We start from the raw sequence: 434,617 nt of genomic DNA, 5'->3' as shown, positions 1-434,617 counted from the left end.
TACATACTCAAAAACATTGGCAAATCTCAGGTAACTATATCAAGTGAAAAAGCTAGGCAAAAAAATAATACTGCTTTATTCCATTTATAAAAAATTCTAGGAAATCATAACTAATCCACAGTGACCAAAAGTATGTCAATGACTAATGATAGAGATGAATGTGGGGAACAGCAGAAGAGAGGACTTACAAATAAACCGAGAAAATGCCTGTTCTCATCCAAATTCAATGACCCAATCCAAAAATGGGCATCTGAGATAGATAGTTCTCAGAAGAAGAACAAATAGCAAATTAGTATATGAAAAATGTTCAACATTCCTGGTCATTTGAGAAATGCAAATTAAAAAGAACACTGAGATCCCATTTCATCCAAGAAATAAAGGATATCATAAAAAAATCAACCAATAACAAATGCTAGCAATAACTGTAGAGTAAGAGGAATCTTTCTCCACTGTTGGTGGGAGCATAGACTAGTGCAACCATCATGGAAATCAGTGTGGAGAGTCCAGAAAACACTAGGATTAGCAGTCCCATTTGACCCAGCTATTCCTTCTGGGTGTCTTCCTAGATGAATTAAAAACATCATATCACAGCAATATCTGCATACCCATGTTTATAGCAGCACAGTTTGTAATAGCTGAATCTTGGAAGGAACCCAAATGTCCGTCAACCAATAGATGCATAAAAAAGATGTGGGTTTTTAAAATTTATAATGGGGTGTTAGTTATAAAGAAAGATAAAATTGAGACATTTATAGCTAAATGGTTGGACCTTGAGACCCTAATCATAAGTAAAATAAATCAGACACACATGTATAGATATCACATTTCCTCTCTGGTATGAAAAACTGAAAATGTAAATAAGAACATAAACGTACAACACATTTTATGAAATACGATGAAACTTTTCAAAAGGAAGTAAGGAGGGGGAGGGGAAAGGAAGCAAGGGTAAGATAAAATGAGTAAAGAAGGATAAAATGAAAACCAGGCTTTGAGAATGGAGAGGAAAAGAAAATTTGAAAAGAACAGATGAAAATGTAAAAAAAAAAAAAAAAAAAAAAAAGAAGGAATTAAGATATATCATGTACAGATGCAAGTTTCCAATAATGAATGTGATCATTATGTATACCTAAACTGTAAGAATAAATAAAAAAAGAAAATGTCTGATCTCTTAGCTGTCTATGTGTAATATCTTAATTGCCATAATTTCATGGTAGTATAATGGCTCAAAACTTACCCAATTTTATTCTCTAAATATGTGTGGTTTAGAACGGACATGGTCAGTAGCACAGTAGGTTACAGTCAGTAGCACAATAGGTTAGCACACAGTACTTATAGAATGAATATGATGATACTTACCTGTTATCCCAGGATTCTAGAAGATGAGGCAGGAGAATCGCAAGTTCGGACCCAACTTGGACAAGAAAATTATTGAGACTCTATCTTGAAAAAATAAAAATAAAAAAGGGCTAGAGATGTCCCTGAGTGTGAAAATCCTGGATCCAATCCCCAGTACCACAAAAAGAAGGGCAGTTTAATGCATATCAATTCTACTTTATAAATTAGAATGAAATGCAAATGAAAAATATGAGATGTTCATGGCAATTGGAGAGTAAGTTGTAAAGAGGAAGAGGAAGAAATGACCTTGGACAAATTAGACTCCCGTGGACATGACTATGGGCTAGCCCAGGGAGAGTTAGACAATAGAAACAAGAACTAAACGACAAGATGTGGTCAGCCATCATTAAGGTAGTGAAAGGAGACACAAACTAGCTGTAATGAATGAGGTATTACAATGACTTTACGCAGTTCACAAGTGCCTGTCTGGCATGCACGAAGTCATGAATTCAATCCTTAGTACCAAAAAATAAATAAATTAATTAAATGACATTATGACCAGTTTGATGAGAAAGAAGATGGGTATCTGATTGGTAGCTGTTATGGGTTGAATGTATCCCTCTACAATTCATATGTGGAAGCCTTAACCCTCAACATGACTGTATAGGAGATGAGATCTTCAGGAAATGTCTCAGTTTGTTTATGATAATGTAACAATACATGATGCTGGTTACTTTAAAAACAACAAGAATCCATTCCTCACAGTTCTAGGGATTATGAAGTCAAGATCAAGGTGCTAACATCTGGTGAGAACCTTCTTGCTGCATTAGCCAAGGGGGAGGATATTATGTCCTGAAATGGTAGAGGAGTATGGCCAAACACTCCATGGAGACTCCTTTATAAGCTTAATTCCCTTAAGCAGGGACAAGCCGTTTTGGCCTTATTGGCTCTTATAAATACCCTCCTTATTAATACTATCACTCTGGTGTAGGGTTATTAGATTTTTTAAAAGTACAGCTGAGTGTGATGGTGTATATCTGTAATCCCAGGTACTTGATAGGCTGAGACAGAAGGATCAACATTTCAAGGCCAAGGCAGAGGATATAGCTCAGCAGCACAGCATTTGCCTGGCAAGCATGAGGTCATAAGTTTGATTCTCTGGGGAGAGAGAGAGCAGGAGAGAGAGAGGTCAAGGACAGCAGGAAAAAGGAAAATAGGAGAATGGTGGCTCATGCCATAATCCCAATACACAGGTGGCTGAAGCAGGAGGACTGTGATGAGTTTGAGGCCAGCCTGGACCACAAAGATCAAGATCTAATGAAGAAGAATGGAAGATAATGAGTTCACACTTTGCTCCCCTCCATTACATGACAGAGGGCAGGCTGGCTGTTAGATAGTGAGTATGAAATCTGGGCATCCTCCATTGCATCCAGAGGGCAGGCCAGCTGGAAGACTGTAAGACCAATAGGAACCCCAAGACTCAGGACAACAGCCCCATGCACAGATGCACACATACTTCTGGAGGGTGAAGTAATCAACAAGTTCAGTATGTGAAAGTGTCTGAGGTAGCAGCAAGGAGAGAGAAGCCAGACTCTAGAGAACTCCACTGACAGAAGATCAGTCCCAGCCTCCACAGCCAGAGGCCATGATTGGCTCCATATCCAGCACATCGCTGAGATGCAACATGGACATCATCATCCCCACAAGTCCACTAGCTGCCACTGGGGACCAGTACACAGCACTGGCTGGGAGAACCAGCCAGCCAAATTTCCACACACCTCTGCCAGAGGTGGAGCTATGCCTGTCTAGAAAAACCTGCCCCACGCCCCACTCCCTTCCCAGGAATCTAGGTTAGGAGAAACTCAGGTGCCTAACCCATTCCCCTACACCTCACATGGGCAGCCAATGCAGGAAACACCTGGGACCCCACAACTGGCTCATCTGGAGGAACCTAGGAAAATGTCAAGACGAAGGAGCAATAAGGAATCTCAGACCTCCAGCCCTCACAGAACAAGTCTAGGAGACATATACATGGTAGAAATTGGAAGTCACTGAGAGGATAGCAATTGAAGTGAAGAAACAACTTCATGAGGCTGTAAAAGTAATCAGATCAAAAATAGTATCTCAAGTAAAAGATCAAATGGCAAACACAATGAAAGAAATCTGGGTGTATCTAAAGAAGCCAAAGATTTAAAAAAACAAAGAGGAACATAGGAAAATGATGAAAATCTTGAATGAACAATAAAAGAAAGAAATACAATACATGCAACAGATTCAAAGAGATATCCAGGAAATTAAAAATGCCGTCAAAAGGAGCCAGGGATGTAGCTTAGCAGCACAACACCTGCCTGGCAGGCGTGAGGCCCTGAGTTCGGTTCCTGATATCAAAAAAAAAGAGAGAGAGAGAGAGAGAGAGAGAGAGAGAGAGAGAAAAGAGAAAAAAAACCTTCATCAAAAGCTGGCAAAACCATGTGAAAGAAATTGAAGATAGACTTTCACACTTTGAAGGCAATATTGCAGCAAGTGATTGTAAAAGGAAACATCTCCTAAAAATAACAAAGAATCAGAAAATCAATGGCTGCTAGGAATCAATGGCTGCAAAACAATGTAAAGAAAAGTAATTTAAGATTAATAGGTGTCAGTGAAAAAGCAAGGTTCAATACAAATGTCATAAAAAGACTATACAGAAGTAATTGCTGAAAACATGGGAAAATGACTTGACATAAATAAATGAGACATATAGAACTCCAGCTAGCTGTAACCAAAATAAATCTACAACCAGATAAATAGTAATCAAGATCTGAGAACTATAGTAGAACAACAGAATATTAAAGGCTGCTAGAAAAAAGAAACAGATCACTTATAAAACCCATCCAAAACACAACAGACTTGTCAACACAAACCATCAAGTCAAGAAGAGCTTGGAGTGAAGTGTTTCAAATCCTGAAAGAAAACAACTTCCATCCTAGATTGATGTAGCCTAAAAAACTATCTTTCAGTATTAATGGAAAAATAACATACTTCCATGATAAAGAACAACTGAAGGAATTCATGATCACCAAACCAACTCTACAAAGAGTGCTGAAGGATAATCTAGAGAGAGATCAAAATGACCACAGTTCCAGGAGCAATAATAGGGAGATCACTGACCAGGGCAAGCAACTGAATGAAGCAGAAAAGTGGGGGGCTAATGGCAGGAGGGTAGCATAACAGAGATGAGCCAGTGTATGTCAGTCATAACTATTAATATAGATGGCCTCAACTCACCAATAAAAAGAAACACAGGCAGAGTGGATGAGGAGATAGGATCCATCAGTATGCTGTATACATGAAATACATTTGACTTGAAAGGAAATTCATGGACTGAAAGTCAGAGGAGAGAAGTCAAGGCTTCATGTGACTGGGACCCAGAAAGAAGCAGGGATAGGTTGCTCATCAACCACAAAATGGATTAGAAAGATATGGTACTTTTATACAATGGAAAGCTACTCAGCTATAAAGAAAGATAATCTCAAGGCTCTTATCGGTAAATGGATGCAATTTGAGATCATGAGCAAGGGTGAAATGCTTCGGACTCACATGAGTGAACATCATGTTGTCTCCTCTGAAGAGGAGTTAGTTATTTCCCTAGTATAAAACAACTGAAGGAGTTAGTATATATTGTGAAAGTGATAGGGGAGGAAATGTCTAAAAAGGGAAGGCAATGGCCACTGTTAATTTCCTATTATCTTGTTTTGAAGTCCTGTATCATTTTTGTTGGTTTTTTTTTTTTTTTGGTTTGGTTTTTTCTGCTTTTTTTTTGTTAGATTCTATTATGTCTGATGATATGGGCAGCTATTTTGAAGATAACAAGAGGCATTATAGTAGTCATTGTTGATTTCCCATTATCTTGTTTTGAAGTCCAGTATCATTTTCACTGTTTTATCTTGATTAGTTTTATTCTGTTCTGTTTTGTTTAATTTTATTGCATCTGATGGTATAGGCAGTTATTTTGAAGATAACGAGTCATTATTATAGCCATTACTGATTTCCTGTTAACTTGAAGTCCTGTATCATGCTCATTCTTTTCTTTTGATTGGCTTTGTTCTGTTTCTTTTATTTGGTTTTATTCCATTTAAAATAAAATTTTTAAAAAAGAAAAAATTTCAAGGCCAGCCTGACTTAGCAAGACTCTAGCTCAAACTAAAAATAAAAAGATCTGGGGAATGTAGCTCGTGGCAGTGAATTTGCCTAGCATGTGTGAGGCCCTTGGCTCAATACCCTGTACACATAAGGTAAAAGCCAAGACTCAAGTGCTGAGGCAGACGGGGAATTCGGGTTGCAATATATTAGATTTCAAGAACATACATATAAAGATGTAAACTGGAAATGTAAGTCAGAAGCACTGGAGAAGGACTGACTGGAGACATGAATTTGAGAACCGTCAGCAATAGGTGGCAGTTGAAGAGCCACGAAGACAGGAAAGCTCTAAAAGATTCCCCACCACTGGCATATAATACTGTATGTAGTGCCCACAATGGATCCTGAAAAGAAATGTCAGGAGCAGAGGTTTCAGCAACTCCAAAACTAATGAGAGAATTTCAAAAAGAAGTGATGAATAGCACGAATACTTTGGAATACTGAGTATCTTTTTAAGAACACATCTAAATGTTTCAAAATGATCCTGAAAATCAAAAAGTTTATAATCTACCAGAAAAGAACATATGAGAAAATCAGTAAATCATTTAATTAAAGTGATTTGTCTTATTAATATACATAGAAACGCAACAGAGATTTGTCTATCCTGCAAACATACATTTAACTCCTGTGTGTCAGATATCTAGTTATAGAAAGAGAAGCTGGTTTTTTTTAAAAGAAGAAGTTTGTGACTTAGCTATGAGGGTGAGAAGAATGATATTCTCGCCGAGGGGAAAATAACAGAGTAATATAGGTGTACTGGGGGTGTGAAGCGGGGAGGATTCTGTCCCGACAAGGGTTCAAAGAGCAGGGAAAACTGGGGAGAAACCTGTGTGGGAAAGTTGGAGCATTATCACCTGTCCCAGGACAGGTAGTTCAAGAGCTGTGCTTGGCCCTACTGCTTTGGCACAAGCTGCCAAACCAAACTGCTGATTTGTCCAGACTTTAGAAATGCAGGTAGTCCCAATTACTCCACTGACCACCAAATATATGTCCAGTTTCTCTCGGGCTTGAAGAAGGAATTCCCCAAGGCCAAACATAGTTAGGCGAGGTATTTGGGTATCACAGTAGTTCTCATGTGCCTGCTGGACGCACAAACTCTTTCAAATAGCATGTGCAAGAGGCTTGGTGATGAATCCCAAGTCAATCGTGACTTATATTGCAGTGGCATTGGGTGAGCTTATGGAAAGATATGTGATAGAGCGGACAATATGATGAGTAGCTAGGGTAAGTGAATGCGTGGCAGCTAACCACTACCAGACTCTGAAGACTACTTGTCTGCTTGCGATTGACCTAGAAGCTCTAAAGCTTCCGAGTCTACTCTAAAGTTGCCGTTCCCCGAATGGCCGGTAGAGGGAACTGCGGCTCGTCTCAGTCTGCAATTAGACCTCCAATCCTGCCTGGGCCGCGAAAGCGAATCCAAAGTGTGTCCTGTCCCAAAAACCCCGAGGCTCTCAAATGCCAGAAGCTGGCCTTAGGATTGCGCAGTGGCCACCTGAATTTCCCCCAGCCAAGTGTTGTTGAGGAGAAGCAGGAAGGGCGAGAGCAGCATGTTAGAGAGGAGAAAAGGGGCAGAGAACAGAACCACAGCGCCGCTGCGACTCCGCCGAAGCGCAAACTCTCCAGGTCAGCAGCGCGCGCTGCAGGTTCCGCGCTTTGGCGGAGGACGCGCTGCAGAAAGCGCTGCAGATTTCTGCCTTCTATATCTGAACGAGGCTGCACATTTCTTGGGGCGAAAAGTCGCGCGCTCACCGGGGTCCTTCTAGAGTCTATCATTTAGATTTCAGAGCACCTGCAAAACTTCGCTTTAGCTGCACGCACCCCAGAGCACCGCTTAGGATGGGGGCTTTCTGTCCCCGCAAAGTATCCCCAGAGTCGCCACGGTCCGCTCTTTCGCCAATTTAGTGGCTTTTGATTAACAGTAACAGAACTGAGAGGGAAAAGGAGAAATCGAGTTCTTTGTGGAGCTAGGACTCGACCCCGCTCTTCTCCCTCCGTTGCGGCCAGGTGACGCTGTGTCTCCAGGAGCTTCAGGTCCGAGCTCGCCACCTCTTAGTGTTTTGGTTCCCTTCATTTCAAAGGGTGTTTCCAGCGCTGTTTCCACACCTCTCTGCTTGATAATTTAATCTTCAATTCGCTCCTACCCCAAACTCCTTCCCACCAGGGGGCGTCCCCGGAGTCGGTGGAGCGAGAAAGAGGCTCTGAATGCGTAACTTGAGACTAGTTAGGTCGAGGTTTGAACTGTGACATGGCACAGGAGTCAACCACTAGGAGGGCTTGACCCAACCAACAAAAGAACCCACCCGCTGCCCTCAGGCCCCAGGCGGACTCTCCTTTCCGAGGGTGTCTGGTCTTCATTGGCACCTCCCACTCAAGACTGAGGGCGAGGCAAGTGCAGGAATCGCCAGAGGATGCCTTGTATCCTCCCCCTCCGCGGTCCATCTCATCGAGGTCTACCCTGAGACCACAACTACCACCCGTAAAAGAAAGATCTCCCTCCAAGGTGGTCAAAGCCACAGGGACCAGGAGCAACAGAGAATCTGTTCTGTGCTCTGCATCTGCCCAAGCAGGCCAGCTCTGTTATCAGTCTCGCAGGTGTGCTCCCTTCCTGGGAAAGCAGGCCAGGAAAGCTTGGAGACCTTTTGGAGAGGGAAACTAGTTAGGCACCTTCAAAGGCAGTCCTCTCTCAGGGTTAGCAAGCAGCGACCTCCAGCGCTGGGCTTGGTTTTTGACTTCCCCTCTCTGGGCAGGGAGCTTCCTTGGTATCAGTGAGCCCAGCTCAGCCCAGCGATAGAGCCTACACACCTGGTGGGAGCGTGGGAAGACCCCAAGCGCTTCTCACAGAGGGTCAGAGGCTGGGATTCACAGTTTCTGTAAGCCCCAAACACAGAATCAGAAACAATACCTTCTGTTTGCTATTGACTTCAAAGAACTACAAACTCAGGGATATGATCTTATCCTGAGTTAACTGAATCCCTAGCACAACAATTCAGGAAGGTGGTACACACTAGGTTATGACCATATTTGCAGCTCAGAAAATAGAGGCTAGGAGGCTTTGTTTCCTTAACTTAACTTGAATTAACTGGGGACTTTGACGGGGAGCCAGGAAACCCACTCGAAGAACTGTATTCCAATCCCAGCTCTCTCCACTGGTCACTGCAGCAATAGGGGTATATTGCAAATGTAGTGCCTCAATATTGCACTCCATATTGCACGAGTGACTTCCTGTTTATAATGTAAATTCTGCATGAGAAAGAGATGCATTTTGATTGAAAGTTGACTTTTCAGACCAAGCACTGGGTGTAGTATAGCTTTTCTCAAAATAAATATCTATTTGGTAAATCATGAATTTTAATAAAATTTAAAGAAAAACAACACTGCCAGGAAACACACTTAATGCCCTGGGGTACTGTGAAGGACCAGAAAGGCTAGGCAGATGTGAAGGTTGCTGAGAAAGAGTCCCTTCCTCTGCATATCACCCTGTTTTGTTCCTGTCCTTCCAAACCACACGGGGTGGGAGAGGTGCCTTTCCCATCTGCCACACAGTGTGAGCAAAGGCTGGTGGTGATTTCACTCCTTTGGGGCTGGACTTGAACCTGCTCCTCCGAAGATCCTTGATTCTTGACCTAGCAGCAGCCACCCTAGCAGCATGTGCTTGAGATCCAGGCAGCGCACACCAGCGCAAAGATCTAGGAGGGGCCCGTGCTGGGCTGCTTCCAGCTGCACTCACGCACCTGGAGCAAGTTAGCTTCAGGTTCGAGGAAGGTGACTCAGAGGTGGACTAAATTATCCAACATAACTGAAACCATGGAGAAGTCACTGATTTGACTGAGAGGCCTGATCTATTCTGGATGAGTCAGGGAAGTGATGGATAGAAAGGATGCTCTTTGGTGAGAAATGGGCAATGGAGCCCAAGGTTTTTGCTTTGACAAGTCTGGAGCTACAGATATCAGCCTTTCCCTCACCGGGCAGTGCAGTGTGTGCGGCAAAGATGGAGTGATGGCTGTGTAAGAAAGGCACAGGTGAGGGGAGGCACCTAGGCCTGTGCTGGGCACTGAAGAAGCCCAGCCTAGGTTTGAGCTCCAGCGGGTGGCTGGTGTGTGTGAGAGAAGTGCACCAATATTCAAAGGGAACAAAGTGCTAGTTTCAGAGAGACCAAAACCCCTCTCCCTTAATCCTCGGCTCAGCATCCCCACCCCACCGCCTGCTGCATGGTTCTGGTTCCCGGTGGTGTTTCTTGGAGGCCAGCAAACCAAGGCTGGGCAGCTGAGGACGCTACATGAGCCCCAGATCCTGTAGGGGGCTGAAAAGCTGCCACCAGAGGAAGGTGGAGGCAGCATGACCTAGGGGTGTGGAAGATTCACCAAACTCTTCACCAGGTCTGGAACCCTAAAGATAGGGAGGGTACACTCATGAGAATTACTACAGAAACCTCAAGTTCTGGCACTGAACTTTTAAAAAAGTCAAAGAGACAGAGACAGAGACAGAGACAGGCAGAGAGACAGAGACAGAGACCACGTCACCTTCAGAAGAGCCCATGTGGGATGCAGGCCTATCTGGGCTGTGGCTCCAGACAAGGTCTACCTTCTGCCCTGCTCACTCTCTCTGTTGTTCACTTGAGCCCGGTTTCACCTCCCCTCACTGCTCCCTAGACATTACATTGACCAAAGCACAGCTGTTAGGTTCTAAATTCTTCCTGAGAGCACCCCCCCACACACACTTGAAAGAGAAGGGCGCAGAGATAGTTTGGTACCTGTCTTTAGCAATACAAACTGCAGGCCATCATTATTCAAAAGAAAAGAAAATGTAAGGGACACTGCCCCATAGCTGCTGCAGAGATCTGGGGAAACCTGGGCCCACTTAGGAGTTCCAGGGTCTCCTGAGCTTTTTTGAACCCTGGTTAGGGAGGTAGGCGGGGGAGAAAAGCCAATGAGACTGTAGAAGTTGGCTTTGTATTGAAGGAATACAGAGCATGTTTCAAGGAAAGGATTGAAATCTTAAAACGCAAATAAGCAGAACTTTCCCCGCTGTAAAATGCTATTAATGGAAAAAGGATCCTAGCCAGCTGAATAGTTCAAAACTGCCTGTTCATTATCTGGAGCTTCCTCACTACAAGGAGGAGAAAGAAGATGTGAAAACAATAATCTAAATTTGAGAAGCCTTCTTGACCGGCCTTCGAAGTGCTGGGAAGCACCTGCCCAGCAGAGAGCATCCCGCCCTCTGGCCCCAAGGCTTTGGGAAAGCTCAAAGAGCCAAAGGGAAAGAAAAACGAAAACAAACAACGACGAAAATGTTTAAAATCCAGGAGGGAAAGATGGAATTGGTCTCAGAATCCACGCCAGGCAGGGTTCCGCCGTGGGGTTCACTGGGCGGCCGGCTCTGGCCTGCCCAGAGCAACGCAACTGGCGCCCCACGGCCCAGCCCACTGCTCCCCCTCGCCAGGCGTCGGAGGACCCTCGAGGCGCGGGGCTCACACTTGAAGCCTGGGAACGCGCGGACAGGAAACCCACTTCCTCCTAAGCAGTTTCTTGCTTGCCGGATGAGAGCAGCCCAATTGAAGCAGAATGATCCTCATCTACTAATATCCAGCGTGGCCACAAAGCGACTGGCCATTTACGCCGCCACTTTAAACAAAGATATTTGGTTATTCCCGGGGAAGCAAGTGCACTTTTGCATGGCTGAGCTCCGGGCGGAGGCGAGCCGAGGCGCAGCTCCTCCTCCGCCACGCTGGGCTGCGGGCGCCCGGGTGCTCGCCCCTCCTGGCCGCGGGTCCTCCAGGGTTGGGGCTCAGGCCCCCGACAAGGCTCCGCCGCGCTGTGGGTGGCGTCCTCCCTGGAAGGGAGAGGAGCGGGGTCTGGGCTCCAGGGCCGCGGCTGGGATGTTCTCACAAAGTCAGCGGCAGCCCCAGCACCGCGAGTTCGGGGACTGGGCCGAGGGTCAGGGACCCCAGATGCGTCTCCGATGGGACCAGCCGGCCGGCGGAGCCGCGATCACGCCAGCGCCCCTCCCCACCCCGCCCGCAGCCCGGGAGGCCGCCGCACGCCTGGGCGGGGGGGGGGGTGCGGGGGGCCCGCCGCCGGGGCGCTGGGGTGGGGTGGGGTGGGGTGGGCGGGCGGCGCGGGGATCCGCGGCAGCCTCTCGGCGGCGGCGGCGGCGGTCGTCCCCTTACTCGGCTCCCCTCCGCCCGCTGGGAATCTCTCGGGGAGGAGGAAAGGGGGCGGGGAGCAGAGGTGTCCCTGGGACGGCGGCAGAGGAGCAGACAGACTGACAGACACGCAGACCGACCCTGCGGCCCTAGGGTTCGTCCTCAGACTCTCTCGATCGTTTGGTGGCGACTGGGGCCCGGCGCAGCGCAGCGCAGCCCGATGTGGTGCGGAGGCGGTGGGAAGGCGCGGGGCTGGGAGGCCGCGGCGGGAGGGAGGAGCAGCCCCGGCAGGCTCAGGTGAACCCCCGACCCGCGCCCCGGCCCCTCTCCCTAAAGACCCGTCCCGGCCCGGGAACCCCACCACTTGGGAAAGTGGTTCCACTTTGTAACTCCTCAAGTTGGTTGCAAAGCAGCATTCACCTTCCTGCCTCCCCACCGGCCTCCTCCCGGGCTCCTCTCCACCCCACCCGGCCCTCCCGCTCTCGTCCCTCCTCCTTCCCCTCCCTCGCCTCCGCCCGCACCCCGCAAAAAATGGGGATGGGGGTGTGTAGGGGAGGGGGGAGAAATGCTTTGGCGCTCTCTCTCTCTCTCTCTCTCTCTCTCTCTCTCTCTCTCTCTCTCTCTGATCTAAAAATCCTGACAAGTGAAACTTAAAGGTGTTTACCTTGTCATCAGCATGTAAGCTAATTATCTCGGGCAAGATGTAGGCTTCTATTGTCTTGTTGCTTTAGCGCTTACGCCCCGCCTCTGGTGGTTGCCTAAAACCTGGCGCCGGGCTAAAACAAACGCGAGGCAGCCCCCGAGCCTCCACTCCAGCCAATTAAGGCGGACTCGGTCCACTCCGTTACGTGTACATCCAACAAGATCGGCGTTAAGGTAACACCAGAATATTTGGCAAAGGGAGAAAAAAAAAGCAGCGAGGCTTCGCCTTCCCCCTCTCCCTTTTTTTTCCTCCTCTTCCTTCCTCCTCCAGCCGCCGCCGAATCATGTCGATGAGTCCAAAGCACACGACTCCGTTCTCAGTGTCTGACATCTTGAGTCCCCTGGAGGAAAGCTACAAGAAAGTGGGCATGGAGGGCGGCGGCCTCGGGGCTCCGCTGGCGGCGTACAGGCAGGGCCAGGCGGCCCCGCCGGCCGCGGCCATGCAGCAGCACGCCGTGGGGCACCACGGCGCCGTCACGGCCGCCTACCACATGACGGCGGCGGGGGTGCCCCAGCTCTCGCACTCCGCCGTGGGGGGCTACTGCAACGGCAACCTGGGCAACATGAGCGAGCTGCCGCCCTACCAGGACACCATGCGGAACAGCGCCTCGGGCCCCGGATGGTACGGCGCCAACCCGGACCCGCGCTTCCCGGCCAGTAAGTGGGCCGCCCCGCCGCGGGCTGCGGGCCGGGCACCGGCGGGCTGCGCGCTGGGCGTGGGGCGGGCAGCCTGCCGCGGCGCCAGGAGTTGGGTGCGGGAGCTGGGGAGCTTCCTCCTGCGGGGCTTGGGGGCTGGTGTCCAAGGAGAAGCACTTAGTAGCGCGGAAGTCCCGCGGACAGGTGCTGGTACTCAGTAGCCTCAGGCGTCCCCAAGCGGGAGCTGTGCTCCGCGGGAAGACATCCGAGGGCCGAGGGAGGCACACGCACACGCACCCCCAGCTGAGCTTAGGGATCAAGGGGCGCAGAGGGTGGCGAGGAGGGCCTGGCCGGGAGGGAGGCCGCCCGGCGGGATGCACTGCAGCGCCCGGCCCCGCGCGCTCCTCAGCCAAGTCTGGACCAGTGGGAGGGCGCGCGGCTCCGGAGGGGGCTCTACATGGGCCCCGCGGGTGCCTTCACGGGGCCTACAGCAGAGAAGCGAAGAGGAAGAGGCAAAGCACCCGAGGGGCTGAGCTTTCAGAAGAGAGCACCCTCCTTTCCTAACCTTCCAAAGTTGGAGGTTTCCGTCGGATCCCAAGTCCCTGCCTGAACCCCATTCGCCGCCGCCTGTGACCGGTTAACCCCAGCAGGGCTAGGGTACCAAAAGAGGAGTAATCTCTCAGCACCACCCCAACACACACTTCTCTGCGCTTTTTGGGGTGCCAGAGGATGCTGAGACGGGGGTTGTAGGTGAGAGCCAGGGTCAACCGCGATGCGCTCCGGCACGCTGTCCCACTGCACCGCCCGGGGCAGCGCCAGCGATCTCCAGCGGCTGGGCTTCAGCGGCTGGCACCGGGCAGCCTCTGTGCAGAGGGCGCCGTCGGGGCGGGCTGGGCGGGTCACGGGCGAGGGCAGGGTCTGCTCGGCCTGGCCCTGGCCTCGGCCCCAGCCCCGGCCCGACGCTGTGCGTTTGTCGCTTACAGTCTCCCGCTTCATGGGCCCGGCGAGCGGCATGAATATGAGCGGCATGGGCGGCCTGGGCTCGCTGGGGGACGTGAGCAAGAACATGGCCCCGCTGCCAAGCGCGCCGCGCAGGAAGCGCCGGGTGCTCTTCTCCCAGGCGCAGGTGTACGAGCTGGAGCGACGCTTCAAGCAGCAGAAGTACCTGTCGGCGCCGGAGCGCGAGCATCTGGCCAGCATGATCCACCTGACGCCCACGCAGGTCAAGATCTGGTTCCAGAACCACCGCTACAAGATGAAGCGCCAGGCCAAGGACAAGGCGGCTCAGCAACAGTTGCAGCAGGACAGCGGCGGCGGCGGGGGCGGCGGGGGCGCCGGATGCCCCCAACAGCAGCAGGCTCAGCAGCAGTCGCCGCGCCGCGTGGCTGTGCCGGTCCTGGTGAAAGACGGCAAACCGTGCCAGGCGGGCGCCCCCGCGCCGGGAGCCGCCAGCCTCCAAGGCCACCACGCGCAGCAGCAGGCGCAGCAGCAGGCGCAGGCGGCGCAGGCGGCAGCGGCCGCTATCTCGGTGGGCAGCGGTGGCGCCGGCCTGGGCGCACACCCTGGTCACCAGCCGGGCAGCGCGGGCCAGTCCCCGGACCTGGCGCACCACGCCGCCAGCCCCGCAGCGCTGCAGGGCCAGGTCTCCAGCCTGTCCCACCTGAACTCCTCGGGCTCGGACTACGGCACCATGTCCTGCTCCACCTTGCTATATGGTCGGACCTGGTGAGAGGACTGGAGGCCCGCCCTGGCCCAGCGCGCTGCCTCGCCACCTCCCCTCCGCCTGCCACACAGACCACCGTTCACCGCTGCTCCACGCGCTTTGACTTTTCTTAAGAACCCGTCCACGTTTAGACCAAGGGAAACTACACAGAGGCCAAACTGCTGGACATCTTTCTTTCCTTTATTTTTTCCTTTCTAAAATTTGTGGATTTTTTTTAAGAAAAAGAAAATAAAACCAGCCAAGCAAATTCAGTTCCTTACGGAGTCTTTAAACACAGAAAGACATAGAAAGAACAGCTTCTGGGGTGTGTTTTCGGTGATTCTAAGGGGTTCCTCACGCTGGGGCGGGGCACAATTTGGAGAAGGCTCATCACTGTTGTGGACCTGGACTCCAGTGACCTCAAACTTCACTCTCTGTACACTTTTCCAGCGAAGTGAACTCGCCTGTAAATACCAGGATTGTTTTTTCTTTCTTTCTTTTTCTTTTCTTTCTTTCTTTCTTTCTTTTTTTTTTTTTTTTAAGAAGGAGGACAGGAGCTGGGGAGAGGGAAGATTCTTTGACATGACCCACTTGTGAATGACACAAAGGAAGTGCCCCTTCCAGGTGCCCTCTAGCCATTTAGGTTCAGTCCAGCCATCTCCGCCTAGAAAATTGTTTTGTTTGATGTGAACTTGTAGCTGTAAAATCCTGTCAAAAGTTGGATTAAATGCCTAGTTTTTAGTAATCTGTACATTTTGTTGTAAAAAAAAAAAAACCAACTTCCTATCCCCAGCCCCTCACATTTTTTAAAAATGGGCATTGATAAATCTGTGTATATTATTTGGCAGTTTGGTATTTGCCACGTCAGTCTTTTTCTGTTGTAACTTATGTAGATATTTGGCTTAAATATAGTTCCTAAGACGCTTCTAATAAATTATACAAATTAAAAAGGTTCTTTTTCTGATTAAAAGCATCTTTTGGGTTGATTTTGATTTGGCTTTAAATGACTTTTTTGGGGGGAACTTCTCTTTGGGCTGATGGGAGCTGAACTGTTTGGGTTTGAGCTCAAAGGATTCTGAACTGACTAAGGAGGTCAGGCCCCAAGTTTCTGTCCCATGGGAAGAGGGAATTTTCTGCTTTGGGAGTGAGTGGAATCAAACTGTGAACAGTCCTGAGACACCAGAGAAGGGCAAAGCTAAACTACTTCTACCAGGAGGCAGAGGAGGGAGGAAGAAAAAGAGACCACAGAACTCATTTTCAAAGTCAGCCTTCTATTTTTAGAAACCCAGCAACTACCTACTGTCCTCCTATACAGCTGAGGCAACATTTAAAAACAGTGACCCAGGACCTCCATTTGAGGTAACAGTGAATCAGTTTCATTTTTAGTAAATGAGTTGTTTCTGTAGTCCGAAACATCAAACCAGTTATGTAAATAATCCACAACCAAGCTCTTTCACAAAATTTGGTGGGTGGCTTTTTTCTTAAATCAAACTGAAGTCTTTTGGGGGGTTATTTCAAAAACAGCAGACCGTGCTCAGGGATTCAACACCTTCTCACGGCTGCGGCTGGGGTCCAGGCTGGACTGGGTGGCCGGACTCTGGATGCTTATCACAGGACTTTGGGATGTTGTTTCACATTTTGTTGCCATAGTTTCCATCTCTGGGCTCCTAAATCTTTGCAACAAACTGTCTTTTTCAGGTCCCACTCTTCCACTTGCTCCCCACTCCAGCAAAAAAAATCCTCTTACCTCCTTTCTTATACTTTCTACTTCCCTGGTCTCAGCTTTCTAGGTATACGTTTTGAGGAAACTGTTAAGGCTGCTGTGAGGGATGAAGCCTGGTGGTGGCAGAAGGAATGTTGTGGACAGAAAGAAAAAATCGGTCTTTTTGATGGGCTGTTATCCCTTGATAAACCTACAAAGCACAGGCAGCCTAGTGGGCTGCAGACAGATGCCCCTCCCAGCACTTTTCTTTAGACTTGGAAGGTTTGTTTGGGGAGAGATTCTTGTTTGGCTTCTGGCCTAGATTTTCAACTTTCTTTTTTCTTTCCTCTTCCTCACCTTTCCATTTCATTCTGTCCCCAACTCCTCACCATCACCACCACCAGCACCACCAGCACCACCAAGAGAAATAGATTGGCCACATCCTTGGCTGCACCTAGCCGTCCTCTTCCCGGCCTTCCAGAGGGCTCTTCTCCAGGGATAACTTAGGCCTGGAGGTGAGGAAGGGCTTTCTTCCAGAAGAGACCAGGCCTGGATACAGTGCTCCAGTTTCGGATATCCTGAAGGGACCTGGAGATTCTAGAAGGATGGTTAGTTGGGTCTAGTGAGGTGCGGATTGGAAAACATACAAAAAACTAACGAAGTGTGAGCATGTGTGCTAGAATGGGCAGCGACTGTTGTTCAGGGGCAGGGAGTGTAGATGGCTAGGCACCCCGCAGTGGGGCAGGCAGGTACTCCAGCTACTCTTCGGCTCTAGGGCCGGGCTTCTGTGAGGTGAGAGATGAGCTGGAACCCCCTCAAGCCTAGACGCTTTGGGGCAGGTAGGCAGGGCTACCCCTTCCCTCCCTGCGCCCGCCTTCCCTCACCCCCCACCTCGGCCACTTTTGCCAGTCACAGTTTCAGAGTGTTGTGTGGCACTCTCCCGGCCTTATCACCCTTGTGCTGGGTGGATTTTCTATCAAACACATTCTTCTTCCCTCCGCGGCTTAGTTTGAAGTCTGTTTACTTGTCCCGGGAAAAGGTGAATTCAGCCGGGTCTGCAGATGAGAGCCAGACAAACAGGGCCTCGGCCTCTTCTCCTATCAATCACTTGGGGTTCAGCCATCTCTGCTCCTGGCTGGGGGACTTTGTCGCAGCTACGGGGAGCAGCCAGTGGAACGCGGTCTGAAGCGTCTCTTTAGAGAAACAGGCGCGTGCTCATCTCGGTTCAAGAGGGCTCGCGGCTTGGCGACACGCTGTGCCCACGCAGCCCGGTCCACCAACCTCTGGGAAGTCCTGGAGTCCCCTAACCTAGATCTCCAGAAAGCCGGGCCCAGGTCCCTTCTAGCTTCACTGGAGGAGGAAGCAGCATTTCGGATGTGCCTGGCGCCAAGTGCTGCAAGTGCAGAAAACTTCCCCCGTGAAGGGTCCGGAGCAGTTGTGCTGAGAACCTGAAAAACTTTGCCTCCTCCAAAGTACACCCCAGCATCCCACCCCCACTCCCGAAGTAGGAGAGATTTTGCAGACAGCATGCCACCCCCTCTCTCTTCTCCCCCACCCCACCCCCACACTGCCACGTAAACACGAGGACTTTCTCGAGAGCCCTGGAGAGCCGCTCTAGTGGCTTCGGGGCCTGAAACCCCGGGCTTGGCTTGTTTGATGTTTAGCATCCCAAAGCGGCTCCCCACCCCCGCCCCAGCCTGGGAACCCAGAGCTGTGGGCCAGGAAGGAAGGAAAGTAGCCCTCTCAGCTGGCGGGCCTTGGGCTGGGCTGGGCTGGGGGGAGGCGAGAAGAGCCGGCCTGAGATGCCCTCCACAGGGGAGGGAGGGATCCTGGGCTGCTGCCGCCACTATACGGGCCCAGCTGGGATCCGGGAGGCTGGGAGAACAGGGCATGCCTTGGCCGCAGGGCCAAGGCTCGGAATAGGGGCTGTAACCAGCGAAGTCCACGCCAGGCCGGGCCCACTCCCGAGAAACACTGGGGCACTTGGAGATCGGCGAGGCCCGGCTCCTGCCCAGGTCCCCCCAGGAGGCAGGTTTCCCCGCTGGTTAGGGCTTGGCCCTTCATAGGGAAAGACCTGCTAGGAGTCTTCGGAGGAAGTTTAGATTCTCCTGGGCCGGGGCCAGGGAGGTCCAGTGGCAGTGCTCGAATCCGGCCTCCTAGTCTCTCTCGGAAGAAAGCTCAGACTTTAGAGGCCGCGCGGGCTGGAGCGCGCTCTCCGCGTCCCGCCGCGGTGCGGGGCTCTCTCCAGGCGCCACCGCGCACAGGTAGCGGGAGTCTCTCCCCAGGCTCAGGCGATCCGGGAGGAGAGGAAATGCGAGCGAGGTGTTCTGACTTCCACCTCGTTAGGGGACCAGGTAAGGTCGGTGCTTTTTGTATTATGTCTTTATCTTAAAAGTGGGTCAATTTAAGGTAAGGAAAAAAAACCCAGGATCTGTGTGAACTGTGCTGATAAAGACTGACCCCCTTTCTAGAGCAAGTCAGGCAGACATTCATTTTCTATAAACAAGGAGAGTTGTGAGAAGCTGCCTTGAATTCTGATCCGATGTCTACCATCCCTCTAGACACAACTCCCCCTCTGTACGCCCCCCCCCCCAGTTGTTAGAGGAAGTAGAGTGAGCAGGTGATTTTATTTGTGGAGAACTAGGAAGCCTATTGGGAAATGTGAATCTGAGATGTTACAGTTCTTACAGGGTTTGCTGGTTTGTTTGTTTCAAACACAGTTTTCTTTGTAAATGGAAAGAAGCGGCACATGGGTATTGGGATGATGAGGAGCAGAGTTTTCCTGCTTACTAGAACCCAGTTAGGAGATGCAGAGTCCTGCCTTACCTACCTGGCTGGTTGGTGTGTTTCCTTGTGCAGTTGTGTTCATGGGGGCTTCTGACCACCCTCAGTGAGTCCCAGCCTGGCAATCTGCAGCAACTTGGAACACAGAAAGTTTTCTGGTGTCTCCTCAATGAGTGACCTGACTCCACTCACCATTTTCTGCAAGATTGCCCACCCAAGTGGATGCAGGAATTGGTACAAATGGAAATAAAGGTCTGCTTTATTGAAAGGATGGCATGAGCCTTTACTTACCCCATAGAGTTGTGTTTCTGAACTTTGTTTGATGAGACTTAAGGGAATGGAAGAAGAGCAGGCTCAGAGACTTGGCTCAGAAGCAGTTTCTTCCTCACCTGAAACCTTGGATGAAGTGGCAGGCTACATTTCTCTCTGACAGTGACCTAATACCCAGTTTGGCGGGTGTCCTGGACATCTCTCCCTGGCCTCTTGTGATAATGTTTCCAGTATCATCTGTGCTCCCTAAACATTTATTACCTTTGTTATTATGACTTGTGGCAAAGTTTTGGAAAGTGTGAGGTTTCAAGAAGGTTTTCCAGTTTTATTCCTTTTTGTTACTTGCAGAACAGTATAATATAAATTGTGTTACCTTGCCTGAATGATAAATAAAACATAAATGCTGAGGTTGCTAGGATGTGGTAAAGAGAACTCTTTCTTCTGACTTAATATTCACATCTGACTCTGTTCACTCTGTGTGTAGGTAAAAGTGGTTGCATATAAATATTTGATTATATATGTATGCATTTATAGACGTATATAATATTTATCTCTATCTTATATACATGTATGTCTTATATAGTTGTGCAATATTTTACAAAAATTCATATAGAATTGGATTTTATAGAACCTGTTAAAGTGAATGCATTTATTACCTCAATTAAGATATAATCTGGAGTTGGTTCCCTTAAAATCAAATTAACAAACTTTCACTTTGCCCACTTCAAGTTGGAATATGTACTTATTGTCACAGAAAATCTGGAGAGCTAATTATGCCTGGGGAATATTAAAATTTATTCTGAAAGAATTCGAGGTTGGTACCTGAAACACAGCTATGGATGAGACTTTCTGAAACAATTTATAACAAAAATTGTTCTCCCATACGGAACTTACATTATCCTCTAATAAACATGTTCATATCAATACTACTGCTAACAAAAACTAAACAAACAAAAAAGGAAACATTTCTGCTCTTCATCTACAGCAAATGTCCTCTTTATCGTGGCCTTCACATGGCAGCAGAAATAAGAGAGGAGGTCTGGATGCTGTCGGACAAGAAAACACACACACACACACACACACACACACACAGATTTCACACGTTTAGAGCAATCCTGTCTTTGATTTCTAGATGGCAGTTGTCAGTAACAGCAGGTTATTTCTCCATGTGTTAAACATTGCAATTTTTTTGATGACTGTTGATAATTTCATTTCTACAAAACAAGAAATGTCAAACCATGAGAAGTGTCCTCGGATGTCTTTCTCCTGTCATTGTGCCCTGGAGTCATTCTGTGGAAAATCATCCAGAACCAGGCAGTCTAAGGTTTGCTTCACATTCTCCTTCCCAAAGAAGCTGCTCTAAATGGTCCAAAGCTCTAGGAAAACCAGTGTTTATTTGACCGAGTGCTACTGATTTGCCTGATCTCCTGGCACAGGCTCAGCTGAGTGTGTGCGCAGATGTAAACCTGGGAATTATCATAATGACTCGAAGAGGACTGAGCCGGTTCCTCTGTGTTGGCTGCTTGCTCTGCTCTAACTCAGAACTCCGGGACAGTATTTAGTGACTCACTATGGCCATGTGTAGCATGAACTCTGCAAATGCTTCCTGAGAACCAAGTCCCTAAACAGACTTGTGGTGACAGGCTTTTTCAGAGGAGATTCAAGCCTTAGAGGATTAGGCCTCTCCCTGCCTGGCCACTCGAAGGTGCCTCGAGGTCTGAGGCCTGGATGGAGATGGGGGAGGGAGTCTGCTGGGCTGTGAGGGTTTTCTCCTTCCCTCTGCCCGGGTCTAGTTTTCAGGAAGAATTACAGCCCCTCGCTACACAGGTGTGCACAGAGCATATATTCCCACCTCTAGCCAGGTTAGATGGAAGCTCCAATTAGTTCATTATTACCCACAGACCTGCAGTATTAACTGCAATATTGGCTCCTGCTCTCCGGCAGGTGTACTGAGGCTGAGAGGCCCGGGGCAGTAAATTTTGAAAGTCTTGCATTGAATCATACCTGCATCTCATAAAACAGGTAAAGCTCACACCCTCTCTACTCACCCACATAGACTATTGGTTTCACATTGAAGTCAAATGGGAGAACCTTTGGAAGATAAATAACTAAAAAAATCAACCCCCTCATAGCCCATAATCCAGCCCTAGTTGGGGCTAGAGAAAACCTTTGAGACGTATGGAAGTACGAAAGCACCTTGACATTAACCTTATTGTATGAACCATTTTTGAACAATTGCAATGTCACATTAACACGGACCAGCTGTTGCAAAAATCTTGACATGGCTTAAATACTTAGATCTGTTGGCTGTATGTCTCTAAATGCTGAGATGTACATGTAGGCAGAAAGACAGAATAGAGAAGAGAGGACTGGCAAGGATGAGGGGAATTGCACCTGGTAAAAAGTGTGTGGGGTCCCTGTTTGTGGGTGGTTGTGACACTGAGGTGCTTGTTGCTGGGTCAGAGTGTTGGGGTGGAGTGAATGAGTGTGTGGTGTGTGTATGTAGTGCTTAAGGGTAGGCTGGTGGAGAAGGCTTGGAAGACGACTGGGAGGCGGTGTGTGCACCATGTCTGAGCTCTGGGCTGGTAACACAATGGCCACGTAATTATCTGGCTGAAACATGCTCAAATGGCAAAAAGTTGCAAAATAGATCGACCTCCCTGAAAAGAGAGGGAGCTGGTTACAGAGGTCTGCAGCCATCATCCTTTTTTCAATACATTTTAAACAAGAGGATCTAGGGAGTGATTCTGATTCAATACACATAATCAGTTTGCAAGTCTTATTTCCATTTGAAAACAGGGCCATTTGCAATCATAAGAGCTGGACACTCGCTGAAAGATACAGAGCACATTCCCAGCAGATGATGGGTGACAGAATCCGTAGGCGAGCACTAAATATTTTCTTCAAGCCTCAGACCTGTGTGTCTCTGGATGCAATGTATTTTAAATGGAATATTCCTGTTGAATATATAATTTAATTGCTTAAAAAATCAAGACTCCACGGTTGAGAGGCAAAACAGCCAGAAAGGTGACAGAGGAACCCTGTTGACTGTCCTCCTCCTAATAGTTCTGTAAGAATGCATTGGGTAAAAAAAAATTGATGAAAAATTCGAATTTATTTTTAAAGAAACAACCGCCAGAGGTGTTGCCGCACGCTAAAGTTTGCGGCTGGAGCCGCGCATCCCTCACCTGATGTGGGGGACTAGTGAGGAGGCTGCTGGTCAGAGTTGCAGAGCCTGGAAAAAGCCCAAAGGGCAAACCCGGCCTCCGAGCTCCACCGCCAAAGTCTTAGGGGACCCTTCGTGGCTTTGAGGTTCCCAATTGGTTGTCAGGGTCTCTATGAGAAGTGTGGGCACTTGAAATAGTGAGCTGTTTTATGGTCTCTCGTGGAAACTCTGGTTTCCAGGACTAAGAGAAGCAGCTGTCGGCTGCCTCCCCCTTCCCTGCTCGGAGTCCCCTCCCTTCCCCCATCCCACCCCCATCCTGAGGCCTCACCCCGCCTGCCCACTTCTTCTCCACCAACGCACCAGCCCCAGTCTCTCGGCTCACCCCGTCCCCCGCCGCCCCCACCCCACCCCAGCCTGTGACTCCATCCGGTTCCCGCGGGAGGAGCGACCTCTGCGGCGCGCCGCCTGCCGACAGAGCCACCAAGCCTCTTAGAAACCACACAAACTTGGTCGCCTGGTGTGCGACAGTAGGAGCGTCCCGTGCATTTAGATCTGTTTATTTCCATGAACGTAAGGCTACTAATTCACGGGCTTACCACAATGCTGCAAACTCTAACTCAAGCGAATTTTTACAAAGAAGATCTTAAAGAACAGTCTTGGGAGAAAATAATAAATAAAAAGTCAGCAACTGCTGCTGTTTCTCTAGCAAGTTTTCTTAAGAAAAGCAAGATTCCTCTGTTCAGATAACCATGTCTAATGAACTACCTAGTAGAAACTCAGTCTAAATAGGGTATGCTTAATGTTGATTCTATTGTTTTTATTTCAAATGTGGCTCTGTTATTAACCCCAGGTTGATGTGTCTTCATTAAATGCTGTGATTTTAGACGTTCTTGCAAGGTATCAGGCCCCTGGAAGATGGTCAACCAAGAAATGGGGTGGGGGATGAGTGGGTTTGCAACTGTGTTGGATTCTGCACAGCTTTTAGCCTGGCTTGCTCAATTTTCTGCAAAATTTCTTAAATAATCCCTACATCAAATAGGGACAAATAAGGACCACAAGGATCAAATAGAGACCACAAGGATCTAAACTCATCCTTTCCCCCTACACTTCTCTTATTATCCTTTTAAAACCCTCTAACATGTTTTTCTCTCTACAACCTATTCTTTGGATAAGGGAGAGTTGTCCAGAGGCACGGTCCTCAGAGCGGAGGGCTGGGGTGGAGGCTTTCCATAACAGGAAACCTCTAAACTCCCTAGTTCTGCAGATGAGGAGAACAGAACTACAGCTGAAAAAAGGTGAGGCTAACACTGGAATGGGCAGAACTCAATCTGCTTGGACACAGTACAGGGCTAGCTGGGTGGACAGAAGATGGTGCGCGGGAATGTGACACCTTAGATCCACAGAAAGCCAGAGCAGGCTCCCAGGAAGGAAGTTTCAGCCATCCAGCAGTTTCCCTGAGACCATGGTGATTGCATGACTGTTTCTAGAAGTTATGGTTGATTTGCACTTATCCTTCCACACAGAATTGCTAGCCCAAGTCTGCAGGTGCAGTTCCAGGGAAAGAGACAAAGCCCCAGCCCACCTTCCCTGGGGAGTCCTCTGCCCTGACTCCCGATGTGGGTATGGGAGACCCTCACCAGGACTTATCGATCATCTGCAGGAGCATTTCAATTTTTGTGTCTGTAGTTCGATGTAACTTGATTATCGACTGTTTGTTTCCTTACCCCCCTTCACTTTCCATTTCTTCCTTTCAATGCCCTCGTTTTACTTGCTTTCTTGTCTAATTCCAGCCTCGTAGCTGCAGTCTTGCAGCCTCGCTTTGTAGGCGATTTGGTATCATTTTCCTAACGTCGGTACTAAAAGGAAAAGCAGATAAAATGAATGCGCTACGCTCTAAAGAATGAAAGCCAGCAAAGTCCATATGGGAGCCCAGTTGAGGACTAAGAAAAGCAAAGAATGGCCAAGGTCAGCCTATCAGAGGGCCAGCAAGAAAAATGATAGAAGAAGCAAAGAGAAGCCTCGGTCTGGAGAAATTCAATTAATGTCGGTATATGGGGAGGCAGGAGTACAGCCCCGCCTGAGGCGGACACGTAGGATGGAAGGGCAAAGAGTGGGATGGAGGGGAGCCATATATATACCTGGAGGCAAACCCCGCCTTCCCTCTGCCAGGCCTTAAGAATAGGGCCGTCTTGTTAGAGCAAATTAAACCTTTGTGGAGCCCAGAGGTCAGAGGCTGGAGTTTATCTCCCCTTCTTCGTGCTGCTCCTTCGGTTTGGACAGCTCCAGGGTTCGAAGCTTGGGGATTTACAGTTTCGAGGGGACCTGGGAGCCCGGGGTGCAGTTACAGGGAGAAGAAGAAAAAAAATAGTATCTTTTGGAAACTTTCCTAGAAGCAGACAAAACTTCTTTCGCACACGTGTCCCATTCTCCTTCCCGCAGCTGGGAGAAAGACCTTTGGAAAAAAGGAAGCTTTATAGTTCTCGCGACCCTGGCCGCCGGACAGCGCCCCCTTTAGACCCCGCGAGCGTTGCCTGGAAGGCGGAGTCACGTGCAGGGCGCCCCAGCTGCTGGGGAACACAGTGGGGTGACTGCGCCGCACCTAGGAACGGATCCCAGGCCCGGCCTCGCCCTGGAGCCCCAAGTCACCCCCCAGCGCGGACCTGGTCAGCAGCTCGGCGCCGGGACGTGGCGCGGGAGGAGGCCGGGCTGGCGGGCTGCCCGGCGGGCGGAGGAGGAGGAAGCCCCACGTCACGCTCCCGTCCGGGGTCCCCGGGCCTTTCCTTTTTAAAGGGTCACGCGCGCTGTGATCCAGGTTAGCGGATCGCAACCCTTTCAGCGCCCCGGCGCGACACCGCCTGCCCTGGAGGTGCCGCCGCCGCCGCGCGCATTCGCGACGCGCCCGGGTGGCCCGCCGCGGCTCGGCCGTGCTCGGCGGGGGAGGTCGCGGGGCCCGCGGTTCCGCGCTCCTCGGGAGCGGGGTGCCCTGCCCGTTCTGTGGGCGCCCTGCGGCCCGGCCCAGCGGCGAGACGGCGGCGAGGGCTCCGGGTCCCCGTCCAGCGCGCTCGCCCACCCGGCTTCGGCCGGAGGACCACGAGGCGCCCGGCGCGCACTCAGCGTGGCCGCGTCCCAGCCTGTCCTCGCGCCGCTCGCTCTCTCCCCTTCATAATTCTCCGATTAATTTCGTAGTCAAAGATTTCCATCTGGGGGAGGGGGCTCCCCCTAAATTCAAAAACGGAGCCTGCAAGTCTTCCTCTGCGTGTGTGTTTATTTATTTATTTTTCTAGCATTCAAATGAATGCGAAACCACGGATCGAACCCCGTCCCTCATTCGGGGTGAGCTTCTCCCGATATTTCACACGGAAAACAAAACTGGGTCCCTCTTATTTGTACTTGTCCTTAACCTTTGCAGCCACGGCTGTAGATGCGGCTCTGTCCCTCCTCTAATAGATTTTACCAGGGGCTGGTGACGGAGAACTGATTTCTTTTCTATTAGGGTTTAGCACATCTTTGTTGAAGGTCTGTAGAATGACCAGGGATTAGATTTGCATCTCTTAGACGCCCTGTGTGGTCTTTGTGCGAAGCTTGTAACTGTTAAAAATGACTTGTTAGGAAGCGTGTGGGCCCTCATCGCTCTCCTTTTGACAGAATGATTGTGAAATTCAGATTGGCCCTGTAGGATTTAGCCCGCGGATTCCACCTGAACCCTAAGCAATTAGACCCTAATCTCACGGCAATCATATTTGAGTTAGGATTTGTTGCACTTTGTTTACTTCAATTAAAAGCTGTGGAATAATTTTTTCCAGCTTTTAAAATGGAATCTCCAGGCATAAAACCTCGGGACTTCTTAGGAACGGTTTTGGTAGTGATAGGGATTTCTTTTCTTGTATTTCAGGCTAGTCCTCACGCCTGTCCCCTCCCCCACTCAAATAACTCTTCGCTCTTCCCCTGTTGCTCGCTAATGCCCTGCTCATCTTCGCAGGGGTTGAATTCGTGTCGCCAGGACAAACTGCGTGGAGATGACTCTCTGCGGCTAGGGGCGCCCCCACTCCGGGAGCTCCCGCCAAGTCCCCAGCCGGGTGCCTGCGTCCCGCTCACGGCCCCGCTACTGCGGCCCCGCGCGTCCGGGGGGGATGATCCCTGTGTGGGCTCGGGGCACTGGGCCTCTGTCCGGCTCTGTCTTCCTGCAGCGGAGTGGATGCCTCTAAGGCGCCTGGATCCCGCGGAACTGTGGCCTCCGCTTGGACTTAGCTCTGTGCTGCGGCCCTGCACCGCCGCGCAGACACCCAGAGAGGGAGGGAGAGGTGCTGAGCCCCGCCGAGGCTTCCTCCGGGCCAGTGCAGGATCAGCGGACATCTGGGCTCCGGGATCTCGCAGCCAGCTCTCCTTTAGGGCTGGAGCTCCCGTGACAGGCCTCTCGCCCTTCGGCCAGACTCAGAGGCTCAAAGCTCAGGCCTCTAGGTCCTGCCTGAGAAGGGCCAAGTTGTCCAAGTCTGTAAGGTCTTGAGCATGTAAACCCATGCAGTTCCCAAGGGTCGCCTGCATTTACTATCAAGTCAGGTCACTTCTTGATCTATGCAAATTTACTGCCTTCCTTTATGTGGCACGACTTTGTCACTTTTCTTTACCTTGCTCAGGACATCTTTTGGTCCAGGAGACAACATTGAGTTTCTTCTCTTTTGATTTAAGGCTACCTCTTTGCTCCCACTGAGTTCGATTCAATTTCCTAAGAGGTTTCAGGGTTCCCAGTTACTGCTAAATGCTAAAGGGCCCACCAACACAGAACGTAAACAAGAAGAATTTTCTGACGCAGAGCACTTCGGTGTCATTTATTTTTGCAGCGAGAAGAGGGAAACATCACTTTTTAAACTAACCAATAAACTTTAAAATAGTAACTACTCTCAACAAGGTCATTTGTCCCAGAGGGGATATTTAAACATTTTTTTTTCTTCACATTTGATTCCATTTGAAGAGAAAGCCAGTCTGCACCCAAACTCCGTGTTTGTGACTAACAAGATTTTAAGTGGGAATACTTGGCTGATACTAAGTACTATATAAATGAGGAACAACACTAACTAATATGATAAAGCTCTTGTCATATTGTCTGAGGCAAAGTCTACTTGAAATAGGCCAACTTTTTTGGGTTAGTCTTGTTTATAAATATTAATTATTTACTTAGTAATTTTTGAAGATTCACAGAAATAAATGAAGATGTCTGTCTCGTGCTAGGATGGGGGCGGTGGAATACAATTTGTGGGGAAGGGGAGGTGGGAGCAAGGCTGTGGTGATGATCTCTTGGAGATCTACCAGGAGAAGCCTTGATCTACTGATTGAGGATCTCTGCTTTAAACCAATTCTGTGTGCAGCTTAGTGCAGTTTTTCATTTGTGAATAGGAACTGTATCAAAACCCTAGTGTGACCATGACAATTGGGTAATCACACACGAGACATCTTTGCTAATGGAGAGATTCTGTAAATATGTTTCTGGTGAATACACAGATAACAGTCTCAGTGGATGGGTCAGGTGCCACAAATCATAGATTACTCTGCCAAGGGTTGCCAGCCATCTGAGGCTTGGAAGGACATTAACTGCCTTTGCATTCTCAGAATAGTCTCCTCAGTTCATGATTTCACTTACTTGACCCTACTTCTGCTATTAAAAAGCTGGCAGGCACAATCAAGGGCAAGCAGGTTGGCTACCTACCCCTCTGGCAACCCTCCAGTATTCCCATTTAGCTGCCAGGAGACCAGCAGAGGAGAGAATCACACATGTAATCCTGCAGCAGCATCTAGAAGGTACCAGGAAAACATCAGTGGCAGAGGGCAGGTCCGTGAGTCAACCCTGTTTCGACATCTTCCACCTCTCCTATGGAATAAATCACTGGTAATTCACTCCTGGAAAGAGGGAGGGGACTGATCAGAAGTGACTTAGGTTCAGGAGCTCCAGCAGTTCCCTTGGAAGCAAGTTGTGAGTGCCTCATTTGACAGTGCCCATTCGGAAAACACTAGAAATGGCAGTAGGATTCTCATTACTAAAAGAGAGCAAAAATCAGGAAATGTGCCTTATCATATGGTGGTAGGGAAAAAATGAAATTTGGAAGAGTATCACTTCTTGTCAGTGAACTCCTGACTTTAGTGTTTGCTTTTATAGAGAAATTGTTTCCAAATCCATTAGATTTAGGCACTCAGCTTTCAGGGACATGTGAATTTGAGGTTAGATAAAAATACATCAGATCGAAACAAGTAGGTATTTGCCATATAGGCGCATTATAAAAACAAAATGCATCTCTCTCCAATATGAGTGTTCTGATCTTGAGGCTGCTAAATCTAGAGGTAATGTAACAGAATCCTAAGGGTAAAGCAAGCCTTGCCAAGTTCTCTTTATTGGGAAGATTTTCTCATATTCCTATGTTGTAAGCGGTTTGGGCATCTAAACTGAGCTGTCACCACTGAAGGTGAAGCCATAATTTTTATAGTAGTTTCTGTAAAAAACATTTCATCGATGAAGTTTTCCCTGAGTGACTTGCTATGTGAGAGAACTTGTAGCACTTTTTAAACAGAAAAGTACAATTCACTGAAGTGTGGGTGTTCAGGAAGGCTAGCAAAATGTATTTTTGAAGCTTATAATATTTTTCTAATATTCTAAAGAGTCACTAGATGTGGGATATAAAAAAACTAATTTAATTTTTTCCCAAATTATATTATCACATCAGTGTCTTCTTAAAGAATGGAGATAGACATTAGTCATCACAATTACCAAAGAAGAAAAATATTTTAAAACCAGATGACACATTTGTGTCTTATGGTTTAAATAATACTGAATGGCGAACAATCTTTCAACTTCATTTAGGCAAAATGGGAGAGAATGTCAGTAAATGTGAATAAAAAAGGTTTTATTGTACAAATATGCCTACCCTTCACCTCATTAGCTTATAATACAAATCATTACTTGCCCTTGCTACCAAGAGTCATTCTAATGTAATGGATTCATTTCACATCCTTAAAAAAACCAAAGCCCATGTCTTTTCATAAGTTTATCAAGAACATTCAAATGGCCTTACCCATGTTGAAGACACTAATGTATTTTTTATTGCGTATTAAGTTAGAAGATGAAATGTATGCTGATGAACATTGTTATATTGACCATCAGTTCCTTGCTAGGAATGTTTTTTCTTTCATGGGAACAGAGAGCAAGTGGATAACAAGAAGTTCCAAACCAATGATTTGAGAGGTGGTCACATTTCATATTCTTAAATTTAGATCGATAAATAACCATATTCTTTCTCTTTTTTTTTCCTCTTCTGTATATCTGCTGTTTGTAGTTTATATAACACCAGGCACCTAATATTTACTCAATAAATATTTTCTGACTCAATTTGTGAAATACTTTCATTATTTCCCTGTAATCCTTTCTGATATACAAAATGTGACAGAAAATGAGTATTACTGGTACTTTTCTCTTGTTTATGTCAACCAGAAAAGGATTTAAAAGTGATGTTAATGACAATTCAACATAGGGCAGTGGTCCAATGACCACAGTGAATCCATTACACAGGAGCAAGGTCTACCATCACTGTACTCTTAACTCCTAGTCCTCACTAAGCAGTCTTCACATTTGAGTAGGACCTGTAGCCTTGGAGCACAATGGAGTCAGCGGAGTAGAGTCAAGGTGGGGGGTTCATATTAGAAGTGATGGCAGGCTTAGGGTATCTCATGCCTCTCATTAGTCTAGACAGCTACTGGAACCTGGGGACCTGGCTCAAGATTATTTACATGTTAAGGGAAGAATATACTTGCAAATTTGCAGGTTTGAATGTGAACCCTTTTTTTCAATGAGTACCAGAGTATTATTTCAAGTGGACGATGAATCTAGACAGCCTGGTTTCAGTTGAGCAGCTTCCTGAAAGACATTTGCATCTGGACAGCTTTTGCTCGGCAGGATAAGGAAGACAGGACAGAATCAAATGATAGTAGAACTCAGTACAAGTTAAATCTTAGCTCTAAATTACATTTGGTTAGGTTGGAAAATTCTCTTTTGAAGCAGTCACCTGGTATGAAGATACTGATGGTATTTCCCCTTTATATTGCTTACATGTATGGCCTTCATGGATTGCACATTAATTTTTATGTTCACTTAAATGAAGATAGCACTTTGTATTGCACCACCAGATTCGTTATCAAAGTCAATTCACTATCATGGGAAAATGATCTAAAAAGTGGAAGGTGGAATTTAAAAACAGATTGTCACAGATACTCAGTTGTCAATGTATACCCAGTGAGAAGAGCTAGAGACTCAAAGACTTCTTGATAAGAAAAAATACGGTGTTCTAACTTGGTTCATTTATTCAGCCAGCAAACATTCACTAAGTGCTCCCCCCAAACAAATTACTAAGCATAAAGAGAAACATGAATCACTGACCCACGGACAATATATGTGGTGAGAGAAGTGTATAGATGGACAATTCCAGCTTAACTCATTGCATGGAGTAACAGGAAGCCTATGCAAGAGAAAGTAAATCCCAAAGAAAGAAGTTTGTCAGGCGGAGGAAAGTTGATGCTGGAGCTCACTCATGAAGGAGGAGCAGGGTTTAGCAGGCATCTTAGGTTGAGGAATATCATGGACAAAGGACAAAGGCAATCAGAAGCTTATCATGTTGGAATAATACCGAGTTTGCATTGCTAGAACACACACGAAGAGATGCTAGAAGTAAAGCTGAAGGGGCGAAGCAATTCAAACATACTCAGATGTGCATTTTAGAAACGCCATGCTGTCAGCAGAGCGGGGAAAAGATTGGAAGCAGGGGCCAGCTAGTCTCAGTGAGTCAACGTGGTTGGTGGTTGTTTTCACCTACCTGCTTAGGTGAGAATGCTGAGAAGAAATATCTTTCATTTAACAGTTGCAAATCCTCAGAGGCTGACAAGAATGAAGGCATAAAGACATTTCCCAGAGAAGCATCTTCTTAAACACATGATTGTTCACACTGTAAAGATGGCTGATTAATTCGGTATGTTCTGCACATACCTTCGACATCCATACATTATTTTACTTAACTGTATCATTGGCCGTCACCTGAGTGGTCTTTCTATTACAGCATTGGGAAACTGTAGAGTTGGCGAAGAGCTGCCAGAAGCCAGAGGTCTTCCTTAGAGTTTAGCTTTACTTCCTTGAAAGACCTTGAGAAAATCCCTTTATCTCTCTGAGCCTCAGTTTTCTCTGTTGTAAAGTGGGGGCACAGTAGAAATGATTTGTAACACCAGTTTATTTTTATCATTCTGTAATTTACCACTTTACATTTAATAATCTCTCCTAATGTTTAGTTTTACTCTATCTTAGTGCTTTTCCACAATTTTAAAAGGAACAGAAATATTTGAAAGATAACTCTTAAACATGTTATTTAGGATAAAATTCTGTCTTGATTAACTCATACTTGCTACATTTAGCTTTATAAAGATAAGGATGTTAGTAGTCATTTTGAAAGCGTGGACTTTCTGACCACACAAATCATATTTTATCTTCATATGAACAAAAAGAGAACTATGCAATTACTATCAAAGTCTGTTAAGCTAAATGAATGATTCAGCCTTATTTTTGGGTTATGCTTATCCAAAATTATTTCTATTTCTTGGTCCAAATAATTGCATTATCTTAGAAGGTTAGAGTATGGATAAAATTGTGGCCCTTAAAATTACAGAAAGTGTGCTGCTTCTAATAATAGCTTCTTTATTTTAAATTGGATATTTCTTTGGAAACTGCCTGTTATTTAATGTGTCTTCCCCCCACTCAAAGACCTGTTTACATTAGTAATATATCTTCTAGAGCTCTGGGAGTTTATAGGGTTTGTACCTACAACACATCGTAGCACTGTTACTGTGCTTCAGAGACATGCAGGGGTCCCAGGGCAAATCAAAATGTTTCTAAATGTATGACATGTGTCAAGTTAATGAAAATTCATGACTTCTCTCTGTCAGGACTTCTTGAGCTTAAATCATCACAGAAGGTGAGTGCAAAGAATCTTATTTAATTTTTTTTTAATTCTGCAATCCCTCCTACCCCTTGTCCTGCATCCCACGTTTTAGTGTTCTGTTCAATTTAGCATTCTGATGGTAAATATAAAAATAGATGAAAGTTAGCAGCATGCTCTAGATTGCTTTTCGGAATTTTCTGCTTAAACCATTATCCAGACATATAACTTTTAAAAAGAAGTGGAAATGTGGTTGGAGAATGTGGTTATGTCTTATAAAACATGCAAAATACAAGTATAAGGCTATATGAATGCTATTGATTTAATTGACTATACTTGATGTTTTGGAAATATTTTTAATTTTTCTTTTAAAATCAGAAAGGAAATATTGCAGGAAATTTTTTAAAGGCCAAAATGCTATAGATATTGAGATCAGCTGTTTTTAAGTAAAAAATCCATTCAAAGCAAGATAAAAGGCATTGTATAGTGTGTGCCGGCTAAAACTGAGAACACAAGAGCGTTGCAGTTAATTAGAACCAATCAACAGGATACTTCGCAATATTTCTCACATCAGTGCACCATCTGATCTTCATAATACAAACTTCCCACAGTCTTATGCAACATGGACTGGAAATAAATATTTGACTCCTTAAAATATATAATGCATTTAAATGCTTTCTTTTAATTAGTTTTAAATCATTGTTATGGAAATAAGATCTTGAAAATTCCCGTATTGCTTTACTTGTGTTTGGGGAACATCTGAGTTATAATTTTTATTTTAGTTTACTAGGTGTTTGAACATAAGGAAAATTATTGATTTTAAAAATAAAATTTAGAACATGCATTTGAGTTATTACATACTTTATGTGTGAGTTTTGTACTTATGAAAGATAACTGAACTTTTCTGGACTGTGGAACTCAAGAATATTATGAATGATTACTTAATATACTATAAACAATGAAATACTACATTATACATATTCACACATTGGCACAATACTATACACTAAGTAAACTACAGTAATATTCACATCTTACATATCTTAAAAGAATATTCAGTGCTTAACACTTCTGTCTCTACAATTCATTGAGTGCCTGATTTTACCCAGAAAAGTTTAGTTTTAGTTTTATTTATTATATTCAAGAATTATTCTACTAGAGAAAATACTGCTTTTGTCATATTTGCATGAAGTTTAAAGTCTGTTCAATGTAAACAACATTTTTTTCCTTCCCTGCACCCCACTTTTTGAAAAAGTATGTTCTTTGTTACCTCATCCTCTGTCATTAAAGGTAGAGCTCCCTCTGGGCCACTGAGAGAGCTCAAAACATTTTTAGGCTGATTACTTATCAGTATGTTTAAACTGAATCAGAAATGTATACGTGCTGACAGTACTTTATTGTCAAGTTTGCTCCTTCATGAAAGCAAATTTGTGAAAGACTAGCAGGTATTCTTTCTGGAGACAAAACTGGTACTAATAATAACAGAATTTTCTTCCAAACAAGTCAGTGATGCAGTCCCAGTATTTATAAAGTATAACTCGCCAATGGAAGTACTTTGTTCTCCAGACTCTGCAGTCGTCTTTTGGTGATAGAAAATATGCCTTAGAAGTAAATAAAAAAGAAGTCTGACTTTGACTATCTTGCTTGTGGTTGTTTATTTTGGTCTGCTCTGTTTTTTTTTTTTTTTTTTTTTTTTTTGTTTGTTTGTTTTTTCTCCTCCCACATCACACAAGATTTTAAAATAATTTTTTCTGCTCCTTTTCAAAAAAAATATTTTTGCTAAATCTTTTGTTTCTTGACATTCATGTTTCTCTGGAAAGAAAAAATTAGTTTCGAGGAACTATCTTATCTGTGGCACTAAATTTTTTCTTTGTCCTATTTTTAACACAGATTTGAGCTACTTTATTGTAGGACAGTATCTCTAAGCTATGTTTTCTCTAGAAAATTTACATTTCCTGTTGCTTTTCAGAGACAAATGGTTTAGATGACACAAACTTTATTTAGAACACTACTTTTACAAATCCAAAAAACTACATTAAGATGTAGAGTATTTTCATCTAAAAAGCCTACTAAAAGACATTGTCATACTTGTGTTAAATTTTTAAAATGTGATATATTTGCCTGTCAGGACTGCAGCATTAGCTACACATGTTAACTGCTCTTGTGAAAAGCAGTTTCAATTAATAGTCCCCTCAAACTGGCTCTGTTGCATACAGTTTGATTTATAGGAATTGAAATAATAATGGTCTAAAATGCATGTTACAATAACTCTGCTTATCTCTAAAATCAGTGTGTCCTAAAGCAAACGATTTAAGTAGAAAAGTCATTTGATAAAATTAATTGGTGCAGGCAAAATAGAACTCACATTCTTCTGCCAGATAATGACTCAGCGTCTACTCTGACTTCAGTGGTACTTCATTAGATGCAGTTCTCATTCATCTTAGTCTTAGGAAAAAAACCCTCACATTTGCTATTTTTAAAAGTTATTTTTAAAGACATAGACAAATGTGAGGAGGGATGGAATAAAACCTTACCAGATTTACTTGTTATTCAATTCCTCAAAATTTTTCTTAGGGGAGAGGAATGTCATATGTTTAGTTTCAGGACAAAGGCACCTTTTAAAATGAAGAGCTTGCAAATCTATAAAGCAGTTAGCTTAGCAGAAGTTAGGGTAAGCTCTTAGTTGCAAAAAATACGTAGGTTACAGCACTTGAACAAAAACTAAAATTATATGCACTTTAGAACTAATGAAAAACTAGTCTTTAATAAGCAGTGCTTTTAAAAATAATAAAAGCAATTATAAGCAACTTCTGGAATTCACTTTGACTAATATGTCTGGGGCATGTTGATTTATTGTTTTTCTTATATTTTCTTTACTTAGGAGATAAAGAAAATTTTGCAATTGTAGAATTTTTCATGCAGTAGTTTTATGTTGGATGGTATGTACATTAAAACAAAAGCTTATAATAAAAATTAACCTATTTAGTGATTATACGTTATTAGTAGTACTATTATTATTATTTAGCATGGTAAATGACCAAGCTATACATTTTGTGTCATAAAATGTTCTTTTAATGGCTTAGCAATTAATTAAAAACTCCTTGAATGTGATTCATTAATATTCAGCTTTGCATATTGAGACTTATGTGCATTTAAATTTTACAGATCGAATGCTTTTGGCTGTACAGTGTGGTAAAGTAAGAGAAAATTGATGATAAGCTGGTTGTGTTAATTTAAGAGAGCTTTTGCATTTAATTCTGTTTTTAATAGAGATAAAATTGCTAAATTCAATGCAAGACTATTGTTAATTTGCGAAGATTGCAAACATGTTGCTAAAATATTTTATTTGGCAATGAAAAAATTTCACAGAGAGCAATAAATCTTTACTTTCTTGACTACGTTCTATTTTATACAATTTTCAATTTCTTCAAAAATATAGCCATGTTGTTTTTTTTTTAAAGAATGAGATTACTTCAAATTTAAATACACTGAAATGAAAGACAGTATAAAATCTTCAGCAAGATAATGAACTGTGTACTTGGCTTCAACTTATCTAACCTGTGCACAAAGTGATTTGACAGTGAAAACTAACCAAAACTAAAAATCAACTGAGAGAATAATGAGAAGGAAAAAGGAAGAGTTTCAGGAAATGATATTTTCCCATCAGTGGATAGGCATGCATACATTAAAGGTATAAAAGGCAGCAGGGGGAGAAACAAAAGCTGTAGGCTAAGGATCCTGCTAGTCTGAATTAACTAAATGGGGGAAAAAATGAAATCATTCTGCTTAAACTTGTTCACTAATAAAAAAGGAGAATCGCTTTTGTTAAATATGCTTGGTGTGATTATCAAGCAAAAATTTTTTTCTCCCAGACATCTATGAATAAAACATGCGTTTGAGCATTAGGTAAACAAACAATAAATGGATGAGTTCAGTTGCGACATAATAACATTTTATTTAGAAAACATATATAATCATATTTGTATTGGCAATCCAAATTTAATGACTTCTTTCAGTAAAATCAAAGTGCCTCACAAATAACCTCTAATGCATTAAGGGTTGCTTATTCTTTGCCCATTTTTTCTGTTTTCTCAAAGAAACAGATTTTAAAAGCCTGTTAAGCTATACCTAAACTAGATGAAGTGTGATTTTTCAGTGTGATATTTTCATAAAAATATGTTTTTAAAACATCTTAATTTTTTGGTCACACGTGCTGAAAAAAAAAAAAAAAGCAAAAAGTAAAGAAATATTTTTTCTGGGATTGGTGGGAAGAGATGTGTCCGGGTTAGCTGGCTGGGTTGATTTAAACAAGGTTGTATACAGCTGAACCACAGTCTTTGGCTTATTAGCTGTTTCATTAACTCGACATCTTTTGTAAAATATGAATGAGAAGAAACCATTTACAATAAGGAAAGCAAACAACAGAATGAATTTCCTCTGTTGGTGTTTTATAAGACTGTTAAACAGAAAATGGAGGGAAGAACTCTCTTTAGACGATATCACTTAATTAAGTAAAGCATCCTAATCAGAGTCCCCTCCAATTGTAATGACTGTAGGGAGTCAAGTACATTTCTGTCTATATTAGAGTATCTAACTGCAATGATTTATTGATATTTATTTTAGAAGTGCAACACAAAAGCAATACAACAGGGGAAGGAGGGAGAGAGGAAACATGCCATTGCTTAAAGCAGGTACAGCCAGAGCACTTCAGCAAAATTCTTTATTTTTCTTGTGGGAGGTTTTGCTTTCTAAAATTAGAGCACGCCTTTAAAGGACAATGTGCTTTTTCTGCATTTGATTTTCCCAAATGTTCGCTGTGACGTTTCTTTGTCCATTGGGTAAATCATCGATTCACTTTCTTCACTGCAAGAATCACTGCAAATGAGTGGATGAGCACCTGCTGTTTTCTGCAGTGACATTACTGGGTTGCATTCTACACTGATTTTGGTCTTAAAATACGGCTTCTCTGTGTGGGAGAGAGATTTGAGGAAGGAGAGTAAATATACCGTATAGGCACACAGACATTGGCTGCCCTCCAAGTTGCACACAGCATAAACCTGTTTATCTGCCACATTTCACAAATCTCAAAAACATGTGAATAATCAGGCGAGCAACTGGATAAGTGATTCACACTAGGGAACCTAACCAGTATTCTGATGAGAGGATACTCTGATGCTAAGACACTGGCACAAATAGACTTGTATTGTGGAAACTGCACATAATAAAGTTGATCAGTGACTCAAAGGAGAAAACAGCTTATAATAAAATGTGTTTGAAGAGATACTCAATCTTGTGAACTTTGGTATATTTATGTATGTTATCTGGAGAACTGAGTTTTAAAAATATACTTTCACCAGTACTATTCAAATAATTGGGGTCAAATTATGAGTGGTCTTCAAATTAGTTCTCAAAATAATTTATTTTTCAGAATCACAATTTTAATAAAGCCCAAAATCATATCAACAGATATATTTAAATCACCAAACATATTTAGAACCTATTTATTTTGTAAAAGTAACTTTTCATAGAAAGGTGTATTCATTTTTACATTTGTAAAAGTTGAACTTTGGGGTAATAAATGAACTGGGGAAACCAGGCTCTCATTATTGCTATATTACAGCTTTATTTTTCTCTTAATTTCTGTTGTTTCTTTTTTATTTGATGACCTTTTAACTTCCTGTTTCCCTTACTCTAGGGATTATTGTGCATTAGCATTGAGCTGGAAAGTGGAGACTCTCAAAGGTTTCAGAGCTAACCTCAAAAGTGTGCTTTGATTCTGAAAATTTCTTAAGGTTATTTATGGATTTCAGGTTTGGCTCATTTCCATAAACTAGACCTGTTATAATTACAGTAAGATAAGTTATCTTATTTCTTGATATGTCTACCATTGTCTTATAAAATGGACCTGTCATCTTACTATGCAAAAATAATGCAGGTTTGTCTACACTTGCAAACACAGAATACTGTTCCACAGAGGAGAGGAACAATGCAAATAAATTTAAAATGTACACTTCTCAGGCCCCCCCCCCCCCCGCATTGTGGAAAGGCAAATTGCTAAAACTTTTGGACATCAGAAAATTGTGCTAAAGTAGCCACCAAAGACATCATCATCTTAGCAACAGGCAGTCTTGGAAAAGGTAGGTGACCTGGAATATGATGTTCTACATAATATTCTGCTGCATTTGATTAAAGCCTTGCTACAAGAAGCTACTTGAAGCTATTGCCAATTGTGTCTGCCAAATGTTTCTCTTTCCTTGACATTTTCTCATCTTTCTCGCTTCTTGTCTCAGGTTCTCATTCTTCAGGATCAGGCATAGAGTCTGTCTGAATGGCTCCAATTATCAGGATGCTAAAATCTAAATCAGATTCTGCCACTTTGTGTAAGTCTGTACCGAGCAGTCCCTTCTTTAGCAGTAGGACACTTGCATAATATGAGATTGTATTTCTTCTTCACTTCTCCTTGACCTTGATAAAATATGGCAATATATTTTTTATGATTTCTAAGTCCATTGCATAAGAGATCTAGCCTGAAATAAAACACAAAACTAAAAAGCATTCCTTAAAAGTGTTCAGGTAAGTGATAAATGGAAGTTTGTCAAAACTAAAATTATTAATAATCTTGTCAACTGACTGAGAGCTCAACACATGGATTTTGTAATCACAGGAAATTTTACTGAGTTTTCTGCATGAATTGCATTTTGAATATATGCCACAAAGCTAAATTCAATTTCTTGAGTTTCAAAAAAGTTCAGCCATAGCTTTTTAAAAAGTCATAAAAAACACCCTTTTAAACTTTTAAAGTGATGTTTATTCTGAGTCAAAAATGACCACCAAATCATATATAACCTAATTATCACAAGACCCTAAGAAATACAGATTGGTTGCAAGTGAATTTGTAACTATAAAAGTGATACTAAAAGCACATAGTTATTTTTTTTATAGTCCTGTCTCTTTGCCCTTGTCCTGTCAATGCTATCCACAATAGTGATCATTATTAGTGATCATATTTTAACAGACTTTTTAAAAGCATATCTGCTTTTAAATCACAAGTAAAATTATATAATGTTTTTGCTATTTTAAATGTGTGTTTATTTGTGTAGCAGTGTGTGTTGGCTCTTGCTGTGTGCTCTATACATGAGTTTATCTCATTCTCCTATAAGTTGCAAGGAGCATTGCATAACACAATATTATGGATAAAGCCATTACCATGCTTATGAATATTCAGGTTATTTTTATTTAATGTTTCCTTTTCACAGTAATGCTTCAACAACAATGCATACTTTTATACACTTTTATAAGTGCAACTGAAGAATTAATTCCTTGAAGTAGAATTGCTACATAAAAGCACATTTACAATTTTGAGATAATATTGCCACATTGTTGATAGAAAGATGTACCAATTACTTTTCCATGACAATTTTTGAGAGGTAAGGATTTTGTTTTTTAAGCCAGAGATCGAACTCAAGATGTTGCACCTTGCACTTACTAGGCAAGCGCTTCATCACTGAGCTGTATATCCCTGACCAGCCCTGAGGCAAGGATTTTGACAAGGGCCACCATGAGTTCTGTGCATAACCCATCAACCTGCCATCTATCTCTTCACACTTGGTTACACGTAGTCCAGTAGCAGCTGCAATGGTTAGTGATGACTTGGGAGAGGGAGAATCCTGCACCTGTCTGCAGAGTAGAGTCATGCTGGGGCCACTCTGGGATCAGGAGGGAAGTAGCTGGAGAAGTATGGCCGTCGACAGCTTAAGACCAGGTCTGAGTTTTCCCTAACCCTTTGCTAATGGTTTTCCTGAAGGTTGTGAAGGCTGCAGTATAAACCAGGAGGCAGTAACAGGCTCTTATGAAAGCAAAGAAGCTTGTTTACCTAGAATCATTCTCCCTCCTCTCCCTCTCCTCTCTCCTCCTCCTCCTGCTCTTCCACTTGCACCTCCTTTTTTTCCTCCTTATCCCTCCTCCCATCTCCATCTCTGCACTGATTCTGCTCTGAAGGTACCCTGACCTTTCTTATGCATCTTGGCTGGGTTTGAGAAATGCTATTCTCAGAAACCACAGCTGACCTTCACAAGTCAGAGTTCTAAAGGCTTCCTGTCCATTGTGCCATCCTATCTCTCTATTGGGTTTAACCCAGATGTTTACCTGACATCAACCAAGTCTCTGGCTTTGAAGAGAGCCTGATCCTTAAAACCCTTCCTCTGCTTCCAGTACTTCTATCTTTATGGGTCCCCTTTTCATCTTTAAATAGAAACTCGGGAGCAGGAGTGGCTCAGTCTGTACCTAAATCTCAGTCTTTAAACAAAGAGGTTTCTTTAACATTCTCAAGGTTACAGTTATGTCTGGAAGTTTAGTTTGTATTCAGCATTAACATGCTAGGCACTATGGTAGGACTATAAAAGCAAGGATAAATGAGACATTTTCTACATCCCAAAAGCTCATAAAATAGGTAGAAGACAGTGAGACACTAACCACATACAGGCCACTATTTGATATGTGTTAAAACAGAGATATGTAATCAAACTCTGTAAATTCCCAATTTCAGAAATTTACCTTGCAGATAGATCTGTGCATATACAAAAGGATTTACAGGCAAGTTCACAGCAGCACTGTATGTGATGGTAAGGACTAAGAGTGTTCTATGTCACTTAATAAGTGTTATCTGTGTGCTAACATAGAATGAACACCAGGATGTATTTTGTATGAAAATAGCATTCTACAGAACGTGTATAGTGTATATTGTCTTTTTTTTTTTTAATCGGTACCGGGGATTGAACTCACGACCATGCGCTTGCAAAGCAGGCGCTTATGCCACTGAGCTAAATCCCCAGCCTGTATATTGTCTTTTGTATAAGAAATCAAGGGAAGTAAGAATATATGTTCATGCTATACATGCTATATTTCTATATACAGTCATGCACAAAATAATGGTGAGTCAGTCCATGAAGGACCACATAGACAATGGCAATCTCAAAGATTACAGTGAAAAATTTGCTATTGCCCAGTGCCTTTGAAGCCATGTGATACTGGAGCATCAACAGTGCTATGTTTATGGTTATGCTGCATCAGCAATGCCACTGTGCTGCCATCCTATGACAGTGTAGCACATGCAGCTGTGCACAGTATGTAATAATCCATAACAGTGATAAATGACTTCTATGCTCGTGTATTTACTCTACTATGCTCTTATTATAATTATTCTAGCATGTTCTCTTATGTGTTATACAGGGTTTGCTGTAAGACACTGTGCCTTCTGGCACCAGCAGCCTCACGCACCTCATCCATGCATCTCTTGATTGCATCAAGAGGCCATGTTGAGTCTTTGGCTTATGTGCCATTGAAGTCTATGTAAGCATACTCTGATGTTGTTCCCACAATGACAAATCACCCAATGACACTTTTCTCAGAATGTGTCCCTGTTGCTAAGTGATATGTGACTATACATAAAGATACCAGATGACAGCAAAAGAAACCAACGAAAGCACTAACCTATGGGGGCATCAGAGATTGGGGGAGACAAACGAAAAGAGGATATAAAATATAATATACACCTATATATATGCACATATATATTTCTATGTCATTTTACTTTTTGAGCCATGTGAATGATTATTTTAAAGCGTCCTACATAATTTTAATTTCTGGCATTTTTTTGTTTTTGTTTTTGTGTTTTTGCAGCACTGAGAGTTGAGCCCTGGGCTTCCCACACGGTTGGCAAGTACTCTACTACTGAGCTTCACCCTCATTCCTTTTTACTTTGAGACAATATCTCATAAATTGCACATACTGACCTTAAACTTGTGATCTTCCTGCTTCAGCCTCCCAGGTAGCTGGGATTATAAGTGTGCCTGGTTTAAATTTTAAAAGAAAAGTCTTCCTTCCCAAACTTTGCGTTCTCTGAGGTGCTCATAAGAGCACCTACATTTATTTGACTACATTTATTTAAGATAAAGAAAATTGCCTAAGGCTGGAAAAGGAGATCTGGATAGACGAAAGAAATCTTTGGGACCATTAGATTTTTGACACCATATCTATTGACCCACTACATCATGGAAATGGTTTTGAGCAGAGCTAAGGAAAAGCACTACAAAGTTCTAAGAAGTGGAATTCATTGTAAAGAGGACATATGTAAGGCATGGGAATAAGCCAGGAGTGGTGGTGCATGCCTGTAATATCAGCATTCAGGAGGCTGAAGCAGGAAGATCACAAGTCCAGCTGGGGCAATTTAGTGAGACCTTGTCTCAAAATTAACAAATAAAAAGACTGAGGTTCAGTACAAACTCTGGTATTGAAAAAAAGACATGGGTGTGATTTTTTTTTATGGATGTGATTTTTAAAAGTTTATTTTGTTTTTCAAGATTTCTATTGGCAAGACAGAGTGGCCACCTCAGATTTTCCACAGTGACTTGGTAGTAAAGGCATGATTTGTCCACATCTTGAGATGGTCTGCTGTGGTTATGAACATGAACAATGCGACATTTTACTTTAAAGTTTAAACAAAGATCTTTTTCTGGTTATAAATAGCAGGCTTTAGCTGCCTTGCCATTAAAAAAAAAAAAAGGCTACTTGTCTCTTTTTTTTTTAGGGCGGTGGAAATTAAATCAAGATCTTGTGTTTGCCAAGCAGGTACTATGCTGCTGAGCCAAATCCCCAGCCCCTGCTTTTCTTTAACAAGAATGTGCTCCATAAATTTTGCAGAACTTTAGGTGACGTGAGGAAAGGTATCGGAATAGAGTTAGATCTTGGGAATTCTCTGGTCACTTCTGTGAACTTACATTAGGACATTTTGCAAGAAAGTAGTAGAGGATAACTAAGTTATGAGGAAAAGTTGATGATTTCCTGATTATAGAGGACAGAATTAGGAGGTTGTTGAAGAGTGATAATCATTGCACAAGTCACGCAAAGACAGAAAAGGCAGCTGAGAGATGAGGGTTGCTTCACTTCCCTGGATATCTCTGCACGGAATCCCCTCAGCCTCTGATTGAGCTGCTGGCCGCTCCTCCTGTCATTTATGTTCAGGAGGCCCTGCCCAGGGGAGAAGCCCTGGCCCCTCCAGAAGCTGGGAACATGGAGGCCGGTGAACATGAGTGTGTGACTCCCAATTTTTAAAAACCGTCCATCTGCCACCATCCACAAGTGTCACTGAAGTCCTCTCAAATCTGTTCTGTAGAAAGCATCTGAAAAAAAATGGACTTTGAAATAAACTTTCAGATGTGACAAAGTGACCGTACAACTTATCTAGCCCACATCTAGTGCCAATTTCGTTTTGGAAGCACGAGCGAATCATTATTTTATTTTTATGAGATTACCACCCAAATGTGAACCCGTAAAGTGAGTTATTGCCAGCAATCAGGACCACTTGTCACACAACATCAGCAAGAGGGACTCAGGTGAGAAACAACTCTGATTATAGTATTTAGTCCAAATGTACATCAGTTGTAACTCCTTAAGTGTATTTCTTTTAGCAGCTAATTGAAATATTTTATCATCGAAAAGTCTTGACACAACAGTTATACAAACAGGCGTATGGGAACACAGGGAAATTAAATAAGACTTACAATATACACCTTAACAAAATGATGGCTTAATTTGTACTCCCTTTGTAATTTTAACTAAATATTGTGGTGAGTAGTTCTTACTTTAAATACTAAGTATATGGGCATTTATTACACACAATATGAAAATACTTCAGGAGGTTTGTGATTAACTCCGTGGAATTCAGGCATAGTTTATAGAGACTTTCAATCAAAGACAAAGGCCCGAGCAGATGATGAAACACATGAAAAAGATGCATGTACACAACTTAATTCAAACTTGCTTATATTAGCTCAGTGCTAGTTCTTGGCTTGTCACTCAAGTTCCCAAACAAGTACCCTTACCCCAAACCTAGCTCAGGATTCCCTGCAGATTAGCCTCCAGGGCAGATAGGGGCCAGAAAAAATACAGGGTACCAAGTTAAATCTAAATTCAGATAAACAATATATGTCTTTAGTATTAATATGTGCAAATAGCACGTGCACCATACTGTATTACAAAATAGTTGTTCATTAGCAATTCAAATGTCATTGAGTACCTTACTTATTTAGTTTATTGTAGTACTGGGGATTAAACTCATGGTGTTATCACTAAGCTACATCCCAAGCTCTTTTCCTATTTTTCTTAAATTTTGAAACAGGGTCTCACTAATACATTAAGTACAGGTTAGGTTCAAACTTGTGATCTTCCTGCCTCAGCCTCACTGAATGCTGGGATTACAGATGTGTGCACGTATATTCAACTGTACTTTTAGTTTTTCTAAATCTAACCACCGTACTCCAGGGGTGCTGAAGCATACCCACTCACCTCCTTTCCCTGTCCTCAGTGGCAGAACTTCACATCTTTTAACCATGCAGATATTTGTCCTTCTGCTTATGTGCTTCATGTCTGAAACACAACACCTTATAGGTTTGAAATCCTGAATCCTGAATTTGCATCTAGTTCTGTGTTCTGAGTCTCCTATTGGATCCTTCTGGCTTTGGGATGAATGTGGTTTGTTCTCCCAGGGCTCATGTGGTGGAGGCCTGCTCCTCAGTGGTAAAGTTGAGGGGGTGGGACCTTGCAAGGCAGTTGGAGTTCATTAGGTCATTGCATAGCATTAAGGTAGTTCTCTCATGGACCCAAAGTTTGATCTAGCCAGGGAGTTATTATAAGAGAAGCCCAGCTCTGAACCCCTAAATTGCTGTGGCTTCTTTTGCCAGGATATGATCTCTTCTTCCCAAAAGTGCTCCAACCATTGTGGACCTATCCAGCATCAGCTGATAGGACACCAGTGTCATGCCCTTGAACTGTGAGCTAAATAAACCCCTTTTATTTGTAAAGTTGCCAGTCTTGGGTATTTTGTTATAGTAACAGAAATGGAGTAACATCTAGTCTTGCCCCCTTTTACTTAGGCTTGTTTTCTCCCAACCGAAGATGTTCATATTTTCAAAGAATTGCTAAACATTAGTGATTGGAGAGAAGTTGGCTGCCAGGTTACTAATTGTAACACAGAAAATTCTAAGACCTGTATTCCTCTTTCTGTCTCCTAGAATTTGAATTCCAATTTTGATTTTTCAAATGCTTATTCTGAAGGTTCAGTGCTTAGCTTTAAAAAGGCACACAGTGGAAAATGAGATTGGAAGGTGCCCTAGCCAAGTTTGCCACCCCCGCTTTTCCCAGCTTGGTCTGTTGAAGCTTTGGAAAAGGTACCTACTCAATAGTTTAGTTTCAAATTAAACTTGGATTTTCTAAGTCACACCAAATGTCACCACGTCCAAAGACCAGTAACTAAAAAATTGGAACGATACTACAATGAAATAAACAATGAACAGTTCAAACCTTGGCTTTGTGTGTGAGGTCCTAGGCAAATTGTTTAGCCTTCATGACCCTCAGTCTCCTTTTCTACAAAATGGCACAGAAAAGTGACTGTCAAGGAAGATACTATGTGTAGAAATAATGTGTAATTTTAAGCACAACCGAGACATTTGCAGTGATGTTGATAATGATGATCACAATTGAGACATAAACATTACATCACTTATTAATGATATATTTTCATTAGGACTTTTAAATCTTTCTTACCTACTAGATTCATATGAACTATATAACTATATGCATAAGATTACTGCTTCATATAGTTTGAGAAAAGAAAAAAAGGTACTGGAAATAAACCCTATTTCGTATATTTTAGGAAGCAGATTCTAAAAGATCTTGTGCTTAAAAATGAAATGTTTGGAGTAGAATATTTATTTATTTAGGATGACACTGGAAAATGGATAGCAGTGAGGGACACAGAAATATTTTTATTTTTTATTTTTATTTTATTTTTGGAGCAATACTGAATGCCCAGGAGTATTAGCAGAGTCTTCTAAACACATTTATCACTATTATTATTTGCATAACAGTTTGGAGTTTTCATGCATAGAAAAGGTTTTGATGTGATCTTTTGTGTATCTATTTGCTCACTAATAAAAAAGAACAAAGAAAGAGGTTGGGCTGGATATCCTCTGGTTCTTTTTTAGCACTTGGGTCCTATATGACTGGAGAAGGGCACAGAAGCTCCCAGACCAGCTCTGGTGAAGGCAGGCACAAGGGTTGCTGGGTGCCAGCTCTAGCCAAAGAGTATTTATCCTTGTGCAGTTTTGCTTTGTTTATTTTTCCAGTGCTGAGCTTTGAACCCAGGGCCTTGTACATGCAAGGCAAACGCTCCTCCACCAAGTTATATTTCCAGTCCTTTTCTTTGTCTGTCTCTCTGTCTCTCTCTCTCTCTCTCTCTCTCTCTCTCTCTCTCTCTCTCTCTCTCTCCTCTTTCTTTCTGACAGGGTCTTGTTTATTTGCTCAGGCTGGGCTCAAACTTGGTGGTCCGCAGCCTGCTAAGTAACTGGGATCACAGGCATACGCTACTGTGCCGTGCAGATTTTACTTTTTTTTTTTTTTTTTCACTGTACAAGGTGTGATTGAAAAAGATGGTGAGTAGTTAAAAATTTTAAAAATTATTATAGTAAAAGTTGCACTGCCATTAATCCTAAAAATATTCACCCTTGTTTGGAACATTCTTGACTTTTTTTTTTTTTTTTTTTGGCCTTTTAATTTTATTAGTACATGTTTGAAATTCAGGTGGTTTAGAATCATCTTGGGGAGTGGTTACATGTGCATATTAAGCTTCTTTTAAAAAAAATCCTCTTCATCCTCCTCCAGTTCTCCATCCCCTTTCTTCTATCTATTATTTGTCTTAGCTCATGTTATGGCATCTAACGTTTACATAATTGGAGCTGTTAGGTCTTTATTCCTCTCACTCACCCCTCCCCTCTTCTTTACTCCCCACCCCTGTACCCTTGCACCAGTTCCAGTTGCTAGGTATCTGCTCCCTTGTTCCTTTTCTATCCATCTTTTTTTTTTTATCTTCTTTGTACTTTGCCTCACTCAAGAGATACTGTATGATATTTAAGCTCATGTGTCTGTTTATTTCACTCCACATGTTTTCCAGGTGCCATCAATTTTCCACAAATGTCTCAAATGCGTCATTCTTTATAGCTGAGTAGTATGGCACTATATATAAATGCCACATTTTCTTTAGGCAATTATCTGTTGATGGACATACAGGCTGCTTTTAGGACTTAATTATGTTGCTATAAATATTGCTATAAACATGTACCACTGTAGTATGATGACTTAGTTCTTTAGGGAAGGTATATCTAGCCAAAGAATAACTGGATCGTATGGAATTTCTAATTCCAATTTTTTGAGAGATCTCCACACTGATTTCTATAGTGGTTGTACTAGTTTGTATTCCCGTTAACAATGCAGAAGGGCTCCTTTGTCACCACAGCCATGCAAGCATTGCTATTGTTTGATTTCATAATGGTTGCCATTCTTTCTGGAGTAAGATGGATCATAGCACTATTTTCATTTCCATTTCTGTAATAGCCAGAGATGTTGAAATTTCTTCCTCCATGAAGTGCCTGTTAATTTCTATTGCCCATTTCCTAACTGGGTCTTAATTTGAGGTGCTTTACGTTTTTTGAGTTCTTTGTATATTCTATATACTAGTTCCCTGTCTGAGGAGTAGCTGGAAAAAAATTTTCCCATTCGGTAAGTTGTCTGTTCACTTTACTGACTGATTCTTTTGCTGAAGCTTTTTAGTCTGATATAATCCCTTTGTTGATTCTTTCTGTTATTTCTTATGCAGATGATGTTCTATTTAGAAAACCCTTTTCTACACTGATATCTTCAACGATTTTACCTATTTTATCTTACAGTAGGTTTAATATTTCTGTTTCAATTTTATATACTTGATCAATTTTTAAAAAATTAATTTTATTAGAACATTTATATGCACATACCAACATTCATTATATAAAATTCATACCATACATGATATATTATGATTCTTATTTCCCCTTCCTCTTCTGTCCCTTCAATCCTTCTTCCTTTCATTTACAAAACATGTTTTCATTTTTCTTCTATACTCTTTTTTCCCTTTTCCTTTCCTTCCCATTTCTCCTTCCCAGCTCTATTTCCCTTCCCATTTGAATATTTTCTTTCTATTTTACAATTTCTATTATATATTTAATCTTTATTTACAATTTTGGTTTCTCACCTAGAGAAACTATGTGATATTTGAACAAGTGTGCCTGATATAGTACATAAAAAGTATGTTCTCAAGTTGCACCCATTTACCTAGAAATGTCTCATCTATCCTTCTTCATGGCTGAATAGTACTCCATTGCATAAAAACATCACACCTTTATCCATTCATTGGTTGATGAACATTTAGGCTCTTTTCAAGTTTTAGCTACTATCAACTGTGCTGCTACAAACATGAGTGTGCATATACGGCTGTGTGGTGATGCTTTTAATTCTTTTGGGAAGATATCAACAAAGGATATATCTGGGTCAAATGGAATGTCTAGTTTTAATTTTTTGAGGTATTTCCACAATGGTTGCACCAGTCTACACTCCCACCAACAGTGGAGAAGTGTTCCTTTTTCCCCGCATCCCCACCAGTATTTGTTATTGGTTGATGTCTTGAGACCAGTCATTGTGGAGTGAGATAGAATATTAGTGTTACAATTTGCATCTCTTGAATGACCAATGATGATGAACATTTTTTCATATATTTATTTGCCATTTCTACTTCTTCAAGTGAGAAGTGTCTTCATCTCAGATGCCTATTTTTGGATTAGCTTTTTAAATTGAGGGAATCTGATGTTTTTAAGTTCTTTTTTCTAGATATGAGTCCTTCCTCTGAAGAACACTTGGCAAAAATTTTCCCCACTCTGTATGCTCTCTATTCACTCTGTTGGTAATTTCTTTTGCTGTGCAAAAGCTTTTTGATAAAATGAGATCCCAGTTGTTGATTCTTTGTGATGCTTTCTGTGTGATTGGAGTTTTGTTCATGAAGTCTTTGCCTGCACCTGTCTTTAAGAGTTCTACCTCTTCTCTCTTCCATAAGAATTTAGCATTTCTGTTTTAATATTTAGATCTTTGATCCATTTTTATTATTAAGTTTATTTGTGTAATTTAGATTTACTTAATAATCACATTCACCAAAGGGAATCTGGACCTGCACATGCTATACCTTAATTTTGCTTTTTCCCCTCATTCCCCTCCCCTTCCTATGACCTCTCTTCCTCTCATTATTTGCATAACTTTGTTTCCATTTTATCCTTCTTTTCTCATTTTTTTCTTTGATCCAGTTTGATTTTACTTTAGTGCATGCAAGAGATATGGGTCTGGTTTTAGCCTTTGGCATGTGGGAAGATAGTTTTTCCAGTAACAATTAAAGAGTCTATCTTTCTTCCAGTGAATGTATTTGGCCCCTTTGTTGAAGATAAGCTGGCTGAGAAGCTGTTTGAAGTTGTTTCTGCATCTTCTATTCTGTTCCATTGACCTTTGGGTCTATTTTTTCCAGTACCATACTGTTTTATCACTGTAGCTTTGTAGTATAATTTCAATCCAGGGATTGTGATTCCTCTGCCTTGCCTTTGTTGCTCAGCATCACTTTTGTGATCCTAGGTGTCTTCTGATTCCAAATGAATTTTAAGATTGTTTTCTTTAATTCTGTGAGGTATGATATTGACATTTTGATTGGGATTTCATTAAACCTGTCTAACAATTTTGGAAGTATGGCCAATTTTCTATATTCGTTCATCCTATACAAGAATAAGGGATATCTTCTTATATTCTGATATTCTCTTTGATCTCCTTTTTCAGAGTACTGTTGTTTCCAAAATAAAGATATTTTATTTCCTTCATTGGGTTGATCTCCTACATTAGGTTATTAAAAACATTTTATTTTTTTGGATGCTATTGTGAAATATGTTGTTTCCCTAATTTTTCTCTCAGTGGATTTGTTATTTGTGTACAGAAGTGCTATTGATGTTTGAGGGTTAACTTTGTATCCACCTATGCTACTAAATTTGGTTATTAAGTCTAGGAGTCTTTTCCTGGAATTTTTAGGATTTTATATGTAGAGTATCATGTAATTTACAAATAATGATAACTTCTTTCTTTCCTACCCACATTTCTTTTATTTCCTTTTCTTGTCTAATTGCTCTCATTAATGTTCCAAGAATTATATTGAATAAGGGTGGTGATGGTGTGTGCCCTTTTCTTGTTCTTGATTTTACAGTGAAAGCTTTCAATTTTTGACCATTTAGTACAATGTTAGATGTTGATTTGTCATAAATAGTTTTTATCAGATTGAAATAAAGACCATATATTCCAATTTTCTTATTTTTTAAAAAGCATGAATATATGTTGGAGTTTATCAAATAATTTTCCTGCATTTACTGAGGTGCTCATATGGTTTTTGTCTTTGGCTCTGTTAATAGGGTGTATTATGTTTATTGATTTGCACATATCAAATCATCCCTGCATCACTGGGATGAATCTTATTTGCTCATAGTATATAATTTCCTTGATGGTTTGCTAAATTCTATTTGCCAGTATCTAATAGAAAATTTTTGAGTCTATGTTATTTAGGGAGATTTGTGTGTAGCTTTATTTTTTGGATCAATCTTTCTCTAGTTTTGGGATCAGCACAATACTTTATTCCAGGAATGAGTTTTGGAGTATTGCTTCCACTTCAATTTCAGTAAAGAGTTTGGGGAGTAGTAGAATTAGACCTTTTCTAAATGTCTTGTAGAATTTATCAGCAAATCCATCAGGAGCTTAGGTTTTCTTTGTTGGTAGATTTTTAATTACATCTTCATTTTTTGGGTGACATTGGGTTTTAAGAATCTTTATATCTTCCTGATTCAGCTTGAGTAATTCATCTGTATCTAGGAATCTGCCTATTTCTGTATTTTCTTGAAGTAGTATTAATAATCTTCCAGATTTCTGCAGAACTTGTGGTATTTTCACCCTTTTTATTCCTTAATTGCATGGATTTGAGTCTTTTCTGCCCTTTTTTGACAAGTTTGGCTAATGGTTTGTCAACTGTATTTAATCTGTCAAAGGACAAATACTTCAATTCATTGATTTTTTGAATTATTTTTAATCTCCATTGCATTAATTTCTGCTCTGATCTTTATAATTCCCTCCCTCATATGAGCTTTGGCCTTGACTTGCTTTTTTTCTTCTAGCAGCTTGGGTTCAAAATTAGATTATTATCTTGAGCTCATTCTTTTTTTAATGTAGGAATTTACCACTATAAATTTCCCTTAAAAGGCAGTTTTCTCTGTGTCCCGTAAGTTCCTGTATGTTGCATCAGCATTATCATTTAGTTGTAGAAGCTGTATGATTTCTTCTTTTATTTGATTTGTGACCTACTAGTTGTTTGGGAAGGTGTTACTGAATTTTCAAGTGTGTATATAACTTTGTGATTTCTTTTGCTGTTGATTTCCATTTTCACTGCAACTGTCAGATAACATGCATGAGATAATTTCAATTCCTTTGCATTTACTTAAGCATGTTCTACAAGCTAGCATATGGTTTATTTTGGAAAGCATCACATATGCAGTTGAAAAGAATGTGTATTCTGATGTTGTATAGTGGAATACCTTGTAGACATCTGTTAGGTTCAGTTGCTCAAAATTTTGGTAAATTCTGATATTTCTTTGTTGATTTTTGTGTGTTTATCTCTCTATTTATGACAGTGGGATATTGAGTTCCCCCATTACAATTCTATTATTGATTTTTTAATTTTTCATGACCATTAATATTTTATAAAGTTGGGTGCACCGGTATTTGCTGCATATATATTTATGATTTTTACCTTTTCCTCTTGGGTTGTTCTCTTACAAGGGTGTAGTGACATTCTTTGTCACTCTTGATCACTTCTAGCTTGAAATGCACTTTGTCTGCAAAAAGAATAGCTACTCCACCTTTTTTTCCAGATTTCTGTCACGTGGAGTACGTTTTCCATTCTTTGACTTTCAGTCTACTGATTTCTGTTTGGTTCACATGTGTACTTGTATGCAGCATATTGTTGGATCTTGTTTTTTACTGCATTCTGCCAACCTGCTTCCTTCAGTTGGTGAATTGAGACCACTTATACTGATGGTTACAACTGCTATGTATTGACTTATCCTTGTCGTGCTATTTACCTGTTGTTATTGCTCTTATTTCCCCTTTGCTTAATTGCTTGCCTTGCCTGGTGGATTCATTCTGTTGGGCTTCACAGAGTTATAATCCTTGTTATCTCTTTCTGGAATAATCTTTAGAACATTTTGGATTACTGATTCGGTGTTCATGAGTTTATTCAAGTGTTCTTTGTTATGGAAGAATCTTATATCTCTATCAACTTTGAAAGATAGTTTTCAAGGTATATCAGTCTGGATTGGAGATTGTTTGCTTTTAGGGTTTGAAATACTTTACTCCAAGTACTTCTTGACTGGATGGTTTGTGTTGAGAAGTCTGCCATGATTGTCATGGATTTTCCTTTATAAGTGGTTAGTTTCTTTTCTGTTAAAACTTGTTAATACTCTGCTTTGTACTGAATTTCTGGAATCCTGTGTACAACATGCTGTGGGGTAGATTTTTTTTTTACCATGGCTAATTAGCATTCAACGTACCTCACTTATGTGTATATCAAATTCTTTGCCCATTCCTGGAAAATTTCAGCCATTCTTTCTGTGAACAGTCTTTTTATGTCACATGCTGTAGCTCATGCTTTTTCCACTAACTCTGATCAGTCTTAGGTAATTCTTTGTATCATTATCAGCTGTTTTATTGATTTTCCATGGTCCTTCGCTATTTTAAAGAAGTCTTTCTTTTCATTATTGATATTGATAATCCTGTCTTCTAGATCCGATATTTTGTCCTCATATTAATTCTGCTGTATATACTTTCAATAGAATTTTTAATCTTCTGGATATCCGATTGATCTGTTTCATGGATCTCATTTTTCTTCCTGTGTTGGGCATTACGATTTCTATTATTTTCATAAGATTTCTATTTTTTTCCTCTTTAGCATATCTAGAGTCCGTAATCATGCCTTTTACTGTGGTCATCATTTCTGTAGCTCTCTGAGAAATTGTTTAAGATTTATTTTTTTCTAGAGCCTTACTCATCTGTTTTGTTACTTAGAGAATACAGGTGAGTAGCTTTCAAACTGCCCCACCTCATCACTCTCTGTGTTTGTATTTGATCAGCTGAAAGTATAGAGTTTTATTTTGCTTCTGTGTCTTATTTTCTACTTTTTAAAAGTTTAATTCTTAGGTTGATACTTGCAAGTTGTTTATAATAGGTATCTTTATTGCTGGTATAGAGACTCTCAGAAAATAACTACTTCTCAGGGATGTCTTCCAAGTGTATCTGGCTTTTGTGTTTTAAACCTGTTGAGGCCCGGCTTCTTCACTTTATTGGGAAAGGAAAATTGTTGCCTGGTTAGCCTCGCCCCTATTTAGTTCTTTGGCACCAGCCTAGCCTGTGTTATTGTTTATGAACCACAGAAAACCTCAGTCTTAGCATACAAGAAAGAACAACTGATTAGAACCATTATGTCACATCAGTTAAAATAGTGTGGTCAGTAATAACATAGGATCAAACACACACTAGAAAATGATAAATTGTGCTTATTATTAATTTGCTACCTTAATCTTATGAACAGACTTTTAGTTATACAACCAAATCTAAAACAAACCAGAAAGTATGTACAGTAAGTATCCCCACAATATGTAATCTTATCTTCAGGGGAGAAAATTTAAAAGAGGTAGGGGAAAGTAGAGAAATAGAAAAAGCAAAAGGGGTTAGAAGCATAGCTGAGGGACAAAGGAAGATTAGGCAAGCTTTGAGAACTTGTGAAGAATAAGGAAAGAAAGAATGAAAAAATGGAAACGAGAACAGAACTAAACATATAAAACACTAGAAACAAATGTTCTCACTCGTATTAAAACTAATCAAGAAAAGGTGAAAAAATAGAAAAATTAAAAATGTAAAGATTTTAAAAATTAAATAAAATAGCAAAAAAAAAAAAAAAAGAAGAAAAGCAGAAAAAAGTATTTGCTTCAGGGCATGTTTCTGCTGTCACTGGTAGACAGAAGGGGCAGACAGAGCCCAGATCCAGGTTGATTGCTCCCAGCAAGCCAGGGGTAGAATTATGGCAGTGGTGGATAAGCCTAGCATGCCTAGCTTTCACTTCCGCTGAAGTTCAAGCTTTTTCTGGTTTCTGATTGTCAGGCTAGGATCCCTGCAGGGGTCCAAGTTACTCCTCAGTTTTAACTCCAGTCCCTGCCCTATGCTGGCTATAACTTGGTTACACCTCACTCTGGAATTTAGAGCCACTAGATGGAGCCAACCCGCAGATGCTCTGAGTTCTGACTTCTGCTGGCTCCTTCCCAAAATGGCTACCTGCCAACTGTCCTCTTCTGGGAGAAGCATCTGAATACAAATAACCCACCAGCTACTGAAGTCCATAGCATCCACTCATCTGTTCCACTGGTGTCTTTCTCTGGGGGGGCCTCTGGAGTTATCAGTAGTCACTATGCCTCTGCAGACTAGAGCTGTCTCTCCTATGCCACAAACTGGAGCTCAGGTTGAAAGTGACACTTGCCACCACCCTCCTCTGTGTTATGGTACCTCTTTTTACTCTCTCTCTCTGGGCTCTAATTCTCAGTCTAGATCCTTGCAGGACCCTACGGAGACACTTCTTTCCTCTTTCTCTTCCTCATGTTGCTGTATTCCAGCATCTGGATTCCAAATATTGGAGTTGTTTTTCTGTTGCTCACCATTCTGCCATCTTCCTGAAAATATCTTTGTTTCATTTTGATTTTAATTTAGTATATGGTGAGAGATAAGGGTCTAGTTTCATTGTTCTATAAACAGATAACCAGTTGTGCCAATGCTACCTGTTGAATATGGCTACCTTTCCTCCAAATGTGCCTTTGGACTGTTTATCAAAGATTAAATAGTTGAATGTATTTAAGGAGGTTGCTGTACCCTCAGGTCTGTTCCATAATCCATTTACTTATTTCTGTTCCAGTATCATGCCATTTTTATTGCTATTGCTTTGTAGTATACATTGAAGTCTGGTGTTGCTATGCCATCTGCTTTGCTCTTATTGTTCAAAACTACTTTTACTATTTTGAGTCTCGTGGTTTCATATGAATTTTAGGATTGTTTTCTCTAAGTCTGTAAAGTATGCTGTTGATATTTTGACTGGGACTACACTGAATCTGTGTAACAGTTTTAGAAGCATGACCATTTTGATAATGTTTGTTCTGCCTATCCAGGAGGAAGGGATATCATTCTATTTTCTGATGTCCTCTTCAATCTCCTTCTTCAGAGTACTGTATTTTTCTTCATAGAGGCCTTTCACTTCCTTGGTTAGGTTAATTCCTATATATCTCATTTTTATTGAAGCAAATGTGAATCCTGTTGTATTAATAACTTACTTTTCATTCCATTCATTGTTGATGTACACAAATGCTAGTGATTTTTGTGTGTCAATCTTGTACATTGTTACTTATTTGGTGAAGTTGGTTATTAATTCTAAAGGTTTTTTTTTGGTAGAGTTCTTTGAATCTTCTGTGTAGAGTATCATACGACAAATAATAATTTTAATTCTACCTTCCCTCTAAATAGCCTTTTCATTTCTTTTTCTGGTGTAATTGCTCTGGCTAATATTTCAAGTACCTTGTTGGGTAGAAGAGATCATAGTGAGCCTTATTATCTTGTTCCTGAATTTAGGAAGGAATGTTTTTAGTTTTTCACCACTTAGAATAATGTATCATAAATACATGGTTTTTTAAAGGATCTTTATATGGATGTTGGATTTTGTTGAAAGCCTTTTCAGTATCTATTGAGATGATCATGTGGTTCTCACCTTGTTCCTGTTTAAGTGATGCATTACATTTATTGACTTATATATGTTGAACCATCCTTGCACCCCTGGTATAAAACTTACTTGATCATGATGTATCATTTTTTTGATAATGTGCTGCATTCTATTTGCTAATGTTTTTGAGAATTTTTGCATCTATGTTCAGTAAAAAGATTAACCTACAAATCTCTTTTTCAGTGGAGTATTTATATAGTTTTAGAACCAGGGTAATCCTGGCTTCCACAGATAAATTTGGGAGCACTTCATCCCTTTCAATTTCTTTGAAGAGCTGTGAACTATATTTACAATATAGTTTATAGTTACAATCTAACACCCTTAATTTTGCAATGAATCATCAGGTCCTGGATTTCTCTTAGTCAGTAGATTCTATTTATTTATTTATTTGGTACTAGGGATTGAACTCATGACTTTGCGTTTGTCAAGCAGGTGTTTGTGCCACTGAGCTGAATCCCCAGCCCTATTTATTTATATTTTAAACAGAATAAAACCAAGCAAAATAAAACAGAATAAAGCCAATCAAAACAAACCATATAAGTGACGCAGGACTGCAAAATAATAGGAAATCAACAATGGACACCATAATGCCTCCTTCCATTTTCAAAATAGCTGCAGATACCTTTAGAAATACAAAATAAGAGAACAGAATAGAACCAATAAAAACAAAATAACAAATGCAATACAGGACTTCAAAACAAGACAATAGTAAATTCAAAGTAGATTTTTTAATAACTGAGTTAATGTCATTGATTGTTAATGAGTTGTTAAACATATTCATGTTTTTTTTGAGCTATTTTTGGTGGTTTGTATGGGTGTAGGAATCTGTCTATTTCTTCAAAATTTACTAATTTCTTGAAATATAATTTTTCAAGATAGTTACTGTCTTCTGGGTTTCAACACTGTTGTGATTCACCCTTTTCACTTCCAATTTGCATTGATGTGAGTCTTTTCTCTTTTGGGGAGTCTTGCTAAGGACTTACCTATTTTACTTACTGGTATGAAGAATCAGGTCTTTGATGCACTGATTTTGAAAGTTTTTTTTAGTCTCAATTTCGTTGATTTATGCTCTTATCTTTATAATTTCCTTCCTTAATTTTGGTTGAGGGCTGGTTTGTTGTTATTTCTTAAGATGGTAAAATTTCTTATATTTCTATAGATTTCTATAACTTCTTAAAATTTATTATAAAATTTTGGTTTGCTGTGTTTTCCTAAATGTGACTGCTGACTGTGATGGCTTTTCCTCTTAGAACTGCTTTCATAGTGTCCCAGAAGTTTTGACAAGTTGTACCATCATTGTCATTAACTTCCAGAAATTTTAAAATTTCTTCTGTGACCCATGGGTTGTTAATATGAGTATGTTGTTGATTTTACAGAACTTTGCCTTTTCCAAAATTTCTTCTGTCATTGGTTTCTATTTTCATTGCACAGTGGTCTGACAATACACATGGGGTGATTTCAGTTCATCTATATATACTTTAGTAGGCCTTGTGAACTACTATGTGATCTATTTTGGGAAAAGTACAGTGTGCTGCTAAAAAGACTCTCCTCTGTTGGAGAGGAGTGGAATATTCTTTACATATCCATTACTTCTATATATTTGAGGATGTGGTTTAGCTCTGAAATTTCTTTACCAGTTTTTTGTTTAGTTGATTTGTCACTTTGTGAAAGTGGGATGTTAAAATCCCCTACTATGGTTGTGTTAATGTTTACTCAGTCTTTTAGTTTCAGCAGTTTTTGTTTTATGAAGCCAGTTGCCCCAGTATTCAGTGCATATATTTATCAATGTTATCTCTTCCTGTCCTTTGTTCCTTTAACTAGTATGTAATGATGTTCTTTGTCTCTTCTAATTAGTTTTAACTGAAGTTTACCATGTCTGATATTAGAATTGCTAGCCCTGCTTGTTTTGGGGATCCTGGGAAGTGAAATGTTGCTTTCTATCTTTTAGTTTTTAGTCTATAAATATCTTTTTGGATTAGATGAGTTTCTTGGATGCAGCTAACTGTTGGACTATGTTTTTTGATCCAGTTTGCCAGTCTGTCTTTTGATTGAAGCTGTTAACATTAAGAGATATTACTGAGATGTGTTGGTTATTTACCATCACTGCCTTCTTTATTATGGTGTATTGTTTTGCTTTTCTTAACGTTTTTTTGTTGCTGCTTATCCACTGACCTCACTAGTTTCCTCTGTATTTTTAGCTGTGTCCAATTTGTTGTTTCTGTTGAGAATTATTGAATATTTTCACTTGATCTAGTTTAATACTCAGATATCTTCAGACCTTATCTTTTTCATGAAAATAGCTTGTATCTTCATCCATTTTGAAGTATAGCTTTGCTGGTTAATTTTGGTGGGAAGCTATTTATGGTTAGGGCTTGAGTCCTTCACTTCAAGCTCTTCTGGCCTTCAGAGTTTGTGCAGAGAAGTCTGCTATGATTCTAACTGCTTTATATGTGATCTTTTGTTTTTCTCTGGATGCCTTTGAAATTTTGGAATTTTTTGCTATGTATCTGTGAATTTTATAAGGATATGCCTTGGTGAATTTCTTTTTGTGTTTCTTTTGTCAATTTCGTAATTGTTTTCTGTTCTGTATGAACCACTTACATTTTAAGCTCTTTTCTTGCAGTTGGGACATTTTGTTTCATAAATTCTATAAGCATGTTAGTGAGTTCATCTGTGCTAGCCTCTAGGTTTTCTCGAACTCAATAGTTTTCTTGTCCTCTAGTAGCTGCTGGATATTCTTTTCTTTTCTTTCTAGCTTCTTTGAATTTTATCATGATTTATTATTTGGTCCTCAATATCAGACATTTTGCCCTCAATATCAGATATTTTGTTTTCATATTGGTTATTACTGTAATGTATGAATTCTATGCTTTTTTATTTCAGGTATTTCTGTCTGATATGTTTTCAAGGATTCCACATCCTTGTTGAATTTGTTCTTCAAATTTTGAACTGTTTTGGTTAGCTTGTCCAATTTTTTACTTATTTCCCTGAAGTTCACTGTGGATGTATTAAGTGTAATTGCTGTACATTTGTTATTCATTTCCTCTTTGAAATTATTTGCTTAAATTATCCCTTCTAATAACATTTCATAGATTTCTGTTACCTGATTTGTTTTCTTTTCTCTTTGTGACCCCTTGCTCTGCCTTGGAGGAGTTCTCCTACTTATATCTGTATATATTTTTGTGTATATATATGTACCACAAAAATGTGATACAAATATATGGTACTTCAGGTTGAGACTAGTGACATAAGGAGAGTTTGTGGCTAATGTAGAGATTTTCAGTAGGATGTTACATGGGAATGATGTTCATGGGAATGAAACAATTTTCAGCTTTCTATGCCCAGTGCTAGTATGTACTCTTTTTATTATTTACTTTAAGTGATTTCAACTCTGTCTTTATTTTGATGAAAGAATTCCTTCTATTTATAACATTATTCACAGATTAAAACTTAAACAACTACATGATAGCCCTTGCAATTACTCTTCACCGTTTTGTCTATTCTCTGTGCACACTATGACTGCTTATTATTTGCTGTTGCTCTGCAGTGTGGTAGGTGAGGTGGGGGTGGGGAGAATGGATGGTGCTTGGGTGAGTAGTATTAGGACTAAGGGAGAGGCTTGAAAGGGAGACAAGTGGTAAATTAGAATAAAAGATTGATGTGATTTTATTGAAGTATTTTAGTTCAGTTGAAAGTTTAGTATTCAGTGTTTTCAGAGGATATTTCACAGGGGCAAGGGTGTGATATGAGGGAAAAGAGGTTCACTTTGTGATTGAGAAAAACTATGTGATTTCAGAACTTATTTTTTTTCAGGACTTATAAAGAGGACAATAATAAGCTAGTCAGGATATGGAAAAGTCAAAGGTTTAGGATGAGGAGGACTGAGGGATTATACTAATGAAGATAAGTGACTGTCAAGGAGTTAAGAGCGGTCAATTTAAAAACTTGGGAGGTAGAGTTTATATATTTGAGAAAATAATAAAGATGTATGTTAATAATATTGTCTCAGGGGTTTGAGGTAAAGAAACTAGATAAAGAGCTGAGGGAAAGAACCTAGAATCCTGTTAAGTCAGAGCCAATGAAAGAATATACAAAAGTAGTCACCTAGTATACAGAAGAACCCATAAAAGAATATAACACAACCTTATGTTACTAAATAACTCAAGAAACATAAAAAAATTAAACTAATATGATGTTCAGTGGGAACAGAAATTAGATATTCCAATGAGAGAGACCCTGCATATGTGATTCCCGATCAGCCTCTTTGCCCGAGAGCCTGAGTGCTCTCACCCCCATTACTCCTCTGATCCCTCCACTGCAAAATCAAAGTTAATTCAGACTCAGGACCCCTGGCTGCCAGGTTTCAGGGATTCTTACAGAGTCTGATCCAGTCTGAGTTCTTGGGTTAGGATTGCTTGCTGTCCCTCTCTCTGGGTGTGATGGTAGATTCAGCAGACAAATTCACCGGTACTGAATTGTCCACTGAGTCAGGATTATTCCTATGCAACCAGTTCAACTACAACACTCACAGGCTCATCCATTATGGTGGTATCTGTAAGAAGTAGTTGGGGAAAAAAACGTTCATGAGGACCCTGTTTTTGGTCTCCCTTTACCGCTGGAAACATAATGCCAATTGAGCCTTCAATGCTGTGTAACCCAGGCTGAAACTGGCATCTGACTGCTGGAACCAAGCTAGTGATCACCAGTCCCTGTCTTTCGGTGAGAACTCCCACCCCAAAAATCTGTTCTCCAATTGCTGGCAGGCCCCTGTGGCTGTCCTTCCTTCATCCACTGAGAACGTGGACAGTGTGAAGCAGCCAAGGGGCTGTTCTAGGACTGAGGTTCAAACACCCAGCCTTTCCTCACAATGGCTCTTGCATCATGGGATTGTGTCCCCTGGTGCTTGTACCATGGTCGCTCACCAACTGTTAATTTGGAGGACCACCAGGGAAGCAGCATCTTGCATCCTTCCCACTGTCACCAGCTGCGTAAGATTCTGATGGTCCTGATCAGTTCTCCATGAGTGGAAAAGTTATTAGTTTCACTTTGCCTCTCAGCTTGTAGTTTCTCTTCTGTGGCAGGGGCAACCTCTTCTATAACACTGAATCATATTTTCTTCTCTTTCTGTTCCCTCATGTTTCCTGTGTACCCTGCCCTCTTCGAGCCACTGACCCTCCAGAGTCCAGATGCTTTGTCCTGCAGAAGCCACATGCTGGCACTCACTGCTCACCACCTCGTCTCTCCTTCTTGCCATTTTGAAGCCGTTCTGGAAGTCTGCTTTCACAAGCGTCTGCACTGTCACGGTTGTGATGTTCTGAATTGATTCAAAACTTTACCTCTCATGGTTATTTTGCTTTTGGGAAAGAGTCAAAGATCTCATAGCGCCAGATAAGGCGAATAAGGTTGCTCAGGACACATTGTGATGCTTTAACAAGCCTGTCTTTCCGTTGGATGACACTTGGCAAGAGCATTGATCAAATCTTTGATCATATCTCAGAAAGACATGAGAGGAAATTTCCAGAACTGCTCCAGAGAGTGGTGAGAATGATGGGATGAATGCACTGGGGGAGGTATTTTGAGGGAGATTAATAGCAGTGTATCTTCTACTGTAATATTTTTTTAAAAAACTTAAACCTGTATTGTATATTTTTATTACACCTCATACAGCTAATATATATGTGTTATAGAAAACAAGAGAGAATGGATACGTAAAGATGAAAACAAAATAATCATCCTGACTCCACCCTCTAGAACTTTGTAATGGAAGAGATATCCATTTGTGCTATTTTATATCCCCATGTACAGTCTCTGAAAGAGCAGTTTACCTTACTCTGTCAAAATCCTCCAAAGGGTCCCATGTTGGTACCATAATAGAGGTATCACATAGCAAATGCATTTTAAGCAGTGATTCCAGTAATACAATTTGTAACAGCCAGATCTTGGAAGCAACATAAATGTCCATCATCTGAGGAATGAATAAAAAAGATATGGTACTTTTGTACAGTGGAGTACTACTCAGCTAAACAGAATGATTGCATTGAGATTTTTATAGGTAAATGGATGCAACTTGAAACCATACTCATAAATGAAATAAATCAAACTCATGTATGTAAATACCATATTGTCTCCCTAATGTAAGAAATGGTGAGAGTACATAAGATACAAAATCCTCAATAAATATAGTGAAAGGGTAAGAATCTGCTCAAAGGGGGAAAATAATATCTCAGGGAAAAGGAGGAAAAAATAAAAAGGAAGGGAAAAGAAAAATTAAATTTATATAAACACACAAGATAGCTAAGATGACTGTGCTATAAATTCTATTAGTTCTTGGAACAAAATAGTTAACAATCATAAGATTGGATCAGTTTTGCATGTTTGTGTCTGGTGATCTGAAGAACTCTTTTGAAGATCATTATGTAAAATAACAACCTTAGTTTCATTCCTATGACTTTGTTTTGAAGTTGTATATCATCATTGTTTTGGGTTCCTTGCTATTTATTATTATTTGTTATTTATTTGTCTTTTTTGTTTCTGTGTTTTTCCAGTAATTTGTTTTGTTTTGTTTTTCCCTCTAATGCAGAAAGGATAGATGTACATGTAGAGGCTTATACAAGCCTAGAACTTTTCCTAAACAATATATTAAAATTCATTTGTATTGTACATGATGATATGAACAGCTACTTTGAAGAAAAACAGACTGTGGTATCCATCACTGATTTCCTATCGTCATACTGTGAAATCTGGTAATGATTTTATTCTTTGTTCAGGGTGTTTTTAGTCTGTTTTGTATTATTTAATTTCAACATACCTGAAGGTATGAACAGCTATTTTGAAGAGAACAAGAGACATTACATTAACCATTGTTGATCTTCCTATTGTCTGGTTTTGAAAGTCTGTAATGCCTTCATTATTCTGTTTTGACCAATTTATACTGTTTTGTTTTGTATGAATTCATTGTGTATGAAGATATAGATAACTATTTAGAAGAAAACAAGAGACATTATGGTAGCCACTGTAGACCTCCTGTTGTCTTACTTTGAAATTTGTGTCACTTTCATTATTTTCTTCTGGTCTGCTTTGTTCTGTTTTTGTTTTACCCTCTTTAAAATAAAAAAGCAATAAATTTAATCTGAAATTTTTTTAAAAAATAAGCTTTAAAAGGGTTGTGATTAATAAAAGTCCACTAAAATAATTCCTATAATAAGTAAAGATAGAAATTAAGCATTTAGATTTTAAAAATTTCACTCCCTAGACTTGATTTCCTTTCGCATAACTCCCTGTCAAATTCAGAATAAAACACAAAACTTTGCCAGAGAAACTCAGAATATAATTTAGCGTTAAAAGTCTTTGTCACCAAATCCTGAATTCTGTCCTCCACAGTCTCAAATTTCTTTCCTTTCACTACCACTTCACAGAATCTTGAGAATAAGTGAGGTGGGGTCCAGTTCTAGGCTGAAAGTGTCCACTTTTAGAACGCAGAATCATTTATTCCAGACTGACAGAGAGCAGGAGGAAAGTAGGATAAGCTTGGCTCAGACAGAGAATAGTTACTCCAAGTACCCCTGGCGCATTTGAATCTGCTGCTGCCCAGATTTCTTGGGTTTAATTTTGCATTCAGAGCATAAGAGGACTGCACATAAAAACCTGAAGATCTGTGTTCACTCAACCCTCTTAAGACCTTGGAGCACTTTCAATATTTCTTCAGTCACATCAGATGAAGAGAGCGGGCAGAAAGAGGCCTTCTCCTCTACTCTTCACAAAGCCCTGAGTGGTGTTGGCTGTCCATGCTCCAGGCACTCAGTGACCATGTCCAGCAGAAAGGCAGATGGCCTGGTGCCTGCACAGCAGCTCCAGAGAGGCACAGGCATGGTGGAGTCCTACATCTCAGGGGATTCCAACAGTGTCCCAGTTTATAGCAGTATGGTTGTATCTGCAGACACAATTGTATTCTACAGAACCAAGAAGCACAAAAAAATGGTATCTTTCATGATTATCACCAAGTACTTATGAGATACAACCTGAGGGAAGTGTGTGTGTGTGTGTGTGTGTGTGTGTGTGTGTGTGTGTAGGAGGGCAAACTCTAGAGAGGACTCCATTTCAGATATCTCCCTCCCTCTTTTCTAAAACTATTCTTAAAACTTGTTACTAAAGTGATAAGTCATGGTCCTTTCTAATCTATTTGACTAAATGACTCCTAGACCAGTTTTCCTCTTACTTCCCATGATATTTGTATTAAATTTAAGCATCTCTATTTCCAACTCCATAGTTTCTAGGCTAAAAATAATGTTTATGATGTAAAGTCACTAGGAGGATTAAACAATATAATAGTTGTTAAGAGCTAAGAATGATGCTGAGCACACAGGAAGCACTCTTCTGTATTTCTATAGTAACTCTGATATGATTCGTGTCTAAATTCACCTCCCAAATGACCTCATTTTCTGCTCCATGTGTCATGAGAGAGATGGAGGCTTCAGCTGAGATTCACTACTTACTAGCTGTGTGTCACTGGATAAGTTAACTTCTTGGCAATTTGAATTAATTACACAAATATGGAACACACTACATGCCAGGCACTACAGGCCCAGGAATAAACAGCTGGAATGTGGCCCCTGCCTGGAAAACACATAATACCTGAGCAGGAAGGGACAGACAACTAAATAAGTGACTCTAGTGAAGAGCTGTAAGGATATTATTAGATGACAACTTACTCAACTTGAGTTGGGTCAATAGTAAGTAGATTAATCAAGAGTCACTATAATAAAAACATTGTCTACATGCCTTAAATGGTCTATTTCAATTTGAAGCAGAGTAGGGGATACCAGAAAACAGGGAGGAGGAGGGAAAAGTGATTACACTGGAGTGAACACAGGGTGTTCTCCCAGGGTGATGAAAAATTTGAAACTGGAGAGAGATGATAGTCGCTTAATACTGTAAGTGTGCTGAATAACATTGAATTGTATTCTTTCAAATAGGATTGTATGTGAATTTTACTTCAACTAAAAGTATAAATTTGCATTATTTTGCCAATCTTTTAATGTAGGGCTAAGAACTATTTTTTTAGGCTTACATATAATAGTTTGGTATCTTTCTGATACCAAACCTAGGCTGTCTATAATATGTATTCTTCTTCTGATTTTTCTTTAAATGAACCAAAGATTTATTACTTGCAAATTTCAGAACACAATCTGTTTATATTTTTATGGATTTTTCCATGAATAGGTTTAAATCTATATATAAATGAGAGACCTTTTTTTTAGCATTTCCCATTTATGTCTTTTTTACATACTGACATCCAGAAAATGGGACAAGAGTCGGTTTGGTGGGAATGTGAGCTCAGCTTGCAACACTTCCTGTTTGATTTTAAAGAAGCTGTGAGATATTCTCTAAGTAGTTAGACAGGTAACTCTAAAACTGAATCTTAGAGGCCAAAGAGGCCAAGAGTCCAAAGAATATAAAGCATGCAATCAGTTTTTACCTACAAGGAGGATAATGCTGGTGGCAACAGTTTTAGCACAGTGCCAGGTAGCAGGGGTCAAAGAGAGTCTGGCAGAATTACTACTGCGTACGAACTCAGAGAACTGGGGGCAAAAGAAAAGACACATTGGGGAACATAGTAGCTGGAAGGAGAGAAAGGGAAGAACATTTAATGTTGCAGAGAAGTATCAGTAGAAAGCTGAAGGTTGCAAGTGCAAACAAGAGCGGAGTAAGTCCAGAATTAGGTGGAGACCCACACTTGTTAAGGGCTGCAGTTGTGAGGGGACACAGAAGTAACATCACACACAGCACCGCACGCAAGGTGTGCACATGGCCGCCTTCCTCTCCCCGGCACTCATGTGTTTACATGTAAGTGTTGGTCACTTGTTTGATGATTTCCTATTACTAGGTTTTCAGAAGCAGACTTGTAATGGTACATTTTTTACACGAGTAAGAAATCTGCTTCACATTAAGAATCGAAAGTGATAGTGTTTTTTCATCAACAAGGTACATTTTAAGTTCTGTTGAAATTATGATAAAAAAGAATGGCTTTATGAGCCTCATTCTGTTTTTGGTGCTGTCTTCTTCACCTTAAAAGTCAATCTTTTTTTTTTTTTTTTTTTTTTTGTCTTTTTCTTTTTTATCGGTACTGGGGATCGAACTCGCGACTGCCTGCTTGCAAGGCAGGCGCTTATGCCGCTGAGCTAAATCCCCAGCCCCAAAAGTCAATCTTGTAATTGTTATAGGGTTGTCTAGGCACTATTCAAAGGGAACTACATACATTTGATTCATCACACGTAGATTTGTGTTCTAAAAGTTCACCATCCAAGAAAGACACACTGATGCAGGCATTGTGCGAAAGATTCACCAAGTGCAGACAAGAATTATCAAAATTACCTCAAATGTGAAGAGTAATTGTTTTTCTGCTTGTCCTCTCTGTCATAATCTATTTCCTCCCCCGTTCCAGAGCATAGTAAGCAGTGACAGCTCTGAGAAAGGCACTTGCCATCAGTTGCTTGCCAGTCTGACTTCTTTCCTGTTTCCCTCTTGGCTCACCCTTACTGTATTGCCTTGCTATTATCCAGTGCTGCTGCAGGCCCCAGACTAATCCTGCCTGTAATAGGCAGGGGTGATGGGTGACACTGGTTGGAAGAGCTTATTGGATCTATTGTAGCTGGTCAGCCTGAGATATGTTTGGAAACTACAGGCCCTGCCCATGCTGTTTGGACCGCAGGACACCATTTGCTGTCAGTTTGTCACTGGAATCTTCAGGTACTGTGCACCCCTGGCCAGATCTCCTCCCGTCACTCTGACTTCAGCTGTCCCATGAGTGTCTGCCCTCCTTGGCTTTAAAAAGCAGACCAGCTAGAATTCGGGAACTAACCCATCCTTGCATGCCTGATTCCTGCTAAGATAAGAGTAACATTAATGGTAACAAACACTAAGTTTACATTATGCATTTAATTGTTGGCCTTTACATTCTCAGCCATGGCACAAGACCTGCTCTAATTCACTTCTTGATATGATCTGATGGCCAACACATTGAGCATGTTATCTTCAGCATAAAAATGAATATCCAATCTACTCCACACAGCCTAAAAGAGAGGGCAAACTCTCCTCCCATTGGACACCCCACCCATTTGTCTAGTTTTTTGTTGTTGTTCTTCCTAAGTCTGATCTTAATTTGTTTTATTATTGTTCAGCCATCAGAAGAAGAGAAGTAAATTTGAAAGATTCTTAGCAGCTCCCTCCCAGCATTAGCTTCATTGCTTAACATGAACGTTTGATCTGGAAAGAAGTTTTTTTGATTATTTTCAGACTGCAGTCACTCATGCTCTCTCTCTTGTGGTGAACTACCTGAGAGTTAATTATCATCAAATATCCAACTGCCCAGGGTAAATTACAAGTTATTCCAGGTGTCTGATGAATAATACTAATGCAGTGTATTTTACTCTTCCATCTGAAAGTAATCAGCTAGTAAAAATTATGGATCGGTACTTATAATGTTTTGTTTTAAGGCAGCTGTACTATTTATATTTAAAATTTTATTTTTCCATTCATATTTCCTGTGATGAATCACACAATCATGTCCTTTGCCCATTTATACATTGGGGATATTGATAGTGTTTATATGTGTGTTTGACTACATTTTCATATACTAGATATAACTGTTTTCCACTTATCATAATTTTTAAAATTTTTGGCCAGGGATTTAGTGGCCAGGGATTTCAGTGGCATAAGTGCCTGCCTGGTAAGTGTGAGGTCATGAGTTCAATCCCTGGTACCAAAAAAAAAAAAAAATTAAAATTTTTATTGTTACATTTAATTGCTTAGAATTTAAAAGTTTATATAACTATATTTTACTGTTTTATTTTTTAATTTCTCCTTTTGCTCCAATTGTAGGCAAAGCATCAGTTCAAAGTGAGACCAAGAGCCCTATTTTTCTTTCCATTCCATTCTCCATCACCCCTGAGAACTTACTCTACTATTCCCTGAACCCCAAAGCCCAACCCCAATAACTCTTCCTCACATTATTTTCACAAAGAGTGCACACTTGTGTTATGACTTCAAGTAGGCAGTTTACTGTCCACCTGTTTATCCTGTATTTTGAACTAATGCCTTTCTTTTCTGTTGCTTAAGGGATCTATGGCTTACACCATTCAACTCCAAATTCATGTATTTATCCTTTTACTCACATACCGCTTATTCATTCACTTAGTATATGTGGTACACAGACTGTAGTGGACTCCGATGATCCCTGCTTCTTGGTGCTCACTGTTGGGTGCGGGCAGGACCTTGCGGTCTGCTTGGAACCCACGCGACTACAGTAAGAGTGGTGCGGTGTCCTTCCTGTGTTTGTATGAGATAATGGAAGACTGCTTTGCTACCAGACCCACCTAGAGACTCCTTGTTCACTTGTAAATGAGCTTGTTGTGGAAGCACAAGTGGTGAGGACTTTTGAGCTGACTTCAACCAGTAGCCAGGAGAAGGCTTGATCCTCCATTCTTACTGCAAGAGGAAATAGGTTTTGCTGAGAACTTGAGTGAGCTTGGAAGACATTTCTTCCCCAGTCATGCCTCCAGGTAAGCATCCAGCCCAGGAAGCATCTTTCCTGCACCCTTGTAATGCAAGAGATATGTCTAAGCTGTGCCTCAACCTACAGGAAGTGTGAGGCCATAAGTGGATTAAAACCACTAAGGATGCAGTAATTTGCTTTGCATAAATTAAAAACAAATATATGATCCTATACTAAACATCATACACACATTGTAACTGTGTTTGAAATAACCCCTTTAACCTGATACTATCCCTGTTTTACAGATAAAGAATCGGAGGCTCAGGAATTGATCTCCAGAACACTCTGCTCTTTATCACTGTGTTATCATGACATGTTTTATTTTAATGAATTTTGTTATTCTATAGTTTCAAGTCATTTAGAATATATCTCCTGAAACATAACAAATACATGCAAAGCTGAATTTATTTCTATAAATTCAACATTATGAAGAACTTTCCTATGACAATTTCCCAGAATTGTTTCATACTGTATTTTTTACTATATGTCTCTTAGAAATAATATTAGACACATACGTAGAATATTTCTCTTTTGTGTTGAAAGTGATAGACATGAACTTTTCAGAGGGGAAAACAGTCATGGAGAGTATGGGCCCCAACCACACGCTTGGGAAGTCATCTGGAATCAAAAACCTTCAGGTAAATACTAAAATGTGCAGGTGCTTGGATTCTGTCTTTTAACCTTAGTCCTGTAAGCCTAAAAGATTTTTATCAGTATCTTTACTCTTGCATTTCAGATTAGGCCCAGAGAGATTTAGAGACCTTTTCTGTTTTTTTTACAATTAAAGTCCTATTTGGTACAGTGTACTGAGAGGCTAAGGTAGGATTGTGACCTCAGTGTCTTCTAATGAGAGTACTTTCTATTTTGCATTTATCAGATGCTAATTATTCATACCAATTGATTGAGGATTTTGGAGTCAGAGACTCACCTGCAGTATTTGAAATACCAGTGGAACTCTACATCAACACAGAATTTATACAGCAGCTGGTGCTAGTCAGAGCTAATGATGGAATTTCAGCTTAATAAAAAGACCCCCAACTGAGCACACTATCTTGAAAAAAGTACACTTATCAAACAGCTTTCAGTCAGTTCAAGAGAGACATCTTAATTGGGAAAAGAAAGAATGGCAGAGGAGTTTGTCATCGTGCCAATTCCAGATCAATAACTGCATGTCTGCTCTTTGGTAGACAGAGCTTTTGCTTTGTATTAAGTAATCACATCTACATCCTCTCCATTTGGAGAAGGAGAGTTTTGTTTCATATAATGGTGTGTAATGATGTCCTCTTTTAATTCACCTCTGTGTCTTCATAGCAAACATGAAATTTAAGATGTAATTATAAAGGTCAATATTATCTTTATTATTTGATTGAATTTTTTGTTTCTTGTAACAGGAGCATAGTGCTTTCAAATCTTTACATGTTTGAAAATTGTTTTGTTGAAATAAAACTGTATGAGCAACATTAAATTATAGTCATTTCACTAACAGAAGAAAATTCTGAACAATGATAATCTGATTGAGATAAGCTTATTTTGGGAAAAAACTTTACAGGACAATCTACTAACAAGAAAGTAACCAACAAGAAGAGAAGCTTTACTTTTGGTGGGAAGAATTTGGAATCCGAAACAAGAAGGCACAATTTCTAAGGCCCAGTTTGTCTGTTTGTTAGAAGGAAGTCACTACTCAACCCATTTTCAGTCAGGAGGATCATTGTGAGTTTGAGTCCAGCCCAGGCTACAAAGTGAGCTTGAGACTAGCCTGAACTACATAGTGAGACCCAGTCTCAAATGCACAAAGACACACACACACACACACACACACGCACGCACACATGCACACACGAAGAGAGAGATAGAAAAAAGAAAGAAAGAAAGAAAACCATACACATAAGCTCCTAGTTACAGATCTTTGCTATTAAGCAAAAGACTCGCCTTGTGCCCCTGGACATGCACTGCAGGACTGGCATTAGACCCAGTCAGATGTCCTCTCCGTCCAAACAGGTAGGATGTGGAAGTCTGCTCAATTTAAGGACCAAGTGGTGGGGATCTAAAATGTATTAGCTCCTCGTCTTGCTCACAATGGGTTGACTAGAGTATGAAAATAGCTTGCACAGGTAACAAAGTCTGCATTTAACAAAAAGCAATTCCTTCGTTGCTACAGAGACTACTCAGTGTTGAAAACATTCTCAACTTCTTTGGGTCTGCTTTGGCATGAAAGACGGTTTTTGCTTTTCTAGAAGCCCTAAATGTATGTTAATTTCCATTGCAAATCTTTTTGAAAGCAGATTTTCCAGTCCTACCAATTTGGGGGAGCAAACTTTGGTTAGACAGGTTATTAGAATTATGTTTTAACAGCATTCATACTGAAGCCATTCTCCTATTCGGATGTTCAACCAGTGGGCAGAACTCCAAGGCACGTGGGTAACAGGGAGTTTGAAGTTATTTTCTCCAAGAGCCTGAAGAGTAGGGATAGAGGGGGTTGGGTTGATGGAAGGTTCTATACTTCGCAGTTCCAACAGACACACAGCCAAAGTGGCAGCCTCTTACAGACACTGAGAAGCTTTGCCTCATGGGTGCCACCCTCTGGGAAGCACCTGCCAGCAGGTGCTGAGAGTTTAAGTCCTCCCTCACATTTGATAGGATAATGATGAACCTCTTTCAATCTAAAGCCTGAATCATAGTCAAGAGGCATTAGTTTGGCATGTGTCCTTTGCCTTATATACTCAAATGCACATTTTCATTGTATTTAGAGATTCCTTACACATGCACTCCATATGCACATCTTTGCATTGATGAATAAATGGAATTACAGCATACATACTATTTTTTGTGTGTGTGACTATTTTTCTTTTAACCTTCCTCGCTTTCCATCTCCTTTCCTGCTGCCTCTATCCCCATGGTATGCACACTATTGAATTAGCATGTATCTCCATATATAGTCTATACAATGTGTATGTAGTCCTAGACTTAGAACTTTTGAGCCATATTTTATAAAAACAGAATTATAACCCTTCCCCCTGATTTTCATCATCACTAAGAAATACCTCAGGGAAACCCCTCCGAGTTGAACGGTGGTACAGTTCTTCATTTTCTACTTTTTCTATAGCACAGGTTACTATGGTTCACTTTGTTTTCAGCTTTTTGACATATTTGACAAAGCTGTGATTAACCTTAGACATGTGTCCCTATGTGTACTGGGGCTTTGTCTATGTAAGTAGATTTCTCAAAATATGAATTCTAAGGCAAAGAAGTGTAATAAATTTGAATTTTAATAAATGTTTTAGGTAGTTTTCCAAAACACACTCAGTTCTCATTTCTACCAGCAATAGGGATGGCATCATTTTCCCCTGGATCCATACCAAGAAGAATAATATTAGTCTTTTATTTTTGCCAGACCGAGAGGTTTAAGTTTCATTCTTATTGTTATTTTCATTTTCCTAACTACTAATGAGTTTAAATATCTTTTTGTAAATTTAAAAGCTGTCTGGTTTTGTTCCTCTGCAAGTTGACTATTTTTCCTTTGGGTTATATGTTAGAAGAGTTTATAAATTAATCTTGTATTTTTATTTCATGTTAAAATAGTTTTTCTAAAATGTATTTCATTTTGTTATTATTTAAAATACATATATCATAATATAGCTAAATATACAGTATACTGTGATGCCTTGGTTCACAAATGCTTTTATTTGCAAAGAAGTTGATTTGCAAACAGAAGTGTTTGGCAAAATTTTGGTTTTGTTTGCAAGCTCTGCACTGGGTGACAAACACAACAGTGGTGGCCATCCTTCCTGCACATACATGAACGTGGCCATCTTTTCCAAAATGGTGGAATGAATTAAGTTCTTGAACTGAGGTACATCACTGTACATCATTTTTTTCCTGTACCAGGGATTCAACCCACGAGTGCTTTAACCACTGAACTACATTCTGATCCCATTTTTTATTTTGAGACAGGGTCTCACTAAGTTGCCTCAGTAGGACTTGAAGTTGTGATCTTCTTGTCTCAGTTCCCCGGAGTACTGGGAGACACCATGTGTCACCGTGGCTGGCACAGCTTTGCTTTTATCTAGTTTCTCCATTTACTGTTTTAATTATGGAGCCTTCCCCATGTATCCTCATTTTTGAAGTATATCTTTTTTTTCTTTTGTTTGTGCAGGGATTAAATGCAAGGCCTGTGTTCTTAAGCACATGATCTACCATTGAGCTATATATTCAGCCTAATTCTTCTATTCTTATTTTTTAAATTTTAAAATGAAAAAAGAATAAAAATTATTAATCAGAATTTCAAAACAAAATAATAGATTAACAATGATTATTATTTCACATTGTTAGCCTTAAAGTAGTTTCTTAGAAACCGTCAACAGAGTGAGAAGAAACCATCAACAGAGTGAGAAGGAAAAATTACTAGCCACCCCTCAGACAAAAGACTTCTATCTAGAACATCTGAAAAATTGGAAGAAATTAGGCTCCCCAAATTCAAAGATTCAATTCAAATATAGACATCTAAGATGAATACATACTTCTCAGACCAAGAAATACAAATGGCAAATAAATACATGAAAAAATGTTCAACATCACAGGTCATTTGAGAAATATAAATTGAAACAACACTAAGATTTTGTCTCACACCAGAGAGAATAGATTTTATCAAGAAATAAACCAATAATGACTGCTGATGGGGTTGTGGAGAAAAAAGAACCCTTCTCCACTGTTGGTGGGAGTATAGACTGGTACAACAACTGTGGAAATTAGTGTGGAGATTCCTCAAAAAAGTAGGATTGGAGGTCCCATCAATCAAGCTATTCTTCTGGGTATTTTCCAGAAGAATTGAAAATATCATATCACAGCAATATATGTGCTCCTATGTTTATAGTAGCACAACTTAGAATAGCCTGATCTTGGAAACGAGCTAAATGTCCATCAACCCAGAATAGACAAAAAAGTGGTATTTTTCTACAATGGAATGTTACTCAGCTATAAAGAAGAATAAACTTACTTAAGGCTTTTATAGATAAGTGGATGCAACTTCAGATCATACAGACAAGTAAAAAAATCACCATATTGTCTCCCTAGTGTAAAAAGCAGAAAGAGTAAGTAATATTCAAAATATACAATAGCTATTGTGAAAGTGAAAGGGTGAAGAAACTGCTCAAAAGGAAAGAACAATTGGGATGGGGAAAAAGAGAGAAGAAAGAAGGGAAACAATTTATATATTTATATATGTATATGTATATGTATATGTATATGTATATGTATATGTATGATGGACAATTATATCTTTATAAGTTTTTAAAGTTCCTGAAATTTTTTGTATTATTTTTGGATATTTGCCTCATTTTCATATTTTGTAATTTCAACTTGACTTTTCTATGCCATTTAAAAACAATCAATACTTGCCTCTGAGTTTGATTATCATCCATAAATTCTCATATAGGGATCTATTTCTGGCTCTTACATTCTGATCTATTGTTTTTTTTAGAGTTTCTGTGGTAAACTCTGATATGTGATAAAACATTGTCTTTTTAATCCCTCTTTTCCCCTTTTTATATAAAAGTTATTGTTCAGGGATTTCTTTATGGAAACTCTAAGATCAATCAGCATAAATAGAAGTTATGTGTTCCTCCTACAGGAGAGTTCTAGCATCCAGCGTGTGATCTGCCTTATTCTCTTTTCCTGCCTTGGAGATAACAGAAGCACTCCGTGAGCATTTCTTTTGGCCTGGATCTGTAAGTGACAGTGATGAGTAGAACCACCCAGGTTAGGCTCACAGAATAAGTGAGACACCTTGGTTATGTGAGTCGCAGAGATTGTGAGGTGATTGTAACAGCGATATCACCTGATTTGCTCCTTCTGATGAGACTACTGCAGCTTAAATCAGATCATATATACAGAAACACACACCTAAAGTCAGAAACCAAGTTATAGACTAATGCGCATTAGCCAAGATCATTAAGCTATTTCGTCACGACACTGAAACACAGGCGGTACCTTCTGGTTGTATGGTTTGATTTCAGATAGTTAAGAAAATGCAGGTTCTAAATATCTGCCCTGCCTGCTTACCATTGCCCCTTTCAGCAGTTCAAAATTAGTATTTTGTAATTTCATGCCTGTAAAAATGCAAATGATGATGACAGTCCGTTAATATAAAGAAGAAAGAGTTTTTAAGAAAGTAATTTTTATCAAAGTTTGTAAACTGGTAACCCATGGGCCAAACTTGAACCATAAATGTGTTTTGTTTTTATCACAGTGTTTAAAAAAATCGAAATCACACACACACACACACTTTCGTCTTCTCTTTAAGAAGCTAGAAGGTCTTAGAAGTTTAAAATTATATTTCTGCATGATTGAAATTTCTGGAGCCAAGAAACTGCACAAGCCAGCTCACCAAAACCCCTGCCCCTGCCCCACCCCATGTGGTTTACAACCTGTCCACTGACTCCTTTGCATTTCCTACCAGTCCACAGCTGCTTAAGAACATATGACTCCTGGGTGTTTATAGTGAAAGGGAGGAAACTTTGATTATTTCTTCAGCAGTAGAGTGATCTTCATGTACAAAAAAAGAAACATTGGAATAGAGGGGAAAATGAGGTACTGATACAAACACTGGCCAAGGAAGAGGTATTTCTTGCCCTGCAGAAAAGAATAAAAATAGATCTTTGATACCTCAGGCACAATTTTCATCATCAAATCAGTTATAGACCACACAGGCTAATTAATTCTCTCAGCCCTCTCATAGGATGAGAATTCCAGAAACAAGGTTAGTTAGAAAAATGAACTTAAAGAAACATTTGCAAAATCTCTTGTCATCTGTGAAGAATCTTAACAAGCTTCTGAACTGTCATTAAAATCTGCAAATGGAACCTCTCTCATCTTGTTCATTTAGGAAAGGAGATCATAGGAGAACCAGGATTGGATAGAAAGGTCTAGAATCTAGATTGCTCAGTGTATAATTCCTATGGAATTGGATGAGCATTATCTAAAACCCATCGCACTCATATCCCTTGAAGTCCCTCTTACATTAATCACATTCATCATTTTGGCTCCATTTTCATTAACAGAGAAAACATCTTCATGTCACCACCACCTTAGGGTCTGTTAACTGGCCCAGTTTTTGAAGGCACAATCGCCCATTACAAATATGCCTCTTGTTACACATTCACCCAGGGAAACAAAAACAGCCTTTACAATTGACTGTGACCTTACTCCAGATTTCCATGGTACTTGATCACTATTTCATTAAAGTCCTAATTTAATTCAAGACTTGGGAACCATGAGTGAGCATCAGATACTGCTCTGAAGTGGAAAGGGTGTCTTCAGAATGATCTGGCACTCACAGGTCGGAGAGCTGGGCATTCCAGGATTTTCAGCGAAGTGCTGTGTTTTCATTTGTGTGTTTTCTTCATTTTTTTCTTTGTTGTTGCTGCTGAGGATTCCAAGATCGTGAAGAATTGGCTGAGAAAGGAGAAATGTGAGAGACCGCCTCAAATCAGAAATAGGGACTCTTCCATTGGCATTTTTTTAGTACTCTTCACTGCATTAGCATGGATAAAATATTAAAATAATTTATTCTTCAAATATGATGAAGATCGTTATCATAAATCTGCTGTATAATGCCAGATGGAATAAATACAGTACATAAGTGAGTTTCTTTCTATTTTCATTCTATTTATAGAGAAGACATTATTTTTGGATTCTGGGTTGATTTCTTTAAAAAAAAATACACTAGAAACCCTCTGTAAATGAAAGGAATGTGTATAGTATGCAAATTCAAAGTGTGCTGTCCTCATTTACCCAGTGGAATTCAAAATAAGCCCCAACTTGTGAACATATTAAAGCAGATTGAAATGGATATTAGTGGGATTTGTAAGGAGAAGCACTCCAGTCAGTCAAACACGCTATGTGCGAGAACTTTGATAATGTTGTTTTACTGATAATTACCTGCCGCCTGTCACCTCAAAGTGGGATTTCATGCAGGTTCCAGTATTTAAATATTGTGTTCAGAGCCAAGCCTGCAAAGACACTTCTACCAATCTGGCTATGTCCATTTTATTTCACAATTATCTGTGTCTTTCTGCATGCGAAGTGATGCAGTTAACTCCCCTTTAATTGTGTTTGAACTGTGTGTGTGAGAGAACATCAATATTGCGCTCCCTTTTCCCTGATCTGGATCTGGTTCTGCCACCCACTGTTCCTTGCCAGATGTCAACAGACACCAGAATTACTAGAAAGTAGCACTAGCATGAATATTCATCCGACCTCACAAACTAGATGCTGGGCAAAGCACACACCTCACATTTACATCACCTCACGATACTTTAAGGAAGGGCCAACTTCTCTGGTCTTCATGGGCTGTCGGTGCCTGCCGGTCTTCCAGCCCTACAGAGAACTTTCTTTTCTTTGCCACGGCCCCCCACTCATTCACTCCCCCCCCCCATACTGAACTCCTAATTAAATTTAACAGTTTCAAGAGTTTAAACTGTATACCTTTTTAATTGTCTCCTACTTTGTATTGGCTGATGCACAAGTCTGAAAATGGATATTACAGCTTTTTATGATATAATATCACCCTAATTGGTGCTTCATAGGCCGTGGCTGAATTCTTTTCAATTAAGCTCTAACATACAGTCACTGTTTCTCTCTGCAAATGCTGGAAAGCCATTCACAAGAGAGGACTGGTACTGCACAATTCCGAAGTACCTTAATGTGTCAAAAATGTTTTGTGAAGAAAGCTACACTGTAAATGCAATCACCTACATTGGTGTTCCCATTGTTAACTGGGAGTGAAAGTATTGCTAATTGTCCTGCGTTTTAGCTGGGTTTTTAAAGCATTATGTAGTAAGTACACCGGAGGGTCAATTTGTGAAGTGAAATACTTAGCATGCAAAGCGTAATACAAGATGCTGTGTAATACTTGACCTCTCAGCATAATAAATGTAGCAGTGAAACGCTGTGCATTCAGCACTCACTGAATAGAGCCTTCGCAGTGGAACAAAACCAGAAAATGTTCTCTTCATTCCTTTTTTTTTCCACTAAGCGAAAATTATTCTTTATAATGGCCATTGCAGCAATTAGCTGGCATTTGGTAGAATAAATGTGCAGAAATAGCAATTTCTTATTTTAAATGAGATTTTGTATGGAGCCTGCAAATTACTTGAGGTATATGAATAATTGTGCCTTAGCTTTATACTACAGAATAGGGTGTGGGTGGGTATAAAGATTTCCTATTTGCAGTTAAATGTTTAGACATTTTATTATTTTAATTTCACTCACAGTCTGCCTGGATTGACCCTGCCTTCCATTGATCATTTCATGTGCGCCTGGAAGCAAGTGTGCAGATGGCGGGAGACTCCCAATTAGTGCACCATGCTTTTTTATGAATGTGACATGTGAGTGCAATCAGGTTCCCCGTGGAGGCAATGGCAGTGTTTAGAGCTTGGGATCCTAAATCAATACAATTTAATAATCTGTGTGAACACTTATCAATATTCTCTGTGGTCAAATGCAATTGGAAACTTCATTAAATTTTTATCCAAAGTTTTTTTTTACCTTATTGAAATGCATTCTTCCAGGCATTCATGATTCATCTAATTAGCTTTAAGTAGGGTATTTTTTTCTATCTCTCTCTCAAAGTGATTCAGTTAATTATGTCCATATATTCATAATTATAAGGGGGATGAGTTGGGTAAAACTGAAATCATGAAATCTGCAGAGATAGTCTATGAGGTTTAGATTGTGGAATACAAAAAAGGGATGAGTAAAATTACCAAAGCAGAGAAATCTTTTAATTCCCCTCACCCCACCTCACCCCAACTGCTTTCTCACAGGGTTTTGTGTATCAATTTATTCACTGATTTGTAAACCAGCAACTTCCAAAACTTGTTTTTGAGACAACACATAGTGAATAAGCTAAAAAGCAAACACTACAGATGCTAAGAACATTTCATTAATGCCTTCACATGTGATTTTTTAATTTAAAAACACTTCAAGATAATATATGGTCAATTAAAAGTTAACTATTTGAACAGCTAAAAAGAAAAGTTTCTTTCACCTGCTGACCACCAGTCACAAGTTCTTGCAGATGAACCACTTCAGCAGTTCCTTATGCTTTCTTTTTTCACGTTTTAAGTCCTTCTTATTCCAGTCCTGCACACATTTTACTTGCACACTTTCTGCATAATATCTAAAACTGCAAGAACTCACAGTTTTTCCCCATGCAACTTTTCCAGCACAAGAATATATTTTTGTCTTTAACTTTATGCTATTTGGATTATTTTTTCATGCAGTTAAAGAGCCCTAGTTTTCATTTTGCCTAAAACCTAAGCTTTATGAGGCAGGGACTGGCTACCAGTCCAGGGTGGCCCTGAATTTGCAGTGATGCTCCTGCTTCAGCCTCCCGAGTGCTGTAGTGATATTACAGGTGTGCACCAGCAGGCCCAGCTCACATTACACATTTGACTAAAACTAATTTTCTATCATTGAGTCTTGCCAAAAATTCTGCCAAATTTTATAACAGCAGCATCCATTATCAAATGATGCAGTTCATCTGTAAAATCTAATCTGTGTTACCATAAAATCAGGACTATTCTCAAACTGTTGCTGCTAATTTAATCTGAATAAGCTGATGTTGTCACATAGCAAGCAAATGCAGTCCTTCACCACTCTAAAAACAAGGATTGTCAGCCAGCCATGCTCCTTCACCACAAGCCCTCAGGTCAGTAATGGGTCACTAAATTACTATTTTTCCTTGATGATCCTCCTTGAGGTCTTCAGAAAATTGCATAGTCAGTAACTACCCAGGAAGGACCCCACGTAATTCCTGTCTCATTTGAATTCCTCACAGTTGTTTTGCAGGGGGACAAATGATAAAGCATAACCATAGTGCTAATATTTGAAATGGTTTACAGTAGATCCAAGAAGCTGGCCAACAATAAAATGTCAGTCTTAAAATTACATATATGGGATAAAAGAATGTGAGTTATAACATTTTTGTAATTATTTCTTTCTGAAATATTTTTGTGGAAGCTTTCTAAAGGAGAAGTGGTTATTGAAGGACAAAACTTCCTTCGCATCTTTGTAGGACACACGTGGGTTCTCTATAGATAACTCTATTAGTGAAGATACTGGTATGTTACAATATACAGAGAAACATCAACTGTGTTTTCATATTATTGTTACTAAGAATAAAGTCACAGGCATGGTGATCTCTTGAACAATTCACTGTAATCATCTAAAAATTCACCATGTCACTGAAAAGCAAGCAAATAGCTTCAACAATAGTTCACAAAACAAAAGAGGACGGGGGTTAGAAGTGCAGTAGAGCACTTGCCTAACGTGGGTGAGGCCCTGGGTTGGAACCCTGGTGCCACCAAAAAAAAAAAAGACACATACAGTGGAAATCTGTTGTATGCTACACTGTCAGTCTCAGCAAGAAGTTTTGCATCATTGGCATAATATTCTCCAATACCCTTGATGGAAATATTTACCACTGTATAATCTTCCTCTTTAAAAAACTGAATATAAACCCTACATAGGGTTGCTGTCAGTGTTGTGTGTATGTGTTAAAAGAAAATATTTCTTTTTCGGTTGCAAGGAAACTTCTTAAGCGAGAGCCTCACTGTAATTCACCCACATGGGCTGCCTTCACCTTCTCTGTGTATCCTTGGTGCCCTCCACGCTGCCTTTGCCTGGGCTGCATCTCCCTGCTGGTCATCTTTCTCTTCTTTGAAGATCTACATAACTCTCCACGAAGCTTTTCTTGCTGTCCTAGCTGGAAGGCATTGCTTGCTCTCCCTTCTACACCAGAGGAGCAATTTACTTCCTTACCTTTTTAAAAAAAATTGATAGTAAGAGTTGAACACAGGGCATTTGCATTAAGCTGCAAATATATATATACATGGAGAGAGAAAGAGAGAGAGAGAAAGAAAGTCTGGCCAGGCTGGGCTTGAGTTTGCAGTCATCCTGCCTCAGCCTCCCAGAATGCTGGGATTACAGGTTTGAGTCACTACACCTGCCTCCTACTGCTGGAGTTTGTGAATATTTTACAATCCCTGCTGGACCGTAGGTTTCCTGTGAGTGGGATCCGTGTCTGAGGAAATTTCAATGCCCTACACACTGTGAGCATACACTAAACACTTTTTGAATAAATGTTATACCCAGCGATTGAGTGGATAGACTAGTAAAAGTTATTTGCGAAAAAACATTTTTTAGTGATTATTATATATGGTGAGGTGCCCCACACAACCATGGAAATGTGGATATTCCAGGAATGACTCTACTGTGTAGAACACAGCTCTATAGTCTGCATTTTAAATTTTCCCCCCCCAGCATTAGAGACTAAACCCCAGGCCTCATGCATATAAAGCAAGTGCTGTCACCACTCAGCCACATGTGCACCCCTAGTGGATCTTTTCTAATGTTCTTAACAGTTTTCAGATGGCAATTTTCACCACTTTGGATTTGTCTGGATTAAAGATAAACAGGCCAGCACCTCAGTTGGGATCTCTTTTCTTCCCATCAAGGCTACTATGCAAAGCAATTAAATGTATAATTTAGTAACATTTCAACAATCTCTCAATCAATGCACAGTCTAGGCTTGGACTCTGGTGATCTTGAATAAGCTGTGTGATATTACTAAGCCTTGTTTTCTCCATCTGTAAAGTGGGGATGATGATGGTTGTTTTAAGGGTTAGAGATGAAAGTGCCTACATGTGTAGGAAAGTGTTGTTGCAAGTAGAACAGACAAAAAGTATTTCTAACATGCTTATTAGAAAAGGAGCCCCTTTCCCATCTGTCAATAGAGGACCTTAATAAATGGGCAAATTAATAAAGAGAATGGTGTCCCCTTTTGTCCTCCACAACTGTGCAGGATGATCCAGTATCTCAGTGATGGTAATTACGATGAAAGTGGAGCCTTCTTATCTTCAGCGGCCTGAAAAGGTTCTGGCTCTGTTCCTGTATTCTAAGTTCTGAGGCATCAGCCTACTTTTGTCAACTTATATCTGATTGTGTTACAATGTTCTAAAAATACTTCTGGCTCTATTACTAGTCATTTGTACGACGCAATAGGAACCTAGATCCAGTATCTCTGTATACCCACTGCTTATTAAGGGTATGATAGATAGTAAGTACTCAATAAAACTGGCTTAGTCAATAAGCTAATTATGCATTCTCCACCACACTTTAGCTACTTGTTTCTTCTCAGCACACCCAAGAGGCGGCAAACTTACTTGTAGTGTCAGAAAAAAATACCATACCCACACAAAGTGAAAGCTTATTCACATACAATCAGGAAATCAATTATTGAAAGATGGTGCCATTGAAGAAACTGTCTTCTCTTTTACAAGTAGGCATTAAATTGTTTAAATAATTATTTTTAAACAATGACTGTCAGATAACACAGATTCCTACTAAAGACTGTGAATCTCTAGGAAACCAAAGGAAATTCTGCATAATGTACCAGATGATAGATATTTGCCATCTCCTTGTACTAGAGAGACAATGATAACTATCTTTTGCTTTTGGCTACTTCCCTGGATGGGATTCCTGAAAAGTGATCAGAGTAGGAAATAATTGCAGCTTTACCTCTACTGAATTCTGTGAAGTGTGTGGGAGGGGCAGCTGAAGAACAATAGAAAGCTGAGGTGGGGATATGGAGCAGACTTCGTTAGGGAGGCCAGGTCTGGAGAGCATGGTTAACTAAGCAATGCTGATGGCTCGATATTCTATGAAGAGGGATGACATGACTACATCTCTCCATGCCTGAGGAAGGACACACAGATGACCAAGAGCCAGGCTTTCACCTGAGAAGGCAGCCACATGTGAACAAATGAGATGGTGCCTGAACCCACTGGGACCTGGGACTCTAGAGCCTTGAGGCCCAGGAAACCCCAAGACTTAGCATGCTCAAAGTGAGTCCAAGAAGATTCCTAGAGCCCAGAACATGGCTCTGGGATGGACTTCTCCTTGGTGATATAGGACATAATAGGAGGAAGGTGACAGCAAGTTCCCTAGTCCTGACACAAAATTCCCAACATGAAGGAGAGAGTAAGACTGAACAACTCACTCAGAGAAATAGGTCACTCCCAGCTGGTAAACCGCAAGTTTATCTGTTTAGTATTTCTACTAGTGGTTCTCAAATTTTAGTATGCAAAATTACCTAACAGGTTTATAAAAATACATGTACCTGGATCCTGTACTCTATGATTACAATGTTGTGGGTTTGGGGTAGTCTCCTACATTCCACATTTTACATAGTACTCAAAAAAGGTTCTTATGTCCCTCACTGGAGGGGCAAAGCCTATGAAAATAACCCTGACTGAAGCAAATGCTTGGAGACCTGATATTCTATGGGATTATTTAAGGTAAAATCTAGCAATACTATTCTCTAAGAATGCTCATTTTGGGAAAGCTGGTGATAGTTGGCAATGCCTGTGACTATGGTAAAATCCTCCCTGTACTCTTTTAACATGTATTTCAAATAAAACTATGAGACAGGACTGCAAGTGGGTGAGATGGGAGTTCACTGTGTCCCCTAATGCTCTCAGCTGGGAAGGTCCTCCTAGCACACTCTGCCTCAGGCAGGTGGAATTTACCCCTTAGCTTGACAGATCAATGTCTTGTGATGAAATGCAGAGTAGTCTCAGTGTCTAACAATGAATCATTCATTCATGCTGTAGTTGTAGAGAATTCTCTAGATGTGCACTGTGGTTTAGGCTTTGCTAATGCTTCTCTCTCTTCTTGAGAGCCTCCCCTACTCACCTGAGCATTGCTCAGTTAACTATGCTACACCAGACCTGGCCTCCCTCATGAATTCTGCTCCCCTGCCGGCATCATGATCCTGTCAAACGTGGGTCCTAGATTACTGTTTGTCATTTCCATTTATGAACTCCTTAGGGGCAGGAATTGTGTGGTTTTGATGTAGCTTTTTTGTCTGTTTGGTTGTTGTTTTTTTGTTTTTGTTTTTTTTTTGTCTTTTTCCTTTTTATTGGTACCAGGTATCGAACTCATGACTGACTGCCTGCTTGCAAGGCAGGCGCTTATGCCACTGAGCTAATTCCCCAGCCCTGTTTGGTTGATTTTTAGCTCTAAAATCTTAAAAAATGATTTTCTGAAATGACGCTTAATCATATTTAGCAAACTTACTAGAGAGGACATTTTTCTGTTCGTAACATATACAGCAAATTGTATTGGGTAAAATGTTTTAACAGGTTTTGGTGGTTTCTAGGAAGTTCAGCTGATTAATTTTGTCTTCATAATGCTAATTTAAGGATGTTCTATGGTTGAGAGTTAGGGGTCATAGGATGGTTTTTGCCTTTTGTAGTATATATTTACAATTCAGGAAAGGGTACCTAAAAGTCAGTAAGCAAGTAATCCTCATAAGAATGTAGCTCAGTGATAAAGCGATTGCCTAGCTCACGCTCAGCACCATTGCACTACAGAAACAAACAAACAAACAAGCAAATAAACAAAATCTTTCCTTAAGATTAGTATTCTAATTCTAATTTAAGTATGATATTGCTAAAGAAGGGTTTAGAGCAACTAAATCAACATGAAATGCACAGGTATTTGGATGTTAATTACTAGTCATGCACAATGAAAGTTGATATGCCATTTGAGGTATTGGTGAAAGAATGTAAAAATGATTAAAGATGAAAGAAATTCTAAATGATATTCAAAAAGTTGAGAAAAAGTCCTGATTCAATTGGAAGAATCTCATCTCATGTATAATGTTAAAATTTAAAATTTTAATTGCTAGAGACAAAAATTATGCCCACCATGCCCCCAAATAATTATAAAAAATATTGATTATGAGTTATAATTGGAGAAAAATTAGAAAATTACAGAAATTAGAAGTAGCTGAATATAAAATGGCCGCTTTTTATTTTCCAGTAAGGAGAAATTGAGATAGCTTTCCCTGGCTGTAGTGCATCAAAAGATTTGAAATGAAAGGGGAAATATATATTCAAAGATGCAAAGAGGAAAGGACAAGGATCAGAGGGATTGGTATGAGGAAGGGAATATGCAACTTCAAATCAATTTACACATTGCTATAACTCTAAATTTGCAAAAAAATTAAAAATTAGTCAAAAACCCTAACAACACTAAAAGTGAGAAGACTGAGAAATTAGGTAGGTGGTAATGAAGTAAGGTGCCAGCTCTCCCTTGTGTATCCTGCATACCTTCTGTCCACTCTGGTCACAACCTGATCAATAGACCTCACAGAAATTAAAATTTTTAAAGTTGATAAAAACAATCTTGTAAGTGCAAAGTAGTTGACAAAGCTGTGAATAACTTTAAAAAATATTTTTAAGAAAAATAATTAATTTTGGACAAAAACATGAAATATTTTATGAATATAAAATGTTTTCAAGCAGAAAAAAGAATGGTGGTTTTCAGAGACTTGAGGGCGCAGAGGGAGAAATGGTGAAAGGAGAAATGTTGACCCAAAGATACAATATTTCAGCTGAACAGGAGGAATAAGTGTTAGTGATCAATTATACACACATCATGACTATAATAAACAATGCATTGTGTATTTCAAGATTGATTAAAGATTAGATTTTAAGTGTTCCTATCACAAAAAATAAGCACATAAGGTGGTGGATATGTTATTTATTCTAAAATATAAAAATGTATCAAAGCATTACATTATACCACAAATATACGCAATTCTTGTCAATTAACAATAAAAGAAAAGTTATTCATAAGAAGAGCAAACTATCTTTAGCCTTTAAAATATTAACTTTTCTTCAAAATACTGCTATAAAGCACAAAAGAAAACTGGGGGGATGGATGGGTGGATGAGTGTACGGATGGATGGATGGATGGATGGATGGATGGATGGATGGGTGGATGGATGTATAAATTGTTCAGGCTGAGGGGGCTCAGGAGGAAATAAGACCAACAGAGTTCTTGGCTTCACGGAACTCCTGTTCTAGTATAAGGTGTGTTATAGCTCAACTATTTTCTGTTACTCATAATATAATTATAATGCAACTTCTACGTGTTGTACTCATTCTTAGACTACAAAAACAGGTGAACTTTACTGTTGCACTACATTAGGGGACCATTTAGATATAAATCTAACTTCATTCCGCAAACAATAAAAACTCTTTTTCAAGTAGGCCAGAGTGAGGCCGTACCACACAGGGTTGTTTGACAGTCACATTTCTAATAAAATGTTTGAAACTCCGAAGGTAAATTCCATTGCGCGTGACATTCCCATTGCACTCTGTGCTGAAGTGATTGTCAAACAGACTTGAGAGAGGCAGGCAGAGCAGGCGGAAGAGCCTGGCAGCCCACTCAACCCATGAATCAGGAAGGAAGCGCTCAGGGAAAGATCACCCCAGGAAGCCACAGCAGGCTAAAGGCCTTTTTCTTTTCTTTTTTTCTTCTGTCTCTTCAATTCACCTCCTTGTGGATGATCAGAAAGGAAAGGAAATGAGGTGGAGGTGAGTCCATCCAAGCCAGAGTGGACAGAAGGTATGCAGGGTACGCAAGGGAGAGCTGGCACCTTAGACACGAAACACGTTGTCCTGAGCTCTGTGGAACCAGTACAGTAAGCACAAGAGGCTTTTCCTGTGCAGTGAGTTGGAATTAAACATGCTAATTTGAAGTCTCTTTCAAGTATTTTGTTTAACTCTATTGGCCTTTAATTCCTTTATATTGCATCTTTTAATGTAATGTTATTTATATATGAAGCATGTTATGCTTATTAACCAATGTACAAAAATCTAAAGTACAGATTTTCTGTAATGGGCTAATTACAGGACTTTAAAGCCACCTACTGAGTTTTGCTGAGCTTCACAACAGGTTCACTGAACTGGATAAATTTATTCAAACGTGTGGAAATGAACCCCATTCTATGTGCAATGGTACTGGGAAAACACGCAAATTATACCTCAATACCAGTTTAATGGGTCAAACAGTGAACCTGAATACTGAACTTATCTACATCTTAAAATAGCCGGGAAGCCTGTGGCAAGAAGAGGAAATGCCCTTCCGAAGGAGTTTCTCGCTGTTTGTTGTAAACAGTGCCAATAAAACAATAAGCCTGGCAATTAGGAGCGAATTCATGAAGCTCAGAAAACAGAGGTGGTTGCCTTTCAGTGACCTTTGAAAATACACAACTTTCATAACCGGACCCAGGAGTGGAAGGGAGGGATGAATGCTCGGCAAACATGAGTCTCAAGCACAGCCTTTCATCTTCTCCATGGACAACAAGAGGCGTATTTTCTCGTGTCATGGTTTAGGAGGAATTCAGCACAGAGTGTTCAGTGAGTAATATAAACAAGGTATAAACATGGGTGGAATTAAACATTCTCTTCAAACCAGTTCCCCCACCCCAGTACCATCAAAACAAGGGTGATTTTTCAATCATGCTAGAATTATTTCTTCATTAATTCACTCTCAGATTTTTTTTTTTTTTTTTTTTTTTTGCATTTGAGAGCTCTGGAGGACATTAGAGTTAAGCTCCATAGTGTTATTAATCTATTATGAAAATACAAATGGGAGGGAAAGAAAACAGAGACGGAGATGGAACAGCCGGGTCAGCAGCAGAAAAAACGAAAACAAAATCCTATTTCCTATGTTGCACTAAAGTAGTTTTTCAGGTAGATACTTCACACATGCACACATGCACACACACTCATACGTGATCATTCCTATGCCTGAGCTAAAGACAGACATTGCTTTTATTCTTTACTAGGTTCCTGTTGCGGTGATCCATTAATTTTGTCATGAAAGGCAAAAGAATGTAATTTCCAAGCCTGCAAAAGTTCTAGTCTTACCCTCAGGGCACCTCACTTGCAGGGTACAGTGTGCCCCTCCCCACATACACACACGAAGTCAACCTAATTCAGGGAGACGCGGCTGTGCCTCGTTCTGGAAGCAGCCGGACTGGGTTTTTGAAGCACTCTCCGCCACCGCCACGTATACCAATAAAAAAAAAGAGTCATGCAGGAAATGAGGTGTGACGCAGGCCAGCTTCGCCAAGACTCTGGACCAAGAAATAAGAATTTAAATATGAAATACTAAAATTTCACACATGACTGAAAGAAAATAAATGGCGTACCATTGAAAGCAGTTGAGGTAATTAATCAATGCTGTGTTTGTACATATCATTAAATATATTATACTCCGTTTAGATTTGATTTCTATGCTCCTTTTATAAAGAGTTAAAAGAAAATACATTTGAATTCACGCTGATACTGAAAACATGCTCCTAGCTTCTAGTTTTTTGGATTTCAAATCATTTCCATTAACAAACAGCTATTTGCCCTCTAATAAAATATGTCATTATGCTTTATTCACATTGCACAAAAGAATCACGGAAAAATCGCCCCAATGATGGCCAATAATTACACATTTTGCTCCTGTGCTAGCGATGAAGAAATCTGTTCATTGGAGAAAGCAGGTGCTGGGGCATCAAGCTAATAGTCAATGTGTGCCGTGGTAATTAGCCACTGCGATTGCTAAAATTAACAATTAGCTAACATGCAATTCTCTTTTTTGCAGGCTGCAGTTTACTTTGTATAATCCTTGCATGTTCTTAGTAATTACTCTGACAGCTTATTATTTTTATTTTTTCGGGTTTGAACACAGCTTTAACATTTGCATCGGGCGACCCAAATGTTCAACAGGCAGAAGCGAAACAACTGCTTGACTAGGCATATTTCAGAGGCGCACATTTGGTTGTTTTCTGAACTTTTCATTGTTGGGGAGGGGAGCGGTCAGGGTGAGAGCTATGATTCTTTGCAGGCTATTGTCTTTGCCCCAGGCCTTCCCCTCAGGGCAGCTCATGCGGCATCCTGAAGCTTTTAGAAGGCAAACTTCCCAGTCAGCGGCAATTTAGACTCTAGGGACCAACTCCAGGGATGAAGTGCCACAGTCAAGCTGATCAAAACATCTTCTTTTCATTCTTCTTCCCTGGAGTGTGTCTTTGGTTAATGCATTCACTGGCCCTGCACAAGACCTATCCACTTAGGGAGAAAGTGTAGCATCCTTTGTGTATTATTCTCGTCAGGGCTATATGCTGAGATAATATTGCTAGAACCTTTTAGTGAAGGCAATAAGGCCTCAGCCTACACATGAAAGAATAAAAGAAATTAAAAGGCAAGAGAGTAATTCCTTTCCAGAAAACCTACAGGAGAAAGCAATGTTAAAGAAAGCTCTCAAAGCATTTGAGGAAGATAAATTGTTGCGACAAATTTAGCCAACTGCTACTCTAAACTCTGTTTCCTACAGCGACCAACAAATGAGCACAGATTTCATGACATAAACAATACAGATGTACTATTTTAGAATTCTAGAAGGTCAGAAGTCCAAAACTGGATTTCCCAAGACTATAATCGATAGGTCACTAGGGCTGCATTCCTTTCTGGAGCCTATAAGGGAGAATGTATGTGGTTCTTTGCCTTTTCTAGCCTCTGGAGATAGCCCACACTCCTTGGCTTGCAGCCCCTCTGAAGAAGGCAATGTTGCACCTCCCTCCTTCCCATAGTCACGTTTACTTTGTCCACAGCTGGGAAAAACTCTTCAGTCCTAAAGACCGGTGTGTTTACACTTGGCTTACATGGACAATTCAGGCACAATGTCCTTCACTGAATCCTATCAACAGTGTCTCTTTGGTCATGTAAGGTAACACACTCACAGGCTACAGGGATTAGGATCTGGACATTCTCAGAGAACCATTATTATTCTATCCCACAAACCTGAGAAAAATACACATCTGGTAAGCCTGTGCTTCTCTACAGTTGTAAGTCATTGCGCATTTGATGTCAGAGGACTGGATGACTTGGGAGTAGAGTTAGGGCTGCAGCAGTGGTTTTTGGTGTTTCCCTAGCCAATAACTTTTATGGCCCTCCCGAGCTGGTTCCCTTCATTCATGCTTGTCGTGAGAGCTGGCCATGCTTTGTTGTACACCTCCTAGGCTTCTGAGTCTGGAGACTTTTATCCTTTTGATGATAACATCATGGTTCAGAGTATGGGTGTGGTCTGGCTGAAGTCTGGCTTGTAAATTGTGCTGTGTAGCAGTGTGGGCTATAGCATGTTGGCTGACTGTGTGAATGAGTAGCTGCTTCAACAGGAACTCTCAATGACTTGATGAAACACAGCCCACTGCAGCTATAACTTCTAAAAAAAAAAAAAAAAAAAAAAAAAAACAGTGACAGAGAAGCAAAACACTGGGTGCCTGGAGGAGTGCTGGGACCCTGTCCATGTCTCAGTGTGAGCTGACTACCAGTGAGCTTGAGGCAAATATTAGGGTGAGCACCGAGAATGTGGGCTTCGGCTGCGGAGGCTGAGCAGGGCCTGGCTTAGCAGGAGGTCAGGGAAGTGAGCTCTGACAGAGGTTGGGACTGGGCTTGCAGTGGTAAAACATAGCAACATGTTCTGTTTGTTTAAGTGGGAGGAAACTGGAATGAGCAGAGGCTGCCCAGAAGAGTCAAGTAGGCAGAAGCCAAACACCCTGAGAGCCGGGTAACGTTGAGTGTAAATAAGCTGAGACCACACAGTCTCAGATGGTCCTTGCAAAATGGCTAGAAGGGAGGGGGTTCGTGGTGTCAGGTTTTAAGAAATAGAAATGTGTTAGAGTTCTGCCTTATAAAATAAACCATCAAATAAATTATTGATATAGGGAGGTCCTCTTATATATTTAAAATAGAATACTATTCACCAAAAATGTATTGTCCAGCCAAGTATGATGGTGGTGTGGTATAATATAGAGTGCTGTAATTTCAAGCCCTTTGTGGGCAACTTAGTGACTTAGCAAGAACCTGTCTCAAAATGGAAAATAAAAGAGGCTGGAGATGTTGCTCAGTGGAAAAGACGTTGCCTTAGCTTCAACACCCACTACTCCCCTGCCCCCAAAGTATCATCCTCCCCCAAACACAACTGTTCTGTAAAGTAAACCAACCACATAACGTAAGGTTCTTGAAAAACATATGGACTGAGAGAACTTTTGGGAAGCACAGTGCCACATCCTAAAAATACTTTGCTAAAATCTCAAGGTGTGTGCTTCAAGTCAAGAGGTTGGCTAAGATGTGGGCACTCAAGCTGGGCAACACGCCAAGGGGAAACTCTATTCTGATGTAAAGATGTCTTGCCAGAGGATTCTGATTGCCTCACAAACAATTACGGCTTGGGCAGAGGAACTGCTTTGACTTAGAACGTGTGTGCAGCCGTTATCCTCCCAGATCCAGCACAGTGCCCTCACTGGAGACCTCACCAGTGCTCTGGGTGATTGTTTTGACAGATGGAGACAAGAAGACACACTAGATTACATAGTACTTTGGGTTCCCAGAGGCAGGTCTGAGACAGTTGGGAATAAAACCTAGAATTTCAAAATTTTACTCTGAAAATGGTCTCTTTGGGTTATAGATTCATAAGAGGGGGGTGCAGGGAGAGAAAATGTTGGCAGAAGTATGGGCATAGTGAGTAGGGGAGCAAAGCAGAGACAGAGAGAGGGCTGGTGTGAAAGGGGCAAATTTCCTGTGTGTGTTCCTTTTGTAATGAGGGGCCACATCATCTCAGGTCTTGAGCATCGTAGATTCTTAAAAAACAGGCTCCATGAGTTGAAAATGATCAAACCGTCCAGTAAATGCCATCTTGTGATCAGGAGTGACTAAGGGAGAGAAATTGCCAGAAGTTATTATAAAGTTGTATGTCTTAAATATGTAGCATTGTTATTTATCAGTATCAAATCACAGTTTTAAAGATGGGTTTACTTAGAAAGGGTGGGGGAAGGAATCATAAGAACTAGAACCAAGGAGCCATGGAGAAAAACACTTGACTTACTAGTTTTTGTGGGGGAAAAAAAAGAACAATAAAAAGAGTCAAATGTATTCGTGTTTAACGTGCTTACCTCTCAAGTGCAATCCAGGATAGAGGTATAATTCCTAGTTTCCAAAGCTAAAATCTTTGTGCCTGGCCAAGAGTAACTTGCTGAGGTTACTCAGAACCACTCCCACTCTGCCCCACCTCTGCTCTGCCATTATCCCTCAGCCTCGTTAATCACCCCTATGTGAGGAGATAGTTCTCCCCCAGAACACACGGTGTGCGTGGACAGGTCACGTGTGGGAAAGACGGAAGTAAGTGTACCGTGCTCTACTTCAGATCAATAGTGCCCAATCAAGGATAAAATGTCAAGTCAAGAGAATGAAAATGGTGGTGTGTTTATGCTGTGTGTATGCATGCCTGTGTTTTGGGGGTTCCCCAAAAGGTTTGCTCTCTTGCTTTTTGTTCAGTCTTGTTCTTCTGGTCCAATCTTTTTTCCAGTAACAAATATTTTTGATATTTTAGACACATTTATTTCTAGTAAATGAAAGCGAATAAGCACAGGATATTAGTACATTAGAGGAGAAGGGCTTCAGAAGCACCCGAGCTAGTGCCGAGAGCCAAAGCAGCGGCCACTACACTGACCCAAAGAAATCAGTTCCCTTTTGCCTTCTCCAACATCCCCTCCCAAAAAAGCCTGCAACTAAAAGAAACTTGTGAGAGATTAAATGCAATAATTATGTTATAAACTTATTTGTTAACTGTTTGAGTCTATTTGATCATTACTCAAAAAAGAATATGTAAAAATAATCTATAGTTTCAAAACCCAAAAGATATTTTGATTCTAATAAGGACCACACTATGTTTGTGTCTTGAGGTCCCATGGGTGAAAGCCAGGGTCAAGGGGGTCAAACCACCCCATGGTTTATCAGTCTGTGTCTGATGGGTCTTTTCTATTGTATAGCGTATCCAGGAGTCCTGGGTTCAAATGAGGACACTTTTCACTTGTTATGAGACCAGATTAGGAGATTACAGGCACCACTGTGAAATTTGGTTAGCGTGGAAACAGGAAATACTGTGACAGTAGTCGCTTAGGAGTAGAAGAACTTGACATTAGAAATTTAATCGTAGATGCACTAACTCTATGTGTTTTCATTCAGAAATTGTATGTAAAGAGTGGGTCACAGCTAATGTAATCTTCGTCAGTGAAATCTCAGAATCCTGTAATAGAACAAAATGCTACGGATTTTACACCTCCCCTTTAAAGCTTTAGGCAGTCAGGGTATTTTTATTGAGACTTCCAAACATAGAAATCTAATTTTTAATCTTTCCATCAAATGTCTTCATACTAGTGTTTTGAATGAGTTAATGAGTGGTACTGTTTATAGGACACAAGGTTATAATCTGAATTTATGAACTATAAAGAAAGTGCCAGTGTGCTGAGTAACTAATGAGCTTTTTAATGATGAGAAATAGATAAAGCTTTAAAATGCAGAATGCTTATCAAGGATCTCAGACAATAGCAAAGTGGAGCAATTTAGAAGTACTTACCAGGGCTACTGCTGTGACAGTGAGAAGTGAACTATTTTCTTCCATTTTAAAGCACTGTTTTTCATACATGGGAGTAATTTCTATATTTTCTTAACTAAAATTAAATGCCCTGGTATAATCCTCTTTTCAATAGAGCTCAAAATATAAATAACCTATTGATGCCACTTGTGATAAAGCAAGAGAAAATGCCTCGACAGCAGGGTGGGGAACTATCTGAATATCAACATGGGTGGTGGGATCCAGATTCTGATGAGGTCTGAGGGCTGGGATTTCACTTGCAAGCTTCCCTTGGAGCAGCCCTGCACACAGGTGTGCTACCTGCCAGAGGGAGGCAGTGCTCTGGCTGGGCTGATGCAGCTCCAGCATCTCAGGTGTTTCCCAAAAGTCATTTAGCATTCCAAGAGCGCCCTTGACATTTGCTCATGGTTGCCTCAGCTCTAGGTTCAAATCTCAGTCCTGCAGTTTCCCACTGGGTAACTTCGGGAAAATATTTTTTGATCTCCCTGAACCTTGGTTCCTTTATCTCTTATGAGAATTAGGCAGAAACCAAGCAACAGTGACTTCATCCATCTCAAAAGAACAGAACCAGGGCAGAGGAGCCAACAGAGAAGCCAATGAGAAGGGTCTTTCGGATGGTACTGGCCATTCAGCCCTGATTTGTGTGTGTGTTTCCAGCTTTCCTGGCCTTGGACTGTTCCACTCTTCCTCCTCATCTCTAACTCCCTCTCATCTCATTACTCCCTTTCAATTCTCAAATTCTTCCCCACCCTTAAGAAAAATTACCTTTATTTTAATTTGCGCAATTTTTACTTGCTATTCCTGAGTTTAATTAAAACTATTTGATGAGTAAAAAAATAAATTCTCTCACATTAGTTACTTATAATTTATATTTGGATTTGCTTCATATCTTGTGTTAACTTAGGCTTTCTAGGCAAAACACAGCACAACCAGTTAAATTCTATTTTGTGTAAGCAAGAAATAATCATTTAACTCAAGAATGGTTTGTGCAATAATTCTGTTTTGATTTTCTGAATCTGGCAACTCTAGTTAACTAAATATGAATTAGATTCTCTTTTCTTTGTCATCCTCATATTTTTATTAGACCCCAGAGAGATTTCACTTATTCAGTTGTATGCCTTCTTGTACATTTGTCTGATTCTAATAATCAAACTCCTATATGAAAAAGAAGCATGATGTATTGTTTGTTCCATTTTGCTTTTGCCATGGTCTCCTCTCGCCATGTGTCAAGGTGTATGGCCTTGACCTACATATTCAGGAGTCTTCTACAAGCGGAGGCGTTCTTGAGAAGGTTTCGAGGACATCCATGTGGATAATTATGTACAGTGAGGTCAGGTCCAGAACACCACCAACTGGGTACTTACGATGTTTATTTCTCCTTTATTTTCCTTCCCTAGGGCTACGATGATGGGTTGTTGGTCAACTGATGAATTATTGGAAGAGTCTATTACTGCAGGAGACCATAGGCCAGTAGGTTTATGAATATGGCTCAGGAGCCCCATGTATATAGAGGGGAAAATGATCACTTTATTTTTATAACCTTTTTTCAGTTATAGATGCAGGAAACAAAAACATTTGTTCTCAGTACCTGGCTGTGTTATTCAGAGAAATGAGAGATTTCAAAAATAACACATTAAAATAACAAACATAAACATCCAAAATTTAATTGTTCATTATTAATTCAACATTTCAGGAGCTGGTAGACCTATTCATGATCTGTTGTTTAAGCAATAAGCTAATAATAATAAAGAACTTTCCCGATATAAATTTGTTTTTATAACTTTATTTCAGTATCATTGGTTTTCTTTGTAATACTGCATACTTTATTTTCTGCACTTAATAATATTACTCTGAGACTAAGAATGAGCTCCATGGTAGAGCATGTATTTAGTATGCAAGAGGCCTGGGTATAGTCCACAACACACACTCACCCACACACTCACACCCCTCAAACACACACGAAGGTAAGAACTGGCACCAAAGACAACTTGAGTTCATGTATACATAATTTACTTTCCCAAACCAACTATTTCCAGAGCAAAAGGGCATAAACTATCTTCCTTTTCTAAGTGCATACTTAAAACTGCAGGCTGCCCTGTTATGGTTTATAAGTTGTCTTTAATATTCCTCTTAACTTAAATTGTAGCTGCTTAGAAATTTTTTGAGGGGGAGTAGATTTCTAGAGGAAAAGTACAAAGGCTTTGGAAACGCCCACAGGAGTAAAATCGATAAAAGAAAAAGAACTAAAACCAGTCCAAGTTTACTTTCCTTGCTAGTTCTGTTTTCCAACCTCTGACAAACAGTGTCGCTACAAAATCCAACGTAGCACAAAGGCCACTTTGAAGAATAATATTCAATATGTAAATAATTTGGATAACATAGCAAAGGTGGGTTATTTGTAGCAACTGCTGAGCGTTTGCTATTTTGCAACTTAGCAGGAAAAAACTCACTATACACAGCCTGGTTGGTGAAGTTGAGAGCTTAGGAAAGGATGGGCCTGGCTTAGGAAGGAGGTAACTGATGCAGAGAAAAGGAATCTTTTACTGCCCAAACCTCTTTGTTATTTGTGAGCTTCCAAGGGCTCAGGGAAGGTCGTGGGGAGGCTGGGGGCCTAGAGATGGGGGATTTCATGCTGGAAAATGGGTTGCTTGCTGGGTGGGAAGTGGGGGTGCCCGATCTTGGCTTGGGAGGGTGGGTGGGGGCACTTGATGAATGCCTAAGGGTTGGACCGGGAGAATAAAAGCCACGAAGGGACCGTCTCATTAAAGAATCCATTTCCCATTTTCAGCAGTTTGCTACATTAACAAGCTGAGCTGTGAAAGGATTAGATCCGCTAAGTGAGTGCCTGTTCTGTGCACCATTGCAAAACACATTTCAGAAAGCAGTGGATTCGCCTTAAATGAGTATCTGCTGGAGGAGCAAAGCCCTAGGAAAACAAAGGGGCACGCCAGGGTAAGCTAATAATTCCTGCTGTGCTTTGAGGGCAATGAAATGACTGCAGCCCTGAGAACTTTTTCTCCCTCCCCTGCAGTTGGTATAAACATAAGAGCCATTTTGATGATCATATCGACACCTCAGCAACAAGTGCTTCCCAGTTGCCAACAAAATGTCACTTCCCAAAGGGTTAAATGAACCAAAAGACCTCCACCTCAAATATTCTTTTTCTGCACACATTTAGTATGCATACCTATTAAACAAAACAATGGGCATAGATTCATATCCTGTCTACAAATAATCAAATGATACAAGAACAAATCTACCACCAGCTGCTTCGTCCCAGGCTCTGCTTTGACTGGGAGGGGAAAGCCAAGTTTCGAGCTGGGTCTACCCTGACTCAGGCCTTAACTTGCGAGCACTGCTATTCTAACCCTTTCTCTTGATCTGCTTTTCAGCCTGTCTCGGAGAACACAGCTCAGAGCAGCAGGGAAGTTGCTTAGCAAAGGGCCACCCACTTGCCTATTATTCCTTCCTCGCCTGTGACATGACACAAGAACAAAGTAGACATTAACCGCTACATTAAACCCAGAAAGAAAGTAATCAGTAACCTGTTATTCCCTTAATAAAGGGAAACACATGCAGTGTGAAATCCAGAAGACTAATCAATAGCCACAGACAATGCAATGTGCCAAACAAATTGCAAATCAATTAGAATCCTTGTTTTCTTTGAAATGGTTCACTATATCTAAAGCAATTACTCCTTCATTAGACCTAATTTAACAGCATGACTGCCCTGGCTACAACTGGCAGCGTCTGGCTATCAAATGGAAGAATGGCAGCCTATTTCTGTCTGTCTGTGAGTCTAGCACCAATCAAAAAAATTGAATTCCTTTATATGAGAGAAACTTTTAATGAATGGGTAGATATATGTTTTAATCAAAATATCAATACAGGAATGAAGGTTTCCTGTCTCCCCAGTCAGGAAATTAAAAGAGAAAAGAACTAAAGATTCACTGAATAAAAATGAGTAATTAAAATATATTTTCTCTTTTTATGCTTCAGATGGATAAAAATGACTTTAAGTATGCAAAGTCTCTTCAGCTATTTAAATCTAACACACCTCTTGGCAATAGCTTTTTGAGTTTTAAAAAGAGAATCTTCCTGGCTCTTGGAAGATTGGAATATTCATTCGGTCAACAAAATAATGTACTAGCTCATTTTATTATTAAAGCTATTTTAAAATCACTTTATCAAAGTGATTTGTGTGGAGTTAAACTCACCCATTTAAAATGGACAGTTGGTGAATGTTGGAAAAGTCACCCCAGTAAGCTCCCGTGTCCCCCGTGGGTTCCCCTACCGTCTTCCCAGTCCCTGGCCCCAGGCGGCCAGAGATCTGCTTTCTGTCGGCCCACTTTACTTTTCAGATCACTTCCCTGTGGAGGTATAGGGCTGGCAAAATGATTGAAATAAGGCTTTTGCGTCAGCCTGGGGAAATGGTTTTGTCCTTGTTGGAGGCAGCAAACAAAATACTGAAGGAGAAGATTACGAACTTTTTTGAAAGTAGATAATGTTGTAAGAGGTTAAGCCATTTCCAGAAGCTGGAGTAAATATTCCTAAATGAACTGAAAAAATGTTAATAGTCACATCTTGTTTTATATCGCTAAATCTCATAGTGTGGTACTCTTTGAGGCTCTTCACAGCTCGAAGAGTTTCTTGAAATTTAATTTTTCTGAGTTATACTTTCTGACTGTAAAAGCCACACATTTTGATTACATGAAATGCCAATATAATAGAATTATAAAGAACGTTCTTTATAGTTCCATTTCTCCCCAGTAACATTCAAAAGTACTCAAAGACATACATGTCAGGATATTTGTTACAACATTTTGGTAACAGCAGAAACATTGGGAGCAGTGGGCGTTTGAGCCTAAATGACACTGCACATGTGCCTCTTGGCTTCCTTCTTTGCTTCCCTCCTAACAGCTTTTTCTCCCCTCTTCCCCTCCCCCTAATCCTCCCTCTTCACCTCACATCAAATAGCTTTTTATTCTCTGTATCCTTTGCCTTTCTTCTTTTTTTCTTTAGAGCTCAGTGCAGGAAAATTCTTGCACTGAGGGTACCCATACCTTTTGCAGGCCAATCAACCCATTTCCCATATCCTCCTCCCCCTCCTCCTCCAAAGAAAACATTACTCTAAAGCTCTTCCCAGAAATTTGCACTGCCCCACACTGCACCCCATCCTGGCTTCTCTAACCTTTCACTCTTAGCACTGTCTCTTCATCGAATTATTTTCTTGTTCCCATTAGTCTGACTAACACTCCTGTTTTTCTCTACTCAATCAATGAACATTCCTTGAAGGCCTGCTTCTCCTGATGGGCTAGCTCTGGAAGTTGATTTTTAACTATAACGAGCAGTATTTGTGATGAAAGGGGGACGTGGAAGCACTTTTTGAAGACGATGTAGTTTGCAGCTTAGATTAAGCAGAAGCTGAGATGATTTAATTTAAGGTAAGGGAGGAAGACTGTACCCCTCCTTTCCACTCTATGCTGAGAGAGTAGAGAATAGCTTTGTCATGGAGGCTGCAATTCCAGGACTTGGTCAAAAAATAGGACTTGGGAAGAGTCTAATTTAAAGACTTTTTTAAAAAGTTAGATAAAATTTGGGGCTAGGAATTTAGCTCAGCGGCAGAAGCACCTGCCTTGCAAGCAGGCGGTTGTGAGTTCGACCCCCGGTACCGATTTAAAAAAAAAAAAGTTAGGTAAAATTCTTTCTTAGCCTATTACTATGTATGCTTTCCAGATTTCTGTGGATAGACATTTGTTCAACTGCTCTGTTCACCTCCTCCTGCTGCTTTGTCACATCCACAAGAGAAATGTCAGCTAACTGCAAGGGAAACATGTAGGCCAGGCCTGGAAGAGCTCACAATCTGATACTAAAAAGGGTTGGTCTCCCATGGACAACATAGTGATCACTGACTAGTTAAAGACTGAGTACATCAGTATGAGCTCTTCAAAGGAGAAGCATGACAAATTCCATACTTTTTGAGACAAGGGGACAAGGATCTTTGGTTTGCAAGACAAAGATACATAAATCAGATTTATACAAGTTTCCAGTGGGGTCTCTTGACTAAGAACCTCTTTGCTCATAATTTTATATCCTGTTATATTCACTAGTCAAGTGACTGCCGGCAAATTTGCAATTGTAACTAGTTACTTCAGTGTTTTTGCAGAGTTTATGTCCTACCAAAATGAGCTGTCTGGTGGTTCTGGTTCCCATCCCTGTCCACGTGATGTGGAGACCTGATTCTTGCTAATACACAGATAAAAGCTGTAACAGAATGGTGACAGAACAAATGAAGCCTGTTCTTCAAAGTAAGCACTGCCCTTTTGTTTGTTCTACTATAGAAAAACGTGAATAGACAAGTCTTTTGCAAACTTTCAGGGTACCAAGTTTTATCCCCTACCCCCACTCCCAGCATAATCATTTTGGTTGTTGGATTTTTTTTCCCTTTCATCTCTTACTGACTATTAATATTACTATTTTACCCACCATGGGTGAATGCTTAACTAATACAGTTCTTCATACAAATGCAAACTTCCTATTTACCAGCCTCTGGTGACTCTGCGTCTTGCACCAGAGTGGTATCATTCAGTTTCAGTTGCTATAGCATTTTCAAGAACCTCTCTGTTCTTGTCATAAATTATCTTTAAGTGAAAAAAGCTCAAAGGAGGTCTGCAGCAAACTGTATCAAATAATGAATTTGTAAGCGGTAGAAGAAAACACTTATCTTACTTATGCTCTTCTCCCATCGATTGTTCCATGACCCTTTTTTGGGATACAGATAAGCATAACCCTGAAAAATGTTTGTGTTGTCTTTCTTTAACTGGCAGTCTGTGGGCTGCATGATCTAATAAATATTGGCAGGGCCAAATGAAATAATATAGAAGAGCTTCTCTTCTTTAAAGTCCACAGACCAAGAGACTCTTGTCACTTGTTAATATCTCCATCAAACACTGAAGTGTTAACATATGTGATACGACCACGCAATCAAGTAAGGACCGATTTGTTGACTAATTAAACCAACACAACAAGCTCTTTAGCACCTACAAGTGACAAGTTTAGAGCAGGCAAGTGGAAACTCTCAATTGAGCCCCCTTTTATGAGACTATCATGCCAAATTCAATTCTGACTGAGTAGTATTTGAATGTACTTGACTTCCACCATGTGCTGACATGCTTACAATAATTCATCATGGGTGACAATAGCCCAATATTAGAGATTTATGATATATACAAAACAGTTACAAATGAAATGTCGCCCTTACATGGGTCTGCTTTCCTTACCCACTGCCTATTGATATTATAATTAATGGTCAATTACTTAGGGAAAAAGAAAATAGAAAATAGTCATTACTGATTTCAGTCATCATTGGTTTTTTTTTTTTTTTTGTTTGGCAAATTCTGGGGGTAAACGAAATCATTTTCACAGTGTTTGGCAATTGCTTCAAAATAAGGAATGGACACACAAGCCTGGTGTTCATGATTCATTTTAGTAACAAGAATGAGTTAATGATGTTTTAAAGGAAACCGAGTATAAATTAAGTTGTCTGATTCATGGGAAATCATTTCAAGATGTATCCTTGTGTGAACAGATAATATACAAATGTCATATATATGTGCACGTGGCTGCCTTCCCTCACAAACTACACCAGTGTTTTAAATTCAATTTCCCTGTTTCTAAAATGAAACAGCTCCACTCGCATATAACTAACAACTTTCTAATACTCAAACTTTTAAGATTTCTGATATTCTATTTCCATATCCAGTTTAATAGAAAGGGAAGTAAAACACTGCTGTTGTTTTTGGTGTGCATTTAATCTTTCTCTCCTTTTTCCTCTATATACTCATTTTTAAAATCTTTTATATGTTCACATTCAAAATTTCTGTATCCTGCCCCAACTCTCTTCTGGCTGACCTTACCCTTGCCAGCTGGACAATTCCACTTGCAGACAACCAAGAACTGATTGCACCTATATAAAAATCACAGATGTACCAGTAGATATGTGAGTTAAGTTTTTCCATTCCTCCATGCTTATAAACAAGTAAGACATATTAGCAATAGTTGATACCTGAGGCTTTCAAGTTAGCAAGGAAATTTACTGGTCTTGGTGCCCTAGGCTGTTTTAGGGGGATCCCCATTAGACAAATCCCGGATTCTGTGAATGTCAGGGCTCCGGATAAGGAGTTTACATCTCAGGGGCTAAATATCTTATATGCCCTATTTCATCCTAGCGGCTAAATACCTTCTATGCCCTACTAGTGGGAGAGTGGGTCTGGGTCAAAGTGGCTGGTTGAGAACAAGGGTCAGAACCCGGTAAGACAACAAACTGAGCAGTTGACCCCTCTCCTCCAGCCGTATGTGGCCATTCTGTTAAACAAAAGAACATCTGATAGATCATCACCCTGTAATGAAAATGACCAACTCATGCCACAGCAGATCTCCTGCCTCCTGTCCTCACACTGAATTCTGACAGATACTCATGTGGCCAGGCACCTCAAAGAGATGACTTCCTCTTTTTTTCTCTTAATCTTTAGCAGAATTCATTTTGAATAGACAGACATAATAATCATGTGGTTCAAAAATTAAAATGATATAAAATGTATTCATTAAGAAGGCTTTGCTCATAGCTCATAGTTTTATCTCTATCCTGTTTCCTGTCTCTCTTTCAATAAATTACCTTATGAGTTTCTTGTACATCTTTCCAATGTTTCCTTAGGGGAATGTAAACACACAGGTAGACAGATAGACTGATAGATAGATAGATAGATAGATAGATAGATAGATAGATAGACAGATAGACAGATGATAGATAGATAATTTTTGTTTTTGCATAATATATGTTGTTCTGAACCTTATTTTCCTTCCTTAACAATGTGCACTAGAGATATTTTCAAATCAGTATACAGATATCTGTGTCAAACTTTATTCCTGAACAGTTTCTTCAGAAGAACACTGACGAGTCTTTTCAAGGGAAACATCAGCTTCTCCTTTAAGCCCAGAGTGAAGTCTTTAGAATCTACCCGCTGCCCCAGAAGCTGGTGGCTTTCTACACCACCTTTTCTGTCCAAGAGGACTCCTTTAAGACTCCTCAGGGCCTTCAGAAGTTGCTGCAGAAGACAGTGTAATGAAGGTGCTGCTTAGGACATGAGTGGAATGGAGTCCACGTCTTTAAGGTAGGCTGTCATTCGGAACAATTTCTCTAGGAATTAAAAACTTCCTTCCAAAGGCTTTTTCCCACCTCAATAAATTTCCTTTAGTTCTAAACAGGGCTCACTCAGTGCTGTCTTCTCCATCTAGACTGGGCTGGCTCTGAGCCATCCGGGGCTTTCCTCTCCCACACTGCCCTCACTCTAGCTCATTTCATAATTATACTTACTGTCTGTTTAGTTCTTTGTCTGGTTTTAAAATCACTGTGTTGATCATTTGGAAGTTTGAAGAATGTGGAAATATATAAATAAAGACTATTAGTATCACTCATTAAGTTGGAAGGAAACTGCTACAAACAATTTGGTACATCACCTTTTGGTTTTGTAAGAATTGTGTATAACATAATCGTTACTGTTTAATAACATTTATTTATAGTTTGCATAATGTTTTAAAAAGTTAAGAAACTTTACTTTTTAGAGATACTTTAAGTATGTAGAAAAATAAGTGGAAACTACAGGGTTCCCATTTCCTCAGTGGCCTTTATTGTTTACTTACTCTGTTATGAAGATTCTGGACAAGTCATGTGCCATGGTTTAAAAAATATAATAATATTCTATCACATTTAAGTACAACTCTTTAAACAATCCCCTATGATCCAGATTGATTATATTCACATTCTTTACTTCATTAGTATTTCAACAATACTGCAATTAACAGTTTTATAAATTAATATTTACCCAGATCCCTGATTAGTTCCTACAATAAAGTCTGACAAGGGGAACTGTTAGGTCAGAAGACATGTACATCTTTATGGTTTTTAATGCAGTACATATTGCCAAATTGGTTTGGATCTATGTTAAAAGAAATACAGGTAATTACAGAGACCACAAAAAGCAATCAGCTCAAGATTCATGTGAGACCTAATATCACCCTAAGAAAGATACTTGTTCAAGGGAGTGGGAATCCTTATCCTGGGCAGTGAGACACTGCAGATGGGGAAAGCTACGGGTGGTGTGCAGAGACCAGCCTGGCAATGCTAGATTCAAGATCTCAGTCTAGGGCATTAGCTCAGGAGAGTAGAGACAAATGCGGCTAACTTGTCCCACGCTAGAAGATATGGAGCCAGACTCACCCACATATGTCTCCTGCAGATAAGGAGACACATTTGATCCTTAGAAAAGCAAGGAGATGCAGAAATATCCTGTTAATGCTAGTGCTCCCAAAGTAGGGTATGTGTACTGTGGCTTTTGAGTGCATATGCATGAAAAATGTTTATTTTAATGGTTAGAACCTTATTTTATTTTATAGCAGAAAAATTAATGATTGACACAGAACATTGTTTCTTAAAATATGCCTGATTTATAAAACAATTTCAAAAGTGACTTGGTTTTTCTTTTATGGAAACCCATAATGTAAATAATGAACAACTGATATGTGGACATGGCAATAAGGTGATAACGCAAAAGGCAGGTTTGAGAAATGTTGCTCCATATAACATATATATTTCAAAGAAGCATAAAAAGTTTTCAAATAAATTGCCTTCAAACTTTTAATGGAGGCAACCAATTTTAAAAACTCTGTGGCGAACATTTTTGATGAATCTTCACCATAGTAAGTCATCTTTTATAGAAAATTTCTTAAAATTTCATGTTTTGGCTTCAAGTTATTTCAAGAGAAAGATATACGTATTCTAGTTTAGAAGCCTAATGGTTTTAACATATTACAAGTGTGAAAGGCATATTATAATTCCTTTTTTAAAAGTATGTACTTCAAATTTATAAAAGTACCTGTAGTTCAGAGAACTTTTGGTTTAAGGGCTGGTGAAATATTTCAAAGATAATTTTAGTATGTTCAAAAGTATGGCAATTCTCTTTATAAACAGAGAAATCAAAAAGTTTAGCACAACATAAGAGTGAAATATTAGGTTTTTTATATGTACAGACACGCACATTTTCACTTTTGTTTTTAGATGCAAATTACTGGGAGGAGGGATCTTTTCATGCTTGAGAAACTTGGAGCTAAGATTTTTAAAAATCCATTAATTTTATTTTCTTTCAAGGTCCAGAGGATTTTTTTCAGACTGCTGTTGAGATCAGATGGTCTCTAAAGAAATAAATCCAATTTCAATAGAAGAGCTATGCTGTGTTGGGATTTTTCATATAATCCAGTTGCTAAATGATACCAGGGCTATTTTGATTTAAAAGAAGGAATACAGACATCATTGTGCTCAAACCTCTCCATTCTCACTAGATCAGCTAACCAAAAAAATCTTTCCCTAAAGAGAAAGAATGAATTTTTCATGATTAAGGAATATCAACATTAATAAAATAATATCTGTACTGGCGTAGAATGCTATTTAGTTGGTGATATCAAGCATAGTGCTAATGCCTTAAGTGCAAGCCATGAGAGAAAGGATGGAACTTAGTAAACCTATTACTGAGTTGTTCCTGAAATGTCACTCAACTTCTGAGACCTACAGGTGCCTCGTTAGCCCCTTGACTCAGAGGAACCGATAACTATGCTCTCTAGATTTGACAGAGAGCAAGAGAATAAGGTCATGAATGAAAGTACCATCATTAAATATATATCTGAAAATGAATTTGTTTCAAAGGGAAGGAGGACTTAATTCTTATTATTACAAACCCTTCTTAATAAAAGTTGTTAATGATTTGATCTAGAGATGCAGTGAAATCTCTTTTACTGATGTATTACCGCACTGGTTTATACAGATATGAAAAGAAAAAGAAGAGATTCTATTTCTCAGTTCGTTCAACTGCAATTTACATCAACAAGCTTTTACCTCCTGTCACCTCTGTCAGTCCTTCCCTTCCCACTACAGTGAATTTAATCGGTCTGGTGAGAAAGTACTTTCTAGGAAGCTCTTGTAGCTGTGATTTGTAATTTTGTCTAGATTAAACTTTATAGATCAGATGGCTTGGAACCCTGGTCCTTGATGAAGGTGTTCCCTGAAAAAGTGTTCGTGGTGAGACCTGAGATGACCACAGCACTGTTCAGACCTGTCAGACGGCGTTGAGGAAATCACTTGGGATGGCCTCAGGCTGACTTTGGGTAAAACTTATATTTCCTTGAAAATCAAAGTTAGAATTTCTGATACAAAGCATAATTGTACTATGTTTTCATTAATTCATGTCAAGTAGTAAACATTATACAAGCAGCACATTCTCATTATACAAAAGAAAATAAAATAGAGACACACATTTAGAATAAAGTCCCTTATGTCATCACCTTGAAATAACTATTGTTTAAATTTTTGTCTGTCTTTTAGTTTTTTCCTGAGTACCTTTGTACATAATCTCTGCCTCTCTCTCTTTAAAAACTATAATATCATATCTGTGGTTTTGATGTTCAAAATTATTCTCTAATGAACATTTACATCATCTTTAATTGCTATATAGTATTCCAGTTACACATGTTCCACAATACACCAAGTAATCCTTTACTGCTATACATTTATGTTCTTTGAAAAATAATTCCATTAGTAATGACTCTAAGAAATGTTGTAGAAAAAAATTTAAAATTAGAAGCAGAAAAACTATTTTCTCCTTTTTTCTACCCTGATACCAAAACAATATAGGAAAAAAATCAGATATATTAAATATTGTTATTTATAATTCATTCCCTATTCAGATCAGAAAAGAATTACAGAATGTTTATGTTTTTCATTATGACTTTTCAGCTAAAAATAATCTGACTTTTAGTTTTCACCATGGGCATTTACCAGTGTCATTTAATCTTTTTTTCCAGTAAGGATCTCTTTACAGTCAGTCCCTCAATGAGATACACACCCTGCTTATGCATATCTGTTTTGAAAGCTTTTAGATTCCAAAATAAATAGCATTTAGTAAGTGTTAGAACAATTTTCACTTCAATATGAAGTAAATTCTTCATCAATAACCAGTATTTATCAAGGTTGCACAAAGATACTATAAGCAATGAAGTTAATGCTTGCAAAACACTGCCTAGTGACAGCCTGACCTGTGATCTTGGTAACACAGGCAGGTCCTAATGCCTGTGCCTATGATGGCAGCCACAGTTGCACCACATTTCTTATCAACATGATCTCATCAGTTTCCCTATGGAAAAGGTGAGGCTTAATTCTAAACCAAAGCAAAAGACCTTGATGTTTTAAACTTTTTGCAACAGTAAATGTAGTCCACAGACTGAAACTTGGTCCCACTTCCTGTCCTCTTTTGCATCCTTTGTGAAATTTTAAGTCCTGGGAACTCACTGGCTGTGCAAAACCACTTCTTGGCATCCTAGATCTCCTGTGCACTAGCTCTGTAGTACCATTTGAGTCCATTTCTTCACTCTTTTCCTTCAGTGTACTTTTTGTGCCAGTCAAATCAAGCTACCTGGAATTCCTGCATCTACCAAAGCCACTGACAACTATTCCCACCTGCATACTTTTATTCATGGGTTCCATCAATTCAGAAGGTTTCATTCGTCATTTGTACTCAGCATCTGTAGCCTAATTCCACTAGTTTTTTTTTAAACCACTACAATTTCCATAAGTTTAAGGTAAGTAACCATGAGGGTACTTCAAGTGTTGTATAGTTAGGCGTCCAAATATGAGTGCTTAGTACTTAGCATTAGGTACTTCTCAAGTATTTTTGCATAGAAAGAATAGCATTAGATGCTAATACCAAGTATTTTTAGATAAAGATAATATTTGCTCCTTCTAACTTTTATTGGACACTGTAGCACTTTTTCTATATTTCTCTTTTCTGTTGTCTCCTCAAAATATATCTGAATATTATGTGTCCCCTAATATACTGTGAGCTCTACTGTATATGATTTGTCTCCAATTCATCTTTGGGGAACTAGGACAACTTGAGATTCTTGTGGGCTAACTATTTAATATATTGTCATAGTATTCATTATTCTATCTCTTCAAAAACCTTCAAGATGTCACATACTTACCTGTAGGTTTAGGTAATGGGGTGGTGGTAAGTGACTGGATCAAGAAGTGCTGAGCTGATAATCGGTTCTAGGTAGTCTTGTTGCTGGGTAACCAAGGGCAGAACTAATCATTTTAGTCCTAAAATTCAGAGTTTCTACACAGATTAAATCAAGGTAATACATGGATGCCCCAGTTTATCTCTACCTGACATTATTTCCCATTTCCTGAATGAATTCTTTGTATTAGTAGGACTGATATCCATTGAAACTCTCTTCTTCACCCTCTCCTCCATTCATCATCATCATTATTAATTTTGCATCCTAAATATTTCTTGGACCTTTCCCTTCTTTTTCATTCCCTATATTACGCCCTGCCCCCCTTATTAGGGACACTGCTGCAGCCTCATTCACGTTTCTGTTTCAATCTATGCTCCCTGTCCCCTGACCCAGCCATGACAATGATCTTTTCCAAATATAAATCTTGCTATTCTATTGCTTTTCTTTCACCCTTTGGTGTTTCTTCATCACCTCTAGGATAAAAGCTGAAGTCTTACAAAGGAATAAGAGGAAGTAATTTATAATGAACCTCCTGCTCTTGCCGCTCGTTGTCTCAAACTTTGTAGTTCAGCTGAATTTAGCTATCAATTTGTAATTCCATCAGGTTATTTTTTGCCTTTAGACTTTTGATTTGGCTGTCCCCATTGCCTGGAATGTCCTTGTTCTTGGCCAATTTTCATCCATTCTTTTTTAGTCTAGGCATTGGATTTCTTGGAAAACTTCCTCAATAGTCTTCTTTCCACATGCTTGGAAAGGTGTCCTTTATATTTCTAGCACTGCTGTATTAATTTTCAGATGGTATCATCATATATAATCCCCTGTCATTACTAAAATATGAAATCTTTAGATGAGTGTGTATTAGTCAGCATATTAGTCAACTTTCCTGTACCTGACACCAACAATTTCAAAGAGAGTTTTAGTTTGAACTCATGTTTTCAGGGTATTTAATTTATAGTCAGCTGGCACCAAGGCAAAAACATCACAACAGAGGGGCAAAGTGGAGCACCAATAGTGAAGCAAAGAAACACAGTTCACGGTGAGCAGGAAGCAGAGAAAGGGAAGAGTGCCGAAGAGGAAGGTGTGAAAGTCCAGCTACAGAGCCCAAGGTTGCAATCCATGAGCCACCAGACACACTCAGTAGTGGCTTCCATCCCCTGGGTGGCTCCCAACCCAACCAAATCAACACAAGATTTACTGTCACAGTGTGGTACTGCTTGGTTAACCTCCCTACTCACAGTACTACCAAGACTCTGACACAGAATACGCATTCAAAAACTAGAAACCTCATCACCAAATCCTTCCTGCAGAATTTGTCTTGTGATACAATGCTTCACTTGTTTTTCCTTTCCCAAATAAAGTCAATTCTGAAATACAAAGACAAAAAGGACTTTAAATAAAAAAAAAAAAAAAACAGACGTTGGTTTTAAAGATTGGCAATGATAAAACTACAATCAGACAAAATTCTCTGAGAATGACTGGCAAGCTTTTGAAAGCTTGAGAGACTCATATGGAAAGTGTAATAGCTGGATGTGCCCTTCAGGAAAACAAGAATCATAAACTCTACTGTGTTTATAGGACTATGATGAAAAAACAAAAACTAAATTATATTTGGTTAGATTGTTATATTTTTCAAAGTTACTGTAGTGCTAACAGACATCTCAAATATAATGTATGTAAAACAGAGCTTTCACTCTTTTCTCCCAAACTGATCCTCCTTTTAGTCTTCACCACTAAAATAGCAATAATTCTACTCTTTGTGTTTGTACTATAAGCCTTAGATTCATTCTCAACTTTCTGACTCACACCCCATATCAGTAAATTCTGTGAATGCCATCTGTAGATATACACCCACAATCAAGTGACTTCTAATCATTCCCACCTAGGGCAAGTCACCGTCTTCTCTTTCCTTTTCCTCTATCCTCTTCTGCTCTTAAACTCGGTCTATTCAGAAAGCAGTTTGAGTGATCCTTTCCCGGTACGAAAGTCAAATTATGTCATTCTTTTGCTTAACCTACGCTTCATCCCTCCTCACCACCCCTGCCCATGGCTTCCTCCTTTGACTCAAAGAAGCCTTAAACCCCTCTACAAGGCCAAGCCCCGCTCAGAGTCAATGCTCATCTTTCCCGCTGCTCTGCACCTCACTCTTCCCACCAGCCTCACTACCCTGCTTCCTGCACAAAATGTTCTTCCAGATACAAGCATGACTTGGGTCTTTACATAGATTTTATCTTTTCATTGAGGCCCTCTCCAGCCATTCCACCTATGGTAGATTGAAAAGGGGGCTATAATATTTTGTAGTTCCTCTCATTCTTTTACTCTTCTCATAGAGGCTGACTGAGAGAATGTGCCGGAAGCAATGATTGTGGGTTTCATAGCCTGCGCATCAAGAAATTTTGCAACTTCTACCTTTGCTCTTTTGAGATGTACCCTGGCAGTATAAAGAAGCTTGCACCAGACCCTGAAGGAGGGAGAGAGCCCACATGAAGGGAGAGGTCTGGAAGACTGCATCAAGGACCAAACACGTAGGAGAGACCACTTTCAAGCCTATATAAGGGGCCCCAGGTCAGATCAACAGAAGAGCCTCCCCGGTAATCTCAGTCCCAATTACTGATCTACAGAATTGTGAAAAATAGCAAATGATTTTTGTTTTATGCTACTACATTGGAGGTTATATAGTAACAGGTAAAAGCAGCACCAAACTTTTCAACCCTCCCCACATACTTCTTTAATTATTTGTTGCATCCATCTCTACTAATTAGAAAATAAGCTCTCTATGGGCAGGGCTTTCTTCCCCCCTCTACTTTATTGTCTTTAGTGCCTGGTACAGAGCTAGCCAATAGGTTCTTATAAATATCTTTTAAATGAATGACTGAGTGATTGAAGTTTTGCAAAACGCCTTGAAGAACTACCATTATGGTCCCCTCCTTTCTTAAATGGGAAAATTAATACCTAATGACATTGTGTAACAATGCCAGAACTGGAGAAAAGAACTTGTTTCTAGAAAAAAAAACCTCGGGGCTGGGGATTTAGCTCAGCGGCATAAGCGCCTGCCTTGCAAGCAGGCAGCCGTGAGTTCGATCCCTGGTACCAGTAAAAAGGAAAAAGACAAAAAAAAAAAAAAAAAAAAAAAAAAAAAAAACCCTCAATTTTCCATGTTTATACAATTTTGCATATTGAGGCCTTTGTATATGAAGTAGAGCTTTTTAGTATTTCAAGAAACAGACACCCAGCTCAATCTAGCTTAATTTTTTTTTTTTAAAAAGTCTACAACAAATCTGTTTGATGGCCAAGGATATAGCTCAGTGGCACAAGTGCCTGTCTAGCAAAACAATGTCCTGAGTTCAATTCCCAGTACCAAAAAAAAGAAAAAAGAAAAGAATGTGTTTATTTACAAAGCTAGAAAGTCTAGAGGCCTAGCTCAAATGATGCTATGGAAGCTCTATTACTCTCCATTTCGTGGACAGATTCTATCCATTGCCAGATTAATAACTCCTGAAAATAAAGCTGGTCTTTCCTGATAACAGTGTCCGACAATACCCACTGGCCATTTCTGAACCAATCATTGTGGCCGGGAGCATTGATACCTTCTTACTGGCCAAGGTTGGTTTATTCCTTTGCATGGATGTGGGGAGCTGGGTCAACCCTATCTTCTTCCCATAAAATAGACTTCCTTGGGAAAAGATGTTGTGTAACAAGTGAGGGGAGGTAAGCAGGACAAAATATACTAAATATTCAGATGGTTGCTCACATTGTATTTGTGCATCATGTAACTATCTGTAGATAAATCCTCTCTGAGAATGGAAAATAGGTAGATATCACTGATTTTCCCCTCCAAAGGAAGACCAGTAGCAAAGCAGGAGCATTTCACTTTGAATGAAGAAGCAGGCGGAAGTGACTGATTGCTAAGCTTGCTGAGATTCTCTGGCCTAGCTCCAACCAGTACTCTATGTGGCTGACTTTGAATTTAAAGAGGAGGTGGGGAGGAGTCTACTTTGTTAAGAATCTATGTCAGACGAGTATCCACAGCAACACCCACACCTGGAATAAAAGATTAAGTTATTTCAGATAGCCTGCCATGGGGAGGGGTGAAGGAAAAGGCACTGCATTTGATCAGAAAAAATCACCATGTTTAACAAAGCTTCTGAAAACAAGCTAAAATGAGAATCTACAATGTCCATTTCAGGGCAGTACTGGGATGAGAGAAAGGAATCAATATGCCTCAGCAATACTTAAGAAATATTTTTCATCTGGAAAATGATCTTAGGACCACTTTTGCTATTTTGAAATTTGGCCCGAGCACTTGTGAAAAGATGACCTTTTATATATTACATCTTGCAGAGGACTATATATAGTTGGATACAATATCTAGACCTAACAGGGGAAAATGAAACAGAAAGAAAAAATGGAGTTTCTGGGTTTTCAACCAAAAAGCAGTACATGGCAGGAGAATGGAGGGAGCAAACTTGGCTCAGTAGAGTATGCTGGCTAACATGCATTATCTGAAGCATTCCAGACATCTGCATTATTTTGCATGAGCTACCATCAGCAAGTGACTTAGAACAGAGTGCGGAAACATTGTTTTTGCATTTCTTAAAGCCATCTTGTCCTGATCTTGGCTTCCCATGCTTTGGATGGGGAGGGGTGTTCAGGAGAAAAGGTTACTGATTTCAGAAAGGTTAGAAGTCTTTTTTTTTTTTTCCTTTTAAAGAATAGCATTTCAGCTTGATATTATTTTAGTATTTACCACTATGTATTGTCTTAGGCCTCATCTTGGCAAAGGGCTCCTAAACAACTGCCACTTTTAGCATTGCTGCCAAAAGGCGCCCTTTCACAATAAAGCATGCTGTGCTTTGGCAGGAAATCAATAAAGTGAAAATCTGTTCTCATCATCCATACATTTACCATCACAATCAACAATCAAAGGCGAGACCTGGGTTCTTTATCCACAGGCTCCAGCCTCCCAATTTTCTGCTATGAAAGGCAGCATAAATTAGAACCCTTGGTTCCTGTTAGCCAGGCTTAATGGGTATGATTTATGAACCATTAAATGAGGTTATGTAAATTGATCCTTAGCAGAATGCTAGCGCCCAGGTGACAGGTGCAGCATGCTCGTCCATAAGGGTTCTGCACAAATCAGATTTCAGTGACATTCAGTTTGTGGAAAGAGAAATATGTTGTCAACAAGGAAGTGATTTAAATAGTGCCCTGGGTTTGTCAGCAATTATGTCTTTCTTCTTAATTGCTGCAAACTATATAAATTCTAATAGGAAATAAATTAGTAATTTACCAGTTAATGACAAGGGGTATAAAAGAGAAGGGCTTAAATATTTTAAAAGCCATATTACCAGTGAGGCCATACACTAGGGTGATTTCACTGATGCTGTTAAAGTTGAAGAGATACTTTAAAGCAGGAGTATAAACTTTGACACACAACAACTAAAATTACATGCATTGCAGCTGAAAACTAGATTCAATACGAAATGCCGTTGCAGAATTGCTTTGTGTGTTTCCACAGAAATGGAGAGATCACTGGGATTTCTGTTTTTCATCATTAACATGCTAAGCTTAAAACAATGGTCTTTTTAACCAGGTGCAAAAAGCACCTTGCTTTATGCTTTAAAACTTATTGTAAGCCTGGCCTCTGATCAATCAAGTAAAAACTGTGCAAATGTAATTGTATTATAAGAGTGAAGGTGGGTAACACAGCTGATGCTACAGAGCTGTTAGTTTTACCTTCCTTGGTTAGACAATAGAGAATAATAACATACTTCCTGCTATTGTTTTGGTTATAAAATGAACAGGCTTTGTGAATGACAATAAACCCCTCATTTTGAATGTCTAAAGTAAAGTTTCAATTAAAAAAAAATCATGTGGCAGCATATATAAATTAATTTTATCAGCTTTGAAAATGAAAAAAAAAAGTAAAATAAAGACTTCCAACTTGTTCCTCCCCTTGGGCTCCTTGGCCTAATCAAAAATGTGATGGCCTTCTGAAAAGGTTTCTGCTGAGAAAGTCAGTTCAATATCATACCCAGCATTTGTCTGAAGCTATTATTGTGCCTGTTTCCATGAGGCTGACCCTACTAAGAGGACACATATGGACGTGATAGAAATGTTCCCTGGTCCCTGACTGAGCCTATTAGAGGTCCCCACGGGGGGTCCCTACCACTCTTTTTACAGTCATTTCTACTTCACGAGTGCAGTTGTTTATGGATAGAGGAGACGATTTGACCCACTGTACTGCTCTGGGAAAGAGTGAAAAGAGTGAAGATGGGGCAGAGGTCAGATGTGTAAAGAGACTTGTGACTCTGGTCCACTTGGAGAGGCTCTCGGCAGCAAAGGAAAACACTGAAACATCATTTGTGAACTGAGAGCAGGGGTCTGAAAGGTCACAAGTGAAGAATTATGTAACCACTGGCATCTAGTAATGATTTCAGTGCCAGTTAGTAAAGAAGCGTATGGAAAGGAGTTTTGTGACTACTAGGGGAAAATATACCCAGGAATTTGTGCAGCAGTAAAGGCTCACCAGCTGTTTCACATTCGAGCATCACAATTTAGTGTGTGGCTTGGAATAAGCTAATTTACTTTAGATTCTGAGTAACAGTCATATTTCATACAATTCTGTTGTGACTATTAAAGAACTACTACATAGAAGCACTGACATACAGCAAACAATCAGGTTTTTTGGTAGTTTGAGATGCATACTTATTTATACACACAATGTTTGAGGTAGTGAAATATATGTATGTTTTATACATATATACATATATACACACACAAATATATACACTTGAGAAGAAAGAGAGAATTTCAATTTTCTCTGATTTAGAGCCTTGAGCTACCTATCTCTAGATCTCTGTGTATAAATGCCTTTCAATGATAGGTCTAGCTCTTTGTTCCTTTCACCCAAATCAAGCAAGCACCACCCTGATATTCTCCTAACTTTGCCCCTTCTATTACAAACAGCTAAGTTAGATATTAATGTACAGTTAGAGGGGGACTGAGTCCTCAAGGAAGTCAGCACACATACACAAAAATAAAATAAAGACATCAAAATTGTGGCTGGAGCTATATGTGAAGAAGGCCAGGCCTCAGAATGAAGATGCAATGGCCAGGCCCACATGCCTCCCTAAGGGATGAACAATAACTTGAGATTATATTGTAACTCACAATATCTAGTACAGGAAGCCAAGCTAGACACCAGTCACCCAGGTGGATGACCACAGCAATGGACCCATCCCTTCCCAATGATGTCTTTGTCCTTGCCGTGTACCCTTGCTACGTGACTTGCCTCCCTACTGTATCAATTATTAGCTAAGCGGCTATACTTGTAATCCTACAGGTCAATTGTAGTTTGATCTATGTTTGTCTCGGTTACTTTTCTCTTGCTGAGACAAAATACTTGATGCCCAAAATGAAGAAAAGAAAGGTTTATTCAACTTATACTTTTTGGAGCTTTCAGTCCATACTCAGTTGGTTCCAAGACAGGGTAGCATGGCTGACAGCTGTTTATGATGGCTGCAAGTGACAAGAGCATAAAAGGGCAAAATGGGGAAAGCAAGCCCCCTTTCCTTCCTTATACTGTCTATTGGCTACCCACCCCAGGGTGGGTGCAGCGCTCACACTGCTACCCCCAGTGCTAGACAATGAGCCCATCACAAATGCTAGATTTAGCCACCTCCATGACTGCATGAGGCTTTGAGGGACATCCAAACACAAGCTGTAACAATGTTTTAACCACATTGTGACTCTGCTGTATAAAATACCCCTGACAAAGGATCTCAGTGGCCACCCTCTTAGGATCCCTCCTGGAAATCCAGGAGCTATTGTTCCCTCCTTGATTCCCATGAAACTCTCCTAACTTCTTCCTTTGCTTTATGACTTATTCCTCGATGTTATGGGACCATGAACTGAGCACATTAGACATCTAACAGGCTGGGAGTTATATTTTTCCTGTGTCACTTCCTTCTTTATCTCCTCTCTGTATCTTTTTAGGGAAAGTATCTTGATGAAGAGCATGATTCTGAGCCACATCTTTGGGATTTACATTTCAGCTTCCCTACTTATTAGCTCTGTCACCTTGGGCAATTTACTTCATCAATCTGTGCTTTAGAGCTAGGGAATTTAAAAAATGGAGATTTAACAACAATGTCTTGCACCTACTGCATGGTATTGTTCTGAAGATTAAATGAGTTAACACATGAAGTGGCAAAAACAGAACCTGGTGCAGCATAAGCACCATGTCTTGTATTATTGTGATAATACACTATACCTCTTTTGTCTCCATGCTCAAAGACTCACTTGCCTGCCTAGAAGAGGGCACGAACACATGCAGAGCCCCAAATTACATGCCATGTACTATTCAACATCAAGATAAAAAATGAGAATATTATAAACACTCAATAAATGAAATGGAGGCTCTGTGAGATTAAATAATTCACCTAAATTACAAAGTCTCTGTTATACAAGAGAAATTCTAAAAATCAGGTAGTACCATTAGTTTATAATATGGTATTGTGCACATTAAACTGTGCTAGGAAAACTGATCTCATTTTAAGCATTCTTAACAGACAAACATATACAAAGTATACATGCACACACACAAACACAAGAACATTTTGGAGGTAACAGATATGTTTATACCTTAGTTGTACCAAAGGTACCATGGTATATGCACATATCAAAACTCATAATGATGTATAGTTCAATGTGGGCAATTTTCATAATATATATCAAAATTTTTTCAAATAGAAAAATTGCTATGAAATAAAAACAAATCCATAAATAATTTAAGAATACAAGGCAAATAAGTACAGTGTCAGCATTCAGATCCAGGTTTGACTGGTCCTCAAACCCATGGCACCATGCCATCTCACAAGTCTATGGGGAAAATGGACAGGAATTCTTCTAGTAGGCACTCACAGTCATATGCTGGAAAAAGTGCTTGGTTTGACTTTGCACACTTTAAATTTTAGTTATTACATCTATAAAAAAAAGGAACTAGACTGGCGGTTTCCAAACCTTGTTCCCCCAAGCTCCTGTATTTCTTCTAGATTTCTTAGGAGCCACTGCAAAAGAAAGATCCTGCAAGCAGAACCCAGATCCTCCTGAGATGCCCACACCCCCCACATCTAAACAGAGTGCATTGGACCTTTGGAGATATTTGACAACAGCAAGTTCTTCTTCAGATGTAATATTCTGCAAATCTTTATCAAACTATAAAATAATGTGGCCTGATTGTTATGCCATAATAATTTTCAATTTTAAAAATATTTCTTTGCTTCTGTTACATGTAAGACACTAAGTTGTGCATTGACTAAACAACCCTCCCCCAAAAAACATTGTCTTATAAGAACTCCCTGCTCCTCCTTGAGTACCCTCTCAAGATGCATTTCTTTCAGGAATTGTGTTTTCAATTCACTTAAAAGCCAGAATGTGAAATGTTCCCCGAAAGCTCTTAACCTTTGTACAGCAGACCCCCATTTTCCTGAAGAATATTTTTATCCCCACCCTATCTCGATGTCTTATCTGTGTACTTTATCTTGTGAACACAGCTCTATGTCCCAAAGAGCTTAATGCATTAGAAAATTTTTGATAAAGAATACTAAAATGAATAGCCACTGCACCATTGGCAGTAGGCTCAAAGCTTTTCTAGTATTTCCTCTGTATGCAGTAGGGCACCGCTCATCATCTCCCCTCCACAATCTAACTAGCCCAAGAAGTTTATTCTAGGAGAAAGCATCACTTGCTAATTGAATTAGCCTCTTGTGTTTTGATTCAGTGGAGATTACCTCTGGGAATTCAGCAGCTCCTCTGTGACTTTGCCCCTACCCCACATCTTATTTCTTGGAAGAGGGATCAGCAAGGAATGTTGAATACTGCTGGGTGGAGTATGGAATGTAAAATGAAGGGCTAAAATAAAGAGAACTAGAAAGAGAGCTTCAAGTTATCCTACTGGGCCAAAGGTAAGAACTCATCTTTGCTTTGGAAAATGATTTTTAAGAAAGGCATCTACAGTAATACTCAAGTTTAAGAAAATTTCAGGGGATAATTTTATTTTAGGTTAAACAATATAGAGATCATGAAAGCATAATATCCCCAGAATATTGGTTATTATTCTCTGTTAGTAAAGGGAAAAAATAAATAGGCTTTCCTGGTTATCCCAGAAATGCGTATGTATGTGTGTGCATGTGCATTTTTGTGACCGTCTCGTCTTCACCATCTTACTTACTTTTCTCATCGCTGATACAAAATACCTGGCACCCAGAATTAAAGAAGAAAAGGTTTATTTAGCTTGCAGTCTGTAGAAGTTTCAGTTCATAGTCAGCTGGCTCCAAGACAAGGTGACATGGTAGAAGGGCATCACAGAGGAAAACTAGTCTGCTGCAAGCAGGCAGGTGAGAACACATTAGCCCTCTTCCTGTCCCTTATATTTTATGCAGGATACCTATTCTGGGTGGTATAGCACTCATACCCCTACACCTACCCAAAATTATGCCAAACCAATCAATGGACTGATTTAGTAATCACACACTCTTGATCCCTAGCATCGCACACAGTAGGTTCAGCCACCTCTGAAAAGCACCCCATGACTGCATCAGGCTTTGGGGGGACATCCAGACACAAACCATAACATCACCTAAGCCATTGACTCACAACTCTAATTGTATGCCAGAGTCATCGGGGAGACCTAAAAAGATGGTATAAATAGAAAAATTAGGCCTTGGGTTAAAGACTTGCACACTTTAAATTTTAGTTATTACATCTATAAAAAAAAGGAACTAGACTGGCGGAAAATTAGGTTCCATCTTTGCAGATTCAGATTTTTGGCCAGGTCCCATATCCTCTGTCTTTGAAACGCTCCCCAGCAAAACAGGATGCCCAACCAGAGCAAAGAATCATTAGTGCAAGGAATAACAGGGAGGCTCTCATTACAACATCATTGTATCCACTTGTGGTTTTATGCCCTGTTGCGTGTCAGTCAGTCTCATGCCTCAGTGTAGTGACAAGATGACAGACAGGTTGATTGCACATATGGAATTTAGTTACCACTTTCTTGGATCTGTAAATTCACTGTGTCTTATTTCTAAAGTCATGCTACTTTTGGCCAAAATGCAACCTCCTCCAGCAGAAATAGAACTTAATGCAGTAGATTCTTTTATGGAGTCATATTTTCTTCTCTGGATTAATTTCTTGCTTTAGCAGATAACTCTAACAATCATGTTTAGCAAAATGATGGCCTATAGAAACATTTTACTTGGTCTAATAGATGACAATGAGCAGTTACAGTTTCAGTCTCTTTAAACCAGGAACAATTTCTTGAGTCAAGAGATAACAGACTACATCATTTTTTTTAACTTGAAAAGTTGATGTCTATTATAATAGACTAGGAATTTTATTCTTATGATTAATCCCAAATCATTAAATGCTTTAATTATGGGCAGACAGACAAAAATGCTCCTAGGTTACAGAGATGCCCCCTGCACTGGTCCCTACCTCCAACCCTTCCACACATACAGTCCTTTTTCTCTTCAATCTATTAGACAAATTTATTTGCATAATGTCACTTCTCTCTCATTAACTTCCAGGAGCTTCCTAGTATCAGTCACTTCAAACCTAATCTCATCTAGCCAGGCTAGCTTTTTAACACCTAGTTTGCCATTTGTATTGCTCCTCACTCTAGACCATTCCTTTACACCAACCAGGACAGCAACATTCATAGTTAAGATGAGACCATGTATACTGTGCTTAAACTTTGACATCCTTACCATTTCCACCTTGAAACAGAGTGGCTGAGGCCTGCAAAGCTGAAGCTGAATGTAGTTCCAGAGCCCATTCAAAAAACAACAGCTCTGTGCCACAGCAAGACGAGCCTCCACCCTGGGCTTCCCTCTCTTTGTCCTTGGCAATGTCCATGTTGGCCTTAGGAATCTCCAGCTTTGATCTGAGTCCTCCATGAATCAAAATTCACACCTTCAAGAAAACATTCCTATGACTAGCTTCATTTCACATTGAAAGTATAGACAAGCTTGTGTACACAGCTTGTGTACACAGTCTTCTTTAATTCATATGACCTTACTCGGGAGGCTAAGAGGCAGGAGGATCATCATGAGTTTAAGGCCAGCTTGGCTACATAAGTAAGTTCAAGGCCAGCCTATGCTACATAGTGAGACCCTGCCTGCCTCAACAGTTTGCAGAAATCTTTGATCTGAACTTGTATCTCAACCCTGGCATCCTTCTTCTACTAACTCTTTTTCTTCTCATTCCTTTTGTATATGTATAGGTTTAACACTACTAATGTAAAAGTAACGAGAGAGGGCAGGACTTGGTTTCTTAAAAAATGCCTGCATTCTGAGCCAGTTAGACAAAGTTTCTCTAGAAATTAAGTCCTACAGACCAAGTACTCAGGATGTCTACAGGTTCCTTAGTTCACTGAATCAAACCTAGGTTGTTACTCTACTACCTAAATGCTTCTTGACACAAGCAGGGAAGTGAAATATTTTTCTTCCCTGTACTTAGGAGAACTTTTGTCATTTCCTCTTGTTTTGTTCTCATATTTCCATTTAATCCTACTCACATCAGTCAGAGTTCTCAAACTCTGTTGACCTCAAGCAATCTTCTGTTGGTTCTAGACCCACTTGGTTCTATGCCTATAAGGGTTCCACATTCCTGACTCATGTGTGACCTGCCTGGAAGTCTTTAACCCAACACACTATGCTCAACATAGCTCAGGCCAGGAGAACTAAATCCCAATAACTATCACTTCTCATTCCAAATATTCTTCCTCTTCAAGTGTAATTGGTGAGTAGGTGCCAATGTGCTCCTCATAAAAGAGAAATCTTACTGCAATAGAGAAAAAATCTCTAGAAAATACAATGACAAAAAATAATCAGAACAAATAATTTAAAACTCTTGCAAGCAGAAGGAAATGGCTTTAGTTAAATCTTTTTAACCTAGCTCCTTTCTAGGAAATTGCAATTAGAGTGTCTTTAAACCTAATCGTAAGTTTGAGCCTTTGCTTGTTAAAAAATATAGCACTGGTACAGCACCAAAAGCATTTGTTTTATAGGGGCTGATACCCTCCTGTTAGGAATTGTAAGTGTTACGATTAAAATTTTGTATGGAGGATCAAACTATTTGATTAACAGAATCACATTTCTTTTACCATTAACAAGAATGCTATCTAAGTGATCAAGTATATAATCTGAATATTATCAAAGTTAAATTCATTAACAGTAGTTATTAAATATGGAAGAATGTCAAAGACTTTTGCTCTGAATGAATGGAACGCTGATAATAGATTCATCTAAGTCTGCTGAGGTAGTGACAAACACAATTAAGGGAAAGATTATGATAAATTCTAGAAGAGTTCTTGTAATTTGTGTTTCCTTAAAGTGTGTACATTGTGTAGAAATAACAAATCTAACGCACATAAAAACTGCTTTGCTAAAAAGAAAAAATATGAAACAAACATACTGTGATACTCCACTTCCAGTTTCATCTTTTATTTTTCTACTTGTTTTTAGCCTTTTAATTCTACTACTTTATATTATTTATCTTTTTGAATATATACATATATAATTTCAAATGATTTCTTATAGAAGATAAATCAATAAGATCCCCTCTATTGATTACTTAGGAACCAGTGTAAGAAGCTTGATACTTCAGTTGGAAAACCTCCTTTTAAAACATTAGTGGGACTTCACATTAAAGTTGTTTCCTACCTGAGTGAAGAGAAGTAGCCTTCTCAGATCAGATTAGTAACCCAAGATAACTGCATTGTACTCTTGTCTCTTCCGTATTGTGTGAAGTGTCAGACATGAGGTATTTGTTGACTTAACAAATCAGTAAGTGGCATTTTTGCTTTTGAACATTTAAGCACAATGAGAAACCATGAAGCTTTTTGCGTGATTTAACTACATTTATATGATACAAAAGTACTCATCCACCTAGATAAGGTGTCTTACTAGTTTTTCTTCTCCTTTTCCTCATTCTTCTTTTCCCTCTTCTCCTATCCTCTTCCTGTGCTGGGGATTGAACTCCAGGCCTCAAAAATACTAGGCTAGCACTGAGCTATACCCGATTCCATTATTTGCATCTCAGCATATCTGTTATGCTGAGGGGAGAGGCTGTGCTAATCCTGCCCATGGACATGGAGAACTGCTCAACAATAGAGATGTTCTCTTACATTAGCAAAGATTCTCCTTTCCCCTGGGTCCTTTGCATGTTCCTAGAATGCTCTTTCTCTTCTCTAGGCCAGTTCATTCTTTTTCTTCCAGTCTCAGTTTTGAAAGTCACATTTTCAGAGAGGTTGTTCCTGACCACCTGATTAAAACATGCCTTGACCCCTGCATCTATTCCAGATGATAATTTATTTTCTATGTAGCACTCGTTACCATTTGCAAATTAGGGGTTTCTTGAGGAAGCTTTTAAATATCTCTCTCTCAATTGCGTAAAAAACAACTCTGTAGCCCATATGTTGGAAGCCCATATGTTGCCTGTGTTGCTCACTGATGTGGGGTGCAGCATCTGTATCAGAGACCAAGCACAAGGAGCCATCAGGGGGATGGTGCCATCATTCATCGAGGGACGCTGATGGCCTGGGCAAAGGAAACAAAGGTGAACTGATTGCAGAGAGATTTATGATATAAGCAAGACAGGTCTTAATCACTGACTGGGCGGTGGGAAAGGGAAAAGCCAAGTTCAAGAACTCTCAGAGTTCTAATTGGATTCGCAAAAAATTATGAGTAGATACTAATGAAAATGATATAATAGTCTTAGAAAAATTGTTCCTCAGCCACATGAGGGCTTTTCAGGTATTATTAATAGTTAAACATTGTTTAGCAAGAAGAAACAAAAACAAAACAAAACAAAAAAAAGATCCTTCAACAATAACAACTTCTAATGGCTCCTCCTATTAGTGTTTCTTACCATAAATGAGAGAATCTGCTGGGTCTAGTTGATCTTTTAAAACTAAGACACATCCTAGATCATTGGTCTATGGTTGGGCCACCCTTGCTATCTGGCCACCCAGTCTATCAATTATGAGCTGGTCTTGGTATCCTTAAAGACCTTTTTCATTTTCTGGTTTTCAGGGCAACTAGAGACTGTTATTGGCATTTTGAGAATTGGACTAGAAATGAGGACAGTCTTGCACAGAACAAAATTGTGCCCCAATTTTCTTATAAGGAGAAACACTGAGATTGGCTGTGAAAGTCTTTTAAAGGTTTCCTAAAGGATTTGGATTTTAGTCCAAAGAAATGTGGAGAGTGAGAATGAGGGGTATAGAGTGGCTCCCAAATTTTGTTGTGGGGAGTTGGCTGGGAGGAAGATCCAACTTAAGAATATGGAGAGATCATGAACAGAGGTAAAAATGGCCAGAAAGATAGTGAATTCACACTATACACATCAATATATAGGTGAAGTTGCTGGAGCACTCCATGGCTACAGAGATGGGTTGGAGGTGAGATGTTGATTTAGACACTAGCACATTGAGGTAGATGAAATCATGGGTATGAAATCATAGGAGTTCCACTCAGAGTAAGTATGAATTTTGGATTATTCAAGGTCAATTTTTAACCTCAGGGAGGCATTCCTGCTTCCATTCAGTTTGCTCACAGGAAATACCAATTAAAGTTAATTTCAACATTAGTAAAACATTATTAGCAGGATAAATTTGCTGCCAAAAATATAATGAGCTTCAAAATGAAATGTAAAATGGTTTTAGCTGATTTATCTGATAGTTTTTACATGCTGCTTTATCTTCATTGATTATATGACATAGTAAGAGCAAAAAGTATTTTAGAGATTTCATGAAGATTATTAACAACAACAACGACAAATAAATAAAAGTTAGGCATTTTCTCCTTTTTCATAAAGGCTTTTTCCCATTTCATTCAGATGATTTAAACTGTGTGTATGTCTCTGGTTCTTCATTTAGCTGATGGTTTTCTGACTACAGGGAAGAGCCTTCCAATGACTAGTAATAGCAATATTCCAGGACACAAACTTCATTTTTCCCTCCCTTTGTCATAAAAACTATATTTTCTTACTGTTGTTAATCTTAGGTATGCCTGTCCAGATAGGAGGGGGAATATGTGGTATGATTTTTTTTATTATCTGGTGATTTAAGTCATAAGTTTTAGTGAATAAAACCAAGCATGTTGAATTAATGACACATTAACTTACAGAAAATAGTCATTGGTTAAGATAATTGATAATCAATTCTGACTGTCAACAACAATAGCAGTGTATTTCTAACCACATCCAAAGGGGCCAATGTGCATTATCTCAGTCTATCTGGTGTGGCAGAATGCTTGACAGTAGGTAATGTACAAAGAATAGGTTTATTTGGCTCACAGTCTTGGTGTCCGAGAGCCTGGTACCAGCACCAGCTTCTGCCGAGGGCCTCATGATGGGTAGTATCACAAGGCGGGAGTACACACAAGAATGGTGGATATGTGAACAGAAGAGAGAAAGCAGCGGCCAGGCACACTCTTTTATACCAAACCGCTCTTGCAGGTAATACTCTAGACCCACTAGACTTGGCCCACTCCTGAAAGACAGTATTAATCCACTCATGAGGATGGAGCCCTTGTGACCTAATTACCTTCTATCTCACCTCCTAAAGCTTCCATCACAAATTAAGTACCAAGCTTCTAGCACATAAGTCTTTGGTGGTTAAACCATCTCTATACAGTTCCTTGAAATGTAAATAGATACTATTTGATAAGAATTTGTTTCTTTACTGAAGAAATTCTTAAAACATTTAGTAAATGTTTATGTAAATGCAAAAATCCCAAACAGAAAGTTCTAAGTATGCAATATTTCTCAAATGTTCTTGACCACAGAATTCTTAATTTTAGATCATAGTACAAGGGATATTCATATGTCTTAGGATATGCCTTGTTCTAGATATTCTAAATTTTATCTTTGTAAAAAGCCAAGTCTTCAGAATTCCATGGAGTTGGTTACATTGCCTTGGTCTTCCTGTCATAGAATTGCTTTAAATGTATAATATGTGATTAATCTGTCTTGAAGGACATTGTCAAAAACAGTCCTATAGTATTCACTATTGTATCTAGTTATAAATGGCCCAGTAGATGCTTTTTGTGGCCCAGCCAGTAACTTTGTGACGCACCATAGAGACACTGAAATCAATAGTTCATTGATAGCCAAGTGTGCGTGTGCACGCCTGTAATCTCAGGCTTCAAGAGATTATTACGAGTTCAAGACTATGAAGCAAGCTCAAGGCCAGCCTGAACTTTATAGTGAAATCCTGCCTTAAAAAGACCAAAAATGAATAATGATAGCTGTGCTTCATTTGAGTAACTTTTCTTTCTTAAAGTCTACAGACATAAATTTTATCATTTATATATATTTTTTGCTTTGGCAGAGTAAAAATTGCAGTATATCTTCACAATAGTTTGCACAAATTTTATCTTAGTTTACATATTATTTATTTCCCATACTTTCCACTTACTTGACTTCCAAATTTCAAAATAGAGCCACTCTTTCAATGGTTATTTGTTTAGCACCTTCTACGGAACGAGCATTGCTATACATGTTAGAAATAGAAAGGTGAAAGATAGAAACTGGCTTTGCTCTCCAAATCTTTAGAGATCTTTAACACACTATGGTATATACTTACTAGTCTATATCCAACTCTAAAGTGGATATAGACTAGTAAGTATATATATACTATAGTGTGTTAAGGAACTCGATGAAAAAGTACAAGACTGAAATCTAACCTCTCTCTAGAGATTGAGGTGTATTGCTAAAAGCACTATGTTAAAAGCCATTAGAAATAATCTTTTAAGCACCTTGGCTTACTGACTGTTTTGAACTTTTCTTTTATCCTATGTTCAAGAAACTTTGCATCCATCCTCTGTCCTAACCTACATGGATCGTAGCATCCCAGTGTTGTATTGCTATGGTGATTTCTTCTGCTTTGGTGCTTGGCTCAATGCCTGCTGAAATTTCCTGATAGAAATTCTGCAAAGATGAATGCTAAATATTTCTGACCTTGGATATTCTGTGTTTCCACCAGCTCCCTGTCTGGAGACACTTCTACATCCAATAAGCCAAGTATACTGGGGGAAAGAGTAGAAGACAGGAGAAGAATATGGGGGTATAACTACACATAGAGGGAAGAGGAAGAACAGCCAAAAAAAGATTCAGAGGAGGAGCTATTTTGGTACAGGAAGCCCATAGTGGACTGGGGCCATTGAAGCCTTGGGCAGAGAGAATTTTTACAGGCATTTGATGCTACAGAGAAGTCATTAAAATTAAAGATTGTTATGAAGCCAATTTGTGATATGATTTGTGATTTGTGATATGACAGGTAATGATAACCTCTAAAGAGCATTTTTAGGTGAGTGAAGAAGACACAAACAGTTAAGGCTTATATAGTCTGATGGGATTGTGGGTGGCAAGCAAATAAAAACATCAAGCATGGACTGGCTTCTAGACAATCCTTGGAGAAGAGGAACAGTGTTATTCAGGGTGGTACCTGAAGGGGACAGCAGGGTCAGGGGAAGGCTGGTGCTTTTCTTTAATGACCAAATGCCTTCGCCCACATGAGTCTCTCATCACAAAGGACTATTACATGTAGCTGTGCCATGGTTGCTGGGCACTGGGATAATGCATACAGTCAACATTCTGAAATGCTTCTTGAAAGAGTACTTGAATCATAACCTAAATTTTTAGGAGGGGCAGGATTTCTTATCCACCATATCTTGATCAAACTTCAGATAGCCTTAACCTAATATTTGAAAAGTGAATAGTTTAAACTCATTTGTTGAGTTGTTCCTTTTCAGTGGGGTAATAGCCAAACAGTGACAACCAAACAGAGAATTTTGCAAGCAACCTCTGCTGGCAGCAGCAGCAGCCCAGCCAAGGTGGCAGCTGTTGTGGATGAAAGTCATGATTGATTCTTGGAGTGGAGGGAAAGCTCAGAGGGTGAGAACAGTCCCCAAAGTCTTCTTAAGCTGTAGGTAGAGGAAATAGGGCAGACTTTAGGTAACAGAGAAATGCGGCAAAGAACTTCCCGGTGACTTTTAATGCGCACACATATACACAAACACACTCTTGTACTAGTGGGCTTCCTCCTCATGTGCCTGCTGAGGCTCCAGCTTGCCTGCTGAGATCATTCGTTCTCAGTGAGGAGGCAGATAAGAAGTCTAATGACTTCACCAGGGTTTTTGGGAGTCTGCTGTCCCAGGGATCATGTGGACAGTGATCCCTGACCTCTGCTGCCCTCTCATCTATTTCTTTACTGTGGAGACTAGGCCTTGTCTCATCCCCACTGCGGAGGTGGTCCCACCGTGGCTTGTTTCTTTCACTGCTCATCCCTGGGTCTCCCTCTTAGCTCTGTCTTCTTCTTTGTCACCCTTACCTATCTGTCTTTCCAAGGACTCATTAGGCCAAGAAAAATCTAGTTCTAATGCTACCTAACTTTAGTGAGTGCATACTATGTTCCAGGTGTTGTTCTAATTTCTTTATATGAATTATTTATCAGCTTGGCAATTCTTCAAGGCAGTGGATTTACAGAGGAGGGAATAGAACAAACAAGTAAATTGTCTAATAGATATCCAGGAATTTTCAGAGCAGAGAGTCTGGTTGCAGAGCCCATCTTGTTAGTCTTATACTACCTCATATATAAATTTGGCTGTAAAAGACCAGGGGCACAGGTAATTCATCTATGCCACTAGAAGTCAGAAGTCCAGGTAGATGCTGGATATTAGAAGACTTAGAACCCAGACTTAAGAATTGAGTAACAGGTCCAAGGCCTTAGAAGATTAGAAGGAAGCTTCCCTGTTCTAAGCCAACATGGGGCCTCCTTTGGAAAAGCTCATCCATGGAACGGGCAACATGGAACAAGAGAAAGAGGAAACCCCTGCCAGGGTAAGAAAGGAGAGAGATTAAGGTTTCACCTGTCCCATCAAAGGCCCTTGCTGTTGTCATTGTTGTTGTTTCTTTTTATCCATCTTAGAAGCCCTGTTACAGCTTGAATTATGTGCCTCCACAAAGATCTTTGTCCTAGCCTCTAGCACCTGTGAAAGTGACCTTATGTGTGAATAAGGTTTTTGCATGTGACAAAGTTCAAAGTAAGTAATTAATGCGAGGCCTAATCCAATCTGACCATGTCATTATGAAAAAGAGACTTTGGGCACAGAGATAGATACACACAGGGAGGAAGCCATGTGAAGGTAGAGGCAGAAACTGAGGTGATGCATGTACAGGACAGGGACAAAAATTGCCAGAAAACCACCACATGCTAGAAGAAAGGCAAGGAATAAGTTCCCCCTCACAGTTTTCAGAAGAACTAACCCTAATGACACTTTGATTTTGGACTTCAGCCACTATCACCCCCAAAAATGTGAAACAATATGTATTGGTTTTATAGCTATGCCATTAGTGGTTCTTTGTGACAGTAGCCACAGGGAACTGTTACAAGTTTAAGATCTCAACTTCATGTCAGTTCAGATTCTGGGATCAAAAAGATCTCAGGACACAGTTCATGCTCACAAGTCATAGCTTTTGTAGAGACTCCTTTTTCTTTTGGTATAAACCCTGGAACAAACAAGAAGGAAAAGGAGAGAAAGGGCATTTGTAAAGTTTGTCAGAAGATGGATGAGCATTAAGGCAGTGTTTGTAAGCTTTATATGAACACAGATAATGCTCTCCCAGCTGGTAAGTCCTAGAAATTTCAAACAACACAGATAAGCAACAACCTCATCTAAATAAGTAAACAGAATACTTACAGATCAGCATGTATCCACATCCTGGGCTGCAGAGCATGTAGACTGGTTAAAATGGGGTTCTTATCATTCTGCAGTAGAAGCTTGGTCCTGTGTCCACTTCTTCCTCCAAGATGGGCTTTTTAAGACATGTAGAGAATTGCGAACTTGCAATTTATGGAAAAGCCTTATAAAAGAAAAAAATATGTGTTCTTCAGATTAGTGCCTTATTTAAAGGTCCCTATAGCACTTGTAATAAAGATAGGTGCCAGCACATTTCTGTAGTCCCAGCACCTTGGGAGCCTGAGGTGGGAAGAGTCATTTGACTGCAAGAACATATGACCAGCCTGGTCATCACAGAGAGACCCTGCCTCAAAAATAAATAACACTAAGTAAAATGTGCTCTTGTTCATACAAGGCACTTGAATACTAGCCTTTCTAGTTGTGTTTTCTACATTTTGGGACTTTGAAGTATGTAGAGCCATATCTGTAGGGTTAAGGGTAGTGGAATATAGTGGCAGAGGTATGGCAGTTTCTTGTTAGAAGAATGTATCCAAGTCATCAATTTGTGACTCTCTGCCTCTGTCTGGGACTCTGAATGAAATGACACACCAAAGTCTACAAATATATTGATATCTATTAGTCCCTAAGATCTGAAAGAATCCTGAGCACAGTAATGTGAAAGCCAGAAATGCTAAAACTCCCAGGTTATGTGATCACAAGTTGACAATCTTTATTAAAGTCACAGTTAAGTCATTAGCTGTGCCTAAGGATCAAATCAAATAGGGATTTGCAGTATTTCAAATCTTGTTTTCTCTGGAACATAAGAAATAATCTCAAACTGAGTATGGTGCTACATACCCATAATCCTAGTTTTCTGTGAGACTGACGCAAGAAGATCGCAAGTTCCAACTCAGCTTTAGCAAATCAGCAAGACCCTGGCAGGCAGACAGAGACAGAGACAGAGACAGAGACAGAGACAGAGACAGAGACAGAGACAGAGACAGAGACGGGGGGGGAATGGAAGTTATAGTTCAGTGCATGAAGGCCTGTGCTTAATTCTAAAAGGAAGGAAGGAAGGAAGGAAGGAAGGAAGGAAGGAAGGAAGGAAGAGAAGAAAGTAATAAAGCCAAAACTACTTTGGTCAAAGATATAGGAGCCTCCCTTTTCTTTCATCCAATAACATATACATAATATCATTTAATAAAATAATAAAATTTCCAGTAACATATACATAATATTATTAAACTGAGAATATTTCTGCTAGTTGAAAGACAATTGCCAAGGAGCAAGGAAGCCTACATCACTGTCCTGAATGTAGGATCTTGGGCAATTCAACCTCTGTGGCCTTAGTTTAAAAGACTGACTTGTACTTAGTAGCCTCAAAGATAATTTTTGATTCTAAAGTTTCACAATTTTGTTTTTAATCCGCAAATATTTATGTGATTGAAAACGTGCCTTTTCTTCAGCATATTCTCAAGTAATCATTTTAGAAAAACAAAATTAATGGTGTCATGCTAGAAACTCACTTCACGTTTTCCAATTATAACTTTGTGACCCAATTTTAGCATCTTATTATAAATTTACTGCTTAAATATCAAATGGTTTCTTTTATATGAGAAATTCAAAATACAAATACAGAACAAAATAAGAGATAGAAAGGAAGTAGGGAGACAGATCTTTCTCATAGAGGAAAGGGATCGACAGATAGAGGGTGATGGAAGAGGACCAAAAAGGAGGGCAGGGGAAGGGGATGAAAAAGAATTCAGAGGTGCTATGTACAGGTACAAACTCCCACAAGGAATGTAATCATTACCCTGCAAAACATGTACTAACAAAAAGTAAAAAGTGAAAAAATTATCTGCTTATTAATATTAAATAAATGTTTTAATAATAGTAATGCAATAATCCAGTATTGCTCAATACCCCTGCTAATTGAATAAACATCAGCTGGGCAGTTACTTGTGGGTATAAATTGGGAAGAAAGTGAGAGCTGAGGGCATAAGTACCCAGGCTGGGGCCAGTTCTTTGCTTCAATTGTTTCAACTGCAGCTTCTATGGAGTTTTTGCAAAACTCCTCCTCAGAACCTCTACATCATTTTCTTGAGTATTTTCACAATGGTTGCCTGCTCTAGTCCCAGACAGAAAATGTTTCTCCAAAGATCAAATCCTCCATTTTAATCCAGGAAGTTCATGGCAGCATCTTCTTTATTGTTATTATTAGTATTACATATTAAAAAGTGTAATAGTCAATATTTTCTGGGGCGGAAGCTATAGAACTTTTGTCTTTTTATAAAGATGAGTCATTTGTAGGAAAAGGGATGCACCTTGAGACCATAATGTTAAGTGAAATAAGCCAAACACACAAGCTTAAATATCACATGGTTTCTCTTAAATGAGAAACCCAAATTATAAATAAAAAACAAAATAAAAATAGAAAATAAGTAGGGAGATCTTTCTCAAATAGGAAGGTGATCAAGGGATGAAGGGAAGGGGAGGGAGAAGAAGGAAATGGTTCAAAAAAGAATTAAGATGTGTTATATACATGTACAACTCTGTACAAGGAATACACATATTATATAGTGCAAACACATGCTACTAAAAAGAAGATGGGCACATAATATGTCTGTGATTACCTGCCTATTGTGTGGAACAGGCAAGGCATTTCTTGAATGGACTCTGTGCTGACAAGCTCTTAAAAGGTTGTATGCTTGCCCCTTAGCCCTTGAACATGGCAAATGTTTGCCATGGAAAGCAGCCTTGAAAACTCCATGGTCCCTAACAAAAGGAGAATTTTCCTCCTCTTCTATGGTCAAACATATGCTGCATACTCCCTTGTCAGCTCTGACCACAGACAAGTTCCTTTCACATAGTGCAGGATACATAAAGCCTGTAATTATCAGCCACAGGTAGTAGCCACCTGCTCATGAAATATATAAAAATGGAAAAAATATGAAAGAGTCTGTAGGAAGAATGCTCCTTTTGAATTGGCCCTGAGAGGCTCTGCCTCTGAGCATTTAGATAGGACTCTTAATCAACCTCCTTTCATTCCCTTAACTGACAACTTCAGAGTCAGAAGTAATCATACACAGACAGTTACAGTTTCAAGAACTTCCCAAATATATTCATCCAGGGCATGGCTCTATTGAATTTCATACTGCATAGTCTCTAACTGGACTAACTGCATGCTGCTTTCAGAACTGGGACACCTTTAGTATTTCTTTTGGTGTCTGGTGCTGTAGGTGATGTTGTCTACCATCCACATTTCCTTTGAGAACCATCAAACTTATTCTCCCAACTACCAGCAGTGCTGTAAGCTATAGGTCCTCTCCAAGAATTTCGTTCATCCTAAATGAACTCCTTACACAAGCTTATCCCCCCCACCCTTCCTGCAGTGACCTGCATCTAGTGATTAGTGTATATGGTAGTACAAGGCTCACACCCTCATCTAATTCTGCAATGTCTGAAGAGCCATTCCAGGGTTACAGCCTCTCAGGGGAATTAACTTAAATCTCTCTTGTGACTGAATTATGATTAAGTTTCTCTTTTATCACATCCTTCCTCCTTTACTCCCTTATTACTACTGACAGCATTTTCCAGTGAACTATCTGCATGAAACCTAATACAGATGTAGAATTACTTTATATGTAAATTCACCTCTTTTTTTTTTGTACTGGGAATTGAACTCAGGACCTCATGCTTACTAGGCTTGTGCTGTGCCACTAAGCTATATCTGCAGCCCAAATTCTTCTCTTTTTAAGAGAAAAACCGTTAGATTCCAACTGTGATCAGGCATTTCAAGTAGTATGTCTGATTTAGTTTCCTAAAGTGAGAGGTTCTAACTATCCATCGATTGCCAGGTTCCCATATGATCCTAGTCTAGAAATAGTTTGGGACTCGCAAAATCCATTACTTTGTCTGGATCTCTTAGGATTGGAGAAGGCTGAAAGCCAGCTTCCTACTCATATTTCTCCTGTTGTTCTTAGTCACTTCCATATTTCTAAACTAAGACTTAAAATACTTACCTGATCAATATCTCATTGAATATATATATATATATATATATATATTATAAATCAAATCAAAGCAATACCTTCAAGAGATCTGATGTATAATATGGTAGCTAGTGTTAATAACAATGCATTACATTCTTGAAAACTGCCAAAGGTAGATTTTAAGTTTCTTACCACAAAAATCTGTGAGGCTATGTGTATGCTAATTTTTCTTGATCTAGCCATTCTAAAAGTTGTACATATTTCAAATTGTGCATATTATACCTGATAACCATATGAAACTTTTGTCAATTAAATGTATTTTTAGAAAACAGAGAAAAGGCTGAGGTTTGCTTTTGCTTTTCCAGTTTTATATAAATTATACTTATGATGTGCCAACAAGAGAAGGAGGAGAGAAGTAGGATTTTCCCCTTTGTTCTAAGCTTAGCAAAAAAAATTCTCTAGAGGAAATCCCATCTCCTCTGAGTTCAGAAATGGGGTGTGATTCATTCTGCTCCCAGGATGCCAGGAAGATGGACCTACTTGAAGTCATGTTCAATCCACTGCAATTTCAGAGTGGGAATCAATCCATGGTTGTCTTTAAGCCAAAGAAAAATAAGAAAGACAGTCAAAATAAGAAAGACAGGAGATTTATTCTATATGTGGAAAAAGTCAAGAGTATTTAAACATAATAAATTAAAGTTAGTAAAGTTCTTAATTCCCTTAAGTAACTTGTATCAAGAGCTATGTGGGACCGGTATAGAACAGAGTTATCCATTTTCCAAGGCTAGGGTTAGATTAGGGATGAATGAGGGCAAAGTTGCTTAGTTGATTGCCCTCTATTTTATGTGATAAAGTAGAGACAGTTGTTATTAACTTGACTGTGCCCCAGAGGTTCTGTTGTGTTTTTCATGGGATGCAACAAATTACACTGAAATGGCTTCTTGTTTCTCTTAATGTTGAAAAGAATCCTGTGTGGCAATCTTCTCCCATTACTACCAAACATTTATTCAGTTCTAGCTGTATGAAGAGAAAACCTCTGACCCTTAGGTGTGTTCAGTGCAAGAAATGAGACTCATATAGGTGTATCAGAGCTTTCTCATACCAATGGATTGCTTTAGGAGCATTGCTCAAATTGCCCATAATGCTGGGTATTGGATTAGCAGAAAAATGTGAAATACTCACTGACCTGGACATTCTGGAACAAGTTCTTTATCTTTGTGTTCCTTTCTAAACTATTTATTTAGGGCTGGGAATATAGCTGAGTGGAAAATCACTTATCTAGCATGTAATGTTCTGAGTTTAACTTTCAGCAAACAAAACAAAACAACAGAAACAAAAAACCAACCTACCAATGTATTGTTTTTATTATTGTTCACATGCTATTTGTAGCAAAATGTTCTCTATTTCATATCAAGAAACTTATTTGTGATTTTTGCCCATTTTTATTTTAAATTTTTGTTAGTACATGTTTGTACTACAGTACACAGTGATTACATTCATTTTAGGGAATTGATATAGGTACATAAAGCATCTCAATTCTTTTTTATTCCTCTTCCTTCCAACTCTATATTTTTCTAGCATCAGATTCATTTATTTATCTTACAAAACCACATAAAGTTAATTATCATATATACAGATTAACAACCACATTAATAGGCAAAAATATAAAGCACATAAGACAATTATACTGAATCAAGCTTGGTTCACTTTTAGATATATTGTCCATGATATAAATAGCTTTCTTTTTCTTGTGTGTATTTAGAAAAGTAATTTCCTTGTTTATTTTAAAAATTGGCAATATGTTCATGAAATTTAAACATCAAAAACTGTGAAGTGTAATCATCCTACCCATTTCTCCTCTCTCTGGTAAAAATCACCATCTCATCCCAAAATTATCAAAACCTGGTTATTTTTCTAGCCTTCTTGCATTGTGGTAGTATATTTTATGAATTTCTGATTTTGCCTAATTTTTGATATGCTTTAGATCTTTTCTTAGCTTTAATTTTAATAAAAATCATTCTTTGTCAAAGATTATAACCTTTAATAACTGCTGAGAACTTTCCAATATGATAGAATAAAGGAAAACTAAGATGTCACTTATGGTTGGACTGAATATGAATGGAGGTAGGAATCATTATTTACAGGCATTTAGTAACTAGTAAACATATTGGAGACAAGGAAAAAAAAGATGAAAGCAAATCAGCTAAAGCTAAGTTTTTAACAAAAAAAAAAAAAAAAAAAAAAAGGAGAGAGAAGAGTTCAGAGTTGGCAGTGGTAATGGCTAAGGCAGAAACCATAGCCTGGTATGAGACACAGCCTGAGTTAAGAGCCAGATAGTTGATGAGGACAAAGGTGGTCACAGGCAAGGACAAGATTATGGCCACTCTGTATTTAGTAGCCTTAGAACAACAAAGACTGAAAAGTAGAAGGGAATGTTCATGTTATACCAGTAAAAAGGATGTAATTCTGCATTTATGTTCAGGGAATGAAGAATCAAAGCACACACAGACTTTGAACCCATAGAAAATTTTGAACCCAGTGAAATTAGGCAGTTTCAGGCAAATTGTTTAACTTCCCCAATTTAAGTTTTTTAAAATCTATGAAATGAGAATAATAACCATCTATAGGGTTCCTTAGAATTTAAATGAAGTAATATATTTTAAAACAGTACTCAGCACAGTGGCTAGGAAAAATTTGCTTTGTAATTATTACGTTAATAAGAAAGAAGATTTCTTGGAGGCCAGAGATGGAGACACAAACTCTAAAGTGAGACAAGTTTCTGTCTTAGATGGAGTAGTGACCTAGGGCCTTGGGCGAGGATGTCTTCCCCAGGGACTTGAGCCATGAAGTGCCAGTGGAAGTGGGCACTGCCTGAGGACCAGGTAGGAAGGGCTTTACTTGATATATGAGATGGAAGTCACTAGCAAGAGTAACTGGAGAGGTGACTTTAAAAATGATATGTGCTTTTCTTATGTTAGATTGCTTGAAGTTATTTGGAAAGTCTCATAACTGCAAATTCTGCAATAATAGGAAGAAATGTTATTTTAACATGCTCACATACTGCTTCTAAACTCCTATGTCTACTGTGTGCTCTGATAAGTGCAGGCATGTAGGTTTGGAGAAAGAGATCAAGCAAGGACTAAGTTATAGTCTAGTAGAGGGAGAAAGCATGTAAGGTTAAAGCACAATGGAAGGGGAAAAAAAGTTCAGGGAACAAATGTCTGATTAGGTTTTTAAGGAGTTTATCTTCCTCTAATTCCTTATAAAAACTTCAGTGAAATCAGTGTTGCTCACTAACGTTTGTGGTGCAAATGCCTCTATGGGGAGATAACAAATGCTGAGTTTGTGTTAATATTGGTGAAAAGGGAAACTGCAGGTGGAGAAGACTGCCATTCAGTTTCCTGACATTTTTAATGTTGCACATGTACATCCATCCCTTAAGTTAGGCTACCTTTTGAGTTTGCTTTTTAAAGTAAATTTACATTGAGTAAGAGGTTAAGAGGAAGTAATGCTCCAGAGGGTATTCTTTCAAGCAAAACATAAAATGAGTAAACTAGAAACAATGATATCAGAGACATGCTCTACATTGTCTGAAATTTTAGCCTATTGAAGAAGAAGGAAGAGAAACAGTGTAGTAAGTGATGTTATGGAGACATAGAGAAAGTACCATAAAAACACAAGAGAAGGTTCCAGGGAAGACCTCCCTCCCCAAGAAGGAGAAATACCCTGATGATAAGTGTATTATGATAAAAAGTTTCATCAGAAAATATTATTCTTATCTTGAGTTATGGTTTGTGTCTGGATGGTCCCCCAAACCCCCATGTAGTCATGAGCTGTGGGCTTTTCATAGGTGGATGAATCTAGAGTGTGTGATTGATTCATGGTTCAATGCTGGGATTAAGGGTGCTGAGATTAAAGGTGAGCAATTGCTATCCACTGACTTGATTGACACCACTTGAATCCCAGAAGTTTGGATAAGATAAGAGGCAGAAAGAGGCTTGTTTCCCTTTCTCATTTGTTGCTTTTGCTGTCTTGTGTCACCATGAAATGTTGCCCCTTTGCCATGTGCCACCCTGTCTTATAGCCAGCTGATTATGGACTGAAAGCTCTACAAACTGTGAGTGGACTAATTCAGTTTCCCCATTTAACACTGGATCTTGGGTATTTTGTCTTAGCAACAGGGAAAGTAATGAAAACAGAATTTGATACCAGGAGTGAGGTGTACCATATGACCAGCTGTCAGAGGAAGAGAAGGCTAGTCCTGCTTTACAAATAGCTTTACATGTAATGCAGGCACTACTCACAAGTGGACAGCTACAGCATTACATCCCTTTTCTGGGGCATCTCTGAAGGATGATAGTGAAGGGAAATCATCACAATGTGCTGAACTTTGGGCAATTCACTTGGTAGTACATTTTGCCCGGAAGGAGAAATGGCCAGATGTGCAACAGTATACTGTTTCACAATCTCTAGCTCAGGGTCTGGCCAGATGGTCAGGACCTTGGATAGAACATAACTGGAAAATTGCTGGCAAAGACATTTTGGAAAGAGATATGTGGATAGATCTCTCCATATGGGTAAAGGATGTAAAAATATGTTTCCCAAGTAAATACTCACCAAAAAAGTGACATCAGCAGAAGAGGACTTTAATAATCAAGTGGATAAGATGATCTGTTCTGTGGATAGTGGCCAGCCTCCTTCTTCAGCCACCCATCCTTGCCCAATGGGCCCATGAACAGAGTGGCCATGGTGGGAGGGATGAAGCTTATGTATGGGTTCAGCAACGTGTACTTCCCACTCATGAAGGCTAATCTGGCAACATACCTGCAGCAGAGACCAACACTGACTCCCCAATATGGCACCATTCCCTGGAGTAATCAGCCAGCAACCTAGTGGCAGGTTGATAATACTGGACCATTTCCATCATGGAAGGAACCATGCTTTGTCCTCACTGGCATAGACACAGATTCTAGATATGGATTTGTCTTTATTGCATGCAATGCTTCTGCCAAAACTACCATATGTGGACTCACAGAATGCTTTATCCACTATCATAGGATATCACATAGTATTGCCTCTAATCAAGGAACATATTTTACAGCCAAAGAAGTAAGGCAGTGGGCCCATGCTCATGGAATTCATCAGTTTTGCCATGCTCCTCACCATGTAGAAGCAACTGGAGTGACAGGAAGGTGGAATGGTCTTTTGAAGACACAGTTACATGGCCAGCTAGGTGGCAATATCTTGCAGGGCTGGGTTAAGGTACTTCCAAAGGCTGTATATCTTTGAATCAGCATCCACTATATGGTACTGTGTCTCTTATAGCCAGGATTCATGGATTCAGGGATGAAGGGATAGAAGTAGGAATGGTACCTATCACCATTGCACCAGTGATCCACTAGCAAAGTTTTTGATTATTATTCTTATGACCTTATGTTCTACTTGCTTAGAAGTCTTATTCAAGAAGGGGGAAGATTCGTACTGGGAAGAACAACAATGATACCATTGAACTGGAAGCTTTGACTTCCCCCTGGTCATTTTGGTCTCCTCATGCCTCTGAGGAAACAAGCTAAACAGGAAGTCTCAGTCTTGTCAGGTGTGAGTAATCCAAACTATTGAGGGTAAATTGGACTATTACTCCACAATGGAGGAAGTTAAGAATATATCTGGAGTACAGGAGATTCCTTAGGGCACTTATTAGTATTACAATGCCTTGTTATTAAAGTCAATGGGAAACTACAATAACCTAATCTAGGCAGGAGGACAAAAGCTCCAGAGCCTTCAGGAATGAAGGTACAGGTCACTCACCAGAAAAAGAACCAAGACTTGCTGAGGGCCAAGAGAATCCAGAATTGGAAGCAAAACAAAGTAGTTCTAAATACTAGCTATGACCACATAATCAGCTGTAGAAAAGAAGATCATAATTGTGCTATTTTTCTTAATGTTTCTAATGTAATATAATGTCAGTAGACTTATGGTTCTTAAGGACAGTTGAACTTTAGTTATAATGTTCAAGTTATAAGATGATAAGAGTAAGCATTACCCAGAAAACTTCCTTTCTATTCTGGTGAGAGAATAAACACATTTACATTTGTATATAGGATAGTTATAGCATGTATAGTTAAAATTACAAGTGTAGTTTTGTGTCTAGAGACTGGCTTTTAAAAAATGTGTCTGGTTGCCAAGTTCATAAGGGGTAGACTGTAATGACTGATTGATTGGTTGACTGTGTTAATTTGAGAAGTTTAGAAGTTTTCCTAAATCAGTTTAGCAATTTTACATTCTAGGATATAGAGGACCTGTCCTAGGATGGCTTGTTTGTACCTTAGGGTGTAGAGGACCCACTCTAAGGTAGCGCCTCATCTGGACGGTGTAGAGGGGAATTGAAGAAGGATGGACTTGGTTATGTTCTTTGGAGGAGCTCAAGTCCTTGCTTTCAGTTTAGAGGTCATCTCCTGGGTTCTGGCATAGAATCTTTGGCTGCTCCCTTGTATCCTTCAGCCTTCCATCACAGATCCACTGACTTCTGCCACAGACTTCCATGTATGGGACACTGTAGTAAGCTTCAGACCTTGAACTGAATGCTTCAGTCTCTGCACACTTTTTATCAACTTTAATATTATAAGCTGATTTTGTAATTTCTCATACTATTTTCTGTTATATTTGTTTCTCTAGTAAAACACTGACTGTTAAACCTTTGGAGTTAACCATGTAAGATGGAAAAACTACGACATAACCATTCAGGGCTGGGGAATTAGCTCAGCGGCATAAGCCACCTGCCTTGCAAGCAGGCGGTCGTGAGTTCGATCCCCGGTACCAGTAAAAATGAAAAAGACAAAAAAAAAAAAAAAAAAAAAAGACATAACCGTTCCAAGAAGTAGAGGTATTTGAATATTGTTCTTAAGAGTTCTTTATTTCATCCTGACTTCGGTTTTTTTTTTCTTCTTTTCTCTTCTCTTTTTTATTATTTCTCTTTTTTCTTCTCTTCTCTTCTTTCTATATGACCTCATGATAAATCTATAGCTATTTTGTTTACAGAGAAGCTTGGCCTCAGTGAGAAACCCTGAAAATTATTATAGAACCAGTGGATTTTCAAAATGAGGTTGAATGAAAAGAAATAGTTAATTATTATGCAAATAATAGGCAAGGAAAACTCTTAAATGATGGTTTAGCTCTATCCAAATACAATATAGTATGTAGAAAAATTGGGTTCATAATGAACTACTTTTACCCTATTCAGTTTATTTTTCTTAATTTTATTTTTAAAGAGGGTAAAATTAAACATAACAAGACAGAACAAAGCAGATCATAAGGTAACAATGTAAGAGACATAGATTTCAAAGCAAGACAACCGAAATCTTCACTGTCTATCATATTGTCTCTGGTTTTCTTCCAAATAGTTGTCCATATCTTCACATACAAAGAATTCACACAAAACAAAATAGAATAAAACTGATCAGAGCAGGATGATAAAGGTCTTCAAGGTCTTCATTTTAGGTCTTCAAGGCCAGACAATAGGAAAGTCAACAATAGCTGCCATAATGTCTCTCATTCTTTTCAAAATAGCTATCCATACCTTCATGTACGTTGAAATTTTAAAAAACAAAACGGACTAAAATCACTCTGAACAAAGAATAACAGTATTTCTGGGTTTCACATCTTGACCCCAAGGAATCAGCACTGGGTACCTTAGTGTCTCTTTTTCTTCAGAGTAGCTATTCATTTCATCATGATTATGTAATCAATTCTCATAAACTTTTTAGAAGTTCTATGCATGCATGAATCTGTACATGTATACCTCTCCTTTCTATATTAGAGGGAAAAACAAAACAAAACAAGACAAAATAAAACAAATTCCTAGAAAAACATGAAATGAAAAAGACATATAAACAACAATAGCAAAGAGCCCAGAACACTGACAATATAAGCCTTCAAAATAAGGTGATATGAGCATAATTAGGGTTGTTATTTTACATAATGATCTTCAAGAGTTCCTCAGATCACTATACAATAATATACATAATTGTTCCAATCTTATGAATGTTAACTATTTTGTTCCAAGAACTTACAGAATTTATAACACAATCATCTTAGCTATCCTACGTGTGTTTATATAATTTTAGACATTTTTTCTTTTCCCTTCTTTTTCCTCATTTTCCCTGAGATATTATTTTTCCCCTTTAAGCAATTTCTTATCCTTTCACTGTATTTGTTGAGTTTTTGTATCTTATGTACTCTTACCATTTCTTACACTAGGGAGACAAAATGGTATTTGCACATATGAGTTTCATTTATTTCACTTATGAGTATGGTCTCAAGTTGCATCCATTTTATTTATAAATATCTCAATGTGATCATTCTTTATAGCTGAGTAGTATTCCACTGTATAAAAATATCACATTTTTTTTCATCCATTCCTCAGTTGTTAGACACTTAGGTAGTTTACAAGATCTGGCTATTACAAATTGTGCTGCTATAAACATGGGTGCACATATATCACTGTGGTATGATGTTTTCAATTCTTCTGGGAATATGCCCAGAAGTGGAATAGCTGGGTCAAATGGGACTGCCACTCCCAGCTTTTTGAGGAACCTCCAAATTGACCTCCACAATGGTTGCACCAGTCTACACTCCCACCAACAGTTCAGGAAAGTTCCTTTTCCCCCACAGCCTCTCCAGCATCTGTTGTTGGTAGTTTTCTTTATCCTGGCCATGCTTTCTGGAGTGAGATGGAATTGCATATGGTTTTAATTTGCATTTCTCTAATGACCAATGATGCTGAACTTTTTTCATGTATTTATTTTCCATTTGTATTTCTTCATCTGAGAACTGTGTATTCATCTCAGCTGTCCATTTTTGAATTGGGTCTTTGAATTTTGAGGATCTGATTTTTAAAATTCTTTATACATTCTGGGCAGAAGTCCTTTTTCTGAGGGACCGTTCACTAAGATTTTTTCCCAATTTGTGGGTTTGCTTTTCACTATGCTGGAGGTTTCTTGCAACATGCAAAAACTCTTTCGTAGGATGTGACCCCAGTTATTGATTCTGTGAAGTATTTCACATGTGGTTTGATTCTTGTTCATGAATCCTCTGCCTACCCCTGTGTCTTCAAGATTTCTAACTACTTTGTATTCTAACACATTTAGTGTTTCTGTTTTAATATTTCAATAGTTGATCCATTTAGACTTAGTTTAGTACATGGTGATAGGCATGGGTCTAGTTTTAGTTTTTGGCATATGGAGAGGCAATTTTTGCAGCAGCATTTATTAAAGAGACTACTTTTCTTCCAGTCTACGTGTTTGGCCCCTTTATCAAAGATAAGGTGGCTGAATGTGTTTGTAGTTGTATCTTCTCTAATTTATTCCATTGATCTTCAGGTCTGTTTTTATTCCAGTACCATACTGATTTTATCATAGTGGCTTTGTAGTATAACTTCAAGTCAGGGCTTATGGTTTCTCCTGCCTTGCCTTTGTTGCTTAGAACTGCCTTTGCTAATCTAGGTCTCTTCTCATTCCAGATGAATTTTAGGAGTGATTTCTCTATATCTGTGAGGCATTTTGATTAGAATTGCATTAAATCTGTATAACAATTTTGGGAGAATGACCATTTTCACAGTGTTTGTTCTTCCTATCCATGAACAAGGGATGTCTTTCCATTTTCTGAGGCCCTCTTAGATTTCTTTTTCAGGGTATTATAATTTTCCCTGAAGAGATCTTTTTCTTCTTTTGTTAGATTAATTACTAAGTATTTCATTTTGCAGAATGTTAGTGTATAGGAATGCTATTGATTTTTGGGTGTTGACTTTATATCCAGCTACATTACTGAATTTATTTATTATTCCTAGAATTCCTTCAATGGAGTTTTGGAGGTCTTCTATGTAGAGTATCATGTCATCTGAAAATACTGATAATTTAACTTCTTCTTTTATTATCCTTACTCCTTTTATTTCTCTCTTTTGTCTAATTGCTCTGGCTAGTATCTCCAGCACTATATTGAATAGGAGTGGTGATAATGAACATCCTTGTCTTGTTCCTGAATTTAGGGTAAAGCCTTCCAGGTTTTAGCCATTTAATATGATGCTGGCTGTTGGTTTGTCATACCATGGGCTTTTATCATATTGAGTTAGAGACTGTCTATTCCAATTTTCTGTAAGGCTTTTATCATGAATAAGTGTTAGGCCTTATCAAAAGCTTTTTCTGCATCTATAGTAATGATCGTGTCGTTCTTACTTTTGGCTCCATTGATACGGTGGATTACATTTATTGATTTGATATGTTGAACCATCCCTGCATTCCTGGGATGAATCCCACTTGGTCATCGTGATAATCTTTTCTTGATTATTTGCTGCAATTTGTTTGCCAAATTTTTTTTGAGAATTTTTGCATCTATGTTCATTTGGGAGATTGGCGTGTAGTTCTTCTTTTGGTTGGTCTTTCTCAGGTTCTGGTATTAGAGTAATGTTTGATTCCAGGAATGAGTTAGGGAGAATTGTTTCCCTTTAAATTTCACTGAAGAGCTTGAGGAGTGTCAGCATTAAATCTTCCTTGAATTTGTTGTAGAGTTCCACAGTGAATTCATCTGAACCTGGGCTTTTCTTTGTGTGTAGGGATTGAATTACATTTTAAATCTCACTAATTGAAATTGAGTTATTCAGCAATTTTACATCTTCTTGACCCAGCTTTGGTAATTCATATGTTTCTAGGAATCTGTCCATTTCTTCTGTGTTATCAAGCCTATGAGAGTAGAGGTTTTCAGAATAGGTAATGATGATCTTCTGTATTTCCACAGGATTTTCTTATTGCATGAATTTGAGTTTTTTCTTTCCTTTTTTAAAATAAGGCTAGAGGCTTATCAATTTTATTTATTGTTTCAAACAACCAACTTTTTGATTCATTGATTCTTTGTTATCGGATTCTGTACTAGATCCCCAATCTCCCAAAGGAGTGCACAGTGGAGGTTAAATAAAAAGAGACAAATTGTATGATTTCTAGGAATCTTTTAATTAAGCTCAAGGCTTTGTGGGTAAAGACAAAGGATTCTCTGGATCAGGCCACTTACATTAGGACCAAGGACAAAGAGCAGAGAAATTGAGGAAAGTGCAGGCAAAGAACAGGACCTTGGAAGTCACTTCGAAGATGTCTGCAAGTCATGAATCAAGTCAATTATTAGAATTGTTATATCATGAAGACATGGTAGAAGTGAAACTGCAGTAGTAATCTTTGCAGCTGCAATCTCTACCTTGTTAATTGGGTTTGGAGCCAAGTGTCTGCAGCTGTGGCTTTATCTTGCCCTCAGCCAGGACCAGTGATTTATAGAAGTTCACTTACTATGAATCAGCTCCCGTCACCAGGCAAGTGGCCTAGGCCTACAACAGAGTCACAGATAAACATAGAAATCCAATTAGTAAAATTTAAATCCTGCTCAGAGCTGCTTCTTACTGGTCTCCAACACTTTGTATTGTTTTCTTCATCTCTATTGCATTGATTTCTGCTCTGACCCTTATACTTTCCTCCATTCTTTTGGCTTTGGGTTTGACTTCTTCTTTTCTGTATGTTTGAGGTGTGCATCAGGTTGTTTATTTGTATTCACTCTGTTTCCTGATGTGGAAGTTCACCACAATAAATTTTCCTCTGAGGACTGCTTTCATTGCTTCCCATAGGTTCCAGTAAGATGTATTTGTATTTTGTGTGCCTGTAAATATTGTTTAATTTCTTGTTTAACTTCTTGAGCAATCAGTTACTCACTGATTGCTCAGTTACTCACTGATTGCTCAAGAGTGTATTATTCAATTTCCATGTGTTTGTGGAGGCTTTTGCAGATTCTTTTGTCACTAATTTCTAGTTTCGTGGTGCTGTGATCCAATAACATGCATGGGATAATTTCAATTCTTTTGCATTTACTTAAGCATGTTCTGTGGGCTAGTATATTCTATTTTAGAGAGCATTCCATGTGCTGCTGACTAGAATGTATATTCTGATGTTGTTGGATGGAACACTCTGTATATGTCCACTGAGTCCATTTGTTCACAGATGTGATTCAGTTCTGTTCTTTGCTGATTTTCTGTCTAGTTGACCTGTCCTTTTGTGTCAATGGGGTGTTAAGGTCTCACATGATAATTGTGTTATTGCTTATTTGATTTTTAATTTGTGTTAATATTTGTTTTGTATAGCTGTGTGCTCCCAAATTTTGTGCACATATGTTTAAGATTGTTATGTCTTCCTCTTGAAGTTTTCCCCTAACTAATATGTAGTGGCCTTCTTTATCTCTTTGGATCATTTCTGGTTCAAAGTTCACAAACTTCTGTCTGCAAACAGAATAGCTACTCCTGCTTTTTGGGGGATCCTGTTGCATGGAGTATTGTTCTCCATCCTTTGACTTTCAGTCTATGAGTTTCCTTTTGGGTTAGATAGATTTCCTGTACAGCATGTGGTTGGATGTTGTTTCTTGATCCCTTCTGTAGTCTGTTTCTTTTAACTGGTAGTTGAGGTTATAACCATTTACATTAATGGTTATAACTGATATGTATTGGTTTACTTTTGACATGTTATCTTTCTGCTATTGATTCTTTACCTTTTCACTCTGTTTAATCATTTGCCTTACTTAGTGGTTTTTTCCTATGTCTGTCTAGAATGTCTTTCAGTATTCTTTGTAGAGTTAGTTTGGTGATCATGAAGTTCTTCAGCTGTTCTTTGTCATGGAAGTGTCTTATTTCTCCACCCATTTTGAAGGGCAGTTTTTCAGGGTACATCAATCTGGGTTGGAAGTCGTTTTCCTTTAGCATCTAAAATACTTCATTCCATTCTCTTTTTGACTTCATTGTTGTGTTCAGAAGTCTGTTGTGATTCTGATAGGCTTTCCTTTATAGGTGACCTGTCTCTTCTCTCTAGCAGCTTTTAACATTCTGTTCTTATGTTGAATTTCCTGGATGTTGATTACTATATGTCTGGGTGTAGTTTTATTTTGGTTATGGTTATATGGAGTTCTATATGCTTCACTGATTTGTATGTCAGTTTTCATTCTCATGTTTGGGAAATTTTCAGCTATTACTTCTGTAAATAGCCTCTTGATATCACTTGTGTTGTCACCTTCCTTTTCATTTATACCTTTCAACCTTACGTTGTTTTTCTTTGCATCATCTTGCAGTTACTAAATTGTTATTTCCTGGTTCCTTGTTATTTTTAAAAGATCTTTCCTTTCCTCTTCACTAGCTGCAACCTTGGCTTCGAGGTCTGAAATTCTATCTTCACTTTTGTTGAGGTGGTTTTGTCAACTTTTGATGGAATTTTTGATTTCATTAATATCTCTTTGAATCTGTTTCATGAATTCTATTTGTTTCTTATATTGTTCATTCAGGGTTTCCATCTTTTTTGCATTGTTCTTCTAATTGTTAAACTATGTCTTCTTTTGATGTATTTAACATTTATTTCATTACATTTAGCATTTCTTCTTTTACCTGGGAGACTATTTCTGATTTGAGTTCTTTTATAGCTTCCCAGAGTTGTTTCTTTACTTCAGTTGTTATCATTTTAGGAATTTCAGGTGTATGACTTATATTTTCTTCTATATCTCCTGTGCTTACTTGGGTTGGGCAGGAAGTTTGAGACTGCATTTTGGTCTTTTGTCATTTTCCTATAATTCCAGGTTTTAAGTGATGCTTGAAAGCTTCCCCCGTGCACTGGGAATCACCTGGTCCACTTTTGGCTCTCAGGACAGACAGCAGCCTATGGCTAGCCACTTGGAGTTTGCTGGGTGTGGGCCAGTTAGGCCTGCAGGGACTCCTGTGTGTCCTCCTGTGTTTTGAGACATGGGTTGTGGTCTTACCACCTGAGAGCAATGTTCCAAGGCTTCCCTGCATGCTTGGTTTCAACCTGCACATGCTCAGGGCCCAGGACTGAATTCAGGCCCCTGCCAGCTGCTTGGAATTCCATCTTATTCATTTTAGTAGAATTTGTGTAAACCCAATGCAGAATTTCAGAATAACAAAATATTCATTTGGAGTGTAGTATTTTTATATACAGCATTATTCTTCATTATGAACATGGGGATGAGGTAATTAATTTAGTGAGACATTTTTATTATAAATAGTAAATATATATATATTTCAGACATGATATCCTCAATATGTAAGTTTGAGAAGATATAGATTTATTTCAGTATTTTTAAAATTAACTGAAACACTTCTGAAGTTTTCTTACAGACCGTTGGATTTTTAATCAAGAAACCAGTAGCATTACACTATACTACTTAAAGGTAGCTGGTATAGTAGAATGAACCAGATAACCCTAGTTTCCAATTGTGGCTTTATCGTTTGCTATCTGTGTAACCTTGGAAAACCCTAGCCTCCCTATGCTTCAATTTCTTCACCTCTAAAATGGGATTAATGCCTGGAATTTCCAGGAGAAATGAGATAATATAAATTTCTAGCACTATGATTAGTGCATAATAGCTGCTCAATAAATCTTCTCTCCTCCCCATAGATTGTCAAGCTTTATTTTCATTAAAAGTACTTTCAAACAACTTTATTCCATTTTAAAATGAAAAAAGGATAAAAAGAAATTATACAGAATTTCAAAACAAAGTAATAGGAGATAAAACATGGTTGATATATTGCATATTGTTATCTTCAAAGTAGTTGTTCAGATTAAAAATGACTTGAGTGTTAAAGTTTTGCCCCATTGAATTTGTTAGCAATTCAACTTCTAGAAATTTATTTTCTAGAAATATTCAAATCAATGTGCAAATGAGGATACAGAAGGATATTAATCATAGCAATATTCATAAGAATGAAAACTTATAATAACAATTGACCAAGAATATCATTCTTTATGAACATAGAACAATATTAAATCTGAAGGAGTTATTCTAGGAATTTGTAGGATACTATGAATAATGTATAGTGCACATTTTTAATGCCTTGGAAGTATAGACCCTGAACTGCTAACAGTGTTTTAAGAGGTAGTACTTGCACAAATTTTAAATTGTGATTTGTATAATAATGAATTATTTACAATATGTAACATTCTATTTTTGCATTTAGAAAACAAGAGAAAAAAGAAGAAAAAGATTACCCTTAAATTCTGTACTAAAAGAACAGAATTATAAACTATTTTAAGTGACATTCATAAGTAGTTCTTACATAGGTCCAGAGGATAGTGGTATGCAATGTGACACGTAGGGGCAGGATCTTATTCTGAGGATTACAGCCCATTGTTGGTTCCCTATGGTCTTGTTTTGGAAGTCCTATATTGTTTCCATTGTTTATTTGGGATGGGTTTTATTCTCTTTTGTTTTGTTTGACTATGTCAAATCCGATGACAGGAGCAGCTATTTCAAAGACAGCAAGATATATTATGGTAGCAATTTTGAATTTACTATTGGTTTATTTTGAAATCCTTTATAGCATTCATTGTTTTGTTTTTATTGTTTCTATTGTATTCTGTTCTATGTCTGAAGTTATCGGCAGCTATTTTGAAGACATCAAGAGGCATTATAGAAACTATTGCTGATTTTGTAATTTTTTGAAGTACTGTATCTTTTACACTGGTTTTTTTTGATTGGTTTTATACTATTTTATCCTCTTTAAAATAAAAATGTAGTTGTCATACAGTGTAGACTAAAGCTCGTTTGGATAGTGTATGTATGGATCCTAGAATTTAAGTAAAAAGCCAGGCCTATTAGTTTAGATTGATATTGTACATAAAATTACTACTATTACACATACTCATTTCACACTATGTAACTCTACAAACAGTTCATACATATTGTACACACGATAGTTAGACCTCCCTATCAAGGCACTGTCAGTACTGTGCGACTAGAATTCCTTGGGGAGGCCTCCCTTCCTATGGCTCTCTTACTGGCTTATTAAGACACCTGAAATTTCATCAACAATGAGTTTAATTTTTTTGGATTAAAAGACTATTTAATATTTAAATGCTGCATGGAAGGCCATTCTTCTGTGTTCCCAGAGCATGTGTAAGATACACTGTAAGAGAGCTTCATTTGAATTTCATTGCTTTCTATTTTCCCAAAGGACTCAGCTCCTCCAAATAGGAACTATGCCTTGGTGCCCTGTTACCCGGTACATTTCTCAAGGCCAGCACAAAGAAGGTCTCACTTAAAAGACCGGACCCACTGTCTTGTGTTCTGACTACTGAGAAGTTAAACTGAGGGAAAATATATGAATACATTTTTTAAAAACTACAAAACCTTCTAAAATTCACTTCCAAATAAATTAAAATAAATTTCCAAAGGTGGAGGTATGCTGCTGTGAATCTTCTCTATTCAATAATGAGTCTCCTTCCGCTGCTTGTATTTCTTTTCTTTTTTTTTTTTTTTTTATCAGTACCAGGGATCAAACTCACAACCATGTGCTTGCAAGGCAGGTACTTATGCCGCTAAGCTAAACCCCCAGCCTCCGCTGCTTGCATTTTTAAATGCAATAAGTTAAGCTTCTGGGAGGAAGAAGGACAGCTATGCAAGAAACTCACAGAATTGCTTTACATCTATAAAAACTAGGTATAAGTGAATGAGCAACGATTATATGGCAACAGGTATAGGGAAAATACATAAAATGTGTCCCAGAAATCTCAAATAGAACTTTTCATCTCTTGCAGGATTTGTGGTAAGTGACACTTCTTTATATCAGATGAAGTTCTTTGGCACATAGGTTTTGTCCTTGTGAAAGGCCTGGCTTCATTCTCTAGGTTGCAAAGAAAATGTTTTAAAATTAAAAATTTTATAATTAGTTTCCCAGGATACCAATTTAATTCTGATGCTAATTTGTGGACCTGACTTATTTTCCTTGAAAATGGGCCTGTTGTTCTAGAGGATGGGAAGACCACAGAACCACTTTGGGTTGCTGCCCACTGAGAGGGTGCCAGGCTGGGAGTGCCAAGTTGACTCTTGGTTGTACCCTACACGCAGTGCCAGTCAGCACCTCTCAGTTGAGGTCACCAAAGTTTGGGACTGGGAGATAAAGAATCACTTTCTTTTTCTAATTCTGACCCGAGCAGAGTAGAGGTTGGGCCCAACAAACATTCATGGCCGTCTAAGTTAGATGGAGCCAGCAGACAGGTCTGAGCAAGACAAACAGCTCAAGTCTTGGAATGGTTCTAAGTTTCCTGCTTAAGAAATTTCTTTGTATCTCCTCCCTCAAATGGAATGATGTCCTTAGGGGGTGTGGATACCTGGAGTTCACCTGTACCAAGGAATCTACGAATGAACTGTATTTACATTTCTGTGGCTTTTTCTTTTAGGGAATAGAACTTCAGTGATGATGGCATTGGAAGGTGTGCCTTTGCACACCAAAGAATGTAGCCTTCCTACTTAATGCCTTTAATCTTCCCTAGAGAGAGAGCTTATTTGTGCATATCTGCTCCAAAGGCCTGGTTGAAGAGCTGGTTTGTTAGCTGCTGACAGTCCTGTGACTTTCTGTTGGCCTTACACAGCTCACACAAGGCTCTCATGGTCAGACATGCACTGACATCTCTGTGCAGTGGAAAAAGGAGATGAAGACTTACACAGTCTGGTTAAAAATCTTTAAAATGCCATATGACCACCACATATGAATCATGAACTAGACTGACTCTACCTTCTGCATAGGCAAAAGTTCTCACATTCTCTCTAGTCTAGAACACACTGCCTAGTATAGTACCACTACCCACATGTGGCTATTGAGCACTTGAGATGTGCCAGTCTGATCTGAGAAGTGCTGTTCAGTTTAAAATATATGATGTTAAACAGACTACCAAAGAAAATATGGTATGAATAATTAATGGAATACTACTCGGTTATAAAGAATGACAAATTTGAGACATTTGTTGGAAATTGGATGTTCCTAGAAATATAGAGTGAAATAAACCAGATGCATGAGATATCACTTGGCATCTCTCATGAGTGAGGCAAAGTACAGACAAAGAGAGAGATAAAGAATGGGTAGAAAGGGACAAGGGACAGATAGATCTCTAGAGACAGGGAAGCAGTCCAACGGTACAAAGGTGAGGGTTGAGGAGGTGGGGAAGAGAATAAGAAGATACACCAAGTATAGGAACATAGTAGCCCCAATTAATGTAAATACTATATGCTATAACATGAGCAAAGACAAATAATATCAAAAAGGATAAAAAAAGGAGATTGTGGAACTGGAGGAGGAGGAGAGAAGGAAGAGGAGAAAAGGATTTTAAAAACTAATATCCTATAATATGTACAGGTAACCATCCCCCAAAATGAGTCTAAGCTACATGAACTGCAAAAAGAATATATATATACCATATATATATATATATATATATATATATATATATATATAGTATTCTGAAGGCTTGGTATGAAAAAATAATGTAAAATTTAATTACCAGTACTTATTTGTGAAGATTATATATTGAACTTTTTTTATTTTGAAGAGAAAACCAAAAGAAATAAAACATTAGAGACAATCAAAACAAAATAATGAACATGATACAAGACTTCAAAACAAGATAAAAGTAAACCAACAGTGGCTACCATGATGCCTCTATGTCTCTTGCTATCTTCAAAATAACTTCCATACCATCAGGCATAATAAAATCAAATAAAACAGAACAGAATAAAACCAATCAAAACAAAACAATGAAAGCAATACAGGAATTCAAAACAAGACAATAGGAATATAATAGTGTCTAACATAATACATCTTGTTATCTTCAAAGTAGCTGCTTATACAATCAGGTATAATAAAAATCAAACAAAACAAAATAGAACAAAATCAGAAGAAAACAAGTAAAGCAATACAGGACTTCAAAACAAGATAATAGGAAATCAATAAAGGCTACCCTAATACGTTTTGTAATTTTTGAAATAGCTGCCATGCCATCAAATATGAAAAAAAATCAAACAAAACAAAACAGAATAAAACCAAACTAAATAGAACAATGAAAACAGTACAGGGTTTCAAAACAGGATATACATTAACAATGATCACTGCCTTCCCTCTCTAGACATCTCCTCCCCTTTCACTTTCACAACATCTATTGTGCATTTTGGATCTCACTAATTCCTTAAGTTTTTTATACCAGGGAGGTAACATGATGTTCACCCATGTGACTCTGAGCCATTTTACTCATGAGCATGATCTCAAGTTGTATCCATTTGCCTACAAAAGCCTCAAGGTTATTTTTCTTTATAGCTGAGTAGCTTTCCATTGTGTAGAAATGCCATATCTTTCTATTCATTTTCTAGTTGATGGGCAAGCTATCCCTACATTTTTCTGATTCCCTGTCACAAAAAGCATTGTTTTCTCTCCTTTGACATTTAGTCTAAGAATTTCCTTTTGAGTTAAATGTGTTTCTTGAATAAAGCATATTGATGGGTCTTGTCTCCTGATCCACTCTGCTTGTGTTTCTTTTTATTAGTGAATTGAGGCTATTTTCATTAATGGTTATGGCCAACATGCACTGGCTCATCTCTGCTATACTATTTTCCTGTCATTGGCTGCCTACTTTTCCCCTCCATTCAGTTGTCTGCCTCACTTGGTGATCCCCCTCTGCCACTGTTTCTGGAACCGTGGTCTTTTTTTATCATTCTCTAGAATATCTTTCAGTATTCTTTGTAGGGTTGGTTTGGTGGTCATGAATTCCTTCAGTTCTTTGTCATAGAAGTATCTTACTTCCTCATTAATTTTGAAAGATAGTTTTGCAAGGTACATCAATCTGGGTTGAAAGTTGTTTACTTTCAGAACTCGAAAGTACCTCACTCCAAGCTCTTCTTGACTTAATGGTTTGTGTTGAGAAATCTGTCGTGATTCTAATGGGTTTTCCTTTGTAGGTGATCTGTTTGGTTTTGTTTTCTCTAACAGCCTTTAATATTCTGTTCTTGGGTTGAATTTTTGGAATCTTGATTATTATATGTCTAACTGTAGATTTAGTTTCATTATGGCTAGCTAGAGTTCTATATGCCTCATTTATCTGTATACCATGTCCTTTTCCCATGTTTGGAAAGTTTTCAGCTATTACTTCTATAAATAGGATTTTAATGTCATTTGTGTTGACTCCTGCTTTTTCACTAACACCTATTATTCTTAAATTATTTTGCTTTACATCATCTTGCAGTCTTTGAATTATTTCCTGGTTCCTTGTTATTTTTTAGAGATCTTTCCTTTCATGATCACAAGCTGCACAGCTGTCTTCAAGGTCTAAAAGTCTTCTTCAGTTTCTTTCAAACAGTTTTGCTAACTTTCAGTGAACTTTTTAATTTCCTGGATATCTCTTTGAATCTATTTAATGCATTCTAAATCTCTATTATATTGTTTATTCATGGTTTCCCTTATTTTCCTATGCTCCTCTATTCTTCTAACTATGTTTCCTGTAGAGGTGCCCAACAATTCTTTTATTATGTTTCTCATTTCTTCTTTTACCTGAGATAGTATTTCTGTTCTAATTTCTTTTATGGCCTCTTGAATTTGTTTCTTTACTTTAGTTGCTACAACTTTAGAAACTTCAAGTGTACCACTCCTGATCTCTTCCATGTTTTCATCTCCTGGACTTGCTTTGCTTGGGGTGGAATCCAGAGACTGCCTTTTGCTTCTTCATCTTGACATTTTCTTGGGTTCTTCCAAATAAGCAGGTAGTGAGGTCCCACACACTTCCTGCATTGGTTACAATTTCTCTGGAGTGTGACTGGTTTTCCTGGGTTCTCCTGGCCAGTGTTGGCTACATGTATCCAATGGTAGCCACTGGACATGCAGGTGCAGGTCCAGCTGTTGCCTCCATACCAAACTGCTCACCATCAGGCACTGGCTTTCAATGGCTGCTGGAGTGTGTGCCTGGGCAGGGTTGGCTACTGCCTGCCTTAAACTGGTATTTTTCATAGATTGGGTTAAAAGTATACCACTGAGATGGGTTCACTTGTTCTTTTAACTCTTTTTAACATGGATATTAGAAAATTGAAATTTGGGCACAGTGGCTCACATTACACTATGATTGGACAGTGCTGGTCCCAGGTGGGCATCATGTGCTCATTTATTCCCTCAACACCCAATGTGCTGGAATAAATAAATACCACCCTACCTGTGCTCTGCGAGAACTTCCAGTTCAGTTTCAGAGCAATACTCTGAGTATTGCTGAGAATCCTGAGTGCTGGAAGAGAACAATACACAGAATAGCAGGTTGAGTGTTGAGGGAGAACCAAGGCAAGAAAGATACTGGTAAAGAGCATGGTGAGGATATGATTTAAGGAAGAGGGGTGTTCTAGGACACACAGGGGTTTTAGCAGTGTAAAGAAAAAGGGACACAGATGTGGGCATATACCTGACCATGTTTCAACAAAATGCAAGCAGTTCAGCTGGGTGCAGATCTTAGAACAAATGGGAAATTGGTGAAAATTAGCTAAGAAGACAGGCCACGTTTCTGGAATATGAAAGGGACTCTTATTCCATGAGAAGGAGTGAGCATTTAGACTGAATCAGGGGCTGTCTAATTTCAGTGTACGGAAGTATCCGTTGAGTTTTTTAAAAATACCATATACCCAGAGACTTTGATCTTAATGAGATAAATTTAGAATTAGCATCCTAGCTGCAAATTCCACTTCAGAGAACAATGTTACAGGTGAGGAATGTTTAGTCAAGCAGTGATATGATCATGCCTGTGTATGGAGAAGCTGTAATACTCTGGAAATAAAAGAGAGATGGATGGGTGCAGTGTGGTCTTCTTTGGTCACCTGAAAATGTTAACTATTTCATTTCAATGATTGAAATGAAAAGACTGTCCTAGTTTGTCTTAGTCTATACTATAAACTGAGTGGTTAAATAAGAGGTATTTATCTTTGCAGTTCTGAAGGCCAAGAAGCCCAAGATCAGGGTGACAGGTAATTTGGTCACTCACTGGAACTTCCTTAACTCTCAGATGGACATTTTCTTACTGGTTCCTTACATGGAGAGAAGAGATCATGTTCTCATCTCTCTGCTTATAAGGGCACTGACCCCCATTCTTATGGGCCCCACCCTCATGACCTAATTGCCTCCAAATTCCAAATCCATGACTTAGGGAGACAAGACTTCAACATGTGATTTCAGGAGGCAAGAAGGACAAAGCATTCAGTCAACAGGATAGTTTGAAGGACGGTAATGGAATTTCAAATGGAAAGAAGGGGTGATTGCCAAGAATATTTAGACAGAATTGCCTTCCCTTGTTGACTGACTTAGTCCTTGTTCTTGAACTCTTTCTTCTTGCTCTAGTATCACACCTGAATACAAGTTTTGTTATCTTTCCCAAAACACTGCATTGCACAAAAGTCTTAGTGATATCTCCCTAAGAAAAGTTGATAAAAAATTCAGTTTCTAAGAGAAGCCTTCCTATTATAGAAGCATTTTTAGGGATCTAAAGTAAACCTTGCTCTGACATTTTCTCTGGATTCCATTTTGTATTCTGTCTAAAACAGAGAGCAGTCTAAAACAGAGAGGCAAACTAGAGGTGTCCTCACTTTCTTGGAGCCTCTTGTCTGCCCTGACTCCTCACCACACAAACACCATTTCTTGGCTGCTCACAGGTTAAAACGTGGCATTTTATAAGAAAAAATACAAAAGCCCATATCTTGATTTAGATAACACTGTTTCAAGCTGTGACCTCCTCTGTAATCCTTCACAGTTCTCTCAATGGAGAGTTTCTTTCCCATCAATTTTATCTGTTCCCTTCGAACTTCTACCTAATACACATGCACACATATACATGCAAGCATCTATGTACACAAACACAGTTTTCTTTCTTGGACCATACAATGCTCACCTATATTTTATTTGAAAGTCAAGTTTTCATTTACTATATCCCTGAGGTTATCTTCATTCTCAATTCCTAAGATGATTTTTTTCTAAGCAGTGGGTTAAAACTAAGAAGGAGAGCTGGAGTTTTGAGGCTTTACAGCTGTTTGGGGAGTTAAACTACATGTAGCTGCTATAAGCCACATATAATTTAATCCCATAATAAGTGCATCTGGATCTTTCTCTTACCATCTCCTGGACCCTTCTCAAGCCCAGTTGAATTCTAAAAGAATATTCTTGCAATTTGGTTCCTTTTCTTCATTTTTGGCTACTTTCACTGCAGTCTTTATCTCTTGAATTCTTTTGCCTTTAAATATGGCTGTATTCTCCATCCTTCCCACTTGTGTGTTTTTACTACTGTTCTGGGTGGAAGTATGTATGCTTTCACAATTAAGGATTTTTATATAGTAGACATTCAAGGAAAATGAAAAGGGAATTACTTTTCCAAGGCAATGTTTACTATCCATCCTTCTCAGATGAATGGTTTTCTACCAGTCATCTTCTAGGTTACAAATTTGTTAATACCCCAATGAAAAATGATGAAATTCAATATTTATTCTTGGTAAGACCCCTCATAAGCAGGAAAGAAAGAGAAATGCTATTAAAATGATAAAGAATATTTATCAGAAAGAAAGCACAGACATAAAACTTAACTGTAAAAAACATTAGTGTGTTAATGTGAGGATGAAAACACGGTTTTTGCTTCTGGAGAGAAAGTTCTAAGCAACACATAGATTTTTGGAAGTAAAAAGAGAACAATATCCTTGTTTAGTATAAAAGAACTCTTAAAAAATAAATTCAGTAAGAGAAAGATAAAAGATAAAAACAAATTAACATTTTTGCAAAATGTTAGCTAAAAAATATGAGGAAAAAGCTCATGCACAGTAACAACAAAAAAGTCCATCATCTATATTGAAAGACACCATAAAACTTTACTGTGTTACAAAAAAGAAAAATTGATCACGTGGAAAGAAATACAAGTTTCTAGACAAAAAAAAAAAAACTCCATAAGAAATTAAAACTCTGAACTAGCCTATACTTTAATACAATTAAATGAAAACACAAGTCATAGTTTTTTGGAAACTATAGAACTCATTCGTTGATTTTAAAGATAGTATTATAATTATTATGGTGCTGGTAGGTTTTTTGGGGGGGAGCAAAAATCTTACTATGTTGCCCAAGCTGGGCTCAAGTGATCCTGCTGCCTGACTACCATGCCTAGCCTAGTTTTTAAGTTTTTATTAGAAGGACAAATGGCTGATAATAGTTGAGAGATTCTGAAGAAGAACAATACTTACATTAAGAAAGGAAAATAATTTCATAATTTTAAAAGAGCAGATATTAATAACAAAATAGGTAGACATTTAGAGCTCAGTGGGAAGTTCAAAAATAGATTCATGTGTATAACAGAAATTACAGTGTATTTAAAAAATTATCAGATTGGAAAATAAATGACCCATTCAATTAAAAGTACTAGACCATTGTCATTTTTCTGAATAATGAAATTGAGTACTATCTTAATTCACATTGCACCCAAAATGAATTTCAAATGAATTAAAGCTTTAAGGAGTAAAATATAAAGCTACATATATTTGACTAGGTTTCTTTTTCTCTTTCATACAACAGATAGTGAGTGGATGCTGTGTTTTACTGCCCACACATTCCTCCTGTAGGACTAGGCACTATTCCTCCAGCTTCCTGAGGTGTTAACTAATGGCTCACAGCTGCATTCCTTTTTGTGCCATGCCCTCAGCTCAAATGGCTCTCAGCTGGGGGCAATTATGCCCCCAGGAGACATCTGGCAATATCTGAAGACACTTTGATTGTCACAAGGACTATAGTGCCACTGGAATTTAGAAGGTACAGGTCACTGATGATGCCAAATATTCTAGGAAGAACAGGGCAGCCTCCTCACCTATAACAAGGAATTATGTAGTTCAAAATGTCAACACTGGTATGGAGAAATTTTAATTGGCAAAGGAAACTGGCTTGCCCAGTTTAAAGCCCGTCTCCAGGACTCGTTCACATTTAGTACAGTTATACAAAAACATGTCCCTCTTTCCTCAAGGGGGGATAACTCAGAAGGGTCTGAATTTTTTAAAGTCTCTATTGCAATTACTTTGTCATTTGACTTCTTCTTTCACCCAACCTTACTTCCCTCACTTTTTTGCTTGTTTCAATAAAATTCACAATATGCTGCAAGCAACTCTAACTCAGTCTATTTTCCTAGGAAACTGACCTAAAACTGTGGGCACTAGAAATAGTCCTAGGAAATCACTTATAAAATAGGATTTTGAGATTGGCTTATCACTGATCACCTGGCAACTAAAATGCCATTACTAATGGTAAGTAAGGTATTGGCAGGCCCTGGTATCAATGTATCTTTTAGAGAGTAAAATGATGAGACATCTGTAGAAGAGAAATGTACTGACTGGGGCAAAATCTCAGGCGTTTGAAAGGTACAAGAAAAGTATTACTTATCAGGACTTATGGCCAACTATTGCTAGTTTATTATCAGTATATTTAAAGAAGACAATGAAAGGCAGAGGAATAATTAAGCACCAAATAAAGGCAAAATGTGAAAGTCAGAGGGCCTCTATGGACATATACCGTTTCTCATTTTGTAACCTGGCTAGTAGATATCTTAGTTATTTTTCTTGTTATTTTTCTTATTGCTGAGAAAAGATTCTCAACACCCACAGTAAAAAGAGAAAAGGTTTATTTCAGCTCACAATTTGAAGAGGTTACAGTCCACAGTTGGCAGGCTCCAAGACAAGGCAGCATGACAGAAAGGCCTCACAGAGGAAAAACAGTCCATGACACTGCCGGCAGAAGGCAGCAAGCAGAGCAGCGAAGCCTCACTTCCTCTCTCTCCCTTTATAAGCCTATTGATTGGTGTTACCCACACCTAGGATGGAGCTTCCATTATCCAAATCCAGAACTCTGCTAATCCCAGTTAGTTATCATGAACCTTTAGTCCAGTATCACACAGTGTAGATCCAACCACCTCCAAAAATCCCCAACGTTGAGCACATGAGGCTTTAGGGGGACATCTAAATACAAGCCATAACAATTATATATATATATATATATATATATATATATATATATCAGGATGAGGACTCAGTTTTAGGGATGGAAGAGTTCCGAAGAAGACAGACTTCTTAGCCTAACAAGACTATACTGAGATCCGGGACTTGGGAATACTTGGAATACATGCATTTTCCTCAAGAATGTTGAAGACACAGATCTGTCTGAATTCAGTAGGACTGCAGAAGATCATTCCTTTTTCTGCTAATTGCTAATGCTTCTCCCCACTCACCAAAGATTATTCAGAGACTCATAAATCCTGCTAGGGATCTACTTCACCTTCTCTCCTGGCAATATAGCCAATACGTAGGATAAAGTCTTAATACCTTGATTCATTCTTCTGTGAATATTGATGAAGACTAAGAGGAAGACTCTGAACTGTTTCCTCATCCTCCAGTTAATTAATCAACAACATTATCATATCTTGAGGAAAATGAAAGAGATTAGTATCACCCTTAAAATCATGAAGGATGACTTATATTCGCCTGTACAAGAGATTCTTGTACTCTCCTGCTCATTTCTAACAGCAAAAGGACATATGGTATAAGCATGGCTTGAGAAGTGCATGGTGATCAGGGATTGAATCAATGGTGTGCTTTTCATTAAGCTGCCTAGGACAGCAGAGATGCTAGCCAAAGAGGAAGGAAGAAAAAGACACTGTCAAATTTGGCCATTGAGACCAGTTGCTGCATCAGAGACGGTTGCTCATTTCTACTTAACAGCCCTCTTTTTAAAAATTTTTCCCTTTGTAGTACTAGGAATTGAACCCACAGTCTTTCCACTAAGCTACTTCTCCAATCAGTTTTAATTTTTTTTTTGAGAGAGAGAGTCACTAAATTGTTATGCTGCCCACCCTCCCTGGGTACTGCAGTTGTAGGCATGTGCCCCATTCCTGGCTTTACCATCCTCTTTTAAGTGTAGCTAAGAAGCAACACCAACCAGAGAAACTCTTTCCACATGGAGTGAATTTAATATAAGAAGCAAGTAGATCCATGAAGCACACAGTTTGAACTATAGTGGATATGCTATGGTGGCATATCACTCTACTACCATCCAGGCACTCATTGCTTCCAGCTCCTGGAAGTGATGCCTGCTGAAGGATTGACTGAGATCTTTGGAAATATCACCAGGCCAAAGAGAACTATCCCTCACCCAACATTAGGATTCCTCCTTAAGGCATCCTTCATCCAGAGACCACTAAAGGCAGGGATACAAAAGTCAGGCCCTCTTGCTTCAATTTGGGACAATTCTAAAAAGGCCATGCTAGTTGCACAGAGCTCTACATTGGATCAGCTGAGGCCTCCACTGCAAATGTATCATAAATCAACTTTCTCCACCAAGTCTTGTTTCTTTCACTCCCCCAATAAGCATGCAATCTCCAATCCAGGGTTGGTTAACAGACAAACAACTTTATGTTGCATGCAGTGGTAATTTAATAGGGTGTTTACCTTCTAATAGAATCAGATCTGCTAAACTGCGTGTCCCAAGAAGGCAGTATCTTATTTTGTATTTTTTTATTCATGCTTTATAGTACCTACCTTACTATATACTATATTGCATTTAATAATACTGCACAGGTAACTCACAGTGAGCTTACCAACTCTGCATTTGGTTCTCAATGGGATGCCAAGGACCTACACACTGTCTCTGATATCTCGTTATCTCAATTTTCTTCAAATAACTCTAAAAGTTTTAGCTTCATGAAAACCTTGGAAGTCAAACAAAAAACATTGCTAACATGTAAGAAAGAAGAGCACACTCCTTTTTTTCTCTTCTGCCAGTTGACCACTGAAAAGAAGGCTATACACAAACAGGAAGGGTCTCATAACTAAGAAGATAATCTTGAATTGTGACAGTAAGCATATATGCTATCTGGAACAGGAGGACAAAAAGACATTGTATTTTATAATCTTTCTTGCTTCCTTCATTAAACCATAGAAATTATTGAGATTCTCACAAGCTTACCAGACATATCTCTCCAAAACTTATTTTGATCCACTATGGAAGCTGCTATAAGCCCCTTTATGGGCCTGATAAGGTGTTGAGAGTTGTACCAAGCAGTGTAAGCAAGAGTGAAAGTAGTTACAAGGAGAACCCAACGGTAACAATACAGTCAGTGAAAATAGGTGCTTTTTTTCTATCTGCATACACCAGACCTGGCTCCAACTCATGTCCAGACTGGTACTGAAATGAGCCCTGTCAGACATCAGCAGTTGGCTCCACTACCACCCTCACCAAGTGTACAGATAAGTGACAGGTGATCTCTACAGGCTTTTAACAGGCTATCAGGTCACACACAGTACTTTGCTCGGAAAAACTCACTTATGTATCTCATCACTGATCAAATTCAAGTACTTCATATTTACAGTTTAAAAGCCCAAAATGGGTTAGTTTATCATAGCCCAGCTTCATGACACTGATGCATGTGCTTGTACTGAGTGGCTATGAACTCCATGCTCTTTGATTTAAGTGCAGGAAGCTTTTATTTTTGAATTTCTACCTACTCGTGGCAATACATCAAACAATCAGTTTTAATATCTTTAGGGTTAAGTGCACTCATGTAATTTAGAATTAAATGATTTTTATTAAGCACTTTTACAGACTATCCACATGCTATACAACTCTACTGATTAAGGATCATGGTGACTGGTAAAATAGCAGCCCCATGAATTAGAGAAACATTAGTGAAATGCATTTTCTGAATATATCACAGAATGCATTCAGTAATAAGTAACTCAAATGTCACATGAGTTCAAATGAAAATCTACGTTCTTCCAATCCCAACAAAGCAAAGACACAGATGAACACTCTGAGCTATACTGTATTCTAGTAGTGACGTATTCCTGATTTGTGGTCTCTCTGCTGCTTCTGTCCTGTATTCTCCCCAGCCCCACTCTCACCTTAGCCCCATCCAGAACTCAATTTCTGAGTATAGGGTGGTTATTTCTCTTTGAAGTTACCAGGAAGTAGAGCTGGAAGTGGGGAAGTAGTCAACCTACTCAGTCCAGGCCCTCTTACAAAAATTTGCAGTATAGCTACTTACCAGCAGAGGGCAGCATAAATCTGTTGCCTTGCACATGCTCAGAGAGGCTTTGGGCTTTCCGGTCTTTAAATCAGCCTGTAGAGTGGGGATATATCTGGAAGCTGCCACTGGATGTCATAAGATTGTGCATGATGCTCAACTAGATCATTTCTAAATTTCAAGACTACTTAATCAAAACTGATGAACGCTTCTCTTGTCTGTTTCAGTTAAGCATGTTGCAGAAGGCTTGGAGTGGGGGAGGCGTACCTAGACTTACTCAGAGTTTTATTTTTGCCTAAGAAGCCTTGTTTTGTTTGTGTGTGGCTGGGTTGGGGTGACTTGTTGTTTTTGACTTTCCATCCAATCTCACTCCCCAAGAAGGGCAAACAGCCTGAATATTTGAAATTATTCAATTTGTGGCTGCATGAATTGGCAAAGCTTTCTCTTTACTCCATCAGGAAGGTACCTAGAATCACAGAGATCTTTTGGAACTACCCTAGTTTATTAGCACCCTAACTCAACTAGCTCAAGTTACTGCTTTAGTAGAGATCATCAGTCCTCAGTTGTAAAAGGATATTTCTCAACATAATGATGGCAGGGTTGATGGTAATGGTAGTCCCTAGAAATCTAACCAGTCCAATAGATCAGTTGGCCCAAAGCAGGCCAATAAACATGTTCTTTTCTTTGTTTAACTAGATGAATGATCATTATTACAAATTGTACTGGCCTCACTGCTAACACATACCTCACCAGTGGGGAGACTGTACTGTCATTAGATATGTTTTTCAGGAAATGAAAACCGTCCTCTGAAAGCTACAGTCAACCTGAAACAGTGTATTTAGGGACTGGTTTTTGTTTACTTTCAAGGTTGCAAAAAGGATTGTGCAGTGGTGTAGAGGAAGACAGTCTAACGTTAGAGTAACAGCGCTAGGTAACAATCATTGAGCATTTAATACATACCAGCAAGGTTGTAAACACTTAAATATAAAAACAAAATACATTTCTAAGTGGCTAACACAAGCCCGTGATTTAAACAATGTAAAGGACCTGAAGCATTTACAGTGAAATAAAACTACATTTCTTGCTTTTTTCTCTACCTCATCTCCCCTTTTTTGAGGGAAACACTAGTGTATTTTTGTGTACCCTTCTGGAGATACATATTTTCTATATAGGCAACCATTCTTGCATATATTTTATATAAATGTCCACATACTAATATACTGCTATATTTCTTGCCTTTCTGTTCTCAGTGTGTTAGAGAGTTGCTTCTACAGTGTATTGGTATCATGGAATGGCCTCATGTTTTTAAATGCTTCTTAGTATTCCATGATATGGATTTGCTACATCTATTTAAAAAGTTCCTTTCAGTAAACAGACATTTAGGATACTGTAAACCTTTTGTTATGAAAACTATGTTAAATATCCTCTGTAAGTATATATGAAGATCAATTCCTAAAAGTGGAATTGATGAGTTAAAAAATATATTTCTTATCCTTTTACATTTTTGTAAATTTGTTCCCCATAGAAGTAATACTACTTTGTATACTTATCCGTGATGTATTATCTGTGTTCTGATCTTTGCTGATTTGATCAGTCAAAACTAGAATTTGACTGTTGTTTTAATTTTTATTTCTATTATTTATAACAAACATTGCTTGATATATGAAAGTTTAGTTCATAAACACATGAATACAAATTCATAATAAATTTATTCAAATTAATTAAAATCTAAAATATGTATTTTATAAATATAAAATTACTTGATATAATTTTTTCTATAAATTGTGTTCATTTATTTTAAAATATTTATCAACATTTTCCTATTGATGTATATGGCTTCTTTATGTATTAGGAAATGAGCCTCTCAAGTGTAAGATAATTTACAATTTTTTTCTTGACTTGTCATTATTCTTCTGATGTTATCCAAACAATTTTAATTTAGCTTTATTTCAAAAATTTCAAACATACACAAAAATAGAATCACTTTATTATTGTTTGTATACACAAACTTAATTGTGGGGGTTTTTTGAGGGGGAGGGTTGATACTGGGGACCAAACCCACGACATCACATTTTCCAGGAAGACTTTTCTGCTGCTGAGCTAAATCCCCAACCCCTACACAAACTTAATTTGGCAATACTCTACACTACTTTTTCTCTCTACCTTGATGAATTATTTTAAAAATAAATATATCACTTTATGGCAATTTTTTCTATGATCACAATAGTCCTACAATGATTTCAATTATATTATAATCGGATTTGTTATTATTTCATTTAATGGTTGCTAGTATGTAGACAACCATGAAAAAATATAGATACAATACTCTTTTGAGTTGAGTAATATCTTAAGAGGAAACTGAGCACGGAGAATTTAGGATACTTTGCATAAGGTGAAGCAATTTAAAAGGGTAGGGCATAGGAACAATCCCTGGCAACTTAATGCAGGGCTACCCTCTCCTGACCACCAACCATGACTCTGCTCAGTGAGACTTTAATAGCCAAGCTGAGCAAGATGAAGACGTCACATGGGGACTCATGTTCATTCATGGCTGCAGAACGGTGAAATCATGCATAACAATCTGTTCCATGCAGGCTGCTCTTATAAGCCTTTGAAGGCAGTACTTTGGAGAGGAGCAGGTCAGTCATAGATCTCCTTATGAATCTCATGAAAGCTCCTGGACTCCGTCCATAGAAAGTATGTTTATTTACACACACACACACACACACACACACACACACACACACACACACACGCACACACACAGTCACATACCAGCTGCAAGAATTGCCTCTAGGAACTTAACTTCATTCTGTCATCTCCATGTACACCAATAAACATGCTTTCAGTTATCATGAACCTGAATTGGATGCTGATCAGGTTTGTTGCCATTCAGTTCCCTAGAGAACAGTGCACTTTGATTATATTTGTGTTTGTAGGCAGATGAAGATGACCTATTAATCAATACATGAAAAGGGTAAGAGGTAAGCTATATTATTCAGGTTCTGCAACAAAGTTTATGCTAATTTATCCTGACCTGTAGCATCTTAGGTTAATATGATTTAGATTACATGTATCATTTTTAGAAATTAAGGTTTTTGTTGCTGGTTTCTTCTGACATTTCTGAACTACGATATGGAATGCAATACTTCTCCAACAAAGAAAGTAATTCTCACTAGTGAGGGTAATTAATGGTTATTTGATCATATTACAGCACAGAAATGATGTTTTTGCCACACAATAGGTTTCCTAATTGGTGATCCAAAGATGACCATGTTCATTTTCTGCCCATAGAGATTCCCTACTGTGCATGGCATTATCTCTTAACACACTGATAACTGCAAATCATGGTCATAGCCAGTAAGAAAATTAATTTACAATGCTTCAACAATCATTATAAATGATCTAATAATGCTAATTTAGGTGTAGGATGAGTCATCTAATTAGTTAATTAAATAGGACTTTGCTGCTAGTCTCCTACAATGGCACATACTGGGCTGTAGGTGTTTGCTAGAAAAGAGCAATGCTCAAGGAAGGTAAATGAATATATATGGACCCCTGCAAATGCCTTTGATATTTATAGTTATGAAAGCATGGCAAAAGCAATTGCTCTACTCAAAATCAGAACCAAAAGCCAATTTTAAATACTGATTATTTTGTTTCTACCTTATGAAGAAAAGATTTTGCTGGTCTGTTTGCTAGTTTTACAGCTGCTCAAAATGTCTTTAACTCCTGATTTGATTTCTGAAGTCCAAAATGCTCTCATAAATGTATTGCCCTTTGATTTTTCTTAAAAGAAAGTAATAAAATCTCTTCTGTCTGCTTAAAAATTACTAATATCTCCATCTATTTAACTTCTGTTAATTCTAGGACTTATATCTAATTTATAAAAATTATATATACATGTAGGCCATAAGCAACAAAAAATGGTAGTTGCTTATTTTAATTAGTTTGTCTAGCTGGTGGTCCTAAATAGCTGGGGATTCAGAGACCTAGTTATTTCTCTCCTTTCAGCTTTTGTTATTTCACACTAATAGGTTTTTGTATTTTTAGTCTGTCTTCATGTGAGAAGTACCCTGTCCCTTCAGTGAGCTGAGCTACTTTTCCCTAGGCCCTGCCAGATGTCCTGATTCTCTTTTAAGATGTGGAGGGAATAGGGTGTGGGAGAGCACAGGGACAACCAGAATATCACATATTTTTTTTATTTGAATGCAGAATCATTGTTTAGAAAGAACATCTTACCAATAGGGTGAAATATTCCTTTTCTAACTGCCAACGTGGCATAACTAATTTAAAATGTTTTGCGTTGTAAAGAAGGGAATGGTTTCTTTTCTTCTAAAAAAAAAAAAACCCCATATTGAACATGATTACAATAAAAGCTAACTAATGATTAAATGAAAGTTCAGCATTCTCTTAGAATTTAAAAAATCACAATAGATTTTCTCTCTGTCAATTCAAACATTCATAGGTCATGTATTCTGACCTTCTGCCACAGTGAACTTATATTCTTTATTTTAAAATATTAATTAACTTTTAATCATAAGTCCTTTACCTCTGGATGCAGTACTGACTATACAAGAGAAATAACATGACTGAGGTGAAGAATGGTGTTTCTTGGAATAGGTATTGTTTGCCAAGCTGTATCCAAGAGCCCTACAGAAAGTAGAAAAAGACCTTATAGAAGAGTGAACAGACATTTTTACAAGGTCATTTCATTCAGACTGGAAAGTGGCCAGCACAATGTCATTATTTACAACAGGATCTGGGAGCACTTGAGGAAATTACAGACCATTTATTTTTGATTCCATTGTGGGGGGCAAAGTCTTAGGAAGTATTTAGGAGATTAAATGGGGAACACTGAAAAAAGCACAGCTTGATTAAGGATAACCAATGCAGTCTCTGGAATGAAAAAGTCATGCTTCGATAATTTTTTGACTTCTTTAAAGAAGTGAATGCCAAGAAAAGCAAATGAATACCTCAAAAATCTCTATTCTAAATTTCCAGGAGATGTTTGTTAAAGTTTTGCTTTGACAAATTAGCACGCACAAAGTTCTTAAAATTAAAGAAATGCAGAGGACAAAGACTAAGTATATATTAACTTCTTTTTAAAAAGAGAATCAGGAAAATATCTTAGGATGAGATGGATTTTATCAAGACAAAAACAGTACAATAGTCTGAGTCAACTCCATCGTATTTGCCCCCAGTATTAATACTATATTTTGCACTTATGATATAGCTGGAGGGAGTTTTTCTGTACAGAAATGGAAAAACTGGACATTCATGACTTTCAAGAGCACATAGTATAATAAAAATAATGCCAATTCAGAAACATAGAGGTAGACAAAGAGCTAAACAAACATAAAACAAAATATCAATAAGGTTGACTCAGACTGTGAGTAATGAGGAAAACACATTGTTTTCTAAAAATTCAGGTCTAGTAATTTTGGGACTTCTCATTGGACATAATATATTTGGTGGAGAGGCAAACCCTAGACCTATCAAAAGAATGCCAGGCCAGGGCATTTTCAGGGCAAGAAGAGGACCTACCTGAAGAGGTCATCATTTCAAGTCTAAATGCAAAGTAGGAACAGAGATACTCCTACAAGGGTTATCTTTAACTACCCATGAAGAGCAAGTTAACCAAAAACAAACAAAAACTAAGTAGATGGAGGGTAGAGGATTACAAGGACTCTAAATAAGTCCCTTGAAATTCTAAAATACTATAGTCTCCTAGGGAATTTTCACAGAATTTTTTGTAGCTAGACAAGAAAGATTCCCAATAAAGTGACTGGGAGATGCACAACATCCTCTAGAAGACAAGATTGCTGATATAATAATAGGGAAGAGAAACTCACTAACATTTATTGAGTATTTACTATGTCCCAAGCACTATGCTAAGTATTTAACATGCACGATCACTTACTTTAATCCTTTCCAAAATCCTTCCTAATAATAAGACAATTTCTATAATTATCCCCATTTGATAGCTGGGGAAACTGAATTAAGAGAGGGGATATAACTAGCTGAAGTCAGCAAATAGAGCCAACTAGTTTAAGCCACTCTGCGAATGTGTCCTCATTCACCTGATCATTACTTATATGAGGTCCTTGATTAAAAAACAGGTATTCTATAATCCTCCTCTGAAGCTTCCAGGATATAAATTTTAGTATGGGGTCTGAGAAAAAAATATTTGCAAGCTCCTACAGTGAGTCATAGGACCAGCCCTCTCTGAGAAACATTGCTCTAATACCATAATGCTTCCCATGGGCCCAAGTCTGTATGTCCCAAACCTAGCAAGTGTTGGAACTAGCAGACTGTGTGATGGTGTGCACAGAGTATTCCCCCTAAAGAGAGCTGTGAAACTAGGCCCATACACAGCATCCCTGCAGCTGCCTACAAATCACACTCAACCTCCTTGGCTTAAAAATAAGTTCTTTTGATAAACCACATTTCAGGGAATCAAGCTCAGCATTACCATCTTTAAAATTCTTACCCCATATAAAAATAGTAAGACAAATGGAATTATGTGTAAATATATAGGAAAGAATCTCTTTTGACCAAAATGGGTAGAGGGATACGAAATAGAACAGTGGCCTTAAAATATCTTAATTTTAGGGTAACTAGACTTGTCTAATTCTTTGAACAGTTATTATTTTTCACCTTTAGTGTTTTTGTTAACCGAATATTTAAATAGATGCAAGGTCTTTCTTGGTGTGAACAATGAATACATCATAATCTGCTTTTCGGTATTAAAACCCAAAAGGATAACATTTAATTAAATGCACTAGAACTCCAAAAAGTTGCTAAGGTATCAATACAGTCTTCAAGAGATCCAGGAGAAAACCACCAATTACACATCCAAATAAACATACTCATAATAGACTAGGCCTTATTAGTGTTCACATGTCAATCAACTCAACAAACATTTTGAGACCCCCTACAATATGTCAGGCACTAGCACCGTTATCTTTGGGGAATCCAAAAATAAATACAATAGTCTCTGTCTTAAAGAAATGTATCATCTAATAAGTGAGATAAACCATGTACACAGAGGACTCTAATACAAGTTCTAAATTTTATGAAAGAGCATAACTAAGTATTTAAAGGATTAGGATTACTTTTAGTCTCTGAAAATTCCTTAGAGAGGAAATCACATTTGACATAAGAATTGAAAAATGGACAAGATTGGGCAAAAAAGAGTTTACAAACTTCTCATTTTGAAACTTCATGTTCTTATCTGTAAAACAAGAATAATAATAGTTCTCAGTGGCTACTCCACAGTAATGTTTACACGGTGAATCCAACTTCATGGATTGTTCAACAGTGGAAATAGTTATTTCCCAAGAAATGTATATAATTGACACTACCTATTATTAATTCACTTAAAAAATATTTTCAGTGTCATCTTTTAAAAGAACTTCAGAATGATAAAACATAAGTCTTATTATACAGGACCTCACAAAAGTATATCACAATTACAAAGGTAGTATGTACTTGTGTATGAATGTCTAGTTATTTGCATACTAGTTGCTATGTGCTGAGTGAGCCAGGTAAATTGTTTTCTATGAGAACAAGGTAAAGAGCATACCAAGCATGAGTGAACTACTGGCTGCAGAGGGACATCCAGACCCAAGCCTTTCCCCATGAGTCAGTGCCATTTGCTGACAGCAGGAGGGAACAACAAGGATTCACCAAGGAGCAAGCCCTCCCTGTGAACCAGTGCCATCTGTGGGCCACTGGTGATGTGGGCACAGCCAGATGCCTGCCCCTTCCAGCTTGTAGACTGGCAAACAAGACGAACCAATCCTCCCCACCCCTACATTCCTTAAGCGACCAGCTGATCCAAAGAAACACAGGCTTCTGTGATAGCTATTGAGGTGAAATGTAATTTGATGCTGGTGGTGTCTGGTGTTTCACTGCCCTTGCAGATCTAGGGCCAGTGGCCTGATCATCTATTCAGAGGATAGCAGGACTCAGTGTGGCATCTAGAGGGGACCTCCTTGTGAAGGTGGTAGCCATTAATTCCCTATTATCTTGTTTTGAAGTCCTGTAGCACTTTCATTGTTTTGTTGGGTTGGGTTGGGTTTTGTTCTGTTTTGTTTTGATTTTGTTATATCTGATGGCATGAGCAGCTATTTCAAAGATAGCAAGATATATTATGGTAGCCATTTTGGATTTACTATTGTCTTGTTTTGAAGTTCTTTATTGCATTTTTTATTGGTTCTATTCTGTTCTGTTTGATTTTTACTATATCTGAAGGTATCTGCAGCTATTTTGAAGACAACAAGAGGCAGTATGGTAACTATTGTTGATTTTGTATTGTTTTGAAGTCCGGTGTCACTTACATGGGTTTGTTTTGATTAGTTTTATGAATTATTTTATTTTCCCTGTTTTTATCTTCTTTAAAGTAAAAAGAAAAGAGCATATCATCACCCTCTTACTTATTCAGCTAAAATATCTCACCCTTCTTGACTCTTCAGATATTATTCCCCTAGTTTGGCCCATATCACATCACCTGTAGAGTACTGCACATTTCTTACAACTGATTTCTTAATGTCTAAATAATCTCTCTACTGTTCTTTTAAACAACCATCATCTGACTAATTTTCCTAAAGCAGTATTGTATTTGTGTCACTTTGTTTAAAAGTCCTTCAGTGATTCTTGCTCTCCAAAGAGAAGAGTCTTCAGGGCCTACCATTCTGGACTCCTCAGAACCGGGACCCAACACACTTGTCCAGACTCAAATTCTATGGCATTCCTATGCCTGAGCCTTTGCACCTCGTGTTGAGAGAAACAGTCCTCACCTACACATACCAACATATATATTACCTATCCCTCAGTGCCTACCTTTCAATGCCAACCCTCTGCCAACTTTCTGTACATACAGCTTAGCACTGTTTATAGTTGAGTATACAACTGTATTCACCAGTATACAAAGCTAACCGCTCTTGTTTCAAGGAGAGTTGTCTAGGTTGTCGTCCACACACCAGGACAAATAACATTAGCTTCTGACTATAAATTATTGTTTCTTGCACAGATCTTTGATTAGTTTAGGTACTTAATAACTTGTTTTAGTATATATGTGCATATATATTGTTTAACATTTGCTAATTATTATGTTTCAAGTGCTACTTAAATTCTTTTCATGCATTATCTCAATACATTCTCAAAAAATTTCGGGACTACATACTTTTATTATACCATTCAAGGATAAGCAAACTGAGGCACAAAGAGTGACTTGCCCAAGTCTATACAACTAGTAAAATGAACTCGAGTAGTTTTATTTCTTATCAAATATGTATGCTGGATCCAATATTTTTAAGGAGTTTTACAATGTATAACGCTTTTTAACTTGGGGAATAAATGAAAAAAAGAAGAAAAAGAAGCATGATATATCATGTACAGGTTCAGATTTCCTATGATGAATGTTATTATGTATATCTAAAATGTACCAATGCAATTTAAAAAAAGAATTCTGAGCTCATAGACTCCACCAGAAGAAACAATGGGGGGGGGGGATTCTTTAACTTGTGTCATTTTCACTTTATGTTCACATTATAGCAATAATGTCAGAATTATCTTCTCTTTCTAAAATGGAAACTGAGACGCAGTGACAGGCCTGAATTTTTCTAGAGAGTCTTAGGGTCAATATTTGAACAATAAGTGTCATTTTTTCCTTAGCTCTGTAGAGTCAGAGCAATATATCCATACTATAAAAACAAGGGCAAATGGATGCCAATAATCGGGAATGTGGACTGAAATACTTTTCAGGAACAGCATGCAGCACTAGTGCATCCCTGATGTTGACTGGCCACCTGGCAACACAGTACAAGTAATGAAACAGAGAAGCTACAACCACTGAGCTCCAATATTGCTTTTTCTAATCTCTCCTGCCATATGCAAACTAGTTTTGAGGAGAAGTATTTGCTTCTCAGTTTCTGGGAGATGCCTCTGTTTCAATCCTGGTGCCCCCAAAGAAGGATCTGAGTACAGTTTACTTGAGAGATGATCCTAGGAAAAAAGAGAGTAAAGGAGTGGTGAGAGGAGGATGAGGAAGGAGAAGTCAATCAGACATGCGCTAGCAAGGTGACTGTTGGGCAAAGGTGACTCTGTTACACCTGGAGCTTGAGAAATATCCTGAAAGCCCTCCAGAACTACACACTTCAAAGGCAGAGTGTGAGAATATCTATCCACTACCCTCATCTCCATTAGTTGAGTGCAATGGAGGTATTTATTCCTCTACTTCCCGGTTGTCCTTGCAAGTGGTTCCAGAAGTTCCTGTGTCTTTGGAGAAGATTCTGGGACAGAAAGCTGCAAAATGTATTTTTAACAAAAATGGGACCTTGCCAGCCACAGTGTCACATGTATCAACTGTCCACCACATTCTTGGCTGTATTCAGAGATAGTGAGAGTTCACAATACAAGAGACCAGAGGCTCTTCTTATACAGCAGAATTTAACTTGAAGAATATTCAAGTTAAATCTAATCCTAGCTAAGCCCTATCACCACCTGGGGACTTAATTCTTTGGACTCTCTGGCACTTTCCTAAATAAATCACTCAGAGTGCTAATTCTGACTCTTTTCCATTAAAAAAAGTATGACCCATATAGCCTATATCAAGACAGTCCAGCCCTAAATTTACCAGCTTGCAGGTCTCAAGTTTATTACATTTTATGATAAATGCCTGAAGATACTATTGAAATATGATAGTTAAAATATATAAATGTATAAACAAGTTGACCAACATTTAAACAAAATTGAAAAAAATTCAAGTAGCAATAGGAGTTTTTTCTTGTGACTCTTTTCTGGGTTTAGTTGTAGTCATACCGTAATAAAAAAGATAAATAAAAAGATAAATATTAGAGACAAATAGATGCATTAACTGACAGTATGACTTTGAAAACTTGTGCTGAACAGCTATTGCTGACCCCAAAATTTCAATGATTTAGAACAAACATATATTTCTCATATGCTAATCCTTTTGGCAGAATGTGATAGGGCTTAGCTAGGATTAGATTCATCTGGTTATAGGCTATGACTTAGGTGCAAGTATATACCATGTTTCTCTTTATTTCTCTCAGTGGCTATTATAGCACATTCTTCAAATGGCACACAGAAGCACATGAAAGAAGACAATTCACACAAGTACACTTAACTGTTGTTTCATATCACTTCTGCTTACATACTTTTGGGCAAAGTCAGGTGCATGAGCAGTCTTACAACAGTGGGGTGAGGAGACACTGCCTCCTCTTGTAGGAATCACTGGAAAGTCACATGACCTAGGAAGGCAGTGAAGAACTGAAACTGATCATTCAATGTGCTTGATTTATAAGATGAGGAGAGTGATACTGAATATACTTTAGCATCCATTCAAAGTGGCTACGACAGCTGTGGCACATAGTAACTGATCACCAAATATTAAGTCAATCCATCTTATCCACCTTCCCTAACCTGAAGAGCAAAACACAGGAATCCTTAATTAGCTATGCCTACTTGACACCAAAATAATTCTCTAATTAAGTAGAAAAATGGCCAGTAATGTAAGGCAACATAAAGAAAAAAAAATATTTTCACTGATTTTTTTCATTCTTGAATAACTTAAGGTTTTTTTTCCCCTACATACCTACCATATTTTCCCTCCATAGTGAAAAACAATCATTAGAACCAGGAAAATAGCACTGATATAATGCTACCATCTGTTTCTCAGGCCCCATTCAAGTTTCCTCAACTGTCCCAAGGACACATTTCAGTATCACACAGTTCATTTGTTTGTCATATATTTTTGTTTAATATAGAACAGTTTGTCAGTCTCTTCTATATTTTATAATAATAATAAACCCATGAAACTAGGAGCTCCATTTGACCCAACTACTCCCTTTCTTGATATCTTCCCAAAAGAATTAAAATTGTATCATACCACAGTGATATGTACACAATCATGTTTATAACAGCAAGGTTTTCAATAGTTAAATCCTGAAAACCACACAAGTGCTCATCAACTGATACATGGGTAAAAAAAAAAAAGCTGTGGTTTTTTTTGATACAATGGATACTACTCAGTCATAAATAAGGACAAACTTTAGCCTTATATAGCTAAATGAATGGACCTTGAGACCATACTCTCAAGTGAACTAAATTAGACAAATGTGTATTGCATTGTGTCTCCAGTGTGAGAAACTGAAAATATAAATAAGAACCAAAATGTATAATAGATACTGTGAAATATGAAGAAATTGTTCAAACGGAAAGAGGAACCAGGGCAGGGGGAGGAGAAAAGGAAAAGAAGAAAGAAGAAAGTGGAAACAAAGCTTTGTATGCAAGGAGGGGAAGAGAGGCTGAAAAGAGTGGAGAGAATGGGAAAAAAGAAGAATCAAGATAGATCATGTACAAGTACAAATTCTCTATGATGAATGTGATCATTGTATCTAACTTGTGTCAATAAATTTAATTATAATAATAATAAATCATTTGTCTAGAATTTCTAGTAAGATAAAACCCATATATATATATATATATATATATATATATATATATACACATATTTTCATATTTTTAAAATCTTACATGAACCTATCAATTTGTCCAACTCTACTAATTGCTGGCTGGTTGTTCTATTATTTTCAAACATACTCTGGAGGAAATTTCCCTCCTTTGAAGAAATAGTTTCTAACATCTGATAGAGTCTGATATTTTTTTCTGAGCCTAAATGGGCTTCTTCTGGCTGTTTTATTCCCCTTTTTGTGGAACTAGCCAGCCTACAGTTTTGCTGTGTTTTTATTAGATACAAACTTTTTTCCTAATTGCCTTTGCCTTTCTATTGCTCTTGAAATCACTTTTTTAAACTTTTATTAGTCATGTTTGCAGTACACAATGACTACGTTCACTGTAGGAGATTGGTACATGTAGTTTATCCTTTTTCAGGTCAGACCAATATGTGATACATATAAATATCACATTTTTAGTCCATTCATCTGTTAATGGACATCCAGGCTACTTCAAAATCACTTGTAAGCTTCAACTTTTCCATATTATCTGACAAATGAAGTTAATTCCCTTGGGAAGAGGTCAGGAGCTATGTACTTTATGACCCGACTCTCCCCTCTGGAAAAACAAAAACAAAAACAAAAACAAAAAAAAAACATTCCTACAGCGAGGACTCTAGAACTGGGAGTCCTGCAGATTTCCCTGCTTGATACTCAGGCTCTGGGAACTGAATGGTTGGTGGAGGTGCAACCCCAAGGTCCTGTCAATTTGTTTTTCCTAGTAGAGAATCACCTATGACCATTTCATAGGTCAGGGAAAGGCCTATCACGGTTCCAGTATTGTACTCACCATAAAAGGAGCCAAAGGAAAGCTTCTACCCACCTATATAAATAGAAACTGAGCAGGAGAGAGAAGCCCCCATTTCTCAACTTTACTAATTTGAGATTTTGCATCAGCAACAAATACTGAAGAAAAAATGAGAGATGCTTCAGTCTTGCTCCTCTCGGGGAGGAAATCTAACATCTAGGATCTGGAGTAAGAGATAGCCCTGGGGTCTTGGCTGGAGTGCCTGCCTCAGGATTTAGAAGAAGGAAAGAGAGGTTCCAATATCATATCCTATCACTTTTCTGGCTTAATTTTCCTAGATTTTCTTCAGTGATCTTTCTTCATTTGACTGTTTGCCCATGGAACTTGTGAGTTGAAGTTCTCTGAAGAAGCTGCATCTCTGCTGAAGATCCTGCTGAGTGTGTGGGCTCTGCTAAGTACAACACTGTGATTGTGGAGAATGATAATGAAGGTTGAATGCCAAAATTATCTTTGGACTTCTATTTTTCTTAATTTTTGTATCCAGTTCAACATTCTCATGACTATTTTGTAAATTATTGGAAGTGTATCACTAAGATTAGCAGACTCCTGGCCTCCACCAACTCCAAAGCTAAAAATGTTGTAAGATTATCTCTAACACCCACGGAAGTGATTTCTCTGCTTTGCTAGAGTCTATCTGATGCTCCCAACAATGTAACTGATAAACCTATGACTTTCTTTTGTTCTGTGACTATAAAAATTCATGTACCCTTTTCCATGGTGAAACATGTCTTTTAGGATAATGAATCCATGTTCCTAGTTCATGGTCACTTATATTTGGCTCAGAATAAATTATTTTATTTCCTTTAAAGCAGAGTTCTTTTCTAATGATAGATCATTTTCATAAATTTTGTGTTTTTCTTAATTTGGCCAATATTACTGAATAATAGGCCAACAAAACACTTTATACAATCATATCAGAAGCTGGTCTCATTAACTGAAGTTTTACTTGTTAACTAGCTAGGTTGTTTTGAGTAGGGATGACCTATAGTCCATTTACATTTCAGAATATCTACATATTGGAGTTCTCTTGCATTGTTAAGTAATTGCACCTCAATTCAGTGAAGCCAGGTTGAAAGCTCATAGCAGGTGTCAACACACTGTGATTTCTACCTAGAGCTCTGAATATCAAAGTGAAGAAATAATTGCAGCTCTCACTAAGGTTTTTACTACCTGTTCTCTTTGCCTGTAGCCCTCTTTCCCAATGCATTTGTGTGGCTTACTGTTATCTCTCTTCATGTAATTGTTCAAGAATCATCTTTTTCACCTTTGGTACCCTTATCCTCATTTGTCTATGTTTTCTCCCTTCACAACATTCATAAGTCTATGATACTATTTTACTTAAAAGATTATTGGTCAGATACTTTTTTGGACCAGGAATAAACTCATGATCTCACACTTGCCAGGCAGGCACTGTGCCACTGAACTATGTACCTGACCCAGAGACTTTTAAAAAAATTTTCTGTTCACTACTAAAGCTTTAATACCTTAAAGTGTCAGTTGCATATGAGCACTAAAATTCATTTTGATAATATACTTGGCTTCTAATACATATTAACTCCACTAAAACTAACATAAGGTCATTAACGGTAAAAATTAATAAAAATAATAATCAATAACAATGTTCCTGTTCCAAGACTTGGAAAGTGAAGTACAGAGAAGCCAAATACATCCAGGCATGGTAGCAACAGAATCCGAACCCACGCTGTTTGACTATTATATTAAACCTCCACTCAGTCTTTCTTCTCATCTTTAGAAAGTTGTTTCTTTTTCAGAGCACTAACTCAATTAATGACAATCAATATTACAGTACACTGATTAAAGTCAGTTAGGCTTATTAAGATTCCAGGATATTCACATTTTAATAATGCAGTCTTAAAAGTCAGATGCCTTCAAATAACAGGCATGTGAGCTTTCTTTTAAGGTAATATTTCAGATTTTCCTGAAAAAAAGAAATTTGAGTAATGTGTCTCAAATAAGCAGTGGCCTATCTGTCCTGATTATAGATGTCAAGCAATATTCACTGAAGTAAATGAGGTATAATAGCTGTGAAATGTACACTTAGTGTACACTTTTACTTTGTAGGAATTATGTTAATGAAGCTGGATATTGCATCAATTAATCTCAATGTAAATAATTAAGAAACTAAAAAATATACTGAAAAGCATATCCTTGAGCCTAAATTGAAATAGAAATTTTATAATGTATATAAAAATTGACATTCTCATACTTGGTGAAATAAACAAAGAATTTGCTGTATTTGTGTACTACTTAATATAAATAAAAATTATAAGATTAAACCATGAACTGAATGATAAATATTATCAATAGGTATATTTGGATGATGGAATTATAGATGATTTAAACTTTTATCTGTGTTTTATATATTTAAAATAAATGTATGTTTTTTCTTTTTGTTTTTTTTCTTTTAAAGAGGAAGAAAAATAGAAATAAATAAAGAATTTCAAATTAGGATAGAAGGAGAGTAACAATAATATACTGTGTAGTTATCTTCATAGTAACTACTCAGAGTACAAGATATCAGCATGAAATACTATCTAGACAATATTAGCACAAATTTGTCTTTTTAGTAAACTAAGAGAAAGTAACTGTATAGCTATCTAAATTATCTTGTGCATATATATATATTTCTTCCCTTTTCTCTTCCTGCCTTTCCCACATCAATTTCTCTTTTCTTTTGAATAGTTTATTTTCAATTCACAATATCTATTGTACATTTTTTATCTTATTTATTCATTTAGCTTCTTGCACTAGAAAGATGATGTGTTGTATACACATATGGGCCTGATTTATTTTACTTATGAGTATGGTCTCAAGTTGTATACATTTAGCTATTAAAGTCTTAAGTTTATCTTTATGACTAATACTCTATTACATTTAAAAATCGATTTTTTTAATCCGTTCCTCAGTTGATGGGCATTTGGTTGTTTCCAAGATTTGGCTATTACAAATTGTGCTGCTACAAACATGAGTACACATATATCGCTGTGGTATGATGTCTTAATTCTTCTGGAAAGATACCCAGAAAAGGAATAGCTTGGTTGAATTGGACCTCTAATCCTAGTTTTTAAAAGATTATCCACACTGTTTTCCACAGTGTGGAAACTGTGGTTGCAACAGTCTACACTCCACTGACAGTGGAGAAGGGTTCCTTTTTTCCCAAAGCCCCACCAGCATTTGCTATTGATCAATTTCTTGATGGTAGCCATTCTTTTTGGAGTGAGATGGATTCTCAGTGTTTTAATTTGCATCTTTCTAATGACCAGGGATGTCAAACATTTTTTCTGTTTTTCTTTTTCTTCTTTTTGTTTTTTTGCCATTTATATTTCTTCATCTGAGATTTGTTCATCTCAGATAGTCAAGTTTGGATTGGGTCTTTGAATTTGGGAAGCCTGTTTTTTTTTTTAATTCTTTATATGTTTTAGATATAAATCCTTTGTCCAAGGGACAACTGGCTATAATTTTTCCCACTCTGTGAGTTGTATTTTCATATTCTTTGTGATTTCTTTTGTTGTGCAAAAGCTTTTTAGAAAGCTGAGATCCCATTTGCTGATTCTTTGTAGCATATTCCATGTGGAAATACTTTTGTTCATGAAGCCTCTGGCTGCACCTATGCCTTCAAGATTACTACCTTTTCTCTTCCAGAAGATTTAACGTTTCTGTGTCAATATTTCAATATTTAGATCTTTGATCCATTTTGAAATTAGTTTAGTGCATGGTAATAGACATGGGTCTAGTTTCAGTCTTCAGTATATGGAAAGCCAGGTTTTCCAGCATCAGTTATTAAAGAGACTGTATTATTTTCAGTGAATGTGTTAGGCTCCTTTATCAAAGATGAGTGTGTTTGGAGTCAGTCTGCGTCTTCTATTCCACTCCACTGATTCACAAGTCTGCTTGATTGCTAAAACCATGCTGATTTTATTACAGTAGTGTATTGGTCAGGGTTTTACTAGAGAGAACAGATATAACCCCGGATATACAGAAACAACAAGATTGGCTTACGATGGTCAGTCACAGAGTCCGATGAGGAAGCGTGCAGAGGGTGTCTATGCACTGGAGGCCGAAGGATTCAATCCAAGATCTGGAGTTCACCCTAGTGTCTTGTGCAAGTCCACACCAGCAGGCTGATGGGTCTGCGACAGAAGGCCGAAGGCTCTGTGATCAAAGGCTGAAGAGTCTACGCTGCTGAAGAGTCTATACTGGAAGTCAGGAGGCAAGGTCCAAACCAAAGGAAAAGACTGGAGCTTCTCCCAAGAATGGAATGGATTTGTCCTTCCTCCTCCCCTTTTATACCTCGAGGTGATAACCCACCCTAGGGTGCGTCTTCTTCTACATCCTTGGGTGTAGAATTGCTAAACCCATTTAGTTAGCTTCTGTCTCAAGTTGACACAATCAATCAACCACTAGAAGTAGCTTTGTAGTATAATTTCAGGTCAGGGATTGTGATGCCCTCTGACTTGCCTTTGTTATGTAGGATTGCTTTTTCTATTCTGAGTCTCTTCTGTTTTCAAATGAGTTTCAGGAATGTGTTCTCTAGATCTATGAGTTATGCTAATAGTGTTTTTGATTGGGATTGCATTAAATGTGTATAGCAGATTGAGAGTAGGGTCATTTTCACTGTGTTGGTTTTTCCTATCTATGAGCAGGAGCTATCTTTCCATTTTCTGATATCCTCGTCAATCTCCTTTTTCAGAGTACTGTAACTTTCAATGTACTTTTAGTTTTTTGTTAGATTGATTCCTAAGTATTTCAGTTTTTTTTGAATGCTATCATATGGGTGTGGTTTCTCTAATTTCTCTCTCAGTGAATTTGTTGCTTATGTACAGGAATACTATTGATTTTTGCATATTCACTTTGTATCCAACTACAGTACTACATTTGGTTGTTAAATCTACAAGTCTTTTAGTAGAGTTTTAGGGGCCTTCTATGTAGAATGTCATCTGCAAATAATGATAATTTAACTTCTTCCTTTCCTATCGTTATTCTTTTATTTCTTTATCTAATGGCTCTGGCTGATATTTCCAGAGTTATATTGAATAGGAATGGTGATAGTGAACAGACTTATTTTGTTCCTGAGTTTAGGGTGAAAACTTTTAGGTTTTGACCATTTAGTACAATGTTAGCTGTCAGTTTGTAATAGATGGCCTTTATCAGACTGAACTAAATAAAGACCATCTATTCTAATTTTCTGTAGGGTTTTAACATAAATGGGTGTTGGACTTTGTCAGATGCTTTTACTATGTCTATTGAGATGATCATGTGATTTTTGTCTTTAGCTCTGTTAACATGGTGTGTTACATTTGTTGATTTGCATATTTTGAACCATTCCTGCATCCCACGGATGAATCCTACTTGGTTATGGTGTGCAATCTTGATGATTTGCTACATTCTGTTTGCCAGTGTCTTACTCAGTTTTTTTGTGTCTGTGTTCATTAATGAGATTGGCCTATAGTTTTCTTTTTTGGTTCTCTTCTTCTCTGGTTTTGGAATCAGGGTAATACTTGCTCCAGAAAATATATGCTTTTTAGAATCAGAAAAGTGGTTCAGTGTTGGAAAATTCCATGGTAGCTTCTGTTCATGTGGAAAAGCTTTAATTGCTGAACATATACATAAGCCTATGTATATTTACATTATGGATGTTTGTAAACAGGTAAATAACAATTTGTGAAATCATTTTACACAGGTACAATTAAGACCTGTTACTTCTGAAGCTTACAATGTAAAGAACTTAAAAGAAAGTATGGCTATATTTTTGTATACAGAAACTCTCTGTTACAAAATTTGAGACTTTAGTACAAGAGAAGGCAGCAGAGCAGAGTGTGAGAGCTTGGATTCTTCAGCAGTCTCATTGTAAACTTTACCTCCTTTCCCTGACCAGCTGTGGTACAGTGAACAAGCTACTCACAGTCTCTGTGGCTTAGTCTCCTCATCCATAAAATGCAGAGAATTAAAGGGATTAAAGCATTAAACATTTAGAACAATCCTCTAATATGAAAGTATTTGCTATCATGATGAGGGAGCTACTTTATTTACATTTACATTACATACTAGCACCCATTTCATATGGAACACATCAGTAAATGATTATAGGATGAATACCAAGATTGATTAATCTGAGACTAAGATTAAAGTGAAATTTGCATAGTCATTGAAACAAAAATTAGAACATTTCTTAAGATTGTTATATGTGAATTCTGTTAGTATTTCTTTTTGGTTCTCAATTCAGAGCTCTAGGAAGAAGAACCCATTTTTAATTTTCCAGTTTAGAGATTTTTCTGAGGATAAATAAGAAACCAGAATATTTATTAGCCAAGAACTCTGTATGAATATAAGAAACTGGCTTTTGGCATAACGAGAATCTAATGGGTCTGTCTATCTGCTCATCTGTTTCTTGCAAGTATCCTCAGTCTTGGTCTTGTTTCTCACACTACCTTTTGTTCTAGTTCTCTCTTGTGCAGAATATGTTCTTTCTCACTGGTGAGAGTGGAATGAGAGGATACAGCCAGAACACATACCTAGTAGAACCCCTAAATTCACATCCTTAGACCTTCTTAAAAGAGAGGAGGGAAATTTAAATTCTACCCAACATATTTCACCATCAGATATGCCAGGGAAGATTTTATTGGGTTCTGCTTAGGTATTTTGTCCATCTTTGGATCAAACACATGAATACAGAGGAGGATTATACAAGAAATATATCATGGGACTATTATTTGCTTTTTTGGTTTATCAATTCCTCAGTGGATGGGCATTTTGGTTGTTTCCAAGATCTGGCTGTTACAAATTGTGCTGCTATAAACATGGGTACACATATATCACTGTGGTATGATGTTTTCAGTTCTTTTGGGAATATGCCCAGGAGTGGACTAGCTGGGTCAAATGGGACTTCCAATCCCAGCTTTTTGAGGAATCTCCAGACTGTCTTCCATAGTGGCTGCACCAGTTCACACTCCCACCAACAGTGCAGAAGAGTTCCGTTTTCCCCATGCAGCCTCTCCAGCCCTTGTTGTTGGCAGTTTTCTTTATCCTGGCTACTCTTTCTGAAGTGAGATGGAATCTCAGTGTGGTTTTAATTTGCATTTCTCTAATGACCAATGATGCTGAACATTTTTTCATGTATTTGCCATTTGTATTTCTTTATCTAAGAACTGTGTGTTCATCTCAGATGCCCATTTTTGGAAAGGGTCTTTGAATTTTGGCATCTGATCTTTTTTTTAGTCTTTATATGTTCTGGACAGAAATCCTTTGTCTGAGGGACCATTCATTAAAATTTTTCCCAGTTTGTGGGTTTTCTTTTGACTATGCTGGAGATTTCTTTTGATATGCAAAAACTTTTCAATAGGACATGATCCCAGTTATTGATTCTGTGAAGTATTTCATGTGTGGTTTGATTCTTGTTCATGAATTCTCTATCTATGCCTATGTCTTCCAACAAATTTAGCGTCTCTGTTTTAATATTTGTCTTCCAATAAATTTAGTGCCTCTGTTTTAATATTTCAATAGTTGACTCATTTAGACTTTAGTACACGGTGATAGGCATGGGTCTAGTGTTAGTTTTTGGCATATGGAGAGCCAATTTTTGCAGCACCATTTATTAAAGAGACTATCTTTTTTTTCCAGTGGACATGTTTGGCCCCTTTATCAAAGATTAGGTGGCTGAGTGTGTTTGTAGTTGTAATTGTATCTTCTAATCTATCTCATTGATCTTCAGGTCTGTCTTTATTCCAGTACCTTGCTGGTTTTATTACAGTAGCTTTGCAGTATAACTTCAAGTCAGGGATTGTGATGCCTCCTGCTTTGCCTTTTTTTGCTTAGAATTGCCTTTGCTATTCTAGGTCTCTTCTGGTTCCAGATGAATTTTAGGAATGTTTTCTCTAGATCTATGAGGTATGCTAATGATATTTTGGTTGGGATTGTATTAAATCTGTATAACAATTTTGGGAGAATGGCCATTTCCACAGTGTTTGTTCTTCCTATCCATGAAGAAGGGATGTCTTTCTATTTTCTGAGGTTCTCTTTAATTTCTTTTTTTCCGGGTACTGTAATTTTCTCTCTATAGATCTTCTTTGGTTAGATTAATTAATAAGTATTTCATTTTGTTGGATGCTATTGTGAAGGGTGTGGCTTCTCTTATTTCTCTCTCAGTAATTTTGTTGTTAGTGTATTGGAATGCTATTGATTTTTAAGTGTTGACTTTGTATCCAGCTATATTACTGAATTTATTTATTAGACCTAGAAGTCTTTCAATGGAGGTTTGGGATCTTCTATGTAGAGAGAGTATCATGTCATCTGGAAATAATGATAATTTAACTTCTTCTTTTCCTATCTCTACTCCTTTTACTTCTCTCTTTTGTCTAAATGCTCTGGCTAATATTTCCAGCACTATATTGAATAGGAGTGGTGATAACGGACATCCTTGTCTTGCTCCTGATTTTAGGGTAAAGTCTTTCAGTTTTTGGCCATTTAATATGATGCTGGCTGTTGGTTTGTCATAGATGGCTTTTATCATATTGAGGTATAGACCATCTATTCCAATACTGTTTTATTTTAAAGAGGGTAAAATTAAACAGAACAAAACAGATCATAAGGAAATAATTTTATGAAACACAGATTTCAAAGCAAGACCACTGGAGATCTTCACTGTCTATTGTATTGTCTCTTGTTTTCTTCCAAATAGTTGTCCACATCCTCACATACAGTGAATACATACTCAACATTATAGTACTAAACTAATCAGAACAGGATGATGAAGGCTTTTTAGGTCTTCAAGACCAGACAATAGGGAAGTCAACAATGGCTGCCATGATGTCTCTGGTTCTCTTCAAAATAGCTGTCCATATTTTTATGTATGTTGAAATTAAACATAAGAGACTAGACTAATATCACTCTGAACAGTGAATAATAGTATTACAAGATTTCACGTCATAATGCTACAGAATTAGCACTGGGTATCTTAGTGTCTCTTCTTCTTCAGAGTATCTTTTCATTACATCATGTATTATATAATCTGTTCCCATAAACTGTTTAGAAATTTTACACATGTGTGAATCTCTGTGTATACCTATCCTTTCTGTATTAGAGGGGAAAAACAGATCAACAAAACAAATTCCTAGAAAAACACGAAATGAAAAAGACATAAAACCACAATAGTAGATGACCTACAGTAGTTACTATGCTGTCTCTTGTTATTTTCAATAGAATCATCTACATCATCAGGCATAATATAATTGAACATAGCATTACATAGCTATTTTAATAAAAACACAACATTGGAAACATTGTAGGGTTTCAAAAGCAGTTAATAATCAAACAGGAATAGGTATCTTATTGCATCTTGTCATCTTCAGAGTAGTTGCCTCTACTGTTAGACTTGATACTATCAAGCATACCAAATTCAAATAAAATCAGTCAAGACAAAACAGTGGTCTAACAAACCAGATTCAAATAAGATCAGTCATAGTAAGACAATGTAAGTAACAGGGCTTCAGTTTAAGCTAATAGGGAATTAAGGATAGTGACCATAGTATATCCTGCTATTTTGGGGATAGCTGTCTGTGCCCTCAAATCTAGTATGAGTAGACAGACCTGAACAAAATAAAATCAGACTAAACAGAGTGTTAAGACTAATGTGGCTTTTAAATCTTGATACACTATTAACAATGTCCTTTGCCTTCTTTTGTTAGCAATTCCTCCCCTTTTCCTTTCCCAGGATGCTTTGTATATTTTGGGTCCCACTAACTCTTTTAGTTTTTAGAGTAGGGGAGCAACCCATTATCTATCTAAGTGGTGCTGAACCTTTTTATCCCTGAGCTTGATCTTGAGCTCTATTCCTTTATCTACTAAAGCCTCAAGGTTTTCCGTCCTTATAGCTGAGTAGTTCTCCACTGCACAAAAGTGTCATGACTTTCCAACCTATCTGCAGCTGCAAATGAGTTGTCCCTATTTCTCTGATTCCCTGTCACATAGAGCATTGTTTTCTCATCTTTGACTTTCAATTTATTAACCCTCTTTCAGGTTGAGTACAATTTCTATTCAGAGCATCTCGATGTATCTTATCTCCTGATCCACTCTGCCTGTGTTCCTTTTTGTTAGTGTATCAAGGCCATCTATATTAGAAATTATAGCCAACCTTCTCTGTCTCATTTCTCCTATTCTATATTTCTGCTATTATTTGTCCAATTTTCTCCTTCATTCCACAGTCTGCCCTGTTCATTGAGGCCTCTCTGTCACTGTTACTGGAATCTTTGTATGTTTTTTTCTCTCTCTCTCTAGAATGTCTTTCAGTATGTTTTGTAGGGTTGGATTGGTGGTCACAAACTCCCACAGTTCCTCCTTGTCATAGAAACATCTTGTTTCTCCATTAATTTTGAGAGACAGCTTTTCAGGGTACATCAATCTGGGTTGGAGGTTATTTTCTTTCAGGGCTTGGACTACTTCACTCCAAGCTCTTCTTGATTTGATAATTTGTGTTGAGAAGTCTGTTGTTATTTTGATTGGTCTTCCTTTATAGGTAATTTTTTCTGTTTTCTCTGACTGCTTTTAATATTCTGTTCGTGTAGTGAATTTCTGGGATCTTGATTATTTTATGTCTGGGCGTAGATATGTTTTGTAGTAGTTGGTTGGAGTTCTGTATGCCTCCCTTGTCTGGATATCATTTCTTTTACACATGCTTGGGAAGTTTTCCTTAATTATTTCAGTAAATAGCTTTTGTCCCTCATTTGTGCTTACTCCTGCTTCTTCACTCACATTTTTTATTCTTAAATTATAGATCCTCTTATCTTCTAGACTTTGTATTGTTACTTCCTGATTCCTTGTTATTCTTAAGAGGTCTTTTCTTTCATGATCACATGTTGTAAATCTACCTTCAAAATTTGAAAGGCTCTTTAGTTTCTGTCAAGGCATTTTGCCAGCTTAAATGGAGTTTTTAATTTCCTGGTATTTTCTTTCAATCTGTTTCATGCATTCTAGATTTTGTTTATATTCTTCACCAAAGGTTTCTCTTCCTTTTCTGGGTTCCTCCATTCTTCCATTTGTGTCTTCTTGAGAGGGTCTTAACATTTCTTTTATTAATCTTTTTATATCTTGCCTCACTTCGATTAGAATTTCAGTTCTAAATTTCTCTATGAGGTCACGAAGGTATGTTTTTATGTCCTCTGATGCTGTGGCTGATATTGCATGATTGCTACCCTGGATCTCTTCTGTATATACCTCTCCAGGACTCATTTTCCCAAGTCAGTGGCTGGAGGCTTTTTCTTATTTCTTTCTCTTGTCATGTTGCTGGTTTCTTTCAGATAAGTGTATGGTGGAAGTCTCAGGCTCTCTCCATATTGCTTATGGTTTTTCTAAAGTGTGCAGGATGGGGGCTTGCTATCTTCTCCAGTTTACTGTTATCTGAGATGTGCGCAGGGATGACACAGGCTGGCTCCTCTGAGCCAGTCAACCAGCTAGTGTCTTCAGTATGTTAGTCTGTGCTTTGCAGATGTTGCAGGTTTGGGACAGTTTCATCCCTGGCTATTGGGTCCCAACCAGGGGCATGACCCAGCCCAAGCAGACTCCACCAGTCCTCTCCTGGGCCAGGAGTGGCTGACTGATGCCACTGTGGTTCCAGGTTCAGGCCTTGATCTGCCCAACTCCAATATGGCTTCCAAGATGGCCACACCCACCACAGGACCCAATTTCCAGCACTCACCATGAATTAATGCAGCTCTCCACCTTAGCTACCATCTATGCTACACCACGTCCTCCCACCAAGAGCCCCAACTCACCAATTCCTGTTATCAACAGCTGCAGCTTCAGTGGAATTGTGAATCATCCAACTCCACGGTGCACCAAGCACAGCACAGGACCAGTCCCAGTGAGCATGTCTGGTTCCAGCCTTTCATCCACATTTTTCCTTCCTTCCTTTCCTTATTTCTTTCCTCAGTTTCTTCCTGGGTCATGAGAATCCCTCTCTTTTCATCTGGTCTTCTCCATTTTGCTAAATTCTAGTGTTTGAGTTCTTTTTCTCACAAAGGCTCTCTACCCTGCTGCCATCTTCAGAACCTAACCCCATCTATTCCAATTTTCTGTAAGTTTTTTTTTTATCATGAGTAAGTATTGAACCTTAACAAAAGCTTTTTCTGCATCTATAGATATGATCATGTGATTCTTAACTTTGGCTCTATTGATATGATGGATTACATTTATTGATTTGATGAACCATCCCTGCATTTCTGGGATGAATTCTATTTGGTCATGGTGAATCTTCTTGACAATTTGCAGGATTCTGTTTGCCAATATTTTATTGAGCATTTTTGCACCTATGTTCATTAGAGAGATTGGCTTGTAGTTATCTTTTGGTGGGGGGCATCTTTCTCTGGTTTTGCTATTAAAGTAATATTTGCTTCCAGGAATGAGTTAGGGAGAATTTTTTCCCTTTCAATTTCATTGAAGAGTTTGAGGAGTGTTGGCATTAAATCCTCTTTGAGTTTCTTGTAGAATTCCTTAGTGAATGTATTTGGACCTGCGATTTCCTTTGTTGGTAGGATTTAAATACATTTTCAATCTCATTAATTGAAATTGAGTTATTCAGAGAGGAAAGAAGAGGTGGTAAAGGAGGAGGAGGTGAAGAAGGTGGACGAGGAGGAGGAGGAGGCAGAGGAGGAGGCGGCTTGGGCGTGCGCATGCCGAAGTCTGCTCACCTGCAGGCCACCTCCTGACATGCGGGAGAGAGCTGCTGTGAACTGAGAGAAGCGAGGCACCTGGCAGCCATCCCCTCATCCCCACTTCCCTGCACTCTCATCGCTCTCAGCCTCGGCCTCTGACATGTCTTTGAGACTCAGCATAAATGTTAAACATTTAAGATATGTTCCATCTTCTGGAAGAATATGGCGGATAGATAGCAGCAGCTATGGAGGCTCTCTGAGATACCCCACTTAAAATCAAGGAATGGTGTGGTACGAGGAGTCCTAAGCAAGGGGAGATACACCCTGCCAATCAGGAATGAATTAAGCTAAGAGAAACCAATTGGAAATCCAATCCCAGTGCTATAACAGGAACAGATAAAATCTCAGCACGGAAGCTAGAACCTGCGCCACTGGAAGCCGTGATTTGAATTTCCTGCTGCTGCTGCTGCGTCCAAATCTCCTGGGCAGGGAGAGAGTCGCGCGAAAACTCTGAGAGCAGGAATCTGCGAACGGAGTTGAGAGCAGGAACAACAGGGAGCCCTACATTGACTTTCGGTGAGTGAGCAGACGGGGACCCTTTCATAGAGTAGGAGGCTCCAGCAAAGGACATACTGGAACCTGACAGACTTGCCGGAACAGGACATCACAGTGACATTAGTTGCCTATTCCCCTCTCAAGCAGGATTGTGTGGAGTGCCTGGCCTGCGTGACGCCACTGACTAAGACCCAGTAGGCCAGCCCAAACCAGGTCCCAGCGCCTGGAGGTGCACCCTAGCAGTGAAGCCTTCGGTAGGTTAGCCTGGAGGGGTGGGCCCAGCATAGGCTTCCCAGGTCTGTGTCTCCCTACTACACTACAGTGGGTGGGAACACCTAGCCGGTGCAATTCAAACAAACCATAACCAAAAAAGAGAAAAAAGTTGGGCCTCCTACATTCGCTTGTATGGAAGGAACAAAAAGTATGGGAAGAGGAAGCAACAAGAAAGGGTCCTCAGTCCCCAATCCTGGGAAATCACTGATCCAGGAAAGTGAAACGTAAAGGAAGACAGAAAACATGCAACATCAGACATGGCACCAATAGACATAAAACAATATCTCCAGAGCCTCATAGACAAGTTTAAAAATGAAGTATTTAATGAAATAAAGCAAGAGATAAGTAGAATAGTTAGAGGAATGCTAAGTACCGCCCAAGAAAAAACAGATGGAATGGAAGAACAGAAAAAAAGGGGAGAATTGTTTGATGGAGAAAATAGAGAAAACATACAATATGTGAAGCAGGTTCAAAGAGATTACTAGGAAACTAAAAACTCTATCTAAAGCTGGCATAACAGCTTGAAAGAAACTAAGGACAGATTATCTGAATTGGAGGGCAGATTTGTAATTTGGGAGCATGAAATGAAAAACATCTTAAAATAACAAGAAAACAACAGCAATAATACAAAGGCTAGAAGACAATAAGAGGATCTATAACTTAAGAATTAAGAACATAAAAGAAGAAGTAGGGACACAAACAAATGGACTACAAAAGCTGTTCACAGAAATAATCCAAGAGGATTTCCCTAATTTAGCAAAAGGTAAAGATACTCAGATGTATGAGGCATACAGGACCCCAGCCACCTACAACCCAAACAGAGCTACACCCAGGCATATAATAATCAAAATTCCAGGAATCCAATATAAGAACAGAATACTAAAAGCTGTCAGAGACAAGAAACAGATCACTTACAAGGGAACACCCATCAGAATTACAGCAGACTTCTCGGCACAAACCATCAAATCATGAAGAGCATGGGGGGGGGGAACAATTCAAGCTTTGAAAGATAACAACCTCCAGCCAAGATTGATATATCCTGCACAACTATCCCTAGAAATTGATGGAAAAACAAGGTGCTTCCAGGATAAAGAGGAATTAGGGGAATTTGCAACCACCAATTCAACTCTACAAAGAATACTGCAGGATATTCTAAAAAAGGAAAATACCAAGACTTCAGAAACAGTGGCAGAGAGGCCACAATGAATGGAGCAGAAAGCGAAATAAAGAAGACAAACTGACAACAAACGACAGAAAAAGAGCTCAACAGAAATGAGGCTGAGAAGATTGGATGGTAGGAACAGCTATTTTGGAGAAAACAAGACATCATAATAGCTAATGCTGATTTAGTATCATCTTGCTTTGAAGTCCCATCAAGCTTTTATTCTTCTGTCTCTATCGGTCTTAACAGGTTGTAGCTTATTGGATTTATTATATATAATATAAACAAAAACTTTTATAGACAAAGAGATTATACAGAAATCATTGTTCATTTTCTGATAGTTGGCTCTAAATACCCTGTAATACTGTCATTCTCTTGAATGGTTTTACATCGTCTCTACAGTATATGTAGTTATTCTCAGAGTTCAAGGAAAGAGACACGATGGTAACTACTTTTATGTCAGGATATCTTGTGGTGAAACACTGTTTTGCTTAAATGTTTATGCTTTGACCTGCGCTGTTTTGTTGTTATGCCCTCTTTTATCTAAATCTCCTTTTTTAAATTATTTACTTTTTTATTATCTTTTTAATTAAGGGAAAAATTAAAGAATAGGATACATTATAGCAACCTACTTTGATTTCCTATTAACTTGATTTGAAACCTTGTATAGCCCTCACCATCTTGCTTTGACTGATTTTCCTCTATTCTGCTTTGCTTGATAGTACCAAGTTCGAAAGTATAGGCAAAGCTGTGAAGTCAATAAGATTCATTATGATGCCCATTCCAGTTGACTATTATCTTCTTTTAAAGTCCTGTAATGTCTCCAATGTTTTGGTTTTATTCTTTACTGTTCTGTTCAATTTTATTATAACTGATGATATAGGCAATTCTTTTTAAGATAGCAAGAGGCAGTATGGTAACCATTGTTGATCACCTGGTATTTTGTTTTTACATTATCTATTATCTCCATCCTTTTGATTTGACTGACTCTGTTCTGTTATGTCACATTTGGTTTTACTCTCTTCAAAAAAAAGTACTAAGAACTGTGGGAGTAATAAAACCCAAAAGGTGTAATTGTCATTGTACAAAAGAAAGGAAAAGAAAGAGTTCTAAAGAATATAACTGCACATATATTTAAGTGTATAAGATAGATAACCATATTACTGAGTTTTGTTGGATCATTGAACAGAACTGTTTCCAGTCTCACTGTTTGAAAGTCCACTTTATATGCTTTAATTTTGTAACTTGAACAATTATTTCTAAGATAACAATATGTAATCTATTAACTAGTGATTTCCTACGGTTTTTTCAAAATTCTGTATAACGTGTACCCTTTTTCTGGTTTTTTTTTTTTTTCTTTTTCTCCTTAAATAAAAAAAAAAAAAAGAAATTGGGTTATTCAGCAATTTTACATCTTCCTGACCCAGCTTTGGTAATTCATATGTTTCTAGGAATCTGTCCATTTCTTCTGTGTTATCAAGCCTGTGAGAGTAGAGATTTTCAAAATAGGTAATGACGATCTTCCATGTTTTCACAGGGTCTATAGTGACTTCACCCTTTTCATTTCTTATTGCATGAATTTGAGTTTTTCTTTCGTTTTTTAATAACATTGTCTAGAGGCTTATCAATTTTATTTATTCTTTCAAACAACCCACTTTTTGATTCACTGATTCTTTGGATTGTTTTCGTAGTCTCTATTGCATTGATATCTGCTTTGACCTTTATATTTTCCTCCCTTCTTTTGGCTTTGGGCTTGACTTGCTCTTCTTTTTCTAGATGTTTGAGGTGTAGCACCAGGTTGTTTATTTGTGTTCATTCTGTTTTCCTGATGTGAGAATTCAGTGCAATAAGTTTTCCTCTGAGTACTGCTTTCATTGCATCCCATAAGTTCCCATAAGACATATTTGTAGTTTCATTTGCTTGCAGATATTGTTTAATTTCTTCTGTGACCCACTGATTGCTCAGGAGTGTATTATTCAAATGTGTTTGTGGGTTTTTTGCAGTTTCTTTTATCATTAATTTCTAGTTTCATGATGTTATGATCCAATAACATACATGGGATAATTTCAATTCTTTTGCATTTACTTAAGCATGTTCTGTGAGCTAGTATATGGTCTATTTTAGAGAACATTCCATGTGCTGCTGAGAAGAATGTATATTCTGATATTGTTGGGTGGAACACTCTATTCATCCACCAGATCCATTTGTTCACGGTGTGACACAGTTCTTTCTTTGCTAATTTTCTGTCTAATTGATCAGTCACTTTGTGTCAATGAGGTGTTAAGGTCTCCCGTTACAATTGTGTTATTGCTTATTTGATTTTTCATTTCTGTTAATATTTGTTTTGTATAGCTGGTTACTCTCAAATTTGGTGCACATATATTTAAAATTGTTATCTCTTCCTCATGACGTTTTCCCCTAACTAGTATATAGTGACCTTCTTTATCTCTTTGGATCATTCCTGGTTTGAAGTTCACAATTGTCTGCAAACAGAATAGCTTTTGGCGGGGAACCTGTTGTTTGAAGTTTTGTTTTCTACCCTTTTACTTTCAGTCTATGAATTTCCTTTTGGGTTAGATGGGTTTCTTGCATACAGCATATGGTTGGATGTTGTTTCTTAATCCATTCTGCCAGTCTGTTTCTTTTAACTGGTGAATTTAGGCCACTTACATTAATGATTATAACTGAAACATATTGGTTTACTTTTGACATGTTATCTTTCTGCTGTTGATTCTTTACCTTTCCACTCTGTTTAATTGTTTGCCTTGCTTTTTTGTTTTTTTCCTATGTCTGTCTAGAGTGTCTTTCAGTATTCTTTGCAGGGTTGGTTTGGTGGTCATGAAGTTCTTCAGCTGTTCTTTGTTGTGGAAGTATCTTATTTCCCCATTCAATTTGAAGGACAGTTTTGCAGGGTACATTAGTGTGGGTTTGAAGTCATTTTCCTTCAGGATCTGAAATAGTTCACTCCATGCTCTTCTTGACTTCATTATTTGTGTTGAGAAGTCTGCTGTGATTCTGTTAGGCTTTCCTTTATAGGTGATCTGTCTCTTCTCTCTAGCAGCTTTTAATATTCTGTTCTTATGTTGGATTTCTGGGATATTGATTATTATATGTTTGGTTGTAGTTTTATTTTGGTTATGGTATATTGGGAGTTCTATATGCTTACTGATCTGTATGTCAGTTTCTATTAATCATGTTTGGGAAATTCTCAGCTATTACTTCTGTAAATAGCCTCTTGATGTTGTCACCTTCTTTTTTGTTTATACCTCTCAATCTTATGTTGTTTTTCTTTACATCATCTTGCAATTGTTGAATTGTTATTTCCTGTGTCCTTGTTATTTTTAAAAGATCTTTCCATTCCTCATCACTAGCTGTAATCTTGTCTTCAAGGTCTGAAATTCTATTTTCCCTTTTGTTGAGGTGGTTTTGCCAACTTTCATTACAATTTTTGGTTTCCTGTATATCTCTTTGAATCTGTTTCACGCATTCTGTTTGTTTCTTGTATTGTTCATTCAGGGTTTCCATCTTTTTACATTGTTCCTCTAATTTTTAAACTATGTCTTCTTTAGATGTGTTCAGCATTTCTTTCTTTACAGTTAGCATTTCTTCTTTACCTGGTAGACTATTTCTGATCTAAGTTCTTTTATAGCTTCCCAGAGTTGTTTCTTTATTCACTTGTTATCATTTTAGGAAATTCAGGTTTATGGCTTACATTTTCTTCTGTATCCATGTCTCCTAAGCTTGCTTGGGTTAGGCTGGAAGTTCGAGATTGCATTTTGCTCTTCCGTTTTGTCACTTTCCTATATTTTGGGGTTTTGAGCAATGTTCCAAAGCTTCCCTTGTGCACTGGGAATCACCTGTCCCACTTTTGGCTCCCACAGCAGACTGCAGGCAACTGCTTCTTAGAGGTCACTGGGCATTGCCCAGTTAGGCTAGCAAAGACCTCCCATGCATCCTCTGGTGATTTGGGACACTAGGCATGGTCTTACTGCCTGAGAGTGATGTTCCAAGGCTTCCCTGTGTGCTGGTATTCAACTTGTGTGTGGGAAGCTTCCAGGACTAAATTCAGGGCCCTACTAGCCACTTGCAGTTCACTGGGCATGGTCTGTAGTTAAGCCTGTGGGGGACCTCCCATGTGTCCTCTGGTGATTTGGGATGTAGGGCATGGTCTTACTGTCTGGGAGCTATATTCCAAGGCTTCCCTGTGTGCTGGGAGTCAACTCATGCATGTTCAGGTCTAGGGACTGAAATCAGGCCCCTGCTAGTCGGCTGGAGGTCACTGGACATGGTCTACCTTATTTTCTACCAAAGCAAAATATTACGTTTTGCAATCAATGAAAAACATAGAAATTAATGCCTTTTGTTCTTATTCTTGAGTCTTCTTATATTGCCTTGGGGAAGAATGAGGAAGGCTTGGATTAATTATTGTATGAAACATGGTAAGAATTGATGTACTCAAGGCCAATTGAAATTAGGTGGATTAAGTTGGAAGCAATTCAAGATTAATGACTATTTTTAAAATAAACATGTATTAAAAACAGTTAAATAATATATAAAATACTTAAATATACACCAGAACTCTTTAATTATTTAATATTTAAGTGAACAAGATTACACATAAGAGTATAAATAATGGTCCCACTACTGTGAATATTCACATAGTCCTGCCAGGAAATGCACATGTAGAGTTCAGTATACAGACTCTGTTTATACTGAAAACTATGTGGCTACAGAAGCCACTTGTTAACTAATCAATTTATAATTTCTAGTTAAATTTACATTATAATTTCTAGTTAAATTGAAGGGTCTTATCTATTTACAATTTAGTTTTGTAAACTAAACACTTGACTTTAAAGTCTATCAACAATCAAAATTTCACATCTAAGTAGAAAGAATAAATATACTTTCTTTATTTATGAAAAGTGTCTAAAAAATCTGTAGGTTTAATAAAAACTTTGCATTTTCATTACCAGGAATAAACAAATATAGCCATAGAGTTAGGGAAATATTTACCACATGAATATGCTTTACAGCTTGATTTATAGTAGTAATAAGTTGAAAAAGCATTACCTGCATAATAATAGAAGATTATCAAGTGTGGTATTGGGCTGGGGATTTAGCTCATTGGCTCAAGCATTTGCATGGTAAGTGTGAGGTCCTGAGTTTGATCCCCGGTACCAAAATAAATAAATAAAATAAAATGTGGTATAAAAAACTATGGTGTATCCATGCATTACAGTATTACATAATAACTGAAAACAATATTGAGCAAGGACAGTTTTTTAGAAGTAAAGACGTTCTTAACAGAAATCCTAATTCAAAAGATAGTTATAAAATAGTATAATCCCATTTAAAATATACATACATACATACTTTATATGCAGTGACAGTTAAAGAATAAATTTGATATACCTGAGCCTAGACAGTAGAAATATAGATTCTTTTCTTTTTGTACATGTCCCCTAAATTTTTTCATTAAAAATATTAAATTTATGTGAGAAAAAAATATTCACAGTTGAGGCTTTAGGTATTTAAAGAGAGAGCTATTTAACTGAGAGGTATTTAACTGAGAGAGCTTATAAGGAAAAATTTCCATTTGTTGATTATCTGTGTTCCTTTGTTGTGATTTCTATGTGACTTTTTGCAATGTTTTATAATTTTATCCTGAGTTTTATCAAAATCTATTAACATTAATCTATTCGATTATTAATCTATTAGATCTAACAAAAATCCTTCATAAAAGCGAGCAAAAATAATACTTCTGAAACTAGGTAGTCAACACTTTGAAAACAGGCACTATGCCCTCTTGTCATCTTAGATTTCACTTCTGGGCTTAATAGTGCTTTGTGCTTACCAGTGCTCAGTCATTGAATCAAAGTTGAATGAATGTTGAAGTCCACCATGTCAGAGCTAATTTCTGAAAGCACTCTATATGGTCTGCTATGAGATGTACATAAATTGTAATCTGCCAAGATATTAATTCTGGGGATTGAAAGGACAAACTGTGTTTGTGTTGCTATGAACTATATTTAAAAAGAAAAAACACAAGGTGAACAAAAATCCATAGTTGATCCAGAGTGGAATATGTATAAAGAATTCCTTTGTTGCATTTTAGTTGCAAGTTTGTAAAATGACTTTTAGTAGGTCTTCTTTTTTTTTAATCTGCTATGACCCAATGTGACTACAATAGATTACATAAATGGTAACTGTCTTGGAAGAATGGAGAAGTGCAGGATAATCATGATTTTAAAGTGGCATCCTTTTTGTCTTGCCCATTGTTCAGTATCGTTTCAATCCCTGAAATATTTTCTAAGTTAAATTTATTTTTTAATGAGACAGCAGTCCTTATCTTCAGACATACTTTTGCACTGGCTATCATTTCAGTAACTGAATCATCCACACAAGTTCAAGGAATGCCCTGTGAATATAGCAAGTCCTTATCCCAGTCAGGCATATTTTGTTCACCTAGTTTACTGCTTTACCATCTGCCCTTCACTTCTGGAGGACTTTCAATAAAGCAGGAACCAGAGTAAATGCAGATACCCTACTGCTATCTATTTAACTTTCATTAAGTGAGTTGGTGCAGTGCTCAGGCTCCTTCTCAAAACCAGCCCATCATCTAAGAGTATTTACATAAGACTCTTTGCATTATATTCCAACCTCTGCAACACTAGTATTAACTACTGACATCTGCCAAGTCTGACTGGTAAGTGCTTTACAGTATCAATTCATCCCAAGCAAAAAGCATTTCTGAGTGCAGCAGTGCTCTTGTTAATGCCAATAAGAAGTATCGAGGCTCATATGACACCTAGCAGAAATTAGTACCCACATTCAAAGAAAAGTCTTTGTTATTTCTCAGAGTATTATGTGGACTTTATTGAGATGACTGCATCTGACACCTGCTGTAATATAAAATGCAGCTATAATTAGCCAACTGATGCTCACTGCAGTTTAGGTCGAATCCCTTCTGTGGGAATTATGCTTTAAAATATTCAGAACTCCAAGTGGCTCTCATTACATTTAATTTTAACTTAGAATTAGGTGGTCTAGAAAAAAATTTAGGATTGTAATAGCCCCCTGCTGAATGCCACACAGCAACGTGAAAACCCATAGGGTTTTTTTTCCCCCTCTAAAAAAAAAAAAATGAGAACAGCAGACTACACTACAGCCTTCAATTGAAGTCTGGCTTTGCTTAATTGTACTTTTTGCACTCATCAGTCTCTCCTCTTCAGAGCAAGCTACAAAAATTGCCTGAATAGCCAAAGAAAAGTTTCCCACAGTCACTGGCCACAGAAAAACACCATTGTCCTTCCTCACAGTTTGATGGACAACATTTCTATAAATGGGTAGCCAGGCTGTCAATGGTACCCTTGCTGAAAAGGCAAAAGAAGAGAACAGATTCTGCCAATATCTGACAAAGCATGTTAACACATAATCAGGCATTCACTAGTCAGGCAGCTGCCCCTGGGACCTTCATCACACAGGTGCCTTTAAGCCATTTCCTATTCACAGATAAAGGAAACAAGCAGGAGATACCTGGGAAAGGAGCAGTCTATTATGGCTTGCCAAATGTCCATCTCCCCGGCTGTGTGTGGAAAATGGGAAAAAGGAAACTATAGTTTCCACTAAGAAACCGTAAGCCAGAAAACCACAAAACCCATAAATTAAACTGTGAATCTTGTTTCTTTTCCATTCCTCTTTTTCCCCCCAGAGAATGAATTTGTTATTTATATGGTACAGCTTCAGTTCTGAATAATAGCAACATCATATTTTCCTCAGTGTTTTGATCAACGGATTTGCCCAAAGGCCTGTTCATACCCTAAAGCCGAAACAAACACTTACCTAATCCAAAGGAGTCACAAAGATATTATTTTGTCACTTTATGACATTTTTCATACATATATATGTGCATGCATGCACCCTCCATTTTAAAATTTGTGATTAGTAATACCAAGTCATGATGGAGTAGTAAAACAGAAACCATGGGCCAACTTTTGAGAAACCATCAAAAGATATTTCAGGGAAATTATTATTACTTTCCACTTCTTTCTCAGTGTTCTAAGAACATTTTTTTTCCACACTATGGACACCTACAACCCAGGGAAGTGTAAGACATAATCCATTAATCATCCCATTATCTTACATATCAATACTGTACACACACACACACACACACACACAGACAATATTAAAATGTGTCCTAATAATGCCGGTTCTTAAGACATTTTCAAATTCAAATTTAACGATTACTCTCTTAAGGTTAAATTTCCATTTTTGTTTCTTCATTTTCATTTTACTTATTAGCATACTGTCAGATCTCTATTTGAGGGTTAAAGATGATATGAAGAAAGAAACAAAAATGCAATTTTGGGAAAGGTTGAAGTTCTCAAGGACCTTAGATTGGCTAAAATTATCCTTGGAATACAAGGTAAAGATCAACACACTCTCCGAGTGTGGTGGCACATGCCTGTAATCCCAGCACTTGGCAAGTTGAGGCAAGAGGAATGTTGTCAATTTAAGGCCTGGTAGGGTTACAAAGTGAGTTCAAGGCCAGCCTGAACTGTGCAGTGAAACCCTGTCTCAAAAAGACCAAAAGAAAATCAATGCGTTCAAAATCATAACCTTCAGTCTAAAAGGCAAGATGTTATTAAAGCTACTGGTGAACAACAAAATCAACAGTAACCTAAACCAATGTCATGAGTTAATATCCTGCTGTTTAACTAACTTTGTAAATACACAATAGTTATTGTGTACAGCATACTCATCTGTGAAGCAAGAATGCCATCTTCACCACAGACAGTTGAGAAGTAGTCCTTGTGGAAACTTTCTGCTCTGAGCGAACATCTGTTAAGTTTAATAAAACCAATAAAGGATCATGAACATTTTGGAAATAGAACACTATATTCTCTGTCTTAAATACTCTTTTCTTTTTTTCCTTTAGTTATTTCTTTAGTAAAGTAAAAATGGAATTATTAAACTGATCTTATAAATAAATAGATAATAAACTAGGATTTAATAATTTTATAATGCTTATAAATAGAAAAACAATAAGAACCTTTTCTTAAATTTGATTGAATACTTAGTAGTTACCTACAGATAAACATTGCCATCACTGCTTTGTGTGCTTATTATATGCTAAATATTCTACAAATGTTTACCATTTAATCCTCATAATAACTCTCTGAGGTAGATACAATTACAAAAATTTTACAAGTAGGAAACAGGGATTCTTGAACATAGAATGGTTGATTTAATGTTGAGATTAATGAGTTTTCACATTTAGTCCTTGAAGAAAGGTATCATTCATTGATATTATTCTAGTCTTACAACTAGAAAGGAAAGAAATCACCAAATCTGATTTGAATGGTGAATGAGTTAGAAGGGTGGCCAGTCTTTTATAGGAGGCTGTAGAAATGTTTGATCAGTGCACTAAATATTTCTAGCCTTTCTTCTTCTATACAATGTGGAGATTATCCTTCTTCATCTCATTTGAAGTTAGCATACCCATGCAATTTAAATTAGCCAACAATGTAATCAGAAATGACAAGTATCCTCTTTCAGGAAAAGCTTTAATAGTTTAGGTGTTATTTGCCATTTTACCATAACTGCAAACGAATGAAGGTAGAGCCATTTTCTCAGTTAGAGTCCTTAAATGGGGAAAATGTAAAGCAAGTCTTCAACCATGATGGACATGGAGCAAGATAAAGAACAGATTCGTCTTGTTTTAAGCTGTTGAGGTTTATTATGGTAGCAAAACAAATTCTATCCTGCTTGATATAGTCACTAACTAGTGTTAAGATGGGATTCAGTGTGCCAGGATATGAGAGAACTGAAAACAGAAATGACTGGCTAAATTGAAGCATTTTTAAATATGATGCAGAAGTAGATTAATAGGCATTTTGTTTCCTAGACTGATACACTAATAATAAGATTTAATAGATCCTTTAAACATCTTCCTGAGTTGTTCACAATTTCTTCCCCCCTCGCCCCTGCCTCTTAGCATTCATTGTTTCTTCAAACATTACATACTATTATTATTATTATTATTATTATTATTAATTTTAAAATGGTGTTGCTGTGTAGCTCAAGGCAGCCTTGAACTCTTGATCCCACTGTCCCAGACTTCTGAATACTAGAATTGCAGGTGTCTACACAACATGGCTGTCTACACACTACTTTAAAATTTTATACTGATCACAGACTTCACTAAAATCTTCACCATCCAGAAGTTTATTAATGTATTTGTATAACTTCCACACATCATGTTGCAGACTGAATATTAAAATATAAAATGTATCCTTGTAGGTAGTTGCAATTTATATGTATATTTTGCTGTTGATACATCCAGAGGCAAGGTGAGAAATCATAAATCTGGCTTTATAAATTTATTGATAAAGTTTCTTTTACTATATACTTGGTTTTCTTGTGGTTGCTTCAAAAACATGTATCTAAGGTTTCAAATAAGAAATACAATAATTTACTGTGTATTCCAACTGTTTTAATTTTATTCTTTTTTATATGTCAGGGATACATTCCCCTATGACTACATTCTTCACTGGGTAAGTACTATATATGTAGTTATGAATAATGAATTGATTAAAAACAAAATGAAAGAATGATACAACTTTTTTATGTCTCACACTTGAGAACTCATTGCAATATTTCCTGCTTCATATTAAGTTTGAGAGCTTTTCAGAAGTATTCTCACAATTCCAGTCTTTTGGAAGGAATAATGATTCAATTAGAGTTTTTAAAAATCATGATTACTTTATGATAATGATTTTACATGGCTGAGATGTTGCACTTATAGTGCACTTAGATGCAACATTTCTGTTTAGCAAATTCCAAGAACTATCCATGACTTGATATTATACCTGATTTTTACAAACTTGTTATCCAAGAACCCCTTCATTCTTAGTTTAAATGGGAAAATTATTTAAGAGAAAACAGTTTTACTAGTTCCAACTGAAAAACATGGCAAAATGAACAATATCAGAACTATCAGGAACCGAGCTAGAAATACTCATTTGTAAGCTTAAGTAATCTGCCTTCAAATTGAAATTGGTCTTGAAATTGGTTAGAAAACTAGTCATTCAGAGATCCTTTGTAATTTCCTTGAAGTTTCATTTGAGAAATTGCGTCTTTAGTAACATATATGACATTAAGAAATTAATTTCCTCCCACAGTAGAAGGAGAAAATGGAAGCAAAGCCACCATTGCCATTTCTAATGTTTTGCTAAAAGTGAGCCTATACAAATTTTTGTTGTCTTCATCGATTTACATGATCAGACATAGCAAAAGCACTTAAAATTATTTATTAAAGTTACTACAAAATAGCAAATACTCTATATTTACTTTTATATATTTTATTTTATAATAGTAAAAATTATTAAAGTTACTACAAAATAGCAAATACTCTATATATTTTATTTTACAATAGTAAAAATTATTTAAAGTTACTGTAAAATTGTTATATTGTAAAAAGATAATTTAAATCATTTTTCCCTCTTGCCATACCCAGTTAGGTATTTAATTTATCAGTACCCATTCAATTAATATTTACGGAGCCCTGGTTCTGTTAGGAAATAAAACCCAGGGCATCTTGTGGAAATAAAAGGTAAATTAAGGCATTTTACCTATAGGAGTAATGAGATCTTTCAAGAAATTCCCAGTTATAGGCACCAAAGAAAGCATGGTGAGAAAGGTGAATCTCAAAGTGCATTTTAAAAAATAGGCAAAATTTCAGCTCATGTAAATTACACTAATAAAATAGGTTAAAATGCAGGAGAACTACAGAAGTGATAAAAATATGGTTAAAGTTAAATCTTTTGTTTAAAAAATATTTATTAGGGGCTGGAGGTTTAGCTCAGTGGTGTAAGCACCTAAAGGGCAAGCATGAGTCTGTTGAGTTCAATCCCAAGTACCAAATAAATAAATAAATAAAAGTATTACAATAAGAGGCATGCTCCTATCAGTCCCCTTAAAAATTCCTCCCCCTTGCTTCAAACACACTTATCCTATTATTCTTGACATTTTATGAAGCAATACTGAAAGTTTTTCTTTCATGACTTCATGACATGAAATATATGCTATTGGTGCATGCCATCCAGTGTAAATGCAGGCTGGTGAAAACATTTTAGTGTGTTCTCATTCACCTTATTCGCTGGATCTAGCACCATGTGATTCTTGCTCCTCCTCAAAGTCAAAATGACCATGAAAGGTATAAAAGGTGCATCAGGGCTTACTAAAGGAACAGATTTTAAAAATACATGCACACACACACACACACACACACATTTTAATTATAAAAGATTTTTTAGGTAGCTTTACAGTGAGGGATGCAGGAATCCAAAACAACTGTGAGATGGAAAGTCAGAGGATTCAGACAAAGATCAGTGGCCTGGAGATCACTGTAGAGTTCAGTGCAAGTCCATGTTGCAAAGATGATGGAATAAGTATATTCAAAGTGAAGGGGAGTATTTGAAGGAAGATTAATGGTAATGTGTCTTTTATTATAATAACTTTTTAAATTTTAAAACATTCTATTTTTTATCATACCTGATATATGAGCACCCAAGAAATGACTTGTACTACAGCAGTTGTAGACCAGTCATGTGAAACTGAAGTACATACATATGATGTTTGTAGTCAGCAGGGTCTGGGAGAATTTTAGCTTTTTTTGGTGATGCTAATGGGTTTTATGGGATGCATACAGTATAATTAGGTATAGCAAAGATGTCCTTGTTTGAGAGACATCAACCAAATTCAGAGGAAGAAGAAGGAATTAAGAGAAGTTAATAAGAATATGAAGCATGAAGTCTTGAAAATAAAAAATAAACTCTCTTTCCTGCAGTAGAAACTATCCTACTTTCCCAAGAAAGAACACCTGAGATGGTTACAATAGCTATCGTGCACTTACTTTCCCTCTTGTCTACTTGAAGCATCTCATCCTCTAGACTATCTTTTCACTAATGCATACCTTTTACTTTTCAGTCTGGGGAACTGAATTCAGGACCTTGCACACCTAAACACCGTACATTAATGTTTAACATTTATTGAGTACCTACTATGTGTGAGGAACCACGGTGGGTGTAATGATCAATCCACCCTAAACTTGTGACACACCATTGCCTAGTACAGTGCCTGTCTCATGAATGATAATCAAAAAAGTTTACTGCTCTGTCATAGAGATAAGGAGAAATGAGAAAGCACAGACTAGTTATCTGTGAGTTTCTCAGCAAGGCAAGACAGTTATTATCTAGTGAGAATAGAAAAGGCAAGTAGAGAATTAGATGTGTGAACAGAGACAGATCTGAAGCACCTGCTAAAGGAAGTGTGCTAGGGAATAAATGGGAGATCGATATCAAGATTGTCAAGCAGCAGTGAGAACCCAGATGGAGTAGGATAGACTGATTTTGTAGTAGGGCAGGGATGAAGTCAGTGGTATGAATTTCTCCAAGAATACTATTTTAAAGAAATTCACTGAAGCACAGAAAAAGAATAAGGAAAACAGATAGGTTTAAGGTGGTTATTGAAAGTGAGATTTGACTTGGAGAAAAGATAGGGGTTTCACAAATACAGTGGAACTTCACATTTTGCTATACGCAAGTGGCCTTTTCTCCAAATAACTCAGTGTTATATGATATTTGCTTCATATTATTAATCAGTAAAATATGAATTATTCTAAACTATTCTATTCTAAAATCACTCTAGCATGACTTCTGAAATAGTAATACCTTTAGTAAACCTGTATTGAACCACTTTATTTGTATCATAATGTCCACAAAAGTGTCTTCTATAATTTAACTCCTAAAATTTTCATAAAATTACACAATTGTCAAATGCTAGATATCAGAAAATTAATATTTAAGCTGTAATATTTACTTTCTATCATTAGATTGTGGAAATTTCATGCTACAGACTACACAAATTCTCTCTTGAATAAATGAGACACTTTTAGAGGACATTAAATGAGCATTAAATTAAAAAACAGACTCCACTGATTTAGTTATCATTTTGTTTATCCTACTTGTCATCTAGCCAGAAGTTACGTATTCCAATGTGTGTTTATGCGGCCTGATAATGAGACTTTACAGCTAAATGACATTATCTTATTTTAAAAGGATATGATTGAACTTAGCAAATTCTAAAATTCTTTTGTGGCTGCATTTGTATCTTTTGTTTTAAACAGTTATGATACTTGCATTTTCTCCACTTGAGATGGACTTCTAGTTTTAGATGGAAAGTAGCTGACTTACTCCTTGTTCTCATTTCCTCTGTTTTAGGAAGCCAAGAATAAGTCTGTATATACTTCTTGGGAAAATAACATTTAAGAAGGTAAGAATTTAAAAGCACTTCAGACAGATGAACTATTTTTTTCTTTGGTAACTGCCATGGTTTGGGTAGTGTTTGTACATACCTTAGGTCCATCCTAATTGGAACCTATACCACCCCCAGGATGGAGCTAGTCACCTTAAGAGGTAGGGCTTAGTGAAAGAGGTTCAGGTCACTGAAGATGTTATCTTGGAGAGAATATGGGGCCCAGCTTCTCTTTCACTTTTACTTATTGTTTGGTTATCATGTAATCTTTTATGCATATATACATCTCTGCCACAACGTGACATGTCAAGAGAGAGGCCTCACTGGGATTGAGCTGATGCCAGTACCATGCCTGTGAACATCCAGAGCTGTGAGTTAAATAAACCTTTTCCATATGTATCCTTTGTCAGGTATTTTCTTACGGTGATAAAAAAAAAAAAAAAAAACACTAATCCAGGAAACTTAAAATTTCAAGGACAAGACTGAACTATCCAGATACTCTAATGTGATAGACTCTTCAAACCAAGGGCGGATCTGTATCTGACTTTTAACAGCTGAATTTTCATCACTTATCAAGGCATCAGACTTATAATTGATGCTGAGGAGGAAGGACACTAGATAAGTCAAGAGAGATAGCTTCAGTTCTAAAGAACAACACCGTCTGAGGCAGTAAGTTGAAAGGGTCAGGCACTGAACTAAACATCTATCTGCAATTTAACAACTCTCTTAATAATACTACATGTTACTAAACACCAAGGAACTTTTTGAACTACTCACATTAAAAAAAATTTAGAAAATTGCATTCAAATTATAGGTAATTTACATATGAAATCACTTGCAGTTAATGTGTTGCTTAATAGGCATACATTTGTTCATGTAAATTTTGGTATAGTATTTTCTTGGCTTATCATTTAACAAACTGATCGGATAGAGAAAGTTGCTATAAAACTATTTTTAAATTTAAATTTTCTGTTTTTCTTTACCTTTTTCTTTTTCATTTTTCATTTCTCTCTTTTGAGGGAGATGTTGGTGTTCCCTGGGTTTAAACATAAGATATAACACCAGTTTAAAAGGTTTGTTTATTACCATCATTGCACAGTTCAAAACAATAACAAAACAGATAACACAGTTTATTTGCTTCATGGAGATTTTCCAAGTGTTTTGGAAACCCATTTGTACTGACAAAAATAAATTACATAAAATGGATTAAAAGCTCTCCATGTGACAGTTCAAAAGATGAATTCTTCAGGTATTGATAATAGCAATAATTTACCTTACTATCTTACGTTTATTGTTTAAGCATACTTTTATATACTCCATGTCAATGGATTTGAGCAACTTGTAAGTTAAGCAATTTGTACTAAACCATTGATTATTTTCCTATTTCTTTCATTATTCAAACAATTCATAGTTGTTGAAGAAAATTAAAATACAGGAAAAGATCATTCTAAACCAATCACAATTAATACTTAGGTAAACATCTTTCTGATCTTTTTCTATGCACTATTCATATATTTAACAGGATATGTAGCTAACTTTTCATCGTTTTTTTCTTTTGTGGTAAAGACTGAACCCAGGACCTTCACACTGAGCTATAACCCAGTCATTTTTAATTTTTTGTTTGTGTTTTTGTTTTGGGACATTGTGTCACTAAATTGCCCAGGCTATGCTTGAACTTACAGTCTTTCTTTGTCAGTTTTCTGTGCTTTAATTTTCACCTTTTATTTTTGACATTATAACAAATTCTTTCACTCTTTTGAGTCCTTAAATATCATTTGTATAACTATATAAGAAATTTCTAGTTTTAAACATGCATAAATTTTCTCAGAATCAACAACTGGGATCATGTCTTCTTAAAAACATGCATGTCTTATTCTGCATGTCAAAAGAAATAGCTAGCATAGTGAAAAGAAAACCTACAAACTGGGAAACAATCTTAGTGAACTGTTCCTCAGACAAAGGATTTCTGTCTAAAGCATATAAGGAATTAAAAAAATCAGACCTCCAAAATTTATTTATTTATTTATTGGTCTTTTTCCTTTTTATCAGTACCGGGGATCGAACTCATGACTGCCTGCTTGCAAGGCAGGCGCTTATGCCGCTGAGCTAAATCCCCAGCCCCAGACCCCCAAAATTTAAGGATCAATCGAAAAATGGGCATCTGAGATGAATACACAGTTCTCAGATGAAGAAATACAAATGGCAAATAAATACATAAAAAAGGTTCAGCATCATTACTCATTAGAGAAATGCAAATTAAAAGCACACTGAGATTCCATCTCACTCCAGAAAGAGTGGCCAGGATAAAAAAAACTACCAACAACAAATGCTGGAGAGGCTGTGGGGAAAAAGAAACTCTCCTGCACTGTTGGTGGGAGTGTAGACTGGTGCAACCATTGTGGAAGTCAGTCTGGAGATTTCTCAGAAAGCTGGGATTGGAGATCCCATTTGTTCCAGCTATTCCACTTCTAGGCATATCCCCAGAAGAACTGAAGACATCATACCACAGTGATATATATATGTGCACCCATGTTTATAGCAGTACAATTTGTAATAGCCAGATCTTGGAAACAACCTAAGTGTCCATCAACTGAGGAATGGATAAAAAACTTGTGGTATTTTAATGGAGTACTGCTCAGCTATAAAGAATGATCACATTGAGATATTTATAAATAAATGGATGCAGCTTGAGACCATACTTATAAGCAAAATAAATCAAACTCACATGTATAAATATTGAAGTTTCCCTAGTGTAAGAAATAGTAAGAATACAATATGTAATCTATTAACTAGTGATTTGTTTATTTTTTTTTGAAATTCTGTATTACTTGTACCCTTTTTCTGTTTTGTTTTTTTTTTTCTCTTTAAATAAAAGAAATGGTAAGAATACATAAAAGTAAGTGGTAATCATGATTCCCCATTATATTGCTTGAAGCCTTATAATGTTTTCATTCATTAATTGGAACGGTTTTATTCTGGGTTGATTTTATTGTCTGAGATGGTATGAACAGCTATTTTGAAGAAAACAAGACATTATAATAGCTAGTGATGATTTAATATCATCTTGTTTTGAAGTCCCACCAAGCTTTTGTTCTTCTGTCTCCATTGGTTTTATCATGTTGTATCTTATTGGATTTTATTATGTGTGATAGTATAAACATAATATTTTATAGATAAGGAAATAATATAGTAACCTTTGTTGGTTTTCTGTTAGTTGATTCTGAATACTCTATAATACTTTCATTCTCTTGAATGGTTTTACACTGTCTTTTTATGTTTGATACTATAGTATATGAAGGTATACTCAATTATTTCAAGGACAGAGACACTATGGTAGAATTGTTATGTCAGATTTTCTTGTGATGAAATACTATGTTGCTTAGACTGTTCTGTTCTGACCTATTTTGTTATGTCCTCTGTTATCTTAATCTTTTGTTAAATTAAAAAATGCATAAATAGATATTTTGGGTATCTTAATGCTAAAAAATTTCTTTGTCATTGCTGGAGATGAAACTCAGGGTCTTTAGCATGCTAGATAAGCAATCTTAACATTAAGCTACATCCTCAGCCCCTCAAAACTTTCTACATGGATTTCTGAATACTTTCTGAAATAAACTACAAGATTACATTTACCAAATATTTGAGTCAGCCATGGGATCAGAAGAAATTTGACTTTATACATACATCTTACTTCTTTTTAAAATAGTGCTTTTTCTACCCCCTTTAAAAACGGAAGAAACATTTTCTGTCTTTCTTAAATATCAAGAACAGAAGCCCTCAAATTAGAGTCAGCATTCTTCTCATTTCAGGAAAGAAAGACCTTTAGGAAGGAAATAAAACATCTATTTGCTATGTTGGGATACAAAGATATTTAAATAAAATCATGATTTTTTATCATTGTTTTTTCAAATTAATGCTATTTACTTAAATTTTTCTCCATATTTTTCCATTGTTTTTATGGCTTTTTTGACAATGCATCATCTATGACATAATAAAAATATAATAATCAAATTATAATAAATATTTTACATTTTTAAAATTAAAATTTCAAATAGTTATAACATTTTTTTAAAAAGAATTTTTTTAAAAAGAATCTGAGCATTAGAACTATCGCTGAAAATGACAACAAGAATGATAGCATCCAACTTTGCTGAGAACTTATTATGTGCTTGGCACATATATTTATATCCACTAACTCAACAAAAATAACTTTATAATTAAGAAAAGAGATAAAAACTGATTATCTTAACAACTAGAAGCAACGTGTAAACAACACAGGAAGCAGTTTAAGCTTTCCCCTTAAATTTGGAGTATTAAGAAAAACTTCTGGTAGAACAGCCAGGAGATACACCAAAGATTCTTTCTGACCTTGAGGAATATTGCAAAATCTGTACTTAAAAACAATTGGGAGAGGAAACAAGAATATCAACTACATTTTTGTTTGCTTGCTCTTTAAAGTAAGAGACAGCAAAAACAGAAAAGGTAAGGATTGGAATATAATGAATTATCAAAGAAAGGAAATAGTCAAGTAACAAGAGACCCAAAAAGTAGGCAAAATGTGTTAATCACTGTGTAAGTAATTTTTTTTACATTATCTAATTTCTTGTTCACAACAATTTTAGGTAGTATGTAGAACAACCCTCACAACACGGGAGAAATTGACTACCAAGTGCATCATGGGATATAACAGTTTGAGTTGAGAAAGAAAAAAGATTGATAGATAAAAGTGAGATAAACAAAACTATAATATCTGGATTTAAGACAATCAAGTGGAAAGATGAATGCCTTAAAAAGATGAATTAAGCAATCCCAAATAAATCTCCCTTTCATACTTAAATTATTTATGAAAATTCTTTGATCTTCCATACCTATTTATTGAGCAAATGTTTTAAAATCTAACATTGGGCTACTTACCATGGGAAACTAATAATAAAGATATAACTTTCTTATAAACCTACAGTCTCTTTAAAGAAATAATAATAATTTTTTTCTTTTGTACTGGGGATCAAACTCACAATCTCGAGCTTGCCAGGAAGGTGCTTATGCCACTGAGCTATATGCCTGACCCAAATTGACTGTGAGTGAACTGTTATACATACATGTCACTGAAGCCTTCAAACACTGCCATGAGGCAAGTGTCACTTCATCAACCAACAAATGGAGAACATTTTCATTTAAATAGGTAAACTTTCCAAAGACATGTAAATACTTGTATAAAATGCTTATATAAAATAAAAATATAAATAACAAGGTATTTCGTCAATGGGAAGACCTGTAAGAACAAGTGTTTTTGTCACTTACAGACCTTGAAGTACCTTTCAAAGGACTAAAAACTTTGGATGGTTGGAGAAAAGTAGGAGAACATTTGAGACTTGAGGACACAGTAAGAAAGCAAGCTTCAAAGACAGATAAAGGGTAACAGACCACAAAAAGCTCACTAAAGCTGGACTTTCAAAGATGTTCTGAGATAATATATGTATAAGAGGGGGCTTGATATAAAAAATGCTAGAAACTACGCTTGCATGGACTAAGCTGAGAAACTGTATTTATGCCATCCATAGTTTGTTAATGACATTACCAGTCTACAGAAGGTGATATATTTTAATCCTCTGAGACCAGAGTCATAGATTGGTTTAGCTGGTGTACCTGAAAATAAATATTTCACTTCATCACAAGATTTTTTTCAAGTTTTTTTAAAACAGATGTTCATGTCACAAAAAGTACATATAAAAATGTGAAGATTAAAATGTATTTAAATACATATTTAAATAATCTGCAGATTCAAATATGCAAAGGTGAATCAAAGACAACCTACACATTTAGAGAAAAATTAACCTATACTCTCTTAATTGAATTGCCAGTGAGAGCCTCAAAGCAAGTGCTCTGCTCAAACTGATGTGTAACATTAAGTTACAGGAATCGAGAAGGTCAGGGGTCTATAAAGTGTGCTGAGGTTCTAGGCCACATCTGAGAAAAAAGGGACAAGGAAATGCTCCCCGGAGAAGTAAGATATCTACAACATGCTACATTGTATCGTAGTAAGTAAGGTATGTGATAATGGAAATTGTCTTAATGTAACATTTACCCATTCTAAAGAAAATCTGGATAGAGATCTGAGGAATCAATACAAAGAGAAAAAGCAGACCTGAAACTGAGCTTGTCTCCTGGATATGTATACAGGAGTTACTTCTATAGTTGCATCTGGACAAAGTTAAAGTATTATGTTGGCAACTTTAGGTTCTCACATAAAGCTGTATCTCTCATATGCCTCCTGTATTCTTCTGTATTCTTCTGTGCTCTTAGCCAGTGGTGTAAAGAGAGAATGACAGGCCAGAGAGAACATCATGTTCACTACATGATAGCCAGACTTCTCCTTACAGTCATTTATAAGGACTGAGCAAAATATTATCATTTAAATTTAAATGATGTATTACAATAAAAGACACAGTGCCATTAATCTCCTTCAAAATAATCCTTGTTTTGAACATCTACCACACTATTACTCCCATTTTCTAAGACAGTTGGTGAATGTGATCAAATATACAAGGAATGCTACTGCTGAATGCCATCCAACAGAAAGGCAGGCTTGTAAAAATATTTTGTATTCTCATTAAACTTGTTCACCAGATCTGGTACCACGTGACTTCTAACTCTTCCTCAAGTCAAAATAACCATGAAAGGTAAATGTTTTACATCAATTCAGCACATCCAGGGAGCCAGGAGAAAGAACTAAGGACACTCATGAAGGAAAACTTCCAAAACTGCTTCAGAAAGTGCATTGATGGGATGTGTTCAAAGAAGGAAGTACTTTTATGGGGATTAATTAATCTGTCTTTTTTAGTAATACATTTTTTAAAATTTAAGTATTCGTTGTATTTTTTAACATACCTCATATTGCACAATATTGATATAGTAAAAGATACAATATACACATAGGGTAGGCCTTGGTAGATGTGCCCTGAAGGTCTGTGTGTTAAAGGATTGCTCCTCAGAGTGGCATTGTTGGGAGGAGGTAGCACTTTAAGCAGTGGGGCCCAGTTTTCAGGTTTTCAGAGGTTTTCAGGTCCCTGGAACTACTACTTCCCATGGGCATCTGGGACACTGACCCCTTTCTCTTCCCCTCCTTTTTGTCTCAGTCACAAAGTGAGTAGTTTTACGTTCCTACATGCTCCTGCCACAACATGCTACTTCATCACAAGCGCAAAGCAAGAGGGCCACCGATCATGGACTGAGACGTCTAACATTGTAAACCAAGGTAAATGTTTTCTTTTTATAAATTGATAATCTCAGGTGTTCATTACAGTAATGAAAAGATGGCTAAAATAATAGACTAAACACACGGTTATTCTCTCACATTTCTAAGTTCTAATTTCAGATAAAGTTTGATAGGAATAAATCTGTGATTTGTTCTTGTTGTTCCATAGTTAGGTTTATGGACTCCCTGATTTCCATACATAAATTCTTTTGGTAGTCTGTAGATTTCAGAATAAGAACTCCTAATATGATAGCTCTGGCTTTCCTTTGCCTCAAAGTCCTGTCTTGAATTCTCCATATCTTGTCAGCAGACAAGCAAGAGAGAATACAGAGAACCACATGAGAGGTTTCAGGGATATAACCTGGAAATGATGCACATCAATTCCATTGATCAAAACTCAGTAACATGCTCCCATCTAACTATAACAGAAGTCAAAATTAAAACATCAGTATTGGCAGAAATCCAAATATGTATGCTAATAAAATGCTACCATCTTACTACTATGAGATATACACTCAAATCCAGTGGGAGAAACCTGTGAGTTGTCACAATTCTTTGGGGTGAAAAAAACTTTTAATCAAGATATTTTCAGACATTATGGTAGCTACTGTTAATATCTGGTTGTCTTGTTATGAAGTGCTGTGTTGCTTACATTGTTCTGTTCTGATTTGCTTTGTTCTGTCCTCTAATGTTTTATTCTCTTTAAAATAAAAAAAAATTTAAAAAGGTATTTTCAAAGTCAGAGATTACTTCACAGTCAAAAAAGAAGTCAGTCAATGATACAAAAACAGAAATATATTAAACAAATAGCATCATTTTCTCCTGAATAAGGCTTTTAAATGAGTGTTTTTAATATCTTTAGAGGATAAAGAAGGAAATCAATAAGCAAGCAAAAGTATAAAGTGATGAAATAAGAAAAGTAGTTAAGAAAAATAATATGACATCATATGGAAAATAAAAGCTATATTTGAAATTTTAAAAACTCAGAAAATAGACAAATAGAAAATGACATTGGTACCTCAGTTCATGAATTCAATTCATTCCACAGTTCTGGAAAAGATGGCCAAGTTCTTGTTTGTGCAGGAAAGAGAGCCACAGTCATACTCAACACTTGATGCAAAGTTCACAAACAGAAACAAAATTGTGTCAAATGCTTCTATGTGCAAATCAAACTGTTCACAACAAAAAGTGTTCATGAACACAGTACTCCTATAAATACAGACAAAATGAAAGTTAATGGGCTGGAAGATGTATCTGAAGAAATATTCTGGTACCAAGATATAAAGTATAAAATAAGTGTTGAGACATTTAGGTTATATCAGGAGAAAAGAATAAAGAGAATGGTGGCATATTGAGAATAATTAACAATTTCCCAGAAATTAAAAACAAGACCCATGTGTTCATTGTTAAATTCTAAGCAAAATTAATTTTAAAAAGATACATATGAATGCAGAGAGTGATTAACTCATATAACAGAGGTTTTAGGACAAAGAAAATATTCTGATATTACAATAGTAGATACATATCATTACATAGTTGTCCAAACTCACAGAAATCACAATGCCAAGAAGGGGCTATAATGTTAACCATGAACTTCAGGTGATTATGTCATGTTAATGCAGTTCAGTCACTTTTTAACATATGTGTTTTTCTGGTGAGGGATGTTGATAAATAGAATAGGTTATGCATATGTGGAGGCAGAGGATTTATGGGAAATCTCATCATTTTTTGTAAAAAACCAAGTCTATACTAATTAAATTTTAAATCAAACAAACAAAAACATCCTTGACTCAAGGAGATGAAATTTTTTATCGTTAATTGTTTTTCAAACTTTTTCATTTGTATTTTAAGATTATACAAGTAGACATTGTTAAAGAAAATATAAAAGCACTCTTCTATAAAAATAAAACAAAATTTCAAGACAGATAAATGAAGAAGTAGGGAGAAGTTAAAATAATTACCCAAATTTGTATTCCATTGTTTCAAAAATGTTTTAAGATATATGATATTTGGTTTCATTTTTACTACTAGTTGCTTTTTTTATCATTGAACATAAGTTTTGTGCCTTGGTTCTTTGTAAGAGTGAGTCATTTTTGTCTATGACTTGTACAATAATACCTCAATTCACAAATCCTCTGTGTGCAAACAATTTGGTTCACAAGCAAAAGCATTCAGCAAAATTTGCTTGTTTTTCAAACTCCACATCTGATGACAAGTATGACCACAGTCATCTTCCCCACATAAATGCAACCATCTTCCCCAATATCATAAAACTAATTAAGTTTGTAAACTGAGATATTACTGAACTTTGAGTAACATTTTTGCCATTCTTTTAAGATCATGATACACAACATATTAACCACTGAGATGAAATACATTTTGGAGATGTACTACTTCCCAGTGACAGGCAACTGGATTTATGAAACTCTGTATCAAAACTCATGATGCAACTTGTGAAAACTAAGATAAATCCATCACACTCCCATGAGAAAATACAAGACTCTTATGAGGAATGAGAAAATGCTGCCATCAGATTTCTTGTCAGTAGCAATTGAGTTCTAGAAAAAAACAGAAAAATACCCTCAAAGTACTGAAGAAAAATTTAAAAACAGTGAATGCAGAAATCTTTGCGAAGTCAAACTCACTGAAGGGTGATTAAGAAGGGTGATGAGAATACAAATTGTCAGACATAAGAATACAGAAAGTTTAATATCCACGATCTTTAAGATGTTTAAGGAAGTGGATTTGCAATTATAGTTCTGGAACAAAAGGATATGAAAACCATCTTTTTCAGTTATGCTAATTCAGAGTGAAAGAATGAACTTTTTGGAACAACAGAAAATTAGAGGTAGAGGAATTATCAGGTGTTAGGGAATTGTCTGTGCTTTGATTAACACTCTCTCTTTGAAACTCTATGAAAATGTAGCACTAAGGGTTCCAGCAGGTTAGCAAGAAATTGGCTTTCTCAACTCTGGAAGGATATTAACCTATGAAAAGTGTCACAATCAGTTCATGCACTATAAAGTAATAAAAAGGCCTAACAAAAGATGTGTTATGTGTATGTACAACTCCCCACAATGAATCTGATAATTATGTATTGCAAACAGGGATTAATAAAAACCAAACAAAAAAGTAATGATAGACTTTCATTTTCACACAAGAATGAGATAACAGGGTCCAGATTTATCCTCCAACTTAAACTAGAAAGAAACAAGAAAAACAAAAAGAAAGGATTTGCAGTATCTTAATCTGTTTGCTATTGCTATTTTTTTAAAAAAACCAAAGTGAAGTACTTATAATGAGGTTTATTTAGCTCATAGCTCTGCATGTTCAAGAGCATGACATGAGCATTTTTTCAGCTCTGGTAAGGGTGTCGTCACAATAGTGAACATGTACATGAGAGTGGCAGCAGCCCAGGCAGAAAACCTTGTACAATGAGACAGGAAGCAAGAGATGGGAAGATGTCAGGCTTACTATAACCACCTCCATTCATGGGAAGTAATCCACTTCCACTAGATCTGCCTCTCCCCCGCCCCAAGAAGAATTAATTAATCTATTTATGAAAGTAGAACCATCATGATCCAATTACTTTCCTAGAGTTACACTTATAAGTTTCCTCCACCTTAATACCTCCTCATGGAGACAAAACTTCTTTGCTGGCAGGGGGACAAGCCATATTTAAATTATAGCAAACAGGAAGCCAGGACTGTGACTCTTAGAAAAAGAAAACAACTATGCTGACTCCTATAATTGCATGAATTTACTATGTACAAGCAAATTTCCAAGCTTCAGATCATGGAAGTGAAATGTAAATAAAATCTGGTCATGTCACTGAGTTAAGGTAGCAGTAATCAGGATTTGAGCAGGCAATAGAACCAGAGAAAAGGGAGCTCTACAAAGAGAGCTCTGGATACTACCAGAGGGATTCTCTTGAGTCTTTGGGCAGTGAGAAGAAAGTACCCTAATGCTGAAAAGTAATAGAAAGAACTAATACACATGTGGATTTGTGCTACCACTAATAAGGAAAAGTCTCTTACTAATGAGGCATAGATTTAGTATATTCTGCTAAGGATTACCTTAACTCTGGGGCTAAATTAATCTTGAGCTAAGGTTGTTCTTGGCATGTCATAACAAAAGTTTACAGCAATTCTGAAAGCATCCAATGAATTATATGTAACTTACTTGAATATCAGAATAAAATGCTATTTAAATAAATATATCAAAACTTAGAAATCAACAATGCAAAACATTAATCAACCCCAAATCAGAAAAATATAAGAAAAATCATCCAACAGAAACAGAAATAAGAAATGATGTATTTAAAATAAGTATTTTATATATATTCAAGAAAATATGAAGAATAGTGAACATAACAAAGAGAACAATGAAACAGATAAATAAAATTCAAATGCAGTTTCTAGAGAAGCACAGTATTAGAGATAAAAAGTACACTGGGCAGGATTTAGAGCAGCTTAAATACTTCAATAGAAAGTATCCGTGAACTTGACCACAGAGCAATTGATGCTATCCAAAATGAAGCACAAATAGAAAAATCAATAGATATCAAAGGCAATATCAAGTAGTCTAAAAATACATGTTGTTGGAGTTTAAAAAGCAAAAGAGAAAGCAGGTGAAAAAAGTTATTTGAAGAAATAAAATTTTAAATTTCCAAAACTGATTAGAATTATATCCAGGAAATTCAATGATCCTCAAGAATAAAAAGAATCATGAATCTCTTTGTGTTGTTAAATAGGATATAGAAGGCTGGTTAACTTATCCAAATAGATTAATTTCCTAGAATTTTGAATGAAGCCTACTTGGTTATTATGTAGACTTTTTTTTCTTGTATTTTGCATTCTCTTTGTCAGGATCCTGTTGAGAATCTTTGCATCTACATTCATTAAAAAGTTTGGCCTGTAGTTTTCTTTTTTAGTGAGTTGTCAGGTTTTGGAATCAAGGTAATCCAAGCTTCCAGGACTGAGTTTGGCAATACTCGTTTCCTTTCAATTTCATTAAAGAGTTTGAGGGGTATTGGCATTAGAGGTACACTAAAGTACTTATCCTCCTTTCCTATTCGTATGCTTTTTGTTTCTCTTGCATAATTGCTCTTCTAAAACATCTAGTACTGTACTAAATAACGGTGGTAGGACTGACACTCTCGTCTTCCACATCTTAGAAGAAATAGTTTTATTTTTTCCCCAGTCCATATGATAATGGCTTATGGGTTTGTCATATATAGCCTTTATTTTCGCTGGGGAACAATCCTCCTTCCATATCTAATTTGTTCAGAGTTTTCGTCTTGAAGGATGTTGAATTTTGTCAAAAGTTTTTTGTGCATCTATTTGAAATGATCATCTGAGGTTTATCTTTCATTGATTGCATGATGTATTACAATTATCAAATTGCATATACATATGTAATAAATCCTTTTTTCTTTTACAAATCTTTATTTCTCCTTCAATTTTGAAATGGAAATGGGGAATCTAATTTCCCTTTTGACTGTAAGCTAGATATAGTGATTTGTTTTTAAAAAAATACAATCAAAGGAAGCAGCAGATACACTACCAACAGTGGAGCCAGCCAGGAGAGAATCAGGAAATGGTGCCCTGCCCAGGGATCAGCCAGCACGTGAGCAGGGAGAGAAGACTCTCCCCATCCCAAACAACTGGCTGATTCTGAAGACTGAATAAGAATGAATATAGACGGAAATGATAGCAACCAAAGTAAAGAACTGCTTGTAGTGTTTGATTGACTTTGCAGACCTAAAACTGGTATTCTGAGCATCTACTTAAAGGATCACAATATGCAATAAGGTAACTATTGTGGATTTTCTACTGTCTTGTTTTTGCCAATATCATTCTCATTTTGTTTTGTTTCATTTTTGTTTTATTCTCTTTAAAATAAACAAGGTAAATAAATAAATACAACCAGATGGAAATAACCATAGTTACTTGAGAGAATGAGTCCTAAAAGTATTATAGCTTATGTCTTTCTGGGTTTTTCCAGAGTGAATGAAAGAATCACCAAGCAAATCCATTCCTTAATTTCCAACCCACAAAAGCTGTGACATAAGAAATGTTAGTTGGTGAAGAATGGGAGTGAATGCCTACAATCCCAAACTGGAAGTCTGAGTAAGGAAGGTCACAAGTTCAAGCCCGCAATGGACAACACAGCAACTTAGGCAAGACCCTGCTTCAAAGAAAATAAAAAGGTCTGGGACCCTTATTTCAAAAAAAAATTTTAAAGGAGGTTAGGGATGTAGTTCAGTGTGAAGGTCCTATTTTCAACCTTCAGTATCACAAAAATAAAATCAATGAATAAATGCTAGGGATGTAGCTCAATATCAAGGCCCTGGATTCAATCCCAAAACTATAAAAAGTGAGAGGAAAAATAGGAGGCAGGGAGAAAAGGAGGTTTTGTTGTTTAAAATCGTTCAATTTGGGAATAACTTTTCACATAATAGTTTATAACTAATATTAAAGTTCTCCAACCTTTTTGGATCTGCAGTTTAATGTACTTCATTAGTTTTGGAAATTCATCATCTCTTGAAATATTTCCTTACCCCATTTTTCTTTTAGAATTCAATTCCATTTAGTTGTTTCTTAAGGATAGGGTTGCTAAAAAATATGCTGTTAGGTGATTTTATGATTGTGTACACATTATAGAATGTATTTATTCAATACTACACACTTAAACTATATTGGCTGGCCTATTGCTCCTAGGCTACAAGCCTGTCCAATGTACTACTGATCACAATAAATATTCATAACACAGGATTATTCATATATCACATTAATTTTACACTCACTATAACCAAATGCTTGTGATAATTGTAAAGATAAAAGGCTTATTTTGGCTCATAGTTTTGACATTCTTGTCCATGATCAACCCCATAGCTTTTGAGCATGTAGTAAAGTAACAAATTATTGTAGTTATACCACCTTTTAAAAATTTTTATTTATTTATTTTTATTTTTTGGTACTGGTGATCAAATTCACGACCTTGCACTTTTCAGGCAGGTGTTTATGCCACTGAGCTAAATCCCTGGCCCTTTATTTTTTATTTTAAAGAGAAGAAAAATAGAAATAAGAGTTTCACATCAAATTAATAATGAGACTAACAATAATATATCATGTATTGACTGCTACCTTCATAGTACTAAAAGTACATGATATATGCATGATATATCATCCAAATAATACTAGCCCAAATCTTTTCAATGAACTAAGAGAAACTCATGTATAACAATCTTAACTATATTGTGTATATATATATTTTTCCCTTTTGCTCTTCTTTCCTTTCTTCTTCTCCCCAACAATTTCTCTTTTCTATTGAACAGTTTCTTCTCATTTCACAATGTCTATTGTACATTTTTGGATCTTACTCATTTAGTTTCTCGCACTAGTGAGACAATATGATGTTTACACATATTAGTCTGAATTATTTCATTGATATGTATGGTCTCAAATTGAATCCATTTACTTAATAAAAGTCTCAAGTTTATCTTCAGGACTTCATTATATTTTTAAAAAACCATCTTTTCTATCCATTCCTCAGGTAATGGGCATTTGTTTCCAAGATTTAGCTATTACAAATTGTGCTGCTATAAACATGGAGTACATATATCGCTGTGATGTTTTTATTTCTGGGGAGATACCCAGAAGGGGAATAGCTCCTCTAAAGGAGGTCCACAGGAATATCCACACTGACTTCCACAGAGTCTATACTCCCACCAACAATGGAGAAGGGTTCCTTTTTCCCCACATCCCCACCAGCATTTGTTATTGGTTGATTTCTTGATGGCAGACATTCTTTTCGGAGTGAGCTTGAATCTCTGTGTTTCTTTAATTTGCATCTCTCAAATAACAAGTGATCCTGAATGTTTTTTCATGTATTCCCATTTATTTGCCACTTGTATTTCTTCATCTGAGAAGTGTGTATTCATCTCAAATGGCCATTTTTGGACTGGATCTTTGAATTTGAGGGGCCTGACTTTTTAAAATTCTTTATATGTTTTGCATATAAGTTCTTTAAGGGACAACTGACTATAATTTTTCCCACTCTATAGGTTGTCTTTTCAGTCTTTTGATTTCTTTTGCTGTACAAAAGCTTTTTAACAGGTGAGGTCTCATTTGTCGATTCTTTGTTGTATGTCTCATGAGGTCTGGGTTTTGTTCACAAAGTCTCTGCCTATACCTTCAAGATTAAGACCTATTTTCTCTTGTAGAAGTTTCAGTGTTTCTGTATTAGATCTTTGATCCATCTGGACTTTAGTGCATGGTGATAGGCTTGAGTCTAGTTTTAGTCTTCAGCATGTGGAAAGCCAGCTTTTCCAGTACCAGTTATTAAAGAGGCTTTCTTTCTTCCAGTGAACAAATTTGGTGTCTTTGTCAAAGATAAGGTGACTGAGTGTGTATCACCTTATTTAGTAATATAACTTTTTAACCAAGAGCATCCTATAGGACTAGTATTTAGCAGAACAAACTTCAAGAAAAGTTTGCTTAGCCACTTTTTACTATTGTCTTGTTTATCTTTGTGTCTCCAATGCCAACCAGCACTTGGCATTTTTTAGGTATAATTAACTTCTATATGTATCATTCACAAGAATGGTATTAGAGGCTAGAAATATTTATACATTTGAAAAATTGAGCACTTTGGATCTGTTACCCCAAAGACAGTAATAGACATGATTTGGTATTTTAAGGAATACAAGGAACAACTTCCTAGATGACTTCCTAAATGGAATGTGAAGATGAAAAGAAGTTTTTGCAAGCAGGTAACAGGCAAAGAATATTTAAAAAAAAAAAAACCATGGAGAAAAAAATACAATTATGAAGAGATTAAAAACAGCCTCAGGAGCAAAAGGTTTGTCTAAAAAAAAGTGAGTTTGGAAATTTAGGCAAAGGCCAGATAAAGGGAAAAGTCTTAATGTCATTGTTAAGGAATTTTGGACTTACGCCACAGGTGATGAAAAGCTAGAGATGAAAATCTTCCCCATACCTCTTTTCTGCATTAAAATATATTTGTGTTATATTCAATACATATTGTCAAAATTTTGTATTATCATGTCATACAAAATACCTCAGGCATTTTGCTGAGCAGTGGATTATTTATGTTGTCCCTTTAAAGCTCAACATAAAGTATATTTTTGTTGATAAGGGACGTAGATTAGACTTCATTTATAGTTTCTATTTTCTGAAGTGATTTTTGGCATAAACTTGCAATATGGTATTTTCTAACTCTGTTGCTAATGCCAACAGTAACACCATTTCTGCTAGGCAGACTTTTCAGCAACCCAGTTCATAAACTATAATTAGTTTTCTATAAAAAGAAAATTATTTTATTTCTAAATTTCAGCCTTTATTATATTTTTGCTATATATATATATATGTGTGTGTGTGTGTGTATATATATATATATAAATTCCTATTTGGGATTTGCCCAAAAGAATCCACATCTTTCCAGCCTATACATTCTTTTATTTAAAACAGGGTTTTCTATTATAAACTGATGTGGTGATGTAATTTGTAATCCCACCTACTGAAGAGGATGAGATCAGAGGATTGCAAATCCAAGCCCAGCCTCAGCAGCTTATCAAGGCCCTGTCTCAAAATAAAAAAATAAAAAGGGCTCAGGATGTAGCCCTGGATCCAATCCCCAGTACCACCAAAAAGGAAGGAAGGAAAGATGGTCACTAGAAATAAGAAATAATACATGAAAGTTAAAAACTTTTTTCAGTTTCATCTAAGTAAGCAATACTATGATACAAACACATATCTGAATATTGAATTAAAGATCACAGAATATATATATGTATTATTATATCAGTTAATTGTTAGGGTTAAGGGATCAAGTAAAACATGTAATTTCAAAATCAGTGGTGGCAAAGAAATGAATGAGCAGCACTTTTGTAATTTACTGTACTTACAAATAGTAAATATGGTATCTTTTAATGTAAAAAGCACATTCTCAAACGTATTACATACTAGTGTCCTGTATATCTGAAAAAATTCTCACATCTTGATGAAAAATGATCTGGAACTAGTAACTAATTTAGTACAGAAACAAAACTTTTAGCTAACACATCACAATTGTCCTCCAATAATAAGAGAACCAGATGCAAAGAATATATACTATGCAAAGAATTGTGAATTTTCATTAACTATGAGGATAAGTAGTTTTAATGGTTGAGGGTTGCTCAATTTGGAACTCGCTATTGTGAAGTATTCTTATTTCTGGGCTGTACTTGCAGCTATGTACTCAAATCTTGGTGTGAACAAGGGAAGAGACAAGATTTCTCAAGATCCAGTCAAGCCGGATGATCTCTATGCCTTTGGAAATGAAAAGCTAATTAAGAGCCTCCCTAGGGACAGGTCAAAGGTTTGTTTTGGTTTTTTGTTTTTTTAAATCTAATCCTTATTGCCCTTATTACAGTTCCTTGCTGCTTTATTGCTGCCTTTCACTCAGCCTGCTTAAAATCTATACTTGGTGCAAGTTTCCGCCTTTGCTTTCTCTACTGTAAACGGATTCTCAAGTTATTACAATGAAGTTTTAAATCCCTTGTACCTGACCTCTAAATTTCTGAAAGTGACCAACACTAAAATTTTTTCTTACATTTTTTTTCAGTTACCTGTTTTAGTGCTTAAGAATCTGACTAAAATCTTACAAAGGACTTTAAATATAGTAAAGGTATTTGGTAAATAATAGCCAGTTTTGTTTTATGTTCTTTTAATTTCAAAGATTGTAATATGAAATTACTTGGTTTAAATTCCTGTTGGATTCATACTGACATTATTTCACTTTGAACCAGTTTTAACCTTTGAAACTACCTAAACTATTTTGCAGGCTGCGTAATGCCATTAATCTCATTTCATTGATAGTATAATGAGACATAACAAAGCACCTTTATATTTTTTACATCCTCCTCTCCTCGCATGAAAAATGAACACTGAATGTGTGTCAAACAACATTGTAAGGATGAAAATGTTCTATCCAATTATGACAATTCTGTGTGAAAGAGTTTTCTAATATTTAGGATGGTGTGGGCACCCCTCCAATCTTGCCCAGCAAGCCGCCACGTTAAAATTTCGACTTTTAATTGAGGGTTCGAACTGTAAAATTTAACTATAAGTTTTCTCTACGAACACTCACAACTAACATCTAGAAGTCAAGAAAGGTTTAATAATGTTTGCTAATTCTTACCACACCAGTATCTTAATCTACAGTCTCAATACAGCATATAGTCTTCCGCTAGTCAAGAAACACCCGCTTCCTCCGCGCCACGATATCGCTGCACCTGGTTGGGGCTCGTGCTTGTCAGTCATATAACAGAGGGTGGGATTTTAAAGCCTTGCTCTAAAGAAGACGCTGGATGGTTACGTCATCCCGAAGCGACAAAAGCGTGGTGGGGGTGCGGTTGTAATTGTTCCTTGGTAGTGTTAGGGGCCTCTAGCGAAGGTGTCATGGCTGCTGCCACGGATCTGAGTTGCCCAAACAGCAATGACAGGAGCCTAGAGCAAAGCTGCAGCCCCAACGTCTCCCGAGAGGTACTGTGTGAAATCTTTCGCTCCCTGCACACCTTGGCTGGACAGGTGAGTGGGCTTTTGGGCGCAGGAGACCCATCCAGCCTCTCCACCGTTTATTGCTCCAGTGGAGGGGGAGCAACCGTGCCCTGCCAGTGCCCTGCCAGTGCCCTGCCAGTGTGTGCGACTAGGCCACTGCGTAGCTGAGGCCGGGGGAGAAGCCCAGGCCTAGTGGCTTCAGATCTAAGTGAGGAGGATGGTTGTACTGCTTTAGTTCGCTACGAGTTGCCGACTAGATTACCTTGCAGCTCTCATCGCTAGAAGAGAGTGGGACACCCTAAGAGAAAACTGACTCCGAGAGGAGCACACTTGTAGAGAATGAATGCACAGAAGTTTCTGTTGAGGAATTCGGGGGCTCCCTGGTGTCAGGGTCTTTTTTTCCTCCAGCATATATTTTATAGAATTGGTTGGTCAATATGGCCTAAGGTTTTTGGAAAAGTGCCCTCTTTTCCTTTTTGGGGTGATTTGCTCATATGAGTCACTTGGTTTTGTTTATTCTTGTTTTCTTCGTGTCCGTTGTATCTGTTATCCTTTGAAACGGGAAGAAAAGTAAAAGGAATTAATCTAAAAGTTAATTTGTAGTGTAAAATTGCATGAGTTACCCAGGCCGATTCAGATTGCTTAAGAACTGACGTTTACTAGCTAGTTTAACTAGCTGATAAATCGCTTTTGCAGAAATGTGAAACTGGTTTTTTTTGAACTGTGCTCTACGCTCTTTTAGATGAAAACAGTATTTCATTTCATGATACAACAAAGGAGTTGTTAAATGAGAAACAAAAATTTTCCCTGCTTTAAAAAATACTTTTTTATCTTACACGAACTATTTCTTAGTTTGTTCTGAAGCCAGTACTACTGCATTTAATGGACATTGCAGGCATTTATGTCAAAGATAGTTTCTGTGAAAATAGAACATATGGTTCATTATTAACAATTATTAAAAGCCTCAAGTGAATGGAAAATCAGTCTTTTTTATAGTTATTTTGGGTTTTGTTTTTTGTTATTGTTGTTTTCGTAAGAAGCAATTATTAACAGAATATCCTAAAAGACAACTTTCAAACTCAGTTATTTGCCAAAGTCTTACAAAAAAAAATTTTTTTTATTATTTGGGAGCTTTTGATCCCTATTAATTTTTCAGTCGTAAAAATCTCAGACCTTTAAATCGTTTGAAAGTTAAAGAATTTTTTTATGGTATGAACAATTGTAACTTTTAAGCTTACTCATATTCTAATGTCAGTATAGAAAATAATTATGCTCACCTCTTATTTGCAGAAGTTTTAAAAACTAAATTGGGAAATGATTATGATTTAAATGTCCCTTAAATATTTTACATACTAAGTTTAACTCACTTAAAAATTTTTAAACATTCTGGTATTTTAAAGGTCCAATATAGAAGTGATTGAGTTTTACATATGTCAACTGTCAAAAATGTTTAGAGTAAATATCCTTGATTTTACAGTGGCACAATGAAGGCGCCATCTATAGAAGTATTAAAAGTAAGATTGTTTCCTCAAGTAAATACTAATCATTTGGGTAATACTCTGTACTTTGGAGATGCATTGAAATGAAAGTCAGAATATATAATTACAAAATTGACCCCACAAAGTCAGTATTTCCTTTTGCAGTACATATAAAGCATTTTTAAAATGCATGTTATACAGTAATTTGCCTATGTTCATCCTAAAGTATCATTATGTTTTTCCTTCAATATTATCTCCTTAACAGGAAGATACAATGCATGATTGCCTCAATAGAGGTATAAAATTGACTGATTAAAAAGTATTTTCTACTTCAAATTGCAAAGTTTACTAATTTAACCTTTTCTAATTGCTTCTGAATGGCTCATTTTACACAGCTAACTTAGTGTTAACGTGGATTTTATATTAACTTTCTACTAAAAATGAATAATTAATAGCATACTAATAGAGAATTTTGAGTGAATGGTTTACTATTCGAAGATCGATAGGTTAAAAATGCAAAGAATACATATGACTGATAGGCAATTTGTTGACTATAAATAGTTGGATATATTGGATTCATTTTAAAATTAATTTATAACACTTTTATGTGTTTTTCCTAAAAGACCAAGAATCTTGTAATTATACTTAAATGCTGACTTAAGTCTGCTGAATTGAAATAAGAATGTGATCTAAACATTAAAGTTTATTTTCTGTGGGCTATTTCCTCTAGGAAAATATGGTAGTTTTCATTGCTGAAGGTTTACTTGCTTTTCCGCAGGCTACATTCCTAAATTCGCCATAATCAGTTTTAGAGTTCTTAGTGTACTGTAGAAGTATAGTACTGGGTTATTTTTATACATAATATATGTTGTAGGCATTAAAGTAATATCAGTTGCATTAAATGCATTAATCTTAATGTAAAATCATAACAGCCAACCTAAAATTTCATATGCTTTACATTTGTCTGACTCGGACTTTAAATGCGTCTGGTTTCATGTTCGAAGGACAGTAAATTTCTGTCATGTAGTGTTTATTCAGTATGTTGCCTGTTACAGAGATCACTTTCTTTGTACAGTGATTCATGTTTTTGTTTTATTGTAATTGCAACTCATGAGATTTGTATTTGAACTTATACAACATGTGTCTTTTTTAGAATATGTGACTCATTTTCAGCAAATTATTCTGAAAAATAAAATATAATTAACTTCATTCTATTTTGGAATATTATTTTCCTATTGTGCTATAGCTACATCTCTAGAGATGTTTATGGGGGTTCACTTTTATTCAGTTACTGCAGATAGTGGCTCTCTAGAATTTTCACTGATGTTAATACTAGTTTTATATCAGATTCTTAGTTTTTTGGATATGATTTTGTTCTGATTTATCACCAACTGATAAGAAATACACATGTAATGAAACCTCATATCTTACTAGAATATACTATTTAGCAAAAATACCAGACAGTCCACTGTCTTCCAAATTGTTTCACTAGAATGGAGGAGGGTTTTTTTTTTTTTTCAGTTTCAGACTTCCATAACTGAATAACAGTTTAATTTTTATTTGTAGATAAACATTTTGCCTCTTATCCCTAGATTTTACATGAATGAATAACTTGGATATTTAAATTATTTTTTAAAATGGTTGAGTTGAAAATAATAAAAACATTATTAAGAAAACGTCAGAATGATGACGTGTCATGATATATTTCACATATGTATTTGTATACATATTTAACAGAAATGTGCATATTAGAACCTTCATAAAATAGTTGAACCTTCTCTGTTTAATGTCTGAGCTGGAAGTGGTAGGATTCTGAGTAAGGCAAGCATGTTTGGATCTTATCCAAAGGTATTTAGATGCTGAAGTGCCCCCTTTTTTTTTAATCTTTCATAGATAGTTTCACCTCTAAGATGGTCCCATTACACAGACCTAAGAATCCATTAAATTTAAAATGTCATTTTGTGTTTTATGAAATGCTGCATCTTCATGGCCTTTTAAAATGTAACGAGGCAGAGCATTTTAATGTATCATTAAAAACTTGATAACTTTGATAAGCATGTGTTACTTCATAGAAATCTTATTTTTGTGACAATCCCAGATATACAGCTTAATCGTGTAATTTTTGTGATGTTGCTGGTTTGCCCCTTTGAAGCTTAACCTCAAAGATGATGTGGTGAAAATTACAATCGATTGGGACAAGCTCCAGAGCCTCTCGGCATTCCAGCCTGCACTGCTCTTTAGAGCACTTGAGCAACACATTTTATATTTACAGGTAAATTTCTTGTTAGAAATTTAACTTGATATCACAGATAGAAATTAATTGTGGTTAAGTAGTTGCGTGTATATTTGTCGGTTCTATCTTAATACTATATTAACAGTGTTATCAACAGAAGATTACTTACATCCAGATTGGATCTAAATCTGTTAATTTCAGTAGTGATGAGGAGAGTTACAGGAATATAGCCCAATAAGCCGATGTGGGTATGAGACTGAATGAGTACAGTTCTATTCAATTCTAGACTTGCACCGAAAATTCAATACAGTTCCATCTATGGTGGGTTATAATTAAGCAATAAGACACGGCAGGTGTGTGTCATGCTATGATAATGATTCCATGCCTTGGGTGAGTTTGGAGGCTCATGGAGTGCTTTCAGTGGTTCAAGAAGTGGCATTATCCCAGCATGACACATCCTGGAGTGTCTATTGCAATTAAACAGTTTCAGCATAGTTTTTAAAAAGAAAGTAATTTCTGTGACATTAATGTCTTATCTTAGTAAGTAGCCAGTCACTATTTTACCTTTTCTTAGCAGTTTGAAATAATTCAGCCTTGGTATTAGAAGTCAATATTGAATTATTTATACTAGTATTGTTATTTTTTTAATATTTCAGTTCAATAACTGATCAATATTATGGCCTGACTGGGTTCTAATTGAACGTTTCTGCAATTATAATTGATGTATGTTTCAGTTTAATCAACATGTAAAATATGACGTCAAAAAAATAAGTAAAACTGTTTAGATTGGTCACTTTACAGTGAATTAAAGTGTTAACATTTCAAAAGAGTAGTATTTGATATATCAAACAGTGAAAGCAAAATTGTGGCTATGAAAAAAGTAATTAGAATATTGGTTTAAGTGTTGGTGTGTTTTGACTACTGGAGTAGGCATTAATTTTCAGCCCTCTATTCAGTGGGAAAATTTTGTGGGAAAACTTAACTCTGTGATTCATGTTAAAAGTACTAGTTAACCCTGTTTTTAAAGGGCAGGGAAATGAGTTGTAGAACTCAAATGAAACCTAATTGTGGCAGAGGAACACAGTGGGAGAAATAAGTAATATAATTTATATTATACAACAAGGCTTTCTCCCCTCTAGTTTAGTGGTAGACCTCTGTTTTCAGATATAAATCTTTAGTTTTTTCTTGTTCATTTTCTTAGTAAAATTTAATTTCATGACCCAGAAAGATAGCTTGCCATGTCAGAAAAAGCCTGAGTGTTCACTCAGCGTAACGCCTATACATGTCATGTCCTGCTTGATCATTCATTTTGGTCAACTGCAGTTTCAAGTGAAGAGTCTCCAGTGCTACAGTGATAACTGGGGCTTTGCTTAGGGAAGGCTGGCTGTCCTGTGAAAGAGGGAAAATGCTAAGCCTCAGTATTCAGAGGAGGCATCTAAATGACATGTCAATTAAGTGACATTGGTACCACAGGCTTAAGGTTTTGATTTGGCACAAAATAAAAGATGAGTGACTGATTGATTTCCTCAAAGAAAATTTTAAATTTCTTTTGGTTTTCTTTCTTTTTCTTTTTAAAAAACAAATTCATACTAAAGGTTAATGGTCAGAGTAGTGGAAAACTGTATGTGACCAAACTTATGTATCCTTTTGTGTCAACTTTTTATTTTTAGTAATTGATATTACATATTTCATTGTTTAGAAATTTATAAAAATATATTAAATGTATAACTAATTTTGTTTCGTTTGAACCCCAGCTGATAGAATTGTGTTCTTCTCAGCCTTTTTTAGCGAAACTTCAGCCTGTCATTAAAGAGGAAAATTCAGCTGCTATTGAAGAGATAGGAAAAATAGAAGCAGGGAGCAAGAATGAACTAAATGCCGTATTTCCCACTAGTGACTGGCAAGAGGAAGAAAAGCACAAAGATTGTGATTTAGGAGATGTGAAAAAGACACAAATCCATTTTGATCCAGAAGTAGTTCAAATAAAGGCTGGAAAAGCAGAAGTAAGAAATTCTGGGGGTCAAGCGGGAGACATTACTTTTAAAAGTCTTACTGTGTTTACATTGTTAAAATATACTTGTTTATAGATTGACAGAAGAATATCCGCATTTATTGAAAGAAAGCAAGCTGAAATCAATGAAAACAACGTCAGGGAATTTTGCAATGTTATTGATTGTAATCAAGGTAAACCACCTAGAAGTTAAGTTTCATAGGATTTTAAGCAAAATTTAATAGTTGTACTTTTTCTCTTTAAAACAAAACTGTAAAAACAATTCATTTTACAGCTTTTTAGTAACTGAGGCAGTAGAGTGTCCTATTTACTATTAGATTGTATTACAAAACATCGTATTACAAAAAATTTGGTTACATTAAAAATCAAATGGCATTATTAAAAGACTAATGTTTAACACAGGTTTAGAAAGATTATTTTAAAGTTCCTCTAGGAAATAAAAATGAAGTGTGTTGGGTGGCAGGATTGTTCAGCCTTGCCATTATGAAGGAACTAAGCAATATACATTTCAAGCTTGTAAATACACTGGTGAAATTATGTTAAGACAAAGTGAACTTGGTAAAGTTAATAGTATTCCTCAAGAGGGAGCAGTTTTCTCATTACTCCTGACTTGTGTGAAATGTTTTATGTCACTATACAGCCAGTTTATCATGAAGACCATGGTGCCTTGTGCTCTTTGCCTTTCTCTCTTAGTGCATACATTTGCTATTTTTCCCTGTTCTCTTGATGCTATAGTACATTTACAGATCTGCAGGTATGCTGCAGAATACACAGCATTGCATAACACTTGCCATAGATCATATTCAAGCATCCTAGTAATAATCAGAGCAAGTAGTTCTTAGGAAAAATTATGGAGAAGAGTTCATAATTAGAGTGAACATTTTTCTTGTTGCCTGTAGTATCTCTTGGCTAATTATTATGAACAAGAATTGTCAGATGAAACTAAAAGTGACTCATTTCATATAGATATACTGATTCTCTTAATGAAATGAGAGGCTCAGGTTGGGTCCTAAATTCAACTTTTTCTACTGTTAATATTTACATTTGCCTTTAAATTTGGTGTATTTTCCTCTCAGCTTTTCAGAACAGGTACAGCCGGAGAAAAGTCTTAGGTAGCACAATCCACCTGCAAGCAACCCATGAAACAGGGTTTGTTGAGGGAGCAAGCACATGTGTCACTAATGTTATTCCTCTGTTCTCCCTGCTAACTCTATTATTATAAACCACCAGGGATAGAAATTGACGAGAATTGAAATGCCCAGCAGGATTCCTTGGTCTATTCAATCTCTTGCTGGCTCAAAACAGTGCTGGCAAGAATTGATGTGGAGAGTGACTAGCACTCCTACATTCACTGTCTTCACACCGTGCCGAATTTCTCACTGATGGGTCAGTTAATCTATGTGTTTGGAATATAGCTCTGAAATGGATGATAGCATCTTTTTTTAACCCTTCGCTCCATCAAATGGTAGAAAGAGAATGGAGATGTAATCACCCTTTAAGTATACTTTGAAGTGTCTCCCCCAAAACAGAAAATGACTATTTAGTCTCTAAATGTAAAAGATGAGTGCATTTCGAATTTTATTCACAAAATTTAACTTGTCAGCAGAACAGTTAATGAAATTTAAACTCAAAAAAATACATTTTAATGTGTTTCTGTTGAGACCGCTCAATTTGACCTAAATAAATGATTGAGATTTAAAAAAATGTTATACAGAGGAAAAAGAGAATTTACTGTTTCATTTATCATTCATTTTTTTACAAAATATTTAAGACAATCTTGCAGAAAATTTACTGCCAGTGTATTGTTTTACTAATGTTTATTCAAACATTAGTGTACATTTTTACCATATAGAATTATATATTATAATATACATATAATAATATATAACATGTCAATATATAAAAATATTAATAGTATTAGATATTACACTAACATTGTCCTAATTTTCTCTTTATAATTTATTAACATCTAATTTGAAAGAAATTGTATTTTCAGCTTTGAAAAAAATTGTAACAAATTTTCACAACATATCTGTCCTAAAATTGCAGTTTTTGAAAATGGAAAAATAGGAAGAAGTAGAAGACTTTTGTATTAGGAATTTTTTCATGTTCACGACAGGACTGTAATTTGTCTCATTGCCAAGCAGTTTGCACAGTGGTATGTGCATAACTGTCCCATTGAGTGGCTTCATATTAATTGTATTAGTAAAACACTAACGAAGAATGTGTTTGAATCTGTTTGTACCACCAATGTTATAAGCCACTCGATGGAATGGTCATGCATGTACTGCATGTGGTTCAAACTGGTGGAAAAGTGTTAAGTGAGTATTGGAAATCTAGGTGGAGTGGGAAAATATGTGTTAAAGCTGAGGTTTCAGGATCTTTTATGTAGAGTTCTGAGTTAAAGGATTTAAATATATAATTAATCCATTTTATTAGATGTTTGCTCATTTGGCAGATAATATCAAAAATGCTGAATTTTTTTAAATGAGTTAGTAAAAATGAGTTATATTCCTATGAAAGAGAATCAAAATATATACTACAATATATAAAGTCTTTAGAATATTGGAGTTTTTTCATTAAAAATTGTATTGTTATGATGCTTCATAGCTTTTCCTAATGTAAATCTGAACATTAGGTAAAATACTAGGTGTTCTGATTCATTTTAGAAAATAAATGTTACTCAGTTCTATCTGTGATGATAATTTAATTACTTTTATTTAAAATTATATTCACATATAAGTAATATGAATTATTGAAAGTTTATCAAAATCTCCAGTGTTTGAAATTAAGAATATGTTAAATCTTACATTCATCTGAATTATCCTTAGAAAATAGTTGTGCAAGAACTGATGCCGTTTTTACACCTTACCCCGGATTTAAAAGTCATGTAAAGGGTAAGTAACTACATACCATTGTCACTGACAGAGTGTATTCTAGATTTAAAAAATGAAATAGAAATAATTTACCTATCTAAATTTTACTTATTTTAAAATTGTCGTAGGTGCTTTGCCTTTTTGCTGAGACAAAATACTCAATACCCAGAGTTAAAGGATTAAAAGTTTATTGTAGTTTACAGTTCATTAAGGTTTCAGTCCATAATCAGCTGGTTCCAAGGCAGGGTGGCATGGCAGAGGGGCATCACAGAGGAGAAATGGTTCATGGCACGCACGAGGAAGCAGAAGCAACAAGTCGCAAACAAGTGACAACAACAAATCTCTTTCTGTCCCTTACCTTTTATGTAGGCTACCTGCTTTTAGGACAGGTAGCACTCTCACGCAGGGTGGCCCACGCATAATTCTAGCATCACATCTGAATCAGTCCTAGCATCACATCCTTAATCCCAGCATCACTCACTCTAGATCCAGCCTCTGTAAAACCCCACCTATGACTGCATGAGGCTTTGGGGGGGGGACATCTAGAATTAAGCCTTAACAAAACAAAAATACTGTCTCATCCTTAAATTGTGGTTAGCTATCTTTATGGAAAGAATATGAAGTACTGTTAGGAAGAGAGAATTTCTATTTTCAAAAGTAAATTTACTTTGGCTTAAAAGTTTCTTAATTTAGTTTCTAGAGTTGTCAATACATATGGACCACAGACTAGACCTGAGGGAATTCAAGGGTCAGGTCATAAATCTAACAGCATGCTTCGAGACTGTGGTAATCAGGCTGTAGAAGAACGACTACAAAATATTGAGGCTCACTTGCGATTGCAGTCAGGTAAGTAAATCATTATGTGGTGCCCCGTGGTGTACCTCTGCAAAGTGGTTAAAGGAATTCAAATTCATATAGTTAGCAAGGTTTTACTGAGTGCCTGCCATGTATAGTTCTATTACAAGAATAGATAAAACAATAACTACTCAAGAAATTTACAGCTTTTGTTGTATCTGCCTTTCCTCCTTTTTATTTCTTGCTGCTCTCTAAAATTGAGGAAGTCTAGTAGATTGAAACAGGTTCCAAGTAGAACCTGATAGCCTGAGTTTATTAAAGTCAAAGCTGAAAACATATGTCTTTTCCTAAAACCAATTTCAGAGCTTACGTGACTACATCTTAGTTGTCACCCACTGTTAACTAGGTCTATACAAAGTGTTGAAAAATATGATTCTAGTCCTCAGGGATCTCTCATTGAGGGTAGGGAGAGTGAGCATTAATTGAACATTAATGCCAGTGACTCTGAAAGTATTATGCATATATCAATTTAGTATTTAACAGTATTCTTTTGAGGTGTTGATGCTTTTGTTGTATATACAAGTTACTGAGTTTCAAAGAACTCAATGTGTCCAAGGTAGTGACAGCTGGAAAAATGATCTTCTGTCTACTCAGCTAAAAATTCTTGCATGCACACCAAACATAGTACTTAATAATTCATTCAACAAATAGCATTAAGCTCCTGTTTAAGCCATTATTCTAGATATTGAAACTACATCTAACCAGGAATCCTACTTGGAAGAGGCAGGTAGTATAAACAATAAACTACATGATATGCTAAAAGAAAAGAGTTAATGATCAAAACATTTTGACCAAGAGAAAGGAAAAGAGGTTGGAACTGGAGGAAAATAATTTTAAAGAGAATAGTCCATGCATTAGCCATATCTCTGGGCTTTCTGTCTCCTACACATTTTGCTGTCCTATGGTCTTTGTACCTGACCTTTGCTTGCTAATCCCAAATCAGTGTGGATCTCCTTTTTATATAACTTCATAGCACCTGGTGCTTCCTGCCTTCCTTTAAAATGGTCATTGCAGGGGCTGGGGATTTAGCTCAGTGGCATAAGCGCCTGCCTTGCAAGCAGGCAGTCGTGAGTTCGATCCCTGGTACCGATAAAAATGAAAAAGACAAAAAAAAAAAAAAATAGCCATTGCAGTTCTGTTTGTTTAATGCTCATGTATCCAGCTAGGTAGTAGAATCTGTGAGAGTGGAACTATATCATACTCATTACCATTTATACCTAGTGTAACACCCAGCACAAAGAGGTGCTCAAATGTTTACTAGTTGCTTATTTCACTTTTTCACATAATGTACACAATGCCTGCTGTGAGACAGAGTTAAGTGCTAAGATTTTTCAAGTGTGGCATCCATGATGAAGTGATATTTGAGCCCTCAAAGGAAGCAACGTGTCCCCCAAAGAGGAAACAGCAAGAAAAAAGCATTCCAGAAAAAGAGAATAATGTCCACCAAAAAAAAAAACAGTTACAAATTTCTGAATGTAGTATAGCTGGAGTATTTGCTGGATGGAGGTGGAAAAGGCTAAGGGAATGAGTTAAGTCTTTGAGGGCAATAAGACATTAACAATAAGAGTAAATCCCCTCTGCCAGAAGTAGATGCATTTAAAATGCAACTGTATACAAGAACTGACTGATGAAGTTTCTAACAGTTTTAGGATGTTAATTCTTTTGGAAAATTTCTGTTGAACGCTTACTGTGTGTTGAACAGTGTTTTTAAGTACAAGGAATACTGAGACAATGTAGTCAGAGGCCTTACCTTCAAGGACTTTATAATCTACGTGAAAGAAATATTACGCATAATGAGGTAGAGTTTTAAGGGGCAATGAAAGTTGTGGGGGGAGGGAGCACAAGGACCCTCCCAGTGAAGAATTTCAGCCAATCTTCATGACCCAGGAAACCTTGAACTGGGTCTTGAAAGGTACAGGAAAATGGCGTGGATGTTTTAGGTAGAGAAAGAGCAAAGTGAAAAGAAATCTTAACAAGAGTAAGAATGACCAGGGTCCTAAAATAAAAAACACAGAGCTCCCCTCCCAAAAAAATTTCTACACTATACATTTAATAAGTTGGTAGCTTTGATATAATTTACCAATATTCTTTAATTGAATACTGATCAACTCCTTATGTTCATTCAGTTAGTAAATATTGGGTACCTGTTCTGTCCCAAGGATCATAGTCTACAAAATTGATGCTTCCTATTTTTGTGGAATGCACAAGCTGCACAACCATAAACAGTAAGCAAAGCACATGAAACTTTGTCACTTAGCACATGAAGCTTATCAGAATGGGAGCGAAAGAAACAGCATGTTGTTGGGTAGTACTAACTGAGTGGGAAAAATTGAGGAAAGGAGGGTAGGGAGTGCTGGTAGGAGGGTGTGGTAGCACTGGAATGGTCAGAGCCCTTACTGGCATTACCTTGGAACTAAAACCTGAGGTTGGCAAGAGGGGATTTTGGAGATGGAGGGAACCACAGCAACAACTAAAGCTTTCAGGGCATCTGGCCTACTTGAATAACAGAAAAAGGAATCAAGAAACTGGAACCATAGGTATATAGGGGGAATGTAGGACTGTGTAGGCCATTTAAGGCCTTGTATACCATTGTAAATGCTTTGGGTTTTAGTTGAAATGAAATGTTAAAGGTATGTGAAGGTCTGAACAGAGAAGTGACATGATCTGACTTACATTTTAAAAGGATCAGTGGTCATTGAGTTGAGATTGTGGTCTTGGGAAGAGCTGGGGAGACCAGGTGGGAGGTTATGATGGTCCAGCGGCAGAAGGTAGTAGTCTGGACCAGCAGAGTCCCTGGGGGGGTTAGAAGGAAATGAGTCATGAATTTGAATTCCCAAGGACTTTAATTTATCATTTCCCTGCCCCCAAAATTTATTCATAATTATGCTAATACCCCTTTTTAATATTATTCTAGGTCAAAGGAGAAAGTGGCATCTAGAAAGAAATACAGAAATACTTCAACTACTGTATTAAATTATCATTTATCCCTGCATTTTTACCCTCTCAGGAAACTTGCGAAGCCCTTCAGAAATATAGGTTGTTCAATGCAGAAACCATGTAGTACCTATAAAGTGAAATTATCATACAGCTAGCATTAGGGGAAACATAAGGAGGATTTGGAAAGGGGAAGTATAATATAATTTGTACCATAGTGTGTAACGGAAATATGAGCTAAGGATTTTATTCTATTATACTTTATTTTGTTAGGTTTAAATATTTCTCTTTTCTTTGCATAAGTATGTTTGCATGATTTTTTTTTTTTTTTTTTTTTTGTCTTTTTCCTTTTCATCAGTACCGGGGATTGAACTCACGACTGCCTGCTTACAAGGCAGGCGCTTATGCCGCTGAGCTAAATCCCCAGCCCCCTGTTTGCATGATATTTTAAGAATAAAAATTATAAGAAGAAAATATTCAGTACTTCATTTTTTTAAAACATATTTAGGTGGTCCAGTGCCAAGAGACATTTATCAGAGAATTAAAAAACTTGAAGATAAAATCCTTGAGTTGGAAGGTATCTCTCCTGAATATTTTCAATCTGTGGTAAGTATGAATGTCTTTCAAAAATAATTATTATTTATATAACAATTTATTCATTGATGTGTGTGTAAAAAACACATATAATTTAAAAGTAAATGAACACAGTTTTACATGGAGAGTTATATATAGTTTTCTAAAAATTCTGACTCAAGTATTTTAGAAATTTAGTATTTTTTAAGAAAAGATTTGTATTACACACATTCTCCAAACTCTTAGGCCATTTTCATAGTATAAAAAATCACCTTGGATGGTGGTCGGTGTTGTAACTCTGAACTTGATACCATGTCAGTGCTCCCTCTGGGCCCTTCCCTGTCAGTTGTCCCTCTACCTTATTACTCTCTCCCACATTATTTTCCTCTGCTCATAGACAGTTAACATTTCTTCATACTAAACAAGCACCTCAAGCTGCCACTCTTTTTCTTGACCTTACCTGTCAGACTTTTAAAAAAACTGGTCAGTAATTATATAATTCAGCAACTCTGGCATTCATTTATTGTTACCTCTCCTTTTCCAGACACTTAAGAAAGCACATTGATGATAAGCATCTTTGGCACATTAGCATTTTTCCAACAATTCTGAGCACATTGTTTTTTCTCAGTCTTCTGAGGCCATTATATGTAATTTTTCTGAGATTTCTTTAAAAGCTATACTGTATTAGAACTAAAATAATTTAAAATATGATTATACTAAAGCTGTTTATATAAAATAAGATTATACTAAAACTATGTAGCATGGATCTTATAAAATATATTTAAATTTCATTTTAGGTATAATAGTCTTAAGTGTTTGAGTGAATTATAGAAGTACTTACAGAGGAAAAAGTCAGGTCAGATAATAAAAAGGCCAGTGGATCCTAAAGGACAAAATTCAGAGAAAGAGGTTTAGAAATTTACTGTTCTCAAATGTAAAATGAGATTTATAAAATTTACTGAAAGCTAAGGCAAAGATTAAAAAGATACCAAACACTTAGCCTATATTAAAAAGTTGGAAATATTAGCATTTATTTAAATTTTAGAAACTTATCTGTGAAGTAGCTATACAAATAAGGGTCAGTCAACTCTTGAGACTTTTGAATGTCTAAAATTTTTAAAATATTTTCTGTTATGTTACATAATACAAAAAGACCTTTCTACTTTTACTTTTTTTTTTTTTTTTTTTGTACCAACATTCAAATGCACGATCTCATGCTCACCAGGCAGGCTCGTATGACCAGTGAGCTAAATCCCCAGCCCTAGGATTATTTTTTGACTGTTTCCTCCTAGAAAACTTCGTTAAAATTTTTATAGTTTTTTTTCCCTGCAACAATCTACCATGTTTTTTTGAATCACACTTCTTTCATTCAGTGATCCCTCTGAAGGTTATTTTTCTAGTTCATTTTCATATCTTGTATATAATTTTTGTTAATAGAGCTGATCTTACAAGAGGTCTGGTATGGCTGGAGATACAGCTCAGCGGCACAGTGCCTGCCTGGCAAGTCTTGAGTTTGATTCCTGGTACCAAAAAAAAAAAGTAGCCATGAGAGAGTGGTGATATCACATATCTCTAGTCAGACCCTTCCATCATAATTTAGGTGTTTTTCCTGGCTCTGATTTATATAAACATAATTTAGACTTAGCTAACAAAAGAACAAGACTTTTATATCATTTTGTGGGGTTTTAAAAATTTTTTGTTTTGAATCTGTTACGTATAGGATAGAGTAGTATTTGGTTAAAGATAGACCTAATCCAATTGCAGGAGACCTTAGATGCTTTAAATCTATTGTCTAGGGTTAGAGAATGGGGAATCTATTGTAAACATTTGAACAGAGAAATGACTTGTGAAAAAAAATAAAAATTTATTTAATACTATTATAGTAAATCAATGAAAAGGGAGAAACTAAGGTCAAGAAAATGTTATACTTGCTTGCATTCAAAGTCAGATCCTGAAATGAGAACATGAGTAACAATAGAAAAGGCTAATGCAACTAGGAAAGAAAACTTGACAAATATTTTGATGATCAGTTATGGAATAAGAGCAAGGATAACTCCACTTTCTGATTGGAAACATGATACCATCATTGATAGAAATAGAAAAATGTAGAAGAGGGATATTTTTAGGTGAATATGAATTTGAAGTCATAAGAGGATATGAAGTTAGAAATATTAGGTTAGCTTTTGGAGATATGACTTACACTAGCTCAGAGATTCTGTGCAGAGATACTAGTTAAAACACTGGTGGGTAAGCTCACTGTTGCCATCAGAGGTCCAAAGTTTGAAACTTGTTGACTACCTAACATCAGGGCCAGGAACCTTAAAAATGTAGACTGAGAATTGACTAGGTATTCAGGAAAGGATGAGTGATAATAAGCTGGGATGCAGCCAGTGTTTTTTAAAAGTATGTCCAAATCTATTAAAAGTAATGTATGTTTGATTAGAAGAATCATTTCTCAACTAGTTTAGAAATGATATATTTAAATAACAGTAGGCTAGAAGGATGTATAGAACTAGAAAGACTAGTTGTTCAGAGTGACTCCATCCTCCAGGCCTACAGAGATTGGCATACACCATAAAGGAAGAATTTCATATTTACCCTTTCACATGAAATAAAGCCAGCTCAAGGTTTTTGCTTGCACTGAGAGTTGAGCACACTGAGTACTCTACAGAGGACATAGGACATTACTCTTCACCCTCACCATCCTCATTCTGAGCTACATGGGTAGTTCTTGCAAAAGCACAATTCTATAGCTTCTAAAGTTAGAAATTAAGAGAAAGTTGAAACCTTTACACTTCTTAAGAATCAAATCTATTAAAAAGTGTAGATCACTTCTAAACATGTGAAAACGTCTTACAACTGCATGGAGATTGATTATCATGGGTAATGTGACAGCATAGCATATGAAAAGGTGAACATTAACATCTAAAATTATAAATTATACTCAACTCATAAAACCAAATCAGGTTATTTGAAGTTCTCTTCATTTAATGAAATATATAAAATTCCAAAGTAAGTTGCAATGCATATAAAATAAGAATTATGAAACATGTTAATATTTGTTGGATCTTTTAATATAATTATTTGAAAATCTTTACCCTTCCAGTTAAACATGGAAAAGTTTTAATGTGCTAATGTTTTCAAATTTTATGATCATAGCTTAATAAACTATTTAAAATATCTGATATGAGTATTTCCAAAGACTGACTTCTTGACTTTAAATGATAACACTTGAAAACAGCAGTGGAACATGCTTCACAAATATATTTTCACACACTTTGTTCATTTCATAGCACTTGTCACTTACAATTACATGTTTACCAATCTGTTCACACTATATTTTAAACCTTTCAAAGCCAGGAACTGTGTTTTTCTTTGAACACATGGAATACCATGATGAATGTTTAGAACATGGCTGATAGTTAATTACTAGACTGCTGATGGTGTATTAACTTTGATTGGACAGAAGTTTTAGTCACTACTAATGGTTGAAAACTCCTGGTTCCAAATTGGGAAAGGGGTATGGTGAAAGCTGCCCAAGACCAAGTCAACATTGCAGCCACAGATTGTGTGTGTGTGAAAGTTCATGGTAGGCCTAAAGTAGGTATAAACAGTTACATCCAGGTGGAAAATTGTGTATATATGTTTTGATAGGCCGTAACGTCACACTAGCCAGTTTGGACTTACAGTATCAACAGAGTTCAATGAAGTTTTGAGAAAGAAAGAAGAACATGTGATCTAGATCCCTGTCTGGTAGCATTGTGAATGCTAAGTGGAGTGAAGGAAACTAGTTCAGAAAGCATTTCATTTCATCCAAGTTAGAAATAAAGGTTTACATCAAGACAGTGGCACTGTAAGAAAAAACATTTAAGATCCTATGCGCACAGATCCGTTACCCTTTACAACTGATTAAAAAAAAATTCAGCTGGTTAGGAGAAGCCTCTTTACCCTTGAGTTTCTTTAGATCATGCATTCCCTGGACATGTGTTTAAAATTTGTTTTCTTTAGGCTATAGATATTGTTGATGTGGCCATAAATTACCTGCCATGATGAATATTGGGAGGAAAGAGAATTTTGAATTATCTCTATGCAGTTGTTTCTTTAGTATGCTGTGCTCACATTTTCTCTTGAATATGAAAACTTGTGTAAATTGCCACCATTTGCATTGAGATGTAGTACTCACATCTAAAACAAATTTTAAATCCAGTCTACATGTGAAAATATTTTGCTCAAGCCAAAAATAAGCCCCACTCATTTTACTGCTTAAGTCATTGATCCATTGATACCCTTATTCTCCTCATTCTGACATTTTTCATGTTGCTTTCATGATACAGAAATAATCTGATTGCTTAATGTTATGGCTTATGTCTGGATGTCCTCCCAAAGCCTCATGTAATCATAGGTGGAACTTTTTCAGAGGTGTCTGGATCTGTGTGTGTGATATTAAGATTGATTCATTATGTAATGCTAAACTCAAGAACACTAGGGATTAAGGATGTGAGTGCTACCCACCCTAAGTAGTCAGGAAGGGGGAGAAAGATACTGTTAAGTCCCTTGCTGCTTTTGCTGTCTTCTGAGTGGAATGAATTATTTTCCCTCTGCAACACCCCTCTAATCATGTGTCACTCTGCCTGAGAACCAGCTGACTATAAACTGAAACCTCTAAGGACTGTAAACCAAACTTTTCCTCCTTTAACTTTGAGTGTCAGGTATTTTGTCTCAGCAACAAGAAAAAAAGTAAGACAGAATTTGATACCAGAGAAGTGGGGCTGTTGCCGTGACTATATCTGACCTATGGTTCAAGAGTTTTGGGGGAATGTTTGTGGGAAGAGTTTGGAAAGGTTCAGAGATGCTGGCTGAAAAAGCACAACTGGAACACATGAGGCTGCTTTGTATGGGAGATTCCCATCAGAGCTCAGAAGATCAAAAAGCTGATAGAGATGCTGCCGGTAAAGACTAAGTTCAAGGGATTTCTGCTGGAAAGAAGTACTGCATTGATTGTTGGACTCTGTGCTTTTTGCTTAGCAAAAAGTTTGTATTTTGCTTGTGACGAGATTTTGCCTAAGTCTGAGATTGAGGGAAAAGGACTGATTAAATCTAGCAGAAGAAATTTCAAGGCAATATTGAGCCAGTGGCATGGTTACTGTTGGGAGCTTTTAGCCAGATTTACATTGAAAGTCAAGAGCAAAGAGCCCAGCACAATGATATAAAACATTTTGATTTGACCAAAGAAAAAGCTCCAGTAAAGCTGTGGAGTGCAAAGATAGACCAGAGTTCTTGATTGCTGAGAAGGAAAGGAGAATAGAAAAGATGGCCTGAATACTTCATAAGAACTAGCCGTTGTGACTTCAGAATTGCAAAGGTGAAAGACTTTCCTTCAAAAGAGAGCCCAGAGCACCGTGTTCCAGAGTGGTGGCCTAAGGAAGTCATAGACACTGCACCCCTATAGTCAAGAGGCAAGGAAGCCTTGGCTATTACTCCGCATCTGGCAGCAAAACTTTGGAATCATCTTTCTAGGCTGGTTTTAGGTATATAAAATATGCAAGAGTTGTGGAGTCAGGAAGGCTTCCACTCAGATTAAGAAGAAGGCCTGGGAGGCCAGGCAGTTATGTCCCTAAGAGAGCAGTGTGTGAAGCTGAAGGTGCAGAAGAGATCCCAGAAGTTTGGAAAAGCCAGGAATGTGTCAAAGAAAACTATAAGGAGGGAGCAGAGCAGGCCCCAAAGAGAACCCATAGGAACTATAACCACTCACGGTACCAAAGGGGCAGAGCCACCTAAGCCCTTTAGAATTCACAACTTGCCATAGATTGCTAGGGATGCTGGAACTTTAACTGTGGGGTTTAATATTTGCCCTGCTGGTTTTTGGACTTGCTTTTTTCCCATTCCTTGCTATCCCCTTTGTAACTTCTGGAATGGAAATGTCTATCTTGTATTGTTGAATGTTGGAAATGTTCATCTTTCTTTGCATTTTTACAGACTTGCAGCTAAGAGTTTGTCTTAAATCTCAGAGAAAACTTTAGACTTAGACTTTTTAGCAGTGCTAAAATTGTTAGGACTTTGGCATCTCTTGGAGATGGTTTTTTGCATAAAGGAATATGCATGCGTCTTTGAGGGGCCGGAGTAGAATGTTATGGCTTTTGTTTAGATGTCCCTCCAAAGCTTCATGTGGTCATAGGTGGGTTTTCATAGGTGGCCAGATTTAGAGTATGTAATGCTGGAATTGATTCATGATAAAATGCTAGGCTCAAGGGTACTAGTATTTAAGGCTACAAGTGCTACCCATCCTAAGTAGTCTGGATAAAATAAAGGGCAGAAAGACGCTGCTAAGGTCTTTTGTTTTGCTTTTGCTGTCATCCTCTGCCATTCTGCTTTAGAGCCAGCCAACTGTGGACTGAAACGTCTACCAACTGTAAGCCAAATAAACTTTTCCTTCTTTAACCTTGAATTTGGGATGTTTTGTCTCAGCAGTGAAAAAAGTAAGACACTTAATGACATACCAATATTCAACAGATTAAACTACTAGGACCACAAGGGAAAGGTTATTTTCATCCAGTATATAAAAAGCCACCCCTTGGGAAAGTAGGAGACTGAGCAATGAAGAAATTAAGCATTAAGAGCTAGGGGTTTAGCTCAGCGGCAGAAGCGCCTGCCTAGCATAAGCGCAAGGTTGTGAGTTCAACCCCTGGTACCAAAAAAAAAAAAAAGAAATTAAGCATTAAGCCCTTATCTGCCTCAAGCCCCCTTACCTTACCCACCACAGTTATCTAACTTAGTTTGGTAAAGGAAGGAGCATATTTATGTGAGTTCTGTTATTCTATAATTACTAATCCAAATACTCAATGCTTTCCTGTTGTTATTACCAATAAGAGCCATATCTACATGTTCTTTTAATCAGCTTTTGGCACAAGCAAAGATATATGTATTTGTAAATCCCAGTGGAGAGAAAGATTCATGAAGATTTTGCAACCTGCCTTTAATTTCACCTAATACACTCATTTACTAATTTGGCATTCAAAACTTTGAGATTGTTATGAAACTAAGAACAAAGTACAGAAAGAATTCATTAGATGAAAGTTCACTAAGCAGTTTATCAGTGAATGTTGTCATTTGTACATAAAACTTGAGTTCAACTGGATTAAACAGTTTAGAAATGTCTTATAAAATAGAACACCCAATGATGACACAGACTTCAGAGTTCATTGATTTGGTGACTAAATCATGACTATCAAAGAACTGAGTTATTTCTCAGCTCTGCTTGGTGTTGGCTTCTTCCTTAAGCAGATGGCAGGACAGTGGTAGTACATCCAGGTGTCTTGTCCACGTATACTAGTGTCCATAGGAACTGGCTCTTTCTTTTCCTATAATGTCACCTCTTAATCCCCAGAAGACCTCTTACTCATAGGCTGGAATTGGGTCCATATGCATTTTAGTCACTAATGGAACAGTGAATGGATCACTGTTTTCGTGACTGACAGAGAATCAGTGCAAAGAGTTCTTGCATAGACAGCCACAGTGCCCATTATAATCAGTAAAGGATAATTAGTGTGTGTGTGCCTGTGTGGTTGAGGGGAAGGTTTGTACCCTTTGACCTAATATGCCAAATTTCATTTTCCTTTATTGTTGCTTCACTTATCCAATATCCTAAAATACATAGATTATATAAAAAGAAACTAAGTAGAAAAACTCTGAGAGCACCTCTTTCTGTAATGGCGGCGCCTGATCATAAGCTTGTAATTAGTGGGAACGTAGGTAGTGCTAAAGACAAGCATTTTGTAGCACTGTTACCGCGGATACTTGAATAGTATCCATTACACCAAAAGGTTGATAAGCTTGTTGACTTTGTTTCTGTCAGAGTTCCCAAAGACTGTATCTATGTTTTATTCAGTGTGCTATAAAGGAAATGATGTTTATATTATTTACTTTTTTTTTCCTTTTAAAACTAGAACTTTTCTGGAAAAAGAAGAAAAGTTCAACCACCACAGGTAAGTTACTCCATCTTCATTTTGGCTTCTTCAATAGATTAGTTAGATTTATATCTTATTAATAAAAGTTTCTACAGTGCTTGCCTGTCAATCATACCTGGGTAAGATTTGGAACTGAAGTAAAGGATAGTATAAACTCAGCGGCATAAGCGCCTGCCTTGCAAGCAGGCAGTCGTGAGTTCGATGCCTGTTACCAGTAAAAACCACAAAAAGACAAAAAAAAAAAAAAAGGATAGTATAAACTAATATACTTCAGTTGAAACCATAATTGCATTCAAGGGCAATGAATGCAGTGAACTAAGATGGGTTAAATATAAAAATCTTTCCCTGCTTATACTACACTTGATCTTAGCCAAAATGCAGAGAAACAGTAGAATATGTCAGCTACAAAATCCTAAAAAATAAGAAGTCCTAAAGTCTCCCATTCTCCCTTTGTGAAAGGAATTAGCAGAATCCAAAAAAGCAAAAGAAAAAGGGTGTCAGCCAACCTCTGTTGAAAATACTAGTATGGTAGCTACTGATATATCGGGTTTTAAAAAATACTAGTATATTAATGGTTAAATAGTAAGATTACGGCAATAATGTAAATTTTTAAGTTGGGGAAAACACTAAAATAATTTGGCTGGTTTTTTTTTTCACTTTCACTGCAACTGATCAAACCCAGAACTGCCTTTTTTTTCCCCAAGGTAGTTGATCTCTCAGAATTGAATTTCTCAGTATTGTAAGCTCAAACTAATCGTAAAGTTTAATATTTTACTATTGATTAGAATATTTTTTTCCAAAGTTTTTTTTAGCCTTTTAAAACACAAAAGATTCAGGAGAGTTTTTCCTTAGGCAAGAGAAAGAAATACTTAAGCCTTGTTATTTTGTACCTTTTGATTTATGATATAGTCACTATATATAGGTAGTTTTTAAAATTATTCTCCTGAGAAAAATCATTTCATCATGCTGTTGAATATTTTAAATATTTATAGTTCATTTAGCACTTTATCTGCATTAAGATACTTCAGGGTCTTATTCAGCAATTTGTGTTATTGTTTTATAGCAGAACTATTCACTGGCTGAACTTGATGAGAAAATTAGTGCCCTCAAACAAGCCCTGCTCAGAAAATCAAGAGAAGCAGAATCTATCGCACCTCACCACCTTCCATGAAAAACTCCTCTCCTCCTTGTCATTTTACTTTTTTATGTACATGAGTGTAACTTACACTGTAATTAGTTAAATGGATATGTATTTATCAGTGTGAACTTTTCTGTGAAGTCAGAATTTATTTTTACATGAGTCTGAGCTTGTAGCAAATACTCTACAAGTATTCCAGCAAGATTTGAAATAATGAATGTTTTGAAAATAGAATTGTTGAAAACTGTTCCCTTCTGTTTTAAAGGAGGCATTTTGGAAATGTAAAGGCTTAATTTGAACCTTTTTTTTTTTTTTTTTTTTTTTTTTTTTTTGGTAGACCACAGAAAGGAAGATTTTGTGATACTGTTTTGTGATACTAATACTTAAAGGGACTTTCTAATGTTGGTTAACCAGTTTATTTAAATTAGTACCTTGCTTTTAATGGGTATTCAACAAACAATTTATCAATTCAAATGAATTTTTAATATGTATGATATGCTTGTAGTTTGCTTTTTCAGACATCAGTATTAATGTAAATAAATAATAAACCCAGCTTTATTCCTTTATTAAATGTGATCTTGAACAAGTTACTTGATCTCCTTTCTAATTTCTTAACTGGTAAAAAGGGAATGATAATAATAGATAATAATAGAACCTACTTCATTGATTTTTAGGAATTAGTGAGATAGTTTTGATACTGTGCCAAAGGAATTGTTCAGCAAATATCAGCTATTGTTAGTGAGTGAAACATGACCTATCCTTGGACAATAGTAAAAGATGTTTCAAAGAAATTATATTGTCATAGTTGCAAATTAAATGTTTAAAAAGTCCAACCAAAGTTATGCCCAGTGGTTCATGGAGCAGCTATTCAGGTCAGAAATAATTTGATTGTGCGAATCAGAAAATTGCTTGTAAACTGAGAATTATTTTAAAAAAAAATTACAAGTGCAGAATTTCAGTGGGAAATTGTACAGCTAAACATTGTAGAAGCTAGAACATCACCGGCAGTGACTGACTGTTATGTCTCTGACTGCCCCTTGGCTCTAATTCTCTCTGGTTCTTTCTCGGTCACCTATTCACTGTTTGTTCTCCTTTTCCCTCTGTGTGCTTCTCTCTCTTGCATGTTCTCTTTCTGTTACTGGTAATATATGCATATACAGTATTCTTTGAACTGGTTTCTCTTCATTGCCACTTCCCCACATAGGGAGACATGTTACTCCCATTTCCATAGCCCCAGTTCGGACTTTGACTATCCTTGGTGCAAAACTGTAACTCAACTCTGTAGAACCTCACAACCCAGATAAGCTCTGCTTACCTCTTATATCTCTTCCTCCAAAATCTTCAGAGTTCAAATCTGAGGCTGATGAGGCATCTCAACCAGTTGTGGTAGGATGCTGCGGGCAGGTCTTGTCCATATGAACTTGCAGTGTACACAAAAGCTTGTGGTACAACTGTTGGAACCTTGAAAATATTGTCACCAGGTAAATGTATGGGAGGTTTGGAATCATTCCCAAAAAGTATACACAGGCTATGTTGATTCCACTATATTTTATCTCTGTAGAACAAATTCATCTTTCAAAATATTCCCTAATATGATCCAACCTTATAGGTATAGCTACAAATGCCAGCTCTCTAGTTTCTATCTGATCCATTTGATACTACCAGAATGACATCTTCCAACTTCACTGACATATTTTACTACCAACGTAACCACCAGAATAGTAGGGAAGATAGCATTAAAAACTATCATTTAGAAAAGGAAATTAATTTAGATGTAGGGGGGAAAAAAGCCTGGAAAACATACAGATCACTAGTCCAGACCACTAAATACCATGAGTCAGTTGCAAACTTTGCTACTGTGGCAGTAGTAAAGATTCCTTAGTTATGTCTGAGAGTCCTAGGGTCTGCCCATTAGGAAAGTTTTCTTTCCATTGTTTTAAGGAACAACAGGAAGGGAAGTCCTCTTCATTAAGTATTGGCTGGTGCTAGTATTTCTTTTCTTTACCACTTGAGTCTGGAGCCTACAGAAGAGAGGAGCAATATATGTTGATGTGAGTTGGCACAGGTACTTGGTCAAGAGTAAGGTTCCTCTGGTGATAACTACTCCAAGAACTTCAGTGGGCTTTCAATATTGTCTTTCTCAAGTGCATGACTGATTGAAAGATAATGACAGGCATTTTTGTGAGATAAATTTGCTCCCTTAATCACCAGACTTCCTAATGACTTCCTTTAGGATTTCTGTTATTTAGCTCTTCGTTTCCCCATTGTCTCTTCCTAATGGCCTTGTCCTCAAGAGAAAATAGGACAAGTGATTGAAAAGAAGCTTAGTTATTGGGACAGGAAAGCACGTCTTCCCCAGACTGTCCCTGCGAACCCCTCCCCTCCACAGGTTACATTCCAGTCTGTAAAAGTGTTTTGCAAGGGACTGGGTGACATTTTATCTTGCGGAAACAGCTGGGCTCCCTGAGCTATTCTGGCTATTGTGGGGTACTCTCAGTCACTATGCTCCTGAAGTTTTTCCAGATTCATGAATAACATCCCAACCTGGTCTTTTTCAGTCTCAGCAGAAAAGAATTCTCTATGAAATATCTTTCTGGTTTCTGTACAGGTTAGGCCTACTCATGGCTGTGGGCTCATTTTGTTGCTGATTCTGTCTTACCTCTTTGGCTCTAGTGTCCATTGTTTTCTTTATGATTTAAAATCTAGGAAAACAATTAAAATTCTTAATGTGGGCCAACTGTCCACTCTAAAACAGTTACCTCTGACTTGCCTGGTAAGGTCTTCAAGAACAGAAGTGCTATATGCGGCTACTCCTTTATGTGGTAAAGGACACTTCCAACAAAGAACGTGGGCTAGGAATCCGCCTCTGTGATTTAGATTGATTAACATGCAGTTGGCCTTTATAAAATTTGCAACTTCTAAGAAATTTTTTTTCAATGATTAATCAAAAATGTTTTATGATCCTAGGGATAGTGTTCACATCTGTGGGAAATGATTTCATTTTGGGATTTCTTTTTGAGCAGTTCTAATATTTTACAACTTTTGGTCATAGATACCTTTCAAAGGACAAAGAAAAAGTTTACCTTTTTTTCAGAGCTCAAGATTGAATCCAAGGCCTTAATGCCCACTGGGGAAGTACTCTACCACTGAGCTACATCCCTAGCCTGAAAACACACTTTTTAAAAATGAATAAAACTGTTCGTCATTTCCAGTGGATTCCTTAGACTCTTATAAATCGTATCATGAAATCTTAGTAATGTATGCTTTTTGAAACATCTTGTAATTTTATCATTTCTAAGCAATTATTTCCAGCTATGCAAAAACAAAGACTAAGAAAGTGGAACAATGAATCTCTTAAAAGGGTAATACAACAAAATAAATTATCACTAGTACATCACCCTTTGGTTTTCATATAGCCAAAAGTATTATTGTTTCAAGAATTATTGTATGAATTATTTCAAGGAGATATGCAGATTTTGGACAAACACTATTTTTAGAGTCTTTTTTTCCCTACTAGCTTTCAAGGAATATTGAGTGTAATTGTTTTTTTTTTTTTTTTTTTTAGCTTTTGCTTTTAATGGCAAGGACTAGAAGAAAATAGGAACTTCCATTCATCATTAAAAGATTCTGAGGTGATGCAAAGAGACAAAGGGCAGTACTCTAGATCCTATTGACGAAGCCTGGGAATTATCTTGTAAGCAAAACTCAAACCTTGAGTCTTAAGATGCATATTCTAGATAAGCATTCACATACTGAGGAATGAGTGACCATATATTTCCATAGACAACAACAAAGAAATATGGTATTTTCATCCAAGCACTCAATAGGAAGGGCTTAACTGTGTAATATTTTATGATAATGACCTGAATCATCTTATTTTGCTAACTGATGGTAAAATTCTCTTTAAGCTTTTATGATGCTCCCCCATCAAATTTATTTTATATAGTTTCTAAGCTGAAAAATATTAAAGACAATCATGTTCACAAAGGTGAATGAAAGGTATTAAATGATGTAGAAATGAAAAAAATCAGTGGGCTAATCAGTTTAATTGGTGTTGATAAATCTAAAAATCGAAATGTATTGCAATAATTACCACCCTTCAACAAAATCTTGTCATGAGAGTTTTTTAAAGTATTACATTTTGTCAATATGAATATAAGAAGATCCAAGAGACATAATAAATTACAACCTAGTAGAAATGTATTTGGAATCAGGAATCACTATTTACAAATTGGCTATATTCCAGGTTTATTAATGTAAGTGGCTAACAGATAGTTACATTCAACCATCATTACCATTTTGAGTAAACATACTTTCAAAACTAAGAAAATACGAAATAAAAATTTGTTCACTATTTTGAAATTCTTACTAAAATTTCTAATACTTTAAATTTTTTATGTCTGTAAATTATTCTTAAAATGGCTTAAGATATACATTTAATTTCAAGATTCATTAGACCTAGATATAAATGATAACTACTCTGGTATGTTGACGGTTAAAATGTATTTTTCAAATCTCAAGATCTTTGTAAAAATCCATATATCTAACATTAAATTTCAAGTAGGAGCACTTTCAAAAACAATCCATCCTTGTAGGATAAAAATGCTTCAAATGTTCTTATTCTTAAAACTTGCAGCTTTTGGTAAGCACAGCACTGTCTGCAAAATCCAATTTATGAGAAGTAGTACTTTTTTGTCTTTAAATGGCCTTTCTAAGACGGTCTTTACAACACTATAAATCACTAGAAAATAAAAGGTCTTTCCAAGCTATCTTAAAATTAAAAATTTTAATAGTGATGTGATTTTATGCTATGAAATAGGGTTAATAAATGTTTGCCATTCTAGGATGATGAAATTGTGAACCCATTTTTAAAATATGAACTATTTTAAATATAGAGAAAAGTATAGACAAACATATTTGAAACTTGCAACTTTTCACTGGACAGTTTTCTGTTTTTAGCCATTTTGATTTATGTAGATTACCCATTTTGTTGCCATTTAATATTACAAATTATGGATAAACTAGATTTTATTCCAAAATTGTTTCCATTTGTACTCATATGTGGTAACTCTGCAATGGGTAGCTTTCCAAGCACTTATCTTCCAACCTTGGTAAATGAGTTACCGCACAGATTTACTAAAATGTAATTTTAAAGAGGATTGTGGGTTCACAAATTTATGAGAGAAAACCAGACCTATTAAGTGGAAGATAAAAACTTGTAACCAAACATAAAATGTATGCCCACTTTTTAAAACTATCTTAGTTCTATTTGTGTGGGTGTGTGTTTGTTTTTGTTTTGTTTCATTTTGGGGTTTTTTAATTTTGGTTTGGTTTGGTTTTTTGCTATATCATCTCAGTTGATTTAAGTATTTAGGCCTGGAATAATATTTGGAAAGTCACTATGTTGCTGAAGAACTCCAGTCTTCATGAGATAAACAATTAAATATCAGCTATTCACTGTTTTTCCCCCTTGCGCTCAGAATCTTGATCTCATTTTTCTGTCTCAATAGAAAGCAGTAAATGAACTCTCATACTAATTAATAAAATGTGAAGAAAAAATATGACTTATTGAAAGGTCATGGCTTCTCACCTTTATAAGTCAAAATCTGGGGAACAGGAATTAAAAGAGCATTTTGTGAACCTCAGTCTCTTGCCTGAGGCTAACAGCCTAAAGTACTATTATGATTTTTAAAAGGAGATTATGGAAATTTATTCATTCAACAGATTTTGAATAATACAACAACCACTGTGCTAGAGCAAGGAATATAGTTACATCCCTTATCCACAGGGTACAGTTATAAGACCCCTAGTGGATGCCTAAAACCTTAGGTAGTATGAAACCCTATATATATTATACTGTTTTTCCTATATAGACATAGCTATAATAAAATTTCATTCATAAATTAGGCATAGTAGGAGATTTACAATAAAATAGAACAGTTACAACAATATACTATAATAAACATGAATGTGGTCTCTCAAAATATCTTGCTATATTGTACTCACTCTTGTGTTGATGTACATCTGAAAGTAGAGTGACATGCATTGTGGTGTAAAGTTAAGCTACTGTGTAAGGTAATGAACACAATAGTTAATCTGCAAAACAAAAGGCAGGTAGCACATACAATGTAGATACACTGCACAAAGGAAGCAGGAGCAGACAGTTTGCTATTTCATCACCCTATTCAGAATGGAGTGTAATAGAAAGCCGGGAATAGTTTATTTGTCGAATCTTCTATTTAATATATTTGGGCTGTGATTAGCTATGAGTAACTGAAAGCACGGAAAGTGAAGTCTCTGATAAGGTGACTCCAGTAAACAGATGCATAAAACATGAAACTTCTGCTCTTTTAATCCTTCACTAGTGTTTCTCCTCTTTGGTACTGAAAACAGGCGCAGTTGGTTCTTTTAAAGAGAGATAGAAGAATCTGGAAATGCTCAAGAAGCATAGTTTTCATGTTCAAAAGAACACGTAAATAAAATTAACCCCAAAAGCTAAACAAAATTAGAGTTGTATATCTGGTATTCAGCTTTGAATGCAAATCACAGAATATTATTCAATTGGCTTGAACAATAAGGTTTATTAATACACGTATGAAGAATTCCAAGTTGATCAATTCACTAGCCCAGTAACAAAATCACTGAGGACCAAGGTTCTTCCTATATTTCTGCTGTCAACTTTCAGCTACTTTAAGATGGCAAAGTGGCTGTCACACTTCCATGTGTCACATCCACATAAAGGACTAAAGAGCAGCAGAAGAATCAGTGCATCATATATCTCCCTAGAGGGAGATGGCCAGAACTGTAGCACATGTTCTTTTATAAACCAATCACTAGCATGAGGAATTAAACTTCCATGATTGGTTGAGACTAATTATGTTCAATTAAAATTTCAAGGTCCCACATGCCAAATATTCCCTATGTGTAGCTGAAAAAATAAATGTAAACAAAGCAAGTAAAGGACAGGCATTGTGTAAAGCTCCAGGGTACAGAGACACTGATATGAATGGGAAATTAAAATTTCTGTTAAATAATTGGATCATCTGATTTTATGTTACACATTTCCACCTCACGGGGAGGTACCCATTTCTTCATCAACTACAAATCTTCCTGATAGGTTCTTACTCTCACCAAAATAATTCCAAAAGTTGAAACTTCAACTGGTAAGAATAAAAGAAATTAGGTATCAATAGCCAACCCTTGTTCACAGAAACACTATTACCAAAAGAATAATCTTTTCCCTCAAGAAATGGGAAGCTTACTCTTTTATATTTTGCCAGTGAATCTAATTTTGGGTTTTATGCCAGTGATTAGAATAGAAGGAATTCTTGGATTAAATGATAATATTGACAAGAGAAAAATAATCCCTTGGATTTGAAGAGTATTTTACATTTTCAAAGTGCTTTCACACACTTAAACTACATCTCAATTCTTACTCTGGGAACAGGTTTAAAGCTGTCTACATTCCTTATTTTTTACATGTAAGAAATGCAATATGTCAAAAGTTAAAATATCTCCCCAAGGTTTCATATGTCCTAGTATTTAAAGAATCAGACTTCTTAAAAAATTACTTTATTCTTAATCCAGTGTTTAGTAATCCAATTATTTTATTCCTAATCCAATTTAATAAAGTTGCACATTTAAAATTTGTTTGACATTATAAAGGCCTATTAAAACTAAAAATAGAATCTCTCAAAATCTGAATATAATATCTTTTAGGTTTTACCTTCTCTAAGCTAGCTCCACCTTTGCAGTTCCCAAAATTTAGGAACCTTTTTATTTTAAACTATTTTAACATGCTCCTCTTTCATTCCTTTTCCTTTATTTTTTCCTGTAATCTTCTCTTATTAGAAATTGCTAGTATATTCAGGTGAAAACATGAAAAACAAAATCAGTCAATCAATTTACTTGACTAAGATTTTTATTTTCCCATTTATATCAATGTGTGTTTAACCTTGAGTTTTGCACAATTGTCCTTCGCTTTATTTGTTTGTATTTATTTTTCAGTTATAAATAGAAAAATTTGGCACATGGAAGCCTGGCATTTTAACTGAGCTGAATTAGCCTAACCCAATCATGAAACTTTAACTCCCCATCTAAACTCAGCAACCAAACCTTGGCCTGGACACTTGTGTGACTTTAAATCTCATTTGAACAGTATTGAAAAAGATTCTGAAAGGGCCAAAAGTCAAAAAGAAGAACAAGATTACCTAGAACTGAACACTCAATGACAAGTTGGAGAAAAATATCACTAGAAGGAGCCTTGTGTAAAAGGGAAAAATGATTCCATTTTCAAGATTTCCAGAGGAAGAAAAGCAAAAACATGTTTAAACCTATTAAACTTTACCCCTACTTTTCAGAACTGATGGATGGTAAAGCAACAGATTCAACAAAAGGGATATTTTCTAACCACTAGAAGTGAGCAGCAAAAATCTCCTTATGAGAACTATGACCAGCCATTCCCTTTGGTAACACAGATTTAAGTAAAGATTACAGAGAACACAAAATGTGCATTTGCTCAGACCAAACTCTAGCCAGCCGCTCACCCAAAATCTTCCCTTCCGTCCGTGTCTTGAATCAAACTCAGCACTTCTAAAACTAAATTCCTGACCTCTTCCTCTGGTCACCTTTCCCATCTTTTTTTTTTTTTTTTTTTTTTTTTTTTTTTTTTTTTTTTTTTTTTTTTTTTTTTTGTCTTTTTTGTTTTTATCAGTACCAGGGATCGAACTCAGGACCGCCTGCTTACAAGGCAGGTGCTTATGCCGCCAAACTAAATCCCCAGCCCCTTACCTTTCCCATCTTAATGACAGGCAGTACTCTTCCTTTGCAAGCTCTTAGGTCAAAAGACCCTGGGACCATCTTTAACTCCTATCTTTCATATTCTGCACTCAATTTTGTCAGAAAATGCTGTTGTCTCTACTTTCCAAATATATTTGAAACCTAACCAGTTCTCACTGCTTTCACTCTAGTTCAAACCATGTCATCCTAATCCTCTTGGTAGCTGCAAAACACTCCTAGGGCTCCCTTCTTCTGCCCTTGCCAGTTTACTCTATTTTCAACACAGCAGTCAGAGTGATCCTTTATAATCGGAAACCAGTTCACGTCACTTCTTTGCTGAAAATCCTACAATGGCTTCTCAGTTTACTCAAGAAATAAATAAATAAAGTCCTTCCAAAGGCCTATAGGAACCTGCCTGATCTGTCTATGCCCGCATCCCCTGCCTTCTTCAACAGCACCCCCCCCCCACCAAGGCCTCACCCCCAGGAAACCTCCCACTTGCCAGCCTAGATTCCCAGTCCATCTCAGGTATGCCTTGGCTCAAATCATACTTTCAATTGAGTAGTTACCAGATAAAATACTAGGCACCAATTGTTTGTGAATTTCAGTAACATTTTAGTGTTAGTTGTTCATCTGAGATTCACATTTAACTGGGTGTCCTTTATTTGGGCTTTGCCTTTTCTAAGTCTGGTGGATCCACAAGGATTCTACCCAGGCCTAGGTACATCCTGCCTTCCCTCCTCACTCTCAGGTTCCAGTTTCCTCTCACCTGTTTAATTTACTTTTCCTCCTACTATTCAGCTTCTTGCAAATACCCACACACTGGGTTTATTATCTGTCTCCCTCCTCCCCTAAATCATCTTCCTGGGAGCAATGATAGCATAAAAACAATATAATTTGTGATTAAAGAACTTTATTTTTCAGCATATTTCTTGTCCACTGTTTTGACAAACTGGGTTTTTTTAGGAAATATTGGGGAAATGTAAGTACTTCTACCTCTCTATTTTTCCTATTTTTACATTCCTTGCAGGTAAGCAAGGAAGAGGCTGAGGTGCCTTACATATGCACATAGGTTAATGTAATTGATTTTCATTCAAAGCTCAGCATATGCTATAAACTCTAGACATGTGTCTTTCAAAAAATACATGATATACATAGCTGACAAACTAGAGAATTTCAACAAGGGAGCTAAAACTACATTTTTTTTAAAATCTAAACTTTTTTTTTTTTTTGGTGGTACCAGGGATTGAACTCACGACCTCATGTTTACCAGGCAGATGCTTATGCCACTGAACTAAATCCTGGGGCCTAAAAATCTAAACATGTTAATTGAATTTTTCAATTTCTTTAACAGCCAAATACATATATATGATTTAATATTAATACATTTTTCGGCAGCAGCAAAAAGACAATTTGTTTGAATGCTATTGTTCAGTGAAAGCTACAGAAAATCTAACCATCTCTAACCATCTAACCATCTAACATACTGCCATTGTTTAGCAGGATTGCAGAGAGAGGAAGGATGCTTGAGAGAGGAAGGATCTAGGTCCAAGAGGCTTTGCAAATTGGGCTAAAGGCTCAGTGTGAGGATAACAGGGGTAACCCCATCAGCTCTGCAATTAGAAAAATCACTGGTTTCTGGCTACAATCTAGAAAACAGATTATTATGACTTGGTACATGTCTGAAGTTATTGCTACAAACATGGTCTTACCATCAACCTCTGAGACTCAAAGCAAAAATTTCAGAAAGTGTACCTTTCAATAAATACAGTGAACCTATTTTTAAATTCGCTATGTAGTTTCTAAAATAATAATCTGTATGGTAAGTATCTGAAATTTTATTCAGTTATGTGACTTTTTACTAATGAGTAAGCATGAGAAAAACTTATAAAAAGGAATAAAAAGCCAGCTGGAACTAATAATTTTGAATAATCACAACAAACAAATTATGAAGGACTTCTCATGCATTACCTTACTTAATCCTTGCAATAGATAAACAGGTTATTGTTTGTTATCCCTATTTGCAGATAAGTGACTTGAGACTCAAAAGGGTGAGTTTATCATCTGTAAAAGACAGGGCTGATTACCCTGACTTTGCCCTCTGAGATCCAAATTCTTGCCTCTTACAATAAATGGCAAATTCATCTGTAATGAAGCAGCAGGTAAGCAAGGAAAAGGCTGAGGTGCCTTGCATAAAAACAGAATAAAGGAGAAAAAATGACCAGCTAGGCAAAAGGGAGAATTGGCAAATAAAATTATGAGGAATTACCCTCTTGAGAAGAGCAAAAACCCAACTGACTTCTTCTCAAATGAAGAGACCCAGAGATGGTCAGCTTTGACTATTTTAGCACATCCCAAGTACAACCACAACATAGTTTCTATTAAACCACAGAAACCAAGGGATGGACTTCTTGCTAATATTAAAGATGAAATAATATAGAAAAAAATCCCACATGTTAACTTACTTAATTCAAGTTCTCTCACATACTCTGATATTCAATGTTAGCTGGCTAGATTCCATCAGTATTCCAAATCTTCTGACGGCCAGCTCACCTGCAGCCTTGGTCACCTGGCAGGGTAATACTTTTTACTACAGGAAACAGCAGGTTTCCACTCCCCCAAAGAAACTTTCACTTAGGTTTGTATTCCAAACTCTAGAATATAGACTCTTTGGAAGGAGATTCAGTTACTCTGACTTTGTGTACTTTTCAAAATACAGGATAATGGGGTAGCTAGGCAGTCAATGGTCACACACCAACTAGTGATCTATTGATCACAGAAGCCTCTTTCTAAAACCAGCCTCCTTCCTTCCTGGTAGAGATCTTAGATTACTATACATGACTGAGTCATTACCCTACCCACCATATGCACAGCTGAATAATTCACTCCACTCAGCTGGTCAATCAGCTACCCCAAACTTCAGGGAATGCTGAGCTTTGACAGGCAGGATGTTGGGGGAGGGGAATGTTGACCTAGGGTAACCTGCCTTAACAATAAAATCAGCTAGACAGGAAGCAGGCAAATCCATTTAGGTAAAGAGGATGGGGCTACATTGCCATCCTACCTGTATACACAGTCAGGGCTTACTCAGTGCTTCTTGTATAATTGTCGAAGTGTCATGAGAGGTAGAAATTAGGGTTTAGCCCCCAAACGGATATTATTTAACAAAATTGTTATTGGCAAAATGCATTACTGAGTGAAGTGTTAGTAGAGTGAAAGTTATATATAAATATATATATATATATATATATATATATATATACACCCTTTCCATATGACATAATGTACACCATGTGTGAGGTTTTCTAGGTATGAACTGATTGTGTATGTGTGTGTGTGTGTGTGTGTGTGTGTGTGTGTGTGTGTTTACACATGCACATCTCTACTTATTACTTACAAGGTAGCAGAGAAAAAGGTGGAACATGAGGGAGAGAGAGACATGACCAAAACTTGTAATTCTCTTAGCCCCAATCTGGCCTGTTCTAGGGTTGTGCACAGCAACACTCAGGCACGCAGTTCAATTGTAAGTTAATAAATCTTTGTCCCTCGAATGGCCTTGGATGGCCTTTATGAGAAATGGGCTTTTTGTCTAACTGGCATTAGATACCTGGAAATGAAAGGAGGAAGTCTTTGAAAATTCAGATTTAACAAACCAGCTTCTAGTACACCCAATGAAAACACACAAGAGAAAAGAAACATTTCTCCTGCCCAGGCATTTTGCAGATAATGAAAGCAATGAGTTTGATTTGCAGCAGGGTGGTTTTAGCATATCTGACACAGGGCTTGGCTAGAGCTCTCCCATTGTCTCTTTCCGTGCAGTTATGCTATTATCGTTCAGAATATCTTACATGCGGAGAACACTTTTCTTTGAGGTATTCCATTTATCAATTATCAAAGAGCTTTGAGTTTAAAAGTTCACAAAGTAAAATCCATCATGCTCCCATCTCAGACATACCCTTTGTCTAATGGGAAGTAACGAGATCACCCTTTTAGACACTCAGTGCACATTACTTAAACACCCGGCTGCCCTATTCACACTTGGAATGGGCTATGCAATAAAGCTATTTGATCTTTTTTTATTATCAGTTCAGGAATGTATGCAGGATTTTCTTCTGTGCTATAGGAAAAGATTTCTCCTTTGCAGCGTAGGAAGTGATTCACCTCTAGGAGGCTAATTTCTTATAGTTGAGTGCAGGATCTTAATAAATAAACCAAAAAGTGAAGTGCTATTTTGAACAGCCCTCACACCAGCAGGAAGAATCAGTGAATGAGGAACCATGGAAGACTGTTCACTGCATACCCATTTATTCCAAAATATTATTTGGATCAGCATTGGATATTTTAAAATAAATTATAAGTGATTCTTCTTTCTGTATTAATTAAGAACTTACACTACTCCTCAAGTGTTTTAACTCCCCCAGTGCCAAATTTAAGTCCTCTGGGGTAATTCTAATGCATGAAGGGCTTTGAAAACACAACAATGGTAAGCAACTAAACTGAGTGATTAAGAAATTAAGATCTGTGCAGGTGCTGGTAGAATATACACACACACGCATGCACACACGCACGCACACACACTGAAAGATCGAAATTAGATTTACCAAACAATCAGATTAAGAAAAAAATTTCAGGCTTAGAAAATGTTAAATTTACATCACATCTCAATTTAGAAAAAAAACAAAGAAGATAAAGGGTGGGAAAGCACTTAACAGAGGGTCTAGCATCTTAATGAGTAGTTCATAAAAGTGTGAAATGAAGAAAAACAGTGACAAAACAAAGATGAAAAGAAAATCACTTTTTGTGGTCTTTTTATATGGTATATTTGCAGAACAGGGAGGAAGAGACTCAATCTTTTGTCCAGGCTGGGGATAGCTCATGAGATATCCCAGGTGCAGTTATCAAGATGCATAACCTATTCCAATTTAACCAGTCAAGTAATCAGTTCGTTCTCTCTGTGTCAACCCAGTACTTTCTTGCTAAAGCCTGCTTCTTCATAGATAGGCTTGTGTCGGTTTGGAAAAGTGGTAGCTATTCTGAGAGGATGACCACTGGGCTTTTAAGCCTAAATTCTATAAATTGGAGGCTTCTTTGGCAAGGGAGGGTATAGTTAACATACTGTTTAATTGAAGAAAGGAACAACTGGGGTCAGAACTTTGTCCTTCCGGGCTTCCTAGCAATGATCTTCCAAACAGATACATGATTAAAACTATTATCCCGTGAAGTCTTATCTTCGGGCTCTAAAAGCACGCTCTGAAAAAGCAAAATATTTTAGACTCTGCTCACATTTATTCCAACATGCAAGTTTTCTTCACTAATGACTCTTTGATGGCAGTAGTACAGAATTTGATGAGACTTTCCTAAATATGCCCAGTGGAAAATTTAAGAGTTCCCTTTGTTTTTTTTTTCAGGAAAATTGTTTTCTATAAGTTCAGTACTGATTTCTTAAAATAAAATGTATACTTCCTGCACTACTATAATAGTGTTCACTTTTACCTAAGCATAGCTGAGCAATTGGAATTTGCGGTTGGAGTTGCAGAATGGAAAATAAATACAAGCTAATTTCATTAAATAACCTCCCTAGGAAAAAACAAACCATATTAAAACAATCGCCTATGTAGATTTTTGATAAAACTATGCTGTGTCATTGACAGAATACTTATCAGAAGCAGGATAGAAAGGCATTGTTTCAAAACTATTATGTGCAAATCATCTAATTTTTCAAGGTTAATGAGTGTAATTTACCCATCTTTGGTTACTGAAGGGGTTATATATGATGAACAAAACTGAGAGTTCATCCATTTCATTTCTGTTATTGATTCACATACATTTGTTTGGCCTTTATGTCCATGTAATTGATTTTGCATAATTCTGTCCAAAGCAGATGGGCAACTGTTCACGACCACTTTCAAACCATTTAGATTATTATTGTACTGATGTTTATTCAAGGCCAATTGGAGAGAACATAAAAGGTGTGATGTTCAACTTAGCATAACAATGTCATGAAAAATCTATTTAGTCTCAGCAGCAAAATAGATTCTCACTACCAATCCGTTTCATGAGTATGGGTGAATTGCTTCTATCCATGTGGCTGGATTAGCTGTCCAAATTAACTATGGCATCATTTTCTAGTTCTACAATAAATGTAAACTCTCCAAGAGTATAATAAGAGCGGTCATCTCCGATGCCACTTGATGTTAAAATTCATAATGAAGACTTATACCACTCTTCATACTTCTGAACAGGGTAATAAAATTTATAAATATATACATTCAACAATCCAGAGAGCCATATTCTACTCAAGTATTTCACTGACGACATTGGCTCTGACTTTTATCAATCAATGAACAGATTTTTTGATTACTTTACTAATATATTCTATTGAAATTCACACCTCTGTAATCTTACTTTGAATTATAATTAACTCCACTGAAATCCTACAATATCTATATAGAATCTTTCAGTTTTCCTTTCTGAGATTTTACTATATTAATTTACATTATATTCTATGCTTAGATGTGATACTTGGATGGATCCTAACAAGGTTAAGGGCCACTGTTTATTAGGTAAGTGGAAGTACACAGCTTTCTTTATGCTACCACAAGCTAATTAAAACTCCACCCATATTAGTTAAGATGCTTTGGAAAAGCTAGAAAGTTATTAAAATTTTTCCCAAGTGCTAGTGAACAGTTCAATGTAATGTGCAGACCGAAGATTTCATCATGACATTTAAGATGCACATGTGGCTGAAGATAGGGATGCTTAAGTACTTCAGAAGAAAAGCAAATGTCTTCTAATTATTTACTAAAAACCACATTGTTTGAGATTTTTTCAAAGCTTCTCAATATCATTTTCTTTCTTTGAGCATAAGGGAGACTATACTTTCCAGACCCCTTTGCAATCTAAGATCCTTGAAGGTGAGTTCTGGACAAAGGAGCATAAGTAGAAATGTTAAAAGGCCTAATATATGACATTTCCTGGCCTGACCATAATAACTTTCCTGGTCTTTTCCTACCAAGTTTTATTTGAGGCCTACCCAAATTTACATGGGAAAATGGATTTATTTTTAAAACAAAATTTTTGGTAATTAGGCTGAAACACTCTAAGCCAGACAGCTTTAGAATTGAAGTTGTTTAGAACAGTCTAATAGAAGTTAAAACTATCACAGTAAGATACTTTTTAAAAGTTCAATGTCTTAGAAATTGAAAGGTCTACATCTAGTACGCCCATTACCATGTATGAAGCATTTAGATATAATAATAAATAATGCAGGGTTTTTAAAAAAAAAAAAAAACTACGATATATAATGCAATCTTTTTTGATGATTGTGAATACCAGTTAGAATTCCCAGTGCCACAGGCTCCCCACTCTCAACTCTGGTGTTCTTTAAGTAGCAGTATTGCACATGACAAAAAGTAGTACAGCTGAATCTGGAGGAGCTTGTAATGTTTGCAAGTTCCATTTTTAAATAAAATATTTAAATACAAGATATTTTTATTAGTTCTCTCTGTTATATCACCCAGACAAAAACTACTTCACCTATTTATTTATTGAAAATGAATGGAAATTTATTATATATATGTTACCTCAATTTATTCAGATCATAAAATCTATACTTATGCCCTTCTCACAAATACCTATTACTAGACTCTTTCCCTAAGTGAAGGATAATTTAACTTTACAGAAATGTAAATGATGTGTGCTTTGTATATATTAATATTTTTAAGTTTCCATATAAAAGGTTATAGGTTTTACAATGATGGATAGAATGCTTCACAAGTTAAGATATGCTTTAAGTCCTATATTTAAGCATAAAGTTATTTTATTTCTTTCTTTTATTCATTTGTCTGTTTATAAATTCAAACCCCTTGAAACATTTCTCTTCCATATTTAATGCACCCTGACCTTTTACTTAGGGAAATATGTTGCCATATTTTTCAGTTTTCTTATATGTTCCTTAAAGAAAGTTAAATAACTTTAGCTTATAAAATGCTAGCACTACAGGGTAATGGTTACATTGCAAAAACATTATGTAGATATATAGAGAGATATAGATTTTAACCCTTTTCTCTAAAGTGAATAATTATGGTTAAAAGAATAGTTTCTTCCCAAAGACGGCTTTTGAATGGTATAGTCCATAATGCCACACTGTAACCTCAGAGAGTGAATGAGCTTGTCACAGGGTATATAATCCTGCAGGCGAAAAAGGAGAAAATGTGTTAAGACATAATTAAATACTTACTTTTGGGGAAAATACAGGAAAAGAAACTTCATCTTTTGTCAAACACACTTTTGTTAACCCAGACTTTGCCAGATTTGCAGCATGTCAAAACTGATCTGTTCCTTGGCCATTTAAGTACCAAGAATGCATATTCATTGTTCATGACTAGTTTCCGCTTGCATGTGACAAAATAGCTAGTCGGAGAGTCAGCCTCGGTCAGTGTCTATTTAGGGCAAAATGTCAAAAAAGAATGTCCTGCATTTGAGGCTCAACAATAATGAACATGGCTAAATCTGAAAATTGACAAAAGAAAGTGAACAGCTTTTTAAATTCTGAAGAACATTAGATTCTGGTGTCCTTTTTGTTCTGATTGTTGTGGCTTAACACTCTGAAAAGACCACCTGTTGGGCAGCCATTTTGTGATTGTATTAAATGCAGTGATTGCATAAAAGAACACTTTCCAAAATAACCTGGCATTATTACTCACTTATTTTATAGTAAATCTGCATTCAAAACCTTCACTGAAACATGCGTCTTTTCTTCCAAGTGAAATTTAAAGCTGTAAGTTTGATGTAAATGCATACTCAACTGCAAATGCATGATTTTATGGTCAAATGCATTACACTTAAAAAGGAGTTCAAGTAAACCTTTGATATGGCAATTAGAGAACATGTTGAATAAAGTGAAAGTTAAAAGTGGTATATACTACACAGGGAATCCCAGAGGAAATGACATAAAACTGATAGCACATAATTATTATGCTGACACTGAGAGACACAAAGCGGTTACAGAAAATTACTGTTGTCTATTAAAAGAATGTGATCTCAGCAATCCTGAAAGCTGCTTTTTACTGGTACAATACCTCCACATTCACAAAAAAAAATTAAAATTATGTCACAATTCACGGACTTTATAATTCATTTGTAGTAAAAATCTCTTCTAGAACACAGTGTAAGTGAAAATATTATTGCTTGAGTTCAACCAGAAGAAATGAAAGTTTTGTACAGGAGACAACTATAAAAATAAAGGAACAGAATACTAAAATTAAAGAAACTGCTCCTAAAACAAAGATCATTTCTTATAGAAAGATCATTTGCTATAACTGTCTTGCTAATAATTTTGGAAGACTACACATTTGAAATCACGTATGAAAAAAGTTTTTTGGGGGGTATACAAACAAATGCTTTGAATCTTCGGTTCTTTTTTATTTTGTGGCTACTATAAAAGTGTAAAAGTTCATTCTATATTCCATGATTTTCAGATGTACACAAACCTGTAAAATTCATGCCTTTTCTGAATTTGGAAAGCAGAATAATTTTCAAAATAATTTTTAAGATATTATACATTTGTAAGGTTACTTAGACATTTCCCATATCAGTTTAATTCTGATTATAGCTTTTTCATAAGATTATTTATTTTATTTATTTTAAATTTGGTCTACTTACTAACCTTAAGTTTCAAGTAATGAATAAATATATTGTTACCTAATAACAGTTTGTCAGTAAGATATATCTGAAAAATTTTTTCTTAAGTTTTAAGTTTTCATTCACTCAAGGCTTTACTTCTATAAATTTTTTAAACAGTTTAGACGTATGCCTATGTTGTACTAAAAGTGAACCTTTTCATGGAAGAGAAAGACAAAAAGTGCTTTCCTTACACCTAATTTCTTTTTTTAATTATTATTATTATTTTTTTTTTTTTTGTCTTTTTCCTTTTTATCGGTACCGGGGATCAAACTCTCGACTGCCTCCTTGCAAGGCAGGTGCTTATGCCGCTGAGCTAAATCCCCAGCCCCGTACACCTAATTTCTAAAGTGGAAAAGAGAAAATCTAAACATTCTACTGTTGATTCAGGCAAAATATCTCGCCATATTCATCAATTTTCCAATTAGTTCCTTAATGCACAGGGAATATTTCAGTGTAAATTCTGAATGTTTAGTCAAATTATGAGTTCTTAAAATCCCTTTCCAAAGGAAAGCAAGAATTCATTTTTGGTAAATAAGTGTGAATTTTATTTCTTTAACTTTATATTATTAATGAAATGTTTTACATCTTCACACTCAGAAGCAAGCATAATCTCTGGTTTCCAAGAACATTGTGTTCCTTTTGAAAGGTATATCAAAGAAACACAGTATGAAAATATAAATATACAAAACAAAATAGAGCAAAAAAGCAAATATTCAAGAATAAGGAGGCCATTATAAATTAGATAACTCTTATTCATAAATTGGGAAATTTCTTTTTTTATTTAAAGAGAAAAAAGAAAGGAAATAAAAAAAACAAAGCAGTAACAGGGTACAAATAATACAGAATTTCAAGAAAAAAAATACACAGTAAGAAATCACTAGTTAATAGGTTACACATTGTCATCTTAGAAACAGTTGTCCAAATTATAAAATTAAAGCATATAAAGTGGACATTCATACAGTGAGATTGCAGACAGTTCCATTTAATGATCCAACAAAAGCTCGGTAATATGGTTTTCTTTTTTTTTTTTTTTTTGGTTTTTTCATTTTTATTGGTACCAGGGATCGAACTCATGACTGCCTGCTTTCAAGGCAGGCACTTATGCCACTGAGCTAAATCCCCAGCCCCAGTAATATGGTTTTCCATCTTACACACTCAAACATACATGCAGTTATATCCCTTAGACCACCTTCTTTTCCTCTCTTTTTTACAATAACAATTACACTTTTTGGGTTTTTTTGCTCCCACAGTTCTTATTACTTTTTTTTGAAGAGAATAAAATGTAACGTGACTAAACAAAACAGAGTCGGTTAGAACAGAAGGGTGGGCATAGTACATGATGCAAAAATAGAATATCAGGTGATCAAAAGTGGTTACCATTGTGCCTCTTGCTATTTTTAAGAAGAGTTGCCTATATCATCAGGTATAATAGAATTGATCAAAACAGTACAGAACAAGACCAATAAAACATACACTGAAGACCTTACAGGACTTCAAAAGAAGATAATAGTCAAACCATAATGGGCATCATAGTAAATCTTATTGCCTTCAAAGTGGTTGCCTATATCCTCAAACTTGATACTATCAAACAGAATAGAATATAGTAAAATCAGACAGAACAAGATGGGGATTTATGGGGAAAAATTATAAATGCATACAAATATCATTAAGTTTAGAAGTTCAAGAAAAAGAAATTATCTGGCAACTTTAAATGCTGGTTCATCTCTCATCTACTTGGCACTATATTGACCTGTTCTTCTACATAAATGCTACTCAGTGGAATACATACCATGGTCTTCTTCCCTCAGAAGGAAAACTTGGAAAAAAATTGACAAAGGACATCATGCTGCATTCAAATCATGTCCAAATATAGCAGTAGAGACCCTCATAAGTGAGTGACATTGCAAGCCAATATAATGTAAAGCCATTGGTGGTATTATTCCATACTTAGACTGAAATATACAGTGGTGTAGTCTCCTAATGAAAATAGTATCTTATAATACCCTCAAAATATAAACATTATATGATAGATAATAAATTAATGAGTTCTCTGATTGCTAAAAAGACTGATTCCATTGATGTAGCTAGACAAAACTGAATAGAAACTTTAGTTGATATAGAAATATAGGTTAAAGATTTTAAAAAGTAGTAAGAAATGTATCTTTGTCAAATCACAACATACCTGGAACTGCAAGTGTTAATAAGAGGTAAGGAGGAGGTAAAGAAAAGGAGAGGTGAAGCAAATAAGAGAAATTGAACAGATGAAAGAAAGGATTGAATGGAAGGTATTACTGGTCACAACTAGGTGTCAGAAACAAAACTAGCAAATAGGATCTGCTTCAACATTGGAAGGAAAATTTTCCAAAAGTATATACCACATAATAAAAAGGGAAAGGAAATAAGAAATAATAAAAAGGCTTTCAGGCTCTCCATTGAGCATATTTGTGGGGAAAAAAATAAGCAAGTGAGAAAAGAAATAGTGAAATTGAAATTTTCTCCAAAGTTAGCTCCTTTAGAAGGCTTCATTGTGCCTTCCTTTTCATACCAAGAATTTAATTTTGCATTCCCTTTGTCTGTCTTGAGGCATTCTTTGAATTTATTCCCATGGATTTCTTTTTCTTTAAGATTCCCCTTATAGGCTAAAAGAAAGGAATAAAAATCAGATTTTGCTATACTCTTTTGTCCCAATTTGAGGAAAGATGAGAACATCTTATTTATCTACACTTGGGTATTTACTCATTTTCTCTGCTACACTGATAATAGCCACCATTTTCCTTGTCTTTCACTTTTCCTGTGAAACTACAGTAATACCAACAGACTTTATGCTATGAATTTATTATTAATCATTAAAGTTCTTTCTATATGTTCACGGAAGAGAATAGAATAAATTATAACAAGTAGAATTACATTTTTAGTCCCAGGGTTGTAGTTCTAAATTGAGGAAATGTTTAATTTCTGACCCAAAGATCTGTTCAGGCTGCTGGGGAGGTTGGAACCTCCAGCAGAAGGGGCAGTTTACTTCTGGACACCATGGCTATCCTTTGCTTGAATAAACTCAGATTTGAGTTTGGGCCCTGGAACAAGTCCTTCCCTGACTCTTTGCTTGTTTCAGCACAAGGTGATCTAAATTTACCAAATTCTGGTCATTATTTACAGCTTGGGGTTGGTTCTGATCTGAGCAAACCCATTTGGGAGGATATCTGGCCATACATTTTCCTAAAACAGATCATATGGAAAAATGACAAGGACCCCGGCAACCACATGGAGCCATCAATTGATTTGCAACCCTGTTCATATTATCTGGCCAAGGAACTAGCCTTTCTCTGTAAATCTAGGATATCATTTATTTCTTACTTCCCGAGGACACACAAGCATACAGACACACTCTCCTTCTCTGATCAACTTTGCAGAGCTGTTGCTGAAACTCCACAGAAAAAAGTTTTTGGTTTGTGTTATCTTTCTGTAAGCTTTTGAAATGAACTGTTGATGCTACAGTTTTTGCACATCCCACAACTTGTGCAGAATTCACAACCAGAACTTGCAAACCCGAATCCAATCAGATTTGTTAAAGTACACCATCTAAAGGCTGACTTCTGCATTCTTACTGATTAAACCTGCCATTTAACAAAAGCTTTTGCAATGCACAATCCATCGTTTTCCTTTCATTATTTTTTTCTTAATTGCTACACTAGAAAACTATTTTTAGGAGCAAACTACTCTATAAATGTATGGGTTAATGGGATACTTGAATATGAATTTAAAAGCAAATGTATATTTGATATGTAGAAAGTTCTATGTAGCTTCCTTTTCAATGTACTACTTCTCTGGACCAGGATATAAAACAGATTGATACATACTTTTGAAACTGATTATAAAGATAATGACATGCTCATCATTTTCTGGAAGAAATTTGCTGGGGTCCTGGTAGCATTTGTTGACACTTCCTGGTTTAACTTCTTTCCTTGAAGAATACATTCCTACAGCACACCTATTTAAGATACTTACACTTTCACTGACATTGTTGATCCATCTTTGTTTTGTTTCTCTGCTATGAAATACTCTTTTAGCTTTTTAAAGCTATTATAAACTTGTACCTATTTAATGTATCTGCCTTAAAAGATGTAAAAAATCTTCCTTGGTGTATGGCCTATTAAGAGAACATTTTTTATAAACTTCAACAGAATACCAAATTAACTAGAAGAGTCAGAATTCTGTCCTGCAATCACTCACTTCAGAAATGCAACTACTTTTCGGAAAAAAAGCAACAGCTACGTGAAAGCTGCTACTACTGCACATGTGGTTAAGGCAGGAAGGCAACAGAAAGACTTGGTCTACCAGGATTTGTAGGAGAGAAATTTTTAAAAGTGGACTGGGTTAACCCCATGTGAGAACTCAGTCCAAACACTGAGTTAAACCTTGCCTAATAATAAAAGATAGACCAGGCCATTATTAATGATGAAAAGTGTGTCCTTGAGGCAGAGAGAAAGGCTGTTTCCTATAGCATTACTGAGTGTGGCATCCAAGGCTAGTTTCATTCTTGTGTCAACCTAAGTTGAAACTACCAAGGACTTATGCAAAACCTAGTGGGCTGCAGCAATCATAGGGAAGCAGTTACAGTCGCTCAGTCCATACAAAGAGAAGCTTTGTGGCTGCTCCTGAGGAAAGGCTGGCACAGGCAGAGGAAATTATAGCTGACACATTTGCTACGCAAGAGCCAGGTAGTTACTGTCAGAGATGGTCTTTTTCTGTGAAGTGTTCTCTTAATTATCCATGTGGGCAGGAATTGTTTCTCTTGAGCAGTTACTGATACAGACATTCAAACAGTTAATGAAACTCCATCTGTATAGGGGCTTCCAAGGAGGAGTGCAGGCTGAATTCATTAGTTTCAAATGTGAGGGTTTTTTTTTTTTTTTTTTGGTTTTTTTAAAGCAAGGAGAAAACCCACGGTCCAAACAAATGGCAGTGGCACTTGTAAAGTTCTGAAAAGACATTGCTATTAGAAAAGGGGAGGGGGAAAAAGGATAAATGCTTTTTGAGGAAACCCTACTTTCTTTAACATGAAAAATAATAGTAAAGGCTTCCATATGTAATTAAAATCTCATTCTGAATTTACCACTGCTACGGGCTCCTAAAGGATTCAATTAACAGGAAACTGCAAAGAACAGGGTATTTTGAGATACTTTATGATATACTCCTAAGAAGACAATATGTTGGAGAGTAGCTTTCATCTGTAAAAGACAAGCAATTATGGTTCATTCCAGGGTTAAAAAAAAAAAAAAAAAAAAACAGGGATGGGGGCCTGGGAGAAGCAGGTTTATAATATGGAAATTAGGTTTTTTTCAAATGTGCATACTTACCATTAGATCTATACCTGAACTATGCTCTACAAAATCTAACTTAAGTAAAAAACAAATTACCTTATTTTTAAAAAAATAGATTATAAACTCTCTCCTCTCCCTTTGCTCAGAATATTTCAGCTAAAAAGAGGTGATCACTCTAAGCTCACTCCGCTGAGGTCTCCTTTCCCGGAAAGGCTCCCTGTTCTTATGATTAAAGACTAAAGGCACAGTCCTGGAAGTTACTTCATTCACCAGGACTGGGTGACCTGGTGCCATGAGGTTCATGTTACAGTACTGACGGAAGCCTCTGTGGGTGTGCGGAAATGCCAGAAGAGATAACTTCTGTCACCCTAGGTGTGTGATGGAAGTTGAAAACCAGGCCAGTCAGTAGAGAGTGATGTGATTAAGCAGTGCCTCAGGTGTCTGCTTCTCGGAGTTCTCCGAAAAATTGGATCTTATATATTCTATACCTGAAACAACCCCCTGCATACTAAGGGCATGACAAATTGAATGGCTGAGCCTACCCTGAAGACAGTGACCTCCGCAGGGGCACACCTGGGAAAAGGCTACGGCAGAGCCTGCTGTGAGAGCTAATGAGCAGACACAGGGACGCCTGGGAGGGGAAATATTAATTGCACCTAAAGACCAGCAAACTACCTGTTAGTCCCTACCTGTGAGGATCTAAGATTAAGCAGTTCCTTAATTTCTGCACTTTCCCTTTGATCACACAAGCAGACCCTGGGAATTTTCCGAATCCTTCGTTTCTTGCAGGCTTTTTTCCCCCCTTCCTGGTCCTTAATGGAGATCTTGAACTGCAGAGCCGCCCTGTCAGAACTCAGATGGTTAACATTCACTTCTTGCTGTTTTATTGCATATTACTGTGCGCGCCTGAGCAGCGGGAGCAGATTCGGGCAATTACAATCAAGTCAGGGCACACGCCGCGGCAGAGCAACACGAGCATGATGAGGATACTGATGAGGCACTTATCGAAAACCCCACATCATCCACACTCATCAGCCACAACATGTCACCCCAAATGAGGCATCAGCTGCCTTCAAAAGGCTCATTGCACAGTGTTTACCGCTTCCCTCGGACCCACTTTTGATTTTACGGTCAGAACTGGGTTCAAACAGCAGCTGTCTGGCAAGGGCAGATCTGAGGCTCCGCGGTGCTTCCCCGGGAGTCCTGGGGCTTTGTCTGGGGAGCATTGGGGAGCAGGGGCAGGCAGGGGAAGGGAAGCGGGAAGGCAGAGAAGTGTCCAGTTCCGTTTCTCTCAAAGAGGAATCCCTTTCCCAGAAGGGGCCCTTGATTAATTTCAAGCACTAGCACACAGTGGTGGCATAATGGGGTTGGGGGCAGGGAAGCAAAATAAGGAGGCTTTCAGAGATCTCCTTAAAATAGTAACGGGGTGGGTGGGACCTCTCACGCAGACACAAGTCCTTAGAAAGGTCAATCCCTCTGGAACAGACAGATCCAACCAGGAGAGCTGTTCAAGTGGTAAAAAATTTTAATTCTCCCATCATCAACTCATTCTTGGGTGTCTGTGAGGAGCATTCATTAGTCACGTTTGGGATGACTTTATTAAAAAAAAAAAAAAAAACCCTTTTTCTGCTCTAGGAGGAAGAGTCCTAGACTCCTTAAAACTATTCTTTTTGGTTAGGGTTAATGCAATCTGCAGCTGAACACATTTGTTGGGGCGAATCTGTTTACAGTGCAGAAAGAATATGAAAATGATTTACCATTTACTGTATTCTAACAACAAGTGTGTCTTTCCTGGCCAGGGAAGGACTTCTTGCTGTTATTTTCTTTGTGGTTGGATTAATCAATGTCATTTATTTTAAAACTAAAAAAAACTCAATCTATGGTAAAACATTTTTGTTAGATATAGACCAGCTGATCCCATACCAATAGAAGCAATACGACTTTGAAATTTTTACTCTTTGGGAGCTTTTTTAGTCTCTTTCCCTCAGCCCCTAGTTAGTGCTGTCTCAACCACAAACAGCAGCAGCAGTTAATGAAAATGAGCAGCAGTACCTGGCTTAGAGCCTGGCCCCAAGCAGGGATAATGCCACACACAGAATGTTGGTCAGCAAGGGGCAGGAGAAGAGTAAGTGGGTTCAGAGAGACAAGACAGCCAGGGATAGGCCACCAGAAAGGCACGGCTCTGATGAAGGTCCAGAATCTTAGAAACAAGCCTATCACAGGTCTGAAATGCTCCTTCAGGTGCAGGGTGTTATGAACTCTACTCTTTTCCAGTTTAATCACATAATACTATATATAATATTAAAAACTTAATGCCAAGTTTTTACATATGTATATGTTGGCATTAATTTTTTAATTCTTTAAAAAATGGAGAAATAGTCTAAATAGACCATTGGGTTTGAAGAAGGTTGATGATTTTGAAACATTAATTTACTTTTTATGATAACTCTACCCACTCTTTAGAAGTTAACCAGAAGTTTCATAAAAGTGCTCCTCGAAGGATACAACTCTCCATTTTGTCTCAGGCATTGTGCTCCCATTTTCTTTCCTCCCAGGAAACTTTGTCTAGGACTCCTGTCAGGTTCCAGGCCTGGTATGTTTAGCCTTTTCTATCCAAACTCTTGTATACTTTCTGGGAGCTTTCCCGAGTTTAAACCTACAGGTTTTTACTCTGTACTTGGGTTCCAGGGAAACCCCACAAGCCTCAGAGTGGCACTGAGTTCTGTTAACTAACTATAGAGCAGTAAAGGCAAAGCACAAACCTGTGCTTTTGTCATCTTGCACTCCTGGGGGCTCCTGGCTGAGGTCTTAAGGCCCTTTATATTGGATGATGGTCAGTGAGTACTTGAGGGAAGAAGCAATATGAATGTAGAAAAGAAAATGAGCCAGCACAATGGGAGAAAGTAGAATTTTGAAAGACTACAAGTTAACTCTTAAGTCTCAAATTCTCCTTGGTCTTCCAAGTTTTGCATATAACTCATTTTCACTAAGTGATGTCTCATTAACCTTTAACTTAGCATTTTCTTTTTAGAGCCCACTCAGTGGGTGACATCTATCTATGATATACACAGAAAAGGAATATTAAGAGTTCATCAGATTTTAGAGAGGATTCATGGAGTGATCAGATACATTTCCTGGACTTTTGCAATCTTAAAAATATCAACAATGTCGTCTAGGGGCCATAAACATTACCCATAATTCTTTAGGAAATTTTAGTATCATTGTGTTTCATATGTGTTCAATTTCTTATATATTGGATATCTTTCAGTAGTTTGCCACTGATGGGGACAGGGGAAACTGTGTAAATTAAAGGCAGCATAATAAATTCTAGGCAGTTCCACGTCAAGTGAAAAGGGGTTATTTCTGGAATATCAGAGGAACTCACTGGTCAGGTGAGTATTGAGTAACCTAGTTCTCAACATCTGGTTTAGGAATCTAGAGAAAAATAATTTTACAGATCCTTCCTCAAAGCTCCAGGCAAGGAAGAGAGTTTGCATGTGTGTACACACACATGCAGCATGCACGTCTGGAGTGTGTGTGTGTGAGCGTGTGAGTGATCTCTTTGTGGGGTCATCATCTAACGCTCTTTGTGATGCATATTCTAAATTAGGCAAAAGGGATGCATCTTTCAAATGCAGATCATGTTTGCATTAGGAGAGCAATGAGAACACTTGTCAGTTTCAGAACATTTATGTGCTAGAAGTACTGTTAGCAGAAGAGCAGTTTAGATAAATTCAAGACTTTTTTTGCTGATCACAAACATTAAGCTTCACACCTGAAGCCCTCAACCCCCTGCTGTGCTCTAATCCTAGCACCATTCACCCTTAGAGACTCAGAGTGCTGTGCCTCAGCTCTCAAACCTTTGATTGCCCTTAGTTTGAATGCCACCACCTGCAAAAATGCCTTTTTATTCCCTTTGAGCCTCTTGAGAAGGAAGTAAAAATGATAATTCATGACAAACATTAATTAATTGTTTACAAGATGATCTTTTCTTTTTCCAACTTCTTGTTCAGCAGACATGTTGAACTGCAAGATCCCACTCGCGACGACGCCAGAATTCGTCAAGAGGCCCGCATTGTTGTTTGGCACTGAGGCATAGGGCCCACTACAGGCCATTGTTTCTTTAGCTCAAGTGGGCCTGTCTGGTTCGCTTTAGAAGAATGGGGGTGACATGCGTGAGTTCCCAAGTATAAAAGAGCTACCGGTTCTAGGAAGGTCTGGGAGTTTAGCACTGATGCAGAGTAAATAAACATTTTTCACCACCTCTTGCTCCATGTGATTTTTTAAAGGTCAAGAGCTGCCATTACAGTATTTTAAAAGCTTCAAATTACATTTAAAGAACATATCACTAAACTCACAGAAACCTTATTAGAATTTAGGAACCTACTGTGACTGGTCCTTGAGTTTGTCATCACTAGAAGGTGGGTTGCAAAAGGAATTGCAGATGCCCTGTTGTTTCTGATATTCTGCAGTTGCTCAAGGTAAATGCTGCTCAAGTTCTTCCCAATTTTCCTTCAAAAAATGTGGAAAATTTTGAGACACTTCAATTCCCATATCATAGGTCAAACATTTAGGATGACAAGATAAAGCTCTGAGGGCCTTTCACGACAAACATTTCAAAATACAGAATGGATCACGTTCCTGGGAAACCTCCAAAATGAGTGTTGTATGTGTGAGAGCGAGAAAACAGGGGGAGATTTCTTTTTTAAATTAAAGAATAAAAAGCTTACTTGAAGGAAGTGTAGAGTAACAGTGGAAAGACTTCCTCAGCAACTGAGGTTTTCAGATTTCAAATTAGGAGCCCTTAGATCACGGCTGCTGAGCTAAAAATCAATTCTATATTTTCTGAGTTAATACTAAGGATTGCACTTAACAGACATGGAGACTAATAAGGTATGCAGAAGGAGTAAAGCAGCACACACACACACACACACACACACACACACACACACACACACACAAATTCAGGCCTTAGTTTTGGCCATGATCCAGCACAATGATGTTTCAACCAGATTTGAAAAAAATCAATAACATCTGTGGTATAATGGTTAATTAAAGCAGCTCTTCAGCAGAGCTCAGGAGGAGAGGCTCGGCCTGAAATTCAGACAGCTGAAGCTTGATTATCAGGAAAGAATGCTTTTTTAGCTATGAGTGGATAGGCCAAAAGCTGCAATGTGCCAAAATGGGGAGAAAAATTGCTTTTATTTTAACTTTCTTTAAGTAATCAATACATGCTTTTCACCCGCATTAGGATACTGCTCAGATCCAAAGCCTGTTACTCCACTTCAGCATAAATTCTGGCTACTGTCTTTTGAACCTGAGGTTTAAAAAGGAGTCCCCATCTCCTGCAAAGCAAAAGAAAAAGAAGCAAAAGAAAAGAATAAGCAGGTTTGGGTGCATGTTCTTGAGACCAGTTAAAGCTTGGGCTCTAGGATGATTTGAAGGGTTTAATTCATAAGCTATACGCAAAGCTGACCTGACCTTGGAGTATACACAGGTCACAGCCAAAGTAGTAAGGCTGAACAAGGAAACGGCTAAAAATTCTCAAGGAAACTAAAGAGCAAGGTCAAATTTTGCAAACTTTTGGTCTTCCTATTGTTTCAAGTACTGTGCTGGGATGTTTTCTTCACCTTTTAAAGGACAAAGGTCAAGGAATCATCAATATCTCCTGGCAATAGATGGCAAGGTCATCAGGTGACTTTCCTAAGAAAAATAATTGGTAACACCCCATCTGACTTTTTTTTATTGAAACTTTGTTTTGGCTTTTACTTCTGATGTTGTTCTTCAATAGCAGAAACTTTGTTTTCACATCACCATGGTCCAATTTTAAGAAGTAAAGCTGTGTTGCCATCCTTGGGTTAAACCAGTTCCCACAAGAAGAGTGTACACAGTTCATGAGTTGATCCTGCATTTTTTTCATTCAGTAAGTTTTTCTTCAGTGCTAAGCATGTGCCAGTCCCAGGGCAGAGCTGGTCCCAGGGTAGTTCGTGCCCTGAGAAGTTCACAGTTGAGCATTGTGTGCTGGTGAACAAACAATTGTAAAGACAATGGGGAAATAGTCTGAATAATAGTATTTAACACAGCTACAATTTTTTTTTTTTTTTGTCTTTTTCATTTTTATCGGTACCGGGGATCGAACTCACAACCGCCTGCTTGCAAGGCAGGTGCTTACGCCGCTGAGCTAAATCCCCAGCCCCTACACAGCTACAAATTTTGAGGCTTCCTCTAGTTAACTGCGCTGAAAAAGGGCAAGATCAGAGTTAACACTTTGGGGGAGGATGACTCTGGAGTACAATTTTCCAGGACAAAGAAGAGACCCTAGGAAGACATAAAAGACAAAAGCAGAAAAGGCATTCAGAATTTCCATAAATTTGTGTGAATTATAAAATTAATTCAGAAGGATGTATACAGAGGTGATACCAATGGCTTTTTAAATCTTCAGAATTTATATTTTATGTTGTCTATTTTTGTTTTAATGACTTTAATGAATTCCAACATACCTTTCTTTATAGTTATCACAGTTCATTTTTTTATCTGACCACATTCATTGGAGACTGAAACTGATTGGGATCGTCCCTAAATATAATATAGGCAGCAACTCTGGCTTTTCTCAGGGGCCCAGTTTTCATTCTATGGCTTTCTTTTTAGTCTTCTCCTGGACCTCTTTTGATGTTTTTTTCCACAATTACAAAATGTGAAGTAAATTTAGAGAAGCCAAGAGTCTGATTGGCCAGTATGTTGTATACTGTATTACACTTTAGAAGGACTGATAAAAATGCCTGTCACTTTTCATCATTGATGTTTAAGTATAATTTCACCCTCTGCATATTGTGTGATCTTAGGCAAGTAAAACTGGGCTTCAGTTTCCCCATATGAAAAATAGGCATAATACAAAACTGCCTCATAAAGTTGGGTGGCTTTACTGATTTTTGTAACATGTTTAGAACAATGTCTGGCACAGAAGAATTACTAAGTCAGTGATCATTAAATAAAACATAGGTCCCAACATTTATTTAGCACATGATTTTCCAACTTAGCTTATTTTTGTCACAATTTTATTGCTCCTCTTATTGCTTCAGATATGACCCACTAATTGTGTTTTCCTCTGCTTTGATACAGATCAATTCTCAGCTATCTCTAGGAATATAATTTTTGTCCTTTAATGTATTACAAACTCAGAGCCAGCTATTTATTTCTAATTTTTAATTTCACTATCCATATTATAAGATAACTTTTAAATTATATTTTGTTTTCTTTCTCAGTAAAATAGTGATACTTTCCTTTACGATTCTCTGTGTAATTTCTATAATTTTTAAATCTTCAGGATTGTTATATTGTTCCTTTGGCTTGACTCTGTGCTCTTCTTTAGTACATTGATGTATTTTCAAATTTACTTAATTTTTTTTGGAAAAAGACAAGTGGAGGTACATAAAATTTAAAATGCATATATTTTTAGCAATTACCAGTGTTGACACCATGCTTTCTTCTGGGAATACAGAGATGTGATGTGTATTGGGTAGGATTTGTTTCAGCTGCTGCTATTCACAGAAACTTAAATCCAGAACTTAAAACTCAGTTTTAGTCACTGTGTAAAATAAGACCAAAGTTAGGTGCATGAAATGAGAGTTTAAAAAAGTTATCTAGGGTTCCTGATAAAAATGCCTAACACTGAGTTTCATTTCTACTCTACAAGACATCTTATAATCCAAGATTACCACTAGAACACTATCTGTTTCATCTTATCCCAGGCAGTAGGATAAAAGAGTAAAGAAAAGCAGAAAGATTTGTATCTCTTTCCCTTAAGGAGTCTTCACAGAGTATTCACCCACCTATCCTGCTCACACCTTAACTTGTCAGAACTTAGTTATATTCTTAACTGCAAAAAGTCTGAGAGAAATAAATGTTTCCTGGTTCTTTCATTCAGCCATAAAGTCAGAAGGTTAGTGCTAAAACAGAAGGAGAGGATGAATGAATTTTAGTGTTCTTAGACCATTTCTCTTTAAATTAACTATAAGACTAAGGAAGCTGTAATGAAAAGAATAAAAATAAGTCTTTGATATGTCTCCAAAAAAAGAAAACAGTCTCTTCTTACCTGTGGCCAACGTTTCTGATTGGCTTATACAACAGCTATTCTTCCCCTCAAACCCCAGGAGGACTTGTTTTCCAGACATACCAGAATAGCACCCTGCTCTTTTGTGCTGCCTGGACAAAGCAATGATCTACATGAGTAATAATCAGTGCAGAACCAAGTTGTCTTTATATTTGAAGCTATTAGTAGGTCTTAGACCAAAGTGTATCTTAGTGCTGCTCTACTAGTAATAAATCCAAAACTTCACAACCATGCTATGCCTCAAATCATCTTTATCATTGAGAAATCCAGTGGGATTTCCATCAGTGACTTCTGTTACCAAATAAAGATATTTGTTAGAGCCGAAAAAGAATTCTAAAGTCAAAAAATCTATTGAAGAACACAGTCATTGTGATACCCAAGATAAAAACAAGAAATACTAACACAGTTCACAGATCTGAAACTCCCTTTAAATTACAGCTTCATGGGAGAGGATTCTGCAGAGTTCTGAATATTGGGTCCGTGTTGCTGACCTTTCACCTGGCTGGCAGGACAGAGTGTGCTAAGGGGTTTCTCTCCACCTGAAGGCTGTATTGTGAGCTCCATCTTACTAGCTGACTTAGCTAGTGAGCACAGTAGGTACAGTGCCTAGGGTCCACAATACTTTTAGAAGTCACAAAATTAATTTTAATGTCTTGTAGAAGTAGGGAAAATAATATACTAATGAGTCCATGCTGGTTTGTATTTGTATTTATAGCAATGCGAGCATGACATTTTTAATTTTGTGATTTTTTTTAAGTGGTAGAAGATACCCACAAAGATGAAAAGTGTCTAAGGCTCATGAAAGCCATAATATGTTGCTGGCCTAACAGGATAAACATCCCTTAGTCAGCAGGCAAAAGTGTAGCTGGTCAAGTTCATGCTGGTTCCCAAACTCATCCATCTTCTTCCTCCACTTAATAAGGATCCTAGATTTATAGCTGCAGCTTCTGTCCTACCCGTACCCCAAACATCAGATCCTCTTTCATCTCCACAGAGGGCTGACTCCTGCATGAGACAGCTCTGATGAAGAGAAATGTAAGGATACCAGCGCATTCAGTGCTTAGCTACCCTTCAACATACTTTAATACTAGAATTTAATGTCAAATTCTTTCTATACGAGATGATATGGTTTTACAAGACTGGTACTGAAGGCAAAGATTAGGTTTTGGGACATGTTATAACTTTACATAGAACATACATGTTATATATTAGGTGCCTGGATCCCTTATTACATGGACAGATGGGTGACTGGATGGATGGATGGATGGATGGATGGATGGATGGATAGATAGATAGATAGATAGATAGATAGATAGATAGATAGATACTAAGGATCAGAAGCTGTCTTCAGTTGCCTAAACCCTTAAGGACCTCAGACAGTGTCAGCAAAATTTTTCTGAGCTACATAATAAATATTTTGAGTTTTCTAGACTACATAGTCTCAGTTACAACTATTCAATCCTGATGTTGTAGTGCGAAGAAACCATAGGCAAATTAAAATGAATGAATATGGTTGTACTCCATTGAAACCTGAAATTCATATGATTTTCACATATAGAATCTTACATTTTGGATTTTTTTCAGCCATTCAAAAATGAACAAAACATCCTTAGCTAACAGGATGTATAAAAAAATGGTGAACTGACCATTTTTTACTGACCTCTGATTTAAACTCTAGAATGGGGCTCAGAAATAAAGACTTGCTCCAAATGTAAAGGCCACCATTGCTACTGAGGAAGCAGAATCATTGGAGATGACTTTTCATCACTTTAAGAGACTTTCATGTGTCAGCCAAGGCTCCTTACTACTTGAACCACTGAATCAAGCTCCAAAATTTCATCATCACCAACTTTTAAAAGTTACTTAATCTGTCATTGTATGAGATTCCATCTCTTTTCTCAAAGTCTCCATCCTTTATCTTTCCAAGTATCCTAATCTATACAGGCCAAATAGATTTGACATTTATTATCAGTTTAAATCAACCTGTATAAACTGAAACTCATTCCCTTTTCTTCAATGTGGACTCCCCATATTTCTTAAACTATCCCAGTTTAATACTTTAGGTATCTTTGAATCTCCATTCTCTGCCATCTAGATCTGGTTTTTCCTTTAAACTACAAATTCAGCACCCCTATCCCAGAAAGCACAGTCCAGGGTTCTCGGTTCAATTCTTGCTGTGAATAGGCCAAATAATCTCTGAGGTGATGCTAAATTAAAACTCACTTTAAAGACACTTCATGAATTTGACAAAGGGCTATATCCTGGTGAACTAAAAGTGTTCAGGAAACATGACGTGTGCTTATATAGACTTACATAGGTAGTTGCTGAGTGACAACATACCTAAGGTGGTCAGCCTGATTTATTTTCTTTCTCGCCTCCAAAGCCTATTGTCAATCCAATTAAATATTGTCATTATCTATGATGTTTAAATAGGAAGCTGACTTAAAAATGTAACCATGCCTTTTAGCACCAGTTGTTTGCTAAATGCTGAAGTTTAAGAATTTAGCCTTTTCAATGAAAAGCAACATGCAGTTCTCTTGATTTGTGGCCTATCTAAAATGAAAGAGAACAGGGCTGACAGCAAAAGAAGGTAATTTAACCAGAATTCCTGTGCTGTGTACTTGAGCCATAAACAGTCTTTGTAAGGGCTTTGTGCACTTTTAAACTTTAATAAACTCAGGTTGTGCGTGTTAGAGAAACAATCTAAACGGCACTCAAAAATAAATGTATTAAAGTTTAGCACAACTATATTACACAACGGCACACAATATATACTCATATCAGCTCCTGTGGCAAATGAAATATGACCAGCAGAATTGAAGTTCACGACAGCTCTAAAAAGAAAATTGAATTTGCCTTTAAATTCCATTTACAGTTTACTGTCATATCTACCTCGTATGCTTTTGAAGTTAAGTTTAAAAATGGCACAGACTTTATAAAGATCCTGTACTTGAATTCAGTGATAAGTATAGTTAGAGAGAACCTCACACTACCTCTTAGCAAAGATAATATACTTGCTTACTTTGGTTGCTTTTAAAACCGCCTCAAAAGTAGAAAGTATAGTGAGTCTCCATGGTTAGTACAACTCAGTAAACAAGAATAAAACACGATATCTGAAATACAATTCTAGCTCTGGGCTTTGCCAATATCTGCTGAATGATTCAGGAAAATACAGTGCAATTCTCTCTTGTACTTCAGAGTTTTCCCTCCTGCGTCAGAATAGGGTTATCTGGCCACACATGATTTTTATGAGAGAAGAGAGAGAGAATGAGGAAAAGCAGGATCTTCTATATTTTCCTACTGAGAAATCTGTTCCAATATATCTTAACATGAGAAAATAACACATGAAATAAATGGAGTGCTATTATTTTCTGCTTGTTTCAAAATAAGAGGTTGCAAACTCAAAGCCCCAAGTCTATTAAAAACTTCTAGGTGTATACTCAAGAAGGACAAGAACAAAGTTTTTCTTGAAGTCGTGCTGAATACAAACAGCCAAGAGCTGGGACAGGATTGCACAATTCACAGGAAGCTTTAGATGGTCTTCATGTAATTTGCAAAGTGATTCATTTCCTGTATTTGGTCAAGATAGGGAAAGATTGGGCACACACAAATTTGGTGTGGCTTTTAATTAGAACACTTTATAAAACAAAGATATCACAATAGGGACAGAGAATATTTTAGTGCTTAAGATTGAGGCTACCTGGAAAAAATGGTATAATCCAAAGATGTCCATATTGCCAATCTACCTTTTGGGAATTCTTTTCTTTTCCTTGTTGCTTTCCTGATTTTGTGAAGAGGCACCAAATGTTCTGCTCAACACAACTTCCTTCATAAGGGAATCTGATAATGTCTCTCCACTGAGTCGAGCATTACTACTAATTTTCAGTGGCACTATTTTAGCAGAATCAAATCTCAAGAAATAATTGAAAATTTTCAAGCAACCCAGGAGTTAGGGAAGTATGTAAGGGAAGTGAATGTAAAGGAGTAGGGAAATGTCTGAAGTTACTGAAATTCTAAAATGGGGAGCCCTCTTCCTAAGCATCTCAATAGTAGGCTTTACTTGAAGTCAGTTTTTCAGTTGCTTGTGGGGTTTTAGAGATGACCTGGAAATACAAATTCTGGGATGATAACTGGGCTTCAGTATTTGCAAAAAAAAAATTTTGACTTTGCAGTACTCAATTAAGACTGTAGTAACCTGAATAGTTCCAGAAATAGTTAACATTTAAATTGCTGTTGATTGTAGAACAGGCAATAGATTTGGCCTCTTACTCTAGGGCTGAACCAGGAAGGGCTCTTGCCTCTTGCCTCTTGCCTCGGGAAAGACAGAAATTTTCTCCATTTGATAAAACTTAGTCAAACATTGAAGTATTCTTTATCATACTAGTCTTCATGTGCTTTGCAAAATGGTTTGTTTCCTGTATTTTTACAACTTCGAACGCAAGAAATTTAAGAAGTCATCTAACCTGGTCCTGCGTCAGTAAGATTTTTGATGAAGGTTCTTAAGCTTTGGTGTAGAATCTCATTTCAAAGTGGACTTTGTACTATTGGATTATGTTGTTGCTTTCATCATATTTTGGGTTTTCATTAGGAGCTTTCCAAAAATCTGCTGGGATCCATTGTACTGATATTTGATTTGTAGTTCATAGATGTGCCTCATCATTTGAAACTTTATTGGTTTGTCCATTTTAGATGCAATTTCCCTCCAGCCCCTCTCTGTACAAAACAAGTAAGCAGAGGCTCTCAGACCAGAGTCCCAGTCAAAATGGAGCCTCAATCAGAAGTGCCGAAGCCAGAACCTTTTCTGCACATTCTGCACTGCTATTTGGAAGAACACCTAATGAATAGTCTTCAGGACATACACTTGTTAGAACAGGAACTCTTTTCGAGTGCTCAAGACAACATTTATTGCATGCAGGATTTTTTAAAAAAAAACTTGGACTAATTCAAGGTCCAATTAGCTTTTTTGGCATTTTTAAATATCAAGTGACAAATTTAAAGGGTTCTTTAGGCTTGATTAGTAATAATTTGAGAAATTATTTGGAAAATTCTACTCTTACCTAGCTTCCACCAAAAGCACCAGTGTCAGCTATTCTACTCCTGGTTTTCTTACCTCGTTTACCTAAACTTCAGTTTCTTCCTCTACAATAATACATGGAATTAAGACAGCAACAGAGACAATAGTACTAATGTGTATCATTGAAAATAAATTCTGATTGACAGGAAAAACTCTTACACGCAAATGCACATGGCCCACTGAAACACAGTAGTGACAAGAGATTCTCCCACAAAGCAAGAGGAAATGCAGCTTAAGTTTTCTTTTATCCCTGGGTTCATCATGGTGCACCCAAATAGAAGGCTGAGAGAGAAGAGAACTTCCTACATAGAAGAAAGGAAACCAAAGTGAGAAAAACACACTTAGACTAAATTTAAGGAAATATCCACAAATACCAGGTTCCTTGGTTCTTGGACCAAATGCAATACCACATATGGGAGAAAAAATCCATCAGTTCCCTGGTGGTTCAGAAAGATCTCACTACCTTTAATTTTGCAGCATCTAAGAAAGTCCCTGACCCTCTACCCTGTCTCAGGGTTGTCAGAGATAATGAATGTTGATATGCTGTATACTACAGAAATACTTTAAAAATATGAGGAAGTATCATCACACCATCATCAGTATAGCACGGTAAGGCATTAAAACAATTCTGATTTGGCATCCTGGATGGCTTCCCTATTACATATTGAATAAGGTTATATATATGCAAGTATGGAATTTGTTGAGTTAATTAATATATTTATTTTCATGGAGTAATATAGAATTTGGAATAGATTTTAGTAACACAAAAGATGTTTTCATTTCCAGAGAACTTTATTTCACATATTGAGTCTCAGAATTTGAAACTATTCTACAATCCTTTATACGTTGTTTAAACTTTCCCTAAAATATTCTCAACTGTGGTCTTCTACCCAGTACAGGGGTACTTGGATAACCTATCTACCACTAGGAGATAGGTGCATTCTACCTGTATCTAGTTTCAAGCATCAGAAAATGCTCCTCTGTGCTTCAAGTTAAAACTTGCCACCTTGAACATATTTTTTAAATCTTAAGGAATTAAAAATGCATGTTTTCTGGTAATAATAATCTCACATTGTAGAAAGTTTGGAAAACAAAGAAAATATTTTAAAATTTTTAAATTACACATTATACAGTAATGAAGATAACCTGTGGTATTTCTCTACTTGAATGTCACATCCTCGACAAACTATATTATATATGTAACATTCTACTTTGTTTTATAAAAAGTCTTTCAAAGGAGCTGAGGTAATTTCTTTGAAAACATGACTTTCCAAATACGTTATTAAAAAAAGAGTAACCCTAGGGCAAAGTTGAGTTTTATGTTGAAAACCATATGTACACCACCTAGATTGTACCATTAATACTTTAATGTGTTTACTTCATCAAAATCTGATCAGCTCTCCATTCCCAGCCATCTATTAAGCTATTGTACCTTTTCTTTTTTAATTGTACTTTTCATACATATTAAACATTGAATATATTGGTATGCTTCCTTCTAAGTACATCAGCATTCATATTTTTAACTCAAGTTCAAAATCAACACTTTCTTTGAAAGTAAAGTTTATATACAATGTATTGCAAAAGTATTAAGGGTACATCCCCTGAGTTTTGATGTGACACCTATGTAACTAAAACTCTTATTGAGATACCGAACATTACCACGTCAGCCACAGAAAGCTCCTTATGTTCCTTACAGTAGACTGAGTTTGCCTAGTCTGGAACTTCATGTCACTGATATCACTCTGAATGTACTTTTCTGTGTACAGCTTCTTTCCTTTAGCATTTTTTGAGATGTATCCATTTTTAATGCATTGATTGCTTGTTTCTTTTTACTCTAATTACTAATTCTCTTTATGCATTTACCAATTTATTCACTATCCTAGCGAAGAACACCATTGTTTTGCCATTTGAATGGTGCTGCTATGAATATTGTTTTACAAGTCATCCTGTGAACACAAATCTTTATCTTGTGAACACAAGTCTATCTCTCTAGGGCAAATCCTTCAAAATAGAATTACTAGGCTTAAGGTGGGTATATGCTTAATTTTTAAGAAACTACCAAACTTTGTGTAAACTTTATGTTGATTATAACTTTCTGAACAAAAGTATGTTAATGTAAAGTATTACCTCAAAAGGTAGCAACTTAGAACAGCAAACATTTGTTACCTATTTCTGAAGTTCAGGTCTTCATGATGGATTGGTTCAGTAGAGGTGATCCAGGTCTCTCATGAGGTTAATATCACCTTCCTGGGGCTCTAAGTTATCAGAGGCTTAAATGACCTGCTTCCCAGTGAATTTCAAATGATTTGTGGTCATACTTAAAGTCACCCAAAATGGTCAATAGTGTTTATATTAGGCATTCTTTCTGTCCCCTATCATTGATAAAAGTATTTCTAGAACTTTTGTCATGATGTTGTTTGGGAGATATTTTTTTAACATATTACTGCAAAATCTGTAATTCCTAGATTCCTAATAATTTTCTCTTCTGTATAAATAATTAATTTTGTCAGATTTCTTTGGACAGAATTGTATTATTTTCTCCTTTAATCTGCTCGTGTAAAGAATACCATTGCTCAATTTCCTAATGTTATACAATTCTTATAATCTTAAACAGTACCCAGATGGATGTGGTGATGCACTCCTGTAATCCCAGTACTTGGGAGGCTGAGACAGAAGGATCACCATGAGTTTGATGCCAACCTGGGTCATTTAGTGAGTTCTAGGCCAGCCTGGATCCTGTCTAAAACAATTAAAACAAGACAAACAAAAAAATAAAACAGCACCTAGTTAAGCCATTCTTAAATACATTATTTTTTTTTGACTTGCTAATATTTTAGTCAGGGTTTTTGTTTTAATATTTAGATGTGAATCCATTCCCTAATAGGTCTCCAATTTTGTTTTATACACATCATTTATATATAAATAGGACTTGGTATTTGACACACAGTATAATATGCTTTACCTTTTAATAGTTTATGTGGCTTTAGGCCTATATTTATGTTACAAATTATTTTTGAAATGTATTTATAAAAATGTTATATAGTCTACTCACATTTCCATTTAGCATTTAGACTTGACTCCATTTAAATGGTTCAGATATTCACTGTGAGTTCTTTTAAACCATAATTTTTTCTTTTTTTATTCATGTTTTGTTGGTACACTGTATTAGTTATTTTTCTCTCATTGCTGAGACAAAATACCTGACACCCAAAATGAAGAAAGGAAAGGTTTATTTAGCTTACGGTTCATGGAGGTTTCAGTCTATAATCTGCTGGGTCCAATGTAGGGTGGCTCGTAGCAGAGGGCAACAGTTCATAATGGCAGAAAACAGCAAAAATAGTAAGATCCAAAAAGAGAGGATGGAACCAAGATTTTTTTGTCCCTCATAATGTATGTAGACTACTTGCCCCAGAGTGGGTGTTGTACTCATGCACATAATCCCAGCATTGGACCATGAATCAAACACAAACTTCCATGACACGAACTCCAAAGCCTCCATGACCACAGGAGGCTTTGGGGGACAAACAGACACAAACCTTAACATATACATTTTGTTAACTTTCAAGTTAGCTCTTCAAAAAAGGTGGTCCAGATCTAGGTGATTTTACTTAGTATAAAAACAAACAGCCTCTGAATCAGACAGCTCCAAAAGATGATAGCTGCTTGGGGTTGTACAACCCTTGAGCTTCATCTTGTTAGAGGGTAAAGGCTATTAAGTAAGTTTTTTCAGGATGTGCACAGGCAGATTCTAGGTGATTAAACATTTGCTCTTGTAGGGAATGTCTTTAAATAATTGAATATTATAAAAATTTGGATTTGGTGCCTGAGGCTTTTGAACTGAATCTCAGCACACAGTGAAGAGATAAACAACTTAGGTGCAAAGGTACAGAGGCCATCTTTAGCTTATTTACGTAATACTGTCAAGTGATTTTCCTTGGCTAATTTTTGTAAACCTTCTGTGCCCTGTCACATTTGACCCCTGAAATCTCTGCTTAATTAATTTAGGTAGTGAATGGACAAATTTCTCCAAATGTCTGGAACAAATATATCCTTTGCCTGGGGTCCTTTTATTTGTATTGAAGCATGCCTTCAGTGCTCAGGCAGGCAGTTTATAACTTAGTCTTCGCCTTTACGTCCTGTTTCCACAAATGCCCCTAGGTAATAGCTGATTGCATTTAGCAAGATTTAAATCACGTAAAATAAATACAAGCCCCATAAATGAGGTTTTCCACAGATTTGCCAGACAGATAAAATAATGACCATTCTCTGTTCTTTGGAATGAAGCTCCAAACATATTCTCTCCCCTTTAGCAGGTTCTATATAGCTGGTTCTTACCATAATTATATGGCTCTTGGTTTTTGAGACTATTATTAGTTGGGGATAAGATTGGAATAGGGCAAGTTAAAGACTACAGAGGTCAGTGTTTCTAGATTCACCCATTTTACTTCAATAGATTCTCTTCAGATTATTTCAAGCATTTGGTTAATTTCCAGAGCTCTGAAAAAGTTGATTTTGACAATGTTTTTGCTATTTTCTAATTGCATCTGTGGAGGAACAAGTTTTTAAAGGTTCTTACCATTCTTGCTGATGTCATTCTCATTTATTCTTCAACCCACTCCAATCAGGCTTTTGTTCCCAGTACTTCAACAAAATTGCATTCACCAAGGTTACCAATGGCTTCCAGTGAAATCTATTTGATTTATAATTCAAATTTATTTGAAAATATCACAACTTTTCCTTCTAGAAACACTGTATTCAGTCTCCTGGTCTTTTTTTTTCTTTCACTGTTGTGCCTTTTATTTTTCACTGTGACTCTCCTCATCCTCCTCTCCCTGCCCCCCTCCCCCAACCCTTCTCCTCTCTCCCTCTCCTCCTTCTTTCTCTCCTCCTCCTCTTCCTTCTTCTTCTCTCTCTCCTTCTCTCTCTTCCTGTTTCTCCACCTCTCTCCCTCTCATCAAACTCAAAGCCTTCAACATGTACTCTCTCACTGAGGTATTTCCCCAACCCTCTCCATCTCTTTCAGTTGTTATTTTTCATTTCTTCAATCTCTAAATATGTGAAATTTAGTCATGAAATCTTTTATCTACCATTACTTTCTCCACAATTTCTAATTGTATTCTAATTGGATCCAAATATCATGTAGATATTGACAACTTACTAGACTTCTGTCCCAAATTAAGACATTTGCATCCAATTTTATTCTTGACATGTCCAGCTGAGTATCTAGTAAGCAAAATTCATATATTCAAAGGAAAATTCTTGATCTCTTCTCTCAACCTCACCATATATATTCCTCCCAAGGTCTTCTCTGTTTCAATGATTATCAACTCTATTATAAAAGAATTTGAAGTCATCCTCTTTTCCTGTCTCTCTTATTCCATAGTCAATCTGTTAGCAAATTATTTTGGCTTTACTTTCAAGATTTATTTAGATCTCTGTCATTTCCTACCATCTCCTTTGCCATTTTCCTTGTCCTAGCCACCATTATCTCCTGTCATAATTGTGGCAATAGCCTCCTAAATTATCTCCAATTTCAGTCTTGCTTTCTGCTTTCAAAAGCTATTGTCCATAAAGCATCAAACTTGTCATTCAAATCTGAAGGAAAGAAATTCTGAGATCAGCATAAAATGAAGAAATTCATGACCACTAAGCCAACAATATAAAAGGTAAGGGAATCCTACAAAGAGAAGAGGAAGAATAGATGAGTTATTGAGAATTAGAAAAGAATAAAAAAATTTTTTAAACCCTAAATGACAGGTTTTAGTACTTACCCTTTTATAATAGCAATGAATGTAAATAGTCTTAATTCTCCAATTAAAAAACAAAAACTGGTAGTCTGGATAAAAAACAATATGCAACTCTTTGCTGCTTTCAAGAAACATACCTCACCAGCAAAATGCATACAGAGACTGAAATTGACAAGATGGAAGACAAAATTTCTTCAAATGAAACCTAAAATTAAGTAGGAGTAGCTATCCATGTATCTGACAAGGCAGATTACAAGACAAAATTAGTCAGACAAGACAAAAAAGGCTACTACATATTGGTAAAGAGAGCAATCACCAAGAAGGTATAACAATTAAAAATACATAACACAGTAAACACAATTTCATGAAACAAACATTACTCAATATAGATGGTTTTATGGAAACTTCTCCCAAAAGGTTCATGTATTTGGAAGGTGATATGACATCGAAGACACAATAGCTAACATGCTGTTAGGAGGAATGGTTGAAAGTGGGTCACTTGTCTATGGCTGCTCTTCTCTTCCTGCTTCCTCACTGCCATGACATGAAAAACTTTCTGCCACCCTTCTACAATGCATTTCCTGCTTTAGAGGCAGCTATATATGGGCTATATATTCTAAAAACCTCTCTTTCTTTAAGTTGTGAATGGTGGGAATTTGTCCAGTGATGAGGAAAATAACTAAGAAATTGGTACCAGAAGTGGGGTTGTGGTTATGACTATTACTTGAACATGTGGCTTAGAAGCCTTTGGATTTCTTTCATGAAAAGAGTTTGAATGACTGGGAAATGCCTACTAGAGAAGCCATAGAATGCTATAAGCCAAACTTGACAGAAGATTCTAGTTAGAGCTCAGAAGACTTGAATGTTGAAAGAAAACTAGATAGCGGGAGGCATTATGGTAACCATTGTTGATCACCTTGTATTATGTTTTTATATTATCTATTATGTCCACCCTTTTGACTTGACTGATTCTGTCCTGTTATGTCTCATTTGGTTTTACTCTCTTCCAAAAAAGCAATAAGAACCGTGGGAGCAATGAAACCCAAAATGTGTAATAGTCATTGTACAAAAGAGAGGAAAAGAAAGTGCTCTAAACTATATAACTGCATGTATATTTAAGTGTATAAGATAGAAAATGATATCACAGAGTTTTATTGGATCATTGAACAGAACTGTTTGCAGTATCATTGTTGGAATGTCCACTCTACAAGCTTTAATTTTGTGACTTGAACAATTATTTTTAAGATGGCAACATGTAATCCATTAACTAGTGATTTCCTACTGTTCATTTTTTTCTTCTGTAAATCTGTATAACTTGTACCCTTTCACTTTTTTTTCTTTTCTCCTTAAATAAAAAAAAAAAAGAAAGAAAATGACCAAGGATTATGTAAGTGCAGAGACTGTCTGATGGAAAGAGGAATGGGATGCTTTCCTGAGAATATTGTCTTCCATGAGAGGCAGATTGTGCTTTGTTGAAATTTCAGCTAGCTGAGTCGGCAGAACATGATATTAATTGAAGCCTAGGATTCTAACTAGGTGCTCAAACTGACCATAGATCCTGATGGATAAGAATCTTCTGGCTTTTTGGATAGATGCCTTGGGGCCGTGGCATCTACTTAGTAGTCAGCAACTCTGCCAGTCACCTGTACCTGCATCTGCGTTTCCTGTGACTGCTTCTTCACATGCCTCCAGGGTTTACAACCAGCGTCCCTGACCAGGTCCCTCTTCTCCAGTCCCATCCCTGAGCGTGGTTTTCTTTTCATACCCATACTCTCTCTCTCTGTGTAATTAATTTAGGGAACACAGACCACATAATGAACACAGTCTGTCAAATCCTACAATGTAGAGTTTACTAACACCACCACCACCTTTTTTCTGTCTTTATAGACCTGGTGCAGAGATAAGGTTTTTGTTCATTTAGTAAAACCACATTGTATGCACTCTCTTAAAATTTGTTATTTTCTAACTGTGTGTCATGGAACTATTACTTACCTACCTCGTTTTAATGCAGACCTAAGTATTCTGCTGTGTGGATTTGTCATGATTTATTATCTAATTCCATTGCATTGGATATGGTTTATATTTGCGTGCTACAGTATAGAACATTATAGAGAACATCCTTATAGGAATAGCTTTCATAAAGCAAAAGTCTGCTTGCGTTCTAACTTCTTGCTTGAAATTCATCAATGGCTCTAGGATTAAATCCATCACCTTGAATGACAGGAGAGGTCATCTGTTATCCAGCTTTGGCCTGCTTCCTAGCAGCCTGACTTCTCGCTATGGCTTTGTCTCTGCTGCTCTGGTCAGAAGCCCCGCCGGATACCCTCCATCTCTACATTGCCAGTGTGTGTTTGTGTATCTTTCCAGCTGGACTGTCAACTTCCTGAGGGGCATATGCTTCCTCTCCTGGGAAAAGTTGCTTGTGGCACTCAATACTTGTTTGTCTGCAAGAAAAACAATGGATGCGTGCATACATGTTTTATTTCCTTCTTTATTTCTCATTGATCTCCAACTAGAAGTATTTTAGTGGGCAGCTCATAGATTATGGCTTCGTATAATCTTGAATTTCTTCATGCACAGGTTCATTCCAAGGAGCAAAAGCTGGCTGAGCCGAGTCTATGCCTGTGTTTTGATATTGCAAAGCAGAAAACAAAGCCTCCTAGACCTGCACTCTAATTAAAGGACAGATCATAAATAAAGTACTTAAGTGAGATTCATGCAATGTTAAAGACTGTATAAAGAGAAAAATAAAGTTGGGAAGAAGCTTTAAAAAAAAAAAGAAAGAAAACTAGATAGTAAATACTGTGGGATCAATCGAACCAAGGAAGTCAAAGATGTCTACAATAAACATTTCAGAAAACTGAAGAAAAAAATTGAACAGGATTCCAGAAGATGGCCAAAGCTCCTATATTCATGGATTGGTGGAATTAATAATGTCAAAATGGCAATATTACCAAAAGAACTCTATAGAATCAGTGCAATCACTGTCAGAGTATTAATAACAATTTTCACAGATCTAGAAAAAAAATTTTAAATTTATATGGAAACGCAAAAGATTCAGACTAGCCAAGCCATCCTAAGAAAAATAAGCAAGGATGGAGGCATCACAATACCTTTCAAATTATACTACAAAGCCATAATAATAAAAACAACATGATACTAGCACAAAAATAGTCACATGAAACAGTGGAATAGAACAAACAACACAGAAACAAACGGACACAGCTACAATTATCTGTGAACAAAGAAGTCAAAAATATACATCCTCTTTAACAAATAGTTCTGGAAAAAATGGATGTGAGGAGAAAAGAATCTTCCTATACTTTTTATGGGAGTATAAATTAGTGAATCTTTATGGAAATCTCTTGAATGTCTTTTAATAAACTAAAATTAGAGCTACCATTTGATCCAACACTTGGTATATAACCACTCCTTGGTATATACCCAAAGCAATTAAAATCAGCATACTATCGGGATACCTACATATCCGTGTTGATTGTGTCACAATTCACAAGACAAAGAACCAGCTGATATATATATATATATATATATATATATATATATATATATATTCAGCCACAAGGAAGAATAAAAGAAAATGGGGGATTTAGCTCAGTGACACAAGTGCCTGCCTGGCAAGTGTGAGGTTGTGAATTCAATTCTACCTATGAAGAAAGAAAGAGAGAGAGAGAGAGAGAGAGAGAGAGAGAGACAGAGAGAGAGAGAGACAGAGAGACAGAGACAGAGAACAAGAAAGAAAAGGAAAGGAAAGAGAAAAAAGAAAAGAAAAGAAAATAGATGGACTTGGAAACTTATGTTTAGAGAAACAAACAACACTGAGAAAGACACATATTTGACACACTGTTCCCCATAATATTTAGATTTTTAAAAACATGACAAGTAAGTAGAAGAAAAACTGTTTTTAGGCAAAAAGAAAGGAATAAGAGAGAGGGAAGAAGGTGTAAGTGCAGATAATGGGGAGATGATACAAACAAATGTGAAGTCAATGTAGAGGGCAGGGCCAAGGGGTGATGGAGGATAAAAATGATCAAAATATATTACATGGATACATGAATTTGCCAGTATGAAACCCAATTGTCTGTATAACAGAAAAGTGGCAAAAAGCAGGTAGAGTGATGCTTTAAAAATCACATCAAGACACTCTTCTAATCGTAACTTGGTTCAGTGGCTTCCTATGCCTTTCAGAGTAAAAGCCAGGTTCTTTGAATGACCTACAAAATCTGTATGGTCTGGCATCCATTATGCTGCTAACCACATTTCCTAACTTCCCTCTCCCCACAGTATACACCAGCCACACCTGCTTCCTTGCTGATTCTGGGACATACCAGGCATACTTCAGTTTTGTGACTTTTGAACTTGCTATTTCCTCTGCCTAGAACTCTTGCCTAGGATATTCCCATGACTTTCAGTGGGGGTTTCCATGGCTACCTTTTCAGAAAATAACTTTCCCCTCTCTTCTCCAGGCATTCTTTATTCATCTATTTTTAGTTGTTTTTGTCACTATCTAATATACTATAGTGTAATTCAAACACTTACTTATTGGAATGCCTGGTCAAACTATACAGGGCTCTAATTATTGCAAGACACTTTTGTTCATATGTCTTATGCATTGCCTATATGGACTGAAAATAATCTGCTTTACCCTTATATGTAAAACTGTTCATCTATTATTATAATTAATAAAATATAAATTCATGTAAAAGCATCGTTGAATTTTTATCACTTTTATAAATGAGAAAAGTACTACTTTTGTATATTTATATATATCTATACTACACTGGTTACTTTAAGTTTATTGGTGACAATTTCCTACTTTTTGTATAATACCTTGAAGTACTTGTAGGTCTTTTACAAAATTTATTTTATTTTAATTAATTTATATTTTTATTTTGTGAGTGGTTGGAGTGCTGGGGATGAAATCTAGGGATTCACACATACCAGGGAGTACTTAACTACTGAACTCTACTACATCCTCAAGCCAAAATACATTTTTTAAATAATACACATTTATTTTAGAAAATATTGAAAATCAAAGAAAATATGACAAATAAGCCAGTTTTCCTATTCAAGTGAAACCACTCTTAGCATTTTGTAATTTTTGATGCTCTTTTGTCTAGTCAAAGGATTTCTTTTTTTCACATAATTATTGATATCCTGATTCCTGCATGTTTTATTTAAAATATTATAGGTGAAAATTACACTTTGTAAATACTTGTAAATAGCCACAGTTATTGTAAGGCACTAAAGAAGGATTGTCAAACCCAGCTAACAATTCTTTTTGAGGAAATACGGATTAAGCAATTGTTTTCCAACGGGATGTCTCTCTAAGACAGCTTGAAAGTTGTACTGTAAGGCCTTATAAAATGGAATCTGGTTTACCCTTAATAATTATAATTACATTAACTTCATGCATCTGGAGTTAGAGTCCAAGAGCTGACCTTTTTCCTTTCCTTACTCATCCCCACCAAAGTGTGGCTTTCCTAGAATTGGACCTGCCTCTTTGAGGTGAGTTAAGAGGAGATTCTTTTCCTATCATAAGTGGAATTATCACTTTAATTTAATTACAATTTGTCTGCAGTGAGCTCGATGTTGTTAAAGTGGTTTTGTCTGTCATTTCTTGTGAAAGTTTGGAATCAATTTGGTTATTCCTTTGAATATTAATGATTTCATTCTCAACTCTAATTGAGTTAAGGAAAATAGCCATTAAGAGCTCTGGAAATGTAATTGCTCCACCAACTGGTCAGCTATAATATTTTATTACAGTGATAAAAATGAAAACAACATTGTTTACCTAAAGAAAACTTTATTTAAATGTAAACATAAAAATGGAAGTAGGTTGTTAAAAAGGCAGTTTTGGAAACTCATTTTTCAACATCCATTTCTTTCTTGCCCAATGCTGATGGATAATATTGACAGTTATTTTTTTTCCAAATTGTATTCCAATTCTTATGTGTTTATTAAATTCATATTCTTATTCCTTCACAAACTAGTAACTGAGGTGGATTTAATGCAAGAACTTTCCAATACTTAATATTAAAAGAATTCAATATTGAACAGAGAATTCTTAATTAATTCCAAATCATACAAATTAAATTAATTTTAATTTAAAAAACACCACACAACTCCAGGTATGTGTAGTCCCCAAAGATATTATTCATGGCTAATGTCTTTGGCTCACAATTTAAAAGAAAGAATATTTCTAGAAATCATTATTATTGGTTTCCTTTTCCCCCAACCATTTGAGTTTATTAACTCCTCTTCTATGGAAAGAAAATTCTGTTATGTTTTTGCTTCTCTAAAATCTTCCCCAAACTGACTGCTCTCAAGAGTGTCTTCCCTGTAATTTGTGAACTGCTCAAAGATGAGTAGGCAGGAGGCAGGAACTTCAGTCTAGTTTCTCCTTCGCCACTGACCTCCTGTCTAGTTTTGAGAGCACATTTCTCACTTTTCTGATTCCAAGTTTCCTTATCCATAACTTGAAGTCTTATTCAAGATTGCCTTTCTTATAATATTAAATCCACTTAAATTGTTCATGAGTTGCAATTACACTTATAAGGAAACATGAATACTTTGAATCTAGTCTTGTTGTTAAAAGAGTTTACAGTTCAGTGGCATAAGCACCTGCCTGGTAAGCGTGAGGTCATGAGATTGATCCCTGGTACCAAAAATGAATAAATAAATAAATAAAAATTTACATCAAGTATCATAGTAATAGGAGAAAACAGTTGTGGGGAGTGAATGAGACATAGACATTCACCTTTACACACACCATCCTTCTCTCTTTAACTCCCATGACGCCAAATGGCACACTACAGTGTCACTCTTTTGGAAAGCCTCTCTTTTGTTTGTTTGTTTGTTTTTAATTTTCAGTGCTAGAAATTGAACTCCAGACCTTCCACTTGCTAGGCAGGCATGGTGCCACTGAGCTATATCCCCAGCTCAGAAGTTGTCTGACAGCATGTCTCTAAATGTTCAAGGTCTAGCAAATAAAGGGACTTTAGAAAGTTTTCTAACTCCAAGCTTCTAGAAAGTGTGGGGATTAAACCATCCTGAAAACATTTGGACCATCAAGTGATAATTTCATTTATTCATTCAGCACATATGTATTGAATACTTACTGTCGGTCTCTCCATGAGGAATAATATCTTCAAAGAAGAAGGAGAATGAATGAGAAAGAAGAGAACTCCCTAGAATAGGATGACAAAGATAGGGCAGGTTATTTTGATATTCATTTAGTAAAACTCTTCTAAGTATGGTAGTTTTAAGTGCTGATCCCTCAAATAAGAAAATATTGAAGCAAGGGAGGAGCAAAGATGTCAGATAGGTAACAGCAGGCTACAGAGGCTCCGTGAGAAAGTCAACTTAGAATTCAACATAATACAGCATGGGAAGCCCTGAACAGAGGGAGATGAATTCTTTTGTCCCAAGAAGAAACTAAGGTGAGAAGAACCAATCAAACTTACAAACCTGGTGCTACTATTGGAACAGCTAAAGGTTCAGTGTTCCTGCTGCAGCACCCAAACCTGAGCGGCAATGACTTACTGAGCCATCCGAAATCCTGCCACTTCTACTCACTGGAAACTCAGTCATACTGAGGTCGGGGGTCGGCAAGCCAAACAGAGAGCTGAGCTAGCGGGGAACCTGCATGGACCTGTGGTGAGTGATGTGAATAAAAACATTCCACAGAGAAGGGGGCTCCAACAGACAACATTCTGGGACTGGGCAGGACTGGCAGGAACAAGAGGCAACAGTGACTTCAGTCAGTTGTTCCCTTTCCAAACAGGATTTGTAGAGTAAGCTTGGCCTGGGTCACGCGACCTGGCTGAGACCCAATAGATTATCCGAACTCAATTCCCTATGGCGGCGGCGCACACTAATGCAGTGAAAGCCTCAACAGGTTGACTGACTGGGAGGGGAGGGGCCAGAATATACTGCCCCTGTTTGCAACTCACTAGCACACTGCAGTGGGAAAAGTCATCTAGCCAGTGTGCTTCAGAAGAACTGTAACCAACAAAGAAAGAAACTGAGGCCTCCTGGAAGAAACAAAAAAGATGGGAAAAGGAAGCAACAAGAAAAGGTCCCCAAAGCCCAACCCTGAGAACATTGACCCAGGACAGGTAAATACAAAGGAGAATGAAGACAGCAAACATGCAGTATCAGACACAGCACCAGTGGACATAAAGAGATATCTTCGGGATCTCATAGACAAGTTCAAAAGGGAAATATTTAGTTAAGTAAAGCAAGTTATAAGAAAATTAATAAAAGAGATGCAAAGCACCCCTCAAAAAGACACAGGTGGAAGAATGGAGGAACTCAAACAAAGGAGAGAACCATTTGATGAAGGATATAAAGAAAATATAGAATACATGAAGCAGATTCAAAGAGATTACAAAGAAATTAAAAATTCTATGAAAAGATGGCAAAACTGCTTGAAAGAAACTAAGGATAGATTATCCAAACTGGAGGACAGGTTTGCAATGTGGGATTATGAAAGGAAAAAAATTTAAAAATAACAAGGAAACAGGCAGTAACAATACAAAGGGTAGAAGAGGACAAGAGGATCTATAACTTGAGACTAAAGAATGTGAATGAAGAAGCAGGGGTACAAATAAAGGAAATGCAAAAGCTATTCACAGAAATAATTAAGGAAAACTTCCCAAACAAAGGAAAAGGAAATGATATTCTGATGTATGAGGCATACAGAACTCCAGCCACCTACAACCAAAACAGAGCCACACCCAAGCATATAATAATCAAGATCCCAGAAATTCAATATAAGGACAGAATATTAAAAGCTGTTAGAGACAAGAAACAGATAACCTATAAAGGAAGGCCCATCAGAATCATGGCAGACTTCTTGACACAAACCATCAAGTCAAGAAGAGCCTGGAATGAAATATTCCAAGCCTGAAAGATTGATATACCATGCAAAGCTGTCTCTAGAAATTAATGGAGAAACAAGATATTTCCAAGACAAAGAGGAACTGGGGAAATTTGCAACCACCAATTCAACTCTACAGAGAATACTGCAGGGCATTCTAGAAGGAGAGAAAAGTACTAGGATTCCAAGAACAGTGGCAGAGAGGCCTCAATGAATGGAGCAGAAAACAGAATTAAGAAGACAAGCAGACAACTGATGGCAAAAAAAAAAGAGCATAACAGAAATGAGACAGAGAAAGTTGGTTATAATCTCTAATACTGATACACTAAATCAAAAAAAAAAGAACCACAGGTAGAGTAGATTAGGAGGTAGGGTCCACTGAGATGCTATTTTTAGGAAATATAATTATGAAAAAGAGTACATGGACTGAAAATCAAATATGAGAAAACAATGCTCTATGTGACAGAGAACCAGAGAGTAATAGGGGCAACTAGACCAGTATTTGTGGATAGGTTGGAAAGACAGGCTTTAATAGGTAAAGGAATACACGAGATCACGTCTAGGAGAGAGAAGGTTTGGAACCACTTAGGTAAATAACAGGTTCCCCCCCCCCCATTTAAAACCAAGGACTTGGTGAGATCCAAAAATGCACCGTATACCCTGAGGAAGTGAAAGGGGAGGAAGAGTCTTAAAAAAGATGGCAGAAGATATTGTTAATAGTGTATCAGAATTTAAAACCCACATTACTCGCACCACTCTGCTTAGATAGATTTTATTATGTCCCAGTTTGTCTACTTGCATTAGATTTGAGGGCACAGACAGCCATCCCAAAAACATCAGGATATAGCACAGTAATCATCTTTAATTTCCTATTAACTTAACCTGGAGCCCGGTATGACTTATACTGTTTTATCATGACTGATATTAGTTAAATCTGGTTTGTTTGATTGCTGTTTGGTATTGATAGATTTTATTTAAAACTGATATGATTGATAGTATCAAGTCTGAGTATAGGCAACTACACTGAAGATGACAAGACTCACTACGATGCACATTCTGGTTTGATTACTGCCTGTTTTTAAAGTTTTATACTATATACAAAGTTGTGTTTTTATTAATACTGTTATGTACTGATATATTCAGTTATACTATGTCTGATGATATAGCCAATTCTATTGAAGATAACAAGAGACAACACAGAAACAATGGTAGAACTCCTTTACAATGGTATTATATGTCTTTTTCATTTCATGTGTTTATAGGAATATGTTTTGTTTTGTCTTACTTTGTTTTATTTCTCCCTCTAATATAGAAAGCATAGAAATACATTTTAAGACTCATGCATGTGGAGAACCTATAAACAGTTCATGAGAACTGATCTTATGACACATGATGAAATGAACAGATACTTTGAAGAAAAAGAGACACTGGTACCCAGTGCTGATCCTGGAGTGTCATAATGTGACACCCAGCAATAGTATTATTCTTTGTTCAGAGTGATATTAGCCTGCTTGGGTTTGTTCAATCTCAACATAATTGAAGATATCGATAACTGTAGGTATGTTTAAGTGTATAGGATTGATAACCATATTTCTAAGTTTTTGTTGGATAGTTGAACAAAACTGGTTGTAGTCTCACTGTTTGAATCCTCACTTTATATACTCCACTTTAGTATCTTGAACAACTATTTGTAAGAGGACATTCTGTAATCATCAACTAGTGATTTCTTACTGTTTATTTTTTTCTTTGAAAGTATGTATTATTTCTACCCATTTTCTGTTTTGTTTAGTCTTTCTTTAAATAAAATTTAAAAAATAAAATAAAGGAAATATTGAGGATTAGATGCATTTCGTAAGTTATGAGATGGTATGGTGGTAAGTGGGAGCTGGTGGTGCTATTTTAAGGTATCTAGGATGACATCATTGTCTAAAAAATAGATGGTGCTAAGTTGTCACTTAAATAAAAGGCACTGCACAAGTTGCCGTGTCCAAGTCAGTTTGGAGGCAGTCAACAAAGAAGAAGAATAAACCTGGATAAACCAAAAGTAAAAATAAATATAAGTACCAGTTCCTAAAGCAAATAGACCCTGAAACCTTTTGTTTCATAACAATGGAGTGTCTTAGATAGCAGGCGAAATTTGTGAAGGTTTAATGCTTCTGTTTTCCCATTCTTTTGTTACTCAATTTATTACCCACAGAGCACAAGTCCTGCCTATTCCCACCCACACTATCTTTCACCCTCTTTTATTTTCAAGGTGCTGGCCATGACTCATCACACACCTCATTCTGCTTTCAAGTCTCCCTACACAATACACTAGGAACTGTGTTTATGCTTCTAGGGATGACAGTATTTTCCCCCAAGTTTTGTCCTTCAAATTAGTCACTGTGGTAGATTTTATACATATTCCATTCCATATTCCATTGTATATCTCCATAGAGATATACAATAAAACTTTGGAATGCAAGTAACTTGTTCTGTGAGTGTTTCAAAAAACAATTAAACATTTCTAATAAATTTTACCTTGATGAACTAGTGATGTCTTGCAATAAGAGTATGTGACACAGAACATCACATGATCATAACTGAGCCAATGATCCTCTCTCTCTTTCTCACGTGCATACTCTCTCTCCCTGTTCTTCCCTCCCTCTATCTCTCTCTGTGGGACTGTATGTGATCATCTTCCAACAGCAAGAAGTTATGGAAGAGATCTCATCTGCAGAGGAGGAAGAGAAAAAAACAAAGGCAAAGAAATCCTTCACTTCAAATGAGATTAGGGAGATGTGTAAAATGTGGGAAATGGTACAAAATTTTGTAGAAAAATGCTACCTAAATAAGGATGTAGCTGTGTAAGCAATGAATTTAACAATTAATGTCACATTTCTTTTTCTTTTTTCTTTCTTTCTTTCTTTTTTTTTTGAGGTACCAGGGATCGAACTCACGACCTCACACTTGCTAGGCAGGTGCTTATGCTGCTGAGCTAAATCCCTAGCCCTAATGTCACATTTCTGCAAAATCCTCAAAAGGAAGCAAGAGCAAATGTCATTGAGTAGATTCCTTGTTAAAACTGCACAAAATGAAAAAGATTCCACTGAATCCATAGATAGCAGTGATTCGATTAGTGATAGTGAACGTTGTCCTACAACATAACCCTCTTCACTCTTGCCTCTCTCAAACTGCCACGGAAGATTTCAATGGTAAATGCAGATTAGTTTGCTTGCTTTTCTTTATATTTTGTATTTTCTTCATTGTTTTATATTATATTACAGTATTATAACCATTTAGAGGGAAATTTGGGGATTGTGGAATGAATCATCTGAGTTTCCATTATTACTTTTTTCTTGAAACATGGATGTAGTCAGGCCTGCTTTGAACTCAAACTTGTAGCCCAAACTTGCCTTGAACTTGCCTCTGCCTTCTGAGTGCTGGGACCACAGACATGTGCCTCTATGCCCAGCTTTCTATTATTTCTTATAGGGAATTTGCTATGATATACAAGTGCTTTGGATTGCAAGTATGTTTCTGGAATGAATTGTGCTTGTGTGCCAAGGTTTTACTGTATCTGATATTCCTCTTTTGGAATTTTGAGAACAAATCTTTATTATTAAGAACATCAGGGTGGGTTTACAACCTTAACCCTTTTCCAAAGTCAGTCCCACTCAGTGAGACTGGTCTCTATGAATTTCTTTCTCAAAAATCAAACCTATCTTCTGTGACAATATTGAAAAGAAAGTGCTATATGTTTTAAATACCATTCCAAGAAAGGGTATCCAAAAGTTTGCTAAGAAATGTAACACTTAGGTTTACCAGACATAGCACTTTGATTTATTTGGATGGGTATTTATTTTAGAAATTTAAGCAAGCCACAGTATTCAGTTTTGTAGTATAATGTTTCATTTCTCCCAGAAGGAGCACAAGTCATGATATAACCTCTAAATTTTCTCATCACCCAAGAACTCCTTACACTGAAATTTGATCACCAACTAAAATAATGGTTTATTTCTAATCAAAATGATTCTTTTTTTAATATGCTTAAGAATTTGAACTTATGTAATATAGACTAAACATTCATCTACTATTTACCCGGCTAGGTACTCTGAGAGATATGAAATAAAACTAGACATTCTTTTTTAATTTTTTTTTTATTTTGAAGAGAATAAAACCAAATGAGACAAAACAAAATAGAGTTAATCAAAACAAAAGGATGAACATGGTATATGATTTAAAAACAAAATATAAGGAGATCAGTAATAATGCCTCTAGTTATTCAAAATTGCCTATATCATCAGGAATATAACTACAAACAGTTTGAACAAAACAGTACAGAACAAAACCAATAAAAACAAAACAATGGAGACATTATAGGACTTCAAAAGAAGATAATAACCAAACCACAATGGATATTGTAGTGTATCTTATTGTCTTCAAAGTAGTTACCTATATCATCAGACTTGATACTATCAGTCAAAACAAAACAATGAAAGCAATACAGGGCTTCAAATCAAGCTAATGGAAAATCAAAAATGGTTATCATAATATATCCTGCTGTTTTTGGAATAAGTGTCCATGCCATCAAATCTAATACAAATAGACAAACTGAAACAGAATAAAAAATCAAACTAAACAGAACAATGAAAAGAATACGGGTTTCAAATCATGATAATAGATTAACAATGGCCACTGCCTTCCCTTTTTAGACAGTTCTTCCCCTTTCACTTTCACAGGATGTATTGTACATTTTGGATCCCACTAACTCCTTTACTTTTTATATTGGAGAGGCAACCTGCTATTCATCTAAGTGACTCTGAGCCTTTTTACTCCTGAACATGATCTCAAATTGTATCCATTTACCTACAAGAGCCTCAAGGTTATCTTTCTTTATAGCTGAGTAGTTTTTCATTGTATAAAATATTCGTGGCATTCTAACCAATCTGCAACTGATGGGCAAGCTACCCATACTATTTTTTGGTTCCCTGTCACATAGAGCATTGTTTTTTCATCTTTGACTTTCGGTGTATAAACCTCCTTTTGGATTAAATGTATTTCTTATATAAGGCATATCGATGGGCCCTATCTCCTGATCCACTCTGCCAGTATTTCTTTTTATTGGTGAATCAAGGCCATCTATATTAATGATTATGGCCAACCTTCTCTGCCTCATCTCTGCTTGTGATATTTTTCTGCCATTGGTTGACTACTTTTCCCCTTCACTCCACAGTCTGCTTCATTCAGTGAACCCCCTCTGCCACTGTTCCTGAAACCATGATCTTTTTCCTATCTGTCTAGACTGTCCTTCAGTAGTTTTTGTAGGGTTGGTTTGGTGGTCATGAATTCCTTCAATTGTTCTTTGTCGTGGAAGTATCTTGTTTCTCAATTAATTCTGAGAGATTGTTTTACAAGGTATGTCATTCTGGTTTGGAGATTATTTTCTTTCAGGACTTGGAATACTTTACTCCAAGCTCTTCTTGATTTGAAGGTTTGTTTCAAGAAGTCTGTCGTGACTGATGGGTTTTCTTTTATAGGTGACCTGTTTCTTTTCTCTGATAGCTTTTAATATTCTGTTCTTGTGTTGAATTTCTGGGATCTTGATTATTATATGTCTGGGTATAGATTTATTTTGGTTTTAGCTGGCTGGAGATCTGTATGCCTCACTTATCTGAATATCATTTCTTTTTCCTATGCTTGGGAAGTTTTTTGAATTATTTCTTGCAAATAGCTTTTGTATTTCATTTGTGTTTACCCCTGCTTTTTCACGCATATTTTTTATTCTTAAGTTATACTTCTTTTTATCTTGTAGCCTTTGTATTGTTACTTCCTGGTTCCTTGTTATTTTTAAGAGATCTTTTCTTTCATGACTGTAAGCTGCAAACCTGTCTTCAAGGTTTGATAGTCTATCTTTAGTTTTTTTTTTTTTTTAAGCAGTTTTGCCAGCTTTCAAATGGAGTCTAGAATTTCCTGGTAATCTCTTTGAATCTCTCTCATGTATGCTAAATCTTTTTTTATATTCTTCATTGAAGTTTCCCTCATTTTTCTATGCTCCTTTATTCTTCCATGTCTTCTTTAGAAGTGCTTAGCAATTATTTTATTATGTTTCTCATTTCTTCTTTTACCTAAGATAGTATTTTTGTTCTAATTTCTTTTACAGCCTCTTGAAGTTGTTTCTTTACTTCAGTTGCTGTTGCTTTAGAAACTTCAGGTGTGCAGCAACCAATCTCTTCCATGTTTATGTCTCCTGGACTAGTACTGCTTGGGTTGGAGGCCAGAGACTGCCTTTTGCATCTTCCTCTTGTCATGTTCCTAGTTTCTTACAGACAAGGGGGTTGTGGGGTCCTTGGCATTTCCAGTGTTGGCTACAATTTCTTTGAAGTGAGACTGCTTTTTCTAGCCCATGCTGGCTAGGGATATCTGATGGTGACCACTGGGTGTGCTGAAATAGGGCTTTTGCTGCTTTTCCCAGCCTTCGGTGGCTACTGAAGTGCAAGCAGGGACTGAGTAGACTGTCACCTCCCTCCCAGGCTGATTAACAGCAGGGAGCCCTCGCCACATATAGTACACACAGGGGAGTGGATCTGGTTGGGGATAGCTTTAGGGAAACCTGGGCAAAGGCTGTTGAAATGTTACCAGGGCAGGACTCAGTCCAAGCAATTTCCACCAGTCTGCTTTGAGCTAGGAGTGGCTGAATGAAGCCGGCTGTAGTTCTGGCCCCGGGCTTATCCTGCCCAACTCCAAAATAGTCCTCAGCCAATCACTCATTCCTGCAGGAGGACTGGGTCCTCAACACTCACCACCAGCCAGTGCAGTTCTCCAAGTCCATTACTTCCCTCTGCCACCGCATCTCCCCACAGAGGCCTTTGGGCTTGCCAGCCACCACACCACCTTCACTGTGTCCATGTGTCCCTAGGTTTCAACAGCTTTTCTCGCACAGTGGATTCAGCTCCAGGTAAAAGCACCACCAGCTACCACCTTCTTCTGTTTAAGTTTTTCTTTATTTTTATTCTCTCTGTGGGCTTCAATTCTCATTTTAGGTTTTTCCTGGGTCAAGGGGACCCATTTCCTTCTTGTCTTCTCCATGATGCTCTATTCCAGCCTCTGGACTGTTTCTCTCAGAGAGGCCATTTGCTCTGCTGCTTACTGTTCCACTATCTTCCTGTTCCCCCAAACTAGATATTGTCCTCCTCTCTTTCATTACTCAGTGATCTTATCCTTGAAGATCTAATTACTACCTTAGGAAATTTTTACATTATATAAGTGAAAAGTCACAGAAAGACAATATTTTAAACAGATTAATTAATTCATGATTAGTGTGGCAAAGAATATAGGACAATGTCTGTCAGTGCTACAGAATGAGTTTTATGTTGCTTCCCTCTACCTCAAAACTAGTGTTCTCTACTAATATATGCTCAGTGGAAGAAAAGCATCATTCCCATAAAAATTATTTCATTCAGAAGCCATACAAAGCCAAGCGATGTTTCCAAAATACAACAGCAAAGGCTACCATGCGCCCTGTGATAATTTTGGTTTTATTCCATGGACAGAATAACTTACATATTCCAAAATCACAAAGATAGCTAACAGTGTAAAATTGGCTCAGTGATGATTTTCTTCTACATTTCATTATTAAAAATTTTAAACAAAGCAAAGTTTAAAGGATTTTATAATAGACACCCATTTACTTACCATCTACATTTAAGCATCCACATAATTCATTTATATATTTCCTTAAATAAATAAATATGTGAGTAAAGCAAGAGAAATGGTAAGAAATAAGATAGACTTTTTAGAGATGGGGAAGAGAATTGGAGGAACAAGGAGAGGAGAGTAAGGGGATAAAAATGATTAAGATTTCTTACATACATGTACTAGTTCCCCAAAATGAACATAACTATCATGTATTGCAAGCACACACTTGTAAATAAGAGTGTACTTATGAAAAATAAAATATGCAGCCTTCATCTTTCACTTTACTTGTACATTTGTAAAAACAATTTACCATGGGTCCTTTTAAAATAACTAATTTGATTGTCTATATTAAAGGTAATGTGTACAACATGAGATTATGAGATACATATAGAAATAAAATGATTACTATAATGAAGCACATCAACATATCCATAATCTCTCATATTCACTTATTTTGTGTATGTGCCAATCTACAGGACTTATACAGCAAAAATCTTGACTACAATTTACTATTCTTAATTACAGTCCTGATATTATATAGATTTTTGTATTTTCACATCTGCTACATTATATCATTTCACTCCACCTGCTCTTTTGTAGCCTTTGACCTACGTTTCCATATTCCGTCCTCTATCCCACCCAGTGATGTAACCCTTTTATTCTCTATCTCTGTGTATTTGGCTCTATGCAAATTGCATAAGTCTTGTGGTTGCTTCCCTGTTGCTTTCCTGTGGTTTGGTGCCTATGAGGGGAAAGTGAGATGGTCCACATCCCTCCGCACAGTCCTCTAGGATGACCCATCCATCTCTGTCACCACAAGACCTTTGCCTTTCTTCCCTCAGGACAGACCACACAAACCAAGAAAAGTAACTGTATTTCATGTGGGTTCTATGATGAGTTCTGGGAAAAGGAAGTGTTAATGATGAGAAAGCTCTGCAATCCGAAATGGAATGAGGAAAGAGACATTTAAGTGTGCTGGTGGAGGGGCATGGTTTGGAAATAGTTAAAACTGAAAAGGTAAAGTAGGCAAGAAGGGAACACAGAGAAAAAGTTGAATACTGAGAAAACATTTGAAAGATTGCCTAGTTCTCTTTATACAGTTATCTTTCAGTAGCTGATTTTCAGCACTGAAGGGTTGAGGACATCTTGGCTCTGACTCATAAGACATCCTGCAATAACCTTTGTGTTTGCTCCTTTTGCACAGAAAAACCTCACCAAAGCCCATGAACTCTGACCTGCCTGCTGCTCTCAGGAGAGAGAATGAGCTGACTATTCTGGTAGAGAACAGGATGAGTAAAAAACAGTGCTGAAACCGTCTAGCATTGCTTAGCACTATGACACTGTGATGTCTTGCTTTTATAATCACAATAAATATTGTTTAGATTGGGAAAAAATGTAAAATTCAGTTACATTCCACTTTCTATATGTTAGCATTACACTAGTTTTAATGTATATAACCGATTTCTGAGCTTTGAATTGCTTTTGCAACCATTCTAATAGAGAATACCACATGTAATGTGACAAAGTCTGTTAACATTGTTCAAGGAACTTCTAATTTAATTGATTAATATGTTAATTAATGTGCCAGCTCTAATAACTAGTTCTTTACAGCTGAGACATGCAGGAATAACAATACTACTCAAAACCATCAAACTCCTAAGTTGGATGAATTTGGAAAGACATTCTATTTGATTTTGATTACACATGTATAGTCTACTTATTACTCATGCAGTTTCTACCTATTGAAAATACAATGGTTCTGGCCCACCTTTAAAAAAACCTTCTGGAAATGAACTCTTTCATTTAATATTTGCCTAAAGGATCCCTGGTAGAGAATGTTACAGAGTCTAATTCCATCTCCTACAGAAACTTCCCCTTAACCTCACCCTTGGAATTAAAATAAAGCCAATTATGAAAGATTGCCAGGGGGAAATGTGTGGTCAACTGAGTTCAAAGGTAGAGAGTTATAATAATTGCTGAGGGGAAAGAAAAAAGAAAGGAAACATGAGAAAGACAGTTAAGACTCAGGAAGACCAGGTTTGCTTCCTGGAGCAAATGTTTCATCAAGAAATAATGAAAAGTGAGGATGGAAAGAAAGAAAAAGGGGTGTCTTGATAAATCTAGAATATAATTCCGAAGTTGGGAAGAATCACGTAATATATCAAAGAAAGATAAATGTTCTATTTGCTTGATTGTTACTGAAACCAGCTGGAAAACCAGCCAGAGCCCTTGGATAACATCAGAAGTGATGTCTAGGAAGGAGCAATGGAGACAGCATGGAAAGAGGCTCTGCTTCTAGCTGTTGAATGTGGACAGCACAGGCCAAGTCTTATTTAAGCCAGATCTGAATGAAAATCACCTGTGAACACCAATATCTGTCACATGTTCAAGTTTCCAAAAATGAGTTCAAGTTTTCTTCTGTGCTCTTCAGATTGTCCCCAGATGCATCAAGAAAAGGATTTGATTTAACTTAGGTCTGACCTACTTTAAATCTCTTTTATCTTCTATGAGCAATAAATTGGAGATTTTCTCCCACAGTCAACTTATTCAAATGTCTTTTTAATTGCTTTGTGTTTTATGATCAAGATTTTCAAACTATCATCTTAATAAAGTCTTTTAAATCTTCTTCTATTTTAATATATCGAAACGTAATTGTTTTTAGTCCTCACCTGAGGACTCGGACATCCTTAGGCCCCACGCCAGATTTATTGAATCAGAAATTCAATAAGGACCAGCAGTCTGTGTTTTAATAGCTGTCCAAGTGAATCAAATGCTTGTTAAAGTTTGAGAACCACTGGCATAAGGTAAACATTATAAGGATTATAATAAGTCAAGGTAGTAACACATATAAAGTGTTTGGTACAAGCGCTACATGAATAAATACTCCATAATTTCCAGGGATGGTGATAAAAGTGGTGGCTGTGACCATCAGCACAAAGTTGAGTAGAAGACTCCATGATACTAGGTCACCAAAGGGAGCCATATTTTTTTTTAGAAAAGTGAAAACTGACCTAGGAACCTCTCAGGTAACCAGTGTTTGTTTCCTGAAAGTGCTCAAACATGACAACATGATTCTCATTTGAGACAGTCATACCAACTTGTCAATGGAATAACATAGATCTTTGACTTGTGTTTCTCTTCTAAAACTGCTCAAGCATGAGTCTATAGTTCTCATTTGAGATATTGTCATGTTGACTTGTCAATGGTTTATCATAGATCCTTTGACTATATGGAATCCCATAAAACAAGACAAAAATAAATCAACTATCACAGCTTTTATTCACCAATAAAAGCTGCAGGCTATCATTCTATCCCCAAATTCTATTGTCAGTGTAGAAAGCATATCATTGCCAGGACTTTGAGAAATCGTGATTTGTCTATTTGCGTGATGATGGATAAAATCTTATCTTCACTTTTTTTCCAATACAGTTCTCATTGGACCCTTATGGACAGTATGTGCAGGAGGAGTGACCTGCTAAGTAGCCCAAAAGTGACATTGTATGTGATGTCTAAATGAGAGACCAGTACAACAAAGTACAGACAAAGTAATAAAATATAGCTACATGGCTTTTCTGTCAACTTATGCAAAAAATAATTTTGAGGTTCTGCAGCATCCAGGTCTAGAGCTATGGCAAACATGACAGTCCAAGGAATGACGAGGAGAGAGAGATTATCCAGACTATTATATAACTAATTGCTTAACATTGCAATTGTGATAAATATCACAAAAAAGAGATGTATCATATTATATGTGAGCTTGAAGAACTGGATGAGACTCAATTCTAGTGTTGGGGAAAGCTTCCTTGAGGAAGTTAATTGAATTTGATACTTATGAGAGGCAGAATTTTCAGATGTTCCAAGATTGTGGCTTCTTGGTTTTGTGCCTGTACAGTCTCACCTTCAGGGTGAGCAGAAGCCGTGACTTGCTTCTAACCAATACAATATACATAGTAAGGGTAAGGAGAACTCATTCCCATGGTCACCTTACAATATACACTAGACCGAGAGGTTGGCAGTGGAAACGTAGAGAAGCAAATGGATCTGAGAAAAATCTACGAAGTAAAATTAACAGGACTATGTGATGGTTGAAAGATGATGCTATGGGAGACAGACATATGGAAGATAAGCTCTTTTGTTTCTTATTCTTGGGGATAGAATATTGGAAGGTGGTTGTACTTGAGGCACGTGGTTAAAAATCTTGAGTTTTATTAATTAGGTAAGTGTGAGGCATCCAAGCATGCCACAGTAGTTATAAGTAGCAGTTCAGAGTTCAGAGAAATATTCTGGGCCGAAGAATATTGTCTTTGTTTGGAACTTTGTTAGAAGCAGAAGCATAGACTTGCTTGCCCAAAGGGACAGGTAAAAGGAACAAGAAGAAAAAAAAAAACCATTCCTCTATCTGAATCTTGTGGTTCTGCTCCACTTAATGAGTGACAGAGAAGGGAGGGCAGGGGGGACACCGAGAACTTCCAGAAAAAAGGGGAGAACACCAGGGAATAGTGACACTTGTGCGGTTAGCTCTCCAAGTGTCCTTCTTGGGTGTGCAGGTATCTTTGCCACAAGCATTGCTGGAACTTGTCCCTCCTTGATTACCTGGAAGCACTTGAAGTTGTTTCTTCTGCTTTTGCTCTAACCCACTTAACTTTAATAGTATACACAGCACATAGTAGGCACTGACCAAATATTTCTTGAATTTAATCATTTGCTTGATATTTGAGAAAGGATGGAATGAATACATCAGAGACCCAACTCCTTCAAGCACATAAACAAATGGGCAGAGCACAGGATCCTGTTTCATTAGGTAGAAGGTAAATACACAGCTATGTGACTAAAATAGTTCAAAAGCCATTTCGGTATTTTCTGTTGCTGAAATATGTTTAATCAAATGTTTGATCTCTCAGAGATTTGGAGAACTGATAACAACACAGGACTTTTTGGCTTTACCTTGCAATCAGAAGTTAATTATTGTTCATACCTTTGGTGTGCCTTCTCTCAAGTTATTGAAAAAGGTGAATGCCCAGTGAAAAGGGTACTGGTGTGATTTATTTATTCAAAAATTTATAATGAATTTACTGCATTCATAATCAGAGTTTGAACAAAGCCTGCTAACTGTGGACTGGGCTGTAGGCCCTTTGAGAGTGGTATAAATATCTCTGCTGTCTCATCAGGTACTAGTAGATAATATAGTCCCAACAAATCAGCCAAATCCAGACTCTTCAGAAAATGATGCTAGGAAACAATTTCCCACCTCCCCAAAATACTGGATCACCCTTTAAAGATATGAACCTCAAAAAACAAATATATCCTCTCACAGTTCTAGAGGGCAGAGGTCCAAAAGCAGGGTATGAGCAGGCCATGTCTCATGTTTCTATGGGAAAACCTGTCCTCCACCCTGCCCTGTTCAGCCTCTTGCAGTTGAAGGTGTTCTTTGGCTTGTGATACCATAAATCCAGCCTCTCTTCTCTCTTCCCTGCCCCGTCTCCATCTCCACAAGATGATCTCCTCTGTATTCTGATGTTTTACATTTTTGTCTCATAAAGACTTGTCATTGGTTTGGGGTCTACCTAGGTAATCCAGGATGAGCTCCTCTCAGGATTCATATCTTAGTTTGCAAAGTACATCATTCAAAGTTAGGTTACATTCTGAGGTTCTGGGTGAACATATCTTTGGGGTACCAACATTTAACCCATTAAAACCCTTTATTTAACACTACATGAGGGAAAAGAGAGACACAGACAGACAGACAGAGACGGAAAGATACAAAGAGAGGGATAAAGAGAGGAAACTAGAATTTTCAGAATAAATTTTAAAAAATTTGACCAAAGTGATTAGAGGTTTGACTCAATTTCCTGAAAACTTTCTGAAAAGATCATTTTCTGATGTTAGGTAAGGAGCTGTATTAGGCAGTTCCTTCTGAATGGGATATGCCATTTCCCTCCCAGAGATGCTTTCTGACTAAATGTATTTTTCAGGTCTTAGGGTGTGTACCATTACCTACACTCTTTGAGGGGCAGACATATGCTAGCTAAGCAAAGCATGTACCTGCGAAAGGTGAAGCAACTGTTAGTTAATGTATCAGTAGATACTAACTAATTTGATTGTTTTATCTCCCCAAATCACCTAATTTGGTGCTAAATTATAAACTATATTTGTGAGAATCTAGTTTATGGTATTACTAGTCATTATTTTAAAGTGATATAAAACCTATTCAAGACTAATTCGCCTCACTTCCTCCTAATCCACGATGTAGTTTTCTCAAGAAATAGTTTTTCTCAAGAAATAGTTCAGAAAAATGGTTTTTGGTGACTGAGAGAGGATAGAGGGTGCTTGTAATGCCTGGGAAATCTGGCATTACAGAAAAGCCAACAACCAACCACCTGCCATTGAACTTGCACTGGGACACATAATTGTCTTCCTCTTTAAAACCAAATGAAAGTTCTATGACTTATTATGCATTATTTTCAAAATAATTTGTGGAGTCTCAGAGGGAAGTATTAGCTGAACTAGTTTTTCAGTGCTCATAATTTTTATAGCAATATTACAGATCTCCTGGAAGTAACATAGCTTGGAGACTACAAATATTGTCAAAAGTATGCACATGATTTTTGAAAACAACCAGTTACCAGAATAGCTCCCAAAAAGGGAAAGGAGAAAGAATGAAATTTTCTCAAGGCAATATGAATGGCATTGCTTGTAAACTAAACATAATTAGCTACCCTGACTCATGCTGATTGCTTATACTGGTGAGCATTTAGCATGTGGCTGTGAGGGAATAAGTTACTCTGAGCCAAGACATTTTATCTTCGATTGTAGGAGAGCAGAGTGTAGAAACTTACATTTAATCAAAGGCATAATCTCTCTGATTCTCTGTGCACTGGGTTGGGTCATACCAGTTCCCTAGTTAGAAGGCTGAATGCAATCAAGGCCCCCAAATTCTCAGAATTCCATGAGAGAATGATGTCATTTGAACCACAAAGGCACACTAACCATGGTCTGTTCAGGCACTGGCAAGATAGGGCGAAGACAATGCTGTGAACCTCCATCATGTTCGATTTTCCAAAGCTGCAGCTTGTAGGAATCCCAGTGTCTTTCACCTGAAAAAGAAAGTCAGACTTTTTTGATAGAATCAACTTCTGTTACATTATCAACCCACAAAAGTCTAAAAGCGCAAAGAAAAAATATCACCTCCAAATTCCAGCACCCCAAAGTAACCACTGCTCTACATTATATTTTGACATATGTTGTTCTAGTCTTTTTGAAATATATATAAATTTAGAAGCAATGAACAGTTAATTGGAATTGAGGCTCACTCTACATGAATTCACTCATTCCATAAAAGTTAATGGACACTGCCGCACATCACGACCAACACTATAGTGACAAAAATGACCATGTATGTCATTTGCAATCTAACCAGAAAGGAGACATAGTGGGGGGCTGTAGTTTGCTCTTGTGGGAGCTTCAGAAATAAAGGTACTAAAACTTCCAAGTCCTTCCCTAGTGTCCACTTTTCTCAGTTTAGCCCTCCCTACTGCTCTCTCTTACGGCAGGTGCTGACACCGCCTCATCTGTTTTTTACTGTCCTTGTACATTTTGTCATATCTATTTGTTCATTACAGAAACTGGTGCTGATTTCTGTATGTTAATATGCGTATTTAATGACTATTATATAAGGCCACACATGTGACCCTGCACACAAGCACAATCCTCGGTTTCATTCTCCGAGACTCCTAGTGTGAACAGAAAAATGACAAGTGTCACCTCAGGTCAGAGCAAAACAAGCCAGCAAAGAAGGCAAAGAGAATTCAATTCTAGATGAACACAAACAGTCCTGAGGCTCCTCGGTGTAAGACAATAACCAAAGTGAAGAAGATGATAATACCATTTTATATTTACCAAGCACTTACTGTGTGCTGGGCACTGCGCTAAGTGCTTTGTAAACAAATTTCATTTAAGTCTCACGGCATAATGAGGAGATTGATATTAGATATTAGAATTCTCATTATATCATTATATCAACAAAATTTTTGAGACTAAAGAGCTTCAAAAATTCTCCTAAGATTATCCAGCTAAAATGTGGCAAACTGTGCCTAGCTCCCCCAGGTCAGCGCCCTTCACCCCGGGAAACTCACAAGCCATTAAATGAACTCTGGTCAACAGAAGCAGAACAGCACACAGGAAGTAACATGAGCTTCCAAATTACACACACAAATGGCTTCACTTTCTGGCCCTACCTTTTTTTGACCAGATCCCTTAACTGTCTTGCTGATTGACTTTTCCTATTTCTGTGCAGGAATTTGTCACTAGTCCACAAAATCTTTAGCTGATTGCCAGCCGAGGGCCTAGGTCCCCCAATAGCGTGTTCAAAAAATGCCAGTTTAACTTTTCTGAACTTACAGGCAGGGTAAGAAAACTTATTTTTAGGGGGTTAAAACACCTGATAAGTGGCCAACCTCACCACCACATAAACAAAGTGTGGGTGGAAGAAAGTAAATGGCACCCATGGGCTCCCCCCACCCCCCGAATCTGAGGTTTTTGTGGCTCTCTCCCCTTCAGAAATATTCCAGAATGTGTGAGGCCACTCAGGGAAATGAAAGAGGGAGAACTAGACAGGCACAAACTCGGTGTGGGAACCTCACACAAATTGTCATACTGTGAGGAATTTCCTAGAATATAAAGACGCTCGCCTTCATGCATGTGCACGGAGCCTCTGGCTCCCTAAAGCATTTTCCAGCTTAAGGCAGTGCCAGGCTCAGTGTTTGCGTGCCCCGTATTGTTCTCCTGAGGCAAAAGGAAAAGTCCTTTTTTATTCCTTCTTCATCCATAGGAAAAAAAAAACATACTAGAGAAGTCCTTAGTGGGAACAGCACTGTCACTGTGCATAATAGAAATACTTTAAAGATAAATTTCTTCCAATTGCTGTGGCTTTTTATCTAGCAACTCAGAAAAGGGTGTTAAAACTGATAAGCAGATTTTCTTTGCAGTCAGGTAAAATATCAGAGACTGTATAGAAAGAATGGTTACACTTATATTGTCTAAAATACTATCTGGCTTCTGAAAAGTGTGGGACTACTCAAAATATCACTGTTTATCTCCTACAAAGCTGATGTAGCTGTTTTCTCACCTTTTCACAATAATCTCATAGAAAAACCTTTCTTATTCTTTGTATTTGACGTGGAATCTGGTGGCAACTCTTACGGCTTTCTTCAGGGAGGAGTCCACGACACCTGATGAGCCCCTTCCCTCTACCGAGTCTTTGGTATAAACAAACACTTTGGCCAAATTCAAGCCTTTCTCTTAATGGTGATTTCCATATAAGCTGCTGAAAGTGGCTCACTTTCCAAGACTGGGATTTCTTCTTTATGCGTTGGAGAGCATGTCCTCCACACTTTCCTTTGTCCCTATCCTGCCTCTGATGGCAGAGGAGGAGGAGGACCCCGCTCTGCTCCTGGCGCAGAGTGTGTATTTGCCAACACAAAGAGGAGGGCCAGGTCTGCTTCCAGCCAGTTCTGTCCCCAACCAAGGCTTCTGAAAGCAACCTCCCGCACAGCTCTTTGAGAGCAAGTTCCACCTGAAGGAGCAGAGGGCCTGAAGCAGGTTGTTTCTCTTAAAGATCCAGCACAACTTTTGTGATTAGTCAAGAAGGACCCTATAATCCAGAAGGTTTCCCTCTGCCCTGCTGGTAAGCTCCAAACCAGAAATTGTATTATTTTTTGACAGAATTTCTTGATATGAATTTTTCTTCAACTGTCACTTCATGATTGTCTTATGAGTAACCTTATCAAAACTCCCTTTCTTTTGTGACTTGCCTCAACTTTTTTAAAGAAGTAAATGAGCTTTGAATAAGTAGTTTAAAAGTGGGCCTGGTCATTCTAATCACACTTTTTCAGTCACCTGAACAAAAGGGAAATTATATCAGGGAAAACAATTTAGAACCATTTTCCTAGTGAGGGATTTCCAGCTAGAAGCTCTTGAGAATAATTTATTCATTCATACAGAAATGGCATCATCAATAAACATTTACTTATGGATTCAAATCAAACTCATTTTGCTGTCTAAAAATTAGACATTTTGTTTCCCTGTCCTAATATTTTATAATATCATAGGTAAAAAAACATCCCATTTAATAGATAGATAAACTGAGTCACAAAAAGTCAAAATAAAAATGAAATCACAGAAAGTCAAAATAACTAGAAAAAGTGCTAATTTATAGAAAAATTTATAGAAAAAATAACAAGTGAAAAGGGGGTAGAACTAAGTCAAAGTCTGCAAATCAGAGCCGTATGACCCCACTTGGCTCAAATTATCGTCACTGGACAATTTAAAAGGTTAGACCTCATTTCTCCTCACCTATAATTCCTCTGTAAGAATGATGATACTTTATATCTTTTATTTTTCCTTGAGGGGACATTATCAGTTGCTACTTATTATTTAATAATATAATCCTAATTAAAATTTTTCTGTTCAGGAGAAGGAAAAATAAATCTGCCTTGGAAAAGACTATTATTCAAAATCTAACCATATGATTCACTGAACACATCCACTAAATTAATAAAGCAACACATTACAGAATGAGAAATATGTAATCAGAGAGATTGAGGCAGAGGTCAGTGTATATAAAACTCAGGTATGATTCTGTTGCCTGTGTCTGCAATCAAGAAATAATGTCCATATAAATGCCATTTAAAAGATGCATCCGTGTACAGTGTACTAACTTCTCAGGAAGAGGGTGGAAATTCTGAGGGAGGGCAAATCACAATGAGGATAATGCCGTCTACTCCTGTTGTCTGACTACAGGACTGCCACGACCCCATTCAGCCTAACTTTCTCCAGTCATTGGAACTGGCACAGCTAAGGTCACAGCAATCAATACGCCCCAGAAATATGCTAACAGAAGCGGAGCAGGTATAGAACCAACGTGAAGCTGGGTTTATGATCAAGCTGGTTATGAATCCAGCAGAGCTCTCACTTTATTTGCGCCTATATATTTGAAAAAGGGGGGGAGGGGTACACACCCAAGTTTACTTTTTTAAAACTAAATAACGTTGCCTTGTGGCACTCATATTGTATCTATTACACATTTCACTTCAAAACCTCATCTCCCCTAAACCCTCTTCACTGCGTTTGAAGTAGCACTGCCAAAGGAAAGGAATTTTCTATTTAACTAGAGCGCTGACATTCTGTTACACAATTCGATCTTGTCTATTTACCTGCTCTCAGAAACACAAGATACTAAACACGAAATGCTGAATGCGTGGAGTCTGCGGTGCCATAGGTGTCTGAATGCATCTGTAGCTTCCCTCTCACTCATCAGTGTAATTGTTGCCATGTTATTCCATTTTTTGATTAGTCTAGTCCCTCAAGCTCAATGCTTTTTTCTGGCCCAACGTTCTTCTGCTGGTTGTCATGGTGACTGAATTGTTAGAGAGGAGAAAGGCTCTGTTGTCTGTCATTGTTCTGTTGTGGTTTAGGTAATGCAGGAGGCAACACAAGTGAAGTGGATGGACCTTTTTTGCTCTGCATCATTTCATAGTATTGAAAAATCTCACATAAAAAAGGAGCAAATAGGCCCAACCAAAGAAATAACCAAGCTCTTTCTAAAGGAAAGTGCACATTATTATAAAGAGGCAAAATGGCACTAATGATGAACTGAGTAGTCTATGAAAAATGCTGCTGAATATTACATTTATTACTAGAACAATTGTTGCAACTTAAACATCACATACAATACCTACCATTTTGCAATTTGGAGTAAATATAGTTTTTAACTATACAATTGTAGCATCAACTCTTTGATTTGGAGGCTGTGTTACTTTAACCTTATGTTCTGTTTAACCTAAAGATATCATGTTAGATATTGAGTTTGGAGCAGAATTAAGAGTTGGGCAAATTTTCTTTTGATGGTAGGATAGAATTAGGGTCAATTTCCACTTGGGGAATGGACAAATAGTTTTCTTCAAGATTGAAACTGACTATAAAGAAAGGGTTTTTACTTCAAATGGTAAAAAAAAAAAAAAAAAAAAAAAAAAAAGTTTTTAAAAGTTAACTAGAAATAATTCCTGTTTTCAATTTTCTGGCCAGAATGTGTAGGAATATAAGCATAGATATATGATAAAGAAAGGTATTATAGAAAAGGAATAAATTAACAATTGTTCCTATGAAAACTGCCTTAAATCATCTTCCATCCTTACTTTGGTAGATATATACTTTCCTTAGCACTGGTATAATTTTTTTTAACTACAAAGTCATTCATTTTTTGAGTTTTAGAATAACTTAATTTTATGTAGCTATTTTAATTAATTATTGGAATGATACAAAGATTTAAGTTGATGACATCTAATAAAATATGATTTGAAAATTTAGAAAAACAAGGCTTACTATGAAAGGTTTCCTTCACACGCCTGTCTTAGTTCTCTCCGCCCCTGCCCCAGTACTGAGGGCTGAACCCAGAGTCTTCACACTGTGATCCATCCCCAGCCCTTTTTAATTGTTTATTTTGAGACAAGAACTCACTGAGTTTGCCTGGCTGGACTTGAACTTGCAGTCTTCCTGCTTCAGCCTGCCAGTGTGCTGACATTAGGAGGATATGCCACCACGACCACCTGGTCTCAGTTCCCTCCTACTCCTGCATGTATAAAAATTTTTAGGATTTTATTTTGTTTTGTTTTTCAAAATTTCCTACATAGATATTAAGAAATGCTAACAGGCTTTCAGCCCTTCTCTTGCATACACAATTATCAGCATATATTCATGCTGTTCTGCACTTTACACTATGTTTGGGTGCCTTTCTATATCAGGACATAGATCTTCTCCCCTTTCTTCTTCACAGAGCAGCATAGTACTGCACTGAATAGGTGCACTGTAATTTACTTAACTAACTCATATTGATGTACAGTTGTGCTCCTCTCAATATTCTACTTTTATAAAAAACCATATGTATTTGTCAGTTCTTCTACACGCAAAAGTGGAAGTTAAAATCTGAGAAGTGAAATTTCTAGGATAGAGAATATATTTGCATTTTGATTTTAACAAATACTGTTAAATTCCCCTCTGTAGAGGCTATTCCAATTTACACTACCATCAGCAGTCTAAAGAGTACCTATTTCACCAAATTTTGCCAGCAAATACAAGCTACTGTAATTCTGCCAATCTAATTAACCAAAAAAAAAAAAAAACTGTAGCATTATATAGTTTTCATTTACATTTCTGTTACTAGTGATGTCAAATATCTTTCCCTATGTTACAGAGACAATTGTATTTCATGTTAACTTTTGTTTTGATATTGTGCCTTACTTCTTTTGGAGTATTAATTGTTTCTTTATTTGGAATATTTACGAGTTACAAATATTTGTCTCAATTTTTTCATTTGTCTTTTGACTTTACAATTCTGCAGTTTGGGCCACATAGAAGCTCTGATTTTTATGTCTTACTAATTTTTTTTTTATGGCTTCTGGTTTTTGTCTCCCTTCCCCATTCCAAAATTGTAAAGAATTCTCCCAGGCATTTTTATAGTTCTAATGTTGTTTCTTTTTCTTTCGTTTCTTTAAAAATGTTAATATTACTATTTTGAGTTTATCCTTGAACAGGTATGAGATACAGATCCAGTGTTAAGTTTTTCCAGATAACTTTCCAGTCATCTCTAACCAATTATGAAATAATCTTTCTTTTCCCACCACTGGTTTTTGAGTCACCATTTATCAGATACTACAGTCTATGATGATTTTGGTCTATTTCTGGATTTCCTGTTCTATTTCTATGGGGAAAAATAGTAGAATTAACAGCACAAACACAATGAACAGGAAACTGCAAAAACTGTACTTAGTTTATAAATGTTCTTGGTTATATCTGTATTTTCACACCTCAAGTGTTTTGTCATATTTAGCCACTGCTAAATATATCATCAAATACATCAATTGACAACATCGCCAGCATCATCCAAACCTGATTCCTGAGGAAGTATACCCATTATGTGGAACCAGAAACTGTCATTTAATTTTTCTTAAAATATGGCTTAGAGATCACCAATTTTTCAATTAAACTATAAAGTAATGTACATGACAGAAAGCCGTTTTCTCTCTCTGAATACACCTTTAAGGGTCCAGAGCTGCGGGGTGCTCACAAGGCTGAGAGTGCATTTGTTCAGCCTCTTGTGGTGTTTTACAGCAACAGAATTCTGTGAAACACGCTGCTCTAGCTTTCAGAGGGTGCTCCACGATGACTTTAAAGCCTAGCCATTACAGAGCATTTGAAAGGGCACTTACTATTTAGTACCCAGTAAACATATATTTTGATTTTCTTTCATACTGTTTAATGGCATAATATTCAGCAAGGATCTGTGGAAACCAGCTAGCAATCACAACAGACATACTCCAAAGAGGAGTACCAGCACTTCCCGATTATTCTTCCTTCCTCCCCACAGCACAAGGGCTTCGGCCAATTTCATCATCATGCCAAATATTCACAAGCTTGTTGTCTGTTATTGGTTTAATGTAGTACATTCACACAGATTGAAGTTGATTTTCAGGAAAGGCCTATAAATAATACTCTTTGGCTGTGATCTTGAGGCTTTTGAGATCAGCCTTCCTGCTTCTCCCCCTCCTTCTTATCAAGCATTTCAACGCTGGGGAGAAGATTAATATCCTCACAACAAAAGATGATTTTTGGAGCAGAGTCTACCCAATAATCAGAAGTGGTGAGAAGAAGAGGGCAGGTGGTGACCTCTCTCTGTGACATGAACAAGAAGAAGCGGGAGGAGAGTTCCTTTTTGCTTAGAAAGTGCCCAAACCACTCATGGCAGGAAGCGTTTGGCTACCGATCACTTCTCTGAGGCCCATTATAAAAGGTGAGCAAAACTGAAAGCTCTCCCCTTCCCTCCCCAATTAGTTCAGATTGCAGTCGACCTTCAGAGATATCCATTGCAGGGGTGTTTTTCTGGTGATGATGCTGTGAAAATAATTTTCTTTTGTGAAGGGCTTTCTTGCTATTCTCTCCCCATGGCAACTTTTGAAAATTTGTTAAAACGCACACAGGCACACAAACCTCTCAGGCTATCCACAAGCTCTCTAGGTGAGTGGGAACAAATGGCAGCCTATCAAAGAAGTGCACCCAGGACAATTGCACAGTTGTGATCATTTGGGGATTTCATGCAGTCTCTCCTGCGAGCCCCCTCCATCACTGGGAGATTTTTTTCTATTTTTTTTTTTACAATACACAATAAGAAAATGTAGGTTGAGACCAAAGCAGGTGTGGAGATGTTTGTTTAATTAAGCAAAAGTTAATTTGGTCCAACTGCTTTAAAACTGAAAAGAAAAATTTCACATTGTGCCAATCTCTGCACAGAAAGGCTAGAATGAGAGAAAAGACATCTATATCTTTGGGGCATCTGTGCACTTGTTATGTATGTGAATTCAGTAGCTGAGACTAGAAACTGAGCTTGTGGTGACTGAGCTTGTGGAAACCGAAAGAGAATTTGTGGACCGGATTACGCTAAGGATCTGAGGGAATCGTAGGAGAGTCTTGCACCAGGGTGTTAGTGTCAATGCCTAAGTCATGGTTAACACTCATCCTGTCAATACAACCTTCCTTGAAAGTGGTATATATCTATTTGACATGTAGTGAAGAAAATCACACACCTCACAGTTTTTGGCAAGCTCTAGTCTCATTTCAACCATCCTAACTTTCCACCTGATATGTCTTTTCTGGGGGCCCTTATTGTAAAAATGTTCTTTAAATTAGGTACACAAGAGCAAACTCTCTAGGGCATTTTCATGTAATATAACATCTGAAAGAGAAAAAATGGCTGTTTGTAATTTTTCTGCTTCAACAAGAGAATGTCATGCTGAGAATAATGCTGAGGCTAGGAGTTAATGGCCACACTAGGACTGGAGCAGCATCTGTGGACCAGAATTTACATACCATGGATGCTATCTCTTGATGCTCTTATAGAACATGAATGAGGAGATAATTTAAATATAAGCCCAATCCCACTTAAGATAAGAAGGAGCTGGATGTGTGTAAATGTTTGGAATAAATATGGCCAAGGGCTGTACTGTACTTAAATGGCTTGGCATTTTGAAAATGAAAGAATCAGGCTTCATAATGGTACAAGCATGTATTTAATGGAACTAAATTTGAAACATAGGTGCATAGTGGAAAAGGAGAGCAGACAAGTGATGCTGAGCATCTAAGTGAGATGGCATCAAAAAATGAAACTTACTGAGTTTAATGATTGACCTTATGGAGAGCCTTTCTGCTCTGACAATGAGATGTGAATTACCCTATTATTATAAGCAGGTGGATCATCTTATTAATGCAGCCTAGCCCTTCACATTTTTATTTAACTTTAAATTAAATTGAATAATTTCAGGAACATTCTCCTATTCCAGAAAATATAGGCCGATACCCAGAAATGTTTTCTGTGTAGCTTTATATATTTTTTTTTCTTTCCAGAGACACACTTTCACCTCTGCCACACCATAATACTTGGGTTTTCATTTGGATATAGCTGATGTGTCTTGGAAGTTTCCCTGTAAATTCCTTCAAATCCAGAGGAGCTGAAGGAGATTCTATGAGGCTCTGCTCTTCTTAATGACTTCACATGGAACAGCATCTTTAGAATTCTGATTTGGAGACTGTCAGCTACTTGATAACCCTGTGCAACTGACTTCTTCTCCGAACAACTCTCCCCTTAACTCAAAATTAGGCAGTGAAGTAATATTTGTTTAGAAACAGTTACAAAGCATCTGCTTAAGGCCATAAATGCAATCCTGGCAAAGCCTTCTCACACAAAAGAAATATTTCACTGGAAGGTCAAAATCTGCAACTACTGAAAGAAATGGAACTGTTTCAAACTCACTGACAAAACTGCTGTCTCATTCCCATGCCACTCTTTTTCTTTTTGGTTTTGTTTCCTCTCTGCATATTTTAGGAATTTACAGCTTTATAAAAGATGACACTGTTAATCTACTGTTTGTTTTGGTCTTCATTGCCGCTCCTTAAAAGATACAGTGCAAACAAAGCAAGAATTAAGGTCATTTTATTTAAATCCTTCGGTGAGAAAGACAAGGGCTAAACTATTGCTGAGGACTACAGAGAGCAGAGCTGAGGGAATCCAGGATGGAAAAAAAAAACCCTCATTGTTTATTATTTGCCATCCTCGGAGCAGCCCCCATTCCCATATTTGTAGAAGGATCACCCTCCCATTTTCAGAGATTAACAGAAAGCCCAGACAATTCCTTGGCTCACATCCACCCTGCTCTGGAGAGCATTCTCCAGAAAGGTGGGCCTGGGAGTGCACTCACATGGGGATGAAGAGTGTGGCACATTTACACCCCACAGTCGGATGTGCACCTGTTAGAGGGACACAAGCAACCATGATGACCAACGTGCAGATACAGAAGCCAAATCACCTACTAACACGTGTTTAGACACATGGAAATCAGCATATGTCATATGTGATCAAATTAAAAACAATAATCCATGCATAAGCATCACAGAAGCATACAATAATGGCCCCTTCTTTCTACAATTCTGATTACAATCCAACTCCCATATTTTATTTCAGATAGACGTCAGTTGCCATAGTTTTTCATTAAGTATCACTAAAGTATATTAAAAATGAAAACATGGGGCAACGGGTTAATCTGCTTCCATGGATGATGCATTGCAAATTCCACATTTAAAAAAGTGAGGTCAAGAAGTAGGAGTTGCCATCATTGATATTTAAATAAGATATTTTCCATTTGCAGTACTTACTTGGTTTGGCGCACTTTTTGCTCTATATTTTTTGCATGGAGAAAAGTTTTGACATTTTAATTGTTTAATAACAATAGCACTAATGTTAATAATTGTTTATGTTTACTGAGAATTTACAATGTACCCTTCAGTGGGCTAAGCACTTTACTTATATTATCTATCTCATCTAATCCTAACTTTAATGCCACAAATGTATCATCCCCATTGTACAGATGAAGAAAAACCAAAGTTTACTGAAGTGAAATCACTCACCCAAGGTCCATTAAATTGTTGGTATCAACATCAACCTATAGGACTATTCCAGACCCTCGCTTCTTAATGCTGTATTATTATTCCTTCAAAGTAGAATTTTTTAGCTTAAATTTAGAAACTACACAGGATTACTCCAGACTGAGTGTCATTTTATTACACAGACCAATTATCCTCAGAGAGAATGAAGGTACCACCTTTAACCAAGACAAGTAATAAAAAGAGGCTACAAAATGGCACCCAGTTTTTTTCCATAAATCCTGGAAGAATTTACCTACTCATAAAATTCAGCGACAACTTGGTAGTACTGTGATGAAAATTGTATGGCCAAGTCTCCTGAAAGGAGCTATGCTTCCTCCTTACTGTACATATTACCTCTGCAATTACTCCCCCCCCCCCACCTCCATACAGTGTTGAGTTTTCCCAGGCGGGATGAGATCTGTTTGCAACATCCTTGGCATATGGCAGATCTGCCCGGCTTTCTGCAGTGTTTGATTATGATTGGCCTAGTTAATTCATTTCATTGTATATTCACCCCTTCTTGGAAACCGAACAAGATTAAATTACACTTTTAAAGCTTTAACAAATCACCGTGTGATTTAAAGCAGAACAAAGGCAAACACTGAGATAGTTTTTTCAGGAAATTCTGACAACATTTCTAGCCCAGCAGGAGTGTTTGTCCAAAGATGCTTCTGTTCTCTTGGCCTTAGTGATATCCAATTTCATGCACACTGACTTCTCAGTAATAAAGGTGGGATCCTAATCAAAGACTAGACAGAGAAAAGCTATACATGAAACTGTTGTTTCCTCACCTTTTTTTCTCTTTAAACAATTTATTTAATTAAAATGACTTCCATTTATTTAACTGAAATGACTTCCATTTTATTTTGATACATCTTTTCACCTCACGATGATTTACAGGATCTGCAAGCCAATATAAATATTTCATAAATATTTGACCATTTAAGTACACATCTAGACAATACCTCAGTAATATCTTTCAGCAAGAAAAGCTAGACAGTAAGGGGCTGGGGATTTAGCTCAGCGGCATAAGCACCTGCCTTGCAAGCAGGCGGTTGTGAGTTCAATGCCCGGTACCGAGAAAAAGAAAAAAAAATTTGAAAAAAAAAAAAAGTGAAAAGACCTGACACAATTAACTAGGTAGAATGAAAATCTGTTCCAAATATTTGTTTCTGAAGTAAAGGCACCACACACCTGTTAAATTAAGGAAAACATCCTTACATCATAGGATGTTTTTTTAAGAAGGGCCACTTAGCTGCCAACTAGGTGCTGAATGGCAGAGCTATATCCCCAGTTTATGCTGTGAATTTATAGTGAATGGATTTCAACAACTCAATTTCCTTCCCATTGGTTCTCAAAAGTGTGCTTCTCTGTGTGGGTGGGGCCAGCTGGTGCTTCCGTTGAACCCAGGTATCTTTCTCTTTGGCTTTCTTCTTTTTCTGATCATTTTCCTTAACGTGTCTCGGGAAGTTATCTCAACTCTTTGAGTGTTTAATATGCTCAATATGCATATTAATTTTCTTGGCAAGCATCTTGCCCCTAACTTGCTTGTTTACAACAATGCCAGCAGCATGCTAGATAACACTGTAGACGCTTCCAGTTTTGCCGTGGTACCATTTGTGTGGCACTCCTTTTTGCACAGAACCAATCCCTTGATGTCTACGATATCACTCTTTGTAGATTCGCATGTATGTGGCCAAAGGAACAGCCCCATTTTTGTCTAAAAGGCCTAAACAAAATGTATTGGGTTTCTGTCCCCTTTCTCTTTGTGTTTGTCATTTTGGAAAATTACTGGAAGATGACAGTTCTAGCCAAAAGGTTGTTTCCTCTTAAACAATACTAAAACCCCACTTTAGCAAGGAGTCCACTCTATCCAGTCTACAAACTTTATTAGTTTATGAATTAGGCAGTGAGGATTGAATTATACACATTTACTGACTTCCCTTCTTCAGAGGAATATGCTAGAAAGCATTATGGTAACCAAATGAAAGAAGAACTAGCATTATCAATCATAACTAAGATAACATATTTCTAAGCCAATAAACTGAAAGTTCCTAGAATAAAAGTGGTACTTACTATTTTTTTTACTTTTATTTTCACTTATATTTTACTGAACTGTGTCAGAATTTTTAGCATGAGTAGTCCCAGAGGGAATTTTGGAGGTGGGGTAAGTGGAATAATTCACTAAAAAACTTTCACTGGAAAACCAAAGGCTGCCAGGTATCTCCTTTCTCCTGGTTGGAGCTGCTGGTGGAGAGTTTCTAACCTGTGGCTAACTCTCAGATAAGCTCTATCAGGAAGTATCTTGCCTGTGAGTTTCCTGTGAAGGTAGAAGGTCCTGGAAAGGCCCTGGAGGCCCTGGAAAAAAGACAGAATTTAAGGAACTTTTAGAACACATAGGAAACAAGAAGGTACAGCAGGTAAGCACCTCTGCAGAGGAGGCTAAAATGCTGAGAAGCCTCAGTAGTAGAATCCTCATTAGATCAGTGGGGAGTGGTTGAAGGCCGAAGCCTATTTGCGGGGAAAACAGGTGAATATTGCTCTAGAGAGGACATGTACAGTATTAGCTACTATATCACTTAAACCAGTCTTCCTATCTTCTTTATATAAAATGAACTACCAAGAATGACCCAAATTTATGATTCTAAAGTAAAATTAACAATATTTAACATCACAAACAATGAGAAAAATCTTCCCCAAAGATTAATGATACTTAAACAAAATAAGAAAACAAAAAAATCAATTTTAATTAAGATTTTCAAAAGGATGTAACAGTCTATTGCAATAATCAGATAAAAATTGAGATACTGTCTAGTGTAAAAAGGTAAAAAAGATAAAAACATTACACTATATTGGTATGTTCATGCCTGTATTTACAGCAACAAAATTCACAATAGCTAAACTGTGCAAAAAGCTATTTGTCAACAGATAAAAAAATATGTGTACATATATACAATGTAATATTATGCAGCCATAAAGTAGAATGCAATCTTGTCACTTGCCGGAAAATGAGTGGATCTGGAGGACCATAAGTTAATCCAAATAAGTCAGACAAAGAAAGATAAATACCACATGGTTTCTCTTATATGAGAAGCCCAAAATATAAATGAATTAAAGAGTAACTAAAGAAGGGATGGTAAGACAGAAAAGGAAGGAGATCAAAGGAAGGGGGAAAAGAAAGGAGAGGGAAGGGTTAATGAAATAAAAAATAATCAAGAAATTTTCTATACTATATATTATTATTATATATTATATGTGTTATATATAATATATACTATTTCCCCAAAACAAACATAACAATTATTTATTGCAAGCATACACTTAAAAACCTAAATAGTTTTAACACGCTATTTAAAAATTTTTTTATTATTTTGAAGGTAGTAAAATACAACAGAACAATATGGAACAAAGCCAATTTAGACAGTGTAGTGAAATTGGTACAGAACTTCACAGCAGGTTACCGGGATAGCAGTAATAGATACCACAGTATATCTCATCTTCACAATAGTTATTCTTTCAATCAGGTATAGCAAAATAAAATGAACTACAGAACATTATAGAACTTATCAAAACAAAATATTTAATAGAGCAATACCATTAATCAGAATAAAGCAAAACAGTAGTAAAAATATTTGCTTTCAAAGAGATGGTAGAAGGAAATCTTCCTTATTTGCTATATTGCATATAGTCAACCTCCCAAGAGATGCTCAGATCTCTGGCTCCCATTTGCTAATGGGGGACGGGGTGAGGGAGATGGGGTGTTTGATTCTCAGCCCGTGTGCCCATAGGCTTACTACCACTTAGCAGACAGGCAAGCTGGTTGCTTGGTTTCCCAGCACCCTAAGATCCAACATGGTGCGGATCTCAGGAGACACTGGTGATTCTCCCCATGGGGCAGCCACAGCCTGCCACACCACAGCCACTTACTAGGAAGGTGAGCTGGTTGGTTGGTTTCCCAGCACCCTAAATTCCAACATGGCATGGATCTCAGGAGTCGCTGGAGGTTCTTGCCCTGGGCCAGCCAAAGCCATATACTATTTTTTTAAAAGCACAAATCACTTATTATTTGCAGCTCTTCAATCATTGTGAACCACATATTTCTTGGTACTAAATAAAAAATTGCCCCAACCATCCATAATTTAAAGTTTGTTTTCAAAATACCTTTATTGTTCTCACTGTAAATGTTATAAATAAGAGCATTAAATACACTGACTTTAAAAGATATGTATAGAATACTCATATTTCATCTCCACAAAGAACTTAATCATTTTTTAAACTATTGGTATTGTTTATTTATATACAGGATGATCACATTCATTATAGGGAATTTGTACCTGTACATGATATAATTTGATTCTTACTCTTGATTCATGATATAATTGATTCTTACTCTCTTTTAGGGCAAGAGGAGTTGAAATAATTTAATTTATAAAAGTAGTTCTTTTATATTTTAAAGCCTTAAATTATGATTTATAGAGTTTCTTTTGTATTAGTTCCTGTAACTAATGTAGTTTCAGGGATACTGTTGTTGCTGTTTTATGATTATTGACATTTTTTAATAAAAAAATCATTGTACTTGAAAAGAAAATAGTGAAAAATCTATGACAAAATAAGGAATTAAAATTCATACAAAGCTTAAAATAAATGAGACCAAAAGAAAAATCCCTTTTTGGAAAGAAAAAGAAAAAGAAATGAGATACATCAACCTGAAAAGAAGAGACAGACTCATTATCCATAGACACACAATTGTCTAGGAAGACAATGCAAGGGATTCAGCTAATACACTACTAAAGTTAATTACAGTAGTCACAAGACAGCTGGTGTTAAGATCAAAAAACACAAATCAATGGTCTTACTATAACCCAGGGGGGAGACAATGCTTGGTTGACTAAATACCCATTCTCATGTCCTTTTCCTTTGTTGCCACCGGGAGATGGTCCTGTGATACGGTTCGGGCTGATGAGAAGTGGGCGGAATGTCCTGAGGAATCTCTGATACAGATATCACACTGTTTCCTTCCCTTCTTCTTGTGAGAATGCCAATACCGGTTTCGCATGCCACAGGAGGTAAAAAGTATCCCTTGCATCATAAAGCTAAGAAGCAACACTGGGCTTTTTGTTATGCAACATTACCTTCTATTTTTCTAAGACATAGTTTGGTTTCTGGTTGCCTGTGGACAACCACTTTCCTAACAAATACATATGTAAAAGATCTGTGTAATGGAAAGAGGATTTAATGAGCAAAGAAGCAAGAACTGTAATAGAAACAAATACAACAAGAAATATGCAAGAACTTGATAGCTAATAGTTTAATAGAACTTGATCAGCTGATTCTGAAATTAACCTGAAGAAGAAAAAGGCCAGGACAAAGCTTGCCCATTCTTTTTTGAGAAGAAGAAAATAGAGACTATTAACTGTATCAGAAACAAATATATGATGAAGTGCTATTATTTAAAACAGTATATACACAGTGCAGAAAAAGGCAAATATTCTTAAAGAACAAAAGTACTTAGAAATACATTTAGAAACCTGAAAACAGACACTTGTATGTATCAAATTTGATATATAATAGAAATGGCATTTCAAATCACTAGGAAAAGACAGTATTATGTAGTACATGTACTTAGAAAGGCAAGTAACAATTTAATAAGAACAAAGCTTATGTACTGTATTATTTTCTCATGCAAATACATTTCAAATGGAATAAAGAGCCATGCACAATAAGTAAAATATTTAAGTCACTGGAATAAAATAACAAAAATATTTTTTTATTTCAGCTGTATGATTGTCATAAAGACACCACAAACAAAATAAATGACATCTATAGCTCAGAAGAAAAAGTTTTCGATATATATAGCAGAAAAAGGTCAGTACAATAAATGTAGTTCTTTTAAATCAAAATAAACTCAACTACCAAGACTATAAACAAACAATAGAGAGATGAAGAAATGTGAAAACTATATGTGAAAAGATGTTCAATTTCATTAATAATGAGGAAATTGCAAACTAAAGAATGTTTGCCAGCAGACTATTAAAAGTTGGAAATCATGTTAATATGTGGCCATCAAATGATAAAAAGTGGTGTCCTCTCCTATGCAACTGTGGAAGTGAATAGATATAGCCATTTGAGGGGAGACAATCAGATTTAGAGACGTGCTTTGCTTTATGATGGGATTACTCCCAATAAGCCCACTGTAAAAATAAAAGATAAGACAAAAATGCATTTAATATACTTAATCTACTGAATATCATAACACGATGCATAGTAGAATGTTGGTTACTTACACCTTTGACAGCAGAGTTGAAAGATGCCCTTTGATAAGAAAGTATACCATGTATTGCTAGACCAAAATTAAAGAACAGTTTTTATTGAATGTATATGGTTTTTTGCATCATTGTAAGTTAAAAATTTGTAAGTCATACAGTTTTAAATCAAAAACCAGGTGTATCTATCCATGCTGAAAGTGTACAATGCATTTTGAGTTGGAAGTAACACGGATTCTCTTCTATTCATCTTGCTATCACAGCCAAAGTCCTGAAGGTAATATTCTATACCCAATTTCTCATCTTCCATTCACTTTTTGAATTTTAGTAGTGTCACTCATTACATATATTCCAATTGCACTGAAACTTGTGGTGGCAGTGATTAACAACTACCTAGTTGTAACCTGTGATGAAAATTTTTTCAAGTACTTGTCCTTTTTGTTCCTGAAATATTTGAGGCTGTGGGCCATGCCCTCCTTAATGTTATTTCTTCCTTTGAATTCTAAAACTCTTCACACTTTTTACTCTTTCTCTTAATTTCCTTTGTTTACTCTTCTTTAATTAACCCTTCAAATTTGTTGTTCTCCAAGGATTATTACCTGCCCTTCTTTCTACTTGACATGATCTCAGTGAGTAAAATCAATCTATGGTTTTCATTTTTACCTACAATGCGCTTACGATTTTAAAACAACCAGTACCATCAATCCAGGCACTTCGACTGAACTCTAGACCCTCTCTGATATTGCCGCCAAGACACTCCACAGGTATCCCAACAATCTCAGTAACACATTAATTTCTATTCTTTGTTTGGATTAAAGTTCTACTGTCTACCTAGCCAATCCTAGTTAGAATCCTTGCAATCACCTGACATTCTTTTCCATTCTGCAACTCCACATTCAACATATCAACAAATCCTATAGATTCTTTGTTATCCTCTGATAGTCACATGTTATTTTCTATCCTCAAAGCTAATGGCCTTATCACCTTTTTAGGAAGTTTTAATCTGAAATTCAAGGATTCTCATGAATTGATGGATGGGTTTCAAAAGATCTATGGATCGCTTGACATCATATGTGAAGAATATGTTATATGATCCATAAAAATGGATCAGAGCCCTCAAAAAGTTAATAACAATTTAGCTTTGTCTAATTGTTGTTATAGCCTTCTAGCTATTCTTTCTTTTTCGAGTTTCACTCTTCTAGCCTGTTATTCCTCCTGTTAGCATAATGCCTGTCCAAAATATAAATCCCATCATGCCTCTCCTATTTTAAAAAACCGCAAACTTTTACCATCTTAAGATAAAACGAATTGTAAGGTTTCTCATATCTCTTGCTCCTGCCGACTTTCGCAGCTTTTCTGTATCAGTTTTTATTTTCATCTTACATCTCTCAAATCTAACCCATGATAAGTTTTTAATGCTGAAATTGCTCTTAATGTCCTGTTTGTTTCCTTCTTTACTTTTGCTGACATTTCTTGTTTTGCCCAGAGAGCCCCCTCCATACACTGTCCTGTGCTTTCTTTGCTTCCCAAATTGTCAGATATTCCAATCCAGGTAGAACTGACCACTTCTTCCTCTGTGCTCACAATATACACTATTCTGAGCTTTACCATAATCCTTGGATTCCTACATGGCATTTGCTTAAGGCTATACAGATCGACTCATACACTCTGAGAGTAGAGATAGTGTCTAGTTTGTTCTTGCCTCCAGTAGATAATACAGGGCTTGGACCATAAGGTGCACCATATATGTTGATTAAATGATTGTAAACGGGATACCAATCTGTCTGTTTTTGTCACCGTCCACTTTTTCCCATACGCTAAAAGGAGAAGAAGTAGGAGGAGGGTTGGACAAAGAAAGAGCATCCCTGATAAAAGGATGTGATTGGGAATATTTTCTAATTATAAACAAAATCTTATAAATATCAAATCCTCTTTACAAAGGCCAAGAATTGTAAAGTAATGTGAAATAAGAAAAATGAAGAACTTTTTTTCAGCTTTTGATGGGCACTCAAATTTCTGTTAGCTTCATTCAAACATCAATTTTATAAGATTAATTTTTCCTAACCTTTGAGTAACATTAAAATATGTACTAGCTGGAGTATACTAAGAAAAAATAAGATATCAATGTTTTCTAGAAGAAGGGTAGGAAGAGGGAAGACAAAGGGAAATTGTATAATGAGTACCAAAATAGAGCTGCGTTGGAGGAATAAGTCCTAATATCCCTCCCCCTCCTTGGTACTGGGGATTGAAATCACAATCTCACGCTTGCCAGGCAGGCACTTATGCCACTGAGCTAAATCCTTAACCCTTAAGTTCTAATATTCTGTAACACATTTTTATGAAGAAAAAGAAGAAACAAATTCAAAGTTTCCCCTAACAAAGAAACAATAATTGTTTGTGGAGACAGAAATACTTATTTTTGAATCCCACACTGAATATATGTATCTAAATATATTGTATTCCATAATATGTACATTACTATATGTTAATTTGAAAAACTACAGAAAGAAAAGGCATTAGTGTTTTGAATTTGCATATCAACTAACTGATAATCAAAGAACAGAAAACAACAATCAAACTGCCAGTTTTTTACTTTAGGGCACATGAAAATGAAACATGCAATTCTAAGATTTTACAGACAAAATCAGTCTTAATAAAATTCCTTTACATGTAATCTTGAAAAACAACGTGAATTCCTGAAGACCGTGTATTGTTGTGTTGCATTTGTGTGTGGTCAAACGTTGAAAGCAGAAAGGGAAATGGAGAAAGATGAAAGAAAATATCCCATCTATGAACCTGAGAAGGGAAAGAGAATTTCTAGAAAATATACCAACCTCTTGAAAAAGAAGTTTCCTACTTGCTTCAGTGAAATAACAATCTAACATAAAAAAGGCATTATCACTGCATCATGCAAATATTGACTGACTTAGCTAATCAGGGCTGTGTATCAACAGCCTCTTTTTCCCTGGAGTCTACAGGGACAGCTTTGTGTACTCTGCAGTCTCTTGTGCCTGAGCCAACAACTGATAGAGTATTAGATCAAAGCCTTGGTACACAGATGCCAGGCAATTTGGTATTAAACCAGCGATAAGGGTACAAAAGAAGTCTCAATGTACTTTCACCACAATTTGAACAGCAAATAGTTAATTGGGTTGATAATAGATGTCAACATTTCATATGATGTCATGGTTCTAGAAGGTGTAACTTCTCTGGCCCTGAAGTGAAAAACCAAATTATTTTATTTTTGAAATGAAGCAAATTTGAATATCATTTCATTACTTATGCTTTTTTATCTGATGCATTTGGTTAAACATAGTTTTAATGATATCTTCAAGGATTTTTATAAAAGGGCAGAATGTAATTTTTTATCTGCAGAATTTAAATGAAGTGTTTAAAGGTGATGATCAGCCAGGAAGGTTTGCATTCAATGCAAATAATCAAGGCCCGGATTCATTAAGGATTACGGAGATGCTGCTATTTCCAGATTTTTTTCTTATGTGTGTGATTTATAAACTATCTTGCCATTCATTCCATAAAACAAAAATGGATAGCATGGAGTATGAAACATTTTTATTTTCCTGACATTTTTATTTAAATGAGAAGTAAAATAATCGACCATATAGTTACTTTAAATCAAATATCAGAAAAAAGAGGATATTAATTTTTATTCAAGCATTATATAAATAGGTCAAAAGTATAAAATTCTTTAAAAGTTACTACTAAACTATGTATCCTCCCAAGTTTCTAATATCACTTGCATGATAAATAAGTGATTTCCCAATACTAAATGAAGTACTGAGCCCTTAAAGCTACGTTTGCAAGTTGCTCTAATTACATATAAAGGGAAAATAGGCCCTGATATAAACCCACGATAGCTAGTGCTAAGAAAGATGAAAATAATACCACAGCAGTCACAGAGCTGATAGTTGATAAAGACCAAAGAAGTGAAGTATCACTAACTTTACGTGGAACAACCACATAGTAAGTCTCTGGAATACTACTTCCCTTTTCCAGATTTCATAATAAAATCAATGTATATTAACAGTGCCATCTACTGCTTGGCAGTAACACTACAGTGCCCCAAAATGGCCCAATGAATTTAAGGTGGGTATTTCTATTTTTGTTGGGGGTGTCATCACTACAATTGGTCCATCATGCTATTCTGAGGGCATATGAAATGCGTTAAACATATAGAATCATGAATGTCTCTTTATTTCAAAAAGGGGTAGGTGTGCTTCCAAACAGTAATTAGTGGGAGCAACCATATAATGAAATAGATTAGAGTCAGGAGAACTGTGTGCGTGCGCTTATTCTTGCTCCTGTTTTGCGGTTGTTTGACCTTGTATTCTGGTTAGGCTTCACCATCCTTCTTGGCATAATGCTAGCAAGACGATCATTTGGACTTCTTTATTTTAGGGGAAAAATCTATCACATTGTTCTGTGGGCTCCAGAATGAAGGAGTTTCCATCCTCTTCTCCATGCTTTCCAGTTATGTCTCAAACTGTAGTTGTGAACAGTTAAGTTATTTTTAGGGTACCTAACATGCAAATAAAATAAGCGCCTTGGTATCTAAGACATACAGGCAGTTTAGTCTGTAAAATGCCAATTAGTAAATATTTCCACTTCTTTATAACCGTGGACATAGAGTTCAATTCCAACAAGAATGGAAAAAATATGCCGCATAACATTGGCGTGTTAACTTTTTTAGATGACATCTCCCTATATTGCCCACAGTTCGTACAACTCCTGGGTGAAACTGACCCTCCTACCTCAGCCTCCCATGTACCTGGGGCTACAGGCATATGCACCACACTCAGCTTTGCTCTAAAAAATTTTGAACAGAAATTATGTACCTCCTAGTGTAGCATACTGAGAACACAGTATCATTTAAGGTAATATTTCTGTCAAAAATGGAAAATATCAATCTATTCATACAGAACGATTAGACAAACTCAAATTAAGAGACTTTCTGTAACAAATTTGCCTGAAATACTCCAGTGTCAAAGTTAAGCAAAACAAAGAACCGAGGACTGTTTCAAATTCAAGAAGACTAAAGAGATATGACAACTCAATGCCATGTGGATCCTGAATTAAGTTCTGAAGCAAGGGGAAAACTGAAATTTAAAAAACTATTGCTGGGACAACTAGAAAAATATACATTTTTATTAGATAATGCTATCAAATTGGTGTGAATGTTCTTGAATTTAATAAACATGGTTATGTAAGAAGCATCTTTACCCTTAGGAAACAAATTCTAAAACATATGGTGATAAAAGATATGATGTCTACTACTAACTTTCAAATATTTCAGAAAAAATGCTTCAAGAAGAGAGTGGGGGGATGAAAAGGAAATGAGGTAAAGAGTTATCATTGATAAATTTGGGTGAAAGGTAAACAGGATTAATTTTGTTTTATTTTTGAAATTCCTCAGTGAGTTTGAAATTATTTTAAAATAAATAGTAGATACAGTGTCGTTAATTTTAAAACATAGGTTTTAAAGCTGGAAGAGAATAGAAGAACATCATTTAGTTCAGATAAAGTCATGAAGCAACCTAGCTGACAATGCTTAGAAGAACTTCTGAAGGTTGCCACGTCTCCTGGTTCTCCATCCAGTCACCTTCCCAGCAAACCACACTGACATGAACAGATTACACAGCCCAGCTGTCGAGGTGCCAGACCTTGTCACTCAAATCTCCCCAGTCCTCGTTATAAAACAAATTCATCCTCCAACACTGCTTGCAGCTTTCTCCGCGTGAGGAAACCGCAATGCAAAAGACCTTCTCCTTCCCTCTAGTGAACTCCGAGACCGCAGAGGAGTCGCAGTGCATACATAACCCCAGCTGTAGCCTTTGATCTGATTTTAAACCTGAAATTACATGCAAAGGGGTCAATTCTTGGGTTAACAAAACAGTTACAGGTATTTTGTATAGATCTTACATTTTGTTGGTTATCTTTTGTTGCATGATAAAAGATGATGGATTTAAAAGTAAAATGCCCAGGTTCTTGGAATCCAACATTAGCACTCCTTTCTAGACTATAGATTTCCTTATACTGTCCAATCAGCACTCATTAGGAGATAAGATGAATGGGCTTATTTTCTACATCAAAGTGCCAGCAGTTTTCGAGAAAGAAAAGAGAAAGAAGATAAACAGTAGAAATACATCAGGAAGCTAGTCTCTTTAACCACATACTTCACATTTTTTATAAAAAAAACTTGCTAATTAAACAGCAAATACTAAATACAATGATCAAATACTTTTTAACATGTAAATCAGTCATTCTTTTTGTACCATAATATTCATAATTTTATGCTAATTAGCACAACCTCTAGAAGTCTCACTTGAAATTTTTTGTGTTAGTTTACCCATCTAACTTTCTTTTGACTGTATATCAAAGGAAAAGGTTTCCCTAATGCTCAAACGTCTGATTAATCCAAGGAACATTCTGTCAGTAACCTGAGTTCTCATCTGTATTTACTTCCTCAGCAACAACATTCGAAATCACCTAACACCACACAATGTGGATGGCAGTGCTTTCACGTGACTTTTTTTCCCTCCCTAGATTGGCTAACACTTTACCAATATACAAATCAAAAGCTGTAAAAGTATTGGACTGGATCAGACCCATGTTTCAGCTTGCTCATGTCTTACCCTACAACCAAGGAGCACGCAATTGTGGGCATGGATGTTTTTGTCCCTAAGCATTCTCACATCCCAATTTTTTTCATATTCATTCAAGATATTCACCTACAAATGTATTGAAAACTGAGCAATTACAGAGATAACCGTGCTACATATAAGTCAAGATGTAAGTTCTGGGACTTCTACTGGAAGCAGACTGGTAGTCAGAGCGGCAGAGGACCTGTGGCCAGGAGCATAGAGTGTGGCTCAGACCACCCTGTGCTGGGTCCTAGTTCTATTGTTTATTCTATGATTCAGTTTCTTCATTTGAAAAACGGGGCAACACGGTGTCCCACATCATGAGGCTAAGGTCTACACGCCGGTGGATGTGTGTAAGTGAAGTGTACTAACAATTTAAATTTTTCCCTTGACACACTTTACAAAACCCTTTGGTGAAAGTGTAGAGACTTTCTACATCAGTTGCTTTATTTTGTTAATATGCACATTCTGGGGCCCTACTATACCTCACATAGAATTGGAATTTCAAGGGTAAAGTCCCTGTGCACTGAATTTCAACATTTTGCTTAGGAGTTTAGAACCAGAATGCTATCAATTTATATGCATTCCACATATTTTGTTCTTTTGTTGTTGATGTTATTGGGGCTTTGAATTTAAACATACTTTTATTTTGGTAAAAACACAACATAAGATCTACTCTCTTAAGTTTTTACATGAGCTAACTATAGTCACAACACCACACAGCAATTTTTAGAATTTATTCATACTGTATGACTAAAACTTTATACTTCCTGATTAGGAACTCCCCATTTCTCCTCCTCTCTGCCCTGATCATCACCATTATGCTCCCTGTTTCTGTGAGTCTGACTATTTTAGGTACTGCATGTAAGTAGGTCTAGACTGAATTTGCCCTTCTGTGACTGGCTATTTTACTTAGCACACTGTCCTCCAGATTTATCCGTGTTGTCATATATTGCAGGATGTTCTTTTTAAAGGCTGCATAATAGTCCACGCTATATTATTACACTACATTTTCTTTGTCCATTCACCTGCCTGCAGAAGATTAGGTTGGCTCCACACCTTGATGAAGAGCGCTGCAACAAACTCAGGAGTATTATCTCCTCCTCACAATCCTGATTTCATTTCTTTTGGATAAATATCCAGAAGTAGGGCTGCTGTATCGTATAATGTTAGCTTTGTTGTTTCTCACAATTGTTTTTGGATGTTTGGGTCATTTGTTGTTCCACATGCACTTTGGAACTGTTTTTTCTGTCTATAAAAAATACCACCATGATATTGATAGGAATTTCTGTCAGTCTATTGATGATTTTTGGTGGTATGGCTATTTCAACAAATTAAAATCCATCAATACAACATGTCTCCCCATTTGTTTGTATCTCCTTTAATTTCACAACATTTTGCAGTTTACAGTGTATAAATGTTTCACCTCAGTTCTTTATTCCTTTTTTTATTTCAATGCTACTGTAAGTAGAATTCTTTTTCTAATTTCCTTTTGAGAAAGTTTGTTGCTATTGTATAGAAACACAACTGATTCTTGTATATTGATTTTGTACCCTATTAAGGTATTGAATTCAATTTTTGGTTTGGTTTGGTTTTGTGAAATCCTTTGAGTTTACCATATGGGAGATCATGCCACCTGTAACAAGTACAATTTTACTTCTTCCTTCTTCTTCTTCAGGATGCTTTTTATTTCATTCAGTTACCTAACTGCACTGACCAGTACTTCTAGCATTATGGTGACTATATGTTGCAAATTGGGTATCCTTGCCTTTCTAATTCCTAACCTTGGAGGGAAAGTTTTGACTTTTTCATCACTAAGAATGATGTTAGATTTGGTCTTTTCATGTATGATTTTATTATCATGTTGAAGCAACATTCCCCTATTACTAGTTTGTTACAAGATTTTCAATACAAAATAAAATTGAAATTCGTGAAACACTTTTGTATACCTATTGACATAATGAAAGCATTTTTATCCTTTATTTCAGTAAGCTGGTGTATCACACCAATTGGGTGTCATATGTGGTAGTGTTCTTGCATCCCTACAATGAATTCATTTTGCTCAAGTTGTATGACCCTTTAATTGTACTACTGACTGCTAAGTATTTTGTTAAGGACTTTTGAAACTACCTTGATTATTTTGCTCATTTCTAACTTAACTTTACTTCTATACAAATAACACATAACGACAAGAAGACAAAAATGTAAATAAGCCAGGCATGGTGCTGAATGCCTGCAATCTCAGCACTCAGGAGCCTGAGGCAAGAGGACCACTGTGAGTTTGAGGCCAACCTGAGCTACATAATGAGTTCAAGGTCAGACAGGACTATACAGTGAGACCCTGTCTCAAAAAAAATGTGTAAATAAATTGATTTTGCCAATGAATATGTATAGTAAACCAAAGCCTATAAGTGATATTCTGGTGGACAGCATTTACATGGTAGACTAATTAAACGACTATCAGTTATATCTGTTTCCTAGTTTCTGAAGAAATACATTAATAACTTGATGTTTAGTACCAAAAATGACATTCTTTCTCCAGTAAGTTTTATGCTGTTCACAAAGTAATCTAAGAAATGAGTGGGTACAAGTCTCCAGTGGAAATGTGAATTTCAGAGTACATAATATGTGGTACAGACCCAGAAATCTACTGTCTGGCTTCTGGAGAGAATTTTTTTTGTGATCTTACAAATAGGGCTCTATCATTCATTTAATAAATGTTTCTTAAGTACTTCCCATACGCTAGGGAGTTATGTCATGTATGCTGGATGCCCTGTCTACAATCACGTTTGGATATTCAGCAGCAGTTCTCCATGAGGAGTTTGGGAAAGTGTCACAAAGAAGGAGGAATGGAAGCCCAGACAAAATATTTTTCTTAAAAAGGAATTTGCAGGACTGAAATAAACTGACACTGAACCTACTGTGGCGCTTGCTGTGTGTTCTCCCGAGGCTCCCACCCTTTTTCCTGAATCGTTAAAGGAGAATAAAGACACCTGGTGTTCAGTAAGTTGTACCTGCAGCTTCAGAAGCTGTGGTGGAATTCTGCTGATGGCACCCTGAGGTGGGAATGAAGACGCAGGCCCACCATGGGGATATGGAATTACGTCTGTTATTTCCAACTTTGACTGTACTCTGCTGGAATTCTCTCATTCATTCAAAAAAGAAAAAGAAAAAAAGAATTCATGAAAACTTTTTTTCTTAGAAAATAGTTTACCTGTCCCTCAATTCTGACTCTGACAGTGGCATCAAGAGGGTGTAGAGTATCATCTAATGTTAACCTCAAAGCTCAGGTTCCCTAAGTTCTTATTAAGGTCAAGTTTGGCTTGTTTCTAGAGAACAGTTTGCTCAGTCGACAAGAAATAAATAATATCAGACTTTAGCTGTTTGCTTGCCATTTTCCTTAAACTCATTTGTCTGAATTTAGAGTGCCTTGTGTTTGTTCCTTCAAAAAACATGAAATTGTGGTGATTTCATTGATTGATTGATTGACCACAAACATTAAGTACTTTTCCTGTTTACTTTTTGCAGTTATATTTTCAGCTGTCACTGAAAATCACCAGTGTTGGCCAAAAGACTAATGATGCCTTGCAATGAAAAACAGAAACCACAGAGCAGATAACTTAAGGTTCATGAATTTCAGAAAACACATCAGTGGGGGTGCATCTCAGTTTGTGAACCCTTCTGACAAATTCATCCTAGAATTAATAGAAAAATTCCAAGAGGTCTTTCTGCAAGAATTCTTGTTGGAAACAAGAAATGCTAATCTCCAAATTTAGTTACCAAATAATTCTGTCAGGTGGTATTTGTAATCCAGACCATTTTGTGCTCTGCGTGAAGCCTGTCTTTTTTTTACCCCTTCCAAACTCATGCATCAATCTAGTTCTGAAATCAATTTCATGCTTTTCTTTATAAAAATTGGCAGTCAGTGCTTATTCTCATCACCACATGGTGTGTCACACGGTTGTTTCCTGACATATGGCAACTTCAGCTGTGTTTGTTCCCTGGTTTCATTACTTTTCTCTGGGGCATATGCTTCTCCATACCATCTTAGTTTGCTCATTTATTAGGACTAAAAGGTGTTTTGTGGGCCTTTCATTTGTGCGCAGTCAGCAAATCTGATTTTGTGAAAAGGATATAGGAGAAAAATAGTATTTTATCAGATAAGCCAATGCAATGATGAATTGTGTGTCCGTGCTTAAAAAATGTCTCTTCATATTGACAAAATGAGATTTTCTAAAAGCTATATTTGAAAAATAACAGAAGTTGACAGTTTAATCAAGTGGAAAGATAGAGTTGAGACTTTTCACCCACCGACTCTGGAGTCGTCCATAACTGGGAGGACTTGAACAAGAAACTGGTTATTAGCTGGCCACTGCCAGCAGGGAGAATATAATTGAGCTGCTTATGCAAATCACCATCTTCTCAATTATTCAACAGTCAATTTATAAGCACTCAGTTGGAGCCCAACCCAGATGCTCCTTTCTCCATGAAATTTCCTTTGATTGTCCCGGACAGGATTTCTTCCTCTGTATTCAGGTAGGCTGGCTGACACCTGTTTGTAAAGAGCTCATCTTTTTAGGAGAGGCCTATCAGAGACTGATATTAAAGAGTTTGTGAAAAATAAAGATGACTACTGGAAGCGCCTCTCTAAGCAAAATAGCCTGTAAATGTGCCATGAAGTTGTGATATTAGAAATTAAATCTCCAATGTGGGGAAGAGGGAAGGATGACAATAGACATGTTTACAGGGCACAAATTTCTTAGTATAAAATAATCATAGTTTAGCTATGTCTAGCTTATTTGACAAGTTAACTACATAATTCATGTGGTTTCTTTTCCTCTCTAGTATCCTGTCAAAATATCCCTTTCAAATCTCCTCATTTTCTCCCAAATCACAATCCTTATTATTTCATCCTCGGGAAGAAGACACAGAAAAAGCTCTCTTTGTCTATACCTGCCTTGCCAGTCCGTAGAGTACTGAGTTATTCTGTCACGTCCACATGGAATTCGAACAGAAGGCAGAGACCTTCCCCATCTCACCTTCATTTATTTCTCCATCGGGAATGGACACAACAGCAGCATGCTCCAAGGACTGTGAAACGGTGCGAAGAACGTGCAGAGAATGAAGACAGAAACTGGCATTTCCTGCCTGAAGAGTGAAGGCTGAAATGATAATCAATAATACACTTCATAATTTAGAAGGTACATTTTGGTCATTGTTATCTATCAATAGAAGGATAAGCAGTAAGCTAAAACAGAGGAATAAGAAGAAATTTGCATAAAGAAATAATTTCCATAGCTGAACTAGAAACCTTAAAAAACTTAAAATAAGGGGCTGGGGATTTAGCTCAGCGGCATAAGCACCTGCCTTGCAAGCAGGCGGTCGTGAGTTCGATTCCCGGTACCGATAAAAATGAAAAAGACAAAAAAAAAAAAAAAAAACTTAAAATATTCTTTAGGTTGGATGTTCCGTAGAATGGGTTTTCATCTGCTGGAAATTATTTAAATGGAGCATAGTGGTGTATGAGGCAAAAAGTTACCCTCTGATGACAAACAATGAGAACTTTAATATCGGGTTTAACACATCATAATCACAATACTTTAAAGCTGATTTTAGGAACAGAAGTAGTATAATAGACATAATTATTTCCCTCTCAAATGCCTGTACATCAAGGAGGAGTCAAAGATGTAACCGTGGTCTAACTGGAGCTGTCTGTTGATTTTATTTTTACCAACCTTAACACAAGTACCTTCTATTATCTGTTACCTGCTACCTTTATTCTTATATTCTTTATAAAAATAGTAGGAGAACATTTTTTAATATATTGATGGGAAATTCCTTTTTGGACAACAAGCAAAACACGTTTTAATATAGCAGTATAATGTATTGTAGCGTGTTTTAAACATACACAAGGTAAAATACAATTAACAAATAGGAAGAGAAAGGAAATAAGGTTTCTATAATACTAGTATACAATAACGTCCAGTTAATGGCTTTTGAATAAGCCTACCCAACAACTGGATTCGACCATTATGAGCTATCAAATACCTTGTCTAAAAAAAACTCTAGCATTTATTATTTTTATTTCCTCCATTTACATAAACAATAAAGTCTGTTCAGCAACTTTTGGACAATTGAAGAAATATTTAAAACATCACTCATATTACTATTACCCAGAGGTAACTGTTATCACATTTTTTAGGCAATTTCTTTTAGTCTTTGAAATCACATTTTTGTCCGTTTTTCCCCTACACATGTCATTACATTTTTTCCCCAAAATGTTATTTTTACTTTATTGTTTTTAAGTTGATCAGTAAAAGTGACGTGCTATAAGATATTTAACATTTCAATAGAAGTTAATGGAATTACTGGAACCTATCTAGGACCAGGGATAAGAGTTCTGCAAGAAATGTTTCGAAAGCTTTTAAATTTCTACCCTTATACTTCATAACAGTGATTGGTGAGGCATAAAGCAAATGAATGGATATAGATATTTAAAGTCATTTTCTTGCTTGAAACAAGTGGCAGGGTGAAGTAAAGCTTATCAATCCACCCAGCCATGCCTGTGATACATACAATCTAAACAAAAATGATAACTTATGAGGCAAATACAACTTCAAGGCAAGTCCCTCTGGTTGCCCAAAATCTATCTAATGGTTCCTACATCCTTTCTTTATGCAAATTCTGTAGCTGTTACTCTTGTAATTTACCTTACTTTCTCTTGAATGTCAAGATGTACTCACATGATAATTAGATGTGAAGCAAAGGAAATCTTTGTATTGTCCTAAGTGTTTGTTGTTTTGACAAATGTGATGGAAATGCTGGGATTTCCAGCAGAAGCATTCCAGTGTCTGCCATTCATCCGAGGCAGTGTAAGAGAAGCTTTGGCACAGGTGACAATGGACCTGCTTCTTGAATCACAGCTATAGCACTGTGCTCTTGAAGTCAGCAGTCCCAGAAAGGTCTTCCAATTGACCACACACGTCAGTTCTGTGATGATTTTCTGCGAATCATTCATGGGACCTGACCTAGAGTCTGTTCTTTCAAACCTATATTTTTGTAAGCTTTTATTGTCCATTTCAAATGCTAAAAATAGATACACAAACTTCTCTCTCATAGAGCTCTCATAGACTATTGTCATTAAAAATGAGCGCAAGTGTCATTTCTAAGGCAGGTTCATTTTTTTCTGTGAAAGCCACTAAGGCTACCTGGAGAAAAAAAGTTCACAATGACAATCACTTTAGGCTGCTCTAGAGGCACACTATACCTAATTGTTATGATCTGTGAATTTGAGAGACCTTGTTTCCTTTCTCCTTCCCTCCCCTGCCTCCTTCTGTCCTCTCCTCTTTTCTGTTCTGTTCTCTTCTTTCCTCCACTTTTTCCCATTTCTGTTCTTAATTTATCATTCCTTCCCTAGTCTGGCATTCTTTCTGATCTGAGCTGAAGACTTGAGGGAGGCATTTCAGTAGAAAAGTAGATCTCAAAGTAGCAGAGGCAGCAGCATCTAAAACCTTGTTAGAAAAACAAATGCTCAAGTGGCCCAACCAACCTACTGAACTGAAACCGCTGGAGCTCGGGCCTAGTGAGCTGTGTGCCAACAAACCATAAAAGTGTTTCTTATGCGCATTAAAGTTTGAGAATCGCTGGTCTAAAACATAAAGCTCTGAGTGACATTGCAGCAGATACATATGGCACGGCATCCAAGGGAAAATAATTTCACTTAGATTCTACATCAGGGAGTAGCCTCAGGCAAAGCCATCTTATAAGACAACAACAACATGCAGCAAGTTTCAGCACGCCGTAGACTTCTGGTCCGTACATTCCATCCTCCACTCCCCACACTGACACTCAAAACCAATGAGCAGTAGCAATGCCAAGGAAGGAACTGAGTCCAGGATAAAACGTTAATGCAGGGTTCTGTTCTTAAAATTGTAAATGTAGGTAATACTAGAATTTTTCAGGGAAGAGAGCAGCTGTCTTTAACACTCGAAAAATTTATCTGCTGCAGTACAAAGAGTTTCAGTTTAGATCAGAGGAACCGGGCAGCCATCTTAACTTCTGTTCAGTTACTTTACAATCAAATCAGGACCTGTTTCTTCAACTGTGAAATGATTATGAACTACTGATTCTCGAAGGTCACATTCAGTTCTAGAACTGCTTTATCATTCCATGTGACTGTTGGGGATGTACCTAAAAACTACCTTGATAGGTTCTTCTACCCTTCTGATTTTATAACTTCTAAATAAGGGTTGTGTTCTTATTGAAGTGGGTATGAGGAACAGAATTGCAGAGTTCCTTCTTGTGTTAAGCCGTAACTACCAGAAAGGATCCTAAAAGAAACCAGGACAAGGTGATGTCAGGAAAGGAAAGCTTGAGCAGTAGTCAGAGTTGTAAGTAAAATGTGGGGCAAAAGCAGAAGAGGGAAAAGCCATTGCAGCTGTAACTTCAACTTACTGGTAAGTCTAGCTAGCGATTGCATTCGTCAAAACCTGAAGCCTTCAGATGGAGAGAGCAAATAGGACAGGAGCAACAAATTAAGTGGAAAAACACATTTTAAAAGTCAAATGCTGACCATGTCAGTCTTGCAAAAAGCAAATAGCTTTCTGCTAAGAAACTGAAAAATTCACAATTTCTTCCACTCTCTTTCTATCAAAAATAAAGTCAAGGTCAATATAAGATAAGACAAGTAAAGCTTCTAGTATAATTCCTAACACCAAGTATCATCTTGTGCCTCCTCTCCATCCACTCCATGAAAGAGTGAATTATCCAAGGCCGCAAAGCAGAGTCAGCACCCAATGCCAGTCTTACAGGACCCACAGAACCCTTTTTCCTTTCCAACAGCACCAGCCTACACGCATTTCATTTTCCATTATGTTATCCACTTGACTTCAAAACAACAGCAAGATTTGATCCTTGTCTGGTTTAAAATGTACATAAATATAGCTTGACTTGGTACTGTAGAAAGCAATGATGCATACATCGTATTTCCTAGGAACTTGGCTTCCTAAGGAAAAAAATTCATATCTTTCTCATTTTCATCATTGTCCATTGTAAGAGGAAGTAAATTTTGTTAGTGTTTATTGTTTATGTCAGGTTTTGAGGTGACTTTTTCTGAGGCTAGATTTCCTCAGAGAAGTTTACTTGGATTACCAGTCCTGAAAAATTGTTATGCATTTATTTTAATCTCTTCCCTGACAGAATAATTTCCGTACAGATAAAAGCATAAGTGAAAAACAGCTATTGTATATGCACAGTAGCATATTTTTAAACCCTATTCTATTAAGGAGAGGATAGCAAGAAAATGTACCCTAAGAATCAAGGCCCATACTTTACATTACTGGGTGTTATGTTGTTAAATCAATGCATGCTGGGTGGAAACTTTTCTCCTAATGCGTGCACCATTTTATAGGTTCTTCTACTACAAAGCAAAATGCGCAGGTCCTGTGTGCCTTCTTAAGTCTATAATTCTTTAATACCTTTTGCTTTTAATGTTTCCCACCCTATTTGTTCAGCAAATGGCTCATTTTAGATTAAAAATCAAATATAATTGAGCATGAAGGTGCTGACTTGGTGTTCTTTCTGCAAGGGTTAATGACCAATAGGCAGTGAGTTGAAATTAAAGTGAGAGGGGGTGTCGGTGTCACTCCCGGCCGGCAGGAAGGACACACAACAAAGTCTGGCAGTGGACAACCTTTTCTTTTATTTTCCTTCTCCGTACAGCCTGCCCCGGGAATCCTCCCGGCCGAAGCCTCTGTTGGTCCGCTCCCCGCGGCTCCTTGCGTGCTTCTCCCTACAGTCTGTCCCGAAGCCTCTACCGGTCCGCTCTCCGCGGCTCCTTGCGTGCTTCTTCCTACAGTCTGTCCCGAAGCCTCTACCGGTCCGCTCTCCGCGGCTCCTTGCATGCTTCTTCTGCTTCTTCTTTCGTGGCGGGAGAGGCACTCACTTTTATAGGGTTACAGTGGCCAATCAGTTCAAAGCGCGCGATGCGGGCTGATTGGCTAACATCAGTTGTTGCTAGGCAGACTATCTTACAGGGCGGGTTGTGAAGCAGGAGATCTTACAGGGCGGGTTGTTTACCAAGCAGGAAGCAGGAGATCTTACAGGGCGGGTTGTTTACCAAGCAGGAAGCAGGAGATAAGCGCCATCTTAGCACACTCGATGGGAGGGGTAATCTAGCTCAGGCTTTGCTCTTTCCTACAGGCCTCACGTCCGCCAAGTAAGGCGACCGGGCTCGGCCGCGGCTCCCAACATCTCCCCCTTTTTTATTTTTTATGAATGTGCGCATCGTAGCCCTTCCTGGACTGGGTGCAGAGGCTTATGCCCTATGCGTAGGCCCACCGTAGGTCCTTGGCTTAGACCCTGGTCGGCCGTCCCATGGTCTGCCAAGGCCCTGAGGCCCTCGTCCTTTTTCTAGGGCCAGGCACAAACTGGACGGAACCTGGATGCACACAAGCTTGCACTCATTTCCTCTCCGTAAAGAAATCCCCTCGGAGAGAAATTTAGACCTGGGCAGCATCTAACAGTCCAGCGGCTTACGTGCAGGATGGGGTAGGGCCTGGCTTAGGTTGAGTCGCACCGGGGGAGTACGCTCTTACCCGTCATTGACTCTCCTACCCAGCTATGTCATAATTTTTTAGAGGAGGAGTGTGGGAAGCTCACCGCCCCTAGACTTGGTCGTAGGCTAGGCGAGCGAGCCATGCATATGCCTGAGGATCTTTTTGTCCATTTTGGGCTACCGCTATTTCTATTCATCTTGTTGGTTGGTCTGTGATGGATCTCCGGTAGGGCAGGTCTGATCTTCAGTCGAGGGCTTTGTTGCCCGTGTCAGTCTCTCCGGTACCCACAGTGGTTCTCGTCCCGGTTCCTGTGGGAAAACACAAACCGCGCCTCGGCTCCAGCTGATTACCGGATCCGGGCCCATCCATTGTCCTGTTAGGACATCTTTCCATTTAACCCACCCTTTATGGTTGGGGGAAGGGTTGCAGTGCTCCATAGCTGGGGAGCAATTATCATTATTTAAATTTAAAAAATTGTGTGTGAATAGTGCCATGGATAATCGTGCCTTTGGGGCCAGGCCTTGGCCTACTCCCCCTTTTTGTTTTTGTAAAATTTCTTTGAGGCTTCTATGAGCCCTCTCAATGATTCCTTGACCTTGGGGATTGTAATTGAACCTCCATCATTTTGCAGAACTCATTGAAGGCTTTGCCTATATAGGCTGGTCCATTATCAGTTTTTAATATTTTTGGTTTGCCCCATGCGGCCCAAGCCGCCAGGCAATGATTGATCACATTAGACACTTTTTCACCTGTTTCTGCTGTTGCAAATATGACGTGAGAACAGGTGTCTGTGGAAACATGAACATATTTAAGAGTCCCAAATTCCTGTATATGTGTGATGTCCATCTGCCAAACATCACCAGGGATCAAACCTCGAGGGTTTATTCCCATCGGTATGGCAGGTTTGTATGTGGCACAGGAGTCACATAGTCACACGATATCTCGTGCATCTGCTCTGGGAACATGGAAATGGTTTGCTAGTGTCCTGGCATTGACATGAAACTTATCATGGAAGGCACGGGCTCGCTCGATTGGTGTTAGTAAGGTAAAAATCCATAACGGGCGAGTGGCAGTGTCAGCAGCCGCATTCCCCTGTGCCATAGGCCCTGGCAGGGATGTATGTGCTCTTATGTGGGTGGTGAAGACCTTATGGTGTCTGTTCTGAAGCAATGTCTGGATAGACAGGAACAGCCCAGCCACTGTGGAAGTGGATCTAATTAAACCGGCAGTCTCAAGCACTTGCATAGCATTGACCACATACCTAGAATCGGAGACAATGTTAATGGGTCCTGAGAACCTTTCAAGAATCATTTTAACGATCTGCAGTTCCACCACCTGAGGCTGATCTGGTTCAAATTGTATGGTAACCGGGGGCTTGCCTAGGATCACATAGGCGCCTATCCCCGTCTTGGAGCCATCTGTATATATTGTAGTTGCTGGAACTAATGGCTCAGAGGCAGTAACCTTTGGAAAAATTACAGGGTGCTGAGTAACAAATGACAAGATAGGGTCTTTAGGGTATTGATTGTCTATATCCCCATGGAAAACACATCTCAAAATGGCCCAAGCATCTATGCAGGCAGCCAGGGTCTTGATCTGGCTGGCGGTATAGGGTACTCGGATGGCTTGTGGTCCTGAGCCAAAATGTTGGACAGCTCTATCATGCCAACGAATGGCTCTGTTGTGCCCTGGACTATTTTAGAAAGGCACAAGGATGCCGTTCCGGCACCACTCACCTGCTTCCAGGCGCGAAGCCCAATGGTATTGATCTGCTCATAAACTGCACCAGGGAACTGAGTCTGATCATCAGCGTGTTGGCCTTCCCCCATAAGCATGTCTCTATTCCATCCCCGGTTCCCTCGGTTAGCGTTTCTTTCCGCCTGTTCGGCAGCGAACTCGGCGTACCAGGCTCGCCAATCCAGGTAACTACCCGAGGGCAGACACGCCTTTGCCAGCTGAGTCCAGTCCGCGGGGGTGAGGGGCCCAGAAGACAGGTTCTCCAGCATGGCAATGGTGTAAGGCGCAGTCGGCCCAAAGGTTGTAACTGCATTTTTAAGTTCTCTAATCTGCTTTATTTCAAAGGGTTCCCACACATTACGTCCCTGAGCCATGGCCATCTGTACAGGATATATCCCATAGGGGCCGCTATCTATCCCTGGGAACGGGTGGTCTTCATTAGACACACGACCCCCACGCCACAGCTGTCTGTGGAAATAACGTCCCGCCGGTGGCGGAGCATCGTAAGATGGCGGCCGTGGCTGAACAGAAAATGGCGGCCTGTGCGTTATTTCCTGTACTGGCTGAAGAGGGGGGAAGTCCCAGGCGGCGGCCTCGCGGCGAGGGACCGCTTCCGGGAACGAGTTCCAGGGCGGAGCAGAAGGTTCTGTCTCCCTCCCCTGCCAGGGGGCGCTCAGAAGCTCTCTGCTTTTTCGTAAGCCTAGCTGAGCGGAGCGCAATTCGCGGCGCAACGCAGCGAAAGAGCCTTGCGTCTCCCCATCAAGCGACTTAGGCCCCTGACAGCTGGTCTCTTTGGCCTCCTCACCATTCAACCTTCCCTCGTCCTCGGAGTCAGACGACTCCGAGGCTTGAGCCCCGTCCTCCTCCTTAGCATCTTTGTTCCCCTTGACGGACCCCTCTCGGGAGCTCCCTGACCGGGCCTGCTCAAATACCCTGCGTACTTTTGTAAGCTCTTGAGAGCTTTCCCCGCAACCACCCTCACTCTTAGTGCCGCTACCTAGCATGTTTCCCATTTTTTAATATGTTACTCACCGCGTGAGGCCCAAGGAATCCGCCACTTACGCGTGAGCCTGAGAGGAGTCTACAAACCCTGTAGGTGCGCGCCACCCAGGGCCCAGGTTTATCCTCTACTCACCTGTCTTGCAGCTCTGCGTTGGAGCGTTGTCCACTGCCACGTCAACAAGGGGGGAGAAGGAACAGCAAGACTGAACCTTAAAAAGCATTATCCATTTATTTTGGAGGTTAATTGACTGCACATACAGTGATCTCTGAACCAAAATCAATGTTAATATATGATGTTGAAAACCAGACCCTAGGAAGGCAGGCACAAATCTCTAATCTCTTTATTTAAGGGAGTCAGGAGAAAGTGGGAGAGATTCAATACTTAGTAAAGAAGATGATTAAAGGATGGGGAGGGAAGCAGAAGAGACTCAAAGGCTTGATGATGAAGGTGCAGATCCTATGTTCTTGTTCCTACTGGAAGAGGAAATAGTGTGGTCTGGAGAGAGCCAATATGTGGATATTTCTAAAAACTGGCTAAATCAAAGGAACAAAGAAATGTAAATTTGATACAAGGAAACAAAAGTCACCATGGCAAAAAGTTGTGGAGGGTGATTTAAGAAAAAAGAGCTAGAGAGTCCGATTAGGAGAAGAGGAACCATCAAGGCTCTCAGATGGAAGAGAACACATTCATCTTCACACCGTCCATGCTCCCCACCTGTCAAATGTAATTCACAGATGCGCGGCAAACATTTCTTCAGTTGCTCTCAATTATGGCAAAAATGAAAAGGGACACCTTGTTTAAACATACTGTAAAGCGGTGTCTCTTTTCAGAGATCTTTTCAGTGGAATGTCTACTTCTAATCAGTCCAGAGTGGCAGATGCCTAAGAGCTAAAGAGGCTCGGAGAAGCCTCAGCCAAAGGAGCTGCGCTGACAATCAGCCTGCAGAGGGACAGTTTTCTCAGCAGGCCAGACAAACTGCTAATGAGACATCCACATGTTCAGTACAGAAGGAAGGCAAAGAAATCACTGAAGGCAAACGTGAGGAGGGGTTTGGTTTTCTCGTTTAATTGAGATACTCATCTGTAAAACCTTGAGAACTCAACAAGAGAGTTTCTGCTTCACTCTCCTTAAATAGTACTCTTCACTCTTTACTCACAGGTTGTTAAAGAAACAGAGAAATATGAACTGGATAATTCCAGAGAGGGAGTCTACCTGTCAACATTCTTCTTCTGTAGCCAGTGCTATTGTTGATCTGTGCTCAGGTGAACCTAAGAACTTCATTTGTGTGTTGAGTGTAATACATGGTTTGTAATATAGGATGTGTTCTAGGAATGATTGTATTACTCAAATGGGTCTTAGAAGTTGGAACACACCAAAGGAAGTTGTGAACCCAGGATAATGTTTAGTTGAATTCTTGTCTTTGGTACTATCCTTTATACCTACCCTTATAATAAAGATTTTAGCCCTTCATTTCCCCAGTAGAAAAAAAATGTGGTGTTATTTCCTTAGCTGCCTGACTTACCTAGATGCTGCAGGAATTAATGAGCCATCACTTATAAATGTCTTTTGATTCTTGATAAAAGATTTGGATACATACATTACTGTTATTACTTTCATTGTTCCTTTGGCACCTGCCTCTGTATACCATGGTATTATTGTCACTTTGGGTTAATAGTAACTGTGCTTTCTCCCCTCTCTCATAGCATCCAATGCAGCAATAATCAAATGTTCATGTATTTCCAATATTTTTCATACAAATTGCTTTTGGGCTATTTCAGGTTTATATTTCATTCACCAACAGGTCAGCAATCCCACTCTTAAGCAATTACCCTAGAGAAATGAAAACAATTTTACATAAAGACTTTTTATAAGAACATTTATAGCAGTTTTATGTATGATAGCTCATAAGTAAAAACAGCTTATATATTTTCAATAGCAGAATGAATCAATAAATTGTCATATATTTTTGTTCAATGGCAATATTGCTTGGCAACAAAAGAGAATGAATTATTGGTATATGCAAAAACAAAGATGAATCTCACAAACATACATGGAGAAAGCAGCCTAATTCAAGAGTACATAATATGTGATTCCATTGATGTGAAGTTCTAGAGCAAACTTAACTGTCCCATGCACACACTCACACACATGTAATAAGACATAGTAAAATATTAATGGTAATGCACACATGGTGGGCATACGGGGGCTTATTATAAAATTCTTTTGCCTTCTACAGGTTTGAAAAATTTCTAAGTTAAATATTATAGGGGGAAAATGAATCTAACAAAACTAAAATTTCCTGATCTGGAGACACCAACTTTGATGAGGCTTCTTCTTTATCTTTAGGTCCCCTCACCCTCACGGCTTTGGAGAAAGGAATTATTCTGATGCCCTTGAGAACCTCAAGGCAGCTGCACAGATCAGGGAAGCTCAGACAGCCTCTAAGGGAAAGACTTCTTATTGCCATTTTCTGAACACTGGCTTTGGGTCTCCTTTTTCCTGTTGCCTTGAACTTTCCATGTTTACTTTGTCTTCTATCAAAGAGTTCTTTTTTTTTCACATTGTATGAGTCATGTTATAGAAAGGTATTTCTCAAACAGTTAAACATTCAGTGCTGGCTTGCTTTTTGCACACATATAAATGATGTCTGCTCCTGAATAAGCAGCAAACAGTGTACATCACAGCCTTGGGTTCCCATGAAATTAACTCTGAATTCTCAAGTAGAATCACAGTCTTGAGCTAGCACCAAAATTCTCACAGGTAATCACTCAGAAAACTGATTTGACTACTCTTTGTACTATTGGCTACACTCTATGAATCCAAAGGATAAAGGTTTGCTTTTTAGGTTCTGTTTGTGGATTTTCTTACTTGGTTTCTGTCTTTCAGACCAGCACAATTAGCTGACAGTTCTCAGCAAAGCACTATAGATTATGACAATTATAATACCGTTTGCTAACTTCTTACTCTTCAACAACCACATTAAGCAGCAAACGGGGGCAAATTAATGTTTTCATGTCTTTGAAGGATGGAGCACTGTTTTACAAAAGGTTAGTGCAAGAGGAGGGATAGTCGATAGGTCTGCAGAGGAGGAGCTGGGCAGATCTGGGGTGCCCTCACTGGCCTCTCTGCATGTCTGGAGGACTCTGGATTTCTGCGGCCAGACTGCTGGAGTTCCCTCAGGCTTCCAGGTGCAGTGAAGGAGAGAGGTGGGTTTGAGGCTTCCACATCAGCCTCCCCATTCCCGGCTTCATTTGGAGACCTGCTGAGCTCCCGATAGGTGGGCTGGCCCACACTACCAGCCTAGCCCAGCCTGTTTAGCTGCCGCGCCTGGCCATAGGTCTGCAGAGGAGGAGCTGGGCAGATCTGGGGTGCCCTCACTGGCCTCTCTGCGTGTCTGGAGGACTCTGGATATCTGCGCCCAGACTGCTGGAGTTCCCTCAGGCTTCCAGGTGCAGTGAAGGGGAGAGGTGGGTTTGAGGCTTCCACATCAGCCTCCCCATTCCCGGCTTCATTTGGAGACCTGCTGAGCTCCCCATAGGTGGGCTGGCCCACACTACCAGCCTAGCCCAGCCTGTTTAGCTGCCGCACCTGGCCATAGGCCTGCAGAGGAGGAGCTGGGCAGATCTGGGGTGCCCTCACTGGCCTCTCTGCGTGTCTGGAGGACTCTGGATTTCTGCGGCCAGACTGCTGGAGTTCCCTCAGGCTTCCAGGTGCAGTGAAGGGGAGAGGTGGGTTTGAGGCTTCCACATCAGCCTCCCCATTCCGGCTTCATTTGGAGACCTGCTGAGCTCCCGATAGGTGGGCTGGCCCACACTACCAGCCTAGCCCAGCCTGTTTAGTTGCCGCGCCTGGCCATTGGTCTGCAGAGGAGGAGCTGGGCATATTTGGGGTGCCTGCATCAGCCTCTCCATGTGTCTGGAGGACTGTGGATATCTCTGCAACCAGGGAGGGTCCACAGGTTCTTGAAGCACTGCGGCCTGTGGTGAGTACCCTAACCCGGCTGCGATTGAAGAACTGTGGAGCTTCCAAGGGGCAGGTGGGCGCGCAGTGTCCCTGAGGCCCAGCTTGTCTGGAACTGCGGAGTTCTGAGCAGGCAGAGGAGGGCCACTGGTTCTGTAGGCCTAATGGCTTGGAGTAGCACAGCACCAGAGTCTCAGTAGCTCCAAACATAGAAGGGGATTTTCAACAGATCCTGAGGAAGCTTTCAAATAACACTTGAAACACAGAAATATAGGAAAATGACAAAACGAAAGACCAAATTACAACCTCAAACCTCCAGCCCATCTCAAGAAACCCTAGGAGCGATGTATATAGAAGAAAATATATCCCATCCACCTCATATATCAGACACAATAGCCACTGAAATTGACAAGCAACTCCAGGAAGCTTTAAAGAAATTCAAACTCGAAATAATCTCCCAGATAAAAGAAGAAATGATAAAAGAAATGAAAGAGATTCTAAATATATCTAAAGAAAACACAGATAAAAAATTGGAGGAACTAAACAAAAAGATAGAATCCCTAGACGAGCAATATAAGAAACAAACAGAATACATAATGCAGATGCACAGAGATATACAGGAAATAAAAAACTCCACTGAAAGTTGTAAAAACCGCCTTAATGAAAGTGAAGATAGAATTTCAGACCTTGAAGACAGGATTGCAGCTAGTGAACAGGAAAGGAAAGATCTTTTGAAAATAACAAGGAACCAGGAAACAACAATTCAACAACTGCAAGACGATGCAAAGAAGAATAACATAAGAATGATAGGGATTAATGAAAGAGAGGGAGACAACATGAAGGATGTCAGGAGGATATTTAGAGAAGTAATAGCTGAAAATTTCCCAAGCATGAGATCAGAAATTGACATCAGGATCAGTGAAGCATATAGAACTCCAAACAGTCATAACCAAAATAAAACTACACCCAGACATATAATAATCACCATCCCAGAAATCCAACACAAGAATAGATTATTAAAAGCTGTCAGAGAGAAAAGACAAATCACTTATAAAGGAAAACCTATCAGAATCACAGCAGACTTCTCAGCACAAACGATAAAGTCAAGAAGAGTATGGAGTGAAGTATTCCAGATCCTAAAGCAAAATGATTTCCAACCAAGACTGGTATATCCTGCAAAACTATCATTCAAAATAGATGGTGCAATACGATACTTCCATGACAAAGAACAGCTGAAGAACTTCATGAACACCAAACCAACCCTGCAAAAAATATTGAAAGACTGTTTAGATACACAAAGGAAAAAACCACTAAGCAAAGCAAATAATTAAACAGAACAGAAAGATAAAGATGCAACAGCAGAGAGATAACATTCCTACAATTAACCAGCATTTAACAGTAATAACCATTAATGTAAATGGTCTCAATGCACCAATCAAAAGAAACAGACTAGCAGAATGGATCAAGAAACAAAATCCCACCATATGCTGTTTACAGGAAACCCATCTAACCCAGAAAGATACTCACAGACTGAAAGTCAAAGGATGGAAAACAATTCTTCATGCAGCAGGAATCCAAAAAAAGGCAGGAGTAGCCATTCTGTTTGCAGACAATGTGAACTTTAAACCAACAATGACCATAAAGGACAAAGAAGGTCACTACATACTCGTAAGGGGAAAACTCCAAGAGGAAGAGATAACTATCTTAAATATATACGCACCAAACTCCAGAGCACCCAGTTATATAAAACAATTATTAACAGAAATGAAAACTCAAATTATCAGTAACACAATTGTAACAGGAGACCTTAATACACCACTGACACCAAGGGACAGATCAACCAGACAGAAAATGAGCAAAGAAATAACAGAACTGAATCACACCTGTGAACAAATGGGTTTGATAGACATATACAGAATGTTCCACCCAACAACATCAGAATACACATTCTTCTCAGCAGTACATGGATCATTTTCTAAAATAGACCATATATTAGCTCACAGAACATATTTAAGCAAATGCAAAAGAGTTGAAATCATCCCTTGCATATTATCGGATCATAGCGCTCTGAAATTAGAAATTAATGACAAAGGATACTGCAAAAATTCCGCAAACACATGGAAACTAAATAACACACTCTTGAGTAATCAGTGGGTCACAGAAGAAATTAAAGAAGAAATTAAACAATACCTAAAAGAAAATGAAAATGCAGATACAACTTACCGGAATCTGTGGGATGCAATGAAAGCCGTTCTGAGAGGAAAATTTATTGCACTGAGTTCCCACATCAGGAAAACAGAACGAATACAAATAAATAACTTGATGCTACACCTCAAACAGCTAGAAAAAGAAGAGCAAGTCAAGCCCAAAGCCAAAAGAAGAGAGGAAATTATAAAAATCAGAGCAGAAATCAATGCAATAGAGACTAAGAAAACAATCCAAAGAATCAACGAATCAAAGAGTTGGTTCTTTGAAAGAATAAATAAAATCGATAAGCCCCTAGCCAACCTTATTAAAAAAAGGAAAGAAAAAGCTCAAATTCATGCAATAAGAAATGAAAAAGGAGAAATCACTACAGACTCAATAGAAATACAGAGGATCATCAACACCTATTTCGAAAACCTCTACTCTCAAAAGTTTGATAACACAGAAGAAATAGACAGATTCTTAGAAGCATATGAAGTACCAAAGCTAGATCAAGAGGATATAAAACTGTTGAATAACCCAATCTCTGCTAATGAAATTGAGAATGTAATTGGGTCCTTGCCCACCAAGAAGAGCCCAGGCCCAGATGGATTCACTGCAGAATTCTACAAGAAATATAAAGAAGACCTAATGCCGACACTCCTCAAACTATTCAATGAAATTGAAAGGGAAGCAATCCTTCCTAAGTCATTCCTGGAAGCAAATATTACTCTAGTACCAAAACCTGAGAAAGACCCAACTATAAAAGAGAACTATAGACCGATCTCCCTAATGAACACAGATGCAAAAATCCTCAATAAAATATTGACAAATAGGATCCAGCAAATCATCAAGAAGATTATACACCATGACCAAGTGGGATTCATCCCAGGAATGCAAGGATGGTTCAACATATGCAAATCAATAAATGTAATCCACCATATCAATAAAGCCAAAAATAAGAATCACATGATCATCTCTATAGATGCAGAAAAAGCCTTCGATAAGGTCCAACACTTATTCATGATAAGAACTTTACAGAAAATTGGAATAAATGGTCTTTACCTCAATATAATAAAAGCCATTTATGACAAACCAACAGCCAGCATCATACTAAATGGCCAAAAATTGAAAGCCTTTACTTTAAAATCGGGCACAAGACAAGGATGTCCTTTATCACCACTCCTATTTAATATAGTACTGGAAGTACTAGCCAGAACAATTAGGCAAGAAAGAGAAATAAAAGGGGTAAAGATAGGAAAAGAAGAAGTTAAATTATCATTGTTTGCAGATGACATGATACTCTACATAGAAGACCCCCTAAACTCCATTGAAATACTCTTAGATACAATAAATAAATTCAGTAATGTGGCTGGATACAAAATCAATACTCAGAAATCAATAGCATTCCTATACACGAACAACAAAATTACAGAGAGGGAAATAAGAGAAACTGGACTATTCACATTAGCAAGCAAAAAAATGAAATATTTAGGAATTACTCTTACGAAAGAAGTGAAAGACTTATACAGTGAAAATTATAATACACTGAAAAAGGAAATTGAAGATGATCTCAGAAAATGGAAAGACATCCCTTGCTCATGGATAGGAAGAACAAACATTGTGAAAATGGCCATTCTCCCAAAACTGTTATACAGATTCAATGCAATCCCAATAGAAATACCATCAACATACCTTATAGATCTAGAGAAATCACTCCTAAATTTCATCTGGAACCAGAAGAGACCTAGAATCGCAAAGGCAATTCTAAGCAGCAAAGACAAAGCAGGAGGCATCACAATCCCTGACTTGAAGTTATACTACAAAGCAAAACAGTAGTAAAATCAACATGGTATTGGAATCAAAACAGAGCTGAAGATCAGTGGAATAGATTAGAAGATACAACCACAACTACGAACACACTCAACCACCTTATTTTTGATAAAGGAGCCAAGCAGGTTCACTGGAAGAACGACAGTCTCTTTAATAAATGGTGCTGGAAAAACTGGCTCTCCATTTGCCGAAAACTAAAGCTAGACCCATGTCTATCACCATGTACTAAATTAAAATCTAAATGGGTCAAAGATCTGAATATTAAAACAGGAACACTAAATCTATTGGAAGACAAAATAGGTAGAAACCTTGGAGACATAGGAGTAGGTAAAGAATTCATGAACAGGACTCAAACCGCACGGGAAATACTTCCCAGAATCAATAACTGGGACCACTTCTTATTAAAAAGTTTCTGCATGTCAAAAGAAATCTCCAGCATAGTGAAAAGAAAACCCACAAACTGGGAAAAGATTTTAGTGAACTCTCTCTCTCAGACAAGGGCCTCTTGTCTAAAACATATAAAGAATTAAAGAAACTCGGACCTCCGAAATTCAAAGATCCAATCCAAAAATGGGCATCTGAGATGAATATGCAATTCTCAGATGAAGAAATGCAAATGGCAAATAAATACATGAAAAAATGCTCATCATCATTGGTCATTAGAGAAATGCAAATTAAAACCACACTGAGATACCATCTCACTCCTGAAAGAATGGCCAGGATCAAGAAAACCGACAACAAATGCTGGAGAGGCTGTGGGGAAAAAGGAACTCTCCTGCACTGCTGGTGGGAGTGTAGACTGGTACAGCCTTTGTGGAGATCTGTCTGGAGATTTCTCAAAAAGTTGGGACTGGAAATCCCATTTATTCCAGCTATTCCACTTCTAGGCATATTCCCAGAAGAACTGAAAGCATCATACCACAGTGATATATGTGCACCTATGTTTATAGCAGCACAATTTGTAATCGCCAGATCTTGGAAACAACCCAAGTGCCCATCAACTGAGGAATGGATAAAAAAGTTGTGGTATTTCTATACAATGGAGTATTATTCAGCTATAAAGAAGGATCACATTGAGATATTTATCAATAAATGGGCGCAGCTTGAGACCATACTCATTAGTGAAATAAATCAATCTCGCATGTGTGAATACCGAATAGTTTCCCTAATGTAAATAATGATTCAAATATATAAAAATATGTGGTAATCATGATTCCCCATTAGGTGGCCTTGAAGCCTTATAAAGTTTTCACTCATTAATTAGAAAGGCTTTATTCTGGGCTTCTTGATATGAAAATATTTGAAGCTAGAGTATATGAAGTTTTACCCAAATATTTCAAGGAAAAAGACACTATGGTAACTACTATTAAGTCAGGTTATAAGGTGGTGAAGTACTAGGTTGTTGAAACAGTCATGCTGTGACCTCTATTGTTATATTGTTATGTCCTGTTTTATCTCAATCTCCCCCTTATTGTTTCAAAAAAAATTATTTAGTCATTTCTTTGTCTTAATTAAAGAAAAAATTCAAAAAAATTAGGATATATAAATAGTAACTCTTTTCGATTTCCTATTAACTTGTTTTGAAGTCCTGTAGTACTCCCACGATCTTGTTTTGACTGATTAGACTCTGTTCCATTCTATATGATAGTATCAAGTTTGAAGACATAGGCAACTACTTTGAAGACAATAAGATTCACTAAGATACCCATTCTGGTTTGACTATTGTCTTCTTTGGAAGTCCTGTAATGTTTACAATGCCTAAGTTTTATTGGTCTTGTTCTCTACTGTTTTGTCCAACTTTATAATATCTAATAAGATAGACAATTCTTTTTAAGGAAACAAGGGACAACGTTGATAACCATTGTTGATAAACTTGTACTCTGTTCTACACCATGTGCTACGTCTATCCTTGGTATTGACTGACAGCTTTGTTTTGCCATATTTGACTGTATTCTTCCCCCACCCCAAAGAAAGTAATAAGCACTAAGGAGTAGTAAAATCCAAGATGTGTAAATTTTGTTGTAAAAAAGAGAGGGAAAAAAAAAAGAAAAAGAGCTCTAACGGATATAACAGCAAGTGTGTTTGGGGGCAGTCTCCCTGTTTAAATATCCACCTTGTGTTCTTTGATACTGTGATTTGAGGAACTATTTTCAAGAAAATAGTATGTAATCTACTAGCAGGTAATTTCTTACTGTTATGTTTTTTTGTTTTGTTTTGTTTTGTTTTGTTTTGTTTTGTAGCTCTGTATTGCGTGTACCCTTACGCCGCTTTGGTTTGTTTTGTGTTTTTCTCTTTTTCCTCTTAAATAAAAAAAAAAAAAAAAAAGAGGAGGGATAGTCTTATTTGAATCTTATCTCATTTTCCGCTTAAATCTGCAACATTTACACTTTAGTTTTCAACCTCATTACAAAGTATTACATGCATCATATAGATTGTTTGAAAAGCACCAAATAAAAATAACAAAATTCATCTCTCATTTCACCAGTCAAGATAACGGCTATTACCATTTAGATATAAAGTCCCGCACCACATAATCACATTTTGATCAGTGGTGGGTTCTATGGGCAACAGTGATTCCATAGATGATAATGGAGCTGAACCTTCCTATCACCTAGTGACAATGCATAGTCACATGTTTAAGGTGTACTGATGTAAACACATTTGTCATGCTTCCCACTGCATAAAAGTAGAGCACATACAATTATAGTACACAATGCTTAATATTAGTAATTAATAATTGTTATAATTTATGCTTATAATTATTTTACACTGTAATTTTACCTATAAAAACATAAAGTTTACAGCAAACAAGAAGTTCACATGAAATACAGTGTTGCAGTGGCAACAGCCTTATACAGCTTATGTTTTCTGTATCTCTTGATTATATAACCAAAATGAATCATTACAATCACTTTCCACAGATATATCTGCATGTTTACCAGATTTGCTATAACAACCAATTTCAACACCTCAGTTTTCTAAGGAAAAATATTTTATCGCTTGATCACCTCATAGCCCAATACAACTTGGTAAGCAATAGTGGTGGTAGAATCTACCTCGCACAATCACTTGGGACTTGGGCTCCTTCATTCTGCAATTCCGTTTTTCTTAGGGTTTTTGTGTTTCTCTGCATTCTGTTCTTAGTTGGGAAAAATGAAGAGAGCACTGAGGAAGTACACACATCTGCTCACAATCATCTGAGCCTAGAAGTGGCCTACATCATTTCCATCATATTCATATGGGGATAGCTGGTCATGTGGATCCAACTACTAAAAGTCTAGGGGCCTGGCAAGAAGAGCACAGGTAGTGGACAAATCTATGAATAGCATTCATTGGACGGTTACTAAACTGTATTCAATAGGATAGATTCATAGACAGAATTGCTAAGTCAGTCGTTATGATAATACTTTAATTTTGGTAGATAATGTGAAATTTTTCTCTGTGAATATCAACAAATTACATTCCACAACAGTGCATGCATTAAGAGTGTGTATTTTGCATACTTTGCCAAAAGAAGTATTTATATGCATTTAAATATTCGTAAATACTCAAGATGAAAAAGTACTATCTTGGAGTTTTATTTTACAATTATTTATTTATCTATCAGAGAGCATACATATCTATTCATATGAGATAATTTTAACTTTAGCTAAATGTTTGTTCCTGTTTTTTGGCATTTTTCTTTTGGGTCACTCATTTTATTTTTTTTTTTAAGAGAAAAAGAAATAAAAACAATGATATAAAACATTGAGCTGGAGATGCAGCTCAGTGGCACAGCAATTGCCTGGCAAGCATGAGACCCTGGGTTCAATTCCCCCAGGAGCAGAATGGCTTATTGATGGACATCCAATCCTAGTTTTTTGAGAAATCTCCACACTGATTTCTGCAGTGGTTATACCAGTCTACACTTGCACCAACAGTGGAAGGGTATACCTTTTTCCTGAAGTCCCACCAGCATTTGTTGTTGGTTGATTTCTTGATCATAGCCATTCTTTCTTGGGTGACACAGAATCCCGAGCAGTTTTAATTTGCATTTCCCAAATGACCAATGATGTTGACCATTTTGTATGTATTCACTTGCCATTTGTATTTCTTCATTAAGATATGTCTACTCATTTCAGGTTCCTGTTTTTGGACTGGGTATCAAATCTGGAGATTTTAATTTTTTTGAGTTCTTTATATATTCTAGATAGTAATTTTTCACCTAAGAAGCAGCTAGTAAAAATTTTTACCACACTGCAAGTTGTCTCTTCACTATGTTGGTGGTTTCTCTTGCTGCACTAAAGCTTTTCCAATCAGATGATATTGATTGATTGATTGTGAAAGTTCTTATGCAATTGGAATTTTGTTCATAGTCTTTACCTATACTAATGTCTTCAAGAGTCTAGCTATTGTATTTTCCAGCAGCTTCAATGTTCCTGGTTTAGTACTTTAGTGATTCATTTAGATTTTAGTTTAGTGCATGGTGAAAGAGATATAAAAGAGTATACTTTTAGAGTTTGGCATGTGAAAACCCAATCTTTCCAGCACCATTTATTAAAGAGGCTTTCTTTCTAGTGAATGTGTTTGGCACCTTTGACAGAAATAAAGTGGATAAGTAAGCACTGTTTCTGCATCTTCTAATCTGTTCTGTTGATCTTCAGGTCTGGGTTTTTTTTTGTTTTGTTTTTTTTTTTTGTTTGTTTTTTGCCAATGCCATGCTGTTTTTATCACACTAGCTTTATAGTATAATTTAAAGTTAAGTATTGTAATACCCCTTACCTTGCATTTGTTGCCCAGAATTGCCTTTGCTATTCTAGGTCTCTTCTGGTTCCAAATGAGTTTTAAGTTTCTTTTATCTAATTCTGCGAGATATTCTGTTGGAATTTTAATCAGGATTGCGTTAAATCTGTATCACACTTTTGGATGTGTGGCCATTTTTACGATATTGATTTTTTTTCCTACACAAGCACAAGGGATGTCTTTCCATTTTTTAAATATCCTCATCAATCTTCATTTTTAGTACTGTAATTTTCAATCTAGAAGTCATTTACTTCCCTCATTAGATTGATTTCTAGGGTATTCATGCTATCATGAAAGGTGTTATTTCACTAATTTTTCTCTTGGTAAGTTTGTTATTTGTGTACAGGAAAGTGACCTATATTTGGCATGTTGAGTTTGTTTATTGAATTTAATTATTGAATCTACAATTCTTCTGATAAAGTTTTTGGGGTCTTCTAAGTAGAGTATCATGTCATCTACAAATAATGATAATTTAGAAGAGGGTAGAGAGGAAAACAGAGGACGAGATTAGAAGCAAGGCTGGAGGCTGAAGCAATATCATGCAAAATTTGGAAAACTGGTGCAGAAGACAGGAAGGAAAGAGAGAAGGAAGAAATAAAAAGATAAACAGATCAGAGAAACAACCACACCAATAAAAAACCTAGACACTGTATTCATACTCGTGTAAAAACAAGAATAAGCAATGAAGGAAAAAACAAAAACAAGAAAAAAAATGGTTCACTTCATCATGTATCTCTGCTGTCACTGGTGGACAATGTGGGCAGAGTCCAGATCCACGCTGATTAATCCCAGCAAGCCAGAGTAGATTTACGGTGTGTTGGTTGGTAGTCCTAGTTTCCCCTCAAGTTCAGGCTGGCTTCTGACTGTGAGTGTAGAACAATGCACATTCAGCCTGCAACAGTCAGTGCACTTTCTAGGTCTCTAACTCAGCTGGGGGCCACTAGATGGACCCAGAAGTTGTTCTGAGTTCCAAGCTTAGTAGATCCCTCTCCAAGATGGCTCCCGGCCAACTGCCTTCTCCTATGGAATGTTGAAATCCAGAGCGCTCACATCCAGCCAGTGCAGTCCTCCATTTCCACTGCTCCCTGGTGTGTCTCCCCATAGAAGCTTCTGGGGTGGCCAGCAGTAACTGTGTGTATGCAGGTTTGAACTTCCCCTCCTACCCAGTGAGTTCTGGCTCAGGGAGAAGACACTACCTACCACCTCCTTCCTCTTTGTTAAAGTTTCTTTTTTTTGCTTTCTCCATGGACTTCAGTTCTCATTTCCAATCCTTCCTCATGTTGCTGTATTCCAAAGTCTAGACACCAAATCTCAGAGAGGCTCTTTCTCAGCTGCTCACCACTCTGCCATCTTCCTAGAAGTCTCTTCAGATTTATTTTGTCTAAGTTAAATTGTATTGTTTAAGAGAACACCCATTTATTTTTTATTTTTGGTATATGCTTGTGATACATAATAATCACATTCATCTTGGGAAACTAGTCCTCTTGATATTATCTCCTAGATATTATTTCAAACAGGATTAGAATCTTCTCCAAAAAATCTTTTCTTAGCCATGCATGGTGGCTCAAGCCTGTAATCCCATCACTTGGGAAGCTGAGGCAGGAGGATCCTTGCGAATTTGAGACCAGCCTGGGCTACAAAGTGAGCTCCTGGCCAGCCTAAAATGCATAGCGAGACCCTGTCTAAAAAAAGACCAAAAAATAAATCTTTTCTTTCCCTGTGCCTAGGACCTCAAGTGTTTGCCCTCTGTCTTTTAGAAGTTTCAAAATTTTTGGTTTTATATGTAGGTCTTTGATCCATTTGATTTAATTTTAATACAGAATGAAAGATTGGGATCTAATTTCAAAGTTCTACCTGCAGATATCCAGTTTTCCCAACACCATTTGTTAAAGAGGCTATCTTTTCTCCAGAACATGTTTTTGGCTTCTTTTTCAAAAATCAGATATCTGTAAGTAAATGGAGTAGTTTCAATGCTTTCTGTTCTAGTCCTTTGGTCTGTATTTCTATTTTTATGCCATTGCCACATTGTTTTGTTTCTATGGCTTTATGAATAACTTGAAATCCATTATTGTGTTGCCTCCTGCTTTGCCCTTTTTGCTTAAGATTACTTTTGTTATTCTGTTTTTCTGCTTCCATATGAATTTTTAGAATTATTTTTCCTACTTCTGAGAAGACTGTTTTTGGTATTTTAACAGAGATGGCATTGAATCTGTAGATCACTCTTGGTAATGTGCAGTTCTTCCAATCCACGGACAAGGCAGATCTTTCTATTTTCTAATGTCTTCTTCAATTTCTTTCTTCGGTGTTCTGTAATTTTCATTGTGGAAATTTTTTGCTTCCTTGATTAGATTGAGTGCTTGACATTTTTTAACTATTGTAAATGGAATTATTTTCTTGATTTCTTTCTGAGTCAGTTCATGGTTTGACACAAACATTATTGATTTATTTTTTTAACATTATTGATTTCTGTGTGTTGATTTTGTATCCTGCCAATTTGCTGAGTTGGTTTATCAGGTCTAAAAGTCTTCTGAGGGAGTTTCCTGGATCTTCTGTGTAAAGCATTATATCTTCTTGCGAGTTTTTATAAATGTATCCAAGAAATGTATTTTCAGAAATATTTTAACATCATATATTTTCCTTTAGTAACATACCCAAGATCTCTTAACAAAAAAAAATTTAACATAAACTTAAACATTCTTAACATAAAGCTTTTTAAAATCACTGTATCAAATTTAGAATGTTATATAATATTCTAAACTGTGCCTGATAATATTGTCAGTGTTAACTACACTACTTTAGCTAAGATGTCACATCTGTTTTAATGAGCTGTTCCCACTTCTGTGACAATACTGGGAGGTTCTAGGGTAATAACATCACCATGCTCCAGCACTAAAAGACTGGAGGCTGAGCCAAACAGATAGCAACATCTTAATTTTATTTAATTGGAAATGTAGGATCTTAAGACGCAAAAAAACAAGAACCTCTTACAGAGAGAAGACACCCTGAAGAATAAATCTTGCTAGACGGGCCTTGATACTACTGACAAAGCTACCTGCTATAAAAACTTACATGGATCAACATAGAAAACAAAATAAAACTTTTGAAATACAAAATGACAAGACACAGAAGCAAAATACAATCTCAGACCTCCGTCCCACAGAGAACAAGTCCAGGAGGCAATGAGATACAGGGAAATAGAAGACACACACCTGAAAATTCTGAAATGATAGCAAGTGAAGCAAAGACAGAAAATCCATGAGGCTACTGAGGAAACCACAAGTAATCTCTTGGGTAAAAAAGAAATGTCAACATTTATAAGGAGTTGCTCAGCAAATCTAGATTTTTAAATGATCATGATAGGAAGAGGATGCAACCTATGAAAGATCAATGTAAGAAAGAAACAGGATGCATGAAACAGAGTCAAGCAGATATCCAGGAAATTAAAAATTCCAATGAAACCTGGAAGAACAGGTTAAATAAAACCGAAGGTAGACTTTCAGACTTTGAAGATAGGATCTTGCCTAGAAAACATGAAAGGAAGAACCTTTTGAAAATAACAAAAGATTAGGAGTTCAACAGCTGCAAGATGATGCAAAGAAAAAAATAATATAAGAATAACTGGTTTAAATGAAAAAGCAGGATCCAACACAAATGACATAAAAACACTATTTACAGCAAGGGGTTTAGCTCAGTGGCATAAGCACCTGCTTGGCAAGTGTGAGGTCATGAGTTTGATCCCTGGTACTCACTATTTTCAGAAGTAATAGCAGAATATTTCCCAAGCATGAGAGAAGAACTTGACATAAGGATATAAATGAGGAATCTAAAACTCTAATTAGCTATAACCAAAATGAATCTACATCCAAAAAATATAATAATCAAGATCCCAGAAATTCAGAACAAGAACAGAATATTAAAAGCTGTTAGAGAAAAGGTCACCTGTAAAGGAAACCCCATCAGAATCACAACAAGCTTCTAAACACAAACCATCAAGTCAATAAAAACTTAGAGTGAAGTATTTCAAGTCCTGAAATTAAACAACTTCCAACTTAGATTGATGTACCCTGAAAATTTGTCTTTTAAAATTAATGAGAAATAAGATACTGTCACGACAAAGAACACCTGAAGAAATGCATAACCACCAAACCAACTCTACAAAGAGTATTGAAATATATTCTAGAAAGAGATAAAAATGACCACAATTCCAAGAACAACATCAGAAAAAAATCCCACCAGCAGGGCAAGCAATTAGAGGGTAAAAGCAGAGAACCAACAGCAGGAAAGTAACATGATAAAGATAAAACAATACATATCACATAATCATCAATGTAAATGGCATCAATCCCCCAATCAACAGAAACTGATTGGCAGAATGGATCAAGAAACAAAATTCAACAATATTCTGTAAACAAGAAATATATATAACTCAAAATAAATTCATAGACTGAAAGTCAAAGGATGGAAAACAATACTCCATGCAACAGGAACCCAGAAAAAAGCAAGGGCGGCTATTCTGTTTGTAGACAATGAGAACTTCAAACCAAAAAGACATAAAGAAGGTCACTATATACTTGTTAGGGGAAAAAATCAAGAGAAAGAGAAATATATATGCCTAAATATTTATGCACTAAATAAGGGAACACTGAACTACCTAAGACAAATATTAGTAGACATGAAAAATCAAATAAGCAATAACACAATTATAATGGAAGCCCTTAATAACCCATTGTCACAAAGAAATAAAGCAACCAGATAAAAAACCAACAAGCAAATAATACTGAAACTGAACTGAACTGAAACAAAACTGAACAAATGGATTAGTTGATGTTACTGAGTGTTCCACCCAACATCATCAGAATATACATTCTCAGCTATACATGGGATGTTCTCTATACTAGCCCATAGGACATGCCTAAGTAAATGTAAAGGAATTAAAATAAGCCCATGCATATTATCTGTCACTGCATATAGTGCAGTGACATAGGAAATTAATGGCAAAAGAAACCACAAAAACTTCATAAACACGTGGAAATTAAATAGTATCCTCATAACAACCAATGGATCACAGATGAAATTAAAGAAAAAATTAAACAATATCCATGATCAAGTGAAAATGCAAAAACAACCTATCAGAGCCTGTAGGATATAATGAAAGCAGTTCTAACAAGGAAATTTACAGTGATAAATTCTCACATGAGGAAAACAGAACAACCTAGTGCTGCACCTCAAGCTTCTAGAAAAATAAAAGCAAGTCAAGCCCAAAATCCATCAAGGGAGGAAATGATAAAATCAGTGCAGAAATTAATATAATTGAGACTAAGAAAACAATACAAACAATAAACCAAAGAGTTGGTTCTTTGAAAGAATAATAAAATTTATGAATCCTGAGCTAACCTTATCAAAAAAAGAAAACAAAAAACTCAAATTGATGCAGAGAGTAAGGAAATGGGTAAATTTATACAAATCCTATGGAAATTCCAAAGATCATTAATATCTACTTTGAAAATCTACTCATGTATAAGGGAAAACACAGAAGAAATGTGAAGATTCATAGAAATGTATGAATTACCAAAGCTGAGTCAAGAAGATATAAAAATTCTGAATAACCCAAATATCAGTTAATGAAACTAAAAACATAACTAAAAATTTACCAACAAAAAAAGCCCAGGTCCTAATGGGTTCATGGCTGAATTCCACAGAAATTAAGAGAAGATTTAAAGTAATAAGAACTATGGGATTAATAAAACCCAAAATGTGTAAATTTTGTTGTAAAAAAGAGAGGGAAAAAAAGTGCTCTAAAGGATACAACTGTAAGTGTGTTTAGGTGTGTAAGATAGATGACCATATTACTTTTTGTTAAATCATTGAACACAACTGTTTGCAGTCTCACTGTTTGAATGTCTACTTTGTATGCTTTAATTTTGTAACTTGAACAACTATATGTAATCTATTAACTAGTGATTTCTTACTGTTTATTTTTTGAAATTCTGTATTACTTGTACCCTTTTACTGTTTTTTTTTCTTTAAATAAAAAAGAGAAGATTTAATGCCAATATGACTCAAACACTTTAATGGAATTGAAAGGGAAGCAATTCTCCCTAATTGATTACTGAAGGGATACCACGATATTACCACGATACCAAAGCCAAAGGAAGACATAACGGAAAAAGAGAACTACAGGCCAAGCTTCCTAATCAACATGTATGTAAAAGTCATCAATAAAATGCTAGCAAACAGAATGTAGCAAATCACCAAGAAGATTCCACACCAAGACCAAGTGGGATTCATTCCAGGAATACAGGGATGCTTCAACATAGGCAAATCAATAAATATAACACACTATGTCAACAAAGACAAAGACAAAAATTACATGATCATCTCAGTAGATGTTGAAAAAGCTGTTGATTAAGTCCAACACTCATTCATGATAAAAAAAAAAACTCAACAGACAATTGGAATAGATTGTCTTCTCCTTAATCAGATAAAAAGCTATCTATGACAACTCAATAGCCAACATCACACTAAATGGATAAAAATTGAAAGCTTTTATTGTAAAGTCAGGAACAAGACAGGGGTTCAATATAGATCAGGAAACATTAGCCAGAGCAGTTAGACAACAGAGAGAAATAAAAGTAATAAGAACAGGAAAGGAAAAGTTAAATTATCATTATTCACAGAAGACATGATACTCTGCATAGAAGACCCTAAAAATTCCACCAAAAGACTTCTTGATTTAATAAGCAAATTTAGTAACATAGCCAGATACAAAGTTGATATTCAAAACAGTGACATTCCTGTACACAAGTAACAAATTCACTGAGAGAAACTAGAGAAACCAGACCCTTCACAATAGCATCCAAAAAATGAGATGCCTAAGAATCAATCTAACAAGGGAAGTAAGAGATCTATATGTTTCAAATTACAGTATTCTGCAAAAATTGAGGAGGATATTAGAAAGTGGAAAGCTATCCCTTGCTTAGTGAAAATGGCCATACTCTCAAAACTGTTATACAGATTTAATGCAACCTCAAACAAAATACCATTAGTATACATCACAGAACTAGAGAAAACATTGCTTAAATTCAATTGGAAACAGAATAGACCTAGAATAGCAAAGGCAATTCTGGGCAGGAGGCATCACAATCCCTGACTTGAAATTATACTATAAAACTACTGTGATAAATTCAGCATGATATTGCCAAAAATGAGAACTGAAGATCACTGGAACAAATTAGATAATACAAACACAACTACAAACACACTCAATTACCTTATATTTGACAAAGGGGCCAAACATGTTCACTAGAAGAAGATAGCATCTTTAATAAATGGTGCTGGAAAAACTGGCTTTCCACATGCTGAAGACTAAAACTAGACCCAGGTCTATCACCATGCACTAAACTAAAGTAAAAATAGTCCAAAGTGCTAAATATTAAGACAGAAACACTAAATATACTGGAAGAAAAAGTAGATATAACTCTTGAGAACATAGGGAGAGGCAGACAGAAACCAAACTGCATAGGTAGTACTTCAAAGAATCAACAACTGGGATCTCATCTTATTAAAGTTTCTGCACATCAAAAGAAATCACCAACAGAGCAAAAAGAAAACCCATAAGGTGGAAAAATCTGTGGGAAGCCGCCTATGAATGGCACCCATTTCCTGCTTCCGGGTTCTTCCCGGCCTGAACAAGCCCGCAAAATTGTCATATCTGCCCAGTTACCCGTGACGCTAGCCTATCAGCTTGTTAGGCGCGCTTCTCTGTGATTGGATACTGCTTCCCCTTATAAGAGGTTGTTCCTGCCCCCAACGGCGGAAGAGGAAGCAACACTGAGGGTGGCGGACCTTGTCAGGTCTGGTTCGCTGTACGTAATAAAGTTTGAGAGCTGATCCTGCTCGAGTTTGGTCTCCTGTCTCCCGCGGCTCCGGTCATCTGGTGGCCCGTACGGGGAAGGTTCAGCGACGCGCGGGCGCGACTGCTGTCACCTGCGGTACGATGGAGAACCCGGCTCAATAACAACGGAAGGCCCCGAGCACCTCTTCTCTTCACCCTGATCAGCTACGTGAGATACAGCGGTTCCCGGGACAGGTGAGTAATCGCCTGGGTTGGGTGGACGCACCTAACAGATTTTGAGCGCCACACGGGTGGACGCCGGTCCTTTTTTTTTCTTTCCCCTTGCATTTGTTTCGCTTTCGCTTTGCCATTATGGGCAACGCTGCTCGCAAACCCCTCGCTGACTCCCTAAGAGTCCTGCTGCGGACCCGAGGCATCTACATAAACCGGGTCACCCTTTCGAGGTTTCTGGATAGTGTTAATGAGATTGCCCCCTGGTTTTGGCCCACGGGCTCTCTAACCCTCCCGTCATGGGAGAAGTTAGGAGGGGATCTTAGATGCGCCCGAGAAGAGGGACGCTTGGATCCCATGGTTTTACCCCTGTGGGAACTGATTAGGGCTTGTCTGACGGACAAACAAACCCCCGGGCTTTGCTCAGCCCGACAGGCTCTTGACAAAGCTCGATCCGAGTGCTCGGAGGAGCCCGAAGTCACACCTGACTTTGGGCCTCCAGAGAAACACAAGGGCTCCGATTCTGATTTGGATTCGGAGGGCTCAGAAGAGGAGGTCGTCTTTGCTAAGCATGACCCTCCTACACCGTTAAAAAAGGAACTTAGGGCTCGGGAAGATAAAAAGGGGAACCAAACACCACCCTGCCCGAGCTACTCCGCTTCGAGGGAGGAACTTAGGCCCTTCCGCTCCTTGGCAAGCTCGCGACCCATGGTCGCCCCCTTTAGGACGCCAGGCCCTACTGCACCGCCGTGGCCGGAAGAGGAGTTGCTCCCTGGGCTGCCACCTCCACCCGTGGCCGCCGGAGGGCGCCCACAATCCATGGCACCGCCCTGGTTAGAGGGAGAGCTATTTCCTGGGTTACCTCCTGCGCCCCCTTCTGGGGGAGGAGGAGGACATTCCTTCCACCAGAGGGTATGGTCGCAGCTTCCCTTTGAGTGTCCCGGTCTCCATGCATTCCCGGTACAAGTAGGAGGCAGGGGAGGAGGAGGATATTATGAGCCCTTAGAAATTAAACAACTTAAAGCTATCAAGGATGCAGTTTCAGCTTATGGGCCCAATGCACCATTTACCATGGCGCTTTTAGAGGCATTGGCTGGCCTGTATTTAACTCCGGGAGATTGGACCCAGCTGGCGCGTGCCTGCCTTTCCCCCGGACAGTATTTAGATTGGAAGTCTTGGAATGAGGAATTCTGCGTAGAGCAGGCGGCGGCTAACCGGGAACATGGCCAAAGAGATTGGAACAGAGACATGTTATTAGGGCGAGGAGCTTTCGAGGAAGATCAGACCCAGTACCCTCGCCAGGTTTATGAACAAATCAGTCGCTGTGGCCTTCAGGCCTGGAGACGGCTGGCTGGAAAGGGAGAGCATACGGGCCACCTCACAAAAATTTTACAACAGCAGGGGGAGCCCTTCTCCGATTTCGTGGCCCGCATGCTTGAGGCCGCTAACAGAATTTTTCCAGACACTGAGGTGGCTCACCCTCTCATAAAACAACTGATTTTCGAACAGTGCACTAAAGAGTGTCGTGATGTCCTAAGGTCCAACAAAAATAGGTCTTTAGAAGAGTGGACACGCCTGTGCCGTGAACTGGGCGGCCCGGTAACTAATCACGGGCTCGTTGCCGCCATGGTCGCTGCCCTTCAAGGCGCTGCCAACGGAGGCAAGCCTCGGGTAGGGGGCAATAGAAATAAAAATAGAAACAACACTTCTTGCTTTGGCTGTGGCCAACTAGGACACATTAAGCGTAATTGCCCCAACAAACAGATTGGGCAGGGAGGAGCCCCTGGCCCTGGATTATGCCCAAGATGCCAAAAAGGTAATCATTCAGCAGCCAAGTGCCGGTCGATATTCGATAAAGATGGCAATAGGCTTTCAGGATGTCCAGACAATCAGCCAAAAAACGGCCGAAGGGGGCCCCTCCTGCAGGCGGGGCCCCCTCTGGCCCAAACCTTCCTTCAGTTCCAGCCCCAGCAACCACAAACACCCCAGGTCCCTTTAGGCGGGCAACCCCAGGCTCAGCAGGGCTGGACCTCAGTGCCACCTCCGACCTCCTATTAACACCTGAGATGGGAGTACAATTAGTTGAAACCTCCCTGCCAAATCCCCTTCCGCCAGACACGGTCGGACTTCTATTGGGGAGGTCCTCGGTGGCACTCAGGGGCCTTACAATCATCCCAGGTGTAATTGACTCAGATTTCACTGGCACCATCAAAATTATGGTTCAAGCCCTACAAGGCACGATTATCATTAATAAAGGAGATAAAATAGCCCAGCTGTTGGTTCTACCAAGCCTTCATAAAAACTTCCCCACGAGAAACCTAACCCGAGGCGCTCAGGGCTTCGGCTCTTCCGGGGATACCTTTGAAGGCTTACATTTGACGTTGCAAGAACGTCCTATGCTAACCATTGACATCAATGGCAGACCCATTAAAGGCTTGCTTGACACAGGAGCAGATCGCTCAATCATTTCACAAAAAGATTGGCCTAGCTCTTGGCCCACAGATGTGGCATCCCAGAGCCTACAGGGGCTTGGGTTTGTCCACGCCCCTAAGGTGAGTGCTTCGCTCCTGACATGGCGCGACAAGGAAGGTCATTCTGGTCACTTCCGTCCCTTTGTACTCCAGCTTCCCGTATCTCTATGGGGAAGAGATATTTTGACAGACATGGGCATCACCTTAACTAACATCTACTCCCAAAAAGCTCACTCCATGTTGCTAAAACAAGGGTATATCCCTGGAAAGGGCCTAGGTGTTCACCTACAAGGCCGAACCTCGCCTATTCAAGGCAGCCCCAAACAAGACAAAAAAGGACTGGGTTTTTCCTAGGGGTCACTGAAAGCCTTCTCACACCTGAACCCATAAAAATTACTTGGAAAACTGACACCCCTGTGTGGGTTCAACAGTGGCCCCTACCAAAGGAGAAGGCAGAAGCCGCCCTGGAGCTAATTCAGGACCAACTCCAGGCGGGACATATCAGACGATCAACCTCCCCCTGGAATACCCCTATTTTTGTCATTAAAAAGCGCTCGGGAAAATGGCGGCTCCTCCATGACCTGAGGGCAGTCAATGCTCAGATGCAACCCCTGGGTGCGGTTCAGAGAGGCATGCCTGCACTATCAGCGCTCCCACAAAATTGGCCGGTCTATGTCATCGATCTTAAAGATTGCTTTTTCTCCATCCCTCTTCATCCAGATGATTCACCTCGCTTCGCTTTTACCTTGCCCACTATCAATCAGGAAAAGCCAGACCTTAGATATGAGTGGATAATGTTACCCCAAGGGATGACCAACAGTCCCACTATGTGCCAATTGTTTGTCGACGCTGTCATAGAGCCCATAAGACATAAATTCCCAAAAAATAGATGCCTCCATTATATGGACGACATCCTAATATCAGGAAAGGACCTCCCGAGCTTAGAGCAAATGCTTAGACAGCTGGTCTCTACTCTTAGAGCCGCTAATCTGCACATTGCCCCAGACAAGATCCAGCAGTCAGAGATAGCCCAATATTTAGGGACAAAAATTACTTCCTCTCAGGTATCACCATTAAAATTGGTTATCCGGCGTGATACGATCCTAAGTTTACATGACATGCAAAAATTAGTTGGGGATATCAATTGGATCAGGCCGTACTTGGCCTTACCTAACAGCAAATTAAAACCCCTGTTTGACTTACTTAAGGGAGACCCTGACTTAAATTCATCCCGAGAACTTACACCGGAGGCAGAAGTGGCACTACAAGCAGTAGAGCGGGCCCTGACCACGGCCGCATTAAGGCGTATTAATCCAGAAAAGACCTTCGCCTTGTGCGTTCTCAAAACAGCTAGACAACCTACGGCTGTCATTTGGCAGCAAGGACCCTTGCTTTGGGTCCACCCAAAAATGTCTCCTGCTAAGGCTATTGACCATTATCCAGACGCGGTCGCTTCCCTTTCTCTAGAGGGCATCTCATGAGCCATACAACACTTTGGGGTGCCTCCTTCCTCCCTACATGTACCATACACAAGAGAACAAATTGAGACCTTAACAACATGTCTAGATTCCTGGGCGATTCTCCGGTGTACATTTCAAGGGACCATAGATAATCAATTCCCAAAAGACCCACTACTTCAGTTTATTACAGTACACCCTGTGATTTTTCCCAAGGTTACATCCGCATACCCCATAACTGGAGCTCCAATAATCTTCACGGATGGCTCCAAATCAGGCATAGGCGCATATGTGGTTATGGGTCAAGAGCCAAAAACTATCCAATTCACTCCAGACCAACCCCAGGTGGTCGAGCTCCAGATAATACAGGAAGTCTTACGTCGCTTCCCAGGCGACGTTAACCTCCTGTCAGACTCCAAGTATGTGGTAAATGCTCTCCAAGTTCTGGAGACGGCGGGTCCCATTAAACCCTCTTCAACGGTAGCCTCCATATTCTTAGGTATTCAACATCAGCTATGGAATAGAACCTCAAAAGTGTTCATCTCACATATCAGAGCCCATACTAATTTACCTGGGCCCTTGGCGGAGGGCAATGCCTTGGCAGACTCGGCCACGCGCCCGATATGGGTCTTCACCTTTCCCAACCCTCTGGAAGCAGCCCAAAAATTCCACTCTCAGTTCCATGTTAATGCCCGCACCCTCATGGCGCGCTTCAACATCACGAGAGCACAAGCACGAGAGATTGTACGGTATTGCCCAGCTTGTGTGATCTCTTCACCCCAACAATCTATTGGCATTAACCCAAGAGGACTTCGCCCAAATCATATTTGGCAAATGGATGTTACACACATCCCAGAATTCGGAAAACTTAAATATGTTCATGTTTCGGTAGATACCGCCTCCCAGGTTATGTTTGCCTCGGCAGAACCCGGAGAAAGGGCCACCCACGTTATTAATCATTGCCTGGCAGCCTGGGCTGCTTGGGGAAAGCCCAATATACTAAAAACAGACAATGGTCCTGCCTATACCAGCAAAATTTTTATGACATTTTGTCAACAAATGGAAGTCACTCTTAAACATGGCATTCCTTACAACCCCCAAGGACAAGGCATCATTGAGCGATCCCATCGGACACTCAAGGATGTCTTACAAAAACAAAAGGAGGGAATAGGCCATGGCCTAACGCCCAAAGGAAGAATATCATTGGCACTCTTTACCATAAATTTTTTAAATCTTAATCACAATAATCATTCCCCTGCCATGGAGCACAATAACCCGTCCCCGGCCGACAAAGGGCTGGTGAGATGGAAAGATGTCCTTACAGGACAATGGATGGGCCCGGATCCAGTGATTAGCTGGACCCGAGGTGCGGTTTGTGTCTTCCCACAGGAACCAGGCTGCGAACCGCTGTGGGTCCCGGAAAGATTGACGTGAGCAGTAAACTCCCCACCAGTTCCTGATAAAGCACAGGAGGATAAGCCCGCGGACACAAGTCAACTCGACCCTTCTGGGACCGACGCTCAGCACCCGAGACCATCTACAAACTAAAATGTCTGGTTTGGAGCTTTTTCTATTCTGTGGGTTCCTATTAATCACCCCTGTTCGCACAAATTTGACCAACACTGTTAAAAATATGACAGCTTGGCTGCAAGACACCTACCTACCTAAGTTTCACAATTTGTCCCTCATAGTCGGTCAGGAACTTGACAATATGGACGGTATCCAACTAGGTCCAGTCAGGTTCGATTTATCAACTTTAGGCAGTGTTATAGCCAGTTTGTGGGAACGCGTCACCTCCTGGTTCTCCTGGCCCAACCTGACTACTTGGATCCTGATTGCTGTGACCTTCCTAGTGGGGCTTGTGGTTATTAAATGCTTGTTAGATCGCCTCATACAAACTCAGCAGCAGGTTAAGATCACAGCTATGGCAGCCATGCAAATGGCAGCAGGTGGCCCATCAGGCCAGCAGGCCGCCGCATATCTCCTTCACATTGTAGAACATCAGCTATAAGAGCTGAGTGGGCAAGCCAATGACAGGTAAGACGGGAAAAGCCCTCCCGGTCAACCTAAGACAGGCTCCACTCAGATATACATGGCCTATAAGGCCAGGGGTCCCTTCTGGAGTCAAATTATTGGCATTGAGATGCGAGACCAAGGGTACTGCAGTGCCATCCGCCTCAAAGGTTGGGGGGAAGGCATGAATGAATGTCTATATGCATCCAGGTTCGGTTCGCATATGCCTGGCCCTGCGAAAAAATGAACCACTCACCTTGAGCATGGTCCTGGCGCAAGGATATGCACAAAACAAGGTGATGCACAGCAGGGTATAGACCTCTACATTCTCTCATGCCTCGGCCTACAAGGTAGGCCCACTCTTAGGTGTCTAACAGCAACAACGTCATAGACACCTTGGAGGGACCCACAGACCATCCTATTTTAATAAATAAAAAAGGGGGAGATGTGGGAAGCCGCCTATGAATGGCGCCCATTTCCTGCTTCCGGGTTCTTCCCGGCCTGAACAAGCCCGCCAAATTGTCATATCTGCCCAGTTACCCGTGACGCTAGCCTATCAGCTTGTTAGGCGCGCTTCTCTGTGATTGGATACTGCTTCCCCTTATAAGAGGTTGTTCCTGCCCCCAACGGCGGAAGAGGAAGCAACACTGAGGGTGGCGGACCTTGTCAGGTCTGGTTCGCTGTACGTAATAAAGTTTGAGAGCTGATCCTGCTCGAGTTTGGTCTCCTGTCTCCCGCGGCTCCGGTCAAAAATCTTGTACTGTATCATCCCTCAGACAAAGGAATTCTACCAAGAATATATAAAAAATTGAAAAAACTCAGGGCCCCAAATTCAAAGACCCAATCCAAAAATGAGCATCTGAGATGAATACACATTTCTCAGATGAAGAAATACAAATGGCAAATAAGTATATGAAAAAATGTTCAATATAATTGGTCGTTTGAGAAATGCAAATTAAAGCAACACTGAGATTGTGTTTCCCACCATAAAGAATAGCTATCATCAAGAAGATAAAAAGATGTGGTATTTTTGTACAATAGAGTCCCACTCAGGTATAAAGAACAATAAACCTGAGGCTTTTACAGATAAATGAATGCAATTTGAGAACATTCTTAAGTGAAATAAATCAGATTTGCATGTGTAACATTATATTGTCTCCCTAGTGTAAGAAACTTTAAAAGTAAGTAAGATTCAAAATGTACAATAGATATTGTGAAAGGAGAAGAAATTGCTTAAAAGGGAAGAACAACTGGGATGGGGGAAAGGAGAAAAGAAGGAAGGGAAAAGAATATATATATATATATATATATATATATATATATACATATATATGCCAATTATACTGCTAATTTCTATTGGTTTGGTGAAAAGAATGGTTTGTGTTTACATTGTTTGATCGATTTTTCATTTCTGTGTCTTGTAATCTGAGCAACAACTTTGAAGATAACAATATGCAATATATTAACTATTGTTAATCCTCTATTAGCTTGTTTTGAAACTCTGTATCATTGTTTTAATTTTTTTCTCTTTAAAACATAGAACGTTATACAATAACATTGAAGATGTAGATGACATGCTGTCACCTGAGTTTGCAAAATACACTTTCCTGCCTTTCTAGAGCTATTATTCTCCTAACTAGAGTCCTAAGTTGACAGTGACACTGTGGTTGCCTCTGAAATTATCCTTAGACATCATTTGCATTATTTGAATATGATAGGAATTTTCTCACTCTTCATACCTTCTGTTGAACTTTCACCCCTTCTTTGGGGTCCTTTTTCTCCCTCACTTACTTATCTTTGAAATATCCTGTATTTACAAGATTTTGAGAAGACAACAGGTTAGACAATTATTGCTGCATGTCTACCGTACCCTCTTCCATACATTCCCAAGGTCATTCAAAGACAGGGGCAGAAATCACAAACTCTTGACTTTTTCTGCATGGTCAAGAATTACATCTCAGATCAGTTCTATACTATGTTGTTTCATGTGAATTCTCTGGTTGTGAAGATATGGACAACTATTTGGAAGAAAACAAGAGACAATACAATAGATAGTGAAGATATCTGGTTGTCTTGCTTTGAAATTTATGTCTCTTACATTGCTTTCTTGTGTTCTGTTTTGTTGTGTTTAATTTTACTCTCTTTAAAATGTAGGAAAAAGAAGAATTACCTCTCTAAAAATGGGCCCTTTGTCCTTGTCTATCACTCTGTTAAGTCATCTGTCTAATGACTTTATTTAAAACATTATGTAGACATATTTCTAGAGAAATCATAGCTATAGCTAAAAAAAATTAAGCTGACTGCTATTTTAATTGGTCGCTCTAGGAGAACAACACAATTCCTCTTGAAAAGAAAATTGCTCCTTTGTTTGGGAAAGCAGCCAATAAGCATTCTTTTAAAACAGAGAGGTTAGATCCTAGGAGAGTCTAAATGGGAAAAGGTGAACTTAAGAGAGAGCCAAATTTCTCTGCATCAGAAAGTCCCAGGAATTTTGGAGTGGGTTCTCACTACCACAGTGCTAAACAGGGTCAGACCATGAAAGAGACAAATTGAAAACAGAAAGCTTTCTTAGAGTCTGCAGGGCAGAGAGCAACTCCTAGAAACACATAGAAAGTCAATAAGGACTGTTCGAGGTAGAGATTTCGGATAATTTAGCAATAGCGTAGCCAGTGCTATAATTCCTCTCTATTGTGCATATAAAACAAAAATATAGTAAAACACTGATAAGCATGATAATATTCCTCTGAAGAAAAGGATGGCAAGGTTGCATTTTGAAGTAGAACACAATATAAGAGAATGGGGCCATCTAAACAAGTAGTGAGCAAAGGGAGAAAAATTGAGAAAAGTCAAGAGCAAGAGTGTGGAGCAAGAGAAAACGGGAAGGACTAAGTCTCAACTGCAGAAACTGCTATGTAATTGAATGCATTGGACTTCTTGAAACATATGAAATAGTTATTAAAGAAAAGAATGGCCTCAGAAAGACTGAGGAGTTAAGGACTTCGAGAGTAGATGGATACTTCTTTTAAGAGACATTGTGCTTTTTCACTGCTTAAACAATAGGCTTCAGCGTTTACTGACACTGGCCTATGCAAGAGAAATGGGCACAGAAATTAAGGAATAATTGTGGATTGAAGTGTGTCCCAATTTTCTGTGATAGTGAAGGCAGAAACCCTTACATAAAAGACATACAACAGTGATAAGAAAAGGCTCAGCAGGAAATGACAATACCACATCCAAATCTAGTCCCAAAGACTCAATGAGTTGATTCATTTTACTGTTGTCACTTGTTCCTCCATCTCCTCCCAGGATGTCTGTAGCCATGCCTACCCCACAGCCCATGTCTGCTTTAATCTAGGACAGCCATGTGGGGCCGGTTTCAGAAACTCCTCAAGCAAACTCCTAATGTACACTCACCTTCTAGCATGGAGATATGGCTTATCTAGCAAAAACAAACAAACAACAAAACAGAAACCAAGATTCCAATGCAAACTCCCTCTCTGACTCCTCAGTACCAAATACATTTTCAATTTTGAAGCAATGAAATATAAAATACTTAGAGACAGGATGCATTGGTGATAGAAAAACAAAAGGGATATTTTTCTTCAAAGCAAAACAGAATGCATGACTGAAAGAAGAATGAAGAAAGAATATGGTGCTGGCATATTTCATTTCACTCTACTTGTTCTCTGCCTGTGAGAGACGATTGCTCTGGAAAAGGTAACTGGAAGAATCAGCTCAAAGGCCAAACAGAACAGGCACCAGACTTACGACTTTGTACTAAGAAGTAACACTAGGCCACATTTTAAGTGCTCTTTCTGTATATATGCACCTTCTTTAAATAGTGGCACTTCACTAAAGTGACCCTCTTACTCACAATCATTACATTTTTGATGTTTTCTCCAAATTTATTATTACACTATATGGGTCCACTCATATCTTACTATTGCTCTCCAGAGAAAGCAAAATATAATCACATGAAATTTTATATGGGGTGTGTGTGTGTGTGTGTGTGTGTGTGTGTGTGTGTGTGAAGGGCTTCTCCCACCTCCTTGATACTATAAAACAGCTGTATGCTACACGGATTTTTTTTGTCAGATGAATTTTTCTAGATGAATTCAGTGCAATTAGAGATGGGCAGTGCATCAGTCAGCTGTCCTGTCACTGGGACACAATATTTGACATCCACAACTTAAAAGTGGAAAGGCTTGCAGTTTCAGGGAATTTGGTCCGTGGTTGGCTGGTTCCAAGAGAGAGGCATCATGGCAGAATAAAGATTTTTAGTTATTAGGAACTGGGTAGCAGAGCAGGGGAACTATACCAGAAAGGAAGGTGAGAGGGACCAGATATAGTAACCAGGTCACCTCCATGACTCACTCAGATATGTACAGAAGTTGCTTACTAATCTCCTCAGCAGCTTCCAAGCCAATCAAGTTGACTCAATGACACAATTAAGTTTAACCGCCACAGGTATAAAGCTCTTCTTGGATTTGGGAAAAGTTCTCCCGTTATTGTTCAAGTTGCCAAAGTTGGAATCTAGTTTTTTTCTTTTTTCCTTCTGAAAACTGCAACTATTATGTTGAATCTCAGAAAATCCATCTTATAAAGGATGATTCAAGGTAAAATAAAAATATCAAATTACTACTAGGTTTCTTTAGTTTTTAAAGCAGTTACTTCTGTTATCCTAACTAAAGATATTATCAAATATGATTTTAGTTCCAAGAATACAGAGTTAACCTATTGGACATAATTTAAAACTCTTCTGAGTGGGTTAATCCTCTTGTTTTCTGTTCTATCCAGCAATTTAATCATCCATTAAAATACATTTATGTGAGGCACTTTGCTAAGCATGGCATATTGACTTTGAGTTTAAAATGCCTTAACATGAAATTTTGCTTGAGTTTTTGCAATTTGGATAGGAGGTATTTAATAGCATTTCACAAAAAGTACCTGGGTACCTGTGTTTCTTCCCAATGTGGTAGGGTTGAAATTAAAATTTTAATTCTTGAAATTCCACTTCCAATCATGAGAGGGCAACTAATGTTGGACTCCCACCCCCTCAAACTCTAAAATCAGACACAACACGGGTCTTTGATTTCAGGCACTGAATAATAAGCAATGTAATATCTTTGATAAAAAGGAAATGCATAAGGCGAGATACATGATTGCTGTAGTTCTCTGTCTGGAGAAAAAGTCTCAACCATGACACACAGATATGGAGTCTGGACAGAGAGCACGATGGTCCTACTCAGCGATGGAAGAATATATCAGAATGTAAGGTAGCTGAACCAAGCGCAGCCTGCTGAGAAAGACACAAAAACAAGGGAGCTTTGCAGAGGGTCCCCAGAAACTCTCGTAGGGATCTCCTGAAAATCCATAGCCTGGAGCTAAATTTATGTATAGGTTGAGGCAACCCGTACTTGAAGAATCTCAAATGTTATGGAGTTGAAAATAACCATGACACAGGGTTGGAAAGAGCAACAGCAAAGAATGTCAGAGTGCCAAAGTGGACAGAACTAGCAGCCCTTCAGTAAAACTCCAGACATCCAGTTGAAACACCAACAAAATCCAAAATGGTGGAATAAGCAACATGTCTTCAGAGAAACCCCTACACTAAACCTATGCCAACAAAGCCTAATGCCAAACCTCAGCGAGATTTGTATGGAAACAGTTTGGAGAATGAATACTTTTAAGTTAGAGGATCTTGAGAAACACCTTGAGTTTTCCACAGATCTACATTAACAATACAAAACACAAAATGTGTACAATTAGATCAGTCAGTAAACAATTTAATAATTCATAAAAGAATGTATAAACTGCCTTCTTGAATAAGAATCCTCTTCAGAAAAAGATAGTAGAATCTAGAATTTCTATAATGGGATATCCACGTCAAATATTTAATAAAAAGATTACTAGGCATAAAAATTAAAAGAAAATTGTGTTAAAAGACTCAAAGAAAAATATGATGTTAGTGAGTGACTAAGTGGGTAATAACAAAGAAGTAGAAAATATAAATAGATGAAAATTCCAGAAGCGAATAGTATAGTAACTGAAAAAGAATTGATGAGCTTGATAACATAACAGAATCAAAAGGACAGTCATTGAATGTAGGTATAAACAATAGGAATGGCCTGACCAAAAATTAGAAAAGAGATTGAAGGAGAAATAAACAGAGCTTCTGGGACCTAATAGACAATATCAATCAGCCTATCATACAGGTAACTGAGGCCAAGAAGAAGATAATAAGTTAGTGTAAAATGATTTCTTCAAAACTCTCCACATCTAAAGAAACACTGACTTAGAAATACAAGAATTATAGTAAATCCACTCAGGATACATATAAGGAAAACCATACCAAAATACATCATAGCCAAACTGATGAAAAACCAAAACTAAAGAGAAAATCCTGCAGGTAGACAAAAAAGTGACATTTTATGTACAGGAGGATAAACTAAGAATTATTTCTGACTTTGCATGAAAAATAATGGAGCACATTTTGTTTAAAGTACTGAAAAGCAAAAATAACTCTCAACCAGAATTTCATATTCAACAAAAAAAGCCTTCACTTTTTTATTTTATTTTATTTTATTTTATTTTATTTTATTTTATTGTTTTTGGTACTGGGGATTGAACTCACCACCTCATACTTGCTAAGCAGGCTCAAATAGATATTTTCTAAAGAATGATACCTTAAAGAATTTGTTCCCAGCCTACAGGCACTACCTAAAAGATGTCTTTCAGGTCAAGGAGAAATTCAAATCTACAAGATCTTACAGCACCAGAAAAGATAAGTGAGAGAAGATACACAGCTAAAAAACTAAAGAGTTAGATAAATATCTTTGAAACTATGTTAAAAATGGAAATCATCATGGAATTAAAGTTCCCAGAGGTTTAATTTCAAGTTACCTCTACTTAAGAATTAACTGCCTTAAGTTTTTCCCTTGTAACAGAATGATGCTAAAAATTATCTTGAAGGTTTTCTCAACTAAAGCTTTTCCCCAGGTAGTCTGGAAATTTAACCTATAATTTTATTTGACTCTGAACATGAAAATTCAGAGTATAGTTTCAGAGTTCCCATTTACTTTTCCTTTGACCAACAGAAAAGGGCTATACTTCATACCCACACTGTTGATTGTTTCTACCAATACTAAGGGTCTGATAGTCACCTGTTATTCACATTAGTTTAAAAACACTTCTATAAACCTTAAAATAGTCGTGAGATATCCTAACTCATAAAAGGAAATGTAGAAACCAGTGCAGAAGCAGATTTTCAGCAAATGCACAGTCAGAGTTCGGTTATCCCTTTAAATATGTAATTTTGCTTTAAGTAGCACAAAACGAATTACAGTTTACCTACAGAATCCAACAAAAGGGCCTATTGTAAGTGTTTGATTTTTTTGTTTTACTGTTAAAGCCCCTAATATTTCTTTTGTTTCCTTTATTCTTCTGGGAAATTCCAGAATAATTTTTCTGTTCTGAAAAAAGATAGGTAGAAGTCTAAGAAGTGTTTTATCAAGAATATAACTATACTTAAAACCTTAAAGCAAAACTTAAGATTTTTGGTACTAACAAGAGCCAATTATTTTATAATGAGCATAAAAAGAAAATCAAAAACCAAATGTCATAAATTCAGAGGGTTACAAGGCTCTTTGATATGTGAAATATAATAATTGATAGGAATGCTAAATTACTAGGATAAAGCAGTTTTGTAGGGTGGGGAGGAGACTGCATCAGACCAATCAGAAACTGAGACTTGAAAAAATGGGCACTATATTTATATGGGATACAGATGTCATAAGAAAGAACAAAATTCCTATTTATGAGATAGTTTTATGTAGTACTTAAAATGTAGCTGGAAGGCTCCGGGGAGATCATTTGAAAACAAAGAACGTTAAGCAAATGTTCAGAACTGGGGAGGAGAGTGATGAACCTCTTCAGATATTACCATAATTTCCTATAAATTTCTAGTGGCTCTGGTAGTTACAGAGTTATTTACATATTTTTATGCTCTGGAAATTAAATGATATCATTTTTTATTTTCCTGTTAATTTAAGAAAAGAACTAATCAAAGATCATTAGAAAAATTTTGAGTTAGGCACTGATACAAAATTTTAAAATTCTAATTACTAAAGATCAAAATCAAAATCCTCTATATTTTTAGTTGGCAGAGGAGATGAGCACAATAAATAGCTTATACATTTTCATGTGTTTGTACACTAAAAATACTAAAAAATGTCTAACCATCTATTGCTTTTAATATATTTACATGTCCAACCAACCCAGAAAACCCACTAAAACACAAATTCAAATTGCAATCCAGTTACAATGTAAGCCAGGCACAAAAGCCTTCTAATGATCTTTGATTAGTTCTTTATTAAATTCATCAAGGGAGCAAAGAAAATTTAATAATCTTCACCAGTTGTCATCTTTCTGATTAGAGTTTTGATTAGAACTTTCAGCTTTTATTTTTCTCCTTGCTAGCCTTTGCCAGAGCTTTTCTACCCCTTCTAGGTGTAAAGAACAAGGCAGATGGATCATGTTAAATAAGTCACACTCCTACTATTCCCTGTTATTGAAGGAGAGATCCGTGCATCCTCTCCTCGCCACCTAGCCAGTCTCACCACATGACAAGACATTTCCGAAACAGTGAACTCTCCATTTTCACCAGCTTCTTGTCCAGGAATGTATTTTGCTTGCTGTGGATGGTTAGTTTCCCTAGGGGTTGAAATTAGTTTTTATATCCTATTAAATTTACAAATAAAAATTATATTAAAAGCTGATTAGTGATACTGCACACTTTTCATGTGAGAAAGCAGTGAGCTACACAAGCCACCGTCCATAGGTATTTGAGAAATGTCCAATTATATTGTTCAGCATAAAGGACTCTGAAAGGTTACTCAATCTGGGATAAAAGGAGTGAGATGAACAATAATAGTGTTTACATTTTTCTGCCTTTTGCAACATATGGGGGAATAATGACCTTCAGATTTCTATATAGCACATTTCTTCCTACTATTCACAAATATCGCTTCAATTATTTCCCTATCACTGTTGAAAAGTAGGAAATGTGTAGCTATTACCATCTCCATATCCTATTATATAATGCTATTTCAGAACCTGCTACCTGAAAAGAAGGGCAGTAAGACATTGTGTTTATAATCACACTTGATCACCTCAGACCTCTGCAGTGGAGAGAGGTAATAGGAAAGAAGATAAAATAAATAGTAAAAATGCAAAGGAAATTATTAACCTACAAAAATGTTGAGCTCCAAAAGTTCATTTGTTAGGCTATTGTTTGGAACTTAAAAATCTATATCTCCATGGAAACAATACTGTAAGTGGTAGTTAGGCTAGCCTATCACAGTCTATTTATTTATGTAGTTGAAAATACAAGTACAATGAAAATTACAGTAGTAGAAAACTATTCTTTAGAAATCATGGTATTTTAATACTATGTACAAAGCTAAATACACTTTTGTAGAGTAACCTGGTTGCCCAGTGTCTTCTTTTCGTAGCCTCGCTCAGTACTCTGGACACTGCAAACACTGACGCTGTGATACTCACTGGGGATCTGGGACACTCCCAAATGCAAATTTACCACCATGGAACTCTCAGAGAAAACTGGTTGACAGCTTATTAAATAGGCAAATTCCCTCTTTCTTTATTTCCTCAAACCACCATGGACACTGGGCATCCTACGTAAAGACAATGGGTGTCAAAAAATTCTTCAGTTCAGGATCCCAGAGAAAGTTTTTCTCACTTCAAACATGGTAACAGTTGCTCATCCTAATACCCCTGTATATACATTGGTGTTTTCAGGCATAGTTCAATATTCTAGATCTTATGATTCCCTATATTTTGTACATTCCTATGACAGCACTTAATAAAAGTTCAAAGGGTAATTCATCCTAATACCATGAGCTCTTAAAGATCAAGTGCTGTATTTCATTTATCATTGCATATTAAGTCCCTTGCATATCTCTGGAGCATAGTAGGAGGTCAATGTGTGTAGAAAAAGTGGTGTTGCTTTTCTTCAACTCTGAATTTCCTTCTGTTGACACAGAGATCAGCCTGCAATACTTGGAGCCATTTTTCCTCCCCCATCCAGCTCTTTTATTTTACTTCCTATTTTGTAAAGAAACTGGGAGGGTGAAGACATTCTCTTTATTGCTCCCCTAAACCCAAAACCCAACTGCAACTATAGGTAGAATGAAGGATGCAATACATAATTGAAAATTAACTTGCTGTACATTCCAATTTTCTATTTAAATTGTCATTGGATATATAGCAACCAACTACAGAGAAAGAGCAGATCCTTTTAAACTTCAAAAAGCTATTCTGGTCAACACTGATGCCAAAAATAGACAAGGGTTTGAAGAATCTGATTGTATCTGACTCCATTTGTTCCATCTCTCTCAGAGGAATTTATGTACTTACACACATCCATCCACTATACACACGAGCACACACACACAATATTCATTAGAAATCTGAGACACCATTAGTAATGGTAATACATATTCATAAATGTTTTTAAAGTGTATCATTTGTGCAATCGACATAAATAGATCTTTGAGTGCTATTCTAATCTTATATTACAATTATATATTTAGGGCACATTGTTCATAGATTTAAAAATTCAATATGAATGTTTCAAAATGCACTATGTTTGCCTCTCAGCTGAGTGCTTAAATGTTATATCTCAGATTTAACATATAAAACCAGAAACTCAAAAAAAAAAAAAACCCAGAAACTCTTTGAATCAAATGACAGTTTGAGTCCCCACAGCTATTAATACAGTAATTTGATTTGAGACAGATTTTTAAAACTTCCTGGGTACAATTTCTCAAAATGTGTAAAATGAGAGGACAAACTAAATAGTTTGAGGTCCCAATTATATAATTCTAATATGATTATGTTAATTACATGTTTATTACTATCCTATTCTAAAACCTTTTTCTTTTCTTTTGTTCTTACCTTTTTGCCTTCTACTTCTACTTTTTTCTTCTTTTCTTTTGGTCGTTCTTTGCTAATTTCTTGAGGTTTTTGTTTATATTATTTCAGTCCAGTAGCCATTGCAAAGTTATGCTATTCTAGTTTTTTAAGCATTCTAAGTCTAGCACAACTAGAGTAATAGCAAAAAAATTTCTGTAGCCATGAAAAGCAGAAAAATATATATAATAAAATATCAGAATTGATAGCCTAAACATTTAATATTAATTTTAATTGAAGAAATGCAAAAATATCATCATCTGTTAAACAAAGAACATCTTTTTGTGTAGGCAAAGATGATAGAAAAAGAATGAATAGAGTATAGTTTGTTCTCTTTTCCAGAACATACAAAATAAATGTGAAACTGTCCTGACCAAAAAGACAGACTATGCAGCTAAAGTCATATAGAGAAAATATGAAGATAGAAAATTCCACAGCAACAGCTTTCAGCACCAGGTGCAACAATATTACGGCAAGGGCTTTACCTTCAAGTTACCAGTCTCGCTGGAATTTCAGGAACTCTCAGCTCACACTCCTTGGAACATCCAGGCCATCAGCAGGGGAAGGAGAAGGTATCTTTTTGTGAGAAAGCATGAAACATTTCCCAAGGTACTTTATGAAACAGTTTGGCAGAGCTTGGCATATAAATACTAAGGTGAGTGCATTTGTTGTTGTAGCTCTACAGAATGTTAAGCACTGTATTTTTAAAATCTTAACATTGTAGAGTGCTTAAAATGAATACTCTTCCCATTTAACTGGAGCCTTTTTCACCTCTGATGGGCAGACTATGAGGTTGCCTAAGAGCTTTCCCCAAGTCTCTGAATCAAAGAAGTTTGATTGGTTCTTTCCTTCACCAGCTTATTTTATTGTGCTGGATGATGACTTGACTTTTCATGTCACCCTGAGAGAAAAGGATTTGTTTACACGCTCCTGGGTTTGGGGAGGGGACCTAGGGCTCTGAGGAAGAAAGCAACTTCAGATAACATCAAGAAGCTAGGGCTCATTGGTGATGTTGCATAATGAGACCACCTTCTACCCAGTATTAAACACAATTTTCAAAGTCAACCTGCTCTGAGTATTTTATGTGGAGGTAAATGGGGTTCCATGTTCTTTGTCAATGAAACTTGATTCTTTCCCCTGTGCTTCTAGAAGCCCAGTTAGAATAAGCAATTTAAAATGTCATGCTTCCTGTGGCTGTCCCTCACCCAGTCACTGAATGCACAGAAACAACTCCAGGCACATTCAACTATGTGTTCTTTATTTAGCAGCCAAGTCTCTCTACTGGAGGAAAGATAGCCTCTTTAATAAGTGATGCTGGGAAAACTGGCTGTCTAGCTGCTGAAAGTTAACCTAGACCTGTATCTCTCACCATACACTAAACTAAAATCAAAATAGATCAAAGATCTAAACATTAGAACAGAATCAATCTGCTGGAAGACAAAATAGGTAAAACTCTTGAAGCCATAGCTGCAGGCAAAGACTTCTTGAGTAAAACCCAGGAAGCATTAAGAAATAATATCATAAATCAGCAAATTAGATCACATCATTTGACCCAGTTATCCCCCTTCTAGATATCTTTCCAAAAGAGTTAAAGACATCCTAGTCATATGTGAATATCCATGTTTATATAGCAAAGTTCATAATACCTAAATATTGGAGACAGCCAATATGTGCATCAACAGATAAATGAATAAAAAAGTGATATTTATACACAATGGAATACCATTCAGCCATAAAGAAGGATAAATTTGAATCACTTGTAGAAAAATGGATCTACCTTGAGACCATAATATTAAATGAAATAACTCAGACATACAAGCCTAAATATCACATGGCTTTTCTTACATAAAAAATATATGTGTGTGCAAGGATATGTGAATAGACATTTACATACATATAATGAAATGAAATACAGATAATAGGAAAAAAGAGAGAAAAAGAATGGTAATCCAGCACAGACAATGTATCTATAAATGTACCATGACAGTAAAATTGTCTTACACATTTTACATGTTCTTGGCCTGTTCATCTGGTTTCCAATCTGTATATATGATAATTAACTTTATATGGTCTTACAAAGTAAATGAATGACCTTGATGCTGGAAAAAAGGGGGTGGAGAGAAAGGGAAAAAAAGAATTGAAATGTGTTGCGTATATGTACCAATTCGCTATAGTAAATGTAATCATCATGTACTGCAAATATGCACTAATAAAAGTAAAAGTTATATTTAATCATAGCATCTCATGGAAATTATGCACCAACACATTTTTTTACTATTGTGCAAAAAAAGGCAAAAAAGAAACAAAACAGAAAAAAATGGGCCTTCTAGTTTCTTCCATTCCCAGTAATCTCTTAGACAATAATTACTATTTCAACACAAACTAGATTGATGGAACACTAAGAAATAGGATTAATCATCCTAAAAAAGGAGAAAAAGTATTAAAATAACTTTGCACCCAGTACTGTGGAGGTTTCAACTGGTCTCTTTTATGGAGGTGCTTGTTATACTAGGCAAGGAGTTAACCTTGCCAGACACCCAGCTAATCATCCGTGAAAGTCATTCTGCCCCACAGAAAGTGTGTGCTACATTCCTTACCATCCATCTTAGAATTGAAGGCCAGGGGATCAGAATTGCCTGTCCTGACGTACCTTGTTAGTTACGGTAAGGTTCAGAGGGTGTTTTCCCCTAATGCTTACAATAACTCTGTCAGAAGAAGTGTACTTTTAACTTCTCGGTGCAGGTCAGCAATGTTTAGAATTTTGTTCAACCTTCCAATATAAAGGAGCAGAGATTTAAGAAAAAAACAGCCAGAAAACTGCAATCCCTCTACAGTTGCCTCACAATAGTCATAATTATATACATTGTATATTTTCATGCCTTTTTCTGCCTGACACATAAATACAATTATCAGACCAAAAGGAAAGATATATTACCTCCTAATCACAGAGAGATGCTTAGGGTAACTGTAAATGATGAAGGGCATAGCTCTCTGATGTATTCAGTGCAAAAAGCTAGATGTAACAGATCATATACAATGAGTCCATTGACGGCATATGTTTCACTCTCAAAGGGTAATTACCAAACACTCAAGCTTGGGAAGAGTAGTTTTTCTGATTTCTTGTTTTTGTTTTTGTTTCTGTTTGGGGGGTTTTTTTGGTATTGGAGATCAAACTCAGGACCTGTCACTTGCCAAGCAGACACTTGTGCCACTGATCTAAACCCCCGGCCCTAGGAAGAGTAGTTTTGATTTGTCTGGAATATTTGAATTTTTAACACAGAAAATGTATTAATATGTTGGGGTTCACTGAATTTAAAAACATGAAACTAAAACTTCAGACACAGTTGCACCTTAATAATGCATACATATTTTGCTCTGCTTTGGCAAGATCATGTATAATCGCTACATTCTCTGCACCATATTTTATTGAAACAGCACTGAGGAAGAATTTTCTTTTTTTTTTTTTTAATTTTATTTAAGGAGAAAAGAAAAAAAAGCAGGGAAAGGGTACAAGTTATACAGATTTACAGAAAAAAAATGAACAGTAGGAAGTCACTAGTTAATGGATTACATATTGTCATCTTAGAAATAATTGTTCAAGTCACAAAATTAAAGCTTGTAAAGTGGACATTCCATCAATGATACTGCAAACAGTTCTGTTCATTGATCCAATAAAACTCTGTGATATCATTTTCTATCTTATACACTTAAATATACATGCAGTTATATAGTTTAGAGTACTTTCTTTTCCTCTCTTTTGTACCATGACTATTACACATTTTGGGTTTCATTGCTCCCACGGTTCTTATTACTTTTTTGGAAGAGAGTAAAACCAAATGTGACATAACAGAACAGAATCGGTCAAGTCAAAAGGGTGGACATAATAGATAATGTAAAAACATAATACAGGTGATCAACAATGGTTACCATAATGTCTCCCGCTATCTCTAATAGAATTGCCTATATCATTAGTTATAATACAATTGAACAAAACAGTAAAGAATAAAACCGACAAAACCAAAACATTGGAGACATTGTAGGTCTTCAAAAGTAGATAAAAGTCAACAAGAATGGGCGTCATAATGAATCTCATTATCTTCACAGCTGATGCCTAAACTTTCGAACCTGATACTATCCAGCAAAACAGAATAGGGGAACATCAGTTAAAAACCAGATGGTGAGAGTAATACAGGGCTTTAAATCAAGGTAATGAAAAGTCAAAATGGGTTACTATAATATATCCTGCTATTTTTTTCCTTTAATTAAAAGGATAAAGATAAAAAAGTAAATAATGGAGTGGAGATTGAGATAAAAGAGGGCATAACAACGAAACAGCGCAGATCAAAACATAACCATTTAAGCAGAATAGTGTTTCACCACCAGATAATCCTAACCTAAAAGTAGTTACCATATTGTTTCTTTCTTTGAAATCCTTGAGTACAACTTCGTATACTGTAGCATTAAGTATATCAAAACAATGTAAAACCATTCAAGAGAATGACAGCATTACAGAGTATTTAGAATCGACTAACAGAAAATGAACAATGGTTTCTGTATAATCTCCTTGTCTTTAAAAGGTTTTTGCTTATACTATCGTACATAATAAAATCCAATAAGATACAGCCTATTTAGACCATTGGAGACAGAAGGACAAAAGCTAGATGAGACTTCAAAACAAGATGATACTAAATCAGTATTACCTATTAAGATGTCATTTTCTCCAAAATAGCTGTTCCTATCATCCAATCTTCTCTGCCTCATTTCTGTTAAGCTCTTTTTCTGTCAGTAGCTGTCAGTTTGTCTTCTTCATTTTGTTCTCTGCTCCATTTGTTGTGGCCTCCCCGCCACTATTTCTGGGTTCTTTGTATTTTTCTTTTTTTAGAATATCCTGCAATACTTTCTGTAGAGTTGAATTGGTGGTTGCAAATTCCCCCAGTTCCTCTTTATCCTGGAAGCACCTTGTTTTTCCATCAATTTCCAGGGACAGTTGTGCAGGATATCTCAATCTTGGCTGGAGATTATTATCTTTCAATGCTTGAATTATTTCCCCCCACGCTCTTCGTGATTTGATGGTTTGTGCAGAGAAATCTGCTGTAATTCTGATGGGTGTTCCCTTGTAAGTGGTCTGTTTCTTGTCTCTTATAGCTTTTAATATTCTGTTCTTGTATTGAATTTCTGGAATTTTTATTATTATATGCCTGGGTGTTGCTCTGTTTGGGTTGTAGGTAGCTGGGGTCCTGTATGCCTCATACATCTGAGTATCTTTACCTTTTGCTAAATTAGGAAAATTCTCCTGGATTATTTCTGTGAGTAGCTTTTGTAGTTCACTTGTTTGCATCCCTACTTCTTCTTTTATGTTCTTAATCCTTAAGTTATGGATCCTCTTATCATCTTCTTGTCTTTGTATTATTGCTGTTTGTTTCTTTGTTATTTTTAAGAAGTTTTTCATTTCATTCTCCCATATTACAAGTCTGCCCTCCAGTTCAGATAGTCTGTCCTTAGTTTCTTTCAAGCTGTTATGCCAGTCTTCGATAGACTTCTTAGTATCTTGGTAGTCCCTTTGAACCTGCTTCACGTATTCTATGCTTTCTCTGTTTTCTCCATCAAACAATTCTCCCCTTTTTTTCTGTTCTTCCATTCCATCACCTGTTTTTTCTTGGGTGGTGCTTAGCATTTCTCTAACTATTCTGCATACTTCTAGCTTCAGGTCGTTGATAACTTCATTCCTGAATTGGTCTATGAGGCTCTCTATATGGTGCCTTATGTGTATTGGTGCGGTGTCTGCTATTGCCTGTTTCTCAGAATTGGGGGCCGAGGAGACTTTCTTGTTGCTGCCTCTTCCCATGCTGCCTCTTCTTCTCTGTTCCTTATATATGCAAGCTTATATAAGAGGCCCAGCTTCTCTCCCAGTCAGCCACAGCCTGATCGAATTGCGCCAGTTAGGTGTTCCCGCTCACCGCTGCGCACCAGGGAGTTACGGACCAGGCAGCCTACGCGTCTCCCCTCCCGGCCACCGTCAGGCTCTGGGATCTGGGTTGGGACAGTCTACCAGGTCCGCCGGCAGCGTCACGCAGGCCAGGCACTTTTCACCAATCCCGCCCGAGAGGGGGATGTGTGGCTGGAGTCGCCACCACGCCCTGCTCTTACAGGACTGCCTGAGCCCAGAAAGTCCTCCGCTGGAGTCAAACTGTGGTAGAGTGTCAGTTTCTCTCACTCACCTCACCACAAGTCAGTGCATGCCTCCCTGCCGTTCACAGATTGCCGTTCTCAGAGCTTCTGCACGTCTCTCCCCTTGCCGAGCCGCTGTAGAGGCAGCCAGCCGCTGCGCGGCGGGAAACCCAAATCGCGGCTTACAATGGCGCGGTTCCAGCCTCCACACCGAGTCTTTTCTGTTCCTGTTTTAGCACCAGGACTGTATTCCAAGTTGGCTTCTCTCAGCCCAGTTCGTTCCTGAGTCAGCAGAGCATATCTCCACCTGCTTATGTCTCCTTAGTCCGCACCATTCCTGGCTTCTGAGCCGAGTCTTTCAGAGAGCCGCCGGTAGTTGCTGTTATCTGTCCGCCATGTTCTCCCGGAAGAGTCAAATGGCAACTTAATTGTGTGTACTGAGCAATTGGCTAGATCTTACATCTTTGACATCCTCCATAATATATTAAAAGATCACTGTGTGTCTTTCCGGTCTGTAAGAGTCCTTCCATGAGGCCTGTAGGCCGTAGAAGTCTCAGTAAGCAGTCTAGCCGGGACAGAAATTCTCAGCACTACGTTGTGGTCAGGGCAGCCATGACCGAGGAAGAATTTTCTGAAGTCAAAGGAAATTTGTGAGCAATCTGCTGATTCATGTTGTCTGGAATACATTAGTATCCCATCTAGCACAAAAGCATACACACATAGCCTTCGTGTAGATGATGGACAGATGAATGGCAAAGCAGTAACACTAAGACCTCATGAACTTACTCTTCATCTTGGCTGATTGATGATAGAAGCACAAACATTCTTAGATTGCAGTTCCAATTTTGCAATAGATTGAGAATTGGTAGTTTTTACAGTGCATCAAACTGTATTTGAAACAGAATTTCTTGCTTTGTTTATGGAGAGCTTTTCAATATTTGATATGCCCCATAAGTCACAAAAACACTGTACAACTTTTCAAGAAGCCAGGCGTGGTGGCACACGCCTATAATCTCAGCACTTAAGAGGCAGAGGCAGGAAGATCACCACACGTTCAAGGCCAGTTTGGACTACATAGTGAGCGCAACACTAGCCTGAACTACAAAATGATACACTGTCTCAAAAAACAAAAACTTTTTGAGAGTTCTCAAAAGCATTTAAAAATTCTATTTGCCTCAAAACATGTGAAACCTCTTCCCATGGGATCTGCTACTATTTCCAGATCACTAATTTCATTATTACTTTGCAGCAGATATTCAAAGACCCCATCTGTTTCTAGAAAAGTTGAAAAGGAAAAGTACATACATTAAGAAGTTTAGTCATTTCATCTTAACCTGCTCAGCTGAAATTATGGTTAATCGAGCTAAAGAAAGGTGAACAATAAAAATACCTAAAACATTAAACATGTGTAATACCATCTTTCTTTTTGATCTGTCCTTAAATTGGAAATGCTTTTTACTGGATATTGAAAGCAAAGAATGGTTTTTAATTCTCAGGCTTTTGTCCTTATGTTAGGAATAAATAAATTTGGGCAATGGTCAAAATTTAATCTCAAGAGGGAACAGACTCTGAAAGAGGCAAAGAAAAGAGAGAAGGGAGAATTGGAGGGAAGTGGGACACAATGAAAAACAAAGAGAGAGGGAAGGAGAGAGACAGAGACAGAGACAGACAGAGATCTTAAATTACTAGCGGCCATGAAGACAGAAAGAACACAGGGCTTGGGCTAACCATGTAGCCAGGTTCTAACCCTGGAGGACAGACCACTGTGCATAGCATGGTGGAAACATGCACAGAAACATGCACGTCACCCTTTGGCAACCTCTAACTGTCACACAACCTTGCTCTTACCACTTCCTTTTATGTTCTTTCATCATAGTCTTATCATGTTGTGTGACTTCAGACCCTGGAGAATATTCCCTCACTAGCTGTGAGATCTGACTCTTTATCTGTAAAATAAATGTATTAACCTATATAGGTTAATAGAAGGTTTATTTTATATGCAAACAAGAAAAGTGGTCACCTTTAGGACCTCATCTCCTATATTTCTGATAATCTTCCTAATGATTACAGGCAGACTGAATGTAGTCCTTGCAAGCTTCGTCTCAATGGTTCAAATTTCCTGGAGTATCTAATGGTGATTGAATCCAATCAGAAAACATGCCATTGGCTCATGATCACAAGATTAAAACATAACATTTGTGAGCATGTTATTATATAGATTGATGTCATTGATGAGTGTTTTACTTATATTACCATTAAAATTATAATAATGGCATTGAGTTGGAATTTTGTGAGCTTGGAATTCTGTGAACTCATATTTTAGATAGCTTTAGTTAATAAACTTCATGGTTGTTACAAAGATGCAAGATTCTACCTATGGATTGCTCTGGTAATAGAGTAAGACAGCTGTGACTGGCTTCCACATTTTGGTCAAAAGTAGATACGGCATTTCCTGGGAAAACGCAATATTATATGACATTAACTTTTCAACATTACAAAGCAACATTATGAAAATATCCTCGTTACAGTACATTCATACTGTGAAAATATTTCTGATGTCTCCTCCCATACTGAACAATTAAACAAATGGAAACCTGAGAGTATAGTAGGAGAATGCATAGATTGTGATAGTAAGTGTTTTAAAATTATCTGTCTAGACCTGAAAACTAAGAATCATTAATTCTACCAATGTCTATGGATTGCTATTTTATAAAAATACTTCTAAGTATAATCCATGTAAAATCTTTTCTGGAAAATTTTCTAATATTGCTCGATGGAAAGAATGACTAGTTTTAGTTTAGCAATTGAACTGGCAAATTCTTTTTATGAGAAAATAACACATAAATCAAACTTACTTCTGGTTTACAACTTGGAAATTACTTAAAATCTTTTTTACCAATGAATGCTGAAATTCATAACTATATATAGTGTTCTCCTCAAACAAGTGTTTTATTATTTTTATAGTCTCTTCCTTTACATCCTCTCACATAAAAATTCTACTTCTATGACAGATATTTAGTGAAAATATAATTCCATCACACAGCCTTTAAGTCTTGAGACTACAGATACAAATTGTCTAAAACAAATTGTTCCTATCATTTCCCGAATATGTCAGTGTTCAGTTAACCACAGTTTAAATTAATCAGAACATCCAGAAAATGAACATTGGGTGACACTGAATGAGGGAGAAAATTTGATTGTTATACGTGAAACCCAGCTAGTCAGTGAAATTCTTCAATTGTGGTAATTCTGCTGCCCTGATTACAATTATTTCATCTATGTGATGCATATGTATTTTAATCTTCTTCTGACACTGTCTGTTGTTGTAAATGAATTTGTCTTCCCAGCTATTCACAAATACATTTGCATTATTGAGGTCATGTCTGATATAGGTCTTGTTTCCATAATTTAACCAATACTTAATCTTAGCTCCTGGGATATTTTTGCATTAGATGCTAATTGATTGGAGATCCACTAACAAATAATAAAGGTTTCATTTCCTTTTAATAAGATTGGCAAAGGAAGATTTGTATCCTTATATTTTATAAAGAATATAAAGAAAAATTTTATCTTGACTTGGAATACATTATTGAACTATCCAAAAATACCAAATATACTTGAAGAGAAAATAGAAATCTTAAAGACAAAGATGTAGGCAGAGGCTTCATGCACAAAATTCAGGCCTCACAAAAGTACAACAAAGAATCAACAAATGAGATCTCACTTTATGAACTCTCTTATATTTTAAAAAACAATTCCAGTAGAAGGTAAGCTTTATAATTTTAGTCTAAAGCCCTTCTACCTACATGCTAAAATCTTCTTAAAATGAAGCTTCCAAACATCATCAGCCCATGAGATCCTGAGTGCTGAGAGTTCAACCCTTCTTCTTGTATCTACATTCAGATTTCCTTTCCTTTTCTCATCCGCTTCCCTCCTTCCTCATTTTCCTTTCTCCTCTTTCTTCTTTTCTCCTGACTTTCTTAATTTCTTCCCTCTTTGTTCTTTCCTTCTTTCCCTAGTTGTCCAAATTTGTTTTTTCCACTTTTCATTCTTGATGCTTGATTCCAGAAAGGAAAGTTTTGGTTTTTTTTTAACAGTACAAAATGCGAGGAGGACTTGGGGCAAATGACATATTCTGTAGCATCCTATTTTTAGCATGGTTTTTATTTGAGTATTTTTATCTCAATAATTTTAAAATACATTGAAAATTAATAAGCTTCCAAAAGTAAAAACCATACAGGATGCAAAACCAGGAAAGTATACTCCCTCTCACCCCCTTCCATCCTGTTCCCCAACCTGCTCCTGGTAAGGACACATGGAGCATTCCTTTTTAATTTCTCTATCCTTGGGCTTCTAGTGTTCAACTCACAGTTTATATAACGAAACTAGCTTTCTTGTCTTGACAGTTAAAATTTTCAAAAAAAAAAAAAAAACCCTTTCATCATTCTAACCTTACAGAAATTGTAGAAAACTTGACAACATGCCTCTTGAGAAGAGCTGACATCACACTAGCACATGATCTTACATTACTACCAGGAGGTCCACAGCACTACTCCAAACTCAATTACCAGTTGCTTTACTGCACGGTTTTGAAAATCAATTAATTGCTTTACTAATATCTTCACCTAAAGCAAGGACAATAGTAATATCTTCTTTTTCAAAAAGTGAAAGGTGACCTGTCAGCAACTGATTGTCTAGAAATGCAAATCTCCTTAGCAGCACTTTGGTCATATGATCAGTCTTAACAACCAAAGTCTAAAAACTGATGCCATGGGGCTGGGGATTTAGCTCAGCGGCATAAGCACCTGCCTTGCAAGCAGGCAGTCGTGAGTTCGATCCCTGGTACCGATAAAAAAAAACGAAAAAGACAAAAAAAAAAAAAAAAAAAACAACTGATGCCATTCATTTCTCTACAAATGACTCAAGTTTAATCTTCTTTATGGCAGAGTATTACGCCTGTGAGTGTGTAAATACCACATTTTCCTTATCCATTCATCTGTTGATGGGCACACAGGCCACTTCCAAGATTTAACTATTATGAGTTGTGCTGATATAAACATGGGTACACATGTATCACTGAAATACGATGTCCTTAACTGTTTGGGGAAGATATCTAGAAGGAGAATACCTGGGTCAAATGAAATTTCTAGTTTCAGTACCTTGAATAATCTCCATACTTATTTCAACAGACATTATACTAGCTTCCATTTCCACCACCGTGCTGAAGGGTTCTTCCCCCTCTCCCCACCCAGCCTCACCATCGTTTGCTTTCTCCATGATGAACATCTTTTCTGGGGTAAAATGGAATCTCAGTGTTGTTTTAATTTGCATTTGCCCCATGACCAGTGATACTGAACACTATAAGGAAAAATTTTCAATCAAACAAATCTAACGAGAAAATGTAGCAGCCTCAATTGGCATTTGGTTGAAATTTGGACTTCTTCCATTTTTAATATGTCTTATTTCTGGGTCATCTAAGGATGAGAGTCTATTCTAATGTCTCTTATGCTTCAAATGATTATAATTAAAGAATAATGATATAAAACAAATAGTGCACACATTAAAGAACCAAATGTGAATTCCTGGAGAGTTAGAATAGCAACTAGCAACTTAGACACCTAAAATAGCAGATCGTTGTCTGATTGGGCTTTCTCAACAAAGAAAATTTTTCACTATAAAATATAATCAATGTTAAGTCTTCCTTTTTATATCTCATTTTATTTTTCCTCAATTCTCATTGGGTGCATAGGTAAGGATAAAAAATATCTGTGAAAAAATATTTGTAAGTTATCTAGTTACCTAAGAGTTTCAGTAATATAATAATTCTGTTTTTGAACTCTAGAATCTTTAATAGTGGTGCAATTATAGTTCTCATTCATTTAATCCTAAACTTCTATAGTTCAGTCATTGCGTTGTAAAATGTACCTTTTTACTTAAGGGTAATCTGTGCTGTGAAAATTCAAATTTAGGAAGAAAAGATGCCAGTGGAGAGTGCGACACTCATCAAAGCACATGTTTCTCATTTATGTGATATTTAAAATTAACTTGTGAGGCATGGGGCCATGAAACATAGATGTTACTGATCAAATTATTTCATTTAATGACCTAGTTTATTCCGTTAAACTGGGTAAACTATCAGATTATAACATTGAGAAATTTTGTAGTTAGACCTTTCACCTAACACTTTGAACTCTTTGCATGCCATCTCAGCTTGGGTTCCTATAAAGGAATCTAGCCATGACCTAGTTCTAACTTGTTTAAAACTAAACCCTCATTCACACACACACACACACACACACACACACACACACACACACGCAGTCACAAAGACCTGCTACTCCTCTTATACACAGGACTTCAGCTGATGGTACCCTCTTCCTGTTTAACCATACACTCAGTTCAGGCTCCCATCACCTCTCACGTGATCATTACTAACACCTTCTGGACCTCCAGGCTTACCTCCCCCCACCCACTCCCGTCTGTCCTGCATATACCCCTACAGTGATCTTTACTTAAACACGTTTAGTGATATTTTCTGATTACAAAGGTAATTTGGTTCACTGAAGTGAATATGTAAAAGGCAACAGTAATAAAAATCTACGAAAATGGTCATCCTACCTCTCATTCATGCTTACTGTTCACATTTTGCTGTATATAATTCCAGTGTGTCAGTATTTGTGTGTGCATAATTTCAGAGAATATTTTACATATTATTGGACAACCTGATTTTTAAATAAATTTTGTATTAAAGTATAACATACTCGCAAGTTATAATCATTTAGTTAATTTTTGAAATGTGACCAATTTATATAACTATCAACAAGATCAAGAAATAGATTATTTTCTCACTAGAAGTCCTTCTCGTGCCTCTCCACTTACTCTCTTCTGTCAGTTACTTTCTCATTGCTGGGACAAAATACCCGACACCCTCAAGTTAAAAGAGAAAAGCTTGATTCTGGCTCAGTGTTTGTAGTGGTTTCTTTCCGTAATTGCCAGGCTCCGAGGCAAGTGGATATTGCAGAGGAGTAGGAGCTCAGGACATGGCAGACAGGAAGAAGAGAGATCAAAGGAGGAGGGATGGAGACAGGCACTTCCAGGCCAGGCCAACAGTGACACACCTCCCAAGATCCGTGTTGGAACTTAGGGTGCTGTTATCACCCCAAATCATTATTCATTTCCAGCCTACCTCACCTCCAGGTCACCACTAGCCACGTGTCTGTTTTCAACCTCTATGTATTCTTTTTGTCTGTGTTAGAATTCTGGAAGTACAATCATGTACTAAATACTAATATGTCTGGCTTCGTTTTTTCTTCATGTTCTCAGTTTCTCAATGTCAGAAACTTGTTTGTTTGGTGCAGTACTGGGGATCAAACCTAAGGCCTTCACACTGAGCTAAATCTTCAGCCTTTTTATTTTTTATTTTGAGACAGTCTTGCAAAATTGCTAAACTGACCAGCATAAAAAGGCTGAGGACATACCTAGTATTTAGTACATGATTGTATGATCTCTGTCCCTCTTCTTATACAACCACCATAATTCCATCATGGAGGTTGCACTGTAATAACTTTGTCAAACCTAATCTCTTTCTAAAGACCTCCCTTTCAAAATGTGTGGTTACCAAGTTTCTACTCTCGTAGAACCATTAACATGTAACTTTGAGGATTAACCTCCTGTATAAGATTGGTTGAAGAAATCATAATCACAATATAGCATGGCTCTTCTGGTATATGCAAGAAAAGATGTAATGTCCTTCAAATGTTGCTTAAGCTTTATTGTAAAAGTTTAAAACATAATATTTTCAGCATCCTAATTAAAATGTTTGCTAATGCTTCCTTTGATTTTTGCTTCTACCTGTGAGATTTCTGCTTTCTAACTTAATTCTACTATGATCAGAGAACATGCTTGGTTTCATTTTAATTCAGCTAAGTATCTATGTAATTTGAGAAATTACATTCTATATTCTACAGTTGTTGCTAAGTTTGTAATTTTGTTAAGATTTTCCTCTCTGTTTTGTCAATTTTTTTCCTATCAGTTTGTTAAAAATAGTTAGTATGATGGCTACTGAGACATCTCACTCTCTCTTACCTCCTTCAGCTTGGCTTTTGCTCCTACTACTAAAGCAATTCTCGTTAAGGTCAGCAATGCAGTAGACATTCCTAAGTATCCCTCGATGCCAAGCTGATCTGCAGATCCTTCTTCTTGAAATGCTTTCACTTGGCCTCTGGATCTTCATTCACACATGAATATTCTACATCAGACACTGCTTCTGTTGATGCCTCTTACTGTTTATTCCTCATCACCCATAGAAAATAGTTGTGAGAGTAATGCAGGGTTTGTGCTTCAGCCTCCCCTCTACCTTCACTCTAAGAGACCTCATTTTGTCTGTGGACCTGAGCGTCATCTCTATGTAGCTGACTCCCAAAATCACTTCTTCAGCACTGTTTCTTCCCCTGAACTCTAGGTTCACAAGCCAATAATCCATTTAACATCTAAGTTCCATGTCTAACAAATCAATATTTAGAAGCTCACATTTAAGACACAGGTACCGATGATTCTCCATAGCTTCTCTATCAGGCTTCTTTGATTTGCAAACTTCAGCGTACCAGTTTCTCTATATCATGTAAAATTATGTCAGTCTTACAGTTACTCCATATCCAAAGCCTTGGGTCCATTGTTGACCTTTCTCTCTCTCTTGCTCTCTCTCTACCTCTATCTGTGTGTGTGTGTCTGTCTATCTGTCTGTCTGTCTGTCTCCTCTCTCTCGACAAAATACACTCAACCCAACAGCAAATCACCTGGGCTCCATGTTTAAAATATATCCAGAATCCAATAATTTCTCACTCAGTTTTCTGCTCCCCTTCAGATCCAAGCCACCATCACCCTTCAACTGGGTTATGTGACAGTCCCTAACAAGTCTCCCTTCTTCCATCATTTCTTGCTCTTAGCTCCAATTCAAATATAATCTATTCTTCACCCAGCAATGTAATCATGTTGTCACTATAGTAAAATGTACTTCCCATTTCATTCAGAGTAAAATGCTAAGTTCTTACATAGGTTTTAGACCCGCCATACTACAGTGCCCTTGTTTCCTCTTTGATCTCATATGCCATTGCTCTCCTCTGCGAGTGTCTCCATCCATACTGGCTTCCTTGGTGCACTTAGAACATACCATGCATGCTCCAGTGTCCGAGTCTTTGTACTCATGATCTCTCCTACCTCAGTCCTCACACCCCAGATATCCACATGGCTTATTCCTTCCTTAGTTTGTGTTTCTGTAGAATGTCACCTTCTTTACGAAGCCATTCTATCCCCTATATAAAATAGCAACATTCTATATTCTATATTCTGCTTTGCTCTCATCATACTTATGAAGAAAAGAAAAGGAAACATTGTGTGCTAATTTTTATCTTCTTTCCAAAATGAAAATTCCTTAAAAGCAAAGATTTTGTGCCATTTGAGGTCACATTCCAAAAAGCAGAAACAAAGCCTGCCATACAGAGTTCATTGTTGTCAAATGAAAAAATTCCTACCCATCCTTCAAGACTTCTTTTCTAGAGACCTACTCAAGCTTCTTTTCTCTCTAAACTTCCAAATAATTCTGATTTATATTTTTCTTATAAACCTATGGAAGTCTCTTCCATATTTTATAATACCCTATTTGTGTTTGACTCCCTGGCACTTAGCATAACATTACTTGGCAAATATTTGCTGAATAAACGACTGACTTCTTTAACAAACAGCTTATATTATAACTATTAAACAAATAGAATGAATTCGGTTTCTCTCTCACTCAGATGTCCATTCTAACTCTGTTTATTCATTCACCTCTACCTGAACCCTAAAACTTAGTCACCCTCTCTTTTACCCATGCCTTCCTGTAATCATATCTTCTTTTCTTGCCATTCATTAATCATAGGTAAGCAATTTTAGACATTTATCTCCAAAGTGTAAATAGCACATTAGAAGTGATATTGAAATTAAACATCTAATTGTTAATCCTCATTTTATTTTTCTTTAGGATGACTTGATCTGCAGGGACTGTACCACCAATGAAAACAGAGATAAAGTCAACAGGTACTATAAGTAGATTATATTCACAGTAAAAGTTTCTCTTTAGATTTTCTTACAAGAATTCCTAATAAAAGAGGCTTGTATGCAATAAAAATCAACTTCATGCATTTTTAAATTTCATTATCAGCATTATCTCTACCACCAAAAATATCAAAGTCTATGACAATATTGGGTGTATAACTCAGTGGCAGTAAACTTGCCTACTATATGTAGGCAAGACTGATTTCAGTCTCCAGCACTGAAAAAGAAAGTGATATAGCACACCATGAGCCACAGACAGAGAATCTTTTGGTTAATACCTCTGGGGTCACAGCTGCATAGAGAAGCATTACCGCTGCCATGCACAGTTACATATATAATTGAGATACTTCTACAGCAGTGATGGCGAACCTTTTAGAAATTGAGTCCCCAAACTGCAACCCAAAACCCATTACTTATCACGAAGTGCCAACACTGCAATTAAACTGAATATCTGATGCTCAGCTGCTGGGGCTACTTGGTTCAAGGCTCTGTATATTCACTGTGGCACCTGCACTGTCGGTTTGCCTCCATTGTCCTATAGGAACTCATCACATCCTTTTTTCAAGGGAAGAAAAGCTGCAGCGCTGAGCTATTTAGAGTGCAGTTCTCAAGAGACAAACTTTCTTGGATAAGGCCATGAAACAAATGATTAATCAGAACTTAAATTAAATTTCTGATTTCTCATAATATGTATTTTCTAAAACTCAAAGTGAAAATTCCATGAACATACACCTATGTACATACATGCACTTAAATATAAATTCTACTCATATTACAATGCATGTGTCCTGTTTTTCCTATCCATAATGATGATAAGAAGTAAAAGCCTCTGTATTACAAACTACTAAACTTCTGTTTTTTCTTTTTTTGCTATGCTTTCAGATTTTCCTCTAAAAGTATTTGAAAACACTACTCAAGTTGTTCTTAGTTGTCTAAAATGGCTGATGTTGCCATTAGCTTCTATAGTTCTATCATTAGAGAAATGGGCTATATTTCTTCATGCAGCCCAAATTGGGTCACTTTAAAGGGCAAGATGTCAAAAGCAGATAAACCCTTTGTAGTATAATAATCATAATGACTAGTAATGGCACTTATGTTCAATAAACTATGCCCCAGCATAACCAGCCTTTCCACCTAAATAGTCTATTTAATTCAATAATATATTCCAAGTAATTTGTGGAACTAGATGAGAAATTACCTTAAACAAGAAGACTAACTGTGGAACTTACTGAAATATACCAAGTTGAAAGTAATTAATGGAATCAGAATTTGCAGAAGTAAAATTACGGCCTTAAAAAGCCCCATTACATGAATTCATTTTCCAAGTGGCCTGCCTTGAAGCAGGTGTAGAGATGAGAACATTGTGGCAAGGATGATGTTGGCAATGAAAAGTGTGCTAATAATAGCATGCTGTGGTATTTAGGGTTCTTTGTTTGTTTGCGTTAGCAACAGAGATAATAGCCCACATAGGTTCCTAATTGCCCACCTGGACTACTCTAAAACCTAACTGATCTCCTTAAACTATATTTCATAGGACAATTTCAGTAATTCTTAAAAATAGAAATCATATCCAACAATTCTGCCACTCACTACCTCAGTAATTTTCCAACAAAATTGGAATAAAATCTAAAACCGTTATCACGCACTATTAGGTCCTTACAGGACCTAGCTCTGCCCTAGCTCTCTGATATCTCCTGCTGCTCTCGCCAACCCGTGCTGTGTCACACTAGTTAGTTACACTTGCTGTGACTTCATCTCTTTGAATATCCTACATTATTATTTTTTAGGACTTTTGTATTTGTTCTTTCCCTGATACTCATTTTTGCATGGATTATTTCCTTATGCCACTCACATATGTGCTTCTATATCACCTGCTACTTCGATCTTCAAAATTATTTATGACCAACTAAAGCCATTTTCATGGGTTACCCATAGCCAACAGATTAAAGTACCAGAAAGTATACTTTAAAATATTTCAGTAGGAAGTTTAATGGAGTTTTAAAATCATAGAAACAAAAAAAGTAAAGCAAAAACAGAACATTAATCTCAAAAGAAAGCACTGGAAACAGTGGCTACCTTGGGAACAACTGCTGGTCTCTGCTGGCCACAATCCATGCTGCCCAATACAGCCCTGTAACATGGGTGACTATCCTTAAATTTTAAAAAATTAAGCAAAATTAAAAATTCAATACTTCAGTTGTCCAAATCACATCTCAAGTAGTCCATAACCACTATGGCTGGTGAGAATTATGTTGGACCACACAGATTTCCATCACCGTGGAAAGCTCTATTGAACTGAACTCCTCCCAAATTTTAACAAAAACTGGAACTCATTGAATGAAGGAGTCATATTGTGGCCTTCTTCTAATTCTGGTTTTCAGAGCCCCTAAATCATAACAACATCACCAAGAAAGATGCATATAGAAAAACATATATTTCATATATTCCCTCCTTAAGGAAATTGGAGAGGAGAAATTGTATATCTCAATCTTGAAGAAAAACATTCTTTGGAGAAGTCATAACTACAGTTTATACTTCATGCAGAATCCAGAATTTCCTCTTCTCTCTGGCCCCCCAAAATTGAAGCTGAGTTTATTTAAAGTAAACCTGGTTTGGAAGTAGTTATATGTTCTAACAGAAGCAAATGCAAATCATCTATTAAAGAATTAACCTTAATCTCATCCCTCAATAAAATCCCCAAAAAGTGTGCAAAATTAGGTGTGACCACAAGGAAAAATGTTAGAATACAAGAGTAAACAACACACTACAAAGGAGAATCAGCAGAGTCATTGACAGGAAAAAATACTCAAATTCTATGGATACTAGCATTATTTTATAATAAATAATATAATGGATATAGAACTAATATTCTTAAGAAATAAGAGAGTATCAGCATTGTGATTAATGAAAAGGACAATAAAAATGACTACATAAATGGTTTAAAGCAAGTAGAACTTTTAGAAATTCAAATTTAATAATATTTTAAAACAGATGTGAAACAATTCAAGAGAAAATTACTGGTGAAAAGGCCAAAGAAATTATACTAATTATAGCTTAGAAAGAAAAAGAGAAATACCATACAAAACAAAGATTAAGTAGCAAAGAGGATAGACAGATAAATGAATTGGAGCCCTGAACTGAGATAAATAGAAATGGGCAAGATTTAGAGTTAAGGGACTGAGATTTTTCCTAAATGATAGCCAAAAATCTTCAGAACCAAGAAGCTCAACAAAGTCTAAGAAAGGTAAATACACAGAAATACAAACTTAGACATGTGGTAATGAGCCTATGGAGTACCAATGATATTTTCAAAGCACCTGGAGAAAAAAGACAAACTAGCAAGAAAATAATGTCAATTGAAGAGCTGGCTGACTTCTTAAAAGCAACAATGGAACTAGAAATAATGAAATAACAACTTCAGTGCTAGTTGTGCATATCAACTAAAAGGGTTGTGTCAGTCATTTTCTCTCTGTGTCTCTGTGTCTCTATGTCTCTCTGTCTGTCTCTGTCTCTGTCTCTCTCTGTCTCTCTCTCTCTCTCTCTCTCTCTCTCTCTCTCTCTCTCTCTCTAGGTCTCTCAGCCGCACCTGTGCTACACAGGTGTCTACCATTGAGCTAAAATCCCAGCCCTTTTATTTTATTTTGACAGTCTTTCTGAGTCACTCGGTTGCCCTGACTGAGATTACAGGCTTGCACCACCACACCCAGATTTAAATCAGTTTCTCCAAAAGCACAGCCTGAAATAGGGATTCTTATATGAATGATCCACTCAGAGATTTCTCCCGAGTAATTTATAAGGAAGTGAAAGCAGCAAGGTAAGGTAGAAAAAGAAAGTAAAAATATAGTTTCTAAAGTCTAGCCTCAGCCTGATCCCGGGGGTGGGGGGTTTCTGGAGTATGATTAGCAGAAGATGGTTTTGCTACCTTGGAGCAAAAGATTCTTTTTTTAAAAAGCCCAAGTCATATTTATAATTTTATTAATATTTATTAATTCTTCACATATTTATTAATTCTTCACATAAAGTTCTTCATCAATGAAACTTTTTAGTTGTTTAGAGCCACATTAATACAAATAATTTAGCCACTATTTAAAATCTTATTATCAATTTTATTATCGATTTTAATTTTTATATATCATGGCTTTACAATATGTTTTTTAAAGTTTTGTTATATTTATGCCCAATAGAAAAGCACAAGGAAGGTACATGATATCTATATCCTTATTGCTAAGATTAATTCTCTACTATATTTTTATATCCTCTTTAGAGTACATCTATTTTCAAAGAAATAAAACATAAATACAGTTAATCCTCATCCTCCATCCCTTCTTTATTTCTATCTACTCAGAGGTAATCTTTTTTGAAATAAGTGTTATTATACATATGTCCATTTGTAAAATGTTTTATTCTTTCTCAGCATAAACTTCTTAAATGTTTGGTATGATATCTATATTGAACTTTTTAAAACTGTGACATTATATCTTTGAGATTTGTCATATTGTTATTTAAACCTAGTTCATTCATTTTCATGCTTATGCATTTCATTGGCCCAACAAATTTTCATGTATTTTTATGTATGAACTTACTATTATATATTTGAACAATATTTTTATTTCTGCTACTATTGGTTCCTAAAAATATTTTTATATATTTTGGGTACTAATATTTTATTGGTGATGAATTGCAAATATCTTTTTTCCCCATGACTTGCATTTTTATTTCTATTACCTTTTGTCATACAGATTTACATTTCAATGTAACAAACTGTATCAATATTTTCCTTTTTGCTTTATGACTCTGGTAAGATTATTTTTTATTTCAGTTTTGAAAGAGGAATAAGTTTGAAAAATATACTGTACAACGTGGTAATAATAGTGCATTATACTCTGGAAATTCCTGAAAGATTTTCCTTATTTTAAAGAGAAAAAAACAATGATACAGAATTTCAAAAAAGCTAACAGAAGATTAACAATAGTTAATGTACTACATACTGTTATCTTCCAAGTAGTTGCTCAGATTGCAAGGCCTAGGTGTGAAAAATCAATAAGCACAAGCTGTTCTTTTCAATGAACCAAAAGAAAGTAGTAGTATAGTCATCTTAGGTATATTGTACATAAATTTTTTTCTTCTTTTTCCTTCCTTCTCTCTTTTCTCCATCCCAGTTGTTCTTTGCTTTTAAGCAGTTTCTTCCCCTTTCACAATATCTATTGTACATTTTGAATCTTATTTACTCTTTCAGCTTCTTACACTAGAGAAACATAGTGTTTTATACATGTGAATCTCATTTAATTTACTTACGAGTGTAATCTCAAATTGCATCTATTTACCTATAAAAGACTCAAGTTTATCCTTCTTTATAACCTGAGCAATACTCCATTGTATAAAAATACCACATGATTTTATCCATTCCTCAGTTGATGGGTATTTGAGTTATTTCCAAAATTTAGATATTACAAATTGTCCTGCTATAAGCATATGTGCATATATCTTGCTGTGTTATGATATTTTAAATTTTTCTGGAAAACTACCCAGAAAGGTAACAGCAGGTCAAATGGTACCTCTAATCCTAGTTTTTTCAGGGCTCTCCACACTGATTTCCACAGTGATTGCACCATGTACACTTCCACCAATAGTGGACAAGGGTTCCTTTTCCCTCCAGTTCCACCAGCATTTTTATTGGTTCACTGCTTGTTGATAGCCATTCTTTCCAGGGTGAGATGACATCTCAATGTTGTTTAATTTGCATTTCTCGAATGAGCAGTAATTCTGAACATTTTTTCATATATTTATTTGTCATTTGTATTTCTTCATCTGAGAAGCATGTATTCATCTCAGATGTCCTTTTTTGGATTGGATCTTTGAATCTGGCATCCTGATTTTGTTCAATTCTTTATATATTCTCAGTAGAAGTCCTTGGTCTGCGGGATGATAGACTATAAGTTTTTTCTAACGTGTGTCAGGGATTGTGATGATATTTGCCTTGCCTTTGCTGCCCAGGACTACCTTTGCAATTCTAGGTCTCTTCTGTTTCCAAATGAATTTTAGGAAAGTTTTCTCTAGTTCTGTGAGGTATGTTAATGGTATTTTGATCAGAATTGTATTAAATCTTCTAACAATTTGGGGAATATGTCAAAATCTACAGTTATATAACAGAACTAGTCATAAATTAGGAGATTGTCTGCAAAATGTTTCCCCTTGGCAAAGTGGTTTTATCCTGTGGTGGGGAAATTTAAGAAAGATAGTAGATAAAACAGAGATAAGTGAAAAGAAATAAAGTAGAAGCCAGGATGGAGGATGAAAGATGACAAAGCAAGCTTTGGGAAACTAGCAAAGAGGGCAGAAGAGAAGGAATGAAGGAACAGGCAAGGAATTAATAAAGTTGACCAGAAAATTTAGAAAGACTGTTTATTCATGTGAAAATATGGTTAAGTCTAGAGAGGTAAATTGAAGAAAGGGAGAAAGAAGACAGATTAGATGAAAAAATAGGTAATCTGAAAAGTGTTTTAACCACGAAAAAATGATAATCATGTGAGGAGATACATGTAATAATTAGCTCAATTAAGCAATTACACAATACAGAGAGACTCCAAAACATCACACTTATGTGATATATATATACACATATCAATGATAAATATGTTGATCAATTGAAAAAATAATTATCTTGTAATGTCATAAAGGTATTTTCCCATTTTTAGCTCTAAGTTTAAAATCTTTATTTATCCAAGTTTTCAACCAATCTGGAATATATTTTTGTGACATAGATGGGACATAGAGACCTAATTTTATCTTACATTGAATATTAAGCTAATTTCTTCACAATTGTTTATTGAGTTCATCACTGCTTTTATTATCATCCTTCTTGTGTGTAGAACTTCCAATACACACTGATTTGATTTCAGTCTGTCTACTCTTTATCGCTGATTTGTCTAGTTTGTTTTTATCTGTAGTCACTTAGGCTAGAAGCTTAGATTCTGGTGTCCCTGCCCTTTACCTTCCTCAGTATTAGCTACAGGCTGCCTCCAGGGTAGAGCAGTCTAACAGCCGTTTCTGGGCAAGATGGCTCCCAGAAGTAAAAGGCAGTTCCCCCAGAGAAGTGTGTAGTTGTAACCTATGAGCAGCTAACATTAACAACCAGGGAAAAATGGTGTTGTAGTTAGGGGTTGTACACAGAGAACAATTAGAATCAGGACATGGAGTTTATAATATTTTTAGAATGGTCACCAGGAGTTAACACAAGAAAATGCAGGAAATCTATCCACAACACCAAAGACATAGAATATTTAGTCAAGGGCCTGACTCCCACAGCAATGTCCCACATGAGTCCAGATGAAAACCCAGAACTCATGACAATGCCTCCCATGAGTCCAGCTGGAGATTCAGAGCCCACAAGAAGGACTCACACCTGTCTCTTTTACAGATCTGTGCTAGGAGGGCCCAAACGTCAGCGGTGGAAGCCAGAAAGTCCATGCCAGCAGGTGAAGAAGCTGTGCTGGTGGGATGAGGGTTTTACACTGGAGCCAAGAAGTCACACTCACAACAAAGACCAAGGCTATCCTGAAAGTCACCACAGCCATCCTCAGTGACACGGAGGCTCCGAGCTCCTCCGAGGACAAGCATAGTCGGGTACGTGCCAGGAAGCCAGCGTGAGGAGTTCATCCTGGAGACCAAGTGGCACACATCTTTCCCTCCTGAGCCAGGACGCAATGCTTGATGTGAGGACCAGAGTGTCTCCAGGAGAACCAACAGCTCAAACAGCAACCCATAGGAGAACCCACAACGTCTCAACGTCTCAATGCCTCAGTACCCCCATACCTCAGTGCATTAACACTCCAACACCCTCCTTCTCCTCCACCCATTTATACTGGCAACTTTTCTCAGGTGGAGCATCTTCACACAGTGTCATGCTGATTTAATCCAGCTGGCACTGAGTTGACCATCAGTTCTTAATCCATAACAGATGGGTACACTTGCCTCATAAAAACAGATCTAGGTGGAGCTTCAACAATTTCTTACATAAAGTCTTACATATAAATAGATGGCAAACTCAAGTTAGGATAACTTAAAAATAGCGTATTTGTGAAGGACTATTTATAAAGTTGTGCTTGGGGTTAGGTAAGCTTGAAGGGATGCACCTGTTACCATTGCTAATGTTAGAGGGATAAAGGTATAGAGAAGCTAGAAGAGCCAAGAAAAACAAGGTCATACACAAGAGCTGTCTGCAGAGAACCAATGACTTCTGTCCAGGAGCACCGTTCACCTAAGTAAATACTAAGGAGTGAATCAGGGAAATACAAACCTCCTTCTCTTTCTCCTTCTTCCTTCTGACCCATGATTTCCTGCTCACTTGATAAGCCAAATGAGAAGCCAGAGGAGCTTTTTTATCCAGTGCCTACAGGCCAGCATTCTGGAGCTCAGTGGAAAAGATGAAAACTGAATCTGGAAGAGACAAATCAATAATACCCTAACCAAAAAAAAAGAAAAGAAAAGATGTTTCAGGCAAACCAATGTCGCCTTGTCTGACAGGTTTTACAACTGTGCTATCTAGAATGACAACCTCTGTCCTTTGTCATTCTTCTGTCTCTGCTATTTGTCTTCACAGTAATATATCCACAGAAAAGTATATAAAATTTGCAAAAAATTAAATACATCAATATAAAGATAGGCAAAACCCAAAGATAAACAAATAACCTAAACACAGCAGTGCACCAAAGATATATGTTAACTATATAATCAAAAATGAAATGTATTATAAAACATAATTTTGTCTGTTAAATCAATAAATATTTTAAATGATGATTTCCAATATTATAATTTGTCTAAAATACTAAGTATAAAAATATGTACAGAGGAGCAATTTAAGAATTTATATCAAAAATTGTACCCAGCCGTTTCACTCTTAGGGATGTACTCCAGGAAATGATTCAAAATGTACTCAAAGATGAGAGTTGTTTGCAATAGCTAAAAACTGCAATCTAAATGTCCAGTAACAGAAAACAGATTATGCACCTCTTATGGAAGGGATTACACACAGGGAATCTTACAGAAGAGATTACACATAGGTAAGAACACCAAGAAATAGAGAGCACTGTTGGGCATATTAGCCGCTGTGACCATAGACACTAGTAGGAGACTCCTGAATTCTTAAGTCACTAAGACTTACTAAGTAATGCCTTCTCTCATCACAGACTGACAGGAGTAAAGCAGAGTGCAAAAGAGAAGCTGAACATGTAAAATATGTATTGCCAGTTTCTTTCCAGTTTAGTTTAATGAAGATTCTAGCCAAGTAGAGGAGGTTCTTGGATCCTGGGGAATGAAAAAACCAGTTGGTGACCACTGACAGGAAAGACAAAGAATAGAGAAAAGAATGGAAGTATTTCCAAAACCAAAGGAAGAGATAACAAGGATTGCTTTACAATTTTGGGAAGAGCTAATTCCACTTAATCACTTCAACCCTTGACGGGGTCCATTGCTGGTATGACTTATCTGGACTTATCACGTATCATCTGCTTTTTTCTGATTGCACATGCATTTTTGGCATTTCTTGCTTCTTCTTGAAACTTCTAGAAAATTTAGGAGGGAAAGAAAGGATAGTAAAATTCTAACCAATCCAATGCTAAACTTAATTTTATCTTCAGAGTAAGACACTGAGATTGTCCTCCCAGTGCTTATGTATTTATCCAGATAATTGGTTAACAGAGAAACTCCATATTACTGTGTCAGTCCACAATTTGAAGAACTTAAAAAAAATTCTTATGGCCTAACGTACTCAAATGTGGGAACTCAGTCAATAAACTGGGACCCTTCTTTTTCAATATATGCAGGAATACTATTTCTCCTCTTGAATTGACACAAATGATCTCATCCTGCCTCTACAATTTGAAATACTTAGTAAGACAAATGAAACCTGTGGCTATTTTTGGCTTCCCCAGAAAAGCTGTTTTAGAGTTTAATCTTTTCTCTACCCTTCCTGGAGCGGGTGATATAGGAAGTCTTCTTTTATTTCTAATCTTTACAACTCTTTTCAGCAAACAGCAGGTAAACAATTTTAATACAAGGCCATTTTCATTATGTGTCTACTAGAAAATATGCCCTTGCATTAAAATAAATAGTAACAATACAAAAAAAGTTTGCTCATACAGTAATAGCAACCTTCCTAAATTACAGTGATTGTGTTTGCCCAGCAGTATAATACAAAATGTGGTTTTTATCTCGGAAGACACAGAATTTATTATTTTCCTCCTACCTGGCATTCAGAGCAATTGGAGCCAGGTTTCTGAAAGAATAATTCAGTACATTAAGTCTCAAACACAAGTAAATATATTTTTTCAGCATTGAAATGACTCATTTTAAGCAGCACTTCAACAAAATGTTGTCCATCCTACCCTGATAATTATGTCATGTCTGATGTGTACTAATTTACACAGTTTATTGTTTCCCTACATAATTAAGGCTATTAAGCAAAATTCAGAGGCTGCCATACACCTACAGCCCCTAATTAATTAACATGCACACAGAGAAGTTACCGACAGTGCCAGGCCCTGTCTTCACTTCCTTGGCAAGCAAGATGCTAAGGAAATCAGACTTTCTGGGAAAATGACAGAATAGTGAGCAGCAGAGAAAGAACCTCTCCAAGTTTGGTGTCCAGACCCTGGAATATAACATGGGGAAGAGAAGGAGACAGGTGGGTCTCATGGACACAGAAAGGTGAAACCCATGGACAGAGATAATTCAAGAATCCAGCAAAAATAAGAAAACCCGGGACAGTAGCCCTGCCTGATGGGGAGAAACACCAGGGAAGCAATGCAGTCCCAGGGTGCCAGTGGAGGCCCTGGGGGCTGAGGACAAGCAGCAAGGAACCCTCCAGCCTCCCTCTACCCATCCCATAAGCAACAACAACACAGGATGAGATGGTAATAACTGAGGTAAGGTAGCAACCTGACATTTAAATTGTTTGATTGACCTTCGTAAGCCTGGAGCCAGTAGCCTGAACAACTAATTAGAATAAAATTGAGGATAACATTATGCAACATAGTAACAATTGTGGGTTTCCTACTGGCCTATCATGTTTTGTTTTATTTTCTTTCTGTTTTGTTTTACTCCCTTTAAAATAGAAAGGAAGAGAGAAAGAAAGAAAGAGAGAGGGGGGAGGGAGGGAGGAAGGACAGAGGGAAGGAAGGAAGGAAGGGAAGGAAGGAAAGCTAAGGAAATCAGGGCAAAAAGCTACCACCTAGAGCTCCCCCTTAGCCACAATTTCTACTCATAGGGTTAGGGGTGGGGGAGTCAACACAAAATCATTTCCCAAAGTAGCACGTATGTTAATCCAATTCCTTACAGTTTTTCATCAATGAATTACCAGACATGACAACGTATTTTAAAAGTAAGAGCATATGAAGGAGCTGATCACCATTTCTTTGTAGTTTCAACAAAATGAGGGACTTTACAGAACACTTAGCTTGGCTGCCTTTAGATGGTGCTTTTTCATGGATCATAAACTAGATTAAGTCAAAGGAAGAAACTTTCCCCCAGACTTTTCAAGGCCACCAAAAGTCTTCGATTTTCCCAGCATATTATATCTATACATTCTGAGTGCCAGCCATTAACCTTACCAACACGCTTTCCAATTGGTCTGGGTTTCAGGGTCAGTAAGAGTCATGATGTTTTCACTTTCTTTGTAGTTCCATACAATACCAAAGTTGTGCTGCACCCAGGGCTCCATCCCGGAGGCCAGTTGCCTGCCTCAAAGGCACTAAAGGACAGCAGGATACCCAGGATTTCTAGTCTTAGACAACTCTTTTTCATAGTTTTAATGTGGTCTTTGAAAGCTCATCCTCAAAAAAGAAAAAGAAAAAAAAAAGAACTGTATCTTTTGAATGTTCTCTGTGTTTTTAAATAACTTCATGTAAATGAAAATTGGTATTATAAAACAAAAGGATAGTGCATACTTCACAATGACTTAATTCTGGCAGATTTTGCCTCTTTTTCATTACTCCTACCTATCATATTGCTGGTGAAGCCTAGCCTACTGAACATAGATACTGTATCAGGAGAAGAGGGCAATCCACTATATGGAGAAATGCTATACACTAGTCAGATGCCAGTGCATGGTACTATCCAGTGTCTGTTCCTGCGATGTAATTAGGAGATAAGAATAAGAAATTTCAGAATTCTTTAATGCACTTAAAATCGCTGTCATGAAGCAATGGCTGGTGGATTTGCATGTGAAAGGGCTGTGAACAGCATGTAGGGAGAATTGTGAAATTACTATAGTATTTATTATTATAACTTGGTGTCATGCTAGTCTCATTTGAGAATGAACTGTAAGAATAGATTAAATTAGTGCCATTTTCTTTCCTTGTTAACATCTTTGTCACAAGAGCAAGCTGTCAGAATTTTAGTATCTAAAATAGTCCACGGATTATTCCTCATGATAGCTGGCCATTTCTAAACGCTGAGCTCTGATTGGTGGCTCTCAGCCCTGTCCTTGCAGATACGTGGGTTGAACACAGAGAAATAATCATCTTTTAAGCAACTAATCAGGTTTCAGACACTGGAAGAAAGATAAGAACGATGGTACAATGCTACAATTTTAAAACAGCAACTGATAGAAAACATTCTCTCCTAAGAAAATGCTTTTGACCACTGCTGAAAAGTAATGTTTGGAATACAGCTTTAGAATAGGGACTAGTCATAGATATGTAGTCTGACAAGCATCTGAGTTTTCAGTATCACAGTACACAATGAGCATTACAAGGTTTAGTCAACCTTGAAACAAAAGGTATCCGAAGTTTATGATCTATTGCTTTCTTCATTTATTTTTAACGCACTGGTTCTCTGGGACGACAGTTTGTATGCAACAAAATAGAAAGGGATGTCCCTTTCCACTATTATTTTGCCCTCCCACAATTTTCCATAAACAAAATGACCATCAGTCCTAGTCTCCCCAGAACTAGCCCACTTTAAATTTGTGGTCTCACCCTAATTATTTTTTCATGGATTTTTATATATAATCTTATTAATTCCTGTTTTTCCTTATTATTTGTACCATTTAGATTTATATAATGATTACATTCATCACAGGAAATTCGTACCTGTAGGTGATATTTCTTGATTCCTCTTTTTTCCCCCAATCTCCTCCCCCCCTTTCAACCCCATTTTCCTTCCTTATTTACAAAACTTTGTTTCCATTTTATTCTTCTTTTCTCACTTTTTATTTTTGTCTTCTTTCTTCCCTCCCCCTGCCAGTTCCCCTTTTCTTCTGAACAATTTCTTCCTGTGTCACAATGTTTGTTACACATTTTGGTTCTTATTTATACTTCTCACACCAGAGATACAATGCAATATTTGCAAGTTCGTCCCATCTATTTCACTGAAGAGTACATTCTCAAGGTGCACCCATTTATCCGAAATAGAATAATATTCTACTGTATTTTTAAAAAATCAAATCTTTTTTATCCATTCATCATTTAGGTTTTTTGACGAAGATAGCAATTTGAACAGCACAATCCCCCTCCCCCAAGACCAGTGAGGGTGGTATTCCCCATTCCCAACCCCACCGTAGAGATCTAAGTGGGACTGGCTGGCAGCCAAGACAGCAGCAGAGAGACAGCCCACAGCACCCCACCCGGCAACAAGCGGAGGTAAAAGGCCAGCCTAATTATCAGCAGCAACTTTTTTGATGTTCAAAAGTGTCCTGGTCTAAACAACACATTATATCACTGCTCTACCAATGATGCAGTTTCTCTGTCGTTACACGGCACGAAGTGGTGGGTACCCTTAGTTCCCCTACCACACTGTGACTGGAGTACAGAATCTGTTCTCGCTTTTTTTGCTGTTGTTCTCATGGGGCCTTAAATGAGGGACTCAGCTCATATTTTTAAATTAATGAGAACATATAGAGCTAAATCGCATCAGTGCCCAAAACATAGTCACAAACACGTTTGAAAACCTCATACTAGAACATCAGTGTCAAGAAGAAGTCTTACTTGATACTGAGAAGAACAAACAACACTTACAACATTACATACCTTACGTGAAAGGGCCACTGTGTGGAACTTGAAACGTACACTATGGTGAGATCTCTCAGGCAAGGATGCAAATGCAGCTGAAATCTGCCTTATTTCACTTGTCATGCGATGTGCTGTGTAGGCTAATAGGGACCTGCCTGGTTCCATGAGCCAAATGCAGGTTTTATAGACACTACAGTATACATAATTAGTGAGGTAGAGTCTCAAATAGATAGAGATACATAATTACCAATACAAAAATTGATATGAAAAGGAACATTTATTTAGAAAAAGAAATCATACCAAATTTGGGGAAGTCACCAAAATATCAGAAATCCCTAAACAATAGTATAATAATTATATTAAGAGTTTAAAACCTCCACAGTACTCTTCCCCTTAGGTTTTGGCTTCAGAATATGTTAGTGGTTCTTTTGCATGTAGACATTCAGCTTTTTCTAGCGGTATCTGCTAGAGATTGTTCTTTCCCCATTGCATGTCTTGGCACCCTTGTTGAAAATCAACTGCCATATTTGTGTGGGTTTATTTCTGGGTTCTTGGTCCCATTCAACTGGTGTTTGTGGATTAAGATTTAGATAAATGGCGGGGAAAGGTACCGAATGTATTGATTTCAAAATCTGAGCATGACTGATTTAATCTTTATCCTGGGGTACGTACAATACCAAAGCAGCTGTGGAGAACTGGCGTGCAGCTTAGTGATGCAGAGCTTGCCTGATGTGCACAGGGACCTGGTTTGATTGACATCACTGGAAAAAAAGAGTAGAAGGAGGAGAAGAGGAAAGAGGAGAAAGAAGAGGAGAAGAAGGAAGAGAAAAGAAAGAAATCCACGCAATTACCTGAATGTAACAACTACATAATCTTGGATTGCTAGAGTTATGGATACAGGCTTTGCCTCCTTAGCTTATAAACCCATTGATGAAGAAACTCCAGTTTTTGCGTCTGTTTATATATATGGCTCCCCTATTATTCTGATTTTGTTACATGTTTGCAGTACATTATGTTTCTATTCATCTTAGGGCATATGTACAAGTAGTAATCATATCTTAATTCTTTTTATTCCAATTTCCCTCCATCATCTCTGGAGCCCCCTTTCTCATTTTCCTTATTATTGTTTATATTTTAGTTCATATGTGTGACCTATAATGATTATACTCTTTGTGTGTAAGTGGAACAGGTACATGACACATCTTAAATCTTTTTTATATCCTCTTCCCCTTTTACTCTCCCGTTCTTTGTCCCTTTTCTATTTGCAAAATATGTATTTCCTTGTTTCCTTTTATAAGACTTTTACTTTGTTCTATTGTATTTTATAACTGAAGAGTGAGAAGCTATGCGATATTTAAGCCTATATCTGAATTATGTCACTTTATGCTTTCAAGATGCATTAATTTTCCTACAAATGTCTTGAATTATTCCTTCTTTATAGCTAAGTAGCACACCATTTTGTATAAATAGTAAATCTGCTTTATCCTTTCATTTGCTGATGGACTTATAGGCTGTTTCCAAAATTTAGCAGCTATGGATTATTCTACTATAAACATTGATATGCATGTACCACTGTAATAAGAATCTATAAACATATTTTAAAAGTTCACATCTGGCCATTAAAAAATGCAAATTAAAACAACACTAATGTTTCATCTCATGCCAGAAAGAATGACAGTCATCAAGAAATCAAATAATAACAAATGCTGGTGTGGCTGCCATGAAAAAGGAGCCTTTCTTTACGGTAGGCAAAAATGTAAACTAGTCCCCCAGTATTCTTAAACTTCTTAGGAAGACACAGTTTTCCATCTTTTTCCCTAACATCCATCTCAGGACTTGTCTGCATACAGTAGGTTCAAATACACTTTTAAGTGTGGTGACTCATGCAGCCAGCAGACTCCTGAGAGGGGCAGTGGGAGATTAAGAAAAAACAGACACATGCTAAAAGGAAAGCTGGGCCCAGGTGGGACCTGAGCTCTCTGATGGAGGGGCAGTGATGGCCCAGCACAGTCTGCATCTCAATTTATGCAAAATAAAAAGGGGAGGAAGCACACAGCACAATCAAAAGTGCAAGGTCTCAGTGTTTTGCTGAGAACACTGAAAGTGTTCATTCTCAGTGTCTGTGCTGTGTTTAACAGAGAGGAACAGGAGGCCAGACACCTGTTGGACTGGCCTCACTCTAATCCCAATGAGTTTGCCAACATCCAGCTCAGCCACAGCTCAGCTCAACTGATCCCCATGCTCAACTCATCAAAGAATGAATAAATGCTGAGATCGTCAAACCATAATTTTACTTAGTATTTACTTTACGTTTACATGAAACATTCTGCAGAGAACATTGTCTTGGTCCTCCAAGGAACGTGGAAATGGAAACTGATTCTTTAGATTAGGCAGAAAAGAAACAACAATGTTAAGTTACTTACTTTAATTTGGAATCATTCAGTAAAAGAGAACCTTAAGTAACTAATTGCTGTAAACACCTGCATTATAAATTTTTTAAATTTTTAATCTAATTTTAATCTGTTGCATCACAAAAACAAATGTTGTTTAATCAAAATAAGAAAAGGAAAGTGTTACTGGCATTTAGAACAAAATTCCCCCTCAGTGAGGGGTGGCACAGACAAGAGAATGCATGAAAGCTTTGGTAGAACAGCCTGGATTGGGATTTTAGCTCAGCACCTTTCTAACTCTGTGAGTTTGAGCATGTAAAGTTACCTCTGTGTGCCTCAGTTTCTTCATCTGCATAGTAGGGAAGAAGGACCATAACAGTAGTATTGTACTTTACATTTCTAATTTTCCGTTCCCACTTCACCTACGGTAAAAGCATTGTGAGGAGGAACTGAATTAATTCATATTATCTCCCCGGCCCCAGTACACTGTATTTGTTGAACACTCAAACTCTCAAAGGAAAACCTTTCAGATTTTACTGACATTTCACCTGGTGCCACAAACTCAACTTTCACTTTCCTAAAATGAAATTTAAAAGACCACTATTATCACCATAAATATTGAGTGCCTATTACTATATCATAAAACAGGTAACAGTACCCAAGTGCACTATACTGCAACATTCGGCGTTTAGTTCAAACAGGCAATCCTGTCCTCTCTGGTGATTTTTCCCTATAGTAATTTGTTATTAGGTTCATCTCGAGGTGCCATTTGTGAGACCCCACAAAACCAAACCATTAATCAGAATTAATCACGGAAGTAAGATAAAAGCACACAGCCAGCCCTGGGTGAGAGCAGCCTGTCATACAATCAGAATGCATTAAAACCATGAACACTCTACAATTTTTTGTATAAGGATGGGGGTGGGGAGTAATAAGCAAATACATTTTAAAGGTTGCAGACAATACGCTCTTCAAATGAGCCTAACTTAATGCCTCTTGTGAGGTCAGATCAAAGGTGAAGAAATGAGAATTGGTCAAACACTAGAGCAATTTCCAGCTAAATAAAAAGCCAGATATTCTTTTCTTCACTGACAACAGAAAACACACTGAGAGACAAGAAAGGTTGATCATTGATGCCAAAAATGTGCTTTCCATTCTTCGAGGCTTGTCAAAGTCTCTCCTTTTATCCATTTTCTATTTTTCCCCGTATTGCTATTCTCTGTTTTTGTCAATGACCTTTCTTCAATCCAACTCAGCCTCTGACTAATGGCTTGAAGAGGAGTTCTTCGCATGATAGAAAGCTTTAGATTTAAGATCCCCCTCCTTCATTAGAGGGAAAAGTGAACAGCCTCTATGTACTGGGTGTTAATGAATGTGAAGAAAGATTTTTTTTGTATGTGTTTTACACATTATGTTCTTGACTCCTAGAGGTGCTACAATAAATTGCCGCGCTTCATTTACAAGGAGCCATAACAGAAGCAAAATGAGAATCTGGCGACAAATTGCTTCTCAGTCACCCTGGGTCAGGCTGTTGGGGCTAATGAGAAGAGGGGATCTAATTTTAAACTCCTCCTTAACCAAGCCATTCCTGCATTAATGTTCACTGTTGTAAATTGTAAAGTCAAATGAAGGAGCACTGTTGAAAATTAACCAGTATTTTCATTCTTCGAGTACCCAATAGAGCATATTTTGGCTTCTGTAGCTGGTGTTATCAGAGGCAGCTCAGTCTACACCAGGGGTGCCAGCCTCCTCAACGCAACACTTCCCTTCTAGTGCCTTCTCCTTTATCACCCAAGCCTCCTTTCCACCTTACAGAGAAAAATCAACGGGCAGGCATCAGTAGTGTAGATTTTCAACCAGATGTAGCCTGTAGGAGAAGTGTTTGAAACCAACCTCTTTATGGTCCACTTAGCAAGATACTGTATACAGGCATTAAAAACTGAGAATTATACTATCCGTTCAGTCCTGCTGCATGCTTAATGATCTGTAATTGTGTTTTTGGAGGAAGAACCACTAAGGACATGAAGCATGTTGTCCCTAGAAGCCTAAAGCAGGATTTGAACAAATAATGAATATCCTATGTAGCACCTGCCCCTCACAAAATACTTTCCTAATCTCACATTTTGCTTATTTCAAAAGGCAAACAGCAGGCAAAAAGCGGTGCAGGGAAAAGGAAGATGGTTTATTAAAGTATGCAGGATTTTGATCCCAAATGGATGTCCAGTCAACAATCAAAATCCAAGGTTGGCTTGGGGGAGTTTTTGGTAATGTGTTTTAAGTGTGTATTAATGAGACGAAGTTCCTCTTGTGTGTAATGTGTCTGTCCGGGTGCATTCTTCCATGGAATCACTACATAAAATACAAATTAACCACACTAGCCTAGTCTAATCATTGTAATCAGTTATGTTTTCATGTGTACATTACTGATATATAAGGCTGTTGTAGTTCTTGTGTGTGGTTTAATTGCTTGTTTTTGCATATCTTGTGTGATTGATGATGTTCTAGAAATCTTTTCCCCTAAAGGAGACTTTGTAAATTACTTTGTTTAGATGCTAATGATTGTATTTCATTAGTGGCCCTCTCATCCAGAATCATCTTTAAATGAATGAATATGCCATAATTAAAAATCTGAATTATGAATTACTTTGAAAGGAGACAACATTGTCCCGATTTCCCACTGCGACACAGTGTTATTTCAATTATGTAAATATGTTTAATCATTCCCCTTTTGTTTTTCTAATTATTTAATATTAATGTTGCTTTACCCCTTTATTGCTACAAGAAGGGATATGGCATCTTAAATGAGAGTACTTAGACAAGTGATACACAGATGACTAGATTAAAGCAGACATTTATCAGAATGCATAACCCATTTCAAAAACAAACATGCTATTAACATTCATACTAATATAGCAATACTGCCTATAATTGCACTTCATGAATGTTTTGTCTGTACAAATCTAATGTATTCACAATGCACAATTTCCAATTATTGTTTTTATTGTTTTTTTCCTTATGGAAAGTCCAAATCCCCTGGCAAAAATTTCACTTATCGTGAGATGTACATGGGAACCAACCATGAGACTATCATTTTTTTCTATATTAAGAAATCTATAATTGTTCGTGTACTGCAAGACTTGACATATTCAATTTTCACCTCTGCAATTTTGAACTTTCAAAAATGTTTGCAAAAAAAAGAGAAAGAGAGAGTTTTTAAGCCTCCACCCCTTTTTTGCCCTTGCCCTGAAGAAGGAGAAATATTAGGAAATTTACTCTCCTGCACAACAGCTCTTACACAGGCCTTCAAGAAGCTCCACTTATGAGAGAAGCATGAACCCAGCACTAGAGAGCTCCAGAGGGTCACAGCATATGACAGTCAATTTATACATTCACACTTCAGGCACCTTATTCAAACCAACTGCAGAAGCCTGATTGGTCCTTTAGAAAATATGGCATTGACTTCAATTTAGACATTTCTATTTTAGTGCAGCTAGACTACACAGGAGTATGTTGCTCTACCATTTAGTAATTTAGATACTTTCAATATTATTGCTAACTGACTCTTGAAGTATAAGTGCCTTAATTATGTTGGTTTAATATTTTGTGCTTAAATATTGTTATTTGTAAACTAACAGTGGGAAATTCTGTAAATTCCCCATGTTTCTTTCTTATTTCAATGCTTCAGTATAAAATGCTATTGCTGATTGACTGTTAAATTTTATGAATGATATTCATGACATTAACATTATGCTTTTAAATATTTGGTCATTATCAACATATTAAAAGAGTGAAAAAAACTCAAAAGGCCTCCCTTCTCAAGCAACCTTTTTTTTTTCTATTCTGAACCCTTCACTCTAACAACCATAGAGATCAGGACTAGAGTTTAATGATGTATCTGATTATAACTTGCACACAAACATAAAATTACCTTGTTTCATCATGGGCTACCCCTACAAAACACTCAGTGACATCATAGGTATTTAATATCACACAAAGATTAAAAATAATGTGATATTTATTTGCAAGCTATAAAAAAGATATATAAATTACTTACTACTGTTTCTTGGTTCATACTCAGGGAACTACTGATTTTTTCCTAATTAAGGGAAACCTTTCTGTTAAGAAAACATTTCATAATTAACAAGATAAAGCCACAGGTTAACATGATCATTGGGAAAAAGTCCTGATATTTTGTGTAGATGATGAAAGTACAGTCTTTATCAGCAACACACTGATTTTAGTGACTAATGATTATTTTGACAATGATCCCTAAATTTTATAGGAAAAAAATGATTTCATGGTTCTTTTTAGTAGGAGCTAGTTTTAAATTATTTTTGCTACATATTTAACTAGAAATATTGAAATCTTATAACACCACTAGAGAGAACATTGAAGAATCCCTTGAAACCAACTTTTGAAGGCTGAGTATGCATTTGCTTTTGTTTCATTTACTATTCTCTCAGTGGCCTTGGAATCCACAAGGAGACTATAGAAGGCGGTGAGGCAGGAATTCACAGAAATCCGTAGTATGGTTTTTAATCATGATTCTGCTTATTTTGTCTCAAAATGCACCACTGGGAAGAAAAATAAGGGAAACAGTGGAAAATCAATGTTCACATCACCAAAATTTTTTGCCTATTTCATGTCAGGTAAAAATGAAGAATAAATGACCTAGAATGTGCAACCGCTGAGAGGCCAGAGCTGCTGCTGCCAATGACAAAACATGAGATGGGGAGACCTTAAAGAACATGAGAATGACTTGTTCAGGAAATGCATATGGCTGGCAACCTAACCCCCTTATAGCATCCCTGTTAATAACATCAGAAACCATACTTCTTTTCACTGGTTGGTGAAGACAGATATGTAGTTGGTTTCTCAACTGAAACTCTCCCCAGACCAAACTCCCCTCAAAGCTTGATCGCAGATTGAGTCAAGCAGAAAATATGTGTTGGAGATGGTGGTGTGCATCTCTAATCCAAGTACTCGAGAGACTGAGGCAAGAGGATCACCATGAATTCAGAGCCAACCTGAGCTACATAGTGAGTTCAATGCCAGCCTCAATTACAGAGTGAGACTCTGTCTTAAAGAAACAAACAAAAAAAGAATTGTTGGTCAGAAGTCACACTTTTTTATCCATCAACAATAAATGAATAAAGAAAATATGGTACTTATACAAAATAAAGTACTACTCTATCATACAGAAAAACTTGAGTCATTTGTAGAAAAACAGATGTAGCTTGAGACCAAAATACTAAGAGAAATACAACAGACACACACTTAAATATCACATGATTTCTCATATATGAGGAATCAAAACTATAAATAAAGAGCAAATTAAAAGACAGACAATAGAAATAAGGAGATCTTTTCAAATGGGAAGGAGATCAAGAGCTCGGAGGAAGTGGGGAGGGAGAGGACGGAAAAGTGATAAAAAGAATTAAGATGTATTATGTACGTGTATTAACTCCCCAAAGTGAATGTCAACACCATGTACTGCAAACATGTACTAATAAAAAGTAAAAACCAAATAAAAAATCTAAGCCTGGCAGTTCAAGAAGGTAAGATTCATTTATGTACTCTTATGCTACATGACCTGAATATAAAACAGAGTCAGAGAATGGATTCCAACCTGAGATCTTTCAAGAATGCCTCCTTTAGAAGTGCTAAATCTATGGAAAATGATTTAGAAAGATCCAAGTTCACTCACACATTCTATTCATCCCATCCTCCCTGAAAAATGTCAGCATGGGTCAGTTATACACTGATTAATCATCACTGTTATAGAAAAATATGCTTAAAGGGAGTCAGTTTTCTTGCCTGAGTTTTACTTTGAATTTGTGGGTTTGGAGGCTATATAAATGAAATAACACAAACTCTAGTACTAAACTTACTCTAATAAAACGTAATGCATACAAGTGCCATCATATTGATTGGTATAAAGTCACATGCACATGGTACAAGGTAATTTTTCTTTGTCACTCTTCAACTTATCTCTGTTTTGCTCAGCATTCAGTGTGAATACTAATGCCTTTCTTCAATTTTGGAAATTATCAGCTATTTTCTTTTCATCTGGTGCCTCTACCACTGACTCCATTTTTTTTTAATATTTGGGCTTTAAGGGCCAGGGATTTAGCTCAGTAGCATGAGTGCTTGCCTGGCAAGTGTGAGGTTGTAAGTTTGATCCCTGGTACCACAAAAAAGAAAAAAAAATGGGCTTTCTAGTAGTCATACATTGAAACATTTCCATGTATACACTTTGTTTTTCTTAATTTTTCTTTCATATTTTGATCTCTTTATCTGCTTTATGTTTAGTATTAATTTCTCCACATGGCTTTGCTCATCTATTTTTGAGCCTCGTAAAAAACTCCTGTCATCCAGTTTTGGTTTATTTTGATTAGTTTCTTTTTACATAGTCTCAAATAACATACCATTTTAATGTGTTTTTAAATTTTTCTATTTCTCTTCACTGGAGGATGAAAGGTTTTATAAAATCTATTGGCTCATGGCTCCTTTCCTGGTGTTTGTTTCATGTGTGCTCTGATACTAGAGTTGTGAGCTCTTTTTGGATAGTAGGTTTTCCTGGCTGTTTCTGGGAGTTAGGCACTGCTCCCCGCTGCCTCCCAGTATAAACACCGGAGCTGACTTTATCCTTTCCTACCATCACAGCAGCTCCTGTTTAGTCACAAGTTTTTCTCAATTTTTGTCCATGAGAAAGGAGACATGCTCAAGCCTGTATTTTACGCAGATAAAGCCAGGTCTGGTCTACCGTGTCTAGGAGTGGTCAGTTTTTGTTCTTCACACTAGTTGACTTGGTCAACATAACAGTTCTGATTCTTGATTTCAGTAGCTTGAGGATACAGTCTTATCGCATCTCTGGTTTTGGTTAGTGGAGATTTTATTTGTTTTTCTGAAAGACTTGAAGTTTCAAAACTCTACATAGTTTTTTTTTTTTTTTTTAAATATTGTTGTGTTGTAAGGGACGAATCTCCAAATGAACTTGCATTTCTACCTTGCTAACTCTGGGTGAATAGCCCCCTCTCCTCTTCAGTGGTATCTTTGGGCACAAACTGTTAATGCCAGAGCATATTAACTTCCCACCTTCATCAGTCCTGTCAATCATCATCATCTCCCCTGGCCTGGAGAATCTTGGCTTAAATTTGAAGGGAAGTTAAGATAATTCATGATAACCACTATAAGAAATAAACCCCAATTTTAGTACTTGAATACATTAAAGGTTTATTTTTTGCTCATATCACAGAGCAATGTAGACTATGTGGCTGCCAGTCAGATGGTAACACAGGAAATCATGATGTTTTTCAACCATAGCAATGCCATCTAGAACGCAAGTGCCATGGCTTGTGTCAGAAGTCCCCTCAAAGCCTCATGCAGTCATAGGTGGGGTTTTCAGAGGTGGCTAGATCTAGAGCATGTGACACTGGGATTGATTCACGGGGCAATACTAGGCTCAAGGGCACTAGGGTTAAGGATGTAAGTGCTGTGCCCCCTAAGTAGCCTGGACAGGATACAAGGGACAGGAAGATGTGTGGTCATCCCTTGCTTGTTTTGCTGCCTTCTACTTACTGTGAACTGCTTCCCTCTGTGATGCCACCTGCCTTGGAGCCAGCCGATTATGGAATGAAACCTCTACAAACAGTGAGATTCTAGAAACACGTGAGCACATTTTTGTGTGGATAAATATTTTGATTTCTCTAAGGAAGATACCCAAGCATAGGATTTCTGGTTCATACAAGTATATGTTTAATAACATAAAAGGCTGCTGAATCATTCTCCAGAGTGGGTGTATCACTTTACATTCCCTGCGATGCTATTTCAAAATTGTAGTTACTCTGCATCCTGGCCAGCAAGCACTTCATATTGGATTTTTAATTTTAGTCACTCTAGTAGATTTGTAGCTCTAATTCAACATGGGTTTTTAATTCACATTTCCCTAATGGCTAGTAGCACTGAACATCTTTTCATATGCATATTTCCATCATTATAGACACTTGTCTGTTCATATTCTTTTCTGCATTATTAATTGAATTAGTTTTATTGTTGCATTTTAAGAGTTTTTATATTCTTTCAATTTGCAGCTTGTCTTTTCACTTTGTGATAGGGCCTTCAATATTACTTTAACAAGGTCTGATTTGTCTTCTTTTTTTTCCTTTATGGCTCATGCTTTTACTGTCATGTCTAGGAACTTATCACAATACTCGTTTACCCAGCTTTTTTTTTCTTATTTTTTCTAACATAGTTTTATGCTTTATATTTAAATCTACCATCCATTTTCAATTTTTAGGAGTTATGTCAAGATGTATCTTATTTTATCCAGATGTCCAAATGTTCTAACACCATTTGTTTATAAAAAAAAAAAAAAAGGCCTATCCTGTTTCTACTAAACCATTGTGTACCATTGTCAAAATCACTTGAGTACATTTGTATGGATCTATTTCTGGACCTGTATCCTGTTTGATTGATCTGCATGTCTGTCTCTTCGCCAACACCATACTGTCTTGAATACTGCAGATTTACAGTAAATTTTTAAATTGATGCTTTCAACTTTTTCATTTTCACAATTGTTTTCATTACTTTTGTTTCTTTGCCTTTCATATAAATTTTTAAATTAATTTATATTCCTAAAACATCCTTTAAGATTTTGATCAGTACTATATTATATGTACAGTTTCATTTAATGATACTTGATGTCTTTACCATGCTTTTCTAATCCATGAGTATATATGTCTTCCTATTATTTAGGTTTCCTTTGATTTCTTCCATAAGTACTTTAATTTTCAGTATAAAAGTCCAGCTGCCTGTGTTTTATTAGGCTTTTCTCAAAGTATTCAAGGTTTGACATTTTAAGAGCTATTGATTTTTCAAGTTTTGGTTTTCAATTTTATATTAGCAAAGTATCAAAATTCAATGAATTTTTGTATGTTGAGCTTATGTCTGGTAGCTTTAATAAACTCACTTATTTCTAAAATTTTTGAGGATTCCTTGGGATTTCTCCATAAAGATGCTCATGAATAGGGGCATCTCTGTGCCTGTCATTCCTTTTCTTACTTTACTGTCTTGGCTAGAATCTCCAGGAAGTCGCTGAGTCGGAATGAAGAGGCTGGACAGCTTGGCTTTATTCCCAGTCTTAGGCACAAAGCATTAAAGTTGTCACTAGTAAGTATGTTGTTATTGGTAGCATTTCTTGAGTATTTTTGTGAAAGTGAGGAAGTCCCCGTCTTCTTTTCCTAATTTTTATCTTTTGTTAAATGCCATTACTTCCTCAAATTATTATGATCTTATGGGTCTTATTCTTGCATTTATTAATATAACAAATTATATGGGTTGACTTGAAATTATTAAAATAAATTTTTCCTAGCATAAAAATTGTGCCATTGTGATGTATTATTCTTTTTGTATATTTCTAAACTCAATTAGCTACTTTTTTGTTAGAGATTTCTGCTGAGAAGTATAGCTCTATAATTTTCTTTTTGTAATGCTTTTATTTTACTATCAAGGTAATCAATATTGTTCTCATAAAATGAGTCAATAAATGTTCCATTTCTCACCTCCCTTGTCTCTCTCTCTCTCTCTCTCTCTCTCTCTCTCTCTCTCTCTCACACACACACACACACACACACACACACACACACACACACACACACGCATCGTCTTTCTCTACATTTCTGGAAGGCATTATATAAAATTCATGCTAATTTTTCTTTAAACAATTCATAGAATTGCCAGTAAAACCAATGGGGCTTGGAGATGTCTTTTTCAGGAAATTTTAAATTACAAATTCAATTTATTTAATAGTTACACACTTACTTAGGTTTATCTATTCATCTGGGGTGAGTTTTAGGAGTTTCTGGCTTTCAAGGACTGCTCCATGTCATCTAATTTATTAAATATTTTCCTCCTAACATTTACAGAGTTTGTAATATTGCTCCATGTCATCTAATTTATTAAATATGCTCCATGTCATCTAATTTATTAAATATTTTCCTCCTAATATTTACAGTTTCCATTTTTCATTCCTAATATTAATAATTTGTGTCTTCTCTTTTTTTATATTACTAGAGCTTCATGAACCACACTGATCTATCAAAAGAATCAGGTGGGTTTTTTCCCCCATTATTTTTTCAGTTTCCCAATTTTCTGTTCTTTTCTTTGTATTTCCTTTATTCTGGCTCATTTGGGTCTAAATTTCTCTTTCTCTAATATTATTTTAATAGAAGCTTAAATTCTTGATTTGAGACCTTTCTCCTTTTTTAATGTATACATTCCTTGGCTAAAAACGTCCCTTGAAACACTTTAACTTAATCTCACAGTTTGCATTTTCATTTCTATTTACTTCAAAATATTTTCCAACTTCTTTGAGATGTTTTCTTTTTGACACATTAGTTTGACGACAAATTTCTACATATTTAGATATTTTCTTGTTTCATTTCTATTGTTGATTTCTAGTTTGATTCTATTGTAATATCAGAACTTACTTTGTACCATTTCAATTATATTCAACTTGTTAGAACTTATTTTGTGATCTATGAGATGATCTTTTACAGTGAATGTTGCACATATGTTGAAAAGTATATTCTTCTGTTGGTGAGTGTTCGAGTCAGTCAATAGCATTTCTCAGTTGTGTATTCCTGCTCGTTTTCTGCCTATTCATTGTACTATAACTCAAAGAGAAATGGTGATATTTCCAACAATATGCATGGATTTATTTATTTCTCCTTTCAGGCCTGTCAGTTTTATCTCATTCATCTTAAAGCTCTGGTATCAATGTATTTATGATGACCTGATCCTTTTATTACTACATAATATTATTATATAATATTTCTCTTTATTGCTAATGATTTTATTCATTCTAAATATCTGTTTAACATAAGCATAGCCACTCCAGCTTTCTTTATTTTAGAGGTTTCATGTTATAACTTTTCCCATCCTATTAACCTGTCTATATCATCATATTTGAAGTGTATTTGTGGTAAATTGCATATAGTTCAGTAATGCTTTTTAATGTATTTTGATTCTGTGTTTTAATTGGTACTTTGGATCATTCACATTTCTTGCAACTATGAGTACGTTTGAATTAGGTCCCCTATTCATCAATTTATTTTCTATTTGTTTTTTATTGTTTAGATTTCTGTGTTTGCTGTTTCTTGGCTTTTGTTGTTAAATATTTTAAGACCTCACTTTAATGTGTCTAATTTGAACTTACATAGAATTTTAGTTATTTCTCTAGACATTAAACAATACATACTTAATTTTTAGTAATTTTTAAAAATTCTATGTATCACATAATTTTAACACAAAAACCTTACCACTGTGTATGTTCCCTTAACCTGTTAGCTTATCCTGTAGTTGTCTTATACATTACATCTACATTCATTGACAATCTCATCAGACAATGTTTTCAACAGCCAAAAATGTTTTTAAGTATTCAGGAGAATAAGAATAGGTACCATTATATTTACCTAGATACTTACTATTCCTGTTGCTTTTTCTTTGTTTCTGATATTTGACCTTTGTCTTTGGTACCATTTCACTTCTGTTTCAAGATATTCTTTTATCAATTCACTTAGAGTAGTATCTCTATTTGTAAATTTCTTTGCTATCTTTCATTTGATAATTCTTTTTTGATAATTATTTAATCTTTACTCCTAAAAACTATTTTACATAGAAACAAAGTTCTAGTGCTTTGAAAACGTCATGTGCCATTTTCTTCTTGCCTTCCTGGTTTCTGAGGAGAAAACCACAATCATTCAAACCACATTCTCCTACCTGTGGTGAATAGTTTTACTTTAGTTGGTACGTGACCATAGCAGGTTGATTTCAAGGAGTCTTGGGTATGGATTTCTTTGCATTTATCCTATTTGGAGTTTGCTCAGCCTCTAGATCCATAGGTTTATGTCCTTCATCAAATCTGTAAGTTTTAGGCATTATTTATTCAAGTGTTTTTTAGCACTTCTTTCCTTTACATGGGACTTCAGTGACAAGAAATTTTGATTTTTTTATTCTTCCATAAATGCCTGAAATGCTCCTCGTTCTTTTCTTTTATGTTTTTCAAATCGAGTTCTACTATCTATATTCAAGTTCACTCTCTTTTTTCTATCATCTTCATTCTGCTATTGGGTTCAGTCTGCTATTGAGTCTTTTCAAATCCAGTTATTGGATTTTTAGGTTCATAATTTCCATTTGGCGTTTCTTTATATCATCAGTTTCTTTCTTGAAGCTTTTCATTTTAACTTGTTGCAAGAGTGTGTTTATTTGTTCAAGAACGGTTATAATAGCTGCCCCGTTAGTCTTTGTCAAACAACTCCAACACCTGTGAGCTTTCAACGTTAATATCTAGTGACTGTCTTTTTCCACGTGAGTCAAAACACTTGTATTTCCTTATATGCCAAGTAATTTTGGATTGTATCCCAGATCCTTAGAATATTATGTTATGGGACTTTGGGCATTGTACAAATTCAGTGGAAAACAGTAACATTTTTGCTTTTGCAGGCAATTGATCTTGTTAGGTTCTGGCAGCAAAGTTCCATTCATCCACTATGGACTACGCGTCCAAGATCAGTTTCATTTTTTAATACTTTGTCTCGCTTTTTGTATCTTCTTGTGTGTACGCCACCCAGTGGTCAGTCTGGGACCTGGACAGTAATCTACTCCCTTAGCTGCCTTTGGTGTCATGATAAGGATCCTATCTACTGAACAGTTTAAAGATAAACTCTGGTGCTCAGAAACACCATTAGGGGGTTGTTTTCAAAAATTTCTCCCCCTCCTGTACTTTATCATTCTCTGGGTCTTCCACACATGATTCTCCATTCAAAAATGTACAGTTCTGCTTTGCCACACTCTGTACCACATTTCCCTAACTAGACCTGCATCCGGCCAGAGCTCCTCGGCCTCTTGGAAACAACAGCGCCACGAAATGGAAAGGAAGTTTCCTCTTCCTTGATATTTCGGCTCTGGGGTGTTTGCATAGCTGGGGTACTTTGATCCGCCAGAACTGCCAGGGTAATAGGAGAAAAAAATGGTCAGAAAACTGGAACTTCCTACCTCTCTTAAGCCTCAGGGTGGTTTTGTTTTTTTTTTTTTTTTAACCACAAAATCAAGATAATAATCATGCCTCTCATAGGGGTGAATGGAGTTTAAATTTGATATTGATTGTTAGAACTCAACCCAATACTAACAAGTGGCACAACCTCGGTTTAATCCAAGTTTCTTGCTTTCAACCAAATGCCTAACCTCGTAGCATATTTGCAGCGGCATATTGAAAGAAAAAAGTAGAAAAGTAAATTAAGATCAGATTGAAATAAATATCATAACCTAAAGTAAAATAGTTGGGCTGTCATGTGGAGACAATGAATGCTATGGATATTTTTGAAGAGAAACTAAAATGTCAAAGTAGGAAACCTAGGAAAATTACTTTGGAAATATGCATGAGATGGATTAAAGAGGTAGTATAAGAACTTTATTTGACAGACTTTTTTTTTCCTGGAGACTATTAGAGAACAGGAAGGGGACCAGCAGGTGGGGAAGAAAGGGGTTGAGAGAAAGTAAAAAAGGAAATGGATATGATCAAAGTACGTTATATGCACGTGTGAAATGCCACCAGGAATTTCACTATTCTGCGTAATTAATATGCTCTAATAAAAATAAAGTGAAGCTAACACAAAAGATTTTTCACTTTTATAAATTACTACAATATAATTAAATTGACAGTTATGAATAATGTACGCTTTTCATGACATGAAAATAGTCTCCTAAGTTTTAAAGGAGTCAAAATTAATTTATATCATTTTTTTGCCTTTGGTATTTGGTCTGTGAATACTCCATACTCCAAAAAGCTAAGGATAGAATGAATAAGCAACCAAAGAGATATAAATAATCAAATGGAATTTTATAAGTGGTTTTGATTTAAGAAACCAATTTCCTTGAAGAATGTAAAATTACAATATAAAATGGGAATGCTGATGTCTAAAGATCATTGCTGTCTTAACATTTATAAAACTCATAATAGAGTTAGATTTAGTCCTCTTTAATCTTGAATTTCTCAACATTTAACATAAGTACTTACTTAATATTAAGAATATTTAAAACTTGTAGTAAAGGAAAATATATACCTGTTTTTAAATTACCATGAATTCATTAAGGCTTTTAAGTAGATAGGTTTTATATTATTTACAATATATCTTTTAATTAGTATGTATGGGTACATATTTAAATTCAATTTATTTAATGTATATACAATGGCCACAGGCCATTTCATAAATTCAAAGATCCTTTGTAATAAATTCAAGGCTGTCTAGGAGATTGAAAACTATTAAGTTTTCTTATAGAATAATATTATCTTTAAAAAATATGAAGAGTACTTCTCATTGTGGAACTGTGAAAAGAATAAAAATGAAAGCAAAATTCTTTTCAACACAATGAAACTATTAAGAACACCAGTGAAAGATGTAGTTCTCATAGTTCTTTTCAAATAGCAATATTCTTCACTTATCCCTTGTTCTTATCTTACCTTCCATCAATATTTATTCTAGGGACCAATTCAAAATCTGAAGATCATTCATTTTATTCATTCTCTTGACATTTACTGTGAGTTTAATATGCACCAGGCAGAGATAATAAGCTAACCAGTCCGAGTCACTGCTTCACAGAGATTACATTCTAGAAAAGGAAGACAATACTCAAGGACAATTTAAATAAATGTTTCCAGGATGGGAAACTACCAGGTACAATATGTAAAGCAAGGACTTGATAGAGTTTCAGGTTGAGAATTTGTCTATGAAGAATTCCCAAGCAAATTAGTTGTAGTCCAAGATATAAAGAATGAATTAACACTAGACAATGAAATAAAAGCTAGAGAAAGAGTACTGGGGGGTGATATACGAAGGACAAATTAAAAGAAATTCAACATGTCTGGTTTCAGTCACAAGAAGCAGACAACACAGAAGTTTATAAGGCACGTTAGAATTATATGGCATTTGCCTTCAAAGCAATGGAAGTCCTTTGGGGGTTTCATTTACTCGTTATGGAATCAGGAAGATGTATTTACCTTTTATGTGTCCCAGTTACCTCTTTCAACAAAAATACTAACTACAACATATAAATGTAGTGGTGTAAATAAGATGGTATGTATATAGCCTTTGGCAGAGCAGCAGGTACATAGAAGCACCATTAAATGTTAGTAACTTCTGTAACTGGCTTATGTTCTTTCCACTGTCCTTGCTTCTAGATCTTTTTCCAAGAATACCAGTTAAATAATCCTCTCTGCTGAATATGCAGGAATCTACCCTCATTCTCTTTATTCACAGAAGACCAAGAACTTTATCTACATAGGGAGGGTTCCATTTTTAAAATCAACTGTAAGCAGTGAAAGTTTTGAAATACATCTGAGTGTTATGCTTAGTCAGTAAGGAACTCACTGGCTATCACAGGAAAAATAAAAAAGCACTCACCATATGTCAGTAAAGCCAACAACAGACACAGCTCTGTTCAGTGGGAAGGGTAGAGTTCTCCTATATGGTGAGGCTGCACTTGCTGAAAGTGGACTCTCCTCCTCTTCACATGGTATGCCCTTGCCCAGGACCCTTCTCCCAATCTCCACCAACCTTACTCCTTCTTTTTGTTCCCTCTATCATCCATCATTCTTTCTCACATAAGAAAATATTTTGAAAATATCAGGAATGTATTAATCAAAATGATTAAGACCAGCTATTAAAATAACCAACCACATAGAATTCTTCTCATTCACAGAAGTCCAATACAGGTTACGAGGCTCATTTGGGTAACTATATCCCTCAAGCACAGGAACTCAGGATGCATTTTCTTGGGACTACATCATCTACAGCATCTCAGCTTTCAGCTGAGAGAAGCCCAGCAGTTGATGCTATATTCCATGTGCAAAAGTTGGCCATATCATCCCAAACCTACCCACAAGGGAGGATGGAACACATAGTCTGTGTGGCTTTGTAAAAAAGTGTAATGTACACAGAATATTTCCTCTGCTGTGGGTGCAGAAGTCTTGCTCCTACTCAGGATGTTTCCTATGTGTCACTTGTCCCTTTTTTGACACCAAAGCAGACTAAGATAGAGTCACTAAAAATTCACACTTACAACTTCTTCTGGCCATTCTCCACTAATGACAGATATGTCCATTTTAAAACTAGGAAAATTAAAACTCAGAGAAAAAGGGTTGGGGGGGGTCAGTGTTGGGTTTAAACATATCCAAAGAACCTCGGCTCCTAGGGAGAAAAAGAGCCCTAGACTTCTCTGGGAATGGCTACTATCATTTTTTTTTTTTTTTTTTTTTTTTTTTTTTTTTTTTTATTTAAGAGGAAAAAGAGAAAAACACAAAACAAACCAAAGCGGTGTAAGGGTACACGTAATACAGAACTACATAAACAAAACAAAACAAAACAAAACAAAAACAAAGCAAACAAACAA

At 37.4% G+C, this 434,617-nt stretch overlaps 2 protein-coding genes and 3 long non-coding RNA genes across 15 annotated transcripts; 3 read left to right on the top strand and 2 right to left on the bottom strand.

Moving 5' to 3' along the window:
- The first annotated feature begins 11,635 nt into the window (after positions 1-11,635).
- Positions 11,636-15,649, top strand: Nkx2-1 (NK2 homeobox 1). Of its 3 annotated transcripts, none has more exons than XM_063246723.1 (3): positions 11,636-11,810; positions 12,630-13,015; positions 13,978-15,649. In XM_063246723.1, the coding sequence occupies exons 2-3, from the start codon at positions 12,643-12,645 to the stop codon at positions 14,721-14,723; spliced, it is 1,119 nt and encodes a 372-aa protein (XP_063102793.1). In that variant the 5' UTR covers positions 11,636-11,810; positions 12,630-12,642; the 3' UTR covers positions 14,724-15,649. The 3 variants fall into 3 exon arrangements, with proteins under 3 accessions (XP_063102793.1, XP_063102777.1, XP_063102788.1); XM_063246707.1 differs by having other exon boundaries at positions 11,640-11,953; XM_063246718.1 differs by lacking the exon at positions 11,636-11,810 and adding an exon at positions 11,965-12,532.
- A 2,335-nt stretch (positions 15,650-17,984) lies between these two features.
- LOC106028077 (uncharacterized) lies at positions 17,985-74,365 on the top strand. Of its 3 annotated transcripts, none has more exons than XR_010046721.1 (5): positions 17,985-18,752; positions 38,868-38,957; positions 42,256-68,934; positions 69,471-69,565; positions 69,805-74,365. It is a non-coding gene; the product is annotated as an uncharacterized LOC106028077 (long non-coding RNA). The 3 variants fall into 3 exon arrangements; XR_010046722.1 differs by having other exon boundaries at positions 69,173-69,565; XR_010046720.1 differs by having other exon boundaries at positions 42,256-69,565.
- LOC111757380 (uncharacterized) lies at positions 68,749-221,909 on the bottom strand. Of its 3 annotated transcripts, none has more exons than XR_010046725.1 (4): positions 221,803-221,909; positions 197,788-197,870; positions 128,153-128,315; positions 68,749-68,860 (listed from the first exon to the last, which is right to left on the bottom strand). It is a non-coding gene; the product is annotated as an uncharacterized LOC111757380 (long non-coding RNA). The 3 variants fall into 3 exon arrangements; XR_002791743.2 differs by lacking the exon at positions 68,749-68,860 and adding an exon at positions 75,047-76,376; XR_010046723.1 differs by lacking the exon at positions 68,749-68,860 and adding an exon at positions 90,119-91,545.
- A 71-nt stretch (positions 221,910-221,980) lies between these two features.
- Mbip (MAP3K12 binding inhibitory protein 1) lies at positions 221,981-291,660 on the top strand. Of its 5 annotated transcripts, none has more exons than XR_010046719.1 (10): positions 221,981-222,191; positions 225,792-225,911; positions 227,651-227,875; positions 227,960-228,056; positions 230,715-230,780; positions 231,453-231,605; positions 235,057-235,154; positions 243,065-243,103; positions 247,789-247,917; positions 289,518-291,660. XR_010046719.1 is itself a non-coding variant. In XM_013154690.2 (10 exons), exons 2-10 carry the CDS (start codon positions 223,646-223,648, stop codon positions 244,254-244,256), a joined length of 936 nt encoding a protein of 311 aa, XP_013010144.1. In that variant the 5' UTR covers positions 222,025-222,191; positions 223,639-223,645; the 3' UTR covers positions 244,257-244,813. The 5 variants fall into 5 exon arrangements, 4 of the variants coding, with proteins under 4 accessions (XP_063102745.1, XP_005004582.1, XP_003471941.1 ...); XM_013154690.2 differs by lacking the exons at positions 247,789-247,917; positions 289,518-291,660 and adding exons at positions 223,639-223,675; positions 244,149-244,813 and having other exon boundaries at positions 222,025-222,191; XM_063246675.1 differs by lacking the exon at positions 289,518-291,660 and having other exon boundaries at positions 247,789-249,705.
- Positions 291,661-331,809: 40,149 nt separating this feature from the next.
- LOC134475548 (uncharacterized) lies at positions 331,810-386,323 on the bottom strand. The gene is made up of 3 exons (XR_010046718.1): positions 385,998-386,323; positions 337,477-339,624; positions 331,810-333,669 (listed from the first exon to the last, which is right to left on the bottom strand). It is a non-coding gene; the product is annotated as an uncharacterized LOC134475548 (long non-coding RNA).
- Between the last annotated feature and the right edge of the window lie 48,294 nt (positions 386,324-434,617).

Source organism: Cavia porcellus, unplaced genomic scaffold (assembly GCF_034190915.1).
Source record: "Cavia porcellus strain 051 isolate PalLab524CR breed Dunkin Hartley unplaced genomic scaffold, mCavPor4.1 scaffold_1, whole genome shotgun sequence".
NCBI classification, from domain to species: domain Eukaryota; kingdom Metazoa; phylum Chordata; class Mammalia; order Rodentia; family Caviidae; genus Cavia; species Cavia porcellus.
This window is presented reverse-complemented; position numbering and strand designations above follow the sequence as displayed.

What these genes read in the sequence shown, in the direction of transcription:
- Mbip (XM_003471893.5), top strand. Translation starts at nt 222,063, where the DNA reads ATGGCTGCTGCCACGGATCTGAGTTGCCCAAACAGCAATGACAGGAGC. An exon ending in AACACATTTTATATTTACAG is followed by an intron (nt 225,912 to 227,650) that starts GTAAATTTCTTG and finishes TGTTCTTCTCAG; the next exon opens with CCTTTTTTAGCGAAACTTCA. An exon ending in TGTTATTGATTGTAATCAAG is followed by an intron (nt 228,057 to 230,714) that starts GTAAACCACCTA and finishes AATTATCCTTAG; the next exon opens with AAAATAGTTGTGCAAGAACT.
- Nkx2-1 (XM_063246707.1), top strand. Translation starts at nt 11,877, where the DNA reads ATGTGGTGCGGAGGCGGTGGGAAGGCGCGGGGCTGGGAGGCCGCGGCG. An exon ending in AGCAGCCCCGGCAGGCTCAG is followed by an intron (nt 11,954 to 12,629) that starts GTGAACCCCCGA and finishes TTCCTCCTCCAG; the next exon opens with CCGCCGCCGAATCATGTCGA. An exon ending in GGACCCGCGCTTCCCGGCCA is followed by an intron (nt 13,016 to 13,977) that starts GTAAGTGGGCCG and finishes TGTCGCTTACAG; the next exon opens with TCTCCCGCTTCATGGGCCCG.